This window comes from Alligator mississippiensis, chromosome 1, assembly GCF_030867095.1.
Source record: "Alligator mississippiensis isolate rAllMis1 chromosome 1, rAllMis1, whole genome shotgun sequence".
In the NCBI taxonomy this organism is placed as follows: domain Eukaryota; kingdom Metazoa; phylum Chordata; order Crocodylia; family Alligatoridae; genus Alligator; species Alligator mississippiensis.
Window position 1 is genome coordinate 458,053,520 of NC_081824.1, and position 576,716 is coordinate 458,630,235.

At 43.5% G+C, this 576,716-nt stretch overlaps 2 protein-coding genes across 12 annotated transcripts; one reads left to right on the top strand and one right to left on the bottom strand.

Annotated features, from left to right (window-relative positions):
- Positions 1-28,787: 28,787 nt before the first annotated feature.
- TMEM135 (transmembrane protein 135) lies at positions 28,788-387,055 on the bottom strand. 3 transcript variants are annotated; one of them, XM_014605912.3, is made up of 15 exons: positions 386,829-387,052; positions 352,013-352,140; positions 335,616-335,708; positions 286,878-286,911; positions 228,592-228,657; positions 145,327-145,373; positions 76,900-76,941; positions 72,751-72,897; positions 66,422-66,491; positions 52,507-52,674; positions 40,274-40,337; positions 37,704-37,780; positions 32,781-32,879; positions 31,432-31,499; positions 28,788-30,048 (listed from the first exon to the last, which is right to left on the bottom strand). In XM_014605912.3, the coding sequence occupies exons 1-15, from the start codon at positions 386,967-386,969 to the stop codon at positions 29,916-29,918; spliced, it is 1,377 nt and encodes a 458-aa protein (XP_014461398.1). In that variant the 5' UTR covers positions 386,970-387,052; the 3' UTR covers positions 28,788-29,915. The 3 variants fall into 3 exon arrangements, with proteins under 3 accessions (XP_014461398.1, XP_019343807.1, XP_059577812.1); XM_019488262.2 differs by lacking the exon at positions 52,507-52,674 and having other exon boundaries at positions 386,829-387,055; XM_059721829.1 differs by lacking the exon at positions 228,592-228,657 and having other exon boundaries at positions 386,829-387,053.
- Positions 387,056-431,291: 44,236 nt separating this feature from the next.
- On the top strand, positions 431,292-445,080 carry FZD4 (frizzled class receptor 4). 9 transcript variants are annotated; one of them, XM_014605910.3, is made up of 5 exons: positions 431,292-431,585; positions 432,871-434,043; positions 441,859-441,939; positions 444,615-444,660; positions 444,825-445,080. In XM_014605910.3, the coding sequence occupies exons 1-5, from the start codon at positions 431,307-431,309 to the stop codon at positions 444,869-444,871; spliced, it is 1,626 nt and encodes a 541-aa protein (XP_014461396.3). In that variant the 5' UTR covers positions 431,292-431,306; the 3' UTR covers positions 444,872-445,080. The 9 variants fall into 9 exon arrangements, 8 of the variants coding, with proteins under 8 accessions (XP_014461396.3, XP_059577834.1, XP_059577837.1 ...); XR_009459782.1 differs by lacking the exons at positions 444,615-444,660; positions 444,825-445,080 and adding an exon at positions 438,799-439,828 and having other exon boundaries at positions 441,859-441,940; XM_059721851.1 differs by lacking the exon at positions 444,615-444,660 and having other exon boundaries at positions 444,822-445,080.
- The last annotated feature ends 131,636 nt before the right edge of the window (positions 445,081-576,716 follow it).

The window sequence follows — 576,716 nt, forward strand, 5'->3', positions numbered from 1 at the left end:
TCCAAGATCACGGTCCTTCCAGGCAGGATTATTATAGCTGGGTAGGCGTGACTCATGAGCCTTCTGTCAAATAGCTCACACTGACAACAACTGGCACAGAGCATCTCAGCTCACGTTCTCACAGGAACTCGTAAATGACATCTTTACAATTACTTCCACACTGTATTGGATTTTAATCTGCTGGTGCGAGGATAAAAAGTTCCACTTTAAAGTTTGATTTTCTTCAGCAACAAGGCTCCTACACTGTCTGAATTGAGCAGCCTCTAATAAAATTAAATTTATCTACCCCCAGAAAACACTAGCCTTGTCCTTGTCTTTTCTCACCTTCTAATATAGCAAAATGCAAGGTTCCTTGTAGTGGTGAATGTCCTCTTTAAAGTCCACTTTTACACGATGCCCCAGTTCATTCCTTCCTCTCTCTTTGTTCTATGTTATCATATAGATTTAATTCAGGATTGTCAAATGCGGCTCATCATTCTGGTTGCCTCAGTTTTTGACTGCCCAACTTAAAATAGCTTGGACGTGGTTCTGATATGCAGCATGAACTCAGCTCTAGCTGGAAATCAGGTCACTTTAAGGTGTCTCAAGTTGGAAAGCTGGAATTTCTAGACTTTTTAAAATCCCAGAGGGTTTTTTTTAGTCACACTAATTTCCAAGGCTTTGTAACACAGGGCTCATGTTATCTGCTGATCCACAGAACAAATGTAAATTGGGTTGTGACAGTACAAGCTTCGCTATTACCTCTGTGATGTCCCCCATCTCCGACCTACAAGAGCCACCTTCAGTAGACTATTCTTCATGCCTATCTCGTCTATGATTTCACTGTGGTTCCTTCCAACAAAGTGATACATCTGGGCCTGTTGCAGGGATGTAAATGCTTTTCTAAAAGCGTTACAACAAAACTGGAAAGTCTTTGAAGGCGGGGCGGGACTTCTCCATTCAGCATTATATGGTGAGAACAGCAGCAGGTAGGGAACAAAAATCTCATTTTGCAATTTGCTTTTATGATATGCATTTCTTTTTAAATGCCCCTTCATCATTGCTTTTGTTTTGTCAGCAGCTCAGGGCTTGAGTTTAGTTTCTGAGAGACTGAAAGCGCGTGCGTTACCTAGGAATGTGGGTAAGAGGCAGCTAGGTTAAAGGAGTTGACGGGGTCAGTAGAAGGAGGCTGAAATGAGTAGAAATGGTGAAAAATGGGTGAGGAATACAACGGGGAGGTAAGAGACGGTATAGCTACACTTTTTTTTGGCTCGTGAAGAGCTCTGTGCTGGTGCGGCTTGTACAAAGCCACCCCATGGTCTGCAATGTAGACGTACCAGAGAGACGCACTGGAAGGCTCCATATCCGGTTATCGAGTGTCTTGCAGTTTTCCAGACAGTGGTGCCTTCTCTGATTCAGATCATCACTTGGTTTGTCAGTCACATAACTGCACTGTTGTCACATTTCTCCCTGACTCTATCAGCCCCCACCTTGAAATTGAATCCTGCTAGCTCCCCGTGAAGTCAGATCCCTGCACCGATATGAGAACAGAGAGATCCTGGCAGGGAGCAGCTTCCAGGGCTGAGGATGCAGCTGCCCTTGGGAAGAGGCCTGGTAGGTAGCAGAGCTCATCCAAAAAGCAAGAAGACGCTTTCATGGATATTTCTGCAAAACCAAAAGCATTTCCCATCCCTTGAATGTTTACAATGTTTCAGAGTTCGTGTTCCAAATTTTATCTGTTTTTCTTTTTCTATTTAAAGACTCAGAACAGCGTCAAAATAGAAGGTTTCTACTTTAAGGCCAGTCATTTTGTTCAGCACAAGAATTCCTATTTACAAAATAAGCCAACACCTGCCTAGCTGACCAATCAGCATGCAGTAACAGCAATAAGTACATACTAGCAGAGAATATTTTGCAGTTCCAGCCCTTCATAGTTTCTATGCAACATTGTCTAAATATTCCTATTTACATGCAATGTTCATTTTTCCAGAAGAAAGGGCTACATTTTGATGGGGGAAAAAAAGAGTCATTTGAAAATTTCTGACCAGCCCTAGCAGGCAAATGACAAGGAAAGAAAGCAAAGGCTGAAAGGTGCCAAAAGGATACGAGTGAATTCAAAGTGAACAGAGTTGACAGGGAAAGCATCAGCAAGTGGGATTTAGCTGAATAAAAAGAATAGGAGCAATTAAAGAAGCATTTCATCAGGCAGTGTCTGAGGTTTGGAAACTGGCTCAGTGAAACTGGCTTACCCAAAGACGAGAGAGTAAAAAAGAAAGTTGTTACTGTGTCTGTTTTTGGTACCCGTATGGTCTCTGTCACTGATGTCAGAGCAATTTGCCACCCTCCCACAGGGTAACAAAGTGCTATTATCCCCATGTATCGCACAGGGAATGGAGACAGAGGTATAGCAAGCTCTTTCAAGCACCCAGGGCAGAGGTGGTGGTGGTGGGGAGGGAATTAAGGTGACCTATGGAAAGTGTAGGGGGGGAAGGAGAGGGAAAAGGAGTCTTACCTGCCCAACTCTCATCACTTCAACCAGCCACTGCTACTGTGACTGCTGTTGCAAGCAGCATGAACTTGGGCTGTTGCTTCTGGGGGGCAAGCTGTGGCATGGACACTCTGGAGCCTGCTCCTGGCACCCTGTTCACTCCTCGCTCTCCCCCAGGTGCCTCCTGTGGCAAAGCACCCAGGGAAACATCATTACACCCAGGCTTGTCCCCAGATACACCACTGTGGGGGGAGGAAGTTGCATCTTCCCAGCTTCTATTGCTGGGCAGCATGGGGCTGCCCCTGCTGTGGCAAAGTCTTCTGCGGTGAGAGGGCTATACTAGCACCCTGTGTAAATTGGTACCCAGGGCTAGTGCCCCACTTGACCATCCCCTAATTACACTACTGAACTGAGACGCCATAGGACAGGGGTGGGCAAAATATGTCCTGCTGGCTGGATCCGGCCCACCAGGCTATTCTTTCTGGCCCACGGGGCCCCTAAAAAGTTTAGAAAATTAATATTTATCTATTCCTGGCTGTCTGGCAATGGTGATAGGAGCTAGGGACAGTAGAACTAGGGGGAAGCTGGCAGGAGCCAGCAACAAGGCCAGCCCAGCCCTGCCCTACCCCCAGCCCCCTTCCTCCCTGCCCCCCTGAACCAGAAGCCTCTGCCTTCCCTGGCGTTCACTGCTTCCCTGCCCACCTGCTCCAGCATGATGTGGCCCTGGGCTATTGTGGGATCATGCCGGTATCCCGGGGCTAGGAGTCGGAGGGTGTGTGTGTGAGTGCATGCACATGCGTACGTGCAATGAGGGAGGGAGAGAGACAGAAAGAGCAGTGAGGTGGGAGACAGAGAGAGAGAGAGAGTGTAGTAAGGGAGGCACAGAGTGTGTGTGTCTGTGCAGTGAGGGAGTGAGGGAGGGAGGGAGGGAGGGAGGGAGAGAGAGTGTGTGTGTGTGTTCAAAGGACGAGTCCCACAAGCACACTCCACCATACACGCACACCCCCTCATACAGCCCAGCCACCCACATTCCCCCACAAACCCCATACCCACCCACACCCCACATATCCACACCCACATGCTCCCTCACCCCACGCCCCCACCCCCACACCTATTCCTCCCACAAAACACCCACACCCCACATACCCAAACACCTACAACCCTCCACAAACCTATACCCACCCCCCCAATGCCCTCTACCCCCCCACAATATACAAAAGTAAGGTTTCATTTTCAACTATTGTGTAATCACCTCTGTGTACACTACACAAATATGTAAATCAGGACAAAAAAAATTAATCAAATTAATTAATGTTGTAGATGTTCAATTTTTAGAATATAATTTGGTATTTTTCTGGTTCTGAGATTGCAAAAGGAGTACTTCCAGGGGCAAGGGGAGGAGTTAAGGGGCAGGACTTCCTATTCCAAGATGGTGACCAGGGGTGGGGCACCTGCCTGGGGGCGGGACTACCCATGTGGCCCTCAACAGCTTGCTAAAACTTGGAAAGTGGCTCTCCACCCGAAATAACTGCCCACCTCTGCCAGAGGACCAGGGATATGTCTACATAGCAAAATGCCATACAGAGATACCTAAGCTAGCTCTAAATGAGCATAACTAAGCATCCTGGGTGGACTGCTGTGCTAGTATGACAGAACTGCATTGTACCAGACACCAAGCAACTTGCCCAAGATCAAACAAGAAACCTGGCTGAGGAGGGAACTGAACCTCAGTCTCCAAAGGCCCAGATAAGGTCCCTAAGCAGCAGACTGCATTTTGTCCTTGCTATCCCTGAGCCCTGCTGGTCTAGGCTGGTGGAGCTCATTGCAAGCCTTCTGGAGTTAGCTGAGCATGAGGTTTTATATACTGCTTCATGCACTGATGTCACCCCAGGAGCAGGAGGCATTTTAACTTGCCCCAGGAAGTGCAGTTCAATCAGCTGTATCAGGCACATAAAGATACCCGTGACCAATGCTGCACAAAGTTTTTGCAGTGTACCTATCAATATTCCCATCATCATGCTATCCAGCTGCCTCCTCAGGATGTGAAAATAAGATAAACCTTAGGGACAAACCTTTTAATACCCCAGAGAAACATATCTGCTGTACCAGACACAACATGGCTCACTGCTTTCTTCTCTTATGGCTCCCCTTGTTTCTGTAGTTTAAATCCCTCCCTTCTACATCTTTTCCCTCTCCTAATGAGGGAGCTGATCCTGCAGAGGGTTGCTTGCAGGAGTGGACCATTGTAGTACATGAGTCAGGACCTCTCCAATAAAGTAGGGTTTGCAGGGACTGACTTGGCTACGCAGGGACTCCAGCATCACTCCGCTCATTTGCCGCCCTTCATAAACAATAATTCTATTATGATTCCTTTGGGCTTCTTCAGACTGGCTAGGTCCAAAAGGATTAAAACAAGGAACTGCTTTTATCTGCTAACTGGCTGCTGACGGGCTGTGAAATAACTAAACACACCACTTGGGCACTTACTTAACTTTAAGTCTATGCTTACTTCCACTGAGGTCAATGGATCTTAAGTAGAAATTTTAGCACTTTTCTGACTGTGGATGGACTTTATCATGTCTTTAAGTGCTTTGTTGAATCTGGGCCACAGTGTTTAACAAAAATCCAACTTTCAGTTTCTCCAGTCAAAGTAAGTGTAGTAGCATCAACAACACAAAGACAAAATGAGGCATGAGAGAACATATAAACAGTGAGCAGGTTTTTCCCCTGCCATACAAACTCTGTCCCCATGTGGTTGACAAATTGCTCATAAATCAGAGACTTATCCTGTACCTTCATTTTATGTCCTTCCTGCCTTTAATTGCATCATTTCCAATGCTCTGCCAGAATCTGTGGACACAGAGCACCACCTTGTGGACCCAGGGAGGCAAATAAAATTACACTTCTACTGTGCTATCATGTTAATCCAGCCAAGTTAAGGAGGGTAAGAGAATGCAAATTCATTTTTAAACAAGGCCACAGCCATATTGACCTGATACATTAAAAAAGACAGGTATAAAAGAACTTCATTCCACTGGCAACAGCTCTTTCTACCTAAACTAGTGCTGCCTATTACATTTGCTACAAAACAAAACCTATTACTAAAAATACTATAAAAATATGATGGAGAGGAACTAAGCTCTCTGAAGTTTGTGGTCATGTCATGGACAACTAGCCTTTTTGTTAGATGTGTTATGGTCATCACATTAGGCTTGATTCAAAACTCATTGAAATTAGTGTAGAAACTCCTATTTTCATTACTGGGTTTTGGATCAGACTCGTAACCAGGAAACGAGTCAGCTCCCACTAAAATGAATGGAAGGATTTTGGTTGGCTTCAACAGCAGCTGAATCAGGCCTGTATATGGTACAAATCCATGTTAACACCCCTATGCGCAGCAGGCAATTCATCCACACTCCAAAGGGTAAAGTCCATCTATCCCTGAAATAAAAGGAAAAGATCTGGGAAATGTCAACAGCACCAGTATTTCTTCCAGTAATGTTTCTTCCTAGTCATATGGATGAGTTAGGCTGCAGAAGCATGGGTGACTATAAAAAACCACGGCTTGTTCAGCATGTTTGCAGCAGTGCTAAGTTAATTATGTTTTTTAAAATAAATATTTGTTTCTGTTTTTATCCATGAATGCACAACACAGAAAAAAACAGATGGAACAGAACACATACAGATTTCTTCACAGTTAAAGAAAGGGCACGTTTTTCTTTGTATTTTCCTCTTTAATCAAGACCAAAATAAATGGACCATCTTGACCCGGGTCATAAGGTACATGGCTTTAAATTGATGCAAAGTAAAACAAAACAACATGCTAAACAAGTTCCTGCCCCTGTGTCACATCTGTATACAGTCATGGCCCCCTGCAACGTCAGGGTGACTGGGGAAGAATTCGTAGGCTGAACTAGAGCTCTGGAATAATGTGTAATGATGCAGCCAGTGAGCAGTGCCTATGTAAGTTTTTATCACTTTGGCATCTGTAAACTGTGGGTTGCAGTTGCTACCACCTTCCACCAAGTGGAGAATAGATACAAGGATGCTGCAAGCAGGCTAAGGGGGGATTTTAGCATGTGAGGGAAATTTCTAGCTTCCTAGAGCTCTTCAACTGGAGCAAAGTTAAGATATATTCAGGGGTCTTAAAGAGTGAAGGGGAGCTAAGACAAAACTTAGCTTGATTAACTGCATGACAGCTAATGGGAAATAATTTAAGATTTTCCCAAGAAAGTATGGGTGGGAGATGAATAAATTCCCAGGAAAGAGGAATTATGCTAGAATCAGAGGGATAATGGGCAATTCAGGATTAGCCTTCCAGCTTGCATCAATGAACAGGCCCATGCTAAAACCCTAAGGCTAGGGACAGACATTACACATAAACTGTTTTAAGTGATCAGAAACTGGTTTAAAACACTGACAGAAGAGATGTTCAGTGCACAAAAACCAATTTGAAAATGGGTGAAACTGGTATGAGATACACCTAGTTAAATGTAGTATCAGACTTAACTGATTTGGCTCAAACTGGTTTATGCAATGTCTGTCTCAGACCCCTTGCTGGTTTAAGATAAACCAGACTCCCCCAGCATCCCGGCATGCTTTCTGGGCTGGGTGGGGCTCTCTGCTCCACAGAAAAGCTGTCCCCTCCCCTCAGAACAAGGGGGTCAGGGGGAGAAGGACTTAACGGTGGGGGTCTACTACAGACCACCCAACCAGGGAGAAGAACTACACTGGGAATTCTCAGGTCAGCTCTTGGAGGCAGTTAAGTCAAAGGATGTGGTAATCATGGGTGACCTAAACTATCCGGACGTTTGCTGGGAAGAGCAGTCAGCCAGGTCTGACTGCTCATGTAGGTTCCTAGCCATGTTAGCCTAGCCTCCATCTAACCCAGGTAGTGCACAGTCCCACCAGGGGAAATGTCTTGTTAGACCTGGTCCTGGCCACAAGTGACAACCTGGTGAGGGGACTGCGAGTGCTTGATCACCTGGGTGATAACGATCATCACCTACTGGAATTCACCACCCAATGCAGGGTGGCAAAGGCCTGCAGTAAGACAGCAGCCCTGAACTTCAGGAGGGCAGATTTCATTAAGCTAAGGAGACTACTCAGGGAGGCACTGAGGCCCCGGAGGGGTGGGGAGTTGGAAGAAGAGCAGTTGTTCCTGAAGAAGACAATCCTCCAAGCTCAAAGGGTGGCCATCCCAACATGGATCAAAGGGGGCAAGACTGCTCAAAAGCTCCCACGGCTCACCAAAAGCATCCAGGAATGTCGCAAAGCTAAGGAGGCATACACCCAATGGAAGGGAGGGGCCATCACCAGGAAGAACTATACTTTCATTGCTCGGGATTGTAGGGGGACTGTTAGGAAGGCCAAGGCAGATATGGAACTGGGACTAGCAACCCGGATCAAGGATAACAAGAAATCCTTTTTTAAATACATAGTGGGTAAAAAGAAGGTGCCAAATAATGTGGGGCTGGAGGGCCACACCCAGAGAGTGGTGGTGGATGGGTCATTTTCAACCTGGAGGGATGTGGGCAGTGGAGTCCCCCAGGACTTGGTCCTAGGGTCCGCACTGTTCAACATCTTCATCAGCGACTTTGACAAGGGGGTGAAAAGCACCTTGTTCAAATTCACAGATGACACTAAGATATGGGGAGAAGTGGGCACGATAGAAGGGAGGGACAGGCTGCAATTGGACAGGTTACAGGGGTGGGCAGATGAGAATAAGATGGGATTCAATACTGACAAGTGCAGGGTACTGCACCTAGGGAGGAAGAACCAGCAACATACCTAGAGGCTGGGGAACTCCTGTCTCACCATCACAGAGGCAGAAAAGGATCTTGGAGTCATTATAGACTTCAAGATGACCATGGGCCGCCAATGTGGGGACACGGTCAGGAAGGCTAATCACACCTTGTCATGTATCCACAGATGAATCATGAACAGGTCCAAAGAGGTGATCCTCCCCCTCTATGCGACATTGGTCAAACCGCAGTTGGAGTATTGAATCCAGTTCTGGACGCCACACTTCAGGAGGGATGTGGACAACATCGAGAGGGTCCAGAGGAGGGTCACTCACATGATCAGGGGTCAGCAGGGCAGGCCCTACAAGGAGAGGCTATGAGATTTGAACCTGTTCAGCCTCCGCAAGAGAAGGCTGAGAGGGGATCTGGTGGCCATCTATAAACTGGCCAAGGGAGACTAGCAGGCTATAGGAGAGTCCCTGTTCCCCCGAGCACTTCTGGGAGTAACAAGGAATAATGGCCATAAATTGACCGACAGTAGATTCAGGCTAGATATCAGGAGTCACTACTTCACAGTCAGGGCGGCTAGGATCTGGAACCAACTTCCAAGGGAAGTGGTGCTCACTCCTATCCTGGGGGTCTTTAAAAGGAGGCTAAATAGACAATTTGCCGGGGTCATTTGACCCCAGCATTCTTTCCTGCCTATGCAGGGGGTCAAACTTGATGATCTGCTCAGGTCCCTTCCAACCCTAGCATCTATGAATCTATGAAACTATGCCTTGCTAAGGAAGTATCTGTGTAGCTAGCAGACCACATGCTGGCGACGATTGTGCTAAATCAACAGGTAGAATTAAGAGGCAGAATCAACAAGTAGCTGGTAATATCCCTCTGTTGTTTTCTTAGTTGGGTAATAAATGCTGTTATCAATTCCCTGCTGAGCTAATCAGAGCTCCTGCTGGAGCCTGGCTACACCCCCCTCAGCTCAACCCTGTAGAAGGGAAGGGAGGGCTGCTCTAGTGCCCGCTCCCGCTCTTGGTTCTAGCCTGAGCCACTGCAGGCAAGTACCTGCATTTCTGGGATGTCTGTCTGTCTTAGACTAACCTGCAAAGATTGAATCAATTCAGGCTCAGGCTTTTTGTCCCTAGCCCAAGAGTTCTCTTTGATAATGCATGTGGTGCTTACCTGCCATGTTTTCTGCTGACTGGTTGTCCATCTGCTGAAGGTGCATGTTGTGAAGATCAAAACTGAATGTGTGGAATGGTATTTACTTACTTTCAACCATACCGTTTAGGAATTATTGCAGTGTGTTCAGCTAAAGAGACACTGAGAAGATCTGGTAGATCATCTTGCCAGTTCCCTGTCAGGGTAATATGAAGTGGCCTAGAATAACGTGCAGTCCTTTGCCTCCCCATGACACTACTGAACCTCTTAGTTTACTTGGATCAAATATTTTTTCTCTCTGTCATACACCCCCCACCCCCCTCCACCCACCCCCATGTACTGTAGGAAAGAGCTTTTCAGAATGTAGGCCTGGAACCATTCTATTGGCAAAGAAGAAATCAAAGTATATAAACTTTCCAGTGAGGGAGAGCTGATTTCCAGAGAATGCCCTTGGGATGGGGAGAAGCAGGGGGAAGCAGGCACATTCATCTCCTCTCAGTGCATATCTGGTTTCCTCCCCGCTCTTTGCTGCTGTGCTAAGTTGTAGAAATTGGAGCTCTAAAATACCAGTGCAGCATTGTTCCTTCTAGTATGTATTGCCCATTTGGGAAATGAGTTTATGTCTATTATTGATTCAGGCAATTAATTAATGTTTGTGGTAAGGTAAGAGCTCTGTATTGTCAATTTTCCTTCCCCACCCCCCAGTGCTCTAGCGTCTCTAGCTGCTCTTGCTGATGGAGGGTCTTGTGGCTGGGCAGAATGCCTCACAACCTATTTCTTTGCATAACTCATCAGGCCAATAGGAAACTCCATGACTCATTTTTCCTCTCCTATAAAGCAACTCCTGGTGACTGGGAATCAGAAACTTCCTGTGGAAACACAGGGGTGGGTGTTGCCATTGCAAGCCTTGTCAGGAGCTAAGCCACTAAGGCTTTGTGTAGACAAAATGAGAGGCACGTGTGCACAACACTTTAAAGCAGGCTAAGTGCTTTTGCACTGATTTAATGTCGATTTCTACACAGCTCGGCAGCATATTGCACATTAATTTCAACCACTGTAGGAAATTCGGTGGTGTAACGTGCCTTAAATGCCTTGGGGCACAGGAAAGTAAACCTCCTTCAAGGAATTTTAGTTTGCTGCCCCTAGAGCTGTGGAGTGAAGCACCGGGGTCTGTGCAGCCTGGACCGGGTGCTTGCGGGCAGGTGCCGCCGGGGGGGGGTGTGCTGCTGTCATGGAGGGAAGTACCCCCTCCCCCCCACCCAGGGACCACTTCACTTGCCGGCAGCTCACCCTTCCCTCCCCACCAGAGACAAGTAAGTCAGCAACAGTGGAGAAAGCAGATGGGACTAGAGCCATCAGTCTTTCCTGCCCAAGTGCAGGGGGGCTGGACCCAATGATCTGTAAGGTCCCTTCCAGCCCCTAATGTCTATGAAACTATGAACCTCGTCATAGGATCTACAGCCCTGAATGAGGCACCAAAGCTCCTTAATGAGGAGAGCTAAGCACCTCAGACCAGCCTCTGAAACAGGCAGCGTGCTGAGCAGGAAGTGACCTAGCACTAGCCCATAGGGGAGCACTGGGGGTGGGGATGTAGTTCAAATCCTGCCTCTCTCTGGAGCTTAACAGCTGAGTCTGAGCCTCAGGGATGTCTCCCCCACCTCGGAGATTCTCAGCCCTGAGCCCTTTTCTTGGTGCCTAAAGCCCTCTACACATAAAACTGAGGAGGTGCCTTTTTGGTTCAAAAGATCATTGGTAGAGGAGGTGGGTGTCCTGGTGAGTCGGGGGTCACTCCTGTCTCTCAAAATATACAAGAAAGGGACTGGGGATAAAGAAATAGTCTGAGGTGAGGTAGGGAATATAGTCTAATCCCAGAACCGATACTGACTCACTTGGGGCCTTGAGCAAGTCACGTTACTGCCCTGCCCAGATTCATTCATTCATATTTATTCATAGGTGTTCAGCCCCTTGATATTAAACCAATGCTTGAGCTCCATAATTTTGAAGACATGTTTTAGGATCGGGGCTGAATCCGGTTGTTTAATGATACGATGAGTACCGGTTCAATCAACAGCTTTTCAATCAATAGAAATCACCTCAACCCAAGAAAGGTGATTCACTGCAAATATATTTCATATATTTTCCCTGTTAGGGAAAATGCATATGTTCAACACTCCTAGAGTTTCCAATTTGACAGAATTTAAATCTTGATCTATAAGCTTCCCTATAGATGTTAAACTTCCTGAGGCAAGGATGCCAATTTCTTAAATGTCTTTTAGGCGAGGGACAGACTGTCAGAAAGATTAGTCTGACCTGCAATGCTTGAATGGATTTGCAAGTGAATAGACATCCAGGAAATGCAGGTACATGCCCCAGCTCTCCCTTCCCTTCAGCAGCAGCCTCAAGCCAGGAGGCCAGGCCCCCGGCAGGGGCTAAGTATGATTGCAGAGGGGTTTCAACTTCCACCCTGGCCTTTAGGGACCCCAGCTGGGATGTGCCAGAAAGGGGAGTGGGGAAAGCAGCCTTTGCCAGGCTTGTCCCTGAGGCCAGACACCAGCTGGGGCAGTGAACTGTGTGTGGGGGGGTAAACTCCGCTGTCCCCAGGTGGGCACAGGACCCCAGCTGGGGTCTTCCCAGCTTTCTCCCCTGTCCCAGCTCAGGGCATGGCACCTTTGATGTGTTTTAGTTCAAAAGTGTACTGCTGCCATTTTCTCTGCGCTGACATCCACAAATGAATGCACCACAGCGCTGGGCGCTTTTAAAATTACCCACCACTACAGCCCAAGCATGTGCACAAATGCCCACAGTGCCGAGCCTTGTGTCGCTGGCAGTCAAATAACCATGATAGTCAAAGATTGTGAGTGGATAGTAAAATACTACAGGGTGAGACAGAAGAACTTACATCCTGTAGTTCAAGCTAACCTGGTCTAACCCATCTTGGTTCACAATCTGATTTACATAGTTCGTATTTCATGAATAACAAGTAGAGTTGCTGATGGAAGGTGAAAAGAATCCTGTATGTAGATCAGGTTATGCAAATGTTGCATACAGTTTCCTTAAAGCATTTTTCAGTTTGTTCATTAACAAACATTATCCACTTTATATCTCTAAGCTGTACGGTACACTGAAAAATGCCACATAAGAAATACTGCATGTACTGTGGTTCATCATTACAGACTGCACTGAGTCAAGTTTCCAGAAAGGCCAACAGGTGAACTGCGCTATCAAAGGGTAAGTTGCTTAATCAGCTGTGCTTTGCTCTAAATGTTACGAGTTGTAAGAAGTAGCTGTTAGAAGTTCCTCTGATGTGTGGCTTTAAACATCAAACAATGAGAGTCCAGTTTGATGCAAATAAGCTAATTGATTTGGTCCTTGATTTACTGCAGTACTTCTACAAAAACATACTAGAAAGGTCAGAGGAAGCCTGGGATAGTATATGGCCTACTGCTGTATGATGTCAAGCTCTCTCTTTTCAGCCTCTCCATGGTTGCGTGCCCTGACTTTTAGTAAATTGTTACAGTTGGATGAGAGATTTTTGTTGATGTTCAGTAATTAACCTAACAGGAATTCTATGAAACTTCAAAGAAAGGAAATCATTTCACATACACTCCCCTGATAGTTTTGCCTTCTATAAATCTTCAGGCTCAAAGAGGAGAATCATGCGCTTCTGTTACATTCCATTCCCCCGCCTCCCAGATCTTTACAAACTCCCACGTGTACAGCTGCAACACGCCTTTGGGGCTGAGGAGCAAGAGACCCATGTGGATTTTGAAATGCAGAAGGATCCAACTGGAACTGAAATCAAAGGCCCTGCTGTCCCTCCAGAACTTTGCGTGGCGCAGGTATCACATGAACGTAGCTGAAGACAGGACAATCACTCACTACCAAAAATGCATTAGACTATAATCTTGATGTCACAGAAGCAGCCATTTTTCCATCCTCCCCAAAACTAGGGATGAGCGAAACAGCACTGTTCCACTTTGACTTCTGTTTCAATGGAACAGTGTTTCGTTTCGAGTTTTGTTTTGTTTTGAAAGCACTGTTCCATTTCGTTTAGTCGAAACTGTTTCGCTGCTATGACTTTTCTCCCATAGGATATTCTGCACCCAGCGCCAGGAAGATTGGTGCTGCCGCTGGCCCCAGCTGGCAGCACCAGCCTCCTGTCATCCGGCAGGCAGATCAGGGGTCCACACCCCTGGGATGAGTCTGGCACAGCCCCACAACCCTCCTGGGGGTGTGGGTAAGCCCCTGATCTGCCTGCCGGATGACAGGAGGCTGGTGCTGCCGGCTGGGGCCAGCAGCAGCACCGATCTTCCTGGCAGGGGCTGCGCCCCGTGTGGATCCCAGCCAGCAGCACCAGCCTCCTGTGATCCAGCAGGCAGATTGGGGGCTTGCCCACACCCCCAGGAGGACTCAGTAGAGGCCCATAGTCATCCCTGGGGTGTGGGGGCCCCTGATTGGCCTGCAGGATCACAGGAGGCTTCTCCTGCCACCTGGGACAATGCTGAGTGCAGCCCACACCCAGAGCCAGGAAAACTGGTGATGTCACTGACCCAGCTGACAGCAGCAGCCTCCTGTCATTCTGCAGGCAGATCGGGGGCCCACCTGCACCCCCAGGAGGGCTGTGGGGGCTGTACCAGACTGCTCCTGGGGATGCAGGCCTCGATCTGCCAGGTGGATGACAGGAAGCTGGTTCTGACACCTGGGGCCAGCGGTGAGGCCCAGGACAACTCAGCTCAAGTGGGGACCCATCCTCACCTCAATCCTAGGGTGGAGGAGGGTCCTCACATGAGCTGATATACCCCAGGCCCCATACCAGAATCCCCCAATCCCGGGTTGGAGCCAGGTCCCCACATAAACTGATATGCCTTGGGCCTCATACCAGAGCTGACCCAAGGAGGATGTGGGGCCTGGGGCAAATCAGCTCATGCGGGGACCAGCCCCTACCCCAATCCTGGGGTGGGGGCAGGGGCGGGTCCCCACACAAGCTGATTTGCCTCAGGCCCTGCAACTGGTCCCAGGCAGCAGAACCAGCCTTCTGTCATCTGGCAGGCAGATCGGGGGCCTGCCCCTTGGGAGCAGTCCAGTACAGCCCCCACAGCCCTCCCAGGGGTGCAGGTGGGCCCCCGATCTACCTGCCGGATGACAAGAGGCTGGTGCTGCCAGCTGGGTCAGCAGCATCACCAATCTTCCTGGTGCTGGGTGCGGGCTGTGCCCAGCGCTGTCCCAGGTTTCAGGAGCAGCCTCCTGTGATCCAGCAGACCGATCAGGGGCCCCCACACCCCAGGGAGGGCTACGGGGCTCTGCCAAGTCCTCCTGAGGGTGCAGGCAAGCCCCTGATCCGCCTGCCAGATCACAGGAAGCTGTTGCTGCTGGCTGAGACCCACACCGGGCACAGCCCATGCCAGGAAGATCGGTGCTGCTGCTGGCCCCAGCCAGCAGCACCAGCTGCCTGTCATCAACCAGGCAGATCGGGGGCTTACCTGCACCCCTGGGAGGGCTGCAGTGTCTGTGCCAGACTCCCCACGGGGGTGTGGGCCCGTGATCTGCCTGCCAGATGACAGGAGGTTGCTGCTGCTGGCAGCGACCAGCACTGAAGCCAAGTAAGCCTGGCTTCGAAACTTGAAATGTTTCAAAACTTTCTAAATGTTCCAAGTGCCCCTGTTTCATTTTGAAGCTGTTTCAAAGACTTTTATTTCATTTTGATTGTGCTGTTTTGAGCTCAAAAAGCATCAAAACAGCTTCAAAATGAAACACCAGGTGAAATTTCACACAGCCCTACCCAAAACCTCCTGTGCTAGGTACATAAGTTACACATAAACTGGTTTAAGTAATTGGAAACCAGTTTAAACCTATAACCTGGTTGGATCTAGTATCAGACTTAACTGATTTAGGTCAAACCGGTTTATGGAACTTCTGTCACAGATCCCTTTCTGGTACAAGTTAACTCACAGCCCTCCAGCATCCCAGAATGCTTTGCATCAATGGGCCATGCTGTCTGCTCCAGTGGAGCAGGGTCTGCCCCATCCCTCTGCTCCTCAGTCTGCTTCCTGCCTGAGTCCATCAGCCCATAGGGAGGTAGGGAGGGGAACAGACTCCCAGACTCCCTAGCCAGGGTCTACACAGCACATGGGGGGAGGGGAAGTCCCTGGGGTGGGGACTTTTCAACCGTCAACAACCTTCCTCCCTCCCAGCTGCTGAATGATTCAGCAGCTGCCACAGGAAGCAGGGAGGAGTCCACCCGTTGGGATGCCTGCTCATGCAGCCCAGCATGGGGGCACCAGGGAACTCCCATTTTGGGGGGCTTCCTCTCACCCCAGCCCAGGGCAGCCCCAGGGAGCTGAGGGGATTTCTTCCCCTCCTGAACCGCAGAGCTGCTGGCCTAAGCCCCTGCAAGTCTCAGGCAGCCTCAGGAAGTGGATGGAAATTCTCCTGCTCCTCAGCAGCCAGTTTTGCCTCAGTTGCTGTGAGTCTGAGGCAAAACTAGTGCAGAGGAGTGAAACAATTTCCACCCACTCTCTGGGCTCCCCCGAGACTCACAGGGGCTAAAGTAATCAGCTCTGGGTTTGGGAGGGGAAGAATTCCCCTCAGCTTCCTGGGGCTGCCCCAGGCTGGGGAACCCTGCATTTGTGGGGAGGGGGGGAGACCCTCAAGGTGGGGGCTTCCTGGTGCCCCCATGTTGGGCTGCATGGGCAGGAAACATGGCAGCGTGTCTCTGATGGGTACATCAACAAGGCAGTAAACTAGGGGTGTCAAACATACAACCCATGGGCCAGATCCAGGCTTTAGGTCACTGGACTGATCCCATGCACCGGGCCCCAACCCCACATGCTGCAGGCAGCACAGGGGATTGGTTCAGGGTGCCACATGCAGCCAATGCCCCAGACTCCCCATGTTGTGTGCAGCACTGACTCCAGTCCACATGCTGCAGTCAGTGTCTGCCCAGTGTCTGAGATCCATGCTGTCACAGGCCAACTGGGCACTGTGAGCGTATCAATTTGGTTGCAGGCCAACTGGGTGCTGCAAATGTATCAGCCACTGGGCTGTTTGGTTTGGGATTAAGGAGGCAGAGTTGGGAGTGAAGCAAAGACAAGTTTCACTTATAACAGTAAAGATAAATTTTATTTATAGCAGCAAAATAGCCACAAAAATATATGTTTAGACAGCAAAATATGGTTTACACATATAACTGTTAATAAAAGGTTAAGCTAATAAACAGCTGATATAGCAATAAACGTTAAAAATTGGCAGTGATAATAAAAACGGACAGACAAATTAACAAAGAGATCCCACTTGGTTGGCAACTTATCGATAGTCCCTCAGTGCCAGGTACATGTCAAGTTGATTCAGTGAAGTCAGACGTCCCCGATCAACGCTGTCGAAGGGAGCACTGTGGAAGATCCCTCAGTCAGGAGCTGGTCCTTGCTCACACTGGGAGTCTAGAGTCTGGGCTTGGAACAGCAATGACCATTCTGGTCTGTCCTTCCTACTGGTCACCTGACATGTGTGTTCCTTTATATCTTGTCCTATGCTAATCTGTTGGCTTTAGAGCCATTCACAATCTTACCCTACAGCTGTTACCCTATGGGGTTAAAAGATGTTAGAAATTATTATAATAGGTTACTGTCTAAACTTGGGTTTACCCAATAAGCAAATCACACCACATCACTTTGGGGTCTGAGATTAGCATTTTCTCCACCTAAGTTTAACTTATTTTGTTACTTCCTTTTGGAATTTTTTGAAATGTGTAAATTATACCTTGTGATCAGGTTTGTCATTTTTACTGACCTTTAAGCAAAAACTGTTAGGTCAGCTAAAGTTTGCAGCTTTGTTTTCTAGTTCCGCTTCTTGGGGCCCATGTTAATCTTATGATTGGTACAGACAGTTAATTTTAACATTACGGTTATGCTTATGACAGACAGGGTACGTCTGCGGGAAACAATCTTGCAAGCTTTGCCTTAGCTAATATTAACTATATGCCATTGCTAGATGCTTTCAAGAAGCAAATCTTTTTGTTATAATTTGCTCATTAACCTCTTTGGTTCTGGCCATCACACCATGCAGTGCCCCAGGCCAACTTCCTATGCTGCCTGTAACATAAGTTCCCTCTCACATGCTATAGGCAGCATGTACCCTGTCCCAGCCCTGAGGGCTGGCATGTGCCATGAGCAATGTGTGGGCTGAATCCAGTCTTGTGGGCACAATGAGTGGTCCCAGTCTGGTCCACAGACCAGCTCAGGGATGCTCATGCAGCTCCTGGGGCTGGATGAGTTGGACACTCCTGCCCTAAGTGGACTGAGCCTAGGGTGGCCATCTTTCAAAAAGGGAAGGTGAAACACATGCCTGCCTTCCCCTTCCCCCGCCCGCTCCCCCGAGCCAGGCCGAGCAGGGGTGGATGCAGGCTTTCTGCTGTGGGCTTGGGGCTCCCTGCCCTGCTACCTTTCCCTTGGGAAACCCACACCAGCCACGTGCCCCCTGCCTACCCAGAAGCAACACAGGGGCACAACTCCACTCTGCCACTGCCCTGGCTGCTGCTGGGTGGACAAGGGGCATCTCACCATGGCAGTATTGGCCAGCTTGGGGCACCCAGGGGCAGGGCAGGGAGCCCTGAACCTGCAGCAAGCAGCCAGCATCTGCCCCCACCTCGTGCACAAATCTGGGGGCGGGGTACATGCTACCCCATGTCCCCTGCTACGTGGATGAGCTGCCTGTGGCTCCATCCCACTTCCTGTTCTGGCCCCATGCACCACCCTGGATGGGCAGTGTGCCCAGCCCCACCCCACTCCTTCCTTAGTATGGGGGCCTTGATCTGCCCCCTTTCCCACTCCTCTATACCCTCTCCCTCCCATAGACTTAACTGCAGGGAGCTACTCTCCACACTGCCCAGCTGTTTCCAGCATGAATATGGTGGCCCCTGCATCCCACTCCTGGCAGCCCCAAGCAGCCCCTCGCAGACTGGAATGCCACCAGCCTGCAAGGGGAAACCCGCCATTTCCCAGTCCCTGCACAATGCTATCCTGGAGTCATGCAGCCTGGGACCAGGATTTGAGGTTCCCATTGCAGGACTATCCTGCCCAATTCGCAACGGGTGGTCACCCTATCTGAGCCTTACCCAATGGCCTTACAATCCATAATGGTCACTAAGGCATGCTGAAAACAGCCTACTGCAAGTAGCATCTGTGTGCCAAGTTCATTTGGTGAAGATATGTGGGAGACTGATTTTGGCAGTGGTTCTGCAGCCCTGAAACTCCCACCTCCTTTTGGTTGATCAAGCCCTGAGCCTAGACATCTTCTGAAATAGGGGTAGGCAAAATGTGGACCTCCAGGCCATTCTATCTGGCCTGCGGGGCCTGCCCCTAAAAAATTTAGAAGATTAATATTTATCTGCCCCTGGCTGCCTATCATGCAGCCCTGAATGGGTTGCCAAAACTCAGTAAGCGGCCCTCTGCCCATAATAATTGCCAACCCCTGTTCTGAAAGCACCGTAAAATCTTCCTCTTTGGGTAGGCATTCAACAGACAGGGTTAAGCTGTGGAGCCTTGTCCAGGGATCTTGTTCTTTTACATATTTTTGTGTGTTTTTATAATTCATCTTTTTTTATTGTAGCTTGAACCTCTTTTAGGGAGGTCAGGATATAAATCTAGTAACAAAATAAAATAAATAGCTTACATTGACTTTCTGTGGAATTTGTGTTGTCAGGAAGCACTTTGAAAAATCTCACCCACTGTAAATGTGCCTAAAACGAAGCTCTAATCATTTCCTCCATGGCTTTTCAATGCTGTTGTTTTCAAAATGTTTTAAATGTTGATTTCATACATTATTTGTATGTATGAATATGAGGGTGACTATTTTGGATCTTAGGCAAGGACCTTGGAGCTACCTAATTAGGAGGTTCCTTACTGGTTTCTGCTATTGATTATACTTTTGATCTTAGTCAAGTAACTTAAACTTTCTGTGCCTAAATTCCCTCATAGGAAGTAGCATTTGCCTAAAGGGAACTTTTTTAGGTCTTAATTCACAAACTTGTTTGAGATGCTTTGAACTACACACAATACAAAGTAGTAGTGTTATTTATTCTGCTCCTTGGTTTTGCCTGTAAGCAAAACCCCCATTTTGGTCTCCGCATAGTTCTTAAACTTTGGTGATAGCAGATTAAAGTCATTTAATGTTTCATCATATGCTTTTTGTGAATATGGTTACATTAGCCACATCTACACAAGACACTGACTGTGCAGTAGTTATTGCACAGTCATGTAGTACTTGCATACACAAGTACGAAATGACTGCACTGTAACTGGAGTTACAGCGCAGTAGCTTCCCTGAACCTTTTTTGGCGTCACCAACTGCGTAGTAGCTCATTACTACTGCACAGTAGCATCCATCCTAGAGTCTCCTGTCATGCAGTGCTACTGCACAGTAGAAACAAGCTAGATACTGCACAGACAGCATCTTGTATAGACATGGCCATTTAATAAGAAAGATAATAGAGGAGGAAGTATCATTATAAATTTGTGTCCCAAAATTCATACCAAAATTTAGAGACAATAGGAATTTTCTGTTTCTCCATGAAATGCTACAGACTAAAGAGTATGAACTAAAACATCAGGAGCAATTCCGCTGACTTTCATAGGGTTACTCTAAATTTACATTCACATGACTGAGATCAAAATCCAGCCTTTCAAGTAGCACCAGTACTACAAAGAGCTTCTGAGAGCCCCTTGCAATAGCTAAATTCTCTTTCAGGGAGATTATCTGGTTGCAAGTAGTTTCTTTTGTTAACTGAAAAACAACATGAGGACAGGTCTTATTTTGAAAGGATTTTTGTTCTCAGAAATTCTTTTCCCGTGTGTAACCTCGCAAACAGGTCTGTAGCCACAATGGATATCAGGGAGGAAATCCAAGCTGTATTCAGTTGAGCAATCTTGTAAACCCACCTGTGTTGAACCCAGGTTTTGGGCAAGAGGCAAACCCCAACGTTAGGGCCCAAAAAGGGTGGAAGGTGTCAAGAGAGCCTGTACTAGTTGAAGTGACCAGCACTGTGGTATCCCGAACAATGCTGGCTATGGGCCCACCTTGATTTTAGTAGTGAAGTGAAATTAGCTGCAAACAATGAGGTAAGGGGTAAAACAAACAAGGATTTATTAAAACAGAACACAGGGAAAAGGGAAGTGGAGATAACAACGATTCACAACACTATTCATGATGAGTGCAGAACTTGGAAAACAAGGCAGGGAATAATACCGACAAATACAGAAAGTCACTTTTCTGATACTAGGGATGAACCAAGAAGAACGTCAGTCACAATAGCCAAGTCAATACATGGTGAAGAAAGCCAATTCAATCTTAGCAGGGACCTATCTGGTGAGAAAGCAATCAACAACAATTCATTCTCCCAAGTGACAGTTATACACCCTGAGAAAACAGTCCAATTGCCAGCAAGCTCCCTAAAATGCATTACCAGCCCACCTGAGCATCACCTTAGCCTGCGGTGTTTGAAGCTCAACCAAGCCCCACACAAATAAAAGCATCAGCAGGGCAGCAGAAGTCAAGAGACCCTCTAGAAGAGTAGCAGAGAAAAGAAAAGGAGGTAGCATCACCTTCCCATCACCTACGTGTCTACTTCTGGTTTTGTCAAGACAGTGTCCCCTACAGTGCCAGGGACCTCCTCAACCCCAATATGCTTATGAGTTATGTGATCAGTTTTCCCGTACCAGCATGATCTTACCTCTCAAGGCAGCATTCGGGGTTCGCCCAGACAGCGTGCAGGAAAGAAATTAAATGAAGCCTACATCAGTGAAATACAAAATTGCCATTGTGGACGGCAGGTTGTCACCTCACTCCATAGTTAAAAGGCTAATTACCAGCAAAGCGTTCTGGGCAAAGTTTCTATACGAGAGTTACCTCAAAGCAGAAGGATAGTGGTGATTTCCCAGAGGAAGTAGCTCTAGGAAGGTGACTGAGTTCTAACATATGAATCAGCGACCTGGGTGAAAGGGATCTTGGGGCTCTCAGTGCTACAACCTGGAGTGTTTGAAATGCAGATGATCATTGTGTCCCATCATAATCTAGGCATATTGCTGCCATTTGCTATTCCTTATGCTTAAAGACACCACGACTGTATCAACACACACATGTAACTCCAGATACAAACCAAGCTGGAATGTGTAAGGGTCACTGATACGATAGCCCTCTGGTGATTTATAAAGCAAAGACACTGCAATGTTTGGAGGATTGATGGGCTCCTTGTTTCGATGTCCCAGGTGGGGGATCACCCCAGAGAAAGGGGCTAGTCGTGATGAGGGCACATTCACAGACATCACAATTCCAGATCTCTTTTGCCCCGTGCATAGGATGGAGAACATGTGCTTACAGGATGAGAGCTGGTTGGCTGTCCATGTGTCTTGGTTCTGCTACAGCTGCAGCTTTATTTCTATTAGAACCCTTTTCCATCCAGCTCCCTCAGCTCTCCATATTAATTTAAATTCCACGTTTCTCCCATAGGAATGTCCATGTCTCCGTGCAAGTGTCTGCGTCCCAGGCAGTATTGCTAGATGCCGAGATACTATCACATAGGATAAGATACAACTGCACAGCACTGTTCATTCATGTTTGGGAAATGTAGGTATGATTAAGACCCCAACCTTCTGATGGTAAACTGAATAGGAAAAACGTGGGCACAGTGTAAAATCAATTGAACGGCAAAATAAACAACACAAGAACAACAGGGTCAGCCCAATTGCTCACTTTATTTAATTATCTCCATTAAAAAAAAAATCATCTGGTGGTCTTACAGATTTTCTGCCAAAATACTGTGAAATCCAGGAATGTTGCTATACAGGACACTGAGCTTTGCATACAAGCCACAATGCAAAACTTATGGTCATCCTAGACTTCTTCTGTCCTACTGAGTGAAGGACACTTCCTAAAAGATGCAACACAAGAATCAAGGTTGCATTTCCTTTCAGGCTTTAAATACAACATTTTTGTGTGGGGGGTGGGGGGTTAATGTACAAGAATCTCACACTAAAGAGCGAGACAAATTAATTCTACGTGTAAAGTTGTGCCCAATTAATCCGAGTTGGGAAGTCCAGGTTTTTCTGAGCAATGAGCTGGATCAGCTGCAACAGATGCAAACTTCTGTTTGAGTAAAATGAAGCAACAGACAGCAGTTTCACACTGGAATCCCCCGTGCAGGACAGTTTGATATTTCTTCCAGCTGTCGGAGGATTTCTTTTTTTTTTTTTTTTTTTGGTAGTTAAATGTCTGCCTTTCATATAGTTTTGCTGAAGAAGTTCAGCTATATTTTCCACTTCAAAGACATTATTCATGGCTTTGTTTCCATAGTTTTTATATACATTTTCTCTAGAAAAATAATTACACCATAAAATGTGATCAGACCCCCCAGATAAGACATTTTGGCAAAATTCTTCAACATTCCTCTTGTGTAGTTTTCTAGCCCGCTGTCCTGTTAGGAGGGAGGTTCGAGCCTTGCTACCAAACAACCTGAAGGACCAGCCCTTTAACCTTTCATATCGGCATTGACTCCAAAGTAACGGCAGTCGGAGGGGTACTCTGTGCACTTGTACTAGCTGTGTCATAAGCAGCTTCCTTCATCACCTGCCTTCACGTCCTGACACTCGGAGTTCAACATGTCCTGTGTCATGGGAGGGAAGGACTTAACTGTTTGCTACTTGGAGAACGTCATTTTAAAATACAAGGTATCAAACAAAGCACAATGAAGTCTTCTGTACCGTTAAGGCAGACCTGAGAGTTCTCCCATGAATCCCTGCCGCCATGTCATCTGTAGCTACATTATCTCTGAGGCCTTATCCTGTATCCACTGATGCAATGGGACTCCTGCCACCTTAAGGAGATTAATGTTGTGCCTGGATTTCATACCAGTCTCCCCTAGCACATGCAAATCACTAACATTTGAACATTCCTTGGATCTCTCTATGTTTTAATTAGTAAGCACAAAACTGCTTTGGAGAAAGAAAAAAACCCATTTAAGATCAAAGTGGGCTTTAATTCACATTTACACTTGTTATGTACAAAGGACCCAGCTAGTAAAAGGAGCCTTATATTTGTTTCAGATGGTAAAATATATAATATTGCAATAGGAAGATATGCTGTGATCTTGACCTAAATGATTTACAAGAAATGTAACAAAAGGTAGTTTAGTGGTTGTCTTTGCCAACACGAAACTTCAATTACAATTAGTTTTAAAAAGAAAATGAGAAAGCTCTTTAATCTCTATTAAAAAAAACAAACCAAAAAACCTTGAAATTTTGACATGACCCAAAGAATGAATTAAGCCATCAAATATAAAATGGTTGATGTCATGGTTATCTTACAGGGCTATACATCACTGTGTGGAGAACATATGAGCATTTCTGCCCTGTCAAAAATAGGCATTTAAAAAAATTAATTGCCCAAAATAAACCATGCTTCATTTACTTCCAGATGTCCCCAGCATCTTTCAGTACAGACAGGGGGAACAACTGCATCAATATCAAAGGATACCGACACAAGCCATTACAATGTAACTATTGTGTCTGCAGGATTCTACAGCAATACAAAAAACTGCTCCAGTTGTGACCCTGCTTCATTCAGGATCAAACTTAGGGCCATTTAGCTAGCCTGTATCACTACGGTAGGGGTGTCAAAGATATGGTGTATGGGCCAGATCCGGCCCATGGGTCTCATATTGATCCCTTACATATAATTGTTTTAAGTAAATCCAGGATGGGTGGGGTGGAGGATGTTGGGAGGGGTGCATGCACACAGACACTCTCTCTCTCCACCCTGTAGCTCCCAGGAGTGGGGCTGGGCAGGATAGTGTTGCGCGCACACACATACACACACACACACACAGCCCTGATCCCACAGCTGCCAGGTTCCCTCCAATCTTGAACTTTTGCTTACATTTTTTCCAATGGCTGGGACACTGAAACAGGCTATAAAGTCCAGGACTGTCCTGGCCAACTTTGGACATATGGTCAAACTATTGACATATGGTCAGACTATTGTGGCATGCACTGATTCTGGCTACATATGCTGCATGTGATGCACAGGGCTGGATCCTGTGCCATGGGTGCTGCACACAGCACAGGATCCAGAGGCATATGGATCCACACAGCACAGGATCGAAGGCACACATGGCATGTGACATCTGCACCAGCCCAGCCATGCGCACTGGCTCTGGTGCTATTCCAGATTGGGCCCAGACCATTCCTGTGCTCTAGAGTCAGTCCGCAGGGCCAGTCTGACATAACTGCCACATGCAGTGCGTGTAACATGTACAGTGAGAGCCCCAGACCCGTGCTGGTGCATGCTGCATGCTGCACATGGGGCTGGATTGGGCACACATGCTGCTCACAACAGAGGGCTAATCTGTGGTATGCATTACATGCAGTGCTGCATGGGACAAGTGGTGGCAGACAACAGAACAAGGAGCAATGGTCTCAAGCTGCAGCAAGTGAAGTTTAGGTTAGATATTAGGAAAAAACTCTCACTAGGAGGGTAGTAAAGCCCTGGAACAGGTTACCCAGAGAGGTGGTGGAAGCTCCATCCTTGGAAGTTTTTTAAGACCCAGCTAGACAAAAACTTGGCTGGGATGGTATAGTTGGGGATGCTCCTGCTTTGAGCAGGGGGTTGGACTAGATCAGTGTCTCTCAACCCGTGGGTCACAACCCAAAAGTGGGTTGCAAAACTTTATGCAAGGGTCATGAACAAACTTGAAAAATGGATTCTCCTTTCAATGAGAAAAATGTGGAAACCTTGTCTTTTCCCTTGCAGACTGTCAGAGTCCCAAACTGCAAGGGGCTGCTTGGGCACCCCCACCCCATACACACACGCCCACTCCACACACCTACCCCATGCCCCACACACTGGAGAGCTGAGGGTGAGGGCCGCTGGCTTGGGACTGGCCATTGATGTTTACAAATGGGTCCTAGTACAAAAAAAGTTGAGAACCACTGGACTAGATGACCTCCTGAGGTCCCTTCTGATTTTCTATGATTCTATGACTCAAGTCCAGGTCAGGCCCACAGACCAGTTGTATGTACCAGAACCAGTACACAGGGTGAATATGAAACAGGCACCTCATGTACTGGGCACCCCATGACAGCTCCATGTGCAAGCCCTGGACTTGGGTTGATGTGCACTGCGTGCAGGGTGTGCACCACATAAAGTGTCCACACTGGACTGGCTCTGTGCGCTGGATCCAGTGCAAGTGGTCAGTCTTTGGGTTCGATCCAGCCCACAAACCAGCCTAGCGCCCACCACCTGGCCATAGGGCAGGATGAATTTGATACCTCTGCACTACTGGATCAGGAAGAAGTAATGATTACAGCATAAACGGTGATATGCGCTCCCAAGGCAGCAGATTACAGAATACTTTTATAGACATGTAGTTAGAAGACCAACAATATAAAAATCTTAACAGGAACAAGGTTGCTCATCAAAATGATACCACTCGCTCTTAGTGTTCCCTTTTATATTCTGCCCCCTCTCTGCCCATTTTGTTGAATCTTTTGGGGATAGGGACCTGTCAGTGATACTCATGATAGCTTTATGCCAATCAATGAATCAATGCTGACCTATTCAAGTGATCATTCACCATAATTTACAGATATGTAGAGAGCTAGAGAACATGCAGCTAAGCCAGGCACTCCAGACAACAGCACAAGAAGACTGAAGGGAAATCCAGATGAAACTGAATTTTATATTCCTCTTCTCTAATGGATCCATACTACAATTATCATCATCATCCTCAATAGACCCCTCAGTAAGCACTGAGATTAAGTGTGGGAATAAAAGAAATCTCATAGTACAATGGCACCCAAAGGGTATTGGTAAATAGAGGTGCATCAATACATCAGTCCCATATTGGATCGGCACTGATATAAGGAAAATTTAAAGTATCAGCAATTGGTTTTTTATTGGCTGATGTGGCCGATAATGTCACTGATAAATGCCCTGTGCATGCGCGCAGGCACAGCGTAACGCAAAGGCAGCCAGGAGCACAGCCCGGCAGCGTGGAGAGCAGCATCGGGTTGGTAAGTCTGTGGTGGGGGAAGGGAAGGCAGATTGAGGCCCCTGCAGTGAGGGAGGGAGTGGAGCTGGGGCAGGGACTGCCCAGCCAAGGCAGGGCATGGGATGGAGCCACAAGCGGCTTGTCTGGGAGGCACGGGCAGGAGGGGCTCCCACTACTACACACACCCCAGGAGGGCATGGGTGTGGGGGCCATGTGCTCCTTGGATCCGTGTGCGCCGCCCACAGATCCAAGCACTGCTGCCCTGATTGCAGCCTGGCTCAAACCCCTTGCCAGGAAGAGCTTGGCACAGCCCTGGCTCCAGCCCGCAGCAGCAGCCCGTCCTCGCTCTATGCACAGATCCAGGGCACACATGCCCCCCATGCCCTCCCAGGGTGCATGTTGTGGTGCAAGCCGCATCTCCCGGATGACCTGCTCATGGCTAAATCCCAAGCCATGCACTGCCCTGGCTGGGCAGTTCCTACTCTTGCCCCAACCCCAGCCCTACTCCCTCCCTCACAGCAGGAGATTTGGTCTGCACCCCTCATGCCCCTTCCCTCCCCCCGCCCCTTCCTCCTCAACAGACTTACCAGCCCGACACTACTTTCCAAGCTGCCGGGCTGCGTTTCACCAGTCAGATCGGCATCGGCTGATATGGCTCCTTAAAAATTGGCCATCAGTATGGGCCCAAACAATCTCTATCAGTGCACCCCATTGGTAAATGTCAAATTATTAAGAGAGAAGAAACACCCAAGTAGGGTTCTGCAAAAATGTATGTAGGACTCACAACATCCAAAAAAGCAAAAAGATGATTACAATCTTAACTCTGCCACTTTAAAGAATGCATCATAGTCAAACAAGCCAAGTCTTGGTCATATTGTCTTATATAAACTTGCATGGCTAAGGTTAAAGTGTATTTTAAATCTAGGATTTGCATAGAAGTGTATTACCACCATCATAATGATTTCATATAAAAGGGCAAAGTGTTGGATGATCAGTTGTTTATTTTTTGTTGGCTGATTTGTGATCTGTCCAAACTTTACGTTGCATTTAAAATGGAGTTTTATGGAATAGAATCATATTTTCTTGTGCAAGACATATTTTTCATAAAATTTAAAAAAACAGCAATGGCTATTGTTGCTCTCTCTTTGGCTTCTATTGCCAAGATGGACAAGATAAACATACAGAGCTCTTACACACCAGAAGTATTCAAGAACCAACACTGGGTGACTTCAGGGCTTTTATTAACAAAAACAAATGAGAAAATTATTTTTTCCAAGCTGCAAATGTTTTATTATCTGGGGAAAAATATAAGAACTGATGATTCTTTCCTTCATACATATAGCTGACTTGAATAAAAATAATTTAAGAAGCTTTATTTTTACATTACACAAAAGCCATTAAAAACTAGGATTATTTAATGGAGGAAACAAGATTATTCAGAGAGAACTGTTGTCTAACTAGTGAGAAACAGTACTCAAATCTTGTAACTCAAATATGGAGTCAATCACCATTTGCATTCCAGTGAAGAAAGTAAAGCAAAGTTATCTGTAAAAGAGTTGAACTCTGAAACTGGCACATAGTCACACTAGTGACTACTCATAATAAAGCGTCAATTCTAAAATCTTACCCCAATCATATAACATTCAGTCTTCAAAAGGTCAAATCTTTTAGAAATTCCAATGATGAACAATCTTTCCAGTGTTCCTACCATCCAATCTGCTAAAGCCCGCTTGATTTTGGAGGGGTTTTTTGGTGCTATTTTTGTTTGCTATTACAAGCAAATAAAAATTGTATGCAAACTACATTGCAAAATTTTCCTTGCCCCCACAGTTTGGGCCAAGTACTTTCTTTTGACAAAGGATGAAGCATCATTGCTTGATAATTGTTATGCGGGTAAAGGATGGCCAAGCAGATTTTGTGCATTAGCTGGTGCATCTTCACGACAATTCCATAAGTGGGACTTAAATATTGGGGCATCTGATGTTGTGTAATTAAACAGAAGTGCATTTACAGCTGGGCTAGAATGACATTGTTAGATGACAACAGGTCTACCAACTAGTTCAATTTCTACACATATCTTGTGGCAAGCACTTCCAGCATATACACCGTTTTTTAAAAACCGTATGTATTCAGGCTGTATTTTCCATTCATAGACGCATCACTTGTCTGGTGTTTTTAGTTGTATCTAAGTAAAGATCATTTTTTCCCTAAAAAGCTAGGAAACTCTGAACATAGGTCACCACACTGTTGTGAACTGACTTTAAGAACCAAAGGTTGCAATGACATTAGCACATCAAAATTTCACTGTAGAACACCCAGGTGAAATGTCATCTGTGGAAAAAAAAAAACAAACCCAAAAACATGCAGGGAAAGAATGAGGTGGATTTTGAGCAGATATTTATTTCTATTAAGGATCACATTAAATTTCATGTAAATGTCATAGTTATGACTGTGGGAAATACTGAGGGAAAAACAACTTTCACTTAATACTAGGAACAACAGAACGTGAAAAAATACGACTACAAAACCTGTCAAAACTGTTTCCCTACTACAGTCAAACATTAGGATTTTTCTCCCTTTTGAAGGCCACTGGATTTGCAAGCTTGTATTGAGGTTTAAATATCAAACAGATGCCATCTAAAGGAGTACTTGACAACCCTCTTTTGTCAAATGTATTTAATTTGAACGTGTTTTGCTTTTTTTTTTAACTGTCTAGTTTGCAGTACCCTCCCAAGAGTTTAAACACGACACTCCTTCTCCTCAGTGCTTTGCCATTTTTCATTTGGCAGATGCTAACTACCACACCCTTCCATTTCCTAAGGAGCACAAGACACTGTGAACTGCCCTTTTATTTTGTCACCCACATCATCAATAGCATTACAGCCCTGGACCATGACTTACTAATTAACCAGTGCCCCTTTCGTTGATGGGATGCTTTCTTTTGCAGCCACATCTGGGTAAAAAATATTGTCATTTTGAATGACAAAAAAAATATTGTCATTTTGAATGAACGGGGGCTACAGGTTTCTTTTAAAATTTTCAGTAAATGGGAAGATGGATTTTTATTTAAGCACATAACTGGATCCAGGTGACGGATCTCACCAGATTTGGACAGTTTAAGAAAAGCGTTCCTTTCTCAGTCTGTAATTATTCTTAGTTATACCATGAAATATTCTACTGGAATGAGCTAAAGAATTTTGAAAATATTATTAATTATATTTATTTCTTAGGTGTATTTTACTTTTCTAAATATATTACTCATTGATTTAATTCAATCAATAATCTACCATATTGTCATCCAACTATAGCAATCCAGAAACATTTTCTGGCTATGGAAGAGGCTTAATTATTAAGCCGCATCTTCCTACAAAGCTTCAGTATTTTGATTGGAAAAAAGCATTTCTTATTGAAATAATACTGAAGTGGAGCACAAGCCCTCCTCCATCTATCTGAATGTTAATTAGCTTTTCAGGACAAAAGGCCAATCACATTGAATCACATTGAATGTTCAAGACAGCTCAATGGGGAACTCCGGTGGGACAACAGTATATCTTGGGTCAAGTCTAGGGATGAAATCCTTGAAGTGTCTAGATGCTTCAGTATCAAATACGTCTAAAACTTTCCTATTCATGAGAGCAAACCTGAAAAAGAAAAGATTTGTGATAAAGAAAACACTTTCCATTTACTTACAAGTACAAATATTATCAAGTGCTTCAGTATTGGAATGGTTTCATTATTATGAAATATTTTCCTTCCTTTTGCAACGCACAGTGATAAAAGGCATTAAAAACCCAGGGTGTTTAAAGTTTAATAGCAGCTGAGGGGAAATACATGCCAGTGGTGTCCCTAGCTAACAAGGCAGAGGATTGAGCTAGACGTCTGGAGCTGCCTCCCAGCCCCGCTTCTCTACACTTCTATGAAACAGGGATCTCAGCTATGCTGCACTTGCAATTTACTTCCGAAGCGGCACACATTTTTATTCTAGACAACGCAGGTGCCTTTTTCTATCTGAGAAGTAAATCTGCTTATGAAGCGAGTCACAGAGCACATGTTTAGCCTTTCATATCATACTTTTATATAATATAGCCTATGTGGGTTTTGGGGTTTTTTTTTTACCATTCCCCAGGAAAAATGTCCCCCCACCACAATCTGAGAGAAACCATATCCCTGTCCCCATTTGCCCTGAATCCTGACAGCAATTGTAGTGGAAGAAATTGAAGCATTTTTGGAGTGCTAAATAATTGACCTACACATTTACTGTATTTACTCAATTCTGAGACAAAATTTATTCCTCATTCAAGGGGGGGGCGATGATTTTCCATCTTCAATTCAAGTATGAGATTGGGGGCAATGGGGTGGGGGGTGAAGACAGCTGCTGATGCTCTGGCTCCAGCTCTGGCTCTTGCCCCAAACCAGGGTTGGAGCTGCAGCTGCAGCTGGTCCCCTTGCCAGCTCCCAGCTCTACTCTGCTGCCTCTCCCCCACCCCGCTGCAGCAAAGGAAGTGGGGAGGGAGGGATGGAGAAATTTAGGACAACCTTCCAGTAATTAAATTCTGTACTTTGGGGGATGATATTAAATTCAGGTTGTCTTGGATTCGGGAAAATACTGTATATCATTTGGGCACATATCTGTTATGTTTCACATAATACTTCACACTCCATAGGATTCTTAAGGAACCTTTCATCTCAGATGAATTAGGGAGGGAAGTGTTCTGCTTAAACACAAATCTGCCACTATGCTCTTCTACACAACAGTCATCTGTATAAAGCTAGTTTGTGAAACAGAAACGAAGGGATGGAAGGGACCTGTGGAGGTCACCTAGTCCAAACCCCTGCCTAGGGCAGGATCATCACTCTCCAAACCATCCCAAACAAATCCTTGTCTAATCTACTATTAAAACTACACAGTCTAATGCTAGTAGTTTAGTTGTGGTAGTAGAGTGCAGGCTGCTGCTTTAAAGCTAGGTCAGGTATGTTGACAAGAGCTGTGGTGACTCCATTATAAATGTCCCCTAAGTTCTTACCTGCCCTTTGTCAGCCGTAAAAGGAATTTCCAGTACGAAGGTCTTAGATTTTGAACTTCCATCACAGCCTGCAAACAGATTTCAATTATAATTTCTTCAAATCAGTAAGTAAAACATTCCTTGGCACAGGTACTAAGAAAAAGAAAGTGAATTCCTGCTACTCTTACTCTAATGATAGGTAGTCACAAGCCAGCTATGCTCTTGCTGTTGGGCTATATGCAGATGAATAGTCATGCTACCAGCCACGATCTGATCACCAGACAACAGGCTGTTGTCTCCACATGGAGCAGGGTGATCGCAGCACCTCAACCCATCAATTCTCTTAATGTAAAGATGGAAAATATGCCATGTTTAACAGGGATATGGGTGTGTGACTGGAAATTTATTTTTGTTAGACATTTGAGAAGGAAACTTGCAGGCAGGGAATTTAATTTTCTCTGTCCAGAGGGGTATCAAAAATAGATCCTCACTCCTGGAGAACAGAAATCTCCAGAAATCCATTTAGCCTGAACACAATAACTAGATTGGGAGGGGATGGATTCCAGGTGAAACCATGTGGAAATAAAGGTGGGGTCTGGGATGTAGTAGGAGATGATCAAAGTTGATTTATTCAGGACAGGAAGGGCACTGGTAGCCATCCTGGGATGCAGATTCTTCCAGCACCTCCCAGGCCTGACTGGGAAAGGTATGATGAAAGAAGAGGTGGGGATGGGAAGTAGTGAATGAAGGAAGTGAGCTGGACATGAGAAGATGAAGAGGTGGCTCTGAGGTGCAGAAAAAGTGGCAGGAAGTATTACTGAGAGAGTGGGCAGAAAGGATGGAGAAGGAGATTCAGGAACAGCAAAGGGAGAAAATGACTGCAGCTTGTCACAGGCCATGAGACTGGAGATCTCTTTCTTTGTTTCTGCTGATTTTTTACCAAGCTGTAATTGCAGCAAAAGTTAATTGAGTGTGCAATTTGCCAACTTGGCAGAAAACTGTGGGGAAGGTTAAAACTCTTTGAGGAAAATACTGAGTGAAGCAAAGTTTTCATCAATGAGTTCATTTTGTACTTCTCTTTTGCACCTTGAGGTTTCTTTCAAAAGAAGTTAGTATCTACTCATGATGATGACATTACATTAGAAATGGGTGATCTGAGTCATGGAAAGATTAGATGACCTTTTCTACATTAACACTTCAAAAGCAGGGAGAGAAAGCATAGGACCAGGCTCAGAGATCATGAGTTGAAGTCTTGCTTAAATCACCAGATTGTCCTGCCTCCTCCATAGGATAGTACCTCCATTTCAACCCATTCAAACATTAAAATGAATTAAGGAATTTTGATTTCTGTTCGAAGCCTGAATACTCACTGCCTGAAAGCAGATAGCTGTGGAAACAGCATAGATGATGCTGTCTGCATGAGGAAAATAAGGAACCTTTCCTGCTTCAATGCCTTTGAAGTACATGGTCTGTAAAAGCAAAACACACATGCCAAATAAATCATATGTTAAAGGAAAGATACTGACTTTTGTATTTAGATATACTTCCATTCCTGGAGTCCTCAGAAAATATTGTGATAACTACTGAAATTAACATATTTTTTTTTATACTAACAACCAGGGCCTGTAAATTAATCTGGACATTTTTTAACTTCCTTATAACATTTGCTTACTGGAGTGAAGAACATATTCAGAGTTCCCCAAGGTGGTTGGCTTCAGTCTAAGGAAAGGGGGCATATACAGAGAAATGGCAGTGGAAATATGGAACGCTCTGTGAACTCTCTACAAGGAAAGGATTTGGTTTTCTCCCCCTCATTTTGTACTGATTCCTAATACATCTAACCATCAGGTCTGAATATACTTCCTCACACCACTCCTAAAGCACTCCATTCAATTGTACACAATATAACCAACTGCACAATCCCATCCCTGTGCATCAAACAGCACACGGCCTTCCAGAGAACAGAAAATATAATGATGGAGGGTCTCAAAAGATGGGAGTGGGAGGAGGGAGTCAGCTTTTATTTAAAAAAATAAACTTGGTAGGAAAGAAAAAGAAGATCTGATGGAATGGAAGAAAGATCAGAGACAGCAAAGGATGTACGGAAGAAAGAGAATCCGGTGAGAAAAATGCAGGCATGGCGTGTAGTTTACCAGGGAACAAGATGGGGATGAAGATGTCCATCCAACCACCTCACTGATAGGAGATGATACAACCAGTGGCTGAGAACCAGCAACAAGGTAAAGTGAAGCACAGATGGTCACTGCATTCAGCAGTTTAATGCTCAAAACTTACATACCTTTCCTATCCTCGGTTTACCAACAGTAATTAACCACTTCTCACACATTATGAGAGTGAACATTGTTGCAAATGGCTGAAATAACTTATTCAAGGTGATGTGTTCAAAGCTTTAGACCTAATCATTATCTAGCAACAAAGGCACCAACTTTTCAAGAAAATTGCTAAATAGGTTGGTGTAGAGTGCCAAAGGAGCAGGTCTGTACAACAGTTGGGGGGGAAGGAACACTTCAGCAAAAGAACCCTGAGATCGTACAAGACAACATGCAAGATTCTATTCAGAAATATTAAAAGGGCACCATTTGGTGCCTTAGTAATACAAAAGTATAAAGGAAATTGCTACGTGGAACACAGTACAGCTTGTATTTTTTAAACTAAAATGGTAGCAGGTTTCCAGCAAAGAAAAAGGAAGTCAAAATATTAATATGAAACCAGGGAAATGATCTTTATTGCATTTCTAAAAATATGGAATTTTATTATATATTTTCTAACAATTAAAGGTGAACTTTTCAAAAGCCCCTGACTGGTTTAGGAAAATAAGTTCCACTTTTAAAAGTGCGACTGGGGAACTGAAGAATTTAAGGCCCAAATCCACCTTCTCCATTAGGCGGATAAGAGCGCTTACACGTGACTGAAGTTAGCTGTGAAGACTGGGGTCACTTATGCAGAGTTTAGACCCTGTTCTCTCTGATGAAACTCAACTCAAGTTCTAGGCTCCGTCAGCCAGAGAAAGCACATCTGCCCCTTTCCAGGATAGTGTGCTTGCCAAGATTAGGATCACGACACTGTCAGTGGTGATACTGGATCCCTTCTGAGCATGCTCAGGAAGACAAGTCAAGTTATTCAGAGAGGTGCAGGATCTAAAATCTGTAGAAACAGCCTTTACTGCCACGTATGTGACTTATAATAGCTGCATAATTGCTCCTTAGCTGCCTAAAACAGGAGTTGCATTTGGACCCACATGTAACTGGCATTCTAACAGGCTTCAACTCTTAAGTGTCTCTGGCCAGTGGTAGACAGTGAAAAAACCACGTGATGGGATCTGAACCCCAATCCCAATAATTGCATGCCTTGCCCTGCCACATATGTAGGACAGGATGTGTGATTATAGGGACTGGGGACAGATCTCAAGCATGTGACTGCCAGCAGCCCAGCCTGCCAGTTGCAGGAGATGAAAGGCTCCCTGAGGATGGAGTCAAGAGGATCCCAGTGCAGGGGAGTTTAAACCAGGCAGGGCTGCTGGGGGTGGAGGATCAAAGGCTTCCAGTGTTAACTGTGTAATAAGTGTAACAATTGCCAGGGGTCTTGGACATTTCTGAAAATGGCATTCAGGTTCCTAAATCACTTAAGGGTTTTAAAATGGTTTACCTGAATGTCAACATGATATTTCACAGAAAGGGTATAAAGGGTATTATAGATCTTGAAGATAACAGGAGATGAAGTTTGCTACAGAAAGACCTCCTTTTATAACAACAAATCTATCATGAGGCAACAAGTCAAAGAAAGTGACTATTTACTACCCTGAAACAGCTTGGAGTTGCATGCTTTTCTTTTTGAGAAAACGTGCAGAGTTTATTTTCTTGAGCACAGCTTGATCCTCCAAGCAGCACACGCCTCTTTGGTCAGTAAACCTTGGCTTGCATAAGATGGTAAAAGCAGTAAAAAAAATGAGAAAGCACATAGCGTTTTTCTTATTGCATTGCAGCCACAATGTCTCAGAGTAGAGTCCAGAGAAAACCATCAGCAACACAGCATAACATTTCCTTATTATAAACGGAAAAATGCTCCAGTAAGTAAACCTCATACAACAAGGATGATGCAATGGGCCTGAGATGTTTTGATCCATCATTACATATATCCAAAGAGAATTTGAATCAGGATTACTAGGAATGTGCATGACTAGGTTACATATCTCTATGTTTAATGTGTCATTTTGTTCCATCATTTTTCACATTTCTCTCTGTTTTCACCTTTTCAAAAGGAATTCAAATGGTGGCAATAGGACCTGGATTCCCTAACATCAGTAGAAGGAGACTGACTCAGGGACAAGGCACCAGGGGCAGGCACTGTCAATTTATTCCAGTAATATTGCTGTGAAAAGAGCCATGATATTTCATGCAAAAATCATAGTGACAAACTTAAAAGCCTAAATACACCATTCCTAGTCAATGTTTCAAGGCTTACCCTCCCTTTTAAGAACATAAGGGTGCATGTAGACGTGTTACAGGGCTGCTCTGATGTGCTGTAATTGCAGCATGTCAGAGCAGACTCCATTAATTGGGTCTGCCAGTGTGTGGTAATTACCGTGCTCAAGCCAGCTTCTGTGTCTCGTATATTAGTGTCTTCATGCTTCAAAATGGTAACAGGATGCTTGAACTAAAGCTCGTTGCACAAGCTTTAGTTCAAGTGTCCCCACCATCATTTGGAAGTGTGGGGATGCTAATACATGAGACTCTCAGAGCCCCACTAATTAACGTTCCCCCCCCCATGTAAATGTGCCCTAAGAGCTGCTGTTTACTGGACCAGACCGCAGGTCCATCAAGCCCAATATTTGCAGTGGATACTGGCTAGAGCTCTCTGCTTGGTGTCCTCCCTTGGCACCTTGGTTATTAACTTGTAATATTCACTTCCATCTCTGTTTTGTCATTTACTGTCCCAAGATATCAACTGTTGTACACCTAACAGCCTTTCTCCTGAAAAGGGCTTGTGGTTCCTGGTGGACCTAGGCCCACTGTGATTGCACAACAAAATAGGTATGCCTCACAAAGATCTCTGGCAGATGAGCATTTAAAAGCACAATAGGACCTGATGTATGAGTCCCACAATTGTGCTTCCTGCCATGCCACACACAGAGAAGGTGCGACTGTGGGATCAAGCATCAGATCCCATCACACCATACTACCAGTAGCAAGCTCCCAAGGCCTGGAGCTGCCAGCTAAGCCAGACTCCCAGCTGCAGAAGTACATGGTATACCCCTGTGGCTGGAAGCCCCAGCCTGGCTACATGTTCAATTAATGGCATGAAAGGAACCAGCCACAAATTTATTATGTATATTTTGTGTAATAACTTTGTGTGGCTCATTGCTTGTTTTATCATGCCATTAACTGCATTGCCGTGTGGCCAGCTAACTACTTAACATGTGATTAACTGGTTAATCATGTCTTAAGTGCAGTGTGGCCCAGGGGGCACAGTGGCACACACTGGATATTGATGGGAAGGCTGACCAGGGGATATCTATTCCCACTCCTCTCCCATTGCAGCTTCCAGCATAGAGGTTTCTCTCCCAATTCATGTGTTCATAAATTGTGATTATAAATATGGATATGCAAACAATGCCTGGGGAGTTGTGTTATGAAATTCTTCTTCTTCTTCACTTTTCCTTGGCTTACATTATTTTATCAGATCTCAGAGAAAAAAAAAGGATCAATTTATCAGCAGGAAGTGTCGTTTAATCAGTGCTCACTTCAGTGCATGGATCAGTTGAAAATCTGATTCATTAAAGTAAACAGGTAAGCATTCTTGGCTATATGTTAAGACATAAGCTATTCTGAATTGCCCCAACTTATCATTTAAACTAATGCCAAACATCAGGAAACAAAGTCAGGAAGTCAGCTGTAACTTTTGGTAATAAATTTGAAACTGAGGGCTAGTGCTGATTTGTATTTTTGGCAGAAGAGACAAAAGGCACATTGCAGAAATCTAAAGTTCCAGGAATGATATGGAAAGCAGAGGGCTACCAAGGAGACAAAGGAGAAGTTAATGGAGAAAATATGCAAAGACCAATGGCTAATGGACCGTTAGGTTTAGTCATGGAAAGGAAATGAGGTCATAAAACCGAACCATTATTTGGCACGTGTTTGCTTGCATGCAGTTCTATAGTGCAAATGTAATGTGATACTGCACACTCTGACAAAGCTAGTAACATTTGTCTTCTTTCTCTGCCCTATTACTGCAGCTAGGATGAAACACCTGGGAACCAGCAGTGCATACCTTACCTCCACTAATTTGGAAGCTAGGTACATGGAGATAGTAGTACTTTTGTAAAACATCATAGAAACTCCTGCCAGGGACCCTGCAAAAATTGAAAAACAAACAAAAATAAAAACATACATAAGATTTTCAACTATTTCTTGATGTTGCTGTACGATGCAGAGCTCAGCACAGCTGATGTTACACAAATTTGTGCTTGCTGCTTCTGTATCAAGCTTCAGTGATGTTTCTGTGCTGCATATGAAAGGGTGTTTTGTGTGTCAGCTTTTCAAAAAAAGACAGATCCCTTTTGTTTTGGCACTTTGAGATAAAGCTGAAGTCCAGTGGCTAGCAACATGGTCTCAAATCTCCCCCCCACATCCAAAGACCCCAGCAGGGAAATGGCATAATGCAGGGGTGCCAAAGATCTGACTGGGAATTCACAGGCGAGGCCCATCACTGAATTCCCAGCTACAGAGCATTGCTGGGGACGCGTGCTGACAGGTGGGGGTGGGTAGGAGCAACATCTACATTAATCTCTGTGCTGCCTCGTGCCCTACCACTGCTGTCACTGGGTCCAGATCTGGCCTGTGAAGCTCCTTGTGGTCCACATCCACCCTGGAGCTTCATGAGAAATGGACACCCTGATCTAATGGACCCATGCAGTGCGGAGATCATTTGGTCTAGTCTGTGCTCATCTCCGCTGCACAGGAAGGCTCCACTGAGTACTACATCATCAGTATGAAATCCCAAGCATACTCTGCACCCCAACCCATTTGATTCTGCAGCCACAGGGCCTTCTTTGGCCATAGTGGGAAGGGGCAGGGCCCATCCCTCTTTTAACTGCAAATGCCATTGTATTCAAAACACCAGAAGAGTTCCTAATTAGAAACTGGGAAGGAAATCTTGGAAAGTAAAAATTGGTAGTCATCTACATCAGTCAGGTGTCAAGCAGAAGGCAGGTCAAGGTAGCATCTTAGAGACTAATATGTTCAGAAAGGCAAAAACCTTTGTAGGTGACAGCCTACTTCATCAGGTGCTATGAATGGACTTGCAAAGAGCAGGGGTACAAAAAAAGGAATAAAGTAATTTAAAAACAAAAGATAAGGACAGGGGAAGGCCATTTATGACAGAGGCAAAGTGGGGTTGAAGAAATCAAAAGGGCAAAACAAAGCAATTAACCCACTGAGGGTTAAACTCACTGATGAGCATAGGGGTTATAAATGCTAGCTCAGGTATGTGGATGAAAATGCAGCATCTCTGAGACCATACTTAATCCAATCTATGAGTGATTTCTTGTTCAGAAATTGTATATGTTCAGGTTGGTTTCTACAGTTTGGACCTTTAAGAAGTTCTGCTGTTTAAGAAAAGCTACGCGGAGGTCAGTGATGGAACGTCCCGGGAGGCTGAAGTGTTTTGCCACCGGCCTGTGCGCCTTTCTGGAACTGCTGTCAATCACTGCCCATTCAGTCTTTCACGTAGCGATTGCCCCTGTTCAGTGTAGGCAGCAGAGGGGCACTGTAAGCACGCTGTAAGCACTGTAGCATATGACATTTCTAGAGGAGCAGATGAACAACCCCATACACTATAATTCATGTTAATTGTTTGTCTGAGCAACCAATGCCATGTATGCTGCCACATACAAAAGCTTGTCTTTCTGAATGAGTTAGTCTCTAAGGTGGTACTTCCCAAACTTTTCCCCAGCATGACCCCATTTATGACCCCATTTCCTTGGCATGGCCCCTCACTTCCACCTCGCAGCCTTCCACTCCTCAGGTGCCCCCCACTCCCCACCCATAGCCCCGACCCTGGCACTGGCCTCATTCCCAACCTGCAGCCTCCCATCCCCCAGGTGCCCCAGGGCCAGGGCCCGCAGCCCCTGCCCCCAGCAGCACCCAAGCCCTGGCTGCTGCCTGTGGGAAGCAGTGTCTGCTTTGGCTGGAGCGGAGTGTGGAGCCCAGCTCTCCCGACCCCCAACCCCCTCTCCCACAGGCAGCATGGCCAAAGTGGAGCCTGTTGGGGAGAGAGGAGAGGATGTGGGCTGCCCACCCTGCTGCCCTTCCCACCGGGGCTCCATGGCCCAGCAGGAGGGACCCAGTGTGGAAGGGAGCACTGCACTGCTGCGTCACCTTGGCCTCCCTGCTCTCCTCTGCCATGCCACCTCTGCCTGCCACGTTGCCTGTGCCCCCCCCGGATCCCTGTTTATCGCGACCCATCCACTCATGTTGCGATCCCAGTTGAGGTCGCAACCCACAATTTGGGAACCACTGCTATAAGGTGCCACCTTGTCCTGCTTAGACAACAAAAGACAACGTTACACTTGTGCAGAGAATAACTGGTACTAAACGTGCCTGGACATTTCCTTTTATAAAAAAATGTATCACATTTACATTGTTAATCATGTCTAATTTATTGGAGCCTTATAATGACTGATTTCCACTGCAGTACACACACAGCATTTGTTTTCTTGTTAATAAAATACATAGGAATTTTGGAAAGGAACGGGGGGGAGGGGTGCACCAATTATATGCTCAAAAGTAATAACATTTAGAGAATCTGAATCAGGTGCATCACTCATTTTTCTTTATGGACTTACCAGCTATAAGTGCATGAAGCTCATCATCCAGGTTTCGTACCCAGCGCAGGAAACAACTAGTACCCTGTGCGTGAGAGGATAATAGCATATACTTGGTTAGTATTTTTTTAAATGCTTTAGTTTTATAACAATGCACACAGCATCCAATAATCGAACTTATTAGCCTCAATGTAAGTGTTCATGAAGGATAAGCAGCTATTATGATAACAATAATTGCTTCTATTTCCACTACAGCCATGAGGCATCTATCAGTGTAGAGTCTGATGCACTTCATATAGTTTCAGTCTTTCTCAGAATCAGTCTAACTAACTGTAACCAGACTAGTCAACTTTAAGCATCCTTAAAGAAAGGAAAAGAAAGCCAGGTCCTGCTTGCTCTCTATCCACAGGAAACAGCTAAATTTGCTGACCAAAACTCTAACTGGTGAGAGCACTTGCTGCAATGAAAATAAATAGTCCAACAGCATGAGAGGCAAAGATGGTGACCTTCTCATGGGCCCAAACCCCTTGAGACTGTTCATGTGTCAAGTTAGCAGGCCCAGTAAAGTATGATAACTGAGGCCATCATGAACCTGAAGAGTATTTTTAAATCACAAAGCCCTGCATGTAAGTAGAAGTCCTAACTGAACGCAGAAAGACCCCAGGAGGTACCATCAAATCTTCTAATTTGACATTCTATATGTCAAAGGCCACTGCATTTCACCAAGCTGCACCTGCTCTGGGTCCATTACCTTGTCTTTGAAGCATAACTTCTGTTTGGATAAAGCACGGTTTCCAAAAACTAACCCAATGATGATTTAAGGCATGGGAATCCATCACTTTCCTCTGGAGTTTGTTCCAGAACTTAATCACTGTTGCTATGTTTAATTTCGAAATGGAATTTGTCTTGCTTCACCCTCCATGCATTGACTCTTGTCTTGCTTTGCCTTTCTCCAGTACGTTATGGAGCCCTTTAGTATCCAGGATCCTCTTCCCGTGAGGGCACTTGTGCGCTGTAGTCAAGTCACCTCTCAATCGTCTCTTTCTCAAACTAAAGTATTTAAGATTCCCATTGTAAGGCATCTTCTCTAGCCCTCAACTCAATTTTTCACTGTCCTTTTTTAAATATGGACAACAAAACTGTATTCTTCTACAATTCTGTGATTCAGACAGAGCCTCACAAGCACCTATGTACAGAAGTAAAAATCATTCCTCTAGTTCAACCCACTACTCCTGTTTATACAACCAAGGACTGCATTAATCTTTCTTCTTTTTTTTTTGTGCCAGAACATACATAGGAAATCTTACTGAACTGCTTTCCCAGTATGACCTCTTCATCCCTTTCACAGTCCTAATTCTGGTTACCTGTCCTTTAGGTGTGGCCTGTGGTTCCTTATTTCTATGGCTAGGGACAGACATTACACATAAACTGATTTAAGTGATCAGAAACTGGTTTAAACCTGTAACAGAACATAAGTTCAGTGCACATAAACTAGTTTCAAAATAGCTGAAACTGGTTTAAAATAGGGCTGACTGAATGTAGTATCAGACTTAACTGATTTGGCTCAAACTGGTTTATGCAATGTCTGTCCCAGGCCCTGTTCTGGTTTAAGTTAAACCAGAGTCCCCCAGCACCCCAGATGCTTTGCAGCCCTTCGCAGTCCAGAGAACAGGGCTGGCCCTGCCCCTGTGCTCCCAAGCCAGAGCTCTGGCAGAGACTACAGGCACAGCAGGATCTGCCTGGCTTCCTCCTAACCTCCCCTCTGCCACTTGCTGCTGAAGCAGGGGTCCCCCTCTCCCAGACCCCTTTCTGGTTTAAGTTAAACCAGAGTCCCCCAGCACCCCAGATGCTTTGCAGCCCTTCGCAGTCCAGAGAACAGGGCTGGCCCTGCCCCTGTGCTCCCAAGCCAGAGCTCTGGCAGAGACTACAGGCACAGCAGGATCTGCCTGGCTTCCTCCTAACCTCCCCTCTGCCACTTGCTGCTGAAGCAGGGGTCCCCCTCTCCCAGACCCCTTTCTGGTTTAAGTTAAACCAGATTCCCCCAGCATCCCAGATGCTTTGCGTCCCTGGGCTGGCTGGGTTGGGCTGTCTGCTCCAGAGAACAGGGCTGGCCTCACTCCTCTGCTCCCTAGCTAGAGCTCTGGTGGAGACTACAGGCACAGCCTGTCTGCCTGGCTTCCCCCTGATCCACCCCCCTTATTGCTCACTGCTCAAACAGGGATCCCCCCCCTTCCTCCCTTCTATCTCCCACAGCATGGACCCCAGGCATGTGGTATGCTAGCTAATGCTGAGAGGTGTCTCTGTGTGCATGTCTCCAATTTCCCTGGGACAGGCAGACAGAACAGTGTCTGCTTAGGGCTTTTTGGAGCCAACCAACAGGTCATTTCTTCCTTGGGAAAAAAGCTGTTTAAGAAGAGCTTGAACTAATGAGAGAGGCTTTTGTTTTGTTGATGGGATGATAAATGCTGTGTTATCAGCTCCCTGCTGGCTCCCTTGCCTGTCAGGTTTGCAGACAGTATGAAGAAGCATGAAGAGGGAGATTGAAAAGCTCAGTACCATCAACAGATGCATGCATTGCACACACCCCCTTTGCCTCAGAGCGCTAGCTGGGGGTTTGGGTCTGGCAACACTCCTGTCCCTTGAGCAGCGAGTGGAGAAAAGCCTGGGACGGTGCAGGCTGGTGGGGATTTAGAGCCCTCCCTAATCAGTGTGTCATTCCATGCCCTGGCCACCCCAACTTCCCCTCAGCTCAGCACTTTGGAATGAAAGGGAGGACTGGTTTAGCACCCCCTGACTTCTAACCTGAGCCACCACAGGCACGTGCCTGCATTTCCTCAGTCCAGAGGGAATGTCTGTACACTTGTAAACTGATTCAACCTAGGCAGATTAGACTAACTTGCAAAGATTACATCAATTCAGGATCAGGCTTTTTGAATGTCTGTCCCTAGCCTATATGTGCTATGCTGCATTTGAATGTATTAAAATACATTCTATTTAAATAGACCAAGGCTACCAACTGATTCAGATCACTTTGTGTGGCTGCCCTATACTCTTCTACTATTAAAGTCTACCAACTAGCATCATCTGCGAATTTCTATCAATGGTGAATGTAGCTTACTTCAACCACGCTGATAAAAATGTTGAATAGTATTAGGTCTAGTATTGATACCGTAGCGTCAATAAAAACCTGTAGCACAACTAGGTTAAGTGACAGGGACACCAGCCCCAGGCATCAATTTAGAGTGGGCACCAGAAGGGTGGCTGCTAGGAAATCTGCATTGTGGCAAAAGCAACCTAATTGTGCACCACTGCAGCAGTAGGCAGAATGTGGCAGCAGCAGCGAGGGTCTTTGAGTCTTTGTTGTCAGGTAAGACTCTTTTGTCCCTGGCACCTCCCCTCATTCTCCTGCTCTCTGGCATCTCTGTCCAAAGTGCAAAATTCACTACTTACATGTTTGTTAAAAATACTGTAATTATTTTGTCATTGACAATTATTTTGAGATGCCAGTTAGCAAGTTTCCCATTTATTTTATGTATGCTGTTTTGGTATTTTTTTAGTGTTCATTTTTTAACTGGAATGTTGCAGAGTACTAATCCCCAAGTACTTTACTTTTTTAACAGTTGCATTTATTTGCTAAACTTCACATCAGAATAAAATCACTATTTTGGCACAATTTCGTTTGATATGAAATTTTATTGATTAGCATTAATGATGTCCCTATCCTCTAATTCTTTATCAAGAAAATCTTCTTTCAGTAATGATACAGTATCAGCACACCCCAAATGAAATAATCTAGCTTCTAAGCGGTATTTAAATTTGCTTTTAGTATGCAGAGTTGATATTTTAAAGTGCTTCCTGACAGAACTCCTGAGGATCATAAATGCATCTTGTATTTTATTTTTGTTTTGCATACTTAGAGGGTACTATACATGATCTGCTTATGTTGCATTATGCTTATTAGGAAAGCATAAGTATTGTTTCATATATACTGTATGTACTCGAATAGAAGATGATTATAAGATGACCCTGAATAATTTGATTCTATATGTGGAAAATTTATAAATTTGTTACAATTTTCCAGGTAAACAATCTAATTATTGGAGGTCTGCCTTGAATGTGTCCCCCTCTCACTGCTACAACAGGGAAAATAAATCTGGGGGGTCAGGTAGTCCCTGTGCTCTCTGCTTTCCTCCAACTTTTTCCCCTGGCAGCTCCATCCCCCTCTTTTTACCGTCAGACCCTGCTCCCCCTGAGTGCATGGAAGTGAGAAGCAAATTTGAAAACAACAACTTTGAAATTAAACATGGCTGTATCAATTTGCATATAGTAGCAGTGCACTTAGTTCATCCAGAATTGATGTATGTTACCTTTTTTTGAAACTACTGCAGGTTTTAGCACAGGTACGCCATAAACACTTTTGAGCAACACCTTAGAACCCACTTGTATGTAGTACAAACCATTCAGGCTAATGATTTACACACAGTTCACTGGGCTGGGCCCCAACAGAGTCAAAAACATTTCAAGCCATGGTGACCCCACAGCTCAGCACTGCTCACTATATGCGTGTGCTCCACATACTCCCCACAAAGGATCCACATCCTAATCAGCCTCCACTCATGACTGGAGCCAGGTGTTCTTGTCGCAAGTCCTGGGATGATCCAAAAATGTATATGAGGTGCAGGGCAACCTGGTCCAACTTCATCTCATGTACGGCAGGGCTATTAATCACATGCACCAGGTTGAGAGAGGGGACAATAGTGGGATTGTGGATGAACTATTTGGGGTCCCATTTTGTGATGTTTGTCAAGCATTTAAAGCTGGTGAAAAAAACAGGAATAATTAAAAATGGAAAAGAAAGGTGCAGCTATGGGAATGAAGAGGAAGTCAAAAGCTATGCCATGTTGTGGCTCACCATGACTTGAAAAAGAGTCTGCAGTGAGTGGGGACTGTGTTTAATGGATACTATCTAGATGGGGTCATATGAGCTTAGTCTTACCAGGGGTCATACGAGCCCAGTATTAATTCCTGCTCAGGGCAGGGGGTTGGATTTGATGATATGCTCAGGTCCCTTTTGACCCTACATCTATGAACCTACGAATCTACAACAATATGTCTTATTCAGATGGACACACTACCCTATCCTTATGGAGCCTTTTGGCTAAAATCAAGGGAGATGGGGCATTTGAACCCCAAATCCTGTAGGATGCATGTAAGATGCCTGTTTGCATTTGGGGGGCAGCTGAAGCCCAAGACTGATGGGTCTGGGAGGGAAGATATTTGCCCAGTGGTAGAACCACACAGATTTAGCAACTGAGCTCTGCTGAGTTGAATTTTGGAACTTGAATATAGGGCCTTGCCCAAATGAATTTGGAACTGATTTGGGCATGAAAAAAGATAAAATAAACAAATAAACAAACAAAAGGTTTCCATCAGCATGTTTGCCAATGTGGGGGGGGGGGTATGTGTTTTATAGGCATGGTCAGTCAGCATTGGCTGCACTGAATCAACATCATAGTTGGTTTCCATTGCTGAGCACATACTGTTTTGGCAGCAGTTTAATGACAGACAATATATTTAGTGGGATTTTTGGTATGTGATTATAAGATGAGGGGCTTTTCCCCATGCCAATTGGGGGGAGGGTAACCTCATCTTGTATTTGAGTAAATATAGTATTATGACAGAAGTAAAATACAATACAATGCAAATCCACTGTGTAGTCACCTTCAAAGGTTCAAAATATTGGCTAGAATAGACCCTTTTTATGAACTCTTATAAAATATTTGAGTAAAGGTCACTTTAGCAAAAAAACAGGTAGAATTGGATTTTATTTTCTAGATGAAGTTATTAAAGAAAGCACAGGTTGAAAAGCATTTTGAATGGGGCTTCCACTATATCGTCCAAGACACCTCTCTCAAAATTTGAGCCTATATTTAATAAAATTAAAGTATCATGACCAAATGAGCTGTTCATTCTACTAAAAAAGTAGATTGTAACCCTCTGGGTTAAAATCCATGGGGAACACGGCACAGGGGACACAATGGTGGGAGTCTACTACAGACCTCCCACCCAAAGCCCTGAGCTTGACCAGGAGTTTGCCCGGGAACTGGCTGAGGCCGCATGCTCCAGGACCATGGTTGTCATGGGTGACTTCAATTACCCGGACATCTTGTGGGAGGATCGCTCAGCAAAATCTGAGCGGTCGCAAAGCTTCCTCTCGTGTGTGGATGACCTCTACCTGACTCAAGAAGTCTATGAGCCAACGAGAGGCAAAGCGCTGCTCGACCTGCTGCTGGCTACTGGGGAAGACCTAGTCGGCGACCTAGTGATCAATGGGAAGCTGGGTGACAGCGACCACGAGCTGATCACCTTCACCATCCGCCGAAAAGCTAGCAAGTCAGTCAGCGACAAGGAAGTCCTTGACTTCAGGAAAGCCGACTTTGACAAGCTCAGGAGGCTTGTCAGTGAGGCCCTAAGGGACCATGACCATGGAGAAAGAGGAGTTCAAGAAGAGTGGTTGCTCCTCAAGGGAGCGATCCTCAATGCCGAAACTAAGTCTATTCCATCTCGGAGGAAAGGCAGCAAGAGGGCACAGCAGCCCCCCTGGCTCTCCAGGGACCTAGCAGACCTCCTGAGGCTAAACAGAAAGGCCTACAAAGGATGGAGGATGGGAGTCACCTCCAAGGAGGATTATTCTGCACTGGTCCGGTCCTGTAGGGAGCAGACTAGGAAAGCCAAGGCTGCAACTGAACTCCAACTAGCTTTGAGCATCCAGGACAATAAGAAGTCCTTTTTCAGATATGTGGGGAGCCGGAGGAAAAGCAGGGGCAACGTTGGACCCCTGCTGAACCAGATGGGGCAACTGACAACTGACGCCCAGGAAAAAGCCAACCTATTAAATAGGTACTTTGCGGTGGTCTTTCATCAGTCCCATGGGATGCCCATGCCCGCTACGGGACAGGAAAGTCCGGGTGAGGGTGATCCCCTGCCCTCCATCGATGTTGACTTCGTGAAGGGACATCTTGAGAAGCTGGATACCTTCAAGTCAGCCGGCCCTGACAATCTTCACCCCAGGGTACTCAAAGAGCTGGTGAGCATCATAGCCCAGCCTCTAGCACGGATCTTTGAAAACTCTTGGCGCTCTGGTGTAGTGCTCGATGGCTGGAAGAAGGCCAATGTGGTGCCTATCTTCAAGAAAGGGAGGAAAGTGGATCCGGCTAACTATAGGCCCATTAGCCTGACTTTTATCCCAGGGAAGATCTTAGAAAAGTTTATTAAAGAGGCCATCCTTAATGGACTGATTGACGCCAACATCTTAAGGGATAGCCAGCACGGGTTTGTTGCGGGTAGGTCTTGCTTGACCAATCTCATTTCCTTCTACGACCAGGTGAGCTATCACCTGGACAAGGGAGAAGAGATTGATGTCATATATCTTGACTTCAAAAAAGCCTTTGACCTGGTTTCCCATGATCACCTCTTAGAGAAACTGGCCAATTGTCACCTTGGGTCCTTCACGATCCACTGGCTGGAAAATTGGCTCCAGGGTTGGACCCAGAGGGTAGTAATTGATGGAAGTCACTCATCGTGGTGTCCTGTGACCAGTGGTGTCCCCCAAGGCTCTGTCCTTGGACCCATACTGTTCAACATCTTCATTAATGATGTGGACACTGGAGTCAGAAGCGGACTGGCCAAGTTCGCTGATGACACCAAACTTTGGGGAAAAGCATCCACACCAGAAGACAGGCAGGTGATCCAGGCTGACCCGGACATGCTCAGCAAGTGGGCAGATGAGAATCTGATGGTGTTCAATGCCGATAAATGCAAGGTTCTCCACCTTGGGAAGAAAAACCCGCAGCATCCTTATAGGCTCGGCAGTGCTATGTTGGCTAGCACTATGCAAGAAAGAGACTTGGGGTCATCATTGACCACAAGATGAACATGAGCCTGCAGTGCAATGCTGTGGCTAGTAAAGCGACCACAACACTGGCTTGCATCCATAGATGCTTCTCAAGCAAATCCTGGGACGTCGTTCTCCCCTTGTACTCGGCCTTGGTGGGGCCGCAGCTGGAGTACTGCGTCCAGTTTTGGGCTCCACAATTCAAAAAGGATGTGGAGAAGCTTGAAAGAGTCCAGAGAAGAGCCACGCGCATGATCAGAGGTCAGGGAAGCAGACCCTACGATAACAGGCTGAGAGCCCTGGGGCTCTTTAACCTGGAAAAGCGCAGGCTCAGGGGTGATCTGATGCCCACCTATAAGTTTATCAGGGGTGACCACCAGTATCTGGGGGAACGTTTGTTCACCAGAGCGCCCCAAGGGATGACGACTAGGTCGAATGGTCATAAACTACTACAAGACCGTTTCAGGCTTGACATAAGGAAGAATTTCTTTACTGTCCGAGCCCCCAAGGTCTGGAACAGCCTGCCACTGGAGGTGGTTCAAGCGCCTACATTGAACACCTTCAAGAGCAAACTGGATGCTCATCTTGCTGGGATCCTATGAACCCAGCTGACTTCCTGCCCTTTGGGCAGGGGGCTGGACTCGATGACCTTCCGAGGTCCTTTCCAGCCCTAATGTCTATGAAATCTATGAAAGTTAGATCTGTTTTTCATTCTGGCTCCTTTTAATTAAAGTAGAATTGTGTAGTGTCTTGCTTTCCAGCTGTTAACATTCTATTACAAAAAGACTAATGTTTAATTTTCAATGTGTCTTATGTAGCTTTGAATACCTGAACATGTCTATAGGGATAAGTAATTTGGTTAAGGCCTATAAATATGATAGTTCAACATTAAAGTAGTGCAGCATACTTAGGATGAGTATACATATTGAGCTAGAGTCTAAGGAAATTGATTAAATTACTATAATTAGCTTCACTGGCACTGTACCAATTTATAAGATGAAGATCTTATATCAGATATCCTTTATATCTGTTTAGAATCATAAAGGAAATACATAGATCATGGAAAAGTAGGGCTGGAAGGGACTTGAGGAGGTTATCTAGTCCAATCCCCTGCTCAAAGTGGGACTATATCATCCCAGCCAAGACTTTGTCTAGCTGTGTGAAAAACCTACAAGGATTCCACAAGCTCTGTAGGTAACCTTTTTCAGTATTTTACTACCCTGCTAGTGAGAAAGTTTTTCTTAATACAGATAATCCTTAGATTTACAACAAAATTGGTTCCTGAAAACTGCGTCTTAAGTCGAAACTTCGTAATTTGGAACCAATTTTCCCATAGGAACAATATTGCAAATGGGGGATTGGTTCTTTTACCACGCTCAAAACAGCTGTGTCCAGCTGGTAAGTCTGTTCTGGTGGGGGGGGAGGGGGGAGGTAAGGGGTGCAGGGGGGTGCAGATCAATGCCCCTGCAGTGAGAGGGCTTGGAGCTGGGGCAAGCGCTGCCCAGGGAGGGGGTGGGCAGCTCACGCTGCTGCGCGCCACCAGTCCAGCAGCTGCTTGTGTGGCAGCTCATCCAGCAGCTCTTGCCACTGCTCCAGCTGCTGGTTTGGGAGGGCATGGAGCAGGGGCGTGTTCCCCAGGATTTGTGTGGGGTGGGTCGGGCTGGGGCTGTGCTCTGGGTGGAAGGTGCTGGGAGCGGGGTCTCTGCCCCCCCACACTTCTTGCCAGCTGGTGCAGGGCCAGAGTGAGACTGAGCCACTGCACTGCCTGTGGACAAGGCGAGTGCAGCGGTGGGAGCTGGCCCGGCCTCCCTGTGCCTCCTGGACAAGCAGCAGCTTTGCCCCAGCTGGGCGAGCAGTGACAAGGCATGGAGCAGGCATGTGCAACCTGAAGGGCAAGCAGTGGGGGGCATAACTCCTGCTCCCAGTGCCTTCTGCCCAGAGCACAGCCCCTGCCCTGCCCGCCCCACGCAGATCCTGGGGCACATGCCCCCACCCCATGCCCTCCCGGACTAGCAGTGGGAGCAGCAGCAAGAGCCGCCAGACAAGCCGCCACACCAAGAGCCCCCAGATGGACAGCACGAGCCACCCCACCCCCTCCCTGGGCAGCACTCACCCTAGCCCTAGTCCTAGCCCCAGCCCCAACCCGAATACCTCCCTCGCTGCAGGACACTGATCTTCCCCCCCACACCCCTTCCTTCCCCCTTCCCCATCACCACAACAGACTTACCAGCTGGACCTAGCTTTGTCAACCGTCATAAAGATGAAAACAGCTTGGGAACCTCAAAACAGGGTGTCAGTTTACAAATGTCATAAGTGCCATTTGTTGCAACTCGAAGTCATAAGTCAAGGACTGCCTGTATCTAATCTAAACTTCCTTTGTTGCAACTTGAAACCATTGTTCCTTGTTCTGTCATCTACCACCTCTGTGACCCGACTAGCTGCATCCTCTCTGGAATCACACTTCACGTAGTTGAAGGTTGCTATAAAATCCCCTCTCAGTCTTGTCTTCTGCAGACTAAATGAGCCCAGTTCCCTCAGCCTCTCCTCACAAGTCATGTGTTCCAGCCCCCTAACTATTTTGTTGTCCTCCACTGGACTCCCTCCAATTTATCGACATCCTTTCTGTAGTGGGGAGCCCAAAACTAAACACAGTACTCCAGATACCTCACTAGTGCTGAATAGAGGGGTATGATCATTTCCTTTGACCTGCTGGCAACACCTACCAATGCAGCCCAGTATGCTGCTAGCCTTCTTGACAACAAGGACACACTGCTGGCTCATATCCAGCTTACTGTCCACTGTAACCCCCAGGCCCTTTTCTGTGGAGCTGCTACCCAGTCAGTCAGTCACCAGCCTAAACTGGTGCATGGGATTTTTCCGTCTTAAGTGCAGGACTTTGCATTTGTCCCTACTGAACCTCATGAGATTTCTATTGGCTCAATCCTCCAATTTGTCTAGGTCTCTCTAAATCCCAACTCTACCCTTCAGCATATCTACTACTTCCCCCAGCTTGGTGTCATCTGCAAACTTGCTGAGGGTGCACTCTGTGCTATCTTCGAGGTCATCGGTGAAGACACTGAATAAAACCGGTCCCAGGACCAACCCCTGGAGCACTCCGCTCGATACCAGCTGCTAACTACACATAAAGAGCCATTGACTACTACTCTCTGGGACTGATGATCCAGCCAGTTTTCCATCCACCTTGGTCCACTCATGCAACCCATACCTCCTTAGCTTGCCTGAAAGAATGCTGTGGGAGACTGTATCAAAAGCCTTGCCAAAGTCAAGGTAATCCACATCCACTGGTCTCCCTATATCCACAGAGCCAGTCATCTCATCATTGAAGGCAACGAGTTTGGTTTGGCATGATTTGACCTTGGTGAATCCATGCTGGCTGTTCCAAATCACCTTTTTCTCCTCCAAATGCTTAGAAATGGATTCCTTGAGAATCTGCTCCATGATTTTTCCAGGGACTGAGGTGAGACTGACTGGTCTATAGAGTTCCTTAGATCCTCTTTTTTCCCCCTTTCTTAAATATGGGCACTATATTTGCCCTTTTCCAATCATCCGAGACCTCTCCCAATTGCCATGAGTTTTCAAACATGATGGCCAGTGGCTCTGCAACCACATCAACCAACTCTCTTAGCACCCTTGGGTGCATCCCATTCGGCCCCATGGATTTGTATAAGTCCAGATTTTTAAAATATTCCCTAACCTGTTCTTTTGCCACTGTTGGCTGCTCACCTCCTCCCCAAACTGTGCTGCCAGGTGCAGTAGGCTGCGAGCTGCCCTTGCTTGTGAAGCTGACACTGTGTCAGAAGTTGGTTTCGAGTGCATTGTCTTATCAGAACCACATGACACCTTACTTTGCACTCTGCAATTTGTTGCCGATTAGCTTCAGGGTAGAATTTCAGGTGCAGATTTTGAGCTAAACAAATGGCCTGAGACCAGGCTGCCTGATAAAGTGTCTATCTTTCCAGGAAACATTGCAGTCAGAGGTGTCTGAACTAGAGTTTCTTCAGACACCCCTGTGATGGTTTCTTGACTTAAGAATTCACTCTTCATCCACCTGGAATAACACATATCAACTGGAATAATCTATATGAACCCATATCACAGTATGCCTCAATGTATTTTTGAGCACTGCTTGGGAGGACAATGGAAGTGTATGTCTTGAAACAAGGTACTGGCTTCATATGTAAGATTTAAGGACAGTTAATTTTCTTAGTGGGTGAGAGTCTGTGTGATAGAAACAACAGAAAAAAAAGCCCAGCTTTTTAAGATGTGTGAATACATGGTGTTCCAGAAATCTAACAACATAAATACCAAATTTGCAATGCTTTGCATTCTCTAAACTTACTTTGTATATACTGACAAAAGATCCTAGAAAAGCACCAAGCTGGAAGTTTTCCTTGTTGTAGAAGAGAGAAAGCAGCCGGGAAGGTTTTGTAAACAGATGCCTGAATGCGGATGGGATTCGAAGGCAGCACTGGATCAGGTATCCAACACTAAACATTCTAATGAAGCCCTAGAGAAAATGTTAAGAAATGGCAACATTAGAAAAAAAAAAAAGGGGGGGGGGAAGCAAAAAAAATGGGAAAAAACAAGTAAAGTAATCCTGTATTATTGATACGCAGTCTATTAAAACACCACTTTGCAGATATTATCTGAAATGTACTCTACTTCTTGGAACCTGAAGCTTGATTTTTGACCTCATTTCCCTGAAAAATAACAAAAGAAATAATAAAAAAAAAAAGCTAGACTGACTGCCTTTCCTTTAATTTGAATGGATGCTTAAACCGCCTCAGAGGACATGCACTGTTTATCTCTGACCCAAGGTTCTGTTCCTTTAAACAGTCCTGATGGCTTAATTTCCAAATTATTCTTCCCTCCCTTTCAACCACAAATGGGACTGGAGAGGAAAGCAATGCTGTGAAAATTATGCTACAGAATCAAAACCTGGAAGAAGTACTAAAGGAGGAAAAAAAACATTCTTAACAACAAGGTCTTTTTAGAGACTGTGAGAATTAGAGCGACACTGAGTCCTTGGCATTGAATCTTACAAATAACCAATTTTGGAGGCTTTGCGAAATCTGCTGCGAGAGAAAGCTCAAAACCAAAAGGGAACTCATGTGCAAAACTGTTCCAAAGGCTCATGTGGGATTTTTCCTACCCTGAAAAGCTGATACACTTCTGAGAGTCTCTTCTATAAAGTGCCATAAATAGGTTGATGCTGGTTCTCCCTCAAACCTTTCTTCGGCTAGTTTTCGCAGTGGTTTCAAAAGCTTATTATACTTATTCCTAAGACCACAGGTGACTTTCTCTGAAAAGTCTGAATAAAATGTGCCCATTCTTTTTTAAAACACAATCATACAAATGTGAAGAAAAAATGTTTTTCATCCTTTTGTTTAAATGCTTTTCTGCAGTTTGGTAACTTCAGTTCAATTTTTTTGTTTATAGCATTCTGAAAAAGCAAAAACAGTTTTTGGTTTGAAGACATTTCATTTGAAAACAGCTGAAAATCACGTGCTTGCTACTGGCAGTACATTCTTACTAAATTAGGCAGGCACTAAATGTGCACGTTTTTTGCCATTTTTTTGTAAGACTATTCTCAGAATCATCAAGATAATTCTCATTGTCACTACAATGGGTAGAAGTCTGGAATTGACAATCATCCAATTTATGAACTAAAATCTTTCTGTAGATCAATCCCTTGTTAAGGCTGCTTGCAGATGCTAAAAAAACCTCCAAAAAACAGTGCTTTACTTTAAACTTGGCATGCTCCCATGCTGAGCCCAACGCATGCCCAGAAAAGCCAGCATGGTAGTTGTACCTGGCTTCCCCAGCCTCTGTAAAGATTGGGCGCTTTAGTGGGGCTTTTATCTAACAGTTGATTGAAACAGCTTTAGATTAAAGCACCAAAAAGTCTCATTGAAGCACTGGATCTGTACAGAAGCTGTGGAGCTGGGTGGAAGTAATGCACCGCTCGTTCCAGTAAAGCATGTTTTTTTTAAAAAAAAATAACATTTGCAAGCAGCAAAAATTCCTAAAATTTTATTTTCATTAAACATTTAATTATACCCTTTTCTTCCAACAATGATTCTCTATACTTTTTTTACTTATGAAACTTTCTACAAACAAGGTAAGCAACTGTAGCAGGGTTCATGTTCCAGAGGTGGCTGTTAATGCCTCCTGGTGACCATGCAACCCTTGCCTTGCTTGAGCTCTGGGGTGCTCTCCCATTCTCACTCACCTGCCATGCCTCGATGCATTTATCTGATCAGAAGGGAGGCTGCCTAAGGGTACTAGAGCAAGCCCCAGTTTTTCTTCCCACCAGCAGGTTTGTCTCAGACCCTGCTAGGCTCCATTCTGCCCCTCTCAGGTTAAGTAAATCCTCCTGACCTGCCCGTGCCACCCCAAGGCACCTGTAGCCTTAAGGACTGTTATGGGGCTCCATCCGCCCCTTATGCCATGCCAGTGCCTCGTGGCATCACTCCCTTCTTGGGGCCTCGGCCTTCTCAGTCTTTGCACCTTTCCTCTGGCTGTAAGCCTCCAGCTCTGGTGCATTAATTCAGGTCCAGCTATCTCAGCTTAGTCTGCTGCTAGCCCTCAGCCCTGCACTTGCTGTCTCCAGCATAGCATGTTCACAGTCCATCTCTCAGCAACAGGCATCTCACCACCGAAATCGTCCCTTTTCAGTCTCCAGGGCCAGACTGACCGTGCTGGCTCTGGGTCTGGATTCTCTTTCACCCCTTTCCAGTCAGGTGACTCCACAGGGCTGGCCACAGGTGCCCTCTAATTAGACTCACTGACTGGTCTCCATGGCAGTGCCCTGTCTCCCCTACAGGGCTTCAGCCTACAGTCCTACTGCAGAGCAGCTAGCACTGCAATAGGCTTTTTACTGCTCACATGGGCATTTTCCTATTGTTCTACTGCAGAACAACTACTTCTGCAGTAAGTACTCACAGTCCCTACATCCCTGGGCTAATTCTCCTACAGCTTTTCCTTTGCAGCCTTCTCCCACCTGGGGTTCTTCCCGGGCTCCTTCTCCCTTAAAGTAAGAGGATGCCTCAGGTTCTCTGTTACTGTGATATATCTTAGAATCATAGAAAGTTAGCGTGGGAAGGGGCCTAAGGAGGTCATCTAGTCCAACCCCCTGCTCCAAGAAGGATTATCTCCAACTAGATCATCCCAGCCAAAGCTGTCTAGCCAGGTCTTGAAAACCTCCAAGGGTGGAGATTCCACCACCTCTCTGGGTAACCTGCTTCAGTGTTTTAATACCCTTCTAGTGAGAAAATTCTTCCTAATCTGATATGTAACCTAAACTTCCCTTGCTGCAATTTGAGACTGTTGCTCCCAGTTTTGTCATCTGCCACCATCTAGCTCCATCCTCCTTTGAACTCCCCTTCAGGTAAGTTGAAGGCTGCTATTAAGAACCCTCTCAGTCTCCTCTTCTCTAGGCCCAGTTCCCTCAGTCTTTCCTCATAAATCATGTTCCCCAGCCCCCTCACCATTTTTGTTGTCCTCTGCTGGACTCTCTCCAACTTGTCTACAACCTTTCTGTAGTGGGGGGCCCAAAATTGAACACAGTACTTCAGATGTGGCCTCACCAGTGCTGAATAGAAGGGAATAATCACTTCCCTTGATCTGCTCGGTGGAAGTACACCTACCAGCCCACGATGCCATTAGCCTTTTTGGCAACAAGGCCACACTGCTGGATTATATTCAGTTTATTGTCCACTATAACCCCTACATCCTTGTCTGCAGAGCTCCTGCCCAGCCAGTCAACCCCTAGTCTATACTGGTGCAAGGGACTGTTCTGTCTTAAGTGCAGGACTTTGCACTTGTCCTTGTTGAACCTCATGAGATTTCTTTTGGCCCAATCCTCCAATTTGTCTAGGTCACTCTGAATCCTAGCCCTACCCTCCAGTGTATCTACTACTCGCCCCCTCACTTGGTGTCATCTGCAAACTTGCTGAGGGTGCACTCCATGCCATCTTCCAGGCCATTGATGAAGACATTGAATAAAACTGGCCCAAGGGCTAACCCCTGGAGCACTCCACTTGATATCCACTGCCAACTAGACATCGAGCCATTAATTATTATTCTCTGAGCCTGACAATCCAGCCAATTTTCTATCCACCTTACAGTCCATTCATCCAGCCCATACTTCCTTAGGTTGCCTGTAAGAATGTTGTGAGAGACCATATCAAAAGCCTTGCTAAAATCAAAGTACACCACATCCACTGGTCTCCCCCATCCATAGAGCCAGTCACATCATGACAGAAGGCAATCAGGTTGGTCAGGCATGACTTGCCTCTGGTGAATTCATGCTGGCTGTTCCTGATCAACTTTTTCTCCTCCAGGTGGTTAGAAATGGATTCCTTGAGGATCTGCTCCATGATTTTTTGTGGGGACTGAGGTGAGGCTGAATGGTCTGTAGTTCCCTGGATCCTCCTTCTTCCCTTTCTTAAATATAGGCACTATGTTTGCCCTTTTCCAATCATCAGGGACCTCTATTGAACACCAAGAGTTTTCAAAGATGATGGTCAATGGCTCTGCAATCACATCAGCCAACTCCCTCAGAACCCTCAAATCAAATAACAATATATGGTAGTGGAAGAGCAGTATTTATGCCATGGTATTTATACACATAAATATATTATGCAATTTTACAATGTTGATAGTAAACAGGCAGTAACCAAAGGTCTGTATGAACTCCAGGTTTCCCTCTGATTTCATTTTTAAGGATAAGTAAATTGTATTTTCTAAAGTGTTTATGGCACAACAGTGTGTGACCAATCTTATAATGAAAATCTCTACCACAAGCTTATGTGCTATATGGAGTTAGTGATATTCTACAAAGTAATTCAGATCTAAATTTAAGGATTAATTTAGATCATTGAATAAAAGTATAAGAAGCTTCACAATAGTCTTAATAATGCAATTATGCCCCAGCCATATCTAACAACAACATTGCTGCAAAGATTATATTCCTACCTCAATACTTGTATCTTTTCACCCCTGTACTCAGTCCCCCTTCTCCATCACATCACCCACAGATGCCTCTCTTTTCTTTCAATGCCAGTTAGACTGCTGGCATGCTAAGACCACTGCTAATGATGGTGACCAATCTGGTCTCATTGTACTCCCCAGTCTGTCCAAATACACCTGTGGTCTGTTGTCTCACACTTAAAGTGTAACTTCTTGGGGGCATGGACCAGATGGTTATCTGTTTGCATCGTGCCTAGCATAGGGGGTCCTGGTCCATGACTATGGTTATGAACAGGTGCTATATTTGTAATCAGGAGCGTACAGCCATTCAAGTGTTTCTTTTGCAAAAAAAGAACTGTCTCTTCCATGAAGGAATGAGAACACTTCTAACAAGCAAGATCTCTCTTCCCTTGGGAAACTTGAACAGCTGTAGGTTTCTGAGGACCCCAGTAGCCAGCAGCGCTTCACTCTACCTCTGTCTCTCCAAGGGAGAGAGAGAGGCCCTCAGATGGACCTGTCTCAAACCAAGACAGCTCCAGCTGTGCTGCCTCCTGCTCTGAGTGCAGCTCCAGGTCACGTGGACAAGTCCAGCTGCAAGAGAATTCCCCTACCCCATATGCCACAATGAGGGGGAGCTTAAGTGGGGTAAGTGAGGCAGCAGCTCCTTATCACCCTCTGCTTAGAGAGCTTGTCTTTGAGGCACCTTTGTTGCTCTCCATCCAGAAGGCTGGAACATTTGAACTCTCTGCTCCAAATTTTTCAGCGCTGACAGCTCTCTCTCTTTATGCCCACCAAAAGAAGGGCTTTTTAGTTCTGATGGATTAAAACATGACATGGTATAATAGTCAGGCTTTACTCTATACTGGTCCCATTGAGAAACATTGGTTTGTTGGTATAGGGTCCTAGCTTTCATAAGCAACGAACAGCAATTAGTAGCATGATGTACTTAGCTTAATAAGAAATCAAGGAAAAATAACATAACATATTTACAGAGCATTTCCATTATCTACAGGAAGTGGTATTGTTTTTAAATCAGCTAAGCAAGGTGCCAAATCACACCCCTTAATGTCCATACAAAGACTGAAAGAAACGAGAAAGGAAGAAGAGAAGGAATTAAATCTGCATATCATAGCTCTGTACAAGAAAAATGTATACTGTAGAAATGTTGCTATATGAGACTAAAAAGCCAGAAATAGTGATGCAATAAGATGACATATCTCCAAAAATCACTGAATAATCCATTTTTAAAACAGATTCTTTAAAAAAATTAATAAACAATATCTTGGCAGTATTATAACTCATGTTCAAAAATATCTGCATTGATTCCAGTTAGCAGGTAAACTGAATGACACGTGTTGTTATCTGCTACAATGGCACAGACAAAATAGCACTTATCACATGTATAAGTATGCTGGCTAATGTATGCCCATTCACTACAATTCTCACCTCACCTATTCATATTACAGGATAGCACCAACTCAATCAAAGGAGATAGGAAAGATGTTCATGAAGTATTGCTACTGGGCTCGAAAGTGCTCTTCAGAAATTTGCAGTGGCAAGAAACAAACACCTCCCCCCCCCCCCCCCCCAACCACCACCCCAATTATTTCAAATATGAAGTAGTAGTAGGCAACTGTTGATCCTTCTGGATCATGGTGTATGCATGAGAGTTCACCATGAACTCTGACAGGAATATAGAGGAGTGGAGGGTGCCCAGACCTTCCCCGCCCCTCTCCCCCCCACCTTCAGACCATTGAGAGAGAATCCAAAGGCCAGACTGAGTCTGGATGTTTGATGCCTTGATGACTGTAGTTATATAAATCTTAAGTGAAATCTATGAATATTAGATAGTAAATCAACTACTATAGCATGAAAATAAAATGTTACTACATTAATGGGTAAGAAACAATGGGCCCCATGGGACTCAGAGCGGGGGGGCAGCAAAGTCACCAGTCGCAGAGCTCAAGTGCCTATACACTAATGCTAGGAGCATGGGGAACAAGCAGGATGAACTAGCACTCCTGCTTGCACTAAACACCTATGACTTAGTGGGGCTAACAGAGACCTGGTGGGATTCATCCCATGACTGGGCGGTACATATTGAGGGCTATAGATTGTATAGAAAGGACAGGTCGGGGAAGAAAGGGGGGGGGTTGCACTTTATGTCAGCGAGCAATATACATCAACCCTCATCAAGACAGAATCCGAGGTTGAGGAAGTAGAAGGATTGTGGGTTAGGCTACATGGGGGACAAGGAGAAAGGGATTTGGTGGTAGGGGTCTGCTACAGACCCCCACACCAAGGGGAAGAAATAGATGCGGGGCTCCTGAGGCAACTCTCGGAGACCATAAAAGCTAAAGAGGCGGTAGTCATGGGGGACCTAAACTACCCAGACATCTGCTGGGAGACGCAGACAGCAAGGTCCCAACGCTCATGCAGGTTTCTAACCTGTGTACAGGACCTCCACCTGACACAGGAGGTGCATGGTCCCACTAGGGGGAATGCCATACTGGATCTGGTATTGGCAACGGGAGATGACATGATAGGGGACCTCCAGACAGAGATCACCTTATAATAGAATTCAACATCAGACGGTGAGTGGGTAAGGTAACTAGTAGGGTGAAAGTGCTAGACTTTAGGAAAGCTGATCTCAATGCACTCAGGCAATTAGTCAAGGAAGCACTGCAGAGTAGGAGTTTTGATGGGATGGGAGCCCAAGAAGGGTGGCTGTGCCTAAAGGAAACGATCCTTCGGGCACAAAGCAAGACGATCTCCGAGCGAGGCAAAAGAGGGAAAGGGGCCAGGAGGCTTCCATGGCTGACCAGAGAAATCCAGGGCAGCCTAAGGGCCAAAAGGGGAGCACATAAAAAGTGGAAACAGGGTGAGATCACTAAAGATGAATATACCTCCTCTGCTCGTGCTTGTAGGGAGGCAGTTAGGCGGGCCAAAGCTACCATGGAGCTGAGGATGGCAACCCAAGTAAAAGACAACAAGAAATTGTTTTTTAGATATATAGGGAGTAAAAGGAAGGCCCAGGAAGGAATAGGACTGCTGCTAAATGGGCAGAAACAATTGGTGACAGACAAGGGGGGACAAGGCTGAACTCCTCAACGAGTTCTTTGCCTCAGTGTTCCTAAGTGAGGGGCACGACAAGTCTCTCACTGGGGTTGTAGAGAGGCAGCAGCAAGGCGCCAGACTTCCATACGTAGATCCTGAGGTGGTGCAGAGTAACGTGGAAGAACTGGATGCCTTTAAGTCGGCAGGCCCGGATGGACTCCATCCGAGGGTGCTGAAGGCACTGGCCGACGTCATTGCAGAGCCACTGGCGGGAATATTCGAACGCTCGTGGCGCACAGGCCAAGTCCCGGAGGACTGGAAAAGGGCTAACGTGGTCCCCATTTTCAAAAAGGGGAGGAAGGAGGACCCGGGCAACTATAGGCCGGTCAGTCTCACCTCCATCCTTGGTAAAGTCTTTGAAAAAATTATCAAGGCTCACATTTGTGAGAGCCCAGCAGGACAAATTATGCTGAGGGGAAACCAGCATGGGTTTGTGGCGGGCAGATCGTGCCTGACCAACCTAGTCTCTTTCTAGGTTACGAAACGCCTGGACACAGGAGGAGGGGTGGATGTCGTATACTTAGACTTCAGGAAGGCCTTCGATACGGTATCCCACCCCATACTGGTGAACAAGTTAAGAGGCTGTGATGTGGATGACTGCACAGTCTGGTGGGTGGTGAATTGGCTAGAGGGTCGCACCCAAAGAGTCGTGGTAGATGGGTCGGTCTCGACCTGGAAGGGTGTGGGCAGTGGGGTCCCGCAGGGTTCGGTCCTTGGACCGATACTCTTTAATGTCTTCATCAGCGACTTGGACGAGGGAGTGAAATGTACTCTGTCCAAGTTTGCAGATGACACAAAGCTATGGGGAGAAGTGGACACGCCGGAGGGCAGGGAACAGCTGCAGGCACACCTGGATAGGTTGGACAAGTGGGCAGAAAACAACAGGATGCAGTTCAACAAGGAGAAATGCAAAGTGCTGCACCTAGGGAGGAAAAATGTCCAGCACACCTACAGCCTAGGGAATGACCTGCTGGGTGGCACGGAAGCAGAAAGGGATCTTGGAGTCCTAGTGGACTCCAAGATGAACATGAGTCGGCAGTGTGACGAAGCCATCAGAAAAGCCAATGGCACTTTATCGTGCATCAGCAGATGCATGACGAATAGGTCCAGGGAGGTGATACTTCCCCTCTATAGGGCGTTGGTCAGACCGCAGTTGGAGTACTGCGTGCAATTCTGGGCGCCACACTTCAAGAAGGATGCGGATAACCTGGAGAGGGTCCAGAGAAGGGCAACTCGTATGGTCAAGGGTCTGCAGACCAAGCCCTACGAGGAGAGACTAGAGAAACTGGACCTTTTCAGCCTCCGCAAGAGAAGGTTGAGAGGCGACCTTGTGGCTGCCTATAAGTTCATCACGGGGGCACAGAAGGGAATTGGTGAGGATTTATTCACCAAGGTGCCCCCGGGGGTTACAAGAAATAATGACCACAAACTAGCAGAGAGCAGATTTAGATTGGACATTAGGAAGAACTTCTTCACAGTTCGAGTGGCCAAGGTCTGGAACGGGCTCCCAAGGGAGGTGGTGCTCTCCCCTACCCTGGGGGTCTTCAAGAGGAGGTTAGATAGGCATCTAGCTGGGGTCATCTAGACCCAGCACTCTTTCCTGCTTATGCAGGGGGTCGGACTTGATGATCTATTGAGGTCCCTTCCGACCCTAACATCTATGAATCTATGAATCTATGGCTGACTTATTCAATTAAATATAGAGCAGGAGAAAGAAACAGCCTGGAATGACCATGTTAGCACAGCTATAGTAATACAAATTGTTCAGCAGTAAGGAGAAATGTAATAGAGGGGGAAAATCTGGTAATAAGTACTTAATTGGAACAACATCACATTAAAAAAACTATGCTACTGCTTTGCCAGTAGGCAGCTATTACTGATCAGAGGTGCTCTTAGAAAGATTTCAAACCTACGTGTATATATATTAAACATCCCACTCTCTTAGATATCCAAAGATCTTTAAAATGCTGTATGTGTAAATACAAAGGATGCGATTCCATGCACATATTTTTACTTATGCTTTGTAAATAAAAAAATATAAACTTGCAAGGTGCAAAATCAAAGAAATTCAGAAAAATGGTGGCCAACCTAACATTAATTCCACTAGTTATATCATTGTCATTCAGACTTAATGTATAATAGTATGCCAAAAAGAGGCCTTTGCAGAAAATGTAAGGTACCAATCCAAAGGTGCAGTGGAGGTCTCTAAAAACACCATAATCCTTTCCTTTGTTAGCTGTACTGGCTAATGGGAACATCATCTATTTCCTTAGTTACGAAGAACCTTAAAATAGTTGCGAGAGGCAAGGATTTCTTAAGGTGTTATATTTTATTAAACCAATGGTATAGTTGGGATAGAATTACACAAGCTTTTGAATGCAAGTATTTTTCGTGAGAATGCATTCAAAAGCTTCTCCAACTCTAGCCCAACTAAGCAGCCGAGCCAATAAAAGATATCACGCTAAGAAATCCTTACCTCGTGTAATTCCTCGACCATCACAGCTATATCATTGTAACACTACTTTAACCAGTTGATCATTCTGCTGGCTGAACCTCCTGACCCTCCACCTTAAAACAAAGCAGCATGGGCTCCATCATTATTGGGGAAGGGAGATTCCTTTTCTTAAAGAAATTATACCCTAGAGAAAATAAAGTCTTGTGGGTGTATTTATAGCTGTCACGGCTGTGCATGTATCACTTTGCACTCAAGACCTATGGGGATTTGGATGGGATTATAAGGGTCAAAAGGCAAAGCATGTACAAACTAATGACTAGGGCAGCAGTCTGCTGCAAATGTGCATTTATAGTGAAATTCAACCTAATGAATGAAGAGACAACATGAAAAGACCTTTGTATCACTTAAGCCCGTAATGTAGGCTTACTTATGCACATAAGCCCCCTGAACCTGCACAAACCCTTTGCATTAGGGTGAATGTAACTCTTACAGAGCTTTCTAAAATCAGCAGTCTCCATCTATCCACTGGGAGATATATCTTCATCCATATACAAATTCCACATTTTTGGTGAATGCCCGATGCATTTTGGCCCCTGTTTTTAATGTTATCTTTCTTGGAGCCTTAAACATTCATTTTTGTAGCCAGAAATTGACAGGGAGGGATCTTGGAAGCTGTACCAAAGCTACAAAGGGCTGTTAAACTGAATGGCTCTTGCCTATGAACAATAGGGTTGGCTTTTGGAAGAACCATTGTCTTTGTGAAAGAAGCCAGTGGGATATGGTCTCAGAGAAATTCCCCAACTGCCACAGAGAAGCAGAACAGCTATCAAAGGATGTTTTAAAAGAGAAATATTCTTCAAGCAAAAAAACAAAACCCCAAAACACCTTTCACCACCAGACATAGGATAATGGAGGCCGGGCAGGTGAAGGCAAGAGGAAATTTTCTCTCTAGTAAGGGCACGGATAAGAAACAGGGACTCATAAAAGAAGGCAAGATAAGACAAAGCAGTATGCATTCAGGATTTTTTTTGTTTTCCACAGTTTTGAAGCTGTTTTGTGTTTGTTTAAGAGTTGAGTGTGTGCATATAAGAAATTCTGTTGCTAAATGACTTCACTAAGAATATGTCTAAACAACATGGGAAGGCTGACGTCCTAGTTTCAGAATGACTGGATTGTGGGGGAGCCACTGCCTAAGAAAGGTGCTGGACAAAATATCCATACTTGGGAGCATCTTTGAGAGATCCAAAGTAATGAGTTTGTAAATGGCACAACCACCTGGGCAGTACCAGTTTCCCAATTCTGGACCAGAATGAAACGAAGATCTTTTGAAACTTTTTCAGAAAAAAATCAGAGAAAGAAACAGAGCGAGAGAGAGCGATCGCACCCTCAATATACTCGAGAGGTTGGTCAGACAGGGCCCTTTTCTGTGATGTGGAGCGCTCACTTTCAGGTCCTTGCTTTGTTATCCTCCCGCATCCCAGGAGAGTGCCCTAACCACCAACCTATTAGCTAGTCTTGGGTGAGTCTTTCACCAATCTTTTCTATTAACCACTGCCCCCTTTGTATAAATAGTTAAAAATTCACTGGAATAGGACTTCAAACCTGAGTGTCTCACATACCAGTTAAGTGCCCAAAAACAAACAGTTATAGTATTGCTGTTTCTATTTCAATTAACATTTAGTTATTTATACATAGAGGAACAGTTCCAAGTGCAGAGATTTAGAGGCATAGCCTGATAGTTAGGGTGCTCACCTAGGAGTTAGGACACTCAAGTTCAAAAACCCTCAAAATGTTAGAAATCTCTCCAGATGAAACCTGTGTCAAAGCTGGTACGTACCAGTGAGGCTGCTACTATAAATAATATTGCTTTTGACAAATTGATACAGTCTGAAAAACTTGACATTGTGCAACCAAAATGGACTGGTTTCCATTTGGAGGTAAGGGCATGACAAACATTACAAAACATGTTATATTGTGTTAGTGCTTAGATGTCAACCACCTTATACACTGTCCAAAATACAAAGCAAATGAAAGCTTCTCCTCCTCACAAAAAATGTAAAGGTCTGAAGAGGAGACCTAATTGACAAATGAAAAGTTGAGTTGATGGAAGAGATAGGTAATGACAAGAATAAGCCATATGTAATTATTAGCCAACTTGGAGCAGTAATCACAATTTGCCACATGCCAACAAAAGTACCACCCCAGTATCAATTTGCAGCTAGGGTATTTTATTTCTGGGAATCCTGAAGAACTATGAAACTGTGTTTAGTAAATGTGTGCACCATGTCCTCCACCTCCATTTCATCCATATTTGCATTCAATCTTAATTTAGGTACTTACTGTGCAAACCCTTTACCAAAGTTATGAAAGCTTGACTAATGTCATGTTCCACAGAAAGTATAATAATTAAAGGTTTTGTACATTAGGTATCAGAATTTGAAAAATTGGACTAAATAATTATATGCTGGTTCATTTTTTCATTCTATATGAAGATGGGGAATGGCATTTTGTGTAAGTTATGCTAATTGTGTTAGTTTAAAATGTTCAGACTTTGTGTGTGTACTAGAAGGTATTACTGGGATTCTGAAGATTTTGCAAATATTTTATTGCATACACTAGTCTTCTAGCCTCTAGAGCAAAACACTCATAGACCTGAATGAAACTTTAGTGCTTGATATGATGTTTTGCTGAAACCGAAACAAAACACTATGCAACTTAATGGTGCACCAAAATATTTCAGTTTAAAAAAAAAAAGTAAAAAAATTGACACTCACTGAATAACAGGTAAACTAACTTGTATAAAATATTAAAATTGCTATTGTCCTTTGCTCTACCCTAAGTTTAGCTACTCGTATCCTTTAAAAACACCAAGGAATTAATTCCAACAGGATGTAAAATTTTAATGAAAAAGGTAGGAGAGTTTTATGGCAAAATATAGCCTCTGAAAATAAATGAATATATAAATTAAAATAAATGAAATAAAAATGGCAAAATATAGCCTCTCAACTGTCCACACAGCTATATCTGCTGCTCCAGAAATAAAAAAAAAATTTCAGCTATTAAGAGATTGAGCTCTGCTGGAGTCTCACCAAAAGTAAAGAACGTATGGCAGGTGGCACCACCTGTGCCAAACTAATTCCAGCTAACACAATCTCCTCCACACAGTACTCCCCAGAAAAAAAATGCACTGACCATGTTATGAAGAAGGATAATTTATGCCAGCAGACACAGACAGCTCCCCCTGTGTACAGCAACTGTGGACAAATCTCCCATTACCCTTACCCCTTAAAATAAATTAATAGGCAAGCAAGTCCAAAATCAAATACCAGTGTGCCAGATATGCACAGCTGTATGTGTGCTGCTACAGATCCATCTGATGAACACAGCACATTCCAGGTACTTTATTTAGGGTGGAGCTGCAAGAAGGATCAGTTACACAGTCCATCACATAATTAAGCAAATCTCTTGATGATCTGTTTTTCATTCACTTTAAATTCTTGGTTGATTTTAATTGATCCCAAAGTCTCAGGAACTCAAAAAGGGCTAGCTTAAAAGGTGTTTTTCACAAACTTGTCAGCTCTATAATGGAAAAAGCATCATCAACAGGCTTCTTCCCCATTTCTTACTTATCTATATTTATTCTGTGCTAAACTTTATGTTTTTACCAGCCTCAGTCCATGTTTATGAATTTGCCTTTTTTTGTACTTACTTTAACGCAATATGAGATGCAGTTATCTTCAAAGTGTTTACAGCATCTATGCCTTGGTCCATGTTTGCACCTGCAAAAGTAACAATGAAATCTGGATTAACTGGCAGCTGTTTTTTGTGGAACTGACAGGAGACTTGGTAAATTTTTCCTTTCTAGATGCATATAAAATATTTCCTTGCCACTAATTAATTTGCAGTTGCATATGGTAAGGCATTGTGTATCTTTAGGATGCCATCAGGGGGCTGTGAAAGTTAATGCTTCCCTAATTCATATTTCTGAAATATATATGTATATGTTTTGACCCTGTATAAAGTTTTGCACCCAAAAGCTTCTCCACTATGGTTTATAAAGAAGAATTACAAATCATTCCACTCCACGGACAGAGAATTGCAGCAGGGCTTTTCTACACTGTCTCATGATCAATGACCCCCCCTTAACTTCTATGCTGGCAGTGGTTTTTCTAACTCTAGTTCACTAGCTGTGCCTTGTTCCCTCCTACACTATCCTAAAGGCTACAGGGGAGCAATGCAAAACAGTTTTGCAGCTTAGTAGATACAGAGGTCCTTCCTAAGACCTCTTCATACTATGATGATTCCAGCATGGTAAAAGTGTGCTAGCTTCACTGTGGTATGGATTTTATGAGACTCCTACTTGGGGTCAAGGATGTGACCCCAAGCATACATAAGATAACATTTAAGGGAGAGGGGTATACAGACACAGACATAGAATTAAAGGAAAGCAACTCTGAACCAGATTTTTAAAAAGTATGTTTTCCTGTAGCCAAGAACTTCTGGTTTAATGCAAAACAAATTAGACAATGTATATACTGTGCCAAATATCTTGGAAGCTTTGAATCATATATTGTAAAGTATATTGGCCATAAATCATCCCTGAGGTCAGTTAATGTAGCAAAAATTGTAATGAGAATGTGATCAAGTTACAGGCATTTAGACTCAATTATATCTGAAAAGAAACATGTGGAAGAGAAACTTGAGAGCATATTAGGATTAACAATTGAATGGTTTTTGAATGCATGGGAGCAGGGAGTTTGGAAATCCCAAAGGAAGTACACTCCTCTCATTTGTCAAGCATTTAGCTTCTAGCATTCAATAAACATGTTTTTGCTGGAGGGGCTACTGACCAGGTCTTGCCATCTTAGTTCAAGCAAGGGGTATTTAAAATGAAATAAGTCTACAGAACTCAACTGGGAGATCCTGTGATGGATACTGCCCAAATGGCTTCTAGCTGTCACGTAACTTGTTGCTGGAGGTAACTGTTTCCTTCCGTTTGAGGGGCTTTCACCCACAAAGCAGCCTCTTCCAGAACATGTTACACTGAGAAAACTTCCTTTCTACTGCATGTAACAACAGACCTTGGAGGCTGCCCTAACAGCACATAGTTGTAAGGGACAAAGTTGGAATAATGTAAGGGCACTTTTGAAAGACTAATAATTTAAGTACAGCAATTTAGAGGTAAGATGCAAGAGGCGAAGATAGTAAAAGTATTTTTTTTTTCTTTAAAGTAGATACCCGTCCATTTCTTTGGAATAACTCACTGTTTTCTTGGAAAGCAGGTTACTGGTGCCTCCTTTCAAAGTTCTAAAAAATTGAGTTTTATTTTTCAATAAGCACAGTGCTACATATGACACATGTGACTGCTGCAATAGGCAACAGTATGTCATCACGGTATTCTTCAAGGATAAGTGGGAGAACAACCACATGGTTCAAAACAACATGGTTAATTTCAAATAATTTAGGATCGATTTCCTTTCTAGCTGAGCTGTAATTATTACAGGCACTTCTGAAGTATAACTTTTATTTAGGGGAAAATTTACAAAGGTCCCAGAATAATTTAGAAAATGATTCTGGCTTCTAAGAGACCTTACTTTTGATAATTTGACCTTAAGTTCATTCTCAAAAACAGCTCAGGTATTTAAAACAAACTCCAGACTGGTAAACTAGACCCACAGGCAGGACTTAGGAAGAAGCATTCAGATATATGTATTACAAGAAACCCCAATCTGGAACGCCCATGCTTCAGTGGCCAGAGAACCCCATAGGTGTCTACACTCATTCAGCATCTACATCTTGAACAGAAAAGATCCCTAGGTATCTAAACTTAGGTTTCCATATATTTGCAGAAGTCTTCTCACTTAAGCAGCTAGATACTAAACTTGACTCTGAAGCAAACTCTTAACTGGGAGGGGAAGTCCTGGGTTCTGGTCCTTGCCACCAGGGTTATTTCTGTGTTTCATTCATAAGCAGTCCAGGAAGCAGAGACTAGAACTGAGATCTCCTACTTCCCGGAAACTAGTCCTCCAAAGCCTATACAACTGCTTTTACAACTGTAATATAATAAAAGGCTTAGTGCTTCCGTCTGTCTGCCTGTAATGCTGGGGGCCAACTACGCATGCACTCCGGAGAGGGTGGGTGGCAATTGGCTGCATGGATCCACCCCCTCAGGCAGGGAGTCCTTAGGCTTTAAAATTGTATTGACTTGCCCCGGCTCCTGTCAAAGCTGATAAGAGACAGGGGCAATAGGACCCAGGAGAAGTGTCAGCAGGACTGAGCAGCCCAGTCCGCCCCACCCCCAGCAATTGCACTCCCTGCCTGCTGGGACTGTGGTACGTGGCCCTGCTGCATCGCCGGGGCAGGGAGCATGGAGCCGCCGGTAGGGTGTGTGTGTGTCTGGCGTGGGTGTGGGTATGTGTGGGGTGTGTTGTGTGTGCAGCCAGGGACAGAGTGGGAGGGTGGGTGTGGGTGTGCAGCCAGGGGCAGAGTGGGTGGGTCGATGTGGTTGTACAGCCGGAGGCAGAGTGGGTGAGTGCGTGGGTGTGGTTGGGCAGCCAGGGGCAGAGTGGGTGGGTGGGTGTGGAGCCAGGGTCAGGGTGGGCAGGTGTATTTGTGGAGCCAGGGATAGAGAGGGTGGGTGTGGCCAGGGACAGAGTGGGAGGGTGGGTGTGGATGTGCAGCCAGGAGCAGAGTGTGTATGTGTATGTGTGTGTGTGTAGCCAGTGGCAGAGTCCCCGAGGGTGCGTGTGTGCTCACGAGTCCCACACACACTCCACACCATACACATGTCCCCACACTCCCCTTGCACTGCCATACACACAGACCCCCACATGCACACCCCCTCACACAGCCCAGGTACCCTTCCCCCACACACAGCTCCCTACAACCCCCATACCCACCCACACCCCACATATCCACACACACACCCACACATGCTCTCTCACCCTATACACCCACAGCCCCCCACAAACCTATACCTACCCCTCACAATACATAAGAGTAAAATTTCATTTGAAGCTATTGTGCAATCCCCTCTATGTACACTACACAAACGCATGTAAATCGGGACAAAAATATTTTTTGAAATCAGATTAATGAATGCTGTTCATGTTTCCTTTTTAGAATATAATTTGGTATTTTTCTGGTTCTAAGATGGCACAACCCCTTGCTGAAAGGAGTACTTCTGGGGGAAGGGGATGGACTTCTGGTGGTAAAGGTCAGGGGTAAGAGGGTGTGACTTCCAGTCACAAGATGGCAACCAGGGGGTGGGGCACCTGCCAAGGGGCAGAGGTACCCATGCGGCCTTTGACAGCTTGCCAAAACTCAGTAAGCGGCCCTCCACCCAAAATAATTGCCTGCCCCTGGTTTATGTGGCAGGCCCCAAAGCATGAGTGATGGGGGGCATGTAAGCTCTCCCAGAAACATTCTGTCATTTATGATGGGCAATCAGCTAGTATACTTATAACCCTTGTCCTAGAAGAACATTTCTGTTTTGACCTAGGGAGGCACATAAGCTCTTCCTTTCTCTAAATGAGCAGCCTCTACAAACTCTACAACTCCCTACTTGCAGCAAATGGGTGCGTCTGAACTCCTGCCTCTAGGCCTCAATATTCTACTCTTCGGATCCAAATCTGCCACAGCGGGGAGTGACGCAGAGGAGATGGACACTCCTACCTTCTGTCTAGTAGCCAGTGATTATGGCTCTAGTCCAGGAAGTCAAAGACCTGGTTTCCAGGCACCCAGGGGCAGATCCAGGGGTGGTGCAGCACCACTGTCACAACTCTCAGAGCTCACTGGCACTTCAGCGGAGCTCCTGCTAGGAGCTTCATATGCACTGCAAGCTGTACACAGTCGCCGCTAGGTGGTGTGGGCTCTGCCTGGGATCCCTCCTTTTAAGCAGCTCTGGAGGATACTGCGCTCTTCACTCTTCCCCTCCATTCTCCCCTCTCCCTGCTGCATTCAGGAGAAAAGAAAAGGAGAGCTCGCTTGCATCCGGATCGCAGAAAGGGGCTGTGGCTACATTCCCTTCAGCTGAGGCATGTGTGCAATAAACTCTCTTCATTGTGAATGTGCCCGGGCCCAAGGGGGTGTGATCACACCCCTGTCACCACAATCCTGGACCTGGGCTGCCTACTCTACAGGTATCTGAACACTTATCTTCCACCTCCCATAAACCAATAAGACTGGGCAGGAAGCCCTCACTACCAAGCTGTGTGGGGGCACACAGAGGTCAGAGAAAAAGTGAAGCAAGATGAAGCCTGACTCTATACCCTTCTATTGTGTTTGAAAAATAGTTTTCCTACTGCATATTACACCTAGTATTCTTTTACCCCATCTAATATTTATAGTCTACTAATGAACTGCAAAGTGGAAAGATTTTTCTGAAATTAACAAAACAGACAGACTGGATCTAGTAATTAACTAAGAAATGAAGTACAAAAGGGCAGCAATGTTTATAAATAAGCCCTGGGAAAAGGGAAAGGGAAAAAATGCTTTGAACTATTATATCAAATATGATGTTGGTGCCTAATAAATCATAAGCCTGAGATTTTCTAAGTAGCCTGCATTCAGGAGATGGATCAGATGACCTTTTAAGGTCCCAACCAGGCCTATTTTTTCCCCCAAGTCTGTTCTTATGTAATAATATTAGGTGTCTAGCTCCCACTGAATTTAGGTTCCCGTGAAAATCCACAAATAATTACAACACTAACAATAATTGTAGTAAGTACATCATGACTCTTCTATCTAGTTAGACTGGTAATTGTGAGGACCTGTACAACATTTACGACACACTATATCCAGCCATTATGCTACTGAATGACAGAACTACATAGTAAATGTTACTCTAGCTTCTCTAAAATTATAGCATATATACAGTATGATTTTACATTCCCTTCTTAGCGAATCAAATATAATAAGAAATATTAAACCAACATGTTCACTTGAATCCAAGATGAGGTCCCCCTTACTCCTCCTCCAATAAGCATAAGGGAACAAGAAGCCTTGTCTTGGATTTCAGTATCACCCTGGGACAGGCATCAGCTTAGCTCCAGCTTTGGCCTTGGGTCCCAGCCTGAAGCCAGAGCTGAGCTGCTGCCTGCCCTGGGCTGGAATAGCTCATTTGGCAGGGGAGGGGCACATGACTGGAGTGGGTGAGTGCAGGGAGTCTGTGGGGAGGAACCTGCAACCCCACCACTTGGCCCTCTGCCTCTGCCTGTTCACCACCTCTTACACCCTTCTCCCCAGCTGCCTCCTCCTGCCTTACCTTCTGCTTCACCTCCGGTCCCTACAGCCCCAACCCTGCCTGGCCAGGAGGTATCGCCACTTCTCCCTGGTTGGGATCTCTCTGCTGCTGAGTGCCCCAGATCTGGAGCAGAGCTGCAGCAGAAGGCAAGGGGGGAGGGGGGACAATGATGCAGGGGTGGGGCAGTCCGGGGCTGGGACCATGCTGCTGACTGTCCTGGGGAGCAGAGCTGTGGCAGAATGTAAGAAGGGGCTGGAGGGAAACAGGCACAATGTGCAAGGGATGGGGGTTCAGGCTGCAGGGGAGAGCAGGGGATGGAGGTGGCAAGAAGTTGGGGTGCAGGCACCGGGTGCAAGGGGCAAGCAGGGTGGGGGGTGGGGGGCAGGCTTTGTGGAGGCAAGGTACAGGGGAGCGAGAGGAAGGCATGCAGCCCTTCATCCCAAGCTGCTGCTTTCCTCGCCACAGCAGTGGGAGCCAAGGCAGGTAGAGGGGGAATGAAATTAAGACAATCTTCCACTAATTACATTCTATACTTGGAAAATTATAACAAATTTATAAATTTTCCTTGTATAGAATCTAATTATTAGGGGGTCATTTAAAATTCAAAGTTGTCTTGGATTATGTAAATACAGTAACACTATTAAATAACAGATCTTACTTCATTTACTCATTAAATAAGATTTTTTTTTAAATCACCTGAATGCTAATTAAAGATAGCATAGTTACACAAACTATATAAACTAGAGTAACCAAAAAAAGCATCACTTAGAAATTTGTCTTTCCTTTTGACTCACACTTTGTCAACAAGTTTTTTTGTCAGAGTCATTATATTCATTTGCTGTGATACATCTTCACAGGGCTTTATCTTTCTTTCTGTTTTTGAAAATGCTGCTTCTGGTGAAAATGAATGTGTGGGAATTTCTTCTTTTCCTACAATGAACCTGGAAGGAAACCAAAAAGAGAAATGATAATTGTAACTGTTGTATATAAATATATGTAACTATATATATAGTATATACACACCTTTTATGTACAACTGTGTGTGTGTGTGTGTGTGTGTGCACGCACACGTGTGTAAATGGGATTTCAGTTGCTCCTGATTGTGCAAAGCATTGATCCTGAGGAGATGGAAAGGCTTGTGTCCCAGTTTGAAAAAAATCAGTATACTGACTTCTATTTATTCTCATACACATAAATACAAAACTCTTTAAAAATGAAATTAAAGAAAAAACCTGAAGAGTGCAAACAAACACAGCTCTTATAATGGAAAACACGAGATGAGAAAGTGAAGATGTTCATACAGGAGGTCTCCAAGAAGTTTCAGAAGAGAAGAGGGTAACACTGGAGCAGATGATCAGGACTGTATTTGTAAAATGGGTACTGTGTGTTCATTTTGGTGTATGTTAAAAGTATATATAGAGTGTTCCCCTAAAGAAGGTTGCCTCATACCTGATTCATGCTGTTTGTAATTTTGTTAAACTTTAAACAATTGAACTGAAGTTTTCCAAGCTTGGTCTCTAAGTCAGAATCATGGCCATCCCACACCCCCAAAATTTTTTGAGCAAAATATAACAGCCATTTCAGAAAATGTAGGAAGTGAAAAATAAGCAACTTTTGCAATATGAACAAACAGCCTTTTCTGAACAGCTCGTTTTCAAAGGGGTTTGAACAAAGAATATAAAATCTGGGAGGGAGATGAGTCAGCCTTTTTCTGTCTCCCAGGATCTAAGACCAGATCTGGCCAAGCTATACGCCATTAAAATCAATATTGGGAAGCGTGAAGGAGAGGTTGCCAGGCACTTAACTTGTGAAATTCTGAAAGTTTTGACTTTGACATTTCATCTGCACCATGAGAGCTCTCATGCTCTATTGAGAGTACTGTCTACATTGTGACTAGAATAATAGTACAAATATGTGTAGTACAAAAGTATTGCTTGCAAGGGGATGTAGATGGAACAGATCCTTTTATCTTTGGTCTGAGGAAGGAACAAAGGGTGAGGCCAGAAAACAGTGAATTCTAATTCTCAGAACAACTTTACCAATTCTGCGAACTTTGTAACACTTATTGAGCATGACCTCAATACCTCCGTGTTAGATGGGAGTCCCACTGTATAGAGGGAAAAGAGGTTTGGAAAAGTTATTCTAGTCTAGATAGGTTCTTATGCCATGTTTATTACCCAAATATCTCTGAACCTTCCCATAGTGTATTAAGACACATGACTCAAATCACCTGAGGTGTATTCCCTTCACCTCCAAAGAACTGCAAATTGGAACAGTTTTTTCTGAAATCAACAAAAAAAAGATGGGCTGAATCTAGTAATTAGCTTACAGGTAAAGTACACCAGGGAAGCAATATTTATAAATAAGCCCTGGAAAGGGGGAATGGGAATAAAAATTCTTTGAACAATTATATCAAATATGCTGTTGGGTCCCTGTAGCAGAAGTTTGTGCAGCGAGCTGATATTTCAATCATATGTTTGGGGAGTATTTGTTTTAAAGGGTTCTTTTTTAATATCTTTGCTGGTATGTATTAGTGCTACAAGAAAGCAAGGCCAAGGAGCATACCTTACATATGAAGCAGAAGCTGCTGTGGTTTGGGATGATACTTAAATGCTGCAGGATTTCATTCAGCAGCTTAAGACTGGCTCTGAGAGACCTCTATCTGCTACAGAGAGGAGTGTAGACATTGACCATAAAGTAACACCCTGGCGTTTTAGGTGATCCTTTAGAGCAGTGGTTTTCAAACGTCACAGGGCCTTTTCATATCACTTCTTCTGCCATGCAGTCCCTAGGACTGGGCCACGTGAGCTGATGCAGAGCCAGGTGATGCAGCCCAACAACGAAGGCGCACTGCCTTCCAGCCCACCCTGCCACTACCCTCAATCTCTCTGATGACCTACTGCAGAAGCCCAGGGCTCTGGGCAATACAGTTTGAATACCATTGCTTTAGAGATTAGGGCACAAGCCACAAATTACGTTAAAGACAAAGGTTTTTAACTTGTTTCAGAAGTCTATAGGAAGCCAAAGCACATTGTTGACACATGAATCCACATCTGCTGACTATTCACCTGCTTGTAGAGAAGTGAATCTGTGCAGGCCCTAATGATGTAGGTGTGGTTCCCCATTACAAAGTAACTTCTGAAGGAACTGGGAGTAAAACCCAGGTTTCTGATACAGCAGAACAAAGACAGCCACACACAGAGCTAGCCATAACCATTCCGAAGTGGAACAAATCACACTCCAAAGGTAGTGATTAATGGCTCAATATCAGTGAGAGGAAAAGTCAAGTGGGATTCCTCAAGGGTCTGTCTTGGATCCACTATTGTTCAATATCTTCATTAATGATAGAATAGATTGAACTGAATGTATATTTAGTATATCTACAGATAACAATAAGGAGGGAGGGGAAACAGACAGGTGAGAGAGCAGGATTTGATTCAAAATGGCCTTGGTCAATTGGAAAAATGGTCTAAAATAAACTGCATGAAATTCAGTTAAGGAAAACTGCAAATAAAAGAGCAATCAAACACGAAGACGCAAAATGGTTATGACTGACCAGGCCACAGTACTGCAGAAAAGGACCCAGGATTATACAGACCTGCAAGCTGAATATGAGCCAATGAGGAAATATTGTTGCAATTAAAACCTTATAGCATTCTGGGATGCATTAACAAGAATATTATATGCAAGTCACAGAAAGTGATTCTTCTACTCTATTCAGCACTGATGAGACCACACCTGTTTTGATCACAGTGCTTTGAGAAAGATATTAATGAATTGGAGGAAGTCCACAAGAGACAAACAGAAACAATTACAGATCTAGAAACATGACATTTGAGGAAAGGTTTGAAAAATGGGGATGACAGTCTGGGAAAGAGAAGACTGAAGGGGAATCTGATATTTTAAAAGGGCTGTTATAAAAATTGCTCTTTGCACCCAATGGGATCAGGACAAGAAAGTAATAGTCTTTAGGTTAAATAACGAGGGTGTAAGGAGGTGCTGAAAGCCAGCAGCAGGCAGGCAGTAGCTGACTGTGCGGGCAGGAGGTTGGGAGTAATGATGATTAATAAATGAGGGTGGAGCCACAAAAAAGGTTGAAATTTCCAGAAGCAGAGTGCAAGGTGAGAGAAGAGAGGAGGCTGTCCTGCTCAGGAAGAGGCCCCAAGCCTGGCTTGCCCCTCTCAAGGTCTGAGGAAAGACGGCAGGGTTTGGTTTGGTTTGCACGCTTGCTTGTTTCATTTACTGCAGGGACAAGGCTCCTCATGTCAAATAAACTGGTTGGGAATCCTGAACACAGAGCTGGCTGGCCTGGATGAGGACGCTGCGGGAGTGACTGGCATACAGATAGATAGCTTTCTCACTAGGAACGTGGTTAGGCACTGGAGAGGCTGTTATTAGAAGTTTAAATACAGATTAGATAAACATTTGTCTGGGACAGTTTAGACCGAAACAATCCTGCTTTGAGCAGGGGTTGAACTAGATGACGGTCTGAGGTCCTTCCATCCATATTTTTCCTTGATATCATTATAAAATTCCATGCTTTCAGTATGTGCCTGGGTTTGGTGCCTATTAAATGGAGTTTCTGTATTCAGAAAACTTTGTCAGGACAAAGCATCATAAATGAACTGGACTCAGGACAAGCTACAGTAGCCATGGCACTCCAATACAATGAAGGGAATTGTGATTCCTAGCTCTGGGAGAGTGTGTGTTTATGGCTATACCTTTGCACATTCATTTTTCTCAAGTTCTTTCTAGAAAATCACAAATTAGGAAGTTTTCCCTCTTGCCCATTCTATGCTATACTCTCTTTGAAATGTGCAGTACGTCTCTTAGCATGAAAGATTTTATAACAGTATGGCCTCTAAGAAAATTCTGGGTTCACATAATTCAGCTACCAATGTACATAGAGGAAATATGAGATAAAAAGGCAGCTATTTACTTACTTAAGTGCAGAATATGTAAATCCTTTCAAGCCATCTTTGCACCTGAAACACAAAAAAGATACTTTGTTTTGTTTTGCAGGCAACATTAAAAAAACCCAACTCATAGTTTAAATACTGGCATAAAAGTTCCCTAAAAGGACAACAATTTCCCAGGGATGGAAAATAATGACTGTGTAACAAATATGGTAACAAAATATTAGTATCTGTACTGTGGGCCTTGGAAGTTCTTGGAACCTAAATCTGGAAGCCAGATACCCTTGTTTCAAAGTCTCCTTTAGCAAGAAGCTTTTAAAGCAAAAAGATTATTTTCTTTTTGTTTGTGAGTTTAATACTGACCAAGATCTACAGCAGAAATGATGTGAAATCATGGGTGGTCAAAGATTTGTTATTTTATTAAATAACTATGATAATCTTGACATAGCACAAGCTTACTAAAAGGGATGAGAAGTGTTGAGAAGTGCTCTGGACACCATTTGTTTCTTAAAAACATGGCAATGAATTTTCCAAAAGAGTTATCTGATTTGCAGCGCAGCATCCTTCCTCACATGGGGCTGAATTCTGTGATCCATATTTTGGGGGAAAAAACACCTAGCAAAAGGTATGCCAGGCCAATTCTGTGGTGGCTGAGTCTGAATATAAAGCTCTTTATGTGTAAATACTAAAACTGATTAGGGCACAACACACAAATTGACTCTAGCTCTTTAACTGGCAGCTGGAGTTGTAGGATTTAGGATTTAGGCATTTTTCTGCAGTGGGCATGTGACTGCAATTGGAGCCTGCAGCTGCTATGGATTCTTCCTGGAAGACTTCTCAGCGTACCAGGGTAATGCTGATTGGGAAGCAAAGAGCTGTTCTGTTTGCATTTTTTTTCTTTTTATAGGAATGTAAGTCAGGGGGAAATGCGCTGCTCACAAAATACTTGGAACAGAAAATATTATCACATTTATTTTGTGCTCTAAAGAACACAGCATGCACTAACAAAAGAAAATCCTGCCCTTAAGGTAGCTGTCAAAGAGAATAGCTACAGTTAAAGACTGGTTGTGCCATGATACCAACACAGACCAAACTGCCTCAAGAGACTCTAGAAGCACCTTCCAGGGAATATTTTACTGTTATTTCCTAAACAGGGTTTTACTGAATCGAGTGGCTGCTACAGACTTGCCCCCACAGACTCTCTATTGCTGTCCTGACAATATGTACTAAAGAAGTAGAAGAGCTTCCTCGTGCATCTTTCCCCTTCATTCAAGTGAGTGTGAACATAAGGCAACTTGTCCCAAAACTTCTGGACACATTTTGCTGAAGAAAGAAGGTCTCAAATTGACAAAGTCCAAAGAGCTGGCAGCCTACGGCCCATGTGCTCTTAGTGAGAGATGACAACATATTAAGTTCCCTTGGGAATTGCTTCACCAGGGTAAGACATCAAACACACATGTTTAAAGGGATTTAATCTTGACACCATGTGCATAGTTCCAGTTAAAGATCAAGCACAGTGTCAGGGAAGTAAACCTAAAAATAATTACCCTTCTAAAAACTGCTGTCCCTTAAAATACATATCCTATTTGATATCTGATACAGAACTGTAGGTATTCATGACACCTTGCAAAATATAAGAAGTAACATTAATAATAATACTTTAAATGTATATAGGGCCTTTTAGGTGAATAGTCAAAAATATTTCTTTGACTCAGACAACACCTGTGGCATACATCTGCTAAGAATTTCAATACTGGTTTTACAGAAAGGTAAACTGAAACGTAAAAAGTAAAGGCCAGATTCATAAAGGTATTTAGGTGCTTAATGCATTTCTAGGAGACTTCGCCATTGAAATCTATTGCATGGAGTTACCGACACCTAAATATGAGGCCTAAATGGTTTGTACAAAAAGTCCCACAGCAAGTCATTACCTGGGAAGTTTGACACCACCTCCTCTAACTCATCCTACTCCAGTATCAGAAGTTAGGCCCTGAACCTACAGCTGATGGCATGCATAGAGACTGTTTTGCCCAACTAACTTCAATGTAGGCTACCTCTTATTAGTCACATTGGGTCATTTGTGTATGCAATATATCTTAATGCAATTTTATCTTCAATCACTCCAACAGAAGTGCAACTTCAGTTTGCAAATACTGAAAACAGCAATTACATTATCACACCAGTAGATGTCCCTAATCAACTGTTCTTCAAAGCACAGAAGTCCTCCTGGTACAATTCTTGACAGATATTGCTTTACTATTCATTTTCTTTAACACTTTGATTTTCTATTGCTTTACTATTCATTTTGTTTAATACTCAATGGAATTGTCTAATCATTGCTGCACTGATCTTAAATATCTTAAGATATTTCAATTAATCTAATGTAAACCATTTATAATATGTAATTCTACAAAATAGTTATGTACAACTCTTGCAGTTAGTTATGTACAACGAGCAGTTTTTGCATCCTGGACACCATGGCAGCAGCAGCTACCAACCTTATGCTTCACTCAAAGTCAGTGGCTGGGGCTGATACCCCACTCATCCATCCCAAGTACTGCTACTACCTATCCTTATTGATCACTTCTAATACTTTTCATCTTTTTTCCACAAGGGAACTGTAGACTTAATATACTTTATAAGGAAAAAACATTAAGTACAATGAAAGCCTTCAAATTAAATTAGTCTGGAGACTTAAGTCCTCTTATTTATTTAACAGTTACACAGCATGAGCAGCAGTAAAAGAAACTTCTTCACAATGCCCTGTCAATGTGCCCCCTGGTTGTGCCAGGACCAATTTAGGGTGTAGTAGTAAGACCTGTTGCCATTCCCTAAGACTGCTGAAGGAGGCACAAATTGGTGCCAGCTGTATACAGTAGAATTCATGATGTGAACACCCGACCATCATGAATCACACTGAGGCTACCAGCACAACCCACTCAACAGCCACAAACTTGTAATAATAGCTTTCATAACTTTTTGTCATTGAGCCAGTGGTGGAAGATTCCCTAATCCCATTAATGACACTTAAATCATACAAGCCTCCAAACCAGAATGATAAATCAGAATTCCCTGCCTGTCTGGATTATTGACTCTTTCACTCTTGAGATGTGGAGAAAAATGTCTGCATTTTTTGCTTCAAGACTAAGTCTTTGAAAACGGTAAAACACATTTTAAAAATCAGGAACACAACCTGAACAATACCTTCTATTTCATAGGTTGGGTCAGCATGAATTACCAATTGGCAGACTATGAACATAACGCAACTGGTATACGGCATCTTTTCCTACTACTACTGCAATCCTGAAAGTCACTGCGCCATATTTTCAAGTCCAAGCCTGGTAGAATTGAGGGCATAAACAGTATGTAATCTGGTTGCATCCAGCCAGCCAAAAATCCTACCACTGGAGGGAGTTAGCAGCTAGTTCCTATGCCAGCTTCCCACTTCCAGTTCTGGGGTCTGGCAAGAGAAGGAAATGGTGGGGCTTCAACAAGCTCTAATTTACAACTGGGTCAGGGTGAGGCTCAGAGCTGAAACAGCAAAAGAACTGAGTCATAACCAGCACCATGGGTCCCTCAACTTCCTGTGCCAAGCAGATATGGCCAGAGGAGAAAATCTGGCACATTTTACCCAAAGAAAAATAAAAGAAAAATGTAACAAGGCTATACACGTACACTCATGGAAAGGGTGCCACACTTGTGGAAACTCCTACCACAACCTAGCACGCTTCCCTGTGTAAAAGCAGAATTCAACCAGGACGTACAGTCAAGCTTCCACCCCACTCTGATTAGTGTGCGCACATGTGTTTGTGTGCGTGCAAACCTAATCTTCTATTATCACGCAGGGAAGGCAAGAGGTCTCCATACTAATTTTTAAGGCTAAATGCCAGCAATTATGTTTTCAATTTTCTTATTTATATTTTTACTAAAAAAACTGGTGTATTCCGTGTGACTGAATGGTATGTTCTGTGCAAGAAATCTGCTGGAGAAATAAATGTAATCATTGCAGCTCTACTCACAGCACTCAGAAGAAGAATTAGCTCATAGCAACACATGCTGTATTTAATGAAAATCACAATATTGCTTATGTTCCTTCAGGGCAAAAGTAAATGAAAAAATTCAACTTTTCCCATATAGAATTTTTATTATGGCTGTGTGCTTGGGGAATTCAGCGCACACAATGAATGTGCGCTTGCATATTAAATCAGCATATCCAGCCCATTAGGATGGAGAAGAAAACTAGTTAACACAGACTGTTTCTGCAAGACAGACACACCATGGTAATAATAATTTGTAATAAAATATGTTTAAGAAAGTTTAAAACGAAGTAGGCCCTAAAAAACATATGTAATACCAACTATTCCACTGGCCAGGATAGAAAATTCTCAGGCTCTCACCCAATGGAGCTACAACCCTAAATCTGATCTGCTGCAATTTAAAGCAGTAAAGCAGTTGTCTACTCTTCATTGTGAATTGCATTGTACTATCAACCAACTTTCTCTTCATACATTTTAAAGCAGCTCATACTCTCTCTTTTGCTTCTGTTCTAACCTTTGTTTCTTTTGATCGTTTTCCTAAGTTGCCTTTAGTCACCCCATCTTTAGTTTTCTCCTTTTCTCTACCTCCAGCCACTTACATCTCCTCACACTTCTTTTGCTTATATCCACTTTTTTTTCTTAACCCATTATTTTAAACTCTTACGCTATGTCCAGATGTGCAGGCACGTGCAGTTTGCAGTGCCACGAGCTGCATATGTGAAATGTTAAAACATGCCCCATGCTGCAAATTTACAGCACTGGGGCCAAATTTGCAACTGGCATTTCACTGTAGCAAAAAAAAAGTGCAGGGAAAAAAGGGGCACTGAGAATGCAAAATAGCATGCGCCAGAACAAACGGAAGATTGGTCCTCCAGTGAGATGCTCTGGCTGCTGGCTAGAGCATCTCTATTGCTCCATTTGTGCCCCTGCTGCTCCAGTTTGCCCAAAGTGGCACAATGTGTCCCGCAACAAAGCACATGTGCAGGGGTGTGCACTGAGGCACAAATTTGTGCCACTACTATTTGTACCACTGCAAGCACCCCCCCCCCCGCATGTCTGGATGCGGCTATACTATCTTTTGTCTTTCCTTCCACTTTTCTTACAAGAGACACGTGCTATCTCTTCTACCCATCTGCTCACACTTTTCTTGCTCAAGAGAATCAAATTGATTTTAATTAGGGAACTGAAAGGGTGAATTTTAAATTAACAACTCCAAACAAAAATGGTTTCAGAAGTGTCATAAAGCATTTGAAATCAAGTGGATATAATGAGTTTTAGGGACACCTGCATAATGATTGTGAGCCAGAGGGGGAAAGGTATTATTTATTTAAATTTAGTTCTATTGTAAATTATATGAGAACAGCTTGCTTGTTTGCTGGCTCTGAAACACAGAATTGAAATTAAACAATAACTTTCCTATAAAATCTGAGAAAAACATGTTACTTTATGGGATTAAATGACTTCTCAAGATCCTGCATTTCCAGACAGTAAGATCTTTCCCAGAAGACTATTTGTGCAAAACAAAAAAATAAAAAGTTATTTTAAATTAAATATTTGAGATGCCGGAACAAAGGAGAAGCTGACCTCTCTTTCTGGTCTCCCAATAAGGCCTGAAGAAATAAAGAAGGCTGAGACCCAAACAAACTCTCAGGAAAAAATTCTCTCTGATGCTTTTCACACCTGCTCAGCAGGCCTTTTAGCCATTAAAGTAGACAACATGGTAGTATTTCTAACAATGGGTTATCATTAAGCTGCCTTCGATTTGTATGGATCCTTCACCAAAACCAAATCTTCCAACGATTTGAACAGGTGTTAAATTCTTAGATAAATCAAAAGTCACTGCTAGGTGACCTCACTATCTTTGAGGACATTACTACATACAACAGCATCAATCAGATAAGAATCTGACTCCCTTGTCTTACTGACAGACATGGAGAAACTGGAATCTGAACTTTCAAGTCAAATTTTTGGGGCAAGGAAACATTCTGGTGTACATGAATATACAGCAGCATATTTTGAAGACCCACCTCCAAATATGGTCCAAGAAGCCAAAACAGGCAATGTGCCATTTGGGGCTAAAAAAAAGTTAAGTTTTTTGTGATTGCAGAGCTGCTGGCCATTATCTTTGAAAACTCGTGTTGATCAGAAGAGGTCCTGGTCGATTGGAAAAAGGAAGTATAGTGCCTATCTTTAAGAAATGGAAGAAGGAGGGTTCAAAGAACTACAGACCAGTTAGCCTCACTTCAGTCCCTGGAAAAATCATGGAACTGGTCCTCAAATAATTCATTTCTAAGCACTTGGAGAAGATAAAACTGATCAGGAACTGTCAGCATGGATTCATCAAAGGCAAGTCATGCTTGACCAACCTGACAACCTTCTATGACGAGATGACTGGTTCTGTGGATGTGGGGAAAGCAGTGGCCACGATATACCTTGACTTAAGCAAGGGTTTTGACACTGTCTCCCACAGCATTCTTGCAAGCAAGCTGAAGAAGTATAACTTGGATAAATGGACTGTAAGATGGATAGAAAGCTGGCAGGATCATTGGGCTCACCAGGTAGTGATCAATGGTTTGAGGTCTAGCTGGCAGATGGTATCAAGTGGAGTGCCTCAGGGGTTGGTCCTGGGGCTGGTTTTGTTTAATATCTTCATTAACGATCTGGAAGATAGGATGGATTGCACCCACAGTGAGTTTGCAGGTGACACCAAGCGTGGGGAGTAGTAGATACACTGGAGGGTAGGGCTAGGATTCAGAGTGACCTTGACAAATTGGAGGATGGGGCCAAAAGAAATCTCATGAGAGTCAACAAGGACAAGTGCAAAATCCTGCACGTAGGATGGAAGAATCCCATTCACCACTACAGACTTGGGAACAATTGGCTAAGCAACGGCTCCTCAAAAAAGGACTTCTGTGTTAGTGGACAATGAGATGAACATGAGCCAACCGTGTGTCCTTGTTGCCAAGAAGGCTAACAGAATACTGGGCTGCATTAGTAGGAGCATTGCCAGCAGATCAAGGAAAGTAACTATTCTGCTCTATTCAGCACTGGTGAGGCCACACTTGGAGTAGTGTGTCCAAATTTTGGCTCCCCACTATAAAAAGCATGTGGACAAGTTGGAGAGAGTCCAGCAGAAGACACTCAAAATGGTGAGGGGGCTGGGGTACATGACTTATGAGTAGAGGCTGAGGGACCTCTTAATCTTTTTAATCAGAGAAGACTGAGTGGGGATGTGATAGCAGTCTTTAACTAGTTGAAGGGTGGTCCCAAAGAGGATGGAGCTGGACTGTTCTCAGTGGTGGCAGAAGACAGAACAAGGAGCAATGGTCTCAAGTTGCAGCAAAGGAAGTTTAGGATAGATATTGGGGAAAAACTTTCTCACTAGGAGGGTGGTAAAGCACTGGAACAGGTTACCCAGAGAGGTGGTGGAATCTATATCCTTGAGGTTTTTAGGCCCAGCTCGAATGATCTAGTTGGGGCTGGTTCTGCTTTGAGTAGGGGCTTGGACTAGATGACCTCATGAGGTCCCTTCCAACCCTAATTTTCTATGGGTACCTGTACACACCATGGGGTTTAATCCTCATTAAATTAAATAGGTTTATAAAATTTAAACCCATTTATTTTGAAGCATCGCATCAGTGTTTGCATACACTAGGCTTTTGAACAAATTAAGTCCAGTCCTCAGCCGGCACCACAGGAGACTGGAACAATCCAGCACTGCTCCCCCAGCCCAGGGCCTTCCACCCCATACCCTGCCACACATCTGTGGGAGCATGGAGCTGGCAAAGATCAGAAAAAAAAAAAAGCAGAAGCAATTTGAAAGCAGAAGCAATTTGAAGGGGTGAAGTACAAAACAGTCACATCTCCATCTGATGGACAAAGAGGCTCATTACATATCTTTGAGTGCCTTTGTTTTTGCACACAACAAATCCATGAATGCAACGCGTTAATTTGCGGTGAGCCAAACTGAACTATGCCTAAGGAGTTCTACTTTAATGCATCAGAAAGACTTTTAAAGCATCTGGAAAACCCACTTATGCAAACAGTCATGCCAGTGCATCGCAAGAAAGGGCCAAAAACATGGCATGTACAAAGGCTCTATGATTCTAAGTTGATAGGATTTTAATTACACTTATCCCCCAAACTGGCCATAATGTTCAGGTATCATCTCTCAGTTGTGATCTTCAAATTATACCAGATGTGGATCCCTTAGCTTACTTCAGCTATCTAGGTAGTTTTGAAGGGAAATTCTAGTATGATCCATTTTTCTATCATCACTTTGGCCTTGTCTATAATGCTAATAAAGTTTCTAATTGCCCACACTTTTCACTGCAGAGCTCACACAGCTTTGAAAGAGGGACCTATCACATACAAATAGCACCTTGCAGAGATATACTATCCAAAAAAAGAAGTCTGTTACAGATGGTTTTGATCCCACAGAATTTTGCAGGAAGCAGAAAAATAAATTCTCTCTTACATGCAAACAACAAACATCACATGAAGGCACTTGGGAATGTTGAAGTGAAAGGAATCCATTCCATTCATCAGCTCCTGGTATCATTAAATAAAAAGATTCCTAAATAGCAAACCTAAGCCTTCCTTCAAGCTACTCCCTCATATCCTATCTTCTTCCAAGACCGAATAACTCTTTCTGCTTTCAACATTTTTATCTTTAGGAGAAGGCTGTTTACCAGTAGTTCGTGCCTCTGCAGCAGCACTTGGTTGCTGGCCAGCCCCTTGGTGCTGGTGGTGTGAACATCATTTCCTCACTGGCACTACAGAAATTGGTTGAGCGAAGGAATAGGGTCTGGTTTGCCTTAACCTTCCTATATTGAGGCCGATCTAAGGGTAGGTGTGATAAGCTCTGTGAAGGTGAATTCAAAGAATTGCATAGGACAGAACATCAAGCACCTGGAGCTTTCTCTCCTACAGATCCTGTGGACTGTAATAGATCCACCCATAGACTACAGAGATCATTCTACAATATGGGGAGGGAAGAATCCAAAATTCTGTGAAGGAATTGTATCCCTTTGTCTGTTCTCAATTTAACATGGGACAGGGTGATCCATTCAAGAAGCTTGGCTGTATAAAGAGAGCATTTTATAACCACACTTAGAATGAAATGTTTTAAAGTGTTGCGGGATCATGACATAAGACCCATGACTCCTATAGAGAAAATCTGTTGGGGCAATTTTACGATGGGGAAGGGATTTAAAAACTAAGAATTTTTTCCCTGTGAGTTCTCTCTGTTTTAGACTATGCATTTAGTTACTCTCTGTCCTTGCCCGTGGGTCTTAGCTATTCAAGCCAAAAAAATATGACGGTAATTATCAAAGTTAGTATCAGGAAAAATATCTTATTTCCTGCTCTACTTTTTCCATTGAAAACTACATCATACTAGTTAGTATCACCCAAAAAGGGTGTAAGAGTCCAAGGTTTATATAAGCAAAATGCAAAAGTGCAACAGTATTATAGCCTCAATTCAAAAAAATAGGTAGAAAACATATTTATGTTGTAAGATAGGAGTTGTGTTCTGAAACCCTTTTTAAACTGATCTAAAATATTTTCCATGTTTCCCTAAAAGCAGGGACAAGCCATAACTTGAAAAAATACTACAGAATTATTACAACAGATTAACTACATCAATGTCAAAAGGGGGCAAGCTCTCAAAGGTTTAAACACAAAAGATTGTGCTAAAAATGGTCTTTTTTAGTGTAGTCAGGATATAAATGCAATGCAAGAGCAGGGGAAGTCTTCTGGCTTTTACCTTCTATATATATAAAAATTGAGACGTATGTAGACAATTCTGTGGTACAACTGTAGGGTAAATATGTGCATTTTTTCATCATTTCATAGTAATCATTTGAGAGTTATCATTCTGGAATTCAGAAACTGAGTGTATTGGTATGTAAATCAAGAGTGCAAGTATGTATTCCTAAACACCTTTTCATTTTGCTTAAACCATAAGGCTAAGTACAGGCAGTCAAAAAGCCTAAGGCTGAATTAGTTCCATCTTTGAACGTTAGTCTAAACTCAAGAGCTTGAACTCATAAGCTACCGAACAGACATTCACTTTTGATTCTGGAAATACAGCCACATGGCTGCTGTGGCCCAGGCTTTGAAAGCTGGTTGGGAAAAAGAATCATATAATCATAGTAATTAAGGCCTGGAAAGGACCTCAAAAGATTTCATAGACATTAGGGGTGGAAGGGAGCTCGAGAGATCAGAGTCCAGGCCCCTGCCCCAAAGGCAGGAAGTCAGCTAGTGTCAAAGGATCCCAGCAAGATAAGCGTTCAAACGCTTCTTAAAGGAGTCCAGAGTAGGTGCTTGCACCACCTCTGGAGGGAGTCTGTTCCGGGCCTTGGGGGCTCAGACAGTAGAGAAGTTTTTCCTTATGTCCAGCCAAAAAGGTCTTGGAGGAGTTTGTGACTGTTGGTCCTTGTCATCCCTTGGGGCGCTCTGGTGCACAGATGTTCTCCCAGATCCTGATGCACACTCCTGATGTGCTTATAGGCTGCCACCAGGTCACCCCTGAGCCTGAGCTTTTCCAGGCTGAAGAGTCCCATGGCTCTCTGTCTTCATAAAGCCTGTTCTCCTGCCCTCTGATCATGCACTTAGCTCTCCTCTGGACTCTCTCAACCTTCTCTACATCCTTCCTGAATTGTGGAGCCCAGAATTGGATGCAGTACTCCAGCTGCGGCCTCACCAAGGCCAAGTACAGCAGGAAGATGACATCCTGAGATTTACTTGAGAAGCAGCTATGGATGCAAGCCAGAGTTTGATTTGCTTTACCAGATGCGACACGTTCATCTTGTGGTCAATCATGACCCCAAAGTCTCTTTCAGCCTTGGTGCTAGTGAGCATAGCACTGCCAAACCTATAAGCATGCTGCGGGGTTTTTTTCCCCCCCAAGGTAGAGTACCTTACATTTGTCAGTATGAAAGTCATCAGGTTTGTATCTGTCCACATTTTCAGCCTATCCAAGTCAGCCTTGACCATCAGCCTATCCTCTGGTGTGGATGCTCTACCCCAAAGTTTGGTGTCATCGGCAAACTTGGCCAGTCCACTTCTGACACCTGCATCCATGTTGTTGATAAAGACATTAAATAGAACAGGTCCAAGGATGGAGTCTTGGGGACACCACTGGTCACGGAGCGCCATGATAATTCACTTCCATCATCCATCACTCTCTGAGTCTGGCCTCAGAGCCAATTCTCCAGTCCAACCCTCCCACCCTGGGCAGGAATACTGCTGAGATCAAACGATCCCAGCAAAATGTCTGCCAAGTCTCTTCTTGAAGACTTTCAAGGTTGGGGATTGCAGCACCTCCTTGGGAAGTCTATTCCAGATTCAGGTCACCCTTAACATAAAGAAGTTCTTCCTTGCATCCAACCTGAAACCATCCTATAACAGTTTACGGTCATTACTCTTGTCCTCCCCTGGGTCACCCTAGTGACCAGTTTCTCTCCCAGCTCCTGATATTCACCCCTTTGATACTTATAGACGGCCACCAAGTCTCCCCCCAGCCTTCTCTTCCCCAGGCTGAACAGTCCCAGATCCCTTAGTCTTTCCTCATAAGGTTTTTCCTCTGGGCCCTTAATCATTCTCGTGGTCCTGCTCTGGATCCTTAAGATTCTCCACATCTTTTTTGACATGCAGCACTCAGAATTGGGCACAGTACTCCAGCTGGGGTCTCACCAACGCTGAGTAGAGAGGAAGTATAACTTTCTTCGCCCTGCTCGTAATGCATCAGCTAATGCATCCCAGTATGCTATTAACTTTGTTGACTACAGTGTTGCACTGGAGGGTCAGGTGTCATGATTTACCACCCCTCAGAAGGAGGGGTACACTTGAAAACTACACCTAAAATTCTTGCTCCACAAAGCTTAAGGGAGAAGAATAAGATGAAATAAAACACCATGGTACTGCACCATGAAGTTTAATATTTAGCTGGTCAGTTCAATAAGATATTCTCTACACCTCTATCTTTTGAAAACTGACATTGCTTTTCCATCATTCAGTTTTAACCCTTTTCTAAGAAGCTCTGCAAAGGGAAGGTGGCACTATATTTCATAAAAACAAACTTATCCTTTGAAAAATAAGCTGAGAAACAAGAAACCATAAAAGAAACTCAAAGCATTAAGATGTGTCAGCACGGAGCTGCTCTGAGGGCATTAGAACAGAAGAAAATGATAATTAAACGTTATGAGGCATGCCAGAAACATTTCCTTTGTCTGCCTCATTTGTTGAGAATGAAAGTTTGCATTGTTTTAAGAACAATACAAAGCATAACCTATCTAGTACATTGCTAAAAGGAAGCAGTCTCAATAGTCTAATTTAAAATTAGCTTTTTAATTCAAAGTGGCTTGTTAACTATAATCAAGACTAAATTAGCTCTAAAGCAGAGCTTTCCAAACTTTTCATGTTGGTGACACACTTTTTAGACATGCATCATTTCGCGACACAGTAATTCAGTTCCGGGGGAGGGGCCAAGGGAAGCAGACGCGAGTAAGGGAGCTCCGCGGTGCCCTTCTGCAAAATTTTCTGCATTTCGCGCGACACACCTACAGACTGCTGCCGACACACAGTTTGGAAAGCTCTGCTCTAAAGTCTGAATGCATCTGTAATAGCTCCATAGTTAGGGTTGCATGTTGATTTGCACTAGAAAGGTATCTAATTCCAAATGGTAATAGTTACCTTTGCAATGCAAGAGTGGACTAAAGCATTTCGAATGTCAGGCAGTTAGATGTTCCGGTTCTGTACCATGAAAAGGCTCTATAGCCATCTTCAATTGCTTCCTTAGAATTCGTAGAAGTTTATCTCTCTTTCTCTCTATATATATGTTATTGTATGGTAATACTTACCTTTTGCAGTGCAAAATTAGTAGGTTTATATATAAATTCACTGACAGTGTGTGTGTGTGTGTGTGTAACCTCTTGAAAACAACAGCCGTCTTCCTTTGTAGCAAAACATAACTTTTCATATGGACCTTATTTTGTTGGCTTTCTGTAGCATGTTCCTTTTTATATTGTTATCTTTAGTCCATAAAATCATTGTAAACTGTTTCCAGTTATATGACTTTCTCATCAAATTGAGTTTGATATTGAGGTAAATTAAAATTGATCAAGTCCCTGAACTTCTTAGAGATACTTTTATGAAGGTAGTTATGCTATTTGCATTGCTTTTCAAGTTTCTCAAGAGCCTCCATAAACTGCAAGGTTTTCCCATGATTAGATATATCAGTGATGTTAATGCACGGTGAACACCGATACTTAAAGCCAAAGGTATCTGATTTCAGTTTGATCTTAGTGGCCACAAGAGAGTGATCAGTGTCACAATCAGCACTATGACAGCTACAAGTAAGGATGACATTACTGAGATTGGGCTGCCTAGCGATCATAAGGTCCAGTTGGTGCCAGGGGCCAGATCTTGGGTGCCTCTGTGATACCTTATGGCACAGCTTCATTTCAAAAAAGCTCCAACAGCTTTTGTTCATTATCGTTCATACTTCCCGTATTATGCAAGTCCAGGAAAATTGGCCAGGATTCACTGTCAGTACCAACTGTGGCACTGAAGTCCCCCAGGAGATAGTCTCTTCAGTGTTTGGGATCTTACACGTAACACTAGTCATTTCTTTATGAAAGTTGTCCTTAACCTCAGCAAAAGAACAAACTATGGGAGCATAAGCACCCACTGAGGTGACTGTGCTTTCCGACGTAAAGGTGGACTTTGAGGATACTCTCAAAGCCATTCGATGGATTTTTGATCATTTCAAGAAGACTGCTCACGTATATCTTCAGGAATTTTCCCTTGCCAGAAGAACGTGTAGTATTTTTTCTTAAGAAACCACCTGAGGCCAGGTGTTTTTTGCAGTGCTTCTATGACAATGTTCAACTGGTTTAATTCTATATCTATCATGACTGTCATACGAGCATCAGAAATGTTCACAAGACTGTCAGTCAGGCCAGTAAACATGGTCTTAAAATTTCATGTTGAAATGTGGAGTATTGATTTTCTCTTTTTCTTTTGTTCTGGTGAAATTATGCTTCTGATTTTCAAGTTTTCTCTTGGCTCCAAGCACCCACTGGAGCAGGCAGACCATGGCAAACTGCACCTGACCAGGTAGGGGACTGCCCAGCTTTAGGCAGGCGAGAGCTGATCAATGAGATCTCTCTCACCAGCAGAGGCAATCCAGTGTCCCCCTCGTCACCAAATGAGCTGGATTTATAACTCTCAACTGCTACCTCCTGTGTTGAATCCTCATTTCAGTATCCTCACAAAGATGAAGTGAAGCTGGATTGATCTCTCCAAGGCACAAAAGCCTGGGCAATGTATATGCAGACACTGAGTTGCCCACACACCAGTGTTCCCCTCTCAGCCTTGCTGATTTTATTCAAAGAAAAGGCAGGTGCCAGTACATTTGGACCCAGCTTGGCTACAGGAGCCACCAGGCCAAAGGACATAAAAACAGGGGAAGATATAAAGAAAACTGGTAAAACTACTGTATTTAGTTGAATCTACGCTGACCCTGAATTTACAACCCTCTACTAATTAGATTTTATATATGGAAAATGTATAAATTTGTTATAATTTTCCAGGTACAGAATCTCATTACTGGAGGTATATCTTGAATTCATCCCTCTTCCACTGCTGCAGCTTGGGGGGTGGGTCAGGTTGCCCTCTGACCCTTACTTCTTCTCTCTGCAGCCTTCTTGCCCCCTGGCTCTGAGCTGTATTGGACAACAAGGGTGAAAAAGGGTGGATGGGTGGTGCAGGAGACTACTGTGGGTCTGACTCTGGGCCGGAGCCAGACTCAAGGCTGCAGCAGCTGCCTGCCTCCCCCTCCAATCTGTATAGGAAAACCTTGCATTTTACCCTTTGGTAAACTGCTGCAAGTTTCAGCACAAGTACGCCATAAACACAGTTTTGAACAGCATTTTTGCACCTTCTTATACATAGTACAAACTATGCATGATATTAATCCAAGGCCAAAAGATTCATGATTTGTCATACAGTTCATTGGACTGGGCCCCAGCACTTCAAGCCATGGTGACCCCACAGCCCAGTACTGCTCAGTATGTGTGAGCACTTCAGATATACTCCCTAAGTATTTCCCATGCTAATTAGCCCAGGATTTCTTGTCACAAGTCCTGGGACTCTCCAAAAATTTATATGTAGATTAGGTATGGGGCTGCTTGGTCCAGTCCCACCCCACAGAAGTCAGGGCCACACCAGTTATATGTGATGGGCCGAGAGAGGGAGTGACAGAGCGTCTCATTTACACAGGTGATTGATGATGTTTGCCAGACATTTAAGGCTAGTGAAGAAACAGGAATCATTGGAAATGGGAAAGAAAGGTACTACTCAGCTATAGGAGAGAAGAAGTTGAAATGTATTCAGTGTTCACTAAGAGTTGAAAAAGAGTTGGCACTGAGGAGGACCGGGTACTATGTCTTATTTAGATGGGCTTCATTAACCTAGCCTTGTTGCAGGTTCCTATCAGTATGTTTGCCCAATATGGGCCAGACATTTTACGGTCATGCTAAATGTTGGCTCATCTTATGTTTGAATAAATATGGTACTTCTATGCAGAAAAGGATCTGATAATCGTAAAGTACAAATGAGCGCACGTGCTCATAATTTTATCTCACCATCTCTCAACCAAACCACACTATATAGTAGAACTTGGGGCATCATTCTACAGCATATTAGACTGGATTAAAAGACTCTAAAGCTTATTGGCTTTAGAAGAGAATATAAGATGCTCCTCTTCAGGATGGGGGTTGGTGGTGGAAAATGTTGCAATAACTGTAGAAGAATGCTTGGGATAGCAGAGATAAATAGTGATTCATATGCCAGGAACAGACGCTAATATCCTATCAAAAGAGTACAGTGGATTTAGAGCAAGATCTGGGGACACAGACAGGCATTTATTTCCAGCTGGAAAAATTTTAGAGAAACCTCTAGGAAAATATCTTGGGTTCCAACTTCTTGGTTGGAGTGCTACATAGGTGAGCTCTCTAACTAGGAGGCAGCAGAGGGCTGCACCCTGGGCCACCCCTGCCTTTAAGGGAGTCTATTCATTGAACATCTACTGTCTTCCTTGCATGCAAAGGAGGTAGGCTATAAATAGTCCCGAGCTTTCAAACTGCTGTGTGCAGCCAAGCTAGGTGTCTTGGACAGCCATTTAAAAGCCAGTGGGTCCAGGAACTGGTATCAGGGAAGCTCTCGCAAAACTCATTTTCCCATTGCTGCCTGTGTCACCCAGCTGGGCCGGTGTCAATCTCGAAGTCTTTTCTCCCAGAGTGTGCATGTTTTCCCCAGAAAAAACTGAATGAAAGCTTGTATGCTGCTAGTTTGTACTAGGAGAGTGTTGATTCTCCCAGTAGAAATGTAAAAGTCTGGTACCTATTACGAGAGAAAAGTCATCATATATGAGTGGCCCTCAACTGTACACATAAGTTTCCATTCCTTTTCTGAGAATATGCAAGACCAAATTTAGTTCCTCTCTACCAGTATCAGGGAACAAATTTGGTTTCTTAGATAGGTTTGTATCAAAGAAAGTCTTGTAAATCTTCACAACAGCCAATTCAAAAAAAGTTTAACTACTTTAAAAAAAAATCCTAGCAGCTTTCCTATCTCATCTCCACACTAACTAAGCTTATGGATTGGAAACCAATTCTGACACATTTGTCTCATTACATAACTCATTTAATTAACATAACCATATGCCAGGAAGTGATAGCAACCGTCCGGCAGAAAGGTTTTTCTATTCCAATCTTTTGCCATACTGCAGCTCCTGCTACTACACATGCAGGTAAATGTGTGATCCATACAATCGGGCCTCCTGCCATGCAACACATGCATGACAAGAGGAGCAATAGTGGGATTGCAGATTAGATCCCATCACACCTTATTGCTAGTGCAAGGCAGAGCCTAATCCTGGGTCCCTCTGCACCAGCAAAAAACAAGCTCCTGTGTCTGTGAGCCCCCTCAGCTGTCCTGAGCTGCCAGCTGCAGGGGTGCTCCATGTATCCCTGCAGCAGCGGGAAACACCTGGGGCTGAAAGATTTTAGCTGCGCCCTCATGGCTGCCAGGACCCAGTTGGGTCCCGGCACCAAGAGGTGCTCTGCAAAGATGTGACATCTACAGCTGCAGGACTCTGGGTCCTGGCAGCAGTGGGGTACAGCCAGGACCTAGAGCTATCAGCCTTTGGGGCTATGAGTCCCCTTACTTGCAGAACTCCCAGTTGGGCATAGTCTACCCCCATGACTGGGAGCCCCGAGAGCTGACAGGGCTCCTAGCCACAGGGGAGAACCTGCCACAGGGGAGAATTTAAACATGCAAATTAAAGCTCAATAGCAACTAGCTATCAAGTTAGTATACATTTTTAAGGTCTAACTTTATAGCTGGTTGGAGCTTTTTATGGTATGACAAGTACTTTGCACGTGTAGCTTGTCTCAAGCACAATCAACCAGTTAACTCTATGATGCCTGTAACATGTAGAGGGGGGCTGAGTATCAGGGAGATAGTTTAAGAGCATTAAGAATGTAATCTACACTGGCCTGAGCAATCCTTCAGATTCTGTATTTAAATTTATACAGAAATAATGTTAACATTATAAAATTACTAGGGGTAACATTTTCTAAAACACCATGAACCGCTGACTTCTAGTGAGACCTAGGTTCCTGATGGCCTCAGCCTCTTTTGACAATGAAACTTGGGAGTCATGAGTTTTTACCTTAGAGCAAGTCTTAAATTGTCCACTTCAATATGCATAAAAATATCTGCATGTATCCTATTTCTCTAGTATTTTGAAAACTAAAAACCGGGGTGACATGGACATTATTAATGAAGTGGTAGAGGAAAGCATTCCACCAACACAAAGTTAGCTGCTGAAATGAATGACTGGAGAACTCAATGACAAAGTTTGGTTCTAGTTCAGTTTTATTTTTGAAGAGTGAAATTGAGTGTGCTGCTGGTGACAGGTGCCATATTCATTGCACTGTACAGTGAAGCATAAGGTAACAAATTCTAAGATATTTTTGCCACAATAACAGCCTAGAACAGGGGTTACCAACCTTTAGCTGTCACTGGCTGTCCTTTGCAACTCAGCCTCTACCATGGGCCACAAGTCTCTGCCTTCTGGAGTGCTCAGTTGCCTGTGCTTACTCTTACCATTGATCCCTCTCTCCTCTGTACTGAGGGTAAGTGCAAGCCAGGCAGAGCAGCAGGTTCTACAGTGGAGGGGAGCACTACAAATGGCATGATGCAGCTCTGTGCTATTGAACCCCTATGCTGGACCAGGTCTTGGCAAGGTGGATCCAGCTCATGGGCCATAGGTTGCTGACTCCTGGCCTAGAACCATAACACTTTGAAGTATGTTGTACTAAGGCTGAATTTACAGGCAACTGGAACTAGTGGGTCACCTTAGATTAACTTTGGCCCATTTCAAATCCAAGTGTTACATAAATGTGGCTTCTGAACCATAAAGATTGTAATTTTCCCAATTCTGACTTTTAACAATAAAACATGAGCAAAAAGTTGGATTCAGCAGTTTAACAGAAAATAAAACATTGAAGAATCACAAATGGAAGCTGCAGAAACTATCCTGAAAAGTCTAATGAAAACAATTCCAGTTGATTTATTAAGTCTATAACATGAAATACTTTACACTAATTAACTGAATTAAACAAAATGGCAGAACAAAGAATTTATAAGAACAATCTTCCAATTCAAATTTTACAGCTGGAAAGTTAAATCATGTAGATAACTACTGTTTAATTTTAAGGGATCAATAAAACATATTTAAAACTACAGCCTTGTTAGGTTCTGCTATTATAGAGAAAAGGTAGCAAACAGGGCTGCCAACTTCCACAATTTTATTGTGAGTCTTTAGTGTTTGCTTTAAAACCTCAACTCCTGGATGTGCTGGTTTACATGAGAATATCAGATTTTACAATAATAAGAAAAAATATGTTCTAGCCTTCAGGGGAACAGAAAAAAAAACCCAAACAAACTAGGAACATGAGACTTGTGTGCATCTTAAAAACTCAGAAACCAGACAGCAAATAAAAAACCCCAACATTTATTATTTTTTAGAAAAATCTCCTGACAAATTGTCTGTTTCGTGATTTTGGCAGAGAAGGGTTGACTTTGTTTTTTTAACATTTGCGGTTAGAAATTCTGAGCAAAATATCTGCTTTATTCCATTTATTTATAGAGCTATAAAGTAAAATGAAAAGGCACTGATTGCTTTGCATTCTGGAAGAAAGAGTAGAGACTCAATAAAAGATTGGAGGAGGAACAACTCTCCTTTCCAGACCTGCAAAATAGGATGTTTCTAAAGAGTATTGGAGAGATAAAATTAAAGTACTGTGTTTCCTTACTGCTCCCTTGCGTGGAACATAGAAGTTAAAACAGGCAACTTAGAAAATGCCTATTTTATCCAACACAGAGAGAAGTTCTCAGGCTGAGAAACATCATTTTAAATAACTGTTACTTTTCCAGCCAAGTCTTGTTGTACGTGCAGTATTCTTTTGTGGTTCTTTAGTATTTTGCCAGAAAAACTTGCTAGATATACACTCCGTTATGTGGCTTTCTATTTCTGGCAATGCTGCATTAAAACATTTCTATGTGCTGGTCGATGGGGCCCTTTGGTAACACACATGCTTAATCCAATATCTAACAACCAGATCTCCCCCAAAAAGGACTTTAGGCATCCAAGTACCATTTTAGGCAAAAATCAAGTACCTATGCCAGTAGCTATCAACCTTTTTAGAGCCAGGGCACTCCTCCAAAATGTTTTTGAATGTGAAGGTTCTCACATTGGTGAGAACCACTACTTGCCTGGTTGAGAACCACTACTGCATTGCCTCAGTTTACTACAGTGGTTTTCAACCAGGGTGCAACATGCACCTGCCTGTATTAGAGTTAACTATTAAATCCTAAACAGACAGGAGAAGAGGCATAACTAATGAGTTTTGTACCCAGAGCAAAACTCTCCTGTGCCCCTGTGTGATGAGGTGAGGAAGGAGGATGGGGTCTTACTTGCCCTGGGTGTTCCTGTATTCAGCTCCTCCAGTGAGACAATGTGGTTGGACCTGCAAGGGATGCAGGAAGAGCATGGTCTCCAGCCAGACCTGGTTCCTGATTTGCCTCCATGGAAGGTGAATGTGGTAGTCCTACCTAGTGCCCCAGCTGAGAACCACTGACTGGCAGAGCAGCACGGTCTACAGTAGAGGGGAGCACTGCAGAGGGGAGGGGTAAGCTCTACCCTGACTGAGAACCACTGACCTAAGCTCTAGCAAACAATTTAGAAAAATCCTGCTGAACTGCTAGGGCACCTGAGAATCCATACGTGCCCAAGTTGTTTGCCAAAAATTGACATCATCACCTAAAATTTAGGCTATGTAAGTTATCTGGGGGCCTGAACTAAGGCTTTTTAGGGTTAAAAAAAACTGAACATCTTTGCACCTAAATCCTTGGAGGGACCTAATCTGTGAGGTGTGTGCAGAACATCTCTCCTGCATACTGAGAGCACTGAGCTAGTACCCATGCTCAATCAAGAACACAAGAACATGGCTGAGAGGGGCAGTCACAGTGTTAGCCAAGTAGCTAAACACTTTGCCTAGGAAGTGGAAGAACTCAAACTGTGGGGGTTCAAACTGACATCTCTCACCTTCCAGGAGGGTATCCTACGCACTGGGTTACCAACCAGTCTGGGTGACGAGCACACTATACACAGACTGGGCCACCAGTCAACCAAGACTGCAAGAGTGCTGGGGCCAGAAGCAGCACAAGCAGGAGGTCTGTCTCTGTTGCCAAGGGGTGAGGGCAATCTTCTGGGTCAGTTCTCTTCTCTGCTGCTGTGCTTTTTTCTGCTGTTTTAAAACCTAATGAAGAGAAACTGGGTTCCAACCTGTGGTAGCGAAGACTGGAACCCAGATCCACCCTTTTTCTTCCTCAGTCACTGAGAGAAGCGCCCTTACCTCTGGGCTCAGATTTATGCTGCATACATGTCTTGTGGCTGCTTTCTAACATGCTCAGGGTGCTCTCAACACCATTACTGGTGTTATGTTGATAACATAACATGCCAGCATGTCTTCGTAGCAGCACCCCTTACCACTGTCCGACAGGGTGTAGACATGGTTTAACTTGATGTTTTCTAAAAATATGCTCCAGTTCAAAGACAAATTAATTAAGGAATGTCCTATGGCTGTGTCAGACATAAGGTTAGAACAGACAATCGAAATAGTCCTTTTTGGCCTTATAATCTAAGATTGCTTTAAAATTAGTTGAACACTAAAGTAACTCTAATTAAAATAATTGCATCTGAATATGCACATCAAGCCTAACTTTGGACCCACCCCCTTTGGTTTTAAAGACTTGATGAGTTCTGCAATTTCAAAAAGAAGAATAAGCTTAATAATAATAAGGTACTGTAACAGGGTAAAGGAAACAAATGGCATTGCGTAGGGGAGTTTTATTTGGGCATCTGAAGAGGGTGAAGACAGGGAAGGTTAAATATTAAATAGCTGACAGACCAGATAATCACAAACCTCACTAACCTCAGGTCACTAGGTCCCCTTTTAAACCTATGCTGGCTCCCCTCACCACTTTCCCCCTATTTTTAACTGCCATAACATGATACTCAGTGAGATGTAAAACACATGATGCCAAACGACGTAGCATATTGAGTAACCAATTCTGATATATTAAGTTAAAAACGTAAGCTTGCTTGGCAGGGCAGATACCTGGCACAGATGCACAGGAAGTAATGTTATTGAATATTCCTAGATAAACTCTCTGACAAATCAAAGGCCTAAAGCTAGAGCCAAGCTAAGAGCTCTTTTTATCTCCACAAACAGATCAAACCAAGTCTCTGGAGTTGACTAGGAAAATATATCACTGCTGTCACAGAGAGATAAATGACGGAATATTCTTGGTGACTTGGTTCATCTTCAGGTAAGGCAGTTTGCAGCTTTACACAGCTTGCCTACCATTGTCATTTATCTGTTTTTCCCTAGGTAGACATTACCATTAAAAGATAAAAATATCATTGAGGATGCCCTAACTTGCAGGTTTTCACAAAAAATATGCATTTAGGTATATTCCAGGGGTGGGCAAAATGCAGCCCATGGGCCAGATTCAATCTGCCAAGTGATTCTATCCAGCCCTTGGTGGGTCCCTTGGCCCTGCCCGGCCCAGGCACAGGGAGCAGCCCGAGCCATGGCGTGTGCGGCTGGTCCCACTTCCCCCAGGCATGGAGGTGCCACCTGACATGAAGCACAGCCCTCCCTGTCCCAGCATGCAGCTCTCAGTCATGCTGAAAGGTATACTCCGTGGGGCCGGATGGTGAGGCAGCGGGGTGATGTGCTCACGGGGAGGTGCAATGCAGCGCAGCAGCTGAACTCAGCTTCCTGGCAGCCCCTGCAGCAGCAGCTCCTTCTGGCTGACGCTGCTACCGTCTCCACCAGTTGCTGGACCCAGCCCTGTTGCTGTGGTACCTTAGCCCATCCACCCCACACACACTGCCACGGGCACTGGATGAAGAGGGTGGGTGGACAGGGTCTCCATGGAACTGACGCCCGTCACAGGGACATGTGGGGAGCAGATCATGGCTCTATCTTGGGCCCCAACCTCACACTGTCACCGGTCCATGATCCCAGCCACAGCCCTGACCCTGCCTGCATATGGATGCTGATCCCTGCCCACCCATGGTTTCATCCCATCCACCTGCCTGAGTGTGTCCCGCCTGCGGGGGGTCCAAGGCCAGACTCCGTGGAGACCCTACCCATTCCGTCTGGTGCTCCTGGAAGTGGGCATGGGGTGGACACACCTGGGGCTGCATAGGATCAATTGATATCTCCCTGCCTGGCAGTGTAAACAGCCATGATGAGGGACTGCGACTGGGTCAGCACCCCCTCACCCCTAGCCCTCAGCAGGTTCACCAAAACTCCTTAAGTGGCCCTCCAGCCCAAACAATTGCTCCCCTCTGGGATATTCTTTCCTCCTTTCTTGCATTCTGCTCTTCCTCTCCTGCAGTGTACCCAAGCATGGCTTATTTTTTGAAATGTTATTACTGTTGCAAGTCCTTGCTTAAAGAATGGACTTCCTTATATCTGCTTGTTGTCATCCATGGGTTCTAGCCAGTATCCTTTGGAAAGGTGTTCAACAGTGAGGTCTTGCTGCTGACAAAACTCAATACCAAAGGGTCATATCTTGGGCAAATCCACCTGAGGCATTCTTGTGGGATGCAGCAGTCTTGGAAGTTACTAGTTAGACAGGTGGCCTTTGAAATAGCTGAAGAATGGAATATTAAATGCTTCATACCTCAGGACTAAATTCTTAAATTCAATCTGAAAAAAGTTTAGGCAGTTAGCAGAACTCACAATATATGACTGGATAGTGTTCAAACCTGCTTTTGCTGACTAACGGGCATGCTACATAATTTTAGGCTTCCTGGTGATAGTCACATTCATCCTTAATAGAATGAGTTCCTGTAGTTTAACAGGGAGGTGACAGGCATGCAACACAACGATAAAGCCCTCACCCAAAAAGAAAGGAAATAGTTTCCTTGCCAGCCAAAGATAGCAAACACATGGTTCTTGTTACTGCATTTTTTTTGTCCAAGAACAATAAAGGCTCCAACAAGAACCAGGGGGAATTAATCTTCCTTGGGTGCAGCCTCAACTCTTCATCCAATGGAATGGGAGAAAAATGCATGGAAAAAACATAATGGTAATGGCCTGAGACATACTATTGTAGCAAAGACCGCTGCTATTAATATTGACTTCATGTCACCTCACCTCCCATTTCTCTAAATTATGCAAGGGTCTTCTGAACATATGCAACACCCATCTCTCTCCTACTTCTCTCTCTCTCAGTGTATGTACCTTATATACATGGAAAAGTTATACAACTATCTCCTTTGAGACCCCCATGGGAGGACCATAAGGGCCAGGAGGCACATGTTCATTGTTATTTTAATAATACATCTGGTAAGATTCCAGAGCCAGCAGGAACCCAACATCAGTTTCTGGTACAAACTTTATCCAAGGAAGAAACAGCTCATTAATGATAGTGCTAAAGGTTACTGTAACAGGGGGCTATCTAGGGGCTGGTCCACCATTGGCCAGGCCACCTGTTTCTGGGCTAACTGCGCGCCTCACTTTCCTGCCACACCTTGTTGTTTCATAATTGGTTCTCATTAGGTGGGAGGCTGACCATTCTTGCCCCAATGCCAGGGATGCTCTCTGCAGCTCCAATCCTCCCTTACACTGCAGCCCAAGCCTTGCAGAAGGCATCCAGATGACACAGATACTCCCGGCCTACAGCCGGACCAAGTTTAGCCCCTGTTGTCAGGCCTCATACACATACATACCGCCCTCCTCTCACTAGGGCCTCTCATGCTCCACCCCCTCTCACAGGGTCTTTTTCATGCATCGACAACTTATACCGCCTTGCTCCCTTCTGGAGCGGGCCCCTTGCCACAGGCTTTATCTAGTGCACACCTTGGGTGGCAGACATACCATCTTTTGGGCCTCTTCCATGACCCTCACCAGGGTAGTGACCAGCCTATTACCTGACTGGGGCCAAGCTTGCCCTGGCCCTTCTTGGGGCAACTCTACGCCAACTCACGCATACACTGGGCTCCCAGCCCTCTGGTTTCCCCCTCGTTGGGGCTCCATATCGCTACCCCTTCACTGGGGCCTACCCTTACTGGGGTTTCACATCTTCCACCCCCTCACTGGGGCTACAGAGTTTCCCTCCCGGGTGGGGGCTCAGGTGGCTGTAGCCATACCTGGCCCCAACTGCTACCCACAGTGTTGTGGGGGCTAGGGGTTATTAAAGTGCCTTGACCCACCTACCACCAGGGTGGTAATTGGTCTGGTATTTTCCTGGAGCCTCCAGCACCACTGGGAGCCCCAACAGGCCACCCATACCTGGCAGGGTGCAGTTTTAGGTCATGCCCAGGACCAAGAGTCTCCTGCTCCTATGTGAAGGTATTCCATTCAGCAGTTCAGCCAGCCAATGTTTCTGCCTGGCCTGTCAGCAGCAATCTACGTCTGTTTATACAGGCTGCCGCAATCAAGCACCTACTGGCTGTTTGGCTCAGCCCTTAAAGTGGCAGGCACCAATTGTGCCCTGCCAGAGTTACTTTGAGGTCGAGGATTATAAGCAAAGAGATATGATCCCTGTGCATCTCTGTGAGGGACATACTTGGGCTAGGATCCAGTCTGAAGCATGCCCATGATGAGTTTAGGCTTTTAAAGGAGGTTATGTGATATTGTTGCTTGAATACTACCTTTTCCTCCCTGACTTTAATCAGGAAGAATAAACCTTGCAAGTTCCTTTGAATCAACTATAAGCTATTCCAAGACTGTTAGACCAAGATGCTTGGAGGGTTATAGGAAGCCTTATTGAATGGGGTGCAGAGCATATTACCAGCAAGATCCATTTGTCTCCACCAGGCAGGAGGCATACTAATCTGATTCCCAAGCGGTGGCTAAGACAGCTTCTATGGGTTCATTATAGTTTAGAGGCCCAAGTCCTTCAAGACAGCTTGTTCAGGCCTGGTTTAGGCAATGACAGCACCCCTCGTATGGTTCTCATATCCCCTGCAAGGCTAGTAGGGGTGAGCAAAGCTTCAGTCACTGATATGATTCAGAGAAGATTTGGCCTGATTCAGAGACCGAATCACCGAATCCAAATCGAATTGGGAGACAACTCCCCTCCCCCCCCGAATCGATTCAGAGCCTCCAAATCAATTCAGAAAAGAGTTGGAAAAAGATTCAGGGATTCAGAAGGCAGTCTTTCAGGGGAACAGAAACTGAGAAGAGCGAGGGGGGCAGGAGAGGGGAAAACTGGCATCGGTAGCTGACCAATGACTGTGATCTTTCCCTAAGGCCCCTTCCAATCAAAGTGCTCTGGGGGAGGGATGTAGAAACAACAGATAAGCCTCTGTCTGCAGCCCTTCTGTCCATTTTGTGAGCTGTTTCTGACTGAGCACTGGGAAGGCCCCCTGTTACTGGCTACCATCCCTTCTGATTTCATCCTGCTGTGCCTTAACACACAGTGTCACACGTCATGAGTTTTGCTTGTCAGCAACTTGAGGTGCAGTTTCCCAGAAACCCCTGCACCTATCTCCTTGAAACTTAGCATGCCTCATACCCTCAGAACAGGCTACCATCTCTCCTGGTTTCATCCAAATCTTACAAAAAACAACAAAGTTATAGGTATTTTAGTGATTCCCATTATAGTCTATGGCGAAAACTCTGAATCAGCGCTGAATCTCTTGAAGCTGATTTGGCCGAATCGATTTGGGATGGTGATCCGAATCTCCAAATCAAATCCGAATTGGCCAAATCAAAATCTGAATTGAATACTTCCCTAGCTCTGATTTTGTCATTCTTCTTTAAAAAGGTAGGCAAGAGCTTCTTACACTTGGAGCAGGTTGGGTTTGATGGTACACTGGAATTTCTGATTAGCCAGACAGGTCTCCAGAACACTTATTTGGAGTCTGACTCAACAGGTGTTACTGCAACTAAGATGCTTTTACCCTCTGTCACAGCTGTGGCATACAGCTAAGGAAGGCCTTTTGCCATTTTGGTCCTTTAGAAGTGCAGGCTACACCCCATATCTGTCTTAATTTTGTGCCCCTGGCCATCACTGATGGTATTTATCTGTTGGCAATGCTTATGTTTCAGTAGTTTATGTCTTGATCTTGCTGTTGGGTGGGTTACCCTTTAAGGTCCTAGGAGGTTACTGGAACCACTACAGGCAATTTGATTTGATGGAAAAGTACATCTAATCTATATACAGGAATGGGAATTTGCCAGGATAAAATTGGGTTCATTGCACTTGCTAAGAGTAATGTGCTGGTAAGAGTACAAGAAGCCCAAGCAGTAGAAGACTTTCATGATGAAATGTTCATTCAGATCTGCTAGAGACCTCACTGGTAATGTGGGTTTAGTTTCCAGTACTCTACTGGTAAGCACCACAAGCTTGGACTCTCCAGTAAAGGGGACTCTCCATCTCTTCTCCTATAGGGTTCTGAACATGCCCCTTCTTTTCTGCACCTGATACCGTCTCATAAGCTAGCCCACATGCTACTAAGCCATGAGATCAGTTAAATAGCACTGTTTAATTTGTAATTTAGAATGATCATTTGAATATGGTTCAAAGTTTCAGCAATAAATGCTAAGCCCTTGCAACATTCATTGCTTAGATCATCAAAATTATGTAAATAATTTTACAGTCCTTAGGCAGCAGATACGGCTTCCTGGACCTGCATCATTTCAAGTGTTTATAACAGTGGGGGAGCAACCTTTTTGGCACGCGTGAAACCGTGTAAGGCTTGCAACCTCCCAAACTGCTACTCCAACCCCCTTCCACCTCCAAATTTGTTGCTCTGATTTCTATTCCTTGCTTTGCCTGACATGGTGCTCCTTTCTCCCTCCCCAACCTGCCACATACAGAGCCTTCCTATGTCACCTGTCGCATGCACGCTTTGGATAAGCTAGTCCTGGTTTATAAGATAGCACAGTTCTCAAGTTGTTACTTTTAAAAGGAATTATCGTTTCAGGATGTGTCCTATAGTACAATAAACTGTTGCAACAGTTATACACCAATACACAAATATAAAACTACAGAGTCGTTGGTGCCTTACTGGCATTTAGAGTAATCACTAACATGGAACATTTTCTGGGTGGTGAGAATCGTTATTAGGGTTTCGAACAAAAGACACTGACAGTGAAACTGAAGTTTGTTTACTGGTGAAACTAAGAAAAATTAAGCATTTATGAAATCAGGAGATGTAAAAACACAAGGCAGGCATGGAGATTCACAATAAGTTCTGGATGCACTGCTGAAGTTATATTTTAAGAATTTTTAAAATACTGTATTCTTTTACAGGCTGTCCTAAGTTCAAGGCACTTATGAAATGTGAGTGATAAAAACCTAGAACAATGAAGAGCCCAAGTTTTCAGAAAATGTGAAGAAGCTGTGTTTTGAAATTATGTGTCTCGGTCTATGATATTGAGAATAAGGAAAGGATTCATGGCAAGGATTAGAATGTTACAAATCATATGGGACATATGAATAGGAGTCTGTTTCTCCATATCAATAGGGGTTTTAATTTCTACATGAGACGTTTCAGTTAGGCACATTCTTTTGTGAGACATTCTCAGGATTTCCAGAGTATTCTGGTTTGATAACATGTAATTATAACTTTGCACATTCATAGTCTGTTTTAAATACTTCTACGTGATTTGTTCGAGTAATCCTTAAACTATAACATGCTTTATTATTTGGTCTGTGTTTTATAAAACATGGTATTTGTAAGGGGAAGATCATTAAGTTAAAAAATAAAATAAAATAAAATAAAATATCTCAAACCTTGGTACTACTACAAAAAATTTAACTTTGAGGTCCTGGAACTTTTTTATGACATACCACCCACCAGTAAAACAGTTTTAAATACTTAAGGGTATAAGTTTTAAGCTGTTAATATCTGATCTTAACTACACCTATACTATCACTCCAGATGCTACCTAAAACCTACACTTCTCAGGAAAAAAAAACTCCTCAAACAGCTGGACTCCAGCGTAGAAACATAAAATGAATTACTTGTGAGTGAATTCCACTGTCAAAAGCTCTAATCAGGCTTCCCTACAAGCAACAAAACAAACAAAACCCAGAAAGCACATTAACATCCTTGGTAACTAGTGTTTGCTAATTGTGCAGCATCAGGAACATTTCAATGGGAAAGCAGAGGCTGAATGGAATTGACTGATAAGTCCACTACAGTCACACACTCCAAACAATATTCTTGACCCCTTAGGTCACAACCTTTGCTCTCAAATTACTCACGCCATGGAGACAGACAAGTTTGGTTAAACCCTTGCAATAATTATCTGCTACGGAATTTAGCTATATGAAATTATATGTACAGCATTGATAGATTATGCAGGTTATTTCTAATGGAAATAAAAGGAACAACAACTGCTATTTCTGGGATGGGGTTTTAAGATGAACTACAAGGTAACATCAAAAATACTATAGGGGGTAAAAGTTACACTTTTTCCCTTTTAATAATATTGCTGCTTTTTAGGTTAGTAAACATTTAGATAAACAAAGCATATTAAATAAGTGGGCTTTCACAAACTCATAGGGAATGATGTCACTATGACAAAACATGCAAGTTTTATTTAAAACAAAAAACAAAGACAACAAACACAGGCACCGACTAACAACTGAACGTGAAAGGCAGTGTGCTAGCAGATAGCATTGTAAATAGGAACATCCCTACAGATACTGATTTTTTCCATATTGTCACATCAAAAACATGTTCTTATCAAATATAAGGAAAAGTAATTTCCAGTGTTAAGTCAATGCATACTTCATGCCTTATGCACACCCCTTATATACTCATAGGCTGCCACCAAGTTACTTCTGAGCCTTTGCTTCTTCAGGCTGAAGAGTCCCATATCCCTCAGCCTCTCCACATAAGACCTGTTCTCTTAACCTCTAATCATGCATATGCCTCTCCTCTGGACTCCCTGAAGCTTTTCCACATCCTTTCTAAAGTGTGGAGCCCAGAATTGGATGCTCCAGCTGCAGCCTCGCCAAGGCTGAGTAAAGCGGAAGGATAACTTCTTGGGTCTTGCTTGAGATGCAGTGGTAGATGCAAACCAGAACTTTATCTGCTTTGCTGGCTGCGGCATTGCATTGGTGGTTCATGTTCATCTTGTGGTCAATCATGACCCCCAAGTCTCTTTCAGTCACGGTGCTGGTGAGTGTGGCATTGCCGAGCCTATAAGTATGATGTGGGTTTTTTCTTCCGAGGTGGAGCACCTTACATTTTTCCGTGTTGAATGCCATCAGGTTTAAATGCCCACCTTGCAAACCTGCCCAGGTCAGCCTGAATTGGCAGCCTATTCTCTAGCATGGGGAAGTGTGGTCACAATTTGGTGTCGACTGCAAACTTAGCCAGTCTGCTTCTGACACCCGAATCCAGATAATTTATGAATATATTAAAGAGTACTTCTGAGTACTGAGCCCTGGGGGGGCACCACTGGTCACCATGCGCCATGTTGACTCGGTTCCATGGACTATCACTCTCTGGGTCTGACCACAGAGCCAGTTCCCCAGCCAGAGGACCATAAGGTTGTTGAGGCCGTAGTTCACCAATATTTTTAATGAACTTCTGTCCCAGATCCCCTCCAGATTCAAGTTAACTCACAGTCCCCCAGCATCCCAGGATGCTTTGTACTTCTCCCACAAATCCTCCTTTGCTGGGTGGATGAGCTAGCCTTGGCCCAAGCCGTCTGCTTTAGTAGCCCTCCTCCCCCCACACCCTCACCTGAGCTTCTGGACTGGGCCACTACATGTGGCTTCATTTCCAGAATTAAAAGAGAATGTCTGTTCATTTACTTATTGGTTCAATCTATGCAGCTTAGACTGACCTGTGAAGACTGAATTGATTCAGCCTTGGGCTTTCTGACAATTTGTACTTAGCCCTAGCACACCATCTCTGCGCATTCACTAGGAGCTGTGCTGGAAATACAATCTAGGTAAATCAGGGTGTGGGGAGGGACACTGGGGGGAATGGTGGGGGGATGACTAGCAGGTATATGGGATGAGTTGGCAGGATTGGGGCAGGCTGGGAGGGATGTAAGCAGCATTGTCCATCTGGGGATGCAAGGATCAAGGAGCTAAAAATAGCCCAGTCAGGGTGGGGGGTGATTAGGAAAAGTATAACCCCACGGCTAGGGTGAACAGCTGTCCTTTTCTAGCCCCAGGGCTGCATTCTGAACACATACAGCTAGATCACACATAGGGTTAGCCTGCTCTATGTAGTTCACTTCCTCAGGTGAACTTAGATCGGGCCAGCCTGATCTAAACTCCCTGAACGTACATAATTTCAGTACTTAGATTGACCTGACCCCTCTGCAGGTGTCCATTACAAGAACACGCTTCAGGAATGGGACAGATGTAGCTGCAGGGGATTGGCAGAATGAGCTGAAAGTTGGAGAGGGTAGGGCATTACTTACATTGCAGGAGCAAAATAACTGTCTAACCTTAGGGTTAGTGAATGTTAACTTGGATGGGATGATAGATAACTAATACTGCAGCAAGCTGAACTTTTAAAGAACCAATGGAGTGTCTTGCTACCTTCACATGGAGCAAAACTGTCCAAAATGCCTTGGACCTGTGCTTTAGTAGAGACTATGTTACAGCTTTGATATTAATATAGGCATTTTCTACTATAAGATGCTCTAGATTTCTAAGAAGATCTCTTTTTCAGGGATCTAACCAATCTACAGTTGATCTGTGCTATTCCTGGATGGAATAAGTAGTAGATGGAATAGTAAAGAAGCCAGAGGCTGGTATGCATGCAAGAAAGCCAGCTAGTGACTGTCTCTCACCTATTAACTCCTTAATGTAAATTAAGGAGTTAATAGGTGAGAGACAGGTGCAAGGGGTGTGTGTTGGGGGGGGGGGAGGGGAATGAATGTAGCTGGTAAATAGTGGAGAGGTACCAGGGGAGTCAGATGTTAGGTAGATTATAATATGTCATAAATCCAACGCCTATATTTAGTCCATGATTTTCATGTCATAAACCTACTGGATAAAAAAAGATCATAGACTAAATATAGACATTGGATTTATGACACATTATAACCTGACTAACAACTGACTCCCCAGGTACCTCTTCACTAGTTACCAGCTACATTCATTCCCCTTCCTCCCCCCCACCACTCCACCCCTCCCCTGTCTCACCCACTGACTCCTCAATTTACATCTTCACTGACTGCCTGTCTTGCATGCAGACCAGCCTCTGGCTTCTTTACTATTCATTCCACCCAGGAAGAGCACACACCGACTGCAGATGCTTCCTCAGCCTGATAAAGGGTGGTTGTGCCCGAAAGCTTGCAAAGAAGAATTTTTTCTAATTATTTGAGTTGGTCTAGTAAAAGATATCATACCAATATTTATTATTTTGTTCATAACAATCTGATAAACTGTGAGTTCAGTGAGAATGATGGCAATGCACCACTGATAAACACATCCACATGCTTTTTCCCATTAAAAAAGCCATACTATGCTGTCCTAATGAGGCCACATCAACAGGACCAAGTTGGAAACCAGTTACACTGTGTCTCTACCTTTTGTGTCAGGAGAAGTTAGACAGGCTTGGAGACACCTCTTCCCAATCTACAAGAGGCATCAAACCTACCCAAGCCCCTGCAACTGCTTTAACAGCTGCTCTTCACATAGACACAAAAAGAGGTGCTAAGAAAGAAACTATGTGTTCTTGAATCAGGCAAAATATTTTAGTGTTTTTAAAAACTAAATGGGGGCTGGACAGGCCTTGAATTAACTTAGCATCATGACCTGGCTACATAACTTTGCCTTTCTGTACTGTTGATCAATAAGATTTTGTATACATTTTATTGCTATCCACCTAACCTGGGTGGCACTTCTAAGAAATGGAAGAAACTTGTTTCTCCCCTGCCCCGTTGCTTCTTTCTGCAGGAGCTTGTTTTTATATTTAGAATGAAAAAATGGTAAGAAATGGTTTAACTAAGCATCCTAACAATGTGCTTTTCACCAGAAGATAGTAATCATAACAATGGTCCTAAAATAATATTTTATCACAGAGGAGAAAGGAAACCTCAAGCTTTTCCCATTCTATTTTTCTGCTTGTGGTCATAAGCAGAATGGAAAATTAACTGGTTAAAACAGGATTTGACTAAAGAAATTTCTCTTTATCAATATTTATTTTAAACTAATGTTGGAAAGTGAAAATGGCTTCAAGCATAGAACTTAGGTTAAGAATAGGAGGCATAGACTTGTGGTTAAAACTATTTTTGAGAGAAGTTACATCTGTTTAAGCATTATTTTTAGGAATCAAGCGTAAGTACAAAGACATACAAAAGAAAACTCTACATTCTCTGGAGGGAGCGGTTTTTTTTATTTTAAAACTTACTGAGAAATTCAAAAACTGTAACTCTTTTGAGTTATTTCTCAAAAATCCACATGAAAATAAGCAGGCCGCTTCCCAAACTCTGATGAAGTGTCTGTTTATAAACACACACACTTGCTACCACTCTTCAGAATAACTTGCTTCCTCTTTTGGGACACATCCAAAAGGAAAAAAAAAAAACCCTGCAAAAAGACATCTCCTGAGCTCTGGGAAATCCCTGTAAAATAATTTACTATTTTTCTCTATGTCCCTAAATAAATGAAGTTGACATTTGGACTACAAATCTTTTTAAAAAAATGCTACTTCAGAGTATGCAAAACTACTAACTGTAGTTTTAAATCTAAACCATACATGCACTGTAAATTAGTTGCTTCAAAATCCTTATTGTCATCGACTCCTAATGTTCATATTCTAACATGGCAATGAATAGCGTATTTTATATAGGTGCCTTCATTTTTATGCATGTGTGTGTACGCAAATAGTGTGTGCACATGTGTTCATGTGTACATATGCACACACATACATGATTTGCATTTTGTTGTGTGCTTTAAAGAAAAATATTTGCTTTTGTTAATATTTAAGTCTGGAAATTATTGAATCAGGGCTGGTTTCCCATTTTTGCTGCTTCTGCTCAGAGATTTTGGCTGGAAAAACTTGTGTTCGACACTGGATTAGCAGGGCAGTAAATCTGCTTCACAATGGAACAACTATACAGACCCATCAGTAAGAAAAACATTTTTTAATTGGCGCTTAAATTTTACAGATAATGGCTAACACATTTTGGGCAAGACACTGGAGATTCTCCACATTCAGATTTCCCCAGCTCTGAGCTTGGGAAGTGTTTACTGTGTACCATAAATCTACCTTATGCATTGTACTAAACTGTATTTGCTATGGCTGTCAAACCAACCATCATCAATACAATGTCACACTGGAGGCCTCCTTACACACTGAACACAATCACAGTCACTTTTCAATCCTCTTATTTTTGTCTCCCATTCACCTTAGCAAAGGCATCATTTCTCATTTAGAACAACGTGCAAACAAAGATCCAAAACTGGCAACTTCGTCTGTATCAGCAGATCTGTAGCAGACCATTATTTTCAAGATCAGTGGCCAAATCCCCATAGTAGCGCAAGCCACTTGTGGCTGTTGTTCCATTACACAGACTGGAAATGCCAAGGCAAGGAAACTCCACTACAGGCTCACACCCTGTTTCCACCATGAAGGGAGGGGTGCATCTCAAGCCAAATAGAGAGATTGGGAAAATAAAAGACATTTTCTCCTTTTCCAGATCCACAATGTTTGGATCTATTTAGATTCAAGAGACATAAAACACCCTTCAAGCTTGGGTGGTCTGTGCTCTGTCCAGCTATATATAAACTGGCTTAATCTCAAAGTAAATCCATAACCAAAAGTGGCTATTCAACTTTTCTTTTTCATGCCTCTGCAACAAGGTATTGAGCAGAATTTGCAAATTTTGTTGGAATCTGACAGGCTGTGTCATAAGCACTTCTGCTGTGGCCTCAAACTTGTGACCTCTGGGCTGTCAAGACACTGTAAGCCTTAGTGCCCCTCTTTCTGCAACAAAAAGGCCAGATACAATACGCCTTTGACAATGTTATTCCCAGACATTCCATGTACTGCTAGCTATATTCCCAGTATTAACATACTGAGATCTGAAATTTCTTTTCCAACTTTACAAATTGAATTAAAATTGATTCTAGAATGGCCTTGAGCAAAACCCTCAAACATGTTAGCACACTATCACACTTGAATGGTCTGATAAAGAGCTAACTTGAAAGAACTTCTTATAACCCCAAATTTTAAAACAATCAACAAACTTAAAAGCATACTAGCAAAGTTCACAGATGACACCAAAATATGGGGGAGTATGGTCATGCTCAAGAACAGGCTAGGGATACAGGCTGACCTGGACAGGCTTGCGAGATGGGTGGATCATAACTTGATGACGTTTAACATGGAGAAATGTAAAGTGCTCCATCTGGGGAGAAATAATCCACAACATACTTACAGGCTTGGAAGTCCTACGCTGGCCACCACCACAACTGAAAGAGACCTAAGGGTTGTGATAGACCACAGAATGAACACGAGTCACCAATGCAATACCGTACCTGACAGAGCTAATCAAACACTGGCATGCATTTACTGATGCTATTTTCTGTGGTTGTATGGCCTCTATATTGTTAGTAATATGTTAGACGAGGATTTGCTTGGCATGGTGTGAATAGGGATGATCCTCTTTTAGGCAGGAAGTTGGATTAGATGACCTCTAGAGGTCCCTTCAAGCCCTATGTTTCTATGATTAATCTCAATTTTCATGCTTTTCTGCTACCAGAAAGTTACCATACACGGAGGATTGGGTTTTGCAATAACAGCTGAAGGAATCAGTATACTAATCCTCTGCAAAGCTGAGTATGACAGTGGGAAAATCAAATCTCTAATTAAATGAAAGTCTGTATAACCCTTTAAAGATCTTCAATGTTTTTCTCCTAATTAGGAGTCTACAGGCTCTTAACTGTATCCTGTAATTAACTTGCAATCTCAGCAGGACAAAGTAAGTATTGTTCAGGTACTTTAGTTGTCAAGTTTAACCACATATAATCCAATAGTACTAACTATGGATCTCAGAGCTCACTAAAACTTTTACTTAATTTCCATTTTATCCTCCTTACTTTACAAAATTCTTCTACATGGGGGGCAGTTTAGTTGCTGAATATCTAGCAAGTACTCATCTAATGTAGGCCCACAAATACTGTATTTACTCAAATACAAAATAAGGTTTCCTCTCCTAATCAGCATGGGAGGAAAAACCCTTAATCTTCTACATCATATTCTACTACAGGGAAAGTTTATTAAATAGATTGTCTATCGTTAAACTCCTGCCAACAGTAGCATGTGTTCAGTCATGGAAACCAACTACGAAGTTGGTTAAATGTAGCCAACACACAATCATAAAAACCTGACACATATTGGGCAAATACAGTAATGGGAGCCTACCAAAAAACAGGTTAGCACAGACCACTATATTAGACTACCCATTGCACACAAACCCCCTCAGCACTGAGACTCTTTTTCAAGTCATGGTGAGCCACTACATTGAATATAGTTTGACCTTCTCTTCACTCCCACAGCTGAGCTGCACCTTTCTCTCCCATTTCCAATGATTCCTGTTTCTTTACCAGCCTTAAATGTCTGGCAAACATCACCAAAAAGGGTACGAAACAGTTCACCCAGAATCCCTCGTCACCCTCTCTCAGCCCACTGTATATAATTCATGCATCCTTGCCTTCCATGACATGAATCCAGAATAGGTTGCCCTGCACCTGATCTACATATACATTTTTGGAGGATCTCAGGACTCATGAAAAAAACACCCGGTTCCAGTCAGGAGTGGGGCCCTATAACGGGATTAGAGAGTCCTGTTTGGCAGCCTGTCTCACTCTTGCCTGCCATGTTTTGATGTAATATTTTGTTGGAAAAGGAAATGTGTGGGAGGCTGTCTTATATGTGTGGCCTTGATATCTAGCCCAAGATACACAGCTCTACCTACACCTAGGCTGTGTCCATCTCCACCCTTGGATCTTAACAACACTGGTCAGTTACTGGAGCCCACTTGAGGCTCACCGTGTTCTTACTTCCCCTCAAAAAAGATTGCCAGTCCTTTGGCTTGTTATTCAATTTATAATATCACAAAACAAAAGTAACAACTTAGGATGGGTCTGGTACTCTCCGTTAAGTTCCCCCTTTTCTTAAGACTTCCCTTCCAGTACAGACCCTTGTTACATGGTCTACAATGTCCTTGGGTCTTCTCTGCACAGTCCCCATTATAATAAACGAAAAATCATAGGCAAGATTTTGCCAATTTGTAGCCCATCATCACGGTCTCTGTTCCCTTCAGGGATATCTCCCTATGCTGTTAGTAGTCACAGCTCAGGTCCAACCCTGCCTTCATCAGCGATCGGGCTGCTTCTTCATCCGAGTCTGACTGCCACTGAAAAAACCACAGTCTTCCCCGTCTGGGCACTCACCAACTTGGGCCATATCCCACCCTTAGTCCGAAGCTTTGCTCCTTACTCACAGTTCCTGTTCAGAAGAGTTTCTCTCTCAATTTCTTGCTGGCCTATGCAACCTTCAGCTGTTGGAATCGGGAGAAATACTAGCAAGGCCATCTCTGTTCGGTGTTGCTTTCCCCAGAGTACCACTCTGCATTTTTTCCACGCTGGCCTAGGTAAGTTTCCACTCCGGGGTCTTTGCCCTTTTCCTGGGGTCTATTCTTACTATCTGCAGTTTGGAGTCTTCCCCCTCTACCTGGAACTCCAGCATCTTTTAACTTCCATGTTTTCCTTATGTCATGCCAGTTCGCCAGTCTTAAAGGGACTGTGTCTGATATCACTGGCATCTCGCTGACATGTCTCTGGCTTCAGCTCATCCATAGGGGCAAATGTAGCAGGGTTGAATGCCAACCCCCTGCAACAGGGCCTAATTAGCACATAGATCCTTTGTGGGGTAGGAGTTGGTATCTGGAGTACGCATACATACTGAGCAATGCTGAGCTGTGGGGTCACCATATCTTGAAACACTACTGACTGGGCTATAGCCCAGTCCAATGAACTATATGACCAATCATGAGCCTTGGACTAATAGCATACACAGTTTGTACTATATATAAGTAACTACAAAAGTGCTGCTTAAAAGTGTATTTATGGGGTACCTGCACTAAAATATGCAGGAGTTTCAAAAAAAGATAGGGTACATCAATTCTGGATTAACTAAGTCTATGTTTATTTCCAGGTCAGTGTTTTCAAATTTGCCCCTCACTTCCATGCACTCATGGAGAGCTGGGTCTGACAGTAAAGAGTGGGGGAAGGGGCGGGTTGCAGAGGGCAAAGGGGCTACCTGACCATCCAGATTTATTTTCCCTGCTATAACAGTGGAAGGGGGACAAACTTAAGGCAAACCTCCAATAATTAGATTCTATACCTGGAAAATTATATCAAAGTGCAGGGGGACTGGACCCAATGATCTACAAGGTCCCTTCCAGCCCCTAACAATCTATGGAATAAAAAAATACATTTTGCTTATATAAAATCTAATTATTGGGGGGGGGTCTTATATTTGAGTAAATACAATAGTTACTCTGTATTCTCCTAATTCACTGAATGTTTTGCCTGTTGAATTCTTTTGGTTGTATCACTTCATTTACTGAACCTAATGCCATTTGAGCTACCAGTTTTCCTAAAAGGCATCTGCCCAAATCAACAAAAATATCATGCAATCTCACAACCTCACAAAGTCCTTGTACAAAAAGATACCCTCAAATTGTGTCCGACCTGCACACTGAGATATTTATTAGACAAATATTTCAGAATAACTTATCAAAATAATGTATTTAGTCTTACAATAAAGATTGTGTTTAAAAAGTATTGTTTTTAAACTATATAAATCAAGCTTATGAAAAAAAAATTAATTGCCCATTATATAATTTTTATTTTTGTTCAATAGAAAGGATAAATTTTCTTTAAAAATCTTTTTAAGGATTTTTAAATCAGCCACAGTGAGGTCAGATGCAAGCAATAAAAATTACACTCATTTTTTGGCAGAAAACTAAAATGTGAATAGCTGTACATCAATACTTTATGACATGAAAATTACCAGTTTCAAAAAAGATGACGGAGAATGCTCTTTCTTTCTAGATAACTAGTGGGCTTGGATCCATCTCTAGCTAAATCCTGGGACTTGAACCCTTTGGCAGAACCTAAATTTTTTTAATGTAAGTCATGACTCCCCTGTGATACTTCTAGGCCACTCAGCCACTGGTCCTCTGTGTGGCTCTTGGCCTACACAAACAGCATATCTATGACCATCTGCTAATCATTATCCAAGCAGACTTGGAAGGCTAGTCTCTCTAAGGCAGGGGTAGGCAACCTTTTCTCGCCGGAGTGCTGAAAAACATCACAATGCCTACCTTGGAAGGTGCTGGAGTGCTAGCATGCCAGAAAAATGAAATGAGGGAAGGGGGTACATGGCAGGATGCCCTATTGTGCCCCTTGCCCCCCACCCAAAGCCCTGCCCCCCAGCCCTGATGCCCTGTGCTCCCCACCCAAAGTCCCTGCCCCCCAGGCCTGCTGCCCCTTGCACCCCACCCAAAGCCCCCCATCAGCCCAGGCTCTGTGGCTGTCAGCAGCTACTTCAGCTCTGGGTAGCTGCTGGAGCCCAGGCTGCTCCCAGCAGGGCTTGCAGCATCCCAGCTGCCTGCTGGGATCAGCCCAGGCTCCTGGCTGGCAGCAGCTACCCAGAGCAGGGGCAAGCAGTGGGCAGGCTGCAAACAGCTGTGCCAGGCTCCACAGCTCCAGCTTCAGCTCCATGCTGGCAGCAAGTGCACAGGCACCTTGGGGGGGGGGGGCTGCACTGCCCTGCTGTCTGCCCCGAGGTGTGCATGCAGTCGCCGCCAGCATGGAGCTGATGTCAGAGCTGTGGAGCCTGGTGCAGCTGTTTGCAGCCTGCCCACTGCTTGCTGCGGCTGCCCAGAGCCCAGGCTGGCTAAAACAGCTGTGCCGGGCTCTGAAGCCCAGTCACCAGCTCTGTCCCGGAAGCAGGGGAGAGACTGGGACTGCGCTGCCTCAGGCCCCTCCCCCACTGCCCACTCCAAGGTGCGTGTGCCTATCCAGAGCTGATGCCTGGGCTCCGGCGCCTGGTGCAGCTGTTTGCAGCCTCCTGGCTGCAGCCGGGCCCTGCTCTGGGTAGATGCTGCCAACCAGGAGCCCGGGCTGCTCCCAGCAGGCAGCTGAGATGCTGCAAGCCCTGCTGGGAGCAGCCCAAACTCTATTGCTGGCAGCAGCTGCCCAGAGCCGGGGCTGGCTGTGGCATGCTGAGCAAAATTGCCTCGTGTGCCATGACCAGCACACATGCTGGGGATTGCCGACCACTGATCTAAGGCTATTGCTTATAGAGTTTTCTATGCAATCCTCTTCAGACACAAAGAAGAATATAACTACGAATCATCCCTAGCTATAGTTTCTGTCAGCTAATGGTCCAGCAAGCAGCAATTTCATTCTGACTTCAAAGACACCCAATTTGTTGATTATGATGCACATATAAACTTCTTTAAGAACAAGTAAGAAGGAATTTTACTTCAGGGACAAAGTGAGACATGCGTCTTCCTTTTTGAGACCTTCAGAAGATGGACACAAAAAGGAACATGCATGCAGGCAGCAGGTCGTGACTCTGCCATGGCTCCAGGCCACACTGCTGCAATTGTGCAATACCTGTCACTGCTGCAAGGAGCCGAGGCAGAACTGCAATCCGCTGCCTTCACGTCGCTTCTCAGGGCATGCAGGCTGCAGATCATGGCTCTGCCCTGGCTCTGGACCATGCTGTTACCGCTGCAAGATCCCAGCTTGGCCCTGGAGCAGCTCTGTGCCCTGCCAGCGCTGCTGGCCATGGAAACCCCGGCCCCACCCTATCACAGTGAGGCTGCTGCTGGGGTCTCCATGGAAGCTGGCCCCGGCCACACAGGCAGGGGCTGCTGGGAAATGGAGTCCACTGCCAGCCAGATCTGGTCTGTGGACTAGCCTTTGCCCACCCCTGCACTAAACTCATCTCAAGTTTATGGCTGAAGGGCAGCCAGTGGCCTGGATTTTGTTGGTTCCTTGTTAACAGCCATGAAAACTGCCTATAAGTCTAGCTAAAGTTCTTGACCATCCTTCTCTCACTGGCTTTCTCCATCCTCAGCTCCCTGGTCCCATCCCTTTCAGTGATTACAGCTTATTCAGCACTGAACAACCTGTTTATCAACCCCGTACCAGAACCAGAGTCCTCTGGTTCCTTTCAAATACAGTGTCAGAAGCACTGTTTAGCCCAAACCCTGAAGGAGGTATATTCCTCTTCATCTTTTTCATCTGAAATAATAAAATGTCATCTCCTGATCCCTCAACGTACCCTTCCCCATGTGCAGAATCAGTCATGACCCTACTAGTGGCAAACCACATGCATTCCCATCTGCTAAGTACAAATAGGATTAATGGACAAAGGCAGAGGAGCTTATGAACCCAGTGGCAGTTTTGCCATTCTTCCTTGATGAGGCAGTTACTATCACTAGGGGTCCCTTTACAAGTGCAGGTGAAGGTGCAATACATGTGCATGGGAGGAAGCATGAATGTGGGATTGTGCAGCAGAGTCCATCATGCCTTATTGCCAGTCCAGGCATAGCCTGAGCCCAGGCTCCCCCTGCACCAGCAACAGGTGGCTGGGAGCCCCTGCTGAGACTGGATGATCTCCATTGCAGGGGTCCCTCTGCTCCAGGATATGGGGAAACCCCTGTGACTGGAGGACCACCACAGGGTGATCCCCCACCCCTAGAGCTAGAGGATCACTGCAGGGTGAGCCCCCTGTTCCAAGGATGCAGGTAAACCCCTAGGGCTGGGGATTAAAGCGATCCTCACACCCAGATGATCGTGTGCATTTCCCTACATGCACAAGCCCTACGGATCATGGCAGCTGTGATCTCCAGGGTCCAGGGATTTCATACACCCCAAGCTCTAGGGGCCATGGCAGTCATGATTCCCTGGGATCTGGAGGTTTTTCACTTAGCATGATGCATCCCTGCAGCTGGCAGCCCCTGCCACACTGCAAATTAAAGCCTGATAGCAACCAGCGATGAAGTTAGTACACATTTTCAAGGTCTAACTTTATAGCTGGTTGGAGTTTTTAACTGTGTGGCAGCTACTCTGCACATGTAGCTACTCTCCAGGTAATTGTGCCATACCTGTAACATGTAGAGGGGTCTAGATGCCAGACAGACAACATCACGAGCTAATGAAATATGAAATTCACAACCAAGAACCATGACCTCTCATTGCAAATAGTAGGCCTGTGCAAAGCAGCAAGTATTCACTTTGGATTCGGATTTGGCCGATTTGGAGGGACAAGGATTTGATTCGGTGATTGGAATCACTGTCCGGATTCGATTCAGCTGATTTTGAGATTTGCCCATAGATTATGTGGCTGGGTGGGGTTGACTAACAAAATCTCTCTCCCTGGGACTTGTCACAACCCAAGGGTGTGATTTTTGTTTGTGTGCGCTTCGGCACTGCTGAATTATTTCCCGCCACTTGTAGCTTTCTTTGCAGAGTGCATTTCTGAGCTGCAGAAAGGAAATGCACGTTGCAAGGAGTTCCTGCCATTTGTATTCAAATTTGTGCCCCACTATTGGCCAGTTCTAAATTATTCCTACATGGCGGCTAGCGATTGGTTTGCTAGCCGTATAAGAGGCTTGAGTGGTTTCCGCCCAAGTTGGAGGACTCCACAAACATCAGGAGGAGGAGACTTCACGTCTTGTGAAGATCTCTAAGCGCTGCGGAGCCTATTGGACCCAGCGTGTATATAAAGAAGGCTACAGGGGTCTGATCAGCCTCTCGCCTCTCCCCGTCACCGCCTGATCCCTCGACGTACCCTTCCCTGTGCGCAAAGTTCCACAGAGCCTAGCAAACTTCGTGTGAGTGAGTGAATCCAGAGCTCTACCTGGGGTTCGAGTCCTGCAGTTTTTTTTCTTCCCGTCGCCGAAACCCCATTGCGACGTAGTCCTGAGGTTTCTGTTCATCTCCCGTCGCCAAAACCCCATTGCGACGTACCCATACATTCTGCAGGTTCGAGTTTTTTGTTTTGTTTTGTAACCGCAACTCAAGCAAGTTTTCCTGCCTGCACCGCAACCATCTTCAGTGTAAGTAAAATAATCTTAAATCAACCATTAAGCGTCCGTGCCTAATTCTAGCGTGCCGCCTGCCTTCCCCGACCCAGCGTGTCCGGGCTGCTGGTCACAGCCCGCCGCGCGAAAAAAGGGCCTCGGACTGCTCCCGGCCCGCACAGGACTCACCTGTCACACCTTGATGTAATGGAAGAAGTTAATTCCCCAATGAGAAAGGGTGTAGTAAATCACCCCAGAGGCAGGATAAAAGTAAATTGGTTTATTAGTGAATTCCCAGCAGGGTCTGGGCATCCCCAGCCATTATCACAGCGTGCAGTCTTCCTTCTCCCTTCATCACAGTGCAACCCACTCCCCTGAGCCTGTTGAATCACCTGCAGTCTCTCTTGCTCTTTCCTCTGTAGGCAGAGTTGTCCCCAGGGGTGGGTGGGGCACAGGGGCGGGGGCAACTGGGGGGGGAGGGTGGCACGTGGCAGCTAGAGCAGAGATGACAGCACATGGCAGAGCCTGTATGGCACTGTCTGCAGGGCCCCCCCAAAGCTTGGAGGCTGGGGCAGTTGCCCTGATTCACACCCCCTACGGACAGCCCTGCTTGTAGGTATTGACGGATTCTTCCTCTATGGGACTGTCTCTTTGCCTGAGGATAAACCTGGTAAGTATTTCCCCTCTCTCACCTCTTCGTTTTGTCGGCCACCATGGTTACCTTCACCCAGTCAGCTGGTCTGATTGGCAATCTGCTCTGTTGGGTTTGCCGCTTCTGACTTTCCCTGCAGATTCTTTTCGCACTGTGCCCCAGGGGACAAAGAATAGTCACCTCCCCAGCCGTGGTCTTTAATAGTCGCTGGCCCTTAATCAGGCGAAATTCCCCTCTGGTGCTATCCCTCTCCCAAATGTGCCTATTAAGTGATTATCCTTGCCCTATTCCTGACCCAACTTTACCCCGCACTCGCAACTCTGTAGCAACAAAGGAACAGGACTATTTCTTGTCCTGTTACAGACTATAATGAGGATCACTGAAATACTTGTAACTGTCATTTTTTGCAGATTTGGATGAAAACAGCAGGGATGGTAGCCCCTTCTGAGGGCATTAAACCTGCCAAGTTTCAAGGAGACAGGTGCAGGAGTTTCTGTGAAAGTGTACCTCAAACTGTTGAAAGCAAAAGTCTTATAAAAAAAACTGCAAGTCTTCCGAATTGATTCAGAGGCTTCCAATTCGATTCAGACCTTTTAATGGGTCTCCCAATTTGATTTGGATTTGGAGATTTGGCTGCCAAATCAGGCCAAATCTCCTCCAAATCGAATCGGCTACCGAAGCTTCGCACAGCCCTAGGAAATAGCACAAAGGTAGTCATAAAAGCTATCAGACATGCTGCATTTGTAATGCTTGACAGACTCATCACGCCTCTTAATGAGCCTGCCAAAGACTTGTGTCAAGACATATGGATGTTTCTAGAAGGACATAAGAACTGTCATGTAGTGGGCCAGACCATAGGTCCATCTTGTCCAGAATCCTCTGACCACAGTGGGGCAACTACCACTTCCCACAGCTGCTGGAAGAGCTGCTGAGCCAGGGAGCAACTGAGTTTGATGAGCTGCTGCAGGCTCCCGGCTGTCCCCACCACCACAACCTTCATCTGGACCTACAGTCTCCCTCCTCTCTTGGTGTGTCCCCAGTGGCCTCTCTTATTAAGGGAAGCTGATAGCAATTCATGATGGGCCTAAGTCCATGGCTTTATGACATCAAATAGGTTTGTCACAGTGGCATGGAATAGATGATGGAAGACAGAATGAATAGGGTAAGACCAGGCTTTTTTCCCCACTGTTCCTCTTCTACTTGCAGCTTCCAACAGTTAAGGTGTAGAAAGTTCTGATTCAGAGGCTGTACCCCTAGCTCCCATGTTCAATAGCTACAGATGCACCTTTTCTTCAAGAATTTGACTAATTCCTTTTTAAAAATCTGGTTAAACTGTCTGCTTCCACAACATTTTGTGGCAATAGCTCCACACTTTAATTGCATGCTGTGTGAAAAAGAACAGAGACATACTAAGTTCTTACTAAAGTCCTTTGAGTGCTATTATTTATATCTGATGTCAGGTTCGTTCATCACAGCTGTTCAGGAGAGATCCAAGAGGCAAAGTTGATAGCTACAATTTTCCTTGCAGGCCTCTTTGGCTGCATCTGACTCATCCACCTGCACCACAGCCCCATCGGTGGATGGTTAAAATCAATTAATCTACATAGCAGATGTGTGTGTTGGTCACAGTCCTGGAATCCTCTCCTCCAAAACTAAGGGAAAAACCCTCTTCAAGGATGCAAGAAAGATATTTCTCTTAAGCTCTTCCTAAAAGGCTGGTGACATATGCCTCTATTCAGGAATGGGGAAGACCATATTTCCTTCAGACTGTGGATCCTCCAAAAAGATTGTCTACACGTGAAACCAGAGACATAGGGATGGGTAGGCATGCAGTGCATGATCCTTGGACTCTACCTATGGGGAAGGCAAACTCACTCTCCTGTCCCCAATGCTCCTTGCACTTCTCAGCAGAAAGCAACAGCAGCAGCACAAGAGTGTGTTGGTGAGTGAAGGGCAATTTAATTCTAGCAGGCAGTAGTGGGTGGCAGGAGCTGGAGTTTGCTACTCCTGAGGGGAGATGTCTCCCCATTTTTTGCCACCAAAAACAGGAGGCTTTTTGCTTGCACAATCTGGGCATCTGTGGCAAAAAACAAGAAATCACCTCACCTCTCTTCCCCCCACCCCCTCCAATAACATTACTGGGGTTTGGGGGATTGCAGAAACTAACAATGGCAAATCTACTCTCCCTTTCATGCCCTGGAATGGGAGAAAGGATGTAGAGACAATCTGAGGCTTAAATATGGCCCTGATGGATACCGCTGGCCAAAGCATCTGACATCTTACACATGGAGTATAGACTAAGCAATTTCCAGCACTGCCAGTTTTGATGTCAGTGGACTAACTAGACCCATTTCTGGTGGGGTGTTATTCACCCATGATTTGTACTCAGTTGCCAGGCCTCCAGCTGCCTTAAGCATTGCGTGACAGACTTGAAATCCTAATCGAGCTCCTGATTCAAGTTTCTGGCACCCTTCAATAAAATTTCTCAGCAGGACTAGATGAATCATTGGGCTGTTCCAGTACAGTAATTTCTATGTATGTTCATAACCTTGGAAGAACCTGAACAAAACCTGAACTAAAAAAAATGAACAGACTCCTTTCTTGCTTATGTAAAATTTCCACATTAACAATGTCTTTAATTCAGTACCTCACAGTGCGGTTATTAAGTCTTAAACCCCATTTGAGTTGCGCTGATAAATTAACCAAGTTACTTTATGTTTGTTTAACTCTCTCTTTCAAGTTGCAATTTGTTACTATTGAGCCAAAATTCCATGTAAGATTTTAATTGAACTTCCTTGAACTGAATGTTACGTTTTTTGATAAATTTAATTGTAAAATCTTGAAATTTAGGGAAGATTGATTCAGCGCGTTGAAAAACAATGGGCAGAAAAGAAGAAACTTTCAGAATAATGCTTAGAATTCTTCCCAACAGCCACAGTCAGATCAGATGCAAGCAATAAAAATTCATGCAGGAGTGAAATAACCAGCACTTCCAACATTTTAAAAGTCCTAGAAAAATTCTCTACCACTGTGCAGCTAGGGGTTCACTACCATGGCTTCCGGGGGAAAAATAAGATTTGATATGAGCTGAAGTAATTTCCTGTTGTTCAGCACAGCAGAGAGATGCATTCAGAGCTCTTCACATATGGAAGAGGTTCTTAGCCTCTAAGGGGCTCAGGATTCACTGACTGGATATCTCCTTAATGAGTTTGCCAGAAAATTTTTGAAGCATATAAGGCTGTTGGAAGAAGCAGAGTTTGAAAGCATCACATCCAGATGCGGACCCGGTGCTGGTAAATGCAGATTGCAATTGTAATCCTACCTGTTGTTATAACAGGAAATAACGTGGTAGTGTTAGAGTGATGGTGTGGCTATGATGCTCCAGGAATTACATGAAAGGCAAGGATTTGGGGGGGGGGGGGGGGGGGGGGGCACGATAACTTTTATTAGACCAACTGCATGTTTCGAATGAAGGCAGACAAGCTTTTGAATGCAAGATATTCTTCAACATAGGTAACAGTGTAACATTATCTATATTCTTATTTGGAATTTTCCAGAGAAGCATGAAACAATATAATGACATTCAGGTTGGGGATTCAAAGGTGGCTGGGATTAATAAAGTTATACATCACTGTTTTGTGTGTTGTTGGCCAGAGTTGATGAATCTCAGCCAAACCAGCTTTCTGGATTGCTAGGCTCAGGAGCACCTCTGACTCATCCTTGAGACTTAAGAACAGTAGATAAAATGTTTCATTTCAGAACATTATCTTGCTTTAAAGTTATAACTGAAAAACATCAGGTCTCTGAAAAATTATTACCTTTACCTTTTACCTACTAGTGCTACCAGTAACAGCTCAGACTTTTTTTTAACTAAAAGAATGCAGAAGTAAAAATATTCCCTTTTATTTTGTTCTCCTTCCCATCCGCTTTTTGTCCACGTGGGAAACAGCAGCAGAAGGAAAAAACATCTTAAAAATAGGAAAACTTCATTATAAAACAATAAGAGCTGTCAGAGGGCAGTGTAAAACCTAAAACTATGATTAACTCCTTCTTAAATTATAATTGACTAGATTTCAAATCAACAACTGCCTTTTCAAGAACTTGGAATTTAATTTAGTAAACTTTATTGTCATTTTTAAACTAGAATAGTGCTCCTAACATTGCCATTCTTAGTTTCAAATACAATATAAAAAAGGTTATCTAAAAATTGTCATTTCAGCACACAATTTACACTCTTAATCTGAGTGCTTAACTCTGAAAAAAGACAAACAATAAAGGTAAAAAAAAACCTTCGGTTTTCAAAAGTAAATAACATAGTCTACCTTTTATGACAAGAAATACAAGATTTATGGATTAATTTAGATCTGGAGTAAAAGAAGGCCTAGAGGTATATGCTGAACAAGGTATGCAGAACAGAACAGTCAAAGGACTCAGCTCCTGAAATAAATGACAACTGTATCAAATAATCCCTTGCAGTGAATTAAAAACACAAAAAAGTATTATCCTACAAGTGGCTACCGAGACAAATCATTCTTCACAGGTGTTCAAACTTTATGGTGGTCAGATATAAAAGGTTTGCTAAATAACAGGCTGAGATTAACTATCATTTTCCAGTTATATTACACGATAAACTTAAAACAAATCAAAATGCATTTACTCAAACAACAGGACATCAAATTTACATTTCCTGCTGTATAGCTCATATAGCACTTTAGTCTATTTAATGGATTTTATGCCATCTATGCAAAGCCAAATTGAGTAAAAATAATTAAAATAACTTCTGAAATGTTAGGGGATTTTCTCTTACTTGCCTACTTTTGCAAGGGTCAGCTAAAAAGACACATATATACAATAAAACCTCAAACTGGAGATAAGGCAGATTGCTTTATTTGTGAATAAACTATCTAATAGTCAAGTATATCTTAGTACAAGTTGGGCAACAGATCAGAGATTTCAGCTTTTCCAAACTGGATGATAAGGCACCCCTTTTCATGTACCTATTTTAATAAGTGAAAATAGTTTAAACAGAAGATGGCTTGGGATGAATGACTGCCTTGCCAACTTGTCAGCTTACCTGACAAAATAATACTGATAGATGAACAAATATTGATATGTCTGGTGGGTGAGACGTTCAATATATCTAGCAGAGCCAGAAGTCTGACTATCAATCCCTCTCACCTCACTGCCTGGTACTGTATCTTGAGATATAGTTTAACAGAAAGTCTGCCAAGCAAGCGTAACAGCCGCCATAAATTAACTTCTCTTCCACTGCAGCCTCAGTAAAGAAAGACTGATGTACAAAAGATTTTTGTAATCTTGATCCAGAGAAAGTATTTCCACTGCTAAAACTCCCTCTCGTATTCCTTTTAGGTCCAATGGGTGAAATCCATTCAAGTCAATGGCAAAACTACAACAGGCCAGGATTTGATCTACTGGGAAACATTTTAAAAACAGTGCTTTCAGAGAAACAAACTCATTTAACTTCAAAGTTCCCTAAATATACGTAACCGCAGCTATGGTGCTTGGGACATGACAACTACCCTTTCGGTTAATGTTCTGGAGTTAGGCCCCAATCAGAGACTACAGCTTCAAAATGCCTTCGTTTATGTGAAAGGCGGTCTTCTTCTATTTTGTTCCTGGAATTAAGCTCTAACTTTCCCACTACAATCAGCAGCGGTTTACTCCCGTACGGGGAAGCCAAGTTCACTTCAAACTAAGTATGGAGGCGTTTCTTTACCTTACTATTGAGAACTCGCATATTAAGCACTCTGGGACACCGTCTCAGTTACACTTGGGCTCCTTTTCCAGACTGCACGATGTAATTCACAGCTCATTAAATGGACTATGCAAAATAACAAAACAAAAATAAAAACAAAAAAACCCACCCCAAACAGGCAATTTCAGGACATTTGTGTTGCATTCAAGATCACCCCAACTGACAGGGGCTTAGGCTTCCTCCTGTTTTAAAACTAGGACTGGTGTTGCTATTTTATCTGGTGTTATGTGTAACTATGGAGATGAATATTAAACTTAGCAACCACATAAACAGTAGTTCCTTTTGAAAATATCAAGAGACCATGAAATAATACATTTACTCTTGATGGAGACCATTAAACTCCCATTAGTGACTTCCATATGCTCAATTATATTGTAATAACAAAACCTCATTTCTATAGTAGAACAAAGGGGCAGAGGAAAAAGGGAGGGAGTATGTTGGACAAAGGTATTGCCATTCTAATGTAAGGTGTTTTGAGATTATACTAAATCACAAATCATTATTTATGCAATTCCCTGCAACCACAGAAAAGTAAAACATATTATATCTGCCCAAAGGATCTTATAGTCTAAGATACTAATTGCCTGTCAATCTTTTTTCTTAAATGCACACAGTTGACATAACTATATTTTGCCTTAGTTTGAGAACATTTTATGGAAAGAATGTGTTTTGAGGGAGTGGTTCCAGGGGGTAGAACACTGGTCCCAGCATAAAGAATACCACAGAAAAATTGGAGAACGATACTCGGGATAGGCAAACAGAAAGCTTGCAAGAAGAAAAAAAATGTATTAAACAGAGATCTCAGTGCCCTTGAACTTGAGGACAAAATGACAGAACTTGACTGACAGACCCAGTAAAGGGAATCGAACGGGGAAGCGACATAACGTGAGCAGCAAAAGGAGGGACACTTGCAGCAGAAAAATAAGAAGCCTGTTAGCAGGAATGTAGAATAGGGGATCATTTTGGACAATACATTTCAACTTGCACCCCACCCCCCAATCATTTAATAATCACTTGGCCCTGCCTTTTACTAATTACGTTGCTACTTAATACTAATACTTTCAACATCCTTCCTTCACCAAAAGAAAAAATAATGTAAGTCTGACCTCTTAAGGCCCAATATAAAGGAGTTATCAGTCATTGTGGTTCTTCAAGAGGTGTTGTTCCTATGTGCACCCTTGCTGTGGATACACATGAATGACAGGCAGACACGCTTCTATGGCATTTACTTGTAGAGTGAGCCAGGGCCTCATCCATCCTCATGCCCCACACCAAGAGATAAAAGGCAGTGCACACTTCCAACTCCCCAGTTTCAACTGCAGTCTCAGACTGAATCTGATTCTGAGGAAGAAGTGAAAGAGAGAAGGATACAGACCTGAATATGAACCATCAATCCCAAAGAACTCCTACTACTGGTAAGTAATACCAATGTGGGGACTCCACACTTCTGGAGAACCTAGGCGAACAGTGACTGAAGAACTGCCATACTAAATATAGCATCTACCCAGAAGTCTTTGCCATAGAACAGTGCTTAGGAAAACAATACAACAGGCTCCAGGTGGCTGCCATCCAGATGTCAATTATGGGGATGTTATGCAAGGCAACCATACAAGATGCCTGCACTTGGTTGAATGAGTTCTGATTTCCAAGACAGGTTCCATGCTGGCAGATTCAAAGCATAGCTTAATGTAATCTCCTGTCATACTGATATTGTTGTGTCCTTGAATCTTTTTGGCTAGTAAAACAAACAGCTGTGAAGACATCCTCAAAGGCTTTTGTCTTCTCTTTGTAGATGGAGAAGGCTCACTTCACATCAAGCATGCTCAGTAATGTTTCAGGTTGGGTGGTGTGAGGTTAGGTTATGGGAAGAATACCAGAAACTTTGTTGACTAAGGTGGAATTAGTGACTCCTCAGCTAAGATCTTCAAGGATCGTCCCTTGCAGTCAGTATTGGGATTATGACCAGCAGAAAGTTTCTCCAACATGACAAATGGATAATCTTGCTTACAGCACTGGAAGATACACATGGCGCCCAGAAGTCTCAGGTCTGAGATCACAGGTGAATCTTCTGACATCTCACCTCACGCTTGGTCTTGAACCAAGATGTAAATGACCTGTAGCTGAAGCACTTTTCTGATATTTGGGGCTCCTTTAAGCAATATAAAATTGGGAGTGACTACTGGATGTGGGAATGGCACTATTGTAGGATGGGCACAACTTAAATCCTGGTGACTAGAGAGAAGCCACTGTTTATTTCTCAATAAGGGATGCAGTTTCAAGATAGTGCTATCCAATCACCTACATTTTCAGAAATAAAAGGAAGCCAAGCACTGAAAATGCATAAATACTAAAGAACAAATATTCTGAATTCCAAGAATATGTGCACGCACTTACAGTTATTTTGTTTAGTTTACATCAGTACTGTTAAATTAACATTCAGGAGCTAGAGAGGTTGATGCCCCCAAAATAAGATGGATATCAGGCTGATAAAGATGGATTTTTGCAAGTCTTTATTTGCTTTCCTATGCTGAATTCCTCGCTGACAAATATACTCTTCATAGACTTATAAGTAAATTGCTAGCATTGGAAACTGACATTCAAATGTCTATAATTATTTTTTTTAATTTCTCATGCTTGTTTCCATATGAAGTTTAAATAGCCCAATCCAGATTACTTTTTTCCAGAAAGAAAATAAAACACCTTTTATTCACCCAAATCATGTTTACTTCCTAGGTTTCTAAAATTACAATAGTTTCAAGTACATGACAGCTGCTTTTTACCAAAAACTGCAAAAAATGTTTTAAGGAGCCACTTCCATTTAATTTGAAAATTACTTAAAATAATAGCTAATTGCCATCAAGAATGACAGATTTCAGGGGGTGTTCACATGGCCCCCCACTCACCCTTCGTGGCTAGCCACATAAAGACTCCCTCCACTGCCACTGCCACCACTGCCTCCTCCAGCCTCTGGTGTGGGGGATCCCTCCCTCACTGCCTCCCCCTCCCTGCTGGCTGTTGTCAGGGCCAGGTGGCGGGGGGGGGTGCTGCCACCGTGACCTCTCTTCCCCTCCCCTTCCCTCCTCGCTTCCCTCCCTTCCTTCCTTCCCTGCCACCTGGCCCCAACAACAGCTGCCACCATGACCCCCGCCTTCGCCTACCCCTACCCTGCGCTCAAGCAGACAGCCTCCCTCCCTGCCGGCTGTTGTTGGGGCCCCCTTCCCACTCCCTTTCCTCCCTCTCCACTGCCTGGCTCTGCCAACAGCTGCCAGTGCGACCCCCACCCCCCTTCATCTCCCTGTAGCCCACTCTCTTCTCTCCCTCCTTCCCTGCCTGCCACCTCCCCCCACATCCCTGCCAGCTGTGCTGGGGGGCACCAGGGATGGGCAGCAGGGGGTGCTGCCACCATGAGCCCCTCCCTTCACCCTCAGGCAGGGAGGCATGGGGAAGCTCCACTGCTCAGGCAGCTAGGCTATGCTTGCTGCTGAGACAAACTTCCCCAGCAGCATCTCAAACTTGGGCCTGTGCAGCCATCACTCCCTGCCCTCTCAGTGGCACATGCATAGTTGGTCAAAAGCGTTACGGACAGAGACACACAGACAGAGACAGACTAAGCCCTTTATATTTTTATATATATTTTATAATTATTGCTTTATGCTATAGCATTTTAGAAATGTCATCTATCACATGTGAAGCACTGTATTTGGTTGTTTATCTACTGCACAAGAAGATGGTGTAACTACTTTTCTGTTTGTTCATGTGGTCATCAGTAGTGGCAGTACCTGGGAACACAGTGTGTTAACGCTTTGCTAAGCCAGATGGCATGTGCAGCACATTTTGATTAATCGCTAGTCTGTTAGCTGACTGCAGGAGTACCCAGGAGGGGGTCACACATTGATTCTGAAATTGACCCTGTCCCTGTAAAATACTTTGCTTCTTGCTTGGAGTTGTTAAAGAAAGGAACATGGCTGCAATATTTTTCTTTCTTTCTGCAGGAGAGCTTGAACTCTTAAAATAAATTCATACAACCATACACTAGACACACAGTGTGTGACCATTACCATCAGTGTTTGCACTGCATTAAATCACAGTGATGTTCTAGTTACTCCTTAATGTGCCTCCTCCCTTATGTAATCAATCTTTGTTGCTCCAGTGGACTGCTGTTTATTTGGATAGAAGCCTCTCCAAACCTCATAAACTCTAGGACTAAATACAATTTACTATTTTCTGTCAGATAGGTGACATAAGCTCAGAAAAAAACCCCCAAAAACTTCAATTTCTAATGTGGTTGCTCTTGAAAGAAGTGATAATCCTTCTGTCCTTACACAGAAAAAACACCCTCTGAAGGCAACAAGAATTTTGTTTGTTTTAGGATGTCAAATACAAACTTCTAAACTATACGTGAAATCTGGTCCTGCACACCTGGCCTCCATCTTCCCAGCACTTACATGCAAATAGTTCTGAGCTCAGAATCAATAAAAGCCCTGACAGAGTTCTTAACTATCTCTGTTAAATGTGATTACTCATATGCCTCAATTATACTCACATGCTTAAATATTTGCATGAGCAGCAACACAAGGCTTTTTATAGGACTTCAATGATATAACCTAAATTCAACTTCTCATTTAACCTTGAATAGAAAATACTCTTCTCCTTAGAATGCTTTGACAGTGTAAAATTCATCATGAAGATTCATCATGTGCTCTTCTACTTTTAAAAATATCTATCTTAATATAATACATCCATAAAATGTTGACCTTTTAAAAGAGAAAGGTAACAGTGAGTGCATCTACACAAGATGCTTAATGTCCACTGGACCAATTCTATTGTGCATCAGGTGCAGCTGGCAAAAACCACGCTAATGTGCTAATACACCGTAGATTAATCCAATGGGCATTAAGCGTCACCAAAAAAAGTGTTCCTCTGTGCTAATTAGCAGTAGTGTCTATTATGGCACATTAAGTTAGTACCTTTTATTATAGGTACTAAACTTAATGCACTGTAATTATGTGTAGTCGCACCCAGTAAATACAGTTCCTACTTAAATTTAATATTTGTTGGGTTTGTCAATGGCTTTTTATCCCCTCCTCTTAAGACAAAACAGTAAGATTGGAAGTAGACCTCATGAGGTCATCTAGTCTAGTCCCCTGCTCAAGGCAGGATCATCTTCAAGCAGTAGTTGAAACTCTAGCTCCACTATGTCAAGAGAGTTTTCTCAATGGCATTTATGGCCCAGATTTCACCCTAAGGGTCCAGTCCTGCTCATACAATAATCTATAGAGATCTACCATTGATTTAAATGGGAAAAGGGTCAGGCCCTAAACTATAATTGATCAGATACAGTTGGCTTGAGGCTACAGCTTTTTAAGTTAAAGACATTAAGCATTCCTAGAAATATTTTTCCCAATATATTTTCTAGCCAATATGTCCAATACACAGCAGATAATAAATATGTCTCATTCTATAGAGCATCATAAAAAAACCCTAAATCCTCAATTTCATAGAAATGGAAACTGCAGTATAAAAGCTACTTTATAAAATACAGAAACTGTGCCAATAGAAATCCTCTATGACATGGTCAGCTGTTTGCACAGTATAATTTATATCCAGCAAAATGCTAGTAAAGTATAAGTAGAAGTCAGAGAGAAGAATGATGCAAGTCAGTGTTTATAAAATACTAGGCATTTGGCAAACTTGAAATTGTGCTCAGGATACACTGTTTGATAACATTATCCATTAGTATGTTTTTCCCTGACATTTTATCTTAAGGAAGAAAGTCAAAAGAAAAACCACAAACATCTAACCACAAAGTAGCTTTTATTTTCCTATTCTAGTGAACAATTAGGTCACAGGACCAGAATTCCAAGTATTTCCAACACTTAGAGTTAAAAATATGTTTGTTTCTAAAATGAAAGATAAATGTCACATGCTGCATTCTATAAAAACTCTCTGAAAACTTGTCATGGAAACGTCAGATTATCAATATAAAAAGGCTGTACATACAGTTTTTCCACAAAATAGTGTGTAATTGCACACACTGGCACAAAGCTCTGGATGATAGTAGCAGAGAGTTATTGGTTTATAAATACACCTCTCTCTCCCTCCTTCTCTCACACAAATACACACTGCTTTTCATAAAACTAAGGCTCTGCTGCCTTTTACAAACATATAGTCAACGTGATAACCAAAGCACAATAATATTGGGACAGTATGCTTTATGTGCCCCTCTACAAATACAGGTATAGGCATGATGGGATTTAACGTGCAATCCACACATGCATGGTAGGAGGTGTGATTGTAAGACTGCAAATCATCCCAACACACCTTATTGCTAGTGCAGGGGGAGCCCAGGATTGGGTTCCCCATGCACCTCTACGGCTGGAAGACCACAGCTGATCTAGTGTCCCAGACACGGGGGCACTTTATGCACTTTAGGGTGCCCCTGTGGCTGGGAGCCTGGGTCAGCTGATGGGGCTCCCAGAAGTGGGAGAGCATGGTACACCCCCATGGCTATAAGCCCTATTGGTTGACAGCCACAGGGTCCCTGTCTATATGTTCAATTAATGGCATGTTAGGAGGCAGCTACAAAGTTATTCCAAAAATAGGTGTAAAACATTGTAGCTTATTCCTCTTCTTATCATGCTATTATCTGAATGAATGTGTGGCCACGTCACCACTTAAGACATGATTAACTGGTTAATCATGCTTTAAGCATAACACGTAGATGGGGCCTATGACTGCAAAGTTCTCTGCTTCTCTTCTTGTGAAGCTGACAGCCCTGTAACAGTTCAAAGGAGTATAACAAGAGTAAAATTGGGAGCTCAGAATTTCTGAATTCTAGTGCCTTCACTGGCTTGCCATTTGATTTCCTAGTGTCTGTTTTTCCTTCTGTTAAACAGGAAAATAATGCTTTAGCCATATCATAGAGGTGTTAAGGTTTAGATAACATTACTTAGAAGGTTTCCTTCAGGGAACCTTATCTTTCACTTTATGCTGGAAAATTTCAATGCTTCTGCTTCAAGAGGATTAAGACTGAGTATGAATTCACGTATCAAAAAAATGATCCAACTATTTTTTAAAACAGACTAACACAGAGACAGTTGAAGATAGGGGATAGAAAGACAGGGCAGAAAGGAAACAACTGAGAAGGAACTGAGAAACAGGAGAAGAAAGGGAAGGAAAGAAACAGAAATTAGAGGAAAGAAATATTAAATCTGTTCCACCATTGCTAAAGTGCATGCCTAGGAATGGCTTTTAGCATGCAAAAACCTCTGGGGAATTATTGAAGATAAAAATTAAAGAAGAGCTAACAAAATAAAACCAAACAAAAGCTCTGATTCCTCACGCATGGACTGCACTTGTGTTTCTTTCCTCCCCTACACCCAAAAATGACTAAAGGCAAGGAATGTTAAGGATTTCATCCTTTACAAGGATTATATGTAATCAAACTAAGGTAGATTCTTTTCAAAAAGGAAACTGAAGATAAAAAAAACCTGCACTGTTATTTACTTGACTTAAAACTGAGGCATCAGTTTATGTCTATGCTATTAATCCTCTCTTAGAATTTGGTATAATGCCCTGATTTCTAAGGGTAAAATAAACACTGTAATACAGGATAGAGAATTTTCTGGTTAAGACACTAGCATGGGACTTAAAATATCTGTGTCCAAGCCTACCTCTAATACAGATTTCCTATTTAAACTTTAAGCAGACAGATGGTATATGATTTATCCAACTCTGCAGCTATGAAATAGTAGTACTGCTTTGAAGACTTGCAAAAGAAGAAAATAATGTTTATGAAATATCTGCTATATAGAAAACATGCAAATAAAAAACAAAAAAATTAAACACACAAAGCTGCAATTTTCCAGAAAAAGAAACTGATCAAAGCACTCCTGCTATTATAACGTTTGTGATTACTGATAAATCAGCGCAGGTAAAATGTATCCAACATTAACTTTGAAATCATGTAAGAATAAAAGACAACTCTCGCACCCCATGAATGGATCTTTTTAGGTTCAGGATTAAAGCAGCCAGAAGTCTTGTCTGCCCTGTGTTCCCACTTTGAGACCTTGGCACTTTCAAGCCATGATCAAAGCCAGAAATCAAATCTGTGAAGCTCAATTGCTTTCCCATCATTTGACTTGCAATATCAGCCTTGTTCTGAACAGTGTGTTAGGAGCTTAAAACCATGGGGGTAATGTACTAAGATCAAATCACAACAGAAAGCATTTCAGGACAGCTGGGACACAGAGGTCCTTCGCAGCCACAAGCAACTTATTCTTCAAGTCCTGAGAACCAGAAGCTATTTCTCTTCTTTTATTTTGCATTTTAGGATGACAGGAACATGATAAACAGCCAAAGCCCAGACACATCCATGTATGAGGAAGACAAAGGGGCTTTGTGATTGACAGAAGGAACCTGGAAAAGGGGAAGAGACCCACCTTTTCTTCCTCTAGGGATGGCTCTGGACAGAGACGCCTGAAATTTTAGACCTTAAAAGCTTCTCCCATTACTAGCAGCTCACTTTGCAGGTAAACACTTTCCTGGTTCACTGCCTCACCATCACATATCTGAAACAGAATCTCCACTGAAAAGTGATAATGGTGGAAAAATGCTCTGTCTGTTGTCCTGCTGTAATTTTTGCATTGTGCTTGTCTGTAGTCAGTGTACTTCCTCCTCCTTGTTAGCCCTTGCAACTGGATCTGACTACATGAAAAGCAATCCACTAAAAAAGGACAGGATTTACTGTTATAAGGCGGCAAGGTTTCAGTATATTCCAACAGTCTATCTTCCACACGTCTGAAAGTGACTAAACAGGGAAAAGAACATTTAATCTAATCTTAATTTTATATTTAACGGTTAGTATTTTCAGCTGATGTGTTAATTTGGTTGTTTGGTAAACTCTATGAACTGTCAGGATTTTCTGCATCATTTTAACTCCCTAGGAAACATTAAAAAGCATCATGTAGCATCATTAGGTAGCATCACATAGTACCTAAAGCCAGGAATTTTCAGCATACACAAGGATCAAATCTGTATTTTAAGCTGATTTTAAAATTTGTGTCCTCCCCACTCCTCCACAAAAAAAAAAAAATCCATGCTGAATTTAAACCAAATGAGTCGTCGTTCCCTCCCCCCCCCCCCCACCTTCCCCTGCATTATGAAAGTATTAACTGAATTAATTCTCGATCTTGTGTTATGGAGGAGTGAGGAGGGAAAAGATGCTTTTTTTCCCCCCTTTTCATATTATTTCCCAAAATTGGTGCACACCCAAATCTGACATTGATGTATTAATTTAGTTCAACCACTACAAAAAGTTTGCTTGGGTTGAAAATGGACACACTGCTTTGAGAAAGTTGGGAGTGACTGCAGTTAGATGCTAAGTGTGGAACCCCCTTCACTTGATCAGGCAGTTCACCGCGGCATATTCTAGGATCAGAAGCTACACGAGTGATTTCATCAGTCCAAATCACAAAACAGATCAACAAGCTGAACAAAGATGTTAGACTATAAAAACCAGGTTCTTCATCTGAGTCTAGTACAAAAGAAATGTATAGAATATGGAAGATCATGGATATTAGTTCAAAGATGAGAATACCACATCCTCAGTCAAGTATTCAAACTCCCTCCCCCTACCATTTAGCTGCACTGAAAATCTCATTTTCAGTCTTAAGGAATTAAAGTAAAATGTAGAGTTACTGATGACGAGAGGCAAAATCTCCTTTAAAAACAATACGGGTTGTTCAAAGGCCTGAATATCACTAATGTACTATCCTTCTTTTTTAAAGGAAACAAAAGGGAGACCTTCACTTTTATTCTGGGGTTATTGTTTGAGGGTATAATTAAGGCTTAGGAAGTACAATACATGAGTAAGTAAAATCAACTAAATTCAGGCAAGCAGAGTTCAGCATGAGAAAACTGTACTTTCTCAAGCTTGCTGGAAAAAAATTACTAAAGACAAGCCAGTACACATAAATTAGATGCCTGGATGATCCAAAAAGCTTTTAAATCAGAGCTCTAACTTAAGGTATTTATTAAGACAGAGGGTGATAAAATGAAAATGCTGCTGTAAAATAAGACAGTACCCAAGTTTCTCTCTCCAACTATTTTTATCCCCATTCTGGCCAACTCTGCTTTCGTGCTGCCTTTACTTTTCTACCCTGGATATTATCCTTCTTCCCCCTCCAGCATATCTGATGGTTAAAGCAAATGAATGGGAAAGTGATTTGGGACTAATCTTGATTGTCAATGACTCGCTGTATGACACTGGGCAATTTACTTAATCTGTGTCTCCATTCCCTCCTCAGTCACACTGGGATAAGAAGATTGAGATAGGTTGCAGGTATGCTGCCTAGACCCTTTTGAAGAAGATTGGCTTCCCTGTCCTCTTGTTCAAGGGTTCTAAGGAAAGGGCTGAAAGATTTATAGAAAGGAAAGGAAAGGGTTCAAGTGGTTATAGAAAAATCAGCTTAAGACAAAGGGAAAGAAGAAGAATCACAGAAAAATAAAGCTGGGAAGAAACCTTAAGAGACTGTATAGTCCTGTCTCATTTTAAAGCAGGATCATCTCTATCCAAACAATCCCTGATGATTTTTAATCCGCAAGCAGAGAGCTGTAGATAGCCATGTCAGACTGAAGCCAGGCAGAAAGCAGGGTAGCTTTGCACTCTCTAGACTAACTAGATCAGAGATGCATAAACTTTTGCATGCGACAGCTTACCTCATCAGATGATACCTAACTTGCACTTGAAAACTTCCAGTAATGGAAATCTGACTATGACTAGGTACAGGTATTACATTTCTAATAGGAGATCACCACAAGCATTCACTCCATTTCTCCAGAGGGAAACATCCCCCTCAGGAGAAAGATCTTCCAGGTGTCAAGTTGCAAGATAAATTCTCTTGCAAGAATGGTTGTTTGTATGCTCCCCATGCCTGATCTCGTCTGGTAGGGGAATGGAGCAGTGGGGCAATTTCCCAAGATTGGGGACTGCCTGGTCAGAGGAAAATGGATGGGGAAAAGTTTGCCAATATTTGATTAAAAAAAGAACACTTTAAAAACAGTTGTCAAAGTTTGAGAGGAATATAATAAAACAATGCAGTCAAATGGAAAATATTGAACAGCATAGCTGTATATCAGCAGCACACTAATTATAGCACAACTTTTCACTCCTAAAATCTAGATACTACTGCTTTCAGCCAATGCTGAAACAGTTATTTAGGCTAGGGACAGACATTACACGTAGACCAGTTTAAGTGATAAGAAACTAGTTTAAACCTGGAACAGAACAGATGTTCAGTAAACATAAACCAGTTTGAGATAAATCTGATTGAATGTAGTATCAGACTTAAGTGATTTGGGTCAAACCAGTTTATTCAATGTCTGTCCCAGACCCCTTGCTGGTTTAAATTAAACCAGACTCCCCCAGCATCCCGGCATGCTCTTTGGGCTGGGCAGGGCTCTCTGCCCCACAATAGAGCTGGCCCCTCCCCTCCGCTCCCTGGCTGTAGCTCCGCCAGAGACTGTACATAATGGCATCTGTCTGGCTTCTCCCTGCTCGACCCCTTCCCCTTATCACTCCCTGTCCCCTCTGCCTTACACAGACACCTCAGCATTAGCTAGCAGACCACATGCTGGCTACGGTCGGTGCTGTGGCAGACAGGACAAAGGCAGAATCAACAGGTAGCTGATAATGTCCCTCTGTTGTTTTCCTAATGGGGTGATAAACTCTGTGTTATCAATTCCCTGCTGGGCTGGTCAGGATGGGGGAAGAACCCCTCCCTAATCAGAGCGTCCTTCTGGGGCCTGGTTATGCACCCTTCAGCTCAGCACTGTGGCATGGAAGGAAAGGTTGCTCTAGCACCCCCTGGCTTCCAGCCTGAGCCACTGCAGGCATGTGCTAGCATTTCTTCAGTCCAGAGGTGATGTCTGCAGGCTTACAAACTGGTTTAGCCTATCCAGGTTACAGTAACTTGCAAAGAGTGAATTAATTCAGACTCAGGCTTTTTGAATGCATGTTCCTTGCCTGAGAGTCTATAGCAGTGGTCACCAATCAGTGGATCTCGATCCACCAGTACATTTCAGAGCCTCTTGTTGTAGATCTCAGAGCCTCTTAGAGTCAATCTGAGGCTGGGGTGGGGGGCTGAGTGCCCACATGCATGCACGCATGCACCCCAGCCCAGCCAGTCAGTCTGTCAGGGAGGGAAGGGGCGGGGGTTAGGTCAAGGCTCCCGCAGTAAGGAACAGTGCTGCAGAGGCAGGAGCAGGTTGAGTGGGGCCCAAGCCAGGTGGGACTTACCTGCTGGGGAGGCATGCCCCCAAATAATTTTTTCTCCTTCTGCCTCGATCTGCCCCCTCCCCATCCTTCCCTCCCCACAGACTGCTGGGCAAGGGGAAAATAGGTGGCAGTGGCGCACAGTAGATCTTGGGTTGCTTTTAAATGTCAAAGGTGATCTACTTAAAAAGGTTGGAGACCACTGATCTATAGTGTTGGGCTTAGCTGTGAAGTAGCAATTTATTGAAAGCATCTTGCAATTCCACTGCTAACCTTTGTATCCTCTCCTAGCTTACTGCCTACCCTGTACCATATATAACTTTCTTTGGCACATGAAAAAGAAATTGAACATACTGTTCAGGGAAACTCAAAAAATTAACAGTATACAGAATGTTTAGGGCACTGTTCCATATTGAACTCAATCAAGGACCATAAAAAATGTATATAATACGATTTAATCTCTGCAAAGCTCCATACTACACATGCATGGACATTACTTCCAATTATTAATTGAAAGCAACTGAAACGGGGGTAGCTTTTGCACTCATCTTGGTAGTAATGTTCAAAGATACAGAAACTTCAACAACAGACTTAATTTACCAACCAGTAGGAATTCAGGACTTCCTCTTTGCAAAACGATTGGGTATTTTCCTTTTTTGAGCTATCCAAGCAACCAGTTCACAGAACCATTTTCTAAATAATGTTCATATTTAATGATGGATTAGTTCATATTTAATGATAAAATAGTTGGTAGATCAAACCAGCTTGTCCTAAGGACTTACAGATTTATATTTACATTTTCTCTTCTATTTTTAGGGTAGAAAAGCTCCTCTTGTGCCAAAAATTAAAATTCAGGCATGTCTTGATGGCTATCTGTGTAGCAATAAGATCTGTCACTTCCTAGATTGTTTAATATTATTTAAAAGTAAATGTAACATTTAGGATTACAACAATGGTAGTGTAGTGACCAATACTGAAGTCTTTCTGCTAACTTTGCACAAGAGAAGACAAGTTCTATATGCAATAGGTCAAGCTGAATCATTCTACAGTGGTTTCCTGTTTACACATTTTTTAAAGCAAACTATCTTCCAAACATTTCCAATGAGAAGAATAAGTAATTATTACTGACAGATTCCCTGACCAAAATATTTTACATGTATGAATAGAGCCAAGTTATAAAAAGAACAATATTTAAAAATGATCCCTATGAAACAGCCATCTCAGAAAAAGAAAAGTTCAGCCATAAAATGATGTGATTATTAAAAAAGGTGCCAAGTTAGAAAAGAGTTAGCCAAGTAACCTCTACACAGGTTCCATGTGAAGGTTTCAGACAATATAAATTGTTACTCTAAATTTTGCCAACTTTAATGGCTAAGCCTTTTTTAGCTTATTCATTTTTCAGCAATGGTTCTTTTTAAAAATAAGAGTTGTTTTTAAATTCCGTGCTCATAAAAGGTACTGGACTGATGCCCTAGACAGTGAAGTATTTCTGCTTATCCACAGGGTATAGTAAGGAAGGAAGGAGCAATATGAATCATTGCTGCACACTGCTGCATTCTATATTAGCTATAACCATTCCAGAGAAGCAGCCGGGGAATCAACAGGGGCAATTCAATGAAAACATCTGTTCAGCATGTAATGGTGGTCAAAAAAGCAAAATGAAATATTTGAGGAATACCATGAGAAATATTGTAATGCCATTATATGTTATGGTGCATGTATGCATACGTGTGTGTGTGGACAATAGTGCTCAAAATGGCAGCCTGTGTTCAGTTCAGGTCATCTACCTGAAAATGATACAATAGAAACAGAAGCAGTGCAGAGGAGAGAAAAAGGAAGAATTAGAGGCAAGTAAAAATGCTCATATGAGTAAACAACTAGGATGGTCTTGTTTACAGAAGAGATAATAAGAAGGAATATGAGAATGAGATAAAATTACCTTCTCCTTACCAGTTAATACAGTACCTAAAAAGAAATGCATGTTAGTAATTACCTGAAGATTTACTTTCTCTGAGTAATAAGGGCCACAGATTCATTGCAAAGGGTCCTGAATTTATTTGCTACTTTGGAGGCATAATTAGACCCATCAGCCTGACTTACTGTCTAGGTATAGGCGTTCAAGAAGCCCACAGAGGAAGCACTTTAACTTTCAAGCTTTACTCTAAGCACCCATGGTTAGGTCAGGAGGAAGTAGAACACAAATTAGCCCTTGGGAGGAGGGGGCTCAGCAGGGAGGGGAGCTCTTGAGCCTAGCAGGTCGGGAGGAGGGGCTCTTGCATGACTCCCATTGTACCCCGCAGACTCCCTGGGTCCCAAAGACTCCTGAGAGGAAGTGAATGCTAAACCAAGAAGCCAACCACTCTTTAGCTACTGTGCACAGGCCACCATGCTCCCAAACCCCTGCTGGGTGGGGGGGTGTGTGTGTGTGTGTGTGTGTGTGCGCGCGCGCGCGCGTACACACATTCTAGATGCCTGTGTTCTCTGTGTGTCCGATGCCTGGAGGGAGGGGGGGGGGAAGAGAGAGAGAGAGAGAGAGAGAGACAGAATGTGTGCGCACGCACGCATTCACACAACACCTGGATTCTGCATGTGTGTGTGTCTGATGCCCAGGTTTTGTGTGTGTGCATTTCTGATGCATGAGATGAGCTCTGACCTAGGTCAGACCACTGCCCCTGGAGCGGTAGTGAATGGGGTACCCCAATGTTCCACAGAATGTCAGCAGAATGCAACCTACCATGAGTCGTGATGAGATTGGTAAAGATGTTCATTACAGAGCTCTAACCTACAGCACTAAAGTCTAATCCTGCATCTGCCACTTTAAAAATGGAACTGCCATTTCAAAATGGATCCACCATTTTTACAGCACTCTATGTGTTTTGACCGTCTGTTTGGTTACGGTTGTAGAGCACTTTTTCTGCATGTAACCACACAATAAGTGTAACTTCTATACTTGGCCTCCAAGAACAACTCAGGTTGGTTTTTAGTTACGGGTTGGAGAGATAATAGAAATGTCCATATTTCTCATTTGAACCTGAGGTTATCTCAGCGCAAAGTTCATGGCATAAGAACTGGTCCCCAGTATGCTAGATACATGAAATTCATTGTGCTGAGAAAGGAAACGTTCAGATAAACAGGGAAAACACATACCCAGGTACGCATATCTGGTATAATAAGATTTCCTAGCAGTGAATGTTAAGAGAGAGCAAGAATCAGAATTAGGATACAATTAAACACAGATACTGATTTCAGTCTCCTTCACTGAAAACCGGCAGAATTGAACAGTTCTCTTCTAAAGAAAACATCAGTCAAACTCAACATGAAAAAGTAACTGTGTACACAAACTGACCTCTGTGATTATATAGCAAATCTTCCCCCAAAAGAAATGTGATTTTTTAGCTATCCCATGAAGCTGTTCATGTCCTCAGGAAGTCAGTTTTGACATTAGGAACATACATATACTTTTGTCTTATGGACTCTTATAAAGCCACCTTACACAAATGCAAAATGTAGGCTTGACAGTTAGTAAAGAAGGGAGAGATGCTACAAAGTTGAATGTTATTGTTGAGGGCTGTCCAATGGATCACATCACCCACCAGAAGACAGGATACTCCACTGCTGTGAATTCTTCTAGCAGAGGAGATAGGAATTAAGAAAAACTGTAGTGAGAAGAAAATATGTAGACACTTCCTTCAAGGGCTTCAAGACATTTTCTGTCAATATAATAATTCATGGCCTCTGAACATAGCTACAAATGTAAGGTAGCAAGAGAGAAAGAGAAATTCTTGAGAACAACAAAAAATCCTCCTATTGCCAGAAACTACACTGGAAAAGATTGTTGACCCAAGATAAAGCATATGATCAATAAATAACGGGGATGATTGTCTCTTTTACAGACAATGATAAAATCTTGTTGATGGGTACCTGAATAAATTTGGGTATCTCTGTTTTGGACTAGATTCTTTTCTCGGAACCTCCTGGAAATATACCAAGTCTAGCACTATTCTCTTCCTGCCAGGTTTATTTGTGAGCATGAATAGAATACAGTAAAAGCTTTACTCTGCATCAGGTGACAGACCAGACCTTAGGGCTGTTCCCATTCTTTCCTGCCTTAAAGTTCAACAAAAATGGCATAAATCTTAGCCCCAGAACTTTGATTTGGCCCATGAAGCATCTCCCTTGAATTCTCTCCAAAACCTCTAAGGAAAAGACACACCAAGTATACGTAAGCTGAAAATGACAGCTGAATATTTATATATAAAATTATATGCTTCATACTACAGAGGAAGAGAGAAACTCCCCAACAGTCCTTGCCAACCTAACCTAGGGGAGAATTCCTTCTTGATCCCAAATCTAGCAATTGGTTTCTGAACACATAGGCTAGGGATAGACATTCAAAAACCCTGAGCCTGAATTGATTTAATCTTTGCAGGTTAGTCTAGCATGCCTAGGTTGAACTGATTTGGAAGTGTACTGATATTCCCTCAGGACTGCACATGCCTGCAGTAGCTCAGACTAGAAGCTGCGGGGGGTGGCTACAGCAGCCCTCCCTTCCCTTCCATAGTGCTGAGCTGAAGGAGGGCATGGCCAGGCCCCCAGCAGGATGCTTTGATTAGTCAGGGGTTTCAACCCCGACCCTGCCTGCACAGTCCCAGGCTTTTCCCTGCTCGCTGCTCAAGGGGCGGGAGTGTTGGCAGACCTAAGCCCCCAGCTAGCTCTCTGAGACAAGAAGGGGGGGGGGGGGTGTCCAATGCATGCATCTGTTGATGATACTAAATTTTTCAATCTCCCTCCCCTGCTTCTTCATTACTACTGCAAACCTGACAGGCAAGGTAGCCAGCAGGCAGCTGATAATACAACGTTCAGCAGCCCATCAAGAAAACAAAAGCCTCTCTCATTGGTTCAAACTCCTCTTAAATAGCTTTTTCCAAGGAAGGAATGGATGGACATTACCAGCTGAGCTGGTGATTGGCTCCAAAAAGCCCTAAGCAGACACTGTTCTGTCTTCCTTTTTCCTGTCCCAGTGAAATTGGAAACACACACACACACACCCCCTACCTCTCAGCATTAGCTAGCATACTACATGCCTAGGGTCCATGGGGCTAGGGTCTGTGTTGTGGGAGATGGGAGGGAAGAAGGGGGGGATCCCTGCTTGAGCAGCGAGTAGCAGGGGGAAGGAGAGGGGGGCAGGGGGAAGCCAGGCAAACACTGCTATGCCTGCAGTCTTTGCCAGAGCTCAGGCCAGGAAGCAGAGGAGCAGGCCCAACCCTGTTCTGGGACAGACATTGCGTAAGTCAGTTTGACCCAAATCAGTTAAATCTGATACTACATTCAACCACGTTTATCTTAAACCAGTTTCAGCCATTTTGAAACTGATTTATGTGCACTGAGCTTATGTTCCATTACAGGTTTAAACCAGTTTCTGATCACTTAAACTGATTTATGTGTAATGTCTGTCCTTAGCCATAAACAAGAACCACAAGTCAGAAACCATTAGAAGCATGAGTATATCACAGGCCATGTTCAATGTTTCAGAGACAGGTAAAAGGCAAAAGGTGGTTTGGTTAACTGTCCATAAAACTGCCAGTACAGATATAGAGGAAGAACACATTTAATGAGGCCCTTGGTAAAGCAAGGGCTGTTGGAGTATTTCCTAGAGAGAAAGGTCTTGCAGTCTAGTTACTGAGGAAACCAGCATGGACTCCAAGGCTTAACTTTGCTTTATTTTAATTTTCCATTTCAACTGTGAATCATTGCTTCACAATCACAGATATAAACAGGCAAACAATTAGCTCCCTATTAAACAGGGAAACAATTAACATTTAGAGTGTTCACAACATTACCCAGCCCTTATGTTTTCTCAGCCACAGTCCCCTTGGCAGGTGTCTAGCATCAACAGTAGAAGTAAAATCCCTCAGGCTAATCGTAGGCTGTCCTGACACAACTCAGGGCAGCAGGACAAAACAAAACAGGAAGAAGATTGCCAATTTAAGAGTCTTAATGGGCAGTGGATGAGGGAAGAAAGGCATTTTAGAAACTTTAAAAATAATAGTTTTTCCCCTGCACAATATCTTCTTGGCCAGTATTTGTAAGTGATTCCACGGCTATTGAATTATGAAAGAAAACAACCCAGAGCTCCTGGAGTTTTGCAATTATCAGGGGATTCTGTGGCCACAGAATTGCAGATGGCTACATGCCACAGAAATCTACCACAGAATATTTTAATTCCAAGGGTTGTAGTTAGAGGTTATTTTAGCAGACAACTACTCAACTAAATAAATAATGGAATAATTTCAGGGAACAGTTATTTAAAACGTAAGTACTGAAGGGTTACACATTTTTATTACATATTTCTTACAGACTGAGAGATAGAGAAGTTTAAATGGGTTTCTAATCAAACACAGAAACAAACTGATACATAATGACAAAGAATGTTAAAACAAAGTGGTTACCCTATAATTATGAATATTATGTATATTTGCAGGTCAAAATACATTTCATAATGCTCATTAAAAAAAAAGAAATTATTGCTAACTGCTTTTATTCTGATTTTTAAGGCTGAAATAAGCAAGAGACGATTGCAAATTTTAGGCATTATTCCCCTATATTTCCTTATGCAGAATACTTCCCAAAATACATAAGGAATTATTCAAACAACTTAGATAGAAAGTAAATATTTCTACATTCCTGTAACTGCTGCCTTAATGTCATTTTTATTAGTTTCAATATGCTCTAAAAATATTATGCATCACTATACACACACACAAATTAAAACCCTCCCTCTCCCTCGCCATTATACAGCACACGTCTATATTCTTTGGAGACTTCATGTTCAGATGTAATGTTGATTTTTGAACTACTAGTAATAACTTTGAACTTCATGACACTGTACCATGAAGAAGGTCTGCTTCATTAAAAAACAGAAGGTGTTCTTATCTCAATCTCAAAATCAAACAAGTGGGCAACTGGCTGCTTCATATAATTATTTAATAGAAATGGAAATACTAATGACATACCTGAAAAAGAACATGAACAGAGCAGCCGTGATGCAGAACAAAAGGACCTATAAGAAGCAGAAAGAACTTTATTAAATAAAAGGCTATACTAACACTATAGGCAAACCTGTTTTAGATCAGAGGCACTCTCACAGATATCAAAATAGAAGTTTTATTGTCACATTTCATGCTCTATAGGCCTCATTCAAGTCTACTAAAATTAACAGGGAGACATTCATTGATTCCAACAGGCTTTGGATCAGGCTGCGTATGTGTAAATAGACTGATGGATATATATATGCATTTCCATTCATTCATATATCTATAAATAGATCTATATATCCATCTAGATCTAGCTATATATCTATAGATCTAGACACATATATAGATAGCTATAGATATAGATACAGAGATCTATATCTATATGAAAATGCATAGGGAGCACAGTTTGGAATAAGGAGAAATTCCTTTTTTTTTTTAAATCAATTTTCACATAACCTACTAGGGGATTAAATCATTATAAATGTATTCAAGCAAAAGAATGGAAGAATACCAACTTTTGTGGAATAAAAGTAAATTTAGGTTCCTGGAGAATGGTTAGTAGGATATTCCATCTGAAAGACCGTGAATATTATTTTCAAGGCCATCATCAGAACAGGAATTTAGAACCCTTATCATAATTTAAATTTCACTGTATGGCATCTGGAATTATAATCATCCAGAGATAAAGAGGATAATATACATACAAATATTATGAAAATAAAGCTGGAAATACTTAAGAGCCTCCTTTTGAAAGCTACCTTAACATAAACATGTTATTGATCTAAACCCCCAAATGCTTTACAAAGCCATTCCTCCACAAAAAGAAAAAAAAAAAAACCATGGACATATTAACATGAAAGGGGGAGGGGAATAAGTACAGTGCATCTCTTTCTGGACTCTCCTGGTCCAACAGAGTGCAGAGCATGCCCTCTTCACAATCCCAACCAGGGCTGCCTTATGCACTGCTGCCATTGGTTACCAAGAAGACTAAGGAAGCCTGCACAGTATGGTGAAATGTGTGCATGGTCCTCCCCTCCAACTGCACAATGTCAACGCACTTTCCACACTCCAGGGCTTCACTATTAAAATGTCTGTACACGATTCTGGGTAAGTTCCTCTCCCAGGAGAACAAACCTGGGAGAATACTCCTACATTATTTGAATGCGAGTACATAGCCTTAATCTATGATAATTTACTAGGTAGACAAACCCTACAAGAAAGGAAATAATTGTGTTTGATACTGAATGCAATGGTGTTAAAAAGATACGGACAAATTGCAGGGATTTTTGAAAAGGGCAATAACAATATTCAAAAAGGTGATGAAAAGACTGAAAAACCAAAAAACAAAATCTTAGCTAAGTGAAGGCTAAAGGAGGCCACAACAATATCAGTTTTATACATGAAGGGTGTAAACACAACAAGAAGAAAAACATTTTAAAGGGATGCATGAACATATAAACAGAATGTGATAAAAGGGAAAATTCAAGGTAGATTATCAAGGAAAGTCCTTACATTTCCATTGCTTTTGACTTAGAACTAGCTTGTGACACAAACCTGTCTGCAGTGTACCCCCAGAGGCCTGCTGCCTGTCCCACAGAACAGACCAAGGTTTGCCATAGCAAAACCCTTTATCCCCAACAAGACTCAGTACCGCTGCCCTTACAACAGATCTCACAGATGCAGCAGGAGAATCTCTGCTGGCTTCAGGTGGCTTCCCTTTGGGTGAGAGAAATTTTAGGTTCCCCTTTCCATAGAATGGGCTAGCTTGGAATATCACTTGCCCAGAGATCACTCTTTACCACAGGAACAGGCAATTATTTTGGGCAAAGGGCCGCTTACTGAATTTTGGCAAGCCGTCAAGGGTCGCATGACAGGCAGCCCAGGGCAGATTAATATTAATTTTCTACATTTTTTAGAGGCCCCGCAGGCCATATAGAATGGTCTGGCAGGCCGTATCCAGCCCCCGGGCCACATTTTGCCCACCCCTGCTTTACCATAAACAATCAGTAAGGAGACAAAAGAACAGAAGGACTTATTATATAAGATAAAAGAATCATACAAGATAAAGGGACCATAAGTTTGAAGGCAGAACAAAAAGACTAGCAAATTTCCTTATTCTCTTATCTGGCTACCACCTAGTCTCTTGAAAGTGATGTCAATGTTTTCAGAGATCAGTTTTCCTGCTGATTTGGCCAGTCCTGGCTGCTAGAGATCTGGAATCCTCCAAAGCCTGAGAAAATCCAACCACCAGATCTGTTTCACAGACTCTAAAATAATTCGCAAGCCAGCTTCTCCCCTCCCCTGATCCATCATTGTTCATGGCAGAGATGTGGGTTTTCCAGAAAATTTTCCAATGGCCTAAATAGAGCATGAGCTGATTTAGCATGTTTATTTGACTGATAATTAGTAAACGAAACTTTAAAACTACCCCCATGTTAATTTTATGTCCCAATAGTCACAGGTATTTGAACTGAAATATATGATTAGGAAAAAAATTAAATACGGCACGCTTAATGTGGTTTAAATATTATATTCAAACAAATTCAAAGCTTGATGTGGAAAGAAGCAGACTTTTCTCAGATGATGTTGTTCCACCACTTTGCTGTATTAGCTTTCTGTATATAGCTTGTACTCTTTCAGGACAGTTTTTACATGTTATTAAATGTTTCTTCATTCTTGTTGCATTGTTAAGCATACTCCTTCCCACAATATTTACATCTACCAACTTTCTCCCTTCCTTCAGTGGCCTGAACTTCACTATAATAATGCCACACACTAGTTTGTTTGTTTTTCTGATTAGGCATTATTATGACTACTTTAAAACCAAAAGCACTAAAAAAAACAACTGATCTTATACAAACACTTCCAACTTCCCCAGCTCAAGAAAAGAAATGAGACACTGCTCTGTATGTTTGCTGAACTGAAGGTGGAAAAAAATAATCACAGTTTTAGTTTTGGTTTTGCATTCACTTGCAATCTGAGATGAAATCAGAATTTTAGCTTTGGTTTTGATTTGACCTGCACAGCCAATTAGGTGAATTCGTAACTTGATTTTTGGTTTGGATTATTATGTGAGTGTATTTGCCCTCCTGTTTACAAATCAATAAAACATATATGTACTCTCTCACACACTTCCTAGGGATAGTCACCTGAAAAGCATTCATTACAACTTTTAAACTGCCATGCTGGCCTAATATTGTATTGGCATCCATTCATTGTTATTAATAAATTTTATGAAGCAATGAATTTTTAGAAATGGGAAATTTCCCACAGAAAAATAAAGCACTGGAAAATTTTCCACCCCACATCTCTGGCTCATGGATCGTATAATTCTCTAGAAATGCCTCTCCCTAAAAACCTGGCATTCTGCTGACTGACGGGTCATTTCTTTCAGATGCCTTTACTATCATGCAGTTACTTTCCCCATTATAAGCAGAAAATAACTTGGGTGCCCACCTGAACCCTTCTGTCTTTGACTGGGAGTGGCAATGGTCCTTGCCCTAGGATCATAAAAGCAAAAGATTTACCAGGTCACCTACTTACTTTTCCTAAAGTATGAGTCTCAGTTCCCTTGACTAAACCATGTCTAAAATCATACAGATATATACAGGAAAAAGAATCTAGATAATGATAAAAGTGACATAAATGGGTATAGCCTAAGTTGGGCTTTCCAACAAGACCACACATACCATATCAGTGAAATAAACAGAAGAAAATCTGCATGGCACCCCAAAAACCTCCAAAATAGGGTTTGTGACAGTCTGGGCTAGACACTAAGCAATCTACTCCTGTGAACTACCCTCTAACATTTTATTGTTACTGTGCTTTAGCTCATAATTTGAACAATGCTTATATTTCAGTCCAATATACCTTGTTTCTGCAGTTAATGAAACTACTGCTGCACATTTAATGCTTTGCTACTGGTGACTACCTGCTTTTTCCCCCTCAGCATGTTTTCACTGCTACCTTTTGGCACAGTCCCATATATAATTTCCAGCCACATGTGCTGTCACAGTTGCATCCCAGCATGTTGGCTAACGTTAATTATTTTATTTTTGCAGCAGTGGTAATACTGGCAGCAGTCCAATCTGTTACAACGTTCGTTTGATCACAAAACAGCCAAGCAGAACACATGTCATTAGGTAAAGAGTGCTATTCAGGCATATAGGAAAGCTCTATTTTGCAGATTTTACATTAACATTATTGGTGATTTTTACCTACATCATTTGCAAGCATGTTTTGGTATATGTTGACCATTTCACAGTGTGCACTGAAAATCTCTAGTGAAACTACCTTGAAATGTTAGTTTAAAGTCATTCCTATGAATAGCTATTCCTAGGTCACCCCTACATCAGGGTCTGTTCTAATCTAATCCTTATGATTTGCTAGCTCCATTAAGTAAACTCCTCTCTGTATGGCAATCTCCTTGATAAACAAACTCACGATGAATTAAGGGAGATGAATTTACACAGGCCTCAATGCAAGAGAGTTAGGACCCAAAGACAGACATATTTCATTCACACGGAATTTTAAAGCTACAGGTCTTTTGGTAGCTAAGGTCATGTACACACATTCAAATGATCTGGGAGAAATCTCCCAGGTTTTCTGGTAGAAAAACTTACCCAGAGATGCTTGAACAGACATTTGAATGCCGAGCCCCTGAAGAACAGAGTGCTTGCATTGCTGATGCTGTGCAGCCAGGGGAGCCGCAGGTCCTGTGCAGCCAGGAGATGCTGACAACTCAGTGTGCTCTGCAGGCTCCCTTGATCTGCCCAGAGACAGAGGGCAACAGTACACAGGGCAGCCAACTGACTGACCCAGACTGCTCAAGATCAGCCCATATCTCCCTCCAGCACAATGTGGGGATTGTGAGGGGGGTGTATTCTGCTCCCCACTCAGTGGAGCAGTAAAGTCTAGTGGGTCACACATTGTGTCCTTAGGAGGGTGGAGCTAAAGCAAAGTATCCTGGGATGCTGGAGAACTATACTCTGGCTTCTCTCACAAGAAAACATGTACATATATTGGTTCTCCTAAGAGAAACTCTTCTGGGAGTGATTTAACTCTAGTTGCTCCCAGGTTATACTTCTCCTGGAATGGCTATCTTTGCTGTGGGAGAAAAATCCTAAACAACTGTACACTCATGGTTTCTCCTGGGAGAGCAGCAACTCTCCCAGAAGAAACAAAAAGTCTATACATGGCTTGAGGTTGACTTGTTATGCACCCAAGCTATTATTTCTGTAGACTTATAAGGCAACATAAAGTGTTATAACACAACCAACAAAACAGAAATGTAAGAGCAGTACTACGAACCAGAACTGTCAAGGAAAGCAAGCTTCTTGTTCCAGAAGAAAACAAAAAAAAACAAACAAACAACTGTGCTCCTCACTAGGATAAGGTAAAGACAATCATCAAACAAACACTGAGCAAGGTCAAGATTGTTTTCCTCATTTCTTCAAGGAAGCTACAGGGTTCTAATATTTCAAAATACAGTAAGGCTACAAGCTCTCCTTCATAGACTGTGCAATGATGGTGAGCAAAATTGACTATGATGTAAATACCAAAGTGAACATGGCACTGTCTATTGAGTATTACCTCCAACTTTAGAGCAACAGTTTTTATCTATCAGCTGAAAGTAGACTTATTTTGACAGTGAGATTCTGGTACTGTTAAAGTCAATGGCAAAACTCACAAAACTCCATCTATCCTTAATCTTAAAATAATTAAGATTTTTATTCCAGGCATTCCATCAACTTCAAGATTACCCTGGGTGGAAAGGACCTTTACATTAATATACACAGATTACAACAAGAAATTAGAGAAATCTCTCATTTTTAGTTTGTTAACTTAGCATTTAATCAATCCAACAGATTCTCCAGATTTAGGTAATAAGTACAGTGGAGTCGCATCTTACGTGGGGGTTAGGTTCTGAAGTCAGCGCGTAATCGAAAATCACGTAAGACGAAAATCGGTGACTATACGCAGTGGGAGGGGGCGGGGCTTGAGTTTGCACGCGGCACTGTGCTTAGAGCTGTGTGGCCGGCGGCAGCGGCGCTGCGCGGGGTGGTAGTGGGGATGGCTGCCTGCCACCCGGCAGCCGGCCACACAGCTCCAGGCATGGCTCCATGTCAACAGTGGGAGGTTTTGGAGGCAGTGGCTGTCACCACCATAATGGCCTCCAGGTAAGCGGCAGTGCCGTGTGCAAACTCAAGCCCCGCCCCCCTCCCACCCCGCGTATAGTTGAATTCGCATAAGTTACATACATGGATGATGCAACTGACCTGTATTATTTCAGTGTAAGGGCTACAGAATCAGGCACTTAGGTTTTTCCTGTTTATGTAGGTATCCTCCACTACACCAGTGGAAAGAAAATTATTTTAAATATAAGAAACTGATGGTAAAAGTTGGCCAGAGGATCCTGAAAGACACATTTGGCACTGCTTTTAATTCACTTTTAACTAACATAGTTCAAGATGACTGTGTCCCATAAAAGCGTTTCTGCCTCTATATATTTATTTAGAGATGTTTGATATATACATCTTACAAATCCATGTCATGTTCATTTTTATACGTATAGTGGGATTATTCCAGAGGTTTTTTCCACTCAGAGGTGTAACAATAAAATAGCTGTGGGCTACAGAACGAGTTCTTCCTACACATGAATGCCCAAGGTAATCTCTAAACCATGAGGGCATCACACTGGTTTTAGAATATTTAAAAAAAAAAAAAAAAAACACACAACAACCACCCCAAACACCTCTCCTCAGGTCCTGTTTCTTTGGGACGGGACCTGGGAATAATACCCAAAGGCATGGCAGCCCTGAAGGAAAGGGAAGAAAAACTCTTCCAGCTTATAAGGCTAGTCTCTCAGGCTACCTAGGGTCCAGCACACAAGCAAATTCATTTTCATGCATCTGCTGCTCTCATAAAAAAATATATAGCTTTTACAAGTGGAGTGATTTAATGCTGAATGTATTACAAAGGGTTTATGTCTGAGCAAAGGAATGTTTACAGTTAGATGATAAAGTCTCACACCTTAGGTAACCCCAGGGAAATGTATTACAGACTGTATTTTTTATTTCCTATAACTGCCATAGATTTTATTAATCTTCTTGTTATTCTGTAGCTTGTGTGTTTACACAGAAGTGGCTTTGCTTCCTGATAACATTAATGTTTTTACACTTAAGTATGTCCTTGAAAGAGTACAGAAAAATAAACAACGAAGGTTATTCTTCTTTGTATTTAAGCCATTGATAACTGAAACAAGGAAAAGGCTAATACAGTGTTCAATCAAAACAAAAACACCCTCTGAGGATCTCAAATAAAAAATTAATGTAATCTAAGTGGAACTGTGAAAAATTTGACAGCCTACAATTCAAGAAACAACATTCATATTATTCTGTATTTTAAAACTTCCTAAATAAATAAAAAAGGAAAAAAAACCTATGAACATGCATTGTTTCTGCGACGTATGTAATAAAATAATCTCATATATAAAATAAGTTTTGCAGATCCCAAATGAATTTGCAGATCCAGCAACTAGTTAAACAGTGTTTTCATCGGAAACAGAGAGCCCATGATAATTAGTCCAACAGCCAGTCCCCATGTAATATTCCCCCAAAGTTAAGACATACTGTAAACCAAGAAAAAATAAGCATTTTTCTACAATGAAGAGGACAGAAAAGTCTGATTAAATGTATAAAATTAGTCTTCTAAAAATGATTATTTATAATAACGGCAATGAAGTTAAGATTCTGCTCCTTTCAAATTGTAGGACAGACTCTTTGTAACGAGTCACTGACCTGTGCACAGCTATCCTATTCTAAACTTATTTCTAGAAACACAGACAGTGAAGATCTTTACACCCATGAACATTTTTTGGCAGATACTGCAGGAACTAGATCCTTGCAGAAACATCTGAAGCTCCCATTCATAATAAAAGCCAAACTAACTTATTTCTGAAAATACCATGAAAATTTATGTAAGTGTTATAAAGACTAACCAGAGACAAAGACTAACTCTAACGCAGTTACAGACACTGCTATTGTGCAGTCATCTGATCTCACTAGCATTAAAGATAAGGGGGAGGCAGTTATACAAGCCCAACAAATATAACCTTTCAAAACTGCAAGCCTTATTTCCAACTAATCTTTTCAGCCAGAAAAAAAAAAAAAATCAGCAATCTCACCAGTCAAGAGAGAAAGTTACAATATGTACTGTCCAGCTAGCATACTTCATATCTGCAATACACCAATAAAATATTTTACTGAGAAATTCAAATGCCAAGATGGTTACTTTTAAAAAGAGAAAACATAGCAAAACCTATACTATTGTATTTCTATATTTTGAATTCAAAATGGAAAAGTATGCAGTGAGCTGGAAGTCTATTTCAGGTTTTTCCTTGCATGGTCCCGCCATCCTTGATTTATGGTACAGGGTCAACAAACTGAGCTTGGCAACATATAGCCCTTCAAGACTCTAGCTGTCAAAATGGATATATCATGTAGACAAGCTAAAGGATTGTAAAAGAAGTAATATACCACATGTCACCATTTTAAAAACCAACCTTTACACTTTCATTTTATTTATATATTCTTAAAAAGATATATAAGCCATGATGAAAGACTATTATTATTTGCATTGTATGCTGACAAACTTGATGTCTAAATGAAGCATTGTAACACACATGGTCATGAGGAGATGTTATAAAAAGACATGAAATTTATTAAATACAATCATTAATTTGCCTCAGGGCAAATTTCCAAAAGTAACTCAGTGCACTTATTCAGAGTGAGGCTTCTCAAAAGAGATCAAGCCCCCTTTGGGAGATTTAAGTGAAATAGCTAGATTTCCAGAGTTCAAAACTTTGACAGCATGCAGGAAATCTAGCTTAGAAATGGCTTGCAGTGTCCCTACTGATAGCTATTGCCGTGCAGAAGTTACTTCCTTGCAGCAACAACTGAGAACACAAAATTTGTGCCCCCTGCTAGATGTTAGATGCTGATAATGGAAAAACAACAATAGTGACGTTGTAAATGTTTCTGCCAAATGCTGTGCAGTTTCCTACCTGATATGTTATGCAAGTGGCCTTAGTTGATGGTGCCTTCATTGCAATCAATACTACATCAGCTCTAAGATATAGTAGGAGAGAGCTACAAAATATTTATCAGCACACATCCTAAAATCCATTTGCCAAGAAAAAAATGGGGAATTTGCATTTTTACAGAGAATCTTCAGTTTTTACATTTTGTGAAAAAATAAAAACTTATATAAACTATGAGCTCAATTTTACTTAAAGTATCAGTGTCACTTACTCAGTGCGCACATCTACCCCTCTTGTGGTTGATTTTTGAATGTGCTTTAAATGTACATAGTTAAGCATACTCCAATAAATTGCTTCCAGTATATATAGGTTACTCAGCAATGTAAATGGGTTTGTATTTTAATGAATCTCAGATTTCACTTTGGCTTCCAAACGTGAGTAAAGTTATGAAACTTTTAAAAATCACACCTAAAGACGGTGTCACTGTGGCAAGGACAAACTTCAGGTTCACGGTAATGTGCTGTTCTGAACTGTATGCTGCAAGACTGTAGGTTACAATTGAAGACAGACAATTGTACAACACATGGAAAGCACTAAACAAACTGAATGAAAAGCAACTAAACCAACAGGCTGAATCAACAGGGTCATCGACAACAGTAAAGAAACAATGCACTGCGACTGAATCAATCCTGCATTGTACAACTGCCAGAGAACAGCATGAAACTGTCACTTCAGATTTTGTTCGAACGCGTGTAAAAGCAGACATTCCTCTGCATAAAATGGATTAACCTGTTGTCAAGAGATTTGTTTTGAGCAAGCACATTAAGGGAGGTGGTGCCATTCCCAAGTCAGATCAATTGTATTCCCATGACTCACCAACTCTTTTTGTAGAAGAAATAACAGCGCTATCTCAATTACCTGAAAGGACACTACAATGCTATGATTGTCGACAAAACAACCAACTTCCAAAACAGACCAGTTTTCAACATTTTATTTCAGGTGCTCAAGGTAGATCCCCCTAATCATGCTGACATTACCACACCATAGCTTGTAAAGATAGGGTACCTTGGAAAAGTTAATCATGCCACTACTTCACAAACCTTGATTTCTTGTGTGGTGGAATACAGAATCCCACTTGATCAAAATACAGTATAACCTCATAAATCCGGCGCTCAAAATTCCAGAATTGTCAAAAACCCGGCACTGCAGGCACATGCTGTCAGCTGTTCCCAGGGCTGCAGCAGGGAGCAAAGCAGAGGGAACTGTAAGTGGGTGCAGGGTGGGGGGGCATGACTCTTGCTGTTAGGTGTACCCCGGGAGGGCTGTGGGCTGGGGGGCAGCGCTGGGCTCTTCCCGGGAGCACATGCCCCTGGATCTGCACGCCGGACAAGAGCAGGCTGGTGCCCACCCCAAGCATCAGGAAGAGTCTGGTGCCGCCGCCATCCGCAGCCTGCAGTGGCACCCTGCTCTCATCCAGTGCGCAGATCTGGGAGCATACCACCCCCTCCCCTAGGAAGAGCTCAGTGCAGCCCCCAGCCCCCCCAGGGTGCACACAGCAGCAAGAGTCACACACCCTGCTCTGCACCCACTTACAGTTCCCTCTGCTTTGTTTCCTCCTGCAGCCCCAGGGGCAGCTGATGCCACCTGCCTGCAGCTGCTGGGCTGCGCTGCACCCATCCCCCTGCCCCTTCCCTAGCCCCAGCCTCACTCATTCAAAAATCCAGAATTTTAAAACTTCCGGCAGATGCTAGGTCTCGAGCATACTGGATTTATGAGGCTATACTGTATTAGCATTTGTAACAGACAGTGCAAGCTACTTGGCAAAGGCTTGGAATGATGTGTTTTACAACCTATGGTCAAACTGGGTGCATATATACTGCTATGCACATTTAGTTGTTCTGGCGGGAAATACTTGGCAAGATACCTTTAAGCAAGTGGATCGCTTTGTCACCTTGATAAAGTCACTTTTAGTGAAAGCTCCAGCTCATCGTGCATGGTTCTTGAGACACCTGAATAGTGTTGATTTGCCAATACTTCCACCCAAACTAGTTATGATCAGGTGGAACACATGGTTCAAATGTAAACTAGCATGCACAGTACTACCAGGTCTACTGTGGGCTTGTGGAGCATTAACAAACAGAAGATAGGGATACATCTCTTCAGCAGGAACTAGCTAGCCTGTTAGCAGTAGAAGACCTGTGCGCTGACCTGAAATACATTGCAGAGAACCATGGATGCCTAACAATAGTATGGGACATTTTACAGTCCCAAAAAACACCAAATGCACAAAGTGTAGAACAGTGTCTTGGATTTAATTCCATAGGTGGAGCACCTTGCATCATCAGCTGATAATGCAAATGGATATGCAGCTGCTCAAAGTGCTGCTGATAAACTGAGAAAGTAAAACCTAAAAAATTAAAATCCAGCAATTGATTTTCTTTGTGCTGTTCATGCACACAGTGGTGATCCTCCAACTGAGTGTAAATTCAGCTGACACGGAAAGAAGTTTCAGCAAAAATCGGGGTTCTTTTCTGTGCTTAGCACTAATGTCTGAAAGACAAAAATGTGGCTGGAATACTGCAACTATATTTTAATAAGCAAGACTAACTCAGAAAGTGGGTAATATTAACATAAAAGCAATACTTGCACTACTTAGAAAAAAACAATGTTTTGAAAATATAGAATATAGGCATAGAAGTAGTTGGTATATGTAAGAAATATAAATGGCAATTCTATTAATTTTATTTTATTATAATGATTGACAGCACTGATAAGCTTTGAATTTGCTGAAAATTGTAAATTTATCAATAAAACATTGTGTTCAACTGATACCTATATTTCCACTTATCAGACAGTTTGCAGAAGTAGGAGGAAAATTTGAGTACTAGGTTATCAGACTGTCTTTGGGTGCTGAGGTGGTGTCTGAAGGGAGTCTTGTGCTTACTCGGAGAGTAGGAACTAGGAGCCAGCATGATGAAGTGATCAGTTTCACAGCATCTGATGAAGTAAACTTCAGCCCATGCAAGCTTATGCAACATATATATAAAATCTACTTTGGTTAGTCTATAAGGTGCAAATCTACCCTGCCTTCTACTAAGGGGAATATCCCATTCAACCTTGTAGGTCTGTATTGGGACATTCACCCAATTTTTTTTCCAAGGGTCCAATTCCATCTTGTTGTAGTTTAGACATATAGGCTCCTTCTATATGTTATACTCAAGATGCAGTTAACCAGTTAAGCACAAGGTAAGTTGTGACCTGGCCACATGCCCAATCAATTAAAGGTGTCATAAAGAGAGGAATAAACTTCAAAGTTATTTCACAAAAAACGTGTAAAAACTTTCTGGCTTGTTTCTATCGTGCCATTAAGTGAACATTTGGCCAGGTGCTCCCTCACAGTTGGGAGTCCTGCAGTTCATGGGTCTCAGCCTTGGGAGCATACCATGCACTCTGGAAGTTGTAAGTCCAACAGCTGACAGGGCTCTCAGCCACAGGGGTGTGTCTGGGGTACTCCCACAGCTGTGAGCCCTGTCAGCTGCAGGAGTCTGATACTTGGTGGTGCAAGGGGGGGCCCAAGATCATGATCCCTGCACCAATAATGAGGCTCGACTGGATCTAATGCTGGATCCCACAATCACACCTTCTGCTATGCATGTATGGCACGGAGGAATTGCAACTGCATGGACTGCGCCTCAGATCCTATCACATATTTACTTGAACATCTGATAGGGCCATTGTTACGTCCAGTGACGCTTTAATGGGTCTTTTTTACCAGGTATGGGCTAGGGACAAACATTCAAAAAGCCTGAGCCTGAATTGATTCAATCTTTGCAGGTTAGTCTAACCTGCTTAAGCTAAAGCAGTTTGTAACAGACCAGATATCCCAGATATGCAGGTACATGTCAGCAGTGGCTCTGGCTAGAAGCCGGGGCCTGCTAGAGCTGCCCTTCCCTTCCACAATGCTGAGCTGAGGGAGGCGTAGCCAGGCCCCAGCAGGACGCTCTGATTAGGGAGGCCCCGCCACCCCCAGCAAGGGAGGCAGCAGGGAGTTGATAACAGAGCATTGAGTTATTCAGCAGGGAGTTACACAGGGAGTTGTTAGCATTTATCAGCCCATCGAACAAAAGAAAGATTAGCAGGAGGAAGCCAGGCAGATGCTGCTATGCCTGCAGTCTCTGCTGGAGCTCCAGCTAGGGAGCAGAGGGGTGGGGCCAGCCCTGCTGGGCTGGAGCAGAGTAAAGCCACACCCGGGGCTGCAAGGCATCTGGGATGCTGGGGGACTCTGGTTTGGTTTAACTTAAACCAGGAAGGAGTCTGGAACAGACATTGCATAAACTGATTTAACCCAAATCAGTTAAGTCTGATATTATATTCAGCCAGGTTTATCTCAAACCAGTTTCAGCCATTTTCAAACTCATTTATGTGTACTGAACAACTGTTCTGTTACAGGTTTAAACCAGTTTCTGATTACTTAAATCAGTTCGTGTGTCAGGTTTGTCCCTAGCCTTGGAGATTAAGACACAATTGTACTTAACTATAATCAAATCTATTAAACCCTAACAATTACAATTCTAAATCAGAAAGCGAAAATAACCTTAGCAGTTACAACTTTATTGCTGTAGTTAGTCAAAAGCAATACAACATGCTCACCACCCCAAGATTTAACAAGCATGACATCACTGCTTAATCAGTCTATGAGGTCTTGCCTGGGTTTTCTGACTACTTCATCTGAGTTCTAAATCTTGGATCAGTGACCAGATATTTCAGGACTTGGTTCCGAAGGGTATGCTCTCTCACCTCTTTTTATATACTATATAGCTTGCATTTCTTAGTACATAAAATTAGATTAAGCCTTCCTCCTAAAGCGTATTAATAATCTTGCTTCTGTCTGCCAAATATTGTTACTTTTAACAGGAATTTTCTACTCTGAAGTAGTCTTTTCATTCTTAGGTGAGGGTAGGTTTTTCTTTGACTGCTCCTCTTTTGCCCTGACTACGTTTATTCAATTTAGTTAGCCAACTTCCCAATTCATTTCAAGTCAAGAACAGTATTTTTCCATCTGCTCCTTTCACTGGGTGCAAGTCCTGACCACAATTCAAGCTAACCTTTAGCTAATCACAAGGGTCAAAACCCAGACCTGAAAGCCTCTAAGTCCCCACACCATAGTCTCAGCAGGTCAGTCAACTTCTGCTGACCCAGGGACCCCCATTACAATAACTCATAAGGAAGTGGTTTCCAAGAACACTAAAAGTATAAGAACCATAAATGAAGTAGTCAAAGCGCATGAGAGTCCAGCATACTTTTTCACCTATTCCAGGTTCTGAAAACATGATGGAGCCCTCTTATTTATGCACCTGTACTGAATGTTTAAAGTGTTCACCAGGTAGAGAAACATAAAAATAACATTTGAAAAATAGTACGCCTGTTTATCTGTATATCATACCTCATCTGGTCCACCTAATCTCATATGTCGTCTCATGTCCAAATTTCTAGAGAAATCTCAGGCTCCAGGGTGAGAAAGGAACTCAGTGAAAGTTCAGGAAAGTATGAATTTATATAACACAGGATTGGAATTTAAAGCAAAGTGGAATAAGCCTTCAGTTTTAACATAGATGGGTGTCATCCATGGAGAAGAAAAAAAAGCAAAAGCAAAGGGATGATCGATAACAGATGAAAAGGGTATTTATAGTACCAGAACTACAATTCAGCACCAAAGAGTGTGAAATGACATTATTGGAAGATGTGGGGCTGTTTCAATTGCTGATACATCAACACCTATTTTCAAGTGTTGTCATGCCATGCGAAAATAGCACCTTCCTAAACAACTCCTTGACCACTCATATGAGAGATATAGCTATATAGTTAATTAGAAAAAAAAATTACTATCCCTAGCACATCCCAGGCAGTACAATTATCAAACCCCTGGATTAAAATCTGCTTGATGCATCGACAAATTGTCAGCTAAATTCTGAGTGTAAAAAATCTGTACTGCTGCAAATGAAGGAGACAGAAAAAACACTACTGACCTTCAAATCAGAGTTTAAATGTATCATGTTAGTACTTAAAATACATTTTCTGCTGACCTATTACGTGGGCATATTTGTTTCAAAAGCTACAGAGAAAAGAAACTTGGATTCCCAAATCTATATTACATTTTTTGCAACAATTAATTACCACATTTTAAGTATATTTTGGAAACATACATATCTTATTTACTTCCATGTTACTACAGTTCAGAAATCTATTTGTTACAGTGATTCAATGATTAATGGCTTGCAAGTAGATTATAGCTGCAGAGATTCAGTATACTGATCACAAATATTTACCCTTGGAAGTGCATGGTTTACACCAAAGAGCAAGTTTTTTAAGTAGAAATACTTAAATTAATCTATCTTGCCCTTGCGTCCACTGAGGACACAATTCACTACTAGTCCAAATGGTGTTGTGTTTAGGTGATGGCCACCTCCTAGTTGACACACCAAGAAGTGAACAATGGACCTTCAAGACACAGAAGCATGAGCTGCAACCATGGAAGAAGACTTCTTAATCTCCGCAGATTAACTGGAAAAAGATGAAATCAGGAATAGAAACAAACTGTACCCACCACCAGATAAAGCATCTACACACGCCGGCTGCGCGCAGTTATTTTTGGCCTCTACATCGCTGTAGCAATGTGCTATAATGAGGGAGCACGTTGCTATGGCAACATAACTGAGGTATCAGAGCTTGCGACTGCCGATGCTTAAACACCATAACACATTGCATCATGTGTAGACATGCCCACAGAGTACAAACCCACAATTAGGAAATACAGACAACCAATTGAGAAACCTTAAAATTGGAGTTGAAAAATTTAGACCTAAATGTCCATTAGGTCTAAATGTCTAAAGGAAATCACTGAATATATTAGGAAAAAAATAAAAATAAAAGTAATAGTTTAGGTCCAATCCTAAATCAGGATGGTAACATTATCAATCAAGATGAAGAAAACCCAGAAGCTTTCTGCTCATTTCTTTCTGCATTTCAGAAGAAACATACTGAACACTGTATTTACTTGTATATAAGACAATCCCCCCCCGCCAAAAAAAAAAATTAGATTCTGTATATGGAAAATTTATAAATTTGTTACACTTTTCCAGGTATAGAATCTAATTATTGGAGGTTTGCCTTGAATTTGTCCCCCTCCCATTGCTATAGCAGGGAAAATAAATCTGGGAGGGTCAGGTAGCCCTCCAACTTCTTCCTCCTGCAGTCCCTTCCCTCCCCCTCCTTACTGTCAGGACCTGCTCTCCCTGAACACATGGTCAAATTTGAAAACACTGACCTTGAAATAAACATACCTGTAGTTTGCATACACTATAGGTACCCATAGACTTAGCTGATCAAGAATTGATGCATTTTACCTTTTTTGAAACTGCAGCAAGTTTTAGAACAGCTACCCACCCCATAAGCATACTTTTAAGCAGGACTTTTGTAGTTACTTATACATAAAACAAACTATGCATGATATTAGTTCAAAGCAAAAAGGCTCATGCCTTACCATATAGTTCACTGGGCTGGGCCCCAGCAAAGTCAACAGTGTTTCAAGACATAGTGACCCCACAGCTCAGCACTGTTCAGTATGTGTGTGTACTCCAGATACCCCAACAAAGACTCCATGTGCTAATTAGTCCCCCACTCATGACAAGAATTGGATGTCCTTTTCACAAGTCCTGGGTTCCTCCAAAAATATATATGCAGACGAGGCACAGGACAACCTGATCTAGCCCCATCTCCTGGAGGGTGGGGCCACACTAATCATATGCAGCTGGCTGAGACACAGGTTGATGGATGGATTCTGCATGAACTGTTTGGGGCCCTGTTTGGTGATGGTTGCCAGGCATTTACAGCTGGTAAAGAAACAGGACTCACTGGAAATGGGAAACAAAGGTACTGCTTAGCTGTGGAAGTGAAGAGGAAGCAAATCTAACTGTATGCCATGTAGTGGTTTACCATGACTTGAAAAAGGGTTGGTGTTAAGGGGGACTGAACCCAATGGGCAAAACTATTCATCTTATTCAGATGGGCTGCACTAACCTATCCTTTTAATAGATTCCCATGAGATTGTTTGCCCATTTTGAGCTATGTGTTTTATAGACGTGCACAATGTTGGCTGCATTTAAATCAACTTCATAGTGGCTTTCCATGTATATTTAATGAACTACTTATCTTACATTTGCATACAAAGAAACCTATTTCCCCCATGCTATTTGAAGGAAAAACCACATCTTGTATTTGACTATATATGGTATTCAGTTCTCAGTGATAGTAAATGTATTTGTGTCCAGTTATGAGAAAAGGTGTTAAACAATTAAATGATTTTAAATCTCCAGGGCCAGAGAACTTATACCTGTAAGAAATAAAAGCACTAGCTGATTTTTAACAAAACTTGGAAGACTGGGGAAGGTCCACAGGATGGAAAAGCTAATGTTTGCCAGTATTTTAACAGGTTAATTAAGATGACCCAAGATACTATAGGCTGGTAACTATTACTTTGAACCCTGCCAAAAATTAGAGAAAGGCTGAGGACTTATTACACTATTTTAAAATGTTGGCAGGCTTAATTAAAAATATACAGCTCAACTGTAATATGGACATAGTTATATTGATATAAAGGTTCTTCATATAGGTACAGGTCCATGGTTCTCAAACTTTAAAGACTCAAGGCACTACTCAGGAAAGGCCACCTCTTAGCTTTCACTGGGGTTTTTTTGTTTGTTTGTTTATTGTTTTACTACAGAAAAAGGATAGAGCAGTTCTTCCATTGCAAAGAACTCAAAAAGCCCAGAGCAGGTAAATATGCTTTTAACACTATGGATTCCTACTTGAAATCTCTGGGTTTATCTTGTGAATAACATGTACATGTTTACACACCTTACAGTGGGAACGTTGTATGGTACACTGTGGCACTCTTAAAAGGACCTGGTTCAGAATCTTTTGTACGGGTCATAGGATCTAGTCATCTAGTCCAGCCCTCTGCTCAAGGCAAGATCATCTCACCCTAAACTATCCCAGACAGGTATCTGTCTAACCTGCTTTTGAAAGTTGCCAAGGATGGAGATTCAACACCTTCTCTAGGTAGCCTGTTCCAATGCCTGACCACTCTCATAGTCAGAAAGCTCTTCCTAATCTCCAATTTACATTTCCCCTGCACAGCTTGAGCCATCTCCATCCTCTCTATAATCATTCTTCAGGTATTTGAAGACTGTTATCAAATCACCCTCAAGTCTTCTCTTCTGCAAACTAAATAACCCTAGTTCTTTCAACATTCCCTTGTGAGTCTCATCTCCCAAACCCCTGATCATTTAAGATGCTCTATGGTAGACTCCTTCCAAACTGTCCACATCGTTCTTGAAGTATACGGCCAAAATTTGGGCACAGTATTCCTATTTCAAATGCAAGAAATCTCTCCGAGTCGTAAGGTATCATTATACTAATAAAGTTATGTCCACAAAGGAGATAGAACCAGAGCAACCATTTCAGGGTAAAAAAAGGAAAGGAAAGACTAACACTGTGATTACTAGGCCTCACATGGGTGCCAGTCAGTATTGACTTAAAAACTAAGAACATAATCAATGAAAGTCAACTTCTTAAATAGAAAATAACTCAACAAATGAGGTTTCTTTTATGAGAACAAGAGTTTAGTTTTTAAAATGATACTTACATCTCTGTAAACTATTTGACACAGCATGACATGATATTCTGGTAAAACAGTTACTTCTATACAAAAATTAGTATAGTCAATATTAATCAATGAAAAATAGTTCAATTGGCAGAACTCAAGAAAGTGAAAATTAATGGAAAAATCAGCATCTGCAACTCTTCTCAGCCCCATATGTTCAACAATATTATTGCTCGTCTAGAATAACATCCTGCTGGTAAAAGTTGCAGTTGAGTAATAAATGGAGCACTTGACAATGATGAGAACAGGTCAAGTCATAGATCGGTCTAGGTTGCTTGCTGAGTTGGGTAAATAAGGAACATCAAGCAGTAGGTAAGTGGTACTATGCTATATGAGGCATAATAAGACAAACTGGAACAATGCATGCAGTGTGGGTGTCCCACACTACAAGAAGCATGTTGAAAAATTAGAAAGGGATCAGAATAGAGCCACAGGCATCATTTGACATCTGGGAAACATATGCATTACAGTGAGATACTACAAGTACCCATCCTGTTTATTTTATGTAAGAGAAGATTCAGAGGTGCTTCACTAACAGTCTATATTTTTCAGGGAAAACAGCTCTTTAATCTAGGAGAAAAGGCAGAATGATGGCTAATAGCTGAAGCCAGACAGATTCAGTCTACAAATAAGGGATTTTTTTTTAACAATAAGTATAATAAAGCAAAAGATATGCTATAGCTGAAGCATACAGAAACTACTCGGGGAAAATCGGCCAATGACTTGGATTATGCCTTTTATATTTCTGTTAGCTACACCTTCAAATGCCTAAGAATTGTGTGTGTCAGTAGAGATAACAGCTTGTTGTTTTCAAAGTTGCCACAGCTTATTAAAGACACATTGCAGTGGATTCTCACATAACTGCTTTATTATTGTTCTCTCTAAAGTCATCAAGGCACCGGACATCTGGACTCAGTCTGGACTTAGAATTCTGTCTCAATAGTTTAAAGGGAGATGGAAAGTCTGGGCAGCCTCCACTCCTCCATGCTCCTGCCTAGACGTGCACGTCAAAGATCCTCTCACGCTTACACCATGATCCAGAAGGATTAATGGTCGCCTACTAATCCATGGCGCTTTCTCTCTCTGTTGTTGTTTTTAAGTCATTTTAGACTAAAAGCAGCTATTTGCTTTGGGCACTGTTACACATATTCCAGGGGGAGACAGTGGGGGCAGGGGGAACGCTTTAATTAGATTGGCTCTGAGAGCCGTTCTAACTAAAGTGCCACCACATCTCATGCATCAGTGTCCCCAAGTTTAAAAACTAGTGCTGGGGCATTTGAACTGAAGCACATTTGATGAACTTTAGAGTTCAAGTGCCCCTGCCACCATTTTTAAGTGTGCAGTCATTGATGCATGAGGTACAAGAGGCTGCTGGAGCGCAATAATAACCATGCTCCAGCAAAGTCAATTAATCTAGTTTGCTTCTATGCACTGGAATTCCAGCACACCGCAGCAGCCTCCGTGCTCGTGTATAGGCACCCTTGATGTGCAAAGAAACTTGACCATCACACTTACTAAAACTGACAGGCACCATTCATTAAACTTAACACTGAAGAATTGTGTGCGCCAACAGATATGTACCTTTTGTAATAAAGTGGATATATAAATTTATCCTGTTGTGCTATTTCCAGTTATGAGACACTTTTGTCTGCAGTAAATTCTATTACAGTGTAACCCACTAAAACATTACAAACATCTGGCTGTATTCAGTACTTAAAACCATTGTACTTTGGGGTGGTTTCATGAATTCTTAAGAGCATTATCGTAAACTCTTGTCATAATCTTGGTAAGACTCGGTCTTTGTCATTTTTCAGGTTTAAACAAATAACTTCTGACGCTATAGGGCACTGCGACCGCTTCTAAATTGACATGTTTTAGAAGAACGGATAAAACAATTTGTCAGAAGCTGGTTGGGCTCCAGGCCAACTTAGCTACACCTACACCGCTACAGCTGTTGAAAACTTTTGAACTTCACTGCCAGTAAGCCCGAAGCAATCCGTAGAAAGATAAGATCAAAAGGAAAACTAATATGTGATATTAAACAAGAGATTATGTAGATTCATGTTAAGGCAGTGTTGTCTGATCACAGTGAAATGATTAGAACTGGCAAATGCAGAACATGATTGAGCCAAGCCAGGGAGCACCTGTCACTGTGGGAGGAGCAAAGGAAAAAAATTTAATCATCAGATTTTCTGGTTCACTAACTCTATATAAACACACGTAGTTAACACTTCAGCAATCCTTCGCTTGTTCTCAGAAACCATGTCAGTCTTTTAACCTGTTTTTTTCCTAAGCTGACCTAAAATAAATAAAGCAAGACTGTGCAATAGCACATCAAATAGCACTTTCTTATAGCCTAATCAGAGCACCTTTATACAAGGTCCTTAATCTTATTTTCTGAACATAATACAAAACACAACATTGTTTTTAACTGAAATACTAATCATTAGATTATCTTTATTCTTCTTGCACCTTCATTCTGCTCATCTAAAAACATAGCAACAAATCGCTATTGTATGATGCTCTACTATTAGATAACACAAAGTTGCTGCCATCCATGGTTTTGCAAAAAGCCCAGCAGGTGAACTACCTACAGTAAAAAGAAAATCCTCAGAACTTCTCCTTGGTCGCAACCAGTCATTCTCAGACCAGTCTAAAAAATCAAGGTTGCTCATTTACTTTTGGTGTAGGTACATAGAAATTAAGTCTGTAGCAAACGTTTTTCAATGAACAGCTGGTAGACTGATATTACAGGCTTGATTTCAGGCAAAGCAGATGTAGAGAGCTGCACGTATCAATGCAAACTGAGAGCGCCTGGTTTCACTGCTAACAAGTTAATCCTGTTGAGAAGCAGGACTGAGATTCAATGGTCCTTTCCACAACTCAGTAAAGTCTGAGAATCCTTCCATTGACCTCAATGGGGGTTTGGATCAGGCCCTCACTGAGGTGTGTATATGCACCACCTTCGAATAATAAAGATCACAGGTAAAATCCCTGTCTTAGGCACGGACATTTAACCACGCTGTCTCCAATTTTTATCCTGAAATTATTAAGAGGAGGAGTGCAGGAGCATAAGGAACTGGAGATTTAATTCTGTTCACAATGGAGGATGAAACTCACTGCTTATCTCTATCCATACATAAATGTGGTCTCTGCTCACCTTTGTGCTGGAGAAGGACTGTGCTAAACATGGACCCAAGCACATGTCTTTACATTCAAACAATAGTGTTATCAATTAAACCTCCATGGAAAGGAAAAACCGGGATTCCAATTCTTTAAAAATATAGAAAAAAAGGTAGGAAAATGAAGAACCTATTTAATTAGCACCTAAAATGTTATCTATGAGACACAATAAAGTTTTTCTATATAGATCAAAAGATATATATTGAATGTGACATTGCCACATTTTCAGTTTATGTCCCATTTCCCTGAAGCAGCTCAGCTTTAAATCTCCCAAAACATGTCTGATACTGCATACATTTAAAGCTTTTCTCGTGAGCACACAGAATGGCTGTACTGAAGTCATCTGGTTAAACTACCTCCTTCCTCACCCACCCCGGTGGTCATCTTCAATGACTTCTGAAACATTGTTATGTTGGACTAATATATGTACCTTTTTAAAAGGCAACCAGCAGCCATTCAGACTATTAATATATGTCACAGCAACATAATTATAGCTTAATTCTATTAATAGGGAAAACTGTAAATAGCTATATTTTACAATGGACATATTTTTTAATACGCACAAAAACCTGTAAGTTTCCTTTTCCCATCATTCATAAACAATGACCCACACAGATCTACTATTTTTAAAGGTTTGCTGCAGTCCATTGGCTAAAAATTTTTCAGAAAAGTTCCATAAAGCAGAGAATATAGAAAATCCTCTCCAGGATCCTTCCAAAGCAGTCATGAATCAGAAGAGTCAACCTAGCCATGTCTAAAGGCCAGCATTGTCTCTGCCTTAGAAGCTGGAATGAGATGACCAAGCGATATCTCAGCATGGCAAAACAACTCAATAACTTCACACTGTGAAGGTGATTAGGAATGAAGTGGAGTCATATGGTGACATGTAATCCTTCACAACACTCAGGCACTCGCATTGAAATAGGTTGGCTCTATATATTTCAGATACAAGTTGTCAGGCATTCACAATAATCAGGGCTGATGGGAGCGACAATTGATGCAAAAACCTGCTGTTTTACCAAGTTTTGCAAGGGTCTCACAGTAGATTAAAAACCCCATTGTGCTGAAAACAATAAAGTTCAGTAAAAACTATGGAAGCATGTATTTGCCAAAAATTCCACAACAAAGCCCTGGGTAAAGCATGAAATAATACAGTTAATGTTTTAATAGGAAATGCCCTTGAGGAGAACAGGTGGTTTGGGATAAATATTGTTTAGGATCTCCCTGAGATTTAGCACAGTTGCGTGTATGCAGCCTTTCCTTCTAATCAAGTCATCATTCACACTCAGAGACTGGTATTGCTAAGCTTTATTTCATGAAGAAAGAGATCCTAGACGTACACAGCAAAAGCAATTTGCCTATAGCCTCTGAAGGCGAACACAGTAAAAATATAATACAAATGAACTACCAGTATTCAAACAAATAAAACCATGCAAGGTTCATTAAATAGGGCAAATCTGCTTGCCAGGTGATTTCTCTACATGACTGATAAATTAGCACAAGGCAAGTACGATCGCTGGGAATAGGGAAGTTCTCATTTAACCTGCCTGAGGGGAAACCACGTTGTTCTTTTCATTGCAAAAATACACGGTTTAGCGTAAGTACTTTTAAATTAGACTAGTGCGGTAATAAAGTTAGAATTCTGCCGAGGTCCCGATGACATCAGAAACCGCAAGGGCAAGATCGGAGGGGCGCGGAATGTAAACAGAGACCAGAAATGGAAATACAGTTTTGACCAACAAGAACTTGAACCTGCAGGGACTTAACAGCCATGGTTATATTTATTTGAGCGAGTGTTCCCGCTAACTGCATGGAAGTCAAAAGCTTAAGTCTTTGTAGGGTTCTTGTATAATTCAAATATATTTTACTAGAGGGACTGCTGTTTTCTCCATGATTCAGTTTTCAGGGAGATAAGGGGGCAGTGCTGCAGTTACACCCCTGTTGATTCCTGTTCCATCCGAAGTTTAACACCAACTGCCTGCCAGCACAGCTGATCCAAGCAGGGTATGGGGCCCAAGGCCCATGTGGGGCCCAGCCCCGTTCCGATCCCATGTGCCCCAAACCCGAAGAAGCTGCCACCGTCATCAGCAGTGGCATCAGCGGTGGTAGGAGGGGGTAGCGAGTGGCTGGATGCAAAGCCGGCGGCGCGGCATCACCACGGCAACTCCACCCAGCTCCACGGGGCCCCCCAAAGCACAGGGCCCAGAGTGGTTGCTCCGATTCGCCACCACCAGGGATGGCCCTGCCTGCCAGTGGTAGCAGCATTTCTATTCAGGCAGCACTGAAAGAGCCATATGACTTCATGGCTCTCTAGAATCTACCCAATTCCTTCTAAACCAGGGGTGGGCAAAATGGTGGATCTGGCCAGCTACAGGACTCCATTTCCCAGCAGCCCTTGCTCATGTTGCTGCAGGCAGTTTCTATGGACACCCCAGCAAGGGTGGGGCTGTAACAGCACAAGGCAGAGTTTCCATAAAGACTGACCCCAGCAACGCTGGCAAGGCACACAGCTGGGCAGTGCCATGATCCACTGCCTAAACGCCCATGCATGCTAACCAGCCGCAGTGATGCGAGCAGGGGCTGCTGGGATATGGAGTCCACTTTTGGCCCGATCCGACCAGCATGCCAGACTTTGCCTGCCCCTGTTCTAAACTCTTCATTTCAAAGGAGTTAATGGCACTCTCTCCTTTTTACTGGTCTTGATGTTCCACAAATCAAGCTAGCCTTTCCTTGCAATTTCTGGGAATTTAGTTCATATTCCACAACCCTGCAGATTCTTTTTAGCTCTAGCTAAAAGCATTAACTCAGGTGAACATTAACTCAGGTCCGAAAATAACTTTCAGTGAAGGACTGGATGCACTTCAAGATGCTCAAGAAGGCCAGGTTTAGTTTTTTTGAATCTGAAAGACATGGACACTTAAATCTAATGACTACAGGACTAACAAAGCAACATCATTTGATTATTTTTTGCCTCGCTTGCTGTGGCTTCTATGCAAAATACGTACTATGACAAAGTAATGCACATTCCAATAAAGGTACATTTACCCTTCCTTTGGTTTTAAATAAAACAATATAGTCCTAGGCCCCTAGTTTACTAGTAAAGCTTCCAGTTTCTTTTTAAATGAAGAAAAATGTGTTATAATGTGATGATATACCCCACCTTCTACACCCTCCTTTTCAAAATCCTAAATATACTCATGTAACCGTGTTCCTTTTCAAAGGGAATCAAAGGTTTGCTTTGTACATAGATATGTATCTATATCTGCTAATATCTATCTAGTTCTATATATCTATAGATACCTCCATGTGTGTATACATGTATACACATGAACACACACTTACTTCTGTAAATATTTCCATTCTATAAACATGCACATAAATACACATACACAGAGATATCCAAATGACCTCCAGAAATTTATACCTCCTTGAACTAGAATTATTTTTTGTGACTTAACAAACATGCTGAAATTAATATGAATACATGCATCCAAAAGTCAGTTATTCGGGGTCCACAAACACTAAAATGTCTTATTCATCCTGTATCATTTTTAAACAACAGTTACAGTTGTTAGGTCACATTAACTTCCCATTGTTAACTTTAAAATGCCTGGCTTTCATACTAGTGAGAGTTTAACTCAATTTCCTGTTTATAATGTTTGGCTTGGGATAATTAAAACATCTCTCTAAAGTTTTTACCTTTATGCTTCCTCATCTTTATCTGCCTGGTCTGCAGATGTCTGGGAATAATTTTAATTATGGTCATTACTACTTGCACATCATAATATTTTTTCTATGAGCTTGAAAATTAAAACAGCCTCCAAATAAATTTGTCCTTTTCAATTTGACATATTTTTTTCTCTTCAGTTGGATTGGTTACAACTAATTTTGCTCAAACCATAAGTTATAATTTTTTCCTCGTCACTGCTAATTTCTTTGTATATTAACTTGAATGACTAATGTAAGCAGGACAATGTAAGCAGGACTAGAAAGAGTGTGTTAACTAAAAAAATAATAACATTTTCATAGCTCCAACAAAAAATGTTCTTTTTACAATTTTTATTGTATATGGCAACAAAAATGTTTTCCTGTGACTTAGTCCTTTCCTTATCTAATAAATGCCATCATTCTTGTCATTGACACTGAGGGGGAGGGGGAGAGAGGGGAGAGGATTAAAAAAAAAAAATCTTGGCTTTCTCTCAGGACAAAGCCTTTATCCTGGGTTCCCTACAGTTGCCATCATCATCGGCAATCACTCACAGTTGAGGATGATCGTCTTCCATGACTGTCTTATCTGTGAATCTAAAGATGGCTGACAAGGCCTATCCAGGACCAACAGATGTTGTTGCAGCTTGGGCACACATTTCTGTGTGGGGTGGGTGGTTCTGGGTTCTTGATTCAGCCTGCAACTCTGCAACATGCTGTTTCTGCCACTCACGCTTTCCATCTCCTGTGGTCATCATAGGATTTCGAATTACCAAGAGCCTTGTAACAGATTCTGCCTCCATTTGGGGTGGTCTTGGATGCTAGTCTCCCATGAGTTGATGTCAATGTTGTATTTTTTCCAGTTAGTCTTAGGGATGTCTTTGAAGCACTTGCTCTGTCCTCCTCTTGAGTGTACATCTTGAATAGCTTGGAAAATAGATTGCTTTTGGAATCTGGAGTTGGATACTCAGATGACATAACTGGTCCAGTGAAATTGGTGTTGGATGATCATCACCTTGATGCTCATGGTGTTTCCTTGTGAGAGGACGGTAACATTGGTGCACCTGTTTATTCACTGGATTCAAAGAATCTTCCACAGGCAGCATTAATGGTACTTCTCCAGCGGCTTGAGACGTTTCCTGTACGCTGTCCCCATCTCATCTCCAAAGTTGTACAAGCCCATAGCCCCACTTCAAGTACCTGCGAAGTACCTGAGATAACATTTTTTTCCAGGACAATCCAGCAAATTTGAGTTAACTGACATTCATCCTAGGGACCATTAGGGACCAGCTGTACATGTGAATGGGTCTGCTGCTTCCAGGTTTTGACATGAACCAAATCCAAACCAACTCAAATGCAACAACTGATTTTATCCTATGTCTTTACTCTCTTCCCTTCCTCTTCTTCAAGATGCACTCCTGTTTTCTCTCTCTTTAACCTCTACTTCACTTAAACTATGAGCTAGTTCTATAGGATCTATTATGCATCAATTTAACATTTTTGACAGAATTTTGTTTCCAAAAGGTTTGTCATGATTAACATGACAAAAGGCAAAACTTATAGTCTAGGGAGTTTTAGTTTTAAACCAAAACTTAAACATTCTTGGTACTAAAGTTTATGTTATTCTCTGGAACTCATTTAGAAACCTATACATACTAAGGCTTTGGCTTATAATAAAGGAATGCACTGTATTAAAAACTGACTTGAAAATATTCTGTTTTCAAAAAAATATAACATTTAAGTTTTCTCAACATATATTAGGAAAAGGTAACAATGAAACAACAGCTTTGGAGAAGAGTATTTACTATTGAGCATTCCACATATCTAACGTCATGGAATACCAGTGATAACAAATATTTACAATTCATAAGTTATAAAAGAGCTTGCTAGTGACTTGTGAACTCAGAGTGTTCTGTTTTGCAATTATTATGTTGCAGTACATATACATAAACACACATGTGCATGCTTCAATATTTGTATACCAGTATGAGAAAACAACCTAATCACATACTCAATTTACTTTAATTCAGAAAAGATGCTACATATTGTGAATGCTTTTGAACTGAATATTGATTGTGAGACCATTCACACACACAACAATAAATTACAAAACATAATGTATGTTTTGGCAGCTGATGTATCCATAGCCTCAGTTTTTTTCTAAACACAGCTTAGAACAACTCTTAAAAATATGCAGTACAAAAGCAGAATGTTGTTCCACTTCCCATTACATTTACTATATTATGTGGGAGTAAAAGACGTATGAAATACTTGAAACAAGGCCATTTAACTAAGCAAACATTCTAATTATTGCTATTTACCTATTCATTTTCAAAGATACATTCCACAGAATATAAACAGGTTGTGAGATTACTGACATTTTAAAACCCCACATTATATATTGGATTGAACCCACCCTAAAGAATCCAAAAGTAACCGAATGCTAAAAACATTTAAACCTCAGCAGATCATGCATAGGCAACTTATAAGGAGCTTCCAAGAAGTTAAAATGTACAGACAAACACGAAAAAGCACAAACTAAAGTCAAATTTGGCTCCCTGTTATGCTGGTGCATCCCCAGTGTTTTTTATGGTTGTCACAAAAAATTGTTGCTTAGATCTGTAGCGAAAGTAGGACAATCTCTGATCTCAGCTACCTTGGTATAACTCCACAGAAACAAAACAGTGCACAATTGTTACATAAATTTTATGTTAAACACATTTATATGGTGGTGAATTCTTCAAACTGAGACTGGAATAGTGTACTAATGTCCAATTTCTATTAATTATACATGTAGAGATGTAATCAGTAATGCATTTTAAGTATAATGTTGCAAATGTGAGGTACAGCATTGCTACTAAAATATTAAATCCATATGTAATGCTGAAATTTAAGTCTGGTTACTTATCCTAAAAGAAAATTACAAATAGAGGAAACACTAAAACAACAATAAATTACCTTAGTAGCCTCTGCATACGTCTCTTATTAGACTTAGCTATACCTTCCTATTTAATGCCATGAATAGCATCCAGAATTTCACCAGGGAATTTATGTCTGTGCTATTTTATGTAGGAAGTCATAGTGACTGAACAATTACAAGGTTCAATATTTCCTTAGCATGCAAATTAGAAAGTGTTATGCAGATTTTTCCTTAAAGGTTACCAGAGTTGAAATGTTTTCTTGGCTGCAATGTACTAGTATTAAACTAGTATTCCCAGATTTCAGTGAAAAGTAAAGTAAGAGCAGTGACATGAAAGGATCTGAAATTCCTGTACTGGATCTAGTAACATCCACAAACTCATTCGCATAGGCATTATGGGAAAAATATGAATAGTCACAGGATAAAATAAAATTCTGTCATGCATTAGAACAGGGGTGGGCAAAATACGGCCCACAGGCTGGATCTGGTCAGCTAGGCCATTCTATCCATTCTAATTAAAAAATTAATATTTATCTGACCCTGGCTGCCTGTCAAAGATGACAGGAACCAGTGGCAGCAGGACCCAGGGGAAGCTGCTGGCAAGAGCTAGCAGCAGCAGTAACACGGTCTGTCAGCTCTACCTCGCCCTTCTCCCACAGCTGGAAGCCCCTGCCATAGCAGAAGCTTCTGGCGTGGGAGCCTGGGGCTGTTCCCACCTCCCTCCCACCACCTGACTTGCCCCTGCCATTTTCCTTCCCTCCCCACCCACCTCCACCGCTCCCCCCCCAGCCGGCCACTCCTCACCCACAGCTCTGGCACCACACGGTTCCAGCTGCAGGGCCGGTACTGTACAATGAAGCAGGAGCGCCATATAGTTGCCAGCTGAGATCTGCGTGATGCCAGCTAGACTCAGCTGGCTCTTACTATACCAGCAATCCTCCCTGCCCTCCACTGCATTTTTACCTGAATTTCCCTCTCCAGTGGAGGGAGGTAGGAACAGCTCCAGGCTCCCAGGCCAGAAGTTTCTGCTAAGGCAGTGACTTCTGGCTGGGGGGGAGGTGTGGGGCCGATAGGCCTTGTTACTGCTGCTGCTAGTTCCTGCCAGTGGCTTCCCCTGGGTCCTGCTGCCGCTGGCTCCTGACATCTTTGACAGGCAGCCTGGGGCATATAAATATTAATTAAAAAAAAAAATCATTAGGAGCCCCGCAGGCCAGATAGAATGGCCTGGTAGGCTGGATCCGGCCCGCAGGCCATATTTTTCCCACCCCTGTACTAGGTACTATAGTCCCACTAAAAAGACAAAGAAATATGTTAAAAGACTAAAGGAATGTCTGTGGTCGTGGTGTAGTACAAAAGTGTAATGTTATCTTGAAACTCTGCAGTATTGTTATAGCCCTGATGGTCTAGGAAATATGAGAGAAACACAGCTTTTTTTTGGAACAATTATATAGCCAAGTCTATATAAAGAATACTAGTATACTTACTGTCTACTATCTCTCCTTTAAAAAGTGATTCACAGTATTCCAAATACCATTTATTATTTTTTCTGTGTATATTAAGTGTTGATTTTATTAAGAAAGTTTATGGTACTCTCTTCTTTAAAAGGTGACTAGAAGCTATCAACCTCTACACATGAGATTTTACAATAATTAGACCCAAATTTCATTTACAAGTCAGACTTTCTGAAGTCAGAGCTGTTCTTTAGCAAAAAGTTAAGTCTTGTCTAAATTATATAGCTCTGGGATAAGTACAGATAGTCAAAAAGCCCAAGGCTGAAACAATTCAGTCTTCTCAAGTTAGTCCTAGCTGCATAGGTTGAATGCGTAAGGCAGTAAACAGACATTCATTCTGATTCCAGAGATTCAAACACATGCCTGCAGTGGCCCAGGCCAGAAGCTAGGGGGCATTAGAGCACACCTGCCTGCTTAGCTGGAGCAGACAACTTGGGCCAAGGCTAGCCCATCCACCCTGCAAGGTGGATGGGCTAGCCCCCTTCCATAGGGGTTTATGGAAGAGGTGCAAAGCATCCAGTTAACTCGAACAGGATGGGGATCTGGGATAGAAGTTCAATACATTGATTTAACCTAAATCAGTTTAGTCTGATACTACATCCATCCAGACTGATCTTAAACCAGTTTCGGCCATTTTGGAAGTGATTTATGTGCACTGAACTTCTGTTGTGTTACAGAGCTGAACCAGTTTCTGATCACTTATACTGGTTTATGTGTAATTTCTGTCCCTATCCCTGCTGTCGAAGATCTAAGTGTGTCCACATTCACAGCTCCTCAATGGTGGCAGAACCCCTTCTATCTGCCAACAGGGAAACATCAGATCTGCAAGCAACAGAAGGCTTCTCCTACCACAGGGAATTCACACATAGAAGTGCCCTTGCCTTCTGCCAACTTTAGCAGCTGGTGCCTCCCAGGGTGCACTGGGTGCCCTGCCAACACAGCTGCTATAGAAAAGCACTAGAAGTCACTAGAAGGCATGTGAGTATATCCTTTCATGTTATCTTTTCCATTAATTTTTCAAGCTCCATCTTGATGCATTACTGGTGGCTTCCCTGCACAGAAGGTGTGCAATGTACGCAAGCCTTTAACATAAGGTACACCTCAGCATGTCTCCATCCTGCTACACAAGACCTTCGTGACATGGTTGGTCTACTTCATGTGTTCAGATAATGTCTAGTGCACTGTTGGTGCTAATTCAATACTTAATATTAAGTGCAAAAAATGCAACATACCTGCTGCTTGTAATCTTGTTTCATGAATGATGTTTAAAAAAAGTGACATTTTTAGTAAGTTAAAATCCTGTACTTTTGGTTATATATCTATAAAGCATATAAATAATACAAATAACTATTTCAGACATGAGAAGAAGCATGCAAGAGAAGTTTCTTTTCTTTGTCAACATGTTGGCAAATAAAAGACTTTAATTTCACACAGCAACGCATAAAGAATTACTCTTTTGCCAACATTCATAAAAAGCTGTTCAGTGCTGTTTTAGCATTAGTATTTTTGTAGCAATAGCTATGACTAAGCCAGATCTTTCAATTATGCCATGAACTGTATGCACTATTTTTTAAAATAAGTAACAGCTCCCTGAGAATGTGTGTGTGTGTTGGGGGGTGGGAAGGAAAAATGGCATGGTAAGCACAAATCTAAAATGCCTCTCACATTTCCCAGGACAGGAGCCTCTATAATGTACAGCTGACATTAGCTGTCATCATATGATAAAATTAACTCCTCCGGGTAATAAGGGCCCTTAACAATTACCATTTTATTCTCACTGGCTATATCAGGATAGATATATAATCAAAAGAACTATTTAGAAGAGGGTGAAAGCAAGGATCATTTTATATGTTGAAAAAAATGTAACTTCATGCTAGATCTATTGGACTCAAGACCATGCAAAGTGTTCACACAGGAAAGAAGTATAAATGCTTGCCACTAAATGTTTAAGTCATGCTGGATAAAAATATAGCAGCATTATGGTCTATTTTATATCTTTAAAGAATAGGAAACACAAGAACTTGGGCTGAAGCTGTGTCTTAGTCCAATTTGATAGATTTTTGCAAAGACAAACAGCAATATAAATATAGCACCTTTCACTCTGAACAAGTCTCATGTGCTGTATAAAACATGAATTTAGCATTCACTTCCCTTACAACTGGAAAGCAGCCATCCCTGGAGTAGGAGGGCAGAAGGAAAAAGAATGATAGCCAAAGAAACTGTGATAAATTGCTGGTCACTGAAAATAAATATTATGGGGCCTTTTTTTAGATCAATTCATAGAAAAGAGAATCCGTTTTTGCTAAGGTCTGAAGAGACCCTGTCATTAAGCAGAACTCAATGTTGCACTATCCTTTGGTTCCACTGACAGACACCACTATGCAGGTTGCTATAGTTGAGCAACATAGATAAAAGGATATGGGCAAATGTTTTGCATGGTTGGTCCAGTAAAAAACAGCACCCACAATAATCCTTGCCTCTAACCTAATACCTGAACCATCATGGCTACATCACTCCAGTTCTACCTGATATCAAAATCCACAACCTAAAGAAAAAAGAAGCCAGACTACACATCAACACCTTCTACCTTCTTCCTAAACTTGTGCACGAAACATAACGCCATCCCCAGAGGACTCATCGTTTGCAGACGTCTAGCTAACACCAACAACTGCATATATGCAATGCAACTCTGCAAGAGAACCTCAGGAAAGCTGAGACACTGTCTTCTTCATGTAAACCACACCAAAAGACTTAAATGGGACATACTTACATATGCAACTAAACTAAGAGATATTAATCTGGAGACATACCTGACTACCATGCACAGCAGGCCCAAATGTACCACCAAAAATACCTGATGACAGCCATTCAACATAAGAAAAAAAAGTGGAATCAGCTAGGACAACAGGAACCACCTGACAGGAAGCATACCAGCAACACAGGAGAGAATTAAGACATCAGCTCCTAGAATACCAACACCGTTAACTTATCACAATACCTCCTATCCCATCCTGAAATAACTGTACTCTCTAAAGGTCTGAACTTCTGCACCCAAAGAAACAACCTGACAAAATCACAGAGTTAGTCCAATAAAATACATCACCCAAAACAGTCCTTGCTTCTTACATATAGGAGTTTATCTTTCACTCTGAAATCATTAGCTTTTGTACATTTAATAACAATTATTTCTATGTGTATTCTTTAAAAACATTGTTTGATAAAAGAAAAATCCCATACCAAAAAAATCCCAAACCACTCAGGAGCTTTAGCTTGACCCTTATAGACAACTTCAATTATATTTACAATGAACTATTACCGATCTATTGTGTGACCTTTCAAAAGTAATAATGGCAAATTTTCATCTATGTTTACTATGACATACTAAGTGATATAAAGCAATTTTTCAAAGCAACGAGCTATAAACCATGCACTTCCCATGATTTTAAGAGTGTATCTAAACGTGTACAACAATGTACACATGGATTAGAAATTAAATAGCCATATCTTTGCAAATGAAAATGAATTTAAAGCTTCTTTACTTAGTACTATAACACCAGTACATCTCATTCATCAAGAACAGCTAAAATAACTGGGGCCTTATCCCACTTTTTTACTCACATAAGTTACACATGCAAGGAGTGGTAGAGAACAATGGTATGCTTTACCCCTTTTCTTAGTTATATCCTGAATGCAATCCTGTACTTAAATTTGTTTAAGCCAAGAATGTTAAAACAAGAAGATAAGTACAAACAGATGAACATATTTTATAAAAGTTACACTTTTTTATGGACTGTTCCTAAATTTTGGCCAGATTAATTTAAATGCTTAAAAGTTAGCACAGATTTCTAAAACCTTTTTCTACAGAGTACTTCCATCACTTCAGAAACAGATAACACCCCTATCCTGTTGCAAGCACAATTCACAAAGTTATTTAGAATAAGAGTAATAATACTGTTATAAACTTTACTGCAACTACGTAGATATCATATTTTAAATTAATGCATTTTTAGAGCTAATCTTTAGCCTGTCTGAGGAACAATTATGAAGGCAAAGTCCCAGCCTAATGTACAATCTGAACAAAGCTTTCAATATGAAAAACTTGCTAAGTGTAAAGGCAAAATAAAAACCTGTTGAATTTCAATGAATACTATACTGTATTTCATAAATAGTTTGGTCATTTTAACACCATCTGTTATATAATTAAATTACTTGTAAATTGGTTGCCTAACAAAGGCCAGGGTAATCCATTGGTTCAACATGTGGCCAGCACCCATGTCTAAGAACACGCTGCTGCTCATACAAATCACCTAGTTAGGAATTTGAAAGAGTATCCTTGTAAATGTACAGGGGTGTGTGTGGAGGTCACAGCTTTCTTGCATTTATGACTTCCCACACAATTAATCACACAGCTGCATTTGATTAGTTTTTAACATGATTGCACTGTCTCAAGGTCAATACAAGACAGTTTCAAATCTCTTGACACTTCCATTAATGCAACTACTCCGAAATTTCCATAGTCTGTAACACTAGGACTGCAACTATAATGCTGCTCAAACAGTTTTCATGTGATACTTTTGGGTTTCTGTATTATGGTTCACCAAGTCAATAAGTGTTTCACCATTTAGTTGAAAGGTAAAAGATGTAGAACTTAAGGCCCTGATTCTGCAAAAATTTATTATGCATGTGCTCAACTCTACACAAATGATGCGGATAAGTTTCTAAAGCAGGGTTCCAAAGGGAAGAGTGTACATTTAAGTGGTTGCAGAATCAGAATGCCTGTCAATGAGATATAGCTGATGACTGCTTTTCTCTTGAAGGTCTCTAACATTCAAAATATGTTTTTACAAAGCAGACAAACTTTAAGGCAATTTATTTTTTTTTTCTTGACTGAATTAAAAACTTAAAGGGCAAAATAAAAAGAAGTAAACAGAAATTTATGAAATTACCACTCTTGGATTTTTCACTGTTGTACAGGAAAGCTCTTTTATCTAATGTTTTCTAGCTTATTTTCTTTTCAATTGAGTCTCAAAAAGTCAAAATCTTTTCTTGAAAGTCTTTTGTGCAAATATACATTTTCCTAAATGTGTGGCAGGACTCACACATGTTTATATGACTCATACATGTCTGTTAAAGACTATATATCCAATATTACAAATTTAAGCTTTTATGTTTTGTTCATGTGATGAGTATGATGTGAGAGTCCATGTGGACTCTCTACAGGGGTTCCCAATGTTTGTGTGCCAAGGGCACATTTGAATTTAAAAGAAAAAGCAACAGGTGCCAATATGACAGCATTTTTTGTTGGAATAATGATTTTTACTGATTGTGAAAATGTGCACAGGCACCTGAATAAACCTCAGGAGGAGCCATGGTGCCTGCAGGCACCACATTGGAAACCGCTGCTCTAGGATGTTCATGGTTGGTTTAAATAGGATACTAAAGCAAATATTAAGTAGGCTACTAAAATGATTTTAGACATAATTGAAAATGTCTTTACATTAATAGTATTCCCTATAAAAGTTTGTGTGTGTGTGTCATACAGGTGAGTTTGATAGTTAACTGCAGAAAATTAATAATAGCTGCTATACAATAAACTTAGAGCCAAGTTCTACTCAAAATATTTCAATAACTAATACCACTCAGTTCAACGAGCAGAATTTTAGTTGAGTAGGACTAATTCTGTACAGTATTATCTAGAAAGAATTATTAAATTTCTTTTGGAAGATTACCTTTATGAAACAATAAGGACACATACAATCAAGTAGTTACTTAAAATGTACACATAACTAACTGAACCAGGCAGCCAACCAACCTCTCAATGCGTAAGGACACTGATTTTTGGTTTACAAGCATGGTTGTTCTTTCAAAGGCAGAAAAATCAACCACACGCTTCTCCTCTCCAATTCAATTCATTTTTTAAAGAAAACACAAACTCTGGAAATCTTCCAAACATTGTAGGCGTTCAATCAGCAAGAAAAATGCAGCACAACCTAGTCCATTTGATTCTGAAAAGCTGAAATAGTTTAGACAAATTTACCTGTATTGCTCTTTTAAGTTTCCCTTCCTGAAGAAATAAGGAACACAAAACTGTCACAACAGGCGAGTTGGCTAGATTTCAGTTTGAGGGATGAAATAGCCCGACTGGTCACTGGTAAAAAGGTAATCTCTTGCCTCCTGAAGCTCTCTCCAGTTTAAGACCATTTTCACAGCCATGATAATTCAGCTCTACTTCCCTAAATTAAACATTGTGTTAAACACACCTTTGGGAAAATGCACACTTATTTCTTCTACTGCAGGACACGGGGCATTCTCCCTAGCAATATAAACCCAAATCTCTGAATGTCAGTTTCCATCCATAGTCTGGATGATCCACTGGCCTCTTGGGTGGGCCAGATCTATGGACTTCTTTATTGAAAGAAATGAAACTTTTGAGAAAGCACAGGAAAAAAAAATCCTGTTTTTCATGATGATATATTTCACAGATCCTTTACAGCAGACTTTTCACAACAGAGCGCCTTCTGAACGGAAGCAGGATGTTCGTTATGTACATCCAAAATTAAGTAGTTTATACATCTGTCATCCTCCCTTGAGTACTAAAGTATGGAAAAGAATTTTAACAAAAAATGGTATTGTCTGGAGTCTGGATATCTAAGATGTAAATATTAGTAAATGTACATATTGATGGCACTGGAGCTGCTTAGCAGATCTCACCACTGCAGGAGATTCGACCATTCTGCCCTGAGGCTGTCAGTGCTCCCAAAGACTAGAACTTGATGCTTAGCAGAAAAATATTTCTTAAATTTATTTTGGAATTAATGTTAGCAGTTGCAGGGATAATCTCTCAGAATTAAAAGCAAAATACTGGGTCATATCAGCCACAACTGCCAAAACAAAAACCAACACAAAATCAGGGAAAAACAAAAAACAAAAGCAATTGGAAACAACAGGCTTCTTGATAGCTACAGAAACATGAACTCTGGCAGTAGGTGTTATTAATCTGCATAGTACTGTAAGGAGGAAAATGAGGTTTCAGGGTCATGTCCTATGATCTTGTAAGACTGGAATAAAAGTGGTTTCCCACAGGAAGCATTTACCCTTGGGTGTTATACGCTATTCCTACTTTTTCCTGAGCCTGCCGAGAACAGTATAATACATAGGACTTGACCTTTTTACTTAGATCCTTTACTACACCCACATTAAGCCTCTTCCAAGGGAATTTAAAGACTTTGTTTCACTGTTTAATGCTCTTATTAAACAATATACTTTGTGCTAGACAGAAGACTATGTTCTACTTTTGAAAATCTGAACTTCCCAATAGTAACTGCAAGTTTTTGTAACTGGAAATTCCTAGGATCCTGGACCTATTTTTGAAATAGCAGATCTGTGAGATCCAATCTAGGATCTCTATCTGCTAGGGCTTCTCAAGACAACCTTCTCAAACAAAAAGATGAGGTCATATGACTGTTGTCCTCTCCTACCTATCCCTTTTATGGTGCTATGTGAACAGTAGAAAAGGCAAAAAAGCACAAAGCAAAGACCTTGCCTAACTTTGTAAGAAGTCTTGCATCCACCATCCCAACGCAGGAAGTGGATGTCTGGTAGTTTATCACTATTTCTAGATGCAATGTGGGCAATTACCCCCACCAATATTCTTTACTGTGATCAAATTTTTTCTAAGTACCTGTGTTCATCTACCTATTGAGAATCATATAGATTTTAGAAATTTCCCACTGTCCAGACTGGAAAAAAATATTCTGTTTATCCATAGGAATGATAGTACTCTGGTCTTTAATGAAGCATTTGGTGGGAAATGTGTCCTCCTTTCCAGCGCCCATTCTCAGGATCTTTTTTCCTTTTCTTGGCTGCTTAAGGCCATCTAAGAGTTTTCAACCACTCATTTAGGTATGCATAGCAACCCCATTAAGAAACACTGAGCTCTTGATTATCACAGAGGACCTCTTTGTTTACAATCAGTAAATCTGGGCTGTTTCACACCATGGAACTTTCTGACCTTAAATAAAATGAAAGTCAAAGAGTACACGGGACCCCAAAAAAATAACTGCTAGACTATACCCTTCCCCATTTTGTTCTGCATTTGGCCTGCATCATTTCATGGTCAGTTGCTGAAAGGAGGAGACAGAAGTGATGGTGAGACATGGAACAGTTGAAGGGGGGGAAAATAACCAGGATGTGGGAGCACAGTGACCTATGTCAATAAAGAATTACAGCCCAGCAGTTTGTGCATGGCATCTTGTGGCAGCTGTTAAGCAGAGTTTGATGGTTGGGGAATCTATGTAAACTTAGGAATTCCAGTTTGATTATGAATACTGTGTGCTTTTTAACTTATCGCAGTCTTTCACTGTGTCCTTCAGTCATACTTGTAATGGTAAGGGGAAAGAGATCAGCACATCTGCTCCTCAATGGGCCAAATCATTTAGGACCATTAAATACATGCTTGCCCTACTGGGCAAGTAAGTTGGCTATCACCCAGGGAAACAAATTCTGTGAACTGGGCTTGTAACCAAGCAATGGAGCACAGCACAACAGACAACAGATCCTACAACTGTCTAGCACAAAATGTGATATATTTCATCCAATGCACCAAAGGTCCTTCTGGAAACTATGTGGATAAAACTAAACAACCACTGTGTCCCAGAATGAACTCTCAAGCAAGAATGATAAAGGACAGAAATGTACAATCGCCAGTTGGAGAATGCCTTTCACAGAATAATCAAAATGGTTTTATGGCTCATTGGCATTTACGTGTCCCTCTGCAAACCTCTCTGTGTTCTACAAGTACTAATGATCCTCTTCCCTTTTCAAAAGTTTACTCTTTTACTAATAAGTTTTCTCTATTTCAACTCTCCTTCACTTGGTCACTAGCTATTTCTGATAACTTCTCTTTGCTTCACAGGTTTACTGCCTTCTTCCCCATTTTTAAGTGACTGCTTTCAACTACACAATGGAATTACACTACAACATGGAATTTGACCTGGTATTTTACTTAGATTATGTCTGTTTCTTCACCAGACTTACGAAGGCTTAAAGCTTCTTATCTTGTGACTGAAAGCTTGTCTAACTTCTCTCCCAACTATTAGCTCCCAAAAAAGATAATACCAAACACAAACCTTTCTTTTTGCAACAGGCTTGGAGATAACTCTGAATAGCCACTTGGCAAAAGGAATCAAAACTTTATTTAAAAGAGAGAGAGAGAGTCATGGGAAGGGGGGGGGGGATGGAGCAGATAAGGCTACCCAACAGGAAGAGTGGATACATTTTGGACCTCCTGAAAAGGTGGGGCCCAAAACCCAGAGTTTCTGGAATGGTGAAAAATCTGCACGGGGATTTAAGGGCAGGTTGTTTCTTCTGCAGATATTGGGCTATGAGGAAAGTGTGTGTGCGGGGGAGAAGGGACAGGGATTAAAAACTCCTTTAGAATCCATGCATTTTGTGCTCCACTGTGAGGTACTCCCCAAAGAGGGAAACAGCAAAGGAAGGATCCACAGCTTTGGTTGAACTTGGAGATTGTGAAATAACTCGTAAAGAGGCCTGGAGACCTGTCATTACTTTTCCAGTCTAGACAACTGGATTTTAGGAATCTCACTGTCATGACTGGCATGTTTCTCATATGTTTTTTATATCTATTTTGAGTCAGACACCTGACCTTCCTCCCTTAGGAGGAAAAAAATTATGTGCGTGTAACATGCCCAAAAGGAATCAGTAATTTTAACTGAAATTTGGAATTTTCCAAGACAAGCAGACAGACATAGACTTTTAAAACTTTTATTATAAAAAATATTAAAAACAAAAGGTGAAAATACAAGTGCGTGTGTGGCCTTCCCAAGAGCCATGCATGAAACACTTGTCAGGAATGAACACACTCATAACAGGCATCTACACATGCAGGAATAAAGCTCATTAACGCTGTGTGTGGACTGACTTGGGACTAAAGTTAGTCCCAAATCAGTCGACAAAATGGAGTTAATGTGCTTTAATGTATCTACACGTGAGTTAATACACTTTAACCATTTGTGCTAAATCTGATATCTGCAAATGCAGGTATCAAATTTAGGCACAAACAGCCTATATTCACCATTTTTAATGTGTACTAAGGGCACACGTATGTAGATGTGCGCCCTTAATCTACATTAATTTAGTCTAATGAACATAAAAAATCAATGTGTAGACATGCCCACAATCACCAGAGACTGAAATCCCATCGCCACAATGACTTTATGGGTTTACACGTTTAGGATTAGCTGTCCATCTTCAACACTGCAGAGTGCCAACTCAGTGACCTACTGTGACACAAAATGGTGCACATTTTGTTGCAAACAAAGGAAGGAAGGGGCTCTGCAGTAGGAAAATCAGGTCAAGAAGACGACAAAACTGGAAAATGTCAAAAGGGGATCTCATACCCTGCCTACCGGTAACCAATGACTACCCTTAATCTGCATGCAGGCCAAAGTGCCTGTTGAAAGAGACATATTGATACAACATAAAGAATAATCAAGTTCTTGTTATCACTCCTTGATAGGTTTTCATCCTAAAATACTGCACAAAAAAGCCTGACACTTAGCAACCTTAATCTCACTGACAGAAACTCTGATACAAATTGTATATTCATCAGATAGTGTACCATCATTATGGACTCGGTCTTGACAAATATATCTGACTACTGATTGGGCTTGGCTTGAGAAAAGACCATACACCTCTTTAAAATAAGTGAGTTTCTAAGGTGACCTTCACCCCATGAAAACATGTAAGCAGAACTGAGCTATTCAGAAATATTGCTAATTATTTTATTTTGATTTGTAATTTAAATTTTATAACTTTCTGATGATGGACATTTTCAAAAAATATCAATTTTCACACACATTTTACATCACTACTATACAAGGAAATCAAGTGAATTACAATTTTTTTTAATTGCATTTATTAAAATAAAGAAACAGTTAAGGGTTCCATGCTTCTGCATGTAAAATACTTATAATGACATATTAAATTTGAATAAATAACTTTAACTCTGCCCCTTGTAAATATGCATCACAATAGACATTAACTATATGATTCAACAATCTTCCATAAAATAAGTTCCAAGATGTTGCAAATGTCAGTAATGCATATTATTTAGTATATGCTGTGAAAAACAATTATATGAAAAATTTGTAAGACTAAGACGATAAACTAAAAAGCTACAGATGAAGTAAAAAAATAAAAAAGTACTAACAGAAAATATCCTGGAAACAATTGTGATTGTTTTAAAGAAATACTTTGCACCTGAAAATAGTAAAAAATTAGATTAGGGAAAATCAGTAAGTCTAAATCGTATGCATTTTTTCTCATTAAAGGAAAACGATTTAAAATAATATATATCTATGCTCTAAAACCATGACACTACATTAAATAGCTATTCTCAGCACTAATACTTTCAGAGTGAAAATCGTAAGAAAAACCTGTAGTCTTTGAAGACTTTTAGCTTTTTGAGATTTTACCCATTAGTCTTTCTATTCCTAATATTTCATTGAAATGTATTTCTGAGTTACTTATTAAATGTTGATAAAGTCTTCATATCCCTTTAATTTGCATGACTAATGGCCTACAGAACATGTATTCATAACACATAGAAGACCCAGTTCATTTGCTCCTCAGTAAAAAAACAAACTATCTTTAGCCAAGTGTAACAACACTAGTAAGATGATAATGAGAATAATTAAAGGAAAAAGTAGCTCAAGCTGAAAACTCTCAGCTCACTAAACTATAAGTCAAGGCTCCATTTTGTAAAAACAATTTGATTCAACAAAGATCTTCAAGTGTAACATTAAACAGCTTAAGCACTTTTTTATGCTTTCAGGACTATATTTGCTTTCCTTCTGAACTGTCACATTAGCAAACACTGTGAGGTAAACACAGACACAGCTTTATCTAGCAAAAGATTAAAAGGCCACACCGTATCATTCACTTTGAAAATATCTGAATACCTCCAAAGACGGTAGTGTATCTTGTGGCACAGAAGTATAGTATCTAAATCTGCAGATACATGTCCTATTTGCATAACACTAATGTAAAGGTCTTTTTCATATACTCTTGAACAATTTGATACATTTTTTTTTATACAATTTTACCAGCACAGCTAAATGACTACTTTTTGATACACAGTAGAATCTGTTACGAGTAAGTGAGCCTAGTGACCAGACAAAATGAATACGCTAGTTGTGTGTCTGTTGCATATAACTAGTTAACATTTTTATTACCATATTTACTCAAACCTAAGATGAGTTGTCCCCCCATTCATATGGGGGGAAGCCCCTTGTCTTAGATTTGAGTACAAGCAGAGGAGGGGAGAAGCAGGGTTGGAAGTGGAGCCACAGCCACTCCCTGTCCCCACCTGCCTCCCTCCCCCTGCCCTTGCTTCCCACAGCTACTTACCTTCTTCTTGCCGCTCCAGTTCCTGCTAGGGTTGCTCCGGCTGGGGACAGAAAGCACAGAGCAGGTGCTGCCTCTGGCCCCAGACCAGCCATGCAGCAGTGGCAGCAGTTCTACCCCTGGTTCCAGAGCCAGGACTGAAGCTGCCACTGCCACCATGTGGCCAGGCTGTGGCTGGAAGAAGCACACGCTTCATGCCCCAGGCGGGAGTGGGATACCAGCCATGTGGGAACCAGCCACAACCAGAGCTGCAAGAAGAAGGTAAATGGCAGTGGGAGGAGGGTACTGCGGGGCAGGCAGCAGTGGAAAGGGCAGGGCAGCAACAAAGGGGAGGTGGCACGGGGAGCAAGTGGGGGGGGAACAGGAGTCTGGGGGTGCGGGTACTGCAGGAACGGGCAGGTGTCAGGGGGTGCTGGCATGAGAGGAGCAGGCAGGAGGGGGGCAAGTGGCAAGGAGGGGGACAAGCAGTGAGATAGATGGCAGGGGGCAAGTAGAGGGCAGGAAGCAACTGGCAGGTGACAGACAGGTAGCACAGGTCAGGGTTTAAGCCCTTTGACTCCTCTGACACCCTCCCCACCCCCAACCACCTGCCCTCCTGCCACCACTTGCCCCACTGCAGCAGTGGGGGGGGGGGTCAAATTTAAAACAACCCTCCAAAATTAAATTCTAGACAGGGAAAATTATAACAGCAGAAGCTGTGGGAGCAGGTGGCCATGCGTGCAGCTCAGGCTCTAAGGTTGGAGTGGGAGTTGGGACTGCAACCACTGCCCCTCCCTCCACTTGCACTCGAATCTAAGGCATGGGACTTTTTTCTCCCATATGCTAGGGACAGTCATTCAAAAAGCCTGAGCCTGAGTTGATTCAATCTTTGCAGGTTAATCTACCCTGGCAAGGCCTAATCACTTTGTAACTGCACAGACATGCAGGTACATGCCTGCAGTGGCTCAGGCTAGAAGCCAGGGGGCACTACAGCAGCCTTCCCTTTCACAGGGCTGAGCTGAGGGGGGCATGGGCATGGCCATGCCCTAGCAGGATTAGGGAGGGGTCATAACAATGCATTTATCAGCTATTATCAGCATTTATCACCCATCAGAAAACAAACAGCCTCTCTCATTAGTTCATAGATATTAGGGTCAGAAGGGATCTAAGCAGATCATTGAGTCCGACTCCCTGCCCCAGGCAGGAAAGAGCACTGGGGTCAGATGACCCCAGCCAAGTGCTTGTCCAGTCTCCTCTTAAGGACCCCCAAGGTAGGGGAGAGCACCACCTCCCTTGGAAGCCCATTCCAATTCAAACTCTTTGTAAACAAAGAAAGAACGCAGAGACATTACCATCTGAGCTTTGATTAGCTTCAAAAAGCCCTAAGCCAACACTGCCGTCTGCCACAGCACAGACTGTAGCCAGCATGTGGTCGACTACCTAATGCTGACATGTCTGTGTAAGGCAGAGGGGACAGTGATCCCTGCTTAGCAGGGAGGGGAGAGGGAGAGCAGGGAGAAACAGGAGGAAACCAGGCAGACGTTGCTGTGCCTGCGAGTCTCTGCCGGAGCTGCAGCCAGGGAGCAGAGGGGAGGGGCCAGCCCTGCTGTGGAGCAGAGAGCCCCACCCAGCCCACAGAGCATGTTGGAATGCTGGGGGAGTCTGATTTAACTTAAACCAGCAAGGGGTCTGTGACAGATTGCATAAACCGGTTTGACCCAAATTAGTTAAGTGTGATACTACATTCAACCAGGTTTATCTCAAACTGGTTTCAGCCATTTTCAAACCGGTTTATGTGCACTGAACATAAGTTCTGTTACAGACTTAAACCAGTTTCTAATCACTTAAACCGGTTTATGTGTAATTTCTGTCCCTAGCCATATGGGGTGGGGGGGGGGGGGAGGAATGACACTTCATCTTAGATTCAAGTAATGCTGTGGCAAGGGACAGTCACCCTATAGCAGCAGCTCCAGGTGCCAATTTAGGTTTGGGGCAGAAAAAGAACAGCCGTCACTGGTGCTAGCTGCCTGGCTGCACTGCCAACACTGGCAACCAGGGGCATCTTTACAAACAGAAGTGCTGCAGCGCCGGGTGTTTTGAAAAGCACCTGGTGCTGCATCGCTAGCAATTCTGTAAGCGGCAAAATGCGTGTCAGTACTGAGAAAATGGCAGCGGCACGTTTTTTAACTAAAACACGTCAAAGGTGTTTTGTTTCAAAAGTGCACTGCCGCCATTTTCTGCTCGCTGAAAGCATTTTGCCGCTTATACAACTGCATGCAGCACATTTCACATCAGCTCACAGAAGCTGAGGATCTCTGGGGCATTGCGGGACAAAAAGGTAAAGGTCCTGGGTGCTAAACTGCAATGTTACACCTCTCTCAGTAATTTCAAGAAGTTGCATTCCCATGCAACACAACTTCAGTCTCGGAGCAAGCACAATTAAAGCAACAGAGTCCTTTTGCCAGAATAACTTATTTAATTCAGGGAACTGAATCCCTTTTGTTGGTATAATTTGTCTCCATGTGAAAGGGTTTTCCAGTATAGGAACAATGGTCTAACAACATACTTATAACAAAAATTCTTTTTTCCAGACTATACTTCAACTTTAGATTAGGCACAGTAAAACTTAAGGATTCATTGCAAAAAAGAAAGACTTTCATGAGTTACAAAATGCAAGCTGTCTGCTGAGTTTACAGAATTTGAATAATTTCTTCCAAGGGCTCTGTCCTAGGGCCTAAACTATTTAACATCTTCATCAATGATGTGGACATTGGTGTCAGAAGTGGACTGGCCAAGTTTGCCGAGGACATCAAACTCTGGGGTAAAGCATCCACACCTGAGGACAGGAAGGTGATCCAGGTGGATCTTGACAGGCTCATAAAATGGGTGGACAAGAACTTGATAGTGTTCAACACCGAAAAATGCAAGGTTCTCCACCTTGGGTGGAAAAACCTGCAGCATGCTTATAGGCTCAGTAGTGCTACGCTAGTTAGCACTGCGGATGAAAGGTACTTGGGGGTCATGAGTGACCACAAGATGAACATGAGCCTTCAGTGTGATGCTGCGGCTAGTAAAGCAGGCAAAAAGCTGGCTTGCATCCATAGATTTTTCTCAAGCAAACTGCAGGACGTCATTCTCCCTATGTACTTAGCCTTGGTGAGGCCACAGCTGGAGTACTACGTCCAGTTTTGGGCTCCACAATTCAAAAAAAATGTGGAGAAGCTTGAGAGGATGCAGAGGAGAGCCATGCACATAATCAGAGGTCAGGAAAACAGACCTTACGACGACAGGCAGAGAGCCATGGGGCTCTTTAGCCTGGAAAAGCGCAGGCTCAGGGGTGATCTGGTGGCCACCTATAAGTTTATCAGGGGTGCTCATCAGGATCTGGGGGAACGTCTGTTCACCAGAGCACCCCAAGGGATGACAAGATCGAATGGTCACAATCTCCGCGGCGACCGATTCAGGCTAGACATAAGAAAGAACTTCTTCACTGTCCGAGCCCCCAAAGTTCGGAATAGACTGCCGCCGGAGGTGGTTCAAGCACCCACTTTGAACGCCTTCAAGACATATTTGGATGCTTATCTTGCTGGGATCCTATGATCCCTGCTGACTTCCTGCCCCTGGGGCACGGGGCTGGTCTCAATGATCCTCTGGGGTCCCTTCCAGCCCAAAAGTCTATGAAATCTATGAAATGGTCACTAACTCTGGTACATACAGATTTGGTATTTTAAATGTCAACGTTAGCTGTTTCATTTCTAATCACAACATATCAGACAGGGCAAACAAGGTCTAGCAGGAGATTTTATATAATCTAGTCTCAATGACCACTCATTTTATAGTAGTAAATAATAGGTAATTATTCATCAGCATTTTGATTAATCAAATCTTGTCTAATTTAAAAAGATATCTGAACATATATATCCTTTGACACATTGTGAATACTCAGAAAGGTTAAATATAAATACTCTTTTCATATTCTTTTCATTTTCTACTTAACTCCCTCATTTTTGGAATAAGGAATTTCTAGAATTTAATTGGAAGTGCATGGATTCCTAGAGCTATTGCATTTGCTGCTAGCATCAGGAAATTCTTAACAGCAGTGTAAGTACTTCAACTTTGATAGTAAAAGATAAGCCTTTTATTAGTTAAAAGGTATTACAATTAAAGATCTATGGAACAGATTATTAAATAATTAGATTTCAGACATGTTCATACTACGTATTAATGGTAGGTTTTTATTTGGAAACAAGCATGCACATTCGTTATTCTTTCATTACAAAATATGAGTACATGTCAATTGTAATTGAAAACTGAAATATATGTGGAGAGAGACATGATGCAAAATTAGTATCAGTGAAAATTCTTGGTTTTTCATGAAGTTTTGATTAGTTGACACTAAGTAATCTAACTTGTCCTATATTGTAAAATGTCATTTTACAAGATCAGTTTGGTTTTGCCTTCCCCTTTTCAGTGCTAAATAAAATATATATATTCCCTTAACATGGCATTTCTTCCATTTTCCCCTGGTTTCGGAATGCTCAAAACGATAGGGTGAGCTCTGAGAAGATCTGAGCACAATACAGTAGAGCTAGAGACCCTGCTTGTCAAACAATTTTTTCCAGGTAAACTGACCTTGTTAGGCTGTACTGGGGTGGAAAAAATGGGAATCTTGCAGGTAGAGCTGTATCTGAGCGTTTTTATACTGTTCAATCTGAGGACAAAAACCTAAAAATGCCATGCTTAATTATACTTTCATAATAATAAGTCCAGGGGTTCATGTCCAGAAAACTCAGACTCTAAAGTCACTTTCGTGAACATTTTCAGCAAGATAATAAAAGTTAAGAAGTTTCCTGTCTTTCATCACAGGAAACTCTAAATAAGTCAGCAGGATTTGCATAATTATATTTCAGATCAATTTCCTGAAAACAGTCCAAAGGCTTTCCTGTAAAACACTGCCTAAATTCCCATTTTCGTCTGCCAAGTTACAAGAAATAATGGTATCAGGTGCAGACATAAGGAATGATTTTACATCAGCCAGGCATGCAAAAATGATTAGGTCAAATGAAAACAAACAGATTTAAGTGATGTCACTGCTGAAACAAAATATTTGATTACTTTTTAAACAGCTATCACTTAAAAAAACATCCAATACATAGAGAGAAACCATGTAGAATATCAGAGACATTTAATCTCACTATAGTTGCTGGCCTAATTCTGCAAACCCTCCCTCTGTGAAGTCCCCTCTCCTCCCATTTCTGACAGCCCAGTTGCACCAGGACTCTTCAGAGGAAGAGGCGCTCAAAGAAATTACTGGGGTAGCTCAAAGAACTAACTTTTCTTCTTTTCCTGTTCATTCCACCCTACCACAGCAGAGCACCTTGGGCACAGGTAAGATCTCTTGTTTGCTCTTGCATCATGAAGGCACAATGAATCCAGGGACTCTTGATCAGAGTGTGTTTTTTACTCCTTTCTCCCTCTACATCAGTTTCTGTTCCAAAGAATCACTATGGCGTGCTACAAGTCCATGTTTTGCTATAGGCTTTTGAAACCAGAGGTGGAGACAAGATATTTTCTCATTTGTCCTATTTCAGAATGGTCTGCCATACCTCTCTTGCTGATCACTGTTTTACAATGCCAAGTCCCTTCCCCTTAGCACACATACAGTCAAGTGCATGCACACACGCACACACACGCGTGCACGCACACGCACACACACACACTTTCTTAGTTACTGCAAAATGTTTTCACCCTAGAGTCGCCTTTTCTTGTTACAGCCCCACAACAACATATTTTGTCCTCTCTATATGGGCTCTCAGCAGCCATTAACCACCAAGGTTATTCCCAAGCTGTAGTGATTTCCTCCTCACACCATCAAACTGAGGTGGTGGTTAAACAGAAACAGCTTTGTGAACCTACCTCCACTGAACACACTGAAAGAAAACATCTGTCACATGAAAAAAGACAAAGCCTGTAAGAGAATATTGCTCCCTCTCACCCCGTCTCGGTCTTCTCAGGAAGTATTGGAACAATGGAAAGCAAGAAAAAGAAAAGCAGTTTCACTGCTCTCAACCCGGGCACAAATAGTGAAATGCGCACACCCTTGCAGCCTTTACTCACAGAATCACTGGCCTCCAGATTGCATAAAGGAAACAGGAAACATCATGTAGCCCTCTCAGATTTGTCACTGTTTTCTTTAGCAAGGTATATAACCTGACCTCAGGTGGACCCGAATGTGTATGGGCCAAAGGGAATAATTACAAAAGTGAAAACAACTGAGACAAAAACAGAATAGGATAAGCAGACAGACCCCTCCGCCCCAGCCCCATCCCATCTTCCCCCCAAATGCAGCTAAAAGTCAGCTGGCGAGATCAGGTTACACATATATCATATTTCATCGCTTTATATCAGTGTAAGACACAGACCAATATTTTCAGCTATTGCATTACAGGCACACAAAAAAAAGCCTTTAGAAGCATAGCAGTTTTTACACACAATGTTGTCTTTTTACCTGAACCATATTTTTATGCAGTAGTGGCAGACACCTGAAAGACTGAAAACAAACAACATATTCTTTTCTTTTTGGTGAATTTTTTTGCACAACTGTGGTCCTTTAAACACCCTTTTAATGAGTGTTTGATAATAGCTGGATATGATTGTTTATGTAGCTAAAATGATCCCGTCATAAAATAACAGCACATAATACTGTGAATTATCAGACAGTAAGAGGCATAACACTTCATGAAAGCAGGAAGATTATTTTAGTCTACTTGGTGTCGGTTACAGCACCATTTACTGCATATTAAAAAGTCTAAAAATATAAGAGAGAGTACAGAGAGAAGAAAACCAACATGAGATGTAAAATAGAAAATATAAGCAGACATTCACTTTGGAGGGAAGGAAAACAAAAGCTTGAAACTATCAAACAGAGCATAAGGGGATATAACAGAGGGCAGAGGTCAACTAAGACAGTCAATAAGACCCTTGACAAACTTTTAATTAAAAGCATGATGGGATCTTATGTGCAATTTCAACAAACATGCTTCCTGCCATGCCACACTAAAGGAGGCATGGTTGTGGTAATCAAGCCTCAGATCCCACCAAACCATGCTGTCTGAGCAGGGGGAGCCCGGGATCATGATCCTGTGCTCCCCCTCCATCACCAAGTAGGAAGCTTAACTACCTGAGCAACCCCAGCCAGGAGCCCCGATCAGCTGACTGGTGCTCCCAACCTCTGGAGCACATGGGACTCTTGAAGGCTTCAGCGCGCTCCAGAGGCTGGGAGTGTTGGCCACAGTTTCCATTAAAGGCATGATAGGAACCAGCCACAAAGACATTACACATGTTTTGTAATAACTATGTGACTTACTTCTCATTTTATCATACCATTAATTGATTGAATGCGTGTTCAGGTCACTACTTAAGACACATTAAACAGTTAATCACCTCTTAAGTGTAACATCTGTCAGGGGCCTAACATAACACATTTCAGTGACAGAGTAGACAATGCAACTTTCTCCCACTGCAGTAAGCAGTCACCAATATTGGACAAATGTATCCAGCATCTGTAGAGTCTAAGCGGGGGTGGACAAAGTCTGGCCCACGGGGTGGGTCTCAACAGCAGTGGACTCCATTTCCCAGCAGCCCCTGCCCACACAGCTGGAGACAGCCTCCATGGAGACCCCAGCCACAGCTGTGCTGCGCCATGGAGACTGGCCCCAGCCACACTGGCAGGGCACATGGCAGGGCAGGGAGCTGCTCCAATGCAACTGAGATCTTGTGGTGGAGGCAGCTTGGTCTGGGTCCAGGGCAGAGCCACGATCTGCAGCCTGCACGCTCCAGGACCAGGCTTGGGACTTGACTCAGGACCAGGCTGTCACTGCTGCAAAGAGCCGGGGCAGAGCCATGATCTGCTTCCTGCGCACCCCTTCCCCGAGCATGCAGGCTGCAGATCGTGGCTCTGCCCTGGCCCCGGACCAAGCTGCCCCCACCCAGCATCAAGCTGCAAGATCCCAGCTGCAAGATCCCAGCAGCTCTGGAACAGCCCCCTGCCCCGCTCTGCCCTGCCAGTACGCCTGGGGCCGGTCTCCATGGCAACCCCAGCTTTGCGCTATCACAGCATAGCTAGGGCTGGGGTCTCCATGGAGACAGGCTGCTGAGAAATGGAGTCCAGCTGCTGGCCAGATCCATCATTTTGTTCGCACCTGGTCTAAGCTATCATTTAAATGGCAAAGTGGTGTAAGTCTGTTTAGCAGGGCTGCCTGTAGACTCAGAAAAACTGCAGCAATGTAAAAATGTGGGCCTTAAGTTTTACTGAGGTTTAATCATATTTTGAACTTCTAAGAGTGAAGCTGACAACCAGATACCCCTCATTCTCCTATCAAGAAAGTGAAAAGTAGAAGCAGAAATAGGAATATCTCTCAAGAAAGATATATGGTAATGAAGCATGTATAAAAGTAAAGCATAAACCCCACACTGCAAACATAAAGGGATAGAGGAACAAAGAAACACTGGCTGGAAAGAAGCACTGGTTGGAAGGGAAATCAGAAAAGTGAGCTCTGCCCTTCCAGCATTTATCATGGGGGGGGAGGTTTGTGGAGAAGGGACCTCTTATATTATAGGTACCTGCTCTCCTCCAAAACATGGAGGTCCCAAAGCAAAGTCTAAGGGCAGTTTTCTGGTACAAATCTCAACCTGCCCAGCAGCTGGGAGTGAGTAAGCACCTACTTGTGATCAACCCACAATCTGTGCAAATTTCCTATTTGTTATTAATTCTGGACTAGCAGATTTAGTTTTCTATTAGAATTCTAGTTCTATTTCTACATCCCATTGACCTGAGAGAGGTGGGGGGTTGGGAGAATGGGAAAAGAAAGAACAGACAGAAAATATGAAGGAGAAGATAGAGAATAAACAACGGAAAAAAGGAAAAAAAGATGTGTTGAAGGAAAAGAAAGGAAAAAGAAAACAGATGCCGAAGACATTAGAAAAAAAAAAATAACACAACCAAGCTAACTTAAGTGAAGGTAGAAAAATACAGTTACCCTACCAAGGAGAAGAATGTACAACAGCAAGAAAAACCAGTTAGTTTCATACTTTAAAAATATATTTCCTAGAACGTTAGCTGACAATGTTGCACATAAAATACAAGTCAACCAGCACACAATTGAATTAGTTCTCTAAATTACAAGCAGCATAGCCATGGGGCATATGGCCACAAAGACCCATTAGTTCTCAGGAAAAATTTTGCAAGGCCTCAATCAATCAAGTAAAATTTAAGTTCATTAATAAAGGAAATTCTTCTGTTATGAAAACAGTTTGAAGAAAATACCAAGGAAAGTGGTGCAACAGCAATCAATGGAGCTACTCAGTTCTGGCCTAGTCATCCATCTGCTAGCAGTGCTTTAGTAGTAGCTAAATCAATCTTGACACAATGAAGAAGGATAAGCAAGTACACCCATTAAAGGTTCTTTTCAACCCTAATTGCTGGATGAGTTGCTTTTGTACAAAATACATAATGGTTTTTAAGATGCTTGGTTAAAGCTGCAAATCTTGCACTTGGGATGGAAAAACTGCATGATGAAATACAGACTGGGGAATAACTGGCTGGGCTCCAGAACTGTAGAGATGGATCTGGGGCGATAGTAGACCATAAACTAAATATAAGCCAACAAGAGAAATGTGCTCTTCTTGGAGAAAAAAAAAAAAGCAGCTAACAGCATCCTGGGCTGTATTAACCAGTGTGTGTCTTCCAATCAGAGGAAGTTATTCTTCTGCTCTATTCAATGCTGGTGAGGCCCAGCTTTGGGCCCCACACTTCAGGAAGGATGTGGGCAGTTTTGAAAGAGTCCAGTAAAGAGCAACCAACACAATTAGGGGCCTGGGAAGCAAGTCTTCTCAGGAAATGCAGAAAGAACTAGGGTTCTTTAGTTTGCAAAAGAGAAGACTGAAAGGGGATTTGATAATGGTCTTCAAATACCTGAAAGATGATTACAGAGAGGGTGGACTGTAGAGGACAAGACTAGGAGCAACAGCCTCAAGCTGCAGCAGGGATAATTTAGAATAGAGATTAGGAGGAACTTTCTGACTACGAGGGTTGGGTGGTCAAGCACTGGAACAGGCCACCTAGAGAAACTGTAGAATTTCCAACCTGGAAATTTTCAAGACCAGGTTGGACAGACGTTTATTTGGCTGAGACAGTTTAGTTAGGCACGATCCTACCATGAGCAGGGGGCTATAATGGATGACCACATGACAGCCTTTCCAGCCTTGCATTCCTATGATCCTAAAATAAGGACATTGAGATAAGATTTCCATAATATGCTTAACTTGGTTTTTGTGTAGAACTATTGCAACATCCAAGCAATTTTGTCAGATGGTTACTGGAAAATTTGGCAATATTACACACCACTTGGAAAATATCTATTTCACTAATAGGGCAGTCAAACATCTGTGAAATACTTTTTGCAGACATTGGCCAGTGTTGCAGCATATGTCCAAGAGAACACTGTTTAAACATGCCCTCTAAGAAGGATTACAGAGCTTTAATATGAGCTTTTGTTTTGCTTTGGGGTTTTTTTTAAACAAACAATAGAAGAGCAGAAAAAAAATCGGCCTGTGTAAAAAATGAATCAGGCCCTAGGAGTTTCAGCATAAAGTTCAAATAGGTCTCTGAATATAGCAGGTATTGAATAATGCAGTATATTCTTAAAAGGGACTTGCAAAGGTTTATCCCGTTTAATTTATGGTGATTTCAAAGATTTTTTGGAGAAGACTTGAAATGTTTCCCCCACTGCACCAGCTACTTTTTTATCTTAGAATGCTTAGAATATTTTTATCTCAAGAATGCTGTGTTTTTAAAACAGGTCTTACACTAGACAATTCAGAGATCAGAACTGTAAATTTTAAACCCCAACTGAAGGGTTAGTGAATTAAAAGTCAGAAAAGTTGTCCTTCCTAACTTTTAAATGTTACTTGTGTTGAATAAATATTAACAAATAAAAATACATTTTTAATTGGTTTAAGTAAAAATCAGTTCTCAGTTAATCAGGTTTCATTTCTTGGCATTCTGAGACATCACTAAATTGTCAGCTACTAGTTCAGACATGGGGACTCTTCCCACAGGAAAGCAACTCAATTTGTAATATGAAGAAAAAGCATGGGAGGGGGGAAAATTATTTTTAAACATATTGAGTTTTTCTAATACAATAAACAAACTTCCCAAAAAAAAAAAAAAATCGCACAAACCATTTTCTCTCTCCAGTAAGTTCACCTGAAAAGCAACTATTTTTGAAGACTGGAAGCTGGCCAAAATGAGGCGAGTCCTCTTAAAAAACAAAACAAAAGATGGAAGTGGAAATGGAAATGTCAAACCATTAAGTGTCAAATCAGTTCTGGAAACACTGATTAAGAATATAATTAAGGCTCATGCGTGTTATTATCTGATATATGACAAATGATAAAAACTAAGCTAACATCATGTACTTGAATTCTCTAAAGGCTTTCAATAAATTTCCTTTGAAGATCATTATGAAAATTACAGTAAACATAGTAGAGTTGGGTATTTGACTGGTTAAATCAAATTTGGTCAACTGACCAGTTAAATACCAATCAAAAATTGTAAAAAAAATTGCCAATAGGTCCAACTAATACACAGAAAAAGTACAAATTTTCTCTTAAGAAACGTGTCAAAAAATAAAAAATCGTATTTCTGTCAAGAAAAGTACAATACTACAGGGGTTTTTTTGTACAATTGCTATAATCTTTTACTGGTCAAAAATATGCAGTCAATTGACAATCTTTGACTGGTTAACTGACCAGCTTGCCAACCCTAAAACCTAGTCTGAAAATTTTGAAATTTGCTGAAGCAGATATTCCAGAAGAACTATTTCAATATGAGCCCCCATGTGGGCTCACTTACTTCAGAATAAGAAAAGTTTTGTCCAGTTTAGCTTGTCTGGGAATCACTAGTTGAGTAGGTTTCCAACTGGGGACAAGCACTTTCCAGGCTGGTTCAAAAACCTCCAAATAACCTGAAGGCCTGTAAATCATGTTAGCATTTCTGCAGGAGGCACTCCACCCTTTTGTGCTAAACACTAGAAGGGTGCCAAATGAAACTGTACTACTATCTTTTGGATGAGACGTAAAAGATGGAAAGAGGGCATGGGTATTAGGGGTGTGCAAAGTGGGCCCTATACGATTTAGATTCAGATTCAGCCCGAATCAGGGACAGTGATTTGATTTGTTGATTCAGATCACTGTCCCTGATTCTATTCAGCTGAATCCGAATCTGAAGATTCAACGCTGATTTGGAGAATCAGCGATTTGGACATAGACACAGCTTTAAAAGTTTTTTCTACATACCTTGAGGTAGCAGGCGCAGCTCATGATTGCTGCGATGCTGAGGTGCACGGAGCATTCCACAGGAGTGTGGAGGGGCCCTCCACATGCTCAGCAGCGAATCCAGAAGTGGACCGGAACTATTTCCAATCCACTTCCGGGTTCGCTGGGGAGCGAGCTGGGGGGCCCTCCTGCACTCCCTTGGCTCGGCCGTGGGGGGACCCCAGGTGCCCCCCCCCCCCAGAAGGCACCAGTCACCAAGCCGGAGGGGCATATGGGGGGGCCCCCCCATAAGCTCCCAGGCAGACCCGCAAGTGGACTGGAAGTGCTTCTGATCCACTGCCGGGTCTGCTGCTGAGCATACTGGGGAGCCCCCCATGCTTCTGTGGGATACTCCATGCACCCCAGCATCACAGCATTCACAGGCCCCTCCTACCTAGAGGTATGTAGAAAAAACATTTAAAGCTGTCTCTATGTCCGAATCTCTGAATCTTTCCAAATCGATTCAGAGAGTTCCGATTCTACTTGGAGAGATTAAAGGGTCCTCTGATTTGATTCAGAGTCAGGAATTCAGCCACTGAATTGGGCCGAATCTCCGCTGAATCGAATCAGGGACCGAAGCTTCATACAGCCCTAGTGGGCATCTGTATCTATGGCTAAATCTGGAAAAGGGAGAAAAAATGTTTGATAGCTACACATGATCTAGCCTAAATAAATATACTCAGCTTCCATAAAATTCTTCTCATTTTCAATTTTAGCATATTGTTGCTCTGAAAAAATAAATAGTTGCAACATTTAATTCCAGAAATGCATCAATATGGATAAAATGAAACATTTCCTCACTAATTAAGTGTCTATTGCACAAATACTTTTTGGTTAAAGATGCTATCTTTGAATATTCAAGCCAGTTACAGGAAACAAGAATTATCTAGCTCCTTGCTAAATCAGACACCTAATCTTTACTTAACATTGCAAGTTCCTTCCACTGCCAACTAACAATTTAATCACTGAGGTCGCTGACCAACATGGGCTCCCCCCCCCCCCCTTTCAAAAAGTGCTTTACCAGAAAAGGAAGTACATCAGTTTGACCTGGCTCCCCAGCATCTGTATAGATTGGGTACTTCAGCAGGGCTTTTTATAGTTGTTTCAATTGGCTATTACATTAAAGCCCCACTGAAGCACACAATCTACACAGACGTTGGGTGAGTCGGGTCAAACTGATGTGATGCTTCTTCTGGGCATACGCTGTGCTCAGTGCAGGGATGCACAAAGCTGAAAGTAAAGTGCTGTTTTGTTTTGTTTTCACATCTATAAGCAACCTTTGTCCTATAGTGAGGTCTCATTACATTTTTTTTTTAAATCACAAAAAACACCCCAATATATTTACTAGCTATCACTAAGAATAGAAAAATGCAATCAGAACTAAATTACAGTTCATATTAAACATACCTTATCCTTTTAAAACAAAATGAACCAGGATGCTTCCTCAGCCTGATGAAGGTTATTTATACCTGAAAGCTTGCAAAGCAGAATTTTTCCAACTATTAGTTGTTCTAATGAAAGATATCAGATTTACCCAAAGAACCTTGTCTGCCCCAGTGGTTCATACAACATTCAGTCATTAACCATTTGCTTTGCTGTCATTAGCAAAAATTAGTAATGCTTACACATATTATGAAAAGTCAAAACCAGACAGCATCTAGAAAATCCAGTAAGCTAATGATTCTGATTTATCATATTAAAATATGTTGGGCATCTAACTCCTTAACAATGATACTCATTTAAAAATTACCCTAGTTACCTCCACATATTAAAACTAAACCATTAAAATTATGTATGAAAGTCACAGCTTAAATTCTGTCTATAATAACTGCCGATTTCCAAATTAAGTGAAGTTCATCAAGGGAATAAGTTACTGGCCTACAGAAATAAAAGAAATTTCCTAGCACACTAAAACAACTCTACAGGGCACAGTTAACTGTGGGAATCATGCATTTGCAAATTGCACTTATTTAATGTCTCCTATCCCAATGATCTCTTGAAAACCACATCCCTAAAGGCTGTATTGTTTAGCAGCTGTCATTTTCAAATGGCTCTTTTCTACTTGGAATGGGTCGAGAATCAGTCATTAAGAACCTAAGCCAATACAAAGAACATAGGGACACTAACAAATCCTTTTTATTTACATTAATAATTAAACCTCTGCTATTGCTCAGAATGTTAATGAAAGACGCTTTCTTTAGTTCTAATGCACAAGTCCAGCCGCAGTCAGATTTAGTTACTTGAGGGTTGCCCAAGACTTCTCTCAGCTTCAGAGAAAGAGGAAAGATGTTTCTTAACAATACAGAGTTCTTCAATGGATGCATCTAGTTTCTCTACTTTCTTTCCTACTACTCGTAGGATTCAAGGCATGTGTTTCAGGACTTTCTGGGAAGCCAAGCTCATTGGGGCTCATGTACACCACACCTCTTGGTCCCAGATTAACTAAATCTAAAGTCTAGGGAAAGGACCTTAATCACCTCGGTTTCTTTTCCCTGAACACACAGTTATCAGTAGGGACCTACCGAAGTCACAATTTTGTGTTTTTCACTAAAAACACAAAAACAGCCATTTTCTGCAAAAAAAAAAAAAAGCAGGCTCAGCAATTTTGGTGGGCTGGATGCAGGGGAAAACACAATGCACCACCAAGCAGTGAAAAGGGCTGGAAGCCCTGCAGATTTGAAGCATGGGGGAAGGAACAAACGAAAAGCTGAGTCTTACATAGGCTGAGTACAGGTGGCAGTCTGGGAAGCAAAAGGGTTTTGGCGCCATCTTTTAAGCAACCAGAGGCATGCTGCAGCCTGAGGAGGACTGAGCAGGGATGAACAGTAAAAAACATCCCCCGAGGTGGCCAAACCTTGAGACAGGCTATTAAACACTAGCATGCAGCATCCACCAGCAGTTGCTGCTGACATTCTCTGGCTCTGTGGGGTGAGCACGTGTCCATACACTAAAATGGCATGCTCAGCGTCTATCCAGTCAGTTGGAATGGTGAAGCAGCATTTTGCCAGGGTGTAGATGTGGAAACCGGTCATAAACAGTTCCAAAACACAGGAACAGGCATCCGGCACTCTTTGACAAAGTTCACGTAAGCAGCATGCTCCTTGTCATGCTCTTTCTGCCATCATGAAATGCCTCTCTCAAGGACAGCATTGAGCAAACTCCTTTTTACAATGTTACATAATAAAAGTTAGTTAGTTACAATTCATGTTGTATACAGCTTCAGTTTAGAGTTTAACTGAACACTTAAGATTACTTAGATTACTTAATAAAGTTTCCATTAATGGCTTCTGTGGGCTTAATCAGGGTAGTTGAACTGCAGGTTTGGGCCGTCTGCCAGTCTGTGGGGAGGGGTGGGACTGCTGGGGTTCCTTAGCCAGAGGCATGGGGAACCCCGCCACAATAAGTCTGAGAAAATGGCAGCTGGCCCCGTGATCTGCCTGCTATCAGTAACAGTAAGGGACTAACACACAGGTCCTGTACACTCCTTCAGAGGAAAAGATTTGGAGGAAAAGAATTTAGGAAGTAAGATACTGAAAGATGCTTCAGGAAATTCCTTTTGAAAGAAGAACTGTTTAGTGGCTCTGAATCAGGAGACTTGGGTTCAATTCATTGCACACATTGTGGCATGGACAGATTTACTAAAGATATTTCCCCATTTGGGAAACTGAAATGATTTAGTAGAACAACAGTGACCAGATCAAGAATACTATACATTTGAAAACCTGTCCAACTTTATCCCCACCATGCAGTTGATCCAATAAAAGTTATCACCCACAAAAACACTTTTTTCACATTATTCCCTGAGCCATCAGGGCTACAACAATATCATTCTAAAACACTTATAAAAATAAATTAACTCATGTTTGTATATGGTCTGGGACTACCACAAGATGCTATATAAGTACCAACATAGATTTGTAGCGTATGCTCATATGAATACTGTAAGTAATAATCACTAAAGCCAGATTTCGTTATATGTGATCATATGAATGGTGTATATTACTGAAATCCCATGGTCCTTGTACTCTTCACATGCTATTGAGAAATACCATATGAGAGATCAGTAGCAACTGGGGCTGAGATGAGCAAGGTTGTAGATTTAAGGCAGAGGTTCTCAACATTTGTAGATTCAAACCACCCCTTGTAGGATTCAAGGCACCCATCAGAAAATGCCAGCTCTTGGCTTTCACTCATTTTTTGCCTATGGCAAAATACTAGGGAAATTCCTGTGTTTCAGAGAACTCAGAAAGACCTCAACTGGTCAGAATGTTTTCCACACTATGGGCTCCATTTTGAAGTCTCTAGGTTTATCTTGCAATTCTTGCACACCTAAAAGCACTAGTACTGTGTGGGACTTTACAACACCCCTGAAAAAATTTCACAGGGTGTTGTGACAACCTGGTTAAGAACCACTGTTTAAGGACTGCCATATTTCAGTGCGTACACGCACACAACCGAAAACAAGGAAGGGAACATTTATTATAATTGCATGTGTGCACCATCAGAAATTTGCCTCCATTACATAGCTTAGCACAGAGGTAGCCACCTGTGGCACGTGCCAGCAGTGGCACGGGCAACCTCTGTGTGGCAGACGGCAGACTAAGAAGACAGGCAGCACAGCGACAAAGAAGGTAGGGAGCAGAAAGCAGAGCAGCACATCATGCAGGGAGCACAGGGCAGGGAGCTGACTGGGCAAAGGAAAGGGACTGGTTGTCTTCCTGATTTTTTTTCCCAAATGTAATCCTTGGAGTCACAAAATACAAATTCCTGTTTCCTTTAATAAACACATTCCTAAAAAGCCAAATGAAGCAATTTTTTGTTACGAAGTACTATTTTGTTAAAGATGTTAAAAAATAATTCTTCAAAGTTTATCCATCAACACTCATTAAACTACTGCCGCAAAAGTGTGAAAAAATAAATAAAACACCTATGAGAGCACTAAATTGTGAAACACTCACTAACTTTAGCATTGCTTGACTGATGTTTATATGGCAGTAAGGGGCAAACCTATAGTTATTTAAGGTTTAATACACAGTCTCATTCTTCATTAGTACAAAAGAACTACAGCTAGAAATGGAAGTAATTTGATTCTGTCAGGAAATATGGCTGGAATACCGAGTACATATGGAGGTTTTTTAGTTAATTAAAACAGTTCTAAAAGGTACTTGATTTTTATTTCCCAATTAAACTGTAACAAACATGGAAACAAAATGTTGCACAAGTTCTTTTGAGGGCCTATTTGTATTATTCCAGGTTAATGGTGCAACACTCCTACTAAGCAAAATCTTCTCATTATCTATAAGTCAGACTGGTGAAGGGAGATGCAGCAGTAGCTTTCCCACATTGCCCTGCCAATGACCTCAACCTTGTCAGGCCATTTTCTCTGAGGGCGAGAAGTAATTAAGTTTCCTTACTAAATCTGTCTTAAGCCAGTGCTGAGCAGAGACATCATTTATGCTTAATTATATGTGGTGATTGGGACAGCAGTCCACTAGTCTGAGACGAGTAAACTTAGTTTTGTAACTCTCCAGGGGACCTGATTTAAGGTCCTAAAATTGAAAGGTCATTATTTTATTCCATCAGTCAGTCTGGAATACTCATTTTTTATTATAGGAAATAGTACCATTCCAGAAGAACAATATTTTATTTTTGTGTGCATCAGCAGTTACAAACACATTCTGAAAAGACAGTTATTTAGATTACAAAGTCAAGTTCTTGGAATGCCAGTATTAAGAACAACTAGGATTTGTTTTTAATACAAACTAGCACACATATATGTGCAGATGCATATACACAAACACCAAGCAATACTCTTGCCAGTAAGGCACTAGGCAGTTTGTAAATAAAGACGGCATATTTTTCACCTGATTCTATCAACGAGGAATTAGTTTCCATAAAATTGTAACTGACAAGAACAGATTGGTTTCATGGTACGGAGTGGGAGAATTGCTCCACCAGTTTGTTCATGCTGACATTTTTTTTTTTTGCTGCTGGTGAATCAGATCCTCAATTATCACTAGTATCTCACACTCCAAGACAGGGGGTCAAGGAGAACAATTTTGAACCTTTACTGACTAGAATGAAGTAAATCAATTTAACTGTGGCTGGATATATTGGTGCAGGCAGTCCCAAACGATACAAAGTCCAGTGAGTGCTTACAGAATGATATTCTTATATTTTTATCATTCTACAGACATGCTGTAGGAACCTAAATTTAACACTGATCAACATTATTTATGCTTCTGTAACTAACACAGACCTGTTTTAAAATATGTCTACTTAGGTGTGAGGCTAGACTGTTATTCTAATTGAGTTACATCCACAAAGGGAAGGGAAATTTTCTCTGAATTCTCAGAGTGCCCTTGGGAGTCTTCTATTAAGAGAGCAGTGTTTGATACACTGTTGAACTGACTTAATTTCTGGTTTTGTCAAGTTATATAAAATCTTTATATTTCTGAATTTCTATTTCTTCACTTAATGTATTAACCCAAATTATACCAAACTGGAAGAGAAAGGCAAACCAAGTAGTACTGAGTACCATTGTTGTGCCAAACTTTCTGGACCCTTTGCTGGTACACCTTCACACAAGTCTAACGTAGAGTTTCATCTTGGTTCTGGTAGTTGCCAGACCCTGCCTTTGGAGACCTAAACCATTATATTTGGCCCTAACTGATCTACAGCTTTTTTCAAAAGATGAAAGGCAAAATTAACAGCTTGAGAAAGATAAGGCTTCAGTGCTTTAAGCACTTAGAAGGAAAAAGGCTTTCTCCTAACATTTTATTTTGTTTTGTTTAAAATAAAAAAGGAGAGCAAATTCATCCCATACACGTCTCATCCATAACTGGTTGCCACTGCTTCTGTGTATTTTTTAGAAGGATGCATAACTAAATAGTCCAAGATCTGCTATGATCCAAAAACTCCAAAAATCTCCTCCTCCTCTGTTTTATTTTTATTCTTCAGATTTACATTGAATTCTACTCTCAGAGACACTTCTATACAATCACAGTCTGTATTTGTGAAACATAGTATCATTTGTTATAGAGAAGGAATTTATATAATATGTGGCTGCAATTTAGTAAAAGTATTTATTTTACTAAATAGTCAAATCATTTTCTCATACGATATTTCAGCAAAATTATATTTACACGTCTTGACCTAAATCCTATGATTCCTTGAGTTTCCAGGAATCTCTATTAACTCAACACAAAGCTAGACTGAGAACTGAACAGATTTTCTTCTTTCAACAGGACTATATTTCTGTTGTTCTATAGTCTGTCTGTCACCAACATCCCAAGCAATAATAAACTCTAGAATGTACTAACAAAGTGTTAAAAAAAATACATGTAGACATGAGAATATTTTAAATGTTAGAATACAATTATTTCTCTGCATTCTTTATGCCAGAAACTCCTTTGTGGATACAACTAGCAAATATTTCTGAGTTAAATTCCATCTTCATTTTAGCTTTGTATTTCACCTTTACAGATCATGGAAAAATACTCTCATGCTATTTTACAAAGTATTAATTAAAAAAAAATGTTTAGAAAAGGGAATAAAATAAATACACAGTTTGAACTAGTAAGCCTTCTGGATACTGGCATCTATATACTAATTTTCTCAAAATGTATAACAGGTTTTAGAATTAGTATTAGAAAAATAGAATGCAATAATACACTGTCACTATGCTTCTAAAATATATGCAATTCTGAGTTATGCATTATCTGTATAACCATTAGAGACCTCTACACAATGTAAAAATGTAAAAAAATAAACAGAAAATCTCTAATCTGTATGCCATAAGGAAGAATACTGAGCTCTAGTCTATTAGGTAATTTTCAAAACTGAAATCCAAACCTATAAAAGATAAAGCCATTCTCTAAAATTTCAAATTTGGGGTTTTTTCATACTACCTTTCATATGTGGACCCCATTGTGCTGCTCCACATACCCACTACTATAATCAAAAAAAGTTTCTCCTAAAAATGGACGTCTCTTACATCCACAATATATTCACTTTCATTCCTTTAGCTCCTTTTTTAAATTAAAAAAGGAGCAAATGGACAAGATACAGTTACACAAGTCACCAGCAATGTCTCCCTACTATTCATGGCCTCCAATTGTTTCAATTCTAAGTCAAATAATAAACTAGTAGGCCTACTCTTTTTTTTTTTTTTTTTTAAACGCTCAGGATAAAAGCCTGCAATCCCTGTTCCCCATCCCTTCCCCTCCCCTCCCCTCCACTTCAGCCAAAAGCCACCCCTAGACAACCAAGCTGTAAATGGGTACCCTTATCACTAGCTGAAGAGTAAATGGTAGCTGGACATGATACCAGCCCCATCACTGCCTTTGGTGCTGTTGACTACAGAAATAGATGCACCTTAATACCATTAGCCCAATGGACTACCAGATTCACCAGGAATTTTAAAACTATTTGTTGGAAAAAAGTATTCAACTAAAGTTTCATAACAAATTCCCTTTCCTCCTTCATTCACATTCATCCTTCAAATTCACTTTCATCCTTCCAAAACTAACCCTGCAACCTGTAAACCCAAACTGTTCAACCCTCAACCCACAGGACCACATCATCCAGCCTGCAGATCTCCCCATGGGTTCAGAGGTTTGGTGATGGGGAAGCAGTGATACTGCTCCCCCACCACCAAATTTCAGGACGTCTGGGGAACCCCAGGCTCTGCACGCTGAATCAGCTATCCAATCCCAGTGCACAGGGCCAGGTGGGGGTGGTGCTGGGCCACAGCGTGTGCGGGGCTAGGAAGGGGCAGCACCAGATCCCAGGGACCAATCTCAGTGGGGGGCCAGGAGAGGGCAGGCACCAGGCCCCTGGGCCCAATCCAAGCAGGACGGGGCAATGCTATGCCCCCAGGGACCAATCCCAGCATATAGGACCGGAAGTAGCAGTGCCCAATGCACAGCGGTAGGAGGGGGCAGTGCCAGGCTTCAGGACCTGATCCTAGTACACAGGGCTTGATCCAGCCCAGGGATCAGCTCCACTCCACTCCTCTGGCCAACAAAGCCAAAAGGTTGAGCACCACTACTCAAAACCATAGAAAATGGATGGTCTGTGACAAATTGACCCAAGAAACCAATGATCCAGCAGCAATGGCAACTAAGAGCTTCACAGTATTGGACAACCTCAGTACTCTGAAATCAAGACCAGCACTCAGAATTGTTTGCAGTAGCTCAGCTTTGAAATCACTCTAAATGTTAGAGGTATCAAAAGATATATGTGGTAGGCAGTAAACACAACTTTGAAAGGTAAGACCCTCTTAAAATCTTTGTAGATTTCCACATGAAAGCTTAACTTGCACACTTGTTTAGGAAACAAATTCCGATGAGCAATATTCCCCTCCAAAAATCTATTAAATTTTGCCCCCCTCACAAATACAAGCTTTTAGTTTAATATTAATATTAAATGTTTTTGCAGGATTCCTTATTTTTAAATTTCCTTTCTAATCATGTTAAAATACACACAGATCTGCAATCAAATTATCTTTGCCTCACTATTTAGCTGAACTTATCAAAGGAACTTCCCAGTTGATGACAATGTTTAGAAGTTACTCAGTCACATATCCTAATCCTAAACCAAAAGGTTGACCACAGAGCCATTTTATTATTATGCTCTTGTATTTTCCATTTACTGCTCCTTTATGATGCACTACAAGGGACAGCCTCAATATTAAATTCCAAAAAGACTCTTATAAAAGCATTCATTTTCCACATGCAGAGGCACGTTCTCAAACTGCTGACAGTATTTACAAAGGCTTCAGCACATTATCCTGAGACGTTTCTACTGAAATAAAATTCCTTCAAGAATATAATAAAAATAAAATCACATCCATTGAAGTGACCTTCCCCTATGAAGGAAGGGGGGGAATCAACTCTGCCCAGAGGCAACTATCTATCTTTATGTTTCTGCACAAAAACTCCCTTTATGTGGGGGGAGTGGGGGAGACTAGGGGAAAAGGAGAGGAAATACATGTTGAAATGAGAAATTTAAACATTTTGCTTAATGAGAAAGATTAGATTCAAATAAAATCTCTGAAATTAGAAAATATATTGAGATGAATGTACAAGTTCAGTTAAAGGAATATGTAGTAATTTCATTATATTTTCAAGTAAAGTTAAACATATTCGGGGGGCTATATATACTGTGCTTTGCACAAAACATTTTCAGCCAGGAGAAAGACAGAGAATAAAAGTTGATGAGACTTGCTCTATTTTTAAACACATTTTTAATCCCATAAAGGGTGTGGTGCAGACTCTCAAAAATTATATCTTCACTTGTTCTAATTCAATCTTTTTATACACATCAAAAGCATTATTAGCTCAGGATAACCCTGACAGTTACAAATGAGGCTGTACAACGAACTAAATCAAGTGCCAAAAAATGTGCAACATGAATATGAAAAATATCATATGACATGTTGTGATAAAACATCCTAATGCAATTTTATCCAACTTTCTAGAAAATTTCACAACTGGAACGAGAACAAATGAGACTGACATTTTAGCCAATAAGACATTTTTTTTTCTTTTCTTTTCTTTTTTTTAAAGAAACTTATCAGTGATTAAAGATAGGAGCTTAAAATAAAAATGCCTCCTGCATCATAACTACAGTGTTGCTAGTGTGGTGCTATAATTATAGGATTTATTTAAATACAGGAAAATATCTTCCCCACAAATTAACATGACAGCAACAAGCATTCAAACAAAAGGATGGAAACCAGAGATGTCAGAGCAGTCCGTGAGAGCAGAACTTTTGAACCCCTGATAATAATGACATCTTTGTGATATGAAGGCAAGAGGGTTAGGGATCAGATATCTGGTATCCCATTGCCATTTACTCCATAATGTGCCTGTAAGTGATTAGGCCTGGCATGCCCGTAAGCTGAATCACAGGAAACAAAATGTGCCCAAAACAACATTAATCAAATCAGAATCATCTTTAGAAGACACACACTTGTGTTCCACTGTCTAAAATGGTGCCTTTTATGAAGTCTTTGGGCGTTTTTTAAGGCACTGTAAGATGTCACCTTTTCAAGCGTAACAAAATACAAACAGAAGAATCATTATGCTACAAAATGAAGCAGTGCAATAATTCAGAAGCATTTAGAATACATCCCCCTGTAGTGGAAAAACGTCCGTGTTAGTGATGGGAATTTTTCTAAGGCTTTGTCATTTTTCTGATACACAAGCTAGATTACATTAGTGATTTGCATCAAAGGTTTCTCTTACATGGGTGAAAAAGGCAGGAAATTATAAAGAAAAAAAATTATTTTTATGAAAACATGACAAAAATGGAAACTGTAACTAGAAGTGGTGTTGATAGATCTCATGTAACAATATAGCTAAAATGATCTAGGGTTCTGTGTCCTATTCTGCTGTGAGATTTGAGGCAGGATGAAAAAAAAATGAGTGGAGTGGAAGAGTGGAAAAGACCTTAAACCACTTCTCCTTCCCTGTGTCTTTCCTCAGGACCACTGTACAAGGAGGTTGCATGACTCTGATGGGAAAAAAGAATAAATCGCACTATTCTTTATTAGTGAAAAACTTCAACCCTAGGACCTTCTCTAGTTAGCATTATATGTGATATTTACCGTTAGAACCTCTCAGGAGTTATTAGTAATTAATAATAATGAGCACGGACTCTCCAAATATGTATGCAGGGGTCCTCAACATTCTTAGACTTAAGGAAACCCTCTACCTTTTCTGAGTTTAGTAACACTCCTAATCGAATATAGTATAGATATTGTAATAAAAACTTATGGCCATATGATCATGTAATATACTATTACTTACATATATTATTATATTAGAATATAAAATAAAAATATATCAACCCCTCCAGGCTGCTGGTAAAGAGTGCTCCACTAGCTCAGCCTGGCCCCATATATGTTTGCTCCCAGGGCATCAAGTGGACGTCACACACATGGCTTCAGATTACTGTTGCACCCAACTCCCAAACAACCCCTGTGCCAGCCACCCCCATGCTCTGTCATGGGTGGGTCAATTTTACCCTTAGTTACCCAAGGGGGGAGGAGAAGGGGGAGGGAAGGAGTGAGTGCTTGTCTCCAAGTGCAGGGGCCCTCCACCTCCTCCATGCAAAGGTCTTGTGGTACCCTAAATTGAGAACCACTGTGTTAATGATTGATGAGAAAAAAAAAAAGTGCAGAGAAAAAATTCAATATTTATTAATTAGCACTGTGGGATGGGAGGAGACTTCTGTGGGAACAAAGAGCATTTAGGAAAACAAGGCCTCTACTTTACCCAAAGTAAACCCAGACTTCAGGCAGAGAAATTTAACAAGGTTTGGGGGGGGTCTTTATGTGAGGGATGTCTGCTGAGAAGCAATCCTGTATAACAGATGCATAGACTTCCACTCCTATGCAGATCTTCACTGGACGGGTACATTTCACCTGTACAGTATCACTTCCAGGATTAGAAATTGGCTTAGAGTCACATGTAACTATTTAAAAAAAATACAGCTTTAATGATTTATAAATGATCATTTACTTGCTATTGCACTCATGAAAGTACTGCAGTAAGGACTTCAAAATACTTCTTCAGCTCTTACATTAGATATTATTGAATCATAACACCACCCTTCAATGAAAAGTAGCCAAGTTTTGGGAGGCTTTTTTTTTGGGGGGGGGGGGGGGGGAGGGGGGAGAACATATGGAATCGACAGAAAATATGGTTTTGATTTCTGAATAAAGAACACTCTACTGAACAACCAGCGTAGGACAATGATTAGGTCACAAAAATACAAGAACTACCCATGTGGAAATAATTGCTTTCCTGGCACTCAAGCTCTTCCTATTAGGATCAAAACAAATTGATGTTATCTTAAGAATCCTTCCAGTTTTTCTGAAAAATAAAACCTGAGCATTCTGCAGATATCCCAGCACTGTTTGTTTTGTTTCAGTTCAGAATTATGGCACATTTATTTTTGTACTCAAATTAAAAGCAGAGTTAGCATTATGAAGGAAATGGGAGCAGTTCTAGAGATAACCATCTCAGGATGAAATGGCAAATACGGAGTAGTTAGAGACAAGGCCACCACGGCTTCAATAACGCATGATGATGCAACAGTGCTGTTATCTGACAGACCCCTGCTGTGGCCTGGCTGAGAAAACATATTCTTCTTGGGAGGTGGTAGAAGAAAAAAAATGTCTTAATAAGGGCAGTGGTCAAAAATCATATAAATAAGACAAAAATGACTTATCTCATGCTAATTGCAACTATGTAGTGCAGGCAGGCAGGCATCTGAGAAGCTATTAAAGATTATGATACGCATTTCAAATGTTAAGATTAGATCTAATCATTCTAACAGGAACCTGACAACTTTCTCTTTTTAATCAGTATCTCCCTGAACAAATTACTTTAATAAGCCTGAAAAAAGCTCTCAAATAAATGTTATTTTAAGAAAATACCAGAATTCATATTTTCTGCCAGCTGTTTCTTTCCTCCAAATTCTTAACGGAGTGCTGAGAAATTCCACTTTACTCTTCTCCCATTCTCACTTTGGCTTAGTACAGACAGTCAAAAAGTCCAAGTCCTGAACTGATTCAATCTTCACAGGTTAGTCTAAGATGCATACAACCATAAGCAAATGAACAGACATTCACTTTTGATTCTGGAAATGCAGCCACATGCCTGCAGTGGCCCAGGCTAGAAGCCAAGGGGCACTAGAGCATTCTTCCCTGCTCAGCTGGAGCAAACAAATTGGGCCCAGGCAAGCCCACCAACCATGCAAGGGTGCAGGGGAGTTTGTGGGGAGCTGCAAAGCAGCATGGGATTCTGACGGACTGCAAGTTAACTTGAATCTGGAGGGGATCTGGGACACAAGTTCAATAAACCAATTTAACCTAAATCAGTTAAACCTGGTACTACATTGATCCAGCCTTATCTTAAACCAGTTTTGGCCATTTTGAAACTAAAAAACAAAATAAATCCTATATAGCAGGACAAAACAGTTATGATTCAAGCACTGACCTGATGCTAAACTTCAAATCTGAAATCAAGTGGTGATTTTCAAAGAATTCATCTGAGTGAGAACTGGGATTTTTACCTATGTCTTACATTTGATAGGATATATTTGGGGCAGTGAGGGTTACCTTAGACTGAAGGTACACCTCAGAAAATACAGCTTTTAGTTTTCACTCATTATTTTTTACTACAGAAAAATAAGAGAGGAATTCTTCTGTTACAAAAGAACTCAAAAAAACCAGAGGTGCACCAATACATCGGTTGAGTATCAGGTTGGTACCGATAAAAGGAAAAATTAAATTATCAGTTATCGGCTTGTTTTTTGTTTCTGAAGCTTTCGCTAACTTTATCCCAACACAAGGTTATCTCAAGAAGCCAGTCCGTCTAGAAGGATATCAGCATCCACATACTTATCATAGAATCATAGAAATTTTGGGTTGGAAAGGACCTCCATCAGGTCATCTAGTCCAACCCCCTGCTCAAAGCAGGACCATCCCCAACTAAGCCAAGGCTGTGTCTAGCTGGGTCTTAAAAACCTCCAAGGATGGAGAGTGCACCACCTCTCTGAGTAACCTGTTCCAGAGTTTTACTATCCTCCTCATGAGAACGTTTTTCCTAATATCCAACCTAAACTTCCCTTGCTGCAACTTGAGACATTGCTCCTTGTTCTGGTAAGAAAAACAAATGATGGCATAGGACAATAATTGAAGAGTTGCTGAAACAAAGGACATTTTTCCGTGTGCTCTGGGGTTGGGTGGGGGGGGGGAGTGGCAGCACTTTAATTAGAGTAGCTCCAAGATCCACTCTAATTAAAGCACCACAGCATTTTGTGTATCGGTGTCCCCGCGCTTCAAAATGACAATGGGCACGCTTGAACTACAGCTCATTTGATGATCCACATGCCAGCAGATTTGATTAATTGAGTCTGCTCTGACATGCTGTACTTACGTGTCCGAGTACCCTCCACACTTGTGTACAGGCACCCAGATATTCAAGCTCTCACATTATAAAGTATGAATTGTTATATAGATATCCTTGTTTTGTTAGCAAAAATAAAAAAATCTCACTTTTTAATACTTTCTAATGCACTAGTTCGCAACCAGGGAGCCATGAGAGCCTTTCAGAGACACTGCAACGTGGGCACCACTGCTGTAGCCAGATGAAAGTGCCTTGCATGCCTCACGTGCTGCCAGACTAGAAAGGACTGTGGCCTGCATGAACACTCCTGCCTAAATGAGGTTTTATTTGATAAGTCTAAAGCAGGCAGGAGCTCTAATTCTTGCCGTAACCCTTTCTTTTCCAACCCTGTATCCTCTTCCTGGAAGCAAAGGCAGATAGAACTGGAGCAGATGAAACTGCCCCACACCCCTGTTTCTGTGCAAGGTCAGACCAGAAATGGTTGCAGCAAGAGCAGTCTCTCCTGCCTGTTTTAGCGTTATCAGATCATCCTAATGCAGGAAGGAGAGTATGCTCCTGTCACAGCCTTTCCAGGTCTGGCTCTGCACAAAGCACATGGGGCATCTCCACTCAGCCGTGCCAGCAGCATTGCTCCACTAAAAAGTACTGAGGGAAGCTAAGGCAGCACAACAATGGATCTCAACTGGGATGACGCTATATTCAAAATGTTATGGAGTGGTGTCTCATATTTAAAACAGTAGAGAACCACTGCTCCACTGTATGTCATTTTGCCATTTTTTTAATATACAAAAAGTCACCTTTAAGAAGAAAGGATAGTTTTCTGGTACTCAGAAAACATGGGAACAAAGGACTGGGAGGGACCCACTGGGTCATCAAGTCTAGTTCCCCACTGCTACTGACTAGAGCTGCACTGATACATCGGTCCAATATCAGATTGGTACTGATAAAAAAAAAATTGTCTATATCGGATTTTGGCCTATGGGGCTGATAATATGGCCAGTAAATGCCCGTGCTGAGCGTAGCCATAGCACAGCACAGAGCAGAGCCGGCATCATAGAGAGCTGCCTCCAGCTGGTAAATCAGAAGGGGAGGAGGGGGACAGAGGGGGCGTGGGGGGGCAGATCAATGCTCCCCTGCAGTGAGGGAGGGGGCAGAGGCAGCCGCTGCCCAGCCGGGGTAGACAGGGTGCAGGACGGAGGTGCAACTCACGGGGTGGAGGCAGCTCCTCCTGCTGCTTATAACCCAGAAGGGCGGAGGCGGAGGCACGTGTGCCCCCAGATCTGTGCGGCACGGGGCAGGCTGCAGCTGCAGGTTGGAGGAAGAGACTGTGCTGCGTGGGCTTTTCTTGCTGGGGGCTGGGCTTAGAGCAGGCTCCGGTGGTGCTGAAAGCAGGCTGCAGCCACCCCAAATTTTGCTGCAGTTCTGCTGTCACCCGGCGCAACCCCAGCTTTTCCTGGTGCTTGGGTGGAGGCAAGGCGTTCAGCCGGGGCAGTGCCAGGCAGCGGTGTGGGGTTGGAAGCGGAGCTGCAGCAAAATCTGGGATGGCTGTAGCCTCCTCCCAGCGCCACCAGAGCCCAGCCTGTGGCAAGAAAAGCCTCGCACAGTGCTGGCTCCAGCTCCATCCCACAGCTGCAGCCTACCCTATGCCACTCAGATCCGGGGGCACACACCCACTACCCCCACCCTCCCAGGGTGCAAGCAGCAGTGGGAACCACCCCCACCCCACGAGCCGTGACTCTGTCCTGTGACCCCCCAGGGCCGTCTGGGCAGTGCCTGCCCCCTCCCTCACAGCAGGGGGTGTTGATCTATCCCCCACAGCCCTTCCCTCCTCTTCCACCACACTGGACTTACCACCTGATGGCAACTGTATCAGATATTAGGTCGGTAATCGGCCAATATGCCTCCTTAAATATCGGCTATCAGTGCACTGGTGACAGCAGCATATAAAGTTCTTCATAACCTGGCTGTGAGTCAAAGTTAGCTTTTTCCTCTCCACTGCCTTTATGTCACAATTTTACCTGACTTCATCCAAGCCATTCCTTTTTGAGCCTCAAAGGGTTACAATTATAGGCTCACTTCTTGTACCATTTGTCGTATCTGTTTACATTGCAATCTCTTTTGAAGTAAAAACCAACTCTTACTAGGCTTGTGCAGTACTCAGCACAATGAAGGTCCAGGTCTTGGTAGGGCACCACCATAATGCAAACAGAATAATAATAAAACAAATCTATGAAAATATGGCTAAAACTTTGGCTCAATTGTTTCAAAGTTTCACATTTATAAAGAAACACACAGCATATCTATTACCTTATGAATAACACAAAAGGTAGGCCTTGTTTCTGCATAAACTTATATTTCTGTGCATTTTTCAATACAGATTTCAAAACCATAACCTGTAAAATTATAGTAAACATAGGGCTGCACTGTTTAATTGTTAAGAAGGAACAGATCTATTTAGGCTTACCTATGAAGGTTACAACGGTAGCACTGTTTAGTAGCAAGATCCAAGTAAAATTTGTCTATTTAAATTTAAGCAAATCATACTGACTTCTGAAGCATAACATGTGTTAGTAATATTTGTTTTAAAATAGTAAATAACTTTTTCTTGAAAACTTCAAGACTGTAAACATGTTCTGAGATTCAGGTGGCACTGTTTGGCTTATATCTCCTACATTACAGGCTTGGATTTTAGCCATTTATCATTCATAACAGTTTTTATAAATCTGTATACTGTACATTTGGATGGGATTTTCAAAATCACATGAAGGAGTTATGTGCCCAAATTGTCCTGAATTGGGTGCTTAACTTCCTTGGTTATGTTTCACAATCTCATACTTTTTATTTTTTTACTGGGATGTATTTCTGTTATAATAAACTGCTATATTTATTCTAATATAGGACAAAAGGTTTCCCCCCCCCCCCCCCAATCAACATGGGGGGAAAGCCCCTCATCTTACATTTGTATATAAGGAAACCTCATTAAATACACCCTCTATCATTAAACTGCTGCCAAAAACAGTATGTGCTCAGGATTGGAAACCAATTATTAAGCTGATTAAATGTAGCCAAAACTAAGCATGACTATAAAACATATGGCCCATATTGGGCAAACATACTGATGGGAATTTTTATTTTTGGAGTGGCCCTTAAAATATATATAATAAAATGAACAGGCAGGTGTCCCCTCCACAGGGAACTGGCACCACGCCTGGAGGTACTACAATACCAGGGCACCAACAGATGGGTCAAAGCAAGCCCTGACACCCTCCCCCTTGGTGCAAAAAATACTATATTTGAGCTTAGCAAAAAGTACAAAATGCTGATGGGAACCTTGCCACAAAGATAAGTCAATGCAGCCCATCTGAACAACATACACAATAGTGTCCACTGCACACAATTCCCTTGAGCAGCAACTCTTTTACAAGTCATGGTGAGCCATTGCATTGAATACATTCTGACTTCCACTTCACTCCCACAGCTGAGCTGCATCTTTCTTTCCCATTTCCAATTATTCCTGTTTCTTCACCAGCCTTAAATGTCTGGCAAACATGAAACAGTTCACCCAGGCTATGGACAAAAATTACACATAAACTGGTATACGTGATCATCATACCTCGTCTTAAAACTGCTAATTTACTAGACAACATGCTTAGCAATAGACAGTTCCAATTTTTTTCTGAAAACGTCAGTAGACCACAAATTGAACAATGGACTCCCACGGGGATCAGTCCTTGCATGTCTGTTGTTTAATCATTACATTCATGACCACCCAGGCACCTCCTCAAGAAAATTCACACACGCTGATGACATAGCTCTGGTTATGCAAAAATCTTGTTTCTCCAAAGCAGAAATAATTCTCACATCTGATCTGAATAATTTAGATACCTACTTTAAACAATGACATTTGTGCCCAAATCCTGGGAAACATTTACATTTCACTTAAACAATAAACAAGCTAATTCTCGACCCATTAATGTTTTCAGAAACCAGTACCTATGTTAAAATGGTACTCCTAAATATTCAGGAATCATCCTAGATCAAAGTCCTATAAAAATCACTTACCTATGACAGTAGCTAAGTTAGAACCCCAAAATAATTTGCTGCAGAAACTCACTTTCGTGGGGAGATGATGTCGCTGAACTGAGAACAACAGCATTAGTCTTTGTCTACTCTTTGGCGGAGTACTGTGCTCCAATCTGGTTAAATAATACTCAAGCTAATAAGGGTGTCGCAGAGCACTGAGGTACCCTGCTCCTAAAGAGGAAAAACTGCTAAAGAAAAAGCCCTGGCAGTGAATAAGGAGCCCAGCTGTTGGTTGCCAGGGCAACTGGAGTCAGCAAAGGACTCACACCTGCCAGCGGTCAGCTGGCTGTAAGGGGCAGGGCCTGGCTCTTATAAAGCCCAGGAGGTGAGGCCAGGGCAGTTCCTAGCCAGCAGCCAGAGAGAGAGGAGCTCCCAGAGCAAAGATGCGAGAACCGCAGGTACTGCTCAAGCAGAGTAAAGGATGGCAGCTCTAAGATGTCTGAGCAACATGGGTTTAGCTGGGCGGCTTTAAGTTATGTTATAGCCTAGGGGCTTGTGTTTTGCTTTGCTGTTACAAGACCGGTGGTTTGGGTGAGGCTATTAGGGGTTGGAGGAGGCCTCACAGGGGACCCACAGTAGTGTGGGGACCCCAGCGCCAGTAAGGGTGTGGCGTACAGGGTGCATAAACCCCAGCCCCAGAGAGGGGGCACTATTGAGAAGCCCCAGTGCGGGTGTGGTGAGCCCCAGAGAGGGGGCACTATTGAGAAGCCCCAGTGCAGGCATGGCGAGCCCTAGAGAAGGGGGCAGCCCTTAAGAAGGCCCTGAGAGAGGGCAGCAGTACAGAGAAGGCACCAGAAAAGGGGGCAGCACTTAAGAAGGCCCGAGAGGGCAGCAGTACTGAGGAGCCCCAGAGAAGGGGGCAGCATTATCGAAAGGGGCAACATTGTGGAGAAGGCCCTGGAGAGAAGGGCGGCGTTGTTGAGAAGGCCCCAGAGAGAGGGAGGCACTGCAGAGGATCCCTGAGAGAGGGCAGTGCTACAGAAAGGGCCCCAGAGAGGGTGACTGTATATTTGACAGACCAATGTCTATTCCACCTGCGAGGCTTGGGGCGTGGTATAAGGGGTGGTTGGAGCCACGCATAGCCCATAAGGCTAGGGTGCCCGGGAAGCACCCATCATAGAGTAAGACCCACGAACAGTCCGGGAGTTCACGGGGCCAGAAGTAACCGTGTCCAAGGAGACACGAGGCAGCCTCCCTAATACATTGGAACATCAAAGACATGGTGGGCGAGAATTAGAGGGTGCCCTTGGGCCCACTTGGCACAGAGGAAGGGGGCCTTAAGGAGATCATGGCCCTCCGGTAGGACCCTGCCCGTGACAAAGGGTGACATACAACTGAACCAAGCAATGCAAATCATTACAGGAAGAATCCAATCCAGCCCTCTTCAATGGCTCCCTATTCTTAGTAAGACGCATTCTCCCCCATTAAGAAAAAAAAAATGCCTTGGCTAAGTTATGTACTAAAATAAAAAATAACCCACAGCTGCCTATACATGAAGAGCTCTTAAGTCCACCATGTCCAAGATTAAAATATAGACATACTACTTAGAGAACAGCAATTCAACTTGAGCAAGAATCATTGAATATCCAAAATGCCACAAGAGTGACTCAATGCACTCCTTAATACAGAAGTTATTACTACAAATCCCACCATTAGACCAGCTAGCTTTGATCTCCCTAGACATCTTTGGTCTTCTCTAAACCAAATCAGGAAAGGACAGAGCAGATGTAGATTTGTGTTACATTAATGGGGCTGGACTAGCTCACCAAACTGCAACTGTGGTGTTCCTTTTCAAACTTTGAACCACATCATCTCTGAATGCCCTCACCATGCATTCAATGAAACTCTGTTGGATTTGCACAATAACAGTAATCAACAATCAGGTGGCTGCAAAATTTGGACATCAAATTGTGAATATGTTTTTCCTTGTTTTCTGATCATTGTATCATATTCTAAAAAAAAGTGTGGCCCACCCACCACAAGGTGGAGTCAGACCAAGCTGTCCTTCACCTCATCTGTGTATAAATTTTTGGAGGATCCCAGGACTTGTGACAAGTCATCACACTGGGGAAAAAAGGAAACTTCCTCCAGTTACTTCAACCACAGAAGAATGAAGAGCCAGGAGAGGCTAGATGTGGACTCTTATTAAAGACCCAAATGAAAAGCATTTGGATTTCCTTTACCATTATTGTATGAGGAAAACAGGTAGTCACTGGACCCCCATGGGCAACAGGATATTGGCAGTCTCCTTAACAAAAGTAAAGGAGTAGGGATACCCACACTGGGTGATGGACAGATCTAAAATATGCCCAAGTTTACTGAAGTCAGTGCTGTCTCACATACCAGATCCCAATGTTCAAAGGAAAAATTATTATAAAATACTTAATTTTCGTATTTAATTTGGATGCAGGAACAAGAGGTAGGGCTACCAAAAATCTCATAGTAACAGAAATCTAGTAAGGAGGAAACCAATCTGGTCCCAATAGAAAGAAAGAATTTATTTTCTAACATGGGAAGGTATGTTTGATGATCATTAATGCTTTACCCCACAGAAGTAGAGAGTCCAAAGGAAACTCCCAAATAAATTCTGAGACGAAATGCAAGAAGATGAATAAAAACTGGCTTACTTTATTTTATGCAATTGAAGTGGTTTTTACAGTACCTAACCCTCTGGTTCTTGCTAACACAACGTACAGAAAATTAGGATACAAATCCAGTTGGGATGGTATATTAGAATCCACAAATACATTGCTAGAGGCATGCTTAAATGGCTATTCTTGGTTCTGCAAGCAAATGCTCAATGGCAGTTTTTTACTTTAGGCCTGGCTGTACCCTACCCACTTTTAGCTGCCCTAGCACTTGTGGCAAACTACCCTCAATTATTTTGATTTGTGTATGGATCATAAAGCTATTAATTCTTCTGTAAGAACTTAGATGGCAAGGATCCTCTTGCAATTCAACTTAAAATTATGGCTGACATAAGTGCTTATCTTGACCTCCCTGGTCTTATACAGAGAAGTTTGCAGAGCAATACAAGGAATCAATCCAGTCACTTGCCCTGAAAGGAAGAGAGATTGTGGGAAGAATTTAGGAAACAACTTCATGGATGTTTGAGAGGGAAAAACCCACACTAACCCCAAGCAATCAGAGCCTAATTGCTCCACTGCCCAGAATTGGACTGCACCCTCTTTGCAGTATCCTTTAGCTTTCTAAATATTTCCCTGGCATTCCTCAGACGCTTTATACAGACCTCTGCCAGTGCTCTCCTTTGGGACAGTTCAGCAGCATTATAAGACGTTCCAGGCTACAAAGATAAAGACTGGGTACTGCATCTCTTTCTAAGGACCCCAGATTATTTGGCTGAAAAAGCCACACCAGAGCTTACAAAAAATCTGGAGAGTCAGTCTTTGACTTCATAAATACAAAAGCTATTGATAAACAGCTAGGGATCTTCTCTTTTCCACCCTAACATCTGTAAGAGCTGTTCCCTTATGGCTTTGCCTGTCTGGTAAAAAAAAAAAAATACGAAGTGCTTCTATTTTCAAATGGAGAAACTAAGGAGTGGTGAGACAACAGGCAGACAGACCCTCTGTGATCTGCCCAAGTCCCCACAAGAAGTCTGTGCCACAGCTAGAAATAAAACCCCAGTTGCCTGGTTCCTAGCACACAAGAGAAACCATAAACTTCAGGGCAGCAATAGGACTGACAGCTTCCCTTTATGGGTGAAATTAAAATGAGGTAACTATACAAACCCGATAGGAAACATTTCACTTTATACGTATAAGCAAGGTTGGGCACATCTGTTCATATGCCTTTCTGGAACATCATTATAATGTCTAGGAGCTATAAGGGAAATTGGTATATGGAGGCTTCTGCCCAGCACACAATCCCCAAAAATGGAGTCACTGATATAAATACTGCTGTAACAAAACATGAAGATGACTGCATGTTGAAACCAATAATATTCTGGGGTTTGATTGCCTCCTGTGAATGCTATTATTTTTTTCAGCATTCAGTCAAAACAAGGCCAAGGCTTCTATTGAGCAAGTCCTTTGCACAATTTCATATATTTTCAGACAGTGAAACAGTTCTTAACCCCATCTACCTCATTTAGATGAATGAGGCTTGGCAGCATCATTTCCAATGTGCGTGCCAAAACCTCAGAAGTTATTTTGTAATCCTCAAGTAAAAAGTAAGACAATGTAGCATCTCAATAGAAATTTCCAATTTCTTCAAAGATAATAAAGACACAGCTTAAAAACTCTGAATGCATATGCAAACAAAGGCTGGGAGGATGAATGCCCTGGCATACAGAAAGTCTACAGTCAGGCAGAAAGAGACAAGTTTCTTCAAAACTGTCAATACTATTGTCTCAGACGGCCGGAGCCGACTTGAGGTGATCTACAAATTGCTCGGTGTTTGGGCGGGCTGGTGAATGGAGAGGCAGACAAAACGTATTGGTTGCAAAAAGGCTTTACTTACGCCGCTAGTAGCCGCGACGGAGGTGGTCCGATCGCTTAAATCATTACACGAGTTGCTCCAGCTGGCAAAAACCCGGGCCAACGAATCCATACACGAACCAGGCCAGCAGGAAAAGGGGTTACGTCGAGGGATAGCGTTCGACGACGGGGAGAAAAATCGATAGTTGATCAGGCTATCGATTTGCTCTGCCACGAGTCAGAAATTCTTTTAAGTCACTCTGCAGCGTGCTCAAAGTTCTCCGACTTGGGCAGAAGTCGCACAGAATTTTATACGGCTAACAAGCCAATCGCTAGCCGCCACGTAGGAATAATTTAGAATCGGCCAATGATGGGACACAAATTTGCATACGAATGACAGGAACTCTCTTGCACTGGAGTTTTCTATTGCAACCGAAAACTTTTGCTATGCACAGAGACTCTCATGTTGCGGGAAAAATTCCATCGTGCCCAGGCACTCAAAATCATTAGGTTATGACAACTATAAATTACAAATCTGTCCATGGAAACTGGCCCAACTCAGATGGTCCTTTATGCTTTCCCCATTGTTTATGCAGTAAAACGTTTAATCAGTTACTCCTCAGGTTGGCAACCTACGGTCAGATCTGGTACGTAGAGCCATTGGATCCAGCCCAGACAGCCCCATGCTGCCGTGGGGGTACGCACCAGGAGGGGCCAAGCCCCCACACCTGTCCACCTACCTCTGATCTGGGGCGAGTCATCTGGCCAGCAGCAAGAAGAGGTTCCTACTCCTGAATTAGTCTGTTATTTGCAATGTAACATGAACATTTTTAATCAACTCAGATTAACCTTAATTTTTCCTTCTAGTCTTGAAAACATTTCTACCCAGACTTACATGTTAAATAGTGCTACGACAGTGACTTTTTTTTCCCCCATTTAACTGGTTCCTTTCTCAATCTGACCTTTCTTATAAATGATTTAGCCTGATTGAGTTTTTATTGCCAAGTTATCATCTCTCCAACTGAATATAGCCAGCATTAAGTTAAGTTCAAGCTTTCTCTTTTCTGTACTTGATGAGCCAGAACACTTCCTATTATGAAATTATCTCTTCTCTTGTTTCACAAGGTAACTGCCTTTGGGAAAATATTTTTTGGGAAAATATCAATTTCATTTTAATGTTATTCTGGATGAAATCTCCATCCTGGGAGCTTTTTAAGACCTGGCTAGACAAATCCCCAGTTGGGAAGATATAATTGGGGATGGGCCTGCTTTGATCAGGGGGTTGGACTAGTCGATCTCCTATGGTCCCTTCCAACCCTAATTTTCTATGATTCTATGATTTTTAAGTCTAGTACACTGTAACGTTCACAACGGGAATTTGCATCAAAGCATCTTGCCTGAGTCACCAAAGTTAACTATTCTGCTTTTTACATGGGCACACTATACATACAAACAAACCACACATGTACTTCATAATTTCCCTGCATACTTCCAACTGAATAGGAAATGCATTTGAAAATAATTTAATGCTACATCACTTTGTTATAATTTATATAACTCAAAGATGTCCCTTCTTTGTGCTATTTTAAGGTTTTCTGTTGTAATCAATGTTACTAGTCTTTTCACCATCACCAATAACTGGTTTAGTCATTAAACAAAACATAATAAGGCGGCTTACCCTTTTCATTTTAGAAAAAGGAAGTGGATGTGCCTGTGGCAGTGATGTTCATCTGTTATATAATATCTCAGTGAACAGAGCACTGCCCAGGAAGTCAGAGACCCATGTTCAATTCCCTACTAGTCATGGTGGCTCACCCTAGTCCTAACCCTAACTGCCAGGGCTAGGGTGAAAGCATACTCTTTGGAAGTTACGCCACTGTGCTGTCAATAATGAAAGACTCATAGATGCATGCTTACACACATTAAAAAAACCAGCGCTTTACTTTAATTTGGTATACTCCCGCGAGGCATTGTATTGGGCATTGAATTAGTTGGACCCATCATCTGTATAGATTGCACGCTGTAGTGGGGTTATTTTGGTGCTTTTATCTAATAGGTGATTGAATCAGCTGAAGATAAAACTGCTAAAAAGCCCCGCTGAAGCACCCAATCTATACAAACGCCAGGTTGAACTAAAGGCTGCTGCTTCTGAGGGATTTTTCTTTTAAGCCTGTAAGCATCCTAAGTGAATAGAAATATGATCCTTACCTTAAATCCAGTGATAAATGCAGTTATCTGGGCAGAAGCAGCCCCAGGTTATGGTCTCAAGACTTCATTTTATCCAAAGTACTTAAAGGTTCTACACCAGCTTCAATTTTCTCTACCAATATTTGTGGTTTAGAACCTAATTTTCTTATTATTTATATGCGTTTCTTTTCTTCGTGTTGTTTTGTAAAAGATGGATGTAAACAAAACACCACAGAGCAATTGTTTTCCCAATCAGGGCAATAAAGAAAACTATGCAAACAAATGGAATTTTTTTTTTTAATCCTACCATCTTAGTGACAATCGGAGATAAAATTGTTTCAACTTTTTTTTATTCAATTGATAACATGTTTAATCAATTCACTGCCTCTGCAGTAGCACAAATGCCTCCATGATTTCATGCTTTGGAGGGCAAGATAGTAGAAGATGAAAATGCTGCAGAACTAGAGCTCTGTGGATGCAGAAGCATTTCCATTCAAGTACACATTTCCACTAAGGGAGGATGCTAACAATATGTAAGAACCACAACCTTAGTCAGCGCATAAAACAAGCAGCTAATTCTAGTACAAAAAATCTTAAAATGTCAGATCAGCAGGAAGACCAGTCATCACAGATTTTCTGGCTGTTCACATTAGGTCCAAGATTCCCATAAGGCAGAGAAACATTAGATTGGGAAGGGTCGTCTGGGTTGTCAAGCCCAGTCTTCTGACATTGTGCATCATATAATCATAAGAAAATAAGAATTACCATTTACTAGGTCAGATCATAAGTCCCACTTGCCTAGTATCCTGTCACACAGTAGCAGTGAGCGGTCTATAAATCAGTTTCATTAATGATGTTCCGTTTTAAAATTCAGTACAGTTAAGAGAAGATAACTGGTTCAAAAGAGCTCATATCCATATTGTTCAATAAGTGTGATTTTGCTACTGAATCCCCTTTTTAATGGGATGAGGTTATCATGAAGGAAGCAGTACAATGATATAGGACATGCTTTTTTATTACCACCATACTACATATAGAAGTTATGGTAATTGTTTGTATTATTCTGGGGAGTTGGGTTTTTTGTTTGTTTTAACTGCAGGCTGTAGTTAGTATTCATTAAAAATTAACATGATTTCTCCACAATCCACTTGGCTTGCTGCAAACAAAGTGCATTTCAATTTTATTAGAAGCAATAGAACATTTATTCTAATACAAAAAATTTTAAAAATCTTGAATGAAGCACATTCTACTATCATAAGAAACAGCCATACCTCATCTCTCAAAACACAAAGAAAAGCTTGGAAATCTTGCATATATTCCGTATTTGGCATCTTGCAGGAAGATCCATCATATTTTACACCCTCTTACTGACCAATTGTGGAAACCAGTGCATCAAAAAGCATAAAAGACACACAGTTAAACCTATGATCAAGGAAATGCTATGGAAAGGTGACATCTAATGCTCCTGCCTTAGCCACTATGCAAGAGAGAAACACTTTTTTTGAGGAAGAGGTATTACTCCACTTCAATGGCAATATTAAATCAAAACTGATCTGCACAGTAAGAAAATATATTCTATCATACAGTTGAAATTATAGAGTAAGTCTATATTGACACTCAAATGCCTCTGCTACCAGAACTGACAGACCATCACCAAGCCATCAGGGCATCCCCACACTTGTGTGTTTCTGGCAGCACCACACAGCTACACAGAGCAGCCAGGCCAGAATGTGAAATACGCTTTGAAAAGGCACCAGCTGCTGAATGGACCTCAGCAGCCAAATGAAGATCTGGTAATGTCTATACGTGGTATATTGCTGCCAGGCAGAAGCAGAAGAATTATTCCACTGAGCAGAAATTGATGGTCCTCAGCTCCACAAGGAATTAGTAGTATAGACTAAACCTAAGGGCTTATGTACTAGGCAACGAATTTGCACTCAGAATTAACCCTGAATATAAAATCAACACCGTGCAGACACAACAGCACATTATATTGTTTTCAATAGTACTGATCCAAAATAATGCAGAGTTGCTGCATAATTAGGGCCATTACTGCAGAATGCAATAATCGAGTGCCAGATTATGCATGGACTTCAACCTCAATATGAATCGCTTCCTGGATACCTGCAGTTACTTCAACAGCAGATCTAACAACAGTAATTTCACGTACACCAGCCCAAAGGACAGAGAAAAAAAACACCCAACACAGACATTAGCAAATATGAACAACTTAAGGATTGTAAAGAAGAGCAAATGTTAACTAATTAACCCTTGCAATAATCCTTGAAGAAGGCAATTTTTAAAGATAAACTAAAACAGATGAAGTGACTTGCCTGTGGCCACCCAACCTCAGAGCCTGATCTCATGCTAGTTCCCTCGACCATGCTGCCCCTGTACAAAACGTTTAGTAAAGAATTGTTTGATGTAGAAGGATCCTCAGATGAATGATCTAGATTATGGTGCCACATGCTTATTCAGTGAAAAGAGAAATGCAAAAAACTCCTAACACCATGCCCCTCTCCAGTGCACAGGATCTGGGCTCTACTCTTCACTGAGTAGGTAAACAGTAAAGCAGTTAAATGCTTTAACTGCAAGGCCAGCCACACTTCAGTTACCTGAATACAATATATAAACCCCCAAAATCATCAAAATATCAAGAATAAAACATATTGTATTGTATTGTATTGTATTGGATAGATAGATAGATAGATAGATAGATAGATAGATAGATAGATAGATAGATAGTCTTACTTCTCCATGCCTTAAAGGTGTAATGGCTCCTCTTGCTACCCCCATTCGAAATAATGTCTCTGTGGCCTGTGTTTAAAAAAGCAAACAGGTTACTTATTTTAAAGATACATTACAGTAGTGACAGTTTTCAACGGTTCCCATGCATTAAATGTAAGTCATGATTGCTATTTTACTGTTATATCACTTAAATAAGAATATTTAGGGAAAATCTACAGGGGAATTTTATTTAAAGGGACTGTCAAAGAGAAGGGAAACTCTTAAGCTGAAATCTTTGTAAGATGTGATATTTTCTGTATCATCATTTTCAATTATCCTGTTTTAATAACACGAATTTAAAGTAATAAACAGCTTTGAAGGCATATAATGTAAATTTGTCCCTTTGCATACCCAAGCCCCTTTTGGTTGGCTCCCTGTTCCAACAGATAATCTCTGCAAATCTGCAATACCAAAAAAATGGGACATTATATATTAGAAAAGCAAAGTAGTACCCTTACTCTTATTTAAAAATATATAGTTTTAATTTGTTTCTGTACCGGCTGTCCCATCACTTGCCTGATTAGGCAGGAAAAAAAATTATATACATTTCTGAAAAACTGAATTTACTAATTTTACATTCAAAGTTTAAAAGGACATAAATGGTGTTGCGTATGATTTACTTGAAGGAAAAATCATGTAATTGAAGCATATTCAGAATAGTAATAAACATTAGTATTTCTATTCCCTGATTTTTTAATTGCTTAGTTTTTAAGAAAAAGAAGTAGAAAACACCTTGCCTCCATGTCAAGTTCTTGTATTCATAGAACGTGACAAAATAGGGGAATAAATTTACTCTTTTTGCAACAAAAAGATAGATTTGCATTTTATCATCATCTCTTATTCATCTGTTCTGAAATAAAGTAGTCTGTTTTTCATAACAGCTAGTGTAATAGGTTTAAATGTTAATTGTATGAAAGAAAACAGGCTCTCCAACACTAGTTTCTGATATGAAACTGATGTCCGTATTTTAGAGTAACTTAGCAAGTTATATTTTCCAAAGACAAAAACACAGTAAAATTAAAATACATTTTGAAAAAATGTTAGCATCTTCACTATATTTATTTCTAGTTTGGTCACTAGCATAATAATGTACAATGACTGATACAGTAAGTAGCTTCATGCTACCTAAATTGTTGATTTCATATGCTTCTGTTTCAAGGCGTCTACCACAGAAATACTGTAAATATTGCAAATATTGTATTGCAAATTTAACAGTAGCTCACCAATCTACTACTATTCTAAATGGCATACATTCCAAATAATCTACTAGCTCCCTGAGGACTACACACACATATTTTATTATGTAGTGTTTATTTTCTTTTTTTCCTTAAGGAACTGCTTACAGAAGTAAATCTGTAAAAGAGCTTTTAATTGCCTTGTACTTTTTTCCTTTTGTAAGTGAATGTAACAGCCCCAGAATGGTAAGATTTCAAAGTTGATTACTTTATTTACACCCATACCAATCCACACCAAAACCAAAACCTGATTCTTCTTCACCCTCTCAAAGAATAAAGTGAGAGAACCTCACACAATCTTTTGTGTTCTGCAGAATTGGTTTCTTTCATCAACTCTTCCCACCAACATTTTTAAGGATGTTTCAGCCAAATAGAGCATTCTGTCAATACAGCTAAGCTGCCTTTGTTTCTATTGAAAACCACTGGTGTGTGTGACTTTCCTTTCACCTCTTCTAGTAAGATACCTCTCTTAATACACTTGTACTCACATTGCTAAAACCAGATGTCAAAGCCATTCAGATGCAAGGCAAATTCACAGCATTTGCAAATCTGACACCATAGATTTCTTGATAGGAGCACCCTTTGTGTGTTGAGTGGCACTAAGAAGATTAAGCTACAAGCACAAGATTGGGGGAAATGAGGCTACCCATGTCCATTCGTTAATTGTCAATGACAAGGTCACAGGGATGGAAATAGTTTTCTGGTATGCAACTCTTGAAGTTGGCAATAAGAGGCTGTGTTTTTCAAAGAGGTAACAATTTAGCTATAAGACCAGGGAACATTATCAGGTGAGAAGGTAGAAGTTAACACAACCCTTTTTAATGTATAGAGAGCATCTCTTCCATTCAGAATAAAAAGTGTGCAATATGTACGAGTTGAAATTCTAAAATAGCTACATGAATGCACACACACACACACACACACACACGTAAACTTTACTTTCACTTTTTTTTTTAAGTGCTTTTTACATACTTTCAGGTATCCAGGTTGTAGCTGCATTGGTCTAGAAGCAAAAGGAATCAGAACTCCTGGTACAGGTGATATCTTTTATAAGACCAACTGGATTTTTGCAAAAATAATTTTAATTGAAAGCTTTTGGGCACAAGCACTTGTAGCATGGATCATCCTGAACATCTTATTCATCTGAATTTACAAATTATGGCTAAACTTTTCATTTACTGAGACAGTGAAAAGTTGCAGTTTACTGATTTCTGTTTAAAATATATTTTTAAATATAAAATGGGCAAGGTTAGAAACATTACCTCTTATTTAGACTGTCTAACACACCCCATTGTGACCCCCACTATGTCTATTTCTCTGCTACGACCCTCTGAGAAATCAGGTAGCAAAATTTCACATCTGACAACAGCCAACGTAGAGAATAGTAATCTACTACTGCTATTATTTATATTGTATAGCTCAAGTGGCAGGAGTTTCTGCACTATACCCAAAACTTTCAGTCCAACTTATGAACTGTGTAGGCATTATGATACCATTTTTTTTTTTTTTTATTAATGGAAGATAGTTAAGAAAAGTTAAATGCTGAAAAAGTATGTTCCCTTATTGTGCAAATGTGCTCCCCTCTTGTGTATTACAATATAACTGTTAATTGCATAATCATGTGTTTCCACTGGACTCCTCTCATTTGGTACCAAAGACAGAACTGCTGTCAGAATGAAAATTAGGATTGTGTAGTGAAAGAGACTTGTCTATAGGACTCCCTGCCTCAGTTCCTGTAGAAGCGTTGGAATGTGTGTACCTTTTGGGAAACTGGGATTGTGGGCCTCATTTCAGAAGGGCCATACAACTCCCTGATTATAGGGGACAAATGATGTGAACAACACAGACAGGAGTAAGGGCTAATGAATGAAGCAGAGGATTGCAGAAAGAGAAAGGACATTTTCATGGTTAGTCCAGCTGAATAGTGCCCTGGGTCACTTTGCAATGCCAGCCAAAACACTTAAACCAGTCTTCTCATGTGTATTCACTAATTGTGTGGTTTTCATTTTCTGAATGCCTAACTTGAGATCCTGGGATCTGATTTGCAGAACTGCTAACAATTATTGAATACTCTAACAATATCAAATACTAAGTGATGCAGACTGGACACCCAAAAAAATCAGCAGATACTTTTGACCTCTGTGTACCTCAATTTCCACAATAACACAAGACACCAGAAATTCACTTAATTTCTACAGTGACCACTCTAGTAAAAGCTGTAGATCTGAATAATTTGTGGCTAAATTAAGGGCAAGATTTTAAAAAGACAATAATATTTAAGAAGTAGTGAATTGCCCATCAAGAACGATGGGGGGGGGGGACAGGGACAGAGGGGGGAAAGCTTCCTAACCCTAACCCCCACCACCTCCCAGAAGCAGAGGCAGGGGGGAGAAGCTTGCCCCACCATCCCCTTAGGCAGCACCCCACAACACCACCGCCTCCAAGAAGCAGGGCCCGGGGTGGGGGAGGAGAGGAGCCTGCTCCGTTCCCACTGTCATGGTGGCACTCCGCTGCATTGCCTCCTCCTGTCCATAATGCTCTTGGAGCACTCTGATTAGTTGTTTCAGTAGCCAGAGTGCTCCAAGAGTGTTACAGATGGACAGACAGATGGACTAAGCCCTTTATTATGTTAGAATGCTTTCCATAGGGAAAAATATTGTTAACAAAAATAATCTACCATACAGGTTTCCCTCGATTTATGTGGGTTCTATGTGAATATGCGAATTTGCTCTTATGCGATGAGCATATTTAGACCCATAATTCATTATATATGCGAGGTAAATTCACTCTTATGCAATCAGCATAGATGCCTCCCCCCGCCCAAGCAGTTAAGTCTGTGAGGGGAGGTGAAAGTGCCGTGGACCCACTCACCGCAGCCCTGGCTGCAGCAGCCCCAGGAGCAACCGACACCAGCTGCCTGCAGAAGGGCATGGCGCAGCCCAGGAGCAGAGGTGAGTGAGGACAGGCAGAGCACAGTGCAGCTAGTGCCGGCCGTTCCCAAGGCCACTACAGCCGGGGCTGGGAGGAGTGCCACTCTGTTCCCTCTGCTTTGCTGCCTTGTGCAGGAGCAGTACCTCTCCCCTCCCCCTGCTCCTTCCCTAGTCCCAGCCTCACTCCCTTCCTCCTTCCCTGGGAACCTATCCCTATTTGTTACAATGTAAAGTGGGTTCGCTTTATGCAAATTCAATTTACACGCCGTTCTCCAGGAACTCATGTACAGCATAAATGAAGGGAAACTTGTACTTTTTTACAAAGCTATTAGTAGAAGAACAGTAGAAACCTACTTGCTTTACAATCTCCTATTGACCCATCTTTTACTCTCCTTAAAATTCTAAATTACTAAACAATTTTAAGATGAGGAAATTCATTTTGCTTACACTGAAAAGAGTACTATTTCCTATTTTTTATAATATTGTCAATAAAACAAATCCATTTTTATATACCACAGTATGTATAATAGCTGGCAAACACTTGCATCATAACAGTTCTCTCTGTGGGTCTCCAAGCTGACAGATAAAGTTATAGAGTAATATTTATTCAACTAAGCGACACTCATTTTACATAAGTGCACAAGCATACTTGCCTCACAAAGACTTTCATGCTTATATATTTCATTATTCTGCAGACTAGAAATCTGAAGAGACAAAGACAACTACTTTAATTCTGCTTAATGCTACAAAAATGAATATTGGTTTGTAACAAGGAGCCAGAGGCTCCCTGATACTTCAAGAGGCAAGCCCCAGCAGAGAGTTCCCCAAGTGGAGGGAAACACTGCCCTTGATGAGCTGGCCACAGGGGAATAGACAGCCAGGGGCCAGAGACTCTGACTGCTAGCTGCTCTGCAATTCGGTCAGCAAGGGCACTGCTAAAGCAGCCAGAGCAGCAGTTGTAAGCTGCCCCAGAAGCTAGTCAGGCCCTAATTGGAAACCCCTGCAGGTGGCTGAGGAGCCATAGGACCAAAAGCGGCAGAGCTTAAGAGGCATATAAGCCCAGGGACTGAGCCAGGGCAAGCAGCCAGGCCCTGCAGGCCACAAGGGGAAGGACTCTGCAGTGAGATGGCTATAGCCTTGCAGGGAGCTATGCCCCAGGTAAGGAGGGTTTTGTTATATAGCCAGTGGGCTTAGAGTTTAGTTACAGCTAGGGGGCTCCTATTCTTTTGTTCTAGTTTAAAGCACATAGGGGCTTAAGCTTGCCAGTGGCAGGACACAGGTCGCAGTGGTGTCTAAGGAGCACAGGGGTGTTTTGAGCCCTGCCAGGGCTTAGAGGGTTTTGGGCCAACAAGGGCTTAGAGGACTGAGGTGCTCTGCCACTGGCTTGGGGCAAAGTGCCCCACCTAGGTGATGAGCAGTAACACCTATGAGGCATGGGCATGGTTGCAGGGGAGGTCAGAAGCCACAAATATGATCCTTAAGGCAGCTGGTGCCTAGACATCCCAAAGAACAGGTTGTCTAGAAGGAGATTCCCCTGGGCTTTGGGCAGCCTCTCAACCATTTTCTAAACAGCATGGCAGTTTAAGCAAGGAGAGCTCAAGTGACAGGAGGAGACGGGCCAGGGGAGCACACTATTGCACTACTCAACCCCAGCTCTGTCACAGGGTTACATCACAATTAATCATCCTAACAGAAAGGTGTTCAGTGATAGCTGACAATAGGGAAATAACAAGTAAATGAAGCATATACCGTATACTATACCATGCCTTAGTAAAACATATCATGACTATAAAATTTTCATTTTACTAATTATAAACTGACTACACAGTTTAATGGCTTAACAAAGTTACTTTAATTTATTTTTGTTTAATTTGTTCATGTTAGTCTAGTAACTGAGAATACCTAACCTATGCATATTCATTTAAATATGGATTGCTTCAAGTAGAAAGGTATAAAAGAGGGTAAGATTTGACTATGCATCAGCAAATCGAAATAACAAATACACCAGGCCATAAGAAATTATCTCTTTAGTGCTTTTTTAGCCAAAGAATGAATCCGGCAAACAAGCACGGGGGTATGTTCTGCTAGAAAGGAACCTCTGTTGTTCAGCCGTGTAAATTTCATAAACCGTTTCTTGAACCTCATTATTTCATCTTGACATTCTGGTGGAAACATTCTGGACATTTCAGGCATAGTGTCAAGACTTGTTTTTTCCACATACAGCAATTTTACAGCTGTTCAGTAGCTTTCTGGTGTACAGTTCAATATCCTTATATGAAGATACCAATAAATATTTAGATCATTTTAAATTAACATTTTATGCCTTTGAATAGTTTACAGTAAATTGCAGCATTTTTAGTATGCTACCCAGTTCTTGCATATTTTTCCAATCAAGACATGTATGTATAGACTGACAAACTGGATCATATGTTCCCCACACATTACGGAGACTGCCACAATACTCTTCCAAAATAAATATACATCTTCATTAGATTACTCTGATTTTTTTTATAAATAAAAAATTCCAAACATTCATCACCCTCTGTGCCATAATGTGCAGTTGTAAATGCAATGTATGATTAATGTTGTTACACGTTTCACTTTAAGCAATATCAGAATACCCTAATAAGCAGAAAGGCATGATCTAAGAACTTCTATTTTTAATAAAGATATAACTGGAAAAAGCTTTTAAGGAGCATTTTTATCTACTGTTTGATGCAGAATTAATTTTAAAAGCTTTTAGAGAATGAAAAAAAGTTAAGTTTTGTTTCATTAAATTTTTTAGCAGCATGCCTTAATTTTTTTAAGATACAGCTCTCATGCTAAGCTTTTGAAATACTCAACAGAACATTATTTTTTAAATGTCTGTTCGACTTGGATGAGGGAGTGAAGTGTACTCTGTCCAAGTTTGCGGATGACACAAAACTGTGGGGAGAAGTGGACACGCCAGAGGGCAGGGAACGACTACAAGCAGACCTGGACAGGTTGGATAAATGGGCAGAAAACAACAGAATGCAATTCAACAAGGAGAAATGCAAAGTGCTGCACCTAGGGAGGAAAAATGTCCAGCACACCTACTGCCTAGGGAATGACCTGCTGGGTGGCACGGAAGCGGAAAGGGATCTTACAGTCCTAGTAGACTCCAAGATGAACATGAGTCAGCAGTGTGACGAAGCCATCAGAAAAGCTAATGGCACTTTATCGTGCATCAGCAGATGCATGACAAACAGATCCAAGGAGGTGATACTTCCCCTCTATCGGGCGCTGGTCAGACCGCAGTTAGAATACTGCGTGCAATTTTGGGCGCCGCACTTCAAGAGCAATGTGGATAACCTGGAGAGGGTCCAGAGAAGGGCCACTAATATGGTTAAGGGCTTGCGGGCCAAGCCCTACAAGGAGAGACTAGAGAAACTGGACCTTTTCAGCCTCCGCAAGAGAAGGTTGAGAGGCGACCTTGTGGCTGCCTATAAGTTCATCACGGGGGCACAGAAGGGAATTGGTGAGGATTTATTCACCAAGGTGCCCCCGGGGGTTACAAGAAATAATGACCACAAACTAGCAGAGAGCAGATTTAGATTGGACATTAGGAAGAACTTCTTCACAGTTCGAGTGGCCAAGGTCTGGAACGGGCTCCCAAGGGAGGTGGTGCTCTCCCCTACCCTGGGGGTCTTCAAGAGGAGGTTAGATAGGCATCTAGCTGGGGTCATCTAGACCCAGCATTCTTTCCTGCCTAGCAGGGGGTAGGACTCGATGATCTATTGAGGTCCCTTCCGACCCTAACATCTATGAATCTATGTACCATACTGTGATCTATCCTTTACGCTACATTTATCATACCATAATTTCTTCCATACAACACGCATCTAAATAAGATACGTACTTTGGTTTTGAAAGGCAGAATGTAGAAAAAAAATACTTTTGCTTGAAAGTACTGGTAAGTAGAAGAAAGAAACTGAGTAGCAGATTCTGTAGAAGGAGCCTCTGCTGGCAGAAAATGTCCACAGCCAGCAACCAGAGGTATAAACATTCCCTCATTTATGATATAAACCCCGATTTCCAGCAGCTAAATTTTGAAAGAAAGACTGGGGGTGCATGAGAGTGAATACAGTAATGCAAATTAAACTAAAGAAACAAAAGCTCTTTAATCACATGCATAATGAACTTAACCCAAGGATGGAAATGAAATTTATCAAGCTAAACCTAAAGTAAAATGCATCAACAAAGAGCCATGAAATGCTGCTTTGAGCTCCAATCTTAATTTCTCTATAAAGAGTATGCAAAAAGAAATTTAAAAAAAAAAGACAGACAGACAGTCCCCGGGGAGAATGGATCTTCCTCTGTGGTTTAAACCTACTTTTGAAGGCCTGTTCCTTAGCAACACAGATTTATACAAGTCATTCAAAATAATTCAAAGTATTATCAAGAAATGAAAAGGTGAAATTTCTCTCTGCACACGTGGACTATATCTACTTCTTTATTCTGCAAAATATTGTCTCCTTCCTACTAGGATTGCAGATTTTGGATTATACAGCTGGGTTCATGCTTTGGCCTATAATAACGGGGAAAACTTTTGTCTTTCAAAAACTCTAAGAACCCACAAAATTATACTTTACTGAAATATGGTTTCATATAAATGTTTTAGTTTCCATTATAATAAATATAACATTTTAAATAGGCCACATTTTTAAAAGTTAAATTTCTATTCTTGTATATCTTGGATATACTCATGACAGACATTTCAAAAACTTCTTGGCAGTCGAAATGAAACTAAATATTTTTCAATGTGCATTTCTTTTCATTATTACATTTTTTTTTTTATATATGTCTTTACTAAGTATGCATCACATTAATACCCAACAGGAACAAGAAAAAGACATGAAGTCCCTCCATTGCACAGGCAGAAAATAAAAAGTATGTTCTCAATGTTGTTACTGTTTTGTCTTTAAAATGTATTATTAAAAGGAGGGAGTAAGAACAAGAAGACCATGCAGAAAAAGTAACTCTCACAGTTACTAATTATTTAAAATATTTTATACATACATAAGCTGGAAAAAATTCTAATGATAAAAATTCTAATAATATAAAAGCCTTAATCTATCTGTCTGTCCATAATGCTTTATTCACGCTGGCTGTGATTGGATGACAAACAGCCAATCAGAGTGCGAATAAGCATTCAAACAGGAGGTGGCGGTGCAGTGGGGCACCACCATGATGGCAGGGACACAGGGGATGGAGGGGGGACCCTGCCCTGCTCCCTGGAGGCGGCTGCATTGGAGTAGCGGAAACAGAGAGAAGGCAACGGAGCAGACAGAATGGGGTGGCCAGGCCCACCCCGCTCCCTGCAGATGATGACAATGGAGCGGAAGAGGGGCAAGGTCACCAAAGCTGGCCTCACCCCCCGCTTCTGTCATCGCCACCTGCAGGGCCTGACATGAGACAACCTGACAGCGGTGAGGGGAGAAGCAGGCCCAACGTGGGTGTAGGGAGGAGCAGGTGCACCGTGGCGGCGGTGGCAGTAGGGGGAGAGGTGCGGGCCTGGCCTGAAATGTGGGGAAGAAGCCAGCCTGCTGCCCAGACCCAGGCCTACTCCTTCCCCACTCCCTGCCTCCCCTGGATCAGCCTGGGCCCACTGTTCCCCACCACCACAGCAGCCTGGCTTCCCCACCCTCGGGCCCAGTCCTGCACTGCAGTCGGGAGGGAGGAGCAGGCCCAGACCCCAAGCAGCAAGAGGGAGGGGGGAGTGGGTACAGAAGGGAGGGGCATGGGGGCTCCATCCCCACATGCTCCCCCTCCTTCCCCCCCAATCATTCTTGACAGGCAACTGGCTAGTATAATACAAATATACAATATATAATATCAAATGTACAAAATATATAAGGTAATATTAATGTAAAAATTATACACAAACACACAGTCCCAGGAAAAAAAAAAATCAGGCAGATTTTGTAATACAATGTTATTTTTTCCCCAAAATTCCAACTTGATACAATATATGCAACCTTCACCTTATTTTCATTCTGGATTATAGATTTGTATCTAAATCAAAGCTCCCTTTGTATCCAAATGCTCTTATATACAAAGTTTCTTTATTGATGAGACTGCTTAAATGTTTCTGTTATATAATGCAACTGCTCTATCACTAACATTGAATTTATTTTTATTATACTTTCAGTGTGTAAATGAATATGACATGACAACTGTTTAAGATGACTGAATGCTTTATAAAGAATGAGTCTTATTGCTGATAAAATGATGGAAAATAAAATAAAGAAAACTTAAGAGATTTTTAAGGCCAGAGGGTTATACAATTAATTATACAATTAATCTGTTGAATTTTGACCATTGATCTTGGCATTAAACTCTGAAGATTGTAACTTAACAAGCTAATACCTTTGAGAAATTACATGTAATCTTAAAAGTTACACATCAAAGTAAAATGGACAAAATTTTACCACATACTTTACTATACATTTAATATAGTTAACTACCCTTCACTATTCAAAACTGACACTGTTTAAACAGCTCGTCAGACTTTTGAAAGACACCATGCCAGTTGCTGACCAGTCCCAAAATTAAAAGGCAGAAATCACCATGGCCCTGGGCTCCAATTTGGTGTGCAGATCACAGCCGCTGCCCCCCACCACACACACACCTTTGATTGGCTGGGGCAGCCGGCAGGCATATGGAGTGCCATCACCCCACTGCCGCCTGGCCCAGCCTGACCCAGTTCCCTACTCGGCCCTGACCTGCATGGGGGAAAAAATCCTCCCCCTGGCCCCACACAGACACGAGCTACTGTTTCCCCCTCCCCCTTGCATGAAAATGGTGAAATCATGATTTCACTACATCCCTATTTATATTAGATCCCTGTGTAAAGTCCCATATTCACTAAAGGAGCCCCATACATGAACAATGAACTTAAACCTTAAAATGTGTTTGTCCTTTAAGCCCATTTGTAATAGTCCTTTTACCTTTTCTTACCAAACTTCTTAACATCAACAGTATAGACTCTCTTTGCTATTATTTAAGTTAATACTTTTCTCTTGCTTTAGAACTTTTTACTTTAGCTAAGCAAAAGTAAACAGCATGGCTTTGTAGACAACAACTAAGCCTCTGTGGTTTCACACACCTTTTTAGTCAATTCAGTGCAATTCCCATTACAAATTCCTTCTGCCTGTCCAACAAAACACACTTTTTCGGTGACTCAAATATCAACTAATCCATCCTGTTTCTGCATAATACCTTAGGGAGATTACGGCTAGAACACATGCATCATGACAATGGCAGTTCAAGTGGTACTGTGTTTATAATGGATTTCCTCAATGTATTGAGTATACCAAAAAGATAATGTCTTGGATTGCTCATTAAAAACAACTTACACCCATTTCCTTACACAATGAGGAAATGTAATCAAACAGGCATACACAGGATAATTTACACTTTGGCTGAGTATGACACGGGGAGGCAGAAGAAAAGCCCAATAGCAAACATGAAACCAGGACAATGTATTAAAATATATTACAGCACTATTCAATTCAAGTTCTCAAAATCACGTTATGAACTTTAAGCACATCCAAAATCTATGTATTTTCTAATATCACAACTACAAAATTAATACTTCATTCCAGCTTAGCATTCAAGAATCTCAGCTTTCATTTAAAAATGTTTCAATGCTTCATGACATTGAAAAAGTGAACCAAGTGTAAAATTATTCACTAATGTCAACCTAAGTCTACAGGGAGCATGAAACAATACCACTGAGAGATATGAAATGATTGAATCCTTATCAGGACCCAACGATCTGCAGCTGTTATACGCAGGGGCAAAATTAATTTTTATTGCACCAGAACTGTAAGGGCCGTGCTGATGAATAAGGACCCAGTGTGTCCTATGGTACACTGAGCCCAAGACTCCAGTGCTGCACACAGAAGTAGACTTAAACATATGTGAAGCTTAGGCAATTTGCTCACAGCATCCCAGTGAGTTATGACACTGCAAAAACAAAATTCAAAATGCTTGACTTCTATTCTCTGTTCTAAGTCCTGGAACGTGTCAAAGATTTGAAGACTTACTGACACTGGCAAGTTATTTTAACAGACTTGGATCTTATGCAGTGGACATTTATAAATTTCACCATAACCACTAAATTAATCAGTGTTGCAGATTTAGAAGACAACATATGAAAACTATCCAAGTGTACTCTGGAATTTTAAAGTAATTTTAGGGAACTGTAAATGACTATATTAACCTGCCTTCATTGGTGAAAATTTCTTGCCGTAGTGAACTCTGAATGAGTTAAGATAAATGCATTAACTATATGCTTTACGAAATGTATGGTTTAATATGTTTCACAACCGTGGTACTTTAGAGAATTAAATCATAATTTACATTTCCCAGAGGTAAAAGCAGTTTTATATAGGAGGAGATCTTAATACTTATAAAAATGGAACAAAAACTTTACTTTCTAAACTGGTTACTTTCCATGTATTTTAATTTACCCACACAGATTTAAAAATTAATACAAACCTAATGAAAAATCATTTTTAAAATCAATCATTAACACGGATAAAGTATTGTAAATAAGAAGCATTACAGACTACATCTACCTTTGGTCAGGCATTTAACTCATTTATCAATCTTATTTGAACATGTCTATGCCATACAATCAGTCTCAACTAATTAGAAACAGAATATATTGCACTAACCTATTTTGTGTCGGTGCAGTTTATAAAAATGCCTCTATTCTGTCTAGACAATTTAAACTGATGTCTGACTAGGGTTGCATTCTTTCTGATGAGGGATGGTTTTATTTCTGAAGTAAACTGACAAATTACTAATTGGTGTTACCTTTACTTATGAGAAGGGATCTCCGTAAATCACACCAGAAGTGCCCTCCACAGGGGCTCCTTTAATGTTTTTCATTTCACTACTTGCCTCACAACTCTCCAACCTCGCACCACTGCCCAATTGATGGAAGGGCCCCTCCAGCCAGGCCATTTGCTGCTGATTGTCAGGGAAGCGAAAACTGAGGCATATTTAATACTTCTGCCAATTGTGCTTGTGAGGGCAAACAGTGAAATAGAAAACATTAAAGATGACGCTGTGGGGGGCACTTCCTGTGTAATTTACAGAAATCCCCACTTATGAGGTGTCATATGCTAATGGGCACTGGAAGTCAAATATTGACAGTTAAAGACAAAAACCTTTTAAAATCAAAATTTAATCTGTAAGAAAGGTTAGAAAATTTATTTTGGTATGTGTTCCGTGTGGAGTGGTAACTCACACTTTACTATCACTTTTATTAAACCAATTGAACTAATTTTGGAAAAGGTCTAACACCTCCCTGGTTTGGCACAATAGTTTCAGATTTGGCAGAAGCATCAATCAACCTTTTCCTGTTCTTGTGAAAAATCTTTCTTATTTTGCCATATTGCTGAAAATAGTTATTTGCAGTCCATGTTATGCTCAGTAAAAGGCTTATAGTTAATCACTCCCTACTTTCGCTGAAAATGAATAGTTCACTTCATCATCTTGCATCAAGCTTGCCATATAGAATTAATTAACTAATCACATGAGCTCTGTGCCACGTACCTGCATCTCCACACTCACAGCGGGGAATCCCTGTGCTGGACTCCGCAGGGGGTAAGACTCCCTCCACTCCCAGCAGAGTGCAGGGACCTGAGCAGCAGGGACCGGGGGAAGCAGCAGGCTCCAGTGCAAGGCTTCCACCACTGTAAATGTTCAAGCTGCAGGTGTGCGGCGCAGAGCCCCAGCCATAGAACAGGCTCCACTCCCTCTCCCTGCACAGTGCTGGCCAGTGCCATACCTGTGCCAGGCACAAGCGCCCTGACTCCCCACCTGCTGCTGCTGCCAGGCAGCAAGGGCTGCACGCCATGGGGAGAGTGTGTTGGGGTCCTTACACCCCCCATCCTCCCTCACACCCACACCTGCCCCCACAATCGCCATCAAGAAAGCTTTTGACACTGTTTCTTCAAGAAGGCCTTTGACACTTTCTCACCCCATGCTCACTTAAAAACTAGGCGACTGCGGCATTGATGCCTACATGGTCAGATGGGTGGCAAATTGGCTCGATGGCCGCATACAGAGAGTGGTGGGGGACGGGTGGGTTTCGACCTGGAGGCACGTGGGCAGTGGAGTCCCCCAGGGCTCAGTCCTGTGCTATTCAACATCTTTATCAGTGACTTGGAGGTGGGCATGGAAAGCACGCTGTCCAAATTCACTGATGACACAAAGCTGTGGGGAGAATTGAGCACACTGGAGGGGAGGGACAGAATCCAACTAGATCTAGACAAGTTACAGAGGTGGGCAGATGAGAATAATATGGAATTCAACACAGACAAGTGCAAGGTGCTGCATCTAGGGAGAAGGACCTTGCAACATACCTATAAGCTGGGGAACACCCTTCTCAACAGCACAGTGGCTGAATGGGATCTTGGTCACTGTTGCTCCAGCATGGACATGAGCTATAACTATATTTGAGTTATTATGCAATTCCTTCTATATACAGTAGACAATAACGTAATGACAAATATTTTTTGTAATATGTAATAAAATTAAAATATATTATAGCAGGTGTTTGACTTCTAGTGTATGAATTGCTTTTTTCTGGTTCAAATGACAATCGCCCCTCCGAAAAAGGGTATGGACAACAAGGAGAGGGACTTGGGGTTAAGGTCATGGATTAGGGAGCAGGACTTCTGGTTCCAATGTGGCAACCAGGGGGTGGAACAACTGTCAAGGGGCAAGGCTACCTATGTGGCTCCTGACAGCTTCCCAATACTTGTTAAGTGGCCCTCCGCCTGAAATAATTGCCCACCCCTACCTTATATTCTGGAAATAAATCAAGTTGTAAGTTTCTCCAAGGTGAGCATCCATCACTGAAGCAGCCAAGTAGGAAGTTTTATAAAACTATTTGCCTAAATCACATTGTACCCTCGGGTCTTTTTTCATAAAACTGATAGGACAACTTACTACCTTAAAGGCATGCTGCAAATGTATTATTAATGTATTCCTGCTTGTGAGCCAATCAAGCTACATTCAATGAGCATCATAGATGAGCCCAGAAAGAAAATAATAATTCTGTATTCTGAACAGGGCTTGCGTAATGTGCAGCAATCACAAACTGAACATTGTGGCTAAAACAAAATATTGACTATCTGACAATTTAGTGAACATCATCCATCCTGAAAAGGAAGAGTCCTGTGAAAAAGATGGCATATGATCACAAATTAGAGGCTGAATAAAAATGCATACACAGAAGAACCAGAACTGAAGTTATATCGGTACCTTTTAACGTTGTATAACTTTTAAATATTTAACCTTAAAACCTTAAGGAGCAGTGTTGTCATGGAGGGGGGTTTCTTTAGCCTGTAACTATAAAATAACACAGAACATTTAAAATAAAGCTCCCCAGCACCACCTGGGGAGACAAGGAACAATGGTAATAAGCTGATGGAGAACAGGTTTAGGTTAGAGATCAGAAGGCAATATTTTACAGTTAGGGTGGCCAAAATCTGCAACCAACTTAGCCTACCTTAGGCAAATTCAAGAGGAGGTTGGACGATATTGGAGAGGTGCTTCTCCCATCAGAGGGAAGTCATAGAAATGACCAGAGAACCACACAGGCCTTTCTAAGTTTTAAGTACCTCATTTCTAAGTGCCACATTTCAAGAATAGATAAAACATGAATGCCAAGGAAGCTTGGTCACCAAAAGTTTATCCATGATTAAGGACTTACCAAATTCATGATTATGTGATTTCCACAGAAGCCTCGAATTTGGTAAGCCCCATGTGAAAAAGTCCAGTCCTGCGAAAAAGCAGGAAAATGGGGGGGAGGGGGCAAGGGATGGAAGGAAGCTGCAAACAGACACAGGAAGCCCTGACATCTTGAAGCATGGGGAGGGGGGCAGTGTTCCCTCTAAGTTGCACGGCATACACGGCCATGCAGGCGCACCTGGCAGCACAGCATGAGCACACCTGCGCAACCACGCACACCGCACAGCTTAGAGGGAACACTGGGGAGGGAGCAAGGGGAGGAGAAGGAAGATTTTTGTGGCAGAGCAGAGCAGAAGCCCCCTCATCTTTGACTGGCCAAGGGGCCCTGGAAGTCCTGCCCCTCCCCTGAGATTGACAGGTGGCCATTTGTCAATCTCTGGGGAGAGGCAGGACTTCTAGGGTCACTTGGCCAGAGGCATGCGGTGGAGGCCACTATGCTCTGCTGCAAAAATGGCACCAGACACTGAGCTGGGACCAAGAAATATGGAGGCGGCCTCTGTAGATTAGGTAGATCCTTATCTGTGATCTTTTAAATTAATAGATCAGGTATGTGGAGACGTTGAGTATACAATAAACATTTCAATATAGCTAAATACAAGATCATACAAAAATGTTATTCAATGATCTGGTGAAAATGTGAAATTACAGCAAGTAAAGTTCAAACCTGACAAAATGGTGATCTGGTAAACAATGATAGGCTTGTTTATATAGACCATCCTGGGTCATAGGGAAAAATGGGTTCACTTGAACGTTATGGATTTTGTGATGGACAAACTGTAAGCTTTACATCTCAAAAATGAAGAACGCAGACCAGCATTCCAAGAAAATGGAGTGTATTGAAATACAGTAATACTGAAAAAGATATAGGTAGAAAACCAAGTGAACATGAAAGCACAGTGGTGCATCACAGTGGGAAACACGTGTTCCTCAGAAGTACAAGCAGAGATATATCAGCTAAAATTAGAGAGGTGCCACTACTTCTCTAAACAAGTATTAATGACACTAAATCTGGATCTGCTTTTTTACTTCAAAAACAACATTGAAAATTTGGAAAATTCTTGAAAAAGAGCTAAAAAATTACATGAGGTCAGAAATGCATGGATGATAGTGAGAGGACACCTAAAAGAAGGCTGAAGTAATTTATCAGTCTAAAAGTACCTGCAAGGAAAGATTTTTCTGATAGTATACAACTCCTTGGCATAAAAATAAGTGTAATAAAAGCCAATGTTTAGAAGCTAAAGCTAGACAAATTCAGGCTAGACAAAAGGTGACAGATATTACTGAGTATGTAAATGAATATAAGCATTTAAGTGTGATTATTTACCAACCTGCTAAAGTGTCTGAAAATCCATATTGTATTTCCTTTGCTAAAACATTACACTTAAGATTGTCTCACAAAAAAGCAGCAAGGAAGAGGAGGAGCCACTCATTCTTTTCATTAATAGTTTTTCAGGGACTTGAACATGGTAGAACAGATTCACACTTGGGAAGCTAAGTATTAACAGAATGGCACGCTGCTATTTCCAAATGCATGATGCTTATGCACCTAACAGGTGGCACAGAATCTGGCCCAAGATGTTTGTTTCGTTATTTTTACACCGAAGTGGTTAATAACTGGGAGAATTTACAATGGGATGTGGTAGATCCACCATCATTTGAAGTCTCTGAATTATGACTTGGTAACTTTCTAAAAATTATTCTATAACTCCAGCTGAACATAAGGGCTTGTAGAACTTACTGAAACAGATTCTATTTTATGCAGAAGATATCTGTAAATGATCAAAAATGGTTCCTCCTCCCCTTAAAATCTAAAGACAACTAAATAATCTCCTGAAACTAGGGTGGATATAAGTAAATTGTACTCCACAGAAGATATGGTTCTTTAGAAGCTTATAATATCCAACTGGGAACTTCTCTTACAAATGAGTAGTGACATTCTGTGATTCATTTTATTTGCCATTGTGGGGTCTTCCCAACTGTCAACATGCACCAGGGTTTCCCTTGCATAGAATACCGCAGACAGGACGTGTAGCCAAAGATAAGTATTAACAGAATGGCACACTGCTATTTCCAAATGCAAGTGCCACAGAAACATGGAGATGTGAAATTTGATTAGGCTCCAGAAGTCGTGGAGTCTCACTGGCTGGCACCCCTGGAGCCTGCAACTCAGACTGAACGGATCCCTTAATGCGTTACAGTAATTGAGTAGGTTTCCAAAACCAAGCCTCTTATTGCTTCATTTGAACCAACTGAACATGATGCTAAATGTTATCCTGAGATACAAAACTACACATTTAATAACCTTATAAACCAGGCAGCTATATAGAATTCCTTGTCTTATTAAAAGGCAAAAGGCACCAGTCAAGCCTGTCACCAGACAAAACAGCAGACCTGGAAAGCTTCCAAAACTGCTCAGTAAGTGTTGCTTTACTAGCTTGAGACTGTTAATAAATATATTGTAAATGAACTTATACTTGCCTAGGTGGATACCAAGAAACAATGAATCACTGTTCCTGCAACATTTATAAGGTATTCCAATTCTTCACTTTGTCCTAGTTACACATTTCCCTACACTACTTTTACCTTAGCAACAGACATTTATTTGCACTATAAATTATCCTAATGCAGTTTAGTACTGATGCATAAATTTTACAAACGTAACACTTACAGATCGTAGACTTGTAGTAATTAAAACCATGCCTACACAAATGTAATATTTTCTTTACATTTTTACCTACTGATGATTCTGGAAAATTCAGATAGGTACTTTTCATAAGACCCCCTCCTCTCCGGCCCTCCCCACCCCACCGACCAAAATTAACCTTATTTATGAAAATCCACACCTGAAAACAGGCAGGTTTTGGAGAAGGAAAAAGGCTCCTTTCCACTCAATTACACAATACGCATTTGTGAAAGGTACAATATCATGCAAGAAGATTTTAAAAGGGGTAAAATTATACCAGCATCAGCTCTTGTTTCTGCTGTTCAGGATCTGTCATTGTTTCTAGCAAATATCATTTAGCCAAACATTTAAGGCCAACTGATAATGTTTAACTACTGATTTAAAAATCCATATTCTTTTACACTGGCTCTATAATGCAGGAGAAAAATCAATGTATTTGTTAGAATTCATTAAAGGATGGTGACTAACCAAAAGTAAAAAATCAGACTTTGAGACTTTACACTTAGTTAAAAGCTTGCCATTCAAAATCAATATATTAGCACCAACTTCTGTAAAACTTGATAATGCCTAAAGTTGAGCACTCAAAAACTGAGATGCTGGTCAGAATAAAAACTGTGTAAAACAAGACACAGAATAATAGTAGACAAATATACATGACCCAGAGTTAAAAGTGGAGTTAGAGCTCATTGTAGAACCCATTACTACAGGAGGTTGAAAAGGCAGACAGTATAGCCAGGTTCAATGAGGAACTGGACAAATTAATGGATGATAGACCCATTAATAGCTATTAAACAGAACAGTCAGGGATCTCTAGCATCTCCAAAGCAATGATGTTGGATGTCACAGATCATATGACAAGCGATATATCTTATTCAGGTGGACTCTTTCTAAAGCAGTGGGGTGCCATAAATTATCCCCATGTCCTCCCTGAGTTTCCCTCTGATCCCCTTCCCCTGTTCTATTTTTTTCTGCTCCCTGCCTGATCGCTGCTTTCTGCTTCCTCCCCTATATGCTGCTGTGCTGCCTGTTCTCTCCCCTAGTTGCCATTTGCTACATTCAGAGGCTGCCTGTGCCACTTGTGGTACACGTGTCACAGGTCAACCACCCATGTATTAACACATCCATTAGTGCCACTGTCAGAGATGGGATACTAGGCTAGATGGACCAATGGTCTAACTCAGGATGGGACTTATAGGTTCATAGATGTTAGGGTCGGAAGGGACCTCAATAGATCGAGTCCGACCCCCTGCATAGGCAGAAGAGAGTGCTGGGTCTAGATGACCCCAGCCAGATGCCTATCTAACCTCCTCTTGAAGACCCCCAGGGTAGGGGAGAGCACCACCTCCCTTGGGAGCCCGTTCCAGACCTTGGCCACTCGAACTGTGAAGAAGTTCTTCCTAATGTCTAGTCTAAATCTGCACTCTGATAGCTTGTGGCCATTATTTCTTGTAACCCCCGGGGGCACCTTGGTGAATAAAACCTCACCAATTCCCTTCTGTGCCCCTGTGATGAACTTATAGGCAGCCACAAGGTTGCCTCTCAACCTTCTCTTGCGGAGGCTGAAGAGGTCCAGGTGCCCTAGTCTCTCCTCATAGGGCTTGGCCTGCAAGCCCTTAACCATAAAAGTGGCCCTTCTCAGGACCCTCTCCAGGTTATCCACATCCCTCTTGAAGTGTGGCGCCCAAAATTGCACACAGTATTCCAACTGCGGTCTGACCAGCGCCCGATAGAGGGGCAGTATCACCTCCTTGGATCTATTCGTCATGCATCTGCTGATGCACAATAAAGTGCCATTAGCTTTTCTGATGACTTGATCACACTGACGACTCATGTTCATCTTGGAGTCTACTAGGACTCCAAGATCCCTTTCCGCTTCCATGCCACCAAGCAGGTCATTCCCTAGGCAGTAGGTGTGCTGGACATTTTTCCTCCCTAGGTGCAGCACTTTGCATTTCTCCTTGTTGAAATGCATTCTGTTGTTTTCTGCCCATATGTCCAACCTGTCCAGGTCTGCTTGTAGTTGTTCCCTGCCCTCTGGCATGTCCACTTCTCCCCACAGTTTTGTGTCATCCGCAAACTTGGACAGAGTACACTTCACTCCCTCGTCCAAGTCGCTGATGAAGACATTGAAGAGTATCGGTCCAAGGACCGACTTCTTATGTTCTTATGTGAAATCTGTTTTTTTCCTGTTTTATTCTGATCAGTAGGGATCCGGATTTTCTCTCTCCTGCAGAAAAACACAGATTTTCCCCTTCAAAGGAAAAAAAAATTCAGATTTTCCCATTTGAAGTGGGAAACGATGGGTTTCCTCTTGCAGGCTGGCAGCATATCAACCTGCAATGAGCTGCTTGGGGCTGGAGGGAGCAGGGGGGAGGCAATCAGAGGCACAGCCATGCTCTCCTCCTCCTCTGGTCTGGGCCTCATGAACTCCTTTCACTTTTCAGCATGGGGCTTGGGGTGATGGTAGTGTGGGCACCTGGGAGCGGAGAGGCTGTGGCAGGGACTGATGGGCATGGAGTGTGGCAGGCTGCAATCCCTGGAAGCGGCTGCTGCCAGCATTGTACACACACACAGCAATATAGCCAGGCACCTCCAGCACCTACATGCAGGTAAGTGTATGGGATTTGCAGTGGGGGGGAGCAGGAATTGGAGGACCAGGGCTTAGAGACTGTTCTTGTCCCATCAGGACTGGGGGGCTGAGCTCTGGTGAGCCCAAATTGACCCTACAGCATTGGGGGGGTCCCCAATGGCATGGAGGTGGTCTGGGCATGGCAGAGCATGCTGCATAGCCCCAGTGGTGCAGGGCCAGTCCAGGCAGTGGCAGGGCACTTAGAGTGCCTGCCACTTTGAAGCCAGGTAGCCTGCAGAGCCACCGGCAGGTGAGGGTCAGGGCCAACTGCAGAGTCAGCTGACCCAGGGAGCCAGCAGGTAAGGCTAGGCCTGATGAAGAAAGTCACCTAACTGGAGGAGGGCTGACCTTAGGGAAAGTATAAGCCCAGACCCTGAGAGTAGGGCTGGCAGTAACATCTTGAGAGCTGGTGAAGGAACATTTCCCAACAGGAAGGCTGCAGCTCCTGAATGCCAGCAAAGAGAATAACATCTGAAGCAGCCTGGAGATTTGGGTAGGAACTAAAAGGCTGGAAGAGTTTCCTGGGGATCCAGTGTGGGGTCCAGAGCCCTGAGAAGGGGGCTGAGTGTCTGTGGGCCTACTGAGGGGCCATGTGAGTCCTGAGAGACAGGATGAGTGTTTGGGAGACCTAGTGAAGGGTCTGGGTGAACCCAGTGAGTGGGGCAGAGTTTGGGGGCCTATTGAGGGGTCCAGATGAGCCCAGAGAAGGAAGGGGCTATGCTAGTGAAGACCTATGGAGGACTCTGGGTGGGCTCAGAGAGAGCACGAGTGACCTATGGAGAGGCCCAAGAGGGAGGACTGACCCTAGAAATCTCTACTGGCCTGAGGGGCAAGGGCCCAGGAGGGGCCAAAGGCTGAAAGAGACCACAGCATAGAGCAAGAAGAGCCTGGAGATCTCAACTGGCCCAAGATGGAGCCAGGACCAAGGACCTTGTGTGGCCACATCTGACAGGAAGGGCTAAAGGAGCATATAGCCTGGCTGATGGTAGGCCATCGGAGGAGGAGGGAATCAAAGAAAGAGATCCAAGAGAGTGGGGGGTCAGAGATGGGGCCTGGAGGCTGGCATCCCGGGAAGGGCATAGGACATACAGGGGGAGACCGGGGGGGGGAAGCTGCTGCCAGGAGGAATCAAGCAGGGGTGAGCAGGGGCTGTGGACAGGGAGTGAGGGGCTATTTATCAGATCTGTCAATTAATTGCAGGCAAGGTAAGCAATTAATGCAAAACAAATTAACATGTTAATTTTTGTAATAAGCATTAATTGCACTCATCTGTTTTGACCAGGGTGGGTAAAATATGGCCCACTCTACACCCTCTCCGGACTCGGTCCAGCCAGAGTGGACCAGCTCTGAATCAGCTGAAACCCACACGTATATCCCCACCTCCTGCCCATCCCAGGTCTTCTCCAGACTGCCAACCCACATTGTGCAGTGGGAGCAGCAGCAGCAGTCAGGCAGAAGCTACTTCTTGGCACAAAGGAAAAGCAGCCCCTCCTTCTCGCTGCTGCCAGCGACCCTTCTTCCTGCATCCACCACAGCCCACACCCAGGCTGCCCTGTGGCTCCTCTCCACCATGACTGCTGCTTCCAGGCTGCCCAGTGTGGCAGCAGTGGAAGTCACAGGGCAGCCCAGATGTGAGCCCTGAATGGCTGCAGCAAGGAAGGCCCAGAAGCAGCAATGGGTAGGGACCGCTCTTCCCCCACACCAAGCTGCAGCTTCTGCCTGTCAACAGCCACTGCTGCTCAGCATGGGAGGGTGAGTCTGGAGCAGGCAAAGGGAGGGCCAAGCTTGGGGCTGTTTGCATAGGTTCCAGGCCTGTCTGCTCCAGCCAGCGGGAGTCCAGAGTGGGCACAGGGCACACCAGGGTCAGGGCTGGGGCCATGTGCTGTTGTTGGTGGCGGGAGAAGAGTCACAGTGCGCATAGGCTCCAGGCTGTTGGGTGGGGGGTGCCGACTATTTTTTAACTGTGCAATCAAAATTGTGATTAATTGCAACTATTAATCTCATAATTGTGATTAATTTTTTTAGTCATTGTCAGCCCCCATATATAGGTTTTCTGTGATTCAAAAGAAATGCCACTCATATATACCTATATACACACACACACACACACACACACACACACACACGTTTCATTTTAATCATGGAAAAACACAGATTTTAGGTTTCTTAATCAGAGAATTTTGGATTTTTTTAAATCAGAGAATACTGTATTTAACAGAAAACAGGATCCCTACTGATTAGTCATCCCTTCACAGTTACTTTAATTCAAGACTGAATATATAGACGTACATGAAAATACTGTAATTAATTATAGGGGGATGGGCTACCTACATAAGTAGGTAAATTCTAAATTTGGCATTTAATGTAATATAACACTTTACAGAGTAATTTAAATTAAGGCAGCACTATAGTATTTATGCCACAGTGAAGCCTTTGAGATGCAACAAATAATGTATAAAAGCAGTGCAGTTATTACTAGTGTTTGTTTCCATAGTGGTCTATGATAAACCAATCACTATTATTAAAACTACTACAATATTCAGAAACAGGCATTACTGGTTGACAACTTTTTATCAGCATTACTGAGGAGGCTTACATTAAATAGGAGCAGGAATATATTTGTCATAATACAATTTCAGTTTTCAAAAAATCTGGAACCAATTAACTTTGGGAAAGTTTCAGGAAGGCCACCCAGTAATAAACACAAAATAATTTGTGTCTGCTGTCTTGTTTGTGATAATTTTTTTTATTGCTACCTCAGTTTCAGATGTCAGAGTAATGACTTCCACATTCCGATTAAAATGGGAATTGAAGCCATATGTAAAAAATGTTCGTATGCATCAAAATCAAAAGAAGTTCTCCTTTTTAACTTGTTATACAGTGATGTTTATAAAGCCTAACATTTTGACCGTACATAGACTTTTTTTTAATATTGGTATTATCCAAACAATTAAACTTCTACTTATCACTGCCCTGAAGCAATAAAACAATAATGTAATCACTCTTAATTAAATCTTTCTAGAGAAAAAAAAATTAAGTAACCCCTTCAATGCTACAATAGCCAGCATCTCCCTGGCTATTTCATTTCCAGCTATATAGTGCATACATTTTATTCTAATTAAACAAAACAAATATTTAACACTTGTATGGAGTCTTGTAGGCTAGGATCTGTAAGTAACAATAATCTCAATACATTGCTTTAACTGGGATTTAAGAAGCCACATTTTTTTTTTTTTAAAACAAGACCACTCTTCCAAAATCACAAGGGAAGTATATAAAGGAATCAGAAACAGGATACAGATTTCCTCACTCCTTCATTATACTTGTAAGACATACTTAGTTCCCAGCAGAGCTGACAGTGGCACCTATAGGTAAAGCTGTCCATTTTCAACTGTAGCACGTATCTTCAGATGCGTCTGATGTTCTCAGATTATAATTGTTTATGCTGAAGTTTTTCATACTGGATAACTGCCTTGCATCACGTTTTTGTTGTTGTTATTTAATAGTTTCAAACAGAAAAAGAACCCAGTAGTTTCACACTACTACATTAAGGGAAACGTACAACGTTCAATGTGGTTTCAAATTCTTCCAAACCCGCACTTGAGAAGTTCCGTCACGATGTGGAAGACCTACATTCAGATGAATTTTAAGTTTTAGAATATCAGTGTACACTCGGTTGAGGTTTGCTAGAGATGGAAAGAGTTTTGTGGCTACTCTCTGCAGGGTATGCTCCTTCCCAAAAAACCCCAGAGTTCATTAAGCATACACTCCCGGAAGTACCCAAGCAAGACTTTCCCTGCATTTGCTTTTGCTGGCTGTTAGGGCCACCAAGGCACAGAACAAAGTAACAATCTCTTAAGTCCTCTGTTGTTGTTCTCCTGCTGGCATTGAGGCAGCATGAAAATGGGAGCGAAGAACGCAACAATCTTAAACTCAAGTGCAGAAGGGCGACTATTATAAAAGGAATAGGGCAGGTTAGAAAAGGATAAAGTAAAAAGAGCAAATGGGGTACAAAACAAGCTGGTGTGCAGGGGAAAAACAAGTGCATAAGGAAAAAAAGTGCACAGATAAAAGGGCACCAATGAGAGATACTTTCTCAGGGGAGAGGGAAGGGAGAGTCTGCAGCCCCTCAAAACACTTCCCTCCTAAATGTGGAATAGAACTAAAGATATTGAACTCTGTAACATGCACATATTTAAATATTGATTACACGGTGCGTGTATGTAGTTTTACACTAATATTAAGAGCAGTCAAATTGATATAACATAAAATAGTCGATTTATGATTCTTTAAGTGCATCCAAGTTCAGATACAGCTACAATTGCTACTTATGCCCAGTGCAAAAGATGCTTTAAATAGCATCTTTAACTAGAGGTGCACCAATATATCGGTCCATACCAGATCATCACTGATAAAAGGAAAACTGACATTATTGGCAACTGGCTTTTTTAGCCAATGTAGCCGATAACGTCACCAATACATTTTGTTTCCAGACACGCAGCTAGAGCATGCGTGCAACCAGGAACACAGCCCAGCAGCGTGGAGAGCAGCACCTGGCCGGCAAGTCTGGGGGCGAAGGAGCATGGGGGAGGGAATCCTACTCATACCACTGGCCAGACCCAGTAGTACAAAAATTCACAAGTATGTCTGCCTGAAACTTGCATTAGCTCAAGTAGCAGACCCTTCTTTTGGTAGAAACCTGGCAAAACTCAGAGCCACAAGTGCCAAAGCACTGCAGAAGTCACCACTGCCAAAATCCCTTTCCTGCCTGACCATAGCTACAGGAGCAAGTCGAAAACATGTCACAGAGAGATAGCAACTGCCCACGAAAGTTGGTCAAAGTTTTGGACAGTGGAAAAGAAGCCACAGTGAGTAACAACAAGCCTGTTATTACTGTTACCTCCGAGTTTGCCACTGTTCTCTACCATGATGCGCACACAAAAAATATTTTGAGGTTTCCCTTCCATTCCCCTTGCATACATGCCCCTCTCAGTTGAAGGGGGCACAAACAGAGTTTCATGATCCAAAATGCTAGGGAAGATGCTACAGACATCTGTTGATGTCTATGGATTGCGATCAGCTATGCCACAACGTATTGTGGCACAGTTCATCATACTCCACAGAACATACCCATCTCCATTCTCAAGTGTGTGAGGAAAAAAAAGTCAAGATGTCAGTCTCGGAGTTTGCAAAAAATAAATATAAACTAACCAACGACAGAGCATCTTTTTCATTAAAACCAACAAGTTTTGTATAGATGCAGCCGGGATTCATTGCAGGCAGTCCTCAACTTACAATGTTTCGAGTTGCAACATTTTGCACTTACAACATACGAAAAGTATAAATTGACACCCTATTTCAACTTTCTGGCATGAGTTTTGACTTTAAAACGCTTGATCTGATGCGATACCATGCCAGCAAAGAAGTTTGCTGCATCACCCATTTCCCTGGAGAACATCTGTCCAAACTTCCTTGGACACTTTCTTTAAGAAAGCAGACCAGACTCCAGAAAAACCTGCAGCCAAGACTCCTGAGAAGACTCCAGCCAAGGACCCATCAAAAAGTCCAACCATATCACCTCAAAGTCCCTCCAAATCAATATGATTGCTAGTTACAATATAAATACATTCATGTAGCTATATTACTCATCTATAAATTGATGGAGTACAAAATTCTGGGTTATTTTTGGTGAAAATAGGGTATCGGGCCTTGGTTCAAGAACCAATCCCCCATTTATAACATTGCTTCCTATGGGTTCCGAGTTACATTTCGACTTAAGATGCGGTTTTCAGGAACCAATTGTGTGATAAGTCCAAGGACTGCCTATATTCTATTTATAAACATTTGCATTGTAAGGCTTTTTCATATTAACTTATAACAAAATGAGATTGCAGTGAACAGGAGTAAGGGTTAATTTGTGTTTAGTGTTTTTTGTTTGTTTGTTTGTTTGTTTGTTTGTTTGAAGGGAAGTAGGGAGGGAGAGAAGGGAGCCAAGAGTTAGAGAGAGCTTGGTAAATTCCATGGTTGTGGAAAATACTTCACAGCCCAGTAAAAAAAGCCAAGGTAGCTCCTGGCTGAGGATAGGGCACAAAGGATGTTGGAAAATCTGATGTTGACCTCTAGACTGAAAAAATCTGCTAGGATAAGAATCTGAAAGTTGGCAATATGCCTATATGGTATGAAAGTGCCCTGAAGATTATTTTTTAAATTGTATATAGTTATCAGAGAAACTGGATATATTTTGTGTGTATTCTCTACATTTAAGAATAGCTTTACGTTTTAGATTTTAGAACAGTGTTTTGGGCATTACTGAAAAAAATAATTCAAGACCATAAAATGACACAAAAAAGCCAAACAACCCAGCATTCTCTCTATATTTCGTTTACTGGCAGACCTGTCCTTGAGAACATTAATATCTTATGTGTAACGAACATGGTGGGATAACTGAAACAAAGTAACAGAAAAGACCAATAATTAGTTTACAAACGGACAATTTTCAGGTAGTTCACCAAATCAGACAGTAAAGTATCATAGACAGGGTGAAGAGACTGCCACTGAAAACAGTGGTCCTTAAAACTAACAGCACTCATGTTGTATCAGTGAAACAGAACTGCATTTTGCAATCCATCCAATGTGGGATTGGAGTATTGATTGTTCAATAATGATCTTGCTTATAAACTGACCCACAATGTGAAGGCATAGGAAATCTAATGTTTTAATTTATTAGGGAATTTAAATGTTCTCTCTCTCTCGTTCGTTATATTTACTGCCTAACTACTCTTTTGGCTTAGGAGTTAGAGTAAACGTTAGGTTCGTCTTCCGTTTACACTCAATGTGATTAGGTCCAACTCTGTGTCATTGCCCTTTCCCATCTTATTACAGACAAAACTGGCAGCAATTCCTATAGTTAAGATTGCCTAATATTGCTTATAATAATCCTGTTTTCAGTCAGCTGTAACTGCCAAACTCAAAATATTCAGCTTTGCCCCCACGCCCACCCATCACTCCTGCCCTTATCCCTCTGCCTTGGAAATATATTCTATATGGGAAACAAGGCAAGATGGCATAAACCCAAAAGAGTCAGACCAGTGGGCCTCAACGTAAAGATGTTCCTGGATTCAGAGTTTGCAATTAAATGCAATTTTAGGGATTTTAACTGAATAGTGCATCTAGTTCATTCACAGTCTTAAAACTGTGCAACTTAACTTCAACAAACACAATTCCAGGATTTCACCCATTAGAAAGACTTTTCTATCCTTTTCTATCAGACTTTTCTACCTGCTCTGCTATCAATTTGTCAAGAAAACATGGTCAGACAAGACCAACCATTCTGACTTGTTCCCAGAAAAAGTAAGAAAGAGAGACCATAGAGTTTGACAGGTAAAGGATCCATCTCCACCAAAAAATAAAAAAATGTTTTATTTACAAGGGTAGACTGCATCGGATTTCCCAACACATTTGGGTTGTAAGCTCTGTGCTTTCCTGCATCAGTTTCTGCACAAAAGCCCTTCTTTGAAGTTTCAGCTGATCAAGAATAAGTTCTATAACAAGGTTATTAAAAAAGTCTTACAACTGTACAAGAACACCAACTACCAAAACACTTCATGCACTGGTCTACTAGATGAGTTCATTAACAAAACCCCAAAATCTTCAGGGGCCTGAACTTGAGTTTCAACTTACATTTACAATAAGTGAAGCAGTCTGACTTCATTCTTGTTTAAAAATCAGAACAATTTAGGAAGGTAGGTTTCACAGTTTGTGCAAAACTCAGCAGCTGAGGGAAGGAAAGAGAGGAAAATGGACATTCTTTCTTTCCTTCACTGTTTCTATCCCTTGATCTTCCTTTTACCTCTCCCATTTTGTACTTTCTTTGTCCTTGCTTTACTCTTCTCATCCTCTCCCCTCCCCTCCATTAGCTCTCAATCTTATTTTTCTCCTTTACCATCATGTACGTGCCGAAAAGCATAAGTACAGAGGCAATAGGCATTTGTCTTCCTTTGTGGCTCTCTTTGGAATCCCCATCACTAATATTTACCACTACTTTATTTTGCATGTAATTCCTGTAGAGAATGGAGAAATAAATATGGATACCAGACCCTTTCAGGATTAGTAACTATCTGCCCCGATGTGTAGTACAGCTGAACTGCTTGTAGTTCATAGTAGTGCCCAGAATCTCATGTTCTACATACAAACATCAAGCCTAATTTGGAAGAGGTGTGACCCAAAGGAAGTGCTCTGAGAGACATTATGGTACACAGAATAATAATACTTTATAACACATTTGGATTGTAATTTTATAAACAAACACTAGCAAAACACCCATAATGAATGACTGGGGGAGGGGCAGAGTGGAGACGGATACCTGCATCTGCCCAGCGCCCTCCCCCCCACTCCTGCCACTGCTCTGGGTCCTTCCCTGCTATCCCTCACCCACGCTGCTGTTCTGCGTTGTGCCCCACTCCTCCTGCTGCTCTGGGTCAGTCCCACTCCACCCCCATCCCCACTGCTCTGCATGCGGGAGGCATGGCACGCGGCCGCAGCACAGGGAATGGCCACGGCATGGGAAGAGCTCACCAGCTGCGGAGAGCAGCCCCAGGGTGTGGCGCGTGGCCATGTGGGGGGTGGCACACACCATGGCGTAGGGGGCAACCATGGCAAGGGGAGCACCCATACCTGCAACCACATGTTGGGGGGAGTGGCGCAGTGGTGTGTGGCATGTGACCATGGGGCATGGCGCAGGGCGCGACCACAGCATGGGAACACGGGGAAAGCTCACCGACTGCAGCAGAGTGGCATGGGCAGCATCCCTGGAGTTTGTTGCAGGTGTACATGGTGCACAGCCACAGGGCATGGCGTGGGGAGTGGTCCCTGGATGTGGCATGGGAAACATGGGGAGCATGGTGCATGGCTGTGCAAGGAGGGCATGGCATGCGACTGCAAGGCATGGCACAGGAAGCGGGCATGGCACAGGGGCACAGGAAATGCCTGCTGGCTACGGCCATGTGGTGTGGGCAGTGGCCCCAGGGTGTGGCATTACGCACACAGGGGGTGTGGTATATGGCCACAGGGCATGGCACAAGGAATGGACAGGGCATGGGGAGCACCCGCAGGCTGTGCCTGCATGGCATGAAGAGAGGTCCCAGGATGTGGCACAGGGCGCATAGAGGGGCATGAAGTGGCATGAGGGGGGGGCGACGTGGCACGTGGACCAGATGTCCCACACAGGCATGCAGGGGGGGGCACACAGCCGCATGGTGTGGCGGCGTGGTGCAGCATGCCACATAAGCATGCAGGGGTGGGGCACATAACCACAAGTTGTGGCGGGGGGAGCCACCACAGCACAGGAAGCACTTGCCAGCTGCGGCTGTGTGGCACAAGGAGTGGCCCCGAGGTTTGACGCATGGGGGGACATGGTGCTTGGCTGTGGAGGGACATGGTGCAGGGCTGCAGGGGGGTGGTACACCGCTGAGAGGTGTAGTGTGGAGAGCGGCTGTGATGTGGGGGGAGCACCTGCCAACTGTGTGGTATGGGGTACGACCCTGGGGTGCGGTGTAGGGCATGCGTGGAAAGCGCACCCCACCCAGCCCCGTGGCCAGCGGATACTCCTGCGCCCCTGTGACAGCTCCCTGCACAGGGGCATGCATGCCAGCCCCCCCCCACACACACACCCGGTGCAACCTGCGGCCACAGCTGGCAGTCACTCTCCGCATGACCCAGCCTCCACAACCGCAGCCAATGGGCAATCCACATTGGGGGGAGTGGGGTGTGTGGACACGGGGCTTGCCCCACCCCGCAGCCACACTCCTACAGCTGTGTGCCACACACCCCCCATGCCCAACGCACCCTGTGGCCATGCAGCTGTCAGCCAGGGTGCAGGCGTGGGGAAGCGGATGTGCAGGGTGCGCCCTGCCCTTATGCCACATGCTGCAGCCCATGTACCCCCATGCCAGCTCCCCACATGCCTTGCCTCCCTGCACACCCCACGGTCATAGTTTGTACTGGGAAGCAATCCGCACACAGAGGAACATAGCACACGGCTGCAGGGTGCTGCGTGGCAGGCATGCCCTGCCCTGCAGCCATGTGCTGTAGCTGGTGGGCGCTTCCCATGCACCCCACACCTGCTTCCTGTGTGGCACCCTGTGGCTACAAACCCCGCCCCTCCCCTCCAGGGCCACAAGCCATGCCTCTCCTCCCATCTGATCATCTGGCCAGATGCCAGGGGATTGGAAACTGGCTAGTGTGGTCCCAATTTTCAAGAAAGGGAGGAAGGAGGACCCAAGTAACTACAGGCCTGTAAGCCTCACCTCAGTGCTTGGGAAGATCTTGGAGAGAATCATCAAGGAGCACATCTGTGGGGGGCCTGCCAGGGAGATCATGCTCAGGGGCAATCAGCATGGGTTCATCAAAGGCAGGTCCTGCCTGACCAACCTGATTGCCTTTTATGACCAAGTAACTAAATCCTTGGATGATGGTGTCACTGTGGACATAGTCTTTCTAGACTTTAAGAAGGCCTTTGACACCATCTCTCACCCAATCCTCATCAATAAATTAAGCAACTGCGGCATTGATGCCTCCACAGCTGGATGGGTAAAAAATTGGCTGATGGGGCACATCCAGAGAGTAGTGTTGGACGGGTTGTACTCAACCTGGCGAGATGTGAGCAGTGGGGTATCCCAGGGCTCGGTCCTTGGGCCCACACTGTTTAACATCTTCATCAGCGACTTGGACGAGGGGGTGGAAAGCACGCTGTCCAAGTTTGCTGATGACACTAAGATGTGGGGCTAGGTGGACACGCTTGAAGGTAGAGAGAGGCTGCAACTAGATTTAGACAGACTACAAGAGTGGACAGACAAGAATAGGATGGGGTTCAATGCAGACAAATGCAGGGTGCTGCACCTTGGGAGAATCTACAGCACACATACAGGCTGGGGAGTTCCCTTCTTGAAAGCACAGAGGCAGAAAGGCATCTTGGAGTCATTATTGACTCCAAGACAAACATGAGCTGCCAATGCCAGACCGCAGCCAGCAAGGCCAGCCATACCTTGTCATGCATCCAAAGGTGCATCTCAAGCCGGTCCACAAAGGTGATACTCCCCGTCTATGCGACTTTGGTCAGGCCCCAGTTCAGAGAACCTGTTCAGCCTCAGGGGGGACCTGGTGGCTGCCTACAAACTCATCAGGGGAGATCAAGAGCAAATAGGTAGAGCCCTTTTCTCCCCAGCACCACCTGGGGTGATGAGGAATAATGGTATAGGTTTAGGTTAGAGATCAGAAGGCAATATTTTATAGTTAGGGTGGCCAAAATCTGGAACCAACTTCCCAGGGAAGTGGTCCTCACCCCTACCTTGGGCAAATTCAAAAGGAGGTTAGACAATCACCTGTCTGGGGTCTTGTGAACCCAGCATTCATTCCTGCCTGTGGCAGGGAGTCAGGCTAGATGATCTGTTCAGGTCCCTCCTGACCCTAGCTACTATGAAACATCTCCCCCAAGCTGCAGAGCACAGCCTGGTCCCCACGGCCTCCGCCTATGTGTCTATCCGTCTGTAAGACTCTGGGCGGCACATTACAGAGAGCATTACAGCCCGAAGCATTACAGATAGACAGACACACAGCTGGAAGTGCTACTGCTTTTATTATATTAGAGTATATATTCACCTAGTTTATCAAGATCACCACTTCGGCTGTCTGAAAGCTCTCTGGGAGAAAACAGGACATCACCTGACATCTCACTGGGTCCCCCATAAAAATTTGGTGAAAATAATAGATGTCACTACCCTTCGTTATGCCATGTCAAAGGAAAATCAGTGGCATGACAAAAGCTAGTAATAGACTCTACCACTTTATTGTGGCAGACATCAATTAGCTTTGTGGTGGGAGAGCACCAGTTCCCCACCCACCCAGACCCATTCCTGGTGATCCCAGGAGCAAATCTGGGTGATCAGGAAATGCCACCTCCTCCTCTGATTCTGAACCCATCCCCCCTATGGTGGCTAGCAGGGCAATCCCTGCAGGGGATTTGTCTATTCTTGTCTGCAAGCACAGAGGAAGGAACTCCTATGAGCTACTCCAACTCTGATGAGAGTACAGGAGTTGGAGCAGTTCATAGGAGTTCCACCGTCCCTGCTTGCAGACACATGCCCTGGGTCTGGGCGCAAATACATGTGTTGGGGGTTGCCCTATGCATGTATCTGCAAGCAGGGAGAACTCCCATAGGAATTCTCTATGGGAGCTCCCCGCTCCCTACTTGCAGATGCCCTCGGGATTCCCTGCTCCTTTTTACACACTGCTCTGTGCCGTCGTTTTACAGCATATGAAAAAATGAACTTGGCTATGTACAGAAATTTGGGGAGGTTAAATTGGGTGCAAAATGGCCTCCAGGTTTAAACTTAACTCATCCTGGTGCCAACCTTACACTTACAGACCCAGTCTCAGTGACCTGCAACAAGTTTAAAGCTGAACCTGTACAGAAGTTCCACACACACAAACTTGTCTATAAATTGCAGAACCCAGTTTAAGATAAACCTGGATCTATGTAGTACCAGACTTATTTGATTTAGGTCAAACTGGGGCATGGAGCTTCTGTTCACTTGGGCTGCACAGCCCCAGAGCTGGGAAAACCCAGTCACTGGCCCCAGCCCCAAGCCTGCTCCTTTCACTCCACCCTTCCCCCACACTGGTCTATTTTTTGCCCTCCACCCCCCACCAGTCAGCCCTCTCAACCCCCATCCAACAAGCCACGCCAGGTGCAGCTGCTTTTATCAGCATTCAGCACTGCCAGAGCCAAGCAAATAAGTCCCAGTGGGGGGAGGGATGGAAATGTAAGTTTTGCTGTGGGGGACCCCAACCCCATCTACAGGTCACACCTGCCACCCTACCCCACCCCTCATAGGTCATGCCTGCCCACTACCCCATCTGCAAGTCACACCTCCCCGCACCCCTCAATGGGTCACGCCTGCCCCCATATCCCTACACAGGTCATGTCTGCCCTCCCTACCCCACCCACAGGTCACATCTCCCCTCCCACCCACCCACCCCAATCTTGGCTTACCTGAAATTATTGGGCAGCAATTTTGAATCAATGTAACCACCCCCAACACCCCCAAATATCTGTAATCAGCTCAAGTTCACAAAACATGTGCTCTACATACATCTTATTTAGTTAGACTATAAGGTGCATATGTACCCTGCCTTCCACAAAGCTCATCAGGACAGCAGTCACTGAGCCACTCTGATGCTGCTGTGTGGATGGAGAAAGATCCTTCAGCAATGGAATAAGTATCCCCCCATAGTCACACATTGTACTCTAGTATAAGACTAGCTGCAGGAATCACTTGTTGCAATAGCTGAGTAATGTAAGGCAAACCATGGCTAAGGACTCCAAAATGTATATGGCTTCTCAAAACTAAACCATAAGAAGGAAAGCTGTAGAAAGACACAGAAGTCATGTCTTCTATAAGGGCTAAAAATGTCTGTTCGTTTCTCCCATGAAGAAGATCGAGTCACAGAAGCTTCTATCGTCAATCATCTCTTTTATGTAATAAATATTTTTTTCTGTGAGAATCTATTCATGCTGTCTTTCAGGAGAAGGATTTGGCCTTAAAAGAAACTGGAAGTACAATACTTCAAAAAAATACTTGCAAATGAAAAGAAATATTAAAGAAATGTTACACGATAAAAAGAGCAAAGTGCTTTATATCTCCACTTTGAATTTTCATTTTTAAATTTTACCATTTTGTAAAGGTGCGGTATTGTTTCAAGAGTAATTTTTACTTTTGTTACAGATCACATTTAAAAATTATAATTTTTCTCAAACAATGTTCCCTGATAAGAGATCAGTCTTAAAGATTTTTTCCTTTCACATTTTCAACACCAATACTGTTTATTAGCTTCACTGTCTTCCATCAAGACTGACATTTACAAGCTGCCCTCGAGGTTGTCCTCCTCCACATTTCTAACCTTATTCAAGGCATAAGGAGCATGTCAGAGACAAGATTCCAAATGCTCCCCCCTCCCTCTGAATACCAAACCAATGACTGTTTACACAATTAAAACTGGGTCCCAGCACTGTTTAAAGTCTACAGATCTTATGACAGCATCATGTAAAGAACTTAAACCTCCACGTGGTAAGATTTGCCAATTTACACAAACTGATGGCTACACACCAGCACATCCATTACATGTGATTATAAACATAAGGAAAATACTTGGCTATTTAAAGAATCAAAAAGCCTTTGGAAAATATTTATGTGGCAGAAAACTCTTCTTCCTCAGAGTGAATGCTGAAATGTGTGCCTACAGTTATAATAATACACTTCATAATTTTTGTGCATGAACACTCTGGACCACAAAACAAGAGAAGAAAATAAACTGTGAGTGAGCAGGGAGCTGACTCTGAGAAAAGTTTACAAAGAAACTGTCTGCTTTTAGCTCCTTAACATGCAGTCTAAACAATTCGTTCACACAGAAGTGATATAAGCACGCTTAATTCTCTCTAATTTTAAACAAACTTGCTAGGCTATTTTAGCCTGAAACGTTCACAGTAGTGCTTCAATTTAAACACTGTAATTATATACCAGTGCTTTGTTGCTTTAGATGTTGAGACTGAAGGGACACAAGCAGTCTCTCAGCAGAAACTACTGCTATATCTAATGAACACAACTGACCTTAAGAAATATCTCAGAGTTGGATGCTTATCTTGCTGGGGTGATCTGACCCCAGCTGACTTCCTGCCCCTTGGGTAGGGGGCTGGACCTGTTGATCTTGCAAGGTCCCTTCCAGCCCTAATGTCTATGAAATCTATGAATTGGTCCCTAGTGCAAAACTGCTAAAGACACTTAACAGTTTGAAGTGTTTTATTTAAATTAATACATTTTAAATGCAGAAAAAAGCAATACATTATTTTAAAATATGTAGCTGGGATTTATTTTCCTCCTTTAATTACAACTCATGGTACTGGATCTACATTACAAAAAGCTACAATCAGCAGAAAAGACTCATGTAATTCAATATTATCACATGCCTTAGCAGTGCCTTCTTTAAATATGTTTTTGTTTTTATTCTAAAAACTTTGGAATAATTATTAAAAGGGTAATTAAAGATGATTAGATTACCTCAATGTACCCACGGAGATAACTGATTTATAGGAATATCAAGACATACTTTCAGAAGTTTAAAAAATAATAATTATTAAAATGCAAACCACTATACAGAAGTGATTTTATATATTGTACAAATATTTGTTTAATATAGTGTTACATTTATATTATTTTGTATTTCTACCTTTATTTCTTATATGATTCCCATTACTACAGTATCTGAATAAACCATAAGTTTGGTAAAGCAAATAAGTATTTCTACAACAAATTAGTCATTATTCTAAAATGGTATTTACACTCAAATTTAGAGTTTTTTACTGATATTTTTTTCATTGCTGTATAATTAAAAGAATAACAATGAATTACTTTATTAGGAACTTTAATCAAGTTTTGGAACCCCAATGGACTTAGCATTGTGTGGACATGCAACAAAGGACATCACTGCCCTACATGTGCATGTGAAAGTGGATATACCATGTAGAGCAGGGCTGTCTAACTGGTACCCACAGGCCAAGTGGTTCATTTGTGGCCCACAGACCCCCACCCCACTGCCATTGTCCCCACTGCTCCTCCTGCTGTGGCGGCTGGGTCTCTGAGGCAAGACAGCACAATGAAAGGGAGCCTAGTGGGCTTATGCTGTCCTTGCAGCAGAGCAAGAGGGAATGGAGGAGGTCAGGGCTTCTGCGCAGCAGGGATCCTAGCACGCAGGACTGGCATGGTATGCAACCCCCAGCCATTTGGAAGTTGGACAGCCCGAATAAAATTGAAACATGAATTAGGAGGTTTTGGTTTGAGAAAGCAAGGTAATAAAATTAATGAAGTTTAGCTAAATCAAAGGTCACAACCTGCTCAAACAACCTGAACAGAAAAAAAGTGCAACTTATGAATTAAAAAAAATGGCTTAGTAAAAAAAAAAAAAAAAATTCACCAATTCTCTGCAATATCAAAGAAAGAAGGAAACCTGCTTTTGAAGAAGCAACTTGTAACACAAGATCTAGAAGGATTTAAAAGAAGAATCCAAGATACAATTCAAGGGGGGGGAAGAAGAGAGAGGGGGAAGGGCCCATACGATGGAATGAACCAGTCCCTTGCGCTGAATGAGCAAGTGAAAGAAGCGGGCTAGATCAGTATATGAAAAATGTGAACATAATGAGAAAGTGCCGTGTTTATCAACTTGGGTAAAGGAGCTACTTAAAACACACACACACGCTTTTTTTATTTAAAAAAAACCCCAAAAAAACAAAAAAACATCCAAAAATCAATCCTGAATATCTGTAACCATTTGTTTATCTTTAATTGCTTTAAATCATATTGAAGTCTACTCCTTCCTTAAAGTTCAGTCTCTATTGAAGGGTTTATTAGACAGGGTCCCAAATGCCCAGACTAACTAAAGGATGTTTGAATTGAAAGCATATTCCCCCTCCCACAAAGCTGACTCAATAGGCACAACCTAGATAATCCATAGACAGATTCTGAGTACTTTGTTTTTAAATCTCAGACTCTTTTTTTCTTAATCTCAGAATTATGCAGCTGGGTTAATAATATACGTATATAGCTAAACTGATGTTTTTATAGCCTGCTCACAAGTATACCTGTGGGTAAAAACAGCAATGGAATTCAGCTACCAGATCTAAATTACGTGAAGTATGGAGAATTTAACTACTGCGTTGCAGATTTTAAAAGGTCAACATAACATTACTAAAAGCACTTAGACATGCAGCTAACAAACCTACTTAATCTAGCCAGAGCTAGAGGAAAGTAATCAAATTTATTTCTCCATTACATTTAAGTAAGTTTCAGAATCAGAGGAATTGGAACAGAAGATATACATGAGACTGTCAATCAAAAGGTCAACTGAAAATAAGCCAGAGAAAGTGCCTTTTGCTAAGTATCCATCTTGATGGTAGTGTTTAAAAGGTGTCACAGCTGAAATAATTTAAATACAGATTTGTTAAATTCAGGTATCTTGAAAAAACATTCACTTCATATTAACCCTGATACTACTTAACAAGCTAGAGTAGAAGTTGTTCCTAACAATGAGATTGAGACAGAATGGGCTCCATGATCATATCTGAAAGAGTCAAAGCCGCCATAGGATGCAAATACTTCAGGATTAGCCTAAGAATGTTGTATAGGCTCCATGGTAAGTGAAATATTTCTTTTACTTTTCAGTTCTTGAAATATTTTTCTAGAGTCAAGAATACCCCAGAAACTTTTCCATCTACCTATACCCATAGTGTATATTCAACCACAAATTAGAACTGCTGTTTACTTTAACATTAGGTGCCCAAGACACTTTCAGAACCTGAATACCAACTTTCCTTTGGTATGAATTGTTCATGAGATCCTCAAGCATTCACACCTATAAAAAGCCCCACCTTTCTTTGGCATTTAGCATTTTTCTGGAGGAAAACTAAGTACACAAATATCCAACCCATACAAAAATAAAATTCTGACTGGGCAACCAATAAGTATGAATTGTAGACAATGATACTTTTGCTAATCCCAGAAGTCTGAGTAAATATTAACCTTCATTTGCTCATAGTGGGAAAAAATATAAAAAGAGTAAAAGGCGATCAGAACTTGTAGTAGAGATGATATCTTTTATTAGACCAACAAGATTTTTGCAACAAAAAAAAAAAAATCCTTGAATTGCAAGCTTTCAGGCACAAACACCCTTCATCAGGCATTGGAGAAAAGATTGTAAAAGTTCTCCTGGGTAGAAGGGAAAGTTCATATTTCATATAAAGACAGTAAACACATTTCAAAATCAAATGTTGTACCAAGCTTGTAAAGAGTTACATGGAGAAATTCAAAATGGCAAAGCAGCCCTGTATAAAAGGCAAGAGACAAAGTATTAAATGTTTTCCCTGGCTCCTGCCAAACTTCCTGCTCTGAAGTGATGGATGAGGTTTCCTTGCGCTAACATGCCAAAGCTAATTAGCCATGTCAATCCACAAGAACACCAGCTGCCAGGATCTAACTTTATTACTGTATGATTTAAAAAGTGAAGACATAAGAAATGTTTATGTTCATGTGATGCATGATTTTGAAACTTGCCCTTAAAGATTTACTCCACTGGTTGGTAACAATGACTTTAAAAGTTTCAACGTTTTAAAAAGCATCAGAGTGATATAATCTATAATTTGATCATGTTCAGGATTCTGTTAATAAAACTATTTCAAACAATTCACCACTCAAAAGAAACCAGGAGTTGAATCTATTTCTCCTTTTATAAACAGTTTCTGTAATTTTTATATTTACGAGTAGGAATTTACCTCAATATTGCCTCATTTGCCAAACAGCCTATTCCGCAAAACTTAGTACGTGTAAAATACTTAACTACCCCATTTAGGCTATCTAATTTTGAACACCAAAATATAAGTCCTTCAGCCAGCCTTCATCAGCTAGTTAAAGCATGCCTGGCCTTGATCTGTTTAAAAGATATGCATTTGATTTTCAAGCTAGGAATTTGGAAATGCCACTTATACATTTCCTTGCAAATTCAACACAACAAACTTTCATAAATCAGTCAGGCACAGACAAATACAGTTTTTTCCATTTGCACATCTTGGACATAGCTCTGTGGAATAAGTATTTTCACTGTGCAGTAAGAGAATCTGCTTTTTCTGAAAGTTCAACTTATAAAATCTTTCACATTTCTTCAAGTTATTCATAAAAATTCCACTCCAGTAACTTTTGTGGTAGGCTCAAAGTCTAATCCTACTCAGAAATGAAGATTGTTTTCTTACTACAAACTGCATGGGTGGGGGGGGGGGGGTTGTTTGTTGTTGTTTTTTGGATAACTACCTTTTCACTTGATCAATTTTTTGCATATAGGCAAGAGACAAACCGTAACCAGTTCAAAAGCGTTTTTTCTATACACAATTGTACGTTCCTAGTCATCTCACATAAATATACTGAAATGGGTTAGGCCTAGAAGAATGTGCTGTTTTGTGTGTCCAAGCAACAATATCTTCCTCCTTCAAATCCCTATCCAAAACTCCCTTTTGATCAATTTTTCATCATTAATTCTTGAACTGGAGCTTTTAATTTCATTACCATTCGATTACTTAGTGAAAGATAGAGAAGCTTAAAGCTACTCAAATCACTCATGGAAAGACCTAAATCTCTCTCTTTTTTTTTTTTTTTTTAAGTAGAGAGTAATATCTAGTTTTAAGCAGAGGGCAAAATGCTGGCTTGCATCCATAGATACTTCTCAAGCAAATCCCAGGACGTCATTCTCCCCTTGTACTCAGCCTTGGTGAGGCCACAGCGGGAGTAATGCATCCAGTTTTGGGCTCCACAATTCAAAAAGGATGCAAAGAAGCTTGAGAGAGTCCAGAGGAGAGAGATGCGCATGATCAGAGGTCAGGAAAACAGACTTTATGACGAGAGGCTGAGAGCCATGGGACTCTTCAGCCTGGAAAAGCGCAGGCTCAGGGGTGATCTGATGACTGCCTATAAGTTTATTCAGGGTGTTCACCAGGATCTGGGGAAACGTTTGTTCACCAGAGCACCCCAAAGGATGACAAGGTTGAACAGTCAAACTCCTCCAGGACCATTTCATGCTGGACATAAGGAAAAACTTTACTGTCCGCACCCCCAAGGTTTGGAATAGACTGCCGCTGGAGGTGGTTCAAGCACCTACTTTGAACGTCTTCAAGAGAAATTTGGATGTTTATCTTGCTGGGATCCTATGACCCCTCCTGACTTCCATGCCCCTGGGGTGGGGGACTGGACTCTATGATCTTCTGAGGTCCCTTCCAGCCCTAATGTCTATGAAATCTTATGATTTGAAATAATACTTTAGTCCTTTGATGAGACCTAAAAACCACAACCATGGCATTCCTTCCCATTTTCTAAACGCAGCAGAGATAGATACAGCTAATATTAAGGGCAAATATGCAAGACTATGAATTTTATTGCAATATTTCAATTTTAAAAGTGTTCATGTCATTTTAATGTTGAGTGTCTCAGTTTACCTGTAAGGCTAGTTGAGAGAACTGTCTAGGTGGGGGATGAAACAAGACAGACCTCTGGCATCAGTGAACACCTGAATAGCTTTGTTGGCAGATCTACAAACCAGGATTGATGGTGACACCAAGGAGGATCCAGGGAAGCTGAGGAAGATAAGCATGGCAGGACAGTAGGAACATGCAGACGTCTAGCTGGTGGGACTCTATCTGAAGATAAGCCAGCAGAGCAGCTTTCCAGGCTCCTGGCTGTTTGGACTGGAGAAGGAACCATTGAGTACCTTTTATGAAAAGCTCTCCCAGGTCTTCTGCACTAAGAGGTTAAGTGTCCTTTTCATTTTATGTAGAAGACTTAAACACTAAAACGATTTTTATTTAAAAAACAAACAAACAATTCTATGATTTTGCCTCTTTTTAACTCATGGCTTCATCAGGTAGGCTAGGGACAGAAGTTACACAGAAACCAGTTAAGTGATCAGAAACCGTTTTAAAACTGTAGCAGAACAGAAGTTCAGTGCACTTTAAACCACTTTCAAAATGGCTAAAGCCAGTTTAAGATAAACCTGAGTGGACACAGTATTAGACTTAACTGATTTAGGTCAAATCGGTTTATGGAACTTCTGTCCCAGACCCCTTCCCGGTTCAAGTTAAAATCACAGTCCCCCAACATCCCAGGATGCTTTGCAGCCCTGGGCTGTGCTGTCTGCTCCAGCAGAGCAGGGTTGGCCCCATTCCTCTGCCCCCCAGCCAGAGCACTATCACTGCTCCAGCTGGCTGAGAAGCGTGTAGGGGTGGGAAGCCTGGCTCTGAACCCAGCTAAGTCTGCCTGGTAGGGGCAGAGGAGGCCCTCGCAGTCTTTTTCCCTGTTCCCTGCTGGACATGGTGGGGGATGGATGGGGAGGGAGAGGCACCTCTCCCTCCCTTCTGCCTCAGCATGCCAGTCTGGCTGTCATCTGGCCACATCCCCCACCCCTCCACTCGAGCGAAGAGTATGGGAAAAAGCCAGGCATGGACTGCTTCGCCCTTGCCAGGCATGCCCCAGCTGGAGTCTTGTGTGGGGTGGGGGGTAGGGGGGGGTTAAAAACCCCTCCCTGCTTCTGGACCCAAGCTGGGGTTTGCCGTGGAACAGGGGAGACAGCCTCTGCCATGCTTTTGCCCCCCCATCCCCACTCAAGGGAGAGGAAAGAGGGAAGCCCTTGCCAAGGTTTTCACCCTCATTCAAGCCCTGGCCCAGGGCTGGCATGCTGAGGTGCGGGGAGTTTAAGCCCCCCTCCCACCCCACCTGAGCAAGCAAGCCCCACTGGGGAGTGGTCACAACCCCCCTCCAATAGAGCAAATAGCAAAGGGGGAGGCAAAAGCCTAACCCCCTCCCTCCCTGCCTCAGCCTGAGCCTGTGAGCCCCTAAGCTCTCTACACAAACAGGAGCCAGAGGCCTGGTAGGGGCTGTCCCCCTCTATGCCCCCCCCCCCACCAACCAACAGATCTGGGTGGCAGTCCCAGACAGCCAGGAAGGGGGTTTAAACCCCCTCCCTCCCCACCTCAGCCTGTGAGTCCCTAGCCAGGCATGGACAAGCCCCCTGCTCTCCACTCAAGCGGGGGGGCAAAACCCTGGTAGGAACTGCACCCCCCCCCCTCAAGTGGGTAGCAGAGGACAGAAGCCTAGCAGGGACACTCCTCTCAGACAGATCGGGACTGGGGTCCCATACAGGTCCACAAGTGCTCAGAGTGCTAGCCGCAACCTGGGGTCCGGCCAGGTGCCTCACTCTCTGCTCAAGCTGGTGGGCAAAAGCCTGACAAGGGTTGCCCACCACCACCACCAGATAGACCCTGGCTGGGTTCCTATACGGAACTGGAAGGATGTTTAAAAGGCCCTCCTTGCTTGCCTCAGTGTGCAAGCCCTGGGCTGGGACATGGCCACAGCCCCTGCTCTTTGCTCAAAAAGGGGAGGTTGAGGGCCAAAGGCATGGCAGAGGCTGCCCCGCCTCACCCCACCACCAGCTGACCCTGGCTAGGGTCCCCGAGGGCCAAGGATGGGGTTTAAACTCCTCCTCCCTGCCTCTCAGCATGGTGGCCTGGGCTGGGAGCACAGAATGGGGGATAGGCCTGACGGTGGGGCAGGGAGCACCAGACAGACCTGGGCTGGGAGAAGGGTTTGAAGTCCCACTCCCCCTGGCCTCAGTATGCTGGTGCCAGGTTAGGTCCTGGCCATGCCCACTCTGCTCGAGCAGGGAGGAGGGGAAAGCCTTGTAGGGCTTCTCTCCTGCCTTCCTTCTTGCAGTGGCTGGGAGGCGTGCTCTAGCACCCTGCAACTTCTGGTCCGAGCCACTGCAGGCATGTACATGGCTGCATTTCCAGAATCAAAATGATCACTTGTTTCTCAGTTCAATCTACGCAGTTTAGACTAAGCTGCAAAGATTTACTCGATTCAGCTTCTGGCTTATGGACTGTCTGTACTTAGCCCTTGGGACCACAATACTGAACACTGCTACACATCCCTTCAGCAATTCAAGATACCACAAATGTTATTATGTTCTCCACACTGACTTCCTATAAAAGAGTCAAGTTTAAGGCCCCAGATCCTATCTTCAAGGCAGGCAGCGAGAATAGCATATCCAAAAAGTGGTTATTACATTACTCATAAAAAACTGCACCATCATAATTGTTGGACACCCAGTGGGGCTGCACAGTATAAATTAAGGTAAGGAAGCAGACCAAAACTATTGATTTAATCTCTGTTCTCATCCCCCAAATATCTCACTAATCTGAAGGAAAATCTTATCAGTGTGTGTGGTTGTGGTGGTGGTTGCATACATGAGGAAATTAAAAAACAAAGCAAACACACAAGTGCTTTGCTTGGGTCCAAGAAAAAAAAAAAGCATTCATTAGTACTTCAGACAACAACAGTGCAAATGCAGTAGGTATCTTCACCTGTGCTTGCACACCATCCTCACTCTGACACAAGTAGTTTGCTGTTAACTACACTGTTTCCCAGCCAAACCTACTAGGGCTAAAAACAAACCATGTATGAGGCCCCTAGCAGACTCAGCAAAAGAATTCTTCTCTAATTGGTACAGCAACCAAGAATCTAAAGGAAGTGTTCAGTATCCACCTGAATACTTCTCTGTGATATATTATTTCATTTAAATGTCAAACACACACATTTATTGTATATTTTATGCTTCATCAATTAAGTGGAAAAAAGACACATCTCCATGTAATAATTAGTGTTCACTGAATGTTTCCGCTGTATTCCATCCTTGAAATACCCCTGGGATTCTAAAGCAGAGCTTTATACAAAAGAAACAGCCACATTAACAACTTTCAAAAACTTTTCAAAACGTCATTTATAAATTTCTCTTGATATAAAAGGAAAAGTCATATTTTTAAATCATTTTGGGAAATTTGACCTATATTGAACACCAACCATTTGAATTAGTCACAGGAGTGACTTCCTGATTGCAAATTAGCAAAAAACTAAACATAGGTTCACTTTTGAGAAAAATGCTGTTAGAGAGTTACGACGTTCAGTGAAAAGCCTACAAGAAAAAGTATTACAACAGTAACAGTGACAGAAAACCTCATTAGACAATTAACTGTACTTACGTGACTCCAAGACAAGTTTCCCATCTCCCCACCTCCCCCCAACACAGGAGTTGGGGAGGGGAACCTCATCTTTGATTTGAGTACAGGCCTGGCTCTGGCTCTGACCCAGGGGACAGATCACACAGAGGGGAGATCACACAGCACAGGGTGGAGGCACAGGGGAGAGATCATGCATCAGGACCTACCTAAATCAGGGCAAGACAGGGTTTTTTCCAGCCTGATTGCAACACACAGAGCCACTTTCATAGGAATTTTGTGGCAGCCCTCGCTGCTAAGTGGCCAAGATGCCCCGGAGGTCCCACTCGTCACTGCTGATTGGCAGAGAGGATTGCTCTTCATGCAGCCTTGCTCCTTGCCACTGATTGGCAGAAAGGCAGGTTGAGGGGGCAGTCAGCATCTTGACTGCTCTCTGTCATGCCTCTGCCAACCAGCACCTCCCCCACTTTCCCAGTGGGCTGCAAGGCCAGTCAACAGTGGCCATGAGAACCGCTAGCTCCCACTGGGGAGTCAGCATATTAAGTTTTTATTCTTTTCAGGCAATTCTGCAGGAAATTGTGGCAAATGCCATTTTTCAGGGCATTTGCAGAAACCCCTGTTTTCACTGTTTCCATGAACATTGTGAAAGCGTGATTTAAGTAAGTCACTAATTATTTAGCAGCAGGAAAGCTGCTGTGTCTCCAGCCATGAAGTGGGGTTGAGCTCAGGGCTAAAACTGCAGCTTCTGGAGCTGTAGTCAGAACCGCCACATAGGCTAAGCAGTGGTGGATATGGAGGAGGAAAAAGACATGGGGGCAAATGGCAGGGGGAGGGGCAGACTACCTGACCCCCGCTACTACTGTTTCCACTTCTTGCTCCCTCTGCCGCTGCTTTTCCCAACAGCCTCCCAAACTGCAACCAGCTTCAGAAGAGTTGAACATTATGTATATGCTGAGCCCTACATATATACACAAGGGTCCTTTTCATGCATGGTACTTGCCAGAATGAAGGCCTAAGACAGCGAGCCAACAAAAATATTTTTTTGTTCTAAACATACTAAAAATAATCAAAATGTTTATTTTTTTCAATTATAAACGTATATTATGCACTTCAAATAGTTATTTTTTATAATATTAGTATTTGCAATTTAACTATTATTTATTAACAGAAATTAATAAAGTTAATATTTATTATGTATTAAGATATTTCAGATTACACACTTAATATCACTAACTAAAGATTATCGCTCAGTATCCAATAGCAGTTTGCACCTGGCATATATCACAGTACCATTTCACAACTGCCAATGAGTATATGTGAATCCTTTTCTGTATTTACTTGCAAGCATATTCCTTCGTATTGTCTTGGCTATATATTCAGGCAAAGCAAATTGTTGTTTTAGGAGGAAATTACACAAAGAGAAAACAACTACAAAAATGTCCCCAAACCCTAGCTTTTATTTGAGCACAAAATACAATTCTCCTTTTTTCTTTGGAAGCAGATAAAAATATTTTTTTCTGATTTATATCATCCAAAAGTCATCACGTAATAGAATAAAATTTCTGATAAGATACTGTTAAACTAATATGATCTATGAAAGGCAACGTTAGTCTTTAGAAAAATGAGTGAAGTTTTCAGGACCTCAGCAAGCAAAATCCTCCAAAAAGAACAATTTGTATTTTATAATATACCATAGAGTAATGGTGGTTCTTTAAGATGCTGTCCATTAGATCCCTTGAGCATACAATATATGAACCCCTTGAATACAAGACTAGAATCTTTTTGAACAGCAGTGTCCACTGGGCCAATGAGAATGTAAAATGACAGCATGCCCCAAACCACCACACCAAACCTCAAATAAGAAGATTCCATAGCAGCTGTCGAGTTCAGAGCCATGTCGATGGAATATGAGAGAATTATCATTTCAGTAATCAGTGGTTCTCAAGCTGGGGGTCACTTTTCCAAAAGTCACAAGATCTTTTCATGGGAGTGGCACTTGTCAACTTCGTAACTATTTCACTCTTGATTTTAGATGGAGAAGCTAGGAGTTAGAATTATGGAAAAACAGTCAGAAGTGACCTCAGGAGATCATCTAGGCCAAGGAGGAGGTCAAGGGTCCCTTTTTAAATAATTCTGTATTTGTCTAACCTGCTTTTAAAAACTTCCTTGGATTGAAATTTTACAAACTTCTCTGAGCAATCTGTTCCAGTGCTTACCAACCCTGAGTTAGTGAAGTTATTTATTAGGTCAGTTACTAGGAAGTTCTTTGTAATATCAAACCTAAATTTTTCTTGTTGCAATTTGAGACCTTTTTGCCCTATCCTCTGCAGTCACTGAGCATAAGTCAATCACCATCCTCTTCTATCTACTTACATGACAACTGCAAGACAGTTAATGAAATTAGGAATCGGAGCTAGATGGCAGTGCTAATGAGCAATGATCAGTTAATGCATTAACTGAATTGAAAGTAACTGCAAGACGAATTTAATCCAGAAGGATAAATGCTAAATAATACACTGGAAAGGATAAATGCTAAATAATATACTGGAAATTGCCTGAACTTTGGCAGAAGTAGATTTAATACAAGGAAGAAGAAACAAATTTACCCCTAATCATAGGGATCCTGATGTGATCAGATCTGTTTTGGAACCTTTGCAGTGAAATAGCATCGCCTCTGGATTTGTTTTCATAGGCTACAAAATAGTCAGGATTATTTACAAAACTGTTTGGTCCTATGCAGGTAACATCCTACACAAGTAGTAAGGTCAGAAGGTCAACATTTCCCTTGTGCTTGAATGTGATTTTGGGGGAAAAAAACCTGTTAAGAAACAGTATTGGGTAGAAACCTTGTTTAGGTCTACAAAATCACTTTATCCTTATTAAAAAGGAAAAATATCATATGGAAGAAACCCTACCATTAAGGCCTGAATCTTGCTTCTTCTCCCTGGTGAAGTAATTCCAATTCAGAAAGCAGGTTTAATTGACAGGTAACAAAAACAACATGATCCAGGAACCTGGTTTTCTCTGTTTAGAAGTCACAAATTCTCTCATTTAAAGGACGTGGGTAGGGGGAAGGACACCACAAATCCTCTGATTTAAAAACCCAAAATACATTTTTTTGCACAATTAAAATGAAACAGCCCTCTATCTATCTATCTAGATCTATAGATAGATAGATCAATAGATCGGCTGAACACAATGTTTTATTGATATATTTACAAATTTAAAGCAATGTGGAACCCTACCAGTGCCTCAATCACTATAATAAAATAAATTCTACATACCTATACATTTTGGCTGTTGATTTTGGGAATTTATCATGGAAATCAAAGCTCCCCCTGCCCCCTTTACTCACCAGGTTGCAGGTCCAACTGTGACTGTCTCCACCCTCGCCCCCAGCCCCCAGCCCCCGCTGTTTTGTGGCACTGAGCAGCCATCACATGCTGGTTTCCTGTCCCTCCCCATGCTGGTTACCCCTCACTCCTGACCCACTGCCTCCCCCAGTATGTGAAGGGAGCGGGTATGCTGAGGAAGGTGGAGGGGCCACAGGTGGCAAGGTGGGGGGGGGCATGTGCCCCCCAAGATTTCTGTGCCCACACTAGGGTGCAGGGCTGCAGCTAGGGCAGACCAGCTCTGGAGGAGCCACTCTGTAGCCCAGCGAGCAGGACCCAGTACGTGAAGGAGCACTGTACCGCCATGGTGAGATGCAGAAGCAGCAGCACGGAGTTGTGCCCCCAATGCTGCCAGGCAGGCAGGGGGTGCCTCGCGCTGGTGGCAATGGCCGGAGAGATGACTCCTGTCCAGAGCTGATCCAGCCCAGGGGCAGCCCCACATCCTGTGTCCTGCAGTGGACGCAGAAATTTGGGGGGCATGTGTCCCCCAACCTCTCTGACATGTTGCCTGTGCCCCCACCCTGCCCCTCCCAATATGTGGACTATGCCCCTCCCTACCCAACTCATGGCCTGTGCCTCTTCCCCCTCCCCGCCACGTAACCTGTGCCCCTCCCCCCACACAGACTTACCTGGTGGGAGCTGCTATCCACCATTGCCTGGCTGCCACGTGCATGTGCCCACACATGCATGTGGCACCCCCTGCCCCCGATCTCCTTCCTCCCAACTCCCTACAGCTCCAAGCAGACCCTTGCAGGCTGGAACTCAGCCTCCCTGCAAAAGGAAATCCATGATTTCCCATGTTTTTCACCGCTGAAGGGAAATATCTGTTATTTTCTCATTTAAAAAAGAGAAAATGCACCTTTTTCTCCATTAAAAGAAGAAAATCTGCCTTTTTCAGCATTTTTCCACAGCAAAAGGAAAACCCAGATCCCTGATGATGACAATAGTTCAAAGGTCAATGCCATTAGAAATGTAAAAAAAATTATTCAAGCCCTGTGCAGGGGGGATCTCTCTGGAAGGCACATGCATTAAAACTTCTGGAAATGTGGATACATTATGGTACGAAAATACAGGGCATTTTTGCACAGTGAATCTTTACTGAACTTAATGAAATTTCAGATATTTTTAAAGACAATTAGTCCAAAATATGAGGGCTGGAAGCATTCAAAAGAAGAAGGTAACTCCAAGCTACCCACAGGAAGAAAGTGCCATTAGTTTGTCAGTTATATTTTGGTCTACTACAGGTTTTTCTACCCCAGATCAGAATACCTTGGACCTCTGTAGAACAACTTCTGTCCACAGCAGTCAGCCAACCATCAACAGCTCTTAATGAAGGAGCAGAAAATCAATTTCAGAAACTATGTTTGGCTTGGCAGCATGGCAGGTGGTTGGACTCACAGAACAGATCTGAAAATGAAAACTGACATGGCAAAGCTGGAACTATAAGAATCAGCTGAGCTTGGTCTCATCTCGCATTAAAAGGGACATTGGAGATCAGAGAAAATGATAAAGTCATATTTTGGGGATTGCTCTAGAGCAGGAAAGAATCCAACACAGTCTTTGCTCATCCTTCGAGAAAAACTCAAGACTTTTTTTGTTCTTACAAGTCCCCCCTCCCAAAAGAAAGAAAAAGAAATCTACATGAGCCACATACATCCCATTTTAAAATATTTGAGTTTAACATCCTTCTGAGACTATTTGAGTTAAAATACCCTTTCTGCCAAGCTGGTCTGCTAAAAGCACTGTATTCTCTTGCTAGATGTTCTAGTAGTAAAGCATCAATATTCCTCTCTCCTTCCCCCTCCATACACAATACGCTAAAAACAAAGAAAATAAGTAATGCAAGTACACAAGCTAATTTAACAATGATGCAACCAAGTTCCACAGGAAAGCTAGCTGGACAATGAGGTTCTTTCATGTGTCTGACTATAAGGAAGATTTAAGTAGCAAATGGTGCTTATTCCTTGGTGAGGGAGTGGGGGGGACAGAACTGGGTGTGACAAGGACATGCAAGTTTTAAGTTGCTCCAAAGGACACTACTGGTTGAGATTTTAATCAAATGCATGTCCATCAAGAGTAGGATCCACGTGGACAGATATCTGAAGCAGAAGAAACGATACATGACAGATAAACAATGAGTCAACCTGTAAAGAATCACAATAGAGAGACAAGGCACCAAAGCCCTACACAGTGACAGATATATTATTAGATTAATGTACATCTTATGTATTAAATGGAAAAGAGAGGACTCAAGTCAATGACCCAGGGAGCCTCTTTCCATCCTCTTTAATTTCTAGGATACAAAAATCTAAGTATTACCAGGTAGCCTTGTAGGGAAACAAAGATGCTGCACGTATGCTATTTCATAACACTATAAACAACAGAAGGAAAAGGGAAACATTATAAACAACTACATGGCCCTCATTTTAAGAGGCTTCTCTCATTAAGTATATGAGACACATCTATATCTATATACATACACATATCTATCTACCTATCAACATACACATATATGTGTATAGATAGGTGTGCGTGTGTGTGTGTGTCTGTCTGTCTGTCAGTAGATCAATAGATACACACACACACACACACACACACACACATATATATATATACACATATGGGCGTAGTCTGTCTCTGTGTTTCTGTTGGTCTGTAATACTCTTTAAATGCAAATAGCTTGAAAACTGAGAGAGAGAACTTCTGTGTTTTCAGAGAAATTTCTTTGCTAAACCTTAGCATTTGTTTAGTGACCATGTCAAAATGATCCCAACTTCCGGAATGAGAAAAAAGTCAGGGGCCAGGCCTGTTTCTACTGAGCTCCTCCTAGTAAGGCAAAGGGAGGGGCCAGCTGATGAAAAGCAGGAGCTGGGCAGAGGCACAAGGCAGCGGGCAAGCAGCAGCGGCCCTGTCCCAAGCCCCAAGCAGGGCAGCTCACCTGCCCTTGACCTTGCCCAGCAAAGAGGCACACAGGCGTCAGCCAGGCAGCAGCATGGGAGGGGGCACCTCCAGCCCACTGGATGAGAGCAAGTGCAAGAAGGAATTGATATCTTCAAATGTTCAGCCTATTTTATTTACGTTTTATAACTATTTAAAATATTTAATAAATATAAAAAGTAAAATCCACCTGTTTGTTTTTGTTATTTGAAATTCATCTGTCATTCTTGACAGGCAATTTGCTAGTACAAGTATATGCCCCAACCAGAGGTACACATCAACATAAAATCTATCTTTATTTCACCAGTTACCAAGGATTTATACAAAGTGATAAAGTACAAAATATTGTTTATTTGTAAAATCTCCTGCTTGCTAAAGTGTGGTCCCTTAAAATAAGCTTGAACCTGTTTCTTTACACAGCTTGCTTTCATTTTGTTGCAACATAATTTTGTGCATCACTTCCACACAAATTTATGAGTTAAGAAAGCAAGTTGGGAATGTGAGAGAGAGTAGGGAATTTAGTGTCACAATTTCCTGTCCTTCATTTGTAAGTTTGACATTTTGCCCCCAGTGAAGAGGAATCATTTTAACCTAAAGATACAGAACACCCCTTACAAGTGGATATTCTGTTTAGCAAGATCAAGCTGAAGCCATTTGCAATGGTTCATATTTCATTTTTTCCCATTTTATAACAAATGACTATTTATAGAAAGGGATATCAAAATGATCTTAGAGAATTAAAATATCTGCAGCATATTTGATGCTCCACCTTATTTCCTCTTTTGATGCCCCCAACTTCTCTTAACTTCCTATATATTTTGCTGCCTATGTGTATCGTGCATCTTATGGTACCTGGCAACCGACTCCCCAGCCCAGCCTAGCCCCTGGCTTGTTTACTTTTCATTCCATCCAGGAAGAGCACGCAGCAACTGCTGCAGCGTCCTTAGCCTGACAAAGGGTTTTTGAACCCAAAAGCTTGCTTAATAACTATTCTCCAACCATTTGGGTTGTTCTAATAAAAGACACCAAATTCATCCAAAGAACCTTGTCTGCCTATGTCCTTAGACCAACACGGCTACAACCTAAACCCCTATCTTATGTTACCCTAAATTTTGTCACGTATTAGAAAGCTTGATATATATAAGAATACTCTGATGCACTTTAATGCACTGGGACTTTTGAATCCAAAATTCTAAGCATCTGGAATGATGGCTATGTCTGCATTAAAATACACTAAAGACTTGTTTCTCCATTAGATCCTGAAGAACTTGTTTTTAAGCCAGGCTTCAGGAGTCTGGCACAATGTTAGACCAAATATTTCATGTGTCAAAGCCTTACGAGTGCAATTGATTATCCCTCTTTCTTAACAAATGGTTGAAATAGTCATAACTCTGTGGCCAAAATGAACACAGACTTGGTCCACTTATGCAATCAAAGAACAATGTTTTTGTGAAGTTGCTTGGACTCCCTTCAGAGCATATTAAACTGCTTCCACTCAGTCAAGATATTTATGAGATACAGGCATCTGTGTATCATTTACTGGAATGCATCTGACCAATTCTCCTGGTACGTGTTTTCATTTAATAAGGCCAATATTACTAAGGAGCTTTAACTACTCCTCAACTGGACTTGAAAGTTATTTTTGTAAAAACATAAAAAAATAACAGAGGCTGACTGCCTTAAGAGAACAGTAACAAATTATCCAGCTGTTCAGGTTTGCTGCTAGATTGAATTCAGTCAGGTATTCATCCAACACAAGCCCCAGAAAGTCATCTCTAAGCAGGAGCTTCAACAAAAAGTGTTACAATTTTTTTTGTATAGATTTTTGCGAGACTTCTGTATCCAGTCTCTACTAATACCTTGCAGATCACTCCATTCACATTTCCTTTTGCTTCCTACTAACTATAAACAACCTGTGCAACCATCCATCTGCCTTCTATCCTTGATCACCTCCAGATTTCCTTCTATATTCTGTTTAAATTTCTTTCTTGGACATCTCCCGTTGGATGCCACCATCAGCAGTACTGTCGAGAGGCAGGGGAAGGAAGCTTGAATTATCCATATTTCCTTCTAATTATTCTCCACCTTTCATCATTTACATCTTCTAGATTCACTACTTCATTATCAGTTTAGTAAATCCTGTCCTTCCATGTTTTTTGTTACTAAATCTCTGCTCTTCTACTTTAAATTCACCAAAATTCATCTTTTCCTCTAGTTCCAGCAGTCTTTTCTGCTGTTCTCTGTCTTAGCTATAATACATTCCTCTCTCCCCCACTTGTCATTTTTCTTCCTTCAGCTAGCCAAGATTTCACCAATAAATTCACCAAATTCTTCTGCTATATCACCCCATTTCAAACATGATTTCTATCCTTTATCACATGAAATTTCAACTTTTCATTCTCATCTCATGCCTATATATCAACACCCATTTTCCTACCACTCTCCTTTCTCTTTTTAATGCTATACTAATTGGTTCCCATTCTCTAATTCCAGGCTTCATTAATAGGAGACCAGAATAAACAGCACTTTCTCCCTTCAATCTGAGTGAAGTAAGTGAGGAAAGACTTCTGTATAACTGTATTATCAGACTGTGTGTTCTATTAGTCTGGCTGTCCTAACACAAGGCATTAGATATCTAACCTATGACCCTCAAGAGTGACTTAAGAAAAACTGATTTAATAATTGTATTGAAAAAACACATACATACAGGACCATATGGTAGAAGCACACAGTTTTTCAAATATGTGGTATGTCCACAAATCAATGGTATGTCCTTCCCTCAAGCATTTATAGTCTAAAAATCAGACAACACTTGGACAGATATCAGAAAAAATGGAAAGATTGGACAAGATTTATACAATAAGGTCAAAGTTGATTAATTTATGCAGTTTACAGTTCAGTTGCTATAACAGCAGGTGCTATGCAACTTGCTTCTTTCGGTTAACGTTTTAATAAGTAGTGCCTGTATGTCTTCCAGAAAGCGCATATTTTTCCAACAGCCATGATATCAAATGGGGTTCAACTAGATTAGTTGTTTGCTATCTTGACATTGGCTTTCTTTAATGTAGATCATCCCTCCTGCAAGTGCCAAATATTTCTTCCCTTTCACAACCTAAAATTAATGTAAAGACATATTTTCTTTTACTTAAAAGCAAAGACTACTACTAAAATACTGAATGTTTTCCTACTTCACAATACATTACAATGACAATCTTTTGAAATCCAAGAACCATGTCTTATTTATTGGCCTTTGCTTATTAAGTATCTTCTACCTTTTCAGACAAAAATAACTTTAGTGATTACATTTCACTTCCCACCTCTTGATGGAATCTTGGGGTTCCTTTTGATCCTAAATTATCTGTGAAAGAGATATATATAATTTATTTACTGCCAATGCACCATTTACCATCTTAGAAATGTCTTGACTTCAACATGTGCAATCTAAAATAGAACTGGAAAGGCTTGTGCGTGTCTATGTGGCCTTCAGGACTTACTACTCTTCCTTGGCACTACAGAAACTTTGATTCACAGATTGCAACAGGTTCAAGGTTTCCAAGTCTACATTCTCGACAACTTTGTATCTGGTCATATTAGTTTACTTCTGAAATCTTTGTGCTAGCTTCCAGTGAGGTCACAGGTCGATTTTAAATCCTGCACATCAAAAATAAAACTCCACAAAGAACCTTGCCCTTTATATTCATTCCAATACCTAGTTCACAGCTAAAAGCCTAGCAGTGGAAATATATATATTTTATATAGCTCCTGATCTTGGCCATTACCTTGGCTGTAGTAGTCATCTATCTAGTTTGAGATCACATTCAGTACATTTTCCTGCCCAGTGCAACTATCAATTATTTTTTCACACTACCAATTTATTCTTATTAATATAAAGATGCAGCTAGTGAGAGTTTAGGTTTACAAGTATCTGTAGTCACTGAGCTAGTGGGATCTTTGTCCAGGTATTTCCCAGAGCAGGCATATAAGAGAGCCAGGAAATCTCTTCTTACCTCTTATTTCATTAATAATTTGTGGTATTTCACTCCCTTAACCATGAAACATTACCCAGTACCAGAGGAGAAGCTAAATAGGTCCATTTTGGTGAAAAAGTTTCTTGGCTGATCACTGGTGGCCCAGTTCTGCCAACCAGGCTACCATGGACAAGTGTATTGTGGGGGAAGGGAAACAGTCATACCTCTGTCTCAAACAATAGAAATCTTCTTGGATTTCAAAATAGGTAAACAATGACAATTCACAGGTTGTTGCATCAGAACATACTGCAAAATAGGCAAGGTAGTAGGTTATAATACCTAGCAATAGCTATATATCATGTCAAACTGGACGTAATGAAGGTGCATACACAAATATATATCTCTCTGATAAAGCTATATGTATACCTAAACTGCACGATGCTGAAAGCCCTTGAATACCAAAAACTGCATAGTCTTGTTAGCCTGGCATTTTATCAAGTTTGACTTCTGGTAAAAAATTAAACACCTATATTGCTTCTAATACTGCTTCTTCTAAAATGTAGATTTCCTGAAAGTCAAGGTTCCAAAATAATATTAGCAAAGTGTAAAAAAAAAAAAAAAAAAAATAGAAAGGGAAGACTTTCTAAAACACTTCCCTAAATCCACATTTTCATTGTTTAGTAAATCAGAGAAGCTACATTATGTGCTGTTTAAAAAGAAACTGCTGTCACTAAACATTAAAACTTGATGAGCCTCCTAAATAAGACATTCTCTATATTCCAAGGGCAAATTTAATATAGATATGCACTAGTGGGATTTAAATTTATTATCAGAAAAACTCAAGCATATATAGTCTTAGCAAAGTAACAAAAGCAAAGGTACATTAATTTATAGTGACAGGACATCCTACCAATTCACAAAAAGTGTCATGGTCAAGCTAAGTACATCAAGCAAGCCCCCTATTATTCTGATTTCACACTTCATGTAAGTACATCTAAGTATGCAATTAAAATTCTTATTCCTAAAGTATCTCATTAGAGAGAGAGTTCATAGCTCAAAAAGAAACTTCCATTAAATACTTTCAAGTAATTTATTTCTCTCCTGTATCCTTGTCATACTTACATGGTACAGAGCTTAATATTTACAAATGTTTGACCCAGATCCGGTTTGTTTTCTCTAATCCAATCATTCACAAAAACAGTTAACTCCCTGTCAGAGTCTGGGTTTATTCCAAAACCTAGTTTTTAAGCAAATTCTTATTAAACTTCTTTCCTGAAAAGCTCTTTCCAAATGGATGACGACACATTAAATTAATTACCACCATTCTTCTAACATACACTTCCTATACAGGGTGTTGGAGCACGTTGGTTTTATTCAATTAAAGGAGAAATGTGTCAAGCCTACCAAGATTAAGTTGACCCTGTTAGGAAGCCAAAGCTTTGTTAGCTTGTTCAGTTAGCATTCTATTATAAATCTATTATAACATTCCATTATAAATCCTGTTGTAAAAATGTTAATGTCCACTATTTAAATTGAAAAATAAATCTGACATAAAAAGCCACCCTATAATATGAGGCTCCAACAGGCAGGACACTGTGGAAAGAAAAGTTAAATATAATGTTGCCTACAGCCAAATCAATGATGAAAATTATTCGGGTTAGAGTACTCAGAAGCTTTAGACACTGACCAGGACCTGACTGTGATAGACGCTGCACAAAACACAGAATAAAAATGCCTCTGCCACAAAGAAATTATAATCTGATGTTAAATGTTTTAAATTGAAAAATAAGGACAAGAGCTAAAGGCCAGATGGAGAAGTAGAAGGAAACAAGGTAACAATCCGGGTCAATCACACAGGCAGCACTGTCAAAACACCAGCAATCTAAGGAGTGCGCTGCTAAGATTTTGTACACATCAGAACAGAGGGGAATTTTCACGACAGGATTTTGAAGGAGAAAAATCCCATTGTTTTGGGGGAGCTTCTATGATACGTAACTGCTCAACTAGATTAACTCCACCAGAAACTATTTATTTTCTAAAGGCTGTCATCATCACCAAGCACATGATTTTACAAAGACTGAAAAAAGAGCATACATGCCTTGCCTAAAGCAGCAGCCTTCAGACCTATCTGAGTTAGCCACCAAAGAATACCACTGTATTCTTCAAACTGTAAATATGAGTGGCATGAATTCAAAGGTATTTGGACCCTGTCTCTAAATATGTTTGGATAAAAAGCTGTTGAAACTGTTTAAAGAAGGCAGCAAGACCGTCAGCTCCACCTCTTCTTCTTTCCTATTCATACATATATATTATTTTATTTCTGTTATTCATATCCTAATGCATTATATCTGTGTAGTATTGTCTTAATTTGTGCATCTTTGAGAAGGCATGAAACCACATGTCTCTACTGTGAAGAGTACTGCTATAACAGAACATACAGAAATCAATCTCCTTTTTTTTACTTTTTATTATGTTTCTTTACCAAAGCAAAATGACAAAACACAAAAAGGACCATATAATTCTTGTAGAATAATAATTCTGAACAGTTATGTGACACTAAAATATTATATATTGAAAGCAAAATTAATTGTATAAATCACTAATAAATTGAATGTTCATACCACTGATTTTAATGAAATGTTATACAGTATTACATACAAATCAATACAGACTTTAAATATAAACTAAATGCAAATGGCTTTGTAGGATTGGACTCCGATCCACACACAAAAAAAAAAAAAAGTTGTAGGTACTGCTCTACTGATCATGCAACATACAAAATTGCACTTTTGAGGGTGTAATGGAAGAGAACCTAATAATAATACTACGGGTAATTTCAGTCTTCACTGTGAAAGTATTTGCTTTTACGGAGGCATTATCAAACTTGTATCATTAAAATAACTTCGTTATCTGAAAGTGTAGAGAAAATATTAAACTGTTTAAAAGTAATAAACCTAAAATATAAACTAATTAACAAAAGATGTTTTCCCACGCTCATAAAATTTATTTTTGGAAGAAAAGATTACTCACCAAATTGGCCATGTAAATTGTGAGCAGACCTCTCCTACAAACAAAAATGATCAAGTTAGTGGAAACATACACACATACATTAATGATCACCATTAGTCATCATTCATATACTGAAGGAGATGCAGTTGCATCTCAAGAAAGCTTTCCATAAATCTCGTGGAAACCATTATGGCTTAATTATATACATTTAAATATTACCTTCTAGTACAAAAAAGAAGAAAATTTCCAAACAAAACCAGGTCACTAGACAGTATTGAAGAGTGAGACTCCAAGCAGTTTAGTAACAACAGTTTCCATCAATTGGAAAGCAAGATAATAAAGTTTAAGCAAAAACCATAACAATTCTTGACAATTCAGGAGCTCCTAAGTTTTTTCTAGTTCTGGTACCATCTTTTAAACTACATTTTTCTCTCCAGCCTTTTTCTGTCCAGTTTTCTCCTGATCTTTTTATATCTTCTACCTTTAAAGTGTTTTGCACACTACAGGCAGTCCTCGCACTTACGGTGGATTATGTTCCTGCAAAAGGCACTGTAAGTCAAAACAATGCAAGTTGAATCTGATGCCCACCTTTTTATAGAAATGACCATAAACACCATATTTAAATCAACTATTTAATCAACTATAAGTGATATACACTGTACAGTACAAAGCTTTCTAACATGTACTGTATATAAATTGATTAAACAGGGCAATACAGTAACTAATGATATAGAATTGTATTTAATCAGAAGGTGAAAAAACACCTTCATCAGGGCCATGGAATTCAGAGGGGCTTCTTTGGGGAGACTTAGGGCCACTTGATGGCTTTTTGAGAAACTGATCCAGGGATGTTTGTTTTGCTGCCCTCTTTTTCTCATTGTAAATTTCCCTGTAGTGCCGTACGTGCAAGGATCCAGCGCCGTAAGTAAAAACATGGGCATAAATGGTGGAGCGCCGCAAGTGCAAATTGCTATAAGTTGAAACGTCGTAAGTTGAGGACTGCCTATATTTATAACGCACTGATCTCCACTCTGCAGTTTGTAATATTGCAGCCCCAATGTTACAAACCATTTGGGTTCCAGTTCCATGAGCTTGAAACACATATGCTCTCGCACTTTAGCCAAGTGCCATGGAAGCAGAGGACAGAAACCTGGAACTCTGGGCTGTTACCCATGTTTGCATAGGAGCTATTTCCCATGCACTTCGTATAAGATGTCACTGGTTTGCTGACAGTCCATCAAAGAAGCCATATGCCCTAAGAAAAGGCAAATGCTGGGTCACGTAACATTCACTGCCCCCATAATTTCTCAGACTACTCTTCCACTCAAACTAGTTTAGAGCCTAAATCTCACTTATTTAAAAATTTCCCCTTTCATAAAAAAATATAATAAACCATTATGGCTGTGAAGAAAAGCTTGAAATACTTCTGGAATTTGAACATTCAGGGTTCTGTCATAATAAAACAACCCCAGTATTTATCTGCTAAAAATAAATGCTTTTAAGCCAATCTCATGCTTATTTGGAGCCTCACATGATTTATTCATACTTGAAAGTGGTCACTGATGTTATTTTCACTACAATAGCACCAAGTGCCCCAAGCAGTTATTCACTCCATGTGTTCTGGAACAGCACCTAACAAAGAGCTCCTTTCACTATGCAGGTTGAGAGTACCCAGCAGCTCTCTGAAGATCCTAAAATCAAAACTAACACAAAGCATCTCATAAGTAACTGGGAAGAAGCGAGCAAAAATCGGAGCAAGTGAGAAATAAAAACAATTCCTACTGCCCATCCCTAGCTGTTACACCCTATATTTAGCGTAACACCTGTAATTTCTAGAAAGTATTTTGCCCATATTAAAACCCACTCTTCTAAAAAAAATGAAATAAAACTCCAGGAATACTCAATCTCAGTATTTCTTCACTGCCTAGAAAATATCTACGAATCCCGCTGACAACATACAATTCATCCCACTCTCATAACTACTTCAAAAAGTAAAACAGCTTAATGCTACCACCAGTGCTCAGTTCAAGTGGACCGTGCCTACGTGCTGGATTTAAATGTTCCAGCCCAGCTTGTAATACTGGATGGCATACGGTTCCACGCAGCAGGTATTTTTCTCCCCCAAGAGTAAGCTGAAGAAAATCAATCTGAATTATTAGGGCTTTAAAACTGTTTTCATCACTAAATTTGTAAATCTCAGCTCTCAATAGATAAAACCAAAACTGAGCAAACTCAATTCCACTCCATCACAGGGGAATAGGCCCCTTGAAGAGGTTTGGGATTTAGTCTCACCTGTACCCAGGTGCAGCCTCTCCCCCACAAGGGGCATTTGATTACACTTCCCAACGGGACAGGATTTAAAGGCAAACCAGCACTTCCATCAGAGCCCAGGAAGTGAAAAATTGGAAGCAGATACTCCATAGAAGAAACAACCAGAAGAGGGCCTGTGAGGAGGTCTAGGACGAGTAACTCTACAAAGCCCCGAGATGGAAGGCCTATGACTAAAACCTACAGTGAGCAGAAGCCTGCCAGAAGGAAAGCTTCAACAGGGAGACCACCAAAACCCCTATGACAGGATATAAGCCAGTGAGAAAGACTGCTGTTTTGAACTTTATATAAGTAAACCAGATTCGTTAAATTGGAGGGTTATCCAGAAAACATCCAGTTGACATCTGGTAACTTGGGAAGGAAGAGAAAACTGAAGTAGTGCCCTAACCTAAAGGCCTTCTACAATACACATGCACATTAGGGGTGTGCAAAGCAGGCCGTATTCGATTCAGATTCTGCCTGAATCGGGGGACAGCGATTCAATCTGTTGATTCGGATCACAGTCCCAATTCGATTCGGCCAAATCCAAATCTGAAGATTTGATGCTGATTCACAGAATCAGCAATTCAGCCATAGACACAGCTTTAAATGTTTTTTCTACATATCTTGAGGTACCAGGCATGGATCGTGAACGCTGAGATGGTGGGGTGGATAGAGAGTCTCAAAGGAGCACAGGGAGGTCCCCCCCACATGCTCAGCAGCAGACACGAAAGTGGACCGGAAGTACTTCCAGGCCCATCGCCAAGCATGCAGGGGACCACCCCCACCCAGCTTGGTGATTGGCCACAGGGGGGTGGGGTAGGGGTTCCCCACATGGTCAGCAGCGGACCTGGAAGTGGACTGGAATTACTTCTGGTCCGCTTCTGGGTCTGCTGCTAAGCACGCTGAGCCCCCCCACACTCCCATGGAATGCTCCATCTGCCCCAGCATCTCAGTGTTCACGAGCCACCTGGTACCTTGAGGTATGTAGAAAACACATTTAAGGCTGGTTCTATGTCCGAATCATCAAATCTCTCCGAATCGATTCAGTTGATTCAAAGAGGGTTTCCTGATTCGATTTGGAGATTCGGCCGCCAAAGCGAATCAGCAACCAAAGCTTCACACAGCCCTAATGCACATATAGTCTTTCATTGCATGAGCATGCTCTTCCCCCGCCACACACAATAAAATGCTACCCTCATTTGATATGCAGGATGGTGATCTGAGAATAAAACTGGGCCAAGCAGCGAACAAGTCTTTCACCTGGAGAAACCTCACCTATACTGCATTCACTTAAAGCCATCCCTGGAATTCCCTTGTAAGTTTTCTTCCCTAACTTATTTCAACAAGCTCAGGTCACTAGTAGGGCAAGTGCTGCCAGACAAGGGACCAAAGGCAAAAGGTGTGCGTGAAGAGTGGTCGCTCCCCTTAAGGACATGACCCTTGAAACACAAAGGAAGTCCATTCTCATGCAGAGAAAGGGTAGCAGAAGGGCTGGGAAGCCCTCTTGGCTAAACAGGGAAATCATGGTCCTTCTTAGAAAGAAGAAAGAAGTGTACCAACAATGGAAGCTAGGGACAGGACCCAAGGAGGACTATACAACAATGGCCCACACTCGTAGGGAACAAATTAGAAAAACTAAAGTGGTGACTGAACTTAAATTAGCAACGGGAATCAAGGACAACAAAAAGTCCTGCTTTAGGTACATAGGGAACAAAAGGAAAGCTAATGGGAGTGTTGGACCACTGCTCAACGACTCAGGACAGCTGGTTACCGACACTCAGGAGAAAACTGAACTCCTGAATGACTACTTTGCTTCGGTGTTTCACTGGGCCATGAGGGAAGTTGTGCTGGATAAGGTACAGAATGAGCAAGACAGAAATGACTGCCTTCTTACCATAGCCGTAGAACTGGTGTGTGATCAATTAAAGAAATTAGACATATAAGTCAGCAGGACTGAATTAACTTCATCCGAGGGTGCTGAAGGAGCTGGCCAACATCATCACGGAGCCCCTGGCAAAACTGTTCCAAAACTCGTGGTGCTCCAGAAAGTTCCCTGAGGACTGGAAAAGGGCCAATGTCATGCCCATCTTCAAGAAGGGGAGGGGGGAAGACACTGGCAACTAGAGGCCAATTAGCCTAACTTCTATCCCATGTAAAATCCTGGAAAAATTCATTAAGGAGTCTGTGTACGATAGGTTTGCAAGAGATAGGATTCTGAACTACAGCCAGCATGGCTTCCTCATGGGCAGGTCTTGTCTTACCAACCTCATCTCCTTTTACGATCAGGTAACTCACCACCTGGATACGAGAGAAGTGGTGAATATTGTATATCTTGACTTCTAAAAAGTCTTTGATCTGGTATCCCACAATGTTCTTGGGAGAAAATTGGAAGATAATGGACTTAACTGCAAGATGATTAGGTTGGCTAATCTAAGCTGGCCAAGCTGGCTACGGGGTAGGACCCAAAGAATCCTAATGAACGCATCTGTGCTGCTCTGGCGAGAAGTGGGCAACAGTGTCCTGCAGGGGTCAGTGCTTGGTCCTGTACTTTTCAACATCTTTATCAACGATTTGGATGAGGGGGTGAAGAGCTCACTGGCCAAGTTCACAGATGACACTAAGTTATGGGGAAGCGTGAAGATAGGCAGCAGATACAAGCAGACCTAGACAGGCTAGCAAGTTGGGCGAGTCAGAACCAGATGAAGTTCAATGTCGAGAAATGTTAAGTGTTCCACCTGGGGATGAACAATCCCCTGCACAACTACAGGCCTGGCAACACCAACCTGACCAGCACAAAAAATGAAAGCTACCTGGGGGTAATAATGGACCACAGCATGAATATGAGTTGGCAGTGCAACACTATTGCCAGCAGGGCAAATACTCTGCCATGCATCAATCGATGCATCTCCAACAAGACCAAGGAGGTGATTCTTCCTCTCTACTTGGCACTGGTGAGACCCCAACTGGAGTACTCCATCCAGTTCTGGGCACCACACTTTAACAAACAGATGATAAAACTTGAGTCCAGAGAAGGGCCACCCATATGATCAGAGACTTGTATGGCAAGCCATATGAGGAAAGGTTGAAGGACCTGAGACTCTTCAGCCTGAAACAGAGAAGGCTGAGAGGGGACTTGGTAACAGCTTGCTGCTATGTCAGGGGAGTACATCAGAGGCTCGGTGAACAGCTGTTCACCAGGGCACCTTTGGGGAAGACCAGGAGTAATGGCCACAAACTCCTGGAAGACCATTTCAGGCTCAACACTAGGAAAAACTTCTTCACAGTTTGGGTGTCCAGACTGTGAAGTAAGATCCCACCAGAGGTGGTGCAATCACCTACCCTACAAATCTTCAAGAGGAGACTAGACAGTCATCTTACTGGGGTCACCTGACCCCACCTGTCATTTTTTCTGCCTGGTACAGGGGGCTGGATCCGATGATTTTCCAAGGTCCCTTCCAGCCTTACAATCTATGGATCTAGCCTCTGGAAAGGCAAGGTAAAGCTTTCTGTTAAGACTGAGTACCCAGGAAATATCTGACACACTCACACATTTAACCCATCTGGATCAATGCACATGGTTTATGACATTCATATCCTCAAAATATTGAAATGCTGTGTCTACAGAGGCAGAGGATGCTATTGGCAAAACTCCCTTAGCCTCCTCCCTCACTCACCTCATCCCCACAGCAAGATTCTGCCTGTCCAATTAACTTTTACTGGACACTCTGGACCTCCCTTTCATGGCAGGTTTCAACTACTGACTCAGCATGTAAGTTTGTGACAATTCACATATTGCATCTATACGTAAAATATATGTTGCCATGATGTGTTAGTAGTAACTGCAGAGCTGTGAGATCATACAATTAATGGTATAAAATGTAATAGTTCTAAAACTTTTAAAAATCAATTTTGATATGTACCCCCTCAGATCTAATTCACCTCTTATGCCACAGTTAAGGAAAGGTCATAAATGTAACACAAAGCTATTAAATTTTATTATGGCTCAATGAGTACTCAAGAACATAACTGGTTTAACTACACCACATTAGCCAAAATGAATCCTTATCGTTAGGACAACATCCTGGCTTGAATTTTTCAATACAGGCATTCTCTCTCTAAAGCGCACATTTACACTTTTGTTTAAAATATAAAACAGTAGGCATTTGTTATTAACCGAGGGCTCAATTTAGGAAACTTACCATAACAAGCATCAGGAGTAGCCAGATCCCACCCAGCATCCATGGACAATGAAGACTTTTAATTGAACTGCTATCTTTATTGCTACATTTATTCCTGTAAATGCAAGTGATTTCAGAATTTCCTCTTTCCCCCTTTAGTAATAAAATGAATTCTGGTTTAGAGAAGGATAGATTAATTCTGTGGTATGTAGTACTTTGAGCAAATACGATTCTCATAGTTTAGTTAAATTAAGGCTGACATTCGGTATTTCACAGGCCACTTGTTTCATCCAGACACCCTCATATCAAATCCAAAGACTTTAATTAGATTAAATCATTCCTGGTTTTGAAAAACTAAACTAATGTAATGGGCAGAGTAGGTGAGACCAAGACACCACCAAAGCCTAAGGTCACCTTAATGACAGGGAGCCGAGTAGATAAAATAAATCCAGATGATCTCAGTAGGAAAAAAAAAAAAAAAAAAAAAAAAAAAATCGCACCCATCCTGCAGAGGGAGGCAAAAGTCTCCTGAAGTCTGACAGCCTGACCCAGGGAGAAATTCTTTTGCAGTGTTGTTACATTTGAAAAAATGGAACCTCCAAATTATCCTGTTGAACTAAATATTGTCTTAGAGCATGAATAAAGATTCACTTGGAGTGATTGCAAAAAGAGAGGGGGAGATGCTGCTCCCGACCACATATCACCCATTATGTTGCAACTGTTACTTGTGCATAAGCCTGCAGTGATGAAAATGCTGCAAAGCCATTCCAATTTTAGCCCCAGTTCACCCTGGATTAAAGCTGGGGTGATTTAGCTCACTTATATCATTTCAGGATCATGCACACGTAACAGCTAGATCATAACAGCTGCTATGTGCTCCTGAGAAGCAGCTCTCCCCCCACCCCAGTTTTGAAACTGCTCCACACCATTACATTTAAAATTAGGTAAACATAACATTTTTCCCTTAATACATTGCTGTAGATACCACATATTTTGATCATTTCATTCATTGGCATCTCGTAGAAGCCCATCTCCATCAGAATCAATGTCTTCTGCTGCTATGTGCTTGCCTTCAGATGCATGGTCACGTGTGCAACACAGCTCTGAGGAATTCGTGTGCGCAAGGGATGACAAGGGTAACTTGAACTCATCTGCAAATGGACAAAATGATCAAATATGAAATTTCTCTTTCAAAAGGCAGGTACTCCTTGGATCTTTCTGAATTTCTATGCATTTTGATCATTTTTGTAATTATTTATCATACATTGTACAATGGTTGATTGTACTATACAAAATCATAATTACCTTAAGTCTGCCAACATTGCTTGCTCCCAATAGGAAATGCAGTAAGCAGAAAACCCCTGAGCATGTGAACAAGAAAGTGCAGCCCAATATCTAAAATAAAATCCTCTGTAATAGCTCAAGAGGACTATCCCACTTTGTCCAGTACCCTGCCTCAGGTTGGGGCCAAACTCTGGTGCCTCAGTGGCAAAACAGTCATCCAACAGACCTGGGAAGGAGGAAATACTTCTTGACTTCGCTGAAACTCTAAAGCAGAGGATTCAATTATAAATACTGATTTATTTTACTGCTGCATGCATGAATGCCATATTGAGGGCAAGTTAGGTAATATTCTCCCCCATAGTCCCTGAGGGAAAGAAATGAAACAGCTGGAGTATAGACCTTAATATTAAAAGGGCCATTACAATGATCCAATCTGAACCCCTACACACAGGCCATAGAATTTTTCCCAGAGCTAGAATCAAACATTGCTCTTCAAAAAGAAAGCAATTCTCATCTTAAGGCCTCCAAGCAATGCTGGGCCCATCCACTACTTTGGTAAATACCTCTGCAACATGGAAATTGCATATTATTTCAAGGCTGATTTTGTCCAACTTCAACTTCGCCTCATTGGATACTGTCAGCAAGTTCAACAAGCTTCTCTCTCACTATCACTATTAAAAAGCTTCTCTATATGTCCTGAAAGCTTGCTAGAAAAAAATTCCAGCTGTTGGTCTAATAAAAGATATTAGATTCACCCAAAGAACTTTGTCTCTCTATATGTCAGCATTTCAGTCCTCAAGGTAAGAAACTGTGTACCACTGGCAGAAAACATAGTATTCAAGTCACCTTCCACCCTTTGCTTCAATAATGTGAGTAAACTGAACTCTTTAAGCTTCACACTATGGTTTTCCAGTTTTATGGCCCCGATTCAGATGCAGCAAGATATAGAGGAGATAGATAGCTTGCTTTGTTTCACAATCTTCCAGTGCAAAACAAGACTAAAATGACCTTATTTCATAGGAACAGTGTGAGGATCTGTTAGAAGGGCTGTCCAACTTACTTGGCTCCCTGGGCAGGAAAACCTACATGTGGCAGAGGCTTGTCAGAACAGCTAGGCCACAAAACTGGTGCAGACCCAGAACTGGGGGGGGGGGAAGGAGGACACCTGAATTCTGCCACCACTTTGCCCCTATCTTTTCCCCTGCCACTGATTTGAGTTGCTAGTGACAATCAAAGACCCCAAATTCAGCAGCAGGTAAGGTAGTGGGACAGAAGTAGGCAGTGGCAGCACAGCAGCTCTGTCAGCTATACAGATAAGCTCTGGAGGCCTAAATTTAATTCCTCACAGCAGGCCACTACTTGAACAGCTGTGAATTAGAGTATGTAAAAGCATATTAGGATCCTTGCAAAGAAGAACTTACCATAAATGCAAAACTATTTTTATTTCAGGATTGGTGGTTGTAGCCATGTTGATATAAGGACATAGGTAGACAAGGTTCTTTGGCTAGATGCGATACCTTTTATTAGACCAACTAAATAGTTGGAAAAATTGTTCTTTGCAAGCTTTTGGGCACAAACGTCCTTCAGGAAGACTCTCCCTACACCTGAAGAAGGGCGTTTGTGCCCAAAAGCTTGAAAATAACTGTTTTTCCAACTACTTAGTTGGTCTAATAAAAGGTATCGCATCTAGCCAAAGAATCTTGTCTACCTATTTTTATTTCAGTATTTAGTTAAGAATTGTTTTGGGCTTTAAAGTCCTGTATGAACTTGTTCCAGGGTACTTCATAGACATGCCTCCCCCTTCCTCCCCCCAACCCCAGTATACAACACACATTAATGAATTCATTCTCCCCACTACACAGCACTGTTATCAAGATGGAACCTGTAATGGAAGAAGAGCAGGGAACAGATCTGTCTCGATGGATCCTGAATACATATTCTTCCCCTTAGCAGTTGCTTTGTGCCACTATGAGATACAGACTACTGGGCTTTGTGGACCTGTGGTCTGACCAAATATAACATCTCTTATATTAAGTGTTATAGAGATACACAGTGGGGGGGTATCTACATAATATATTAAAGAGCTACAACAATATATCATTTGCTGCCATCTGCACCTTCAAAACATTCTCCTGACTTCCTATCCTACTATAAATTAACAGAGATAAAGACTACATTTCTGTCCGGCAACAGAACTACAACACACCAAGAATAACATCTGTCAGAGCCCTCAGGCACCTAAATCCACTGTTCCTAACAGGTGGAACAGAATCTGGACCTTAGACTTATTAAGACACAACTATTTCCCAGGACATGCTTTACATGAGATCAGCACTTTGGAAAAATTAAAAAAAAAAAAATCTTCTCTCTGAACCCAACAAATGTTTTGTGATCCTGGAAAACAGAAATCTACCTATTGGATATATTTGGGGGGGGGGGGGGTGCAGGTTTTGATTTTTTGCTGTGCAAATTAAATATGAAAAACGTTAAGGTAACCAACATGTTAAGTTACTTAATTTGAATTAATATTATTACCTACATAAAGTAAAAGTTAGCTCTACCAAACAAAACAAACACATTTGTTAAGAACTCTGGCATATGTGGTAATATAACATATGGTAAAAAAGCATGCATGCATACGCACACACTTACGACCTTGAAATGAGTCTATATTTAAGTATTAAATTGACTGGTATTTCTAAACAATTATATAGAGAGGTCAAAGTTTTATAAGTTTCTTTCCCAAGTTCCAAATTATTGTCCAAATTATTTGAGATTTTGTTGCTTGCAGTCCTTCCAGCTGGATGTTTACTTAACACTTAAGTTTTCATCAGGTATATGTAGTAAGATGCAGAAGAAAATGTTTACATTTCTAGACATTCATGTTGCAGCTTTTATCAAGCTGAAAACAGACAGAACCTCAAGAACATGCTGAAAATGAACAGCTATTAAATCTACAAAGTTCCATTATGATCACACACATGCAGGTTTGACCACAGAAATGTAACCGTGAAAGTGCTTTACAATTATGTATGGCAGATTAAAGAGACTAATTTTTAAACACCACACTAAGGGACAAACTCTGTGTGACCTAGGCTGCCTGCTAAGTTACTGCGATCACAGGCTCCTCACAACATGCATTTTTTGAGCATCTTTAGAAACATCAAGTCTTTTATGGCATCCAGCAGTGATTGAATTAACACATGGGGCAAAGCTAACATCAGCTATTGAATAACATGATGGACAAATTTCTGTCCTAAGAGGGTAGTCTGTACATTTTCAGATGCTCACTACTGCACACTGTATACAATAAAAATTGTGCATGCACGCACACGCACGCATAAACACACACTTAATTTAGGCGAACAAGACTCAAAGTGCCGTGGCAGCCCACTGAAATAACTCTCTCGTACACCTCATTTTAATACTCAGCATTAGCAATCAGTTTCTTTGGCAAAACAGACAACATGTGAGGCTACTAGGCATGATACTGGATCACCTACATTAACTTTGGAAAAGAGTTGTTAGGAGGGGATTAGCCAAACAACGACAAATGAAAGAAAGCAAAGAGAGAGAGGAGGGAAAGTCACAGTGAGATTAATGTGAAGGAATTGTGAAGTAGGAGCTGGAAACAAAACAATCACTGTGATCTAGGAAGACTAACTCAATTTTGAGCCCACCTCTTGGAAAGTAGGTGATTGTTCAGAAAATATGTTACAATAATAATTAATTTATCATGAAAAATTAGAAAGGGAGGGTGGGGACAGGAGGGATGGGGATAATGTGTAGCCACCCCTGCAGCACTGGTCACTGTACCCACACCCTTTACAAAATCCTTGATTCACCCACGGATGCACCTTATAGGTTACCCTGCCTTCTGTCTGACTTCAGACCAACACAACTAACTAACTCTCTTTACTCACCAGAATAGTATGTAGAATTACATTTTGAGAAGCAAGAGATCCACAAAATTGGGACAGTTTATAAAACAACATTTGGTAGAAAGAGAGCTACGGGATGACAGGGGTAGAAAAGAACTTAATGACACTACTAACTTTTTTTTCATGAAGGATTACAATGCAGGATTAGAGCGTTATGGTAACCTATAACATGTGCCAATTCCCTGAATTAAACCTGGTTTAAAAACTAGCATATCTAAACCAGGGCTGTAAAACTGATGGACTGCAGGCCATATGTGGCCCACAAGGGGTTAATTTGTGGTCCCTAGGCTCCCCCTGGCTGCTTCCTCCCCTCATTGCTCTGGATGCTCCCGGGGTCTCCAGGTTCCCACCCTTCTCTGGCTTTCACTTCATGCCCCCACCCCAGGGGGCTTTACAGGGCAGGATGGTGCAGCTCAGCACAGCCTGTGGTGCTGGGGGACCCTGCAACCAAGAAGGTGAGGTAGTGGGGGGCAGTGCAGCAGCTGAGGGGGAGCTACCTGCCCCCTCTATGCAACACTACCATAAATTGGACTTGTTGTTTATGGTTTATCATGAATATTTCATTTTAAAACCATTTTCTAAAAGAGTATACAGGCTCAAAGAATAAAAACTGGCTAGGACCACCTATGGAGACAGCTTGGTTAAAAAAAGATACCTTCTCCTTACAGGGGGATGCACTTATAAAATGTGCTTATACTGATGGCAAATGTATCGTATTCAATTAACCGATTCATCCTGAAGTGTCTTCAAGCATTTAAAACTATATACAAGTCAAGTGGGGCAGTTATTTTAATAGAAAGTTGCCAATGGTGCCTCTCCTTAAACTAACCAATTACGTATCTTTGCCTAAAGTATTGATATATATTTTATGCTAAAGTCCACACCTGTATTAGGTACTTACAAGTGCTTACAACATTAGTTCAAGGATAAGGAAGACCTAATACCCAAGTTGTACCCACACCATCATTCCACTCATGTGAAGCTAATCTAAAGATAGTAATATACTTTAAGACTAGTACCTGTACAGATGACTTGACCAACATTTGAAGCCAAAGACTTTGTATCAGGAAATAGTTAGCCTAAGTAAAAAGAGAAGTTACTTACCAGTAACTGGAATTCAAGATGTACTGACATGTATTATCACTGCAGGTGTCTCTCACGTCTCTGAACTTTGACCTGAACAATTGGTCTTAACAGGACCCACAGTGTGAGTAGACCCACCAATCCTCATTGCCTGAGGGGAACAAACAGCGGCTGGCACTTCATGGTCCTGGGAAACTTTTGCGTGGAGGCTATGGAGACCACCAGAATATAGTGTAATGGGCCTGTTTCCAAGGGTAGTTCCAGATTAGCAGTTTTGTAGCCACAACAGTTTTACAAAACTCAATATTTTACTGTGTCTGAGCAGATATTGCAGTGCCTTTGGATATCTCACTTAAGATGACAAACAGCTAGAGACTTTCTGAGAGGTTTATATCCTATGAAAGCAGTAGGCCAAAACTCTTCACGTAGCCAGAAAGCAGTAAAACCTTGGTTTGGGAAGAGTGAGAGCATCCACACATGCAAGCACGTGTGCTCGCGGGAGCTCAAATATAAACGGTGCAAATTTGAGCCAGGGCTTTTTGCCTCAGTGCACATGCTCAGACTTTGTTGTGGAGCAAATTGTGCCACTTGGGGCAAAATAACTCAGCCTGGCTCCTCCTGGATCTGCAGCCAGGAAGAGCTAGAGCTCGGGGCCAGCACCTGTGCTATCCCAAGCAGCGTTAAAAAGCTGCCCTGTCCTGGCTCCAGCAATATAAAAACCTGCCCTGGCCAACAGCTCAGGGTTACCTGACCTCAGGAGCTTCTGAGTCCAAGCCAACTGGTATCTGAGAACATTAGCCATGTGTCAGCTAGACTGGTGAAGCAGCATCCCAAATTCACTTTTTAAAATATCTCAAAATCTACATTCTTCCACAATTAGAACAAGAGAGAGAGAACAGGGGGACTGATCAGATGGACAATGTTTTATTGCTATATTTAAAATGTTAAAGAAATTTGGAAGTCTACCAGTGTCTCTAGCATCATAATAAAATAAATCCTAAATATCTATACATTTTAAAGTTTGCTTCGGGTTTCCTTATCACATGGTGGGTGTTTGATGGGGGGGATGTGGGGTCTGCAGGAGGGGCTGGGAACAGGGTTGGGGGGACATGGGTGGATGTGTGGGTGGGTGTGCAGGGATGCGAGTCACTGTGTGGGTAGGTGTGGGGGGACTGTGGGTGTGGGGGATGCTTAGGAGAGGTGGGTCCCCTGCATGAACACCCACGTGGCACCCCCTATGCATCACCAGTGGTTCCCTGCCCTGCATAGGGCAGACCCCCCCCACCCCAGCACATGGACTACCCTGCAGGCCCCCCTACCCAGGCCCCCCTGCTGCTCTCCAGCCCCCTGCTCATTCCCCTGCTCTTCTCCAGCCTCCGGAGGCTGGAGATGAGGAGGAGAACAAGCAGGAGTCTGGAGAGAATAGGAGAATGAGTAGGAGGCTTGTTCCCCCAGCTCCCCATTCGTTCCCCTGCCCCCCATTCATTCCTCCAGCTCTCCGCTTGCTCTCCCAGCCCCCCCTCACTCACCGGCAGTAGCAGAGAATGAGCAGGAAGCTGAAGAGAGCAGGGGAAGTTTCAAGCTTATCTCCAGGGGCTTGTCTCCAGCCTCCTGCTCTCTCCAGTCCCCTACTCGTTCCCCTGCTCATATCCAGCCTCGGGAGGCTGGAGACAGCAGGGGAACAAGGAGGTGGCTGGAGACAGCCCCTGAAGACATTCTCCTTCTCGTCTCCAGCCTCCGAGGCTTTTGCCAGGTAAGTAGGGGGTTGGGTGGCTGGAGGAGGGGGAAAGGGACCTTCCCCAAATCCCCATTTGTTCTCCCTGCACTCCATTCATTCTCCCTACTCCCCGTTCGTTCCCCTAGCTCCCCACTCACTCTCCCCACTTCTCATTGGTTCCCCCCACCCCTATTAATTCCCCCAGCTCCCCCCCCCCCACACTCACCCGCAGTAGCAGAGAATGAGCAGGAGACTTGAGAGAGCAGGGGAATGTCTCCAGCTCATTTCCAGAGACTTGTCTCCAGCCAACTGCTGGTCTCTGGCCCCCAGCTCTCTCCAGCCTCCTGCTCATTCTCTGCTACCACCGGTGAGTGTGGGCGGGGCTGGGAGAGCCAACAGGGAACTAGGGGAACAAATGGGGGCAGGGGGGAACTAACAGGGGTAGGAAGAACTAATGGGGAGCAGGGAGAACCAACGGGGAGTAGGGAGAGTGAGCGGGAAGCTAAGGTAACAAACCAGGAGTCGGAAGAATGAACAGGGAGCAGGGGAAGGTCCCCTCCCCCCTTCTCCAGCTCCTCAGCCCCCTACTTACCTGGCAGAAGCCAGATCCAGGTCCTTGCAGCTTGCACTGCTGCCTGCCCCACATGAGCAGGCAGCATGCTTCAGGATCAGGGAAAGGGCCAACCACAAAAATGCTCTGGCATGCTGCCAGAGCATCTCTGTGAAAGACTGAGCTTCTGGTTGCCTATGGGCACAGTCTGGGACTGTGCCCTGACCCCATTTTTTCCCCCAGGATATTGTTTGACCCCTGGATATCCAGGGGTCTAATTTTGCTCCCCCACTGTAAATTTGCAGCACGGGGAACAGTTTTTAGTTCCCACATGTGCCTCTTGCAGCATCTCAAAGGGGGTCGAGACGCTGCAAAAGGTACGTGCGGCCTCATCTGGACACGCCCAGTGACACCTTGGGAGAAGAGCAGGTGAGTTGATTTGCTGCTCCAAATGAAAGTCTGACTACCTAGAGCAGGAACTTTGGGTGGGTCTTTGAGATCACTTTATCTGGAGAGAAGATAACAAAGTCTAGATCTCATCTACCCTCTTTCCAATACATTTCCCACACACAAAACTGTTTCCATTCCTGTCATAGTTCTCTGAGCATGTTAACAAGCACAAGGACAAGAAAATACAACTGACAAATATATCTGGATTTTCAAGACACTTTCAACAAAGTCCCTCACCAAAGGCTTTTTAGAAAGCCCAAGATGCCACAGGACTGGAGGGTAGGTTCTTTTATAGATTGAGAGCTGGTTAAAAGATAGGAAAGCAAAGGGTTAAATGATCACTTTTCAGGATGGAGGAAATTCAAAAGTGGGGTCCTGCATGGATTTGTGTTGGGCCCAGTTTTGTTCAAACATTTTTATCAATGGACCTGGAAAAAGAGGTACACAGTGAAATATCCAAGTTTGCAGATAATACTAAATTATTTCAAGTAGTCAAATCCATGGACACGGAGAGAAGCTGTTGGAAAGTTGTAACCAAGCTAAATGTAAGTGGGTAAAACAATGACAGATGAACCTCAAATTTTGACAAGCACAAGGTAATGCTCATAGTGAAAAATAAATCTAAATTATACAGACAAAATGCTGAGTTCTGAACTGGCTGTTACAGCCCTACAATAACTCCAAGGTCTCTGCCTTGATAGTTCTCCAAATACATTATTAGCTCAATGTGCAGTGTCAACCAAAAAAACTAATAAAATGCTGGGTTTCATTAAAAAGGGAATCAAAAACAAATAGCATCATGCCACATACAAACCCATGGTATGTCTACATCTCGAATACTGTGTGCAGTTCTGGTCTCCTCATCTCTACAAGGATGCAGTAGACTGAGAAAAGGTAATGACAAGGGCAACCACAATGATCAGGGACATGGAGCAGTTGTCATACTAGGAGAAACTAAAAAAGGTTCATCAGTTTGGAGAGGAGGCTGAGAGGGGAATATGATAGAAGTCTATAAAATCATGACTAGTGTGGACAAAATGAACAGGTAACTGTTGCTCACAAAGTCTAAGAACACTAAAAATAGAGGGCTTCTACTGAAATTAGCAGGAGACTGGTTTAAAACTAGCAAATATTTTTTTTCTGCAACACAGTTAGGGCCCTACTGGATTCACAGCAGAAGTGGACTGCGCTGTAGCTCCCTTAATCCCTTGAGCACCCCCCTGCTGCTGATTGGCAGAGGGGTCCAACTTGAGGCTTGCTCCTAACCATCGGGGAAGCAAAAACCATGTTTTTAAATTTGGCACTATTTCTGTCTCCCTGCCAATCATCAGGAAGCAGTAGGGCCACCAGAGACCCTCAGCCATCAGCGGCAGGGAGACAAAAACAGCACCAAGTTTAAACCACAGTTTTTACTTCTCTGACAATTAGGAGTAAGCTGAAAGCGGTGCCCCTCCACCAATCATCCAGGGGGAGCATGCGAGAAACCCGCAAGATTAAAGGAGCCTCAGTCAGCCCACTCTGACCGTGAATCTAGTAGGGCGCTACATATAGTTAACTTGTGGAACTCATTACCACAGGAGGTTGCAGACACCAATAATATAGCCATTTCACAAGAGGGATTACACAAATTCACAAAAAGCTATTAAACAGAACAGTCAATGATGTTTAGCATCTCTAAACCAATGATGGTAGATGCCAGGGACAGACCACTCTAGACTGACCCTGTTCATATGCTCTCTCTTTCTCTCTCTAAAGCACGGGTGTCAAACATACAGCCTATGGGATAAGACCAGCCATCAAAGCAGCTCTATCCAACCTACCAGGCTACTGATGAGCTACCAGAAGTTGGTGGTATAACTAGGGGGATTGGTTTGCCATAGAATCTGGGGCCCTCAGGTACTACTGGACATGGTGACCAGCTTCAAGAAGATGAGTGAGGGCTGATATAAGCACAGCTGCCCTTCAGCCACTTCACCCATAGCCATCACTACTTCTCTACCTCCTCAGCAAACATCCCCAACACTACCACGTGCTGAATGCTCCATGCCAGAGCTAGAGTCCATGGGTACCCCATATGCTGCCGTGGTAGGCAGCACATGGCAGCAGCTTTAACACCAGCATGAGATATACAGCACAGTGGCAGCTGGAGCTTCTGCTATCACTACTGTATGTACCAGGAAGGAGCTGAAGCTACAACCACTGCTGCCATGGGCACCAGGCAGGAGCTGCTGCTACTCCTGGAGCAACCCCATGCCCTGGGCTGATTCCAGCTTGCAAAGAGCCCCAGCGGTCCAGATCCAGTCCAGAGGAAGAGGCAAGTTTGACACCCCTGCTCTAAAGCATCTACTATTGCAACTGTTGAACTAGATGGACCACTGGCATTTGACTACAGTCTTCATATACCTTAAGGACAATTATATGGAGATGAACTATTCTCTGTGGCCATACAGGACAGGACAAGGAACAATGATCTTAAATTGCAGCAAGGAAAATTTAGGTTGGAAATTAGGAAGAATTTTATTATAAGAGTGGCTAGCTACCAAGAGAGGTTGTAGAATCACCATCCTTGGAAGTTCTGAAGAGCAACTTAGACAAACATATAACCGGTTTAGTCAGGGACAATTCTGCCTTGAGATGGGGCTAGACTACATGACCTCACGGACTAGGGACAGACATTCAAAAAGCCTGAGCTTGAATCGATTCAAATCTTTACAGGCTTGTCTAACCTGCCTAGGTTGAACTGGTTTGCAACTATACAGACACTCCCTCTGGACTGAAGAAATGCAGGCACATGCCTGCAGGGGCTCAAGATAGAAGCCAGGGGGGCACTAGAGCAGGCCTCCCTTCCCTTCCACAATGCTGAGCAGAGATGGGGTATGACCAGGCCCCAGCAAGACACTGATTAGGGAGGGGTGTAAACTCCCACCATGCCTGCACCATCCCAGGCTTTTCTCTGCTCACTGTTCAAGGGGCGAGAGTGTTGCCAGCCCCAAGCCGGCACTCTGAGGCAAAGGGGAGTTGTGCACTTCATGCATCTGTTGATGATACTGAGCTTTTCAATCTCCCTCTTCCTGGTTCTTCATACCGTCTGCAAACCTGACAGGCAAGGGAGCCAACAGGAAGCTGATAACAGCATTTATCAGCCCACCAACAAAACAAATGCCTCTCTCATTAGTTCAAGTTCTTCTTAAACAGATTTTTCCAAGGAAGAAACAGAGGGATATTACCAGTGACATGTTGATTAACTCCAAAAAGCTCTAAAGGGACACTGTTCTGTCTGCCTGACCTAGTGAAATTGGAGAAACAGAGACACCTCTCAGCATTAGCTAGCATTCCACATGCCTAGGGTCCATGGGGCTGGGGTCCATGCTGGGGGGGGGGGGGGAGGGGGGATCCCTGCTTGAACAGCAAGCCGGGGTGGAGGAGCCAAGCAGTGTCTGCCAGAGCTCCGGCTAGGGTGAAGAGGAGTGGGGCCAGTCATGTTCTCTGGAGCAGACAGTCCAGTCCAGCCCAGCCCAGCCCAGCCAAGCATCTGGGATGCTGGGGGAGTCTGGTTTAACTTAAACCAGGAAGGAGTCTGGGACAGACATTGCATAAACCGGTTTGACCCAAATCAGTTAAATCTGATACTACATTCAACCAGGCTTGTCTTAAACCAGTTTCAGCCATTTTCAAACTGGTTTATGTGCACTGAACTTATGTTCTGTTACAGGTTTAAACCAGTTTCTAATCACTTAAATCAGTTTATGTGTAATGTCTGTCCCTAGCCATGAGGTCTTTCCCAACCCTACTATTCTACAATTCTATTAAAATCTTTCAGGATAGGAATAATCTTAGAGCACTGTTAACTTGAAATATACTCAACTGGAAAAATTAGTTAAAATGTTTTTAGTTATTGCTCATGTCCCTGTATTTTCTTTACCAGGATGTTTAAAATTTTCCCTTTTTTCCCCACTTGTTTTCTATGCCTAGTTAGTGTTTAAAAGTTATAACAGAAAACAACTACTTAAGATGAGGGAGTGGTTACGCACGAGACAAAAGTAAAGTCAGACATTTTTACAATCTTTTAGTTTGAGTAAATCTTGATATTAATTATATTAGTAATGGATATAATCTTTTCAGAATAAAGCGTGTTAAGTCACACGTAAGTTACTTGTGCCCCTGTGTTTTGCAAAGTATCCATATATACAACATTAAGGTGTGAATCGCCACCATGTATGAAATTAAACCTTCTCAGATCATAGTCCCTTTGATTATTTCCATTTCTCTTCCTATGGCTTCTCCAAAATAAAACAAGCTATTAACCAACCCCTGGATTTTAAAAGTTTTCAACCTTCTTAAGAGTGATTTACAGAGGTTTCTTTCAAACCTGTAATTGAATTTAGTATCTCTCAAAAAGCAAGGCTTTAATAGTACTGTTAAATCAAAAACATAATGTAAACTTTGCTACAAAGTTCTGTAACTGTAACACACTCCTGAGCCTCCTGAGCTGTAATTTCCTTATTATATTCTAGTCTTGGGCTCCTTCTAAGCAAAAACTGCCAGTCACGTCAAACTAAGTAATGGATCTGAGATGTGAGTAAATGGGTACTGGAATAAGACAACCAAACTTATTTTTTCTTGTGACCTATGTCAGGATTTGAACTACATATGGCTTTAATATACCAAAGTTCACTTTCTTGTAAAATATAGACCTGGAAAGTTTCCCATAAAGCAGGCTTGTATTCTGTAGGGACAAATGCCAGTATTTATTGGCTCAAATATTGTTGGGTATTCCAACAGAACTACCACCTTGGCTTAATTGGTTATGCATTATGTGGACTTTCCAACCAAGAACCACAAATAAATATCCTTCCAGATTAATCAAAGAAAAAAAAAGAAATTATAGGGGAGAGGGAGGAGGAAGGGAGTATTCATTTTATTCCTGCTTCATTTGGGCTAATTTGAAAACAAAAATACATGCAGCTTTAAAGAGAAAGAAGAAAGGAAAGGAGGAGTTAACTTTGGCTTTAGTTTCTGAATACAAGCTAAGAAGCTAACATAATAGTCTGTAATGGCTCCCTTGACAGATTTGTGGTCTGCAAAAACAGGAAGAACATTTTCCTCCCCACTGTAAAACATACATTTAATAACCTGCAAAACTAAATAAAACACACAAATCACAGGTTGCTCAAAAATACATAATCAAATCAAGAGATAAAGATTTCTCTTCTTCCCAACAACAGTGTGACACCGAACACCGAGATCAAAAACTGTGATTGGGTCTCTGAAATAACAGAAGTACTACAGATGATGTTTAGGTTAGTAACTTTCACACCCACCAATTTCCTACTGACAGCTGGAGCCCAACAGTGAAACACTGGTGCAAAAGTTCATTTAGAAACAGCAAGAACAGATAAGCTTTCAAAATAATGCAGGGAATAAGGCAGAGTCTTAAGCAGCAAGTTTCAAACCTGAAAGAAACCACAAAAAAAAAGGTTTTGAACTTATAAACGCTTAAGAGCAACAAGTCTTACATGCACAAAAAATGTTGTAACATGAAGTATATTCTTTTCACAACATACAGGTGTAGAATCTAGTACCAACTCTTTTACTATCATCTTTAATGTCAAAGGCTTAGACTTACTAAAATAGAAAAATAGGTAACATTTGATGATGCAGAACAACAGAAAACAGTACTGTAAATCAGAGGTCACTCAAAGCAAATATACCTACTTACTTTTCCAATTTTTGTTTTCTTTCAAGATATTCAGATGCTGCTGCTTTTTTTTTTTTTTCCATAATGAAAAAAAAAGTGAACTTCAATACATTATATTATTTTGGACATATGCCTGAGAAAGGGGATGAAAAACAGGTAAAGACAGAAGCCAAAAGGAAAAGTTACTTACTGTAAACACATTCCACTGAAATCAGCATGACTGATACTTCCTGACTTTTCAACTAGTACACTAAAAGGTAACATCTATATTTGAACTGTTTCATATTCTATTCTTATACCTATTTTCCTTTACCCTTCCCTTTCCCCTCTTTTTTCTCAAAGGCCCACTAAGCCAACCTACAGTTAGAGACTGACAGTCCTAGAAAGACAAAACTATAGTGACGGCACAAGGTTTCAGAAAGAGAGAGAGGATTAAAATCCTAAAAATTTATTAGCTATTTTTATTAAAATGATTTGGCTAGCAATTCAAACACAGCGGCTCCTTTACAAAGGGACAGCATTTCTAAAAACGCACATAATTGGCTGAAATCTTCTTTTAAAAAAGTAGCAATTAGAAACAGACCTGAATAGCTACCCGCTGACTGAAATACAAAAGCCTTACTAAAGACTCACATTCCAGCAATTGAGAAATTAATAAATTGCAGAGATATGGGGAAAGTCCAAATATTTTTTTTTTTTTAACCAGACATGACCGTGGATAAAATTAAAAGAAAGTTCTGTTCTTCTGACCATGTGACAAATGTAGATAGAATGGAGATACTCTAGTTGAATTTTTGCAGTAAGCATCCAGTTAGGCCTGTGCAAAGCAGCAAGTATTCAATTCAGATTCGGCCAATTTGGAGGGACAGTGATTTGATTTTGATGATTCAAATTCACTGTCCCGATTCAATTTGGCCAATTTGGAGGTTTAGCACCAATTTGGAGATCTAGCCATAGACTATAATGGGGAATCACTAAAATACCTATAACTTTTCATTTTTTTTTTGCAGATTTGGATGAAAACAGCAGGGATGGTACCCCCTTTCTGAAGGCATGAAGCCTGCCAAGTTTCAAGGATATAGGTGCAGGGGTTTCTGTGAAAGTGCACCTCAAACTGTTGAAAGCAAAACTCGTATCACTTGCATGTGATAAGGCAAAGTAGGATGAATGCAGCAGGGATGGTAGCCCCTCTTGTGGGCATGAGGCCTGCCAGGTTTCAGGCAGAGCAGTGCAGGGTTTTTTGTGAAAGTACACCTCAAGGTTCTGAAAGCAAATTAAAAAAGCAAGTAGGTGCAGATGGAGTGAGAAGGGTGGCACTCACTCTGTTTGCATGTGGAGCTCAGGGAACCCCAGCAGCAGGAGGTTCACCTTGAACACCAGTTGCTCCACCAAACCAGGACCCAAGCAGGTGCAACGTGGTGTCACTACATCACCAGCAATGCTGAACACCCTCTCACTTGAAACACTAGTCAGTGGACAGGACAGGTGTTCCCAGGCAACCGTGGCCAGGTCCTGCCACACCTGGCTGCGAGCTGCCGAATAGGCCAAGAAATTGCAGTGCAGTGGCTCTATATCCTTGGCGAGAGAGGTAGCCACCAAGGCCTCCATACTACCTGCCTGACAGTGGGGTCTGGTGCCTCTGGATGTCAACATTGAAACCATGCCCTTTGCCCACATTGACAGTGGCTGTGGTGGAGGAGATCGGCTTGTGGTTGAAGTGCTGGCATGGGAAAGTGGATCCCCCATCTTCCACATCCCCCCACTTTTGCCCTTCTGCCTCCCAGACTCTGTTCACCAGCACCTCCATCCACTGATCAAGGGTTTTGCTGCTGCAGATGCTCCCCTTCACCCTCAGGTTGCACATGCCCACCAGCGCGTGGACCATACTGGACTGCAACAAATCCAGCCATTTTTTGATGCCCTCATTCAGCTGCTTCACCAGTGCCTGCACCTCTGGTGAAAGCAGCTTGCCCCAACCAAGAACATAGATTGCCTGAAAGTTCTGCATTTCATTCTCAAGCTCCTTCACTATGCTAAGGAGCTGATCACCTAGCTAAGGAGGGCATCATCAGCACTGAGGCTCTCGGCTGCCTTGAGGAACAGCTTAAGAACCACGAAGATCTGGGAGATGGTATCCCACTGTGTTTTAAGGGGGCTGCTGATCCCAGTTTGCCCGATCAAGGCCATCTCACGGATGACCTTCTGCTGCTCAACCAACCTTTCCAGCATCAGGTATATGGAGTTCCATGGAGTCTCCACATCCTGTATGATTTTGTGCTGCGGGATGCTCAGCACTGCCTGCTTGTCCCACAGCATCTTGCCCCGCTTGATGCTCTGGTGGAAGTAGCCTGCCACCTTCCTGCATTTCAAAATAAGCTGGCTGGTAATGACAGTGCTGTCACCGGGAGTCCTGTCCCCCTCCAAGGCATCCCTGACTATAAGGTGGAACTTGTGTGCCACACAGCAGATGCCAACAAAGTTGGCATCACGCACCGCCTTGACTATATTGGCCCCATTGTCAGTGACTATGAACCCGCAGGTGAGCTCGCCCTGCCCAACGAGCCACCCCTGTACCATGCGGTTCATGGACACCATAATCTCCCTTGCCGTGTGGAACTCATCCAGCACCTCGGCTTGGAGGAGAGCCCACCAATGCCCTGACTGGTCGCACCAGTGCCCTGTGAGGGAGAGGTAGGCGTCATGTCCATCCCAGCTGTTCCAGATGTCTGAGGTGAAGTGCAAGGCTACCTGCGAAGCTGCCTCCCACAGCTCCTCCCTCAAGTACTCTCTGCATGCCTCATACAGGGAGGGTACCACTGTCCTGCTAAAGGTGGTGCATGTGGGCACTTGGTACGCTGGGGCCATGAGCCACCTGAACCCTTGCTGCTCAACAAAAAAGAAGGCCTGGCCATCCAGAGCAAGCATCTCCCCAATGTTCTGGGTGACCTCGCTCGCCTTCAAAACGCACCCCCCCCCTTTTGTCTCTGCTTTTCCCCCACTAGTCCAGGGTGGCCTGCCTCTGCTTCTTGGGGACGGGGTCTTTGGAGTGAGAAGGACTTCTTTTTGGGCACATTCCCACTGGTTGCAAGCCAAGGAGAAGCAAGAGCAAGGGGGTGCAGCCTCCTGAGATGCAGCAGAATCACCATGGTGGCGAAGTGTTGCACGTACTTGCCCTAGCTGATCTGCCTTCAGCAGTGCTGGCAGGTAGCATACCTCAGATCATCTGCCACCTCAAAGTGATCCCACACCACGCCACCCACCCACTTCTGGGTTGAGGGTGGGGATCCTGCCTTATCCCCCTCCTCACCAGGCAGAGGCACAACAAAAGGAGGAGCTGAGCCACCTGCCCCCACAACCTCCTTCAAAGTGCCTTCCAGAGGAGACCTGCCTCTAGGGAACTTTGAGGGGTGTGGAACACAAACTCAGATTCCCCCTCCTTCCCCAGGATTTCCTTTGCTATGGCCCTGCACTCCTGTGCTTCCAGTTCCAGCTCCTCCTCTGGCACTGGAAGGATCAAGCTGGGAACTGAAATTGGGGTGGAGAATGTCATGCTACTGCTGGTTAGTGGTGTTAGTGCAGGTGCAGGCACTGCAACCACATCCTAACAGTAAAAGATTCATAGTTACCAGGAAAGAGGGTGCATCTATGTTTCCGGCGGGGGAAACTTGCAGCTCTCTCTCTGCCCCCTCTCCCTCCTCTGCCAGAAGACTTGGCACCTGCCTTTCTAGCATGCTTCATAATGTTTGGTGTGCTGCAAAGTAAGTGTGTGCATGTGCATACATAAGAACAAATAAGAGGATTTGGGGGAAGAATAAGTTGAAAGGAATTGATAGGGATAACAACAGGGATTGTAGGCAAGGGTAAGTAGGAAAGGATTGGATACAACTTACAAGAAGAGAGACTACCTACCAAGAGACTACATAGCAAGCTAGAATCTTTCAGATGCTGCTGGTCCAAGAGAAACTGCTCACAAAAGGCACAGACTTCAGACCGAGCTTGATATATTGTTCCTATGTCCCTCCCTCACAGCACTGTGACTGGAAGGGAAGTCAGAGAAAGATCAGTCACTTGTCAGCTACAGATGTCAGTATCAGAGCAGTATTTCCTCCCCCACGGCCTTTTCTATATATGTAAAATCACCTCCCATCCCCCTCCCTCTTCTCAGTTTCTGTTTCCTACAAGCCTTCCGAAACTCCCTAAATAGATTCGGACCTTTTAATGGAACTCCCGATTCGATTCAGATTCAGAGATTCAGCCGCCGAATCAGGCTGAATCTCCTCCGAATTGAATCAGCTACCAAAGCTTCACACAGCCCTACCAGTTACTGCAAAAGAGTCTTGCAGACACAGAAAAAGGGGAACCTGGTCTGTGTCAAAACTTCTTGTCCTCTTTGCATTCTTCTACAATACATCATCTTTGACAGCAGCAGCATGGAGCGTGGAGTCTTCTGGTGAAGATATGAGAAACAAAGAAAGTGAACCTAATTTTATTTTTTCATCTTCCAATAAGGATTTTGCTGGGAAGACTTTCGGGGTATTCTTGGGCCAACTGTATAATTGGGAGAGCTGTAAGGCAAGTTTCTGAGGATCAAGTACCTTCTTCAGGTCACCTGAAGAGCCTAAAGAAGGGTACTTGATGCTCAAAAGTTTGCTTAACAGTTCTCCCAATTTTACAGTTGGTCCAGTAAAAGATATCACAAAAATTCTTCCCTCTTGGACCATCACAGGTACAACAACACTCCAACCTTTGCTAGGAAGAATATCCTAACTCTGAAGGTGCTGAGGAAGTGAAAAAGAGAGGTTGTGAAATCTGCATCATGAGAGGGTTTTTTAAGTGTGCATTAGACAAACACTTGGCTGGGGTGATTTACATATCTGGTAGTGGGTTGTCTTAAATTCAAAGTCATCTTGGACTTGGGTAAATGCAGTATATAAAAACAATTGTGCTGGTGGTGACAAATTATAAAGTAAAAACAATGTGAAGTGCAATCCTAGCACTTAAAAAGATATTGCTCCTTTACCATGATGCGAAGGGTGGTCCCTTTTTTGCATTCTACTTACAGAAGCAGAAATTCTTTTAACCCTTTCACCCTTTAATAACTTAATTATTAAAATTAGCTGGGTTGGTAAATCATCCATTTAAAGACTGGAAAATAAGACTAGAAAGCTGTAATGCAGGGAAGCTGCTAGCAGTGTATAAACAAGTTAAAATTAGGGAAGAAAATGGATATGAGATGATGAAATTAAGAGATGCTAATAAACAATGAAAAAGATGTAATTAAAGCAGTTGAAGTTGCTAAGGAAAAAACAAATAATGTAAAACAAAATGCTCAAAAAGTTACCTTGCTGCCTTCTTAGCATAACTACATTAAAAATAACTTTTTTTGTTTTATGAGTTTTTATATTTGTTTGTAATTTATTTCATCATTGAGGAGAAAGGAGGCAGTGGGGAATTTCTCAGTCTTCAGTTAACATTTGTATTTAAATACCAATCTACAATTGCTAAAAAGAATTAACATAACTTTAATTTTTAAGCATTTTATGTCACCTTTTTCCAAGTTAAAACAACTCAAATTAAGTATCTGCCCTGTCAGATTATAAAGTGTCTATTACTTTTGTTATTGTTCTAATAAATTAATGTTTTAAAATATTTGACCATTTTCTACATTTGATCAAATTGACCAAACTTAAACCACCAATCGCTGCATGCTAAATCACATCAGGCCCCCTCTACACTTTACATTAATGCCACGATTACCATGTTAATTACAGCATAAATAACAATGATACCACACATACACCCAATTTAAGGCACTGTAAAACAACAAACCAGACATAACAATATTCTACATATATCATGGACCACTGTCATGGCTGGTTTGTACAGGACCTTAAAATTGAATATGTAGCAGGTCTGAGGCTCAAAGCTAACCATCAGCTGATTGTCAATCCAGGCCCCCCCAGACCTGATCAATTTACCAGTGCAAGATCATGCAAACGATCATGACCCCAGGTCCCCCTGCACTAGCAAGTAGCAAGGGTGTAATTGGGATCCGATCTTTAACCCCAACAATCGCACCTCCTGCCATGCACATGTGGGATCAAGGATCAGCTCCTATGGAATCTTTAAATTAATGTGTGCCACGAGTCTTAGTCACATTACAAGACGTTAAAATTCAGTTAAGAACTTAATTAGGGCATATTTTCAAGACTGTTAATAGTCTGGGTATTATTCTTAAAGGCATGATATATGATTAAATTCAACGTTCCTGCCCTTCAGAGATGCACTACAATAAGTCTCAACTTTTCTATATATGTCTAAAAATGTAATGTATAAATTCCTGAGGCTTTGTGGAAGCAATTTAAATGGAAAACTCAGTTTACAAATCAGGAAGATTTCCTAAAGAAAGTAAAAGAACTATTTTTGTGCAGATAGGCTAGGGACAGAAATTACACACAAACCAGTATAAGCAATTGGAAACCGGCTCATATCTGTAAAACAGAAGTCCAGTGCACATAAGCTGCTTTCAAAATGGCTGAAGCCAGCTTAAGATAAACAGGGATGGACGTAGTATCACACTTAACTGATTTAGATTAAACTGATTTATTGAACCTCTGTCCCAGATCCCCTCCAGAGTCAAGTAAATTTATAGTACCCCAGCATCCCAGGATCCTTTGCACCTCACCTGCAAAGCCTGATCTCACACAGTGGGCAGCCTAGCCTGGGCCCAGGTTGTCTGCTCCAGCTGAGCAGGAAGGCATGCTCTAGCACCCTCAGCTTCGGGCCTGGGCCACTGAAGAAATGTGACTGCATTTCATTATCACAGGGCCTGCACTGGGTTGGGGAAAGGCAAGGTCAGGTAGCAGCAGCAATCCCCAGAGGAACACCTGCAGAGGCCACGGAGTAGCTTCGGCAGGCGCAGGTTGACAACTGGAAGAGAACATTTACCTACTTTACACAAGGGGACCTTGTGGCACACTTCTGTGCCACAGCGCAACCTTTGGGTATCCCGTTGTTACAGCATAAAAGTTGCTGCACACTCCTGAGCAGCAGCTCCCCCTACCCTTCTGAAGCCACTCCAAACAAACGTTTGCGCACACCCTAATTTTTCAGGAAAAAATAGAATTCCATCGGGTCTCATTTTCACTGATCAACTACTTGCCTACAACTGGAAAATTCCAATTTCAACCTGGTTGACAGGATAAAGAAAACCCATGCAAATTCTACCATGAATAATCAGCATGGACTCAAAGTACCTAACATCAAGCCAGAAAAAATATTTTGCTAAACCACTCTATTGGCACTTTTCAATTTCAATATCAAAATTTCAACTTTGTATGACATCCATTCAACCATTAAAAAAAACTAAGCAGACCCCATCATGATATTTCTTAAAGTGATTAAAAAAAAACATGTTTTTTCACTCCCCTCAGATAGTAGATGACAAAATCATTGATTTGGTTTCAGTTGCAGGCCAAAAAGTTAGTTACAAAACAGTATGTCAAAAACCAGCCATGGAGAGGACACAGTATGCAAACATAACTCTAAACAGTAACTGCAGGTCCTGTTCCTCCTGCAAGACTTTGAGGGCTCTATAATACACTGGACTCAAATGTTGATTAATCCAGGATTTTTTTATATCAAGAAGTTGAACACCTCCACAAACAAGGTTTTACTTAGAAACGTCATTAGTTTAAGGAAAGGAGTATACAGTGGGGTAGCCTACAATTGCAGGGGACTGGAATCAAGAACCTAAAATGCTCCTTCCAGTCCTAGGCAGACAAGTTTCCTTGGGTGAATTTGATATCTTTTATTAGACCAACCCAAATAGTTGGAGAAAAGTTATTAAGCAAGATTTTGAGTTCAAAAACCCTTCGTCAGGCATGTTGAGTGGGGGGCTGAACCAGCTGAACTCAAGAGGTCCCTCCCAGCCTTACTTTCTTACAGTCCTATGATTGTAAGAGAAGCTCATATTTTCTGTCAGGACAGAAAATATATATAAACAGTTTATTAAGAAAATGGTAATAGAGAATAGTAACAATCTAAAATTATATAGATATAGCCACTTATACTCTTCCTACCATTAAAATAGCCAAATTCATTGCATGTATTGTTAATAAATATATCAAACAGTGAGATGCTAAAAATGAAAGGAAATTTTACTTTTAAAATAATTATCAAAATTAATATGAAATATAGATTTGAAGTATGATTTTCAAGTGCACAACAATTTAAAGTCATTTTTCAGACTATAAACAAAACACGCAAAACTTTCATGCTTGTGCGTAACAGAAGATGAACATAATTAAATACAAAACCACCCAAATACATGCAACAAAACCACAATTAATCCAAAGAATGCACTAACACAATGTGACAGGATTGTGCCTCTGCCTTGGACTCGGGCCAGATCCACTTTGTTACTCAAGAAGGGAAAAAAAATAAAATCAAACCTCTGATTAATCACCTTCAACAAGCCCCAAGACTTCCACACATCTCACTATAGCCTAAAACTACTACTAAATTCACAGCTATTCCCAAGGCAATTTTTGTATATCACCAGCTGAACCTTAGATCAACAGAGTAGAGAGTCTTTCACAACCACAGTCATCTATCAGGTAAAAGAACATTAGTTTAGAGATGGATCAAACAGCCTGAAATGACTTACACTGACCAGTATGTAAATAGAAGCACAAGCCCTTTATCAAAGTTTGTATATGAATTTTAAAATTACTGGAAAGGCAAATAAAAAGACTTGTGGGATAGTACACATTACAGTTTGTGATGGGTAAGAAAAATAAAAAAAACTAAAAAAATAAAAGAAAAAATCGTGCTTGCTGGATGTTGTTTGTAATGTTAATATTTTATTTAATTTGAATAGGTCAAAACATCTCAAGGTAATACTTGTTTTTATACAGCAACCCAGGTATAGTTGGTATTGTAGAGAAAGAGGCATAGTGCTCTGCCTCACAGAATTTACAATTTAATAGAGGGCCAAAGGGTATGGGGAGAGGAGTATAAACACCAGCCGCAAAAATACAGAAAGAAAATTAACAAATACAGAAAGTATGAGCCAGACAAATCTAGCCATTGATACCATACTCCCTTCTTAAATATTTAAAAGTGTAAATCTTTTAATGGCATTGAATGAAGAGACTCCTACATCCCTGGTATCCAAAAACTTGTATGAAAGTGCACTGGCAGACAAAGGTTACATGAACTCACTTGTACATAAAATATGCAAGTCATAAAATAGCTCTTCACTCGGAGTAAATTTTATATGTTTGTACTTTTACAAATGTAGGATTTAGTTTACATTTTGTTTGTATCACGTCTCTATGACCTCCAAAACGCATCCCTTTCCTTTGACATTGGCCTGCTTCATAATCCTGGTATGATTTCAGTGACAGCTGCAGTCTGTAAGGCATTTTGAAGACTAATCATGATACTTTCCTGTCACTTACAAGCTGCATTAACTGGCCTGTTTATTTCCATCAAAACTATCTGCTACACTATTTACTGTAAACTTTTCCATAGCGACCAGTCATTCTGGAAAAAAAAAAAAAGAAAGAAAAAAAAAAATCAAATATTGAAGTTATAACAAAACTAAGCAAAAGATGTTTTATCAAAACCTGAAGTAAAATAGCCAAAAAGAATCGTACCTTCATAAAGCAACACCACTCTCTATTTAGCCATTCCTTCATTCTTATTGAATGGTGCCATCTCTAATCATATCTAGGGACCTACCTAAATAGCAGTGGGAGTTTGCGGTGCAGAAGCGCATTGAATTTTATTTTTTTAGCTGCGTTTCTTCCCCACCACTAATGAGTAAGTGACAGGCAATTAACATCATGGCTTTCGCCTCTTGGCCACTCAGCAGCTGGGGGCAGAGGGTGGAGGCCACGCAGCAGTAAGAGCAAGATTCAAGGTGCCACAAACCTTTGCAACGATTTAGGTAGGTCTTTAAATTCGTATCACTCCTCCGTTGTGTACTCTGGTCTCAAGAAGTACTGACCCTTTAATGCTCATGACAGAAATCACAATCTTCTTATGGAAAGTTGTTTGTGGTAAATTCATCTTTGTACTAGGTGACAAATTCAATGTAAAGGTTGCATTCCACACATACGAGAAAAAGAAACTTAGAACATACTTGCAATTTGGGTTTGGAAGAGGCTATTTTTCTTTGTACAGTATCATGGCACAATATAGTTGAGTCCCAGGATGGGACTGCACAGCACTTCCACAATACTATTACTAATTTAACTATTTCCAAAGAATATAGAGTTACCGGCAGAAATTTTTTTATTCCTATATTTTAGAAAAATATATATTGCCAAGGGGTGAAGAGACTTAACAGAAAACGGGTCGTTTTGGCTGCCATACAAACCTAAAAATTTAAGTTCCCTACCTCTCAGCTGAGAGCACAATAGATGATATCAGGTAGAAATGGTGCTCTAGACTTAGTCTTTTCAGAATAAACTGAAGAACTTTAAAGCTACAGGTGTATTTTCTTACACTGTGTAACAAAATGTTCTCATAACCTGTGTGCAAAATTTCATAGATTTCACAGACATTAGGGCTGGAAGGGACCTCGGAAGATCATCGAGTCCAGCCCCCTGCCCAAAGGGCAGGAAGTCAGCTGGGGTCATAGGATCCCAGCAAGATGAGCATCCAGTTTGCTCTTGAAGGTGTGTTCAATGTAGGCGCTTGAACCACCTCCGGTGGCAGGCTCTTCCAGACCTTGGGGGCTCGGACAGTAAAGAAATTCTTACTTATGTCCAGCCTGAAATGATCTTGTAGTAGTTTATGACTATTTGACCTAGTTGTCATCCCTTGGGGCACTCTGGTGAACAAACGTTCCCCCAGATACTGGTGGTCACCCCTGATAAACTTGTAGGTGGCCATCAGATCACCCCTGAGCCTGCGCTTTTCCAGGCTAAAGAGCCCCAGGGCTCTCAGCCTGTCATCGTAGGGTCTGCTTCCCTGACCTCTGATCATGCGCGTGGCTCTTCTCTGGACTCTCTCAAGCTTCTCCACATCCTTTTTGAATTGTGGAGCCCAAAACTGGACGCAGTACTCCAGCTGCGGCCTCACTAAGGCCGAGTACAGGGGGAGAATGACATCCCGGGATTTGCTTGAGAAGCATCTATGGATGCAAGCCAGCGTTTTGGTCGCTTTACTAGCCGCAGCATTGCACTGCAGGCTCATGTTCATCTTGCAGTCAATGATGACCCCCAAGTCTCTTTCTTGCATAGTGCTAGCCAACATAGCACTGCCGAGCCTATAAGAATGCTGCGGGTTTTTCTTCCCAAGGTGGAGAACCTTGCATTTATCGGCGTCGAACACCATCAGATTCTCGTCCGCCCACTTGCTGAGCCTGTCCAGGTCAGCCTGGATCATCCGCCTGTCTTCTGGTGTGGATGCTTTTCCCCAAAGTTTGGTGTCATCGGCAAGCTTGGCCAGTCCACTTCAGACTCCAGTGTCCACATCATTAATGAAGATGTTGAACAGTATGGGTCCAAGGACAGAGCCTTGGGGGACCCCACTGGTCACAGGACACCACGATGAGTGACTTCCATCAATTACTACCCTCTGGGTCCGTTCCCAGAGCCAGTTTTCCAGCCAGTGGATCGTGGAGGACCCAAGGCGACAATTGGCCAGTTTCTCTAAGAGACTATCATGGGACACCAGATCGCAGGCTTTTTTGAAGTCAAGATATATGACATCAATCTCTTCTCCCTTGTCCAGGTGATAGGTCACCTGGTCGTAGAAGGAAATGAGATTGGTCAAGCAAGACCTACCCGCAACAAACCCGTGCTGGCTATCCCTTAAGATGTTGGCGTCGGCCAGTCCATTAAGGATGGCCTCTTTAATAAACTTTTCTAAGATCTTCCCCGGGATAGAAGTCAGGCTAATGGGCCTATAGTTAGCCGGATCCACTTTCCTCCCTTTCTTGAAGATAGGCACCACATTGGCCTTCTTCCAGTCTTCGGGCACTACACCAGAGCACCAAGAGTTTTCAAAGATCCGTGCTAGAGGCTAGGCTATGATGCTCGCCAGCTCCGTGAGTACCCTGGGGTGAAGATTGTCAGGGCCGGCTGACTTGAAGGTACCCAGCTTCTCAAGATGTTCCTTCACGAAGTCAGCATCAATGAAGGGCAGGGGATCACCCTCACCCGGACTTCCCTGTCCCGTAGTGGGCATGGGCGTCCCATGGGACTGATGAAAGACCGATGCAAAGTACCTATTTAATAGGTTGGCTTTTTCCTGGGCGTCAGTTGTCAGTTGCCCCATCTGGTTCAACAGGGGTCCAACGTTGCCCCTGCTTTTCCTCTGGCTCCCCACATATCTGAAAAAGGACTTTTTATTATCCTTGATGCTCAAAGCTAGCTGGAGTTCCGTTGCAGCCTTGGCTTTCCTGGTCTGCTCCTTACAGGACCGGACCAGTGCAGAATAATCCTCCTTGGAGGTGACTCCCATCCTTTGTAGGCCTTTCTTTTTAGCCTCAAGAGGTCTGCTAGGCCCCTGGAGAGCTGCTAGGTCCCTCAGGGGGCTGCTGTGCCCTCTTGCTGCCTTTCCTCCGAGATGGAACAGACTTAGTTTGTGCATTGAGGATCGCTCCCTTGAGGAGCAGCCACTCTTCTTGAACTCCCCTTTCTCCGTGGTCATGGTCCTGTAGGGCCTCACTGACAAGCCTCCTGAGCTTGTCAAAGTCTGCTTTCCTGAAGTCAAGGACTTCCGTGTTGCTGACTGACTTGCCAGCTTTTCGGCGGATGGTGAAGGTGATCAGCTCGTGGTCGCTGTCACCCAGCTTCCCATCAATCACTAGGTCGCCGACTAGGTCATCCCCAGTAGCCAGTACCAGGTCGAACAGCACTTTGTCTCTCGTTGGCCCATAGACTTCTTGAGTCAGGTAGAGGTCATCCACGCACGAGGAAGCTTTGCAACCGCTCAGATTTTGCTGAGCGATCCTCCCACGAGATGTCCGGGTAATTGAAGTCACCCATGACAACCATGGTCCTGGAGCATGCGGCCTCAGCCAGTTCCCGGGCAAACTCCTGGTCAAGATCAGGACTTTGGGTGGGAGGTCTGTAGTAGACTCCCACCATTGTGTCCCCTGTGCCGTGTTCCCCACGGATTTTAACCCAGAGGGTCTCCAGCCGTCCACCCTGGTCACCAATATCGGCTTGCAGGGACGTGTAGCTTTCCTTAACATAGAGAGCTACACCCCCGCCCCTTTTCTCTACACGATTCCTCCTGTACAGGGTATAGCCATCTATACCTGTGGTCCAGTCATGGGTGGAGGTCCCACCAGGTCTCTGTTATCCCTATGACATCATAATTATTTGCATTGAGCAGGAGGATGAGTTCCTCCTGCTTATTCCCCAAGCTCCTGGCATTTGTGTACAAGCAAGCAAGTGCCCCCTGGGGGGCTCCTTCCTTGCCCACAGATTTTGCCAGGGCTAGGGCCGGGGTGGGCTCCCTTAAGTGCCTTGACCTGCTGGCTTTGCAAGGATTGCTCAGTGGGCCAGAAGTGGCGGTAGTGCCCCCGTCCCCCGGTATCACAGTAAACAAATTACTGTGATTCTACACATAATCATGGTATATGAGCAGATGTACCATTTCAAGTGCAATCAGGTGAGTCAGACTTCAATAATCAAAAAGAGTAGAAAACTCATGAAGTGCCAAACAACAGCAGAGTAGAGAATTATTCTTCTTCAGTTTTACTCATTTCGAAGTACAGTCCCAATACTGGAACGCTTTTATGCAAGTTGTAATATTTATTTTATTCTTTGAAATTTGATTTTTTTTAAATGTAGGCTCCGTTTGTCCAATACAGAATAGTGATAGTACAGCACAAAAAAAACTTACAAGTTCAAGATTGCCCTGCACAATTATATCTTTGAAACATGTATTCATCTTCTTCATAAAAGTTAGCTTTATTAAAATTGCAAGGCAAACTATCACCATTTTTAGGCATAGGAAGCACAGAGACACAGGGCTACAAGATGAAGTATTTGAAAATGCATGAAACACTGGGGCCGAGGCCTGCAAGTGACTTGAATTTTTTCCCTTGAACATTTTGGCCAAAATCACATACATGAAGGCTACGGCAAAGTCAGATACTAAGCCGCAGATATCCCGAGTGCCTTTTTTGGTCTTTTAACCAGCAAAGTCCTCTTCTGCTTGATCACATAACCCTACATGGAGTTTTTTAAAGCAGCCATACCATAATATCAAGAGATTCTTAACATTTCTGATAAAATATTAGTTATTAATGCAGCCCAGCCCTGCTTGGCTTATGAGTAGAGCTGCTCAAAATGTTCCAGCAGAACAGCTGTCTTTCTTAAAATGCAAATTCAAAATTAAGAAGGCTACCCAAGCATGATCCCAGGAGTCTGGCGCTGTCCAACTACCCAGCATATCTAAGCTGTCTAGCTTCTTGGGTTGGACTGAATACTAATGAATCAGCTGGTCAGCTCTCTGGGCCACCCACTTAATCAACCTCAGATTCCCAGGGAAAAAAGCCAGTTCCATGGCTCCAAAGGTTGGTGGCTCCCCTGTCTAGCCAGCTTTACAAGGGCCCATTTTTCCCTAGGTACATATCTGACAGTAGGTAAGTACATTGCTCAGGTCCCATGACTGCCTGGGCAGTCAAGCAGCAGCTCCTCATCCTACCATACCAGGAAAGGCTCTGATGCCAGGGGTCCAAGGAAGCTGAGCATCCCACAAAGCGAGATGCTGAAAACCAAGGCATCTTGAAAATATTTTGCTTTAGAAACACAAAAACATTCCTGTGGCCTTCCTCCCAAGGCTTTGGCTCTACATTTTTGATGACAAATTCTTCATAGGAGTGAACCTGAAATAACCTTGGTTTCCCAGGCAGCTCAACTTGTCAGAATCATGGGCCAAAACAGCATGTGGCAGATTCGTGGTGGCCTCTTAACTGAACACATGCTGCTTCACTGCAAAACACTGACCACTCCACAATGAAAAATGGTCAGAAATAAAAATATGTTCTCTGACCATTCTAGAACCACCATTAAAAAGGTGAAAACTGAAATGTAATGGTGGGGTTCTTTCGTTACAAAGCATTGTTTCTCTATTGCCAATTTATAAGTTAATTGCCATCTAATGTCAGTTGGAATAACTGAAGTATAAAACCCCTGGAGAAAAGGAAGTCTTTCATAGAATTAACATGGCAAACTTAAATATGCTGTATACCACAAACTTTTAACCAACATAAATTACGTTTAAATTAACAAATCCACAAAAACCACAGAAACACTGTGTTACTCTATGCCCACTACCTAGTACTATCAACATTGCTACTATGTTCCCTCATTATATTGTATTCACATTAACCATTACTATATTTCCCAAAAGACTGAGATGTTTACTACATTAGTCATTACTCTCTATTCTGTAAATACTGGTGCTCTTCATATACTTGATGTCTGAAATTTTCAGACATGGACATGAAAACACACACACGCTTATATGCTTTGTGTGTGCAATTACAGTGATTCCCCATGCAACTGTGTCAAGTGTGTATGCAAATGAGTAATTCAATGTCACACTGGCAACTGCATGTATAAGGCAAGAAGACATTCAAGTAACTATAAGGTACAGTTAAAAAAAAAACCTACAAAATTCTTACGTAAAAGCAGCAGACATCTCTCTAAATAGTGTAGCTGGATACTTCTTCCTATCTAAAGTTCATTCAAGGATTCTACTCTGCTATACATCATATTTACACATAACAGACAATATTATCCTCTTTCACTATACACAGCATGCACATATCACCTTTTAAAATGTTAACTGGTTTTAAATATTTTGAAGAGTGACTCCAGTACACAGAAGCTGTTCATGAAAAACTAAGTTTCAACTAAAACCTAGTTCTCAAGAGTTGCCTAGAGCAAGTTTTTACAACCAAATTATGAAGCCCTAAACTTCAGGTTTTATAATAGCACCCGTGAACAATCTTACCTATACTGACGAGACAGGCGCCGCAATAATATCACCAGCCAGTGTAAACATTATTTCAGCCCAAGGCAAACTTAGAAGGGGGAAAAAAGGACCAAAAGGATCCCTTCAAACTGTTTCAGACATTTATTTAGATTAGGTGCAATTAGATTTGTTTGGTGCAATTTACTGTGGTTTAATTAGCAGCGAAGGGCACACAAGGTAGGATGATTACTAGTTTCAACTGAAATCTAACTGTGTATCCATAAAACTTCACAGATTTATATTAACACATTTTAAAAATATGCTTTAATGTTTTTGTAACACAAATTCCATTTTTAATAAATATTTGCATCTTATTACTACTTCAGTAGAATTTTTTTTAAAAATATGCACAGACTGCAAAATATTTAACAGAAAGTAGCGCTCATTTCTGGGAAAATAGGCATGAAAAACTTCAGAAATTACTGAAGTTTAGTTAGGCATCTGGGATGTAGTCATATAGGTCTAGAGACAAAAGGAATCAAAACTTGTGGCAGAGGTGATATCTTTTATTAGACCAACTAGATATTTGCCAAAAAAAATTCTTTATCTCCTAATTTATTCTGACGTTTAGTTAGGCATCTAAACCTCTCCAGTTGCAGGGGGGGTAGAGAGCGTAGGAGAGATGAGATGGGGGGAGAAGAGATGTGGAGAGTCATTAAGACAAATACATTTAAGTGAGATTTCTAATAACACATGCCTTCAGCCAGGCCCAGAACAACATTTCAAGAGAATGACTGACTCTCAGTATTTTTGCACTTCCATTTGGTATTTCATGTTTTCCAACTACACCAATACAGCTTTTCCTCTACTAAATATTTCTTTTGTTGCTCATTTGCACAAGAACTTAAAAAAAAAAAAAAACAACATTGTATACTTCTAGGGGATGTCCTTCGTAGTCAGACAATGAATAGCTTAAAGTTTTCTTTTTAAATAACTAGGGAGTCTTAAGTTATCTCAAAAGAAAAAGAAATGTATGCACATTTCTGATACAGGACATAAAAAAGTGAAATAATTAAAAGAAATTTATAGTTAAAAATACCCATACTAAAATCTACATGTCCACTCAGTCTGGTTTAGCTTTTGTTAGAGAAATAAGTGAACTCTTGCCCATCACCCCAATGACATTATCAAATTGTTTGATAACTGACAAAAGATTTTATACCAGGTTTCACAGTACTTGTGTGACAACTGTTAGGCTATCATAATATTCATGAAAATTCAAAAAAAAAGGAAAAAAAAAATAATCACTAAAACTTGGCAAATGAGCAAAGTTACAAAAATCCTTATTTTGTTTAATTTTGTTGATACGTTCTGGCAAAGGGAGTATGACTTTTTTTTTTAACCTTTCAAAACATTTTGCTTTCATCTGCCTGGATACGTGACAAAAAACCAACAGCATGCCCACAATTTTTTTTTCCAGAGTCTCTGCCAACTACTGAAAAATTAGAGAATAGGAAAAGAAATAAAAAGAGGCAAAATCCATCAATATCTACAATCAAAGAGAACACACTTCATGAGATACTCCCACTTGATTCCAACAGACAACGTCCACTTCCCAGTGTGCCAGATTAAGTCAGAAACTTTGACTTTCCTCACAGAAACATGACTCTCCTTACCATAATAAAGGCAGCTGCAAGAGAAGAACACTTTGTACAATGGACCAAGAATCACTACTAATATGCATCTAATCCAATTTAAATTAAAAAAAACCACTAGCATCTCAAATAGCCATTTATATCATTGAATCTTAATAAATTGATTACTGTTACCAACTCCTGAGAATTTCGGTAGAAAAAAGTACTTATTTAACTTAAATTTCAGATTTCAAATTCCGTTATTGCCTACAGAGTCTAATGATAGTATTCACAAGAGATACAGTATGACTAAACATTAACTAGGATATTTAAAATACTGATACTTTACGTGCATCGACATCAAAGAAAAATAACATCAAATATAAAATAATTTTCTCAGCATATCTGTAATTCTTAAAGAACATAAAAAGCTTCCCCCACCTCACTGCTCCAGTGCTATTTTCCATGTCAATTTCTAGTTGTCAACAGAATCATAGAAAGTTGGAAGGGACCTCAGGAAGTCATCTAGACCAACCTCCTGCTCAAAGCAGAACCATCCCCAACTAGACCATCCCATCCAAGACTTTGTATAGCCAGATATTAAAATCCTCCAAGGACAGAGATTCCACAACTTCCGTTACCTTGTTTTACTACCCTCCTAGTGAGAGAGTTTTTCCCAATATCTAACCTAAACTTCCCTTACTGCAATTTGAGACCATTGCTCCTTGTTCTGTCTTCTGCCACCACTGAGAACAGTCTAGCTCCATCCTCTTTCGAACCCCCCTTCAGGTAGTTGAAGGCTGCTATTAAATTCCCCCCTCAGTCTTCTCTTCTCCAGACTAAATAAGCCCAATCCTTCAGATTCTTCTTGTACGTGCCCAAGGCCTCTAACCATTCTCGCTGCCCTCTCTTGATCTCTCCAATTTGTCTCCATCCTTTCTGTAGTGGGGGGCCCAAAACTGAACACAGTACTCCAGTTGTGACCCCACCACTGCCAACTGAAGGGGAGATGAGTCCAGGAGAGCCAGCTGTACTTTAAAGAAGCCTTATTGAGAGTGCAGGAACAAACCATCTCAATGTGCAGGAAGACTAGCAAGTATGTCAGATGACCAGCTTGGCTTAGCAGGGATCTCTTCAGTAAACTAAATCACAAAAAGAAAACATATAAGAAGTGGAAATTTGGACAAATAACTAGGGAGAAGTATTGCTTGCCCACGCAGGGATGAAGTCAGGAAGACCAAGGCACAATTGGAGTTGCAGCTAGCAAGGGAAATGAAGGGCTTCTACAAGTATGTCAGTAACAGGAGGAAGATCTAGGAAAGTGTGGGTCCCTTACTGAATATGAGAAGCAACCTTGTTGAGGATGCAGAAAAGGCTGAAGTGTTCAGTGCCTTTTTGCCTCAGTCCTCACAGGCAAGGTCAGCTCCCAGATTACTGCACTGGGGAGCACAGTTTGGGGAAGAAGTGAGCAGTCCTCAGTGGGAAAAGAACAGGTTAGGGAGCACTTAGAAAAACTGGATGTATACAAGTCCATGGGGCTGGATGGGATGCACCCGAGGGTGCCGAGGGAGTTGGCTGATGAAATTACAGAGCCATTGGCCATCATCTTTGAAAACTCATGGCGATCAGGACAGGTCCCAGATGGTTGGAAAAGGCCAAATATAGTGCCCATATTTAAGAAAGGAAAGGAGGAGGATGAGGGGAACTACAGACCAGTCAGCCTCACCTCAGTCACTGGAAAAATCATGAAGCAGATCCTCAAGGAATCCATTTCTAAGCACCTGGAGGTGAAAAAGGTGATTAGGAGCAGTCAGCATGGATTCACCAGGGGCAAGTCATGCCTGACCAACCTGACTGACTTCCATGATGAGGTGACTGGCTCGATGGATGAGAGGAGACCGGTGGATGTGGTGTACCTTGATATCAGCAAGGCTTTTGATACGGTCTCCCACAACATTCTTGCAGGGAAGCTAAGAAAGTATAGGCTGGATGTATGGGTTGTAAGGTAGATAGAAAACTGGCTGGAGAATTGGGCTCAAGAGTCGTAATAAATGGCTCAATACCTAGTTGGCAGCTGGTATCAAGTGGAGTGCCCCAGGGGTTGGCCCTGGAACTGGTTTTGTTCAATGTTTTCATTAATGACCTGAAAGATGGCATAGAGCACACCCACAGCACATCTGCAGATGACACCAAGCTGGGGGAAGTAATAGACACCCTGGAGGGTAGGACTAGGATTCAGAGTGACCTCAACAAATTGGAGGATTGGGCCAAAATAGATCTCATGAGGTTCAACAAGGGCAAATGCAAATTCCTGCACTTAGGACAAAACAATCCCATGCTTCACAACAAGGGTACATTGTTGTCTCACATTCAGCTTATGGTCCACTGTAGCCCCCAGGTCCTTTTCTGCAAAGGTCATGCTTACCCAGTTAATACCCAGCCTGTACTGGTGCACGGGATTGTTCTGTAGGACTATTAACTTCTCCTTACTGAACCTCATGAGATTTCTTTTGTTCCAATCCTCCAATTTGTCAAGGTCTCTCCGAATCCTAGCCCTACCCTCCAGCCATGCCCTCCCTAACCCTACTACCCACCTCAGCTTGGTGTCATCTGCAAACTTGCTAAGGGTGCACTCCATCTCATCTTCAGGCCCCCAGTTGGCTGTGGCTATAAAGAAATTTTAAGAAACCATAGCAGGACGATCAGTCCAAGCTCCTATATCAGCATATAAAGCCGAAGTTGCGACTCAGATTCTACATGGTGCTGGAGTATGGGGTTATGCCACCAGCAGTGATATAGACATACCTCAGAACAAATTTCTTAGGGCTTTTCTGGGTCTTCTTCCTTCAACTCCTGCATCCTTTTTGATGATTAGAGACAGGATTAGATTCTATTTTAATTAATATTATTATTAGAATGGTGGGATTCTGGTTTAAAATCCTGCCTCTTCTACTGACTCGCCTGCTTAAAAATTGTGCTATATAGAAGACATCAGTAATCCCTCTTCTCTTCAATTTCCCTGGTTAGCTTTTCTTTCCCATACTTTTGCACTTTCTGGGATGGGATACTGTGTCAAAGACAATGAAAGATTTTTCTCCCCCGTAGAAAAAGTTTGGGTTTTTCAGAGGTTACAAGATATTGCCAGGCAGAATGATTTTGCAGTGTCTAGGGCTACTTGTATTGTGCCTTTATATAGTCTTTGGAAATTAGGTTGGGTGTGGGAAAGGTATTTACAGCTAGATCTCAACATCTTTAAGGTCATTCATGAAATAGTGAACAAAACCAGCCCCAGGACTGACCCCTGGGGCACTCCACTTGATACCGGATGCCAACTAGACCGAGCCATTGATTACCACCCTTTGAGCCCAACCATCCAGCCAGTTTTTTATCTACCTTACAGTCCATTTGACCAACCCATACTTCCTCAGCTTGCTTGCAAGAATGTTGTGGGAGACTGTATCAAAAGCCTTGCTAAAAATCAAGGTATATCACACCCGCTGCTCTCCCATATTCAAAGTCAGTCATTTTGTTGTGAAAGGCAATCAGGTTGGTCAGGCATAACTTGCCCTTGGTGACTCCATGCTGTCTGTTCCTAATCACTTTCTTCTCCGGGTGCTTAGAAATGGATTCCTTGAAGACATGCTCCATTATTTTTCCAAGGAGTGAGGTGAGGCTGACTGATCTGTAGTTTCCTGGATCTTCCTTCTTCCCTTCCTTAAAAATGGGCACTGTATTTGCCCTTTTCCAATTGTTCAGCACGTCCCCCAGTCATCACGAGTTTTCAGAGATAATGGCCAGCAGCTCTGCAATCATCAGCCAACACCCTTAGAATCCTTGTCTGCACCGTATCCAGCTCCATGGACTTGTATGCATCCAGCTTTCCAAAATAGTTCCTAACCTGTTCTTTTGGCACTGTTGGCTGCTCACCTCCTCCCCAAACTGTGCTCCCAAAAGCACTAGTCTGGGAAATGACCTTGCTGTGAAGACTGAGATAAAAAAGGCATTGAACACTTCTTGCTTTTCTGCATCATCTGTCACTAGGTTGCCTCCCCCATTCAGTAAGGGAGCCACGCTTTCCCTGATCTTGTTACTGATATACTTGTAGAAGCCCTTCTGTTACCCTTCATGTCCCTTACTAGCTGAAATTTCAGTTGTACTTTGGCCTTCCTTTCATCCCTGCATGCCCAAACAATACTTTTTACTCCTCTGTAGTCATTTGCCCATGTTTCTACTTGTAAGCTTCTTTTTTTGCGTTTTAGCTTACTGAAGAGTTCCCTAAGCCAATCTGATCTTCTATCATACTTGCTAGTATTCCTACATATCCAGATGGTTCATTCCTGCACCCTCAGTAAGGTTTCTTTAAATTACAACCAGCTTTCCTGGACTCCTTTCCCACTCATACTGACCTCCAAGGGGATCCTGCCCCCCAGTTCCCTGAGCAAACTGAAATCTGATTTTGTGAAGTCCAGAGTTCTTACTAAGCTACTCTTCTTCTTCCTTTCCTCAGGATCCTGAACTCAATCATCCGGCGGTCGCTGCTGCTCAAGTTGCCATCCACTTCTACATTCCCCACCAATCATCAAAAGCAAGTTCTTAGAGGTCAGAAAACATAGGTCTCCTCTCCATATGAGTATAATGCATGCACTTGGTTCTCCTAAGACTCCCTGTTATCTGCTCCTGAAGTTTTCTAAGGGTTATATAGTGTACAGGAGTCTGGTCTAGCACACAAAAACAGCAACACTCAACATGGGCAGTCTGATTTACAAGCACTGTGTTCCCAAGTTGAGAGCCTGACAAGGATGCTGTGCAAGCAAATGCCTCTGAGGAACCTAAAATAGGGTAACCACTTGGGACGAGATTAAGTGATTAAATTTGGTGTCACTGCCAGCTGCTAGCTGATATTTAAAGGGCTAGAAACTTGTTTATGAGCTAAAAACCAAAACACACAGTTTATTTTCCCATTTTCTTCTATTGACTTATAAACTAATAATGAGATAGACATAGCTGCCAGCAAGTATTAGTTTAAAAGGCAGTTTTCCAGGAGTCCAAAAAAATTCCATTTAAAAAAAGTATAAAGAGAAAACTGTAAGAGAATACTGTGCACATCAATACATCTGAAATGAGAAAAGCATATTTCAGTGTATTGGTTGGCAGTAACATATCATGCATCATATGATAACAGCTATGTTTTTTAACACAGAGAAATATTTGGTGTTTCAATAAAATGATTTTTATGCTATTTGTCCATTTTATATTAATTCATAGATGTTTGGGTCGGAAGGGACCTCAACAGATCATCGAGTCCAACAGTCAGATGACCCCAGCCAGATGTCTATCCAGCCTTCTCTTAAAGACCCCCAAGGTAGGGGAGAGCACTACCTCCCTTGGAAACCCATTCCAAATTTTGGCCACCCTTACCGTGAAGAAGTTTTTCCTGATATCTGGCCTAAATCTGCTCTCTGTCAGTTTGTGACCATTGTTACCTGTTACCCCAAGAGGCACTCTTGGTGAACAGAGCATGCTAAATATAAATAACATTACTACTTTTATTAGTACTAGTTCTACTACTACTACAATCACAAAAGTAAGCATTATTACATTAAATGTATAGAAAACAGAGACAGTTAGAGACATCTCCATCTTCCTCCCTAACAGTTTATTTTAAATATTGTTTCCCCAACAACAGCTTTAATCTTTTACTTCAAGATGTGACATTTACTTCGTATATATAATCAACATGGCAGTGATAACATTCTCCTTACAGTTTTTTTGATTTCTCTTCCTGCTCCAAGTTGCAAATTACAGGGCATACCTCAGTATAGTGTATGTACTCCTCTGGTGCACAATTCTACATGGGCAGGCTGCATTATAAATGCTAAATATAAAGATATATTTATTTCATTCAATGGAAATCCATTGTGGGAAACCACCTTTTTAGCCAATTGACATTATTCAAAGATTCCAGATTTTGATCTCCCGGAGTACAATCTTCTAGAAATCAAATAGTTCATTATTACTAGGGGTACACAGATAAAGAATTTTTGTGCCAATATGGATGGCTGATTATTAGTGAGCCATATCAGCCAATACCAATCCAATTGCTGATATACAGCCTGGCAGCTTGGAGCAGCAACTGGCTAGTAAGTCTGTTGGGGGGGGGGGGGGAGAGTGCAGGTTGAGGCCCCCATGGTGAGGGAGTGGAACTGGGGCTAGGGCAGGGGCTATCCAGCCGGGCCAGGGTGGGGCAGGCCACACAGCTGGGGATGGAGGGACTCCCACTGCTATGCACAGCCCCAGGTGAGATATGGGGGGCATGTGTCCCCAAGATCTGTGCATGGGGTGAGGGCAGGCTGCCACTGTGTGCTTGAGGTGGAGTAGCTGGGCCAGGGCTCAGCTCAAGGAAGGCAGCGGCAACAGCGCTGGGAGGTGGTTGCTACTGCTAATTCTGGGGTGGCCACAGCCCACCCCAAATCCACCCTCTCCCAGCACCACCCCCTGCCTGCCTCAAGCACAGCTTCAACCCAACCCCCCCAGCAGGAAGAGCCCGGCACTACCCCCACCCCCAGCAACAGCCCACCCTTGCCCTGCGCATAGATCCAGGGGCACATGCCCCCCATTACTCCCCCTGGGGTACACACAGCAGTGGGAGCCACCCCCTCCCTCCCTGTGCCATCCTCCTCCCCCCCCTCCCCCCAAGATGAGCCACTCACAGCAGTGTCCCGCACCCTGCCCAGCTGGGCAGCGCCAGTGCTTGCCCCTGCTCCACTCCATCCCTCACTGCAGGGGCCTTGATCTGCACCTCCATCTTCCCTTCCCCATGGCAGACTTACCACCCAGATGTTGCTCTCCAAGCTACGGGGCTGGCTATGTGCCTGTTACACCCGCACACGGCATTTATCGACAGCATTATTAGCCACATCAGCCAAAAAAGTCGAATAATGATAATGTCAATTTTCCTTTTATCAGTGCCGATATGATATGGACTGATGTATCAATGCGCCTCTAATTATTACATAGTAAATATATAAACATATGTATGCATGTGTGTATATGCTGTACATATTTGAAATACCATATTTACTCAAAAACAAGATGAAGTTTTTTCTTCCAATCAGACTGGGGGGGGAAAACCCTCCTCTCACATTTGATGAGATTTTCTTGTATGCGAATGTATTAGCTATCATTAAACTGCTGCCAAAAGCAGCATGTGCTTAGCAACAGAAACTAAGTACAAAATTGACTAAACAGTCAACAGTGAACACAACTATAAACTACATAATGAGCAAACATTAGTGCAGCCCATCCGAGTAAGACACAAGGTATTGACCGTTAAGCACAGTCCCCCACAGTGAGTACTCTTCCAGTCATGGTGAACCACCACAACACATATATTTCAATTTCATCTTCACTTCCACAACTGAGCTGAGCCTTCCTTTCCCATTTAGGATGAGTCCTGCTTCTTTACCAGCCTTAAATGCCTGGCAAACATCACTAAATGGGGCTCCAAACATTTCACCCAGAATCCTTCTGTCACCCTCTCTCTCAGCCTGTCACATGTGATTAGTGTGGCCCTGCCTTTCATGATGTGATGGCAGACCAGGTTGCCCTGTGCCTCATCTGCATATAAATTTTTGGAATATCCCAGGATACATGACAAGAACATCCAGTTCCAGTCCTTTGTGGAGGACAAGGTATTTGGAAGACACATACATACTGGATAGTATACTGAGCTGTGGGGTCCCCACAACTTGAAGTCATGTTGATTCTGGTGAGGCTCAACTCGGTGAACTATGGTAAATCACGAGCCTTTTGACTTTCAACTAATATCATACATATAATACAAAGTATGCATAAGTAGCAGCCAAAATGCTGTTTAAAAGTATGTTTATTGAGTACTTGTGCTAAAACTTGCAGCAGTTTCAAAAGAAAAGGTAACATGAATCAATTATGGATGAACAAAGCCTATGGGTACTATATGCAAATTACTAGAGCTGTGCACAATTTCACAGTCATTGTTTTCATATTTGCTCCTCCCCTCCACGTGTTTAGGAAGAGGAGGGTTTGACAGTACAGGAAAGAAGTTGAAAGGAAGCAGAGGGTTATCTAACCCCAACCCCCAGATTTATTTTCCCTGTTGTAGCAGTGGGAGTGGGACATATTCAAGACAAACCTCCAAAAATTAGATTCTTTACCTGGAAAATTATATCAAATTTATGTTGATATAATTATATCAAATTTATAATAGAAACAAATTACTGAGTGGTCATTTTATAATTAGGCCATCTTATTCAAGTAAATACAGTACATCTTTTCAAAATGTATCCATACTTAAAGCAATACTTATGTTTTTACCTTTTTCTTCCTTTCTCAAGTAGTAGCTGTCAAAGGCTTTAAGCAAACACCGAATGAACTGTATCACTAAAAGTGAGAAATGCTAATTTGACATCACAAAGTTGTGCGTTGGTTTCGCATATGAGATTGGAAGAGTTTCCTCTGGAAGGACTTTAATCTATACCACCAGCCTTATTTCTATACACTTAATGTTTTCAAATGCTATTCTAAGAAGAGCATGACTTGATACTTGAAAAAATCCACAAAAAACCCACAACACACACGCACGCATGCACGCACACTGCACCAGGCATCTACTAAAAATTAAACTGGTGTTGTCCCTGCGAGGCCTAAAAAAAGCCTCCCTGGTTCTACTTTGAAATGAAACATTGACATCAACAGGAGTGCTAGAATCTATGCAGCGAGCTTACGCAAAGTTTTGCCAAAATGAATCCACCTTCTGAGAAGTACTAGAATGAATTAATGAACGAATGATAGAGGTGCACTGATACATTGGTCTGATACTGGATCAGCACCAATATAAAGAAAATTGCCTGTATCAAAAAATCAACCTGCTATAGCCTATAATTTGACTGATAAATGGCCCGTGCATTCGCGCAGCTGCAGCGCAGCACCAACGCGGCAAGGAGCAAAGCCTGGCAGCTTGGAGAACTGTGTGAAGCTGGTAAGTCTATTGTGGTGAAAGGGGAGGGGGTAGGGAGAAGGGAAGGGAAGGGGTGTGGAGGGGGGCAGATCAAGGCCCCTGCAGTGAGGGAGGAGTGGGGCTGGAGCTGGGGCTGGGCAGGGGCTGCCCAGCCAGGGTGGAACAGACACAGGATGAAGCCGCAGCTCGTCTGGGGGGGTCGGGGAGGAGAGGCAGTTCCCACTGCTGCATGCCACTCATCTGGGAGCCGCACATACGGTGCCCACCCACTCATCTGGTGACTCCCACCGCTGCTCCCACCACTCATCTGGGAGGGCATGTGTCCCCAGATCTGTGCAGGTTGGGGGGGGTGGGGCCAGGGCTGCGCCAAGCTCTTTCTGGTGGGGTGGGGCTGCACCTGGGGCAGGCACTGGGAAGGGGGGCTACAGTGAATTTTGGAGTGGCTGCAGTTCCCCCACCCCGTAGCTCCCTCCCACTGCCACCCGCCCCGGACACAGCCCCATCCCACTGGAAAGAGCCTGCACCGTCCTGCACAGATCTAGGGGCACACGCCCAGATTATCCACGACTATTACTTCAGTCCCCAGGGTCTAATCTTCAGGTATGAAATCTCAATGTTCCTCTGTATTGACAATGCCATTCAACTTTATGTGAACACCACACTTTTATTACCACATTCCTACTTTTTGTAACTAAATAGCAACTTTATTAAAAAAATAAAATTACAAATAGTAAGCTTTAGTGTCACATGCTATATCCAGTTTCAGCCTCATTTTCACTACCAGGTTATGAATACACCAAAAAAAACAAAACAAAAAACCCCAAAGCCCTATATTTTGCATATGTGCAGGGTGCTTTTCCCACTGTTGCTCCTTACTCTTCTGTATAATTATAGCACAGTAACAGAAATGTGCACATTGCTGCAAATGCATAACCAAAAAAACAAACAAACAAACAAACACTTACCTGCTTTTCCTTTCAATGAGAATAGCTACATAGGAAGCTGGTAAAGCAGCACCAAAGCCTGGAGTCCAAAAGTAGAATTTTCCAAGTATCCTCCTGAAAAATAATTATATATTTATCACATTAAATGCCAAAGCAATAGAAAAGTTGGTGTCTAATGATGCATTATAAGATTGCACTCATAAACATTTTCTGTTATATGCATATTGCCCCTTGCATTATTCTGAACTGCAAACACAGACCCCAAGCCTTTCATAAACAGTAATAACCCCTGTTATGGTATCAGTTTTGCACCCATTTCATTTAAGCATTTTTATTCTAAAGCACAAAGTACTCTAAACCGAATGATAAGTTAAAAATATAAATGATCATATTTTCTCACATATCATTGGCCCCCAATAAAGAAATTCACCTTGCTTTTTTGGGGAGGAGGAATGAAAAACAAAAGTTCTTTCCTTGAGAACACCAATCACTATTTTTGCAGGGCAATAAGGGGTTGTAGTGAAGGGGGGGTTCAGGCACAAAAACCCTTGGCTGCCTTGTTCAATGTCCCTAGCTGCAGGACTGCCCATCCAATCTGATAAGTGGGCCCAAGCAGTTAAGCTCCATCAAGACTGGCCCTCAGCTAATTCAGCAAGTGCAGCTGACTGAGTCAAACTGCCTGGGTACACTTTAATCAGGATGGGCAGCCAGTTGTGCCTGCCACATCAGTTGAGAGCCTGATTCTTATGGAGCCAAACGCTCAGGCAGCAGTGTCTGCTGAGTCTGCCAACAACCCACCCAGAGGAGCCAGCAGACAGTTCAGCTTAGCCAGCAGTGCTGACTGAGCCAGCTGAGGGCTGGATCCTCTAGAAGTATATTGCCTGGAGCCTGTTCTCAAGCTGATTGAGCCTTCAGTTGACTCAGTAGGGACCATCAAGAACAGGGATCAGACAGCTCAGCTCCCACATGACTGAGCTCACTCCAATTCCTTGGTTAAAGGGACGTTCCATGATTTCCAATAGCTAACTTTTTGGGGAGTAGAGGAATATGCATTTTGTATGCAAGTAAAAACAGTTGATATAGAACTACCCAAAAAGTTAGTTAGTTTCTATGCTGCTTCAAGAAGATTCAGGGATGTGAACAAGACGATGGGTCAAGAAATGTAAATTACACCATGTACCGGAAGGACAGAAAAACTGATCTTCAGATTTCATTGAATTGTTTAAAATAACCCAAAAAACCAATATAAACTGGGATTAGAAACTAGAAGAGAAATCTTGCCTCTATTATAAAGCGAGTAGTAAAGCTCCCATTGACTTCAGCAAGGCCAGGTTTCATCTGAAGAGTACAATTTCACCTGAAGAATCATAAATTCATTGCACATTACTAACAGCTTCCCAAAAATTTCTTCTTATTACAAAACTAAAAATTGCTAACAGTAGAAAAGTAGGCTTTTAGGAAAAAAAAATTAAATGCCTCATTGTGAGAAAAGGGGAGAACAGAGTACATATCCAGTAAACACAGCCTAAGGCAGCAGCTCAATATTTTAGCCTGAGTTTTTCTGACCATGTGAATCTGCATATCACTCACAGTGAAATCACAAGGGCAAACATTCTTCAAAGAATGGGTCAGGACTGTATAACCAAAGTAATACAAGTGTATACACATTTTTTTCAACAGCAATAACAACTTATTCTGCACTAATTGGTTTCATTTGAGTGTGTCCCCCTCAAACAGGGCAAACAACATGACAAACTGTTAGGCTAGAAAAATTAATTAACTGTGCCTGAGAAAAGACAACACAAAATACAAAAATCAAGTAAAATTATACACAACACCTGGAGTAACTCAGTTTCACTCCTGTCCTAAAAAGGCAAATGACTGGTCTCATTCTATAGCTTTGTCCTCATTTTTCCACAAAAGCATAGCGTTATTAGTAAGTACTACCAGCTTAAGTTTTTAAGTGAAAAGAGAGCCAGCGAATCAGGAACAAGTGATGTAATGGTAATTATGCACACTGTACATTCCCACAGCTGCAAAAGAATAATTTCACAGGACAGCAATGCCAAATGCTGCAACAGCTAAAAGATCCTTACCAGGACTTTTCTGGAACTCAATTACTGTATGAAGTTTCATAGAAGTCATTTTAAAAATTTGAACTGGTAAGAATACATCGTACTATATACACCTGCTGAAATAACAGAACAAGAATCTTTCTAGTGGGAAAAGGAAGTGGAATCTGTTATTTCTGCATGATTTCAAATCTGTTTGCTAATGGCTATACTGTCAATTTGAAAAAGATTTAGAAAAAAGCAATATACTTTTTATTTAACGCAACCATCTGAAAATTCTAATTCTTGCCATAGATATTCTTTAATTAGCAGATTAGTGCTGGGCAGTCTGTGCTAAGAATATTGAACTAAGCATTTAGTACCACTTACTATGGACATAGCAACACAGCTTCCCATTTAGAAGCAAGACATCACGTCTGAGGGATCCACTGCTTAGCGTGGTTAGTTTTCTGTGTAGGCACAGCCTCCCTCTGGCGCACAGATTCCTCATATGTAAAATGGGAAAAATAGTTTCAAACCTTTTAAACTTTACTACCATCTTTGAAAGACCTAACGACGCTCTAGAGGCAAAGTATTATTGTGTAAAAAAAACCCAGTAATTTCTTATCTTCAGGAAGCGGAACTTCAGACATGTTGCAAGGATCTCACTTCTCATACTCCACACCAAGCCTGTGTGAAGCTGAAAGTATTCATTTCGGATTCAGAGGGAGAGTGATTCGGATCGCTGTCCCGATTTGATTTGTCCAAATCCAAATATATTTGGTGCCGAATCTTACTCAGTCATAGACTATACAGGCAGGCAATGCTGGCAGGAGCAACTGAGGGAGCAGCTGGATGGCAGCCCCGGGAGAAGCCGCAGGGGCTGGAGGTATTGAACCGGGAGCTGGGGGGCAGCCCCTATTTGTTGCCCCAGCTCCCAATTATTCCCCCCAGCTCCCCGATCATTTCCCCCCAGCTTCTCTGGCCTCTCCCAGGGCTTCCAGCAATACCTGCCTCGCCCCAGCAGGGGGACAGCCGGAGGAGCAGCCAAGGGAGCCGCGGCTTGACCCAGCAGCCCCAGGAGAAGCCACGGGGGCTGGGGAAATAGACAGGGGCTTCCCCCCAGCTCCCGGTTCGATTCCCCAGCTTCTAGTTTGATTCCCACAGCTTCTCTCAGGGCTGCTAGCACTGCCTGCCTCTCCCCAGCAGGGAGGCAGCAGGGGAACCGTGGCTTCTCCCGGGGCTGCTGGCTCAAGCCAGGGCCCAGGGCAGCTGGCTCAAGCTGGCTGCTCCCCGCGGCACTGCCTAGTACCTACCTGTACAGTCTATGGTCAAATCTCCAAGTTCCTCTGAATAGATTCGAAGGCTTCCAATTCGAGTTGGAGAGATTAATGGGTCTTTCAATTTGATTCAGATCCGGAGATTCAGCTGCTGAATCTCCTCCGAATAGAATCAGCTACCAAAGCTTCACACAGCCCTACTCCACACCCTTTTAAGATGCAGACAAATACTTCCCAAGGACAGCAGAAAGGTACATGAGAACAAGCCAAACTCCCTACTATTTGGTCTAATAAAAGATATCACCTCTACCATAAGTCCTGATTGCAAAGTCCCTACTGGCACTTACACACAAAGCTGTCTTCTTAAACTCAAATTTTCCAATCAGCTCCTGATTAAGCAAGAAGTGAAATTTCCCAGCTAAAATAAGCTGATCATTAAAACTCAAAGGTTGGGAAAAAATGGTCCTAAAAAAGTAAACAAAAACAGCCAGTTTGCCAACTTGAGTGGAGTTTGTTCCAAACCCTGAAGGGAGGAGACTGAGTGAATTGCAGATCCTCAAAATGATATCAGAAAAGCACAAGGGAAAGAATTTTCAAAAAAGTGCCATATGTGCAAAATTTGCATTCTTAATGTTCCATTCTCCCCCCCGCCCGGCCCCTGCCCTGCAAAAAAGGAGATACTAACAAACTGAAACTTTCCTTCCTTGGAGTAATAAGGTGCACAGATCTATGATACTGGGTCCCTATTCTATGCAGCCTTTGAAGGAGACAAAAATCTGTGAATCAGTGACAAGAGGCATGGTTCTCCTCTGCAAAACCATCAGCAACTACTCGTATGGACGGCTCCAGGGGTCTGGCTGCCTTTCCTGTTTGAAAAGTGAACATCAGTTCAATTGCTAATTGGTTCAATCTATGCAGTTTAGAGAAACCTACAAAAATTGAATCGATTCAGCCTTGGGCTTTTTGACTGTCTGTACTTAGGCTAGCTGCTGTTTAAACAGTAAGAAAAATTAAACTTTAATATTAAATCAGAACAAACTTCCTGAAAAGCAAGGAAATGAGTTAACAACGAACTCTGAATGTCAAGTAATAATCTCATGCTTGATGCCCCATTCAGGGTAGATGGGACCTATGCAACATAATTTTCCAAGAAAGTACATTTGCTCCTAAAACATAGTTAAGTGTTCATCTTAATCACAATGAGGTCCATAAAATCTCTGAGGATCCATTTTTACAGTAGCTGCCCCTCAGAGGAAGGAACTAAATATAGTTATGTCCAGATGAAAGAGTAAAACCACCTTAAAAAAAAAATCACTGGAATCTGAACACAGTGACTGGAGACCCAGCTTGTAGACAGTAGAAAATATAACACAGTAACACACTTATAGATTTCAACATGTAAAGTATATGATCTTTGTGTCCAGGAAGTTGACACAACCTCTGACGGAATCAACTCTGAATTTGGAAATGGAGTTAAACAATTTGACTTTGTTGTTGTTGAAATACAACAGCTAAGCCACTTTGAAATTCAGAATGACAGCCCAAAAGTTAGGTCACAGTGACCTCCAACATCAAGCTGGCAACAAGTACCTAATACTTTTCCCATCTTTGAGGTGTGACAGAAAATTGCCTACCATAGTATTACACTTGGCTAAGGAGCATACTAAGGAATATGCAGCTCTTCTAAGGAATGTGTTGACCTCATAAGCCTAAACTATAGGACTTAATATATTTTTGCATGAAAATCTTATCCAAGTGAGTTTTCTGATTGTTAAATATAAACATTTTACCAAGTAAGCCTCTAATTCATATTTGAAAGGTTGCCTTCCTCCCCTGAGGAAGAAGAATTTCCTTCATGGACATGTGCGTGTGCATTCCTAGAGAAAACAGCACATCTCTGTGGTCTCATCTTTTTTGTAGACATCTGCCATGCCACACTCCTGTGAAGGCGAGTAAGAAAACAGGTGCTCAAGATTATCTGCATTGCTACTCCACAGATGTGTGTGGTGGGAGGGAAAGAAATTTCATTTTTCACCTTTTAAATCCCCCGAATAAAAATCTCTAGACAATGAAAGAAATCAGGGCACTGAATTTTCCTTTAGTACTTTTTGATGTGGCAAGCAGAGAGCTCTGAACATCTCAGCATCTTCCTCTTCATCAAATGGTGACAGAACACAGAAATATTAGGCAGAGGCTGGGGGAGGGGTGGGGGGGAGTGGCCTTGTGATTACTCTTTCCATCAGTTTTCTCAGCCTAAAAAAGAAGAGATCAGAGTGCTGTTTTGTACTGCAATACAAAATTCCTGCCCAGAGTCCTACACTTTGGTCAAGGGAGATTCCTGTAAAACTTGTGTCACCAGGCTCCAGCCTTGAAGGTACAGGTGGGGCCCTTAACCCATTTGCTGTACTGAGAGATACAGAGACCAGGGAAAAAGCATGCTGCAGAATGAAGGAACAGTTAGGGCCTCAATACCCCTGGCCAGATTCTCCTTTTTCTATCTATTTTAAATGCCTCTCAGTCATTCTCTGCATCTGAAAACATCTGCAAAATATGGACTGGATAGCTGCTCTGCAGTCAGTTACAGATACAAGCACAGGTTCCAAAGGCTGGGCAGGAAGCTTCCCTACAGCTAGAAATTGCAGCTTCAACCTGTATTCACCCAAGGGAAGAAGCTGCTGCTGCTTGTGCCAATCTTCAAGCCACCCAGGGACTTTTGCTACTGAAGGGCAGCTGCTGCCTCCTGGGAACTGAGAGGAGAAAGATTGCAGGAAACTCTGCCACAGCCTGACTGCACAAAGCAGGCACAGATTTCCAGAATTTTTTACTCTCCCCTTGTCTCATCCACAATGCTGCACTTTGCACTGCTGATTGGTGGAGGGGCCATGCTTGCAGCTCCCTCCTGATTGCAGTTAGCCTCCCCACCTATCAGGAGCAAGCTGCAAGCAGGGCCCCTCCACTAATCAGCAAGGAGGGAGGTAAGGAGGAAAGGAGGGGGCACATGGGGGGCCATGATTAAAGGAGCCGCAGCACAGCCTACTTCTGCCGTGAATTTGGTAGGTCCTTATCCATGGGTCACACTTGACCTGTGGGCCAAAGGTAGAGCGTCCCTGCTGTATGCCAATGAAGTTAGGTGTTCAGGGTCTGAGGATACTGAGCTTTTTTCTCCACCCCCAGGCCTCTCTCCCTGCCCCACCCTCAAGCCCCGCCTGCTCCAGTTTATCCTGCGGCAGAGAGAAGCTGGTACGCCTGCCTGTGATAAAGGACTTGCATGAGAAAAAAAATCTGTTTGTCATAGGGGACCCATACTTTTTCTGTCGTTAAATAACAGTCTTGATTTGCCTTCCAAACTAGAGTGCTTAAGGGCCAAGTACCATGCACCTTGTTATGCATGAGTTGTAAAGAAAATTATAGTAGTTTTGTCTAACCCACATTTCTCCAATTTGTTGACAAGAAAAATACATGGGACTTTGTCAAAAGCCTAACTGAAGTCCAGTTACACTATATCCACTGCATTCCTTTCATCCACCCAGCTAGTTATTTGGTCAACTCAGGAGATCAGGTTTGTTTGCCACAATCTGTTTTTAGCAAATACAGGCTGGTTGCTCAAGATCAGTCTTTCCTTCTCCAAGTACTTGCAAATGAAACTGGATTAGACAAGAACAGTAAACTGGCTGAAGAACGGAAGAGGAGGTAGCAGTGGGTTGGAATAATTAGACTGGAGGGAGGGGAATAGTAGAGATAGTAGACTTCTGCAAGGATTCGTGTTGGCAACAATCTTGTTTAACATTTCAATGAATGACTTCTAAAAGGGAAAAAAAAAAGTAGTAGCTGACTAACTACTGACTAGGGATGTAAATATCTTAAAATATTATCCTCCAATTTTATTGGTTAAACAGTTAACCAATAACTAATACCTAGTTAAGTGACCTTTGGCAGGAACTTACAGCTTCACTGTGCTCCCAGCACTGTGTGGGTCTCAGGCCACTGGCAGGGAGCTGGGCACCACTACAGGTAGGCTGGGAAGACCTACCACCGTGCCAAGACTCTCAGTGCTGTAGCAGGAAGGCCCTGCCTGAGCCCTGTGAGGGGCCTGACACCTTCCTCTCTCCCCATGGCGGCAGGATCTGGGTACAGGAGAGAGCACAGGAAAGGTCCGCAGTCCCAGCCCCTGCAGGTGGGGAAGCTGCCCTCTAGTGGCTCAGCCACACTCACCGCCCCCTGCCACAGCTTGCTCCCCACCAGCAGCCTGGGACCCATGCAGCACCCACATGAAGACATAAGGGGACAGAGCCAATCCTGCCAGAGGTCACTAAACAGTAAACAGGAAGCAGTAAACAGTATAAATGTAATCGTTGCTTAACCATTTACAGCCGTACTACTGACCCATTATTGCTGACCACATGAAGTTAGAAGGCACTGGAGAAAGAAGAGTGTGTCATATAGGAAGAACTGAATAGTCAGGAGCACTGCAGCAACAGCCCTGGGATGAAGTTCGATGGCACAAGTGCTTCAGTGTGGGGCCAGTCAGCAGGTGTCCCCACACTGAAACACCCTCGTGCCCCAGCCAGCCCCTGAATGTGCACTGCTGTGGAGTGCTTTTTGGGTTTTTTTTACTCTGCAGCAGGATATTACGTGCATTTACAAGTACTATCCTGCTGCAGAGTAAATGCATTTACTCCAGCCTAATATGGGTGCACGTGTAAATGCTGAGACCTTTACTGTGCAGCTAATTAGTGGGCTGTGCAGTAAACATCTTGTGCAGATGTACCCAAGGACTAATAAAAAGTTTGTTATATATAACACAGAGTTTTGTCTTCTGAAAACAGGAACAAAAAAACGCAAAGATATTATTCTGTCACAGAACAATTGGTAGCTAGTAATGTGGTGCTGCCATAAAAAAAGGAAAATAAAATCCTAGGATGTGTTGGCTGGGGCAGACATAGGGAAGTATTACAGCATGCAAGGCAATGGAATACTATGCACAATTCCAGTCCAGAAAGAGGAATTTAAACTGGAACACATGCAGAGAAGAGCCACTATGCATCCAAATTCTATCTTATGAAATAAGATTACATGGGCATGGCTTGTTTAGCCTAGGAAAATGAAGGCTAAAGGAAAAAGGGCTGCACTTAATAAATGCAACAGGACATAAACAACAGGGAGAAAGAAAACATATTATGGACAACATCGACACAAGAGCAACTGGGCATTAAACTGGCTAGTTTCAAACAATTAAAAGAATACAGTTTTGGAGCAACCTTTCAGATTAAATAGCAAAAGCAAACAACCTTTCTGTTTGCAAGGTATAGGTTAATAAGTTTATGAACAGGATTATGATGAGCTTGACTCCAACAACAGGGCTCTAAACTCCGTGTCCAGCAGAGCCCTTTCAGCACTCGTTCTTGTGACTAATCAATTCCAAGATGAGCATAAATCTTAGAGAAGATGCAAAATACCAGTTCTAAATGAAAAACCCTGTAGGATGTACTGCATTGTATACACATTCACAAACCTGCACACACCTCTGAGAAGAAAAACTTCTGACAGTGGGACAAAGTTTTAACAGCAAGACTGCTTCTAAGCAGTAATCTCCCCAGCCATAAATACTATTAATTTGAATACAGTTTTTCAAATCATTGCAACATGAATTCAGCAATCCCTTAATTTGAACCTGATCACTGATCACAGTGATCCAGCAGCTCACTGATGGGTCTTGAGGTGACAGACACTTTAACATGCTCCTTATAAGCAGAGATCCTGGTTTTCTCCGATTAAAAAAAAAACAAAAAAAAAAAAACCCCAATTTTCAGTTAAAAAAAAGTAACCCCAAATCCACATTTTTCCTTCATTTAAAATGAAACACCACTATATACATCTCTCTGCATATTAGTGGTGTTTCATTTAAATCACGGAAAAATGTGGATTTGGAGTTACTTTTTTTTAAACCAAAAATTGGGGATTTTTTAAAATCAGAGAAAAGCAGGATCCCTGCTTATAAGACACCAAGCAGCCAAAATGAGACAAGAAGTTGGGTTGTAGAGACAGCAGGAGATTTATACCAGTGATTCTCACCTTTCAAAGACTGCCCAGAGGTGTAAGGAGTCGGAGGTAAGCACCGGTCCAGGCTCTTCCCTGCCTGGCTGCTCCCCCACCCCCCGAGCAAGGAAGGAAGCATTGTAGTAAATAAGGTAGGGTTTGTTGGTTTTTTTAAATGGGGTGCCTCTCAATTCACAAAAGTTATGAATAGTTAGGTGAGAGCTAAAACTCTCGTTCACACCCAAACATCCATACTGATAATGCTTATACTTGTACGGGATTTGCCCTAGAGCACAAGCCTATAAACTCTTCTTACCAAATGTGCCCCCATCCCCATCGACAGCTAGCCATTGATACACACAGCCAGTGCACCTCATGAATGAAGTTACAGGGCTGGACTAGCCACTGGAGGCCAGACTGCACCTCACAGTTCCCTGTTTCTGTGTCTTCTAACCCCCTTACATATCTGCCTCCTCCCTATATTGGTTAGAAGCTGGGTGACGTCCTCTTTGGCATTTAACCCTTCATTTTCCTTGCACACACTCAAAACTGCCAACTAATCCCTCCTCTGACAGTCAGACCATGTGCCCCCCACACAGCTGGCTGGGCAAAGGAGCAGAGTCCAATCCCATTCAAAATCTGGAAGAAGCACAGCACATACCACAACTTCAACCATAAGAACAGAAATATGCACTAAAACAAAAAACTAAACAAGCATGCGCACGCACACACACACACACACAGGCCTCCCTGTCTTTCAATGGCAGTAAATTCTTCCTGGTGTCGTTGCTTCTCGTTGCTAAAGCTCAACCTTCAGCTGCAACATCATGCCTTCCTGCTATACAGTCCTCCCTCCCTTTCTTCTCCCACTACTGTCCTTTTACTATCAAGAAAGCCCAGCTCCTGGGTGTACTGATTCACTGACTCCTCCCTGGGAGACGGGCCACGTTAGTAGCAGTGAAACCTTCAAACCTTTCTAGCCAGCCCATCCTCTGAGAGGACAGTATATGGCTGCAAGGAGGATGGGAGGAAAGAGGCAGAATTTGCTTAAATTCCATCACCCTATGGTTGTGACAAGGCAGCAACAACAACCAATTCAGAGGTAGGGAAAACTCTACCCATTCTCAGAGCCAAAACCCAGTAATGAAAATTCATCATCTATCTCTTTCGAAGCGACATTTGAGTGTCAACTTCCAAAACCCTAAAACGTGTTGCACAAAAAAGATCTCCAACCTGATTCATACTTTTCTTTGAAAAAAAATTACTATTGAATGACCAAGAAACATGTCGAAATAATGAAATTTATCAAGTAAACTGTAATTAGGTTTACAATCTTTAACCTCTCACATTTGCAGTGTCCGAGTAATATGACATTTCAGCTGTACCAGAAGTTATGAAATGCTAGACATCATTAAAATTTTGCATTTCTGTGGAATCTCCTTTCAGATGATCCTGAAGTATACTACAAGCCTCATGATGCCACTGTTCTTACAGCAAAAAAGCACTGCAAAAACAGTGGTTTACAGACTTCTCTTTTCATTCTAAAGTTTCATTATTTTTCTTTTTTTACTTTGTATAATGTATAAATATTAACTTTTTAGTGGCAATATCTATTACAATGCCCATTTTAAATTCTAAGAATCCAGGGTACAGAGAATAAAAACACAATCTTCCCAAGGACAAATTTGGAGTCCATGGCAAAACTGTACCTGGCAGATACTTCAAATATTTTTTCCTTTGTAATTTTTACTGAAGAAAAATTAAAAAAGTCAAATGCAGCCTTCAGCAACATCCAAGTAGCTCATGGTCTGCAAATTCTGCCATAAGTTACATTTGTGACATATCAATAACTAAGAGTTGCGCAGCTGTGACAGAACGCAATTTAACCCTGGAAGCAGAAACTTCATTATTAGTTTGGTTGATGTACATGCCAGATGAAATCAAGCTTATTCCTTCACTTTGGTTGGGTAACAAAAGTAAAAAACACAAAAGCCCCAACAAAAAAAATTTTAGGGAGCAAACAACAATATTAAGGATGAAGGTTTCAGCTGTAATTTGATTGTAAAAAATAATAAAGATCCCTGAAAAAACATTGTGATTATCAAAAGGTCACCTTTAATGTGAATTCACTGAATTCCTCAACTTAACTTTGAGAGCAAGCCAAACAGTTGAAAGCATCAATAAGTGGCCAAGTTAACAAATCAACCTTAACTCTGCTTTCTTGGCAAGATCAGTCTCCTACGCTTACTTATTAACAAAACATGTTAATTTGCAACCACTTCTTTGGTGACAATAAATAAATTTAATCTTCCTTTAGACATCTATGCTCTCATGAGAGCTTTAAAAACTTATATGAACAGTGTAGATATATTAGATTTGGAAAAGACATCGCATCTGTGTACACTTATTACCAGAATGCTAAAGATACTCACAGTGCAGAATTTGTTTTGTATTTAGTTACTAGCCAACTGCCTGTCAAGAATGACAGGGCACCGCCACCCACCACTCCATGCCACTGCTGCCTCCCAGGAACTGGGGCAGCGGGGGAAGCTTGCACATGGCCACCGCCACCCACTGTCTGGCACGGCCACAGAGCCACATCCGGCTGTGTGCAAGCTGCCCCCCCAACTCCGCATCCAGCCCGGTGCACCCCCACACACACCCCGCTGCTCTGTGTCCAGGCGCACAACCCAACCCCCACTGCTCCATGTCCAGCCCCGCACCCAGAGGTGTACTGAGGCCCTGGGCAAACAAAATTGGAGGCAGCCTCGCCGCAGGAGCTGGGCTGCTCCCTGCCCTGCTATGGCCAAACATACACACACTGGCACACACATGTGGGCATGCACACAGACAGGCATATACTCTACTCTCACTCACTCTCTGCACACGGACATGCAGGCACAAACACACTCTCCCGCCTGCCACGAACAGATGCATACACACACACAAACTCACGCACACACGCAGATGGGTGCACACTCTACTCACTCACTCTCTGCACATCAGCACACAGAAAAACACTCTCCCTCCTGCCATGAAAAGACATGCACACACAGACATGCACACACACATACATGCAGACAGGTGCACACTCTACTCACTCACCCTCTGCACCTGGACACAGACACAAACATACTCCCTCCTGCCATGAACACAGACACATGCATGCACACATGCAAACTGGTGCGCACTCTACTCACTCTGCACGTGGACACACAGACCCAAACACACACTGCCTGCCATGAACAGACACACGCACGCACATGCGCAGACATATGCACAAACAGAAGCAGATGCTTATAGGTGGCCTGATACGTCCACACAGATGCACACTCACACGCAGATAGACATGTGCATGCTTTTTCTCAGCTGGCCCTGCTGCTATTAAATTGATCTTTTCAATTTAATGATTGCCCACGTGTAGAAAAGAGGCACAGGAAGCAGCACTGAGGCTGGAAGAGGAGGTGGGGGTGACAGGAGCAGTCCTACTTTTCCTCAGCTAGCCCCAGTGCTAAAGTGCTCCTGGAAATTTTTTTTTTCTTCCCCCTGTGGAGGTGGGGCTATGGGAGGTTGAAAAAGGAGGTGGGGTGATGGGGGCTCCCATTTTTCCTCAGCTGGCCCCAGCGCTATTAAACTGATCTTTCCAATTTACTGATTTCCAATTTGTGCTAAAGGGGCACAGGGAGCAGCTCCACCGAGGCTGGAAGAGGCGGCCCCAGCGGAGGAGCTCCCACTTTTCCTCTGCTGACTCCAGCGCTTGTAAAGTGCTCGTGGCAAAAAAAAGTTTTGCCTTTCTGGAAGTGGGGCACGGGAGGCTGTAGGAGGAAGTGGCGGTAACAGGAGGGCTCACGCTTTTCCTCAGCTGGCCCTGGTGCTATTAAATTGATCTTCCCAAGATGTGGTAAAGGGGCACGGAGGCTGCAGGAGGAGGCAGAGCCAAAGGAGGGGCTCCTGCCTTTCCTCAGCTGGCCCCACCGCTCCTAAATTGCTCGTAGCAATTTTTTTTTTTTTTTGTCTCTGTGGAGGTGGGACAGAGGGAGCCACCAAACTGGAGGCTGCAGGAGGTGGCGCACCAGTGGAGGGGCTCCTGTTTTAACTCAGCCAGCCCTGCCCCTGCCCACCTGGCCACGCAGCCTATTAGGACATGCACACTTTGCACAGTTGGAGAAAGCATTATAGATGGACAAACGCTTTTATCACCGCATGCACAGTTGGGCAAAAGTTACAGACAGACAGACAAACTAAGGCTACTATTATATTTGAATGTTAGACGTTGTGATTCCAGTAGTGTTAAACTAGCGCACAACCAACAGGGCTGGTGCCTTCAGTGTCCTGAACAGGAACCAAAACTTAAGATAAACCTGGTGCCTGGGAAGGCGCACACGTGTCACAATGTTTAATGATATGGTATCCCATACATCAGTTAATGAATAATATATAACAGATTGGATAGCTCATAAAGATAAACACACTTTCAATACTGTGCATAATACTTTGCTCCCATTCCTTTTGTTCTTTTTGTAATATGGATTGTAATACAAAGTTGTGTACCTAAGTATATTAGCTCTATGTTTAATAAAAGAGAAGGCAGATGGGAATCAGGACACAATGACTTCTACAAACTACGTATCAGAGTTTGCCGACGTCTTGTCTATGGCCGGCATAACCACATGGAGGGCGGAAATCAGCACAAGCACAGCACAAACAACAGTACGGCCTTCTAGTTCTGTGATAACTGATACAATGAACCTCTTGTCTCCAAGTTGTTGGTAACAGTAAGGTAATTGCATAAAGGCAGAAGCGAGACTGAATATCATGACCAAATTATACAATTTTCAAATGTTTATCTTAAATTTATCTGTAACTCCAGATTTTCAGTATTTTGAAACACTGGGTGTGGCAGGAGGGGCTGTTAGTTCATTTTTAATAGGAAAGTCTCCATATTATAAACACATACAACCCTTTTAGAGATTGTCAGAGATATGCCCCCACAGGCTGGCCCACAGGTTGGATCCAGCCAGCAGAGATGTATTATATGGCCTACAGCGCTGCTGTATATCTCAGACTAAAACATACATGCACACAGCACATGGGGCCAGTTCAGCATGCATGCTGCATGCAGGGCCAATCCTCAGGCCTGATCTAGTCCACAAACCAGCCGTCCTGCACTACTCGTCCAGTCCACCTGGCCTGATGAGTTTGACACCCATAAATTAAGGGATGGTTTATCTTTAAATAAGTACCTTTTACTAAACCTAAAAATTTAATTTGTTAAAGTTTTTGACTGGTCTGTCCTTAGTGTCCTCTCCTCCACTGATATTTGAATTGTTTGAAGATATTTATTGGAAGACAGAAACAAAGCACGTAGACCAAAAAAACAGGAAGCTGGGATTCTTATAGATTTCAGAAGCTCTTCATGCTCAGTAGCTATCTAGTCAGCCTTAGGGTCAGTTCCCCCTTTGTCCAAATCTTTTCTCCTAGCTTTAAAATATATATGGCAAGACAAAGTAAGAAGACTTGCTGCAAAGCTAGAGAGGGTCTGATCCAAAACTATAACCCACCCAGTAACACTTGCTGTCTTGCCACTAGACACCCTTTAGAAGTTCACAGTCACATTCTAATAATCCTGAAGACATGTTGTACGAACCATCTTTCCTTTTTAAAATTAGCCCTCAACTGGACAGTAGTGCAATTTGGAAATTACTTTGAGGAATTAAGGGAATTCAAAGCGTTTCCAATTCCAAAGCTAGCATGCATAAAACTACTTCCGGTTATCACTGTACAACATGACCCTGTACCACACAGACATGGCCTGCTCCAAATGGGCCTGGTTATCCAAAATCTTGTTTCTAACAGGAAATAACTTTCAACTCTAAGCATCTCCATAATTATTTGTGATGCACAAAGGACTGCCTTCAAGTGAGAAAATGTAATTTACAGTTCAGAGCAAGACTGCACTTTTAAGAAGGTGTCTTAATCACATGACAGCACACACTTTCATGAAACAGCATAAGATATGAAAGTCAGATTCATTTTAGTTCAGATCAACACAAGGGGTTTTGGGCTTGTCTATGGTAGGGAACATGACAGGCAACTGATGACCATTCCAGAATAACTATTCTGGCAAAGTTAGCAATTCCAAAACATCCCAACGAAGACCTTTTTTTCCCTAGAATAAAACTGACCAGAATTAGTCTGTACTGTGAGCATAGTAACAATTTCAGAACAAAGTCACTTTTGTTTCAGAATTGTGTAGATCACTTTTTGATGTCCAAGGAAAAGGAAAATGCTGAAAGAACCATGACATTCAACCAGTCAATCTGGCACATGTTACACTCAAGACACAGTCACTTCTTAAAGCAAATAATGATGTGATAAAACAAGGAGTAAACCGCAAAATTATTACACAAAGAAGCATGTAATAACTTTGTAGCCAATTCCTATCATAATTGAACGTGTGGCCAGGCTGGGGCTCCCAACCCCGGGGTGCACTCCTGTGGCTAGGAAGGAAGTGTGATTGTCAGATCCCATGATGCCTTCACTTGCACATCTGCCCAGGCCTCAGTGAGGAAGCTCTAGAAAATGTATTGGGAGTTGTGCTCATGGGCAAAGTTCCAAAAATAAAGAGAAAGTAACAAAAGTTCCCAATTACTATAATGTAATTCTTGCTTCAGAAAAGGTAGAAATTAAGAGACAACACCAATCAACTAATTATGCTATTTCTTCCAAGATCTTCTAAAAATCAGGCCAAGTAGAGATTTGAAACCAAAAAAACAGAAAAGAATAAAATCAATTCACAAAATTGTATATGGCGAAGTGTTCACATTAAACTGGGAAACACTGAACACAAGATAAGAGCAAGCCCCTTCAACTGGCCACCCTGTTCCAGGGCAGTTGTGACTGCTTTTCAAAGAAGTCCTAATTTTTTTAAAAGGAAGTACAGAAATAATACATCTTATTCAAGATGTCATGATTTAAGATAGGAAAAGATTAAATAAATTATAGGAAAACCTTTGCAAATATTTATGATAGAACATAAAGGTATACCAACCTTAAAATGCAAAAAAAAGCAATATATAAGCTTCCATTTGCTGTCAGAAATGAAGTTGACTGCAAGATTTCAGGTAGCAGTTTGCGCAAATAATAGTCGAGCTTTCTTTTTCTAAGAATTGCTGCAATCTGGGGGGAAAAGAAAATGACACACTTTACTAAAATCTTCCTTTTGCATACTGTAAGGGAAAAAAGACTTATAAAAGAAGACATTCACATAAGCAATACATCAAAGCCTTTTTAAATGCATTGTGATACTTGTACAAACTAAACAGATTTTGTTTGAAACTGCTGCAGTTGTCAGGATATTTATAACAGAAAATACACCAGGCAATCTTAGATTGTGAACATAGGAAGAATTTTATCACCTTGCTACTTTTGGCCATAAGAGTAGGAAAAAGTCTGTAAACTATTCACACTATTATGATCTGCACAGCATTTTGTGTTCCCAGGGTACCAGGCTGTCTCTAAAATAAAGGTCAGAATATGCCATACTAGTCCAAGCATTAGCCCTACTCAGTTCCCACAAAATGGGGAGGTATTTCATTAAGATCTGAACTCCAACCAGCTTCAGAAGTTGTTGTTTTTTTTACTTGATATGCAAAACTTCCTCAAAAAATCTTCAGTCCAAAAACTAAACAGAGAACAGAATAACCCTATCATTTCTGCAAAATGTGCCTGATGAGGAGGGTCTCTCTTGCAACATATCACACAATGTGCATCAACCCTCAGAAAAAAGGCAAAATATGAATGATACATATGCACAGAAGTCAATTTAATTTCCAGTTATATGTTTTATAAAGAACAGTTATTTAGCACGCTGTAAACATGACTTATGCTACATGGCGTTCACACAAATTTTACTCTAAATGCCCATGACCCACACATTCGAGAGACTGCATCTCTTTCTAAAAGGTAGTATGCTTTCCGATATAGGTATATATATATGTTTTGTTTTTTTTAATTAGATTTATATCCCACCTCAGAGGCTTACAGTAAACAGACAACCCCTGCCCCCCCCCCCAAAACAGGAAACGAGTAATTTCCCAAACAACAACCCCAAAACTTAAGAAAGCCAACTCCCCATACCAACAGCTGCTTCCTTGCCTAAACATTCATATAAGGGAACCCTGTAGGCAAACCCAATTGTCCTTTGCATGCAAATATAAGAAACCTCTTCCTATTCCCCAGTCCCCTAGTCATCCATTCCCACTCCCCTGCCCCACCACAAAAAGAGGTCCCTTATTCCAATGTCCCCTTCCAAGCCCCTCTCTTACAGGAGGTGCTCTGGTCATCCCAAGGGGTCCAGGGAGTGGGCTGCATGAGTCTAGCCCGTGCACCACATGTAGTGTGTAGAGCTGGGGCCGGCACATGGGATCAGTCCAACACCCCACAGGTCAGGTTAAATGGCTCCACAGGTAGGATCCAGCTCACAGACTGTATGTTTGACACCTTGGATCTATATTATACAAGGCAGTGCCTTGCTGAGGTACACTGCAACTGCTCCCTGCACTCGCTCCCAAACCTGAAGTCATGTAGCTGCAATTAATGTAGTACTACTTGCACACAAATAGGCTCTGCCTTGCAGCAGAGCTTGATATGCATGTAGTCTCCATTAATGCAGCAACTCTGCTTCTGTTTCAGAAATAAACCACCTCAGACTGTGTCTCAGTAGGTACTGTTTAGACATGCCCACAGTTAACACACTAAACCTGCGCTCCATGCTCTGACTTCCATTGAATATAGAGTCAAACTCAAGAACTCTGGGTGCAAGGGTGAAGGGGACAGGCTCATGGGGTGTTCTCCTCAATTCTTCCAGTCAAGAGAAAGGGCCCAGGCAGGTGTAGATGCATCCCGCAGATTACTGCATGGCTACACAGATGGTGTCGCCAGCAGGGCTTTGGCTTCTTCAACCATGGGATGTTGTTCCAAGAAGGATTGGTAGGAAGAGACGGGATCTACATGACAAAAGAGAAGGAAGAGCATCTTTGCAGACAGGCTTGCTAACCTAGGTTTGCTGGGGGACGGAAAACAAAGCCCTGAGTGGGGAAGCAGGGGACCTAGAAGAAAAGCAAGCAGAAGGTGGCAGCAGGGGAGGCCTCATTCTTCCTGAGAAAGTAGGGGCAATCTGCTAGTCATCTCAGGAGTCTGTACATAAATGCACGGAGCCTGGGAAACAAGCAGGAAGAATTGGAAGTCCCCACACAGTCAAGGAACTATGACATGACTGGACTAACAGAGACATGGTGGAAACTCCCATTACTGGAGCCGTCATGGATGGGTACAAACTGTTAAGGAAGGACAGGCAGGGGGGGAAGAGGGGAAGGAGTTGTTCTATATGTAAAAAAGCTGTATGATTGCTCAGGGATCCAGTATGAAGCTGGAGATTGTCCTTGTTGCTGTCCCCTCTGACCCTAACCCAGAGACTTTCAACAGGCCTATGGTCCTGGTGGGAGTCTACTATAAACCACCAGACCAGGAGGGTAAGGTAGATGAGGTTTTCTTCAAACAGCTAGCAGAAGTTTCCAGATGACAGGCCTTGCCTCTTATGGGGGACTTCAATCACCCTGACATCCGCTGGGAGGGCAACACAGCAGTGCGCAGGCAATCCAGGAAGTTTTTGTAGAGTGTTGGGGACAACTTCCTGGTACAAGCATTGGAGAGACCAGCTAGGGGTCACCCTCTTCTTGACCTACCACTCACAAACAGAGAAGAATTGGGGGGGGAACATAGAAGTGGATGGCAACTTGAGCAGCAGCAACCATGAGATGATTGAGCTTAGGATCCTAAGGAACGGATATGTAGAGCAGCAGAGGAAGGATCCTGAACTTCAGAAAAGCAGACTTCAATTCACTCTTGGAACCAATGGGCAGGATCCCCTGGGAGGCCACTCTGAGGGGGAAAGGAGTCAAGGACAGCTGGTTGCAATTTAAAGAAACCTTACTGAGGGTGCAGAAATGAACCATCCTGATACTAGCAAGTAAGTAAGGCAGAACACTAGCTTGTCTTAGCAGCGAACTCTTCAGTGAGCTAACCCACCAAAAGAAAGCTAACAAGTGGAAACTTGGACAAACAGCTAGGGACATTGGTGATGTGTAGTGGGTGCACGTGCACCCCGAGATAAGCGGTGCACCCCCTGTGAGAAGCACTGCCAACACTGCCAGCAGCACCTGTAGGCAGTCGCCGCTTGTCACCCCTCTCCCTCTCACTTCCAACACTGCCAATGGCATCTGCGGGCGGTCCCTGATCGCTGCTAGCCGCTGCAGAAGCGGGAGGTTGCCGACACTACTGCAGCCACCTGCGGGAGCTCCCCGCTCGGCCCACCTCTGCCGCCAACACCATTGCGGCTGCCTGCGGGAGCTCACCGCTCACCGCCGCCATGCCCCCGCCGCTGCCGCCTGCGAATGGTTGTCATGTGGCCCCAGCCTCCAGGGGCAGACGACATTCATGAAAAGGGAGGAGTAAAAGAGTATTGCTTGGGCATGCAAAAATGAAAATCAGGAAGGCCAAAGTGCAACTGGCAAGGGATGTGAAGGGTAACAAGAAGGGTTTCTACAAATATGTCAGCAATGAGGAAGATCAGGGAAAATGTGGGTCCCTTACTGAATGGAGGAGACAACCTAGTGACACATGATGTGGAAAAGGCTGAAACACTCGATGCCTTTTTTATCTCAGTCTTCAGAGACAAGGTAATCTCCCAAACTACTGTTCCTGGAAGTATAGTTTGGGAGAGGGTGAGCAGCCAACAGTGGCAAAAGAACAGGTTAGGGACTATTTAGAAAAGCTGGACACACAAGTTCAAGTGCTGAGGGAGTTGGCTGTGATTGCAGAGTTGATGGCCATTATCTTTGAAAACATGTGGCAGTCAGGAATGGTCCTGGGAACTGGAAAAGGCCAAATATAGCGCCCATCTTTAAGAAAGGGAAAAATGAGGATCAAGGGAACTACAGACTGGTCAGCCTCACCTCAGTCCCTGGAAAAACTATGGAGCAGGTCCTCAAGGAATCCATTTCTAAACACCAGGAGGAGATGATGATTAGGAATAGCAAGCATGGATTCACCAAGGGTAAGTCATACCTGACCAATGTGGTTGCTTTCCATGATAAAATGACTGGCTCTGTGCATGGGGGAGAGTAGACATGATATACCTTGACTTTAGCAAGACTTTTGATACAGTCTCCCACAACGTTCTCACAAACAAGCTCAAGAAATACAGGCTAGATGGATGGACTGTAAGGTGGATACAAAGTAGCTGGATCATTGTGCTCAAAAGGTAGTAATCCATGGCTCGACATCTAGTTGTCAACCACTATCAAGTGGTTTGCCCCAGGGGTCGTGTCCTGGGGCTGTTTTTCTTCAATACCTTCATCAATGACCTGGAAGCTGGGATGGAGTGTACCCTTGGCAAGTTTGCAGATGACACCACACTGGGGGGAGTAATAGATATACTGGAGGGCAGGGCTAGGATTTAGCAAGACCTTGAAAAATTGGAGGACTGGACCAGAAGAAATCTCATGAGGTTCAATAAAGACATGTGCAAAGTCCTGCATGTAGGACGAACCAATCCCATACACAAATACAGACTGGGGACCAACTGGCTAAGCAGCAGCTCTACAGAAAAGGACCTGCTGGTTACAGTGGACAATAAGCTGAATATGAGGCAATAGTGTGCCCTTGTTGCCAAGAAGGCTAATGGCATACTGGGCTATATTATTAGGAGCATTGCCAGAGGATCGAGGGAAGTGATTTTTCCCAGGGATTCAGAACTGGTGAGGCCACATCTGGAGTACTATGTCCATTTTGGGGTCCCTCTATAGTAAGGATGAAAACAAATTGGAGAGAGTCCAGCAGAGGGCAAAAAAATGGTTAGGGGGCTGGGGCACTTGATTTATGAGAAGAGACTGAAGGAACTGCACCTATTAGGCTAGAACAGATTGGTAGGGGAATGGGGGGGGGACTTAATAGCAGCCTTCAGCTACCTGAAGAGTGGGTCCAAAAAGGATAGAGCTAGACTGCTTCAAGCGGTTACAGATGAGAGAACAAGTAATGGTCTTAAGTTGCAACTGCAAAAGTTTAGGCTAGATATTAGGAAAAAAAAAAAAAACTGTCTCACTAGGTGGGTAGTAAAACACTGAAACAGGTTACCTGGAGAGATTGTGGAATCTCCATCCCTGGAGGTTTTTAAGACCCAGTTAGACAAAAAGCCTTGGCTGGGATGCTCTAGTTGGGGATGGTCCTGCTTTGGGCTAGAATTTCCTGAAGTCCCTTCCGACCCTAATTCTATGATTCTATGACACAGTTTTTGTCTTTGACACACTGATGATCTAACCTCAGAATACCTAAATTCATCACCTAAATTTCCTTAAGCACCATGGAACTTTCTACTTTAAGGATAAACCTCATCTACGCAGGTGAAAGATTCTTTTTAGGACAGTTGGAAATTTTAGAACCAACTCCCGCAGAAAACCACAAGCCATCACAAACTTCAATACCTTCTTTATGAAGTTTTTGAACCTACCATCATTAACACAAACAGCAGCATGTGCATTTAAAAACCCCAGCCCTACTAAACCAAGCTAAATATACTTCAACACTTGCACAACGCTTGCACAATTCTCTCTTTGCAAAAACAATAGTATATCTACAGAAGAAAGTTTTCAGAAAAGAGAACCTAAACATACTGTCTTCTAGCTAAGACAATATTAGATAGAAACTTTTTTAAGAGACTCATTTGGATTCAGTCTAAAGCATTCAGGGGTCATCTACAGCCTTTTCAGAGTTAGATCTGTTCAGTCAGAAAACAATGTTGGTTATTCACTTTGGTAAACCAAGCATTCAATACTGTAATTGCAGTAATGCAAAAAAAATGTACCCTTACAGTCCACAAAATGACTAATTATGAAATGATATGTTCTTAGGTAACAGATCTGCTCCCTTCTGGTAAAAGGGCAACCAAATCTAACATATTTAATCTTAGAAGATATTACGGATTTAAATGAGGAAAAACCCCTGCCCACACAAGTTTAAAAATTAGTATCTATGCATGGAGCAAAACAGCATCTTATAACCTAGTTTGGCAGAGTTTCAAAATACCTAGGAAGAGTCCCTGGAAATTAATGAAGGAAGAACAGATCTCAGGAGTTAGAGGGAAAAGCTGGGGTTCTGTTCCTGCGTACAATTTAATTTTATTGCACTTCTGGAACTTTGCGCAGAAGACAGACAGAGCTTAAGAGTCTGCAAAAGACAACCACCTTCTTCACGGTCACACACACAGCAATACGTACATTTAAAATAAAGTCTCTCTGCTAAGAAACTCAGATCAGATCAGCTCCACTCTATATACTGGAGCCTATTAAATTTCATCCAGATACTGTCTATACCAAGACAAACGACTTTGGAAATCCCTTAATATTAACCACTCCAGCAGAACCTATTTACAGTCCTTCCTCAGAGTGAGTCCATTTTAGCTATGCCATCATTATTTTTCAGTTTACCATATTAATATAAATCACACCACTTTTACCATTGTTTCTACCTCTCCATGAATAGTACATACCCTTCAATAACTGTTTCTTACTGGACATTGTGTTTACATTAGGAAATGGACAGATACCCAACATGATGTTTCAAATCTCTCTCTATAATCCAAACTGAAAAAAGTGCTGCTGAAAGCTGAAATGAAATAGATTCAGTGTACACAAACAGGCACAACTGAGTCCAGGATCCATTTAAAAAAGCATGGTCAAAGCATGGTCCCATAAAGCAGAGGCCCATAAAGCTTTCTTCAACAGTTGCTGAAGTTGAGTTGTTCTATCTATTCAAACTGCACCAACTGGACAAGTTTTAAACACTATGGGAAGTAAGCTTCAGTTGAACTTAACATCAAAAAGATCTGATTTTTTTTAAAGGTAATGAATTAGGTATGTGTATCATGCACCACTGTCCAAACTCATCTGATTTCTGAAGTCCCACACATTCCAGTTTCAGAAAAATTAGACGTGTGACAACTGGCATTCAAAAGACAGAAGTAAAGAAGCTCAGGCCTTTTCTGGCAGGCAGGCATTCAGTCCATCAACTTGGCCTGTTCTTTCATCCTTTTCCTTTCACATTTCTTCACAAAACCTTGACAAGTTTTCTGGAGCAAGCCAGATCAACTGGAATGTTTTGATGTTAGTGATGCATGTAAGTATGTCAGTCCCACTCAAGCAAGGCTTAACACCAACTGCACTGAAGGCCTCCTAGTGAGCAGGAATCTATAACTCACGTATCCCCAGCATGTGAAGAATATTCGCTTCAAAGTAAATTATTCTAAGGTCATGATATCTTGAGGATAGCATTACAGGTCTTTCCCTGATGCACATTTCTGCTCGTCTCAAACCACGGAAGGAGTATGTATTGTGGTACAGACATGGCCAAAGAAAAACAAGGGGCATAAAACACTGAAAAAGAACCAACCAGCACAGTAACTCTTTCAGGGGCCTCATTAACTTCCAGTGGATACAACTTCCATCTCAAGGACTAAAATGAGATGCTGCTAGGTCTGCGCTGAACAGAATCTCCTTAGGCAGTGAGACATCAGATCATTTGTCAATGAAAGAGGATTTCCTCATTAACTCACAACTTCAGCATCATAAATAACCAGTTAAGTAGGGCTCAGTCTGCTCTCTCTCCTCATTCTGTACAGTTCAATAAACCTTCATACTGAAGAATTTTGCAAATGCATTTGCAGTTTCCTTTTAAGTTACTGAAGTTCTTTTTCCTTCCTGAATAAAGACTATATTAAAATACAACACTGAATTGAAAGCCAGTCAGTTCAAATTATGGATGAGAAATTGCAGACAGTTTACACTACCCATTATAACCAGGAGCCGGAAACTCCTGTTACTATAAGGAAAAATTTGCAGCAGGCAGCTGAGCAGGAGTGAGCTGCACCGCAAGCTGGCTACACGAGGCAGCATCCAGGCAGCCTGAGGGTAGGAGCCCCACGCAGCTGGTGGAGCTGCAGCAGGAAGGGACAGGCTGGCCATTAAGCCCCAAGGTAAGCCCCTGTTCTTAATTAGGCACCTGATGGAAAGGGGCAGTGCTTCAGGGCACATAAGCCCAGCCCTAGAAGCAAGGAGGGCAGTCTGGCCCTGCATGCTACAGGGAGCAGATCTCCTGGGGGAAAGGGGCTGCAGAAGGCAGCCTGGCAAACACCTTAACCACCCACCAGAGCCCAAGAGGAGGTATGGCTTGCAGGAAGACATCAACCCAAAGTTGAAGGAGATTTTTGTTGTAAGCGGTTGCTTGGCTTGTATTTGTGTTGCGTTAAAGTTGAAACCAGAAGGCCGTGTTGTGGCTAAGGGAGCGGAATAAAGGCTGGAGGGGCACCTGAGCAGCACCCCGCATAGAGCCCAAAAGGTGGCTGAGTAGCATCAGAGCTGCCTGGCCTGGGTTGGAGACCCAGGGAGCTGAGGGGTATATAATCAGGCTTGCCCAAGTCGGGGACCCCAGAGGGCTGAGAGGAAAAAAAGAGAGTGCCAATGCCTGGGTCTGGGACCCCAAGGGGGCCCAGAATCCAGGAGAGGCAACACCAGGGCCAGGGGGCCCAGAGACCGTGAGAGACGGGGGCCCACAGGTGGACATAAGGAGAAAGCTGAGATAGCGAAAGCCAGGCTGGAACCAGTGGGCCATGGCAGGAAGCTAACAGCTAGAATAGCAGTGGCCCAAGCCAAGAGGGCAGAGGCCCCTAAAGAAAGATCCAGGAGATTATCTGAATAACAGCTGTGGGGCATGGCTGTGGGGGAGGAAGGAGCCACAAACAGCCCTTAAGGCAGTGGGTGTCCTGAGGCACTTAGTGCTTGAAGGGCAGGACTGGGAGGTACCTGCTAGCCGAAGAACAGACAAGAGCTGGCTCTGGGACCCTGGTTAATCCTCGACAATGCTCCTGGTCATCCAACCATCCTTCGTGACATGCATCCTGACATCAAAGTGGTCTTTCTGCCCCTCAAACACCACCTCGTTGCAACCCATGGACCAGGGGCTAATTGCATCCTTCAAGGTCTACTATCTTAGGTACACATTTCCCCAGGCCAGCAGAGCAATTGAGAAGGAAGGTGGACCAACACTGAAGGAATTCTGGAAGGGCTTCAACATTTACCATGCAGTTAAGAATATTGGTGAGGCATGGAATGAAGTCATACAATCAAATTTGAATGGCGTTTGGAGAAAATAGTGTAACTTCCAAGGTTTTACAGACATTGTTGAAGAGGTGACCAAAAACGTTGCTGAAATGGGCAAAGAACTCAACTTAGATGTTGCACCAGAGGATGGTGATGAGTTGCTGGCATCACATTCTGAAGAATTAATTAAATGAGGACTTCATTGAATTGGAACAGCAAAAAGTGGCAGAGGAAGAAGATGCATCCACTGTTGACACCTCCTCAAAGTCTTGACAACAAAAGTGCTGGCTGAAGCATTTCAATATTTGGAATCTGCTATGTCCCTGTTTGAGGAACATGACCCCAACATTGAACACCGTGCATCAGTGAATAGGGGCATATCCAACATGTACAGCTGTGATAGAGAAATTTACAAGCAAAAGGAGAAACAACTGTCCAAACTTCCTTGGACACTTTCTTTTAAGAAAGCAGAGAAGACTCCAGGAAAACCTGCAGCCAAGACTCCTGAGAAGACTCCAGCCAAGAACCCTTCAAAAAGTCCAACCAAGAGCCTTTCAAGAAGTCCAAAGTCACATCAAAGCCCACCCACAATATAAATATGTTAATGTAGCTATATTACCTGTCTATAATTGGTTTGAGTACAAAATTCTGGGTTATTTTTGGTGAACATAGGGTATCAGTCCTTGGTTCAGGAACCAGTCCCTCATTTATAACATTGTTCCTATGGCAGGGGCTGTCAACTGGGGGAATGCGGACCAGTCCAAGGGGGTACACGCAGGTAGGCGGGGACGGAGCGCCGCCACCTCCCAGGAGCAGGGCCAGGGTGGAGCAAGGGCAGCAGCACCCACTGCAGGGCCGGGAAGCTCGCATGCGGTGGCTGCTGCCACCACAGACCAGCCCAGTGAGTTTCCCTGTCCCACAGAGGGGTGCCACTGCCCTCACCCCAGCCCAGTAAACTTCCCCTTGTTATTCTACAAGGGGAACATTTTCACACTGACTTGTGATTTCAGTTGATGGCATCCTTTGCAAAAGACTGTAGATGTGCAAGTAATAACAGTTCTATTAAACAATGTAATAAACTAATTCTAATATTAATCAATTAAATGTTTTGCCAGCAGTGAGATTATAAAACCTGAAAAATCAAGGTCACAGGAAGTTTTTGCCCTTTGCATAAACAAACACCCAGTAGGTATAGGAAACAATTAGCTTATTTCTTGCAACTGCTGGTGAAGTTTAGTATAAAGGGCTTTATATATTAACATTTAACATTCGACATACACAACTACATCTTTGTTCATAAGAATAATAATTGCTCCTTCTCCTCAAAGATTGATATCTGACTGCCAAGCACATGCAACTCTTTTATCAGAATAATGTTTTGGTCAAGACAATAAAATAAGGTATCCATGCATTCTGATCAGGGAGCGTTTTCTAAAATCCTGCAATAAAATGTGTTTACCATACACTTATCAATCATAGTCCTGATTCTAGTATGGGCAGGAAGAATCATTTGCCTGTACCATGAAAAAGCTTTTCTCACTGTAAAAGCTCTCACTGACAAGTGCTATTTAAGGCTTATGGATGTCAAACCCATAAAAAGAAGGGTAAAATTCTGTACCACAAAGCATTCCTCGTTCCATAGTATGAAGGGAAAGAAATGACAATTTAACATTTAGGAATGGACTACACACTTCAGATGAAACACTTCTAAAACAAACAAACTTTAAATGGCTTCTGGTAAATTAATATCATTGACAGTTTCTACTAATAAATCAGGTCACAAATATTATACCTCTAGAGCAAAACCCGCATCTTTGAGGCACAAAACATAAGTACACACAGCCACAAAAGCATACATCTACATGTTCATTTTTCAAGTTAATGACAACAATATTGAAATTTGGAATAAAATACGATAGGCACAAAACTGTATGTGCCCTCACAGTAAAATTTCAGGGTTAATATCTAAACCAAAAAAAATGTATCATTTATTAGAAAGTAAACATTAGGTTTTTCAGTTGGTGTTGCTTTGAATTATTCAGATTTTACTTCCAGCCCTACGTGCTAAAGGATTTCAAAACATCATTAGGAACTGCAGGAGCCCTGCACAACAATTTTTAATTCACTCTACATTTGCAAATTTTGCAAGCAATGACAAATTTAAACATGGTATTTTCACATTTTTGCCTATCGAGGTTTTTATCAGATTAACCCTAACAGCAAAAATCCCAGAAGATTAACCACAGGAGTACAAAAGTAATTACTTTTCATATTGCACAGATGAATAAAAGTAAACTAGTTTATAATTTGGCACCAGGCACTAAATAAAATAGTTTAGAAATATACTTTGCAGGATTTAAGACAGTACATGTTCTAACAAGTAGGCAGGATTCATTATGAATAACAGCACCCCAAGTACATTAGGCTCTTTACCAACAAACAGATGAACAACGTTTACGCCCTAGGGATCTTAGGTATAAATCCCATAGATACAAAAATAATTACGGAACAAGCAGTGCCAAGTAAGAGATCAACACTGGAATGTTAAGTAGAAGGAATAAACTCTCAAATCTGAAAAGCGGAAGTAGCTTGGTGCACGAAAGGAGGAAAGTTGTGACACAAGTAGGAGGCGATAGAAAATTACCGTAAGTCAAGAATCAACGAGTAAGAGAATAGGAACACTGACGTCAGGGAAATGAGACAAATAAGACCCTGGGTTCAGGCCCTGGTTCTGCCCAGACTTGCTAAGAAAGTCTCTCTGCTCCTTGGGTATAAGGATTTGGGCAGCTAACTCCTCTTTAGGTACTTAACTTGCCAGATTTCATTTCAGCACCCAGGGAGGAGTTTGGTACAAACACATTTGAGTCCTTCAGGATGCCTATACACAAGCACAGAGACTGCTCCGATGTGCTGCAATTCCAGAGCATCAAAGCAGACTCGATTTGAGTTTGCTGGAGCATGGCAATTACTGCGCTCGAGCAGCCTCCTGCGTCTCGTGTATCAGTGTCCCCACGCTTAAAAATGGCAGCATGGGTGCCTAAACTAAAGCTTATCAGACATGCTTTAGTTCAAGCGCCCCCACCACCATTTTTAAGTGTGCAGACACTGATACACGACATGCAGCAGCGCTTTAATAAAAGTGGCTCTTAGAGCTGCTCTAATTAAAGTACCACCCCCCTCCCACTCCCAGAGCATGTGTAAAAGTACCCTCAGAGACTTAATTCACCACATTTCCTTTCTCCCTGGGTGAGTCTACACATTCATTAATGCACTGCAGTTCCTGCACATTAAGTTTAGTACTTGTATAACCAAGTACTAAATCAATGCACAATTATTTAGCAATGCAGTGCAGTAGAGCTGGCACACAGCTTTTTAGTGACATTAAATGTACCCTAATAATACTGCAAAGTAGCATATCAGCATGATTTTTGCCCTGCACACTACTGTGCAATAGAATTAAGTTGTGTCTTGTTATCTGAGACAGTTTTACTGATGCAAACTTTGTGTTGGAGGTTTATTTTAGCGATGTAATTATATCAGCAGAGCCTTTTCACGATGTGCCAGCTGTAGGTGTTATAAGGCCTATTACCTCAGCTGAAAGTTCTTTTACCTACAGGTAGTGACAGGATGCACCTTGCTCTAAAATCACCTGGTCTGCCAGGAGAATGATCTTGTTCCTCTCACCCGCCACAATTTTCTATTATAAATAAGAAGCAATATCCCTGAGGTGATCTTTCTGGCCCTAACCTCTGTCTTCTTTGTGGGGCTCCAAACCTCCCCTTTACCCCACCCTAGCCACTCCAGCTCTTGACAGAATTAAAGTTTAGCTGTGGCCTGATATTGTAATGCCCAATGATTCAAATACAGTGTCCTCAGCAGCTTGCAATCCAGATGATCGTCATCTTAGTCCAAATCATGCCTATAGCAGGTGACACAGAGTTTGATCCTCCCTTGGACTCAGAATGCTCAAGAATACACTTGCTTTTAGTCCATTCTTTTGAGGCCAGGCTACACAGCTGTGGAGCCTCAGAGTGTCCTGACCCCATATTCAGGGGGCAGTCTCTAGTCCTCCAATTAATGAATGTGTTTTTGCTATCTCTGGAACTGAACGCATCCCAACGATGAGTGAACAAAGTCCAGCACAAGAATCCCTGTTCTGATCAAGCCCCACCTAGCATTTCTCTAACCTTAGAGAATGATCCCCACTGCCTTTCACACTGGGATCCTCTGCAGCCGATCTGTAATCTAGCGTTGTCTGAATCTTCATGCAGGCACTCCTCTAAGTGCCCCCTTTTTCAGGTCGCTCTCACAGTGTTCCTGGCAGGGTCGGTGGCACCTGCTTCGGGGAACACTGTACCGCTTTTCCCAGTGGTCTGCAGGGAATTGACCCTTTCTGCCCCTCTCCAGGACCGGAAATACCTTCTGGCACCTTCCTCCTCCAATCTGGAGTGACAGGCTGCTCCAGAAGAGCTGCTGTGGCCTTTGCCGCACTCTCTCCTGGCTCCAGCTGTAGCCCGGTCATCTGATCACACTGTGAGCTCTGTTTACTTCCTTCTACCCTTTCACACATGGATATAACCATATCAATATAAAGATAACTTATACCCTACTTTTTACCAGTCTTGGCCATTTTCAAGGGGCCTGGGCCAAGCTGCAGAAGTGTTATTAAGCAGAAGGCCCCAAAGCCTGTTTCTCGGTGACCACAGCATGAACCTTTGCAGATGTGACAACTTGGTCAGCCACTAAGAAAAGGAAACCATCAAACAAAATTAAACAAATCATAAGGTTTGAAAGCAGATAAGGAACGATCATACATTAAATACTCCATGTACACCATATCATAGCTTTATCAATTCAATAAACCTGAATTGATTCCATCTTCACAGGCTTCCCTAAACTGCGTAGACTGAACTGATAACAAAGTGAACCGACGTTCACTTTTGAATCTGGAAAGGCACCTGCAGTGGCCAACAGCAGAAGTCAGGGGGTGCTAGAACATGCCTCCCAGCATGCCAGTCACAACAGGACATGCAACAGAGTAGAGCCCACTCCCAATTGGCTGTCCAGCATATGCCTCCCAACCCCCTGCTGTATCCGCGGGGACAGAAACAGTCCCACACAGGGGGATTCCTGCACTTTAGTAAAGATTCTCCACCCCAGGCAGGGTCCCCCAAGCCCTGCCAGAGGGCCAAATTTCTTCTCCCAGCCTTCAGCATGGTCCAGCACCAGCTGAGCTCTGGGTGCAACAATCTCTCCAGCCTGAGACCCAGCCAGCCCTGGGCATCAGCCCACATGGGGAGATCCCTGGACCTCTGCAGCCATTTCTCCACCCCAAACAGGGACATCCAAGCCCTGCCACTGGTGCAAGGAAAATTTCCCCTCCCACACAGCTCGGTAACGGCTTAGCCCTGCCCCTACAGATCCAGGGTAAGGGCTGGGAGGTGGGGAGGAAGACTCCCTCCAGCCTGGGGCAAGCCATCACCAGACCATGTGGAGGAGTGAGAGCGGGGAATTCCCTTTTTGCACTGGTGGCAGGGCTCAGAGGATCCTGACTAGCCCTATCTGGGAGCCCCAGGCTGGGGGGACCGTTTTTCCCCCCACTCCTATCTGCTTGTCAGTGACTTGCAAAGGGAGGGGGGACTCTTGCACGCCAGCGATGGGGGCCGGGGATGGGGGCTCCCAGGTAGGGTCAGTCACAATCTGTTGGGGCCACCCCTCAGTGCCAGGCCATAAGAAGCCACACTGAGAACCAAGCGCAGTACAGGGCACAGCCACGACCTGCTCCCTGCAGGTCCCTGCCTGTGGAACCAGCATCCATTGCAGGGACATGCATGGAGTGAATCACAGCTCAGCCCTGGGCCTGGACCCGCACTGTCACCATCCTGCGATCCTGGCCCTGGCCCCACCTGTCTTGCTCCTAAACACTGCTCCCTGCCTATGGCCCCATCGCATCCACCCAGCCAAGCATGCTCTGCCTGCAGGGGTCCCAACTCAGTCTCCATGGAGACCCCACCCACCTGCTCCATTGGGCCATCCAGAGGACTGGCCTATCCTAAATGACAAACAAGCGTTACCCTGTCAAGGTTGCTATATGAATCTATTTTGAAAAAAAGGGCTTAAATCCTCTTGTTAAGTCCCAGACTGAGAAGATCTTCACTTAGCCATGAATTGGCAAGCAGAAAACCACATTCATTCTTCCTTTAGTAAGGGTCTCTCTGACTGCTATGTGCCTTGAAGGGTTGCTATATTATACATGTTTCCTGCATGATTACTTAATGCATGACCAGACCTACAGGTCTGCATGGACTATTTGGCCCTGTGGGGTTTCAGGCTCATCAAGTTTGAACCATTGTTTTATAACCTTGGCAGCAGTACACATCCATTTGGGATGCCTCTTTTGTGTGCTCTGCCAAATCTCCAACACAGTTTTCAGTTACTGCAACTGTTACTGCTCCATGGAATACTACTTCCCTTAAGAAGAAATAAAGCCTTTATTTTTCCATGAAGTCCGAACAGGGCAAACTAGGGGAGAGGATTTAAAACTAGGAGATTAACAGCACATGTACAGCAACAAAACATTGTAAACTGGCAGGGGTAGGATTTTGATGTAGGCAAAACCATGTAATTAGAAAGATAATTAACAGTAATCCATGGAGGAGATTGGAAGCAGGAACTCTACACATCCCAAGAACTGCATGGATCTCAGAAACAGGGAAGCATGAACTCCAGTTTCTTTGTGCAAAGGGACTCCAGTGCTGTGCTGTAAAAGTAGGTAGCAAAGGAGGTAGGAGCAGGTGGGCTTCAACTGTGTACAGCTCTTGCTATTGCCAAGAAAGCAAGTTTGGCTGCAGAGCCTGTGCTTAAGTAGTGCTAGTGCAGTACTAAGTAAATCTCTACCATCTGGAAACCAGAGCTGGTTGAATCACTGCCAACCCAGCTGTTGTTGGCTGACAAAGAGGCCCCAATACCGGAAAATGGTCACTCTCTCTAATGGTGCAGACTTCCTGGTCACAGTCTTTGCTTCTGGTTCTTAAAGCAAATTAGGGAGATCCTCTCCCTGTCCAGGAAGTTTTCCTGAGCCAACTGCTCCTTATGGGTCCCTCCCATCCATTTCCACATAGTCCCAGTGTTGCTTCATGTGCTCCCTCCATTCATCTGCCATTTTGGCCCACCTGGCCAAACAAGTCCACAAATTGATCCAGCAAATTATACCTGACGCACTTCTTGTGAATCCTAAAGTTCACTGGCTACAGTCAGAACCAGCATCTTCAAGGGTCCTGCAGTTGTAAACGCTAACCCTGGTGGGCAAGAAAAGTAGCTGCTCTTTCTTCACTGTCTGGTGTCTGTGGTCTCAAAAAGATAGCTTCTGGTTTCCCACAATTTTTAGGTGGCCTCTGCAGAGCATCTTCTCAGTCTGGGAGACCCTGGAGAAGGCAAGTCTTTTTGACTGTACAGCTGCTTGTCTTACAAAGCAGCCTAGAGCTGCATCTGGGGAGGGAGCAGCAGCAGGAGAGAGGGGAGAGAATCCAGTCTCTCCTTACAGAAAATACATTAGCCAAGTTCTAACAATGCATCTCAGACTACTTTATCTGCTAGGCAGATATACTCTAGGCTCAATGGGCTGTCAATGATTGTCTCCTGTGATTGCTGGTGTCTGCAGGAACTGCAGGTTTTACTAACAGGCCCTATAAATATATAAGTAATTTCTGGTACCCATCACTTGCTCTTAGTCAACACTTGGAGATCTGTTTCAGCCATGGGCTTCTTGGGAAAACTTAACTGATTTGCTTCAAAGCTGTTTACAGTGCCAGAGAACAACTGTAAAATGCTTTTTTGGCTTCTTCCTTTCAGCAAAACCCCCTAAAGGTGCACTGCATGATAAACAGAATGCTACATCAAGGAATTTTACTACATTGCTTTTTTGAGTTTCCACATGTCTAAAGCCATGGGAGGGCAGACAGGGAAGGGATGCTAAGAAAAGCAGGAACAAACTGTTGAGCAATTCAGTAGGGAGATGACAGAGAATGTGGCACTGGGTGCAAGACTGGCCCTGGGTAGCAGTACTGGAGACGCAGGATCACAAAAGCAGAGATTTTCAGTAAGCACCATCTGCGATAGCTATCTTGGAAACACAGAGGGAAGGAAGCAGAACACAGAAGCATTTTGTTCATATCTGTCCATGATGGCAGCACTCTGAACCAACAGTATCAACAAATGCCAGCTGACACCAGTCAAGTATGCACTAAGAGAGCACATGACAGCATGCTAGATTACCATTCTCTCCCTAATCCCTGCCATAGCCTGAAGTGCTGGCTGAAAAGAAAACTGAGGGGATCAAGTCTGTAGATCTAAGTATGTGGGTAAACAGCCCAGTTTCTGGCTGGCACACAAGTCCTGGCTTTCAAAACTTCATTGTGCATACACTCCTCTCAGACCCACTGACCAGTCTTGTCCATGACACTCCTGATCTGCCAAAGTATGGCTCAGTGGACATCCTGCACCAAGATCCTGTCCAGCTTCTTGTAGCATGGTGAAGTGGCATCATACACCACCTGAGTGGCAGCTGATATTGCTTTTAGGCCCAACTTTAAGTCCTTGACCTTGCACTGGTTCTACAAGTGATCATGCTCGTGACACCTGTCTACCTATGCCATAACACATCCTACAGACGGTGATTTTTACTCAAGGGTTTGCTGTATTTTTGCATTGGCTAACACCAGCAGAAGACCAAGGACAGCTCCACAAGCCTTGAGCAGGAATTGGTACAGTCATAGAAAGACAGTGCAGGTGAGCTCCCAAAGGTATTGGTCCCTGAGTCTCCAACCAAGAAGAAGAATCCAAATATATGTTATCATTTAAACTAGGAGGTGACTATAGTTGCCATGACCCCACAGTAGAGGTTAAACAGCAAAAGAGACAGTTTAGCTGGAGAACTGTGCAATGCAGTGTGAGAAAGCAACTGGTAAGCCACAGGCTACAGAAGGGTGGGGTGCCTTGACTTGCATGCCAATGCTGACCTGAGAGAATTTGCTCTGGTATGAAACAAACTTAGACTGAAACCTGGATACAATTTCTCAAGCTAGGTCACATTTATCTTGAATCAAGATGTTGCATAATGTATTGTGTAGGGGTGTACCAATAGAGATGTTGGGGTCTGATACCGATCGCCGATTTTTAAGGAGGCATATCGGCTGATACCAATTCAATTTCCAATATGTAGCCCTGCAGCTTGAAGAGCTGCATCCAGCTGGTAAATCTGTTGTGGTGGAAGGGGAGGGGGAAGGGAAGGGTTGTGGGGGGCAGATCGAGGGCCCTGAGGTAAGGGAGGGAGTGAGACTGGGATTGGGGCATGGCAGGAACATAGAATCATAGAAGTAGGGTTGGAAGGGACCTTGCAGATCTTCAGGTCCAACCCCCTGCCTGGGCAGGAAGAAAACTGGGCTCAAATGACCCCAGCCAGGTAGGCATCAAGCCGCTTCTTAAAGACCCCCAGAGTAGGAGCCAGCACCACTTCCCCTGGAAGTTGGTTCCAGATCCTAGTCGCCCTGACTGTGAAGTTGTCCCTATGGATGTCTAATCTGAACCTACTCTCCAACAACTTGTGGCCGTTATTCCTTGTTATCCTGGGGGGTGCTAGGGGAAACAAGGTCTCCCACAAACCCTTCTGGTCCCCCCTAGTGAGTTTATAGACAGTCACCAGGTCCCCCCTCAGCTTTCTCTTGTGAAGGCTGAACAGGTTCAGGTCCCATAGCCTCTCACTGTAGGGTCAGCCCTGCTGTCCCAGGATCATGCGGGTGGCCCTCCTCTGGACCCTCTCCATGTTGTCCACACCCCTCTTGAAGTGGGGTGCCCAGAACTGGACACAGTACTCCAGCTGTGGCCTGACCAGTGTCGCATAGAGGGGGAGGATCACCTCCTTGGACCTACTTGAGATGCACCTGTGGATCCACAATAAGATCCGGTTAGCCCTGCCAACCGTGACCTCGCATTGTCGGCCCATGTTCATCTTGGAGTCAATAATGACTCCAAGATCCCTTTCTGCCTCTGTGCTCTCAAGAAGGAAGTTTTCCATCTTATAAGTGTGCACCTGCACTTGTCAGTATTGAAACACATGCTTGCAACCAATCCAGGTCTTCCCCAGCCTGGGCAGGGAAAGGTGCCAGATGGAACCATGGCTCACCCTGGGGGAGGGGGGGCGTGGCTCCAGATGCTGCACACACCCTGAGAGAGCACAGGGGAGGCCTGTGGCCCTGGATCCGCGTGGGGCCAGGTAGGGTGCAGCTGCAGGCTGGGGCGACATGGGACTCTTCCCAGGCTGGGCCGGGACGAGCAGGGCAAGCGGTGCTGTTCTGGGCTGTGCTAGGGGCGAGCAGTGGTGGCACTGTGAGGAGGGCTATTGGGGGGGGGGTTGCAGCCACCCCAAAATTTGCCAAAGTCCCCCCCATAGCCCCACCTCTCAGCACCACTGCTACCTGTCCCAAGCACAGCCCCAGCCCAACCTCCTTCCCCACTTCCCTGCCCATGTGCCAGGAAGAACCCGGCGCAGCCCTGACCTGCAGCAGCAGCCCACCCTGCCCACAGCCCACACAGATCCAGGGGCACATGTGCAGTGGCAGAAGCCGCCGCCCCTCTCCCCGCACCCCCTGGACAAGCCGCAGCTCCGTCCTGTGCCCCAGCTGGGCAGCGCCTGCCCCAGCCCCTCCCACACCACAGGGGCCTTGATCTGCCCCCCCGCCCCCCTTCTACCACAACAGACTTACCAGCTGCACACAGCTCTCCAAGCTGCTGGGCTGTGCTCCTGGTTGCCTACAGGACAAGACATTAATGGAGACTTGAAGATGAGGATTAAAGTTGTGGATTTTTTCATGGAAATAAAAGGGAGTCTATTCAAGCATCCAGGTGGGAAATTTTTAGCAGTATTATTTTGGAGACTGGTAAGAAGTAGATTTAAATAAATACAAATCAAGATAATAAAATGCTCCAAAGCTATAAGATGCATCACGATATACACTATCAAACCAGGTGCCAGAATGGAAATGTTCTTGTTTTTGTCAAAAATTTCATTCATTTGGGAATGGTAAGTCACTTATTTTCCAATGTTTAGAAAAACTAGCAAATTACATTGTTTAAAAATTATCGTTTTCTCCCACAGATGGAAACTAGTACTTCTCGGCAACAACTGCATTGCATTTATGAAGGGCAAATGTTACTTTTAACATTTTTCAGAGAAACTGTAACCTAACCCACAGTACCTTTTTTTTTTTTTTTACTCAACCAAGTTCAAGAGACATGAAAACTCACTGAGAAAATCCATCTTCAGTACAATTCTAAGACAGGCATTTCTTAACTTTTTGCAGATGGTGAGAATGCAGTTAGAAGTATCTGAAACTGTTTCACAACTGTTAGAGACTAGGAATTGTTACTGTAGCACTGCTTTAAAAAAAGAAAAAAAGTATGCACATAATATATTTATTACTACTACTACTGAGACAGGCTAGTCTGATGTATACAAAGGAATTCAACCCCTGTTCTCAGCTGTCCCATCAGCTTTGTGCAGGACCACAAAACAAAGCCTTTCCTTATTTTTTCCTGCGAGGATGGGGACAGTATTTATCTTTGTACACCAAAAAGTACCTGTGTTCTAAAGATTTCGAATCACTTTTCAGTAATCTTGCTATTATGCCAGCAAATATAAGACAACAATATTTAAACAAGATTGTGAGAATACTTCTTACTACTAACACAAAGAATAAAAGACAAGACAGTGTCAGATTGTCTGCTTGGGACCTTCCCCTAGACCCCAAACTTTTACCTTGATCTCTTTTGCTCCTCCTTTACTTCCTATTACATTTGCAAGGATCATCCCACTAAGTTTCAGATTTTCCCACTAGAGCCTAGTCTACAATAACTAGGAAGTCACTTATTGCCAACAGCTCAGGTACAGGTGCATCAGCTCCAGTGCTGAAAATGATGCAAACTTCAGCCATACTTCACCATGAATCACACTGAACAAGGCCTGCTCCTAAGTTTGCAGTTAAACCATATAACATACAGATTCAGCAACACTGCAGTCAGTAACAGGTATATATATTTTCAAGTGAAGAAGTCAGGCCATTTCCCCCAAATTGTTTCGCCTCAACTGCTTTCTCCCCCTCTCCCAAAAATCAATTGTCTTTTACTGTGACTATAACTTTTAGGCAGAAGGCCTGTAAAGTTCATTGTATGTTAGTTCCTGTACATGATGTACATATTCCAGCTCTCTCTGGCTGAAGCTGTATTGAAGAACACAGCAGCTAAATGGAATTCCAAGATTCATTTAGGTTGGCAACTAATTCATTGACAGGTAAATAATTCTGTACATAAAAATACAGAGCTTAAGTTAGTCAATACTCTTTGATTTTACAGAAAAGTAAAAAAAAAAATGCATATATTGTTGCAGCTCAATACGGATTTTTTTGTTAAACCTTTCACCTAGGAGACCCAAACATAGGAAGTGGCAGTGTTTAATTTATCCATATTAAAAACTGAAAAATCTAAATGGGCTTTCCCATAACCTCAATCTATGGCTCCTGATGCATAAACTCTTAAACCACTAAGGTCTCCAACTTCACATGTTTAAAATAGAGTCCCATAATGGAATCATTCTCTTCCCCACCCCAATCTGCTTTTCATTGTTATGATGTAAGCCATTAAAGAGTGTTTGAAAGTGAACTCCTGTATTTTGATCCACTTTCTTGACATTTTTAAATTAATATATTTTGTTCATTTATTTATTGATTTGATTTCTATGCTGCCCTCCCCAAAAACACTCAGGGTAGCTTACAGCAGCAAAGTCAGAAAGACAGGTAAAATAAGAAAAAGTTTCACAAAGAATCCCACCTGTTTAACCCCACCTGCTAAAAGCCTGGCCAAATTAGGAGGTCTTATACCACTTCCAAGAGATAGCCAGGCTAGGGCTCTGGTGGATCTCAAGGGGGAAACCATTCCAAAACTTAGAAGCAAAAAACCAAGACTAGACATATTCACACTGGGCTTTTTGGAAAGCATCTTTCTGGCCAACATTCCTTCAGTTCTCAGAATGCCATGAGGTATTGAACACGAAAAAAAAAAATATGCCCTTATAAAGCTTATTCCAGTCTCTTTAGACCACTATATACTAATTATTTTGCCCCTTTGAGGTCTTCAGATGAAATATGTTGCAGGCAAAGTATATTCTAAGCATTACAGACATTAGATTTCACAGACATTCGGGCTGGAAGGGACCTTGGAAGATCATCAAGTCCAGCCCCCTGCCCCAGGGGCAGGAAGTCAGAAGGGATCCCAGGATCCCAGCCAGATAAACATCCAAATGTCTCTTGAAGGCATTCAAAGTAGGTGCTTGAACCACCTCCGACAGCAATCTATTCCAAACCTTGGGGGCTTCGACAGTAAACTTCTTCCTTATGTCCAGCCTGAAACGGTCATGGAGGAGTTTGTGACCATTCAATCTTGTCATCTCTTGGGGCGCTCTGGTGAACAAATGTTCCCCCAGATCCTGGTGAGCACCCCTGATAAACTTATAGGCAGCCACCACATCACCCCTAAGCCTGTGCTTTTCCAGGTTGAAGAGTCCCATAGCTCTCAACCTCTCATCATAAGTTCTGTTTTCCTGACCTCTGATCATGTGCGTGGCTCTTCTCTGCACTCTCTCAAGCTTCTCCACATCCTTTTTGAATTGTGGCCCAAAACTGGACACAGTACTCCAGCTGCAGCCTCACCAAAGCTGAGTATAATGGGAGAATGACGTCCTGGGATTTGCTTGAGAAGCATTTATGGCTGCAAGACAGTGTTTTGCTTGCTTTACTAGCCGCAGCATCACATTGAAGGCTCATGTTCATCTTATGGTTAATCATGACCCCCAAGTCCTTTTCATCCGTAGTGCTAGCCAGCATAGCACTGCCGAGCCCATAAGCATGATGCGGGTTTTTCTTCCCAAGGTGGAGAAACTTGCATTTTTCAGTGTTGAACACCATCAGGTTCTCATTTGCCCATTTCCTGAGCCTGTCAAAGTCAGCCTGGGTCACCCTCCTGTCCTCAGGTGTGGATGCTTTACCCCAAAGTTTGGTGTCCTTGGCGAACTTGGCCAGTCCGATTCTGCTGCCAGTATCTACATCATTAATGAAGATGTTGAATAATACAGGCCCAAGAACAGAGCCTTGAGGGACCCCACTGGTCACAGCGCACCATGACTGACGTCCAACAACCACCACCCCTTGCCTTTGGAGCCAATTCCCCAGCCAGTGGATCGTGGTGAAGCCGAGGCTGTAGTTGGCCAGTTTTGCTAAAAGGTGATCATGGGATACCAGATCGAAAGCTTTTTTAAAGTCAAGATATATGACATCAATCTCTTCCCCCTTGTCCAGGTGATAGGTTACCTGGTTGTAAAAGGAAATAAGATTGATCAAGCAAGACCTAGCCGCAACAAATCTGTGCTGGCTATCCCTCAGGATTTTGCCATCAGGCAGTCTGTTGAGAATGGTCTCTTTGATAATCTTTTCTTGCATCTTCCCCAGGATAGAGGTCAGGCTGATGGGTCTACAGTTTGCCAGATCCACTTTCCTCCCTTTCTGGAAGATAGGCACCACACTGGCCTTCTTCCAATCGCTGTGCACTTCACCAGAACAACAAGAGTTCTCGAAGATTCGTGCGAAGATCCCTTGAGTACTCTGGGGTGTAAACTATCAGGGCCAGCTAGCTTGAAGGTGTCCAGCCTCTCAAGGTGTTCCTTCACAAGGTCAGCATTGATGGAAAGTAAGAAATCTCCCTCATCTGGGCCTTTCCTGGTCCTGGGCATGACCTAGAACTGCACCCTGCCAGGAGTGGGTGGCCTGGTGGGGCTCTCAGTGGCGTGGAAGCCCCCAGGAAATACCAGGCCAGTTACCACCCCGGTGAAAGGCGGGTCGAAGCACCTTAACCCCTAGCCCCCACAACCGGGTGGGATCCCCACTTTGTAGGGTCTGGCAGGTGGAACCCCAGAGAGAGAGAGTGGGGCCATAGACTCAAACCTGTCTGGACATCCCCTCACTGATCAATGCTGGGGCCAGGACCAGAAGGTTCAAAGGGCCAGGGGCCTACAGCGAGGAACACCCAAGAGCCAAGGGCCTGGGGTTCTGACTGGCCTGGAGGTAGGCCAGGGCTAGTAGCCAAAGGTCCCAGGGGGGACCACACCCGGAAGGGGAAGCAGTTCAGGGAGCCATGCTGCTGCCCAGGATGAAGACGGATTAGGCCACCGAAATGAAGAGATCTTAGAGGGGTCCTGATCGGAGAAGCCTGGGGCCCAGTGTGGAGCCAGTGACTGTTGAGAACATCTAGATGCCATCTGTGAGGCTTGGGCTGCGGTGTAGGAGAGGAAAGGAGCTGCAGATCGCACCCCCTGGCATCGGGGCAAGAAATGGGCAGCCTCCTGTTTTAGTAACATCTATTAATTAATTATCATCAAGGCATGGCGGGCGAGAAGGCAGGTGGTTAGCCCAGAAACAGGTGGGGGAGCCACAGGGAAATCGGCCCCAAGAAGGCCTGCTGTTACAAGCGGACTGTGGTCATGGAAGCCGAAATCTTCCCGATGACACCAGCACCGCAGTCTTTGGTTCACTACCTTGATCCTCTTCTCCCTCCTCAGCCCATAGCCCAAGACTGGGAGGATCGAAGAGACCACCACCTGCACCCCCAATCCCTTAAGCCCTGCTCCCAAATTCCTGTAGCGCTTCATGACCCGGCTGGGAGTGCTCCGAGCCATGTCATTTGTGCCCACATGGATAAGGAGCATAGGGTAGTGGTCAGTGGGCCAGAAGAGCTCAGGGATCTTCTCCATAATGTCTCAAATATGGGCTCCCACATTAAAGAGCCAAGCCACACAGCCAGCCTGCTAGAGCAGACACTGTAGTGTCTAAAGAGGAGTCATCTATTCCACTGTACAGGTTTCCCTTGCTTTATGCTGTACATGCGTTCCTGGAAAATGGCACAAACTCGAATTCGCATAAAGAGAACCCACTTTACAATGTAACAAATAGGAATACATTCTAAGACCTCAATTGTACTGACCTCCTCGACTGTTGATGTGGCATCATGCTGCTCCTGGGGCAGCTAAAATTCCAGAACCACATGCACGAGCTGCCCTGAGCAGCGGCTGCAAGCACAGCTGCCAGGCAGCTTCATGGCTCACAGCTCCTGCTGATGGGTCCAACCCAGGCTGGGCTGCAGGGGCTGGCACTGCAGCCCAGCCCGGGCATCACCACCCGGCTCAGCCCCCCAAAATTATTTTTTCTTCCTCCACCTATGGTGTCAGTCCTACAATTCACCGCATAGACCATCTGACTGTGGGTTTCTACCATGCTGACTGCATAAGAGTGAATTTACCTTGCATGTAATTAATTTTTGGTATAAAAAGGGTCATCACATAAGAGTGAATTCACACATACAAAACCACATAAAACGAGGGAAACCTGTATTATTACATGTTCTGTTTCCAGTATTCAAGCACCAAGAAATGATGTGCAATAGGCATGCTCTGGACATCAGTAACAGTTTACAAGCAGATATTAAAGGCTCTTCAGTTTAGTCATTCAGTCTAAATCTCTGCAACATTTAAGTTACATTTTTAAAAGATATTATTTGTATAAGCTAATGCCTGCCAGCACTACGCAAATCATTTCAGCTACTACCATTCCAACATCTAACTACAGCCGTTTGAAAAAAATTGACAGGGTGGCAAGATCAGGACAAATGTAAACAGGTCAGTGTGTTTTCAACAAGTTTGGGCATGCTTTTTTTTTAATAAGAACACCAGGAATGACACCTGCCTTCCTGAAATCCTACTCTCACATTGCACTTTCAGAGTTAACTTCGGCTTTCAAGATAATCACTAATTACAAGAGCAATTAAAATAAGCTAACCATCCAGGATTATTCATGGAGAATGAGCACCATTTTAGCAATCAACAAGATCCCCACAGCCAATGGTACTAGTCAGCTCACAGATTCCTTGGATGATCAGCTAAGCAGCAAGATGGAGCACCTAAAAAAATGCCCACTATTTTGGGGATGGTTTTTGAACTCCTTCGAGCTGATTCCAGCCAGACAATCTGTCAACAGACAGACAGTTGTTGTCGCTCCCCCCTGTAAAGCACCTCCTCATTTATAGATGAGACTCTTCAGAACTATGGGAAGGCCACGGCCACTTCAAAAATTCCCTAGCCTTTTCAAAATAATAAATGTTCGCCTTAATGTTATTTTAAAGCTCTAAGGGTCAGACTACAATGGGACTTAGATATGCAATAGCCATACCTTAACTTTCCGGTGTCCCAGTCTTTGCTTGGAAATCACAATCCTGACTTAGGCATTTAAATTCCCTACACAATGCAATGGAGAGTCAGGTGCCTAAAAATGGGAATTAAAATAGTCAGGATCAGTGAGCAGTGGGACACTTCTGCTAAACACTAGGAAACATTGAAGAGAGGAATGTGCCTCCCCACTAGACACATCTGCCCCCCTGGCAAACCTAAATTAGGTGCTTTTGTGAGATCAGGAATCACAGCCCAAAATTATCTTATGAAATTAAGTGTCTATATCACCCATTTGGATACAAAACACTAGCTCACATTTTTCTTGCAAGACATAGCTGAAAGAAAAAGAAATGATGCAACTTTCCTTTTACGTAACTCACTGCCAAGCAGATACAGTTCTTACTCATAAAGTGAGCAATTTAGGTTCAACATCTTCTTCGGCCTGAAAGGGCTCAAACTCGCATCTCCCACCTCTAAGCACCAAGCTAGAAGCTGGGGGAAGAGAGACATGCACCACGCCTCCTGCTGATGGTGTGCCAAGTTGCAGAAAAGAATACAAAATTCACAAGGGCAAAAAGGAGCAAGCAAACTTCAACAGGAGGAATGGAAGTTTCCCTCAATCTACCCTTGCCTGTAGCCCACTGGTAGAGAACTAAGATGTGGTTTTGTTCCTCATCAACTCAGGCAGACATTGACCACAAGTCTCCCACTTCCTGGAGAGCAGTCACTGTGCTCTGCTTTGTGCTGAACTCAAGGCTGTTGGTGCATGTTAGATGTGCTCTGAATGTGCCTATCAGATCAGAGCCCTACTCGTGAATCCCAGCCTCATCCACAAGACAAGCACCAAGATGCAGCAGTTCCAGGCATGCACAGAAGCAGAACCTTAGATGCCTAGATAAATTTAGTGATGAAAAAAAAACGTTGGTACTGAAGTTGTGCTATGTTCACACGTCACTCATCTGGGCCTAGGCCTTAAATTGTACTTGAACCAGATAAAGTCAGGAGCTTAAAGCGCTTTACAAATATTAATTATGTTTGAAGCCAGCACCACAAGTTTGAAATTGTAAGGATTAATTGTCACAGTGACTCAGCTGAATAAAGACCCCTTAAATTAATTCTTCAAGACATGTTAATGAATAGACACACTATTAGGTTCACAAATGCTCCCTTACTGAACCAGTCTGAAAGCAAAAGAAACTATCCAGATCCACTTAATATACAGCTGAGGAAAATTACTGAAGTAAATTCTTAAAAATGCTTAAAAATGCTTGTGATCTGTTTAATGATACCTATTTCCTAGCACTAAAAAGAAATGCTACAATGACGAATGAGGTTACAACAAAAAAACAATATTAGGTCCATAAGTGAATATTAGGTCTGACTCATGAAAAATTATACATCTGATTTAGTCTTACATGGTTCATCTCTACCCTGCCTTCTGCCTGACTTCAGACTAAATACAGCTCTCCCAGATCCATAATTCAGTTTACTTGTTCAAAATTCAGCATACTATACATTTGAATGTAATACAAGCTTCTGTTATCAAAATGCCAAACAAATGTGAAGTTCACATATTCCAAATAAAAATGAATTCTGGCTTCATTAAACAGAAATGTTGTGGGGAACAATCTCTGCATTTCAACTAGGCTTGGCAGGTCAAAGGCTTAATGAAAACAATGTGAGAGAATGGAGAGTATGAAAGGTGATATGTACAACTATATTCAAGTCATCTCAAAATGGTTTTACAAAGTAACGAGTTAAATAGTTGCAGGGCATTACCCGTGTAAGACAAAGCTGCTATTTAGCACTCAACAGCTCAGTCTTCGATAACTGGATCTGTTTTAGCAAGAGAGAAAGGATTCGAACATCGCTGTATGCACTGGGGTTATACACTAGTACACAAACCACCCCATGGATCTTTAGCATGCACTTCTTTAGAGAAATCTATGCAAGCAGTCTGTAAAGTCAGGGCTACATACAATTCCTAATGAAGTAAATAGGATTTCTGCTTCTTCTGAGATCTGGACCTTGATAGTCCTGGTGTAGCTATACCTGTTACAAAAGAAACAGCCCTCAGTTCACCACTTTTTGGCATTTCCATTCAACCTCACACAAATTCTCTTTCCTTGATTAGACTTACTACCCCAAGACCATGTAAGTCATTACTTTTGTAAGATTTCAACTGCAGCTAAAAAAAATTAGTTACATTTTTGTTCAAAGGTAGGGACAGCGTATGACCTTTACCCTAAATCCAGAACATTGAGCACTAGTTCGCAAAATGGATCTTTGCTTTTACGTGAATGACACAAAAATACCTAAGGTAAACAAAGCCTAATGAGAAGTGAAATACTGCTCGATTAAAGTCCACCTTCACATTAATGACTAGCAAATGGCCTTCTTTGGGTACTTTCTAGATTAACTGCCCATCTGTAAACACTCCAATAGAAGGAGTAAAGTAAAACATGGGCAGATTTTCAAAATGTTCAAAGTAAAATATGAATGGGTTCTCGGTTTTGAAAATACAATGGAAGAGCGTGTAGTATTCAAGTTGTCAGAAAGAGCAACGCATCCAGGATGATCCTGCCTTAAACAGGGGACTGGACTAGATGATATCCTGAGGTCCACTGAAGCCATACTTTTCTGTGGTTCTATTTTGGAATTGTAAAAATCTGCTATATAATGCTATCCTCTCCAAATACTACCGTGTTCCTGTTTCTAAACGTTCCTGCTACCCTGCAGTCCAGAGCAGGGGTTCCCAACCCCTGGGCCATAACCCAGTGCTAGGCCACAGGAAGGCTGACCAGAAGTGACCGTGGACTGGCAAATCACAGACTGGCAACCCTTTTTAATACCGAGTATAAAAAAGGGGGTTTTATACCGAGTATAAAAGAGTTGGCTACCTGCTCATAGTATGCTGGTCACTGCTGGTTCGCAGTTTGCCAATCCACAGTCACTTCCGGTCCGCAGTTTGCCAGTCCTCAGCTTAAAAAGGTTGGGAACCCCTGGTCCAGAGTTACTCATCCCTGTCAGACCCAAAACTGAAGTCCTCCTTTCCCTCCCCTGCATCCCCACTTCTCCCACAAAGTGACTTTCTCCCAGGCCAAGATTACATAATCTTCTTCTGCAGTACTTCTGTCCCAGTGAGCAAAACAAGGAGGTAGCTTTCCTTAAATTAATAGTGAAACCGGAAAGCCTAAGAAATAGATGGAAGGGAGGAGAAAGTCGCTGTTTTTAGAGGCTACTATTAAAGCTGCTTGTTCCAAAAATGTTCCTGACTGCTACAGCAGTTGAACTCTCAACACTGTCAAATGCTCAGGCAGATGCAAACAGCAAATAAGGCTTCTCTGCATGGGTTCAAGTACCAGTCATGTATCTAAAGGGGATAAAGAAGGTGTTTGGTGAGATTTTCAAAATAAGCTATTGGAGAGTTTGATTACACTGAGCTTACCATCAACTTTAAAGCTATCCCTCAATCAAACTGAATCATGCGACCCACCTTTTCCCATCCATATCCATATCCTATAGCTCACAATAAGGTCCGTCATACCATTCTTCATGAACACCACATTAAGATGCATACTGGCACATTCCTGCCCATCTCCCAACCTTCTAAGAATAAGTATGCACACTACTTGTTTCTCCTGGACTTGTTTGTATTTACCAGCAGGTAAGAGAAGAAAGGGGGTGAAGAAGGGCTGGAACACAGGCTTGAGCAGAAAAATCCAGGACCTGTACTCTACTTTGTACACGATTGCTCTATAAAAGCCAGAAGCCTCGGGGTGAAACATAAGATTCCTCATAAAGAGTGGCCAAATCCACATTGATTTAGGGAAATTTTGGGCATTCTAAAAAAAATAACATTTAGAATAAAGGAAATCCAGTAACTCAGCTCCAAAAAACCACAGCTAACTACTAGAACACGTGTTTCATGAATAAGCTACTGGAAAAGCATTCAAAATCCCTTTCTGCCAACACTGAGCAAAGATGCAGCTCTGAGAGCAGTGGCTGGACATGAAAGCCATAGTAGGTACCTGGATTCCTAACTACCATCTTCTTCATACCAGGAATAGTATGAAGCTAGTTTGAGAATGGTGTAGAAATGTCCAAAGCCACCCCTCAATCCTGTGATCGCAGGACTAGAACAACTGGGTTTTCAATTGATTTAAGTAGATCAGATACCAGTTCTGAAAATCCCCTTCCACTTGAGTCTGTTTGGCATCCCAAAAGCCATTTATACCTACACAAACTTTATTAAAAAAAATTCTCTCAGGACCTACTGAGAATTGCCAACTGAACAAATAAGGACACTGCAGTTCGCATGCTGATTATTTATTTTTACTGAATTACAGGTGAAAGGCAGTTATTTATGATAACACTTTGTCGTGTTTACTGAGTCAGGTACAAAGCTCCTTCTAAAAAAAATCTATTCTGACAGGCTTACTCAATCTCTAAAATACATTAGACAACTGCCAAACACACTTTGTAAAAGCAACTAGTCAAAACTGGAACTAATATAAAGAAAGAATGCTAAGGTTGCAGATTTACTTTACTAGAAGTACTTTTAAGCACGTCATGATTATGTAAAAGGAATCTCAGGGGGCTGCTTAACAAACAAAGACTACTTGATGAAAGCAAACATCTCATTCACAAGTCATTTTCACCAAACAGTGGCATCATTTTTTTGGCTCCATCGGTGTCATAATTAACAGAAAGGTGGCCAAACATTTCAGACTCTGAACCACAGCAGTCCCTAAACCTGTTCACCTCTACACCCACAAACATCTGGCCCTTTGCTCTCTCCTTGTCTACTCATTCTAATTCACTTCCACAAAAAGTTTGGGAGAGGAAATAGTTAACACTTCCCAAAGTTTGACTTGTGGCAAGAGGAGCAAACAGACAGAGGCAATTACATGCCTGGCAAAGAACAATGCAGCAGTGTAGCTTGGATGTGGAGGGCCAGATGTGTTCATTTCTACTGCTGTGAAAAGGACTTGGTCCAAGTAGTAATGGAAAGGACCCTTTGACCACCCACTGATAAAACTACAAGGATGAAGTGGAAGCTGGGAAACGCACGTAACAGAAAGAACTTAAGGGGGGGATAAACTAAATACAGATTTGGTGTTTTTTATAGTGCTGCAAGACCTTCAAACAGAAATGCCAGTCCTGTGGATGCTTATACATGCGATTCTCTTAACTCACATGAGCCATCTACCCATCTGGAGCTAGACTGTTCTCAGTGGAACTAGTCTGTTAGCTACACTGCTCTCAGTAGACTGGAGTTAGACCAGGGGTGGTCAAAATGCAGCCCACCAGGCCATTCTATCTGGCCCGCAAGGCCTGTAAAAAATTTAGAAAATTAATATTTAGCTGCCCCTGGCTGCCTCTCATGTGGCCCTTGATGACTTGCCAAAACTCAGTAAACCTGAAGCCCGCCTGAAATAATTGCCCACTGCCTGAGCTAGACCATCTACCCATCTGGAGCTAAGCTGTCCTCAGTGGTGGCAGACGACACAACAAGGAGCAATAGTTTCAAGTTGCAGCAAGGGAAGTTTAGGTTAGATGTTAGGAAGAATTTTCTCACTAGAAGGGTAATAAAACACTGTAACAGGTTACCAAGAGAGGTGGTGGAAGCTCCATCCTTGAAGGTTTTTAAGATCCAGCTAGACAAAGCCTTGGCTGGGATGATCTAGTTGGGGATGGTCCTGCTTTGAGCATGGGTCAAACTATTTCAGTTGTTCTCAACCTTTTTTAATCCAGGACCCATTTAAAAACATCAGTGGCCAGTCCAGACACAGTGCCCCTCACTCCTGACCTGCTGCACCCCCCACCCACCCCTAGCCTCCCAGTGTGTGGGATGCGGGGTGGGGGGCAAGCAGCCCCTTGCAGGCTGGAACTCTGCCAACCTGCAAGGGAAAAGCCACAGTTTCCCACATTTTTCTCCTTTAAAGGAGAATCCATTTTTAAAAGTTTGTTGATCCATTTTTAAGGGCTGTTCACAACCCTTACATATATTCTTGCAACCCACGGGTTGAGAAACGCTGGACTAGATGACCTCCTGAGGTCCCTTCCAATCCTAATTTTCTATGATTCTATACCCTTTTCAAGTGATGGAGATCACTCATGTAAGCCAAGTCCAGCAAGGTAAATAAAAGAAAGTCTATGGAAGGGCTGGTGCCCAAATTTTGTGTGTCTGAATTTTCCTTCAGTGAGTGAGGAGTCCAGGGGCAGACCTGACAAGTCTTCCTTATTTGGGGGTGTTGGTTGTAGCTGTGCTGGTCTAAGGACATAAGCAGACAAGGATCTTACACCTGCACCTCCAGAAATATAATGCATCTCATGCAGTACACTACATGCCCTAATGGAAAATATGTAGGAGAAACCAAATAACTGCACACCAGAACGAATGCACACCAAAAATCTATCAAACAGAAAAATACCCAGTTACCTGTGGGTGCACACTTCTCACAAGGCAACCACGCTCTCTCCAATCTCTCAGTTCTAATCCTCAAGGGGAATTTACAAAACACCTTTCATAGATCAGCCTATGAATTTCACTTGGTAAATCTACTGGAAACAAAAACATCAACAGACATTGGATTTGTGGCACATTATAGCTTGCCTGCCATCCGATAACCCAAGGTAACCTGCCTGCCATCCAATAACCCCAGGTAACCTCTTTACTTTTTACCAGCTACATGCTATAACCAGGTCACCATTCCCGCCACCTACCATCTCCTATCACCTCTGATCTTCACTGCCACACATTTGCATTTTTACAGACCTGCATTTTGCATATTGGCTTAAGCTTCTCTTCCACCCAGGAGAGCACAAAAACACCAGCAGATTCACCCTATGCCTGAATAAGGGTGTTTGTGCCCAAAAGCTTGCAAAGGACAATGTTTCCAACAATTTAGTTGGTCTAATAAAAGATACCACATTTACCCAAAGAACCTCATCTGTCTTATTTGGGGTTCATTTAAGATGATAAAGTTTCTTGTTTGCAAGGAAAAGCAATTGGGGCTCATAGTAGAGGTGGTACCATTTGCGAAGAAGGATTTTTGCCAAGTCTTCTGAACAGGTATTTTTCAAAAGAGCTTAAGCAGTTTAGAAAGGTATTTCAGTGGGAACTGGGCACCTTAGCTGCTTAGGTACCTTTGAAAGGTTTGAATGTCTGGAGTTTGTCATATCACTTTTACAAATGCAGCTTTCTCCCAACCCCAATGGGACCTTCATATATGCTAGTGACAGAATTATCAAAACCCTCCATTGCTTTGTTTCCTTTCATGCAATCTGCCACAACAGCAAAGGAGCTCGTCAACATCAGCCTCCCTCCTCCCGAAGGAAATCAGCACTGCTTTCCTAGTCATTTGAAGAAAATCTCTCACCAAACCTCACAAACTGCTGCTGGGAAGGCAGTGCCCTGTGAAGGCGATACAATTTCAGTTGGAATATTTTCCCCGGAGCCCATAGTTAAGACACAGCGCTTTACGAATTACATAATCAGGAGCAGGAAGAGGCACACTTAAAAGCAAGAATATAAATGTTTGAAGAGAAGGAAAGTGAGGGCATGTCTTAACAGAACAGCAAATAACTGTACTCAGAGGTGAACAGCAAGGTGGAGGAAGGGTGCGAGAGAGGACATCTCAAGTCAGACTGGAGGGAGGACACGTGCCCAATGCCTCCCAAAGATGCGCAGGGTGGGAGACGGTGTGGAGGGGGTAGAAGAAGGATGCTCATCCCAGATAAGAGGAAACAATGTGACAGCGAAAGGCATCCTAGATGCTTCCTGGCTTAGCACAAGCCCTCCACCTGCACTCCTGGACCGCAGGCCCAGCACCCCTCAGCCACCCCACCCACAGGCCCCTACAAGGCATCGCCCCCCTGCGGCCCACCTCATGAGGTTCCCCCGGCCCCGCTCACCAGGTCAGGGATGCCCTGTTGCCCAGGGGCCTGCACCTCCCTTCCTACAACGCCCAACCCCGATCACAGCTTCTCCCCCTCGGCCCTGAACCTCTGCACCCCTCCCCATCCCCTCCTCCCTGCACCACCCCATAACAGCCCTCTGACCCTCTCCCTGCCCTAAACACCCTTCCATCACCCCCTCCCTACTGACCCCCCAGTTTGCTCCCTCCATCACCCCACCCCACTATATCCTTTCCTGCCCCTCCCCTGCCCCAGCCCCTCTACTCTGAGCCTCCAACAACCCCTCCCTGCCCCTGCTCCTGCCTCACCCCCACCCCATCCTCCCATCCCCATCCAGGTATTATTATAATCCAGGTATTATTCAGGAAGGACCCATTCCCCCTCCATCCTGCCCTCCCACCGCCCGGGCTCACCAGGTAGAGGGTGCCGTAGATGCGCAGGGACTCGGCCAGGGCCCCCTGCGTGATGTGCAGGAAGGCGCGGGTGCAGCGCGGCTCCCAGGTGTGCCCCAGCTCGTAGCAGCCGTGGGGGATGGACTTGCTCAGCGCCGCCATCTTGCCGCGCTGGGGGAGGGGCCGCGTCGCGCCGATGCAGGAGAAAGGTCGCGCGGGGCAGCGCTTCCCCCTCCCCCCCCGCCGGGGTCACTCGCGGGCAAACCGCCGCCGCCGGCTCGCGTGAGCCCCGCAGCCAATGGGCGCCAGCGGGGGCGGGGCCAGCGCGGCACGTGCCCCCCGGGGAGGGAGAGGAGGGGGTGCGCGCGCAGCGGGGAGCTTCGCCTTGGCAACTGCCGCTGTTCACTCTGGTCCCTAATGGCGGCCACAGCCCCCGGCCCTGAAACACCACAGGGAAGTGCAACACCATGGTGTGTGCTGGGAAAAAAAAGCTATTGTGCGCTGAAATAATGTGCGAATAAGTCTTCTTTTTTACTTCCCGGACATGGGCAGCGAGTGAGCGGGCCGTCGATGTTGAAGCATGTCCTTCTTTGGACGAACAAAAACAAAAACACAAAAAACCAGGAGCTCTCGGTTTCAACGTGATACCTCGTATTGGACCGACTGGGAAGTCGCAAGCTTTCAGGAGCCGTGCGCCGAGGAAGCCCTGACGCCAGCCCGAAAGTCAGCTGGGATCGTGTCCCTGAGTGCCGCTAGCAGGGTTTGACGCGTGCCCGGATCGATTGGCTGCCTCCAAAACGATTTGAGCCTTTTCACTCTTATTGGGTGTACATTGTGCAAAGGTTGACATTGTTGTGCAATATAGGAGTTATTGTACACCCGGCGGCACGTGCCCTCCTGCCCCCAGCAGGGCTCCCTCTGGCTCGGACCCACGGGCAGGGTGGCCATCCTAGAGGCCAGTCCAGTTGTCCTCTGTCCTCTATTGATATGAAACAGGATGCCTTTGTGTCCTCTATTATTCTCTTCAAGAGGACATAAAGGCATGCAGTTTCATATTTTCTTGAAGAGAAATATAGAGGACATAAAGGCGTCCGGTTTTGTAACAATAGAGAACAGAGTAGCAGAAAACCGCAATGTCCTCTAGGATGGCCCCCCTGCCCACGGGCAGCACAGCCTCCTGCTTGGGAAGGAGGGTGTTTTTGCTGCTTGACCCCAGGCCTCAGTGCTTCTGCCAGGCATTTGCAAAAAAGGGGAGGAATTTGGCCCCCACAGGGCTGAGCGGGGGGGAAGGAGCTGCTTCTCTTCACTGGTTTCCTTGCCTGAGTCATCAGTGAGGGGAGGTGGGAGATGGGCAGGCAGGGCAGGGGCCCCCTCACTAGGGTGATTCACATTGGGTGAAGCCCCGTTTTGGGCCTGCCTGGGGGTTAAACCAGTTGGCAGGTGTGGGGTAAAGGAGGAAATCCACCCCACCCCACCCCTGCTATTAAATTGGCAAGGAACTTTCCCTCTAAAATAAGGCTCTTCTCAGGATCACAGGAGCCATTTTACCTAAGAAATAAAAAGCATCCCTTTAGTGGTGCGTGCCCCTGTCCCTCCTGCTTGCTTCCAGTGGCACCCATGGGCCTTTCCTTAATCAGGTGTCTCATGGTTGCACTGTCAGAGAAGAGCCTCAACCAACTGACCTTCTTATGAAGCCTTTTAGACATGCTTCTTATGCGGGTGCCTGCAGCAGTAGAGGACTGGGAGGCTTTTCTCGCCAGCCACCTTCAAGCCCCCTCTGCAGGGTGCAACACTAATGCAAAAGTGATGTTGTAGCTGTGATGGTCCAGGTATAATTCAAGAGGTAAGGATTTCTTAGGGCCAACTTTTATTGGACCAACCAGGTCATTGGTATCAAGTTAGACCAGCTTTTGAATTTAAGACAAGTCTGACCTAAGAAAAAATGTCTTACATTAGGAAGCTGGTATAACTTTATAACAGTGACAAAATTGGACCAATAAAAGCAATCACCCTAAGAAACCCTTGCCTCTGAAGAGCAACAGCATTTTTCACTTGGCCCTCTGTGCAGAAGTCAAGTCCAGGAGGGTCATAGCAAGAACTGTGTAAACAGAAAAACATGCCTCTAGGCCAGATGGGAAGAAAAGCACCCTCTAACTGAAATAAATCTGAATGATCGGCACAAGTTCCATGTCCCAGGCCAAGTATGGATTTGGGACAGTTGCAGAGTGAGAAAAGAATTTCTCCAGTCTGCTTCCAGGAGCTCATTTCTCTTGTATTCAACAAGTTTGCCAATAGTCTGTGCTCTCCCAGCTTATTTGAGCAAACTTCCCGATTTATCTAGCACCAACCTCTCTCTTCCTTCCAGCAATTTTCCTGTTGATATAAGAGCACTTAATGTCGCAGCTCCTGCCATTTGGAAAACCTTCCTTCTTTCTGCCTAATATTTTTAGTACTCAGATAGACTGCTTGCATTTGCAACTGCCCTGCCGCATGTCAGAATAGATGTAGTTCTCTCTTAAGGGTGACTCACACAATCAATGCAGTTTGATAACCCTTGCACTACAACAGTTTTCAGTACTTAGTATGTTTTGTTTAGTTACTATTCCCAAATTTTTTCCTATTATCAGTGAGCTGCCAATTTTGTTCTAAAAATGTAAAACCATATTATAGGAGAGGTCAGGGGGAAACGGATGCTTCCATTTCCATTAGGAAGCTGTCAATGCTTTTAGCACCAATAAAGCAGAGGAGGCATTTTTGATTAATGAAAAAAAAAACCCTGAATGTTAAAACGATTGGCAGTGAAATACCAGATAGTTTTAATACTGAAATTTGCATATTTCAGTTTCCCAGTTAGCAGCTCCTGGAGATGAATGGGATAATTCGCAGCAGTCGCTACTGATGCAGCCTTAGGCCAGGTCTCCGCTACAAGCCCGTTGCCAGTGTAAGTGTACCAGTACCTATCTGCCCAACAAAATACTCTGCTTACAGGAACAGCTGCCCACCTGACACACCCCAATGGGATGGAGCTATAAGCCAGAAGTTCATTTCTCTCTTTATCCCCTCCAGGAGACTACCAGGAGCCTTCCATGCATTAGCAAAGCCACTCCTACCTGCAGCATGTGCTTTTTCAGGCAGTGTAATACAAGCCTTATTACCCCAACACAAAGTGGGCCCTCTGTACACAGTGCTCTTTGACATCTTTGGGCTTTTCCCCTCCTCCTGAATAAGCCCAGCTGGGAGACACTTACTCCATCATAGGACGGTTTACATGACATGTTGCTTATGTGGAATTAGCTTATCACAACAAAACTGCATTTTTGCCAGTGTACCATAGTCCAGTTACCACTGAATAATACCAAAGTGACACAGACAAAAGTGCAGTTTTGTTACACTTGCAAAAAACACAGGAGCTTTAGTCCTGGTAACAAATCTCATGTCTGATACCAGTGACAGTTTCTACCACGGACCTGGCTTCAGGGCTTGTCCACATGGGAAAGTTCTACCACTATGCATTAAGGTGCATATTTAAGCTGAAATACTTGGATAAAGCTGTGTGTGGACCCTCTTTACTTCAGCACAAAACCATTTTTCCAGTTTAGCTTAACTCACTTTGGAAGGGATTTACATTAAATTGAAAAAAAAGTCAAACAGGAAGGTGAGAAAAGTAACAGACATTTATTGTTTGCATTTTCTCCCTCCCAACAATTTAGGAGAGGCCCTCCCTAGATGACATTCCAGTGCTGGCCCCCCTGGAAATGGCAAGCCCTTACCTTGATTCCAGTCCTGCATTACAAGCAGCCAAGACTGCAGTTGGGTGTACAGCTTTGGAGTGCAATTGGCACATTCCCAAGCATGCTGACCTAGGTGGGAATGGATCAGCTTGCTTCTGTGTCCAGCCTGGCATTGGTACCACGTGCATTGTCTAGCACTGTGATAAAAAACTGTTGAGGGAAGGAAAAGCAGGAAGGGATAAAGAAACTAGATTCAGGTACTGCTTCCCTTCTCTGTCAGGTGCTTTGACTCTGATGCTCTTATGGGCTTATAGGGCTTGATGCTGCCTGCTGTATTGGTTCAACCACCTGTGACTGTGGTACAGCGCCTCAGACACCTGCTGCAATGTCCATTGCTTGAAGGCACATATCAAATGAAAGATCATGCAAAATACAAAAAAGGAACACAAGTATGTGTAACAAAATGGTTAAATGTGTAGAGACACAAGAAGAAGAAGCAGCTGCCTTCTGTTAAAGGAGGGTTTGAGGCTGGTGATTGTGTGTGTGCTTTCATGCTCAGCCCAAGGTATGGAAAATAAGTGCTTGCTCTGTGTGATGAGAAATTAAATAAAACGTCTATGAGGGTGAAGGGGAATCCTGCTACATACACATTGCTCTTATTCACCAGGAGGGTTCATTCAAAGAGTGGAAGGGCAAGTTTTCCATTTGTGAACTAAGGGTGTGACATCTCTTTCCTACATAGAGCTGAGCTGAAGCATTTCTGAGGGGCTACAAACAGACATTGCATTTATCCCTCAATAAACCATTGTATCTCAGGACAAAGGGCAATCGTTCAGATGTCCATATCCACTGTCCTGGGATAAAGCCTAAGAAGGTTCACAGGATCAAAAGAAAGTAGGGCTGGAAGGGACTTCACAAGATCATCTAGTCCAGTGCCCAAGTCAGCTAAGTGCTAAAGATAAGAAGTACTAACAGAACACGTCTACGCATGCACATTTACTGTGCAATAACTGAAAGTACGCCCATACTGTGCACTAAATATGGCGACTTATGCCGACTTAAGCATACCAACATCATGCAGGTATCAAATTTATGTTACTGCACAGTAACACTGTGTATGTGGACTGAGTTGGGACTAACTTTATTCCTAAGTCTGTCCACACACAGTGTAAATGCATTTTAACCCCTACACATGTAGACACCAGCCTATTCCCACTTACTGTGCAGTAACTTACTGCACAGTAAATTTAAGCCAGTGTAAATGCACATGTAGACACGCCCATACTTTATCCCAGGTTATTGAAAGTACATCTGAATGGTTATCCTGGGACCGCATCACTAACTCAATGGCAGACAGGCAGTAATGCATTCAGCTGCTCGCCAAAACCTGGTTAGAAAGGTGTTATGTATACTTGTCAATCCTGAGATAGTTCTGTTTTGGGACAAACAGACACAACTTGTTCAAGGACAAATGCAGCACCAGCTCCTAGCCTATCAGATCCAAGTCTATCTCCCAAGAGGATATGCTGCAGGTCCATGTGGCTACGAATGTATAGCTGCAGTGCCTGCTAGAGACTGCTATGACTGGGGTAACGAAGTAGCTGGCAAGCTTGCAATTATCCTCCTTACCAGAGGTCAGGGCACTTTTGAGGGCAGCAGGCTGGCTGGCTGTGGGTTGTGACTGTTGAATCTTCATGTTAAAAGGCATTGGCAGGCAAGTACTGGCTTTCCTCTACCATGTCATTTGTGCATTCAGGGCTGCTGGCCAGTCTCATCTCCCATAATGGCCATGATATCCTTTGCTCCCTTGCAAGCCTGTTTTAGGTCCTGACCTTACACAAGCACTGCATGCCCACAGAGTTATCTCTGCACTGCCACACTGCTGTGATAATATTGAATTTGATCTCAATTAATTTTTTCCTTAGGGCTTCCTGCATTTTTGTGTTCCCTCATAGCATATCAAGAATCTCTCAGCAGATTCAAATGCACAAGCAACTAATAGGCATCCTCAAAGAAGTAGGGCCTAGTGTTCTTGCAGGAGGGCAACACAGGCTGCCTTGCCTTGAGAGCCACAGCAAGAAGAGGAAGAATCTGAATGCTTGCAGAACTTGAACTAGAATGTGGTTGCTGTAACTCCAGGGCAGTAGAGGCCAGTTGGGTGAACAGGGTTCAGGGGAGGGCTCAAAGCATTGTGAGATTACAGCAGGCAGGCCCTCTCAGAGGTCAAGAGAGGCCCAGGCCACTTCCATTTTTTCAGGCTCAAAATACAATGCAATAATTTGTAATAAATGTTCCATTTTTATTTAACAAGTGCTTTTCTAGCTTTTTTCTTCTTCTTTCAATCCTGTCAGTGTATCTCTGTGTCTGTATGTATAACCTCATTTGGAGATAATGTCAAAAGTCTAAATTTGAGGCCCTCCGTAAATGAGAGGCCCGGTCCAAATGGCCCTCTTGGCCCCCCTGTGATAGGCCCTGACAGCAGGCAACCAATGGGCTAACTTGAGAGGGGCTGCGTGCACACCAATGATGTCCAGAGATACCTTGCCCTTGATAGGAGCCAGGGAAAGGGCAGCTAAGAGCAGATTTCCCCAGCTAAGGGCAGATTTACCTTGAGCAGGAGGCTGGACTAGATGACGTAATGAGGTCCCTTCAAGCCCTATTTTCCTATGATCTTATGATTCAATAAGTTGCATCATGTGTTTACAACTTTTTTCCCTGGAAGATACCTGTGGTTTTCCCAAGATGTCCCATTTGTATTTCTAGGGTCATCTACAGGAATAAAAGTTGCCCATTCAAAGGTTTATACTGATGTACTGTAACTAAATTTAACCTCAAAAGGGTGCAAGTTCCCAGTCATCCACTAGGCTACCGTGGTTAAGGCACACTGGCTTCAGTAATAGTTGGCACCCAGGAGACTGCTGTGACTAGTCTCAGGTCTAACCGCCCCTATGACTAGGTATCCATTTACAGCTGCGTCAACTTAGAATAGCCAATGCTACAAATCTAAAGTAAGGCAGAATTTGCATGTCTGGATCTTTAGCAAAATGCCCTAATTGCTGCTGCCACCCTACACCCATGTAGCTATGCCAGTAAAATTATATCAATGTGTCATATAGTTTGCATGGTAGTAAACAAAATAAAGCTTTATGGCCCAGTTCTTTTCGGCTGCATCTGGGTTAGCAGCTTGAGGATGCTTTTGCTACTTTCTGTAGCTTGTGCCAGGGCTCGTGTCTCTGGGAGAAGTTGTATCTACCTGGTCAACCTCTAAGGGGCTCTAAGGAGCTGGTAGAGTGAAGCATTCTGTGGATCTTTTCAGCATATGGTGCTAGTGCTGTAAAGATCTCTGGCTGGGACCTGTCTCAAGGCATAAGTATCGTAGCTAACTGGAACAAAATTAGGCTGACAAAAGAGATCTGGAGATAAACCAAAAGAAGAATTGAACATTACTGGAGGTTTTGAATTCCAAATGTAGGAGTGCCTTGGGAGTTCCTTCCTAGAAACATTTTAAACACCAAATCAACCTGAAAGCTTTTTAACTCAGATGAAACCATTTCCCTCCCTTCTCTCATGGCACTTTCAGTTTGAGTCCTTCTTTGTTTTCTGTTTTTTTCTATCTTGGATTAGATGGTCTAACTCTTTCTTATTACCTTGGGTTTTCTTAGTGCCTGCACTAGGCATTTGCATGTGGCTACTCTTGTCTGTAACTAGTAAAAGGTGCTATTTCCAGCAGCATTGTTCTACATCTTTCATCTTTCCTTTTTTCCTGTTTCTCTGTTCCTCTTCATTAATTCTTCTGCTATCGTTGCTTTCTTTTTTTTCTCCCTTGATGTTTGCTCACTCCCCACCTCCCTTGTCTTCCTATTTACCTGCATTTATAAAATGCATTGAGATCCTGATTTAAAAGACATGGTATAAGTGCTAAATACATTGTTATAGGCCAAATTCATCCCTAGTATTACTTGACTAAATTCTGTTGAAGGGGGAACTATGTACACACACACACACGCACACTTTTAAAAAAACAACAACAAACTAATAAGAAAAACTATGGTGCCTTTTTAGTTATGTTCAGAAGGGCCATAGGGACATTCCCGGGATAATTGTGAGAAAAAGCATGCTCCATTGGACAGCTTCAGGCCCTCAACAGAGAAAGTCCAGAATTCCACCGTATCTGTAACATATCTAGGGACAGTCAACCTCACCTACCTCTGTTTCTTGTCAGGATGGAGGAAAAAAGACAGGTACAATACTATGTCAGCTCTGCAGGAAATGGCCACAAACTGATCATAAAGGAAACAGTTTCTTTCTTGCCTATATCCTGATGGTCTGTAATGCTTGGGAAGGTAATCTAGAATGGCAGTCAATGGAAGTTAATTGGACTGTATTTTAAAATATTTTGCTCCAACAGGCACTCTTTAACGCTAACATTTCTGTCTTCGCTCTGAAATTCTTCTAGACTATAAGTTTAAGCCATTTCACTCTCTTTGTGAGGGTTTTCTCTATGGCTTCCAATTGTGCCTGTTAGTTGTTCATTTTTTAGCAGGGAATAATCTCAAAATACCCTTGTGTCTGCTGATATTTCAAGGTAAGGGAATTAACTGGCATGTTTCCCATTTTCCATATGTAATATTTTCCAAAATAAATATGGGGTGAACTGTGGGATAATATCATGTGAACATTTTGATTCGCACACTAATATCCTGCAGTTTGTAGCAATCTGGATTTTTTCCAGAAATACAGTTGTAGTATTTCTTACAGAGGTACCAAAAATATTTGTAAAACAAAGTCTTTTTGCCAGCCACACTGATACTACAAAGCAAGATATATTGGGCCAAATTTGTAGTTGATGCAACTATGGACTTCAGAGAAATTGCACCACAATTGAATCTGAACAGTTAAGAAGACAGGCTATTGTTCCTGGTGCTATTAATTAATTTTCCCTCCTAAACAATTGACATAACTAATAATTAAAAGCTAGATTGAGTCATTTGATTCAATGCTGAATAAAAAAATAAGGAGTAGATAGGACCGCTATAAAAATAGCTCAGGACAGGAAATGCAACACAGAGAGTAACAATTTTTTCCCGGTTTCCAAGAAGACAGTTTAGGGACAAAGAAGAGCAACCAAATTATTGATGAGTTTATGTTACATTGAGGTAAAAAAGAAAGGCAAAGATTTTTTTATTTAATAGGCATGTATGCCTAGGTTCTTAAATCCATATTTAAATGTCCTAATCAATGGTCTAATTTTCAGGTGACTTACAGATTAAAACCTGAGAAATTAACAGGAGTTGCTGGTGGCTCAGCACTTCTGAAAATCAGGCTATTTGTTTGAGACTGAATTTTCAAAAAGAATTGGCAATTGCCAGTGCCTTGACTTTAGTACCCCTAACTTGAGACGTTATAAGAGAACTTTATTTTTCAGAAAGTGCAAAGCACCTATTTTTTGAACTGAAGCCTTGTAAAAGGAGTTGGCACTCACACTTGATTTTTTTTTCTAAAAACTATATATCATTATCAGGAGCTAGAAAGACTTAAATAAACTATTTAAGAAAGCCTAGTGCTGACCATCCCTGCTTTTGGGTTTCTTTTCTCTAAAATGTTTTAAAACTAAATGTTATATGTTTGAAGGGAAACAAATTAAGGAAAATAGGTGAAACAGCCTGGTAAAACCCTCTATAGAATTGTTTTTAACCTGGAAGACTTCAGAAACAAAAACTCCTTTTTTGACACCCTTGGTTCCTCAAGGTGAGACATTTCTTCTTACATTCCTATTAAATCAGAAAGTCACCAAAGCATAGCAACATCACTCAGCGGCAGTGGAGAAAGCATCAAATATCCTTGAGAAAACTCTGAACAGCACTGAAAGAAAGAACAAATGGTTTATATATGTGGTATTGTTAAGACTCCCAAGTGGCAAAAATATAATAAACAATAGTGAAGGGTGGAATATTTCTTTTGGTTCCACACATAAGATGACCTAACCCACCTCCGGCATGGCTTCACTTTGTGACTTGTAAGCTATTTGATCATTCTGAACTTGTGAAAATAAACACTATTATTCCACTGTTCCTCATCGTGAATTCGTTCATCTTCTGTAAATAGACTGTGAACTATCAAATGAAAATAAATTGTAATAAAAGAAAAATTAAAATAAAAATGCAGATGAAACATAAAAACAACACATGGAAAATCTGCAATGAAAATGTAAGTTATGGAACTGTACATAGCATTGATCTAGCATTTTGTTTTGGGTAATTCATAGATTCATAGATGCTAGGGTCAGAAGGGACTTCAACAGATCATCGAGTCCAACCCCCTGCCTAGGCAGGAAAGAGTGCTGGGGTCAGGTGACCCCAGCCAGATGCCTATCCAGTCGTCTCTTAAAGACCCCCAATGTAGGGGAGAGCACCACCTCCCTTGGAAGCCCGTGCCAAATTCTGGCTACCTTACCATGAAGAAGTTCTTCCTGATATCTAGCCTAAATCTACTCTCTGTCAGTTTGTGACCTTTGTTTCTCGTTATCCCAGGAGGTGCCCTGGTGAACGGAGCATCTCCGGCTCTTTGCTGCACCCGCTAATGAATTTGTAGGTAGCCACAAGATCACTTCTCAGCCTTCTTTTGCAGAGGCTGAAGAAGTTCAGGTCCCTTAGTCTCTCCTCACAGAGCTGACCTGCAAACCCTTAACCATACGAGTGACCCTCCTAGACCCTCTCAAGTCTATTAACATCCTTCTTGAAGTATGGCACCCAAAATTGGATGCAGTACTCCAACTCTGTCAGCACTTGAGGGCTAGGGACAGACTTTCAAAAAGCCTGAGCCTGAATTGATTCAATCTTTTCAGGTTAGTCAAAACTGGCTAGGCTGAACTGGTTTGTAACCACACAGACATCCCCTTTGGACTGGAGAAATGCAGGCACATGCCTGTAGTGGCTCAAGCTAGAAGCCTGGGGGGTGCTACAGCAGCTATCCCTTCCCTTCCACAGTGCTGAGCTGGGGGCAGGATGTGACCAGGCCCTGACAGCATGCTCTGATTAGGGAGGGGTTACTTGCCTCTCCCCACTAGCAAGGGAGCCAGCAGGGTGTTACACAGCATTTACTCACACAGCAGGGAGTTTACACAGTGTTTATCAGCCCATCAAGAAAACAAAAGCCTCTCTCACTAGTTCAAGCTCTTCTTTTAGCTTCAAAAAGCTCTAAATGGACACTGTCCTGTCTGCCTTTGTCCTGTAGTGCCTTACACAGACACCTCTCAGCATTAGCTAGTATACCACATACTGGCAATGTTCCCTGCTATGGGAGAGGAGAGGGAGAAATCCCTGCTTGAGCGGGGGGGGGGGGGGGAGGGGGAGGCGGGGCACAGGGAGACTCTGCTGTGCCTGCTGTCTCTGCCAGAGCTCCAGCCAGAGAGCAGAGGGGAGGGGCCAGCCCAGCCCTCTGGAGCAGAGAGCCCCACCCAGGGCTGCAAAGCACCTGGGATGCTGCAGGACTCTGGTTTAAGTTAAACCAGGAAGGGGTCTGGGACAGACATTGCATAAACTAGTTTGACCCAAATCAGTTAAGTCTGATACTACATTCAACCAGGTTTATGACAAGCCCATTTTCAACCATTTTCTAACTGGTTTGTGTGCACTGAACGTCTGTTCTGTTACAGGTTTAAACCAGTTTCTGATCACTTCAACTGGTTTATGTATAATGTCTGTGAGGGGTTATTCCACAGCCTCCTAGATCTCACTACCAGGAGGCACGTCTACACGTGCATTAACATGTTTTAGTTAATGCACATTAAATCTAGTACCTCCATTGTGAGGTATTAAGAAAATGCTCATTAGCCTGTCTCAATGTACATTAACTAAAGAGGATGGGCATTTTTACACATGCCAGTGCCACAGTGCCAGGCACTTTGAAAAGTGCCCAGTGTTGTGACACTTGCAGATGTATAAGTGGCCTAAAACACATCAGTGCTGAGAAAATGGTGTTGGCGCACTTTTGAACTAAAACACATATAAGATGCTTTAGTTCAAAAGCGCACCACCACCATATTCTGCATGCTGACACGCATTTTGCTACTTATACAACTGCATGCGATGCAACAGCAGATCTCCAGCACGTTGTGTGACCAAAAGGTATGTGTATAAATGCCCGATGGTTTATAAGTGACGCTTAATGCACATTAGCCTATTTTAATGCACATTAACTAAATAATGCATTTTCACTGGTGCTTTAATGCACAGTAAAATAAGCTAATGTGCATAAATTGCATGTGTAGATGTGCCTGGAGGTACTAGATTTAATGCACATTAACTAAAGTGAATTAATGCACGTGTAGACATACCCAGAAAGTTTTTCTTGATATTTTATTGCATTTGTCACCCAGAGAGCCCACAGCATTTTATACATCTTACAAATGAAGGAGCAAAGAACTTGTGGTTTGAGCTAGAGTCCTGCTGTGTGTGTATGGGTAGAGAGGTTTGGGGGGAAGGGGATGGTTTTATTTTATTCCACTATCTTTTCATACCTTGGAAATTCCTTTATGTATATTCTGTGCATGTGCAGTCCTGTTTTATTTAGTGCATAAAAGGAGTACCAAATTCCTGCTCTGCTTTGTCAAAACTGCTGAGAGACAGTTTTGACCTGGGAAGATGTATTATGAATGAGAATAGCTCTGAGAATCTCAGATATGTGAACAGACGTAAATCTGGGGTTCATGTCTCCAGTACAATAAAGCAACATTTCCCCAATGGAATATTGCAAAGGAAATTCTATGAGTTCAGGGTTGTACATCTTTCCACTTAATTTTACATGAGAGGTCGGGATACATGCAGGAAACGATTCATCCAGTACTGAATTGTGGAAGTCACCAGACTTATCTTTTGAGAGTGGAGGGCAATGTTAGGTAGATAAAGTACAGTGGTGCACTTGGAGTTTATCCACAAAAGGCAATTTTGCACCATTATGTTTGTGGAAACTATACTGGGATCATTTCTGACTAACAGCAAAAGGTCAGGATCTTAGATTTACTGTCATCTCACTTAATCATCCGTCAACACAAAAGCTGTTGGTTAAGTTTCTAGAAAAAATGAAGTTTTGCCTGAAAGATAGGACTACTATGTACTGAAACCACTTTCAAGGAGTAGCTTTCAGAATCCTCTTCTCATTTGTGTTTCCTGAATAAATGATTCCTTGAGAGGGGTTGGCTGTCATTGGAATCGTAGGTTCAGGTCCTGGCAAGCTGGACTCAGCCCTTTATCCTGAGGAAGATACACTTAGTTCTATGTTGTACATATGGCTTGCAGAAATTACCTTCAAAGTCAGATCCTGTCCTACTTCCAAAGGAAAGTATTATCCTTAAGTTTAGAGTGTAGTTAGATTTCCCTGGTCAATACCTCCTCAACCCATTTTTATTTACTTCACTCAGTCTCAGACTGGATGCAATTTAGTAGTACATGCACTGATTCTTGTATGTGTTTAGAGCCCTATTCTCCACTGCTTTGCAGATTTCTGTTTCAAATTGGCATTTTCCACAAGTGATTCCTCCATTTGTGGAATTAGAACATGTCCCCTTCTCTTCAACAATGATCTTTATTTCTAATACAAGAGTCATTTGCAGTTTAGCTAATGATAAGCTTTTTTCAAGGCTCTTTATCTGGGTTGAAACCAAGTTTGCATTTAGATTTTTTACAAGCTTTTTAAAAATGCCCCAGGGCCAAAATAATAAATGACCTGTACTTCCACGATCCAGCAACTGAAAATACCAAAGTAATACCAGTTCTCATGTTATTTTTGTCTCCAGGAAAGTTTCTCTGAGGAACCAAAATGCTTGGCAAAACACTGGAATTCACATATGTTCCCATTATAGTTTAAACTAAGGGTTCTAAAGGATTCTAGATGAATTGAAATCCTACAGCTATAAATTATACTGTATCAGATTGGAAGAACATTGCACACTCAGAGGTACAGTGATAATGATGATGATTTTATGGTTGTGCCTGTCCTGTCAAAATCTTTTATACTAACATACCACAGTGATCAGCATTATGGCAAGACTTACATTAGATACAGATAGATTAGTAACTATGGTCCTGATTCTTCAGTTGCCATCTGCCTGTTTGCAAGGAGTACAAAATAGATGTGAAATGACTGGAAAGGGTAATGGTGAATGATCAGGCCCTCTGGGCTAGGTTGCTATAAAAAGACTTGTAATGGGAAAAAATGCTTCTTGATTATAAATATTTTAAAAGGAGTTTTTTGATTAGCTATTTAGTGCTCTGCTTTATCCCCAGGTTAGTGTTTGGCAGAACTAAAACAAATTAGTTGCCTCTGGCTATTCTTGTACCAGCCCAGAAAAAGGGCACCAGGCAAAGATGATACCAGCTGTATGCCTTCTCAGCTGATTGCCTGGAATGAGACTCAGGACATAGAGTAGAGGTGCTCTTGGGAGCTGATTAAGGCCACTGCTCCGAGCTGTCAGACGTGGGCAGGAACAACAGAAAGGTCAAGTGAATTAGCACAGCTGCAACTCCTGATCTCCTTTCAGCTGTGTTCAAAATGAACTGACTTAACAAAAACCATTTACAAGATGCCTCGGAACTAGTGCCGTTTACCAAGCAAACACAATTCTTCTGAAGCAGTCTGACTACCTTTGTGAATACACAGTGGGGTAACCTGTACTACTTATGGGTACTGAATGTTTCACCCGCATTTTAAATGCTGCAACCAGTTCTGAAAAAGTCAAAATTCTTTTGCAGACACAGGCCTTCAATGGGAATAACAGTGACCTGCAAGATTCATTTACCAGCTTCAATGCTAATTAAGAAATCTGTTCACCCCAAACTAGCCAAACCAGTCCTAGCATCAAGCCTATGGATTTACCTTCACATAATAGTGGGACTGAATTGCTTTAACTACAGCAGAATATTCAAAGTCAGCCAAAGTAAGATAACTTTGCTCACCTGGTGCAGACCGAGTTGTAGTAGTTTAATATTGGTACGATTCTTTCTGTATGAAAAGGGGAATCAACTGCAGGGAAATAAGGGCAATAAAGCAGGCATGTTTATGCCATTATAACTGCATCCACACTCAGGGTTGTAGTGGTATAATGGTAGCAAAACCCCAGTTTTTCTTTTTTTTTTTTTTCTTTTAAAATGCATTCCCTCCCCTTCCCCAACCATTTCTGACTTCTCTCCCTCTCTATTCCCTATAGATAAGTATAAGTGAGCTCAAACTTAGGATAAGTTTTAAACTTTTTTTTTTTTGCTAGCAAGCTTTTGGTTTTGGATATCCATTGTTTTATATCATATAATTATTAGGTTTGTATTAATTTTTACTGTTGTATATTGTATTATTATCATTTTCGTATTGATTTTTATTATTTCGTATGGATATTGTATGGTTTAGGCCTGTGTTTTTAAGTGAACCAAAGTCATGTCAAGTTTCCATTTTATATGTCAAGCCTCCATCTTGTGTCCTCTGCCTGGGCATCCCATGTTGCAATAATATGATTCATTGTACCCCTCCCATTTAAATTGGTTCCCCGATTAATGAGAATGGTTGAGAATGACTGAAATACAATGGTAGCAAGCCTCTACTGAATGGCCTGTAATGACTGAGCCATCACCTCACATTGATTCACCCAGGAACCACGGACCTCACCCAGGAACAGAAACAAGAACCCAGCATTTGAAAGACAAAAGACCCTGCAGAACCTATCATTGTACCCCACCATTAGAGACACCCAAAACTGCACATCCCTGCATGGAGCACACATGCTCAGTACATCAGGGGCTGACCCTTGCCTGGGCATGCCTCCTGTCACTAGGGTCACACACAGTCTGCCCCTATAAAAAGGGGCAGTGAAGACAGACGCAGTGGGAATGCCATTTCCATCCGGACCAGACCAGCTTCATGTCACCTATCCACCCCAGAGGCCCTGCTGGTGACCTCCTCTGGACAACACTGAGCTGAAGGAGACCCCGACTACCCATTGAGGATCAACTTCCAGCCTGGGATAGGTAGATATTACCTGCACACCTCCTCCTACATTTTGGACTCTCTCTTTCTCTCTCTCTCTCTCCTCCTGGACTTTAGTGGACTTCAGCCCCTGCACCAAGCCTCTCTAACTCCTGCTGCCATGGTGTGGGTGTGGGTGTGGGTGCAAGGGAACCAGTTTGGCATTGTGTCACCATCTTCCCTGTTCAATAAAACCACTGTCATTTGCAACCCTGAGCTGGGTCATGTTTTACTGAATCCCAGTCCCTTCCCTATCTTAAATTCCAGCCTCATTCTCTCTCTTTCTCTCTCTCTCAATTCCAGCCCCCACCCCTCTCCGCTAGTTTTCCGATCTCCTCTCAATTCCTACTGCCTTTTCCCTGTGACTTTCTGCTGCCTTTCAGTCTCTCCTGCTGCTCTTTCTGTGATTTTTCTGCTGTCTGTCTCTGTGTTTTCAGCCCCCCCCCCCAACCTCCCCCTCTCCGCAGCTTCCCAGACTTCTCTGGCTCCCCCACACCCAGAGCCCCTCTTTAACACCCACACTTTCCCTTAGTCCCATTTTTCCCTCTCCCCATCTACCTTTTCAGCTTCCCATAGCTCTGGCTCCAGACCCAACCTCTGTGCCAGCATGCTTCCCTGTTCTGCAGTCTTTGGGCGTTGTCTTTTAATCAATTAAGATCAGTTAACCTAAAGTTACCCTGGAGCCTCAGTTCTTTGGCGCAGGCCCCTCTAGTCTAGCGGTTCTTCGGGTCCTGGTAACTTTAACTCCTTACACTTCTACTTTCTTACCTTAACCTTTCCCCAGGTATCCCAGTACACCAAGCATATACATACATACACATCACAACACCCAACTTAGGAACTCACCTGTGTGTATGTGTAGGTGGGTGATATGTGTGTGAATTAGTAAATACACATATATATACACATACACACACAATGATATTTATATATGTGGTATATGATTTAGTAATCCACGTATGTGTATTGGATGTGCAGGTGTTGGTAACTGATTCTGTCTAAATTTGGTGTGTGTGTAGCGTGTATGGGCTTAAACTGGTGATAGGTGTGCATGAACCTAGACTAATTATTTTGAACGTGTGTGTATCTGAGCTGCTAGTGTGAGTGTGTATGCCTAGTAGGGGTGTATGCACCTAGTGAGTGTATGTGTGCTTAATTGATTTTTATGTGTGCATGTGCAATTGTACAACACACCCTCCTGTCTAACAGTACAATATTGAGATCCTGAGCATTGTCCTGACCCCTCAGGGCAACATAATTATTGTGGTAAAAAATGCTTGTCCCCCACCACACACAACAACCTAAATAGTTCTATCAGTTCTTGAACTAGAGACTCAGTCCTAAAACTCCAACCATGGCCATTCAAAAGAAAGAAGGGGTGTTAAAAAATGGTAAAGAGTCCAAGAACTGGTACAGATACTACTCGAAAGAAGAGGGAAAATGGAATTTGGAAATGCCTGATATTCAAAGCCCAATTTGAAACGGACCCTATTTAATAAACAATCCCTCTGTAAACTGAACAATTGCTCCTAGGCAATTGGAAGATCCCAGGGTTAATTTTCATCTACATAGCTCTACACAGCTCCAAAACTGTAAAGAGGCCTTAAAATGGGTGTAAATATAAATTATATCTACTTTAGAGCCACTTTATGGTGCCAGAGCCCTGTAAAGGGGCTTTACTGTAAATGAGTCAGGCCTATCATTTCTATCAGCAGGGGATACAGTTTAATATTGCATCAAGTTGCCTCTTTGTGTATTCATAATATCTGCAAAGGGAGTGTGCATTTGACTCACTCAGGCTTTTGGCAATGGTAGGACATTCTTCCCAGGAAAGTGACCCACCACCTGCCTGTGATATAAAAAAGTTTGCTTTCAGCTATGCCCTGCAAGTTAATATACACTCTTATGTAATTATGTGTAGCATATGAATTCACATACTTTATTTTTATGGAAAAGCAGTACAGTTTGAGCTCTACAGCCAGATTCACCAGCATGCTCAGACTGCTTTGTGCCACTCCAGTGACACAAAACAGCCATAAACCTAGAGTAAGTGCCTGGTTAAAATAGCTTATGGCTGCTTTGTGTCAATAAAGTAGCATAAAGCAGCTGCAACATGCAGAATCAGAGGGCTGGATGGGACCCCCAGTCACCTAATTCAGCCCCTGCACAGATGAAGAGTTTGCTGTTCTGTCTTGGAAATCTGTCTTCTAATCTACTATTCATTGTGGCATTTCTATTCAGCATAACTAGTTATTCAAAGTCTAATAATTTGTTTAATCATTATACAATAGGTTTTATAGGTATTGCATTTTGAAGGAAAGCACCCTCTGACACTCTCAAGTACTACTTCTGTCTTCATGCGGTGGGCAGATACAGATGATCTGAGAGACAGTTGGATTTCTACACTGTTGCAAAGAAGGACATGTATAATTTAACCTTGGGGACAAATGTAGTAATATAATCAAATTAAAATGGGGAATATGAAGGTGGCTTGGGAAAATTGAAATTGGAGCAAATTTACAAAAATGACATGCAATGACCTATCAAAAAGAGAATTCAATTTGTTGTTTTTTTATGTTGACATTATATAACATACTGTGAATGATGGATCTGCTATTTCCAAACTTCCAGACAGATTTGCTATTGCAAAATTAAATTTCTTCAACCAAGGCAAAAAGTACATTCCTCCTTCAGGACTGTTCTCTGTATAAGCCAAATCTGAAGTTGTAAAGCCAAGCTGGTTCTGAGTTATCTGAGCATATAAAAGCTTTGAACAATTTTCTTAGATGAAAAATGGTTATCTTTTCCAAAAAAAAAAAAAAAAAATTCCTTTGGGCTAAGATCAAGCGTGGGAAATTTCAGTCCAAAATGTTAATCTTTGAGAAAGTTACAAGTAAATGAAAGTAGCAGTTTAGAGTGAAAGTGATATTATGGAGCAGAAGAATTCATTCTACAGTTCAGGCTGAAATTTGCTCTCTGTTGTATGTCTGATTTTCAAACCGCAGTCAAGTCATTTCCCCAAACAGAAACAGATCCCCTTGAAATCTGGCATGCTGCTCTGGGGTAGAGCTTTCCTAGATCAGAAAGAAGGGGCATTTATTATTATTATTATTATTACAGTGTTTTCAAAATTCAGCTGTAGCCTTTTATTTTTTTTTTTTAAGTTGTCTTAATGCTTTTTGGAACATCAGATCCTGTCAATGTCTTGGCCGCAACAACCCATGTTTGTTTTGCTGGCCTCACTGGCCATGCCTTTTAGTACTTTGAGGTGGGGAGGCTGGCGGAGGTATTAACAATAAAAATGATCTGTGAGTGTATAACATACGAGTGGGCAAGAGGAATGCCTATACCAGGGGTCGGCAACAATTTTGGACAGAGTGCCAAAAGCACCCGTAACCTCAACTTGTAAGACTGAAGTGCTAGGGGCAGACAGCAGGGGAATTGCAAAGGGCCCAATCTTTTTTGTGGCATCACCCTTTCCCATGAATAGGTAAGGAATCCAGCAACTTTAAGTTCACTACAGGCCATCTGATTTGGATTGCCTATCTAATAACATTATTCAACGTTTCTATTGCAAGACCATCCAAAATGTAGCATACGCTAACCAGAAGCAACATGCTATTGAGGTAGGCACCATAAAAGCATATAATAAAAGGCAATCCCTGCCTAAGAAAAGAAGAGTTATGCAAAAAGTTGCGGGGAAAGGGAAGCAGTCAAACTGGGCACTGACTTCTGACAATATTCTGCACATTAAAAATTGTGCTAATATGCTAATGTGCAGTAAAAATAGGCTACTGAGCCTTAAGCCTCACCTAAAAAGTATACACTTTTTCTACTGTGCACTAGGACAGCCTAATGCACATTTATTTAGTACCTACATTAGAGGTACTAAATTTAATGCGCAGTAGCAAAAGGTTATTAATGAATGTGTAGACTCACTCACTGGCCACATGTACACAAGACGTTGACTGTACAGTAACCCAAGTTAGTGCATAGCAGCACCGATGAACACCCTTTTTGTGATGCCACTGTGCAGTAGCTTGATATTACTGTGCAGTAGCATCATGTCATAGTTGTTGCCATGCAACACTACTGCGCAGTAGTATCGGGCTACTGTGCAGTCAGAGTCTTGTGTAGTGGTCCGAGGGATTTCAGTATAACTGCACATGGAATAATGCACAATCCAACATGAATAAAAGTATCTAGCCCAAAGAGATTCTAAAATTCCACTTCTCATTCAAGGGAGCCATTTCCAGTAATCTCCTAGCATAACATTCATTTATGTACAGATGGCTGGGACAAGATCTGGGCAATCTGCATTACTTCAGTCTCACAAACAGGCCCTAGTCCACTAAGAAAATGAGAAATACCAAATCCAGTACATAGCTCTGACTTGCTCTACTAGTAGAAGTGGCAGTTTTGTGGCAGCAATGGAACTCAGAATACACACAAATTTTTGCTGGTAACTCACAGTTTCAGAGACCTGCTGCAAATGTAGAATCTTACTTGTACCTATATTATACATTTTTTGATCCTGCCATTTTGTGTCTAGCATGTGGCAAGTTATTGCATCTACACTAGAAAAGCATTAAATCACTTCCTGCATCCATGTTTCTATGCAGGGCCTCCACAAGCAAAGTCTATAGCAACCTATCTCAGAAATGTATATTGTCAGAATCACTAGCCAAAATTCCTGCTGAGCTATCATAAAAAGGTAAACATTTCCTAATTCATATACCTGAAGAGAGGAGTCCAGATACACAGAGAAGCATACTACTTTTCAATCAAAAAAGACCTTTTACTTTCCGATGGAGCATATAGGCATAGCAAAGCAATCATTTGGAGCCAAGAGAAATATAACATCTTCATGAATGTCAGGACGGTGAGATGAAACATAATTTCCAATTAAATAGATGGAACTGGAAGCAGTAAACAAGTTCCCAGATTATCCCATCTTTGAATGGCCTCTAGGGTCTTGGAAAAATTGCAGTCAACTTCGCTGCTAGCAACATATTATGAACTGTAGTGTGTCATATACACCACGGTCACTTCATAGTGTGTTGTACAGTCCAGTGGAAGCAATCTGAAAGATCTTGTGTTTTATCAAGAAATCAATACTTTTGTGAAAACAAAGAAGGTGACAAAATGGAGCTCTGTCTCATTTGGCATAGGCAGGGACAGATATCCCATTTCTTTCACTTATAACACCAAAGATCCAGGAGTCTGGGCAACAATTCTGTCACCCCATTTAAAGTGGTTGAACATTACATCTGTCCACAGCCTATGCTCAGACTGCTTTTCTGTTGTCTAAACCAACACTGATAAAACGCCTGTCTGAGCATTTATTTTGAAATAAGTTGGATAAAATCCAAAACAAACATCCGCCTGAGAGATAAATTATAAGCAAGGCCAGTGCTTTAAAACAAATGGAGAAGTAAGAAAATAAATGGTATTGTGGCGAAGGCCCTAGGCTGCTACTAAGGAGGGTCACTTTTTAGCTATGCCATAAACTAGGGGTGTTAAAGACAGGGGGCAAGCCAGATCTGGCCCCTGGTGCGGGCCCAACACAGGACAGCCAGTCCTTTACAAGCATCTGAGGTGCCTATGGCATCTGCTTTGGCCAGTCAGGGACTATGCCAGACCTGGCACCTCCTCTGGCTGGATCAGGATGTAAGCCCCTTGTGGCACCTGCTCCAGCCAGTCCAGGACAGATGCCACATATAGTATAGGTCCCAGAGAGGGTGTTGCGTGCAACACAGTTCCAGACCAGCAGAAAGGGCACTGGATCCAGCATACGAGGGGGGAGTCTCCATGGGTCTCCTCATGCCAGATCCAGCCCCTGCTCTGGCCAGTCCAGGACTGCACTGAGCATGGCATCCAACTCAGATCAGCTGAAGCAGGCATTGTATGGGGCTCATGTCCCAATCCAGCCAAAGCAGGTGCCACATGTGGTGCAGTCCTGGACCAGCTGGATTGATCTGGCATCCAGGTGAGAAGGCTGTGGGCCCTATCTGGCTCCTGGGGCTGGCCCTGCACTGTTCATTTGGCCCTGGGACCAGTCTTGTGCCCTGTGATAGACATTTTGATATCCCTGCCATAGACATTTGCCATGAGTTGTGACATGTCACTTAAGCTTCTTCTACACTAGAAAATGTTGCTGGTATAGCTATATTATCACCCTTCCCATGTGGAGGCTGCTCATACTAGCTAAAGAGTGCTTCTATGATTCAAACTGGGTAAGCTATATTAGCTATGGGTTCCCCACTGGGAGATTCTGATCTTGGAGTGACTCTCCAGATCAATGAGGACCAACCTGACTGATGGCAGGACAGAGCTGCCTTTGCAATAAGACCTGGCTGGACTGGTAGCTGCCTTGAGTGCCCTTGTCTGTCAGACCAACAGAAGTAGAACTAACATTACAAAACTAAGTCAGATATAGAATCATAGAAAAATAGGGCTGGAAGGAGGTCATCAAGTCCAGCCCCCAGCTCTAGGTAGGATCATCTCTGTGTAAACATTTCAGACAATGTTTGTCTAACCTGCACTTTAAAACTTCTAATGATGGAAATTCCTACCACTCTACGTAATCTGTTCCAGTGCTTAACAACCCATATAGTTAACAAAGTTCTTCCTAATATCCACACTAAAATTCCCTTGTTGCAGTTTCAGACCAGCACTTCTTGTCCTGTCCCTTGTTATAAAAATGTGATTTAAAAGAAGAAAAAAAAAATAACACCCAACAATGTTAAATCATCAAAAGTTTCTAGAGCAGACCTGACCTTGATCTCTTTGTACCTCAGTAAAATGGGGATAATAATGCTTCCTTTCATCCAGGCTTTGTCTCATTTGTTTATTTAGATTGTAATAAGGAAATTGTCAAGGCACAAAGCTTTGGCACATTTGATGCACTGAAAAATCACAATTTTATCTGGAAGTTGGCCACCTAGCTTATCATTTCTGCCTTTGAAAATTTCCTTCTAAATTCCCTGGAGAGAATTCTCATATTATGTGAATATACCATATCTCCTCTCCACCTCCCAACCAGGGGCCTTAATCTTGGATAAACCTAAACAAGGGCACATTGTTGGCTCATATCCAGCTTATTGTCCACTGTAACCCCTAGGTCCTTTTCTACAGAGTTGCTGCCCAGCCCTTCAGCCCCCAGCCTGTACTACTGCATGGGATTGTTCTGTCCTACATGCAGGACTTTGCAGTTGTCCTTGTTGAACCTCATGAGATTCCTTTTGGACCAATCCTCCAATTTGTCTAGGCCACTCTGAATCCTAGCCCTATCCTCCAGTATATCTACTACTCCCCCCAGCTTGGTGTCATCTGCAAACTTGCTGAGGGTGCACTCCATGCCATCTTTCAGATCATTGATGAAGACATTGAGCAAACCCAGCCCCAGCACCAACCCCTGGGGCACTCCACTTGATACTGGCTGCCAACTAGACATCGAGCCATTGATTACTACCCTCTGAGCCCAATGCTCCAGTCAGCTTTCTGTCCACCTTACAGTCCATTCGTCCAACCCATATTTTCTTAGCTTGCCTTCAAGAATGTTGTGGAAGACCATAACAAAAGCCTTACTAAAATCAAGGTATATCACATCCACCAGTGTCCCTGCATCCACAGAGCCAGTCACCTCCTCATAGAAGGCAATCAGGTTGGTCAGGCATGACTTGCCCCTGGTGAATCTATGCTGACTACTCCTGATCACCTTTTTCACCTCCAAGTGCTTAGAAATGGATTACTTGAGGATCTGCTTCATGATTTTCCCAGGGACTGAGGTGAGGCTGACTGGACTGTAGTTCCCTGGATCCTCCTTTTTCTCTTTCTTAACTATGGGCACTATGTTTGCCCTTTTCCAATCATCTGGGACCTCTCCTCACCATGAGTTTTCAAAGATTCATATATTCATAGATTGTAGAGTCGGAAGGGACCACAATGGATCATCGTGTCCAACCCCCTGCCTCTGGCAGGAAAAAGGACCGAGGTCAGATGACGCCAGCCAGGTGACTATCTAGCCTCCTCTTGAAGACCTCCAAGCTAGGTGATAACACCACCTCTCTTGGAAGCCCATTCCAGATCCTGGCCACCCTTACTGTGAAAAATTTCTTCCTAATATCTAACCTAAATCCACTCTCAACTAGTTTACACCTGTTATTCCTAGTCATTCCCTGTGGTGCCTTAGTAAACAGCGCTTCCCCTATTCCCCATTGACCTCTCCTAATAAATTTATAGGTGGCCACAAGATCTCCCCTCAACTGTCTTTTGTGACAGCTGAAGAGATTCAGCTCTCTCAACCTCCCCCCGTAGGGTCTATCATGAAGGCCACTAATCATGCGAGTGGCCCTCCTCTGGACCCTCTTGAGATTCCCCACGTCCCTCTTGAAGTGTGGTGCCCAAAGCTGGACACAGTACTCCAAATGTGGCCTGACCAGTGCCGCATAGAGGGGGAGCATCACCTCCTTTGATCTATTAGTCGTGCACCTGCTAATGCACAACAAGGTGTGATTGGCCTTGTTGATGGCCTCGTTACACTGCCGGCTCATGTTCATCTTGGAGTCAATTATGACTCCAAGATCCCTGTCTGCCTCCGAGCTGCTGAGAAGGACACTCCCCAACCTATAGATGTGCTGGGGGTTCCTCCTTCCCAGGTGGAGTACCTTACATTTATCTTTATTAAATTGCATCCTATTTCTCTCTGCCCATTGATCCAACCTGTCCAGGTCGGCTTGAATCTGCTCCCTGCCTTCCAGTGTACTAACTTTGCCCCATAACTTGGTATCATCAGCGAACTTGGAGAGGGTGCTCTCCACGCCCTCGTCCAAATCGCTGATGAAGATATTAAATAATATTGGTCCAAGGACCGAACCCTGCAGGACCCCACTGCCCACCACCCTCCAGGCCAAGAAGGAACCATCCACCACCACTCTCTGGGTGCGGTCCCTAAGCCAGTTGGCTACCCACCTGACCATGTAGGCATCCACTTCACAGTCTGCTAGCTTCCCAATGAGGATAGGGTGCGAAACTGTGTCGAAGGCCTTCCTAAAATCCAGGAAGATGACATCAGCCTCGTCTCCCGCGTCCAGGCAGTGTGTGACCTGGTCATAAAAAGCTACAAGGTTTGTCAGGCAGGATCTACCTGTGACAAACCTGTGCTGGTTTCCCCTCAGCATCGTTTCCCCTGCTGGGCCTTCATAAATGTGTTCTTTGATTATTTTCTCTAGCATTTTCCTAGGAATAGAGGTAAGACTGACTGGCCTAATGTTACCCGGCTCATCCCTTCTCCCTTTCTTGAAAATGGGCACCACATTGGCCCTTCTCCAGTCCTCAGGGACCTGGCCAGAGCACCATGAGTGCTCAAACAGCTGTGCCAGTGGCGTAGCTACGACACTGGCCAATTCTTTCAGCAGCCGTGGATGATGGTCATCCAGGCCTGCTGACTTGTACCCATCCAGCTCCTCCAGGAGCTCCTTAACTATTTCAGAATTAACCGTAGGTGGACTGGTGCCATGTGGACATCCATCAGTGATCGAAGTGGGGGAATTGGCTTGGTCGGTACTTAGAAATACTGAAGCGAAGAACTCATTGAAGAGCTCTGCTTTGTTCCCCGTGTCAACCACCAACTGTCCTGATCTGTCCTGCAGGGGCCCTATGTTGCTCTGAGCTTTCCTTTTGCCCGATATATACCTGAACGACTTTTTATTGTCCTTGATTGTTGAAGCCAGCCTGAGCTCAAGCCCCACCTTGGCCTGTCTAACTGATTCCCTGCAATAGCGCGCCAGGGAGATATATTCCTCCTCAGTGGCTGCTCCCTGCTTCCATTGCCTATACATCTCTTTCTTTGCCCCCAGACTCTCCTGGAGTTCCTTGTTCAGTCAAGGGGGCTTTTTTGCCCCCTTACCTCCCTTCCTACGTAATGGGATAGACTCCTTTTGAGCCCCAAGGAACAGTCCCTTGAGATACATCCAACCCTCCTGGACCCCCATTTGCTCTATGTTCTTGAGTTGCATCCCCTCACTAACTAGCCTTCTAAGCTTGCTAAAGTTGGCTCTTCTGAAGTCCAACACCTTAGCCCCACTGGTTACTTTACTCACCCTTCGCCGGATAATGAACTTGACCAAGTGAGGGTCACTATCTCCCAGGCTACCATGAACTCGCATGTTCCCCATGAGATCATCCCCTGTTGCTAAGACCAGGTCAAGCAAGGCGCTACCCCTGGTGGGACTAGACACCAGCTGGGCTAGGTGGAGGTCCTGCACACAGTGTAAGAACCTCCATAAGCGGCTTGTTTTGGCTGTCTGCTCCTTCCACCAAATATCTGGGTAGTTTAGATCTCCGATGACCACCGCCTCCCTCGCCTGTGTGGCGTCTGCTAGCTGCCCGGAGAATACATCGTCTAGCTCTTGATCCTGTTGAGGAGACCTGTAGTAGACCCCCACAACCAAGTCCTTTTCCCCTGGCCCCCCCTGGATCCTGACCCACAATGCCTCGGTGTTCCCCTCCTCCACCCCCGCCTTCATGGTGGAAGATGTATACTGCTCCTTAACATAGAGTGCTACCCCCCCACCTTTTTTCCCCACTCTGTCATGCCTATACAACCTATACCCCTCAATGCCCACCACCCAGTCGTGTGTAGAGTCCCATTGTGTTTCGGTTAGTCCGACTAGGTCATACTGGGTGCTAGCAAGCAAGAGTGTGAACTCCTCTTGCTTGTTCCCCATACTCCTGGCATTTGTATAAAGACATTTTGGTCCCCCAAAGGGGGCTCTTGGTGCCCCTGTGCCTTGATGGCATGTGTTCCCTTTATTACTTACCTGGTGTGGTCTGGTGCCTTTTTTATGGCTTACCGACCCCTTAATACTTACCTGGTGCGATCTGGCATCTTGTTTGTGGTTTACCAACCCTGGGCTCTCTTTGACTACCGGTTCCCTGACCCCCGTTGAGCCTAGTTTAAAGCTCTTTGGGGGAGATCAGCCAACCTGTGGGTGAACAGATACTTACCTCTGGGAGACAGATGAAGATCGTCATCCAGGTCCTACCATCATCCAGAAGATGATGGCCAGTGGCTCTGCAATCTCATCAGCCAATTCCCTCCACCCCCTTGGGTGCATCCCATCTGGCCCCATGGACTTGTATATGTCTAGCTTTACTAAATAGTCCCTAATCTGTTCTTTTGCCACTGTTGGCTGCTCACGTCCTCCCCAAACTGTGCTGCCCAGTGCAGTAGTCTGGGAGGTGACCTTGCCTGTGAAAACTGAGGCAAAAAAGGCATTGAGCACTTCAGGCTTTTCTGCATCCTCTGTCACAAGGTTGCCCCCCACATTCAGTAAGGGACCCACACTTTCCCTGATCCTCCTCTTGCTACCAACATACTTGTAGAAAACCTTCTTGTTACCCTTCACATCCCTTGCTAGCTACAACTTCAATTGCACCTTGGCCTTTCTGACTTCATCCCTCTATGCCCACGCAATGCTCATACTCCTCCATAGTTATTTGTCCAGGTTTCCACTTAAAACTTCCTTTTTGTGATTTAGTTTACTGAAGAGTTCCCTGCTAAGCCAAGCTGGTCATCTAACATACTTGCTGGTCTTCCTGCACATCGGGATGGTTTGTTCCTGCACTCTCAGCAAGGCTTCTTTAAAGTACAGACAGTTTTCCTGGACTACTCTCCCCCTCTGTCTGGCTTCCCAGGGGATCCTGTCCATGAGTTCCCTGAGTGAGTCAAAGTCTGCTTTTCTGAAGTCCAGGGTCCTTACTCTGCTGCTCTCCATCTTTCCTTTCCTCAGGATCCTGAACTCAATCATTTCATGGTCACTGCTGCCCAAGTTGCTATTCACCACTACATCCCCCACCAATTCTTCCCTGTTTGTGAGCAGCAGGTCAAGAAGAGCATGGTAACATTGCAGCTAACTTAAAAGTCAGTTGCACTTATTTATCTTTCATTTTGGATTTTCTTTTAATAATAATATTGGTAGTAGTATTAGAAAGTGAAAAATGATGTCTAACTGCAATTGGCTTTTATGTTAGCTCCAAAATTATTACGAATTTCATGTCCAAATTTTTCATAGTGTAGCACACAGCCCTGATCTACTTATTTCCCATAGCTATGGGGCCCAGTCCTCCAACTCTTGTACAGACTGAACAGCTGCTGACTTCTGACAGCCACCAAAGAAGCATGTTGTTGTACCCCTATATCAGTATGAAAAAATTATACACATATATCCAAACATGTGGAGCCTGATTCAGCACTCTGTTGCATTGGTTTAATGCTAGTGCTCCATTGAAATCAATGGTGTATGATCACTGTAGTATTAGTATGATGAAGGAATTAGACCCACTGGCTAGGGACAGCAATTACACATAAACCAGTGTAAGTGATTGGAAACCAGTTCAAATCTATAATACAACAGAAGTTCAGTGCACATAAACCACTTTCAAAATGTCCAAAACCAATTTAAGATAAACCTGGATAGATGTAGTATCAGACTTAACTGAGTTAAGTTAAATCACTTTATTGAACTTCTGTCCCAGATCCCCTCCAGATTCAAGTTAACTCACAGTCCCCCAGAGTCCCAGGATGCTTTGCACCTGCCCCTCAAGCCTCCCCTTGGAGGGTGGTCAGGCTAGCTTTGGCCTAAGTTGTCTTTTCCAGCTGAGCAGGGAGGTATTCTCTAATGCCTCCCAGCTTCTGCCCTGGGCCACTGCAGGCAAGTGGCTCTATTTCCAGAATCAAAAATTCACTTGCTTATTGGTTCAAGTTATGCAGGTCAGACTAACCTGCAAAGATTGAATTGAATCATCCTCGGGTTTTTGACTGACTGTACTTAGGCACTAAGTTCAGATACATATTCTCCCAAAGGTCCAGGCAAACTCTCATTGAAGCAACCCAAAAAGGTCTAAAATTGAAGGGCCTTTCCCATCTGAGATGAAGGAGGAAACAACTTTGCCTGCTATCAGTAGCTTATGACACATAACTGAATTGGATCTATCTTTTGTGAGCTAGAGATCACTTCTTCAGATTCTGTTTATCATTCAGCTTCTGAGAAGGTGAGCTTCAGCCCACAGCCCGCAAAAGCTTGTGTTATATATATATTTATATATTTGTGTGTGTGGGCGTGTAGTTTGGTTAGTCCATAAGGTGCAAAATCTATCCTACCTTCTACTTGACTTCAAACTAGCACAGCTAACTACAACTCTCTTGAATCTATCTAACAATACAAATGTCAGGAACTTGTACACTGCTGCATCACGTTGCAGTATATGCATTGAATGTACTGTCTGTAATATAAAATGAAATTGTTAGACAAAAGCCAGTCACAGATCTGGAGCTGAACCCTGCCTCATGTTAGTGGGAAGTTAATGGGAATTTTGCCATTGACTTCAATGGGATCAGGATTTCACCCATTAACCTGCATTCCTATCCAAATTGTTCAAGCAACTCTTTGCATCTGTATATCAATTCTTCCTGAAGTCACAGCAGGGCTCATGTTCATTTGATGTGGCACAAGCAGATAAGCACATAGTTACTTGTGATTAATACTCAGATCTAATCATATTTGTTATATACAAACGGAATGAAGTCTGAGCCAGTAATATATATGTTTATGATTTAAAAAGCCAAGTTTCACAAAGCTGAAAAAACTTATGAGCCAAATATGTTGGGTTTAAAGATTGTTTAAATTAAAGAACTGTGAACAATAGCTGGGAAGTGTTCAAGAACATTTTATTAGATATCCTATAAGCCACGATCCCACAACTGAGAGGGGAAAAAAAGGCTTGCTGGTTACAAATTCAGCCTGGCTTAGCAGAGAAGTGAAGGCAGCTATAAAAATAAGAAAACTGCACATAGCAAATCAGAAAAGAGAAGCTGAGCCTAAAGAATATAAATAGGAAGCTCAATATTATGAAAAATAGATATATGGAAGCAAAAAATGCAAAGAGAAATCTCTGGCCAGCAGAGACAAGGGCAAAAAGAAGGAACTTTAAGTGTATTAGGAAGAAAAAAGTTCTAATAAAAATACTAGTTCATCACTAGACAGACATGGTAGAGTTCCTAATAATAATGCAAGAGACAAGAGTGTTTAATAAATGTTTCTGTTTTGTATTTGGGATAAAGCAAAATACTGTAGTCATATGACAGGAAGATAATGAAACCTTTTCTCTTCCAATAGTAACTTGGGAGGATGTCAAAAAACAGTTACTAAAGATAAATATTTTTTAAAATAAGCACATAACTGGCATCCAAGAATATTAATGGAGCCTGCTGAGCTCTTGGGACTGATCATGTTGACTTTCAGCAAGATCCCTGGCAGACAATACACTTAAGATGCAATTAACTTGTTAATTGTGCCATAAATAGTAACTCTGCCACATGTTCAGGCAATAAATGGTGCAGCAAAACAGGAAAACAACCACAAAAATATTTCACAAAATAGTAACATTTTGGAAGCTGGTTTGCATCTCAACTAATATTGAATGTCTGGCAGGTTAGCCTCACCAAATGCAGCCTTATGCTGGCTGTATGGTGGTGCTTGGTTAACAGCTCCCCCAATGTGAGCAACTTGACAGCTATGTGATGCTGCCCGGGGTGTCAAGTGGTGGGAAGCCGATCAGATGGGCTGTGGTTGCAGGGAACAGCTGATTGTCAGTCCTGGCCCTGGGACCGCACTGGAGTCTCAAAGCAGTCCTAGTGCAGTCCTGGGACTGAAACCCACAGTCAGCTAAGTATCAGTCCCAGCCCCAGGACTACACCAGTTCGCTCTGGGCCTCAGGATCCTGGCTTTCAACTTCCCAGTGCAAGGGGAGCTGAGGATCATGATCCTGGGCTCTCTCTGCACTCGCAAACAGTAATGGTGTGATTGAGATCTGATCCTAAAATTGCATATCCTTCCATACACATGTGACATGGCAGGAGGCACAAATGCTGAGATCAGATCCTATTGTCATTAAATGAACATGTGCCTATCTTGGAACACAGGAAGCAGCTTTTAAAAAGGGTACGAATAGATGTTCCAGGTAATAAGTAGGGCTTGGTTTAAATCACGATTTCATGTTTCTCCCCTATCCCTCAGCTCCTCCTTCCCCAACAGGCTGCTCCATAAAGACTTTGCCCGCACCCATGCTACAACTCGGATTGTGGGCCCAAAGGAGTCACCGCCTCCCACCTCCTCCACTATGTCCAGGCGTTGCAAGAGGGATCACAGCTGCAACAGCAGTCAGGTGACTGTGCATCCTGCTGCCCCACCAGGCATTCAGCACAACCCCTTCCCCCCCACCCGCCCTGCCCAGCACTGGCACCAGCACCAGCAACAAAGGTGATGAAACTAGCGGGCTGAGGATGGCCCTGGCACAGGGCACTGAGTGGCATGGGTGGGTCCTCCTGCCCTGGCACAGGGGCAGAGCTGCAGGCTGCTGCTGCTGTTGGGGCTGCCTTGGGCTTGCAAGGTGGGGGATGAAGGGGGAAAATCATGTGCCTTGCGTAGCTGGAGAGATGGGGGAGTCCCTAGTCTCCTTCCCCTTTTAGGGGAGTCTTGCTCTCTCACAGGGGGATGGCACAACTTCCCTGTTCCCCACCTCAGCCCTGCCCCAACCTGTACCCTTGGGGCAGCTGGAGACAACAGCACTGGTGAGTTGGCAGGGAAGGAAAAAGAATAGAAGAGTTGGGGGATCTGCTGCTGAGCACAGATGAGATGGGAACAGGCAGACTCTTACTTGCTTTAGGGACTTAGGAAAAAGTCTCTGAGCATGTCTACATGAGACATTTACTGCACAGTTGACAAATTAGCTGTGCAGTAAATGTTGTGCATCTACACCTGCACCCCTATTAGGTCAGAGTAGATTTATTAATTCCACATCAGGATAGTACTTGTAAGTACTATCCTACTGCAGTTTTTTACTCTGCAGCTAAGTACGTGTAGATGCTGCCCCGAGTGGCTGGGACACAGGGGTGCTTCAGTGCAGGGGCTGCCTGCCAGTTAGCCCTATCCTGAAGCACACTTGTGTCCCAGCCAGTCTCTTCACAGCACATTGAGCTGGGGAGAGCAGTCCTGGGCTGGCAGGCTGACCCTGGGGTCCCCTGCTTGCCAGGGCTACTCCAAACTGGCTCAATGAGTTGCGCTCCCTGGAGCATGTTCAGATGCAGAGCCTGGGAGTAATAAAGTCTGGAGCAATAAGCTTACATAGCCACTGTTGCCTACTCCAGCTGGGCTGTACACAGAGGTGGGCTCAGCCAGAGAGAGCAGCAACAGCAGGTGAGTCCCTCTTCTCTGCCTGGTCTCACAGTGATCCCTCCATTCCAGGGGCTGGCATGGTGAAGGAAACCTGCCCACTGTCATTGCTGTCCCTGGCAAAGCCTGGTTCTGTATGCAGTCTGGCTGGAGCAGGACAGGGGCAGCTTGGGGAGCCTCTCCCCTGATCTGAGTCATCTGTGGACAGCATCAGGTGGCAGAGGGGAGGGGAGGCAGAAATGGAAGGTGAGTAGAGTCTTACCAGCTTGAGAGACTTAAAAAAGTCCTCTGCTGCCACTCTTGCAGCACAGTCTGCATGCCCTGTTCTGGGGATGGGGAGGCTGGGAGCCAGAGTGCAGCTATCTCTGCAGTGCAGGTCACTGGTCTGGCACCCACCTTTCCAAAAATCTGGATCCACCCATGGCTGAAGCTAAACAAATTCAGATTAAAAAGGAGTCAAAAACCACTAGTGAGAGTAAATCATCCTTAGAACATTTTATCCAAGTGGCAATGGTTTCCTCATCAGTGTCAATTCTGAAATCAACATAGGAAGGTTTTTTACAAGTTATGGTGTAATTCAAACAAGATTTAATTCAAGGAAGTCCCCAGACCTGTTAAAATTGATCAAGCTAACTGATCTAAACAGTTCATTCTAGCTCTACATGCTATGAATCTGCAAGTCCACCATCCTGGAGCTTTCCTACTTTGATCTATTTAAAGATGCCATTATGCATGTTGTGCTATTTAAGCACTGTTAATATATGCATGAGGCTAAAGCAGGGTAATTACCATCTTTTCCAACTGAGAGCTCTGGTATGATCTGCCACCACTTCTCCCAGTGTTCTTGTTTAGAAAGCTAACTCATATTTTCAAGAGGACTTTCCAAAGCAAACATGGCAATGTAGCACTTTCTAATACTTATTTTATGTTCCAAGCATAAAAGCAATAATGGTAGCTCATGCTCTGAAAATATATTCTTGTTCACTGTGGCTTAAACCTCCTGCTTCTGCCCGAAGTCGAAGAACCAGTTCCATGGTGAGCAGTAAGTTCACTGTGAAACCTGCTGAATATGTAATAGCTGAATTGTTTCACGGGAATTAAGCAAGTGGCCTGTTATGGAAGCAGCAAGCGCTATGTCAATGCTGAACTGTGGCAGGAGGCTGTAAATGAAAAGGGTTTTACATTACTGAGACAAAGTTTCATAGATTTTAAGGTCAGAAAGGAGCACCAGGATCTTCCAGCGATTTCCTGTATAACTCATGCCAAAACATTCACCCCATGGGAGGTTATTCCTCCTGCATCTTTCTTCTGACAGCGTCATTTTATAGTTTTATATGTTGGCCAGTTGCTTGCATTTGTCTGATTCAGACCATAAGCTCTTTGGGACTGATAACGTATCTTCATCTGCAATTTTAAGGCACCGTGTCTGCTCACAGCACGATATAAGCTGTTGAGAATAAAATTCATAGTTCATGGTTTCATGGTTTCATAGTGCTTAGGGTCGGAAGGGACCTAAACAGATCATCAGGTCCAATCCCCTGCCCCAGGCAGGAACGGGTGCCGCAGTCATATCACCCTAGCCAAATATCTGTCCAGCCTCCTCTTGAAGACCCCCAAGGTAGGGGAGAGAACCACCTCACTTGGGAGCCCTTTCCAGAGTCTGGCAGCCTTAACTGTAAAGTAATGTCTCCTGATATCCAGCCTGAACCTGCTCTCTAACAATTTGTGGCCGTTGTTCTTAGTAACCCTGGGTGGTGCCCAAGGGAACAGAGCCTCCCCCAATTCTTGCTGGCCCCCCCGGTGAGTTTGTAAACAGCCACCAGATCCCCTCTCAGCCTTCTCTTGTGGAGGCTGAATAGATTCAAGCACTTTAGCCTCTCCTCGTAGGGCCTGCCCCGCTGCCCCTTGACCATGCGAGTGGCCCTCCTCTGGACCCTCTCAAGGTTAGCCGCATCCCTCCTGAAGTGCGTCCAGAACTGGACTCAGTACTCCAACTGCAGCCTGACCAGTGACACATAGAGGGGAAGGATCACCTCCTTGGACCTGCTTGTGATGCATCTATAGATCCACAACAAGGTGTGGTTAGCCTTACTGACTGCTTCCTCGCCTTGGCGGCTCATGTTCATCCTGGAGTCAACAATGACTCCAAGATCCCCTCCTGCCACCATGTTGACAAGAAGGGTGTTCCCCAGTCTATAGGTGTGTTGCTGGCTCCTTCTCCCTAGATGCAGCACCTTGCACTTGTCTGCGTTGAACTCCATCCTATTCTTATCCACCCACCTCTATAACCTGTCTCGATCTAGCTGGATTCTGTCCCTCCCCTCCAGTGTGCCCACCTCGCCCCACAACTTGGTGTCGTCAGTGAATTTGAACCAGCGTGCTTTCCACACCCACATCCAGATCGCTGATAAAGATGTTGAACAGTACAGGCCCCAGGACTGAGCCCTTGGGGACTCCACTGCCCACATCCCTCCAGGTCAAAAACGACCCATCCACCGCCACTCTCTGGGTGCGACCATCTACCCAATTTGCCACCCATCTGACTGTGTAGGCATCAATGCCACAGTCACCTAGTTTTTTTAAGACAATGTGATGGGAAACCATGTCAAAGGCCTTCTTAAAGTCCAGGCAGACAACATCCACCCCGACACCCTCGTCCAGGGACTTTGTGACCTGATCATAAAAAGAAACCAGGTTAGTCAGGCAGGACCTGCCCTTTATGAACCCATGTTGGTTGGCCCTGAGCATTACCTCCCCTGCTGGGCCCTTGCAGATGTGCTCTTGGATAATTTTCTCAAAGGTCTTCCCAAGGACCATGGTAAGACTGACTGGCCTATAATTGCCGGGGTCCTCCTTTCTCCACTTCTGGTAAATAGGGACCACTTTGGTCCCTTTCCAATCCTCTGGTACCTGGCCAGGGCCCCACAAGTGTTCATAGAGCCATGCCAGGGACCCCGCTATGACCCCTGCCAATTCCCTCAGCACCCTCGGGTGAAGAGCATCTGGACCTACTGATTTAAACACATCCAGCCCCTCCAAAAGTTCCCTAACTAGGTTGTCCCTGACCCTAGGCATGGCGGTGCCTCCCCTGGGTCTGTCCACAATTCTAGTGGGGGAAATGTCTTGGTCCCTGTTTAGGAATATGAAGGCAAAGAATTCATTAAAGAGGTCAGCTTTTTCATTTGCCGCAATCACCAGATTGCCAAGCCTATCCTGTAGGGGCCACACATTACCCGGTGCCTTCTTCTTACTTCTTATGTATTTGAAAAAGGACTTTTTATTATCCTTAATTCTGGTTGCTAGCCCTGGCTCCATCTCAGCCTTGGCCTTCCTAACAGTGTCCCTGCAGTCCCAAGCAATGGAGGTGTAATCCTCCTTGGTGATAGCCCCTTGCTTCCACTGTTTGTATGCCTCCTATTGGAACAAAGCTAACTGCAGCAGACAATACTTACGATTAAAGAAGGGACTAAGAAGAACTGAGTTCATTTCCTGGCTCTGTCACAAATTCCCTGCATGACCTTGGGCAAGGCACTAAGGGTTGGAACCAGTTTGGTCATGTAGGTGCCCACATGTAGGCACTGGAATGCCTAAATCAGTGGTGGCGAACCTTTTGGCAGGCATTCCACAAGTTAAGCCCCACCCTGAGTGCTGCTCTGATCCCCGAGCTTTAACTGAAAACGTTTACACGCTGGAACCCTAGAATGGAGGTCAGCAGGCTTGAGTCACCAGCCACAGATGTGTGGAGCTCAGTGGGTGGCAAAACATGGCTGCAAAAGGAGATGTTGGTGCGAAGAACTAGGTTAATCCTTCCCTGGCCCCACAGCCACTGCAATTTTATATGGTGAGCAAGAATGCAAAGCCCTGACTCTAGCAGTGAATGAAGGACTAAAGAAGAGTTAATCTGGCTCTTGTCAGTGACACTGGATGCCTCCTCTCTGTGTCCTACTCCCTACCTCCAATCCAGCACCTCCCTCAACTGTGTGCCTGGGGCTCCCATACCATACACAACAGCTGCCTGTTTCACTTGTGGCATGCATGCCACAAGTAGGCCAACCCTGACCTAAAACTTCTATGCCTGGCCTAAGGAGGGGACTCTAATTTGACACGGCTGAGCACATATAATCCCTATAGAGTCAATGGTTATGTCTACAGTGCCATCTGAGGTCACCCCTGAGGGTTGCTTTTAACCAACCTATGCCACACATTGCCCCTTTCTGTTCATGTTACCATGCCACGGCTACACACCAAACATAGAGTCTGTTCCCAAGACTGTTCATGCATTTTATATGCAATGGTGACTGGTTAAAAAAACAGAATAACCCTGGCAGCAGGGACCAGAACCTAAGTCTCTCCTTTAGGGACTCAGGGGTCTCCCCAACATCAATCTGGTTTGTTACAGAGCTTAAAGGGAAGTTAGGTGCCTTTGTAACTAAACTGTCCAGAACCCCAAGTCTGGGCACCTAGACAACTTTGCAGTCCAAAGAGGAGGTGCCACTTGAACTCAGAAACCAAGTAAATGTTGCGGCTTGTCAAACAGATCCAATCAGGGACACTCTTTGACAGATAGATGCCTAAACTCTGCTTAAGTCCCTTTTCTTCACCCATAGAAGTGAGCTGGATATGCCTTTAATATCTTTACATTTGGAAAAAAGAGATGATAACAATACTTGCATTCCTCACATGGAAATTAGAAGACTAAATTCACTGGTGGCAGTGGCTAGTGGTTGACAGGCGCCAGATAAGTGCCTGCATAGATGAAAGCCTACTTAGAATACCATCTAGCTCATTAGATACAAACAATTGTAATTACTTTTAATTCCCTGAGCAATCTTACTAATAGCTTTGTTTATTGCACCTTGGATAGAGACAAGGGAAACAGCAACAGGAGCAGCCAGCATTGAACTGAGCTGCTGAGGGGGACCTACAAGTGACCATGCCCAGAGCTAGTCACAGCCTGACCTCTTCTGAGCTTGAATTCTCATTGATCACCCACAGCCCTGCACAGGAGAGAGGCAACTAGCAGTGCTCTGGTATATAACTAGACTCTACTGACTGGGATGATGAAGAGACCTAAAAGAGAACAGAGACAGTTTAGGAGTACAGTATATAAACACACATGCATGGATCACAATAACTGTCATGTTGAGAAACACATATGCATGTTACAAAACCATATATACACACAAACATACACACGCAAGCAAGCAATAGCAAGACACTTAAATAAGGCCTTACAAATATATTTACCGTATTTACTCAATTAAAGACAAAGTTTTGCTCCCCATTTAACATAGGCAGCATGTGGAAACTTGCCTGCCTCTCTCACTGTCTGCCCCCTATGACCTGCTTCCCTACTGCTTGTCCCCACCTTCTCCCTCCACTACCTGCCTCCTTACAGCCCCCCACGGCCTGCCCTACCATGTGCCCCCATACTGCCTGTCCCCTACCACCCCCCACCTGTCCTACCACGTGCCCCCCTACTGCCTCCTCCACTGTCTGTCCACCCATAGCATGCTCCATTACTGCCTTCCTTATCACCTTGCTCCCCACTGTCTGGAGGGAGGGACAAATTTGTGTCCACCATGATCCACTGGCTGGGGAATTGGCTCCATGGCTGGACCCAGAAAGTGGTAATTGATGGAAGTCAATTGTCATGATGCCCTGTGACCAGTGGGGTCCCCCAAGGCTCTGTCCTTGGACCCATATTGTTCAACATCTTCATTAATGATGTGGACTTTGGAGTCAGAAGCGGACTGGCCAAGTTCGCCGATGACACCAAAACTTGGGGCAAAGCATCCACACCAGAAGACAGGCGGATGATCCAGGCTGACCTGAATAGGCTCAGCAAATGGGCAGATGAGAAGCTGATGGTGTTTAACAGTGAAAAATGCAAGGTTCTCCACCTTGGGAGGAAAAACCTGCAGCATCCTTATAGGCTCGGCAGTGCTACGCTGGCTAGCACTACAGAAGAAAGAGACTTGGGGGTCATCATTGCCCACAAGATGAACATGAGCCTGCAATGTGATGCTGCAGCTAGTAAAGTAACCAAAAGGCTGGCTTGCATCCACAGATGCTTTTCAAGCAAATCCCGGGACGTCATTTTCCCCTTGTACTTGGCCTTGGTGAGGCCACAGCTGGAGTACTGCATCAAGTTTTGGGCTCCACAATTCAAAAAGGATGTGGAGAAGCTTGAAAGAGTCCAGAGAAGAGCCACGCACATGATCAAAGGTCAGGAAAACAGACCTTACGATGACAGGCTGAGAGCTATGGGACTCTTCAGCCTGGAAAAGCGCAGGCTCAGGGGTGATCTGATGGCCACCCATAAGTTTATCAGGGTGACCACCAGTATCTGGGGGAATGTTTGTTCACCAGAGCTCCCCCATAAACTACTGCAAGACCGTTTCAGGCTGGACATAAGGAAGAATTTCTTTACTGTCCGAGCCCCCAAGGTCTGGAACAGCCTGCCATCGGAGGTGGTTCAAGCGCCTACACTGAACACCTTCAAGAGAAAATTGGATGCTTATCTTGCTGGGATCCTATGACCCCAGCTGACTTCCTGCCCTTCGGGCAGGGGGCTGGACTCAATGATCTTCCGAGTTCCCTTCCAGCCCTAATGTCTATGAAATCTATGAAATTTAAGATGATCCTCCAATAATTAGGCTTCATACTTGGAAAATTATAATAAATTTATAAATTTTCCATGTATCTAATCTAACTGTAGGGGGGCCATCTTAAACTCAAGGTCATCTTGTATTTAGGTAAATAGGGTAAATTGCTATGCAGACAGTTAATTAGCAGATGACACATTTTTGCTAAAGGCACAACCAGTTTCACCAGATTTTATTACATGCAAAAATAATCCTGAGAATTTCCAAGTATAACCACATTTCTCCAGTTCTTTCTCCACTCTTTAATTTTTTTTTACTTGTAATTGTTATACTTTTTATACAGAACCACAAACGTAGAAGTAGAGATTTGAGACCAATCTCTCTTCAGAGGCAGAAAGACCTATTAGATCAATGGTATGCAATTTTTCAACCCTTAGGGACAGATGAGTGATGCAGGATCAGTCCATGGACTGGATCCAGCATATGGGGCTGGAGCCCAATCCAGCATGCAAGGCTAGCCTGCCCAAGGTCACTTCTGGCATATAGCCCTTGCCCCTGGATCAGACGGTGCACCAGACTGGCAGCTAGGGATCCAGCTTGGGTCCCATACACAGGGCCATCTCATCTGGCCATCTCATCTGGCTTAGAAATTTGATGGTGGGGGAGTGGTGACGGTATTAATTGCCAATGCTCTCCCACTGTCAAATTTCCAAACATATGGAAAACCCTGTGGGCTGGATGACATGGCACTGTGGGCTGAATCTGGCCCACAGGCAGGAGATTGAGAACCGCTGTACCGTATTACGTCATTCACTTCTGTTAAGACAAGGATTATATTTTCATCAAACATATTTATTTTAGTTATGCAAAGGCCAATAGTGACATTTATTAATACACTCAGGTTTCCTTGGCCTATCTTAAAAGTACAACGAACTTAATACCCGGACATAACTAAAGTGATGTGGAGCAATGTAGCCCACAATTTAGCCCACAACAAGCCAAAAAAAATTAAAACTGCTCAAAATCCTCACCACCACCTCAGTCACCTGACCTAATTTTCACACATCTGGGTCAAAGATGAACTGTATAGTGTCCTGATGGTCATTAGCTTTGCCCTACTTGGAATGAAGGAGGGAGCAAATTTCTGAATGGCCAGGAACCTGGTCTTTTAGGGTGTGTCTACACGTGTGCTTTAATGTGCAGCAGCCTATTCTACTGCACATTTAAGTGCAGTGTAAAAACTGCTAATACGCTAGTGTGCAGTAGAATAGAGTACTGCACATTAAGTGTCACCTAAAAAGTGTGCACTTGTGCTACTGCAACCTAATATGCATTTATTTAGTACCTCATACTGGAAGCACTAAATTTAATGCGCATTAGGAAAAGTGCATTAATGCATGTGTAGATGTGCCCTTATACACGAGCAGGGTTCAAGCTTGAGCATCTACCAATTGCAACTTGAGTGATGTGCCCTGTCAAGCAGGTAGATTTCAGTCTATTTGGAGTCTTATACATGAAGCACAACACCTTAACTTTATCCACAAGCCCATGCAGATCACAAAGCACAGACTGAACAGACCTGTGCCAAACAATCCATTAAAATAAAATTCTGAATGTGAGGACCTGGTATTTTTTTTCTGTGTATGACAGATTAAGAGGTGGGTGAAGATCCATGCTAGAAATACTGGCATTTAGTCTCATGGCCATACACTTTTGTACATTAGAGTGTTGTTGAAACTAGAGTTGGTTGAAAAATGAAAACACATTTTCCTGAAGAACTGAAAAAAAGTTGTTTTCAAATCCAACCTTTCAGCATTGGCTCAGTTTTCATTTGTGTCATTTCATCAAAAGCATTTACAAAGAGATTATCAAACATATTTGTTTACACAAAATTCATTTTTTATGATTACTGTTTTGAAAATGTTTTCAATGAAGTTGATAAATAATTTGAAAAAAAAATTCCATAAGTCACTACGTTTTTCAAAAAATAAATCATTTTTGGAATTTGTCCAATTTCCCCCCCCCCCCCCCCAAAAAAAAAAACTTACAGGAAAAAAATGACATTTCTGAAGGGAGAAATCTTACATATGAAAAATAGTAACCCTTTCTGCTCATACTAAAGCTAAGAGAAAAGGTACTTAGCAAACTGCTTTTGCCCTTGAAAATATACTTACAGGATTTTTTTTTCCTTTTCTTGTGAACAATGTCACTGACTTGAAATTATTGGTACTGAGGAAATACCTCAGTCATGATCACTGGGCTAGGCACTGTATAAAAGCAGAGCAAAAAGCCTACTCCAAACAGTGTACAATCTAATCCCTTTCCTTTCACTTTCAACACAACCCCAGCTAACACTGCATGTACTGAGACATGTTCTACATGGCCAGGGGCATCAAATTCAGAACCAGCTGGACGGCTGCATTTCCTTCTTTTCATTTCCTTCTTTTCGGGTCTCGCTGCTGGGGCAGCGAAGCGGAGGGGAAAGGAGGAGACACCCGCCCCCTGCAGGAACATAGTGCATGTGTGAGAGAGACTGTGACCCCGCAGTGACAGTGAGTGTGTGAGTGACCCCCAAGGAAGAGGGGGAGAGAGAGAGAGAGAGAATGAGTATATGTGTGTCTGCCTGCATGGGACCTCAGGATGCAGGGTTAGCCCTGCTGCTGCAGGAAGCCCTGCTATCATGGCCAGAGCCAGGACAGAAGTCCATGACCTGGAAGACCCTGTTCCAAATACTTGACATCCCCAATCTAGGCCAAGCGGTAGCATGTCTGTCTTCACTCGTGCCATGCAGCTCCATTTCTTGCCTCTGATGATTTGCACAGGAGAGGTGAGAAAAAATGATTGTTGGCTTCAGCCTGCTCTCAATGCTTTTGGGACAGGAAAAGAAGCAAAAAGAAGCAGGTAAGTAATAAAATGCTTGGGCAATTTCCCCCAGAGCTGCCTTTGACATCAGCCTTCCAATTTAGGAGATTGGCAAGTGCCCTGGACCTCATTCACTGCTCAGGCCAATGCCAACAGACTGCTGGGTGGCCATCTACCATCCAGGGGGAGATCAACTGGGCTGGGAAGTGGTGGGCAGCAATGGGCGAAGGAGCCTTGGGGAATGAAAAGGGGTCATGGGACAACTCCCAGGCCCATAGTCTCCAAGAGAGGGAAGGGATGTGGGGAAGATCGAGGGATCAAGGTCATATCCGCATAGTGCTAGAAGGCTGCCAGTGAGCAGACGCTGAGGAAGGGGAAACAGCACCCCTAGGGCAGTCCTGACTTCCTTGGGAGGAGCCCCCCCCCCAAAGTATGATGATACTGAAAGTATCACCATGCCCTTTATAAATCTATGGTGTATCCACACCTTGAATGCTGTGCCCTGTTCTGGCTTATACACCTCAAAAGGGATATAGAAGAACTAGAAGAGGCCCAGAGAATGGCAACAAGGATGATTAGTGGCATGGAGGGGCTTCCTTATGAGGAGAAACTAAAGAAGCTAGGCCTATTTCATTTAGAAAAGAGGTGCTTGAGGGGAGGTGTGATAAGGATTTACAAAATACTAAATGGGGAACAGACAGTCAATAGGGATTTTACAGACTCTCTCACACAAGATGAGAACTAGGGGTCACAACATGAAAGCAGGCAGGCACTTTAAAATGAACCAGAAGTTATTTTTCATGCAGCAGGTCCCTCAAGGGTGGAAGTCCTTGCCACCAGAGGTGGGGGAAGCTGGGAGTTTAGCCAAATTCAAAAAGGGAGTGGACACATTCTTGGGAGAAAGGGGCATCAGCAGCTATCGAGCATGGAAGTGAGGGGCACTGAATCAGAACATCCTAGACCTTAAATCATATTGTATCATAGACAAGTAAGGCTGGAAGGGACCTCAACAGATGATCGAGTTCAACCGGGCAATCCTGCTTTTAACAACTGTGCTAAACATTTGCTGCTGAAGGCTGCAAGGGAGAGAGAAATAGTGGGGCAAAACCCTGGTCAGACCCAGGCCACTCTGCCTTTCAGCATCCACTCAGCCATGTTGTGACCCAAGACTTCCCAAGTCAAGTCAGTCCCAAGGTTGCTGCACCTGTTGGGGCACCTTACGTGCTGTGCATCACTGGTGATTCTTCGGGCGAAGTGACCTAGTGATGCCCATCTCCTCTCCAGGCATGGGTGTCCGTTGGCTTGCAGGGAGCTCATCCACCCTTTGACAGGTCTTGTTTGTAGTCCTGCTGGGCATCCACACACCCTCCCCAGCCAGGCTAGCCTAGGTGGGGGTGCTGGTTTAGTCACTGACAACCCGACTGTAGAACTGACTGCCGTGGTTTACATGGTACCAGACAGCCGACCAAGAGTGGTCCAGCCTGACAGAGCCAGGACTTCTGCTTGACTCGAATTTTATGCTGCTCCATGCAAACGGAGCACCAGCACACACCACCCGACTGCTCTCCTCCTGGCTGCAGGAGCACCCTGGCCATACCTGTACCAACTGCTGGGAGTCTAGCTTTTAACACCATCCTTAAAGGCAAAATCCATGTGGTCTTTCTTCAGCAAAAATGATGTGCAGACCACAACTGTCTGTGCCAGGGCTTTCCCCGGCTGGGCCCTTGGAGACCCTGGACTCATCCCCATCCAGCAGCCTGGCCTTTGTGAAGGCATCACCCACGTGGAGCAGTGGCACTGGAGCTCGATAGGTGCCCTTCTGGTTTCAGGGAAGGAGGAAGGGTGTCAGGGGATGCAAAGCCCTGCCTGTGGCAGGGGGCTGGGGTTGCCAACTCCAAATCTATTCTGAGAGGTTTCATCACACAGAACAATGACATGAATTACGTGCATAGGCTTGACATCAGGAAGGCAAATGCACATGGCTATAGGCAGTCTTCTATTGAAGACTTCAGGTGGCGGCGAGCGGGGAGCTCCTGCAGGTGGCTGTAGCGGTGTTGGTGGCACTTCTTTAGGGGGTGCACCTCCAATCTCAGGGGGTGCACACATGTGCACCCCCTACGTGTCACCAATGCTAGAAAAGTAAGACTACTGATACAGGCAGTCCTCCGATTTACCACACAACTGGTCCCTCCAAACTGCATCTTAAGTCGAAATGTTGTAACTCAGAACCAATTTTCTCATAAGAAACAATGTTATAAATGAGGGATTGGTTCCTGAACCAAGGCCCCATATCCTATTTTCACCAAAAATACCCCAGAATTTTGTACTCAGTCAATTATAGATGAGTAATGTATCTACATGAATGTATTTATATTGTAAATAGCAATCCTATTGATTTGGGAGGACTTCTTTGAGGGGACTTTGCTGGACTTGTTGAAGGGCTCTCGGCTGGAGTCTTCTCAGGAGTCCTGGCTGCAGGTTTTCTGGACTCTGGTCTGCTTTCTTAAAGGACGTGTCCGAGGAAGTTTGGGCAGACGTTCTCCATGGGCCATGCAGTGAACTTGTTCGCTGGCGTGGCATCGGATCAAGCGCTGTCAAGTCGAAACCCACCAGGGTGTCCATGTATAAACCTCGCAAGCGCGAAACGTGGGGAAGTGGAGGGCCGCCTCTTAAGTTCGGAGTTGCGTGCTTTTGTGGTAGAACCAAGGGGGGAAAAGCGGACCCTCAGCAATTTTCAAGTGGTCCGAGGGGGGCACAACAAAGTTGGAGAGCCGCTGGCGGGGGAGGGGGGCTCTCAGCAGTCTCCACTCCCGGGCCGTGCTGGCGGGCTGGCAACCCGGGGTGCGGGGACGAGGAGAACCGCTGCTGCAAAGGGTCTGGGGCGGGCAGGAGGCTTCCCCGGGGCTTGTGTGGCTGCGGGGGCGCGGCTCGCCGGCCGCCCCGCCCCGGCCCGCCCCGCCCCCTCGGCTGGGCTGGGCTGGGCCGGGCTGTGTCGGCTCTGCCCTACCGGGCGCAGCGCGGGGCAGGCAGGCAGGCAGGCAGGCAGCGGCGGGGATGGCGCGGCGGGGCGGGGAGCGGGGCTGCAGCCGCCGCCGCCTGCTGCCCGCGCTGCCGCTGCCGCTGGTGCTGGCGCTGGCGCTCGGCGGGGCGCGCGGCTTCGGCGACGAGGAGGAGCGGCGCTGCGACGGGATCCGCATCGCCATGTGCCAGAACCTGGGCTACAACGTCACCAAGATGCCCAACCTGGTGGGCCACGAGCTGCAGGCGGACGCCGAGCTGCAGCTCACCACCTTCACGCCGCTCATCCAGTACGGCTGCTCCAGCCAGCTCCAGGTGCGTGCGTGCCGCTCCCCGGGGCGGCCGGGCAGCGAGGCAGGGCACACAGCTGCCTTGCCGGGGCTGGCTGGTGTGGCATGGCCCGTCTGCAGTCCTAGGGGTGCTTGGGAGAGGGGCGGCCCTTCCCCGGGCACCCGATGAGCTGCGTAGTCCCTTCCAGCCCCGCTTCCAGGGCTAGGACGTGCGCCTGAAATCAGGGGTCGTCCCTCTCTTTCTTGGTTTCAAGATGTCACCAGGCTGCACAGATAGGGCTCTTCCCACAGGCTTGTAAAAAACAACACCACCCCCCCCTCTTTCTCCACGAGCATGGCACAAGTACAAAGTGTCCGGATGGCACAAGGCGGGAGGTGACGTTCCAGCCCAGATGCCAGCATGTGAAAAAAAAAATTAAAAGCCCCCCCTGCTTTCAGCCCTATGTTATGCTGCTCGCGGCAGGAAGGGGCTGGTAGAGCAGCGGGCGTGCAGGGTGGATGCACGGACAAGAGGAACCGGCGCTGTCCCTCCTTTGGGAAAGTGTGGCCCTTTGCAAGAGTTTCCCCGCTCCTGAGGTTTTTTTTGTAGTGGCCGAGATGTTCTGTCGTTTAAAAAAACAGGTGGACTTGGGGCATGGGTGGGAAGGGGAGTCCTTCCAATAATTTCATCTCAGGAGCTGCTCTCACATGTTAATGGCAAGAGCTTTATTCTACCCCAGCTTAGATTTTATCAAACAAAAACGAGTTTGTTTCTTCACACAGAATTCCCAAACTGACCCTTGCTTGGCTTTCTTAAATGCTTTTTTTTTTTTATTAACCTTCTTACATTTCATTTACTATGCCATAGGTCAGAGTTGCAACTGCACTAGCTAAACGTGCTACAGTAGTCTAACTTGGTTTAAATACACAGGCACTCTTACAGCAGAAAATGCCTGCAATAATTCTTGTAGCAATTCAATTCCCACTTCCATTTGAGTATTAAAAGCTCTATACCATCTCCTACGTGAATCTCTATTCTTTTCTTAAAATTTAGATACTCCACCTTAGTTTGCATCACTGATGTTTAGATCTAGGGCTGAATTGTACCCAGCTTCAGTAAGGCCCATCTGGTCAGTAAAACAATCGGGTTTTGGTCTCAAATTATTTCTGAATTGAAAAAAGGGATGAGAATTTGTGGCTTCTGCTCCTTGTTGGCTTAGGCAAAATCCTCAGCTCCACTGTGAAAGAAGACAGAAAGGAGACATGTTGAACCTACCTAGTTCTCTCTTTGTCTTCTGAACACAAATATGACTATTGTTTCTCTCTTCCAGTTCTTCCTTTGTTCAGTCTACGTTCCCATGTGCACAGAGAAGATTAACATCCCAATAGGTCCCTGCGGTGGCATGTGCCTTTCTGTCAAAAGAAGATGTGAACCTGTCCTAAAAGAGTTTGGATTTGCCTGGCCAGACAGCCTAAACTGCAGCAAATTCCCACCTCAGAATGACCACAACCACATGTGCATGGAGGGCCCAGGAGATGAAGAGGTTCCCCTTCACAGCAAGATGCCCTTGCAGCCAGGAGAAGAATGTCATGCCATGGGATCTAATTCAGACCAGTATATCTGGGTGAAAAGAAGCTTGAACTGTGTCCTTAAGTGTGGCTACGATGCTGGTCTCTACAGCAGATCAGCTAAGGAATTTACTGATATCTGGATGGCGGTGTGGGCAAGTCTGTGCTTCATATCAACTGCATTCACAGTCCTGACCTTCCTGATCGATTCTTCCAGATTTTCTTACCCCGAACGCCCAATCATATTTCTGAGTATGTGCTACAATATTTATAGCATTGCTTATATTGTGAGGCTGACTGTGGGCCGGGAAAGGATATCCTGTGATTTTGAAGAGGCAGCAGAACCTGTTCTTATCCAAGAAGGTCTTAAGAACACAGGATGTGCTATAATTTTCCTACTGATGTATTTTTTTGGGATGGCTAGCTCCATCTGGTGGGTTATTCTGACACTGACATGGTTTCTGGCAGCCGGACTCAAATGGGGCCACGAAGCTATAGAAATGCACAGCTCCTATTTCCATATTGCAGCCTGGGCTATCCCTGCTGTGAAGACCATAGTCATCTTGATTATGAGACTGGTCGATGCGGATGAGCTCACTGGTCTGTGTTATGTCGGCAGCCAGAATCTAGATGCACTCACTGGCTTTGTCGTTGCTCCACTTTTCACTTACTTGGTTATTGGAACTCTATTCATAGCAGCAGGGTTAGTGGCCTTGTTTAAAATTAGGTCTAATCTTCAAAAAGATGGGACTAAAACTGACAAGCTGGAAAGATTGATGGTCAAAATTGGGGTCTTTTCAGTGCTATACACTGTCCCAGCTACCTGTGTCATCGCCTGTTATTTCTATGAAATCTCCAACTGGGCTGTCTTCCGCTATTCGGGTGATGATTCCAATATGGCTGTGGAGATGCTCAAAATCTTCATGTCTCTTCTGGTGGGTATCACGTCTGGCATGTGGATTTGGTCAGCCAAGACTCTGCACACATGGCAAAAATGCTCTAACAGACTGGTGAACTCAGGGAAAGTGAAACGGGAGAAGAGAGCAGATGGCTGGGTAAAACCTGGGAAAGGGAATGAGACAGTGGTATAATGAAAACCAATGTGCTGACTTCCCTCCCCAGAAGGACTGCTCACGTATAAACATTTGCAGTAGAAATGTTGCTGGGGGGGAGGAGTGAGGAGATTAATACAAAAATTTGTCTCTGAAAAAAAGCCTTAAAGAATAAGCAACCATTTCAAAAGCCTCGCTGCAAACAGAATAGCCATAAACAATGCTGCCCAATATAGGAAAGCCCAGGGAGGCTTTAAAAGCTGTGAAAAATCTGAACTTTTTGTTTAAAGCATGATGCAACGTACTTATGTCTTCAGAAGCCACAGGACCTTACATCTGCTAGGCTCTGTGTTCCCCAATCACTTCGTAGTGGGCAGAGGAAAGGAGGTTTAGAGCCAAATTCTGGGCTGGTTTAGGGTCTAATTCTCCGAGGTGCGGGGTGTTCTGCACTTCACCTGGCTGCCTTCCCTCCTTTTGAATTCAGTGTCCTGAAGGAAGTGATCAGAGCCTGTTAAGATTTACCCTTATGTTCTGTGCCTTGATTAAGCCTGCACATTTCATAACACAGCCAAAGATTATGTTTTCAGACAAATGCCAGGGGGAGCTTTTGAGGTGTGAAAGCAACAAATGAACAGTGAATTGGTAGGGCTTCCTGAGGTGTCAAGAAGGATGGCTCTGTCACTCATTTAACAACCTGATCTTAATGTCTAGGATGACACGCAATATAGACAATACTGTCTATAGCGTCAGTACTTTTCGGACCTGTGCTCAATGCCATTCTTCAAAGAATAACCACTTGGACTCTGAAGCGTAACAACAAATGTGTAGTTTGTGATTTTCTCTCCCTCTCTGTTCGCCCCCTTTTTGGTCCTTTCAGATAACCATGTTTATTTCCACAAACTGACTACTTTATTTCTCAACAATTACTAATTTTAAATGAAGTCTTATTTTTATAGTCCTCCTTCCTACTGCAAGGTAGAGCTAATGAGGGAAAGTGAAGGAAGGGTCACTTTAGAATAACACACAGCTTTTTTTCCAAGTAAGCTTATCTGGCTCTCCCCAGAGACCCATTGCATTAAGCAATTAAGACTTAATATATTTCGCTCAGTGTGATTGTATCTGTGCAGACGCCAGTCTGGGAGAAGTGAAATGTTAAGTTTCTTGGCAGCTTCTTGTTCACACAGATCTTTTGGTATAATTGTGTGTGTCAGATACAATTAAAAGAACATTCTCCAGCCATGACATAGCAGTACAGCTGACTGTCTTAAAACGATGGTCTGGTTGCTCGCTGCGAGTGGCAGAACTTTGTTATATATATAAGAATGCTAGCAGGCATTCAGTCGTCTTGAACAATGGAGACATTTTCCTTTTTGTAAAGGGATCCAAAGAAAAGCAAGCCAGCGTCTTGGTGAGTAATATTGTTTCATAGTAACCATCAAGGTCTGTTATCCTATTACAAGAAAAGGCTCTAGCTCCTTCTCAACAAGAAGCCAATGCCTCATGCCAGAGGCCTGTTTGTTGTGGAGTATGATGAAACTACGTAACCTACAGACACTTACAGGACAATTCTCCCTTGAAGGACCCTTAAGTTCACCTGTGTACCCTAAAATACTGTTTTGTGGTTTTTATACAGAGGGCTTCATGGTGATGTGCTGAGAACTTGTAAAGTGCCTTCCACTCCAATAGATTTAAATGGTAGCATGGGGTACAAATAGCCTTATAGGAAATGTCAAGCTTAAAAACAGGTACCCCCTGGATTTCCCAAACATCATTTCATTCAGAGAGTAGCTTTTTATGTAGTGTTCTTTCATAGAGATTGGTGTCGTTCTTTGTTAATGCCAACACATGTGCTTAAACACATGTAACACTCCCCTGTCCCTCCTTCCAAAACCTAATTGCAGTCTTTGGTTGAGATCACTCACTAGCAGAGCAAGTGACAACTTGATACATCCTACCCAAAACACAAGCCATTGTTTTGACTAGCTCTGCATACTAGTTGAGACTTCTGATCCTTTCTGTTATGTCTCTGCTGTTACATGTGGACAGTAATGTTATATTTGGAGCTATGTTTTCTGCTCTGGAAACGAACTCCAGCAAGCTGGAAAACGTTGACTTCGCTGTGAGGTGATCTGATCCACTCCCTGACAGACTGAGGATGCAGAATCAGAAGTTAGCTTTGAATTCTGAGGGACCGAGGAGCAGGATCATTTGGTTAAGATAGTGGGGCCAAACGCACGCAGGTCTCCCTCCACTGATACGGGAGATCAGTGACCCAGACTGACAGACATACCTTGGACTTCGTACTGTTTAGCACAATCAATCGTTTACATTTTTTTTGTAACCATGTAACTTACACAGAACTGAATGGTAAGTGGTGCCTTTTCAAAGTGCCCTTGCATCTCAAAATGTGGCTGGACATCGCCACTGATCAGTGACATTCAGCAGTAAATCAAATCAGGATGATACTGAATTGTTCCAAGGGAGCATTTGGAGGATATATCCGTTAGAAATTGTGAGCACTCAAAACACTACAGCAGGAGGCATATTAGTGCCTGGAGAGAGAACTCTTCCTGTACTTTTGGAGGGGTTGTGCTAGCCTGAGACCCGTTGAGCCTAGATTCTTCAATTGCAGCAATGTAACAGGTCAGTGGATTTACTCAGCCGTGAGCTGTTGTAGTCCAGGGATTTGTGTCTAGTTAAAGCTTGAGGCCCAGTAGTTACGAAGAGCGAGTGTCTGCAACTCTCATGTTCTCTCACTACAACGTTGTTATGAATTTACAGCCAAAAAATGTGTGACTAATCCTTCCTCGGAAGTGCAGTTGCTGTGGTTATACAGAGCTAGAAACTTTACAGCAGTTACCTTCCCTGCTCTGTCCCTCCTCCCTCTCTTTCTCAAGACAGTCCCACCCCAAGCTGTGTTTTGTGCTGACCACAGGCTTCTGAAATGCCTGACAGAGGTACAAACTAGGCTACTTCGTGTTAAACAGGCAAATTAGTTTTTCTTTCTGAACTTATAAAGAAATAGACACTGATTATTTTTGAGTGTACAGAAAGTATATCTACATTGATGTATGTACTGTAAATTTCTAATTTATCACTGTACAAAACTTTGCTATTTAATTTTTGTATCAAAATAAATTTTTAACCCTTGTGAATTAGTAATAGATTCTTACTGAGCCTGGGTTTTTTTGCCGGAGGGTGGGGAGAAGGATCTCTCCCATTTCCCCCTCGCTGCCCCCTTTCCCCCACCGTAAACTCTATAACTATAGTTCTGTCTTTAAATGCATACAAATGAAGAGTTCAACTTAATAAATAGGTAGCTGTGGTGGGTTAAAACACTCGTTGTGGCTCCAAACTTAGACGCTAGAATCTTTGAGGTGTGCAAATAGCTGAGTACTATAATCAATGGAAACAGTTCAAATTTACATCTGCTTCAGCATTTTGGGCTGGCTTATTCCTGAAAGCCTCAAGACTCAATGAGAGGGACTTTCCAAAGGTGATGCTTGGGATCCACAGCTGAGGGTACAGGTGAGGAAGCAGCAGTACCCTGTTACGTTTCTGTATGGCATCCAGGCTTTCCTGAATGGATAGGCAGAATCAGCTTCTTCAGCTGCAAATATGTACAGGGGCAAAAAGAGATTGTGTAGTTGGTTTTGGGAACCCAATGATCGAAAGGCTTCAAGCAGGCCCTTTTACTTCAAGTATGGCAAGACTGGGCCTAAGACATGAAACATGTTGAGAGCCTGAAACAAAGGCAGATAACTCCACCCTGCCCTACCTTCTAGGAAAATCATTTTTCTGTTAAGGATGGGTCGCTTAATACTTTGAGTGGCTTTTGTGAGAGTCAAATTCCCTTTGTAACATCCCTGAAATCCAGGGATTGCTACTATGGATATTCTGCAATGTTACTGAAGACATATCCTTTTCAGGTTTCACTGGGGCTGCAGCATAAAGGAAGAGCATTCATGAGCACTTTGACTTGGGTTTTTTTTTAGTTTTTTATGTTACATTTACTTATGAGTTACACTATACAGTAACAGTTAAGCTGAGCAGCAAAATACTATTCCTGTGTGTTTTCACAAGCTGGTTTAACATTAGAGTGATCATTTATGATTTAATTGTTAACTTAAGATTCTCAAATCATTTATACCAGTAGGACTTTAGCATGGAGGATTATTTAGATGAGCATAATCTTAAATCTTACTTTAATATTTAAATAAACTAGAGTTTGTGTCACCCAGCCTCTATTGTAAAGGAGACAATAGGTTTTATTATGTAATAATCTGCAGGGATTATTGAGTCAAGTTTTCAAGAACAGTACCCAAATCTAGGTGCCCAAAATGTGAGAGAAGATCATTTCGAAGAGTGCTGCATGCTGGTCACTCAGTGTCAAACTCTTCTGTTTAGATGCCTTAGAATATTATTGGTAGACCCCAAGTTAATTCCTGAACTAACATGAACCCCGAAGTGGAAGGTAGCTTTCAATTTAGAGTTGACCCACTACAACAGATCAAGCCAGGTCTTCCGAAAGATTGGGCATGAAGTGACATGAAAGCAGTTGGTACGACACAGAACCCACAAAGAACTTGCCTCTGATTCTTAACAAGTGTGTGTATGTGCTTATGTGTGTGTTTTCAGACCTATTTTGGGAATCATGATAAATGTTGGGGACTTGATATCACAAGAGAATATAGTCTGACCAAAGATGTCCTGAAAATGGGAAATGGAGCGTATTTCGGGCCACTACATTAGGGTGTCTTGAGCCTGACATGGAGGGATCCAGAAATAGGTGAGAGAATATCTCTTTCCCCATGAATATATATACCATGGCCTCTGATAAAACATGCAAGCTCAGTAACTCAGTTTTATGAGGCAGATACTTTGACATGTAAGAACAAGACAAAAAGCTACCTGTTCACTTCATAGCTCACTGTACCACTTTCAGCTTGCAATGACTTCTAGTGGCAAGCCAGGGTAGCTCTGAAGAAGTGACCTACAGCAATCTCTGCTACTTGTCATTGTTCTATCTGGTAAAAAACATAGCTGTTGGTTTATGTAGGAGATGAAAATAATGCGCATGAGAGCCTGCATCATTTGCTTCCTCCCAGAGAGGTCAGTGAGACCGCCAAAGCTTGGTGGCATTTGAGCACAGTATGGAACAGTTTGTAAAGCTATAGCCAAGCTCCATTATGGTTGATACTGCTGAGATCTTCTACAGGCACAGAATAGCCCTGATTTACAGCTGTGTTAATGCCATATTGCTGCTTCACCAAAACCAGCCTGGGAGACTCATCATCACTGTACGGAGGACTCCTCTGGGGTAGAGCTGCTACAGGAGATACTAGATTGCTGCTGCTTCCTGCAGTTGGATGGGGTCCTTGTTTAGGAGGTCTTATACCCTGGAAAATTCCAGCTGCTGTAATAGCCTTTGGTTAATAGCCAGCTGTTTTGATTTATGTTCTGGGAACAGCCCAGCACACAGACAGCTTCACTTGGGTAGTGCAAAAGTAGCTAAAGGAGAGAAGCAGCAAATGAAATCTGATCTGCTAAAGATAACTCTGCCAAATCACTGCTCTTCTGTCTTCCTAGGGCTTTCTTTTAGTGTGACCATCACCTTGGAGTCCGGGGGCCCTAGTCTTAAAGGCTTATATGCAGCACCAGCTGAAAGGTACAACAACAGAGCAAACCATTTACGTCAGGCTATACTCATGTGCCAATAAAAGGTTAATCTTTGTGGCTTCAGTTAGGATTTCTATTCCTGGCTTATTTTCCTGCCAGCAATCTGACAGCAAAAAAGCTGATTTATGAAGTTAAATTTCTGAGGAGGTGTCTATCATCATTCTTTTACTTTCTAAATCGATCATTTATAACGTTTTAAGACAAATGAAAGAACCCACTGTTTGCAGACATGCTGGCAAGAAACAGACTTTCCTTTTGTATTTACATCGGTATTGAGCTAGTTTCCTGACTGCGTCTCCCATTTCCTGAATTTACTCTGAGGAAGGAAAAACATCCTTCCTGAAAAACAAATGCAAATAATTTGATAATCTGCCCTCTTAAATAACTCCAAAGATTGCAAAATTAAATCTTTTTGGATGCTTATTATACAGACCTGGAGACAGGTAACTGGAAATGTTATGAAGTGTTTTCTGAAATTACCTGAGTTAAACAACAATTCAGTTAGAGCTATTTTTACTTATAATGCTTGCACAGAAAAGCCCACACAATAGTAAAACTAGCACTTCTCAACTGCCTTTTTAAACTCAACATTACTGTTTTAAAACAAGGACTGGTTGACATCTAGTGGTAGCTCTAGGCAATATCTTTCTTTCTACCCTCTCACTCCACATCCAGACCTCAGTCCACATCAGTTACATACATTTTTTCACCAATTTCAAGGGCATTGCAGCATTTGCATTTGGAACTGTTAAATAAGTGAAGGTTTACTTATTGATATTAGAGGGATAGAGAAATATTTGGGGAATTAAACCCCTTGACTAGAGGCATACCTGGGCACTTCTGCACCTTAATTTTTTTAAATTGTAACTAGTTCCTAGTCAACAGCCAAATGGCCCAGGCCCAGAGTTGGGCTACTCTTCCCTTCCTGCTTTTCCCTTTTCCCTGACTTTAGGCGGAAAAAAAAGGAGGGCAGGGGATCAATCCAGGAAAAAGAGATTGTTTCTCAAACTCATTCTGTTTTGCTCTTTTCCTGACCCAGTCCACAGCCTGTTAAAAAGGGGTCTTCAATGGTAATGTTAACCTCAGGGCCAAGAACACTGGCTAGGCTAAAGTCCCTGTTTTCTCTGTAGGAGATAAGAGGAGAAGTCATCTCTGACCACCTTCATTTACATGAGTTGAAATGTTGCAAAATTCCTGCTGTCAAGATATTTTTGTTACTTTGGTTGTAATTTTTAAATTGTATTATTATTATTAGACATATGCATTGTCACGCATTACATAATGTACGATAGACTACATAATGTGTGCTCATAACGTATGCTTATGTTAATCATATAATATGATATACCGTGTATTGCTGTGCATTGTATTATTGTATAAATATATGACCTATTATACTTATGAAAGGGTAGAGAAATTGCATAGGACATTCCCTAGGATGAATGGGTCCCTCCTGAATTATAGGTGGTGGACTCCGATTCATTAACAAAACTGAACCTCAGCAAAATGTGGTGGGGAGATGGTCTCTGTCTTGAGGTCTAGGAGCAACAACTTACACGGGCCTGGGTATTTTCTGAGATTCTCATTTTGCTGTGGGTTCCCCACCTGAGGTTAACACATTCCTGAGCCTTGAACAGAGGTAACCAGGTGCTTGAGTATCCTGGGAGGCACCCAAACACAGGGCAGCAGCAGTGACAGCGTTGTTGGTGGCAGCCAGGCACAGCTGCTGTTATTTTTGTACCATCCCCTTCCCTCCTTGGGTCAGTGTCCAGGACAGGTGCGCACCTACCCCTTTTTACATTACTGACCCCTAATTTGGGTTGCTCCGAATCTTATATGTGTGTGGTAGGTTTTTGGGCTTCTTCCTGTTTGTTTTCCTATTATTCCCAAATAAAGGTAGCTGGAGGTGTAGACTCCTGAAGGAACAGAGTGGTAATAAGTGTGGAAGAACCTCCTGCAAAAACAACCAGAGAGGTTTTATGCTATTTTTCTAGAGCCGACATTGTATTTGTTGCTCAGGAAGAAGAGCTCTTCAACCAGCTGACCCCACATCTTGGTACTGCCACTGCCACATGGCAAAAGGGCTGCAATAACATAAAGGTATGGCATCCTATTAGTGTATTTACTTGATTCTAAGACAAGCTTTTTATCCACATTTAACATGGGGGGAAACCCCCTTGTCTTAGAATTGAATATGGGGGCAGGTGTCTGCTGTGGCTCCGCCTCCAGCCACTACCAGGTGTTGGGGCCATCGCCACAGCTGATGCCTTCCCTCTACCCCTGCCACCTTTGGACCCCACCATCTCCCTCCTGAAGCCTCTTCCCTCCATCTCCCCTCTTCCTATGCAACCTCTGTTCTTTTGCCTGCCCCTTTCCCTCTCCCCCTTCCCCTTGCTCTGCACCAGCAGGCTCCATGCATGCTGCAGCCTGGGGTACTGAGCACAGTCCCAGCCCAGCCCCTGCAGCAGTGGCACACAGCCCACATGGCTGCTACAGGGGCAGGACTGGGGCCATGCTCAGTGCCCCAGGCTAAAACAGGTACGAAGCCTGCTGGCATGGAACAAGGAAAGGGGTGAGAAGTGGGGGAGCTGAGGGTGTGGGGGAAGGGGAGCTGAGGCTGGCAGGAGGGGGAGCATAGGGGAAAGGCAACTGGGGGGGTGGGGGCTGAATGCATCTCACATGAATAGACGAGTATGGGTTTTACTGTGAGACCAATAAGTGAAAAGCAAAACAAATTTAGAAGGAAACAATAATTAGATCCTATACATGGACAATTATAACAAATTTATTATTTTTCCATATATAGAATCTAATTATGGGGGGGTCATCATAAATTCAGGTTTATCTTCAATATGAGAAAATACAGTATTGTATGTAGCTGTACACCTCGAGGCCTCAGCTTAAATTAGGGACCATGTCCAGTTAGTCTTTCCCTATCAGTTGTTGTTGATTGGCTGAAGGTTAACAAGCATAAGAGTTTAACAAAGCTTCTCCCAGCATTTAAAGACTCATTGAAGCCAGGGAGCTTGGCACAAATACTTGGTCCAGCTTCCAAAGACTGATTTTAGCCTCACAGAGGCTGGCACAAATCTTCCGAGACAGATTTTCCTTTAGCTTAGACAAAGCTTTTTCTGGCTCTGAAAGTCTTTACTGCACAGACCTCGTGTCCTACTTACAGGTGGATTAGCACAGAAAGCAGAGTCTCTGAACCAATGGCCAGGGCAGGAACTCGGGTAACAACCATAGTTTCATAGTTTCATAGTTGGTAGGGTTGGAAGGGACCTGAGCAGATCATCTAGTCCGACCCTCTGCCATGGGCAGGAAAGGATGCTGGGGTCAAATGACCCCAGCTAGATGGCTGTCTAGCCTCCTTTTGAAGACCCCCATGCCCATGCCTTGGATTAGAAGAGTGTCCTTTCATGCTACTGACCGAAGCCATGCCACACTCTCCCTGAGGCAGGCATCATACTCCTCTGCCCCTCTATGCTTCTGCAGAGTTGCTTCCTCAAACCAGAGGCCCTCCCACAATCCTTCAGGGATTGCTAGTGGTGGCAGTCACAAAAGCAGTCTCAACATACCCTTAAAATCTCAGCTACTCTGGTTAGTGACAACAATCAGATCATTGTACTGTCTGTGGAATGATTTGTTGCCATGTTGGCAACAACCATTTTTAAACGTGAAGGGGCTTAATACACATGGCACTGCGGCATTTTAATTAGAGTGGGTGGCCGGAAACTGCTCTAATTAAAATGCTCCTCCCCCTCCCCCCCCCCCCCACAATCCCTACCTTTGAGCATGTGTATAGGTAGCCTTAGAGTCTAGAAAACACAGCTTGACTCCCAAATCCAAGCCCTGAACTGGTAGTTAGAAAAAAGTCAACTTTTTTTTGGAAACTGAATAAATCTGGCACTAACTCACAGCCCAGCTCCAGAGCAGTATTTGGATTCAGGGGAAGTGTGAGATGAGCCCCAGTTCATTGGTGCTCAGCCAACACTTCGTAGTGGTGATGTAGCATCCCCACGTATTTACCGGTGCTGCAGCATTATGAAGAGGATGCAACTCCTTCTCTGTAGTGATGTAGTTCTTTTTCTCTGTAGTGTGAGTGCAACCAGGTTGATTATTCTGTTATTCTAATACTTAACACTTAAATGATGCTCATCTGGGGACATTATTATTGTTCTTTGCTGTAATATGGCTAGGAGAAGGCTTAAAAGGAATATATAAAAATGTAAGTATTAACACTTATTTGAATATACTTGGTAAGTTTGCTTCAGTGGCTGTGTCCCTTTAAATTGACTTTGAAAGTCTGTACAACTGGTACTTGTTTGCAAGAATGATCACAGGAAGACAGTATTATGAATTCTCCTCCACAAATCACTAGCAGTGATACAAGTGCTTGCATGGGTTGGTTTGTGCAAACATTCATATCAGAAGTGGTTTATTAAAGCCTTCCTCCTCTGCCCCAGACTATCATCCATCAAAGGATGAAACAATAACTAGTGACTGGAGCAAGGTATGAAGGTGGCCAACACTAATCAGAGCAGACACTTGGGGAGCAATCAATCAGGATTAATTGGATAAGGATAATAGTGTCTGCAAGTAATGCCTTTTTTCTATTCCGAAATCAAAACTGTCCAATAAATTCACTGACATAATCTGACTAACGCTGATCAGAATGATAGGATGTGGGTGAATTATTTTCCTAAGATTATGTACATTCTGATTGGGATGATAGGAGTGAATACATGCAAGGAAATGCACTTGTTTTGTTTCAGGCAAAAAGAAAAGCAGTTTCTTCCGTTACACAACTTAATTTGAAACGTAAGTTGAATTTTAGCCCTGAAGAGTGGGAAATGCAATTTTTTTAAAAAAGAGGGACAAAACCATTGCACAAGGGAAACAATGAAGGGAATCATGCTTTGAATGAGTACATGATTCCTCAGTTCTTGTTAATTCTCTAAAAATCTTTGCCCTTCTTTTAGCAGGATTTTTGAGGTTGGTGTTTGGACATAGCAAGACACAGTGTGGCTAAATCTGACATTGACTCAGAGTCCTTTGCTATCTTCTACCTATTCTCCCAGTTCATCCCTTGACGGTTCATCCCTGACGCTTTATTACGGTCAGTCTCATATCTATTTGGAAGGAGGATGGAAATGGTTGCTGGTGGGACTAGCATCACTCTAATGTATGATATTTGTAGGAGCAATGACTGTGTCTAGCAAATAAATAGAAAGAAAAATACTCTGTGGCTCATGTCATGACTTACTATTGCTGTGAGGCCTAATTACAGCAGACCCAGCAGCCTTCTGAAATAATGTCTTTTGAGCATTGGCACAATATCTGTACTTGGATCCCAGATGCTGTGAGGTCTGCAAAGGAATGAATTGGGCACTTCATGTGACTTTTGTGATGATCACTCTGAAGGAGAGAAGACAGAAGAAGAGAAGCATAGCCACCAAGGCCTGGGGTTGAGGGCTGAGGGATTGGAAGGATCATTTTGAGTAGTAGAAGGGACAGAGCAAAGCAGGAAACCCCACCTGCATATAGAGGATCCACACTGAATTTGTGCTTGGAGGGGGAGGGTAGCAGTGGGAAATACCCAAATTATGTTTCTTTTCCTGAGCAAGACAATGAACTGAAAGGATGTGATTAAGAAGGGTGATGGCAGGTAAGCTGTAGGAAACCTAATATTCATTTGTGGATATAGCACTTCCACCTCCCTTTGATTCCTGCTCCACCCAAAATTTAAAACCAAATGCCTGCTACGGGCAGCAGCATTTCTGATCAGGCAGTGCTAAGGGAGTCAGTTGTCTTCATGGCTCCTTATAATCTACCTGAACCTTTCTAAACACTTTATTCCACAGGTGTGAATGACCCTATCTTCTTTTTAATGGTGTTGATGTTTCACCAATGAAGGTAGCCCTTGTTTTGCAATGCTGCTGCTGGTAAGCTGCTCCTGGTAATGAAGCTTCTATTCCACAGCCCTGCAGATTGTTTTTAACTCATTATAATGAAGTTATATTGTGTTTGCTTCAATCTTAATAATATATCTTCAGGCCCTTAGCATATTAGTAAAGCTTCTAGTTTAATTTTAACTGAAAAATAAACCCTGTGCTGTTTTATGTGGCAAGGCACCTCACCATCTGCAGTCTCCTTTTCAAAATGCTAGATCTGCCCACGGCCATGGCAGAACTGTAGAAGCACAGCTCCATGGCTGGAGCAGCCACAAGCACCTGGGCAGTGCCATCTTTTGTCATGACAGTTGTGATGACATGATCAGCTGCCACTGCAGCAATGGCTGCTTTTGCACCCCCCTTCCTCCAACAAAGGTGGCACCTGGGGCTGCTGCATCCCCTCAGTTATACTATTGAGTCAAGGGCAGAATGGCATTGAAGTTTCAAACATAGCCCAGAAGGAAGTGGTGTACCTAGGATGGAGTGAGTGAGGCACTAGCCCTAGACACCAACGCAGAGGAGCCATTGGCAGGATACTTCCCCTCCTCACCCGTCCTGATCAGTCTTTGCTCTGGCAGGTATAAACCAGCCATAGGAGCTGGGCAGACTCTCCATGCCCAGCAGTTGTTTCTGGGGGCAGGGGAAGTGGGGTGGAATGATGCCCCCTCCAGGAGGCTTTGCCATGGGATGCAAAGGCCTGCCCTTGGGAGTCAGGGGAGGGGGAAATGGGGCACCAGAAGCAGCCCCCTAAGGAGTCTATGCTACTGTCTGTCCCTCAGTGGCAGTTGTCCAAGCTCATGTTCCTACAGGAACAGCAATAGCAGCTGCAGCTCATGTAAGGAGCACCCCAAGCCTCCTCTCCTTCTCCCCCACTCTCTATTTTCCAGTGGGCACTATAATTCCTCTCCACCCTTCCCCTGGAACTGAAAGGGCTACACCTCTACCAGAAGAGACCCTCTAAGAAGAAAGGAGATCAACACAGCTCCTTCCTGATGGATTGTCAGGCCTCTTGACATAAGACATGTGGGACCTGACCGGGGATCCTAGTTTTCTGTTAGCCAGAAAACCACAGAAGAATGTGGAATCTGTGTTTTCTCTGACCTATCAAAAACATTGCAGCACCCCGCAGCAAGCAGTTCCATTTCTGCTCGCTTTAATTTTCGCTGCAGTTTTTGCCTCTTTGCCAATCAGCAGCAGGGAGCAGGGAGTGTATGCTGCTGATTGGCTGAGGGGCAAAAACTGCAGCAAAAAGTAAAAAAGAGCAGAAATGGTGTTGCTTGCTGTGGGATACTGCTGTGCTTTCAGTAGGTCATGGGGAAATATGAATTTTGGGCGGGGTTTAATGGAGATTTTTTTGCTTTTTTTTCCCAGGGAAAATTAGGATCCCTGGTCCTGACTAACCCCTGCCAATATCCTTTGTAACTGGAAAAAGGAGGTTCCATGAAGTGCATGGCCCAAAGCTGTTATCACAGCCCACCCGTGTGGAGTCCATATCAAATAAGAAGCTAACATCTTCCCTAGGTCCTTGGCCATTTTTGTCCCTTTAACTCTGGGTTTGCAGCCAGGTGAATGTGTGCGTTTTCCCAAGAAACTAGTACATGATGCTGCCTAGAAAAAACAAAGATGGGCAGCCACACCGGTGTTTCTTTCTCCAAAGCCTATTCAAGCTGTTCCCTGATAGAGGGTATAGTTACTTGATAAACAGAGCTTGTGTTGAGACCCAGAGTGCTGCAGTTTCAGTGCTTCAGATAATATACATGGTACGGGTGGAGCTTTAGAAGAAGTTAAATCTGAGGACGAAGAACTCCTATTTCCGATGATCAATCCCCAGTAGTGTTGGACAAACTCTCTGGTCTTGTAACTAGGAAAAAAGTACAAGTAAAGTCTGGCAGGTAAATCTGGAGATCTTGTTATGAACAAGTTTGCACTAGTTTAAAAAGAAAACAAAATAGTTAACCAGTGCAAAGGTTGCATGTAGACATGGCTTATGTACTTTAGATTTAGCTTCAGAAACTGGTCTGCAACATTTTTCTCCAATAAGGAAGATTGTTTTCCCAAATGGAAGAATTCCTTTTATTTTCTTTAAAGTGGTAGACATGAGCAAGTCACTGGGCAGGATCAAAAAGTATTTTTTGTGGCTTTGTTTGGTTTTGCTGAGAGGTTATTCAGATGGAGATTTTCTCCTGATCACCCACTCCAGGCATTTCTTTAGTCAGCTGAGCTTCAAGCCTCTTGGTCTTTCTTCCATTGCTGGAGGTTAATTGGAATCTTTTGAGATGACAGAAAAGGTTGCCAGCCCTGAGCTGTTCCACCAAGAGAGTTTCAAAAGCTTGGGAAACAGAAGTAGATCTTCTTATGTCTCTTGTGTTTCAATTGTTTTGCTGAAGTGATATAAAGAAGGCTGAGGTCCTATTATTCTGAATACAACAGAGCTTTTCCATTCTCCTCTGCTTGTAAATTTAACCAGATCAGCATTCAATCCTTCTCACCATGTCTTGTAATCAATTATGGCTAGGCCATCAAGATCATAGCAATTAAACATCATCCTACTGCAAGTCTATGGCATAGCGGGGATTAAATCTGTGCTCCCTTCACTCCTAGGTCCCTATCATAGACTGAGAGAAATTTTCATCACTGCTGAAAGTATGAAGTATTCATGCTCTGTTCTACTTCTTTCCATCCTTCAGTTATAAAGTTATTCTCTCAGGGAGGGGAATGGATGGCCTCTCCACTCCTTTTGGCTTTGGTCAGACTACAGCTGTCGAAACATAATTTTTCTGGAAGTGTAATCATCTTGTTTGCCGTATTTTCATGTACTGGGCCTCTGTAGCTGACTTTAGACACCTTTGTGGACTCTCTCTCTGTGAAGTCTTGCTCTGTACTTCCAGGCCCTTGCCTGTACCTCTTAACTTTCAAGAAGATGCAAGGATTTGTTTGATTTCATTCCTTGTGCATGTGCAAAATGGTTCCTGGCTAAGCCAGCTGGTTCCTCCCTACCACTTGAAAATGGCATAAGGACATCCTGTGCCAGGTCTCTCTGCTAAGAGACCTTCCCTCTGCTTGGGTTTTCCCAGCCTTTTCTGTTTCAAAGGTATAGTTTGGCGGGGAGTTTATTCAGTCTCAAATAAATTGTGTTTTAGGTGCTGCTGTGCTAGGTGCAAGTAGCAAGAAGGAATTCCTGCTGTTGTCACTACATGCTGTGTCAGTTGTTGCCAAACTTATATTTCAGAGCAAAAGTTTGATGTTCAGTGCCTGAGAAGACAGCATCAGACACATGACTCTGCTATTCACACTGTTGAACAAAAGAGATGTTAGACCTTCTCCAGCGATGGGTTCATCCCCAAAGCAGATAATCTGTTTTATTTGTGCAAAGAGTTAGAAATACCGTCAAAGGAAGTAGCAGAGCTAACTGGAGAGAGCAGGGCAACTGGAACACCAACTCTGGGCACTGAGTTGCTGTGGAGATGCAAAAATAGCAGCTGCAGCTATTTTCAGATTTTCAACCCAGTCTCTCTCCTTGGGTTTGGCATATTGTGCCTGCAATAAAGCAGGACACTTTGAAAAGCCAGCCCTTCTGCTTGCCTTTTTCTTTCTTCACACCTCTTCCCTTATGGAGCTCAGCTTTGTACACCATTTCCCTATTTATCTGCATGAACTTTTGAAATTAAATTTGCAATTTAGAGGTACTGAAAATAAATACATTTTGATGTAGATTCCCCTTTTTAAAGTATTGTTGAAGAAGGGTTACCATATTTCCAGTTTTAATAAAGAGAACACCATGTCAGTGGGGGGGATATATGATTTGGGGGGTGCGGGCAGTGATATGCCTGTGCCCTGCCCCTGCCCCTCACCTCCAAGGCACAGCATGCCCCCCCAGCCCTGCAGGTGCCTCTCACCCTCAACCTGCTTGGGGGCAGCCTGCCCCCCCCCCCCCCGAGCCCTGCTGCCCATGCAGTTCCCTGCTGCCCCTGAAGAACCACCCACCCCCTTCCCCACCGGAGGGGCAGGCACCTCCCCCACCACCTCACCCTGTGGCAGCCCCAGCACTGGCGGGCACTCATATGCACACACACACATGCACACACATACTCCTCACAGCCCCACAATCCCTGGCCCTCCAACCCCTGCCCCCCACAGACTTACCTGCGTGCAGCTACCAGGGCCATGTGCAGACATACGTGATGGCCTTGCCTCCAATCACCCTGCCCTGATGCCCCCAACCCCAAGCAGCTCCTTGCTAGGGCAAGCCAGGAAGTGCTGAAAAAGCAGAGGTAAAGCAAAATCCTGAACATTTGCTGATATTTAAAAAAAACGCCTGGAAGGAGATGGGAGGACCCAAAAAGATGTCATGTCCAGGAAAACCTGAACTTATGGTAACCTCAGCTAAAGTCTTTAAAGTCATTATAAAAGTTTTCAGACGTGGTGGAACCTTTCTTCCCTATGAGGCAGATAAAGAAAATAAATGTCAAGAAAAAGGCACAGGGGTTTAGGTTGTAGCCGTGTTGGTCTAAGGATATAGGCAGACAAGGTTCCTTGGGTGAATTTGATATCTTTTATTAGACCAACCCAAGAAAAAGGCACTGCACACATGTCCTTTTCTGTTCTTTGAGTCAGTATTAGACCTGGTGCTTTTTGAACAGCCAGAATTTTCCAGCAGTATAAGCCTGAGACAAAGAGTGTAGGCATGAATAGTTTCTGTCTCAGTTCTGTAACTAATTCTCTGTGTGACACTGGGGAAATCACTTGGGTTCCAATTTATCAAAGCATTTAAATGCATGTCTAACACATTCTTTAGTCTCAGTGGGCACATCTACACGTGCACTTCAAAGTGCAGTAGCTTATTTTCCTGTGCATTACAGCATCATATCAAAAACTGTGCTAATATACTAATGTGCAGTAAAATTAGGCTACTGCGCATTCAGCATCACTTAAAAAAGCATGTACTTTCGCTACTGTGCATTAGGGCACCTAATGTGCACTTAATTAGTAGCTCACGGTACAGGTACTAAATTTAATGCACAGTAGCAAAAGCACATTACTGAATGTGTAGACACACTCAGTGATTTCAACAATAGTTAATCACAAACTTAAATGTTTGGAACTTTAACCTTGCAGTTTTCCTGTCTGGAAAATAAACAGGATTTATTAACTTACTTTTTCCATTACAGAAGCATAAGTCTAGAGTAACATCATCACCTCTATTTATTCAGATTAGCTAGGACAGCTTTGATGAGAAATCTGTCATAGCAACAGTGCTGTTACATATTTAGGCATATTCTATACCTTCCTAATTCAGTCTTTTTAAATGGGTTTTCCTTATTCAACATTGTGACATATCCATCAGAAATATTTCTTCTTGGATTCTGAGGGTCAACTACCATCTCTGTCCAGATGCTTGAAATTTCACAGAAGTGTATTTTTGCTACAGAATTCTTTTTTTTTTTTCATTTGTGACCACTTTCATAAATCCTACTTTTGATTCAGGCAAGATTTATTTTTCCTCTTTTTGTGCTCTTTTATTTTTACTGCTGTATATGGTGCCCTGCTTTGTGACTTTATACATTTTGTGTGCATTTCAAGAAAAGCTTTTAGCCAAATTTTTTTTAGCAGAGGTTGGCAATTTGGGTGCCTTGATATTCAGAACGTGCTGATCACTCTTGTTTTGAAAATCAGACTTTTATAAAACTTCTCAGATATGGCTCCCCAAAATCACTAGTTGCTCTTGAAATTGTAGAACTGTATTTTCAATTTTTTTCTTTGCCCTTTGGGACCTGTCACTGTTGTTGAGCATTCACAGGACTTCCGAATCATATACTCTTCAAAACTTCCCCCATCACTTTCTATCTTGCTCAGACCTTGTAAATGTTTCACCACTTTGACTTAGATTCTACTACAGTACATATTTACCAAAGTCTGTGACCTATTACCTGTAGCCAGTCATCTCCCCAAAGTCTAATTTCTCTCTTCTCTCCCTCAACTCCCTCATCATATTGCCTTAGTCTATTAAAGGATTACTGAGCTCTGCAGAACACTGACTGTATCCTCCCAAATACACTCACTAATACATTCCCATCATTGTTCCTTTTAGTATTCCCATGTTTTCTAATGTTTTATTCAGATCTTTCTTGCCCTCAAGAATATTTTCATTTTCTAATCATCCTGAACACTGCAGATTATTGGCTATAGCATGCAACTGTAGCACATTCAGGGACACATGCAGCTGTGCCTTAGCTAGCTTCACGCGTGCGCATGCACACACACACACACACACACACACACACACACACACACACACACACACACTCCAGAAAGTGTGCAGTCATGATCATTCCATGTATTGCTTAGGCACTCAGCTTCATATTGCATATGCAGTTGAATATCTTTAGCATTAGAAAACCTGGACCCACTTTCTGAAGCAGCCACAGTAAAACACATTTGAGTTTTTAAAGAGTTTCTCTCTAGGTGCATCTACATATGCTATTAATGTGCAGTAACATTACTGCTCATTAAAACCAGGCGCAGTAAACTGCACCCAGGAAGGCATTGACATGTACACCCATTTGGAAGCAAATTTGCTCCCAACAGAAGCAGCTGAGACCAGGGATGCTGCTGTCCCGCTGCCCTGCTCTGCCCCTCTGCAGCAGCCAGGGCACAATGCTGGTCCTGATCCCCACATGTGGGGGAGAAAGCTGTCTCAGCAGCTAGGACTGCTGTGTCCCATCCACAAGGCAACTGGGTCCCAAACCAATCCCCACGTAGCTGGGACAGGCATCCCCGCCTGGCAGGGATGCTCAGGCAGCCACGTGGGGATCGGGAGGGTCCTGGCCCCCAGCTCATATGAAAGGCTGATCAGAACCTAGAAACTGGGCTTTCACTGCCTATTGTGGCCTTTAGGGATTGACTGAAATGATGTGCTCTGAAAATGCCTATTGCAAGCATCCTCCTTCCACCCTGCTGAGGTGCAGAAGTGCAGAGTCAGGTCTCTCTGGCCCAGAAAATCTTGATTTTTTTCTGTACACCAGCACAGCTTCAACAGGAGGGGTGGAGAGTGCCTCAGCTGTTCCTGCAGCCTGGAGTTTAGGTAAGCTCTGGGGAAATTGAATTCCCCCAGGCAGAAAAACAGAACATAACCTGGGTTCCCTACATTTTGGGTGAGTGCTCCAACCACTGAGCTCCTGGATAAAAGGAGTTGGGAGTAGCAGCATGACATCTTCCTCCTATCTTTAAAATAAAAAGTAACACCTCCACGCCACCCCTTTTCTGAAATAAAGGGCATATGGGCCTACCTTCAGGAAACTGCTCCAAACTGGGTAGCAGAGTTTATTGTTATGCTCAGCACAGTGGCACCTATGTCTCATTTGGGATCTAGTCCTTGGACCTAGTGCCAATTCCATTCATGAATTCTTGGTGGAGGTTGCCAGCGAGGAAGCCAGTAAGTGCCATTTCTGATGGTGTTATAGGATCTTAAATGCCTGCCTTTTAGGAACTGAACTGAGATCAATAACTCATTTCATATGAAACAGTGAACAGCCCTCCAATGGCCCAATTCCTCTTGCTTTTGACAGAATGACTGAAACATTAGGGTGTCTTGAAAATAAACAGACCGCCAGAAATGTACATCTTGCTAAACAAGGTCTGCTTGTAAAAACACCCAGATTTACTGAGAGGAGCCACTTGGGCTTAGAATAAGTATCAAGAGTGAAAGACTACCAGAGCTATCCTGGCACCACAGAATTGCATAGAAAATATAGTGTTGAGTATTTGACTGGTAGTAAAGTTTGGTAAATGGACTGGTCAAATATCAGTAAAAAATTGTAAAAAATTGCCAATGCAGTCAAATAATACACAGGAAAACCACACATTTTCCATTAAGAAACGTGTAAAAAAAGAATTAAAAAATCATTTTTCTTCCAAAAAACTGCAAAAAATATATTCACTCCACATAAAATTGCTATAATCTTTGACCAGTCAAAAAAATTGTAGTCAATTCATGATATTTGACTGGTCAATTGAGTGACTTGCCCAGCCTAGTAAAATACCAGCCGTCTTAAGCAGAGTAGATAGGAGAATTACTGAATTGTAAAGTTATCCCTATAACAAACTGTTCAGACTGAGATGGCTGGCCACGTGTCAATCTGAACATGAGTTTCATGATGCCTTCCCGTTGTTGTGCCTGAGAGGTGGGGCCAAGTATTTGAGGAAAGCATCTCTGTACGTGCGAAGACGATATTTCTGATTAAATTCCGCACACGTCACTTCCTGAACAGATCTCAAACCCGGAATGGGCAGCTCACATCTGGAGCTACAAGAGTGCTCCTTGATATTAATTTTGTTTGCAGGCGTTGAAACTGGACAGCCTTGTCCACAACAAAGGATGTCTTGGTCGATGAAGAAGTGAGCACAGATAAAAGGCACTTGGTGGAAATCCAGCAAGAATCTAGGTCACATGAACTCTTCTTTAAATTCACTGGAGACTCTTTGAAAACATATACTCTATCCTATTTACCCTAAGCCTACACATGAGCTTGTGCTCCCTTTCCATGAGAGGAGTGAACCGAAATGCAGCAAAACTGAATTCAAATGAGGTAGAAGCCCCTAGTTCTTTCACAAAACACAACGGGGCACTAGATGTCACTATTGCTCCGCAGAAATAATACTGACTCAGCACAAAGGTGGAAGAAATAGCCAGCCTTTTCTTCGTGCGCTACCGAGTCAGATCAGACCTGTTAAAAACATATGTGGAGGTCAGAATTTGTGCAGCTTTATCTGTCTCTGCATGAAAACTGGTGGGTAGATCAGCCTCCTTCACAGAAGTATCCCTAGGCTCTGTGAGCAGCAGATGTAAGCTGGCAGCTGGGGGACAAATCTTCTCCCTCCAGCTCCACTTGGAGAGCACCAAAGTGTTAAGACAGAATAGACTTCTTCACAGCCGGTCCACCCCGAGGGAACTCCCCTCCTTTATGGAGAGCCCAGACTTGCAGATTCAGTCCTGGTAACATGGGTCTAGACCCACAGATCCATTTCTCTCTGTATGTACCTTGTAATCACTTTGAGGCTGAAGATGCCGTCTTGGGTATCTTAATACTACAGTTCGGGAAACAACTTTTTAAGTATGATGACAAAAACAAAAAAATCAAAACACTTCATATAAGAATTTTTTCTCAAATACGCATTGTTTAAAAACTTTTATAACTGAGAAAAAAAAAAAGAGGAAGCATGGTCCCATTTCACTCAATAGCCATTGTTTGAGAGACTAGCTCAGGTGTCTGCCCACTTCAAATTTCTTCTTTGCCTGAGCATATTTGAGGACAGATCCCAGGAGACTTCCCTAACCCTGTGCCACGTGTGCCCTACATGAGATGTTCCCCTTCTCTACTTTTGACACTGTTCCACAGTCTAGAAAAATACTTCGATATTCATGGGAGCAAGGATTGGAGCACAGTTGTGCCAAGCTACCAGGGCTAGTTCTCTTCCTGGTCCCACAGATTATTTAACTGGTTCATACAAAAAAGAGCATCATCAGCAAGAGAAACTGAGAAAGCCTCATCCCAAAACGCTGTATGGGCTGATGGTTTGGGTGATCTTCTGGGAAGTGGCAGATAGAAGTTTAGTTTCTCTTGGGCAGAAGAGACAATTGAACTTGGGTCTGAGGTAGAAGGATGCTAGCTCCTTTTCCCTCAGGTTTGTGAATTTAACCCTGCAACATTTTCTCCAGCCAAAAAATAGGGCAGATTTCTGCGTCACCTAGTTGTTGACCAAAGTGAAGCTTGAGGCTATCTCTGACTTACCTGAATATTGCAGAGATGCGATTCTTTAGTCTCCCACTCAAAATAGGATCACCCTCCAGAGACACACAGACATCTCCTTATCCTGTAATGCGAGCAATAAACCTGCACGGAGGAGTAACTGAAGGTCATCCACTAAGTGAAACCTACCCCCACCCCAAGTTCGGCGGCTACAGCCAAACATTTGCAAGCTACAGCCCAATTCATCCTCCAACGTGTCAAATTTGCAAGCTACAGCCAAATACAAACAGACCTCTACAAATTGGAGGACTGGACCAAAAGAAATCTCATGAGGTTCAACAAGGACAAGTGCAAAGTCCTGCACTTAGGACAGAACAATCCCATGCACCGGTACAGGCTGGGGGCTGACGGGCTGGGCAGCAGCTCTGCAGAAAAGGACCCGGGGGTTACAGTGGACAGTAAGCTGAATATGAGCCAACAGTGTGCCCTTGTTGTGAAAAAAGCTAACAGCATACTGGGCTGCATTAATAGCAGCACTGTCAGCAGATCAGGGGAAGTGATTCTTCCCCTCTATTCAGCAATGGTGAGGCCACATTTGGAGTACTGTGTCCAGTTTTGCACCCCCCTCCCCGCACTACAGAAAGGAGGTGGACAAATTGGAGAGAGTCCAGCAGAGGACAATGAAAACAGTGAGGGGGCCGGACGACATGACTTCTGAGGAGAGGTTGAGGGAACTGGGCTTATTTAGTCTAGAGAAGAGAAGACTTGTGGGGGTGGGAGGGGGTGGGGGCGGCAATGATTTAATAGCAGCCTTCAACTACCTGAAGGGGCTTCCAAAGAGGATGGAGCTAGACTGTTCTCAGTGATGGCAGACGACAGAACAAGGAGCAATGGTCTCAAGTTGCAGCAAAGGAAATTTAGGTTAGATACTAGGAAAAACTTTCTCACCAGGTAGGTTGTAAATACTGGAACAGGTTACCTAGGGAGGTGGTGGAATCTCCATTCTTGGAGATTTGTAAGACCCCAATAGACAAAGTTTTGGCTTGGATGATCTAGTTGGAGATGGTCTCACTTTTAACTGGGGGTTGGACTACATGTCCCTTCCAACCCTCATTTTCTATGATTCTATAAGGATTAGAAGCCTCCTTCTGATTTCTAGCCTATTCATGGCTAACTTATACCCTTTTGTTCTTGTGCCTACATTGTCCTCTAACATGAATGTTTCTTGTTCATCCCTGGTATTTGCTCTAATATATTCATAAAAATGAATCCCATCTCCTCTCAGCCTTCATTCTGCTGTGCTAAACAAGCTATGGCTTTTTCAAACACGGTCCACGTCTATTCAACTATACCAGGCAATGCTATACTGAAAGCTGCTGTGCTGCTCCACGTGCCCTTTGTCCAGCATCAGAAGCAGTGTAGCTGCTTTAGTGCAGCACTGTGGGATAAATACTTAGTTCAGCTGATACGGAGAGCGAGACAATCAGCCTGGCTGCAGTGCCACACGACTGTGGCTATACTACTTCTGGTTGGGGAACTAGTGTGTGCAGAGCAGCATGGCACTGCCTGGCATGCTAAGCTAGCAGTATTAAACATGACATTGATCTGCTCTTCTAAGAAAGGCTCTCTACTCCCATGATCCACCTACGACTCCTTCTTTGTGCTTATTCCTGTTTGAGCTGACCTTTCTTAAACACAGGAAGCCAGCACTACATATATATTTCGGAAGAGGTGTTATCAGTGCTATGTAAAATGTGGATCTTGACCTTTCTAGATTCAAGGCAGCCCTCACTGGACTCAAGGCACCCCTCAGAAAATAACAGCTCTGAATTTGCACTTATTTTTTGACTACAGAAAAATACCAGAACAACTCTTCTGTTGCAAAGGACTCAGAAAAACCATAACAGTTCAGAATGTTTTTAATGCTATGGATTTCTATTTGAAATCACTAGGCATTTTTACATGTGCTCTGGGATGCGGCACTGGGTGCTTTAATTAGTTAGCTGTGCTAATTAAAGGCATCCACACATCATGTGTATTAGCAACCCCACGCATCCCTGGGTTGAAAAAATGGCTGTGGGGTGCTTTGAACTAAAGCTAATTGAACGTGTTTCAATTCAAAGAACCGTGCTGCCATTTTTTCAGTGTGGGGACTCAGAGGCATGCTCATACATGTGATGCAGAAGCCTGCAAGGACGCACCAATTTCTGTGTAATCGAGTCTACTGTGATGTGCTGGATTTCCAGTGCATCGGAGCAGGCTCCCTGCATGTTTGTAGGAGCCCTCTGGGTTTATCTTTCGAATCAAGACTGCAGCATCCTAGCTGAGAATCAGTGCATTAATTCTTCCCCATTTCTGTTCTTTTTGTAGTGTATTTTCATTGATCAGCTTTCTTTTTAGTTCTGCTTATATATGAAAGACAGCATTGCATCCCCAGTATGCATAGCTAGATTACAAGGTGTTTCAGAAAAAAATGGTTTCAGAAAAAACTGCTTTCTGATCAAACTTCTGCCACAGGCTGATGAGGGAATAATTTCATCCCTGACATCGGCACCATTGATCACTGTTTATTCAGACAAGTGTGTGGCTGGATCCCATTGTGCTTCTGAGAGAAGCCTGTTTAACCCTTTGCTGTCAAGAACCTGTCTCTCAATACTAGGCCTTCCTCGGTGTTCCTGTTTTCCATTAATAGGGTGTATGTACACGTTCCTGTGTTCACACAGCCCCCTCTGTTTGCTTTTTAGGTGCTGGAGCTTTGGTCAGACTGCTTAGGATGAGGCCAGCTGGGTCATGTTGGGTCATTCTGTTCCCATTGTGATCTACTTAAATCCTTAAACTTTCACCATATATGTTTTCAAGAGTGTGTGGGAAACAAGTGATTGCTCCCACTAAAGCAATTTAAGATTAACAGGAGTGGTGTGACTAAATTCCTGTGCATTGCTTTGAAAAGATGCTGCTAGAAAAGTGGGGCTCAACCTTTAGGCCTCACTGGCCAAATGTGTGGCCTGAGGCCAGTCTGTGGGCCAGATCAGATGCTGCACCCCAGAATCGGGCTTGCACTTGGAGCCAGGCCATGCTGCCCCTGCCAAGTCCGACATGTTGTGAATGGGGCCAGAGGGCCCTGCATCGCCTCTCCCAGTCCCACATATGGGAATCAGGCTCTGGAGTCCTGCACCACCTCTGCCGAGCCCTGTGTACCAGGATCAGGGCCCTGGGACTCTGAACCACTTCCTCCCCAACCTGTGTACCAGGACTGGGTCCCCAGGATGCTGAGCTGCCTCCGCCAGGCTCTGTGTGCCAGGTTTGGGGTCCCAGGATCCCATGCTGTCTCCACTGGGCTCCACACACCAGAATTGGGACCTTGGGGCCCCATGCCACCTCTGCTGTCTCCGTGTTGGGATCCGGCTCTGCCTTCCAGATCTAGTGTACAGGGACATGGCCTACATGGTTCCCCATAGGCCGGAGGACGAGGCCCTGGGAGCCAGGAGTTGAGCACCCCTTTTCTAGAGCATGTCAAGTAGTTAAAACATGTCAGTCACTACATCTGAAAGAGATTCAAGGAGAACAAAGCCATCCTTTGCTGAGCTCTGCTGACTTTAAAGGACTTAAATCTAGGGCAGATTTGAAGTCCACTGTTTAATATCAGCCAGCTTTGTCTTTAAAAAAACCAACTGTTTCAAAGATAGATAAGCTTTGCACAGGCTGTACCCAATGAGCTCAAGTACCATTCAGGACACTGGCAGGATACAGTGACTGATAATAAGGAATTTGCTCATTAAGCTTCTGTGAGCACGTTAGTGTTTTAATGGTTTTTCAGTGTTCTAGAGTGACAATTATATGAAGAGAAACATCATTTTTATTCTAATGTGACGGGTTACTAATTGGACCCATTATTATGGATCCATGGCAAGAGGCTTTTATCAGCTGTCCAGGCACTGCGTAACAGAAAAGGAAGAAGCAAGGGTTTCCTATATGGAAAGCACAGGCAGAGCTCAATTTCAGTGTTTTATTCTCTCATTGATTTTAAAGGGAAAATAGGCCAAGAAGCAATTGTGCAGAACAGGGCTTTTGTGCAGAACTAAAAGACTGTACAAACCTATTCAGATGTGAATGCCTTGCAGGTGAACACAATTCAGCTGATCCTTTCACTTAAGTGAGAAAAGAACCAGCAAAACTTGGTGAAAGCCATTTTGATTCTGATTTACCAGAAGTGTGGTATTAAATCTTGAAAAAAACAGGAACTTTCTGAAATAAGGCTGCTTTATACAGAGAATGTCTTCACTTAATAGTGAACCTGAATATGTGCAATTGTGTTTAGTTCTTTTCAGTTGTGAGTTGTCTTACTTTTTTGTGTGTTTATGTAACACTAAATTGGTAAAAAGCATTTAAAAGTAGATCTGGAAAGCATTTAAAAGTAGATCTGTGTGGCCCCCTGGCATGCCTTACATACCCGGCTCATAAAAAAAAAAATCTCACTGGAATTTGGTGGAGGAAATGTATTAGTGCAAGGAGTGAGCAAAGCTCCATTAAGCGAGTAACATTTCATTGTCATAAAATGAATGTTTGTTAAAATTAAGCAGCACAACCTTACATCACTGAAAATGAATTTATAAAGTTCAGAAGGCAGCTGGCCCTACTGCCAAGCAAACAGCTTCACGTTCAGCACATAAGCACTGTGCTAGCTCTCAGCAGGCTTTGTACTCCAAAGTGCACAATCTGTTATTTCATGATTTTTTTATCATAATCTACCATACCTACAGCCCTGTTTAGCTTAGAAAAATCTATGCATTTACACTCAGTGCACAAAATCAGTAAGAATAAATAACACCATTTATTTAAGTCTCAAGAATGGTTGTATTTAGTATTCATTGCAAGGATGCAAATAGAGAGACATATAATAACATGGACTTGATTATAGTTCCTCAGGGATTTCAGCTGTACATTTCAGTTACTAATGCTTAGCTGACTTAACAGATGGTTTATAAAGAAGCATCACATTTCTCAGAGATGATATAAATTGAGCAAAACAAAGATTTCCTTAGATTCTGGAGGCTGGTTAGCACAGCGGGTTAGAACTAGAGTGGGGCAGGAATTTTCCAGTGACTTTTATTGTTGGAAAATGCTGATTTGACACAATTGAAGATTTTTTGCATGAATAAACCCTATTTAAACCCATACCACTCCCCATGGGTGCAGAACGACATTTCTGATCTAAACTAGAGGGATAATTCACCCCAGTACAGCCCATTGGTGGGGACACTTATTTGGCATGTGGGAGACACATCTTTAAGTTATTTCTCTGCCTGACTCCAACCAGATGGTTTGAACATGGACCTCCTACCTCTGAGGGGAGTCCTAACCATCAGGAGCAAGGGTGAGGGATTGATCTCATTTCTCATGAAAAACTTCACAATCACTTACTTTTGCCCAAATACAGACTGGGAATAGGTTTGAAATTTAAAAAATGCATAGGAGTGAAAAACTGCTTCCCATCAGAACCCTCTGCTGCCCTCCCCATGCCACTGAATCCCATCCCATCCCATCCCATCCCACTGCATCTTTTGATCTTAGGGTTCATAAGTGGAAGTGCTCCAGGATGCTCGTTTGGAGCCCAGACCTGCCACGTGCAGAACACTTTCCATCCCCACTGGGTTTAGTAACGCCTCAGGTGCATACATTTCCCAGTCATTGTTATTGGCATTCACCATAGAGCTTGTCAGGCAGAAATCCATTCAAGAAGCAAGAGACAGCACTAGAAAATTCATGCCAGGGGCCAAACTATCACTGGTGCTTGGAGACAGGAGGGCTCTCAGAAACCCAGGTGCAAGTGTGGCTATTTCCCTCTTTATGCCGTGGCTGCTGCTAACATGGGCCATGTTAGGGGATGCAAATAGAGGCAGAAATGGCAGCTGCCCCAGGCCCCTTTACTTACTTTCTGTTCCTGGACCCTTTGCTCCACTTGCTGCTGCAACCACCTGGCCAACCAATCCCTGCACCAGCAGACAGAGCCAGCCTTAGGGAAAATGGCACCCTGGGTGAACTTGTGTTTTGGTGCTCCCAGGCCCAGGGCCCTCCCCAGGACCCAGGGCCTCTCCCAGCAACCATCCCCCCTGCCTTAAGTCAGTGGCACTGCTGCGGGTGGGCAGGGGTGCGGGGCGTAGTGTGGTGGGGAGGCTGACCAGCATGGTGCTGGGAGACTAGCTGGGCTGGAGGACAGGCTCTTCAGCCAAGGGGGCAGGCAGGTTTGGGTACTGCTTCTCCTGCCTGGGGAAGGAGGAGAATGCTGCTGTGATTGTGGGCTGCTCACACACGTGTGTGCATGTGTGTGCATGTGGCACCCCCCTGACCACAATGCCCTGGGCGGTTGTCCATGTTGCCCACCCCTAAGGCCAACTCTGCCAGCAGGGTTGGAGCCTCACTCAACACTACTGGATCCACTTATGGTCTTCTGAACTACTACTGGTGCCCCCTCCCATTGCTCTCAAGCCATAGTTCAAGGGCTTGCAGCCTGGATCTGCTTTTTTCTGAAGCTGGAGGAACAAAAATGCAGTGTAGCCTGGCTGCCCACTGAGAGTCTCACCCCCTCATGCCCATGATAGCTGCATTCATGGGTAAAGTCAGCCAGGAGTCACCATAACCAGACCTGTCAAACAAACTGCTGCTTCCAGAGGCGGGCCGCCTGCCCAGCTTGGCAGCAGTGGAGAAGTAGTGTCTGAACCTTCAACTGACAAAACCCATTGGGTGGATCCACACATGCAAGCATGTGTGCTTGCAGCAGCTGAAAAAGAAGTGGTGCAAATTGAGCCAGGGCTTTTTGCCTCAGCGCATGTGCTTGGACATGTACTTGTTGTGGAGCAAATTGTGCCACTTGGGGCAAAATAACCCTGCCTGGCTCCTCCTGGATCTGTAGCCAGGGGGAGCTAGAGCCTGGGGCTAGCACCTGTGCTGTCCCCAGCAGTATAAAAAGCTGCACTGTCCTGGCCCCAGCAGTATAAAAGTCGCCCTGGCAAGTAGCTCAGGGCTACTCGCGCTCAGGAGCTTCTGGGGCCCAGCCAGTTGGTACCTGTGGACACTACCCCTTGTGCCAGCTGGATTGCTGAAGCAGCCCTGAGAGTTCCCTGCACCCTTTACCCACTGCAGCAGTCTGGCAGTGGGGGCTGCTGCCTGGCTGTGACCTGCTGTGCACCTGGCAGATTCGGCTGGGGACTGCAGAGCCAGTAGAGGCATCTGCCCCTCTGGGCCAGCTGCCAGTGGACTGCGGTTGCAGGGTTGGCCTTCGTGCGGCACTACTGCCATGTGTGCCCCTGCCCGGCCATCTGGGCAGCTATCGCCCAAAAGATGTTTCAGGTGTGATGGCCTGCTTTGAACTGTCAAAGCATGTCCTCCTGGCTCCATTTGTCCAGGAGATCAGCCACAGCCAGATGGGTCCAAGGTGCCAGCTCTGAGCAAGCAGGGTCCTGCCACTGGTCTCCATAGCAGGAATTCTGGTGTTCCCTGTTGGAAAACTGAAAAATCCCTGATAAAAAAAAAATCCCAAAATCACTCTCTAAAATACCCTCAAATCCATGTTCCTCCACAAGTAAAACAAAAGATCACTATAAAGAGAGAGAGAAAGTGAGACAGAGACAGCAATCAGTTGGACAACGTTTTATTGATATATCTACAGTGTTAAAGGAAGTCTCTTATCATAAAAATAAAGTGAACTCTAAGAACAGGTTTCATGAATTCATGAATACATGTTTTGCTGCCCTCCCACAGGCCGATGGCCCCCACACAAGGGCTACGGCCCCCCAACACATGGTTCAGCCCCCTACACAAGAGGTTCAGCCCCCACACAAGGGCTACACCCCCCCAAAAGGGGGTTCAGACCCCCAACAGGGAGATCAGCACTCTCACAAGGCATATGGCCCCCCAACAGGGGGTTCATCCCCCACAAAAGGGGTACGGCCCCCCAGTGGGGGCCAAATGGCCCCTGCAGGGGCTACCAGCCCCCTGTAAGGCCCACATGCCCCACCCCAGCCCCCTGATTGCTGCCCCACCTGGCCCCATCCTCTACCAGCTGCTGCAGCCCCCCCCAATGGCTGCCACACCCAGCCCCACCCCCCAACTTGCACCCCCAGGCCCCCTAGGGTACCCCCACAACCCCAGGCACCATCACTTAAAAAAAAAAAACCCCAGAAAAAAAAACAGAAAAAAAATGGAAAAAAAAATGCCTCTGCTTACCTGAGAAGCAGGGTTGGGGGGACTCTGGGGCCTCCTGGCAGAGCCCCCTGGGCAGCACAGGGCAGAGAGGGGGCAGGAGGGCCCGAGCTGGGGCCACTGGGGCTGTCAGCCTGCCCTGCACTGTGCGGACAGGGCCCCAGGCAGACACACAGCACCTCCAACTGCTGGCAAGTGCCAGGGGCTTTTTTGTGGGGGGGTTTAAGTATGGGGGGGGGCAGGGATGGGGGGGCTTGGGGGGATGGGGCTGGACAGGGCAGGGGGAGGGGGCTGGCAGGGGGAGGGGCCAGCCCTGGCAGGGCTCAGGGGTGGGCTGGCGGGGGTCAGGGGGGGCTGGGGAGTGGGCAGGGCCATTGGGGGTCCCCCCCACAGTCCCTTCCCCCCTCCTCCAGCCCCCCCGACCCCTTACTCACCAGCACCGGAGCCCTGGTGCTGAAACACGTGTCCTGGCCAGCCACGTGTTTCAGCACCAGGACGAGGGGCAACCATAAAGACACTCTGGCAGTCAGAGCATGGAGCATGGAGGACCCGACCTCTGGTTGCCTCAGGGCACCGTCGGGGATGGTGTCCTGTGCTGCTTTTTTAAACTTTGTTTTTTTTAGACCCCTGGATATCCAGGGCCTAATTTTCTCCCCACACTGTGGGGAACATTTTTTTGTTCCCGCACGTGCCTGTTGCCCTGCCTCAAAGGGGTTTGTGGTGAAGCAAGAGGCACGTGCATGCACGTGTGGACGTGCCCATTAAGGCTGTCAGATGAGAGCGTTAGGGTGGTAGTTCCCTGGGACGCTTTTAGTATAGCTGCCCTCTTCACATCTAGTTTGAGAGATGCCCATAAACAAGCCACATGAGAGAGACAAGTAACATCAACCTTTTCATCACATTTAATGCACTCAGAGCAAAAAACTCCAAGCCTTTAAAACTCCAAGCGCAGCACAGAGGTACATGTGATGCTCACAGAATGAGAAGCTGCTTAGATCTCCAGCCTTTGGAAGGAGGAGGCTACGCAGTACATTTTGGAAGTGTAAAATTAATACAGAGGGACAGGAGGTGTTATGCCTGGGATTGAGTTTGGCAGCAGATGCTAGTATAGAAAGAGGAAAAAATCCTAGGAGCCTATTGGGAATCAAAAGATGATAGACCCTGTCCAACTGGGCCAGCAGTTCAGATACCACCATCCCTTTCATTCCCTATAACATGTGCCTTCAGATTGAACAGAAAATGATTGAGAGAGAGAGTGCATGCATAGGCATACTAGAAGGCAGTCCAAAACTATTTTTCCATGATTAAATAGAGCCCCAAATGGCACTGCTCTTCAGAGCTAGAGGGAGAGTCCATCCCGGAGTCCTTTTCCTAAGGTTTTCCATAAAACACAGCAGCTTAAGAGCTCTTCCACATGCCTTCTTCATAGACTCTTTCATCACACCCAGAAGCCCATTTCTACTTTCCCTTTTCCCTCATTTTCTATGCCCTAAACATGGAGGCTATTAAGCTCCACACAATTTTGTTCCCCATGAAATTAGTTGGCAATAGCTCAGAAACTTCAGGCCTCCTAATCTGGTCTCATTTCTGGGAGGTTCAGGACTCGTGTAGAAAATGTATCTAGAGGCGAACAAGAATTTTCTAGTGGAATAATTTTGTGTTGAGAAGTAATAATTAGTAAAACATAAAGTTTTCTCAGATGTAGATCAATTACAGTGGAATTTCCACAGGGAAAAATGTGTTAGGTTCAGGGTGAAATTTCTGGTCAAACCAGGAAAACTAAGACGTTTAGCTAATTAGCTGCTGATCAGAGCTATAGCCTGCAGGTTCCTCTGCAATTTGTTCACATCCCAAACACTGTAGCTCAAACACTGGATTACAGACTCTGCTGCAATATCTCCACCTGGAGTTATTCCACTTTGCATAAATACATGTTCACTGAGTAAGACTGATTCTCTAGCCTAGGGGTGTGGGGGCTTACTTTGCATTTGGAGTGTGAAGTAAATGTCTCTGTTCCAGGAAAAGTTTAACTGTTTATATAAAGTGGAATAATAGCAAGAGAGAGCAAGAGTGCCTCATATTAAAATTAACCTGTTGACTATAGCAGTCACCTGGGAGAATGGTCTGAGCGGAGCAAGAGCAGAAGGCTGAGGCTGGATCTCCAGTATGTCAGACCAGTATCACTGAACTATTAGCTGCACCTTGATGGGTGAGGGTCTGTCTGCTTCTCCTTTTTGTCCCCTCTGGTTCAAACTGAAAAGTGCTAGTTTCTTCCTGGTGAAGAAAGAGAACATTTTTGAAATTGTGAAAATGTGTGCAAGGTGGGGAGGTGTTTCCTATTATTCAGCTATAAATATCCCATCTCACACAGACTTACACATGACACATAAGCATGCATATAGACATACATAATTATGGATGTATGAGATGTATGACAGTGTATATAAATGGTTGGTTGGTTAAAGCCTCAAGAGGGTTCAAATTCTGACCCAAGGAACCTTGTCTGACTCTTGTCTCAGACATTCTGTGTGATCTTGGGAAAGCTACTTAATTTCCTGGGCATCTCTACACATGCCATTACTGTGCAGCAATAAACTCTGGAACTTATTGCTTCAGAGTTTGTTTGCAGGATGCTCCCAAGCATGCCGTTAACACGTGCACCCAGACCACAGCACATTGAGCCAAATTGGAGCAACCCCAACCAGCAGGGGATTTGGGGGTCAGCCTGCCAGCCTGGGGCTGCTCTGGCCTGGCTCCATGTGCTGCAGAGGGGCTGGCTAGGGCACAAAGGTGCTTCAGCATGGGGCTAGCCATCAGGCAGCATCTATATGTGCACTGCTACACACAAAAAACCTCTGCAGCAGGGTAGTACTTATAAATACAAGTACTACCCTGCTGTAGAGCTTATTAGTTTCCTGTGTCCTAATAGGGGTGCATGTGTAGATGCTGAGATGTTTACCATGGAGCTAATTAGTCAGCTGTGCAGTAAACATCTCATGTAGATGCACCTCCCATTTCTTAATTCCTTATCTATAAAACAGTGGATATACACAAGATGCTGACTGTGCAATAGCTGAAAAATACTGAGCAGTAGCATGTCATAGCACAGAGAGTGCTAATACACTACTGCACAATATTATTAGGCCACTGTGCAGTAGCATCACTTAAATTACGTTCGCTGGTGGTACTGCGCAGTAACTGGTTACTGTGCATTTACTGCTAATACAAGTATTAAATCAATGTGCAGTAATGACTGTGCAGTAGTAGCATGCTGTGTAGATGCACACAGGATAACAACCCTCACCTTCTCACATTCTTTAGCACTTAAGACCAGTGGTTTTCAAACTACCTTCTGCAGAACACTAGGTCATCGGGGTGATAGCCCAGGGTTGCACCACCATTGCTGGGTTGGGTCACTGGGCTCCATGTCAGCTCACAGGGTGGGGGTAGAGGTTCTGTGTCAGAAGATTTGATATGAAAGGCTACTGTGACTTTAGGAAGTTTGAAAACTGCTGACGTAGACTATTGTTTTCAGATTCAGAATCTGTCGTTCACTGTACGTTTACTGGGGGGCCTTGATCTCACCTAGAGACTATTGGAATCCAAATAATGAACAATAATGAATAAAAGGAAGACTTCAGCTTTCCCCGTGGGTGGACGTTACAGCAAGCAACGGCAACTCAAAGCAATGCACAATTCTTTAAAGAGTGAAATAGCATAACATCATTAATCACTACTTGTCTGCTACCCTGGAGAGAAAAAAGGTAAAAGAAAAAAATAAAATGACTGGCCATTATTGCTTTTACTGAGCAGCATAAGTACAGGTGGGTGAGTGAGGTGCAAGCCCCAGTGTTGCCTGAGGTGGGGTGCTGGAACGGAGGCAGGGGACCACCTCTGTGACAGCCAGAGTTTTCTCCAAGCAGAAACCACTGCTGCGGGATGGGGGGAGAGGAGGCAGTAGCATGCTTAAATTTGAACTTTGGTTTCCACAGCTTTTAAATTGCTCATCCTCAGACAATTCAGCAGCATTAACCTCTGTAACAGCAGCTTGCCCAGAAGCAAAATGTACTAGTTAGACTTCTGCTTCTACCTGTTCAAATGTCATTTCTTTGCCTGGTATGTTAGAGAAAAGCCTGTGCACAGAGGGTTTCTTTCAGAGCTGCCAGGTTGCCCATGTCACCCTCTGAGGTGTTTCATACTCCAGGACTGCATGGGAAAACATGGAGCAGAAAAAGCTGGGCAAGGACCCATTCATGCTTATAGATTGGGTTTTTTTGTTTTGTTTTACATTTATTGGGTTCCTATCTTTAAGAGAAATCTACTTGGAAAGAGGGTTGCAACAGGCCACTTAGACTAATCAACAGAAGTGTGATGACTGGCCCACTGTTTTATCTAGCACATTGAGATGTAAATTGGTATATTTAATTAGATACCATTCATACAGTCCTTTGATATTTGTACTGCCCTCGGTTGAGATTTATCCTTTACCCTGGAAGAGGCAGTATCTTGCCAGGACAAAGCAGGGACAGCATTTTGTGCATTACTGGTAGCATGAGAAGCAGAAAGCATCCTACTTTGTATCTTGGTAATACTATATTCCTCCATAACATATAGCTGCTCCATGATTTTGCTATGGGACTAATACCTTTTGGTTTTGCTGCATGGGATTTCACTTGCCATTAGGAATTAACTATAAACTAAACGATCAGATGCAAGTACTCTCATAATTTAGGAAAATTCAGTTGCTAATATAGATCTGAATTTCTTCCACTCATTCTGACTCTACTTTCTGTCAGGAACTTTTCTCGGTCCTCCCCTTGGCACTTATTAAAAACATAAATTAAGTGTAGATATATGAATAATACTATTTCTTCCTGAAGAAGCATTCATTCCAACCGAAGGAATTTCTTTGTATTTTTTATATAAATGAACAAAGGCAGGCAATGCAAACAACTCTTAGAAATACAGACCTTCTGACCTCACATTTGTATCAGTCACTGTCCTTTTTGCACATTTGGTAGGGAAAACTTTGCAAGGGGAAATCATAGACAGGATGAATCACACACTGGGAACAATTCTTTGTGCTCCAATACAAAACCTTAGTCACATCATTCTCAGTCTGGGAACAGACTATGTGCTGTATCCCATAAGACTATTTCACCTTATTGAGAAATTCATCTGAGAAAATTCATTTGTCCCTATTGCACAGCTTTGCATTACAGAATGACCCTCATCTGACAGGGACCTGGGTCTGCAGCCTACTGCCCGCCCCCAGCAGAGCCCAAACCCTGACTGATGCCCACAGGAGGTGGTGGCTGCTGTGGCAGAGTGGAGTGCGGAGCCCAGCATCCCCTCTCCCACAGGCAGCACAGCTATAGCCAGTTGGGGGGGGGGGGGGGCAGATGCAGGCTGCCTACTGCAGGCTTTGGGCTCCCCATCCTGCTGCCCTCCCTCTGGAGCCTCTGCAGCCCAGCAGACAGGACCTGGCATGGCAGGGCAGAGCAGGGCCAAGCAGGGAAGCTCCAGGCCACTGCTGGGAGCCCTGCACCGACATGATGAGGTGCCACCTACCTGCCCAGCAGCAGCAAGGGGTACAACTCCGCACTGCCACCCCTGCTGCTGCCGGGTGGGCAGTAGGTGCCTCGCTATGGCTGTGTGGGGTTTGTGGCGGCATCACCGAGCTTCCCTGCCCCACTCTGCCGTGCCACCCTGGGTCTTGCCTGCTGGGCCCCAGAGGCCCCAGGGGGAGGGCAGCAGGCTGAGGATCCGTGAACCTACAGTTGGCAGCACACCCCTACCTCATGCCCTCCTCCACCACCCACCCATGAGCCACCCGTAGCACTGTCCCACTCTCCGCCTAGGCCCCAAGCACTGCCCCAGCTGGGTAGCACCCCCAGCCCTGCCCAACTCCTCCATCCCTCCCTCACTATGGGGTCCTCAATCCCTACCCCCCACCCAACTTAGCTGCTGGGAGTGCCTCCCTGCTGCCTGGGAGCCATGTGCATGTGTATGTGCACACATGCATTTGTCTCCCCCTGCTGATTGCCCTTCTCCTACTCCCCACAGCCCCTTGCAGGCTTGAACTCTGCCAGTCTGCAAGGGGAAACCCACCATTTCCTGCGTTTTTCTTCTTTAAAGGAGAAAATCTAGGTTTTACTGCATTTTTCCATAGCAGTTGGAAAACCTGCTATGGAAAAATGATCCTCTGTGAAGATGGATCCTCTGTGAAGATGCATGTCTCTATCATCTAGCACAACATACCTGAATGAAATTCAAAATAAATCTGCCCTTTATCCAAAAACAAATGCAGGAGGTTGCAGCAAAGTCCTAACGTCCTATCGTTCCTGACCAATCTAGTCTCCTTCTATGACCAGGTTACAAAATGCCTGGACACAGGAGGAGGGGTGGATGTCGTATACTTAGACTTCAGGAAGGCCTTCGATACGGTATCCCACCCCATACTGGTGAACAAGTTAAGAGGCTGTGATGTGGATGACTACACAGTCCGGTGGGTGGCGAATTGGCTAGAGGGTCGCACCCAAAGAGTCGTGGTGGATGGGTCGGTCTCGACCTGGAAGGGTGTGGGCAGTGGGGTCCCGCAAGGGTCGGTCCTTGGACCGATACTCTTTAATGTCTTCATCAGTGACTTGGACGAGGGAGTGAAATGTACTCTGTCCAAGTTTGCAGATGACACAAAGCTATGGGGAGAAGTGGACACGCCGGAGGGCAGGGAACAGCTGCAGGCAGACCTGGATAGGTTGGACAAGTGGGCAGAAAACAACAGGATGCAGTTCAACAAGGAGAAATGCAAAGTGCTGCACCTAGGGAGGAAAAATGTCCAGCACACCTACAGCCTAGGGAATGACCTGCTGGGTGGCACAGAGGTGGAAAGGGATCTTGGAGTCCTAGTGGACTCCAAGATGAACATGAGCCGGCAGCGTGACGAAGCCATCAGAAAAGCCAATGGCACTTTATTGTGCATCAGCAGATGCATGACGAATAGGTCCAGGGAGGTGATACTTCCCCTCTATAGGGCGCTGGTCAGACCGCAGTTGGAGTACTGCGTGCAATTCTGGGCGCCACACTTCAAGAAGGATGCGGATAACCTGGAGAGGGTCCAGAGAAGGGCAACTCGTATGGTCAAGGGCCTGCAGACCAAGCCCTACGAGGAGAGACTAGAGAAACTGGACCTTTTCAGCCTCCGCAAGAGAAGGTTGAGAGGCGACCTTGTGGCTGCCTATAAGTTCATCACGGGGGCACAGAAGGGAATTGGTGAGGTTTTATTCACAAAGGCGCCCCCGGGGGTTACAAGAAATAATGGCTATAAGCTAGCAGAGAGCAGATTTAGACTGGACATTAGGAAGAACTTCTTCACAGTTAGAGTGGCCAAGGTCTGGAACGGGCTCCCAAGGGAGGTGGTGCTCTCCCCTACCCTGGGGGTCTTCAAGAGGAGGTTAGATGAGCATCTAGCTGGGGTCATCTAGACCCAGCACTCTTTCCTGCTTATGCAGGGGGTCGGACTCAATCCCTTCCGACCCTAACATCTATGAATCTATGAATCTATAACATGCAGGGTCCAGAGCTATTTTATGTGTGTTTATTTCAGGTGTATTTTAGGTGTGCACACTTATTTCTGACTAATTTATTTATTACATGATTTCAGTAATGTAACAAGATCCATCAGCAAAAAGACACCTGGTTATGTATAAAAATACTACCTAAGTAGTTAAAAATCATGTTTCTGTACCCATGCAAGTTCTCACTCTATGGGGCTGGAAGCACAGCTAGAATTAGGAGTTAGATGGCCATAGATGAACGAATCCATCCAATTGCTCCTACCAGAACAATTTAAAATGAAAAGTTGGTTCCACAAGACACCTCAAAGGGACAGTTCTACTAATGAGGCCCTACCAAGCTGAACCAGAGTTCAGGTGAGAAACTACTGATCTTTGCCTAGGGGGAGAGTGGGTAGCAAGGAGTAGTTATGCTAGTGCTTTGACCCTCCATTATTTTTGATGAAGCCATGTGGTCTAGAAAACCAGGCATGGGACTGGGATTTTTAAATACCTGAAGTCTAGCCCTGGTGCCATTAACAAATTGCTTGTGACTAAGTGGGTTGTGGAATGGATTGTATATTGTAGGAAAGGAGTAAAACCCTTTTTGCTCCAGTTTTGCAAGATGTATGCTTAACTATATGCTTAACTGTACAATGCATGGGGTAACAGCTGAAAATTATGTCTGTGTGATAAAGGTGCTTGCTGAAGGCTCTATGAAGATTAGACCAAGTGTTTTCTGTCATTTGTTCAGCTATTAAGCTATATGTTGATGCTAAGAGCTGAATTACAGTCAAAGATTAGTAAGGCCTTGTATGTAGTGAGACCCAGCAAATTTAGCAAAGCCTTGAAGTAGTAGGCCCTGTGGCATAGTAAAAATTAACTTTATCAAAAGAATTCAAGGCTTGTACAGCTGTTGGTCAGTCCTAAGGACAGTTTGAAGTAGGAAGACTCTAGATGGCTGTAAGTTATCAGCATAGCTCAGAAGTTATAAATTGGCTGGCACATCCGGGAATCATTTAGAAGGAAGATGTAGCACTGTAAAAGAAGCTCCTGATTTAAGATTAGCTGCTGGCATGGAGTTGGTGGGCCCGTGGATCTCGAGGAGTCCAAAGACTGAATACTAGGGTCCTTTCCAGTACCCCTCGGACAGTGCTGATCAGGGATGCCAGACTTCACTGAGCTTTGTGGAAGAGGAACTTGTCATATATCAGGCATCAGAGGGGACTGCCAATAAGTTGCCAATGAGAATTATTATTGTCATTGTTTGTCTTGTTACTATGCATAGTGGTGTTTTTGTTAAGTTAATAAACCTTTCTCACCTTTCTACCCCCAACCACACTCTCAATCCTGAACCCTCCACAGACGGCTGGGACACATGGAGCTAAATGTTGAGTTCCTAAGCAAATTATAAGTTAACCCATGCAGGGCAAATACCCAAGAGATTTGGATTAATTTCTCAGTTGTGCCATGGACTCTGTGATGCTGGAAGAAGGCCTCCCATCTTCAAGAAAGGGAGGAAAGTAGATCCAGGGAGCTACGGGCCAATAAGCTTGACCACAATCCCTGGTAAGATTCTGGAAAAAATCATCAAAGAGTCCATTCTTGACAGCTGGCTGATGGCAACATCCTGAGGGACAGCCAGCATGGGTTTATCGTGGGTAGGTCTTGCCTGACCAATCTCATCTCCTTCTACTACCAGGTGATATATCACCTGGACAAGGGAGAATATATTGACATCATACATCTGGACTTCAAAAAAGCCTTTGATCTGGTGTTCCACGATCTCCTTATGGAAAACCTGGCCAACTGTGGTCTTGGCTACATCACAGTCTGATGGCTGGAGAATTGTCTCCAAGGTGATGCAGAGAGTGGTGGTTGATGGAAGTGAATCATCATGGTGCTCTGTGACCAGTGGTGTTCCCCAAGGCTCCATCCTTGGACCTGTTTTCTTCAACATCTTTATCAATGACATGTATATAGGTGTCGGAAGTGGACTGGCCAAGTTTGCCGATGACACCAAACTTTAGGGTAGAGCACCCAATCTGGAGGATAGGCTGGTGATCTAGGTTGACTTGGATAGGCTGAAAAAGTGGGCAGATACAAACCTGATGACTTTCAATATTGACAAGTGTAAGGTATTCCACATTGGGGAAAAAAACCCTGCAGCATACTTATAGGCTCGGCAGTGCTACGCTTGCTAGCACCAAGGCCGAAAGGGATTTGGGGGTCATGATTGACCATAAGATGAACATGAACCACCAATGCAATGTCACAGATGGTAAAGTGGGCAAAACTCTGGCTTGCATCCATAGATGCTTCTCAAGCAAATCCCAGGATGTCATCCTCCCACTGTACATGGCCTTGGTGAAGCCGCAGCTGAAGTACTGCATCCAATCCTGGGCTCGCCAATTCAGGAAGGATGTAGAGAAGCTTGAGAGAGTCCAGAGACGAGCTACGTGCATGATCAGAGGCCAGGAGAATAGACCTTATGAAGAGAGGCTCGGCGCCATGGGACTCTTCAGCCTGGATAAGCGCAGGCTTAGTGGGGATCTGGTGGCAGTCTGTAAGTACATCAGGGGTGTGTATCAGGATCTGGGGGAACATCTGTTCACCAGAGCGCCCCAAGGGATGACAAGAACCAACAGTCAAAACTCCTCCAAGACCGTTTTGGCTGGACATAAGGAAAAACTTCTCTACTGTCTGAGCCTCCAAGGCCTGGAACAGGCTCCCTCTAGAGGTGGTGCAAGAGCTTACTCTCGACTCCTTTAAGAAGCATTTGAACACTTATCTCACTGGGATCCTTTGACCCCAGCTGACTTCCTGCCTCTTGGGCAGGGGGTTGGACTCAATGATCTCCTGAGGTCCCTTCCAGACCTAATGTCTATGAAATCTATGTTGGACAAGTCATTTGTTATACCCATGCTTCAGTTCCCTTCTCTAGCATATTGATAATAAATAGTTCACTACCTCATTGTAGATAATTTCCTAAATTGAAAGCTCAGATATTACAATGACAAAGTGTATACATGCTGTGAACATACAGATAGCTAGAATTCTGATTGACTTCAACAGCTAATTGTTATAATTATGCAGCCAAATTATGCTGTCCTTGCTTAAGCAAAGCTTTACAATGACACAGTAAAGTACATTTCCACTGTATCATGTTTGAGACATGACATAGTGGAAATTTTTGCTTGGATAGACTATTTTTACCATTTCTATTATAATGCAGAATATCCTTTGCCTACCAACCTGATGAAGGCTTTTTTACTATTCTCCTTCCTCTAGGGGTTAAGCACCTGGAATGCTACAGAATATTTAATAAAGGTAGTAGGTGAGCCTATTCTGTTTAGAATTGGAACAAATGTGGTTTCACTTCGAGTTCACAAATCTCTACATACTGTGTTTGACCCATAGATCCATGCCAAATGTTTTATATTATTCTTTCTTGAGTCATGAGCAGAAGGCCTGGTTACTGACCTTCAAGAAGCGTCAAGAAATCCTTTGTGGTAAATGTAGCTTCCTGTCAGCTGGAAAAATGTTGGAAAACCTTTCTCATGAACTTATGTCCTCCACCAACAGCATTTCCTGTTCAAGCCCTTTCAAAATTGGTCGGCATGGCAACTGATTTTTTTTTACTACTTAATATGTAATCACAGATTAGAGGAAAAGAGAATGTAAGTATCAGCTTGTACAAACTATGCAGTTAGTATTTTTTCAGGTCAGTTTGTTTCTTGCAGCGGGAGTTATTTATGGCCAAATGGCTACAGTAGTTGTACTCTGCTTATTACTCAAAATAACATTTAAGGAGCTATTAGTGTTCATTATTTCATGCATGCCTAGAACCGTTACGGCGCATGCCGTATTATTGATATGTCAGTAGTTTAACTTCAGCTGTGGTAAACAGCAATAGATAAGGATAGCATATAGTTCAAACAGATTGGGGCTTTTGTACTGCTATTTTTCTTAATGGATAGTGCTGTTAGGATCTGATTCAACTTCCACTGAAGTCAGCAGAAAGATTGAAATGGACTTAAATAGGAGTTGGATGGGGTCCATCAGGCCAGAGGTACAGAGTGTGTGGGAACCCCTGGGCCCTGGCCCCCTTTGAGAAGAGGGCTGTCACCTGAAATGTGTAACACTTTCCACATGTCCATCATTTTAGCCACCCCCCTGGCAAAAATTAAAGTTGGCGCCTATGCACCAGGCATATCCACACCACCATGCTTTCAGTTTTGAGGTGATAATGGACAAGAGAGATGAACTTGAAAGCTTTTGTTGTAATAGGCTGTCAGTGTGCTTGAAAGCCCCCTCCCCCCAGCAGTGCTCTTAGATCCTGCTGAGAAAGAGTTAAGTGGGGTCTTCTGACTCAATGAGTTATTAGCATCTTATTACTTGATCCAGATACAAGACAGATGTGAGGACACATCTAAAGTATGGACTGAACACTCTTTAGGGAGAAACCCTACAAGTAGCCAAGCCCAGCTTGATGATCTGAACAGTATTGTATTGCCTTTTTCTTGATTTTTTTGGCAGTAAACCCTGCTCCAGGAAGGTGCTGAGTTTGGAAGTACACTGTGTTTACACAATAACAGGAGAAACTGCATCATTGACTTCAGAGGGATTAACTGAGTCACGGCTAACCTATATGATTGTGGCACAATGGAGTGTGAGGTGAGGTACCAAGAAATACAGAGAAATCATTAACAACACCACATAGGGACATTATTTGCATGCAGTACGCATTACTGTTAGTGCTAAAATCAATCACCGCTACTAGTAGTATTGTCATAATCTACCCAAAACAGGGTATGGTATAACATGGAAGTGAGGATTAAAAATTCTTATTCTATATTACTTTGTACCATAGAAATTCACTTCATCTCTGTAAAGTGATTACAAAATGGCACTAAAATCCTACCTTGCTAATTAAGACTAATTACCCTGCCCATAATCATTTCATTGTTAACTTGTGTTCCCTTCCATATGTTTTAATTCTCATCTTAGACAGTAAATTATACTGGCAGGGACTCTGTTCATTTGGTAAGTGTTTAAACAATGCCTTATTCCAATGGGACTAATATGTTTAGGCACACATGCAATACGAATAATAATAAATAATAATATGAAGAATAAGTCAACACACAAGGTATAAAGCAGTGGAGAGGAGACCTCCTAACTTTCAAAACATTTGACATAAATGAAAATTAAAAAAATATGTAGGCAGGGGAACAATTTTATAGAACAAGATTCATCAAGTGAAAAAATGTTCTTAGCAATTGAAAATAACAGCAGTGATTCATAATTACTTTTATATTGCAGACTTTCCTCACAATCCACCAATATAACAAATTCAAAGTCCAATGTTCTTTCATAATCTATGAAGAAATAAATTCAATAAATCCTAAATGATGTCACAGAGAATAACTGAATGCTAGCCCATAATAATAATAATAATAATAATAATCTCTTATCTTTAGGAAATTCTAATTCCAAAGAATACTGGTTACTCAAGAAAAAAATTAAATAAAAAATAAATCATAAAACAAGCAACAGGTAATTAGTGCTAGAGGGGGCACATGTTTCTTTTCTGCAACACAGAATCCGTTCTACAACTCCTGATGTACACTCCTAAAAAATGAAGAAATCTCCAGATACAATGGGCCACTGTTTATGTTAGCACAGTTGTTTGTATTAATATTTTAAGTAACTATACATGTATGCATACACACACAAAATCTTAAATAACTAGACCTTTGATGCAAAATTCAGCCACAGATTCACAGAAGTTTAGGGCTAGAAGGGACCTCACGAGATCATTGGGTCCAGCCTGCCTGTTCTGGGCAGGAAAGACTGCTGGGGTCAAATAACCCCAAAAAGGTGTGCATCCAGTCTCCTTTTGAAGATCTCCAGGGTAGGTGCCTGCACCACCCCTGCTGGGAGTTTGTTCCAGAGTCTGGTCACACGAACTGTGAAGAAGTTTTTCTTGATATGCCGTCTGAAACCTTCTTCTAGGAGTTTATGACCATTCCTCCTGGTTTTCCCTTGGGGTGTTTTGGTGAATAGTTGTTCGCCTAGCCCCTAACGCTCTTCCCTGATATATTTGTAAGCTGCCACCAAGCCCCTCAAAGTCTTCTCTTTTCTAAGTTGAACAGTCCCATATCTGTCAGCCTTTCCTCATACGGCTTGCTCTTCAGGCCTCGAATCATTCTAGTGGTTCTTCTCTGGACTCTCTCAAGCCTCTCCACATCCTTCTTCAAGTGTGGTGCCCAGTCGCTGCTATTCTTTCAGTTTGCTAAGTGCTTGTTCTCTCAATGACATTGTTCTGCATAAATCCAAATGCTATTCTCTTCTCTGCACATACCTATTTTTCAGTTCTCACCAACATGAAGTATTTAGTTTGTATTTTAAATCACCCCTCTACATATCAGGCTGATTGGCATGAACACAGGAGCATGTACATGTTAGATTACATCACTGCATGTACATAGACTACATTGTAAAATGCTTGCAAAATGGCAGTAAAATGCTACCTTGCTAATTCAAACCACTTAACATTTACCTTACCTCAACATGTACATTGCACATACATGGACTACATCATTGCAAAAAGGGTACTGGTTCAGTGTGTGCTGTCCTTTTAAGGGCCTCCTCGAGTCCAGCTCTATTCTGAATTCTAGCCCAAAGAAAAAGAAACCAAGCAAGCTCCGCTGGGAAGCAAGATATAAAAAAACAGTATAGAGAGCTGGGAATGGTAAGAGAGCAGTAACAGACTGTTGGGAGTACTTTCTGATGGCACACTTAGAAACCACTATCAAGAAGAAGAGGTTTTAATGGCTCAGCCGTATCAGGAGAATGGAAAGAGAAGGTATCCCCAATAATATTTTGCGCAGCAAGACTCAAGACACCTCTAGAAAGTGGGGTTGCCCTTTATGATGGTACCATGATGTGCGCAAAAATGTCATAGACATCTGGGCTGGAAGGGACCCCAGAGGATCATCAAGTCCAGCCCCAAAATTATATGAAGTTGTTCAGCATCAGTGTAAAGAGCTGGGAGGAGTGTGCAGAATCCCATCCGATCTGGCACTGGGTACAGGTCACCATGAAGTGGCTTTAATCCAGAGGATGGAAGCAAAGTGAGAAGGAAGAGAGCAGCGTGCTGTAAACTTTGACTCCAACTCAGACAACACATGGATCTGTGAAACTTTTAACCATCTGTGTCACTCGTGAATTGGGCTTGTCAGCCACAGGCAGATTCATCAGGCTCCTAACTAGATTTCTTGTACATACACCATGATCTAGAGGACTGCCGGTTGCCTACAAATACAAAATGGTAGACATGTGGCTGGATGGCAGCATTGCTGAGAAGGATCCTGGGGTTTTGGCAGATCACAGGTTCAGTACCAGTCAGCAGTGTGATACAGCTCAAAAGAAGCAAATGCAATTTTGAGCTGTCATCAACTGGAGTATTACATGTAAAACATAGGGACTGCATCCCCACAAGCAGGAATGTGCGGAAAGGCTTTGAGGCGGCACCACAAAACTCACTCAGTGCATGTTAATCCATTCACTACACTGCATAGTTGCAGGACAGCAACAAAATTAGATACCAGGAAATCCCAGTATTTTAAAAAACACACCCAAAAAAGAACAGCACGGCACATGTGGCATCAACATGAGACACCTGAAACTGGAGCCTGACCAGCCAGAACCACACTCCAGGTGCTGGCCAGGCTCCACGCACTCAGATCGCTGCTGCTGCAGCTCTGAGAGGTCCCCAGGACCCCAGATAAGGCTGCCGGGACCACTGAGGTGCTGGCCCCCGCCTCCCCTACCCCACCTGGGGCAATTTGCTGTGCACCAGAGTGTTCATGCACAGACATTTCTCAGGGACAAGTAGCAGTGGCACAACTATGTGCTGCTGCTATTTGTCCCTGGGGAAACATATGTTCCCACTTGTGGGGATGTGCCCAGAAGGTGCAATGTAACTGTTTAATACTGGTTAGTTAGTACAGTACTCATCTGGACTACTGTGTGCGATTCTTGTCTCTACATTTTAAGAAGGACATGGAGAGTTAGAACGGGTCTAGAGACAGGTGACAAAACAGATAAAGGGCTTAGAAGGAGAGCTGTATAAGGAAAGGGTGAGAGAAATAGGCATCTTCAGTTTGCAGAAAAAGTAATTAAGGGCTGAAAGGCTGCCAGGACACAAAGCAATGGGTTCAAATTATAGCAAAGTAGATTAGACATTAGGAAAAGCTTCTTTACTGTTAGAGAAGTGAGGCAGTGAAACAGACTGCCCAGGGAAGTTGTGGAATCTCCTTTATTGGAGATCTGCAGAAGGAGGTTGGATAAACATTGATGAGGAAAGATTTAGGCATAGCATTCCTGTATTCATGGGGGGAGTGGGACCAGATGGCCACTGATATTCTTTTCAGCCCTATGATTCTCTGATTGCGTATTGGTAGGTAGGAAAACCAGAGCCTAACGTTGGGGAATCCGTTTTCCAAAGGGGATATATTTTTATATTGTAATGTATGAACATGTAGGAGCAGAGTTGGCAACAGAGGACATCTAGTGGAGTTCAGCAGTAACTAAAAGAACCAGACAGCTTCAGTCCCAGACATTTAATCTGTTGACAATGGTTTCTCCTAGGATAAGGACCTTCCTAGATCACTGTACTTAGATATTATGACGTGGGGTGTGCACTATAGTTACCTACAGACACTGGCATGTGTGAACACAAAATATGTTGGACAGATCCAGACAAGCACACACTTGTGTTTTCCTATGGACAAATAGCAGTGGCACATAGTAGTGCTGCAGCTACTTGTCCCCTGGGGGAACATCTCTGCATGCGCATGCAGGTGAGTGGCAATTTGCCCTAGGTGGTATAAGGGAGGCTGGAGCCAGCACCTGAACCGGCCCCAACAGCCTGACCTGGGGTCCTGGGGGCCCTCGGGGCTGCAGTGGTGGTGATTAGGTATGCGGAGCCTGGCCAGCATCTGGAGCTTGACTCCAGCTGGGCAGGTTCTGGTTTTGGGTGGTGCACACTGCTACCATGTGCACTGCCCCGCTTTTTTCAGGCCCAGGTTTTTTGACAGTGGCATCTCCCAGTATCAGAAAAACCTGCCGCAATGATAATTAGCAGCACAGCGAATGCCTGCATGTGTGGCGAATGGTTTGTGGCACTGCATGCTGCAGATGCATGCTTGTCTTGATGTGCCCGTTGTGTGCAAAATCAGCATATGTGCACATGAATGAGTTGCACAAGAATGACTTATGACCACAGCCATAATATGCAGAAATAATGAAATGTAATTTTTTTTTGAAGAAGAAGGGGTAAAATCTATTTCAAGTTTGTCTTTTAGCTGTATTTTTTAGGCAATTATATTTTAATTTATTAGCAACACTGAACGCCACACCCTGATACATCAACCCCACCCCACCCCATGCTTTACCCATTCCAGCTTACCCCCAAAACTTTACCTGTACTGGCCCCGCTACTTCCCTCTCAGCTCACCCACCACATCTATTCTCTCCCAACCCTGCAGCTCTGTCCCAGTCACACATTCCCCCATCCTTGTCCTGCTGGGTGACTCAGACTGCCCAGGACTACATGGCCCTGCCTACCTTTTAGGTTAGCAGCCATTACAGGCAGGTGATGGCTAACAGGACACAGTGGCAGCACATGGCTAGGGGGGGACGGGGTTACTGTAGGCTTTTGTAGGGCCACAAAGCCCTAATGGAGAACTCCTTGCAGGGTGCTGTGCCTCTGCTCACACACAAAGAGGTGCTGTTCTGCTCTGTCTGTCCATCAATACTTGCATCCAGCCTCATTTCAACAATGGATCTTCAATCAAGCTCATGATTTCTTAGTTTTTATCAATAAGCATTTTTAGCCTTTCTTTTTACAAACTACCCATATATTACAGACAGTTGGCAACCCTGATTCTACAGTTCATATCAGGATGGAATATGCTGGTCAGGTACAAAGGAAAACCTTACCAAAAATCAAGGAACTGCCAGAAGCACACAAGATGGTGTAATTTCTCAAAATTATACTCTCCTTCAAGCCACAGGAGATTATACTGTCATGTAACCACAGCCCTGGCAGCAGCACAATTCTTCTGCTCCTGTCATATCCATCTTTCCCCTTATTAGCAGCATCACATCATGCTGGGTGTTTATTGAAAGGCCACACAGAAAAAGCTTTTTGGCTATCAGAAGCTCTTTGCTTTCTAGCTGGAGCAAAATGACAAGCTCTTTTATTTTGTGTTTTTATTCTGTTTTTAAAAAGTGTACCACTGGAAAAGAAAACCTCCATGTATCTGCAGGAGAAACATATCTCTAGGAAAGATCCTCTAGCTGCTAAACCTACTGTCCTGATCCTGTCAAGCAATAAAGTATGTGCTTTAACTATGCTTCCTTTCTCTGCTGGCTGTGGCCAGGGTGCTCATCATCATGAAGGATAAAGTCCTAGGATCCTCTTTACCATCAACTAGAAACATGGACAATTAAGGTACATAAGTTCTTCTCCGAACATTTGCTTATTTGCATCTCCTGAAAACAGAGGCCCGCTATTACAATGAAATTCCCCTGCATGCTGAAAATCTGATAACAGTCATTAGATGAACTCAGTGGTGTGAGGATATGTCTGTAATTTCTTGCGGAGCTTCAAGCTTGATGACTTAGCACAATAGAACTTTCATAATTGGCCTATTCCAGAAGATAGAAATTTGCCAATTAAATGATGTCCCTGATTGTCAGAGGTTCATGGAAATATCATGTGATGAGAGTCATTTGCTTTTATTTCATGAATTGTTTTGAGAAGAAACTTTGAGCCTAAAGTTTAGGTTCAGGTGCTTCATGAATGTTAGCAGTACAACTTTGCTTGAATGGAAATGTTGGTAACCCATATGAACAAAATGTCATATCTAGGCATAAAAGAAAATATTAACCTTATTCCTGTGAAGTGCCAAAGCCTGGGGATTGAAGATACAGAATAATGCAAAGCAGGTTCTAATAGGCCTGCCTTTGAATGAACACAGTTCACTGGGAAGGAAACGATTCCATTCTTGAGGTTGGACTAGATGACGCTTGACAATCCCTTTCAACCTTATGGTTCTTGCAGCAGGATATTTGCTGTTATCGTTATTTAGTTTTTATTACACAGTAGTGCTTAGAGAACACAGGCAAGACCAAGATGGTTGTGGCAGACACTGCAGAAACATCAAGGTAGACCAGAAATGTGTAATTCCCTCTTGCTGTCAGGTAAATGTCTAGGATATTTTTTTTCGAGATGTCTAATACCAGGACCTCAAATGCAAAAAATTCTCCAAAAAAAATCTCAACCCATCCCCACCCCCAAACTCAAACAAATCCAAAAGCAACCCTGTACTAATCACAACTAGCAAACCCTGTACTAGTTAGCTGTCTAAGGAAAAAATCATTTTCTGCTTCCATATATCTCACAAATATTTTGTAGAATGGAATATAATTTCCTTCATTTCATAGTAATAAATGCCTTTCAAATAAACATGATCTGGCGAAGAAAATCAACAGAAAAGGCCTAATCTTAGTTACTTTTATACCAGTTAAATCCAGAGCAATTCTATCCAGGTCAATGGTGTTTCTTGACAGTATACCAGTGTAAATTAAAGCAGGGTTTTGTGGCAACTGTTCAATCTTAAACAGAGACATTACCATACCAAAAATAACAAGGTCTGTGTTTATATGCAAGTGTCTTATTTCCCCTTGAAACAGATTCCTTTACATATTAATTGGGTTAAGCAACAAAGCATAAATGAGATTTTAAGTGCTTCTGATGAAATAAGTACATCTAAGTGCTTTGAGTTTGTGCAAAGCAGGTGTTCTGTCACAGAATAGCTTCTGCTGCAAGACACTTGACTCAATCGAATGCATACTCCTAGTTATGCAGAGCCAGCAACTTCTCCTTTAAACAACTATAGGAAGTGTTTTTTCCGCCTGTGCTGTGGAGCTACTCAGCCACTTCTTTCCTTCTTGTGACTTACCAGTTAATACATTCATACATATGCATTCCAGATTCTGTACTTCTGAACTGCCAGTAACTTTAAAGTAGATGATGTTATGTCTAATATAGAGTACAATCTGATTTCCTGTCTGTACACTTAAAATTTCCAGAATAGGGCATCCAGTGATTTTAATGTTTTCAGTATCTGACCAACTGGCAAGAGGCCAAGGTTCTCTTGGTTGCTTTAATATTATAGTACTGGAATAGGAGTGAAAGCCTGAAAGAAAGGAAGAAGAGTCACAAAGATGCACAAACAGATTGAAGGAGAGGGCACAATAAAAGGGACATGTCTGAAAAAAGGCAAATATCCTGTTGCACGTCTGCAAAACTAATAATTCTTGCACAGTCTTGACACAGGCTCAACTACCCCTGTGGTTTTGTCCTAGATGCTACTGAAGTTAATGAAAAGCTTCCTATTGATTTCAGTGGGCTCAGGATTAAGCTTGTGATCTTTATAGGTATTAGAGCCTATCATTTGGTCTCTGCAAGTGATATAAAATATCTCTTTCCTTATATATTAAGCAAAGCCCTACAAATTAGAAGTAGGGAAAAACCATCTCAATATAACAAATGGGAAAATAGCAAAATATAGCCATGAATTGTGAAAGCTATGTTTTTTCCTATAATTCTATGGATATAAAACAAAGCATAAGATGAAAGCAATTGATAAGGGAAGCTAAGGATATAAATTAAAAATAGCTATGGTCGTGGTTAAGGACAACAAAATATAATTCTTTAAAGTATATCAGGAATTGAAAAGGGCCTTTAATGATAGTATGTATCTGATATAAGATAAGAAAAGTAACATGTTAGTTATGGAGAAAAGACAGATATATTCAATAATGTCAATATTTCTTTTCCATATTTGGAGATGCAGGATGTTGTATTACGGGGGGGGGGGGGGGGGGGGTGTTTGTTTGGGGGGTTTTTTGCATACCTCCCCTTCTCCCTGATAAGATATACACCTTGTTTTGGAAGATGGGATGAAGAAAAAAAAAAATTTCCTTAAAAATAGCAGTAAGTATTTTCACATGGCTCACAGAGCAGCCATCCTCTTAAGTGATCCTACTGCAGCTGCTACCAAATTTCCTACCTGCAGCTGCAGGAGAAGGTAGCAACAATTGGAGCTGCTCCGTTAGCACTCTAGCTGTTGGCTGCAGTGACACCTCCTCCTGCAGCAGCAGCATCTGAGGATATCCTTTTAGCAAAGCAAACTGGGGGGGAACAGGAAAGTAACCCTGTGTGTGCCAAAAGGGGCAGCACAGTGAGCATGCAGAGATTCCTAGGTGCTGGCCATGGACAATTTCTTCCTTGGCAGCACCTTCAGAGTGTCACTTAGATAAAGCAAAACCAGAGGAAAGGGAAAGTAGCACATGCCAGACAAGGATAGTGGAGTGAGCATGCAGGGCTCCTTAGCAACTGGCCGCGTTTCTTTGCATAACACACAACCCAATTCCTAGCTAATTTTCAGGGAAAAGGATGTGTAGGTATGCAAGTAAGTATGGTGGTAATGAAATGCTTTGTATTCTGTCAGTAACTAGACAGGAGGTTCAAGAGCAACTGACAAAATTAAACCCTTTTAAATGCGTAGGACTTGATAATTTGCATTTAGGAATATTAAAATAATTTGTTGAGCGGCTCTCTCAGTCATTAGTATTGATTTTTTAACACATCTTGGAACACTGGAGACTTTTCAAAAGACTGGAAGAAACAAAACTTGTGCTTATATTTAAAAACAGTAACCAGGAAGACTGAGGAAATTGTTGGCTAATTATGCTATCAATTATCAGAGGCAGCAACATGTAAAAGTCAATATGGCTAGAATCTGTAAAGAAAATTAAATGTCAGCATGATTAATGCCAATCAATAAGATTCACTTAATAATAGGTGTTGTCAAGCAAACCTGATAGCCTTTTGGTAAGAACACAAGTTTTATTGATAAAGTTGACTTAATATATTTAGACTCCTGTAAGGGATTTGATTTAGTCTTTTATGACATTCTGATAAAAAATAGCACTATACAAATTCAAGGTAGCCCATAGTAAGTTAATTAGAAATGGCTAACAGAGGCACTCCTACATATTCATCAATGCACTGTCATTACAGCTCATTAAGTTTAGTAGCTGTAATGACAGGTACTAACAATGCACCGTAATCAGCACTAGAGCGCGTTAGCTCAGATGAATCATTTTTTGGTGATGCTACTGTGCATTAGACTAAATCTACTGAGTATTAGTGCATTAACACAGGCTTTGCCCATTGTGCTAATGTGCAGTAGAATTAGTCTTCTGTACATTAAGCATCTTGTGTAAATGTGCACAGAGAGATGTCCAAAAGCAGTTGAAAGTGAGGAAATGTCATTCAAGGAGCAGATTTCAAGTGAAGTTCTGCATTGATCAATTCTAATTTTGACATTGTTCAATAACTTTATCAACTATCTGGAATGAAATACAAAACCATTTAGGACAAAATTTGACAATGGACAAAAACTGGTGCACCAGCAATATTTTGTTAGTAACCTGGGCTTTTTATATTAAAAGTGGATGAAAACAGCCATATGCAGGACTCAATATTTAGGAGTAAAGAGTGCAAGCCTTGGGCACAGAATGAGAGATTCTACACTGGTAAACTGTGACTCTCTGAAGGAACTGGGAGTCATAACCGACAATATCTCAACATGAACTCCCAGTGAAATGCTGTAGCAAGAAAAGGAACAAAGTAATATTCAGATGCACAGAAAAAGGAAACAGCGAACAGGAAAATTCAGATTTTACCTCTGAACAGGGCACTAGTGTGACTGATACTGGAATACTGATTTCAGTTTTGATCTTAGTTTTTTAAAAAGGATGTTGAAAAATTGGAGAGGGTGGAAGAAAGGCATGGAAATCGTTCAAGGAGAAAATGACTTATAGTGAGAGACCTAGAGAGCCCAGCTGCTTATTCGCTCAAAAAAGAAGGTTGAGAAGGGACTTAATTACACTGCATATGTTGTTCTCTCAAGGAGAAAATACTACCAATAAAGCTTCCCTAAAGGGAAAAGGATAACAAGAACTATCATGGGAAATTAAAGCCAAATAAATCCAAATTTGGCTCAGTATTTTTTAACCATGAGGATGCCATTATTTCTAATAATGGCATTAGTGAGACTATTACTGGAAAACTATATCCAGTTCTGAGCTTGTGGGTTGCCTACACTGCTATCCTCTACACGTGGGCTTTATTCCCTGAGGAGCTCCTCAGCCAGTCCTCTCAAAATAGCCTTTAAGCAACAAACAAACAAACAAACCAGACCAAACCGTCCTGCCCTGGCCCAGGCACCCTGTCCATCCAAATGCTCTGCAGTGGGGCTCTCTCAACAGGGCTGACTGTTTCCTCTAAAAGGGACAGACTACCCACAGGTAAAAGCATAGGCAGAGGGAGGAAAACAAATTGTGGGGGGTGCTGAGTGTACGCATGCGTGCACAATGCCCCCCCTCCCCCCCCCCCCGGCAAGAGAGTCTACAGAGAAAGGGGCGGGGGGAAGGGGGAGGGGAAAGGGCTGTGGGGCTACAGCAGTGAGGTGTGGGTGCAGGAAGAAGAGTCTGGGGGGGGCACATGTGCCCCCGATCTTTGCACAGGACAGGGGCTGTGCCTGTGCCTCATTGCCGCTGCTGCTTTGAATGTGGCGTGGTGCAGCACTATATGCCTCGCTTCGTGGCCCACCCAGTGGCAGGACGCACATGCTGCTGTGCCACTTTCAAAGCAGTGGCAGCAGCGAGGCACGGGTGCACGGAAGTGAGGCTGAGCCAGACTGTGGCCCACCCCTTCCCTGTGTAAAAATCAGAGGCCATGTGCACCCTGCCTTGGCTCCCCAGGGCACTGGACAAGATGCTGGACTCTGATTGTACCACGACCTACCTGGGCCTTCATGATAAACTGGGCCTCAGCCAGGCCAGGTTGCAGGTCAGTCAGAGCCCAGTGGCTCCTCCAGAGCTCTGGAGGAGCCACCGGGCTCTGACTGCCCCACAACCCAGCCCAGCCAAGGCCTGATTCACCATGACCAGGGCTCCATCTGGGCCAGGTCGTGGGGCAATCCATAGTCCAGGAGGGAGCAGGGCAGGGGTGAATGCTTCACCCTGCCCCTACCTCACTCTCAGTCTGCCTCCCCCTTCCCCCAAGCCTGATTAAAAGGAACTTACCTGCCTGCAGCTCGGCCTGCTGTGATCCTGGCTGCGAGTGTGCAAGTATCTGAGTGCACTTGTGCCCCTCCTCCCTGCAGCTGGGGGGCCTTCCAGTTATATCTGCTGCCCTGCATTTGGGGGGGCTGAGCCCTGTTAGCGTTCCCCGTCTACCACCTATGGGTAAAAGGGACCTGTTACAAGTCCACTCTTCAAAATAAGTGCTTATAAATTATGAAAGGGTTCAGAGAAGAGTGACAATAATGATTTTGTGGGGTTGGAAATCTTATCTCTGTCCCAGGGGAGCTGGGGCACCGGAAGGCCCCCGGGGCAGCAAAGGGTCCCGCTTACCTCCTGCAGGGCTGGAAGAGCTGAGGGAGGCCCACGCGCCAAGAACGCTGGCGCAGGTTGTCAGCCGGGCATTTATCCGGCTGCGGCAAAGCAGTGGGGTCGGGGGACGCCTTCCGGGAGGAACAAAAGGCAGCCCCGCCGAGGCAACGGGGCGGCTGAGCGGAGGAAGCTGGAGCGAGAAGCCTCAGCAAGCGGGGAGTCAGCCACCACCTGCGGAGTGCGGGAAGGAAGGAGGTGGAGCCAGACCTGGCTCCGAGAGACGGAGCGAAGCAGCTGGCAGCAGTGCTGGTGGAGAAGCCAGCACTGTGATTATCGGCTTAGCCGGTGGGGAAACCGGCGGCAGCACTGGTAGCAGGACTGGAGGAGGAGCTGGCAGGACCCTAAACAGCGGAGCTGGGAAAGACCCAGACATGGCGGCCTATGCCAACACCCAACCCGTGCCTATGACAGCAGTTGACCTCCTGGGACAGAACCTGCAGGCCCTCACTCAGATTGTCAACTCCCAGCAGCAGATGTTTGACCGCCAGGAGGAATGGCTTAGGCGTAGCCAGGTATCCTTTAAAATGCCAAAAATGATGAAGGACGATGACCCTGAGGCGTACATTGAGACCTTCGAGCGTCATGCCTTGATGACTGGCCTTCCCCAGGATTACTGGGCCAGCCAGTTGGGGGCCCTGGTAGTTGGGGCGGCACAGGCGGCCTATCGGGCCATCCCGAGAGAGGAGGCCCGGGACTACGAACAGGTGAAGCAAGCAATACTTTATCGGCTGGAGATCAGCCCTGACCATTATCGACGCCTGTTCCGGGCCAGGAAAGGACCCGACGAGAGACGGCCCCGGGTACTATTACAGCTGCTGCGGGACCTTCTCAACAAATGGGTGAACCCGGTGGGGTCTGATCACGAGGACCTGGCAGATCAGGTCATCCTGGAGCAATTCCAGAATGACCTGGAGGAGAGAACGCACAGCTGGGTGCGGCAACACTCCCCCCGGAATTGTGAAGAGGTGTTAAAGCTGGCAGAAGCTTTTGCGGTGGTGGAGGTGAGTTATCTGAGGGAAAGGAGAAGCCCAGGGCCAGTGTCAGTGCTGCAGAAGGAAACGGAATGGCGGCGGGCCCCTATCCGGGGGGCTGGCAGGGATACAGTATGTTTCTGCTGTGGGCAAAGTGGGCACCTCTCATGAGAATGCCCTACACAGCCCGCTGTGCGGTGGATTCCAGCCAACAAACCCTGAGGTTTCCCTGACCAGCGCTGCAGCCCGGAGGTGGGCGAACCTATGGATTGCAGCTATGCCAGCTGTGAAGGGAATGCAATATGGAGCCGCCCAACCGTTAAGGCCTGGGTGGACGGCCACCCCATGCGGGCCACTCTCAACTCAGGGTGCGCACAATCCATGGTGAGGGCTGATGTGGTCCGCCGGCAAGCCGGAAGGGGGGTCCCACAGGTAAAGGTGGCCTGCCTCCATGGCGAAATCGAACACGTGGGACGGCAATGGATCCAGCTGCGCATCATGGAACACCAGGGGGAACTCCTGGTAGGGGTGGTGCCTAAACTGGCGTGCAAGATGCTGCTAGGCCGGGATTGGACACCCCTCTACGACGTGCTGGAGCGAGTGAGGGATGTGGAGCTAGCTTGTAGGAAGATGGGAGCTAGTGAAGGATGGTTGGAGGAGGTAGAGGAAGATCCTGCCGACAGTGAGGAACCCATAAGCCTCGACCTAGGCAATATCGCTAGTAGCAGAGAGTTTCGGGAAGCGCAGAGCGAGGACCCGGAGCTCGAAACCCTTTGGAGACAAATCCACAAGGCTAGGGACGAGGCTGCATCACCAATAGAAAAGCAACCCCGTTTCAAGGTAAGGAACCACCGCCTGTACCGCGTACCAGGGCCCAGGCGGGAGGGTCCTGTAGAGGCTCAGCTGGTGGTCCTGAGCCAGTTCCGCCAGGCGGTCTGGCAATTGGCCCATGCAAGCCCGGTGGGGGGCCATTTAGGGCGAGATAAAACCCTGGCAAAGGTAGGCCAGTGGTTCTTTTGGCCCAGGATGGGAGAAGAGGTGGCCCGCCGATGTGCAGCATGCCCAGAGTGCCAGAAGACTCGGACTGAGCGCCCTGCCAGGGCCCCATTACAACCAATGCCGATCATAGATACCCCCTTTGCGAGGGTGGCCCTAGACATCGTGGGACCTTTACCCCATAGCAGCTCAGGCCACCAGTATATTTTAGTTATGGTAGACTATGCGACACGTTATCCGGAGGCCGTCCCGTTGCGAACAGCCACAGCTCCCCGGGTGGCGGAAGAATTGATAAAATGGGTCGCAAGAATGTGAGTCCCAAAAGAGATCTTGACCGATCAGGGCAGAAATTTCATGTCCGGCATCATGAAGGTGGTGTGTCGAACCCTGCAGATACGGCAGATACGTACCTCAGTGTAACACCCCCAAACCAACGGGCTGGTGGAACGCCTAAATGGCACCCTCAAAAAGGTGTTGAAGCAGTGCATCCAGGGAGACCCTCAGAAGTGGGATTTACTTTTGCCGTTGGTCCTATTCACTCTTAGAGATACCCCTCAGGACTCCATGAGATTTTCCCCATTTGAGCTGGTTCTCAGGCACCGCCCCCGAGGATGGCTGCAGGTCCTCTGAGAGGAATGGGAGCAGGACAATGGAGTGCTACAGGACCCGGCGGGGTATCGCCAGGCATTCCAACAAAGGATACGAACAGGCCAGAACATAGCTCGTGAGAATTTGAGAGACGTCCAGGCTCGGCAGAAGGAGAGATATGACGGCAACGTTAAGGAACGGGCCTTCAAACCAGGGCAGCAAGTGCTGGTGCTACTACCCACATCCACGAGCAGGTTTCTTAGGCAATGGCAAGGTCCCTTCGAGATTCTTTGACGGGTTGGGCCTGTAGACTACGAAGTACACCGGCCGGGCCATCTCCGAGAGAAGCAAATCTTCCACGTGAATCTGCTGCGGGAGTGGAAGGAACCGGTGGGCTGAGTGACCTTCGTAGAAAATGAGGAAGAGGATTTGGGGCCCCAAGGGTCCAGACAAGATGTGGCACTGTCTAGTGAGATAGAGCAACTAATCAGAGTGGGGGAAGACTTGTCCGAACCACAGAAACAGGAGACACAGAAGTTAATTCACAAATTCCAAGATGTGTTCTGTAAAGAGCTGGGATGGGTCCGGGGCATGACTCACACCGTTAAAACACCACCGGGGGCTATAGTGAGGGAGAAGTGGAGGCCCATTCTACACCACTTGCTAGATGCCGTGCATGAGGAGGTGAACTCCATGTTGCGGCTGGGAGTGGTAAGACCATCCCAAAGCCCTTGGAGAAGCCCGCTGGTCCCTGTACAAAAGCCGGATGGGTCACTGAGGCTATGCATCAATTACAGAAGATTGAAAGCACTGGCAGTCTTCGACACGTTCCCTATGCCCCAGGTAGATGAGTTAATAGAAAGAATCGGAGAAGCCCAGTATATATCAACGCTGGTTCTGGCCAAGGGATACTGGCAAATCTCAGTGGCCCCAGCAGATCAGCCAAAGATGGCCTTCGGCACGCCCTGGGGTCTCTATGAATTCGCAAGAATACCCTTCGGGCTACATGGGGCAGCCGCAACTTTCCAGCGGTTAATGGATCGACTGCTGGCCCCCCATGCCGGGTACGCGGCAGCCTACATTGATGATATTATTATATACTTGCCAACCTGGACGCACCATAAGCAGGCCCTCCGGGCTGTATTGTCAGAGCTAAGGCAGGCCGGTCTCACAGCAAACCCACAGAAATGCACCTTAGCAAAAAGAGAGACTAAGTATTTAGGATTCCTGGTGGGCAGGGGCACTATCAGACCCTTGGCCGACAAAGTGGAGATGGTGCGGAATTTCCCAGCCCCCCAAAATTGTCGTCAGCTCCGGTCATTTCTAGGGCTGACCAACTATTACCGGAGATTCATGCCCCACTTTTCGGAACTGACAGCCCCCTTGACAGAGGCATTGAAGGGGAGGAGGAACGGGGCGGTAAAGTGGACGGAGCAGATGGAGTAATGTTTTGGGAAGTTAAAACGGGCCCTCTGCGAGGACGTAATAATGCACACTCCTAACTTTGGGAAAACTTTCATTTTACAGATAGACGCATCCGAAACGGCAGCGGGGGCCGTCCTCACGCAGGAAGAGAAAGGGATCGAGAGGCCAATAGCATATGCCAGCCGCAAGCTGTCGTCAGCAGAGAGGAGGTACGCCACAATAGAGCGGGAGTGTTTGGCCATTCGATGGGCCGTGGACCATTTCCAGTATTATTTAATGGGCCGGGAGTTTAAGCTAGTGATGGACCCTCTCCGATGGCTAAGCACTGCTAGGACCGATAATGCCCGGATCACCCAATGGGCATTGGCCCTACAGCCTTACAAATTCCAGATCATGTTCAGGCCAGGAAAATCAAACACTGTGGTGGATTTCCTGTCTAGGTGTGACAGCAAGAACTCGAGCGAGCAAATGGAACCCCAGACGGACAAGGCGGACAACTCATCCGGTATAACTCAGAAAGGTAAAATAGGAGCGCCCCAAGGCATCTTGGGGGGGGGGGTTGTGTCCCAGGGGAGCTGGGGCACCGGAAGGCCCCCGGGGCAGCAAAGGGTCCCGCAGGGGGGCCGGAAGAGCTGAGGGAGGCCCACGTGCTGAGAACGCCAGCACAGGTTGTCAGCCGGGCATTTATCCGGCTGCAGCAAAGCAGTGGGGGCGGGGGATGCCTTCTGGGAGGAACAAAAGGTGGCCCCGCCGAGGCAACGGGGCGGCTGAGTGGAGGAAGCTGGAGCAAGAAGTCTCAGCGAGCGGGGAGTCAGCTGCCACCCACGGAGTGCAGGAAGGAAGGAGGCAGAGCCAGATCCAGCTCCGAGAGACGGAGCGAAGCAGCTGGCAGCAGTGCTGGTGGAGAAGCCAGCACTGTGATTATCGGCTTAGCCGGTGGGGAAACCAGCGGCAGCGCCAGTAGCAGGACTGGAGGAGGAGCTAGCAGGACCCTAATCAGCGGAGCTGGGAAAGGAGCCAGCGGCAATGCCGGCGATAGAGCCGGAGAACGGGCAGAGAGGGCCCCAGGCAGCCTAGCTGGAGAAGGAACCAGCTGCTGCACTGGCAAGAGGGCTGGGGTAGGAGCTAGCTGGATCCCAGACTGCAGGGCTGATAGCGAAGGCAGCTGCAGCGTGAGTGGGAGGAGCGGCAGAGAGGCCAGCCACATCGAGAAAGGGGGCATCGGTGAGGTAACCAGGTGCCCCATACAGAGGAGAGCCGGCGGTAGATACGGCGACCTCGCGGACCCCTGGAGGAACGCAGGTACCAGGCCAGAGGGACCGGGCTGGCGTCCCTATAGGCAGTACGCCCAGCCCGAAGACTGTTGTTGACGGCCGGCGTATTGAGGCGAGAGGGTGGCAAGCCAGGACGACGTTGAGGCCATAGGAGGAAGAGCCTAAGGTGGCGAGTGGCCGGGGTGTAGGGGAGGACGGAGCCCCAAGGTTACCCGCCGAGGAACACGCCGACACCGGTGGATACCCCAAGGGAGGACCGCCCACTGAAGGTACCATCAAAGTCGTGGCAGGCGAGTTCAGGGGTCCCCCTGATACCAGCAGGGGTAACCTCCGTGGTGCACTCACGAAGCCAGGGCTCACGAAACCTTGGGCCTGGGCAAAGGCGGCGCGGGAACATCTGGTAAAGCGGAGGCAGGTACAATCTCACAGAGTCTTAAGAAACTTAATCTATTTAGTTTACTGAAAAGAGGATTCAGAGGTGACTTGGTCACATTCTCCAGGTACCAACATGCAAAAGTGATTTCTGATGGTAGTTAGCTCTTTTATCAATGGGGAAAAAACATTGATTTCCAACAGTTGGAAGCTGAAACTAAACAAACACAGGTGTACATTCGTAAGAGTGAAGGCAAATAACCATTGAACTAGCTCTCCTAGTGGTGTGATGGATTCTCCATCACTTTTAAACTTTACATTAAAATAGAAATCCATTTTAAAGCTGAGCAATCACTCCAGCAATTGTTACCTTGATGTCAAGTTTACTGAGTGAGGTTCTTTGGTCTGATGTGCAGTGCTTCCTTATGGCATAAAGCTGGTAGGAGACATTGGCCATGTCTACATGAAATGCTGACTGTGCAGTAGCTTGTTACTAGTGCACATTAGCATTATGTGGCAGAAAGCATGACATGATGCTAGTGCACAGTAGTAATGAGCTACTGTGCAGTCAGCATCACCTAGAAGCCATTCAACAATGCTACTATGCAGCAACTCCAGTTACTGCACAGTCATTTAGTACTTGTATACACACAGTACAGTACTGTGCCAGCTGCATAGGAACAAATGTAGTCAGCATCTCATGGAAACATGGCCACTGTTTATGCTCCTGTGACAGTGGGTCCACACTCACAAAATTAAGAGCTACAGTAGAGGAATGAAGCTTGGGCAGAGCCTTAATCGGTTAAAAATGAATCCCTAAACACTTTTTTCATTTATCAAAGCTGTATTTATTATAAGGAATCCAAAGCTTCCTAGGGCACTTAGTTCTGAATTATTCCTGCATCTCTTCCCTATATTGGAAACAGTGATCGTACCTAAAGGATAGTGAAGGAATTAAAGGTAACTATAGTGAAGACTATGGTAGATTTTAAAAGGTGGGGTCTTACACTGTCTGTCTCTTTTCTAAGCCAGTTTACTGCCGCTGATATCAATAGAGATTTGCTGGAGTAACGTAGTGGTAAATCAAGATCAGATTTTTCTCATAGTGGCTCTGGGAAACAAGGGACGGAGTGCTGCGCTGTCAAATTCTGGTGAGAGACTATTACAGCTGAGAGACTCTGCAGAATTGCCATGATCTGTTTAGCTGAGCAGGATCATCTTTGGATGATCAAAAATAAAAGGGTCAAAAAGTCCATCCATGCCTGATATGCCATTCAGCTAGTCTGAGTAAGGCATGCCTATTTCTGTAACCACCAGCACACAAAGGAGTAGCTGTCATCATACCCGTATACTTTTGTGTTCCCACCTCAAATGACCAGGTACTCTTCTACAGCTGTCAACTCAGGGCACACTTATTCAGGAGTGTATAGCAAAGCTTGTACTCACCTCTTCAGAGCCATTTGCTTGATGCCTCAGCCATTTTGCCTAGAGATACAGACTGTTCTGTTTATCATTTGGCTGAAGCAGCCAAATATTCCATACAAACATTTACTCCATAAAAATGATTTTACTTCCTAGCCCTGAAAAAATAGTCTTAAGTAAAGGAAAGAAATTAAAATAACATGTCAATGGGGATACAGCAGCAGGGCAAGACAGGGCAGGTTTCTTCTCTCATTGTTCCTTTAAACGACAGGAAAAAAAGGAAATACATTACCTCATTGTATACATCTGACCATAATTCCTGCTTCCTAGCAGTGTGGTTATGTAGCACAGCATGCGGAAGGACTCTGGGTCTGCGTGAGAGGCACTCTTCAAACACAACTGCTTCCAAAACTTCAGCACCCTGGTCAGCACTTAGATTATTTCATCCGCAAATGCTTGGATTAGGCAACATGTTTACCTAGCTGCTTACTGAAATGACTGTCACAAGTAAATAAGGAAGAAACTAGCATCTTCTGTTGAGTGGCATTGTGCACAATTCTGGATGATGCTTGGGCTGACAGAAGAATCTGGCTGCAACTTGTTGCAGCTGTGGCTGGGTACATGCACCCCTACATTGTCTAATCTATCTCCCCACTACACTCTGGGTCCAATAAAAGATATTATCAATGCAATCCCGCTTCTCTACATAGGAATCAGAGGAGCAAACAGGGAATAGGATGCACAATCTAAAACAAAATATAAATATTCTTGACACTTTTTTTTATTCTATCAAATCCCTGAATTTAAAACAAAGAAATAATGGTGGAATTAGGCATGCCTCACCTATAGTCTGTGGGTCGGGAGGAAATGCCAAAAGGTATCTCAGCTCATCAGTGGTCTAATGGTGCAGCCTCGAGGCAGAATGCTTGTGCCGGCACTCTGGGGGTTGTGGGAATAGTTCAGGGCAGGGCTGTGCAAATATTTGAACTTTTGGTTTTGTGGCTGAACGAAAAAAGAAAAGGTCTGCATGAGCCAAAATATCAATCTGAGTTTATCCCACAAAAAACAAAACGCTAACAGAAACACTAACAGACCAGAAACCGATTTTTTTTCTGGTAAAACAAAACATCATTTTCAGTTATTTGCAATAAAAGGCACAGCATCTAAAGGCTAGATTCACAAACTTGGTGGAGGACGAGCTGCCCTCTTACTCAATAGCCTTTAGCTATTCTCCCATGAGTTGGGAGATTTACCTTCAAAACCCCCCTCTGCCTAATGGGATTTAAACCAATGTCCCAAGCGAATGCCTTAACCAAAAGCCTATAATGGATTGTTTTTTCTCTCTGCTTCAATGACTGTTTCAGTACTCCATGAAAACTGGAACAGCATCAACAGTGGTGAGAGAGCACGACTCTCAGCGGCACGGGGATTTGGGCACTGTCATAGGACTTGCGGGACCGGGTACTTTTAGGTACAGAAAGGGTGCGTTTCCTAATTGTTAGATTAGTGAGTAAAAGGACATAACTACCCCCTCACCCAGTCCTTTGCTTCCTGCTCTTTTGCAAAATATTTTTTAAAAGCTCAGGATAGCTTGTTCTGATGTTTCTAACATGAATTAGGAATAGTCAATCTGGAAAAAGGAGATTAAGAGGAAGACATGACAGCAATGTTCAAAAATTAGAAAGGCTGCCATAAAAATAATGAAGAACAACAGGTCTTGGCAACAGAGGGCAGGACTGCAGTGAAGCAGATTACATTAAAATTTGGGAAAACTTCCTAATGCTAAGACGTGTAGCACAATGGAGCAGGATGCCCCAGGAAGCAATGCAATCTCCTTCGCTGGATAGATGTCTGAGGTACTGGAGGAATAATGTGCCTTGCTTTTTTGCAGGGCATTGGACTACATGATCCTTGAAGTCCCTCTCAACCTTGCTGCTCTGTTTGGACATGTCTGCATTTTGGGGGCATTTCCATTTTGGCTAAAACTATTTAGTGAATTCAAGAATAGTTTTTACTGCCATGTGACTACATGTAGGGTGAGGGAAGGCAATAATTAATCTACTGACACATTTTTGCCCAGCTCGATCTTCTGGGATTTTCCACACGGTATTGTAAACGGGAAAACACCATCTCCCAGCCCTTTCTACACTGTTAGACAGTTGGGGAGTGAGATAGGAGGGAGGTGGGTGGGTGTGATGTGAAAAGGACAGGGGACCCGCTGGGTGAGCTAGATACATCCACAGCTCTGACCCTTTCATATCCACTGGTGCCGACTAAATCCCTTCATCCCCCCACTTCGCTGGCCCCAGGCCTTGTTAGAGGTTGCTGCTCTGCTCTTGAGTTAATTCTCCTGGGGAGCTGAGATCCTTGCCTTCAGGCCTTCATCGCTCCCCTGGTGGGATTACATCTACAGCTGCCCTTGGGGGCCTCGCCTACCCTTTCGCAGAGTCTGTGGGGGGGTTGCAGGGCACCCAGATGCAGTGGGCTAGCTCCACACCCTTGGCATTGCCTGGCCATCAGATGTGCCCTGAGCACAGATCCCAGGGAGCCGGGTTCTCCCTTTCTCTCCCCAGGTCTCTTGGACACACGTCTCTCCTCTCCTCTAGCAAGGCCCCCCCTCCAAAGCATTCAGCCTGCAGTGCCCCCTCCTGGGCTTGCCAGCCGCAGAGATGCTGCCAGTTTACTGCTCACCGCCCTTTGTTCCGAGGGAAGGTGTTTCCTTCCCCTCAAAGAGCCGGGGCAGATACCCCACGGCAAGTGCGGTCGGGAAGCAGGTCACTCCGACCCCTGCAGCCCGGCAGGAGCAGCAGGGCCGGGCCCACCTGGCCTGGGGCATTCGGGCCAGAAGGTGGGGAGGGGGGTAGCCATGGCCCCCAGCCCAGCACTGCCTGGTGATGCGGGAGGTGGCAGGTCGTGGGGAGAGCATGGCCACAGTGCACACACACACCCATGCACACACACTCACATTCCCTCTAGCACATACATACTCTTACATTCATGCACACACACGCACACATGCACGCACACATGCGCACACACCCGCTCATGCACTCACATGGACACACACTCATGCACCCACATGCACACAAACACATTCACTCACAAACATACAGGGATCCCTCTCACACACACATACACACTCTCACATACACGTGCCTGCACACACACACGTACATATATGTGCATATATGGGCACACTCACCTGCACATGCACCTGCATGTGCACACACTCTCACATACACTCACCTACGTGCACAAATGCACCCACATACATGCGTGCACACATGCATGCACACACACTCACACCTATGCACATACTCACCTGTGCAGGCACACACACTCACACATGCATGCATACACTCACACACATATTTCCTCTCTCACACACACATACTCTCACACTCATGCACACACACACATGCACACACACAGTCACATATATGTGCACACATGTGCACTCACCTGCACACTTGCCTGCATGCACACACACTCCCTTGCCTACTCACCTGTGCATACACACACACATCTATGTGCACACTCACCTGCCTCATCCGTGCAGGCCCACACATGCACATGCATGCACACATGCATGCACACACACACACACACACTCACATCTATGTGCACACTCACCTGCCTCACCTGTGCAGGCACACACACGCACATGCATGCACACATGCACACGCACACACACTCTCACACCTATGTGCACACTCACCTGCCTCATCTGTGCAGGCCCACACACGCACACGCATGCACACGTGCACCCACACACCCTCACTCACTCACATACTCCCTCTCTCACACACACACACATATTCTCACACTCACTCACACACATGCACAAACACTAGCACATATGCACACACATGTACACCTGCATGCGCTCACACACACTCACGTGCGCGCGCTCACACCTATGCGCACACTCACCTGCCTCCTCACCTGTGCAGGCACACACACGTGCACGCACACGCCCTCTCTCACACACACACTCTCGCACTCGTGCACAAACACGTGCACACGCAGCCCGCGCGGCGCCCCCGGGTCGGAGCGGCTCCTCCCCCGGCCGGGGGGCGGGGCGGGGCGGGGCAGGGGCGGAGCGCGGCCGCGGGCTGCACCTGTGCGCGCCGAGATGCGGGACCCGCACGCGGCTCCGGGGCGGCTGCTGCTGCCGCTCCTGCTGCTGCTCCCGCTCCCGCTCCCTGCCTGCGGCGCGGGTGAGTGCGGGCCGGGCCGGGCCGGGGCGCGGGGCTGGGGCTGGGGCTGGGGCCGGGGGCTCCCGGGCGCCGGACACGGGGGACACGAGAGCTGAGCCCGTGGGTTGGGTCCGGCCGGGGCAGCGGCTCCTCCTGGGTGTCTTTTGTGCCCTTAACGCTGCCCGCGGTTGCGTGCACATCCAGAGCCCCCGTCCCGCCGCCCCTCCTGCCTCGAGGGGCTTCAGTCTATTTATCAAAAGGACTCAGCCCTGCATAGGATTCATTTCAAGCTTGTCTTTTTTACCTGCCTGGGGCCGGGAGGGGGAAGGTTTTACGATTTTCAAATGTAAAAAAAAAAAAAAATTGAAATTTTTGTGTGGTGGCTGCCGTTCCCCGCTTGGAGGGAACCGGCATCTGGCTGCCAGGCTTGTCCTAGCCTCTAGCTTGCCAGGGGAGGGCTGCCGGCGGCAGGAGCCGGCCAGGGAAACCTGTCACAACTTTGTAAGCGATTTCAGCCTGGTCCCAATGACCTCCGGCACCGCTGAAAGTGTTACCGAAACTTTTTTCTCGGCCATCATTTGAGATGTTGGCTCCTAGGAAGGAAGTCTGTGCCTGAGGAGCTAAACTGAAACTTTTATCAGGCACGGATCATTTCTCTTTTCCTCACTGCATAGCTGTGATGGTCGGTGTATTCTCCACTCCTCTCTGTCCCCATTCCCTACCTACCCATATTAATACATCCCTGCGGTCCCAAGTTAATACATCCCTGCCCTCCTGAGGCTCCTGCCCCAGCATGGAAACTACCCACCTGGATGAACTGCTGGGGGAGTGTCTGTGAAAAGGTTGTGCCTCCTTCAAATCATAAAGACAAATGATAATCCTGCCACAAGCGAGGAGGGAGGGTGACCCTTCAGGTGGGGAACTGAAGCACAACAGAAAAATGCTTCTGAACAGAGAAAGCTGGGAAGGAAGAAAAAATACACTTTTGATTTCAGGTTTGGACAAAAGCAAGAGTTGAACTAACAGTTTCCCACTGGCCGTGTTATGATTTTTGCTCCTTTCTAATCTGAACCTCCCACATGGCAAAAAGCTAATAATACAACCCGAAACCAAGAGCAGCATGTTTCATTTTCAGTCTGAAATGAGTTTACAGCGTTGCCGAGTCTTGTGATTTTTATTTATTTTTTTTATCGCAACTCTAGTGATTCAGTATGGGTTTGATTACCTCCTGATGAAGGCTGCTGCTGTGTGAATCTTTCCTTAGCCAAGATAGCTTCCATCTCTTATTCCTGCAAACTGGGCTGAAGCCAGCAAGACGTCCATCTCATTCCATGGGCATAAGAAGATAAATCCAGGCTTAATAAAAGTAGCTCCCACCATTTCTATTGAGACTGAAGTTGCATCTACAAGCAAACTGGCTGTCACTGTATGACTTGGAGGCCTAGATACTATGATATTATGAGGTTGGAGGAGTAGCGAAGATCCTGTAGGATATTAGGAGACTGTGGGCATGCCTACACATGCGCTTTAATGCATGGTAGCCTATTTTACTGCGCATTAAATCATCATGTCAAAAACCGTGCTAATACACTAATGCGCAATAAAAATAGGCTACTGTGCATTAAGCACCACTAAAAAAGCATGCACTTCTGCTCCTGCACATTAGGGCAGCCTAATGCGCAGTTATTTAGTACCTCACATTAGAGGTGTTAAATTTAATGCGCAGTGGCAAAAGTGCATTAATCAATGTGTAGACGTACCCTGTGAGGAGCAGCAGAGATCCTGTTGAGGCGGGTAGAGGAATGGGAAGAGAAGAGCAATGGGGAGGCAAAGGTTGCGGAGAATGTTGTAGGTCCAGAAGACAGTGATAAGAGGTGGGAAGTGAAGGAGACTGGATGGCGGTTCTTGACTTAGAGGAAGGGAGGGCTCATAAAGCAGCTGGGGGAAGGCAGTACTGGTAACTCTTGCAAACTGGTCATGAGTCAAGGGATTTTGGTGATGGCAGAACGACTCAAACAACAATGCAAAAAATTCTTCCGCTCCTATGATTTCTAGGGTCAAGCACCCTGGTAAAGGTCTGAATGACAGCTATGCGCACAGACCCAGTGGCATAACTTCCCTGCTGCCTGCTGCAGCAGGTCTTACTTTTCTTCTGCTTGGGATCTGAGCAAAGATGCAAAGTCTCAGGAGGAGAACTGTAGAAGTACTGTTGAACTCACGCGCAAGACAATTCCCAGAGCAGCAGGCAGGAAGGCGAATAAAAATATTTAGCCATTTGGACAATTACTTGTATTTACCTTTATTGAAAACTATATTTCTATAATGTAATTTTAATGAATAAGCTACATATTTACACCATGATGGTTATTACACAACAATTAGAATGATAATTATTGTTATATGTTTTGAATGTATGGCAGAGTATAATTAAAAATTATTTAAAAGGATTCTAACTATAATTGCTTCACTGAGAAAACTCTACTTTGGTCTGGGTTTTTCTAGCAGGCATAAAGACAGCTGTACCTGTAAACCTTTGCAGGTGTAAATTTTGTGTAACCATTGTATGTATCTTTGTAGCTCACATAACTACTGAAAAATAACTGGAAAACTTCACACACAGCATGCAGGGAGACACTCTGTATTTCTCGGAGATACATTCACCATTCACATTGTATTGTCCTGGTACAGTAAAGTAATATAGGGATCATATTAGAGCACAGGAGGGGCAAGAAAGTGATAAGAAAGTTACATCAGTCCTCCCCTCTTAGAGAGATGTGGGTAAGTGGACTCTTCATTTTGGATGGGAAGAGACCTCCTTGATCATCCAGAACCCATGGAGGGACTCCCACAGGTAAAGGTGAATGATGCTGCAGAGACAGATCCTCTCACTCCCCACTAGGTCAGCATCCCTTCACTCATGCATGCAGGAAACAATGTATGACCCTGGGGGAGAAAAATGCAGTCTGACTATCTCTACATGGTTCTTGCACACTGTCTGGCTGAATATTGGAAGGACTTATTTATGATTATTAAATGTACGCATAATAGAAACATTCATGTTCTCAGAAACATGTCATAGTACAGCCATGTGGCTAACTCCAGGTCTCATTTGAAATTTGAGTTATTGTGCAAAATAGCTTGGAAAGTTAGATTTTTTCCAAATGCATTTAAGTAGATGCCATCATGCAGTTTATTACAGCAACTGAGTCAGAGCAGCTGGAAAAGATCCTTAACTACAAAGCTGTGTTATAATACTTCATAAGTGTTACATTCACTGAGGCGTTCTGATGCTTATGGGATGAACCGGCCAGTTGGGGAAACAAAAGCACTGGTTTTATGTCTGCTACTCCTTCAGTCAGAAGCAGCTCTACTGAAGTCATTGTGAGAAACCCATATGAAAGGAGAATCACATCCATGATTTCTAAGTATCAAGAATACTAGGACAGAACTCTGGTAAGACTTACCAGAAATATGTCCAATGATATTTTGAAAAGAAACTGAAACATAAAACACATGAAACATTCTCACAAGGCCTGTCTGTTGAAGTAACAATCCTATTTTTTTAAAATTGATTGCACTCCATATTAAGGTTCAACTTGTAAGTCACATACCAAGGATTAATAAATAATTACTAGATGTTAACAGGAGATGTTAGATGGTTAGAAGCAATGGTTGTAGATGTTACCAAAAATCAGTGGAATTCCACTAAGAAAACAGGTGTAATGGAGTGAAAAATTAGACCTACCCTTTTTTGAACAAGAAAATTGTCTATGTCACCTGTTTTAATGGGTAGGCTGCTCCTGTAAGGGCTAGGGGCCAGCCAGTGTTCCCTGATTACTAGTTCTGCCAGGACGGGGCCAAGAGCTGCCTATAAGAGAGTTTAGTTGGAAGAGGAGATGTCAAAGGAGGTTGGCTTCTGTAACAGGCCCACTGGTTTGTGCAGTGAAAGGCCTCTACTCCCCATAGCTTGTGTTGGTCAAGGGGAAAAGCCCTGGTTCATGCTCCTTTGCAAATTGTTTCCCTAAAGTAATGAACTGTGTCCTAAAGAAAGACATCTGTGTCCTGAAAGACATCTTGGTGTCATACCAGTCTTTCCTGGGCTGGGGGAACAGGCTGGCAGGCCTGCGTCTGTGATCAAAGATTAGGGTGTAGCCCAGCCCAGTGATGCTGCCAGTGACCAGCCTGCTTTAGCACTTGTTGTAACTTCTCATGGGATGAAAATACTTGATTTAAAATCCTTTTTTAATTAATTCATGTGATAAAATGCCCACTCACTCCCTAGACTGGCATCCCAGTTATTGTAACTGACATAAAGTTATTGGCATTTAATTCTAAAAAACCCTGCATTCATTGCCTGGGAAAATTATAAGCCATCTCCTACAAGTCAACAATGTCACGTTATTCTTTCAGTAAGAAGTAGGAGGTGCTATGTGCTGGCTTATGTGTTAACAGAGCAATTACAATTAGAGAAAACAAGAATTAAATCTTGACTCCATTCAACAGTAAGACTCCCAGGAACTTCATTAGCGCAAGCGTTTTGCTCCTGAAGTGTTAACTTAGTGTTCCCCTTCAGCTGATTGTGTGGAGCTATAGGAAAAGGAAATAGGAGGAATAAACTATGATATTTAATGTACTTACAATCGCAGTCAGACCCTTTCCAGACAAAAGATTTTCATTCTTGTATTTGTATCGTTGACTTGTAGGAGTTGGCTTATAATTTTCTTAAAAAGTAAGTGGTTTCTCTATGACAAAAACCCTATTATAAAACTGTGCATTTCTTTATGTTCTAGGAGAGTAGATTGACTAGGGTCACTTTTTGTGATTTTGGCACCTACCTCCCACTTAAGTCATGTTTAGATGCATAGTTTACTAATTGGGATCTGGCTGTAAATTCTGGATATTTTAACAAAATAAGTATTATTATGTGTTGCCATGTTTGCTTGCGACACTGCATCTGTGAGTTAAAATGTTGGGTTGCCATAGCTTTTACTACTAGATTTTATTTAAAAAAATACATTCAGTGGTAGCAATCCCTCAATTTGGGGATGACTTTTAGTGTGGCTCATTGACGGGTCTCAAGGTGACCAAAGAGTCCAGTCCTTGAGCCTCGGAGCTGTCTGCAGAAGTTGCAGGACTTTCTGCAGATTGCAAGCTGGGATTTCTCCCCTTTTCTTTCCTCTGTTCTCTCTTCTCTGCTTTGAGAGCAAGGCAGTACCTCAAAACAGGCTGCCATTTGGTTGAAGTTGTGGTGCCAGTGGAGTAGGTTAGCAGTCAACGCCTCTTAGCTCTTAATGTCAGCATCCGTTTTCTTGAGGTATGCCTTCAACGTGTCCTTGCAGACTCATTGAAATACACTTCCACCTCTGTCAACCTTTATAGCCTCTTGTCTTTGACCTGCAGCATCTTTCTTTGAGAGGCAAATGCTCAACTCCCATAGCTGTTCTTTCTAACATAGGTTCTTATGGCTTAAAAGGATCCACTGCCCTGTACTGCCTCCTTTTCAAACAAGACATTCTATTTCCAAATAACTCGGGAGCCTTTGCAAGCCTGACTGGCTCGACACAGAAATAACTGGATTTTCTCTGTTAGTATGCAGAAGTTTCCACTTGAAAGATTCTTTGCTGCTTTTCAAGACAAACTTCTGTACTGCAACTGAGAATTAAAATAATCACAGCCACATTGTTTTGTTTTTTGTGGGGAAGTGTTTAATATTCTTTTAGAGATTTATACATTCAACATTTCTAAGCATAAAAGCATAGATGAGAATAAATACAAAGGCATTTTATATAAGTATCCATTTTGTTCATTATAGCCTTTATGATTATGCAATTCAAATTCAGCTGTAAATATATACTTTTCCCCACGGATCTATCCATTAGGTTGCAAGAAAACATATAGTTGAGACCATGTGTTTTGTCAGAGAAGGAATAATGGGTGAAGCTAAGTATTGGGCTTAAGAGAAAAAATATAGTTGAGAAAATAAAGACAGTAAAGTGCTAGCAGGTGGTTGGCTGGGAGGACCCTAATAAGACAATACTCTCAACTAGAAGAAACTAACCTTTGTGAACTTCAGTAGAGCTGTTCCAACAGAGACATTTTGTGCTAAAAGTGCAAATGCAATTAATCTGGAAATCCAAATTTCTGTGTGCAGTTTTCACAGAAGTCACCCAGACCCCCTGTATCTGATAAATGGGCTTGGAAGACTTCTGACACCACTTTTTAGAGTCATATTCTGAAATACTATTGGAATAAACTCTCCTGAACCATAAATATAAGGTTTCTGAACACGGAGAGAAAAGCCCCGTGGCAGAGCTGTGCCGTGGGGCATTGTGAACTGGTGGCAGCATCATGGCGGGACCCATGTGGCAGACAGCGGCAGCATGGGACCCGGGCCATTGGATGAGCTCTGTTGCACCCTGGTGGCTTTTAGAGCCAAGCGCATGATTAGAGGTCAAGAGAACAAGCCTCATGAGGAGAGGCTGAGGCATGAGACTCGTCAGCCCGAAGAAGCAAAGACTCAGGGGTGACTTGGTGGCAACCTATAAGTATATAAGGGGTGTGCACCAGGAACTGGGAGACGTTTGTTCACCAGGGCACCCCAAGGGAATACAAGGTCTAATGGTCACAAACTGCTGGAAGACCATTTTAGACTGGACATAAGGAAAAACTTCACTGTCCGAGTCTCCAGAGTCTGGAATAGACTCCCCCCCGAAGTGGTGCAAGCACCTACTCCGGATACCTTTAAGAAACGTTTGGATGCTCATCTTGCTGGGGTGATCTGACCCCAGCTGACTTCCTGCCCCTTGGGCAGGGGGCTGGTTTTGATGATCTTGTGAGGTCCCTTCCAGCCCTAACCTCTATGAAATCTATCTGAATGTTTCAAAACTTCCTGTAGGTTTTGTGGGTGCAGTTTTATTGAGCTAAGAGAATTTTAGTTCAACCATTTCTTCGAAGATAATTGGGCTTTTTTACCCTGTGGTCTTTTACCTGTGTAGTAAGCTCTGCCAGTGACGGTTGAAGTACAGATGGCTGCACAAGATGCAAGGCAGTGAAGAATCAGATTTAATGGACATGTCTACACCATGCTGCTGGTGCATCCTGGCTAGGACAGCAGTGTGCCTGTGCTGTCCATTAACTGCTGCAGAATTCCCTGGAGTGTCTTCATTAGCACATTTCCAGGTTTGGAGTATGGCTAGGGCAGTAGATGGATGGGGTGACCTCAGGGATGGCTTGATGAGGACGTCCTGCTACTACACTGTAGACATGTTCAGTCTGTCCATGAAATGAGATGCAGGATGATGCATTCCTAGGTGTGCAAAGCAGGAAAATAAAGAGTATTCAGGTGTGTTTCTTTTGATTGCCCGAAGGAGTCAAGGGATTCTCTTCTTTATTGTACAATTGGCTAAGTGCAATATGTAGGCAAGGTGCTGGAGTCAGATGCCAGACAAGACAGTCTGTGGATCTAATCCTGTCTGGCAAATGTATGCTTCTATCTGGAATTATACTGAGAGAGACCACTTTGGAGGAAGCATGTGAAAAGAAGCATTCAGAAGCAGAGACTGCTGGAAATATATCTTTGTTTAGGACTGGGCTAAAGATGGACGACAGATGTTAAGAATGACAGGCTGCACCAGATGTTTTGTGCATGTGATGAAAAGAAAGCATTAACATTGTTACACACTGATTCTATTTGTTAACATTTATGGCAGATGCTGAAAGGGGGCTTATACATGGAAATTTAGTTTCCATAATTTTTGGGGAATACGAGACAGCCTAATTAGAGTCAGATCCTCAGCTAGTGTAAATGGGCAGTTGCACTAAAGCCAGTGTAGCTATGCTGATTTTGTGACAGCTGAGGAGCTGGCCCCTAATCTTTATTTCTGCCAGATCTTTAGTTCAAGCTGAGATGCCTGTCAAAACAGAAGACAGCAGTTAGTGTAACATTCTCCACTCCTTCGAGAACGTTATTTCAACTATTTTAGTCATTAATAGAATTAAATGACATATGCATCACATCCTGAAATGAGACTCAGTATATGGTTGTATGGAAAAGTTAAACTGGTGACAGCTTTTTCTTACGTCTGTAGTTTTTCTTTTCAGTCCTTTGGGAATTAATACTAACTGTTAATCATCTGAAAGACCCTGAATACAATAACAGGCAGAGAAAAGAAAATGAATGCATAAAAGTTTAATAGGGACAGTATTAAACACTTTCTCTGATTTCACTGAAAAGTAAACCAAGTAGGTGGAATGAATATTTAAATAATCAACTTTTAAAATGAATCCTGATCATTTTGAAATGTGTTGATAGACTCCAGCAATCTTGTGAATTTATAACGGAGTTTAAGGAGGATGCTAAATTATATGATTTTTAATTTGGAATATGATTTGGAAATAGGGTAATGTTTCCACAAGGCTCCTAAATTCTATTTTAGAAAGTAATTTAGCACATAAGAACCAAAGTCTCTTTGACTCATGGTAAGGGTTGGAGTTTTAGGTGCTTATGTAAGCAACTGTCATCAGAATTTATAAAATCTGTTCCTGGGTATAAACATGCCTGTTTTCCTGCAGCATTTATGCCCTGTAGTGGTCTGCTGAGACCTATTAGGCACTCTGTCCTCTCAGTTGGTCACTTCCCTCCCTCTCTCCTGCCATGCCTTTTGTTGATAATTATTGTTTTTGGCAGGTTGCTCTCAGACCACTGCAGTGACCTCTTTCCATGTTTCACCCCACCCTGCTCATTATTGGCCTCCTCTGCCTGACCCAATCTGTCTCTCTAGGGCTGCTCATCCCCACACTCAGGTTCAAGCCACTGAGCAAGCTCTCAGCACCTTCCCCCAGGGATTCTTAGAAGTTTTTCTTCTCCCTATATGCCACTCCTATGTTTCATAGCAAATCCAAACAGAAACCCTCAAGGAAACAACCAAACTTATTCCCTTGTGGGACTTCTTTTTTCACTGTCCTTGTAGAGCTTGTAGAGCTCCTTCTCCGAGTGTAGCCTGGATGACAACCGACTGCTCAGCCTCAAAGCTCTGTGTATATCCCCTGCCTCACTCCATCCCTTCCACTTACCAGGCTCCCCTTTCCTAAATAGCACGCTTATTTCTATAGAGCATGCTTCTCAGACTTACAGCTCTGCAATTCACCTCTCTGCAGCCTTCATCCTGTGCTCAGTAAGTAACAGGCTAAGGGCCCCTGTTGCATTGGGGTGTACTGGGGCTTTGGTCTCTGGCATTAGGAGTCTGCAGCAATGAAGCTGAGGTAGGAACCAGACTGACGATGTAAGGAGAATTTGAAGTGAAGAGGTGCCAGCAGAAATGCAACTTGTCAAAAGGGGGATAAAGAGAGCCAATTTTATACCTCCCTGCTGCCATAAAGCAGCTAATAACACAGAGGTAGGGGACCTTTCCAGAAATGGGTTTGCATATACTATGTTCGAAGGTAAGAGTTTGTGTCTTTTGTCAAATGCTGAAATTAGTAGTTGAGGCAGTGGGAAGGAAATTACACTGAGAGGCAGGGTCATAGAAAAAGAACTTTAACACTGTGAGAGATTTCTGGAGACTTTGAAGCTAAAGAAGGCTCTGCTCCTGTTTTCCTTTTCTTATGAATAGAAGAGAAAAACACTAGGGACTCCATTCAGTGTGGCGGTAAGCACAGTCCCCCAGTGCCATTACTTTCTGTACTTCAGAGGAAATGTATGAAGGTAGCTAAGTGAAGCTTTTTCCTTACTGTAATCTTGTCTGAAGTACTGAAGGTATTTTTTCCCTGATTATACTGAACACAAAGGGTAATATAATTTTAGATTGAACATAACAAAACAATATATCAGTAGTTTTCATAAAACAATTTTAGCATCCTGTTCATTTAAAAACACTGTCATCATCACCATACCATAGACCCTTCAAAGATCATCTGTTCCATCAGAAATATATCCAGGGTGCAGCTACACCTGCACTTTACTGCAGAGTAAACTAACTAGCTCATCATTGTAGTGTTACCATCTACATGTGCACCAGCATTAGGGCACAGTAGACTAATTAACTCCAACAGTACTATTTTACAGCGGGGGTAATATACTGATCCAGAACATGTGTAAGCACTGCCTGTGGGCATAAATTGTGCCTGGGCAGTCCAGCTAGCCAGGGCCTGCTCTGCCCCAGCTCAAATTGCTGCTGTTCCAGTTGCACATGTAGACGCTGCGCCCAGGAGCAGTTTACTCTGGCTCCAACTGCTCCAGAGTTTATTCCTTCACATTAATTGCACATTTAGATGTGCCCCCACAGTAGCAATCTGCCATCTCTTATTACATTCTTGCCTCAGTTATAGAAATTGTTGGACTGTCCTTTCCACTTGAAGGAATCTATTTCAGAGTCTTGCTAGACTGTGCTGTGGATAATGCTGCATCTCATCATAAACTGTTAGAAGCTCCAAAATTACAAACTACAATTTAGTATTCTTGTTCTGTGCATTTTAACTAAAATAAATCAGTTCCCCAACACTGGTTGCCACCAGATGGTTATGTCTTCTGTTGTCTCGCACACAGATCAGTGCAGAATAGTTCTAACCAACCTATTGAACAGTTTTATATACAAACAACAGAAATATTATTATTTGCACCACATCTTTTCAGAGGCTATAACAGTTTAACCTTCCTCAATATGAGCAATATTTTTCCTTGTAATTCATTCTAAAGTTTTCTGTCTTTAATTTTATCCTATTACTCATAGTTGTATCTTCCACAGGCCACCCTGAACAATTATTCTCCCTACCCATTAGTTAAATACTTCATGTACTTATATGGCAGTTGATTTTAATGTCCCCTAAAGCAGTTGAATGAAGCTATCATATGGTTAGTGCTTACAAATCTTTCCATGTAAGTTACTGTCTCTACTTCTTCAGACCTTTTGGTTTAATTTTCAATTCTTGCCAATTCATGATATTTTCTTGGTGCTCAGGTGCCCATGACCTTAGAACTGCATGAGCTGTATTGTCCCAATGTCGGTATAGCAAGCTTCATATACAATTTTGTGCCATTTCCAGGAGCACAGTTTTGGGAGAGAGGGAGGCATCAGCCCTGGGTGCCAAAACAATGTCTCCCTCCCCCTGGAGTCAGTGCCAAAGAAAGGGCAAGCCCAGGCTGCCTGGAAGTAGGAGCCAGGTGTGGGGACACTGCAGGAACAGTAGGCGTCTTTGAGTTCACAGGACTTATAAGACCTTCTCTCTAGTGCTAACCGCTTCTCCCCCTCACCCCCAGCCTTTCACCAAGTTTTGTCCAGTGCACCAAACTTGACAGTTTTGCCTCTGATTACTTCATTGCCCCTTTGGGTCACCAAAGAAGCGTACCAGGAAATATCATGAACCTGCAAGGCCAAAATCAGGAAGGCAAAGATAAAAACTGAGTTGCACCTAGTGAAGGTTGTTAAGATATCAGGAAGTGGTTCTATAAGTATGCGGGCCAGAAAAGACGGACTAAGGAACCTGCAGGTCCACTGTTAACTAGCCAGAGGGAACTCTTAACTGAAGATGCAAAGAAGGCAGAGCTACTCAACAGCTACTTTCCCTCAGTCTTCAAAAAAAAAAATTAAGCTGCAACCAGACACCTAATAAAGATTATTTCGATAAGGACAGGGGCAAGCTGAGGGATAAAATAACAAGAGACGGTCAGAACTTTTGTTGGGTTTGAATGAATTCAAGTCAGTAGGACTGGATGAACTTTATCCCAGGATACTGAAGGAACTGGCAGAGGAGACCTTGGAGCCTTTGTCACTTATCTGCATGAAGTTGTGGGAGATGGGCCAGGTACCAGAGGACTGGAAAAGGGCCAATGTCATGTCCCTTTTTAAATAAGGCAAGAAAAAAGACCTGGGGAACTACAGACCAGTTAGCCTCACATCACTACCCCAGAAGTTACTGCAGCATACCCTAAGGAAGACATTTTGCAAGCATCTGGAGGAGGAAAGGCTGATCATAAGCAGCCAGCATGAATCTATGAAAAATCATGTCATACAAACTTGATCTACTTCTTTGACAAAGTAACTTTGGGTGGGTGAAGGAAATGCTGGGGGTATAGTGCACATAAACTTCACCAAGGCTTTTGACAAGATCCTACATTACCTTCTCATAAACAAATTGGAGAAATGTGTGCTGGACAAAACTACTATGAGGTGAATAGATAACTGGCTCAAAGCTGCAAGCAAAGGCTAATTATTAACAGAACCCTGTCAGAATGGTAGGAAGTTGAATGGAGTCTTACAGGGGGTCTGTCCTGGGTTTGGTGCTGTTCAACATGTTTCTTAATAATTTGGACACTGGTATAGGAAGCTTCCCAAGCAAGTTTGCAGATGATACAAAACTAGGAAGGATCATGAACACACTGGATGATAGGAGTGCAATCCAAGAGGATCTCAATAGATTGGGAAGCTGGACTGAAGCTAACAGGATGAAGTTCAATGCAGATAAATGCAAGGTGCTACACCTCAGGAAGAATAATCAAAAACACAAATGCAAAATAGGAGATACGTGGCTGGACGGCAGCACTATGGAGAAGGATCTGGGAGCCTTGGTAGATCACAGACTCTGTGATACAGCTGTACAGAAGGCAAATGCAGGTTTGGGATGTATCAATAGAAGCATTAGGTGCAAGACATGGGAGGTGATAGTGCCTCTCTACTCAGTACTGGTTAGGCCTCAGTGCAGTTCTGGGCTCCTCAACTTTAAAAGGACATGGAGAAGTCAGGGTCCAGAGGTGGGCAACAAAAATGACCAAAGGCTTTGAAAACAAGTCACAGAATCATAGAAAATTAGGGTTGGAAGGGACCTCAGGAAGTTATGTAGTCCAAACCCCTGGTCAAAGCAGGACTAGATCATCCCAGCCAAGGCTTTGTCTAGCCAGGTCTTGAAAACCTCCAAGGATGGAGCTTCCACCGCCTCTCTGGTTAACCTGATCTAGTGTTTTACTACCCTCCTAGTGAGAAAGTGTAGCAGAGTAAGGGGGAAGAAGGCTCTGCATCCTGCCCCCAGCCCCATCTGCTCCCTGCAGCCTGGCAGGGAACAGAGAGACTACCAGTTGGGAGAGAAAACCTGGCCCAGAGTAGAACTAAGGGAAGCTCCAGGTGAATAGACTTATGGGAGGGGCATCTGACTGTCAGCTGCAGAAGAAGCCAGCAGGTTGGCCACTGGGAGGTCCAGCAGGGAGATAAGAAGCAGTTGTGGAGACCAGAAAAGAGGAGAGAGAGAAGCTGCCAGGGTGCAACATGCCTGGACGGGGATAAGTGGAGTGCAAAGGCTCCTGTTCTTTTGTTGTGTATTTCTGTTGTAAATCCCGTGGATTGCAGAGGGAGCATAGGGGTGGTGGAGCACCTGGCCAGCAGCACCCTGCTAGGACTCAGAGCCATCGCACCTGCAAGTCCGGCCAACCCTTAAAGGGACAGCCCCCTAATTTTGAACTGGATTTTAAACTGTAACTACTGAGAGTCTAAATTCTACCTATACAGGAATTAAACGCCATCATGGTGAACTGCCTCCTATTCTGTAAATCATAAACCCAACATCAAGTTGTGGTGGGTGAGCAGATACCAGAGGCAGCAACACCCCTTGGCCAATCTTAGTCTAGGGGATACCCAATCTTGGGCATCTCCCCTTTCCCTGCCACAGAAAACTTCTCCTAATATCGAACTTAAAGTTCCCTTGCTGCAACTTGAGACCATTGCTCCTTGTTCAATCATCTGCCACCACTGAGAACCATCTAGCTCCATCCTCTTTTAATGCCCCTTCAGGTAGTTGAAGGCTGCTATTAAATCCCCCCTCAGTCTTCTCTTCTCTAGTCTAAATAAGCCCAGTTCCCTCAGCCTCTCCTCAGCAGTCATGTGCCCCATCCCTCTAACCATTTTCATTGCCCTCAGCTGGACTCTCTTCGATTTGTCCACATCCTTTCCATAGTGGGGAGCCCAAAACTGGACACAGAACTCCAGATGTGGCTTCATCAAGTGCCAAATAGAGGGGAATAGTTATTTTCCTCAGTCTGCTGGTAGTGTACATACTAATGCAGCCCAGTATACCATTAGCCTTTTTTTTTTTTTTGCAAAAAGGGCCCATTATTGGCTTACATTCAGCTTATTGATCCCCGTAACCCTCAAGTATTTTTCTGCAGAGCTATTGCTTAGCCAGTCAGTCCCCAGTCTGTATTGGTGCATGGGACTGTTCCATCCTAAGTGCAGGACTTTGCATAGTTCACCAGAGCCAGCATGAGCTTCTGTACATGACAGTTCATTGAGCTTTATAGACACACCCTAGTCTTTCAACCTGTGCTTGGGCTGGGAACCTTAAGCCTCTGTCACTGCAACTCTGACAGCACCAATCTCAAGCATTCAAAAAAATCACAATTTTTCTACTCTCCAGTGGACAGCATTACTATCTGGTAGGATTACGGAGACCTGGTGGGGCACCTTACATGATTGGAATATAGCTATAGAGGGCTACACCCTGCACAGAAGGGACCGAGTAGGGAAGAAAGGTGGAAGTGTAGCTTTGTATGTGAGGGAGCAGTACACCTCCTTGGAGGCTGACATTGGCTCCAAAGAAGAGCAGCTCAAAACCCTCTGGGTCAAACTGGGGGGGAGGGGGAGCAAGGGGGCAGTGAGAGACCTAACTGTAGGTATATACTACAGACCACCAAACCAGGGGGAGGAGCTAAATCTGAAGTTCTCTTGAGAACTGTCAGAGTCCACGTGCACATGGGACATGGCCATCATGGGTGACTTCAATTACCCAGACATCTCTTGGGAGGAACACTCGGCTAAGTTGGATCAGTTGTGTTGCTTTCTGACCTGTATCAAAGAGCTCTACCTGACTCAGGAAGTACACGGGCCAACCAGAGGTAACATACTTCTAGACTTGGTTTTGGCCAAAGGAGACGATCTGATGAGTGACTTGAATATAAAGGGTAGCCCGGGCAACAGCGACATGTTCACTATCTGTCACAAGGCAGTCAAATCAGCTAGAAGCTTTGGACTTCAAAAATGTGAATTTCAACAGGCTCAGGGCAATAGTAGGGGAAGCACTGCGGGACCAGGGACCGAAGGTGAAAGGAGTGCATGAAGAGTGGTTGTTCCTCAAGTTCATGATCCTTGAAACACAAAAGAAGTCCATTCCCATGCAGAAGAAAGGTAGCAGAAGGGCTGGTAAGCCCTTTTGGCTTAATAGGAATATCATGGTCCTCTTGAAAAAGAAGAAAGAGGCATACAAACAATAGAAGTTTGGGACAGTCCCCAAGGAGGACTATACAACAATGGCCTGTACTTGCAGGGAGCAGATTAGAAAGGCTAAGGTGAAGACTGAATTTAAACTAGCTACAGAAATCAAGGACAATAAGAAGTCTTTCTTTAGGTATGTATGAAACAGGAAGAAAACAAATGGAAGTGTGGGGTCATTGCTTAGCAACTCAGGACAGCTAGTTGCTGACACACAGGAAAAAAACTGAACTCCTGAATGACTACTATACTTTGCTTCAGTATTTCACTGGAATAAAGGGAAAATCATACTAGATAAGGTTCAGAATGGACATGGTGGGAATGACCTCCTTCCTACTGTTGACACTGAGCTGGTGCATGATCAGTTAGGAAAGTTAGACATTTATAAGTCAGCAGGACCAGATGAACTTCATCTAGAGTGCTGAAGGAGCTGGCCAAAGTAATTGCAGGACCTCTGGTAAAACTCTTCCAAAACTCGTGGTGTTCAGGGGAGGTCCCTGAAGCCTGGAAGAGGGCCAATGTTGTGCACATCTTCAAGAAGGTGAGGACACAGGCAACTATAGGCCAGTTAGCCTAACTTCTATCTCAGGGAAAATCCTGGAAAAATTAATCAAGGAGTCTATGTGTGATATGCTTGCAGAAGGTACAGTTCTGAACAACAGCCAGCATGGCTTCATTGCGGGCAGGTCTTGTCTTACCAATCTCATCTCCTTCTATGACCAGGTAATGCGCCACCTGGGTAAGGAGAGGAGGTTGACATTGTATACCTAAACTTCCAAAATGCCTTTGATCTGATATCCCATGATGTTCTCATGGGAAAATTGGAGGATTGCAGGCTTAACTACTCGACAGTGAGGTGGGTAGGAAGCTGGCTGTGGGGTAGGATCCAGAGACATTCTCACGAATGGATCTGTGTTGTCCTGATGAGAAGAGGCCAGTGGTGTCCCTCAAGTGTCAGTGCTTGGTCCAGTGCTTTCTCAACACCTTTATCAATGATTTGGATGTGGGGGTGAAGAGCTTACTGGCCAAGTTCACAGATGACACCAAGTTATGGGGGAGCATGGTCACATTTGAAGATAGGCTGCAGATACAGGCGGACCTAGACAGGCTGGCAAGTTGGATGGATTGGAACCAGATGAAGTGCAACACTGAGAAGTGTAAGGTGCTCCATCTGGTGACAAACAACCCCCAACATACTTACAGGCTCAGTGGCGCCAAACTGACTAACACCATGATTAAAAGGGGCCTAGGGGTAATAATAGACAATAGGATGAACATGAGCCATCAGTGCAATGCTATAGTCAGCAGGGCAAACAATACTCTGGCATGCATCAACCAATGTATCTCAAGCAAAACCAAGGAAGTGATTCTTCCACTTTACTCAGCATTGGTGAGACCAGAGCTGGAGTACTGTGTCCAGTTCTGGGCACTGTACTTCAACAAGGATGAGGAAAAACTTGAGGAAGTCCAGAGAAGAGCTACCCGTATGATCAAAGACTTGCAAGGCAAGCCATACAAGGAAAGGCTGAGGGATTTGGGCCTCTTCAGCCTAAAAAAGAGAAGGCTGAGGGGACTTGATAGCTATCACTACATTGGGGGACTACATCAAGGGCTCGGCGAACAACTGTTCACCAGGGCCCTCTTGGGGGAAGAGCAGGAGTAATGGCCACAAACTCCTGGAAGACCATTTCAGGCTTAACACTAGGAAAAACTACTTCACAACTGGGGTGTCCAGATTGTGGAATAAGCTCCATCCAGCAATCACTTACCCTGGAAATCTTCAAGAGGAGACTGGACGGTCATCTTGCTGGGGTCACCTAATCCCCAGTTGTCATAGATTCATAGATTCATAGATGTTAGGGTTGGAAGGGACCTCAGTAGATCATCGAGTCCGACCCCCTGCATAAGCAGGAAAGAGTGCTGGGTCTAGATGACCCCAGCTAGATGCCTATCTAACCTCCTCTTGAAGACCCCCAGGGTAGGGGAGAGCACCACCTCCCTTGGGAGCCCGTTCCAGACCTTGGCCACTCGAACTGTGAAGAAGTTCTTCCTAATGTCCAGTCTAAATCTGCTCTCTGCTAGCTTGTCTTTCTTGCCTAGTGCAGGGGGGCTGGACCCAATGATCTTGCAAGGTCCCTTCCAGCCCCTTACAATCAAATCTATGAATGTGAATCTGACCTTAAACCTCTGCATGCTTGAAATTGTAGTGGGAAAGAAGATTTCCCACTGCAATTGGGAAGGATGGGAGGTTGGCGGGAGGATGGAAATTCTGGGCATGCCCTGTTCTCCCTCAGCATCTACTCTCTGTCACCATGGGAGACAGGCCTATCTGTTATATGCTGACAGTGGACCCAGGCCCACCAAGAAATAAGCCTCCCTCAATGACTGGGGGGAAGCCACTAAATGTGCAACTAATTCAGTGGGACAAATAACGAGGAAACAAGAACAGGAACACAGGTAACACTTTGTGAGACAGGTCTATTTAATACACAGTGGGTGCATCTACATGTGCAGTTAATGTGATACAATAAACTCTGGTGCATATTGTGCTGGACTTTATTGCTCTCAGGCACTGCATCTTCATGTTTGTTCGGGACCACAGCACACTGAGCTGGGCTGGAGCAACCCTGGCTGACAGGAGTCTGGGGGGTCAGCCTGCCAGTCCAGGGCTGCTCCAACCTGGCTCATTGTGTTGCGGAGGGGCATGAGAGTGCTCCAGTGTCAGGCTAGCCAGCAGGCAGCCCTCACACTAAAGCACCTTTGTGCCCCAGCCAGCCCCATAGCCGTCTACACATGCATTGTTGCACACTAAAGAATGCTGCTGTAGGATAGTACTTGTGTTTGCAAGTACTAACCTATGACGGAGTTAATTTACTGTGTCTTAATAGGGCTGCATGTGTAGATGCTGAGACTTTACTGCAGAACTACTTAGGAAGCTCTGCAGTAAATGTCTTGTCTAGATGCACCCAGTGACAGTGGGACTAGGCCCACCAGGAACTACAGGCAACCCTCAGTGAGCAGAAAGAGCCCACTAAATGTATAACAACTCAATTCTTGGACAAAGGATGAGAAACCAGGGGTTCATATTACACTGTGTGAGACAGCATACTAGAATAGATAGATCTGACTCAGTAAGTGGCAGTTCTTATGTTCTTATAAGCAGGCCTGCCTTAAAACAGCAAGACACACAGAAAATTGCCATAAGCTGAAAATCTTTTTTAAAAATATATCAGAGCCAGAGACTTCTTGAAAATTGGTGACAAACTGTGCTGAGAGGCTCAAGGTTGTACAGTAATAGATACCATTTACTTTTGTCAGCCAGGCATCAATCATTCATTCAACTTGCATTCCTACAAAGTTGAGCATTAAGTAAATAATGCTCAACTCTGAGTGGAATATTTATAAGTACAATTTTTATAATGAAAATGGAGTATTTTTGTGAAACACTGTTTAATGGAAGAACATTAATATTTGAGAGGTTTTTAAAAAAAATAAAAATAAGGCATGCATGTTTAGGAAAAAAACAGACATTTGTCATAGGCAGACAAGGTTCTTTGGAATCTGTATCTTTTATTAGACCAACTTAAGTAGTTGGGGGGAAAACCTTTTCAGCAAGCTTTTGGGTTTAAAAACCCTTCACCGGGATGAGGAAATCTCTGCATCTGGTGTGTGCTCTTCCTGGATGGACTGAGTAGTAAAGAAAACAGAGGCTGGGCTGGTCTGCATGCAAGACAGGCAGTCAGTGAAGATGTAAACTGAGGAGTCAGTGGGTGAGAGACAGGCTAGGTGGGGGGAGAGAAAAGGGGGATGAATGTAGCAGTTAAATAGTGGACAGGTACCCTGGGAGTCAGATGTCAGGCAGGTTATAATGTGTCATAAATCCAATGTCTATATTTAGTCCATGATTTTTTGTACACAGGAGGTTGATGAAGTGAAGTTCATAGGCTCGTCTCTGAGAAGTGTTTTGTAAATTCCCTTTGAGGATTAGAATTGAGAGATTGGAGAGAGAGTGGTTTTCTTGTGAAAAATGTGCCCCCATTGGTAATTGGGTATTCTTGTCTTTGATGGATTTCCGGTGTGCATTCATTCTGGTGTGCGGTTGTTGTTTGGTCTCTGCTACGTATTTTCCATCATTGCATTTGGTGCATTGGATGAGATATATTACATTTCTGGAGGTGCAGCTGTAAGATCCAGGAATGCTGATGGCTTTGTTGTGGGGTGTAGTAATTGTGGGGGTAGTGGAGATGTGTTGGCAGGTTTTGCATTTCTTGTCATGGCACGGTCTGGATCCATTTGGTGTGTTCTGGGCTTGAGGAAGTTTGCTTCTGATGATGAGGTTAGCGAGGTTCAGTGCTTTGAAGGCTCAGTGGTTTGAAGGCTAGGATGGGTGGTTCTGGGAAGATCTCTCTAAGAATAGGGTCTCTTTCTAGTATGGGTGCAATTGTTTGAGAATTTTCCATATGGGTTCGAGGGAGGGGTGATACGTCATAACCAGTGGTGTGCTATTCATGGGGGTTTTTCTTCTATACTGCAGCAATTCAGGCGGGGGCACATTACTCACAAGAAAACCACTCTCTCTCCAATCTCTCAGTTTGAATCCACAAAGGGAACTTACAAAACACTTCCCAGAGATGAGCCTATGAACTTCACTTCAACCTCCTGGATACAAAAAATCATGGACTAAATATAGACATTGGATTTATGACACATAATAACCTGCCTGACAGCTGACTCCCAGGTATGTCTCCACTATTCATCCCCCTTCTCTCCCTGCCACCCAGCCTGTCTCTCACCCACTGACTCCTCAATTTACATCTTCACTGGCTGCCTGTCTTGTATGCAGAGCAGCCCAGCCTCTGGCTTGTTTACTAATTCCATCCAGGAAGAGCGCACACCAAATGCAGAGACTTCCTTAGCCTGACGAAGGGCTTTTAAATCCAAAAGCTTGCTAAAAAATTTTTTTCAACTATTTAAGTTGGTCTAATAAAAGATATCAAATACACCCAAGAACCTTGTCTGACTGTGTCCTTAGACCAACAGGACTACAACCTACACCTCTGAAACATTTGTCATGTGATTTTTCTTTGTTCTGATCTACATTCTGAATTGCGTTGCTGGGCTGCAAGGAATTGTTTTCCTGATTGATTCTTTGGGTGAAAACAGACTTTAACATCTTACTTGTGCTGCCACAAAAATTTTTATGACAGTACAAATTGTGAGCAAATAGATGTCAATACCCTTTGTTGCACCACATCAAAGGAAAAATGACTGGCATGACAAAAGGTAGTAATAGACTGTCATTTTAATGCAGCAGACATCTGTTAGCTATGGAGCAGGAGAGTATGGGCACCCTGTTTGCACTCTCCAAGTACTCTGAGCAGGTGCTCGGAGGGCTTGAAGACTGCTCAAGGCCCAAAAACCTCCCTGGCTTTCCCCGCTTAGACAGGCACCCCGGAGAATCTTGGGGCACATCTCAAATAAGTGGGGATGTCATGGTCCCACACTCAGCCAGACCCATCCCCTGTGAGGATGGGGACAGGTCTGGCTGAGTGGGAAAAGTGGTGATTTCCCCGCTCACCCAGAACCACCTCGCAGCACTCCTTATCCCTCACCATCAAGGACAGGACAAGGGTTGCTGTATGTTTCAGCTAATGAACTAGATCAGTTGTGCTGCAACACATGGAGGCACAGCTGATCTGCTTCATTCAGCGGTGTTTATTTCTAGCCTTTGCGCTTACTGTGTGTAGGCAGCAGTATTATCAGCAGTCACTTTGACTCCTTTGGGAAGGTGTGCTAACAGCCTCTCCTGCTGCTCCTACCACATAGCTGCAGTGAGAATGAGTGCAATTCCACTGTTTGGCTCTCTCTTTTGTAAATCATATTTATCAAATCAAAAGACAAATCAGACCTTGGACAGAATAAATTATGAATAGATAAAATGAAAAAAAACATAACAAAACCAACCTTAGACATTTCAGTTGCTTTTCAACCTTAGGAATTTTAAGAAAAAAACCCCAAACCAAATCAACCCCCCCCAACCTTGGACATTTTAGTTGCTTTTCAACCTTAGGAATATTAACATTTGAAACAAAACAGGAATTGATTTTTCCCTTTAGCCATTCAAAACAACAGTAAGCTAACAAATGAACCCGCACACCTTTTCAAGTGTTGCTTACAGTTTTTAGATTAAACTCATCACTTAAACTTGACTGTTCAGGTGAAAAGCAGAGTGCTTTCAACTAGGACAGAATTGTAGACTTCAGGACACTTATAGGGAAGGATTTTGAGAAGTGGAAAAATGTTGGGCATGCCGTATCTCAGAATAAGTCTGACGTGATTTTTTATTGAGGTCTGTGTATACATTAGCAACATATTAAAAAATAAATACTTTAGCAAGTATCTGATGTATTGTAATACTAGGAATCGTTCTGGTCTGATTAGATAATAGATAATATAATGTACAGCAATCAGATTGGTCCTTTCAAACTGGTTCATGCTGAAGTCTTAGCATGTACTGTGATACACATAGGTTTTGTACCAATGTTGGTGCTTTAACGCTGTACACATTGCAGTCTGCTGCTGTTTATTAATACAGTTATAAAGTAAATGTTGTCATGTGTCTATGATTTATTTCACTGTTGTTCTGATTCCTGGTTGTCACCCCTTACCCTACCCATTAATAACTCCTGGTAATTGGTCACAACCATTATTTACATTACCCTCAGTTGGCAAATTCATCATATTTGCATTACCCTCAGTTGGCAAATTAACCAGTTTTCTGTATTACAAAAGTGCTCAGAGCCTTTAGTCAGGACTGAGGCCCCATTTCCTTGAGCACTGTACAGACACAGCTGCCACTGACTTTAAAGGGACTGCAGTTTCACTCTTGCCTTTCCCCACATAGCTTAGTTGTCCACTTGATAGCTTTACAAGCTGTGTATGGTTACTATAATGTGATCTTAAGGCAACAAAGGCCCTGCAAAGCTTCTGGGTTCCTTCTTGAATAAGCACAGCTAACTATCATTTGGATCATTGAAAATCTAAAACTATTAGGCGCCTCCTTAAAAACAGTTATACAGTTAAGAGGCACAATTGTCTGCTAGACAGCATTTTGGATAATGGATGAAAATTCAGCCTCTCTATATATTAATCCTAAGAGCCTGGTGATGGCAAATAATTTTATACCAGTGAACACTAACGATAGTCAGACTGCTCATAGCCCTGAGCAATGTAAATTCTACTGTGTTAATTTTGCTAATGAAAGTAAGAGTTTGTGTTGTGATTTTTGGGGATTATTACGGTGTTAAGGCCAGATCCTTACCAAATAGTTTTCCAAACAAATTTTGGCAGGCTTATATTTTAGTCAGAAGAAAGAGAGAGGGGGGCACATTATTATTCCATTGTTAGCATTCCAATTTCTGGTAAATGAATTGAAGTCTCAGTAGGTTGAATGTTAAGTACCTAATCTTCCTGCATTCAAAGCAAATCCTTTGTCAAAGACTTAGAAGAGCAACTGTTGCTACTGTATTTCAAAAGAAGTAATGATGTTGTGGATGATAGAACAACAGGAGCTATTGTACCTATTGGAGTCATTAGTGATTCATAGATGCTAAGGTCGGAAGGGACCTCAACAGATCATTGAGTCCGACCCCCTGCCAGGGCAGGAAAGAGCACTGGGGTCAGACGACCCCAGCCAGATGCCTACCCAGCCTTCTCTTAAAGACCCCCAAGGTAGGGGAGAGCACCACCTCCCTTGGAGGCCCATGCCAAATTTTGGCTACCTTTACTGTGAAGAAGTTTTTCCTGATATCCAGGCTAATTCTGCTCTCTGTGAGTTTGTGACCATTGTTCCTTGTTACCCCAAGAGGCCCCCTGGTGAACAGAGCATCTCCAATCCCTTGCTGCGTCCCCCTAATGAATCTGTAGGCGGCTACAAGATCACCTCTCAGCCTTCTCTTGCGGAGGCTGAAGAGGTCCAGCTCCCTCAGTCTCTCCTCATAGGGCTTGTCCTGTAAGCCCCTAACCATACAAGTGTCTCTCCTCTGGACCCTCTTGAGTCTATCAACATCCTTCTTGAAGTACAGTGCCCAAAACTGGACACAGTACTCCAACTGCGGTCTGACCAATGCCGCATAGAGGGGAAATATCACCTTCTTGGATCTATTTGTCATGCATCTGCTGATGCATGATAAAGTGCGGTTAGCTTTGCTGATGATTTCATCACACTGACAACTCATGTTCATCTTGGAGTCCGCTATGACTCTGAGATCCCTTTCTGCTTCTGTGCTGCTGAGAGGGTCACTTCCCAGCCAGTAGGTGTGCTGGATATTTTTGCACCCTAGGTGCAGGACTCTGCACTTGTCCTTGTTGTACTGCATCCTATTCTGTACTGCCCACTTTTCTAACCTGTCCAGGTCTGCCTGCAATCGTTCCCTACCCTCCAGAGTGTGCACTTCACCCCACAATTTAGTATTATCCGCAAACTTAGACAGAGTACACTTCACACCCAAGTCACTGATGAAGATATTGAAGAGTACGGGTTCAAGGACTGAACCCTGCGGGACCCCACTAGCCACATCTTTCCAGGTCAATACTGACCCGTCTACTACCACTCGCTGGGTGGAACCGCTAAGCCGATTTGCCACCCACCAGACCGTATAAACATCTATATCACAGCCTCTTAATTTAATTCTGTTGCACACATTTCTTATCAAAAACTTGGCAGACAACTAGGAAGCTTCCTAATCAACAAGAAGTAGCAGAAAATCTGCAAGGAACTGACATTCACAAGGAACACCCTGAAGATAGAAGTTATTTATTTTAAAATAAATTCTCTTACCTGTGTTGTTATAAGTTTGGTGACTAAAACCCCAGGGAGTTTAGAGGGCCAGATTTTCACTGTCATATGTTCATGGTCCAAACAGATATTTTTGGCATATCTACTTGATTAATTTTTAAACGGAAGAAATCCTGAATAACAAACATCTTCCCACAATCACACTTCAAAGAACCAGAAATAGAACAGAAGCTTCTTGTGTTTTTTAATCTAGTCTGTACTTAAAAAAGTAGTAGGATGTGCACTTTATGGTCCGGCCACCCACAAATCATAAATTGTACAGGGAAAGTGAGTGCTTAGATTGCTGGTTCTGGTTCAGACTTATCTCTAACAATATTTGTAAAATAAAGATAGAAACAAAACCGCTGGGATCATGGTAGCATCTCACTCTGAAATTCACACTCCAGTGAACATCAAAATAATTTAAAAGGATTAGATAGTGGTTTAAAAACTGAGGTTAAATTTATTGGTCACATTTTTTAGCTTCACAGACAATCAAGGCATAAACCTTAGCTGCTAAGAAACACAAGGAAACTACCTGAAGCTTTATGAAATAGCTACTCTGCTCCAGTCAAAACCTGGGAGAAGTAGTAGATTGAGCTGGGACTGGGGTAGCAAGCTCACCAATTCAGAAGGCCACCATTCAAATTCAGGTGAGACATGATTAGAAATTAAAGAGAACTCTTAAAGTAAGAGTTCCCTCATCAGGGAAAGAGGTTTGAAAGATGATGCCTACCACCAGCGATGCAGAACTTAGAGACCCAGAATTACTTGTTCACGCTTTCCTCCTTTGCCTCCATCCAGGGCACATCTACCATGAGCAAACAAACGAAAATGAAATAGCACACAGAAGATGCTGAAAAAGCTCTCCCTTCTCTGCCTTCCTATGCTCACTGGGACCTGATCCGGTATTAATGCTGTTCAGCACTCAGCCCTCTGCCTAGCACAACATAGCAAATAAATAACTCTGCAGCCCACAAAACCTCTGTATGACAGGGAACAACAGGACTGGTAGAGTCAGGGGCACCAGAAATTTTAAGGGGTTGTTTAATATTCTGGATGCATGTATATATTCTAAAAAAGGGAAGGCAACTTTTAAAATTTTTTTTGCAGATATGTCATAGTCCAATTTTAAAACCCATTTTATTTTAACATGGAGCACTAAGCACTGAGCACCAGTGCTGTAAGAGGAGAGGCCAAACTTTGTCAATCAGAACATTTATGAGCACGTTCTGTCTTTTCCCTTGCAGCCTCATGTCTTGTTTTTCCAGTCCTTTAGGAAGCCTTTCTTATGCCACTTCTCTCTAATGAAGAGCATCATAAACTTATTAAACTGTAATTTTGCTTCTTACCATTGTTACAAGCACTTGCTAGCTCTTGTATCTCTGTGTTAGTAAATGTCTGCAGTTGCCATCTGTTGTTATTGTTGGTTTAGTAATAATTGGAATATAACCAAAATTCACTGCCTTATTCTTGGTAAATGAATTCTCTGTAGTACAGGCAACAGAGGGCATCCAAGTGTCTCCAATGCCAGCTTTACTTGAACATCTATGAGTTCATATCTGTGTTTACTTAGTGGGTTTCTTCATTTCCATATTTCAGTTTTCCTTTGCTCACACATCCTCTTCATAGTCCAGTACATTTCAATGTATGCTGAACAGTACAGTAGTGGTAACCATTAGGGCTGTGCAAAGCTTCACCGGCTGTTTCATTTCAACGCTGTTTTGACTCGTTTTGAGCTTGAAACAGCAAAATAGAAACAAAACGAAGGGCCTAAAAACAGTCTCGAAACGAAACGAGGCCAGTTGAAATTTTTTGAAAGTTCTGAAACGTTTCGGATTTTGAAGCAGCCAGCCAGGTGGTGGAAGGCAGGGGAGAGCTAGGGCTGCACACTGAGCGGCTTCGCAGCCCCATGTGGCTCAGCTTGGTGGGGAGCACAGCCCTGGCTCTCTCCACCTCCCACTGCCAGGCTAAGCTCCATGGGGCTGTTGGAGCCAATTGAAGTTCAGCGCTGGCTCTACCTGCCTCCCGCTGCTGGGCTGCGCTCCAATTGGCTCCACCAGCCCCGTGGAGCTGAGCCCAGTGGCGGGAGGCAGGCAAAGCCAGCGCTGCGCTCCACCTCCCACCACCGGGCTGAGTTCCACAGGGCTGCGAGCTGCTGGGAGCTGTGCCCGGTGGCAGGAAGCAGAGTGCAGCCCGGCGCTCTGCTCCACTTCCCCACACTGGGCTCAGTTCCCCAGGGCTGCAATCCACTGGGAGCTGAGCCCAGTGGCAGGAGGTGCTTCCCCTCACTGGGCTGCTACCAGGCTGCTCTGGGGATCTGAGCCCAGTGCAGGGCGGGCCTCCTGGCAGAAAGGGGCTTATTTAGCTGCTGGCCACGGGTTCTACCTAGCTGGGCCACAGCTGCAGCTTGTGGGGGAATAAGCCCTCTCATTGGCTTGCCCCAGCACAGAATGAGCACCGGGGGCTGCCTCTGCCCCCACCTCTGCCTGGCAGCTGGAGCGGTGGGTGCCCAACGGGCAGGAGTCCATCACAGTTTCCCAGCAGGGCTGCACTGTGGGGTCAGCAGAGCGGCTGTGGAGCGTGGCAGCGCTGCAGGAGTTTGCAGGGCTCTAGCCCGCTCCACACCCCATGTGCAGCCTGAACCTGCAGCTGTGACAGGGGCTGCTGCCCCCAGTAAGGGCTCTGGCCCTCCTGCTGCAGCAGCGGGGAGGGGGCACACCCAGGCAGGACCCCTGGGGGGGGCAAGGACAGGATTATTCCTCTAGCCTCTGGTGGAGGGGACAGCTGGGGGCCTATTCTGGGCAGGGAGCCACCCGGCTGCTAGTGGCGTAGCAGGAAAACTAACTGCTCCCTGCCCCCTTGCTGCAGCAGCGAGGGAGGAGTGCGGGCAGACCCAGCTCGGGTCTCTGCCGATGGCACAGGGAGAGAGAAACCCCTCTCTGGCTAGTTCAGCCTGGGTTGGCCACGTCCCCCCAGCACAGCTTCCCTGCAGGCGAGGGCTGGCTCTAGCACCCTCTGCACCTGGCCTGAGCCACTGTAGGCATGTGCCTACATTGCCTCAGTCCAGAGAGCATGTTTGTCCTGTTACAAACCAGTTCAGCCTAGGCGAATTAGACTAACCTGCAAAAGTTGAATCAGTTCAGGCTCTGGCTTTTTGAATGTGTGCCCCTAGCCTTGATGACCAGGTTTTGTTCCCGTGCTTAAACATGATAACAGCTGTTAATTATTCCACTGCTGGTCCAAGAAAGCAAGTTGAGGGACAATGACTGTTAAGAAGATCTACACAACTTCCTGATAGATCTTACTTTGGTATTATGAGTGGGTAGAGCCAAGATTAGGAGAGTATTGTTTTATTTTTCCAACTTGACCTTAAAGCCAGTCAGGGTGGGGAAGAATACAACCCAGACAGGCATCTTGGTTCCACCAGAGCCAGTGGGGAAGGAGTCAAACTCCAGAAGACCAGCAGATCCCTAACCTGTTTTTTCACCAGTGAGGGCTGCTCACCTCCTCCTTGAACTGTGCTGCCCCGTGCAGTAGGCTGGGAGCTGAACTTGTCTACGAAGACTGAAGTGAAAAAGACATTGAGCACTTCAACCTTTTCTGCATCCTCTGTTACTATGTTGCCTTCCCTTCTTAGTAAAGGACCCACAACACTTTCCCTCATCTTTCTCCTGTTGCTAACATACTTTTAGAAACCCTTCTTGTTACCCTTCATGTCTCTTGCTAGCTGCAGTTGCAATTGTGCTTTGGCCTTCCTGACTTCATCCCTGCATGCCTGAGCAATACTTTATATATACCTGCCTCGTTGTTTGTCCAAGTTTCCACTTCTTATAAGGTCCCGTTTTGTGCTTTAGCTCACTGAAGAGTTCCCTGTTAAGCCAAGCTGGTCTTCTATGACACTTGCTAGTCTTTCTGCACATTAGGATGGTTTGTTCCTGAATCTCAGTGAGGTTTCTTTAAAGTACAACCAGCTCTCCTGGACTCCTCTCCCCCTCAGACTGGCTTCCCAGGGGATCCTGTCCATGAGTTCCCTGAGTGAGTCAAAGTCTGCTTTGCTGAAGTCCAGAGTCCTTACTCTGCTGCTCTCCATCCTTCCTTTCCTCAGGATCCTGAACTCGGTTATCTTGTAGTCACTGCTGTCCAAGTTGCCATCCACTTCTACATCCCCCACCAATTCTTCCCTGTTTGTGAGCAGCAGGTCAAGAAGAGCATGGCCCCTAGTTCGTCTTTCCAACGCTTGCACCAGGAAGTTGTCCCCAACACTCTCCCAAAGCTTTCTGGATTGCCCAGGCACTGGTGTATTGCCCTCCCAGCAGATGTCAGGGTGATTGAAGACCCCCATAAGAACTAGGAGCTGTGACTGGGGAACTTCCATTAGCTGTTTGAAGAAAGCCTCAGCCACCTTAGGCACAATCATATTGGAACACAGCTGTTGGTTGCTTGCTTTCCATTCCTACACTCGGTGTCAGCTTCAAAGTGCCCAGTAATGAAGAACTTTATTGCCTAACACAAAGTCAGCCTTATCTGCACATGTGAAGTTCCTCATCTGCAATAGGCAGATCAATAGGTGGTCTATAGCAGACACCCAACACATCACCCTTGGTGCTCTCCCTTCTGATCCTAACCCAGAGCCCTTCAAGAGGCCTATCTACAGTTTCATACTGGAGCTCTGAGCAATCATGTCTCTGTCCCCACCCCTAGTTTCAAGCTCTCCTCACTAGGTTAGCAAGTCTGTTGCTCTTTCCTTTCTTTGCCAGGTGGATCCTGTCTCTTCCTAACAATCCTTCTTCTTGGAACAATATTCCATGGTTGAAGAAGCAAAAGCCCTGCTGGCAACACCACCCATGCAGCCAGGCATTGATCTACAGGATCACCTGCTCCTGCCTGGGCCCTTTCCCTTGACAAGAAGGTTCGACAGGAACACCACCTGAACTCCCAGGCCTCCTTCACCCTTGCACCCAGAGCCCCCTAGTCACTTTTCATCTGCTCAGGGTCTCCCCTGGCACTATCATTGGTGTCCACATGGAAGAGCAGCATGGGGTAGTAGTCAGACGGCCAGATAAGTCTCGGTAATCCTTGCATGAAAGCTCAGATCTGGGCTTCAGGCAAGCAGCAGACCTCCTGAGACAACAAGTTAGGCTATCCAATGGATCCCTTCATCCCTTGATCCTCCGAACCTTGAGGATGCCTAGCCTGTCCCCTTCTACCAATTGAACATGCCCCGGCTCCTCCTCCTCTGTTGCTGGGGCTCTAGGTAAGCTCTCCATGCAAACCACTGCAAGTGGAGATGAAGACTTCTGCTTGCTGCCAGAGGTCACAAGCTTCCAGATTCCACCTTCCTGGGACTCCACATCCTCTTCTTTCTCTAGTGTTGCCTTTGGCACTCCTTCCTCCTCACTCCTGGAGGTCTCTGCCAGCATCACATTAATGAAGTCCTCATGGCAGAGGATGCTTCAGAGCTTCACCACCTCCTCCTGTAGCTCACTCGCCTGTTCCCTGATGCTTACCACCAAGAGGCACCGCTCACATTGCAGGCACTTCCCCACCCGGGTATCACTGAAAGGAACTTGCAAGCCACAGTCTCCACAGTGCCAAACCAGGACCTGGATGGAAGCCTTGACAGTGAGCCATCCTGCCTGGGTGGACACCTCACAGGTACAAGCAGAGGATGAGCTGGTAGTGGCAATGGCCCTAGCAATCAGCATCCTCCAGCCATTTCTCTGGGTCTCTTAATCCACTGCCTCTCTCTTGCTGCCCCTCTTCCAAGCAGACGTTCTCTAGCAAACTCACTGTAAGCTGGCCCGTTCAATGTTCATCGGCCCCAAAAGTTTCCTTTTTACCTGCTTCCTCTCACTAAGCTGACAGCAAAGGAAAGTGAGAGTTTCCAGGCAAACTCCCCCTTGCTTGAGACTAGTTAAACAAGGGGCTTAAGAATTGGTTTAACTCCTGAGTTTTAGTTACTTACGCTTAAAAAGTAGCCCCCTTAAAAAGACCTCAAGGCACTCCAGGGTCCTGCAGAAGCCTACTTAAGAATCACTGCTATAGGAAATAGTCTGTCTTCATTTTCTTTATAACCATCCCTCAGGTATTTGAAGACTTAGCAAATCTCCGCCACTCCTCCGTCTTCTCTTTTCCAGCCTAATAATTCTAGTTCTTTCAGCCTTTCCTTGTAAATCATGTTTCTTTGGGCCTCTAATAATTTTTTGTCACTCTGTTATACGATTTCTAATTTTTCCACATCTTCTTCGAAGTGAAAGACACAACACTGGAAGCTGTATTCCAAGTGATGCCTTACCAGTGCTGAATAAAGCAGAAGAATCAGTTCTCCGGATTTGCAAGTGATTGATATCCCCCTCATACCCATCTTAATATTTGTGTTCCTTTTTATCTCTTATTATTGTAAATTGCTTGCTGTATTTTCTATTCTGTTAGGCTTCACAGTCACATTTCTGTCCCTCACAGTACTCTGTAATTCCAGACTGGGTGACACGCTCTCATCTTTTGCTCCCCAGATCCCTGCTGTGAAGAATTTCTTCCTGTCATTCTTCAGGAGAATGATCAGTGGTTCCTCATTTACCTCTGCTGTGGATGTTTCCACCGCTCTCACCTCTTCTTACTACTGTTATTACAATCACGTATTGAGTTGGAGTTAGGAGGCACAGAGCTTGCTTTCTGCTATACTTCATTCCCAGAAGGAGTCCTTTTGTTCCCTTGATTAATAGTTATACTGAAACCTATTGGTAACTTGGTTGTATTTGGAGCATATTAGTATATAATAGTACCCTGTAATTTAAATAGCAGTTCCTTGGGTCTGACTCTCTTCTGGCTTGTAACTTGTATTATTAGATGCACCGAAGCAAAGCAGGATTTAAAAAGTTACCATTCTGATTTAATTATATTTAATACCAGTTCCTCTGGGTGTAAATGATAGCACAGAGCAAGGGAATCACACCTATGGATCTCAGTCTGCTTACAAGCTTCAGGAATTAGATGATAGCTTTTAAAAAAGCCCCAGCTGTATGAGGAAGCACAATGAAATGCGGTATGTCTTCAGAGCTAAGAGCATAAGCTCCTACAGCCAGCACTCAGTTGCAATAACATTTAGTTGCCTAACTCAATAACTCATGTAAGTCTCACTGGGAGCCCACCTGCACGTTTAGGTGCCTATGCATCTGCCTGGCACACAGCAGGACAAGTGAAGCACACAAAGCAGTGGCACTGAGGAAAGCAGAGGTCTCAGGACAGGGAGAACAAGCTTAGATGTTCTCCCAACACTGCACAGGATTAGAGTCCAGATCCTGCTTCCTCCGTACATAACTCTGCAACCCCTGGATTCTGCCACTCTGCATAGTTGTCCATGGGATTGGGAAAGGATGGGTTTCTAGTGCCCCACCTGCCTTGCACACCCATAGCGGCAGAGCCTACAGCTGATTAATAAAGCCTTGCAATTCCAGTGTGGGTACGTAAGGTGTACTTAGCTTGCTGGCTTTGCAGAAGAATTTGTTCAACCCTCCAGCCCTCTAAAGCAAAATTCAGGAACGCCTTTTGCTCTGTTCCCAGCATAACAAGCTGTTTCTTTCACAGCTTGCTTATTCTCCTGGGAAGTTTTAAAGCTCACAGTGGGACATTACCTACTTACCCAAATGCCCCACAGCCCCGTGTAGTTGTAACAAGGGGGCACGATTGTTGGGAATGGGGATCAGATTCCATTGTGCCTTTAAATGAACATCAATCCGTAGGATGTTTGCATGAGCGGATCTAGGATTTTGAAGAGGGGGATGCAGATGGGATGCATATCTCATAACGTAACTCATTTTTTCTCCAGTTAAAGAGAAAAAAGAAGCTTTACTTACATGCTAAGGGGGTAGCACACCATTATATATTTGATGAAGATCGAAGCAAAAGCAAATATAACTATTGGAATGTGCCCTAACTTCTTAGATAATATATTAAATTTAAAAAACACAGCAAATTAGGCCAAAAATAGTCAAAGAGAGTGTCCCATAGCATTTGTGAGCTAAATCAATATTGCATAAGAATTCGTTTCTTTTAAAGTCTGGAAATACTATTAGTTGTATTTCTGTAGCACCTGAAGGCTGCTGTTCTTCCTCTTCCAACAGTGTTATTTTTTCCCTGAAATCTTGTCACCTCCATCTAATACTCCCCTTGATATTTACCATCTTTTCTTTGGTTCAGACTTGAAAAACAAGGTGTTCAGCTGTTTCCATGGACTTCAGAACATACTGAACGTGCTCCATAGGAACAAGAACAATTTTAAAAAGTGCCCATGTACAAATGGTTGGAAAATGGTTATGTATGTTGTTTTTACTGAAAGAAGTAGCATGATTTCTTGTCCATTTTATGGGGAAGAAAGCCAAAATAGCTAGTTTGTAAAAATCAAGATTGCCTCTCTTTCAATCTTGTAATGTCAATCACCTCATAAACAACAGACAAGAAAAACAGATATTCTTATCTGGCAGCAAAAGCTACTCTTTGTTTTTATGAATGGAAAAATATTAAATTGAAAAGAAACTGAAGAGTCTTTTTAGGTGATCTGTGAACATCAAACAGCATGTATTCTCTTTCACCATTCCCTATTGCTCTTAGTTACTCAGACCAGTCTGGATTTTTATTTCCCTTTGTGTTTGACATCCCTTTGGTCCCACACATAACCCAGAGCAGTGAAATCCAAATAAGAAAGTCATTGGACTTCATTAAAGCTGCACAGCCACATTGCCTCATGATGTGAGCTTGTCAACTGTCTCCTACCAAGGAGGCCTGAGGAAGGGTACTCTTGATACCCAAAACCTTATCTACGTCTATCCCAAACATACAGTTGGTCCAATAAAAGATGTCACTCCCCAGAATGCTTGCCTCAAACCAAGAAGAAGTTCATAGACTTTAAGGCAAAAAGAGACCAATATCATCACTTCTGGCATAGCCTACCATAGGTTTCATTAGTTGCTTCCTGATGCCATGCCAGTAGGCTTGGCTTTGGTAAGCACTTCAAGTGGAAACCTCTGATGGAAAAAGTTGTGATGCTGTAGGAAGCAATGCTAGCGATCCAGAAGGTCATACTGCTTCAAATTCCCGCTGAACTAATAAAGATGAAGGGCATTGCAGTGACCCGGCCTCCCAGCTATAATTCTCACACAGTGAAAGGGGTACTAGGCACCCAGGTGTTGTCTACCTCACTGTCAGAAACACTGCTCAAGATGCACAGTGTAAGAAAAGCCTTTCTGATGAGCAGGGATCCTGGTTTTCTCTGTTTAAAAATCGCAAATTCTCTGATTAAAAAAACCCAAACTCCATGTTTTTTGATGATTAAAATGAAACACCACTATATATATAGGTATCAGTTGAACACAATGTTTTATTGAAATCAATAATATCAGTAATATAAACAATGTCCCACCTCTGCCCTCCCTTCCCTTGCTTTGTGGCATTGAGCAGCCCTGATATGCCAGTGTCCTGCCCATGCCATTGCCCCTCATTCCCCACGCACAGCCCCCCCTACACCCCAGAGGGGACCGCCAGCTGCCAGAGCTATGAGGCCAGGGACCTGGGACCTGCAGAAGCATCCATACCCTGGCTGCCGCCCATGGGAGACAGCAGCTGCTGCAGCTGGAGTGAAGCGTGAAGCCTGGTTCCCTGTCCCCAACATGCCACATGGCTGAAGCGGAGCATGCACATGCGCATGGCGCCCCTGCCTGACGGCCCTTCTCCCACTCCTCCCCGACTCTCACAGGCTGGAACTCTGCCAGCCTGCAAGGGGAAACCTGCCTTAAAAAGAGAAAACCCACACTTTTCTCCTTAAAATGAGAAAAGTGCATTTTACTGTATTTTTCCGTGGCAAACGGAAAAGCCAGATCCCTGCTGATGAGACATATAACTAACACCCTGCCTCACTGGTGTTCATGAATATGCGGTGCTGCTTTTTATAAGCCTAGGTTTGTGGCAAACCACCTGAAGTCCTGGCCAAATTCCATTCCAGATAAATATTTTCTTCCTGAGATCTGACAACTTTTCACACCTTTTGCTCTGTAGACAGCTGCAAGGTTCTTCTGTATAGCAAGCAGTGGGAGCTGATTCTTACTTCTACAAGACAGTTTTCAAATTAATTTGGTGTCAGGTTCCAGGATGAGAGCACTTATAAAGTGCCATGCAATTATTGTGAATGCTACCAGACAGAAATAATCAGAACTAACAAGTGATGAGTATTGCTGTGGATTTTAATGGCTCAGGAGTTGATATCCCAAGTAAAAGGCAAGCATTTAAAAAAGGAAAACAGGGTGTGGGGAGCTGATATTCCTTTGCATATAAATACTAATGGACTTATGAACAGAAATCTTATGCAATGTTATGTCACCAACTTAAATTAAGCATGGCTAAAACTGAGCTTTGACCTTCGTCTCTTCTTGTAGCATTTTTATTAACTAGTCTTTCAGCCACCGCATTCAATTCTGACTACTTTCCTCAACACTGCTAACAACCAACCTTTTTTTTCAGTGCTTCAGCTCCCATGCCCGTTAATCTGACCTCCATCCCCGTGGTCTGGTCAAGCAGACCTACATTAGGACGTCTTCAGAGAAGGAACCACACCTCCCTTTGTGTTTGTGTAGCACTTAGCACACTGTGGAAATGTTGTTGTTGCAGATGGCCATAACATCGCTTGTTGGTTTAGTTTCTGTGAACACGTGAGTGGCTGATCAGGCCAATTTGTGTTTTGAACTACCTGTGGCACTGAGCAAGAGATGCCACTTTGGGTTGCTTGATCAACAGCAGACATACTGCTCTTGCAAGATTTATGCTGTTTGCACTTCTGCTCTGCCTCAGCAGTTCTTCTCCGCTCATAGGCGGTAGCACCAGTATGGATGAGACTTTGCCAGGTGGAACAATCATGAGTGAGAGCTTCCCAAGACTTTGGGTCAATGTTGAGATGTTTCAAGGATAACTCAAGGGAGTCCTTGAAGCACTTCTTCTGGCCTCCATGAGAGCACTTTCCCTCCTTTAATTCACCACAAAGGATCTTTGGCAGTTGCTCATCTGACATCCTGCTGACATGGCCTGCCCATGTCATCTGTGATTTCAACAGTGTGGGTGCTTGGACGGCCTTCCCAAGTAAGAATCTCAGTATCTGGGACCTTGCCATTTTATCTTCATCAGTTTCCTCAGGCAGCCCATGAGGTTCAGCTCATAGCATGGCGTCTGTACACCATCCAGGTTTTACATACATACATCAGGATTTGCAACACAGTGGCTTTGTACACCTTCAGTTTTGTCTGTTGACTGATGCCTCTGCATGCCCACACATTTGCACAGAGTCTGCTGAAAGCCATGTTTCCTTTAGCAATCCTGGCATCGGTTTCATCATTGATGTTAACTGCATGTGACAGCATACTGCCGACATAGGTGAACCTGTCTGCTTCCCACAGTGTTTGGCCATTCACTGTGATGGTAGGCTCTGCGTAAGGCTTTCCTGGTACAGGTTGGTGCATCACTTCTGTCTTCTTACTGTTGATTGTCAAACCAAAGTTGTCACAAGCTGAAGAGAAATGGTCCGACTCTGTTGCATGTCCGACTTGGATTTGGCATTCTGGGAATGGTGATCAGCAAATAGAAGATCACGAACAGTCACTTCCTGTAACTTGTGGAAATACATGACAAAGGGGATATGTACTCTCCTGCTGGTTTGATTAGGAAAAGCTAAGCAATATCATACATTCCTACTCTAGCACTTCCTAATGCATCGCAACAGCCAGACATTATATTTGAAACAGGAAGTGGTAGAAGCAGCCAAGTCAGTTGCTGAGTGTAGTAATTTAAAAAGCAGTTGAAACAGAGCATCTGTTTCAAGCTCCCATGCTGGGTTTGGAGAAGCAGTGATTTAGGTTTCCTGGGGAGAGGTGTAGAGCTATCGATGAAGGCTGCAGCAAGTTACTCTTAATTACAGAGCCCGCTGAGAACAATTCTTGTCTGAACAGCTAACCTTACCCTGGGAGTGAGGAGTTCCTGGCTTGCAGATTTCTGTCTGTGCACTGCATTTTAGAAGAAAGGACATTTCCTGCTCATTGGCCAAAATACCTCCAAGCCAGAGTCTTCCTGCACAAGAAATGGGCTACACCGGCAAATCTCCCTGCACAGGGGAGGAGGGGCACAAAGATCTTCTCCCTGCATGAATTCTCCAGGGAGATTTCACCTGAATTATTTGACCCCAATGAAAGCAAAAGTCTGTTACACAAACCTGTTTTCCTTCACATCATCTAATGGAGCTCTCTAGGGCTGGAGAACAGACTGGGCTGGATCATCACAGGAGATAAAGCAGCCTACCTGCTTTCCCCAACATCCCAGGGAACTCCAGAAAGAATGGCCTTCCTGGAGGCATAAACCCCTGGTCATCCTACATCTCCACTGCACCAAGCAGGGTGAATGGCTCCTAGCCTGCCCTTTGTGTTTGCTGGGTTTTTTTATGCTAAAGAAATTTTTCTAAATATAGTCAAACAGGGCCTGCCCAAGGGTAATCGGCGCCCTAGGCAAACTGTGTGCCTCAGCACCCCCACCACTTCCACTATAGAGGAAAATAAGAAAGCTGTAAGATGATATAGGAGCAAGGGCTCATCTTTTAGGATGATGTTGCCAGCGGGATGCTCTTGTCATAAGTCCGCTTGAGAGATGAAAAGGCAGGAGTTGCGATTCTAGTGATCTTTCCTCCGAGAGCTTTCCAGAGGTCTTTCTCCCCTTACTGAACCAAAGGTTTTAAACCAAGGTGGAGCTGTAGCTGTAGCCACCCAGGGCTGTTATTTAGAATGATGTTCCCGTTATTTTGTTCTGCATATAATTTTGGCACCCCCCAAATGTAGGTGCCCTAGGAGACTACCTAGTTCGCCTAATGGTTGGACTGGCCCTGTAGTCTAAGGATATTGCATCTGATTTGGAAGCCAGCCCTGATCTTGTTCCCCTGATTGACCAGATTTGGCGGTTCACCCTCTCTCTATGGAAAGTCCCTGAGGTTCCTATTTACTTTTCCCAGCTTGAGGAACAGCAGTGTGATGCACTGTCTGGGGCTAGTCTGTGCTGCAGAGTTTTGCTGGCAGAGCTCCCAACTCTGCTAGCAAAAATGTGAGTGCATCAATACTTACAGCTGCCTTGCAGTGGCAGCCAAGCCCCTTCTTCTCAGTAATGTTAGCTGTCTCAGTGAAAGAAGGCCTCTGCTGTCTTATGGCAGCCAAGATGTATAGATACATCTTCACTTTTTGCTGGGCTGCCAGTGCCCTTTAACAGCTGTGCTCTCCCAGGGTGCACTCCACACCCGACTGCCAAAGCTAAGGAAGTGGAGCTGCATTGTCCTTGCAGGAGATGTGGGGGGCAGAAGCCAGGGAAAGGGAGGGAGCAGAAGCCACATCTGTGCACACACTCTGGCAGCTTCCCTGTGGTAGCTGCTACCATATATTTTCACATATAACCTGCACCTTTTTCCCCCAAACCAGCTGGGGAAAATTGGGTTGTGCATTATATGTGAGGCAAAGGTCTCCCCCCCCGTGGGTCTGGAAATTTGGAAGTGGGGGTCAGAGCAGTGGCATCATTCATTGCTACAGCTCTGCAAGTCATGGCAATGAACATGGCTGCTGCCCTTCCCTTTACTAGCCCCACTGCCAAATTTCTGGACATATGAAGAGCCACCATCCCCAACCAAGCACCAAATGAGGATGGTGTGTGGGGTTGGCTTGCAGCTGGAACCTGCACACTGGCTGCAGAGCCATGTGCTGGGTTGGACCCAGCAGACTGAGTCTCAACCCCCAGCCCCAGCATCCAGCCCATAGTCCCAGAGACTCCGGACCTCAGGTATTTACTCATACTTCAAGGTAAGATCTTCTTCCTTCTAGGGGCCTTCTAAAAATAGGATGCATGTTATATTTGGAGACATGTTACATGCAAGAAAATACAGTATTTTCCAGAAAGCTTCTGGCAGTGCCAGCAGTCTATTGGAGACAATGCTGGAGCTAGGAAGTTAGACAATAGGATCATTACCTGGGGAGGACAGGGCAAGAGAAAGTGTAGCCACCAGTAGTCTGAAGAGGTTTGCCCATAGCCATAGGCAGGACCTGGACATTGTCCAGCTGAGGTAACAAATAATACTTGCAGTGTAAACCGGTCAAGGCAAGAACTGCCCTTTGCAGGCATCTGCACAGTGCCTTGCAAAATAGAAACCTGATCCACGACTTGGGCTCTGATACACTGCCACTACCGCAGCACAGTGGTAATTAAAAGGACAATGTCCACAAACACTCTTTCCCCTACAGCTGGACAAAGCCAATATGCCCATGCAATCCTAACTGGGTCCTGCTCAGTAACCATGAGTAGGATTATTATTTGCTTTACAGTAATGAAAGCTGGCTCTGGTTTTGTTGAGCACTGCACTGCACAGAGAAAACATTTCCCACTACAAAGATTTTAATACGTAGATAGATGAGTCAAAATGGGCAAGGCTCAGAGGGAAAAGGAGGCGACAATACTAAGGGTATTAGCTTTGTGTGTGGTACATCGATGGACTCACAATTCACCAGCTGCAACTCATCACCTGTCTAGTCTAGTCATTAGGATAATTGTAGTCATCACAGCAGAGAAGCATTGGGCACTGCATTAGAGGGGGTTTTTTTTATTGGTTGTATTCAGTTGAAAGGGCACTGCTTGGAATTAAGTTATTCAAAAAGCAAATTCCTCTTTTAAGAATATTGGCTCAGGAGAAATGAGAAGTTAAACATTGTTATGTACCTTAAATTGCCCCAAGATTCAGTGGGTCATTCTCAAATGTTGTCAAATGCTGCTTCTCTGTGAGGTTTAAGAGTAAAAGTACAGTAAAGATGGAAAGCATGTACTAACTTATTGAATCCTCTGAGTGACGAATTTTTCCACAGACCTTTGCTCCTGAGTCTAGTTGCTAGTGACTCAGACCATGCGGTTTCCACTGTTTCCCCTGTGACACTTTCCCACACTCTGAGGCTTCACTACTGGGAAACTCTCAGATATTCTCTTCATCCTGAATGTTTCTTGGCAATGTTTCACCCTATTACATCCCACACTGCAATGAAGAGAGATGACTGCAGTATGTTTAGGTGCACCCCGGCTAACTTTAACCTAGCCGGCTCAGTTACCAACAGCTACAAAACCATGGCTGCCCAGGCTCCAGTGCAGACTGTATTAAGCTTGCATGTGGGATCTGGGTTTTTACTTGGAGAACTACAAGCCCATGCTGAAGCTTGTGCTGCCTCAGATTCATTGCTATTGGTACCCAAGCTAGGTGAGCAACAGCTCACTTTGGTATGCCTGCATATGCCGCAATCATAGCACCGCTGTTTGAAATGTGGATGTACCCATAGTTATGTCTCAAGTACTGCCTTAAGCAGTCTTTTTTCATGCTTACACGAAGCAATTACAATTCTTGTATACTGTTATAGTTCTTTTTATTTGTCCCATATCTACATTTGTTCATTCTTGCTCCATAAGCTATCCCTCCAAGCCCTTCCTCTTCTCTAAATTTGTTGATATGCTCCTATCTGCTACTAATGCACCTGTGGTCTAACCATGTCCAATGGAGCCAATAGAAGTTTACCACTGACTGTGGTGGGTATTGTACTGTGTACCTGGAGCCAAAAAGCAGACATAAGAAGATGGACTCGCATTGTTTTTCTACACAATGCAGTGTGTCTGTATATTCAGCTCAAAAATATACTGGCTTTAGTCCATATTTATGTAGGATGGAGACCAGTAGTGGTTCAGGGTCCTGACAGCTTCTTTCACAATAATCTCATCAGAGAACTTTTTATGTGAGGGGGTATGAGCAAGAAAAGAGGATCGTACGAGAGGAAAGCAAACATTGAGGCAGGCTCTCGAGAGAAGAGACAAGAACATTACTATACTGGAAGGCATTATCGAGGGCTGTTGAGTGGGTCTTTATCCTGAAGGTTATCAGTGCTTTATAGCTGAATCATATGCTAATCACCTCTTATGTGGACTAAAATGTGTATGTCAGTGCCTCTTTAAATAGTGATGACAATAAACATTTGGAAGCCACCATCTGAAGCACTGGATTGTGTGCTAAAACAGGAGCGGAAGTAAAATGTGTTCCAAGGACTTCTCTGGACATGCTAGCAATGAATGGGCGCATGAAAGGTGAAAGCCAGTGAAAGTGAAAATGTTCTTGCAGGCACAGTAATCACTGAAAAAGGAGACTTGAATTTCTGAACAAAGCTGCTGCCTGCTATTGTTGGTTTTTACTGTGACATGAAAACAGGATGTTGCAAATATTCTGCAGACTGAGGCAGAATTGTACCTCTGACTCATGAGATCAATTCCTCCTCCTAACAGGAAAAGCTGGCAGGGCCCCAAATATTTTTTAACCAGCTGGGCCAAAAGGCATGACAACGGATGTGTGTGCACGGATGTGTGTTCCCAGCTGTTCTTGTGTTAAGACTATCAGACTCTCAAAAAGTAAAACAGGGGCTGTTTGAAAGAGAGGCACTGTCCTTTAAGAAATGTAGTGCCATGGGAGTTTCCCTGCAGTGTACTTGTATCCTCCAACCCAGGCCTTCCTCCTCATCTTTTCTTGCCTTGATCAATACAAAAACTTAGAAAGATCAATTCATAGGATTGGAAGCGACTTCAAGCATCATCTGCTCCAACTCCCTGCTTGAATGCATGAATGCTGTCAACCACCCTGTCCAATGCTTATCCAGCCTTCTTCTGAAAACCTCCAGTGAAGGAGACTACACAAACTCTTGAATCTATGGCATGCACTTGATCTAGCTGATTGGACTGGACAGCATTTCTTCTACCCATGACTGAAAATATATCATTCACTTCTTATTTCTTTTGAGGAATCAATGGACCACTAGCATTTCTCATACCTTAAAAGAGAACAGACTTTAAAAAAAAATCTGCTTTGCCCATTTACCTTACCCCCTTGTCTTAGAAGAAAACAAATTTATTTAGTTTGTTGGATTTTGGACCCAGCCCCTACCCTCGATGATTACTTAATGTTATTTTGTGGGACCCACCATCATTTTCTGGGCCCCAGAGACAGCATATTATAGTCACGCAGCAAGCCCATGCTTAAACACTGAGTCATCAATTGTTTCTCTTCAAGGCAGCACTGCAGTTACTTTTCCCTAGTGCCAGGGTATGAACTCTGAACACAGTTTGTCACTGCTCAGCAATTTCTTCAAGGCCTCAGCTCTGAATCCTGATGTTTTTCACACAGGCAACATGCAGTTTCTCACTGTGCTGCAGGTCTGAAGCACTACTACACATCTCAGGCACCATCAAACCATTAGAAGGGGTGCAGGAGGCCCCGGGCAGAACTCTGCACGGCTGAATAACAGCTTTAATATCTATTGCCTTACACTTTGTGTGGTTCTTTACATACCCAAGCAGTGTCAACCCCCTGCCATTCTGGCAGTAGAGAATCAGACCCTGAATCTTAGTAGATAGCCGAGCCAGGCATTGGTCTCATGTAGAAACCCTCTCTGTCATGGTCATTAAAATGCTGGATCCAGGACATTCAAGATGGTTTCTCCCCCAGCAGGAAGAGGCATCTTTTCCCCTAGCAGGACCAGAGGACAATATGCACACTTCAGTTAGCATTATACTCCACTATGCTTAGCTCTGGAAACAACCCATTTTGATCCATATTAGCATACTTGGGGTTTGACAATGTTTCTGCTAGGACCAAGGCCAGAAGTTCCTGCCTGGAGGGTCTTGCTTCTGCACTCAGGGTCAGATCAATCACCATATTTAGGGTCAAGAAGGACTGTTACCCTGTGGTCAGATTGGTATGGATTGTGGGGGGGTTTGCCTTCCTCTGTAGCGGGAGGCATGGGACCTTTTGAGTAGGGTTGGCAACTCTGACTGAAGCTATTCTGGGAGATTTTTTTTCTCCAACATGATGTAATGTCATTAATTGTACTGTTCAACCCATTCACAATATCAACCCAGCTTGCTTTCAATAATTACCAAGAGATCAGTGCTGATTCCAGTAGACTCCTGGCCAATCTGGGAGGGTTGGCAACTACTTTTGAGCATATATTGACAATATTTCATAAAATCAGGACACTGGCTGCTGTGGTTCCCCTGCTGTGCCTGTGGCAGGTTAGGATGTTAGGTCTGTGTTGCAAGGGTTGATGGCAATCTTACATAGGATCTAGTTTATGGTTTGTATGGGATAGCTTGGATAGGGGTGATCCTGCCTCAGGCAGGGGATTGGACTCTAGATCACCTCTGGAGGTCCCTTCCATCCCTGCTTCTCTCTGACACTTCATGCCCAATCTGGAAGAAGCACTGATAAATTTGCCCTCCAAGTCAGGGATCAGCAACCCCCGGTACGTGTGCCAGAGCATGGCATGTGAAGACATTTTGCTTGGCACACCAGCCCTTGGGGTGGATGACGGGGGAGCCACAAAGCCCCTGATCCTTCTCATAGCAGCACAGTGCTGACCCCTTCCCCATTGTCTGCCCCAAAGCGCATGTGCACCTGCTACCAGCAATGAGCCAGGCTGAGGCTCCACAGACCCCAGTACAGGTGCTTGCAACTTCCTCACTGCTTGCTGCAAGATGCCCAGGCTCCATGGTGGGTGGCAGGGGCCTGCCCAGAGCCCAAGCTGGTCATGCCAGGCAGCCTGGAGGCTGCAAGCGACTGCACTGGGTCCACAGAGCTCCGGCCCAAATTGTTGTTGACAGCAGGTACACGCATGCCAGCAGGGAAGGGGCTGGAGCTGTGCTGCCACAAGAAGCACTGGGACCCTTGCTGATTCCCTGCCATCTGCCCCCAGCGTACCAACTTCTTACAAGAAGATGTTGCAGTTTTCTTGGCACTCTGCCCAAAAACGTTGTGGACCTTTGGTCTTACTGCTTATCTGAGCCTACTTGCAAAGCATCAGACTCACCTGCAGTAACTTTACATCTCTTATAATATTTCTTTATATACTAAAAAATCCATATATGCTTTTGGGTGAGCTTTGCCCATACATGTACCCTCTTCATTCATTTGTACTTTGGTAGCATGTACAATATCCTTGACCCAAAATGTTTTTAATACAAAAAGGCAAGCAACATAAAATAAGCTGCAAATAAGACTACAATCAAAATATATACAAACTTATATACCCTAACAGCTTGATTTTCAAAAGTGTTGATAAATGGCCCTTTTTCACTGACTTGAAGAGGACTGTGGTTGCTCTGAAATTCAGGACATTTCTAAATCATTTGCAGTTAAGAACATAAGTAAATAAAATAGCTACCATATCTAACTGCTCCGGATCCATACCTTATTTGTTGACTATTTCCTTGTATATCAGCGGGGGGTGGCGGGGTGGGTTTTAAGGAGGAATTTGAAGGAGGAGAGGATTGGAGTTTTATGGAGAATAATCCAACGAGATGGTATGGCATAAAGAAGTGAAATGGTTGTGGTAAAGACAGACAGATGGTTGGACAAGATTGGCATTAAAGACAAAGCGTGGGGTCGATGTCATACATGATTAGGGTTAATGAGATGAGAAGGGCAAAGAAAGCTATGACAGTCACTGAATCTGAGGATAATAAATTTGAACTTGATGCCATGGAAGTGTGAAGTCTGTTTTTTGAGCTGTAAAATGCCAGCATTTAAATGTCAACCTCTTCATTTTTCACCATCCATGCTCACTTCTCCTCCCTGTGGGTATTTGTACCTCCCACCCCTTTTCCCTTCTGAGATGTCAGCTTTCTGAATACAGCTTGTTCTGTTTAAAAGGGGAGAGGTGGGAGCTGTATTATTAAAATCTGAAGTGGAGTAATTTAATAGGAAAAGTCAATATTGCACTAAATTGGAAGAATTATCTGTGTTCTTTTTTTACTGAGGGATTGGCCTCATACACCTTTTGCATCTATTTGGCATGGGATTTAGCATTCGATTTGCATATCATTTATTCGAATGAAAGAGGAGACTTGTGCAACAGCAGCAATTCAAAATGACATGGATTCCAGGGCTATTACCTTCACAATTCCCAAGGCGTTGCTATGCATAAGTGTCTACAGTCTCCAAGATGTGTAAGCAAACAGATGGGTTAAACGAAAAAAAAAAGAACTCTTAGTTGAAGCTACTAACAAGGATCTTGGCAAGCTGTACTAAGAGAAAAACAGCTTTCAGTAAAACGTGACACAGAACTAACATTTTCAGTATCTTGTTGCAAGGGAAAATATATCATGCAGGCTTTGATTTCTCAGTGCAGTTGAATGCAGAGGCCAAATTCGGGAATTCCTGCTCGCACTATTCTTATTTGTTTGTGCTACAGTAGTATTGAAAGTGATACGGACTCCACTGTGTGTTAGGACATTACTTATATATAATGTAATAGTAAATATATACAAAGATAGCCCTTTCCACACAGAGCGTATGAGCCAAAAAACAGAAGAAGCTACAAGGAGTGAAGGAAAACAGACAAGGTGAAGGTCTAAGTGAAGTATCATTGAGTTTAAGGCCAAAAGGAACAGCTCGCATCTAGACTGATCACAAGAAGTACAGCATGGCAGGTGCATAGCCCAGATCTAGTGTTGAGTGCTTTGTATGTATCCTAGCAGAGGTGAGTTCTGAATAGCGAGACCTTGAAACCACTAGAATTGCTTGCATACCAAGGTGCAGTGGCAGCACTTAGAACAGCCTGCTTGTATGGGAAAGAGTATTTCTATAATAAGAACTACCGAAACTTCAATTGTAACCATGGACATTTTCAGCGAGACCAAGAGTGGCAATACCTTAGAGAGGAGATCTTGGGTAAAATGATGGATTTCGAGTTTTAAAGGTAAAAACTATTTAGAACTCTTTTCTTCATATTGATGGACTCGCTCAGCATGTAGACACACAGACAACTCCTTTAGAAACGCTGTGTACTCTGCTTTGAACTTGGGGAAAACACCACTTTGGAATAATTACTTGACTAGCCTCTATGTAAAAATGGTCAGAAGGGGCATGCATGGTATACAGCATGGAAAGTATGAAAGCAGCCTCTGTGATAAGAGGAAAGGAAAAGGCTTGGAGTTAAAAGGTGATAGCTAGGTAAAAAAAAAAAAAGATACACCAGCTCTGTTTCTTGCTCTGCCACAAACTGCATGGGGCTGATTCTCCACTGCTTTAATTCTTCCGGTGTAACTTCCCCCTATACAAAATGAATGCAACTCACTTTGCAAAATTCAGGCCGGAGGTATTTTCCAGCCACTTTGTGCACATGACGGTTGTCAGGTACAGTGCAGCCAAGAATCAGACTCATGTGTGACATTTAATGTCTCTCTATTTTGGTGTATCTTTTAATCCATAGAATGGAAATGCTATATACAGAAATGCTTCAGCACTCACTTCTGGGCAAAGAGAAGGTAAATAAAAAGCTGAGACAGTGATCTCCTGGTGCTTAATCACAATCCTAACATTTTGATGGATATAATTTTGATGGAATGCTTCCAGTGCTGAAAAGTTGCATATATACTTAAGTGTAGCACTCAGTAGGAGTCATAAGTAGGAGTGGGTTTGAGTAGTCTTGAAGGTGATGCCCTAGAGCTTGACACCTATCAGGAGATGACAGACAGAAAGAGAGGGATTTCAAGTAGGAGTGTGCCATAGTCTGAGCAGGTAGCCAAGGAAAGCGTTTGCAGCAGCAGACATTTGGGATAGCCCTGGGATGGAACTGTAGAAGGTGAGCAGCAGGGGGAAATCATAACACAGTGAGACCTCTTATTTCAGAGCAGTCCAGCCAGTATATAACATTATGTCCACATCCTGACAGATAGGCAATCTTCAACTATTCCTAAGAGCTTTTATGACCGAGTGTAGAAAATATAAAACTCCAGGTCATTGGAACCTTCAGTTCCTGGGATACTGCAAATGTGCTGCAAATCCTGCATTGATGATGCTATGGCAAAGTCATCTTGTGAGAAACAGCATCTTACTAGTCAATAATAGATATTATCCTACAAGCTTCACAGTTGCAGGGGTTTGCACATTGCTTCGCTTGTTTGAATATTTTCCACAATGCAGTGGTCTTCCTGCAAATTTGCTTTAATGATTTTGTGTTCTTTCCTTTTTTCTAAGGAAAATGCAAACGTTATTCACTAATCAGCTCTTATTCTTTCTCCATGAATGCAAGACATAGTATACTCTAATTTAGGCTTCTTGTTTCTTTTCTTTTTTTTATCATCACTAATACACTGACTAATACACCATAATTGGAGTTTGGATTTTATTGTGTTATTCTGTGATTCTGCTGTCCCTTTATTTTTATGGTGATGATTAAACAAAACTCAACCACTTCACAGCTGGCCTTTACTCCTTCATTTTGTCTGCTCCATCTCTTGATTTTTTTTTGTCTGACATCCTTAGCATTTACGCACTCAAATCTCAGTTCGTGCTTAGGGTCTCTAGTTATTTCTACAATGCAAGTCAATAATACTGCTGTACAACCCTCACTGTAGTTACTTCTAATTTAAACTGGGTGCAAGAGAAATTAAACTGAGATTCTTCTTTTTTGTTAGAAACTGATTTTGAGCCATGAATATCATAAGCCATGAATTGAGCCACTAAACTCATGCAACCTGAAAACAGAAAGTTTTTTGAGGACAAAAAAAATCTACATGGAGATGGAGACTAAAATTTCAAAATTAAAATTTAGTTTAATTTCTGAATCAGAATGAAATCTCAAATATTGAAGTTCTCCATATAAGAAAATTTCCCTAAAAAATTTTATTTTGGATCAACCAAACATTTAACTTTTACTTCTTAAATTGTATGGTATATAAACTGATACAAAAGACATGTTGAAATGATCTACTCATAATTTCAAAATGGAAAATTGATGCATTTCATTTGAAAATATCAAAACGACTATTCAATGGCATTAGAATTTTTTCTCATTTTTTCTATCATAAAATGTTGGTTGAATTGAGAGGATTTTAGGAACTATTTCTATTTCAACAAAACTCCGTTTTCCAATGGAAACTGTTCCTATCATAGGTTTTTTTCCTGACTAGTTCTTGTACTTTTTTAAATTAAATCTCACATTTTCTCCCCCTTCTTATGTATCCCCTAACCTCCTTGCCTTACTCTGTCTCTGATGATGATTTCCTCCCCCAAAACTAGCAGTCTTTACTCCATCCTTTCTGTTTATCCCCTTTGAAATCTGTTGTTTCAGGTATAAGCAGGTGCAGAGCTGTTTGAGTGCTAGAAAAAATGCATTTATAAAATTGAAACTATTAAAAAAATTAGAAGGTGCCAGCTAATGTTGATCTTATTCTAAAATTCACTTTAGCATATACAGATTTAGCATTGTAATAATCCCTTTTAACATTGTTTTCAGCTAATGATGTCAGAGGTTTTAGGGGGCTGGCCATCACTGTTCACAAATTCTTTTCCTACTTAGCCCTTTTTGTGGGATTTCTCTCTTGCCATGTTCCATTATAGCTCTACAACAATATTTTAAATGCCATTATGCCTCTGCCTCCACATATGGAGTCATCAGCAAATGCTATGCAAGCTACTGCATGTTCCTTCTTCCATATCACTAACTTATGAACTGGCCTTAAGAAGGAGCATCGCTGAACTCCAATATATCTCTTCATCCCAAATCATTACTACTTACAACTGCCATTCCCCCATCTTCGCTGTCCAAGTGTGACAAGATCCCAAATCTACAACTGGCTGTGATGCCCCCTTCCAGCCCCACTAATCCTGTTTCTCACTCTGTCTATCCAAGGAACTGCTCTGTTCCTTCCTGCCACACCTTTGATAATACATTAATATTAATTTGGGAGTAAATTTGAGAAACCAGAGTGAGCCTTGATGTGCTTCACTCCACCCTGCTCATCACTGCCTATATGAGTCTGGTAGTCCTGCATTAGGGCTCTCTCTCTGGCCCCCATGTAATGGTCCTCAGTTAGGGCTTTCAGTCACTGCCCTTGTTCTCAGGTTTCTTTCTCCCAGACTGAAGTCCTTACCAGTCCTATGTCAATTAGAGAAACCCACAGTCCCTTCCCCAGGACTTACAGTGACCTCCCATGTCCCTTTCCGCCCACCCCATGCCTTCAAACAAATACAAACTCTGAAAACCAAAACTTAAGCAATTTAGCATCCTGCTGGGCTCTGTGTAGTCCTGGCAAGCATGTCCCATGAACCTCCTGCGGGCCAGTCTGAGGCTCCATCCCAGGAGCAAGGCTTGTATAGCCCTATGCTCCTCTCCTTTCTGGCCACATACAACCCTCCTCCCCCGCACCCCCTCACTTTTTGCAAACTAGAGCACAGGGGGTTCCCATTACTATCACATTACTTCCTGCTCTGCAGCCAGTCTCTCTGAAGCCTGTGCCTCCCAGCCTGCTTGCTGTAGCAACATATTCTCTCTACTCAAGTAACTGGTTTGGTCCTTTACGCTCTCAGGTCCTCCATCACATGAATAGCAGAGTCTAAAGGTCCTGAGCACAGGGGCAGGAACAAGGAACTCCTGGGCTCTAATTCAGATCCTACTTCCAGTTTCCTGTGTGTCATGGGCAACTCCTTTGAAATTTCAATTAAATGCTAAAGGGTAATACTTGGTACTTACAAATATCTGATAATTATAAAGTGTGGCTATATACCAGCCTTACCTATCTGAGAGGTATCATTCATTGTATGTAATGTTCATCGCAAATGCTAACCGATACTGCTGTTGTTTGAAGTCTTTTCAGTAGCCGCAGAACAAATGCAGCACAAGCAGCAGAGCTACATACAGCTCCACACTCTGTGGTCAATGGCACCTCTGCCATGCCTCTGGGGAGAGGGTAGATCATTTTCCTGGAACCTCCTGACAAGACTGCCATCAGGAATAAAAGCTAACATATTTCACAAGACTTCCACTCCTCAAGCATTTCAAAACATATGTGCATGGAATGTAACTACCTAGGGAGTGGAAGATAGCTATCAATGCATCGTATGCTGCACAGCAATAGCAAGGTGGGAACTTGAATTCAGGGCATATCAAAACGAAGGGCCAAGATCTTGGTGTGTAAGGTCTTGAGGCACCCTCAACATATTGCATTTATACTTTGATTACATGCATACCCAAGCTGAGGTGCTATAATATGGAAAACCAGCCATAGAAATGTTCTGTATTTTTGTATATTATACATAAAACATTTTTACAGCTAGTTTGTATGGCGTCTTAAAATGAACATGTAGCAGGTCTGTATGAGGCCAACAATCAGCTGGTTATCAACCCCAGTCCCAGACCTGCAGACACCCAGCTTTCATGAACTTTGACTCTCCTGCACTAGCAAGTGGAAAGGGCATGGATGGGAGCAGGGAAACAGATTACATCACACCATTTAATGAAAGTGTGCCAGAGGCCATCTTATAGATGTCTTTCTGCACTAAGACCACCTACTCATATCCCATAGGGTATCCAAATAGCTATTAGATGATAACAATATATCTGGTCTTCAGAGACAAGTGTGGTCCTACCTGTATAAGTTGGACATTAAGAGCAGACACTTTTAAGATCTTCCCAGCAAGCACGCCTTGCACCGCACAGCTCTGAATGGGACCTCTGAAAAATACCATAAATAATCAGTAAGCAACCCCAAAAAATGATATGGGCTACTGTTTTATTGATTTACCACAATATTTTTAGACTACAATTTATAATATGACTCCAAAGTTGTGTAACTTACTACTGCCTTGTGCTGTTATTAGGTGAGAGCACAGAGTTGCCTCCCTTCTCAGGACCTGGAGGACTCCACTCCGTTCTGGAAGACACAGTATCACCAGCTTTCAGTGCTACTGTTATCATCATTGTCACTGTTATCATATCTGGGAGTGCCTACTTATGTTTCCTGAAGTACATCTGCTCCGGATGCTGCAAATCCACGCAGGTGGTGCCAGTCCGAAGACTTGATCCCAGCCGATCAGAGGAACAAGTGTAGCCTAACCTCACCAGCCAGCTGTCTGCTGCTTTCATGGACCACACAGGCAAGAAGAGTGTGCGCCTGAAATTAAGATGCATCATAGACAGATGACAGGAGATGGGACTTCCAGGGAATCGGGTCATCTTCCTGATGCTGGACACTTGCTCTCCCCTTTGTATCTGCAGCTGCTTTACACTGGGTACAGTTAATCCACTTTGAAGACCTTGCTGATGAATTGCTATGACAGAGCCTGTATCCCTGTCCCCACTGTGTCTTGACAAGTGTTTCACTTTCCATTTATTCCAGCTAACTAGTGATATTTTTGTTAAATTTGCATTTGATGTTTTTGGGGATAACTGTAGCTTTCATATTCCAAAATGGAGCCAGAATTACAGACACCTGTCAGTGATGCCAAATATTTAGAATCAATCATTGGCACTAGATGACTCTGGAAGAGTTAAATTTGTCATCTTTGAAATTATTGATTCAAGACTGGATGCTCTCTGGAAGCTCAAACACAAGACTTCGGGATCTATTCAGGAGTTACTGGGAGGAAGTTCTATAGCCTGTGTTATGCATCTGTGTTGTGCATGTATTGATGATCTAATGGTACCTTCAAGCCTTATATTGTACAAATCTAAAGATAACCACATTTTAGTTGCTAGTAGGTCTCCAGAGTCGATATGCTACTTTTTCCTTGATATTGAAGCATTATAAACTTCTATTTTGCCAAACTGATATTAGACAGCTGGGCAAGGTACAGACAGTAAAATAGCCTGAGGCTGAATTGATTCAGTCTTTGCAGGTTAGTCTAAACTACACAGATTAAACTGAAACAGAATTGAACAGACATTTACCTTTGATTCAGGAAATGCAGCCACATGCCTGCAGTGGCTCAGGCCAGAAGTCAGGGGGTGCTAGAGCACAGCTCTCTGGCTGTGTTCACTTCCTCTTCCTGCTGCCCGCACTGTGTCTAGGATTTGCAGTCCAGAATTACAGCAGTAGGACTCTGCAGGGTTGCTCATCACTTCTTCCTGCTTCCAGGTGCCTCTGGGCTTTGTAGTCCATAGTTGCAGCTAGCAGTAAATTTGAGCAGGGGAGCCAGGGTTTGCCTGGGGGGGCAATCCTCCCCACCCATAGGCTGGGCTATATCCCCAGCTGGGCTTGCCCCTCCCCCACCCTCTTGTCAGCCAGTCCTTACTGCTCCAGCTAGGGAGCAGAGGTGTGGGGCCAGCCCTGGTCTCTGGAGCAGACAGCACAGCCCAGTCCAGGGCTGGAAAGCATGCTGGGATGCTGGGGGACTGTGATTAACTTGAATCAGGAAGGGGTCTCAGACAGAAGTTTGATAACCCAGTTTGACCCAAATCAGTTATGTCTGCTACTACATTACACCAGGTTTATCTTAAACCAGTTTCAGTCATGTTGAAACTAGTTTATGTGCACTGAACTTCTGTTCTGTTACAGGTTTAAACCAGTTTCTGATCACTTAAACTGGTTTATGTGTAACTTCTGTCCCTAGCCCTGAAGAACTTTTACTATATTGACTATTTGATGTGATTCTTAGCATACAACACTGACTGGCAATGCCAAAATTATTCCTGCATGTATATTTCCTACTTGTGGACAAGACATATTCAAGCATTGTTAAGAGAGGACAAAGTAGGTTGGGTGAAGGATAGCTGAAGTGGAACGCTGCTGTCGTTCAGCTATCTGTTTCAGTGCTTCAGGTTTATAATAGAAGAGTCAGTTCAGAAATAGCAGAGGAATAGCTCTCCTACAGTCTTCTTGACTACATAAGAGCAGGGAAGTACTAATACCGTTATGAGAAGGATTTGACCTAAGTGCAATCCCTGCCTAAATTCAAGACCAAGAGATAGAGATAAGTTCAGGCAAGCCTCCCTACTTTGGTTATTGAAATCTGCAGTCATAGATTGATAGACTATAAGGCCGGAAGGAACCTCGGAAGATCATCGGGTCCAACCCCCTGCACTAGGCAGTATGAATGACATATGCCCCGGGGGCTGAGGTGGGGGCATGGCAAGCTCCCACAGGCGATGGTGGCAGTGGTGGGGCCATGAAGACAGTGAGTGGGGAGCGTTGGCACCACTTCTCCCAGGGGGTGCACCGCCAATCTCAGGGGGGTGCATGTGCTCCTGTGTGCACTCACTACGCATCACCAATGCTAGGCTAGAAAGACAACTGTGGTCAGGTGACCCCAGTCTTTTGAGGTCTTTAACTAATTAACATAACATGTTCATTTTTGCCAGCTATCACTAGATTTGCCATCTCTTTAAAGTGCAGATGCCTGCAATAGCATGATTAGGTGAGATCCTCAGCTTTCCCTTCAAAAACAAGAGTATTTGTTGTTTCATGGGTGCAGAGAAAAGCTTCAAAGTATGACTCAACTGTATTCTAAAGGCTCAAAAGCTGGGAAAAATTTTGATTGTTAGGCCCTGGCTGGTGACAGTTGGGACTGACGATTGTATGTTCGACAGCTCTTGGACCCCGTTTTGTATTCCTGATAGCATGCAAGGAATGGGCCCACCAGTATTTTGAGATAGGCCCAAAGTGAAACCTCATATCCACTCACTCCCAAACTGTAGAGGGCCTTCCAGTCTCAATCTAGACCTTAATCTTACATCTTGAACAAAACCATATTGTCATTATTCAGTATTCGCCTTTACTTGAATAAAATCTTTTCCACTCAAGATTGCAATGTCAGCCCTGCTGAGCTAGAACTGTGAACAATGTTGTGTGGCTTTGCAAAGTTTCATGTGCCTGGGTGTGACTGTTTATTAATGTGGTTATTGCTGTATGACTGTTTATTAATGTCATTTCAAGAACTGATTTTTACCATATGAATGACTGGTCCTGCATAAACTTCTTTACATTTGTGCATATTGGCTAAAATATATATATTTTTAAGTCTTTGCTTCTCTTTCCTTACATAAAATAGGAGAACATCACTTCATTATCTGGGAAAGATTCCATGGACCTTTCTTAAACTAGGTATAATTGTTTGTGAATATCTATCTTGCTGAGCTCGTTCAAGTCGCCCTGATCCAAACAAAGCCAAAAATTTGCCTTGATCATCTTCTTCCAGTGACTTATTTGTGGTTTGCTTGGGTTTTGTTTTCACTAAATATTCCCCATATTTTCATATTTTTGCTCAGTAATTCTAAATAAAAAGTACCAGCCCATCACTCTGAATCTTCCTGTTTATTAATATGGTTTGATTGGTTCCCTGTGGTCTATGTATATTTTGTTGTTTTACACTTAAGCAAATTCCTCCTATTTTGACATGGAATCAGCGTGCTGCCAGGGCACTGTTCACTGTGAGCAAGGATGTATCAATAGTTAGCATGCTCACCTGGCGTTTGGGAGACATGTGTTTTCTGTTCCACCGACCATCCTCTGCAAGTACTGGGTAAATTGCTTCGGGCTTGATCCAGCAAACAATTTAGGCACCTAAAGCAGGAACTAGGCCAAAGTGAGTTGCATAAAACCAAACTCCTAAATGTGTAAGTCATTTCTGAAGATGACACAAATGCCTATGTGCATTTGTGCATTTGAAAATGTCAACAGCCTACCCCTCAATTGTATGAGAACAAAATGAGGTTGTGTTAAAGCAGCCACGAGGGGGAGTTCTCTGAATGTGACAAGATCAAGCGGATGCTGAGACAGATTAAAAGTCCACTTAAAAGTAAAACCTACCAATGGATAGTGGTATAGAACGCACAAGTCCTCTTCTCCCTCTGATAAAGTCTGAGCTTTCAAAGTGCTAAAGCTAAGCGCTCTGGCTCTAGTTCAGCAATAAACTTAACTATCTGAATAAGTGCATTAGCAGTCTGATGGAAACTCTGAGGAGGTTGATGGAATCGCTCTGTGCATGCAGTTAAGCACATGCATGTTTTACTGGATTGGAGCCAGAGAGCTCAAACTTCACAGGATCAAGCTTTGTATGATGAAAAAAGGACTTTGTTTACTAGTTGGCTCCTAATTTCTCCTTCCCTAGCACATATATTGACACTGAAGTTTAGCTGGAACCAACCTCTCATTTTGGTGAGGATGGGAAAGGGCCATAAAGAATCCATAAAAGCCAAACTAAGGCTACAGGGGTGTAGGTTGTAGCCGTGTTGGTCTAAGGACATAGGCAGACAAGGTTCCTTGTGTGAATCAGATATCTTTTATTAGACCAACCCAAATAGTTGGAAAATAATTATTAAGCAAGCTTTCAGGTTCAAAAACCCTTCATCAGGCTAAGGAAGCACATACCAACTGCTGAAACTTCCTTAGCCTGACGAAGGGTTTTTGAACCCGAAAGCTTGCTTAATAATTATTTTCCAACTATTTGGGTTGGTCTAATAAAAGATACCAGATTCACCCAAGGAACCTTGTCAACCTAAGGCTATACCTTTAGATCTGGGCAACATCCAAATCCAAGATTTCTTTTTCTACTGAAATTCAATCAACATACCTCAAGAAGAGTTATTCTCATGGATTTTGCCATTTTGGGTCAGTCTCAGAAAAAAAATGGTGTTATGATTCCTTCAGGTACAAAGCATAGGATAAAGGCTTATGCACACTAGATACTGAATCCAAACTTAACCCCACTCCAAATAAAAAGATTGTGGTAGCCTATGAGATATTGAAACCATTTCTCAGTATACAATAATAGAGTCAGTTGTAGGTTCTTACAAAAACAAGAACAGGAAAAGGTTTATAGAACTTGAAGTCGTTATGGAAATGTCCTACTTTAAAATACCACCACCACCACCAATTAGCTTTAAAAATAGGTTGGAAGTGTGTGTGTGGGGGGGGGGGGGGGTGAGCATCTGCTCGGTATCCAGCGCCATAGGCCTTTATGAAAGGGGAATTTAAAAGAAAAAAGAAAAAAAAGACAGAGCGGGTAATGCTTTGCCTTCCTGAAGACCTGGATCCCAATTTTGGTTTAGATCAAAAGTGCTAAATTCCAGCACAAAGATGTTATGTTAATCCCATTCTTGCAATCATAGTAACTACCATGCAATTAGACAGAGCTTGCACCCTCCTGCCTAAAATAGCTGATGCTGCAATAAGACACAAAACAAAGATGATGCCTGGCGCGATGGGAACGTTTTCTAAGACAAAAAACACCACACCACAAGAAAAGGAACAGAACCTTATTTTTGTGATTACGTGAAACTGCACGTACCTACTTCACAGGACCTTTCAATAAGGTTCCATAAAGATGAAGTACCGATATCAAACTTACCCAAACTGTAGTGACTGAAATGTCAGTTCTTCTTATGTCTGACAGCTAAAGGTGTTATTTGGAGGAATTCGTATTTCCTGATTACTCAGATCTCAGCCAAGATCAGGAACGTGTTAGTACATCTGCATTTGGCATGGAAGTTGTAACCATTCATAACTGATGTGGACCTTGCTGGGACATCCAGGCTTTTATCACCTCCAGATTAGATTATTACACTTGAATCACCCTAGCTAGTGCAGAACACAGCTGCTCAAATTAATTACCAGAACGTCATCTGAACAAGATTATTACTGTATATGTGTGCTCTGGTCACTGCTGCCTGCCAAATAATTTCCAAATGCAATTCAGATCATTAGTACTGATTTAAACCTTCATAATTTGAATCCTAGTAGCTAAGGTCATCCCCTTCCTTTACTGTGCATTATTAGTCTGCTGGCATGTTCAAATTATACTCCCTTGTTCTCTCAACATGTTTTGAAAGGTGTCGACACATGGCTATTTTCAGCAAAGGATCTTCAACTTCAGAGTTCTCCTATCCTTGATCTGAGTGGACAAGTTTCTTGGCCTCCAGGGGATACTGGAAAGCTCATCCATTTCTTCATTAAGTTCAGAAAATGGCTAAGGAGTGGCAATAGTCTGGGCACTTTTATGCTTGCGCTGTTAAAGGAGAAGGGTTTATCTATCTAATTTTGCCTTATTATTAGGACATTATGACAAGGCCTTTGCAAAGCAAATAAGTATATTTATTTTTAAAACCCTCTTTAAGTGAGAAAAAAGAAAATAAAATGCCAAATGTGATCTCACTGCAGGGTTTGCTAGTCACCTTGCATTTACCATAGATATGGCAGTGATCTTTTGAGGCTTTGTTCTTATTATTAGAAGTTTAAATATTTGCACACACAGTCGATGTCAAAGGTAAACACACTGAACCCGAGTCTTACAAAAGGTGTTACCCTTGGGGCTGAAACTTTCTGTTAATAATTAGGGGCTGGATCACTGGGTACAGCCAAAGTGCCGTCAACACATCCAAACATGGGTGAGGACAAGTGTGGGTCTAAGCCACCTTTGTTCCTGAGTCAGCCAGGGGCTAAAAGCTCTCATCGCATACCTTATCTAGCCAAGGTACTGCTCTGAGTTGTGCTGGCTATAGGAACTAATCTAGCCACTGAGATGAATGCTTCATCTCTGTTGTCTGCATGTCTTTCTTCTCTTCTCCTAACATTCCTTCTAGAGGACTTGCTTTGCATCATTTGAATTGAACAAAATGGACAACTGAGATCTGGTCTTGTATCAGTACGACAATGCACTTAGTGATGTAGGAGCAGCATTTCCCATTTTATGCAACAAGGCTCTCTTCAAATAGCACATTCTGGTTCTGAAACAGCTCTTAATTTATTGCAGATACTGCTGTTCTTCTGACCCATAACAATAGAAACCAGTGAAGGGCCAACCCAAGACTCCTCCAGGACGGCTCTGTACAAATCTGCTTTGTCCTATGGAAGAGAACTTAGTTCTACTACCAAAGGACAAAATTTTTTTTTTTTTGGAGGATCACCTTAAAACCATGATCAACACAATTGTAGTACTTGTAAGAAGAATGCCCAAAACAGTCCAAAATGCACATTGCAATGTAGATGAACAAAAAGCAGCCTTAACCACTTGCCATATTACAGCACTAGACAAAGTTATCTTAAAAGGACTGTGTGCATGAAGACAAAATACTGGTGGAGATATAAATGTCAGGGGGAAAAAACAATATATGTAACATAACCCATCTTTTTTGTGCAGAGGTACAGCCATCTATAACTGAAGACTTTTATGGAAGCTGTTCCAAATGGAATCACTTAGGGAAGAGTCTGTGTGAAGATTAATTTCTAACTGAACCAAAAGGAAGAATCCAAAATGAGATAGCAACAAATACAGCCAATCTTTATAAGTTCCAGAAGGCCTAGTATTGCAGCATTAAGTTCCAGAGTCAGCAAAAAAAACAGGATAAAGATAAAATCCCACTCAGGACTTGTCTTTCAGAAGGATGTATAGGGATAATATGATATGGCTGGAGGTGAAAAAGGATAGTGACATGCATTATATTTGTAAAGAAAAATAGGGAATTCTTGCTTTCATTTGTATTATCAACATGTCTGCACAGACTTCAGCACAAAGAAAGCCTAATTTTATAGCATTTCACTCTGTTTCATTGATTAAGTCAACAAATCTCCAAACAAAACTCAGCCTTGAAGTGAGCTCACATGTGAAGGTGGCTATTACATATGGGTAGACAGGGATTTTTGTCTGACAGTAAATATGCCGAGTTTGCCAGAAATTAAGCAGATGGGGTCAATGGTAAAATTCCTATGAACTACAAGAGAGCTAATGTTTCACTCCAAAGTCCTGCAAACACAACCCCTAATCTGAAGGTCAGGATGGCCTCCTGCGGCCATGTGGAGATGAAACGAGGGGCGTGTGTGCATGACACTTTAAAGTGGGTTAAATGCTTTTGCACCGCTTTAATGGGGTTGGTGCTTGCACACATAGGTGGTGTATTGTGCAGTAATACCAGGCGTTGTAGCAAATTCAGTGGTGTAATGCACTTTAAATGACTTGCAGCACAGGGAGAAGAGTTTTAGTTAGCTGCCCTACAGCTGCAGAGCAAAGCACCGGGCTCCGTGCAGCTCATGGGCTCTGCAGAAAGCCCTGCAGGCAGCCTGGCAGCAGCCCGGGAAGGCATTCTCCACCCAAGAAAAGCGGCAAGCCTGATTTTTTTTCCCCCTGGAGCCTGCCTGCCTGCCTGCCTGACCTGTGCGGGGGGCCTGGTGCTTCCCTCCATGACTCCAGTGCCCACCAGGACTGCCCAAGCTGGGCGCCTGCAGGTGGGTACCACCCGGGGGGGACTACCACTGCTGCAGAGGAAAGCACTGCCCCCCCCACCCTGCAGCCCAGGGACTGCTCCACCCGCCAGCAGCTCACCCTCCCCTCCCCGCTGCCAGAGAGGCAGGTAAGTTTGGGTGTGTGCACAACATGCGGCTTTAATCAGCCCTAAATTGAAGCGGTGTTTGTAAAAACCCACCACTTCAATTTAGGGCCTCAGTTTCATCTACACACATCCCTTGACACCACCGATCCCCAGCATTTGGGATTTATTGAACAATTCTGTTCGTAGAGCCTCTGCAATGCTCACGAGAGTAAAAAGCAATCAAAGTTTATTTTGGTCAATAAAGTTAGCGCACAAGCCTCTGAATACACCCAGGGAGAGATCTGCTGAGTGAGAAAAGGCCAGCCATGTTCATATGTTTTCATAGTTGCTGTATAGTCCACCCATATGAACCCCCTGGGGTTTTTTTGCATGATTTCAGTTTTAACAAGCACATTCTTTGGCACCTGAACCTCAGCCTGAACTTCTCAAAAAAACCAAACTTTCATGAGCTTGGCCACTGTTTCAGGTCCGTATGGGAATGCATTGGGGGGTGTCATTACTGCTTGGGGTGTCATTACTGAAGTTTTGCTCAGCTCTACTTGCAAAGGATTCTGCTTACTGGGAAATTAATATTTATACCTCAATTTCACATGCAGGTTTAAAGCCAACCCATTAGCTTTCAAAGCAGTGAATGTGTCTGGATTCTTTTCCCGTGTTTGTGGGTGGTGAATTCTGGTTTATGTGCAAGAGTGTGTCTCTGTTCACACATTTCCCTCTGCCAGCTGGGATCACAGGGCCTCTGCTGCTGCCAAATAGAGCTGGAAGCCTTGAAAAGTGCCTTCCGATTGTTACAGGTAGGTGCGGGTTTCAGCTATGTGGGTATTTTGCCTGTCTCCCCCTTACCCATGTCCATTCTTCAGAATCTCAAAGATGTACTGAAAAATGGCACCTATAAACCTATACACTTCTTGTCCTGTCACCTACTGAGCATTCATCTTGCAGTATCAGTATATATAAGATAATGAAATGTTATCAGCAATGTGGTGAAAGGAAGAAGGAAGAAATGCCTCCCAACACGAACCTTAGTTTACTGCTCCTGGTCTGCCTTCTGTCATCTGTGCCTATTTGAGGATCATTATCCATGTCTGTAAGTATGGAGGTTTAAACACTCTGGTGGAGTGTGGGGTTAGCCAAGTACCTAAACCTGCAGGGAATCCAGATCCATGGTCAAGGCTGTGCCATAGGGGTCAAAATGAGGGAGTCAAGAGTCACACTTTTAATCCAAAGCAATATCTGTGTTCGTAGTCCAGGTCAGGACCTGGGGAGTCCAGACACACAGCATGAGAGGAAGGGGCAAGGTACTGGGATCCAAGGCTGGAGCAGGCTTGAGACAAGGCAGGAGCAGGGGTGAGCTGCTACCTGACACTGAGCAGCCAGAGCCTAAATAAAGGGCTTGGGCTTGCGTACTCAGCTTGGTGGTTCAGCTGGTGCTGCTCTGGGCCAGGTGGTCCTGCTTAGAGGACGGTCTACTTTCTAGCAGTGTCTTCTGGATTATAGCACAGCATGACAATTGCCAGATCCTAGGAATTTGCAGAACTGGTAGACCCACCCCTGCAGTATTATCTGGAAGGCAACTACCCCACAAATCTGTGGTATCATTGAATTGAAGAGAGAGTCCCCCTCCAAAGCACCACACACTAAGATAAAGGCTAGTCAGGCATGAAAAGCCAACTTGAATACAAGTTAAAAACAAAACAACAACCAGAACAAAAAAAACAGCACCATGTAGGACTGCATTTAGGATGAGGCCTCTGCCCTGGCTGATTTGATGCCACTTCCAACCCTACCCTAACACAGTTTGCCCTCAGAGGACATTCTAGATGTCCCAAGAAAGAGCAGATGTCAAAATGCAGCCACAACATAAGCAGCTCAGGAACAGTAAGATGCAGAAGTCATTCCCTTCTGGAAACAAAGCGTTTGAGCCCATCTGTAAGATCTGTGAGTTACAACTGTAGTAATAACCAGACTACCATTTTTCTGAAGGAAGTTGAAGAGCAAATGTCCATTGTGTCACTGGAATCCCCCCTGGTACTATCACACAAGCCAAAGCTCAACAAGATATTACATCCCCTCCAGGGAAATAGATCCATGGTAGAAATAAGCTATCAAAGGACAACTGTGCCCCACACTAATGGAAATAGTCAGGGATTCAGACCTATCAAACTCACTGAAAAATGTATAGTACAATCTTCAAGAAGCCACCACTCAACCTGCCAACTACCATACCATCTCCAGCCTACCATTTCTGGGTTAAATAACAGAGAGTAATAACCAGTAATCTCCAATACCATGGATGCCTCACAATCAAAGTTCAGACTGTGTTAGGGTTCGGCTGGGACATGGGTGGCCAGACCTGTGATATGCTATTAGGAGTGACCTGGGGGTCAGCAGTGTAGGAGAGCACAGGTTACCAGATCCGAGAGGGGAGATCCAATAGACATAGTCCAAGATGTAAGCTGAGATCAGAAACCAGGAGTCAGAGAACTGGCGTTGAGTCCCAAGGAAGATCTGAGGTCCAGGTCAAGGAAGCCAAGCCAAGTCAGGATGCTGGGGAAACCAGAGAAAGCAGGGCCAGTGCTGAGGTTCAGGGGAGATCCAAGACCAGGGTCAGAGAAAGCCAAAGCTGAATCAGGAGCCAGAAGAACAAGAGAGCAGCAAACACAAGACTTGCCAGAACAGACTGAGACTATATGAAGGTAGGCCTGCGACCTGAGGCTGCAGGTGTGGTAATGAGGGGGGAGCGACACTTTCAACAGCCAGTCCAGTTTCAGGGAACTGAGGCATTTGCATTAGCCAGGGATCAGGGGCAGGTGTGACTATTCTTGTGCTTGGCTCTGCCAGGCATGCCTGACCAGTGGCCCTAACAGCCTAGGACTCAGCACAAAGCCTTCTGTGGTGGCACTAAAATGCAAATTCCTCATGGCCATGGAGACAGGAAAGTTCTCCATACTGCTAATGTTGGACTGCTCAGAAACCTTTGACACAATTGACCATGGGGAACTATTAACATACCCATATGCCATAGTAGGAATTCATGGTCCAACAATCATTCCTTTCCAGCAGTGCTCAGAGTGGAAATATGTGGAGTCCCACAGGGATTTACACTATCCCATTTGTTTCAGTATCTGCAAGAGAACACTGGGAGAGGTAGCGAGGCATACAGAAGCCCAGGCCTTGGCCAACATTGTTAATGAGTATCGATGATACTCACCAAGTATCTTGTTCTCAACTAATTCAGTGCTTTCCAGCCGTCAGAAATGAGATTTTGGAGGAGGAGCAGACAGCTTAAGCTGAACCCAAGCAAGACTGAAGTAATGTCAGTTGAACAGCTAAAAGGCTTGAAGAATTGGTCAAGATGTCATCTTCACTTTCCATTGAAGGCATACAGCCTGCCTTCTTTAAAAGTGGTGCAAAGCTTTGGGCTCCTGTTCTATAGATGACTAAATCTGAAAGGCCACATAGTCTCAGTATCTACAGAAGCCTTCTTTCTCTCCAGCTAAGTAGGAAACTTCATTACTTCCTCCCAGGCAAGGATTTGGCCACAGTGATCTATGTAGTCATTACTTTCTACTGCTATGAAGTTCCTAACACAGATTATAGTTACAGAGCTATTAAAGTTTTAAAAACACCATAAATAGTAACAGTGCTACAAGTGCAGCCAATTTATGGTGCCATAAAGTGGCAAACCAGCCACAAAGATCATCCTCAAAATAGATGGAATATCTTTGTGGCTTGTTGGTATGGCACTGTAAATTGAACGTGTAGCACTGCAGAACCCAGGGTTGAAGCCAAAAAACAGCTAGCTGATTGTTGGCCCCAGCACCAGGACAGCCCTATATGTCAAACTCACCATGCGCTGTCCTGAGGCCAGGGCTGAAAACCAGCTGATTGTTGGCCTTGACCTAGACACCCTAGGGTCAGCTTTGGCTTTCTCAAAGTGTCTGAGGGCCAGAGCCAGCCCTGGGTCCAGGACAGAGCTGCCTCCTGCCCACTGTCCAGGATCAGGTTGGGAGCAGTTCCTCATTGGCACAATTGTGATCAGAAGAATTTTATGCCCCATTTCAAACATTGCACCTTCTGTCATGCACATCTGACATGGCAGGAAGCACAATGTTTGGGATGGGGCATAAAATTCCCCTGATCACAATTGTGCCATTGTTTTAAGATCTGCCAGGGGCCTAATAAGCAATATCTGTAGCTGAATGTGCAGACAGTGCCCAGGCTCCAGCTGGTACAGAATTCTTCCTGATTTAGGCAGTCACGAGTTCACCGGATGTAAACGCAAGTCCCCCTGCTTGCTCCCAGGCATGTTCCAATGCTTGTTGAAGGCTTTGGTCCAATTTTCAAAATATTTGTGGCTCATCTACTTTGAAGGTCATGTTCAATCTCAAAATCCCTGTAGCAGCTTGATTTCTCTGTGCATTTAACAAAAACCAGAGCAAAATACATGGGTATTAGGGGTAAGGCATTCTGTGTTGAAGAGACCCAGTTATGGAAAACCTTTCAGAAGAGATCAGATGAATCCTGAGGCTGGCTATCTTTTCAGAAACACTTCAAAACTTTTTTGTCAGTGTAAGCTCTGCCAAAGTACAACTCATTGCCACTACAATTACCACTGCTATTCACCAAGGTCATTTTTCAAGTGAAATATTTATTTTTTGTACCTGATGAACATTTGCTGCCTGGAAGAGGAAGACAAAAAACACGTGATTTTCATCAGGAGCTCCTTATCATTTATACAGGCTTAACTACAAACTTCCTTCATAAAACTAACCCCAGGAATGAAAGGAGGTCCAATGAAACTGAGCTCCATAGCTAAAAGTAAACTCAGTTCTTAGAAGTAAAACTTCTTAGATGATTAATCTAGTCTAAACTAGAGCAGTGGGAAATAGATCTCCCTGATACCACCAAATGCTGCTTCAAATGCCATTCCTATAATTTATTTTCCCCAAGTTTTGAGTCATTATCCTTATATTAATATAAAGGCTAATATTAAGATTAATAATTATTACTTTGCACACCAACCAAGTTGTGGGCCCTCGACAGACTGGGCACTGTGCAAACACATAAGAAGAGACAGCTAAAATATTTTTTCTTTTTTAATTAAATAAGACAAACAGTGGATGAAAAGAAAGATCATTCTTTTGCAGAGGGGGACTTGGTGATGTGGACTGTTTAAATGATTTGTCTCAGGTCACACAGGATGTCCGTGGCAGGCGGAGACCGCAATTGAATATGATTTTTAAGCCAGTCTGTGAACCACAAATCCTCTCAGAGCCTTTGCCACATGACTCACAGTCCATACAGTGGACTGGGAGTTTTACGCCATTTGCCCGTAACTTGGCAAGTTCACTTCTACAGGCTAAAGCTTTATATGCTTCTTTCTTAGTGGTGAATCCTTTGAAACATCATAGTAAGATTCATAGGGAGAATTTTGTGTTGAGAAGCAACAACAAAAGCTAACCCCGCAGGGAAGTTGAACACCAGTAGATATCAGTGTAAACCTTATGGACCGTGAGGGTCAGACTTTGTATAATTGGGGGTATCTGGTTACTGTTGGAAGCTTATTTCTGAGTTGACACATGAGTTACTTATTGTTTATATTGCTGTATTACCCAGGTGCCCAGTCTTGGAGCGCCACTGACTTGCTTGCTATACTCACATATCAGAAGTGTCTAGAGTATTTGCCTTTTTTCTGATAACAGGAAGCTTCAAAGGGAACTCAGAAGTACATGCATGTCAGATGGGGTTACACAGAGTATCTCCAGATAAGCACATAAATGAGAAAGAAGCAGAGTATTGCATGGATTATTTAGAGCAAGAAACTGAAAGTCAGGACTCCTGGTTTTTATTTCTGTTTCTGTCACTGATGTGAATCAACTTACTTGAGGAAAAGATTTTCAGAAGTGCTGAGCACCCACAATTTCAGCTGCTGTTAGGAGAAGCTGAGAAGGCTCAACACAAATTCATGCCTTCAACCAGTGTAAAGTGTGCCTCCCATGGCTACAATGGCATTATGTTGATCAATTCATCAATTATAACAATTAGTTACATCATTTAATAGCTAATGATCTGCAACTTCATGCTTCCCTTCACTATGTACAAGGCAGATAGTGATAGCTATGATGCAGGGATGTTATACGAAAGCCTGAATGTTTGCAAATGTTTTGCTAGAACAGTGCTGAATAAATGCATAACACATTTTTGTAAACCTGGACCACAGTCTAACACGTTAAGGACTCGACAAACAGGCCAGTCACAAAATGAATGCACTGCCATGTATGGCAACTGAAGCTTACATGATATAAATACATTCAAGCAAGACATCCTTATCAAGAAAGAAAGTTTTAAAAGCTGTAGCAATCAAACAAGACAGGAGGAAGGAGGGCAAGGCAGGATTGAGATAAGGTTAATGAAGAAAGACAAATAGAGCCAAGTGGCTTTATCCTGCTTTAAAAAATTCCTCAGGCCTTTATCTATGTAGAGGGTAGAGTGGGGAGGTCTTTCAGCAAGTCACAGCCACTTGTCTTTGCCAGCAAAAAAGAATAGATGGACACGAAGGTACTGACGGAATCAGTGACATGGACACCGGACCAGCTGATCATGTCCCATTCAAGCTCTTGGTGAAGTTTGGATCCTGATATAAAGTCAAACATTTGTCCTCAAGCATATCTCTGGAAACCCTGGAGAGGATAATTGTGTCTTACACAGGCAGTGATGGGAAGTTTTCATTTGTTTGACAGTCCAGAGAAGTAGATAAGCTGTAGCAGTCTTCCAGGAGCTTCAGGCACCGGCTGTTTCTGCTCTCCCTGAATGAAATGGCGATCAAGTGTGCTCAGTCTCTTAAAGGTTCAAACTCTGTGAATTTTTTAGGCCAGGTTCACTACTGTATACCAATAGTGAGGTCCCAATGGAGACAGGATAACATACAGAGATGACAGTAATAAGAACTAATTAAAACAGAGCAGCACCTTATGGTTAATGTACTTTGTTATACCATTAGCGAGACTAGTTTTCATTTCTTCATAGTGTACGTTTCTGCTGATTAACCTGCTGTAGCAGATTGGCAGGATCATGCCTGCCAACAGTTCAATTTGACCCAGGTCACTATCTGTCTAACAACTTCCCAACTGCAAAATCTTCAGCCCTGGAGATCTATGTGCCAGGACGAGCCTGACTGGACTAGAGGCAAGATCCAAGTGCTTTTGAAGTCAATGGAGAGAGTTTCACTGACTTCAGTTTTTTCAGCATCCAAGCCAGATTAACAGGCTAGACTGGAGATGTTGATGCCAGTGAGAGACATATATAATGTACCACCTATTGTCCCTCCTGGAGGCGTCTTTCAGAATAGACTTGGCTTCCCCATAGGCTTGCCATTGGGTTATCTTTTGAAAAGCAGTATGGTAGCAATTAAATGGCCAATCCTCAAGTCCATTAGTGGCTAAAAACATTCCTCCAAGCGTCCCAAAGCACATGCTCTATATTATATAGAAACCTTGGACAAGTCATCTCAACTCTCTGGGTGCCTATACATGAGGCAGGAGGCTGCTCTGATGTGCTGTAATTACCACACATCAGCCAGCCTTTGTGTCTCATGTATCAAAATTTTGATGAGAAAAAAAAAATTGTGAAACAAAAATAAGAAACGAAACTCTTGCCAACTGTCCTTTCAAAATGAAAGATTAATAGCCTCTTACAAATGTCACAGCAGCATCTCCTAGCTCTTCTCTTACTGCAAGCAATGAGATGCATCCCCTTGCACAGGCAACGACCCAGTTAAATGTCTCAGGTTTGTAATGATGGCTGCTGAGAAATTTTAAAATGTAGCATTGCATACAACATCCCTTGCATTTTCCTACTCAACTTCTGTTAACCTGTAAACACTATTATTTTCCACAGCTTTCATGCCCTCACTCCAGGGAAGGAAGCAGTACAACCTCACAGAGACACACATTAATCATAGCTTATTTCTGTTAGCAAACATTTTCATGAGAGCTCAACATCTAAGCAGCATATATTTTTTTGCCTTGGACAATCACCACAGATCTTCCGCAGCGCTAACTAGTCCCAACACAGAACTGAATACGTTTTTGCTCCCTGGATTTTTATAAATGTGATTTTTAACAAAATATATAACTGACAAGACTGCCCTATATTAACGGGTGCAATAGCCTGCAGAAAAAGCACTATAAAACCCAGAAAGTGTCAATAGACGTCCCACCCATATCATTTACAAATTTTTTTAATGCATAGATGCAAATTAGCCACCAAAATGCTGCTTAGCCACTCTGCTTTAGAAAGTCTAGCCTGAAAAATGAGAACACCAGAATCAGAACAAAAATTCTATTTTTATTTACCATTTTATTACCATTTTAATTAATTCATACTATTTTTATTACCATTTACTTATTCATTTAAAAGTCACCAGTGATTAGACACTTGTGAAAATCTTTTTTTTTTTAAGCAAAGTCAGAATTACTAGTAACTAGCGTAATTATAACAATACCAAGACAGGTTGGAGAGCCATTGTACTAGGTAATGTACTGTGAGGGGGAAACAGATCCTGCACCAGCTTTCAAACATCATAGCAAAACCAAAGAAAATATAATTACCACTAACTTATTGGGGCTGAACCTTGTTTAGTAGCTTTCCTATGCAAAACTCAGGGGAAAATAATCTGTTCTCAGTTAATAGCACAAAGAGAAGCAATGTAAAATTAAGAAGACACCGGAGGTACTGGGGGAAAAAAATCCAGTTCAAGTTGCACAAAATTCTTAATAGAAGGAGGATATAGGGAATTGCCAATCTTGAAAGAAAGTGCTTTGTAGTTCTGGCTTTTAAGAAACTAGAACAGTTTCACTGCTGACTTTGAGCTGGCACATTATGGACTCCAAATTTCAAAATCCTGAATTGTGGATTTCAAACCTCCTGTAGTGCAGACTTGATTGACTCCAGGGTTAGAGCTTAGCCACTGTAAAGGGGCCAGTTTCCTGCACTAAGGGGTGTATGAAATATGGAGGGCAAAGATTATGTTAAAACTAGTCTGGTTCCTAAGACTCAGCCCTGCCCTTTGCAGTGTCAGAGAATGAGCACACATTCAGATGCTCACTCCCGGATCTGCCACACGGACATCTAATCACATTTAATGTGGGTAGCAGATTGAACAGGGAGTGAGAATCCTAAAGGGAGAGCAATGGCTTTGTGTCGAGATGCCCAGGGGATCTCAGTTAAATGAGTTGTGGAAGACCTAATTCTGCTCCTGCTAATTACACCCCGGGGAATTATGCAATTATGCACCCGCGCAATTTCACACATAAAACACATTACCATGCATAATTGCCCTAGGTGGGCTCTGTATGTCCACCTCCACAGGGCTCCTGGTACTTCAGCTGGGAGCTTTATGTGGCGGCACCGAGCACAGTGGTGCGTGACTGACAGCTGGGGAGTGGAGTGGGGAGGGGAGGGGAGCTCCTGCCTGCAGGAAGGAGGATGGGTGTGGGGTTTGTGGGTGGATGTGGGCCCCTCCACCACGCATCTGTGCCCCTCCCCATGGTGCACAGTCCCTGCCACTGGTGGCAGCAGCAGTAGACAGCTGGCCCTTGGGAGCCCCCAGCAACACCCAGCTCCAGCTGAGTCCCAGGGGCTGCACATGGCGGTATGGAGCCCACCTGGCCAGCCTGCTGGTGCATGGCTTCAAACCAGAACAGCCTGGCTCTGTGCCAGCACATGGGGCTCATGGCACTGCAGGTGGGAGCTGCGCGCCACCAGGCACGGCTGGGCTGGCTCTGTGCCTTCATGTGGGGCTTCCAGTACTCCAGCAAGAAGCCACACACGGAGGCATGGAGCCAGTCTGGTATGGTTTGAAGGCATGTGCCAGTGGGCCAGGCTGGACCAGCTCTATGCTGCCACATGCAGCCTCCGGAACTCAGCCAGAGCTGTGTACTCCTGGGGGACTCTGCCTACTGCGGCCATGAGCTCCCTAAGGGCCCACTGCCAGCTGCTACTGCTGCAACTGGTAGCAGGGGCTGTGCGCCGTGTGGGGGGAGCAAATATGTGGCAGTGGGGCCCACACCCACCCAGATGGAGGTTTTGGCACAGATATTAAGGATATAAGATTAAATTAAAAAAAATAAAAGTAATTAATTTTACATAATTCTGAATTTTTCTGCACATAATTCCCTGGGGTGTAGCTAATAGGAAAAGTTCTGTCAGCCTTAACAGAAGCAGAAGCACACCCTTGTATTTTGAATAAAAGCAATCTGAAATAGAGGCAGCCAGGCCGACAGCTATTCCTCAGTGGAAAAAGAGAAACAAGCCGAGGAGGAGAAGCAACTTTGCCCTGATTCCAATTCTGGATGGCTAATTGTACACACCTGTTACACCATGGAAAGGAGTATCCATGGGACTGAATAATGCTTTTCAGGACTTAGTCTTGCTCTAACACCCACTGACATCAGAGCAAGCCTTTCCATTGGCTTTAATGGAAGTTGAATCAGATCCAAACAAAGCCTCTCTAAGTATGGACACACAAACATTTGGACCCCTTTTGGAAGGGGAAAGTTCCAAGAGGGCAGCAGCTCTTACTTTCCAATTCTTATATGTGAACTAGCCATACCCATTCAAATGGAGCAAAACTGCTCCACCTTTAAAACTGCTTCATCATCCAGGATTAAAGTTGGCACAATCTTGAATTCAATTGTTCTCAGCTCCTTTGCAAATAACACTACAACCACCTGCCCGCTTGAAAGGGCTCCAGATGTATGTGTATGCACAGTTAGCCTTGATTGCTGCACATTCAAGAACTGAATAAAGGCTTGTTTCACTGAATGTCTGGCAAGATTGGAATCACAGTGGCAAGCAGCATTATTCTAAAACTCGCTGCTTCACATGGTGATGACAAGTTTTCCCAGTTTATTAACTTCAGAATGGAAATAATGCCTTATCTACAAAATCCAGAGATGAGTGATGGAGCTAATGAAGAGGAAAGCCTAGCATGCTTTCTTTGTATGTGCCAATATGCATGAGTGGGAAGGTGAATATTATGTTAAAATATGCTAGTATATGCATTTCTCTAGGTTAGGAGTCTAAACTGGTGAACTCTACCTCTACAAGTAGCCTTGTAATAGTTTTGGTAATGCAAGTGAAATAGCAGGAGTGCCCACTATAATGAATAACTGGACCTCCTCTATAGTCAAATTCAGAGCAAAATGTTACCATGCCATTGCATTGGTCCAGTATTTTGATGAAATCATTAGAAGGGAAATAAACATGAGTATAATTTGATTGGGATGGTTTACTCAGGGATGATCCTGCCCTGAGTAGGAGGCTGGACTAGACAATCTCATGGGTGTCATGCCAAGCCATGGGCAGCAAGGTCTGGGGGTCACCTCAGGGTGAGAAAAAGCCAGCAAGTCAAAATCCAGGAGGTCTATCTGGGGAACTGAGCTGGAGATCCAGAGGCTTAGCTGGAATGCCAGGTCAGAGGCTGAGCTGGGTCAGTATCTGGGAAGTCAGACCATAGCTGGGTCAGGTGTCCAAAGGCTCAGGCAGTGAGGTCCGGAGACTAGCCAGGCCAAATAAGCAGTAGCCTAGGTACAAGGATAAGCCTTCTTCTTCTTCTTCTTCCAGATCAAAGGCTTATGTTGGAAGGGGTGAGTGTTGAGCTGACCCTGGCTCACCATTCCAGTGGCAGGGTGTGGGTACGTGGCATGGTCCAGCTGGAGGGTTCTGGCTTCCTGTGTCTGCCCCAGTGTTGTGCTGGGGAGGTGGTAGACTAAGATGAGGCCCCAGGTTCAAAGTTAAAGCGTGACAATGAGTTCCCTTCCAGTCCTACATTCCTATGGTCCTATACTATCTATGCTAAGGACAACAAGGCCTATGGGGCATTTTGGGGCTTAAGAAATCTAAAAGGGTGAGGAAAGGAATAGAATAGAACAGTCAAAGTGGAAATATCCATACTGTTGGCTTCCTGGTCAAAGTGGTGCACTCTGACATATTTGGATTTACGACTGAGCCTTTTGCATGACTTCAGAAAACTCAACAGAAGCTGAGGGGAAGGAATTTCTGTGTTCTCAGAATACAGAGGAAAGGAAATAACATAGGAAATGACAGAGGTCTTTATTTTAAAATCAGCAAGTCCTGGAAGAGAAACAGGCTGCCAAAATGGCTGTATCTTAAATTTCTTGCTTGCAGGAAAGAGAGGAAAACGGAGAGAACAGAGAGAACAACTAGATTTGCACAAGAGAGATAAGCCACTGTAACAGTGATTTCTGCTACAGTAATTTCAACCTGTAGCTTTAATAACTGTGTGAAATGCTACAAAAATTTACAAAACACTCTTCTCTTATGAACATTGCAGCATTGCAATGACCCAATGAATTCTAGAACATAGGCCACATATGCAAACTACTGTAGAGCTTACTGCCAAAATTAAAAATATATATTTAGCAGAGACAACCTAAGGAAGCAGCATGTGATTCTGCATGAATTTAAATTGGTGTGCAAAGCTGAGGCAGAAGAAGGTTGGGGTTAGAATTTATGTAATGCAGTCAAGTTGTCTGATCTCATGCATGATTTCCAGCCTGGTAGGAGTTTCTAGACTGGCAATTCTGGGAAGATTTTTGCTGACTTGAAAAGAAAAGAAGACAGGAGACGTTGGTTGCACCTGGATGGAAAAGTAAGACTGTTTCTGACATTTAAATCAGACCCAAGGGGAAGGGTACTTCCGTGGTGAGGAAATTAGTTTGATTTCTAAGAAATTTGGACTCAGTACCTATCCCATACAAGCTGGCTATACCCAACCTTAATTTCTATTGAAATCAAAAGGAATTAGGTGCCTACACATAATTTAAAAGTCTGGGCCCTAGTTTCCCTGTATCTCATTTTCCTAGTTGCAAAAAAGGGTAAAAAACTTTCTATGCTCATTGGGGTTTAATAAGGATAAGGATCTTGCATACTGGGAAGTGCTCAGATACCCCAGTGGCAGATGCTATAAAAGCAATTTTATTCAACTCATTTCAAATTCAACTCATTTGACTGACTCATTTCAACCTGCAGGTGTGGAAGGGGCCAATTACAGAGTCATCTGACCAGAAGGGGCCAGGCTTGAAGCATATATAGCCCTAAGAGCCACGGAGAGAGGAGCTCTTGGGTAGTATCTGACCTGGGGTAAGCAATTCTGGTGGTTTATAGAAGGGATTAGGGGTAGGTAAGGAAGTCCCAGTTGGCTCAGAAGGGAGAGAAGGGCCAGAGAACCAGGAGGCTTATAGCCCAGGAGAGGGTGGGACTTGAGGGGAACACCTCAAGACCTAAGGTTGAGGAGGACCGGGTTAGAGTGCTTCTGGAGGGGCTGGACATGTTCAAATCAGCAGGTCCAGATGCTCTCCACCCTAGGGTGTTAAGGGAGCTAGCAGGGGTTATTGCAGGACCCTTGGCATGGCTTTATGAGTGCTTGTGGTGCTCAGGCCAGGTGCCAGATGATTGGAGGATAGCCAATGTGGTCCCCATCTTTAAAAAAGGGAGGAGGGAGGACCCGGGCAACTATAGGCCTGTCAGTCTTACCTCAATCCTGGGGAAACTCTTTGAGAAGATCATCAAGGAGTACATCTATGATGGGCCGGCAACAGGGATGATGCTCAAGGGCAACCAGCACGGTTTCATTAGGGACAGGTCATGTCAGACCAACCTGATTACCTTTTATGATCAGGTCACAAAAGCATTGGATGCAGGTGTCGCCGTGGGTGTAGTCTTTCTGGACTTCAGCGAGGCCTTTGACACTGTCAACCACCCCATCCTCATTAAAAAACTAGGTGACTGTGGCACCAATGCCTACACAGTCAGATGGATAGCGAATTGGCTGAAGGGTCGTACTCTGAGGGTGGTGGTGGACGGGTCATATTCGACCTGGGGGGAAGTGGGCAGCGGAGTGATGCAAGTGGAGGACAGTGGGCCTAAGATCAGTCAGATAAGCATCCCTTAATTAGGGAGACTATTGGATGCATAACAATTAAATACTGGGGACAACAAAAGAGAAAACAGGGATGGGAGTGTGGGTCATAGGTTACTAATAAGCATAATGGCAAGTGCCCACTACCCCTCAAGCAAATTCAAGATACCTGGGATGCTCCCCAGTGAAATTACTGACTAAACAGGAAAGAAAGAAGGGCAGGGGCAGGACTTATTTATCCCATATTTTTCTGAGTAAGTAAGTTAACTTGATGATGAACACTTTAGAGAGAATGAGACCAGGACCAGAAATGTTAGGTGTGAGGAAGGGTGTTGGACTAGGACAGGTTAGGGAAGGTGGGGCAGAGGAAGTCAAATGAGTTGAACCCTGCGTCCCCCAGAGCACAGTCCCCTCCATTCCTGAAGTGGACCCCAAAGTTACTATTGTTCTAGCCATAGGAAACTAGGCATGGGCGAGTGGTGCCTCCTGAGCCTGGGGGGCACCAGCGGCCGATCACCGACCCCAAAAGTGCTGCCGGCACTTCTTTTGGCACCCCCACACCCCAGCCAGCACCAGTCCTAGGGGGGACACCAGCTGGCACTTCTCTCAGCGCCCCCGCTCCCTGGCCGACGAGGGCCAATCTCAGGGGGGGCACATGCCCCCCCTGCCTCTCCCCTACACATTGCCTATGAAACTAGGGCTAAAGGGACCTCACAAGATCATCTAGTCCAGCCCCTGCTCAAGGTAGGATCATCCCTAATTAAACCATCCCAGCCAAGTGTCTGTCTGACCTGCTTTTGAAAGTTTCCAAGGATGGAGATTCCACAGCTTCTCTAAGCAGTCTGTTCCAATGCTTTAACATTCAAAGTCAGAAAGTTTTAACACATCTCCTACCTAAATTTCCCTGGCTGCAGCTTGAGGTCACTGCTCCTAGTCCTGTCCCCTACAGCCATGGAGAAAGGGCTACCTCCATCAGTTTATTACCATTGTTCCTCGTCACCCCAGGTGGTGCTGAGGAGAAAAGGGCTCTACCTATTTGCTGTTGATCTCCCCTGATGAGCTTGTAGGCAGCCACCAGGTCCCCCCTCAGCCTCCTCTTGCTGAGGCTGAACAGGTTCAGGTCCCTCAGTCTCTCCTCGTGGGGCCTGTCCTGTCCTGCTGCCCTCTCACCAAGTGGGTGGTCCTCCTCTGAACCCTCTCCAGGCTGGCCACATCCCTTTTGAAGTGCGGCACCCAGTACTGGATGCAGTACTCCAACTGCGACCTGACCAAAGTCGCATGGGGGGGAGTATCATCTCTCTGGACCGGCTTGAGATGCATCTTTGGATGCATGACAAGGTATGGCTGGCCTTGCTGGCTGCGGTCTGGCATTGGCGGCTCATGTTCATCTTGGAGTCAATAATGCCTCCAAGATCCCTTTCCGCCTCTGTGCTTTCAAGAGGGGAACTCCCCAGCCTGCATGTATGCTGTGGATGCCTTCTCCCAAGGTGCAGCACCCTGCATTTGTCTACGTTGAACCCCATCCTATTCTCATCTGCCCACTTTTGTAGTCTGTCTAAATCTAGTTGCAGCCTCTCTCCCTTCAAGTGTGTCCACCTCACCCCACATCTTAGTGTCATCAGCAAACTTGGACAGCGTGCTTTCCACCCCCTTGTCCAAGTAGCTGATGAAGATGTTAAACAGTGCGAGCCTGAGGACTGAGCCCTGGGGTACCCCACTGCTCACATCTCGCCAGGTTGAGTACAACCCATCCACCACTACTCTCTGGGTGCGTCCCATCAGCCAATTTTTTACCCATCCAACTGTGCAGGTATCAATGCTGCAGTCGCTTAATTTATTGATGAGGATGGGGTGAGAGACAGTGCCAAAGGCCTTCTTAAAGTACAGAAAGACTACGTCCACAGCGACACCATCATCCAAGGATTTAGTTACTTGGTCATAAAAGGCAATCAGGCTGGTCTGGCAGGACCTGCCTTTGATGAACCCATGCTGATTGCCCCTGAGCATGATCTCCCCTGCAGGCCCCCCACAGATGTGCTCCTTGATGATTCTGTCCAAGATCTTCCTGAGCACAGAGGTGAGGCTTACACGTCTATAGTTACTTGGGTCTTCCTTCCTCCCCTTCTTGAAAATTGGGACCACATTAGCCAGTTTCCAATCCCCCGGCACCTGGCCAGATGTCCACGAATGCTCATACAGCCGGGCCAAGGGCTCCGCAATGACCCCTGCCAGCTCCCTCAACACCCTTGGGTGGAGGGCATCTGGACCTACAGATTTAAAAATGTCTAGCCCTTCCAGAAGATCCCTAACTACATCTGCACTGACTGAAGGCCTGACAGAGCCATCACCAAGATTGCCCTACCTCTGGTAGGTGGGATATCCTGGTCCCTGTTCAAGAAAACAGAGGCAAAGAAACTTAAAAATATCAGCTTTCTTGTCTGGCATGGCCACAAGATTACCATTTGTGCCTTGTAGGGGCCCTACATTGCCTTCCTTCTGAAAAACCATGAGCCTTCCTTCTGAAACCATTGCCTTCCTTCTGAAAAACCATGAGCCCAACCTCCAGCTCAACATTACATGGTCCAGGATCCCACTAAGAACACGTCATGAAGACAAAAGCAAAGGCAAGACCTCGGAACAACATTCTCTCCTCTGCTGAGTATGCATGCCCTCCACAGGAGAGATCCATACATGCTAAGCACCTTGACCCCATCCTGAATGATAGCTGCCGATGTCTGAAGCCTTCCAGCCTTCACAGTGCATACCCATCATCTGGCATCACTCCTCCTAACATCATAAGAGCAGAGGCCAGCAGGATAGAATGATTGAGACAAACTGAAAATGTGAGAGACCCGCTGTATGACCATCCCACCGCGCACAAACGTCTGAAGTCGTGCAGGAGCTTCCTCACCACCCAACCTCTTGATGCCACACCCAAGGATACATGACTACAGATGTGGAATGAGAGGCTGAAGACAATATCTGGCAGCAGGAAAATGGGTAGCAGCTGAGTCCTTACTACCAGGAGCTGACAAACCATGGCAAAGGTGGCGATGTCTCAACTACCTACATACCAGAGTTGGACTCTCCAAGGAACCAATGAAGAAGTAGGGCTGTACCATTGGTTCAACCACCTGTGACTGTGGCACAGAGCCTCAGACTATGCAACACCTGCTGCACTACCCAGTGTTTGAAGGCAAATGTGCAATGAAAGACCTTGCAAAATACAACAAATGAGGCACAAACATATGTAACAAAATGGCCAAATGTAGTGTAGAGACATGTGAAGAAGTCATCCTGCTGATGACCTGTGTGGGTTTGAATTCCACATCATTTATGATTTTTCACAGATGGTTTCATAGATGTTAGGGTCAGAAGGGACCTATTAGATCATCAAGTCCAACTCCCTGCATAGGCAGGAATGAGTGCTGGGGCCAGATGACCCCAGCCAGGTGTCTGTCCAATCTCCTCTTAAATACCTCCAAGGAAGAGGACAGCACCACCTCCCTTGGAAGCAATTACATATTTTGGTAACCCTCACTGTAAAGAATTTTTTCCTGATGTCCAATCTGAATTTGCTCTTTCAATTTGTGGCCATTATTTCTAGTTACCCTGACAGGCACCCTGGTAAACATTGTATCCCCTATCTCTTGCTGCCTGCCCCCAGATGAGTTTGTAGGCAGCCATGAGATCACCTCTCAGCCTCCTCTTGTGGAGGCTAAAGAGGTTCAGGTCTCTCAGTCGATCCACATAGGGATTTTTCTGTAGGCCTTTAACCAGATGAGTGGCCCTCCTCTGAACCCTCTCCAGGCCATCCACATCCCTCCTGAAGTGGTGCCCAAAACTGGATGCAGTACTCCAGCTGCGGCCTGACCAATGCCACATAGAGGGGAAGTATCACCTCCCTAGACCTGTTTGTGATGCACCTACTTATGCAAGGAAGGGTTCGGTTAGGGTTAGCCTTGCTTATTACCTCATCACACTGGTGACTCATGTTCATTCTGGAGTCAACTACGACTCCAAGATCCCTTTCCGCAGTTGTGCTACTTAGTGCGGTACTTCCCTGGTTGTAGGAGTGTTGATGATTCTTCCTCCCCAGGTGCAATGCACGACACTTATCCTTGTTAAACCGCATCCTATTCTGTTCGGCCTATTTCCCCACCCTATCCAAATCAGCCTGGATTCGCTCCCTGCCGTCTAGTTTGTGTACCTCCCCTCATAGTTTGGTGTCATAAGCAAACTTGGACAGGGTGCTTTCTAATCCCTCATCCAAGTTATTAATGAAGATATTGAATAGTATCGGTTGATAGTACCGGTTGCTTTTTCAGTTTGCTTTTGCATGAATCTTGGAAACTGTGGACATGCACACACCAAACGATGTTGAAGAAACACTATTCAGGTTGCAAAGTCAAGCATTTGAAGGTTAGAAATTGCTGAACTCACAATTGCCTGTGCAATTTGAAATCAGTTCCTTGGGCCTATGCATTCATTACATGATCATATACTATTTTTTCCTACAGGATACAGGTCATTTCAACATAGTATGAACCTTTTTATACGTAAATAGAATGCTTTTATACATGCACTTCTATTCTGAACTGAAGGAAAATGCAGGCAAAATTAGATGTTAAGTTTTGTTCCTTAGTGAGGATAAATTAGCTTTAATGATAACTTTGTAGTGGTAGGAAAGTGAGGCATCACATAAGCAGAGGGCATGGTACAGACAAGAATAATGACAGACAAGGAAACAGACAAGGATAATGCAGAGCATTTTTTTGGTTGGGAATCTTATATAGACTTTCATATACTCATTGTGTAGACAGATATTCTTGGAATGCTTCTCCTGATGAAATAACAGGGCTGTTATTACTCCTGTCTGTCACTTTTAATGACAGCCAAACAAATTGTGTACAGTATATAGAGAGCAAATTTAGATGCTTAATGGCAGGCAGCCCAAGTATTCCAAAGATCAAAGCAATCCATGGCACCACATTCTTCCCTAACTGCTAAATGTGTTTTAATTTAAGTGCATTGTACAATGGTTAGAGCACAGAGCAACAACATACCATATGATACCTTGACTCATTAAAAATATAGGTACATTTTACAACTTCTCTCAGGGCAGATGTTTTGCTATTGCAGTATGCAAGGAGTTTTAGTTGACACTAAGCGCAGAGGACATGCTGGCTTGTACGAGGCAGCGAGTGCAGAAGGTATAGTTTACGTAAAGTGCACAAGACAATGGGAAATCCAGTTTAAGGAGTCTGTAGAGACAAAGAAATGTGTTCTCTTCCAGAAAGTCTAGCCTAGGCTTCAGATAATGAAGCATCAGATCTGCCCTTGAATTCTCTCCAAGATGATTTTCTGTC

Excerpts from the sequence above, each read along its gene's own strand:
- TMEM135 (XM_014605912.3), bottom strand. The coding sequence starts at position 386,969 with ATGGCGGCGCTGAGCAAGTCCATCCCCCACGGCTGCTACGAGCTGGGG. Across the intron at positions 66,492-72,750 it reads AAAAAACTTGTTGACAAAGT|GTGCAAACATGGACCAAGGC; the intron begins GTGAGTCAAAAG and ends TTACTTTTGCAG. Across the intron at positions 40,338-52,506 it reads CTTTTGTCAGTATATACAAA|GGTACTAGTTGTTTCCTGCG; the intron begins GTAAGTTTAGAG and ends TCTCACGCACAG.
- FZD4 (XM_014605910.3), top strand. The coding sequence starts at position 431,307 with ATGGCGCGGCGGGGCGGGGAGCGGGGCTGCAGCCGCCGCCGCCTGCTG. Across the intron at positions 431,586-432,870 it reads GCTGCTCCAGCCAGCTCCAG|TTCTTCCTTTGTTCAGTCTA; the intron begins GTGCGTGCGTGC and ends TCTCTCTTCCAG. Across the intron at positions 444,661-444,824 it reads TACACAACTTAATTTGAAAC|GATTTTTGAGGTTGGTGTTT; the intron begins GTAAGTTGAATT and ends TTCTTTTAGCAG.